This window comes from Copadichromis virginalis, linkage group LG17, assembly GCF_057382275.1.
Source record: "Copadichromis virginalis isolate Kocher_CV1m ecotype Utaka linkage group LG17, C_Virginalis_male_GT1.1, whole genome shotgun sequence".
Lineage (NCBI taxonomy): Eukaryota > Metazoa > Chordata > Actinopteri > Cichliformes > Cichlidae > Copadichromis > Copadichromis virginalis.
In genome coordinates, this window is record NC_140634.1 from 14,461,632 (window position 1) to 14,999,320 (window position 537,689).

Consider the following 537,689-nt stretch of genomic DNA (forward strand, 5'->3'; position numbering starts at 1 on the left):
ATATTAAACTTTGACTGAAATTCTCTTTTTTCTTATTTTGTTTTGTTGTTGTTGTTGTTGTTGTTTTTCCCTTGTGAGTTTATGTTCTTGTTGTTTTATATTGTTGACTTTTACATAAAGCAAAATCAGTATTATTATTAATATTAGAGTCAGATTCAATTGAATCTGTTTTGCTACCGATTCATAATAACACATGTCAGAATTTCATGTCAGCAATACCTGACACAAACAATTTAGTGCTCATAACTCTCTCTTCTTTGATCCTTCGTCATCACAAAACTGTCCAGCAGCAACTGTGTCAGCAATGTTTATTGTTGTCAGTTTGTGAATTTCAGTTTCAAATCTGTGAGGTTCTGGGTGGATACTGGAGTAGTTAATTGCATTTTCTGTTTCATGTGCATTTCTGTGTATGTAGATGGAAACGGATCTTGATGAACTAAAGTCACTTTGAGGACAACATGTGACTGCAATTGGTTGCAGACCTGGTCCCCATCTTCAAAGCAACCACTTCAAAAGGCATCAAGATCACTGCAAACAGTTGCAATACTTTTGGCGTGCTATGCTCTCTAATAACTGTTTTTCCCAGTGTGACTATAGCGTTAATGGTGATCTCATAGAGTGGCTCACAGAGTGATGATCAAACAATAGTAATCATCCAATTCTATAACTTTGATTTAAAACTAATTTTTAGCCAAGATTACATGTTGACACTGGGCTTTTCACCGAACAGTAGCACAGTACAAATCAGGTGTATTAGCTACGTTAATCTGCCTAAGAAGATAGGAAATAAGCACCCTGTACAACTTGCTTCTGAATTCCCCGTATCTGGTGATTATATCTAAAGTTTTTTAAAAGGTTCATTTTAAGGCTAATTCCAATAATATGGCTGTAACAGTGACCAGGCAGCCAAGCACATATTATACACCCCAACAGACAAAATAATCTCAAAAACACACAATCACAGAAATAAGCTATTTTAAGAAATAAGTAGGCCAATAAGTGCTTTTCTGGTGCCAGCAGCTTTGCCCTCAAGAAACTTCTACTGCTGGATCCTGGTTTGTCTCAGTTTTATTGGGACAGTTGTCTGTCTTTATAAAGACTCTCTTTACTTTGTAGTATCCCTGAAACAGCACTACACCACTTCACTTATCTGTGTCACGTTTGAATAATGTGGTATGGTGACAAATGTGTACACAGAATGAAGGTGGGTGCATGCAGATAGAGCCAGGTGAGAGAAAGAGAGGCAGACAGCAAGCCAGATGAAGAGCCTCATGATTCTGTAACTGCTACTCTCACTTGTTTGCACACTAAAACAGATGGATCAGTGAATTACAAACACACATGCACAGAGAGAGAGTTATTCATCACAACATAGCACAGCAGATTACAGACCTAGTGCCTGTGCTTTTCTGCCAGCTCAAATATTTAAGGGTGGAAATGTTCCCATATTGAACAGTATTGCAGTGCAGTTTTAGATTCATTCATTCAATAAATTATTACTAAACCATGACTTCCTCTGACTATCCAGAAAGCTTTGAGTTAAACTGTTCATAATGGATATCCTCACAAAATTCAACGAGTTGCTTGTATGATTTTTGTTTGGATTTTAGTTTTGAATTCAAGGCAAAGTAAAATGTATATATTTCTGTTGTTATAATGTGCTTTTTATTGTGCAGACTTTTTATATTGTGCTATATTTGACCTTTTCCTTCCCTCCTCCCCATCTAGATGATTCCACACATTAAGAGAGATGAAAAGGTGTCTTCACGCTGTGAAGAAAGGCTAAAGAGAAAGAAAATTTTTGAAGGTGTGTGCTGTAGCAGGCAGGACTCGTACACGGAATGAAAACTTAAAGTGGCAACCTTTATTGATGGATGACTTTCCATAGAAAATAAACTCTCAAAACACAAACCAAAACCTAGAACATGAAAACTAGAGACTAAACTGGAAACTAGAAAATAAGAAACCCAAACAAGGAAAACAAACCAGGGACTGAACACAAGAATTTCATCAGGAACATGAAGGGGGGAAAACACAGCACAGAGAGGGTATGACGGGACACAGGGCTTTAATGCACAAGCAAGACAACGAGGCACTGGGAACAGGTGGGAACACAGCTGGAACAAATCAGACATAACAAGACAAAGGAAGCATAGCAGAATACATTGACAAAGGACACCGACTGTCAAAGTAAAAGAGGAAGCATAACTCAGAGACACGGACTTGACACAGACATAAAAACATGACACACTGTGGAACAGTTGGAACATGAAGCACAGAGACAAAAGTAACAAGACGTGGGACACAGGGAAGACATAGAGATAGAAAACTAAGACTAGGCATATAACACACAGAGAGCAGAAACAGAACAGAAAGCTAGAAACCAGGAACTGTAAATACAGTACAAAACAAAAAAACACATAATTCAAAGAGTATAACTGAACCCCCAAAACACAAGCACTGGGTCATCAGACCCAGTGGCGTGACAAAAATCCTGTTGCCTAGTTGGGATTGTTGTTTTGCCCACTGTCCAACTTCTTTGTTTCAACCAGTCCTCCCTGCTGCTGTCAGAATGTTTGAGCGTGTTTATTCTGGGTCAGAGGAGATCAATGAACTGGGGTCGTTTCTCTGAACCAAGCTCAATGCCCTCCATTGATCAGGAAATGAGGGAGTGAGGCACTGAAACACTTTTAGCTCCTTTTGTTGTTTGTTTGTTGTTTACTGTCCTGAAATATTTGACTTGCGTGTGTGTTTGGGTCATGCATCGTTGCAGGGGCCCAGAAGAAAAACGATTTGCTATATAAACAGTTGATGGAGACAGATGGGGCAAGAGCACTAACACGTTTAGGGGGGGAAAGCAGAATAGAAGAAAGGGAAATCGTTTGTGCCATCAGTTTTGGTTGGAGAATATTTGTAATAAAAAGTGAGAGATTTGATGATTACAAGCTGAGAGGGTAATATTTGTCCTACATGTCTGGCTCTCAGTTTTCCATCAGTATTTTGATATAAATTCTAGGGTGAATTGTTCCATGTGTACTATCTAAAAAGGAATCAAGTGCAGAGAGCAGCAGATACAGATCAGTGCTGAATATCAAATTCAGAGATGTTTTCACTGCATTGGAGGTAAATGGAGCCTTTGCCACTTACCAGATGGTACCGCATTCAAAATCTGATGTTATTTTACTACATTCGTAATTTAATCAAAATCTCCAACGTCAGTTCAGTTTAATTCCCAATATAGTGTTCAGCTGCTGTAGATGGTTCTTGCGGCTTGGCAGTTCTATTTTGACCTCTACTTGTTAAGTTTCCTCAACTTTTTTAAGGACACACTCCACACCATAACAAATTATACCACATCTGGGGGTTAACAGCTGCTTTGATATCATGGTTGGGAAAAAATAGTGCTTTATTCTTGTCAAACTGTGTTGTTTTTTGGGCATTTTTCCTAAATTCAACCAACGAAATGGGAAGAATGAATTTGTTTTTGTGTTAGGTTGCTAACATGCCTAAATAGTCAGTTTATAAATATTTTTTGTTTGTTTTTGTTACACTAATACAAAACAAGTAGAAGAACAAGAGAAAGGTTTGGTGCCAGCAGACCACCACTATAAAGATACCCTGTTAGAATCATCCTTGCAGCAGAGGTGGAGGAAGAACTCATATGTCAGGTCGGGTATCAGACGGCACCTCTCTGGGGACATCTCAGGCCCTCCAAGGTATGGAGGCCTATCTCCCCCTACCACCACTTCCCCTGCCAGTGGCAGACGGCCTCAGACATCGGTGCATTGGTGGTTCTTTGTGTCCGGGGATGGGCGTCCAGGTACACACCAGCTCACTCCTGGTGGCTGCTTGTCGGGGCCTGGAGCCTGGGGTTCGATCGGGCTCCTTTGGGGGTGGGGTGCCCTCGGCCTCTCGGCCTGGGTCACTCTGGCACAGCTGGCTGCCGGCGGAGCTCACGGGTACGTCACTGCAACCCCCCGGCTTCTGCTCCGCGGCTGCTGAGCGACCCCTCATTTGGGGCTCTCCTCAGCTCTTTCTGGGATAGTGGTGCAGCTGCCCCTCCGTTGGTCTTCCTTGGTCTCCTTTGCTCTTGGGGCCTCTGGATGTCTAGAGTTTTGATCTCCTCCATACCTGCTTTATGCCCTGGAGGACGGGGCTATGGCCCCCACACCCTCTAGCAGATCATTACATGAAGGAACCTTTTAAATACAAGCGCGCTCATGCTCACAGATGTACACACGGGTGCTCACACAAACAAACTACACCCTTTTTGGCTGTTACCTCAAAGCACACTGTGCGCTGTCGATCTTACGTGCTGCACAATAATATTTAATATTTACTGTTATATTCACATAGATCATCACGATGATGTTGTTTATTATATTGCTCTCTTTTTCTTTGCTTGTTTTCTCTTTTTTCTTTCTCAACAGGTGATCCAGGTGATTGATATATGTATTTTTAGTCTGTTTGTTTTGTTGCTTTAGCCCCGTCCCTCTTCCCTGCTCTTTTTCTTTCCTTCTTTCTTTCTCCCTTTTCTTTTCCCCAGTCAAGTCTGTCCCGTGTTCAGCAAATGAAAATTAAATAAACAATAAAAGCAAAGGTGAATCAAATAGATCTATACAGCAAGGCTGGGATGGTCCATTTGGTAAAGTAAATCCATTGGGCATCTTTCTTTGCCTTTAGACAACAATTCTGATGGCAAAAGAACCAAACGGGACAGGCAAAAAAAAGAAAAAAAAAGAAAAAAAGAATCATGCTTGCATATTGTGCAGTCAATATTTTATGATTTATGAATGTATACTTTGAAAAGGCTGTATAATTTTCCAAACACAGGAATCCATTGAATAACACCAGTACCGATTTAATCAGGTCAACCTCTGAACATTGTTCTACTGTCCTGTTCTATGTAAATAGCACAGGACATATATAATGTAATCATATATAATTTTGCCATTTGTTTTTGATGGCAAAATTATATATGATTACATACAAAATATGAGTTTTCCAAAAGATTTTCCAGGAGATGTGTTTACAAGAAATGGCTTGTTAAAAACTAAATTTAAAAAAATCAATAGTTTATGTCCACTGAAATGTTCATGGGCTTGAAATAGACACAGAATTCATTTTTAATAGTTATGACAGTTAATGCACTTAATATACAGTTATAGAGTCAGGTCCATCATGGCTGTTGGCTAACCCATTACATTCCTAAGGTCAGATTTTGTGTCAAGTGAAGTGTCACTCTGCTCCCCTGCCTTTTTCTCATATTTAAAAGATCATGGCTCAATCAGGAAGAAATGACGGAATGAGCCTAAACTTATTCTCTAGGCTAGAATTCAGCTCTGGATCAAAACAAAAGCTGACGACATTGTTTTGCACAGTATATCAAGACTCATTGATTAAAACTGTGACTGTTGTGTACAATATCTTTATTCATTTATTTTTTAACTATCATTATACAGGATTTGATACTGAGGGCCAGTATAAATTGTTACCATGTGGTAGATTAGTCATTACTAAAATGTAGATAGTAAGCACCTAGACAAACCTACTGCTATAGGTATTTACACGCATACATCCATTATATACCCGCTCATCCAATTCAAGTTTGTGGGAGACTGGAGCCTATCCCAGCTGCCAGAGCAAGAGTTGGGGTAGGCCATGTACAGGTCACCAGTCTGTCACTGGGCTAACAGAGACAGACTGCCACTAACTGCTATTTAGCATCACCAATAAAGTTAACCCCACTAACTCTATTTGTTAGTGTTGTGGTAGGAAGCTAGAGTATTTGGAGAGAACCCATGTAGAAATGGGAGGAACAGCCAAACTCCACAGAAAGGTGTCAGATTGTTACATAAGGCTGATATGAAAAAAAGGTTCTCTGAATGCACAGCACAAACAGTACTGTTAAATCCGACAGATCATTTTTAACTTCTGCACTCAAGACAGACAATATCTAGTATCTGGTCAATACCTGCAGAAAGCTATTGCCTCACCCATGAGCTGAACACAGTCTTAGCTCTCATGACAAGTGGAGAAAACACATTTTGACAACATGAATTTATTTTAAAAAAAAAAATCCAGATGACAGCATTGCTATTGCTTAGTAGAGCTGTCATGAGGATTTTTTTTAGCTTAAAACTGAGGACAAATGTTTTAATAAACAATCACTTAGATGCTCTATGTTCAACTTTATATACAAAACTAGATTAAAACTACAGATTAAAAATGTAATGTTTGCTACTTTCTTGGACAGACACACACAGTGTCCTCTGTAGCATCTACAGATAACTAATCACCATGGCAACCAAATAGAGCCTCATTTCCTTCTCAGCTTCACCTCATTTAAGAATAACAATCATGCTACAGCATCACTTTGTGCCCCCATGTAGTGCCATACCTAGCAGTTGATCACATATTCTGGTATTTGTCTTGCTGTGATCTGCTCTGTCTGCTATCCAGCAAGGTGTAACTGCTTACAGAGGTAATTAATGGCAACAAGCAGGACGCTTTATGACGTGCAAAGTTGCTTTTGATAGCATGCATAAATAAGCAGTAAACTGCTGCTCACCACTGAGTCTGTTTAAAACAATTAATGAATGAGCCAATGGAGGAGATTAAAAACGGCTGCAGTCTGCACTCGAACATCCGCCTAATCATTGTTCATTGATTCCTGTCCAAGACTAAAGGAGGACAATAAATGATGTGTAAAATTGTAACATTAAATGACTGTTAATGTTACAATTTTGCTGGTAGCTCTTTTGCTGCTCTGGTTCGGTCTCCACCTATTCACAAGGAAAAATATTTGAGTCTGGGTCTGGTGATGGACAGTGACACTTAAAGGGACCCGTCAAATGACGTAAATAAATTCACAGTTATTTTCAGCTGTGTTACATAAAAATCTGACTGTTTTTACCACAAAGGCATCTCTTAACATAAGGTTTAAAGTTCCAGCGTTTTCTCATCTCAGATAGTAATAGAAGACCATTTTGTCATGTTACAGGCAAGGTGTTGTTTGCACAGGGACCCTGAGTACAAAATTAACCACCAAGAGAGAACATTCAGATTTTAGAGGACTTCAAAACCCACATGAGAAAGCTAGAAGCTATTTCCGTTTTCGTTTTCCTATTTCCATTATGTTTTGCAGCGTTTTTCTTATTGCTGGTGTTTTCTTAAGTTGCAGTCCGTTTGGCCTCTCAGGGCCACCGTAAGATAGACTGAGTACTGATTTGATTTGCTAATTTACCTAAAAACAACCTTGATCACTAGTTGACAAATGTTGCTTCCAGTAATACAGTAGCTATCAGTAATGTTATTTGACATTATCCATGTCTGAAAAATAAAGGTTTTTAGACTGTATTCTTTCATTCAGTATTAGATAACAAAAAGCAACAGTGCTGCAAATTGCTCAGCTTTATTTCCCTCAGTGTATATAACTAATTTAATACAAGGAGGAATGATGGCTGTATGTCCTCCCAGTGTCTGGTCCCCTGTGAAGGATGACGACTTGATGATTCAGCCACTGTCCAGAGCATGCGAGGGAGATGGTGTGGGCGTACACAGTGTTTACTTCCGTTAATTTGGACTTTAGGCAGGTAGGCAGACAACCAGAATCACATCAGTCTGCTTAATCGGACTGAATGAAGTCCTGGTTTCTGTTTTAAGCATTTGTAACAACCACTTTCTAAGCTGTGTATATTCTACAGATCATTTCCAGTATCACATAATGTCACTATGACGCACTAAACACAACAGAAACTGAGCCCTGAGGAGGATAATTTTTCAACCACAACAGCCACAGTCTCACCCACCCACCCCCAGTCTTTTATTCACACACACACAGACACACGCATCACAGCAGCAGCAACAATAGCCTGTCTCCAGTCTCCAGGCTGGCAAAGTAAAGGAATGGAAATGTATCAAGCCTAAAACATCTCCAGGGAGACACTGTGTGAAAGAGACACTACTTCACTTAGAAGAAATGCCACACAAGCTGATGACAAACGCAGAGTGGCTACTTATAGTAATAGAAAGCTGGGTGCTGCAGACCTCTGAGGCTCTTTGCTAATTATGCAAGTCAAAGCATTAGATCAATGACTTCAGGTAGCTTCAAATTATTATGTACCTTTATTAAAGGTGTTAACAGGGGAGAAAGTACACTGGTAGTAAATGTAAATGAAAGAAAGGAACTTTGCAGTCCACATCAAGGAAAAATGATAAAATAGCATATAATAACATATATAACATAAGGAGGCTTCAAAGACGATCATAACACAATTAGAAATTTAACTGATCTGTTCTTGTTGCATAGGTTTTAAAATTACCATTTTGAATTTTGATCTTAAAAGTCACTAAAAAAAGAAAATTTTAGTGTAATTTAAGGTCAAAGATGACATTCATATTAGAGGTCACTATCTTTTTATAATCTGAATTACCAACTGAACCACCAGCACAACTCCTGAAGAATTAAAACACCAACGATTTTTAAAAACACTCCTCTTCAGTGTGTCTGCCTCTGCATCACTGTCCTCACCATCATCTGCAGATTCCCTAAATAAACCCATTCTCTTAGCATACATTGTAGCTATAGTCAAAAAATTGTATTAACTAAGTATCAGGTCATTTGAGTTCTGGTGTGGGGAGGCTGACCCACCAGAAAAATTCCAGCCCCTCAGAAAGAATTTTAGTTCTCTGCATTGCCCCATCTCCACATCCCTTTCTTTGTTCTGACAGGATTAAGTATACCTGCAGGAAATATGAACAACATGCTAACTGTCTAACCCCTGACCCCGTCCTGCTTATTCAGTGTCACTCATCCCCATATATCTTGTACCTGCCAAATCCCCCTGGAGTCTCACCAGCTGGTATCTCTTACTCTTCTAGTAAATACCTTACATCGCCTGCTGGTATTCACCAGCTTCGGCTAAAACATTAAAAGAAGATAGAGCCAGGAAATGTAGATTCTCTATTTTGCACATTACATTTTTGATGACAGGCAAATATACATACAAATAGACATTTGTAGAGTAATAAAACATGTGCCCTAAATAAAAGCATTATGTGTAATAATGTATGCAAAAAGACATGGACCAGAGCCCTCAAAGAAGGTATCCATGGCAACACTGTGTCAAGCATCGCTTCTCAGAAGCTGTGAGATGTGAACATCCATAATCTCAACATGAGCTGAAACACTTTCAAACATCTTACTGCCTTGAATAGGTGGAATTAGCTCATCACATACAGAAACAGATTTAGTGAAGATTACAAATGCTCTTCTTCTGATAGTGGACTCTTATCTGTGCTTCTCCTACTAGACCTCAGTGCAGCGTTGAGTACTGCTGACCATATTTTAATTACAGAGAATGGAGCATGTGGTAGGTAAGTAAGGTAAAGCGCTGCAGTGGTTTGAATCATATCTATGGAAAAGACTCCAATTTGTCCACATAAATTGAGAGTCCTCTTCACACAGAGGAGTTACAAAAGGAAATTTTCCTTTTCCTGAAAGGGTGTTGTTTGATTGTTTGGGTTTCCTCTCTATTTTTCTATGGTCTTTACATTATAAAATGCCTTATAATATAAAGTGCCTTGAGACAACTGTTGTTGTGATTTGGCGCTATAAAAAAACTGAACTGAAATATCACTGTGTTATCTTAAATGATTTTTAAGGGGGAAACTATATTTCATGACCCAGTGACGCGCCCACAGAAACCACAACAGAAACATATGATAATTTAAATTCATTACTAAATAAAAAGTCATTAACAGATTTTTTCCCCCCTAACATTAGTGCAGCCTGATACTCCTGTTGATGTTTCCCGGTAATTATCTTCTTGATATTAAACCTGGTGGTATTGTACAGTGTTACACAATGGCGAGCTATAAAGAGTTAATCAGTGCAGCAGCTACTGCAGAATGGTCATGAAATGATTTTGCATAGATTGTACCATCTTTCCAACAATCTTACTGCAAGAGCTGAGTTATAGGGTCATAGAAATAAATTACATCCAAAAAGGCCAATAAAAAGTGAGTCACACAGCATCAGTACTGCTATGAAAATCTATTCCAACACAGGCTGTGAAAATAAAAATAAACACATTATCTTAACCAGTAAAGACATATATTTTATTGATAAGTATATACAGAATATGCAGTGTTGACTATCAATGTTAAGTGGACATTTTTGTGAGAAGATGTTAAAATAATGTCAGCATTCTTTTTAAAGTATGTGATTTTAAAAAAGTTTGGTTTTAAAAAAAAAATTTATCTTATATCTTATGAATGTTGCCAATCAACATGCCTGTGACTGTGTTCACACACACACATGATAAGACCACCATGCAAACCAAACACGTGCATTACATTATGTTTGGTGTTTCACATCCTCGACCCACTCATTACATGTTCACACGTTCAGGAAAATAAACAAAGGAGGGCTTTCAAGAGGTCACTTTTGTGTGTTCTCAATGCATGTGTGTGAAATGTGTCTGCTCTGTCTATTAAAGCTGGCGCCAGCGTTCACATCCGCCTCTGTAATGATGGATGATACAGGCACTAGTGATCATGAGTCTCTGAAGACTGTAGACTTGTTATCATTATCCACATTGGACTTTTCTCTCCAATAAGCCATGTGTAACTTATTCTGCAAAATATAAAAATAAACTGAGTGTGTTGAGAAAGTGCAAGGAGTACTTTAAAGAGCTAAGGAATGAAGAAAATGAAAGAGCAAGGAGGACAGACGAAGGACAGTTATTAATTCAGGAAGTGCAGAGGATCTGTAAGGAAGTGAGGGCAGATATGAAGAGGATGAAGAGAGGAAAGGCTGTTGGTCCAGATAACATACCTGTGTACAGTAGGTGTGGAGCTGTCAAGGAGAGAGGGCAGTGGACTTTTGAACCAGATTGTTTAACACAGTCTTGGAGAGTGAGAGGGTGCCTGTGGAATGAAGAAGTTTACTGGTATCAATATTCAAGAACGTGGGTGATGTGCAGAGCTGAAGTAACTACAAAGGGATAAAGCTGATGAACCATAACATGAAGCCATGGGAAGGAGTTGTTGAAGCTTTCTTAAGAAGAGAGGTGATGATCAGCGAGCAGCAGAACAGCTCGAAGCAGAGAAAGAGCACTACAGATGTGATGTTTGTTTTAAGAGCATTTTGCTAAATACTGATTGTTTCTTATATAGCACTTTCTGCTCTACCTGAACATTCAAAGTCTTTTATACAACTGGCCTTATTCACACAACCACCTTTTACTATGACAAATGAGAGCAACTTGGGGTTGGAGTAGCCAGGGTTTACAAACCTTCCAATTAGTTAGATTAGAAGGCAGTCTTCATTTTAAGGACAAACCCTTCTTTAGAGCATCATACATGCACTTACCATTTTACTGTATATATTGAAGATTTAAAATATTGGGGGATATATCTATCTATCTTCATCATTATTTTTTTAATTAGCTATCATTAGTTATTATCATAATAATAGTAATCTGTACTGTCAAACAGAGTTCAAAGAAAAGAAAAACAAATACATGTGAGACTGGAGAAATGAGGAGAATGAAAGCAAGCAGTTCATCTCATCAGATCTGTTTTGCAATCATCACAACAGCTTGTGAGCTCCTGCTGTAACTCCTTGCGGAACGAACACACCTCCACTTCGAGCAGATTTAGTTTGGGCCTGCATGCTCACTCTTGTCACCTTCTGTTATTATATTGCGTTTACAGTCAGGTGCATCAGATGTGCTGCACTGTATGTGTGTTACTAGTATCATGTCTGCAGTGGAAATGCAGGCAGGCAGGCTGAACAGGCGGCAGATGGCCAAACAAACAGACAATTGGTGGTGGAGATTGGATTAATACAAGGATCTAATTACATTTGAGAAACCAGAGAAAACACGTAAGGAAAAATTAAAAGTGGCATCCAAATGATGCCTGGGTTTCATAGCAACCTTGGCACAAACACAAGAAGTCTGAAGTTTACAACAAAAGCTCTTTGGTGGTTGTCACAGTAATTAGGGCTTAAACAAAAAAGACTATTTTTAGTAATCGTCTGTCAATAAAATCTCTGGAATCTCTCATAAACCAAAGGGTCTGAAGTGGCCCTCCAGGCCAACAATATTGATCTCTTTATAAAAGATTCAGTTAAGTGTAGACATGTATTAATTAAAAAGCATTCATTAGGTAATAAATTCAGTTATTGATTCTGTGGTGCTACAGATATATCTTCTTTCCTGTTGTGAAAGTGTCAAAAAAATATATACATCTCAATAAAAAAAATAGATTTTCTCTATACAGTTAATTGTTTATCTTCAGTTGACTTTTGGTTTTTTGCATCTAAAAAGAACAGTTGTTCTAAACACTTGTATGTAATTACATGTTGAGTGTAAGCCAGGATCTTAGTATGTGGAGACTTACGCTCTGTTATATTTTCAGCCATATTGGAGGAACAGTTCGCAAACTGTAATATTTATGTTTCAGTTTGCATGCATAAGGCAAGAGGTGTATTTCTGTGTGAACTGTACATATGAGTTGTATTGGTCTTGATATTCTTCAACTCTGATCAAGAAAGACAATTAGCTTAATTCCCTAGCTCTTTTTACATGTCCACAGTTGCCACTAGTCTACAAAGCACCACACTAAGGTGAGAAACTATTTGATTAATCATTCAATTTTGGGTAAAAATGGCTTGCAGTGTATTCAGTGTAATACCATTATAAAATAGAAAACAAATGTACACTAATATCCTTCTTTTGGTTTTTAATTGTGAGATCTATGTGTGAATAGAACTAAACATGATGAATGTTTAATTTCTCACCTTGTTTTTTCTTTCCAGTAAAGCTGAAGACTGAATTTCTGTGAAGCCTCTCTGTGGTTTCCCTGGGTGATGGAGGCTAGATGGAGGCAGCAGGATTTTAGGAGGGCTGTGGGGCTTTACTTTTGAGGAATAAGCCCTCTCTCTTCTCTCCCCTGAGCAACTGGAGTGGAATAATTACATAGCATGTGCAAAACTGAACCGGGACAATAAATGGTCCTTGTGAAAGAATAGACTGGGTGGTAAGGAGAGACATGAAGCAGAGAAAAAAGAAAGATGGCTGCCAGATCATTTGGGTAACTGTGGAGACCTGCACAGCAGTCATCACATTATTTACAACTGAGAATTTAATGCATCGTTCAGTAATGAGCAGCCAGCCAATGGCCTGTGATCTGAAGCTCAGTTATTCACTCACTGGGCTGAACTCCAGGCAGAAAAAAGCTGGAGGAGTCCCTCCGGATGGAAACAAAGCCAGCTCCCATTGCTATTTTTCACTTTATTCTTTTGCAGTCAAGTGTAATTCATTATGTGTGTCTGTAAAATGCATGTGACATCAGTATTTCTCATATACTGCCCTAAGTGTGTGTGTGTGTGTGTGTGTGTGTGTGTGTGTGTGTGTGTGTGTGTGTGTACATATATATCTATACATCTCTCTCTATATATAGAGAGAGATATCTCTCTCTCTATATATATATATATATATATGTATATATATATAAAAAAAAACACCCAGAACGCCCCTGCGGGCAGTTTATCCTTCAAGCTCGGGTCCTCTACCAGAGGCCTGGGAGCTTGAGGGTCCTGCGCAGTATCTTAGCTGTTCCCAGGACTGCGCTCTTCTGGACAGAGATCTCCGATGTTATTCCCGGGATCTGCTGGAGCCACTCGCCTAGCTTGGGAGTCACCGCACCTAGTGCTCCGATTACCACGGGGACCACCGTTACCTTCACCCTCCACATCCTCTCGAGCTCTTCTCTGAGCCCTTGGTATTTCTCCAGCTTCTCGTGTTCGTAGTGATCGATGTAGCGGTTCCGAATGACAGCAATATCAGGAAGAATATATATATATATATATAAAAACAACACCCAGCACGCCCCTGCGGGCGGTTTATCCTTCAAGCTCGGGTCCTCTACCAGAGGCCTGGGAGCTTGAGGGTCCTTGTCCATGTTGTACGCCACATCCTCATTGAGTTCCTGATGAAGGCTCTTAGGGTCCCATTGAGTCATAGGCCTTCTTGTAATCAATCCAGGCAGTGCACAGGTTGGTCAGTCTGGTCTTGCAGTCTCGGCTGACTGTTCTGTCTACCAGTAGCTGGTGTTTTGCGCCTCTGGTATTCTTGCCAATTCCTTTCTGTGTCCCGCTCATGTATTGACCCATGTGCCTGTTCATCTTAGCCAATATGATGCCTGACAGGAGCTTCCATGTAGTACTGAGGCAGGTTATTGGTCGGTAGTTGGAGGGGACCGGTCCCTTCTTGGGGTCCTTGGGGATCAGGACCGTCCAGCCTTCGGTTAGCCATTCCGGGTGTCTCTCGTTAACTAACAGCTGGTTCATTTGTGCTGCCAGACGCTCGTGGAGTGCAGTCAGCTTCTTCAGCCAGTAGGCGTGAACCATGTCAGGCGGTAGGCGTGAACCACCTGGTGCTGTCCAACTCTTCATACTGGAGACCCTTTCTTGGATATCTGCCACTGTGATGCTTACTGGACCCTGTTCAGGGAGGTCGCTGTGGTCTGCCCTCAGATCCACTAGCCACTGAGCATTGCCGTTATGGGTTGCGTCCTTCTCCCATATGCTCTTCCAGTATTGCTCCGTCTCCAGCCTTGGTGGTGCTGTTCTCTTATTGTTCCCTTGCCACTGAGAGTACACCTTTGCTGGTTCTGTGGAGAACAGCTGGTTTATTCTCCTGCCTTCTATCTCTCTGGTGTACCTCCTCAAGCGGCTGGCCAAGGCTGTGAGTCTTTGCTTGGCAGTTTCCAAGGCCTCAGGTATGGACAGCTTGCTGTATTTCTTAGGCACCTTATTTGTCGCACCTTTCTGCAACTCCGTTAGTTGGCTAACCTCCCTCCGTGCTACTTTGATCTTGCCCTCTAGCCTCCTTCTCCATGGAGGGTACTGCCCCTTGTCGCTGTTCAACTTGTAGCCAAGCATCTCACTGATCACTGCTGCCGTATTGTAGATCAGCTTGTTAGTGTCGGTAATCGTGGTTGTAGGTATTGCCCATAGTGCTGCATTAACATCATCTAGCAGACCTTCTGAGGGTACTTCACGTAATCTTGGTAACCGGCTACGGGGGATCCAGGTTTCAAGCTTGGCCATTATCCTATTTTTCAGGTCAGTTCCCCTCGCACTCAACGATCCTTCTCCTATCGCACTTGGGACTATGTACCCAATCTCGGGTGGGGGTGATGATATCTTCCCCCTGACCTGGCGTCCTGACTCCTCCTTGCTGTAGCATTTGTGTTATACCTCGTCAATCTCTAGCTGTGAGAGCAGTCCCTTCTTTCGAATGTTGGAACACTGAGCTACTAGTTGTTTCGCCGTCATTGTGGATGTTGGGTATCGAAGAATCCATAGGTCCCTCATCCTATTCATGTAGCCCCTTCCGCCGGGGTTACTTGCGTAGTAGCATTCCAATAACGCCCTGTTTTCGTCTCTTGCCCACCGATGCCTTCTTGTTCCAGTAGCCCACTTTTCGTCAGGGTGCCCTGGTTCCTCAACACCTGACGCGGACCTTGTTGATCCGGGCGACGTCCGAGCCGGCATGCCTTCATATTTATCTGTCTCGCTCATGTCTGCGGTAGGCTTGCTTAGCATAGGGGGTCTAGCCTTAGGACCCTTACTGGATACAGACGCCCCAGGCAGGAATCAAACTTGCGATCCTCTGTTCCTCTGTTCCAAAGGCGTGTAGTCTAACCACTACGCTATCCAGCTGCTGGTAGCAGAGGATGGACCGTGAGATTCTATATATATATACATATATATATATGTATATATATGTATATATATATATGTATATATATATATATAGAATCTCACGGTTCGGATCGGATCATGGTTTTAAGTCACGGATCGGATCAATTTTCGGATCAGCAAAAATAGAAAAAAAAAGACCAAAATTCGACTCGCCATTTACGTATTTAAGTATTTTTTGCCTATTAAAAAACATTCAACTGAAGACTCATTCCATGTACTTATTGTCACGAATCGCTGTGCGGCAGGCAGGAGTAGGACCCAAAATGCAGGACTCACAGGCACGAGGGAATGAACTCAAAACTCAGCTTTATTTGCTGGCAGAACAAATATACAAACTAAACTAAACTGGGAAACCACAAACTAAGAACTCACAGAGAGACACAGGGAGATCCACACACGGCATGAGGGACGACGTCACGCTGAACAGAGGGAGACGCAGACAGAAATACACAGAGGGTTAACGAGGAAAGTGGGAACACAGGTGACACTGATAATCATAACGAGACAGGGCGGGGTGAACTGAACATGACATGTACGGGCGTGAGAGTCACAAAGTAAACAGGAAGTGCACAGAGGTTCAGACAGGAGGAGAGAGAGAGCACGGGGAAAACACAGACATAACGGGCTGGGAAAACATGAAACAACCACAAAGGGAGACGAGGGCTCATAAATACATAGAGGGCACACAGGGGGAAGAGAGAGCACGGGGAGAACTTAGACATAATGGGCAGGGGAAACATGGAATAAAACATAAGGAGAGACGAGGGCTCACAGATACACAGAGGGGCACACAGGGGGTAAAAGCCATGAAGGGAAAACACTTAGGGAACAACACAACAGGGCAACTCAGAAAACATGGCCTAAGCAAGGAACAAAATACAAACATACAAGGAAACTAAGAACACTGGGCCAACATGGCCCAGGACCATGACACTTATATAAAAACAAATTAAGGTGCAATATGGACATTATGGATCATGCTGGGCATCCTCTGCATCCTCTGCACACGGCCAAAAACAACCAGAGGAGTCTGTTCAGTGACAGGTTGCTTCTCCCAAAGTCAAGGACCAGTAGACTTAAAAAGTCCTTTGTCCCACACGCTATCAAACTGTTTAACTCCTCGCTGGAGGGGAGAGGGAAGGAAAACTGGGACAAAGGAGGGGGGAACAAGTAAGCTGTAGTGCCTTTTCACTGTGCAATAGTTTTTGTTAATATCCAACGGTGTAATAGACTCACAAAACTTGAAATGTGCCGTTCCCTTGTATTCTTATTCCTATTTATTCTATTTATCCCTTTTGTATTCTCTGTATTTATATATGTGTATATATGGTATATTTCTGCTCACATTCTGCAACTTCTGTCAGTGCTGTGCTACTGGAAACTGAATTTCCCGGAGGAACCCATCTGAGGGATAAATAAAGTTTAATCTAATCTAATGTAATCTATAGGGCAGTACAGGGCTTTGTATCTATCACTCGCTGTGATATAATGAGCGGTCACGGTCACGTGGCTTTCCGTTGCCCTGGAGGTCCACCCATTTGTAGTTAGAGCAACAGAAGACGCCTGCACCAGTTCAGCCATAACTTTAAACTTTTCCTGCTCATACATGCTTGGAACGATCTTGTCACACTGAAGTGGACGCGCAACGAGATATCATAGCATGGCTTAAGCACGTTCAGACAGAGCGGGTTGGTTCATCACAGTTTAAACCTCTTGTTTTACACAACGGAATACGGCCTCCCGTCTGCAGCTAAACACCCCAATAGCTTTAGCCCGGTCGGATTGGGCAGCAAAAGGCTGCTTAAATGCCGCAAACTCATTTATATATATGTATATATTTAAATATATATATATATATATATATATATATATATATATATATATATATATATATATATATATAGATCTACAGATATCTATATCTATCTCTGTCTATCTATAGATCTATATAGATCTATGGATCTATAGATAGATGATGGAAGGTGTTGGAAGTAGTTTTAACAGTTTATGGCTCAGGTGACTGGAGTGTTTGATGATCCTCCCAGCTTTCCTCGGGCACCGCTTCCTGTAGATGTCCTGGAGGGAGGGAAGTTCACTTCCAATTATCCTTTCGGCACACCAGACCACTCTCTGGAGAGCTTTGCGGTTGTAAGCGGTGCTGTTGCTATACCTGGTGGTGATGCATCCAGTGAGGATGCTCTCAATGGCATAGCGGTAGAAGGTCCTGAGGATGCGGGGACTCATGCTGAATCTTTTCAGTCTCCTGAGAAAGAAGAGGCATTGCTGCACCTTCTTCACTGTATTGTTTATGTGTACTGACCATGTAAGATCCTCCGCCAGATGTACACCTAGAAAAGAGAAGCTGCTCACTCTCTCCACAGCACTGCTGTTGATGGTGATGGGGGTGTGTGCTTCTCTGCACCCTCAGAAGTCCACTATCAACTCTGTTGTTTTTGTGACGTTGAGGGTGAGATGGTTGTCTCGGCACCAGTATGTCAGGGTGCTGACCTCCTCCTTGTAAGACCCACCACTGTAGTGTTGTCCGCATACCTTACAATGATGTTGGAGTTGCTTGTGTCTGTGCAGTTATAGGTGTAGAGTGAGTACAGGAGAGGGCTCAGTACACACACCTGTGGGGCACCAGTGTTCATTATGACGGGATACGAGGTGATGCTGCCCAGACTGACCGCTTGGAATCTGTCAGACAGGACGTTAAGGATCCAGCTGCACAGAGAGCTCGTCAGAGCTGCCTAGATCTTGCCTTTTCCTGTCCAGCTTCGAGGGAACGATGGTATTGAATGCTGAGCTGTAATCGGCAAACAGCATTCTCACATACATGTCTCTGTTCTCCAGGTGCGAGAGGGCAGTATGCAGTGGCAGGGCTATGGTGTCATCAGTGGACCTGTTGTGGCAGTAAGCAAATTGTAGAGGGTCCAGTGAGTCGGGTAGTGCAGAGCAGATGAAGTGAATGTGAATGGCCAAAATGCAATGGTAGGTGTGTGTGGCTGGAGTTCTTTCGCTCTACCATCACCAAGAGATTGTTAATATGATAAAAGAGATCAGAAATTGTTCAGTAAATTACATTTTTTTGGCATGGCTTTAAGAATATTTGTAGACTGAAACCCTGAAAACAATCACTGAAAATTATATTCAGTCCTTAAGTCGAAAGCTTGTTACACTGTGGGATTTTGGCCTGTCTAAAAACCAAAGTTGTATCCCAGGGAAAAATTTAGAATCCCTGCAAATTTCAAACACTGACTTTGTAGATCAATGAGATCATTGCATTACTGTATCTAGGGAGCTGGAGCAAGATGGATGTACTGTATGAACAATCTGACAAAACAGGATGAAAACACATTGAAGAATTATAGTATCTTTGGTCACAGCTCCAAAACGGTGGTTCGGTGTTATGTAGTGAGAGAGGTTCAATATTGGTAATTTCACAAATTAAGAATGATCACAAAATGTGATTCCAGTTTTAACATACGCCTACTAACAAACAAGCAACAGAAATGCACAGGCTGTTCAGAAGCTTGCTTGCACGATGTGTCCTCCAGCTGTTATGATAATGGAGCCAAAGACCATGTAGAATGAAAACGGATAGCTTAGGAATCGTAGCAGTGTGTTTCAGGCTGTGATACAGTGCGTGTTATCATTGTCTTTGTGTCTTACCCAAGTTTAGTCCATTTGCAACTTGGAAATAAATTTTAAGATTTCTGATATTTCCCTTTTTGTTTCCGGCTTAAAGTGGATACATGAGTTCAACTGACACTTTTCACATGTGGAGGAAAATACATTTATAACTGATATGAAGAGAGGACACTGATAATACACAGACAGATAAAACAGAGATGAAAGCACAGACCAACCACCCTCCTCCAAGTATCTGCTTATTTTGTTGCTGCTGGTCAGCAGCAGCAGCCACCAACCACCTACAGGCAAAGTAGCACATTTAAAGGAAAAGCTGACAATGACTCCTGGTGGTGACCAGGAGTCATGTTTTCAGTTTTTCTTCTAATGATGTTTTTTTGGATTGAATTTAGAAAATATATTTGGTTTTTATAGTTATCTTGAACAAAACAGAAATCATCACATTGTTTGGAGCAATTTTCCCAAAAAGATTTTTATGAAAACACACATGGAGAAAATAAAAACATTAAAAAGTATAATTTAACAAATAAACACTTGGGTCAGTGACTGAAAAGTAATGATAAAGTTTAAGATGTTACTATTTCAAAACAAAATCTCCACCACAATCAAACATTACAGTGAAGTGAATACATTTGAAGAAAGACTGAAGTAGCTGTAACCTGTGACACAAAGGTGTACATTTGATAGTATGCAAGAAATCAAAACCTTTGCCTGTTATACTAAAAGTACAAAATGTAATTGTGAATAAAGAAAAAATGTTCCCAGATCATTTTCACTTCACTAAAATGTTTCAGCTTAAATGAACTTCTGCATTTGCTGTGTATATGATTGAGTTACAGACCACTGGGCACAAACGTTTGATGGGTCCTAGCTCCTTACATGACTACTGCTTTCTTACACTGTCAATCCAAATACTGACGTCATTACTCTGGTCCAATCATCTTCTCGCTTGCCTTCTTTGAGCCAATTAGCCTCTGCTTTGCATGGTTTAAATTGGTGCTCTCCACCATTCTTCCTTTCAGACTCCTCCCCATTGCTATCTCAGACACAGAGGAGTTCTGTCCTACCTCAATGAAAATACAAACTTCCTCGATCTAAATGACACAAAGTAAAGTTTGGGAGGGTTTAGGCTCCCAGTGAGCAGAGGGTAATTCAATATAAATCCATCTACTTACCAAGTTTACACTGGGACATGTGTCTTTTTTTATTCTGTTTTTTGTAACAGTGGTGATTTGAGTGTAAAAAAATATGAATTAATGAAATTTAGTTTAAGGTGGGACACAAAGATCATGTAGTGACTTAGCCATTCATGGAGATGCAACAATGTACAGTGTTGTGAAAAAGTACTTGTCCCCTTCTTTTCCTCATTTTTTGTGATTTTGTCACAAAAATGACACGAGTAAGTACAAAATGTAGTTTTTTATGTTGATGGTTGATGATGATTTAATTTATTAAGGGAAAAAAGCTATCCAAACCTAACTGGCCATGTGTGAAAAAGTAATTGCCAGTGCCATCCTTGGCATAAAGAACTGCAATTGTGTGATAACCAGTAATGAGTCTTTCACATGGCTGTGGAGGAATTTTGGCCCACTCATTGAAGAATTGTTTTAATTTAACCACAATGGAGTGTTTTTGAGCATGAATGTCCTGTTTAAGGTCATGCCAAATCCTCTCAATCAGATTCAAGTCCAGATTGTGACTAGACCACTCCAAGACCTTTGTTTTGTTGTTTTAGCTATTCAGTGGGAAGTTTGCTGTTGTGTTTTGGATCATTGACCTGCTTCCTAAGCTGTGTGTACTTGAGCTTCAGAGCACGAATTGTTGGCCACACAGTCCTTCAGGATTTTCTGGTATAGAGCAAAATTCATGGTGTGGCACTGTTTTTTACTTCAAGTCATGTTTCTCTATTGCTATTGCTTTATGCTATTATGCATTTTAAACTAAACTACAGTGTAGTTTAACTAAACTAAACTACACTGTAGTTTAGTTTAGTTAAGGTTAAACTAAACTAAACTTTAGCCCATCCTGGAAGACGGCAACAACCAGTTTACTGCCAACACTTACTTATCACTCATGCTTTCGCTTATGTCCAGATCTGTCCTGCTTCCACGGCATCTCCACACCAGACTAGCAGCTATTTATAAACACAATATTCTCAAAACATTTTGGGAATTTTTACTTTTACACAAAGTGATCACTAAAAATCTTAGTGTTTTAATTACCAACAGTTTAACTTCAGTGTAATCAACCAAAATCAGTTACTGCAGAGTGGTGGGGCTGCTTTCAAGGGCTCCCTTAATCACACGGATTTGCCACATATTTGTTTTGGATTTTTTTTTAACATTTATTTTTATCCCAAATGCCCCACTGACACAGCCCTCAAGAGATCTGTGGTTCCTCCCGGGACTGCGTCAGGGGGCTTTTGCTTGTTAGGGAAAGGTGTGAAAGGGAGAGTGGCTAAACTGCTGGTGCAGAGTATCAGTGCATAATCTGGTTAAAATGACAGATTAAGGTTTAAAGAGATCTCTATCTATACAGTAGTATTCACAGTTGATTTTATGTACAGTAACTACATTATTGGTTACATTGTGCTGCAAAGGAAGCAACAGCATTATTATTAAAAGGTGTTTCCTTCATTCTGTTGTTGACATTTTTATCAGGCAAGTTTTTCCAGCAGGCGATGGTGGAAAGAACGAAGGCGTGCCAAGATCTCCTCCAGAGTGGAAGGAGGAGTCAAAATACACAGCCTGAGAGAGAAGGAAAAAGAAACACACCAACACAACATTAACATATACTACCTTGAAAAAGAACAGTCACATGAAAACTACTTACATTTTTAATGTGTTTAGATCACCAAGCATTTGACCTTTGGAATAGTGCCTGCATTTGCTCGATTTTACCAATTTTAAATATATACAACGAAACTAAATAGAGCCCTACATTTCATAAAGTTACAAATAAAGGATCCAGATTTTGTGCTAATTATTAGAACCTAATTATTAGTATCTGATTAACTAGTACTTATATAGCATTTCTTGCACTTGCTCTAACTGAGCACTAGAAGCACTTTATTACAGGACATGTTTCCCTATTCACACACATTCATATAATGCTTTAATCTGTACTAAAGTGTTAGCCAGTAAGCGTGGCTTCACAGAAAGATCTGTGAAACTGGTTTATTTTATTATATGTCTTTGTGTTGTTTCTGTGCTGCTAACCAACCAGGCTAGCAATAGCTGACAACTCTGTAATATGGCCACTTCTGGCTTTAAAAAACAACAACAACACAGTTAGGGACTTGAATGTTAACATTGAGGCTTCAGAAACCAAAGAGTGACAGTTCGTGGGTTAACTTAATCTTTTACATACAGTTTGCTATTTAAGATTTTTCAAAAACCTCTTTAAATAATGCGGTAGGAATGAGAATGCAATTCCAATAAAATTAAGCAATTAGCAATCAAAAAAGACCCAAGTAAAAATGTTAATGAGATAATGGTCAGCACAACAGCATCAGCAAACTGTTTATTTTGTCTACAAATCATTCTCTACATTTTTTTCACAAAATCACACATTTAGGGGACTAAGGGCTAATTAAAGATCTGACTAGAAACATAAAATAAAATTTTACCTGATGTGATAGTTTTTATCTTCCTGTCCATTCTCACAACCTGCCCCCACACAAATACCCTCTTCTCTCAGCAACCTCTGACAGTAAAGCACATCCGCCTTCACTTCCAGCCTCTGAAATTAAAGACAGTAAAACATTGTATCAATTTATGATTTTCACTGTTACATAAAAATGCAAGCAATTAAATGCTGGATTTTTAATGTTAACAATTTTTTTTACTCATATATACTGCTCAAAAAATGAAGGGAACACTTGAAAAATCCTAACTTTTCCTGACTGAAATCCTTACTTTTGGTAAGATTATAAATCTCGCTCATCCAAGTTGTGGGAGACGAAAAAATGCTTCTCCCGCTAAATTGATTCTTTCATTCACCCAAGTGACAGAAGAAGTGACTTGGGTGAGATCCAAGTGAAGAGAGACCTTTTTTTCTTCAGGGTGCATTTATGTTCCCAAACTGGGAAGTCTAATGTGATGTGGGGCAGTTTATAAGTTAATATAAACTGCAGTGGGCTTTTATTTTGACATTATTTTAATCTTAAAAGCAAAGCTGTAAAAACATACTGGATTAAATTTTACCCCTGAAATTTAAAAAAGTAGGAATGTAAAGTTCCCTGAAATCGAATTAAAAAAAAAACAGGCACACAATCAGAATAACATCCATATTTTTATCTTTGAAATCTCACCTTAGCCTCCTCTACGATGTGAGGTGGCAAGTGTACCCGGGGATAAAGAAAGAGTCCTGCCATTGATGGCTGACAGCTCATCCCTTCTACTCTATTCAGAAACTCACACGCCCGTTTAGCATTCTGGGAAAGAGTATCCTCAATATGATGAATCTCCTTTAAGAATAAAATAAATATTACTGTAGGCTGGGGAGCTCCTTGAAAAACACTCATTTACTCAACTGCAGTTTTATTCAACATATTGTATCTCATATCCTCTTGGATGCTATGGCTCACTGGGTCATGCTGACGCTGCACCAATGCTGTAAATATTCACAAGACTTTGGATTCACCTAACAGAGTATATCAGGGAAAGGAACAATCCCCCTGCCAGTTTAACAGTTCAAGTGTTATGGTAATGGTAAATGGCCTGCATTTGTATAGCGCTTTTCTAGTCCATAGGACCCCAAAGCGCTTTACACTACATTCAGTCATCCACCCATTCACACACACATTCACACACTGGCGATAGCAAGCTACATTGTAGCCACAGTTGCCCTGGGGCGCACTGACAGAGGCGAGGCTGCCGGACACTGGCGCCACCGGGCCCTCTGACCACCACCAGTAGGCAAACACGGGGTTAGTATCTTGCCCAAGGATATTTGGCATGCAGCCAGGGTGCAGCCTGGGATCAAACTACCGACCTTCTGATTAGTGGCTGACCTGCTCTGCCACCTGAGCTACAGCCACCCTCAAACACCCTTATTGGGATGTTTACATGCCTACATGCATTGAGTTGCTGCTATGTGATTGGCTGATTAGATATTTGCATTAATAGCTGAGTCGGTGTACCTTATAAAGCATCTGCTAAATGTACCATGACAACATGTAATGTGGATGCTGCGGCTTATGATGATAAACCAACAGCAAATCTAATTTCTCTGCAGTTTCCTTTAGTTTTGTGAATGTGTTTATCCTTGTTAAGCTCCTTATTGCATTTTTCCTACAGCATAACTGTTTTGTCTCCATGATTACACTTTAATACAATGCATTTACCAGAGATCCTTTTTGATTAAATAAAGACGTTACCATAGGACAGTCCCCTTACCTGTGTGTATGAGTTATAGGAAGAATCTTCAGGTCTAGGTGGATTAACACTAAGTTCCAGTGCCAGCTGTGGTAACACTGAAGCGCTGGAAATGACAGTTAAGTACTTTTTCACTGCTGGGTCAATGTTGATTACCTCCATATACCCTCCTCTCAGACCACCCCTAAACAAAGCAAATGCAGAGTTTAATAAACAGCATTGATTAACACTGATGAATGCTCTATCATTCAGGAAAGGAAATTCCAAAAGGTTAATTGTATTGATCTGGACATTGTATTTTCAGAGGCAGAGAAAACGCTTCTCGAACTCATTCCAGTGACTCCTTCAGTCACTCAAACCAGTGACTGACTAGGATGAGTGACAGAATCAACTTTGTAGGGTGTTCTTATATTCCCATCAGCAGTCGATTTGTATATTAAAAATGGACCCTATCGAGATGCCAACCACTTTTATGCTCTGAAGCTTTAAGAAAAAGTCAATTTTAGAGTTATTATATTTGAAGGCAAAAGTGATCATATTTAGACATGAGTGTTCATTTATCAACTAACAGTAGCAAGCTTGGTTAGAAAGTCCATAAACTGTACAAGTACATAGATATCTGTGAAATAGAGCTAACTAATAAGGACATTGGGATAATAGGGACAATGACTAACACATGTTGAGGTTAGACATTGATCATTGAATGACACTCACTCTCCTATGTGGGCTGTGGAAATTGAATGGAAAGACACCAGCTCCATTGTCTCAGCATACATTTTACCCATCTCAGACAGCACTTTCTTGTAGGAAATAAATTCTTTGTCCTGGCCGTACACACTATCCTGGTGCACCTAGACAGTACAAGTGAACATCAAAAGAAAAAGTGAAAAGTGAAAACCTGCACAACTCCTCCAAAGGGCAAGGGTTAAACTAAAACAATGAGGTTTTATGATATTTGAATTACTACGTGCTGACCTCGAGCTGCTTTTATAATAGCCCACTGCTTTCTGACCTTGGAACTATGATCTTGAAGGATTACATACTAAAATTGTGTATTTTATTGTCTTTACCCATATGGTTGGAGAAGAATTTGCTTATGTGTGATTTTCTGAAACATTATAGCATCATTGTGGTAATAAAAACTGTTGTATAGCTCTCTCCATGCCCTTTTTAATATGACATATTACTTAACATGGTTTCTTGAAGTCAACCTTGGATGCTAACAATGAAAGTTTGAAGACAATCTATAAAAAATTGTGGGTAATATAAGTTTGTTTGTTTTTTTTTTTACATATTTTTATATTTGGTTTCACTTGATTTTCACAAACATTAAGTCAGCTCGAGCTGTTACTGGTAGCTACCATCACACAAACTTTGTACATGATATTTTGAAAACTGTGGAGGTTAGACTGCTAACAAACAGGCAGGCAAAAACAGCCAGACTGATGATGTACTCTTTCTCTTTGAGGGGAGAGTAAACGTTATGCTTGTGGTCACCTCTTCAGCCAGTATGATGAGGCCATTGGTAGCAGCAAAGTGAATCACCTTCTCAATAGTTTCTCTGTCTTGCACGTAACCTACCAGGGGAAAAGTCACATTATTGAATGAGCTTCTATGAAGTAGCTGTAAACCACAAATCCACATGTGCAGTGCAAACAGCTAGAAAGAGACTCACATTTTAGTTTTTATTTAACTCTTAGGCTTTAAGACAGTTGACCTCTTAGCATGATATAGTTTTAAAAAGAGGACGAGGATTCTCTTAACGTATACACGAATATAGAATAGATCAAAAGCTGTGCAGGATGTACCAACAATGGGCTGCTCACCTGTAGGTTTTCCTGGGTTGCTGATGTATATGGCTTTGGGCTCACAGTGGACTCTTCCAGCCTCTAAAGCTCTATGCAGCTCATCCAGGTTTACAGCCCAGCCTTGTTCTTCAAAAAGACGGTATGGAACCAGTGCCAGCCCAGTCATGTCCAGCAGCATGGGCAGAGTATGTGGACAGGGCATGGGGGTCAGCACACCTGTCTGAGTTTTGCCCTCTCCGCTGGTAAGCAGGTTCAAAAACACCTATAGTGCAAAAATTATGTTGTTTTTGTCATAATAATAATAATAATAATAATAATAATAATAATAATAATAATAATAATAATAATAATAATAGATGAAAATAGTGGGTAGTTTTGTGCATGATCAAAAGATGTGGTTGCAGCAAAGTGGTGAATTCACAGTAAGGAATGGTGTGGGACTGATACACAGTGGCGGTGGTGCTCATGGTCAGTGTTCGGTTACATCAAGCATAGCAGAGATTAATTTTAATTTAAGCTGAAGAGAGTTGATTACAGCTTAGACTCATTCACTCAAGTCCTCCTTTATGCCAGTTATATACTATGATAAAGACACTGTTAGTGTAGGAAATAGAAATCAGTCTAAATAGCTGGGGGGTTTTTTGTTTTTCATTCACTGCTTGTATCCTAGATACAGATTCAAGCTAAGTACATTTGTATTCTCGTGTGCTGATATTTTTATATTAAGATACCAGCAGGTTCAGTTACCTTTGTATAAAAATAGATGGTAGAATTGTCCTTCAAGGAGCTACCTTTTACTTTCTTACTCTGAGTACATTTCAGAGTCTGCACTTGTTCGCTTCTGCAACTTCTTAAGTGAAGAAGTTGCAGAAGTACGTTAACTTTTACTGCATTTTACTTTTCCTTTTTCTTGGCTTTGCCAAGTGGTTACATTTCTGGTGGTTACAAGTTAAAGGAATGGTTGGCCTGCGTCTCACAATCAGGATTTAAAGTGTCTGTCAGAGTCCAGAGAATAAGAATGATTTGCTAAGAAACACACCACATCACTCACAGATTACATCTGGTGGAACACCTTTCCAAGAATTGGCCAATTTTTAAGCATTTCTTAAGTAACTAATTATACAAAGCAGAAAGATATAGCTTTATTTAAAAAAGAAAACAAAAAGAAACCTTCATTAAAATGTTCAGTATAAAGTGTCACACCGACAAACTCTTCTGTAATCCAGTAGTTAAGATAATGTCTTCTGGATGAGAAGGCACGCCACCATCTCGCCTTGTGATAAATTCAGAAATGCTTTTCTGGACTTGTGGTAAACCACCGGAGGTTGTGGAGTATGAACCTGTCACAGGCAAAGTGATTAGACTGGCCAGCAGAAGCATTTATACTCACTTTGTGCATTGCTTGCAGATATAATTGTTTTTTCTCACCCACACTCCCTCCAGAACACATGTCCAGAAGCTTCTGTGCCCTTTGCCTGACATCCAGAGGAAGGCTTTTTTCTTTGAGGAGCTCAGGGTACAGACACACTGCCATAACCTAAGAAAGCAATCAGAAAGTGATGTGCTCAGGTTGACAGAGAAGTGCAGGTAAAATTCGCAGATGATACATAAAACACCAACCTGGCGAATAAATGAGATAGGTGGCATTCCTGCCTTGTGTGGATCACCTGAGCTGACATCAATCACACTCTTGAAGGGTTTTTTTACACTCTGGAAAAATACATCAGTGTTTATCAATATTGACCGTTTTTTAAATTGACAGCTAAATTCTATCTATGCCAATCATGTACTTATCTCTTTAACCCTTTGACATTTGGTTTTCCCTTGGCTAATTTAAACTATATAGAGATAGAGAATGAATTCAATATTAACCATATATGACATAACCATAGCTTATACTTGTGGTTAAAAATGTACACTCATCCTCATCCATTTCCTTGACGTGGAGGTCAAGGAAATGCTGGCCTTTTTTTTTGAATAAGTAGAAGAATAAGAGAGCACAAGGGAAAAAATAGTCTGATCTGTGGCCTTAATATTTATTTGGTTTTCAGACATTTCATTTGTAGTAACTATCAAGTTACTATATATATATATATATATATATATATATATATATATATATATATATATATATATATATATATATATATACATATATATATATAGATAGATAGATAGATAGATAGATAGATAGATAGATAGATAGATATACCACAGGTGGATATAATCCTTTGACAAAAGAGGATAAGCTGCAGATGTGTGGTTGACCAAATTGAATGACTACTATTTACTATTAAACTGCTAACAATGACTCATAATTTATACTGTCTCTCAACTTCTTTACAGCTGACTCACCTGTGCAATCTGCTCTGAGATGCATGCTGCTAGACCCTGCAGGTTCACTGGGGCTCGGATCCCACGCACCCTGGGATTCACGTCCTGCACAGTGCTCATCTCTCCTGATTCAACTGTCTAACTGATCAAGGTCCAGTGAGAGGCCTGGAAATACACTCAGGAGGCGGGTACTTTGTAATTAGAATACCCGCCTCCTGATGAGTCTGGTCTTTAAGAGAAGACGGTGTCAGATTATTCAGCACCTTTTAAATTCAGATTTAGAAAAGAGCAAATGAGGAGAAACTAATACGGAAGAAATATACTCTTTCCTTCAAAGTTGCTGCTGACTGGTACACTCCAGGCTAATCACAGTTTGCCAGTGGTAACGCAATAGTGTTATCTGATTATATCTGAAGTTTTTGTGCCTTAATTGTTAAACTGCCTTTAATATCTGAAATTGTCCATATGACTTTTTCAACTGTGACACTTTTTGTATAAATAAAGCTTAAAAATGAATTTTACATACTTGGATATCAGCATATGTTTGAATCGGAATCCTTTGTAGTTTTTCTGCAGTCTGTTCATTTTGTTCGCTTTTAAATGTTTACCAGAGAAGTCTACTATTCTTAGAACTTGAACTTGTTCGTTTAAGACTTTTCCTACTTTAAAAACAAAAGAAATGTTTTAACCTTGTGACAAGCAGCACAGTCTGGAGTTTAAATATAAAACTAACTGCTTGTTACTGACTGACATAAGTTCAGTCAGTAACCTTAAGTTCAAAAGTATAATCATACAGCAAAATAAGATCTTTTATTTATTATTCCTTGGTGTAATAACGTTTTAAAGAGTTAGTACAAGCAGATATTGTCATGCCTTTTTAAAAAACTGAGTATATTTTAATCTGGGAGTATTTCCTGTAATTATATCTATTGTCGCTCTATGAATTATGTTAACTTTGCAGCTTTCTTCTTGTTTGATGGCAGATACTCCCTTCACCCTGGCCAAAAAGCCTAAAATGACCAAAGAAAAGTGGGAAACAGCTAAACATGAGAGGTTTTTAGACAAAATTGGTGGTTTTTTTCCATTGATTAAGCACTTTTTCCAGCCAAGAGTGATACCATATATGCCCTATAGCTGCAGAAAAGGCTAACATTGTTATCTTTTTACAAAAAAAACAGCTAAACATAAGAGGTTTTTGGACAAAGTGTGTGTTCTCCATTCTTTAAGCACCGGTTCGAGCACCAGTTCGAGCACCGTTTAAGCACCGGCACCATTTCAAAAGTACCGGTTTGGTACTGGTATTGGATAAAACCTAAACGATACCCATCCCTAGTGCTCAGTGTGTCTGGTTTTGCTTCCCCTTGTCTCATTAGGTCTGATTCATCCCAGCTATCTTACCACCTGTTTCCATCCTCTCGTTGTCCTGCTTGTGTATTTAAGTCCCGTGTTCCTTCCTGTTAGCTGTTATGTTGTACCTTCACTATACTGTGTTTCTTCCCTCCGCATTCCCACTTAATTCCTAGTTGTCAGTTCCTCATTTATTTTGTAGTGTTTTAGTTTGAGTTTTTTAGTTTCAAGTTTTCTTTTTGTATTTGTAGTAAGTTATGTACAGCGAAATAAAAGCTGCTTCCTTTAGTTCATTCCTCTGTGTCCTGCGAGTCCTGCATTTGAATCCAATATCCTGCTTGCACACAAAACATGACATTAATCGTATGCTAATTGTTGCCTACCCACCGAGCTATGGTTAAGATAAGGTAAACACATTAGAAGAGCAAAGATGGAGGATGAGTGTTAGAAGGATGAGAAAATAAACTTTTTTCAGTAAAAGTTAATGTGGGAATCCCTGATAGGCAGAGACAAATGCAATCATATAGTAAAACAGACGCTGAAAATGGACCAGACTTCAGTCAAGACAACATCTGAGATCCATCCACAACACAAGGTTAATTAAGCTCCATTCTGTCAATGTAATCTTTCAGATATACCACGTGTTCATGTGTGTGTTTAAACATTCAACGATTACATTCCTTTTCAAGATAAATAAAGCACATAGAGACAACATGTTTCCATGCACCTCAATTTATTTAAGATTTCCACAACACATATGAATCAACGATAAGACCTAGACAGTTATAATTCATCTAAAAGCGTCACTCTTAGCTTTGTTCACATTAACTGGAAAACCAAAAAATCTGTTTTATTTGTTGTTGGATATCATCCACCTATGCTTTATTCAAATTTTTTATACAAGCCCAGATAAATGGTGTGGGTTGTATCATGAAGATCATAAAGAATGAAATTTCTGTACCACTTTGTTCGTGGCCCAGGTTAATAATGACTGACTCTAGTGTTGTAAGCTGACAGAGTGCTGGCTAACACTCTAACTTCTAAATAAAGTGCTCTGATTTGTAAAGCTGATATGATGGAGAAAAGGAAGGTTTTGCGTGTGAATGAGACCAGGAAAGAATGAGATGGACATCAATGATTTACTGTGGCACACAAAAAGGGAGCAGCTGAAAGAAGAAGAAGACGCTCACTACTGAGAATCATGAGCATCATGTCAAAACTTCAATATAGCCTATGTTGTTTTTGGCTAAATTCTTTACTGTTGGAACTGTTGCAAAGCAGATGTTACTATTGCAGAATGACACTGAAATCTTTCTAAAAAAAATATTATTTTAGTTATACAGACAGTTATTTGAATTATCCTCTTGAGATACTTCACATAAATCTGACCAATCTCAAGTTTACACTTAGTTTAGGCCACCCTCCTCCACAGGGCACTATAAGCTGACTTCTTGCTTCTCTTTCTTTACACTTCTGTTGGGGTCACAGTGCCACCCATGAGACGGCAGTGAAAGGAGGTGAGGCGAGCTAGGACCTCTACCAGGGTGTAATGAGGAACAAGGATGCATAATCTGCGGGAGAGCACCACAAACAAGAGTCAACTTTTTGAAGCAATACAACATGCAGTACAAACCTCAAAAGGTTTTATGATTTCATATACTTTACCTCAAATGGAAGCTGTCAGTCATTTCCCCATGTTCACCTGCACCAGCTAATACACCCTCCTCTTCCAGTAATTTCTGACAGTACAGAACATCAGCTTTCAGCCCCAATAACTGAAAACAGAAGTGCATATAGGACAGTATGGCTTTCAACTTTTGTACCATCAGAATGATGTTTTTTTTTTTTTTAATATTCACATTTTTTTCACAATCCCTCAATAGTCTGTTTTCAAGGTTAAGCCATGTAAGGAATAAAGATGGAATCAGGTTCAAGTAAGGATAATGGTTTGGCATTCATTTGTAATGGCTAAACTTAGTGGTTAGACTTGGTATTCCATTAACATTGATAATAGACTGATGGAGAAAGAAAGATGGAAGATTGTTGGAACATTTCCCACCTTGGCCTGCTCCTTAATCCCACATGGTAAGTGCAGGCGAGGAAAAACATAGATTCCTCCAAGCACTGGCTGACACCTTACCCCTGGCAGTTTATTTAGGAGCTCCTGAACCCATTGAGCATTATGGGACAGAGTAGCCAGGATGAAGAAGGTCTCCTTTGTGAACAGAACAACCAGTAATTAAAAGTAAGAGTGTAACAGAGGACAACTGTTGGCTTTTGCTGTTTCCTCACCTGCATGTATGTGTGATACGATGGGTCTCCAGATTGTGGCGGATTGACCATAAGATCCAAACCAAGCTGTCCTGTGACTGGAGTACTGATATCACCACACAATGTGTTATCAAAATAATAAATCACCTCTGGATCCATATTAACTACCTCCATGTATCCAGCCCTCAGACCACACCTAAGATGCAGACACAGATTATCTTAATTAATTTATCAATATAATGCATTTAAAATTTGAGAAATGTCTAAACTATTCATTTAAATGCATGCATGGTATAAGAAGGCATGAAAAGTGAAGCTTGAAAGTATATTTCAAAGTGTATTTAGCCTACATTAATTCTAATGATCAGTATGTGGTTGCATAAACAAGCTATGCTATAGAAGCCTAAAGCCCTTTTCACAAAGGACACGGCGCATACAGTGCTGCGCACAGAAACACATTCATTTCTATTGCTTGTGGTGCAGAATAATGGTTTACTGCTGCGTCAAGCAAAGTGCAGCGCAAGCATATCAGCAAAAGGTACTGACACATCCCGTGGTCAAAGTTCAAACCAGTTTAATCTTTGACTGCTGCGCGTTGTTATGTAAATTTGTGCAACCAATAAAAAAGAAGCCCACAGTTGCACTAAGTTCTATGAGGTGCCGTAAGGGACATTATTACTGAAACGCTCTCACACACACTACTGAAACGCTCTCACACACACTACTGAAACGCTCTCACACACACTACTGAAATTTTAGCTCTCACACACACAACTGAAACGCTCTCACACACACTACTGAAACGCTCTCACACACACTACTGAAATTTTAGCTCTCACACACACAACTGAAACGCTCTCACACACACTACTGAAACGCTCTCACACACACAACTGAAATTTTAGCTCTCACACACACAACTGAAACGCTCTCACACACACTACTGAAACGCTCTCACACACACTACTGAAATTTTAGCTCTCACACACACTACTGAAACGCTCTCACACACACTACTGAAATTTTAGCTCTCACACACACTACTGAAATTTTAGCTCTCACACACACTACTGAAACGCTCTCACACACACTACTGAAACGCTCTCTCACACACTACTGAAATTTTAGCTCTCACACACACTACTGAAACGCTCTCACACACACAACTGAAACGCTCTCACACACACTACTGAAACGCTCTCACACACACCACTGAAACCAGAGGCATTACCGCTGAACAGGAAGTTGTTTCCTGACAAGGAAACTGATGGAAAAAGTGGTATATTTCAAAACACTACAAGGATTTCTACTCAGCAACCTGCTAGTACAGCAGTCCCCAACCTTTTTTGCGCCACGTAAACAATATAAAAATAAAAAAACGATAAATACCATGAAAACCATAAATAGAAATGTGTTCGAATTTTTGTGGAGGAATAAAACCCATTACATAGCAAGATCTCAGCTTGTGAAGGGATACAATAAAGGTGGTATCAAAACTCCAGAATTGGAATTTATGGTTGGCACCCTTAGAATTAAATGGTTAAAATCTTGTCTGTCACAGCCAGACTCTACTTAGCTCCACATCCCATGATTCTTGTTTAATAAAATAGTATACAGGATTAGACTTTATTTTGAAATGTGATTTTGCGGCAAATAAAATCCCCATAAAGATATCAAACTTTCCAAAACAGACGTTGCATTTTTGGGAAAATGAGATTTACCCACAACTTCTCCCCATAATTCAACCTTATGGAATAATAGGGTAATAACACTTAATCAAAAATCAATTTTCAAGAGTGACTGGTTTGAACAAAAATATTATATTCATAACAGATTTGTTGGATGATAACGGTGTCATTCTAAGTTACACAGACTTTTCAGAAAAATATTGTCTAAACTGTTCTCAAAGAGAATATAACAAATTTTGTGAACTGGTCCCACTGCCTCTGCTTCATTTGATTAAAATTTTTATGATATACAATAATTTCTCATCAGTGCTCCCAAATTTATTGCTAGGGCAATGTCAGCTGTTTGATAAAAATGCAATAAGAAATTTGTTAGTAGTTTCTTCAAAGACAAAATATTTCATAGTTACAACAGAATGGTTACATGGCATGGTTCTAATTTAGTTATTTCATATACACTGGATAAAGCATACTAAAAAATTATGAAATAGCCTATTCTACCTAAAGTTAAAGAAACACACTTTAAACAAAACTAATACTGTGGCAGAATTTCTAAAAAAAAGAGATTTGGCTTTGAGGTGGATCAGTGTTCTTTTTGTACTGATGAAAATGAAACCCTAGAACATCTTTTTTTTTTCTATGCCCTATCAGACAATGTATTTGGTGCAACTTAAAAAATTGGATTTCCCTAAATATTAATGATGTGCCACTGTTTGAATTACATCATAATTTTTTTTATATGGATCATCTAGCATTGGATGTCTCAGACATTATTAACATCATCATACTTTTGAGTAAATATCATATCCATTGTGCTAAATGGAGGAACGCTAAGCCTTCTCTCCCTGGTTTTATTGATGATTTTAAGATATTTTTCTTTGCTAAAAAAGACAAAAAGCACATATGCCAAAAAAATAACCAGGATAATGCACGTCTCCCGCTATTCTAAATTTTGACTTATGCTGAGGCTAATATATTGTTAAGTAATGCAGCTGTCTCACTAAGGTCCAGAATCGATTTGTTCCACGATTCGATTCAATTAAATTCGATTTGATTATGGGGAATTTTGACAGTCAGAAATATTATAATTCAGATCAGTACATTTACATATTTTTGTATTTAAAAAAAGGAAGCTGACACACGCAAGACTTTATCAAAGGTGTGAGCATCACAGCAGATGCCTTTGTGTCAAAGTAGCTGAAGATAAAACACATAAAAACATGAAGGTGGTTTTCCTGGCCTGGGATTTTATAAAAAATATTCTGCAGTACATCAAAAACGAAAGAAAACCATTAATCAACATATGAACGTTACCTCTGACGTTACAGCGGTTTTATTAGAGACACGGCTAACGTTTTGCATTTTGCATAATTTTAAAAAGTTTAAATTTATTCAGTATTGAACGGCAGAAATTAGGTTTTCTTTTCGGAAGTATGTAAAATGAAAAAAAAAAAAACAGCGGCCGACTGCGCTGTAAACAACAGTAGACTTGTGCCTAACAAGCAAGCGAATAATGCAGAAAACAGATTTTTAAACGGGAAACTGTTCTTGAAGTACAGAGAGAGAGAAAGAGAGAGAGAGGGCTGTGCATGACGTGCGATTTTATCGTGGTGGAAGCAAAACAGTGAGGGAATTCATGACGATGTTTATGTGAAGCGCAGTTTGGATCTTCTTTTGCTGCTGGTTCAGTCAATATTGTTTGGAGAGAGATCAAACTAACAGCTTTAGAATCGGCGCAAAAACGGCGTGAAAACAAAGCGCGGACCTGCCGACAGATCAGAGTCAGCGAGCTGTCGGCTTTCAGCCCCGACCGTGTCCGTGCTGTCGGGTGAGAAAGGCGACATCTCACTGATTCTGATCCGCGGGTCCGCGCTGTGTGTTTACGTCTTTGTGCAGAAGCCGTGTACCTGCTCTCATTTACTGTCTTAGCTTTTTGGTGGTTGTTGAAATTTTGTGAGGTTTCACCAGAGATTCTGGCATTTCGGGCAAAATAAATTTATATTAAAAAATCGATTCAGGATTTTAATGAATCGATTTCACGTTATCCAAGCCAGAATCGATTTTAATCAATAAATCGATTATAAAAACCCACCCCTAACTAACAGGTTGCTGAGTAGACATCTGTGTAGTGGTTTGTTTGAAATCTAACACTTTTTCCTTCAGTTTCCTTGTCAAGAATTAACTTCCTGTTTAACTGAAATGCCTTCCTGTTCAACTGAAATGCCTTCCTGTTCAACTGAAACACCTTCCTGTTTAACTGAAACACCTTCCTGTTCAACTGAAATGCCTTCCTGTTCAACTGAAACACCTTCCTGTTTAACTGAAATGCCTTCCTGTTCAACTGAAATGCCTTCCTGTTCAACTGAAACACCTTCCTGTTTAACTGAAACACCTTCCTGTTCAACTGAAATGCCTTCCTGTTCAACTGAAACACCTTCCTGTTTAACTGAAATGCCTTCCTGTTCAACTGAAATGCCTTCCTGTTCAACTGAAACACCTTCCTGTTTAACTGAAATGCCTTCCTGTTCAACTGAAATGACTTGGTTTTTCAGTTGTGTGTGTGAGAGCGTTTCAGTAGTGTGTGTGAGAGCGTTTCAGTAGTGTGTGTGAGAGCTAAAATTTCAGTAGTGTGTGTGAGAGCGTTTCACTAGTGCGTGTGAGAGCGTTTCAGTAGTGCGTGTGAGAGCGTTTCAGTAGTGTGTGTGAGAGCGTTTCAGTAGTGTGTGTGAGAGCGTTTCAGTTGTGTGTGTGAGAGCTAAAATTTCAGTAGTGTGTGTGAGAGCTAAAATTTCAGTAGTGTGTGTGAGAGCGTTTCAGTTGTGTGTGTGAGAGCTAAAATTTCAGTAGTGTGTGTGAGAGCGTTTCAGTAGTGTGTGTGAGAGCGTTTCAGTAGTGTGTGTGAGAGCGTTTCAGTAATAATGTCCCTTATGGCACCTCATAAAGTTCAACCATAGGATGAAGAAAAAATTTTTGCGCATATTCGAGTTGGGTGAACTTTTTGACAGAAGTTAAGGTGCATAGTTTTTAAACTTCCAGAACTTCTTCTTTAAAGCTTTCTTCTTTGAGAGATACTTTTTTTTTCTTCACATTTGAACATAATACAACACAAACTCTCAAAGAGGACACAAAGTCACAGAGATACATGTTTTGAAATGACACGGAGCTGGGGCATCTAGTACATGTAGAACGGCCATAAACAAAACTGACATACAAGCAGAGCGCAGCGGCATTTTTAATAGATAAAAGGCAAATGGTTTGAACATGAATTAAGGCTGTAGATTGGGGAGAGCCTCAGGTGGGACTGGCGGAGGCTCTCAGGCCAGGCAGATCTCCGTGTACTAATGACAAGCTTGTATAGCAGAGTGTGTCAGATATAGATAGAGCCAAAGCAGACCCAGCAGACTTGCTGTGGTGCAAGTAGTGGTAGAATGGCCTGTTCTGGCTGGAACCAGGCTGGAACCAACTCCGGTGTTTCCTAGCATTTGCTACAATTGATTCATTTGCAACTTCAGCCAAATAGCCCAAACACTCACTAACCTAACATCTCCCAAAATTCCTTTTCAGTGGATGCCTCCACTCAAGAAGCCTTTGACACACTCTTCGGTTCAGCCTCCATCCCCATTAAGCCACATCCATCTCAGGTAAAATGCACCCATATGCCTTTTTCTCTCGCTGTCTCTTTCCCAAAAAACAATAGACAATGATGTTGGAGACATTGGCTAGAAGGAGTTGAGCACCCTTTTCTTTGCATGGACAGACCTTAGCCATGCCTTTTGCTCATCAAGCCATACAGATGCAATTTTTTCTGCACAAGTCTGGAGGCCTCCACCCGAGCCGGAGGTTTCTGCACCTGCTGGTCCCATCACCTCCGCCGGTCCACAGTGGAGCATCGCTGGACTGGCAATATCTCAATTATAAAGTATAGAAAATTGACTGAGGCCTAAAATGATATTATTACAAATAGCTTTAAAAAAAACTACATTTTTGCGCCTCCGGCTTCCAGTTGAGCTCCAATGCCACCACTGTCCATGCGGCCATCCACCAGAACTTTTGTCTAGGATCCTGTTGGAAATTGTTGTTGACAAACATAAGAGACAGAACTCACTCTCTAATGCAGGTACTGGATAAAGAGTGGAAGGAGATCAGCTGCACTGTTTCTGCAAGCTCTATATCCATTTCAAACAGGACTTTCTTATAGGAAATAAACTCTCTGTCCTTCCCATACACGCTGTCCTGGTACACCTGGAGTGCAGAGGAAAGAAACTGATAGATAAAGAAAACCTGACAAATGCATAATAAAAAGCCAATCTGAAAAGACAGCTCATGGTCACCTCATCAGCTAACAGTAGGACTCTCTCAGCTGCTGCGAACTGAATCACTTCCTCTATTGACTTCCTGTCCTGCACATGGCCTAGAAAGACAAAGGTAATATAAACAGTGATGAAAGAAGACTGTATCTCCATCTAATGTACAGTACAGTGCAATAGTTACACCATTTGGCACATCCTCTACAGTGAAAATAACAAATAGCAAAGTTTTACAGATTACAGTCTGAAGTAAAATGTCAGTCATATATATTTAACCTCTTTAATATTCTGGATATTTATAATTGAGCTATTTGTATATATTAGAGCTATTTCTAATATTTTGTAACTTTTTAATATATTGTATTATTGAATTTATTTCAGTCAGTTGCTGTCCAGCAACTGTAACCACATAATTTCCTTCGGGATTAATAAGGTGTGCTGATTCGGATTCTCATTTCACTTAGCTACTGTGTTTTACTTACCTGTGGGATTTCCCGGGTTGCTGATGTAAATGGCTCGGGGCTCACAGTACCCCCGAGCAGCCTTTAAAGCTTGATGCATGTTGTCCAGGTCTACAGCCCACCCTCTCTCCTCTGTCAGCTGGTACGGTACCAAGACTACCCCAGCCTCCTCCAGCACATTGTACAGCATGTGTGGGCAGGGCCCAGGTATCAGCACGCCTGTCCGAGTATTCCCCTCACCACTGGCCAGCAGTTTCACAGCAATCTTATAACAATAATCGAAAAAGCTATATTTTTTTCCTTTAGGGAGAGCAATCTTTTCTGTCACTTTTTGCTACAGGTTATTAAAAAAATCAGGAATAAATGAAATAAAATAAATGTTTGAAGCAGAAAACAAAGTAAAACTGTTTCCCCTCGCAACTCCCTTTGCAACAATGAGAGATCACTCACACATTTAAGCTTTTCTTTACAACTAACTCAATAAACTATGTTTAAAGGCTAAATTAATACAATACACCTGGTTGTTTCAAAGATTCTAAAAATATGTTACATGTAGAAGTAAAAATGTTTAAGCTGTTGTTTGAGAATATTTTGGTTATTTTGGTTGAGGTTTTTACAATGTGTAAAGACTGGACATTATTATTAATACAAATCATATTATTTTTCAGTTAAGTGCAAAGATAAAATGTGAAAGCTAAACAACTACTACAGTTTGCTATAGCAGAAGATACATAAAAAAGTCATGGAAAGGATTTCCACGTCATCAAATTGCTTTATTTCAGCATTATGCAGGTCTGTTATTCCAACTTAAAGTACTTGAGTTGGCTTATTAATTAATGATGAATCAACTTATTTACTGCAGTTGAGTCCAGCTTAATTTAATTGAGTTGATCCAAGCCACGCAAATTACATTAGTCCAGCAAAAGCACTTAATGCTGATAAAAAGTCATTTATGAACAATAAATAGCAATAGCATACACGTGGTGTGTGTATAATTTCCTGCCTCTTGTGACCCTAGTGATTTTCCTATGGTTTGTAATGATTTTGTGATATTGCTAGTCCAGGCAACTAACCAGTCTTGCTAGCTTGCATTATGTCATCTCAACAAGAATAAATTTAGCAAGTGTTATGCTGATGAATTTGATGCAGATTGTATATGTTTCAACTATGTTCACTATAGAAACATCAAATTGTTTAGTTCAAATTACAACTTAGACTCTTTAAATGAAATAACTATCCAATTTTAGTTTTTTGAGCGATGGTAAACCCTAAAGATTTGTGGGTGTGTGGTCTGAGTGATAGGTCTGTTCACTCAGATAACTGCACTTTCCAGCTGTCTGTTTTTATGCTATTGTGTCCTTTCAAAGCATTTTAAAAAAGATAAAGTGGCTGATAAAGTTGGACATTGCATCTTGCTTAAAATGTGTTTTATTGTGTGGCCTCCCTTGATGTTAGACATGTTTAATTATGTAGTGCAGCGGTCCCCAACCCCCCGGGCATCGGACCGGTTCGTGAGTCGTTTGGTATAGGCTGGGACTGATCCACTGCCCTGCGACTTATAGGAATAGGTGGCTGAGATGAATGTCATATGTGCTGTTGATATTAGTTTACTTGTTTCTAGTTTTCACGGTGCTCCATGATTGTGAGAGGAATAAAAGAATTGTGGACATCAGTATGAAGCGTGGATTCTTTCGACCAGAGTAGATACATGTAGCATTTGTGTAACTAGAAATAGTACGAATAGTGTTCATAGTCATACCATTATAGCCCTTTGAGAGCCAGCAGAAATAAAGATGTTTTGGGCATATGAAGGAACTCCATCTCTTTTTGTGATGAACTCAGCGATGCTTTGCCTCACATGACGAAGACCAGAGGATGCAGTGTATGAACCTATCAAATTATAATTATTTAAGTATATTTCAATATACATGTGAGTTAAAATCCCAGACTCTCAAGTTTAAAATTCAGTTTGTACATGCAAATTTTTTAACCCTCACCCACACTTGCTCCGTCACAGGCCTCCAGGAGTTTCTGAGCTCTTATCTTGACATCCAGAGGAAAACATTTGTCTTCCAGCAGCTGAGGGTATATACACACTGCCAAGACCTGAGGAAGTAGGCCAGATTCAGAGAGGAGTTTGTAGACAAGACTTTTTGAACAAGGAAAGTGTTTTTAACACATTAAGAAGACAACATGGTTACAAATATAGGATATGTATGGTGCAAGAGTAATATAAAATGCAGGAATTAACAATAATCACTATACATTACATCCACTGCAGAAAGTAATGGACATAAATAAAGCACATGAAAATAAAATGGATAAATAAGATTACACTTAAAAAATCACAACTTATATGACAGATACACAAGTTTGACAGGAATGCTTACACAACACAAAAAGTTACACAACACAATTAATGAACACTAACCTGTCGAAGAAATGAAACATGTTGTAAATCAACTCTGTGGGGATCACCTGAGCTAACATCAATCACCTTCTTGAAGGGTTTCTGCGCCCCCTGCAGGACAACACATGTTTAGGACTCAATTCTCTAGACCCGAAACAGATTTTCTCATTTCTCGCAACATTTCTGAGGTTCTCAGCTCCCAAGTTAGCTAACAGTTTTAGAGAAACAACTCAGTTAAAACAATTAACTCATAAATGAAGAAGCAGTTTGAATGTTTATTACAGCTGAAAGTTTCTTTGATTTAATGAAAACCAGCCTGGTTAAAATATTTAGATTTTTAATCAAAATGGCAGTGGACCACAGAAGTGTGTTCCTCATCTTCAAATTTTCTTAACTCTTTAACCCTTAAGTAACCCCTGAAGTTCCTTTCTGAAGTGAGCCATTTCTGTCATATTTAACGCTTTTGGTTTAACTCTTTCACTGAGACTTCAACTTTGCTAGCTCTTCATTCCTCAAAGATTTTATCCAAGCAGCTCCGCTATGTTTGAAATTGCTGCAAACCTGTTGTGTGTGTGCTCTGTGAATATGCTTACATATATCAGGGGCAAATATGGGTTTAATATCTTGCCCAAAGACACTCAGTTAATCAGACTTGAAGAATCAGGGACTGATATTGTGTTTAATTAAAAATATTAAGTAGGTTGAACTCAATTTTTAACAATTTGTTATTAGAACTCAATTTAAGTAAGTTACCAGTACTTTTTATGCAAAAACGCTGATCAACTCAATTTATTTGAGTTGTCTTAACTTAGAAAAACTAAGTAAGCTGGAAATGTTGCTTCTCAGTGCGGAAGGCTGAAAGACGTGTTTTGAAAGTGCCACGCCACTACTGTCCCCCTCCCTAGCATGGATGTTAATGTTAGCTATGTTATATTGCTGCCTCTGTTCGGTGGTGTCGAGCCAAACGGACTTTAACGTGTGTTTGAACGAGCTGACGGTTCACTCGTTAAGCTGAAAGAAAGATGCTTTAATCACAGGAGTCACACATGTGTCCACTGAACCATCTGGGAACTCTTCTTGTTTCGTAATAACACAAATACTAAATCCTCCTTCTTTTGTGCTGTTTTGTAGCAGTGTATACACCTGAGACTGTCACCTGTCTGTCTGTGCTGCACTCTCTCTCTGTTTCTTTCTCTCTGTGTTGTGTAATAAAAGTATGAACATGTATTTATAAGTTACACTTGTGTTTGAATCCTGCAGCTTATCACACATTTGATTTCCATGTGTGACAACTGCAAGTGTCCAGAGTGATGACAGACTGAGGGACCCACTGCTGCACATCATCTGTGAGGCATTGCACTCACTGAAGGAATAACTGAAGGAACAACATTTGTCTCTTATATATGATACACCTATATATGCACTGTCAAAGATACTTGTCTTTGAGTGAAGATTTAAGGTGATAAGACATATAAATAACTGCAACTTGAATCTGTACTGAGGCTCAGTATTTGACACAGAGTTCATGTTCACTGCTGTAATAGCTAATAATGATTAATATAATAACTATAATAATATTGGCCATATTATATTTACATTACCAAAGTGATATGACTTTAGTCTCATGAACAACATTAGCTAATTGTTATTTACTAACTAATCTTGAAATAACTGTTCAGTACAGAAATGAAGCCCAAAAATCATGTTTTACTGTCCTGTGGTCTCAGCCTCAGATACTTATCAAATCACACAAAGCTCTTGTAGAAACAAACAAACAAATGAACAAAATATGTTCTCCTTCATTTCTGTCAAGCAAAGTTGTATGACACATTTCCAGCGGTTAGTATCATGGTTGCTAGGCAACCTGGGAAGCGCGACGGAGACTAGACCGTCGCATACAGACAAACTTGCTGTTTAATTTGCAAATCGAGCTCAACACTGCCCCTAGCGTCCTGGAGCACTTCCGTTGTGTTTTGGAATTTGCATGTGTTTTGGAGTTTGCATGTGTTTTGCATTTTGCAAGTGTTTTGGAGTTTGCAAGTGTTTTGGAGTTTGCAAGTGTTTTGGAGTTTGCAAGTGTTTTGGAGTTTGCAAGTGTTTTGGAGTTTGTACGTGTTTTGGAGTTTGCAAGTGTTTTGGAGTTTGCAAGTGTTTTGGAGTTTGTACGTGTTTTGGAGTTTGCAAGTGTTTTGGATTTTGCAAGTGTTTTGGAGTTTGTACGTGTTTTGGAGTTTGCAAGTGTTTTGGATTTTGCAAGTGTTTTGGAGTTTGTACGTGTTTTGGAGTTTGTGAGATTATAATATTATTTTATGCCATGTTATACCCCTAATTAAAGATTGTGAATTATTATGTAGTTTTAGTTTGCATTATTCTCCTGAATTAGAAGAAGGTGATAACTATTGCATTTGTTAAACTGATTTGCATTACATTAGATTGCTGATTTATTGTGAATGAATGATATTGTTTTATGATGCATTATACTGCTGAGTTATAAGAAATACTGTTCGCAGAAAGTCATCGCCTTATTTGTCTGATTAGAAGAGAACAGAACATACTGGAGTTTTCTGCCCCATCTCAGCAGGAGCAGATAAACAGGGAGCCAAGGTCGTAGCTTAGGCACTGTGTGAGAGAAAGCATGTGAATGTTTAGGCTTTTATGATAAGGTGGGGGCCACTAGAGGCTATAAGAGTTTGATCAATGCTCCACCATTTTGAGATCTGATGCTGTCTGCGTACGGTGTCCATCTCCCACGCGTGTGATCATTAAAATCATTGTTTGACTCAACCCGGCCGGACCAGTGTTGTTATTGTGGTTTTTCCTCTTGTGTCCATCCCCAATATTTGAATCCGTAACAAGTTTGCAAGTGTTTTGGATTTTGCAAGTGTTTTGGATTTTTCATGTGTTTTGGAGTTTGCAAGTGTTTTGGAGTTTGCAAGTGTTTTGGAGTTTGTACGTGTTTTGGAGTTTGCAAGTGTTTTGGAGTTTGTACGTGTTTTGGAGTTTGCAAGTGTTTTGGAGTTTGTACGTGTTTTGGATTTTGCAAGTGTTTTGGAGTTCGCAAGTGTTTTGGAGTTTGTACATGTTTTGGAGTTTGCATGTGTTTTGGAGTTCGCAAGTGTTTTGGAGTTTGTACATGTTTTGGAGTTTGCATGTGTTTTGGAGTTTGCAAGTGTTTTGGAGTTTGCAAGTGTTTTGGAGTTTGTACGTGTTTTGGAGTTTGCAAGTGTTTTGGAGTTTGTACGTGCTTTGTCTCTAGGGGCCACCGTAAGAATGTAACCAAACTGTTTATCATTGAGAAAGTGTGATGGAACATTAACATAGTGTTAGTTTTTAACCAGCTGTTGTTATTATTTAGCCAGTTTTTGTCTGTTGGAATCTTTCTCCTACAACAGAACATAGATGTGATGCTTCATATCTTGAATATGGAGGAGCAGACATGAATTAAAATGTATCCTCACAGTATGCAAATGCCTACGGGGACTCTCTTCTCTTCTACATTTGGTATTTTACATTTGGCCCACATAAAACGTGATTAGTCTGATGAAAGAAGTCCTTCCCGACCACTGCATTCAAATAGAGTGGGACAACATTGCTGCTTCCACAAACTGCAAACCCACTGATGTGTATTTTTAATAGATTAATTATATGTTTGTTGGAAGACGTAATTACACACCAACCTCCTATATATTTCGGAGTACACTATGGTTTTTGGCTATTTAATAGTGTAAAATAAATTACTGACTTCACCTTTAAAGGTGGTGTAACACTACTGCTGTGTATGTGGAGAAGATGTAGACATTTGTTCACAACCCTGTGACAACCATTAAAAAATAAACAATTAAACAGGAATCTGTAACTCTCAATTTGTAAGACCTTCTGATTAATAGACGGCCTGCTTCAACATCTAAGGCACAGCCGCATAGTGTAGTTGCATGTTGTCACCTTACTGAGATGCTGTATGTTACTTTAACTCCTTTAATTTAGCACTCCTCAGTAGATCTAAGAGTGTGTAGATAACTGTAAATCCTGTAAGCAAGTAGAGCTGTCTTGTCACAAGTGATTTTTGTGATTGTTTGCTATGACAGATCTGTAAATACCTTTTATGTGTAAATCAAGGAGTTTGGCAAGTGTCAACTTACCTATATTTACATCTCCAGTAGGGAAATGTATGCATTCTCATTTACACATTTGGCTACATGTTCTAAAAATAAATAAATAAATAAAAAAACCACACATTGCGTTACCACTTGAAGAGAGGCTAGTCTTTCCCGATGTTTGCTACAGAGATTGCATTTACTTTATTCCACGGACACTTTTACTTAAAAGAAAGATATTTTGGATATATACGTTTGAGCTGATTGCCAGGACTTACCAGTGAAATCTCTTTTCTGATTCGTTCAGCCAGATTCTGAAGCATAGTTTGCGGAGAGTCTCTAAGCCATCTCACTGTGGGGTTCACATGTTGAAGAGAAGTCATCATCTCCATGAAACAGTTGAACTCAAATGTTGGAGCTGTCCATTTAAAACTATTGCAGTCCGAGGAGCTTTGCCAGACAGACACTGCTTCTTCCAAATTACTTTCTAGCACAGACTTTCCCAAAATGTGGGGCCCGCCCAAAGCCATTGCGGGGGGCGGGGGCAACGCTTGGACACTGCTAGCACAGGGCGCCACACAAACGCAAAGCAGGAGATGAAGCATCGCTGAATGTTTCCAAACCAACTTCATTCTAAGCCAAAGACTAGAAAATATGGTGAAGCATATCTTCCCTTTCAGATGTTAGCTCTTTATACAGTAAAGTTACAGTGGGATACAAATAATATCAGGCTGATTCTGCCATCCTACCACGATTTGGTCCCCCTGTCTAAACAGACAAATAGTATCCCACAGTTGTTTATGTTTTTAAACCCATTTTGCACAGAGAAGCATTTTTTGAAAAATGTATTGATAGCAATGTTGAATATTATTACACAGAATAAAAACAACTACATGTAAAATAATTACACCGTGACGCCTCTGCCGTTCTAAATAGAGACAGTAACTGCGTGTTTATATGCAAGCGTGTAAAACCTGTAAATCTGAATATCTGCCATTCTGCAATTCATCTCATGTAAACAATAACGTGACGCACAGCGTGACGTGAAAAAAGGCACATACCTTTGACGTTGCATGACGAACTCTGTATTCCTCCTCCACACGTAAACGCAAAAAAGGAGTTTTAAAATCTCAGTTTTCTGTGATTCGAAACGCCGTTTACGTGTGGACGAAACCGCTGCGTTTTCAAAAATACCCGTGTAGGTGCGGACGTAGCGTAAAAGAGTTAGTAGTTTATTTCCTTACTACCTGTAATTTATTGCAATTACTTGTATTTGCGTAACTGTTTACTAAATATTTGAGGTGTGAAATAAACCGCAATGGAGCAAAATATGGGTGTGTGTGGTTGGAGGATGTGATTGTGCGTGAGTGTGAGTGTGCGCGCGCGGGGAGGAAAAAAAGTTTGGGAACCACCGCTTTTCTTTGCAAGCTCCTTTGACTACGATGACCTGGATGACTGAGAACCTTCACAGACATTTTGGGAACCACTGTTCTACCACAACAAATTAAAGAATAACTAACTGGTGGACCACTTCAACAGAATGAAATGGGACTGCAGGTTTAATATGTAATTCTTTGACCAGAAAGAGACCTATGTACTGGTCTAAAAGAAAATAATGTAATGTAAAACCCAAGCAAGAATATTTATATATTAACTTGTATTTTTAAATAGATCACAATATTTTAGAAATTTGTGGTTTTAATACGCAACTGTTTTTGCAGTTATTAATGACACCATTCCTTTTATAAGGCTCTTATTTAATTTACACTGGGGCTCCAGTCACATACATATCAGCATGTTCCGAATAAATAAATAAGGGTCAATAAATATTTTTATCATATGACTACCTGTTGAACAAGCTCTTTGTAATGCTTGTAATGTAATGCTTTGACAAAATCAGAATAGAAATCTACTTCATTTGCCGATCAAGGATAAAAAGCTTGGCAACAACTATTCTTCAGAAATGCAACATAGGAATAAGGATAAACACCGTACAGAGGAAAAATAATAACTAATAAAACAACATTAAAATAAAGTGGGAAATCTTTTTACAGACAACTATGACAAAGTGCAAAAGTAGAATATTTTGGGAAGTTTGGAATGAAATGGATTGTGCTAGCCCATAACTTTGAATTTTCTTTAACTGGTAGCAGCATAGCAGCATTTAAACAGTTCTTAATTTGGTTCACATAATGACTCAGTGAAAAATGTTGCTTATCAATTACTTGACACATATATAATTGTATAAGTTTAGCTTTTATACAACAGAGCAGACTTGGACTAGACCAGGGGTGCCCAATCCCGGTCCTCGAGAGCTACCGTCCTGCAGCTTTTAGATGCATCCTTGTTCCCACACACCCGAATCAAATGAATGGCTTGTTATCAGGCCTTTGCCAAACATGATGGCATGCTGAAGAGGTAATCAAACCATTTGATTCAGCTGTGTTGGAGTAGGGATGCATCTAAAAGCTGCAGGATAGTAGCTCTTGAGGACTGGGATTGGGCAGCCCTGGACTAGACGGTCCCTTTCCTGCCATGGGGTGAAATTACCTGAGACGGTTAACCAGGGCCCCACCCTGGAGCCATACCTGAGGAGGGAGCTAGGTGGAGAGCGGCTGGTTGCCGCACGTTAGGGGACAGAATTTGTTTGGATGCAACTTTTTTTAATCATTAGAAGAAAAAAAAAGAAGAAAAAAAAAATATATCAATAAAAATGTGATCACTCCTTTTTCTGGATTTTTGTTTTAAAATGAAAAGACACTCTGCCGATTACATGAAAGAGCTTTATTAAATGGAAACTTGCACATGATTTGCAATGCAGAATAATAATACTGGACAGTTAGCATAGGTGCAGAGAGAAAAACACAACTTGTGTCAACCGCCTAATACACAATGGCTATAGGCCAAAACGATGACCTTTGCATAGAAGTCCCTACCCAGTGCAACTGCAGTGTAGGGAGAAAGAGAGGTTTGTGTCTACGGGGACAGTTAAAGGGAGCTCCAGGTACACAATAATAATTTCTACATAAAGTTATAGTATCTTCAATCTGAAGTCCGCTAGCATCCTTGTAGCACGTTCTTTTATCTATTAAAACAGGATCTACAGCTGTCTGATAAATAAAAGAAGTTATATACAATGAGAAATCAGACAGGGGAGGAGATGAAGTAGCTACAGGGGTGGGTGGTTAAATATAAAGTCATGCAGAGGGTCCAATCAAAGCTGCTTTTGGCAAATTCAGGACCAGTTGGGCCACATCTGTTGATTAAAGTCAGATGATGGAAACTGATCTTGATCGATGGTTTAGAAACAAGGCATGAAATCAGAGCTGGCAGGTAAAAAGAATGCTTTACTAGGTTTTTTTTGTTGTTGTTTTTTTCTTTGCTTGGTTTTTTTTTTTTTTAGTGATAGCCCTTTATTTGTGGGTGTTTCCCTGTAGAGGCGAACACATCTGAGCCCCTATGCAGACACCCAGGGGAGCGTTCTCGTCTCCTCCCCCACTCACTGTTCTCACACTTCTCTGAAGGTAGTATAGATAAATTTAGAGCCCTTTGAAGAAATATTAAAAAAAAAACTTCTCTACGTGGTTTGGTGAGAATTTGTGCTCTCCCCGGCAGAACAAGAAAGTCTATGACAGAAGCCCCCACCACCTGGAGGCAGAGTTCAAGTGATCAACCGAGGACTTGGTCTTGATTAGGAGGAACAGACTTGCATCTTTAGATCCCTTTAAACCCTATTTCATGGGTAGTGGTCAAAAACCAAATGAGCATGTTCCTCTAGACTGTAGATCGTTTTCCCTAAAAGGGAAATTATTCCAGTTGTAAAGAGAGCTCCTGTTCTTTCTTAAATACAAGAGTAATTACACTCCAGAACAAAGGCACATACAGGATACTTCCTTTTTGCTACAAGTGCCCTCTAACCCCTTTTTCCATCCATTACGAACAGTTTAATTTTTCATTCCCCACATTTGTGTAACCTGAGTTTTCGTCTCCCTTTTTATCCTGTTTTTCTTGGTAAAGCCTGAAACAAAGTAAGTGCAAATTTCAGGGGGAGATTTGTAGCTAAATTATTGTTTAAATTGTACAGCATTCATCTGAAAATGTCAAATGGAAATTTATATTGTGTTTGCATTTGAAAAAGTGCTAGCTGTATTTACTGCTGATTCCCACAATGACTCTTTATAATAATGGCAAATAATAATTAAAGAATAATTTCATTATTTGTTATTGTACTGATTGTTTTTCCTTTTTAAATAACTTCCAGGTCCATCAAAATAATGAATAATGTCTGTTTTCATAAATATTTCATTTTCAAACACTTTCTTTTTCTCACCAATGGTTTAAACTTCCCCAGATTCCATTTCATTGGACACTATTGCCAAAAGTATTAGAAACACGTTGTAGTTTTGTTATGCGATCTACTTTTCATGAAATCTGTCACAGAAAAACCAGTTTGCAATTAATATGTTTCAGCCTTTAGTCCACGATTGTTTTTATAGCTTAGTTTTATGTCTTTTCAGTCCATGAGATACTTATGTTTGTGTTTACTTTTTTCATTCTGCCCTCAGCACAGAACGTTGCTATACTATATGATATTTTCTCGTCAAAGAACATGTTTTCTTCACTTCTAAATGGATTGCATGTGGCTGCTGTAGAAAGCCTGCTAGAGTCTACTCCAGGAAGCAGGTTTATCTAACAACTCTTTGTTAACCCTGAGATGAGGAAAACGCCAGGTTTTCTGTTCCAGAAAGCGAGTTAACTTAAACTCAGTCACTGGGTAAACAGAACTAAACCCACTCAATGTCCTGCTGCTGCTGAATCAGCTGACTGATACTCTGATTCAGCTCCTCATTCACTATGAAAGTGCATAGCACAGGTAATTCATTTAAGGAAATTTACATTTTTAGAAAAACACAAATCCCAGTTAGACCTCAGTTAGCTGTTTTTAGATTTGAGTGCTTTTACCCTCACTCAGATCCATCTCTTCTGTGACCCTGTGGACAGCTGTGTAACTGTCAGCCTATCAACAAGTTTAGAGCACTGTAGCAATTACTGTTTATGTTAAATTGATCTGTATGAAGCGTTAGACAGACAACACACTGGTCAATGAACTTCATTTCCCGTGTTGCTATCGGTCATACTATCAGTCACAGATGTTGGAGATGAATATTTGAATGAAGATTAGGCTGAAAGGGCATTAAGAGTCTAAAAATGTATTTTAAATTGGCTTTTTAGGCAAAATGCGGTGTGTTCTGTAGATTTCATGTTGAAATGTGTTCACAGATTGATATTCACTCATTAACTCATTAAATTAAAGTCAAACATCAGGCTGAATGGTAGAGAGTCTGAAAATCAGAATTTGAATCTGATGTTTTCGACTAAAAAAAAATCACCTGAATCTTTCTCATTGGATCAACTCAGACCCAGATTTGCCCACAGGTAGCCTATGATAGGCTCCACAATGGATCAAAAACTATGTTCAGGTTGGAGTCCACTTGCACAACAGAAAAGAGTAAAAATGGACAAGAATCACAGATTCATACTGGATCGGGCCTGGATTGAATTCGGCTTCAGTAATTTCCCAGTTCATGCGTTTTTGGTCCGTTTTGGATGCACATCTCATGTAAAGGACTGTGAACACGATAGAAAATTTTAAATTTCATATAAAAGTTTGTAAGGTCTGTAATGATAACAGACTGGTCCAAGCAAATTAAAATGAGTCCCCCCCCCCCGATAAATGTCATAGTCAGCACTGGCACATGTTCACATTCCTCCATTCATTTGATTAAAATTGAGACTCTGCACTATATTCCCCTGTTGCATTGTGGTATCTGATCTTCAGTGATGAGTGTTTCCTTTCTCTACTCATGCAAGTGAGTAGAGAAAGAAAACACTTATGAGCAGTTCTGAAACTGAAAACCTTGAGCTTCTGATATCAGAGTTAATCAACTAAGAGTTTATCAGACTAACAGTTTATTGAATATGCTTCCTGGAACCGAGCCCTGTTCTATTCAGGCTGTCACCACACAACCTATGAGGCACAGTTTGTGTTGGAGTTTAGCGCTCTCGGGTGGACGGGAGGATTAGCTGCGCTTTGCTATCACCTGTTGTCTCAGCTTCTCCCTTCTCTTCTTCTCCATCAGCCTGAAAGAGCAGCAAGAAAAACAGTGACAGATTAGTGGAAGACAGACAGATAGCAGATGTAGCAGATACAGATGTAATTTGGAGATGTTAAATTAAAGCTTGCAGGGGCCACTGCTAAGGGACTAACCTGCGGTTGCGAGCCTCCACCAGCTCACTCAGCTGGTCCTGAGCGGCTCGGAGCTCCTCCAGACTTTGCTGATAGCTCAGGTCTGCGGAGCCTGACCTCTCCAGGAGAGAAACCTGGTTGGACAGCTCGCAGGTTCGATCTCGCAACCGCTGGATGGATGTGTACAAGTTCTCATCGTCTTCCTCCTTGTAGCCACAAGGTGGATAGAGAATACAACAGCTTTATTTCAGAATGTAATACTTAACAGTGGGATTTGATAAATGTGGATTTGTAATGAATCATAAATTTTGAACATTTTTAACAATTCATGAATTTGTGACTTTTAGTGCCTAGTTGAAAAAAGAGGCTGTGTGATATTTGTTTTGTGGAAATAATGATGAAGACGTGGTCAAAAAGGTTATTTCACGCTGGAATTTTCACGTTCAGATGGTGGTGTTCAGCTTCAACTAACAGCAGTGCTGCTAACTGGAAATCCAGAAATCATCAAATATGACTGTGCTTAGTGAACTTTATTTGCTGATACCATGTTATTTGTGGCTATGTATCTCACAGCGGTGAAAGTCAGGGGTTCTGTGTGTAGATTCCACATCAACAGATCTTTGAACTACAAATGGAAACCAAAAATCTTGCCTCATGCCTGCAGAGTACTATTATTCAGATGTCCTGTTTGTTGCAGAGATAAAGTAGCCCAAACCTTAGCATTGACGATTTCTATGTGAACCAGAAGGGACGCTAGCTCGAGCTCCTCACTGTAGCTGTTCTTTAGAGGTACACTCCTGTAGCCTGGTAAAACAGAAAATTAAACCAATTCAATGTAAATTAAGATTAGGAAATATTTCCAGAAACATTGCAATCTAAAAAATACAAAAATAAATAACTCATAAGTTTGTATTCTGGAGACATTTGCGCACTCACCTGTTTTGAGCAGACGGACTGGGTAGGTTGCCTGTGCCAGGAAGTTGGGATCGCTGAACATGTCCTCCTCGTAGACAGTGAAGCGCAGAAAGGCGAAGGTGGGGTTGTGGATATCAAACACAAACTGCTTCTGCACCCACACAGGATTCAGACCATTATCAGCTAGGAGGGTGGAGAAAAGCAGAGGGTTAACACTGCAGTGAGTGCACATAAACTGCTGAAATGTTGCATTTTCATTGCTGCTATGCAGCAGCTGTCTTACCTACAACATCTGTCTTGCACTTGTAGCTGTCATAGTCGGCTCCACAGATTTCCAACTCTACAAAAGGACAGACAATGCTCCGACCATTCTTAGGCAGATGGCGAGCTCCCAGCACCTGGGAAACAGAGCAAGAATAAGCAAGACAGTGGGAAAATTGGACACTTAGAATATTAAAGTGGGCCAGGAGCACTTATAGACAAAGTAAAATCGGTCTGTATTTTTTAGAAATCAGCTGAAATTGGCTCATGATCATATTGTCAGACAACTGACTTCATATGATATTTTTTTCACTCCGCTTTGAAAAAAGGGGGGAGCAAAAATACCACCTTCTGTATGAACTGATCTGCCAAAACGGTGGCTGAGTGTGACTTTGTGGCCTTTCTAACTCTAGCTATGGTCAGTTTCTTCCATTAACTTTCATTATGGTTCAAAGAACAATAAAAGTGTAGTTTTAAGCTTGTTCTCACCTAGAAAGGGAGCATGCCTGGACAATGTGAACTGCTCCTTTGCTTTCTCTTAGGATTGACTTAGCTGTACAATCAAACTCCCTCTATCCTGCTTATTTAATCTGACCTGTAATTGGATGGTGATTGGCTCCACGTGCAATGTGTCCTTGTCGAAAGGGTCAAACATGTCATCCTTCATGATGTCAGGCTGGGGAACATAGCCACTCCCACCTCCAAGCATGAACAAAGCTTGATTCAGCTGCATGGGTTTATCTACAAACAGACAGGTTTTAAAGAATGAGTGTAAAATTGTATTTAGCATCACTAATTGATTACTGATCCATCACAGGTTGAGTATGTGGACAGACTGCGGCCTGTTGTTCTTAGAGGCAAATAGGAGCTTTTCTGTTAAAGTAAGCCAGATGTTACACTGTATCAATGTCTCCCCCTGGTGGCCACTGCTTGAGTCAAATTTGTTAGGAATTTGTTAGCGATAACTTGCTCAGGAGCCAGGCCCGGGGAGCGTGCCTGAGGGCAAGCATCAGCCGAGTGTAAAGCAGTGGGAACAAGAGTCTCCACCTCCAAATCTGAGGCCATGGTACTCAGCTGGAAAAGGTGTGTGTCCACTCCAGGTCAGGGACGAGTTCCTACCCTGAGTCGAGGAGTTTAAGTATCCAGGGTGACAGGTCACCAGTGATGGTAGAAGGGAGCGGGAGATCCACAGACAGATTGGTGCTGTGACTGCAGTGATGTGGATGCTGTTACGGTCTGTCGTGGTGAAGAGAGATCTGAGTATAAAAGTGAAGCTCTCGATTTACCAGTTGTTTTACGTCTCCACCCTCACCTATGGTCACAAGCTGTGGGTAGTGACCAAAAGAACAAGACTGTGGATAAAAACGGTGGAAATGAGCTTCCTCCGAAGAGTGGCTGGCCTCTCTCTTAGAGATAGGGTGAGAAGTACAGCCCTCCAGGAGGGGCTCAGAGTAGAGCAACTGCTCCCCCACATCGAAAGGAGCCAGTTGAGGTGGTTCGGGCATCTGTCACGGATGCCTCCTAAGTGTCTCCCGGGTGAGGTGGGTCTGCCCGGCCTCTTGCTCCTCCTCACTCCTCCAATGGGAGGAGGCTACGGGACAGACCCAGAACACGCTGGAGAGATTATATCTCTCGGCTGGCCTCGGAACACCTTGGTGTTCTCCCACACAAGCTGGAGGAGGTAGCCAAAGAGAGGGAGGTCTGGGCTTCTCTACTTAGGCTGCTGCCCCCACAACCCAGCCCCAGATAAGTGGAAAAAGATGGATGGATAAATTTCTCTGAGAACAGACATGAATTAGTGTCTGAGATGAGGAAAATCTTACAACTTGCCATCAACCCATGCTGTCTTGGACTCACTGTGTGGATAGAAAGGCTCTCTACAGTAATGCATCCACACACTAACCTGGGGTCTGGAAATTGAGTGCAACCAGCTGTGAGCCGCAGAGCCACATAGGTAGAGGGTCATAGTTGGAGGAGTCCAGCCTCTGTCCTCTGGGATAAATCCTGGAAAGCTGACGACGGTTGTACTGCAGAAAGCGTTTCCCTCGGCCACGGGTCGCAAACTTTTCTGCCTTTGTCTCCGGGAAGGAGGACATATCCCGGTAACATGCTCGCTCCGTCCCAATCTCTGCAAATGAAACAGGAAGTGAGACATGAGATTGCATACAGCAACAGTTTATAATGGTAAAAGAAATGAAATGGTATGGTCCTTACTGTCCTCATTGAAGGGCACTGGTCTGCAGTAGACCACGAGGTCAGACAGCTCCACTGCAATCTTCTTCCTCCTCTCCATCTGTTTCTCCTCCTGCATCTGTTACCATGGAGATGAGACAACCATACAAATATGAACATTTCTTAAACATATGTCACATTTTTTTCTGCAAACGGTTTTCACACCATGAAAACAACAACATGGACAACAAGGAGCAACATTCCTGACCGCTCCGCTCAGACTATGCATGTGACAAATAAAGAATCTTGAATCTTGAACATGGCATCATCTTCTGACAACATTAACTATTTTTTCTATAAACAACCGACATTATAACAGCATGTATCTGACATATGAGTATGAGGAAACTGTCAAGTTTGGAGTTTCACTATTTGACAAGGTTGTCCCGTAGAAAACTTTATACATTCACACTCTCTACTCTAGCTGAGATTACTGCTGGTGGTGTAGCAGTTTGATTCAAAAACATGCTTCAGCAGCTTCTAGGAATCCCATTTGGAATGTACCCACCTATGACCTACAACTCTTATATCAACTTAAACTGACAGCAACTTCCAACTAAGTTCCCCATGTATCATTCTGTGATGTAAACAGTGGACTAGGAAACAGATCCAAGCATCTTGAGGGGATTGCTTTCTCCACTGCCATGTTGAACCTAAATGCCCAGACCCGGTTACAGAGACAAAATCCAAGTGCATTTATTGCTATCGCTTGAGAATTTAACCACAACACCTTTGACACCGCAATAACCACCTTCACCCAGCAGGCTAGCTGCCCCACCAAAAATGACAGGACAATAGATCTGCTCCAAACCTGATCCTCCCCCCCACACGCTTAGTCGTTTGGATCACAGCCTGGTTCACATCACTCTGTGCAATGCCCCTTTAGTCAAGAGATAGCCTGTGACCACAAGGACGGTGGGGAAATAATCAGTGGATGCTTTTGTGGCTCTCCAGGGCTGTTTTGAGGTGACTAATTGCCAAGCACTCTGTGGGAGGATATCGATGGGCTCACAGAATTAACCACAGACTACATAAATTTGTACACCGACTCCACAATTGCAACAGAGAGTGTGAAGTGTTATCCAAACAACAAGCCATGGGTAACAAAGGACATCAAAGCACTGCTCAACAGGAAAAAGAGAGCTTTGAGGTCTGCTAACAGGGAGGCAGTGAGAGAAGTTCAAAATGAACTGAAGGCATAAGTCAGGGAGGCCAAGGACGAATACAGGAGGGAGCTGGAGTGGAAATCTCAGCAAAACAACATGAGGGAGGTCTGAAGACCATCACTGGTTTAAGGCCAGCCAACAGCAGTGGAGTCGAAGAAGTGGGGAGTTAGCATGCAAGAGTCAACAAAGTGATTCCCACAGTGTTTTTGTGTTTCTCACAGACTTGTGTGTTGCTGATCACAAAACACAGGAAACATATCTCCTATCCCGTCTCCCTTTCTCTTCACCCCAAACACCACAGACTTTAGGCTGGTGATGAGGAAGAATGCAGCAAAGCACAACCATCTGCAGCTTAATGAGGTAACGACCTAGGAACTGGTTGTGGGCATGAGGAGGACAACAACACCAGTGATCCCTATTTCCATTCCCAAGCTCTGTTTGGAGACAGCAGAGGGTTACAAGAACCTCAGTGTTCACACTAACAGTAAAGTGGACTTCTGCAAGACTGAGAGCGTGTTCAAGTTTTACACTACACCATAACGTAGGGGTAGGGAACTGCAGGTTTTAGATGTGTCCTTGATCCATCACAGCTGATTTAAATGGCTAAATGACCTCCTCAACATGTCTTGAAGTTCTCAAGAGACCTGTTAATGAACTAATCATTTGATTCAGATGTGTTGACCCAGGGTGAGATCTAAAACCTGCCCTCGAGGCCTGGAGTTCCCTCACCCCTGCTGTAGTGTATTAAAGAAGACATGAAAACGTGGTGCATGTAGACAATTTTAAAGTGAAATCTGAATACAACATTGTCAGGAGCAGATGATGTCCTCGGCAAGTGACTAAAGTGCTTTGACCAGGTGAAGAGAGAGCCCCCTTCATAGCACAGATATAACTCACCAACCCATTAATCTCTCAGTTTGTCACCCCCAAAATTAGATATTCAGCAAGACAAAACTGCTAAGCTCACCACAGGCTCGGACCCATAAATCCGCTTAGAGATGAAAACATTTCCTAATCTCTAAATTTTTTATATGTAGTTTCCTGCTTTATGATCAAAAGAGTAACCATAAGTCAGTTTGACAAACACAGCAAACATCCAGTCCAATCGAGCATAAAGATAAAACAAATCATTTTACACAAACATCTGAAAAATATTCATACTTAATTGTTCTAGAAAAGCCACATATATCATATACATAGTCATAAATATTGCTATTTACAAAATTTAGTTGTGATGCGAAGTGTAATCGAGGCTCTGTCACGTTTTCATGTAAGCAAGGAAAGTCCTTAAGTGAAGTCCTGACGACCTGCGGTCTAATTATTCAAGTAGCAAAAACTCTAACAGATGTGTTTGCACTCATCTGTGTATGTGTGCGGAGTTGCACTCACTCGTGCATCAGCATTCTGTGCAGCCTCTCTGATCTTGCTGACCCAGCCGGTGAGATCTTCCAGACTGTCAGCTGCTACGTCCAGAGTCTGGACCGGATGAGAAGAGAGGTGTTGGGAGTGGATAGTGAACACAAAGGCCCGGGAATTCTTTCCGTCTTTATGCACCACTGCAGAGATTAAAGGAGGTACAAGTAGAATGAGAAAAAAGGGAGGGAAGAAGTTAGAATTGGATAAATGTGCCTGTGTAGTTTCTCATTCATCTAGGTCATGATAGTCTTGAGAGCTGGTTTATGAAAACATTTTACTGATCATCCAAGAGGCTTCTTCAGTCCTAAAACAACTGGCTGGACTTCCTGGTTTTGAATTTTGAGCCCAGTATCATCTACATGTGCAAAGCAGTATTATGCCTAGGTAAGAGCCCAGAGCTTTACTTTCCACTAATGAATCCACGCAAATCTAAAACCCTGACTAATTTAATTTAGGCCAATCTCACCTTCAAGTTCATCATCTTTTGCATTTCTGCCTCGCTACCAGTGATGGGTTTTTTTTTTAGACTGCTCTGTTTTGTGGCCTCTGTGATGCACGACAAGTCTCTTTCATTCTGTGTCAAAACACAGAAATCTTGAACTTGAAATTCATGTTGGTGACGATGATGAAGTCTTAAAGTTGAGAAAGTTGAGACATGTGGAAGTCACAGCAGGGGCAAGCCTGCAAGGAGTGAGAACAGGACTTCCACAGAGCAATCTAAAAACAGCATTAACAAAATCTGTTATGCTGTTTTTACTTTAATACTTCAATACTAATATAACTCTGTAGAGCCCAGTTGTCACCATGTAAGTGCAACCGCTTCACCCACATTTGTGACTAAAAATACACCTGCAGTAGAAATGTATCATGTGTATGAATAAAAAGTGACGCCCAATTTTTCAACAAAAACACTGATTCAGATCAACTGTTAACTTAGTCTGAAACCATGTTTCAATTTGGTAGCTTAAGGTTGACAGCAGCTATCCAGCTTTAAATAAGGGCTTGGAGTGTACAAGATGTATGTATTTCACATAAAAACCCACAATTACCTCACTCAGGAGATACAATACTGTCAGAGTCCTTTTTTGCCTCGTAATAATGTTGGAAAGCATTCCAAGAAGATAAAGGCTTATTTTTTTATATACCTTATTTAGGTTGCATGTACACCTTATCTTATTTGACACTACTTTACTTATTTCTTTTCTTTTGCATGTAAGAAATTGTTTTCTTTAAAATAATATTTTTTAATATGACATGTAAAACAATAAATTGTTCTGGTAAACACATGTATGCAGTTAAACTATTAAAAACATTGCATTGTCTAAAATACAAACCAGAGAGCAGCTCGTTTTAAAAGACCAAATCCTCGATTTCTAAAATAGTCAATGATCCTAGTTGTGGACTGATCTTTTTGATCAAGGTTAAATTTCAACATCATTTTGAGCAGGAACTAGTCCCTTCCTGCAGTAATTATTTAATATACCTGATAAAACTATAACATATAAGAACGTTTATCCACTAACCCAGGTGGCAGGTTGGTACATCTATGAAGCCTTTGAGGAAAGTTCCCAGAGGACTGTTCTCTGTGGACTGACACAAAAGAATAAATATTTGTCAGAATAATACACAGTGAAAGCTGGAAGCTCATTTGAAAGTAGTGAGTGAATCAGAGCTCACTGCTTCATCCATCTCTCTAGTGGGGGAACTAGGGACCTCCTCTACATAGTTTGCAGGGAACCACAGCTGCTTCTTTCCTCCATAGTCACCTCTCCACCTAAAGGCAGGTCGCATATCAACAGCAAGAAGGTATGCAGAAAACAGAAGAAGGTACATGTGCACCTGAGCGTCACTCACCAGCCGCCCTCCTGCTTATCCACATTCAGGATGAGCGCTTGTTTGGGGAAACATAGCTCGTCTTCTCTCTGAGCTCGATAGTCATACAGAGCTTTGACCGTACACTAAAACATGCAGGGAGAAACAGGACCAATTCACAAACTCTGATGCAATTAAGAAAACACAATTTTAGAGAAATGAGAACGCACTTTGAGACATAACTAATGCTGTGGAGGTTTGAAACGTGAATTAAAGTGATAAGAAGCATCACATGTGTTGCTTTCACTGAGTTCATTGCAGCATTTATGCCACTGTTACGGCCCTAGCTGGGCCTCCTGATACTGCCCTTGTGTGGGCGTGGTGTTTTCTTCTCCCTCTCCTCCTCCTTCGTTCTGGCCCCTCCCCTTGTCTCTCTCTGCCCCTGCCTTCTCCTTTAGGTCACACCTGCTGCTCATCTGCTCTCGTTACAACCAATTACCCTCAGGGGTGATATAAGCTGGAGAAGAGCAGTGTGGAGGAGGAGGGAGAGGTTTTGGGTGGATTGCTGCTGTGCTGGTCAGAGTGTGCTACTGGCTTAGGTGTGGAACAGCCTTCTGGTGTGTGGCTCTTTGTGAGTAGTGCTTAACTGAGCAGTGATTGCCCATGAGTGACGGCAGCCTTCATTAGTTTGTGTGGCCTGCCTGGATATTGTTTGCTAGCAGCATTGCTGTCTCTTTCTGTTGAAGCCTTATTGTTGCTTTCTTTGTTGAAGTGGTCATTACCACTTTGGGTTGACCTCCCTGATTTCTCATTAAAGCAGTGGTGCTGTCTCCTTTTGTTGTTGCCATTTATATGATTATTGAGGTGTTTGCCTACAATAAAGATCTATTTTATATTAAATACCTCTGCCTGGCGTTCTTTTCATTCCACCTGGATCTAACTGTTACTGTCCCCCACCCTCATCGCCTAGCTTTTAAGTGGGGACGTAACAGCCACATTGTGCTTTAGATGCAGCCGCTTGATGGCGCCAAAGTTAATTACATTTTTTTTTAAACTGTCTCTTAAAAACACAGCTGGTTCTTTCCTTCTGTTCTTTCTTCGTTTGTTTCTTTCAGTCACAGCTTCTCTTTTTAAATAAACAGTCTCTCTTTTTGGTTCCTTTAATTATTCTAAAAGCACAAACCCCACTCTCTTCTTTGGTGCCAGTAGTTTTACTGTTAGCCCCTCAAGAAGGACATTGGACTCCCAATACCCGACTGAAAACAAACATTTCCTGTACTTTGTACTTGTGCTGCTACTGCAGAGAGCTGCCAAAGGCTATTAGACCGTGTTTCCATAGTAGCAAAATGAGGCAATTAAAACTACTAATCATTTACTAAAGAATATGATAATATGTGATAATCAATAAACAAACCCATTAAACTTAAGGGCCATAGGCCATGTGTTTCCAGTCACACTCACCCGTGCTGTGGGCATCTTATTAGCCTCCACATAGAAATGAGGAGTGCGAACTTCATACAGCGCTCCATAGTCAAGCTCCTGGAAAAATAAATAATCAAGTTTTCAGCCACCGTTTGTGTTTTGTTACTTCTGACTTTGAATTAATTCAACATACACTAACATCAATATTTGACTTTGGCAATGTTTAATAGAAGCATTCCACCATTGGAACAGTGTGCATGTTTAACAGGAAATACAAGGTCTGCCTTTTTGTTTGCTATTGTCAGACATAGACTAAACAACAACGAAATATTAAGCACATTAAATTATTATTAGATTAATGACTCCGTTGCACCCTAAAACTCTGAAAATCAGCTTTTTATATGTTCATATTGAATGGAAATTCACTTAGTTGTGTAGCATTTCTTGATGAGTAGTAGTAGTATAATGTAAGAACTGATTTTGTACAATTTTAACAAGCATGAAAGCCAATATTTAGTATCAGCACCTTTATTCTTCAACATAGCCTGAGATCTTTTAGGCAAGGTTTCTTGTCATTTCTGTAAATATTCTTCAGGAATGGTTCTCAAAGCTTCTTTAAAGTCATTCCAAAGCTCTTCTTTGGATCATGGCTGCCTTTTGTTCTGTTCTCTGTCAAACTGATCCCGCACCACTACAGCAATGTTGGGACTCAGGATCTGGGGGTGCCATGACTGACAGTGTTCCATTGGTGTGTTTTTGTATGCAGCTATGCTTTTACTGCATACGTAATGTATCAGGGATCATTCTTATGCTGAAAAATATAGCTGCTGCCATTCAGGTGCTTTCCAGATGCTATTGCATGACTGATCAAAATCTGATGGTACATTTCTACATAATTCCATCAATTCTATTAAGATCCCCATCCCCACTGGCTGAAATTCAATAGTGTATAAAAATGGTTGCCACTGATTTTCAGTCCAGCTCTTCTGTAATTTGGCATATGTCTGATTTTTCACTGTGCATTTTTTGTGATTCAACCAGTGAAATGTAAACAAATGATGTGTCTTTGTGACCGGCTGCTAGTTACAAAACGATAAAATGTAAAATTCGTTCTTTGCCAAGTTGTCTGTTATGTGTAACAACACAGGTCCGTGCCTTGAGTTAGATGCATTTTTATGTTTGAATAATTCAGTGTTGAGTGGCTCAACAAACAATCAAAACACTGAAAATGGTCCAGTACAAGGACTGGACTGAAAAGGAGTGAAAATTTCATTACATTTTGTCTCTCTGTAGAGAAAATAAAAAGAAATGAGGGGGCGCTTAAGACTACACAATACTGTACAACAAGGTTATGCTTTGAAGTGAGGTGTGTCTTGACCAACCGTGGTGCCCATCCGGTCCAGAGTGTCTTCATTGATGGGGTAGCGGAGCCTCATTTTACGATACAGAGGATGTTTCTCATAGTAGCTCACCAGATCCACCAGACTCTCAAACTCTGCCGAGCTACCCAACATGAAGAGACGGCCTTCTTGCTGGATACGGCAGTGTTTGATCTTACCCTCTGCCCTACACACAAAAAAGTTATAGACAAAAATAAATGACATTTTTATGCTGGCTTTAAGAATTAACTGAGCAGAGACCAGAACTCATATTTTTGTCCTTTACGGTGTGTCAAGTTCTACCTGAAGGAGATGGCGTAGGAGTTGTGTTCACTGCGTTTTCGAACCAGGAAAGCTCCGTCTCTGGGCACACGCATCAGCATGTGTTCAGCCTGAACACGGGACAGGTTGGAGTGGTACCACCTGAACAGCAACAAACTTCATTTTAACAGTTTGTTATTTGCACTGTCACTTGTGGAGTACATTGAGCAATGAATTCAGTTTGCTCCCTGGGCTTCAACCTTTTAAATTGCTGGCATTTTAATTTTATGATTGTTTTAATGAACTAATTACTAACATAATTCAAAGACGATTTGATTCAGTAATGAAAATTATGTAACCTGCAGTCTATAAAATACAATAAATATTAAAGGCATCAATAATAAAGATTCATATTTTTTCCTCTATTCTAGCATCATTTTGCTTACATTACAGGACATTTTTAATGCACGACTTGAACTTGTAATGTATTTTTACACTAAAGTATCAATACATTTACCCTCTACTTTATTATATTAAGATGTGAGTCACTCACTCTCGGCTTTCGTGTGCATTCGGCTGAGGTACAGGGTTTCCCAGCCTCATCTCAAACTCGTTGCAGCGGAGCGGCGTGTCTCTATAGTGGCAGATGAGCCGGTAGAGGCTGTCAAACACCAGGTTATCAGTCAGGTAGAAGCGGGTGGAGCCAGACTCTTGACGTGAATGTATCCTGCAGTGCTGGACCCGACCAGAGCGCCTGGAAGGCGAATAAGATTGCATTAGTACTGTGATTTAGTTCCTTCTCTCTAGTCTCTTTAGTCCTATCTTCTTCAGTCAGAGTTTTATCATATGTGGGTCCCTGAACTGTCGATGATTTATTCTTCTGTAGGCAACTTCTAAACATTTAGGTTCCTTATTTGCTAAAGTTTTTTTTAAGCCTAGTTACCGCTAGTCATTTTAGGAAAGCCTGGGCTTTCCTAAGCGAGTCTGTCTAGTGTGTAAAGCTGTTCTGTTAATGAACTTTCAAGATAATTAGAAACCTTTTCTGACATTCCTGGATATGGGGTTTGGAGATAATTTAAATTTGAGATGTCTGATCATGAAATGGCAATTTTTTTTTTTACAAATGTTGTTTTTTTTTTTCTTTCTCTGCACCAGATTGTGTTACTAATTTATCAGCTATTTTATGACAGAAAACACACGGACCAGAAGGAGAGGGTGTAGTCTCCAACAAATGTCTCACTCTCCCGGACCAGGAAGGTGCCGTCTTTGGCCCCGCCCTCGCAGTACTCCTGCAGGAGTTTCTCAGCCACCTGTCGGCCATCGCGTCCTCCACCCAGCTTCCCATGAAACCAGCGCTCTGCACAGTGCTGCTCATTGTTGTTGCACTCCTGACCAATTACAAAGACATAGGAGGTAGTAATACCAAAGTTGGTTGCGAAAGCACCAAGTTTTGCCATGTGTTGCTATGTGCCACTTTTCTACCTCCTTTCCTTCATCATCCTCCTCTTCATCAGCTGTCTGATAATGAGACGTCTCCTCAGAGTAGTAAATCTTATTACTGGTCAAGACAAAATAATGTGGCGTCCATGTCTGCAAATGGATACACACATTTTAGACACACAACGATCAGTATAGTTAGAGTTAGAGGTTAAAGTATATTTTCTTCATAATCACTTAGCCAAGCTTACACAAACTCACATGGTCAATGGGGTCTTCGAGGTAAAGGATGCCGTTCTTTAGGGAGTTACTGATGTCGTTTTCAGAGTAGCTGGCTGACGTCACCTCTTCATACAGGGTTCCTTCAACCAGCTTCTTGTGCTGTGACAGAGGAAGAAAGAAAGATGCTGAGCACCACAGGTTTACTGTCCCAGGAAAATCTCAACCAGGTGTATTTTCCATTAATGTGGAATCTGAAATGTTAATTGACAGCTCAAGGTAAACAGTGATCTCATTGTCAGACATCACCATTTAGGGAATGGAACTGTCAGTGTTTGCATTTGTACGATTTCAACACGGCCTAAAATGATGTCAAAGAACTGGCCACCATGCCATGACATACAAGCCATTTTTAAGTAAAATCAAGGGGAAGAAAAATCTACACATACAAATCAAAACAGTGTATTATTTTGCCGCACTCATTACCAAAGCAGTTTTTCTTGAGTTTCTTGTCATAATCAGAAACCTTTTTCTCTTTTTAAATTATGACAAATTGTGTGGAAAAAAATATATCTTGCCTAGGTGGAGGTAAGAGTATGCAAGTGATATCAAGACAAGAAATAAATACCTGGCATTATAAATTTTATAGTGGTTTGAAAAAGTGTTTGTCCCCTTCCTGATTTCTCCCTTAGCAGCAACAACTGCAATTAAGCATTTGTGATAACTGGTAGTGAAGCACTGTGGAGGGATTTTGACCCACTCATCTTTGCAGAATTGTTATAATTCATCCACATTGGAGGGTTTTCCAGCATGAAACACCCTTTTAAGGTCATGCCACAGCATCTCAGTCAGATTCAGGTCAGGACTTCGACCAGGCCCCTCCAAAGTCTTCATTTTGTTTTTCTTAAGCTATTCAGAAGTGGACTTGCTGGTGGGCTTGGGTTCATTGTCCTGCTGCAGACCTGAGGTGTGCTTCAGCTTGAGGTCACAAACAGATGGCTGGACTTTCTCCTTCAGGATGTTTTGGCAGACAGCAGCATTCATGGTTCATTTAACACAGCAAGTCTTCCAGGTCCTGACCTGCCCCAGACCATCACACTGTTAATATGATGTTCCTGTTACTTTTACGCCAGATGTAATGAGGCACACACCTTCCACAAAGTTTAACTTCTGTCTCATCAGTCCACAGAGCCTTTATGTTGCTTTTTGCCCAGTCTCTTTCTTATGGTGAACACTGACCTTAACTGAGGCAAGTGAGTCCTGCAGCTCTTTGGATGTTGTTCTGGGGTCTTTTGTGAGCTCTTGGACTAGTCGTCGCTGCGCTCTTAGGCTAATTTTGGTCAGCCGGCCACTCCTGGGAAAGTTCACCTCTATTCCATGTGTTCACCATCTGTGGATAATGGCTCTCACTATGGTTCACTGGAATCCCACAGCTTTCGCAGCAATCACATTTTCACACAGGGCGATGCAGTTCATTATTAAGGTTTGCCCCTTAATAATAAAGACCTTCATTTAGAAATGGCATGCTGTGTTTACTTGTGTATCATTGTCTAATATTTACATTTTGTTTGATGATCTGAAACATTTAAGTGTGACAAACAACAAAACAAAATAAGAAAACAGAAAGGGTGCAAAAACACTTTTTCACACCAATGTATAAATATAAAACGATTTTTCGACATTTCATTTAACACCTTTTTTGTAGGTGGCATTTCATTAACTTAAACTTCAAAGAGATTTTTGTTTTTCAAATGGCCAAAAGTAACTCTTTGTCTTAACTATAGGCAGACTAATTGTGCTTGCGTGCATTTCTAGCCTATAATCAGGAAGGATTGGCTGGTCATAGACAGGGTGGGACGCTGTGCTTTGGGGCTGATGACAGAGAGCTGAGGGCAGCATCGTAATTACTGTCAGCTACTCTATCTACCACTCTGTGGAATAGTCAAGCTTTCTGGTGAACATGTGGTGTAAATTTTCAGGATATGATGAAACTTTTGACCAGATATATACAGAGCTGAGAGCAATACAGCTTTGAATCTATTTTGAAGGCAACCTTTAAAAATAGTTTTATTTTTCCATTATCTACACCTCCTCCATTGTTCTGAATTAACTCACATCTCTGCACACATTGTTACCACCTGACAAACATCACTGTGTGATATTAACTTCAATTTAAAATGAAAAATCTCTTCAGTGTTGAGGTGTTGAGTATATACTTTGATGAGGATCTTCCTGCGGAGCTGGTAGGGCGAAGGAAGCTCCTCTGCGTTATTGTCAACCGGTTTGGTGAGCAGCAGATCTCCGAAAACTTTCTTGAAGTGCGTGGCCATGTTCCTCTGCTGGACCACACTGCAGTGGTCCTCGATGGATAAGATCACAGGATACCTGCAAAGACACAACAGTAGGTAGAAGAGCTGTAATGCTAAAGAAAAAAAATGGTGATTCAGTCGCTACTTAAAACTGCTACTTTAGCAATACGGCTCAGTAAATGAACACAATCATGTACTCACTCAGATATAACAAAGGCATGTTCTTTGATGGTATGCAGCACATCCAGGAATTTGATCTTGGAAGTTAATGTGTGGCCGTGGTAGATGATTGGCAGGTCATCAGGTCCATCCCAGCAGTCCACTTAGATTAGAAATTAAAAATCAAACATATAGTTAAGATTTTAGACCCTGAAATGAAGCCTGTATTGGTTAACCCAAAGCTTGTGGAACAGCACTATGTATGTAATAAACTGCAGGAAGGAGTAGTTCACCAGTGAGTTTAAAAAACATCTCGCATACGTTCAATGCAGCGGCAGCCCATCCTCAGACAGCGAGCGTAGGCTTCTAGAGATGATTCACTGGAAAACTGGTCACCTGTCAGGTACCTGAAAAAGCATGAATGTAGAAAACAACCTGGTTATAGCAGCGGTGGTTATAGAATAACTAATACTGTAGCAAGTAAAAATATACCGTAATGATATTTAAAAAAATAAATACTAACAACCCCCAGCACTACCCCTCGACGCAACTAGCAAGCAAAAAAAACCAAAAACAAAACAGACTCCAGTCTTTAAATTTCCACAGAAATATTGAATCGTATTGTTTTCAGCAGTTACCTGCAAATCCGAGGATTTTGAATATCTCTCTTGAAATATCTCTGTCATGAAGGACTTTTCAATTTCCAATTTTTTTAACTCAACATTTTTGATAATAAGATGTCAAAGAACAGCAATATCCCTTTCACTTCTGCGTTGGAAAAAACATTCAAAAAATGTATAAAAATCCTAAAAATATTAGCAAGCAGAATAAAAATTCCTATCTGCAAACTCAGTCTCTAATGACATGCTCTCTATAATAAAGTTGGTAGTTTATCACTGAACTTTTTAAACTGTCATCTGTGTTTAGCTTAAAAGATGTTCTTATTGAATTATGAATATTTGTGAACTTGAAAGATTTCCTGTGAGACCTACGTGTTGTGCGAAGATGAGATCCAGTACTGAGACAATGGCCTTTTCATGTCATCAGGAACTACGGGTGAAAGACGAGGGTCACACACAGAATTCTCTTTAGAGTACAGGAAGGTCAGGAACTAAAAAAAAAACAAAAACAAAAAACAGCAAAAATATCTAATTGTCAGGAAAACACTGTGATTTGACTGTATGCTCAAGTTTATCGAGAACATCCATCAGGCCAATGGCATTTCATCTCAGGTTAGGGTTTCACTTCAGTAATGTACCATTTTCCTTTGGTCATTTGGAACACCAGCACTGACCACGTATGTGTCTATAACAAAAGCAGCCGTACAGCGAGGTTGTCAGTGACCTGGTGGATTGTTGAGAGGTTAACTTTTTGTGCTTATTTAGTGTGTCACCTCATCCAGTTGTAGCATCGGCTCAGGCTGTGGTGCCCCCCTCATGTAGCCCATAAGAAACTCCCTGACACGACCAAGATCTGACGCCCAGGACTCCTGAGACGAGCCAGATAAAGAAAAGTAAGCGCAAAGAAGTTTTGGGAAGCTTTTTCTGTGTGCTGATGGGCACTCAATCTTTTCTGTACCTTCTGGTCCATCTGTAAAAACTTTTGAAAGTCATAGAGGGAGATTTGACATAGCTCTGGTCTGTCAACATTTCTGAAAAGACAGTGATTTACAAGATATTAGATGGCAGACGTCTGAAAGTACTATTGAATGAGAAAGCAGGCATGAAACATCAAGAATTTTAGTGATAGATAATTTCATTGTGATAGCTTTCTTTATTTTATTACCACCGCCCCATCGCATACATAACTTTAAGAAAACATTTCACTTTTTTGGACATCCAAAACAATTATTAAATTTCATTAATGTGACAAATCATATAAAGATTTGAAATGCAAAACTTCCCTGATAAACTGGGAAAACTGGAGGAGTAGTGGGATAGCAGGGGATGTGAGGATGAAGGACAAGACACTGAGGACAAAAAGGTGGAGGAACTCACCGCAGAGGGAAGGAGAGCTCCAGCTGCTCAATAATCTGAAGAACAAAAGGGAAGGAACCAGGTGATGGACAGGTGGGAGGGAGCAGTAAAGGACAAAGTGAGCAAAGCGTGCATGAGAGCAGAAGAGGAAGTATCACAGCACTGGTGTGTTTACTTAGTGGAATTCTGAGCTACTGAAACTTTTAGCTAAGTGATATTTAAGTACAACAATCAAGATCAGATAAATATAATACTGTATAAACATATAAAATATTGCTGTTGTTTCTTCCTTGAGCTAGCCCCTCAGGGGTTGCCACAGTGGATCATCTCACCCTATACTTTGCAAACTCTTCTGTCACACCAATCCTCTGCATGCCCTCCTTCACTACATTCATGAATCTTCTCTGGAATCTCCTTCTTTCCTTCCTGCTGGCAGCTCAATGGTTAACATCCTTTGACCAATATATCCCCATCGCTTCTCTGCACATGTCCCAATCATAGGGTTGCCAACTTTTTAACTATCAAATAGGGACACTGGTGCACCAGAAGCACAATGCACAGTCAGCTGGGCAAAGTTTAATATGCACTTTATGTCCATATTCTTATAATAAAAATGCAGTAAAATGTTGGTAATCAGTTTCAATGCCTTTTCTAACACAATAAAGAAAAATAAAGTAAATGATGGTCATTTTTTTGAAAAATAATCAGAAAAGAAAAAAATATTCAAATAAAAATACTGTAAATACAGGCTTCAATTACCCAGTTTATTATGCTACGGAGACCAAACGTTATTTTTACGAATCACGTGTTACTCCTCACATGTGGTGTGCCTGATAGGTCATCAGTGTTGGTTGTGACTGGACACAAGCATCCAGGGACATTAATAAGGAACAAACTAATTTGCCTCATTATACGCCATGTCTAGGCTAAAACGGGACAGTTGGCAACCCTACCAAACACTCTCATCCTTACCTCTTTAATTTTGTCTACAAATGTTTTGAAAACAATTATGTTATATTGCTGTTGTAGCAGCCAGAGCTTTAGAAAATTGAAGAATATAAAAACGACTAAAATCGTGCTGCATGATTTCTTGAATAAAACATCCTGAACAGGATTTCTCTGTTTGGTCTTAGGTATCAAAACCAATGTGTGCTCGTAGCATGCTAACACAGACACTTTGCTAGCTACTTAACATAGCATAGAAGTCTAGGAAAAAAACAACTTCATGTGTTGACCATAGTAAATTGTGAGCTCAGTTACTCATTTTGGGATATACTAAATAAAAAAATGAAGCCTATTTTGTACATTTTGGTCATGCTGTGTTTCAAAATGGAGGACCCGTGAGAAACAGCAAGCTAACTGCCTAAAGAGTTGTTAGTGGCATCATTTGCTAATGAGTGTGCTTTTCAGCCAGACCTGCCTTTCATGTCAAGTTTATTGCAACCAAGATGAAGACAGCGAAAACATTCATCTTGAGGGTTCAAAAGTTACTTCAGAAACTGATGGTTGACATCATGACAGCTCCATTTCCTTCACTGTCTATGCTTGCTAAGTCAACAACAAAAAAAGGTTCTTGAAAGATTTTCATCAGTTGCCACTTTGGGTCATGCTGTATAACACCCTGTAGCTACGAAGCACTAACAACATGTAATGGCATCCTAAAAAAGGCAACTGAGTCTCAGTTTCCTCAGTAAGCTTATTCCTGATCAAAGTGAAAATTGTCGCAGGACGTAGCATGCTTAGTTTATAGCGCTAGTTGCTGATATTGAACTTAACCCAGATTTTTTCCTACAGTTCCTAATGTCAAAATGAATCCTCCAGAGGACATGAAACAATTTAGCTGGTGAACAACCTACTATATCTCATCATATAGATTTAATGAAATCCAAACTCCAATAATGAGTTCCTTATCATATCATTAGTGTAGGCTGTGCTCAAGCTCAAGCTCGCTGGCTTATTTCACATTCTGGTGTGGCAAGGTGTACCCCCCACCCTTGAAACCACTTGGACAGTAAAACTTTCCTTGCATAACATTTAGTATATGGTTTATAATAGTGACTTAAGAAAAACCTTCTTTATTGTCTTTTCCATCCTGATGATGCTACTTATTAAGTATACGATTTTAATACTTCCTCCAGTGCTCTGCAAATGTATGTAGGTTTATATCTGACACTCACACTCCTCTGTGCATCAAACATCAGTGTTCTGTAGAGCTGTGCAAAGTTGGGGTATGACAGGTCGCTCCTGGCCTCCACCTCCTATGTAAATGGGTTTGTTGTGAGTTACAGTGACACCAAACAGTGCTGTGGTCAAGTCAGAACATGCAGGAGAGCAAATTCAAAAAGGCAAAGAAGCTGCAGGCAGTAAAACATTAAAATGATCCTCAGACTTATGTTTCACTCTAACCTGTAGCTTGTCTTTGAGAAAGCGCATGTTGGGCACTCGATAGTTGACCTGAGGCAGCAGAGCTTTCACATCCTTTACTGTAATGCTGGGATGGGAACAAAAGAAAAGAAAGAAAAACCTTATTCAAGTGCAGTGAATCTAAACTCAGCACATGAAAAAATCATCTAGTTTGTTCAGAGTGAGTCACATGGTGGCAAATACCATACCGTTACATATGCAACTTCAGAAATCAATAAGAGATTACAGAAGGAAGCTGGAAAAGAATCTAGGTCAGCGCTCTTGGGATCTTTTAGGTTCAATGACCGCTATCACTACTGGTCTCAGACCTGCCACCTCCCACCTCTTTCTCTCTAGCTACTGTTACTATTTTCACAGGAGACAGGAAGTTGCCCTCTCCCGGCATCGCATCACATCACTTCCTCCTCCTTATCAGGGGGTGGCAGGCTGTTTGTCCTGGAGCTACTTCCACCCAAACAGAAGCCTGGATTTAAAATAGTCTGCGTGATATTGGCCTCGGAGCATGGAGGTGTATGGGCAGGTCCCTGGCAGAGTCTCTCTGATGAGATCTGGATATGATTTCACCGTAATTCCACCTGCTGTGGCACCCACTAATGAGCAGCCGTCATAGGCTTTACAACTGGGTGCTGAAGGCCTGCATGTCACTCACCTGCCCTCGTGGCTCCTGTCCATGACTTCAAACTGTTTCCTCAGCCACCTACAGAGGGAGAGAGGGTAAAGTAATAGGAGAGAGAAAGCATTTAAAAGCATTAAACTCTAACATACACACTTCTGGGTACTGTGCTAAAACACTGAAGTTAAAGGAAAGCACTGAATATTTTTAGACTTTGTTTTAACTGTTAACATAGAAGCAGAACATGTATTCTGACAGACTGTGCTCTGAAAAGAAGTCATTCTATTTTAGGTAAAACTAATAAATAATTTCCTGATGATAATGTGCCCAGTGCATCATTTTTGGTCATACTAACTAAAACATTAAGTCGATGTTATCGATTTTGGTTATTCTTAGTGTGAGGAAGGAACATTATCCATGGTGTGCTCATTTCCTAACAACTTGGGATTGCTGCAGATGGCTGACTCTCCCTGAGCCTGGTTCTGGTGGAGTTTTCTTCCTGTTAAAAGGGAGTTTTTCCTTCCCACAATTGCCAAGTGCTTGCACCTGATTGTTGATGTTTTCTCTATATTATTATAGGGTCTTTCCCTTACATTCTAAATTGCCTTGAGGCAACTGCTGTTGTGATTTGGTGCTATATAAATAAAATGGAATTGAAATTGCCGGTCATAGTGCCAAGTCATTCAAGTAGGATATTTTTATTGTCTTTCATTAAGAGTACCCTTCTTTTTCTTTCTTTTAAAAAGATCATCATTTATATTTGGGATGAAAAAGTTTCACTTTTAATGTCTTCAATATTAGTGCTACTTACAACATACTGTAACATTACAAAGCTAATCTAATTAGTGTTCCAGTGTTAAAACACACAAAGACACACATTACCAATGTTATACAGAGTTTCCCTTTTTGTTTAACTATTAAACTTTCAAAGACATTGAAGTTGACTTTTGTCATAATGCCTGCGTCTATTTTAAGTATTCAGCCAATGGTTCTTCTCCTTAACTTCATAAATAGATAAAATTATCCATTTCATTCCCTTCGACCACTTCCAAACATAAACTGTGCTCACTATGTAGACAACAAAACTGTCTTTCTGCCATACAACACCTCTCTGTTCCTCTGCTTTCACCACATAAGCCAAAAAACTGCCTCCGCACATTTGTCCGGAACAAATATTTTCATCCCAAAATAAATATTTGTCCTCACTGCTGACTCACAATTCCGTTTCTGTCCAGGTCACCACTCCTTTGATATACCCAGATCACAAATATAGACAGGTTTTTTTTAATTGTTTCCATTACTTCAGTTTTGTACTTTTAATTGGCACCAATTGGCCTCCCGTTTTGGTGGTTGTGGGGAGCATTGTCCAGTTTAATGTTTCATATTAAAAACAACCCAATTTCCGCACGTATATACAGCGAGGACAATAAGTATTGAAGAAAGGGAGGTGCAAAAAGGCATGGGACACCAGCTGATATCTAGCATCTGCCACTTAGTGCAAATTAAAATCAGCTTTTTCAGTCCCAACTGATGGCTTATAAAATGGTGTCTCATTACCAAGTTGTCACAGAAGAAACATCTCATGATGGGTAAAACCAATGAGCTCTCTCAAGACCTTTGCAAAGTTATTGTTGCAAAATATACTGTTAGTATTAGTCACAGAAAATCTTCGGAACTACTCAAGGTTCCAGTGAGCGCTGTTGGATCCATAATCTGGAAGTGGAAAGAACATAATTTCACCGTAAACTGGTCACGACCAGATGCTCCCCACAAGATTTCAGACAGAGAACTGAAAAGAATTATCACAAGAGTTTCCCCAGAGCCAAGGACCACTTGTGCAGAGCTAGAAGAACAAATGGAAAATTTACTGAGACATTCTTGTGAGAAACCAGCTTCCATCTATCAGGATGATGAAGATAAAACAGGGATGGAAGTTTCAGCAGGACAATGATCCCAAACACACAGCCAAGAAAACTCTCAATTTATTTCAGACAAAGAAAATAAAGCAGCTAGAATGACCCAGCCAATCACCTGACCTGAATCCAATTGCAACCTCATAGAAAAACAGAAGCCTCAGGATTTGAAGACTCTTTGTGTAGACCAAAATCACATACACACATATGTGTGTCTTATTTTGCCTTCCACACATTGTATTTCTAAAAAGCCCTAAGTTATACATTGCTACTCATTAATAATGGATAGTGGCTGCTGTGCATTTGCCCCTCTCTCTTGCTGTCCACTACAACAAGAATTGAAATTGAATTGAAAATGATTGCCAGATGATGTGAATGTATAGGTAACGTGAGATGCAGAGACATTGCAGGTGAGGCACTGAAAAGCCTTTTTTTTTAGTTTTGGGGAAGAGAGTGGGAGGGGGTGTATAATTTTCCTGCTCATTTTGTTTAGTTTTTGTTCAACAGTTTCCTGTTTTTTCCCAGAGAAAAGGAGAATTTCCTGTTGTTACTGCACTGATTATCTTCACCCCTATTTAAGTCAAATTCAACGTAGATCTTTTTTTCATTGTTAATAATCGATAAAAAATGTGGGCTATGGGGCTTGACCCGTTGGGCTGTTGAAGTGGGGCATGCCAGAAAAAGTTTAAGAGTTCATGTTTAGATTTTGACTAAAGAAAAGCTACTTGTTAACCTATAGCTTCTGCTGAACCCAGCTGGCCAGTCTATATAGGTTCCTGTGGGCAACTTTACAGCATTTAAAAGCATGTTTATAGCCTTCTTTAGAAAGCTTCCCTCTTCATAATAACTCTGAGTGGGGCTAACTTCTTTTTAACTAATCAATCTGAATAAATGAGTTATAGATAATCAACCAGCCAAACTCCTTTTCAGGGAAAGGAAAGAGAGCATACTTGCTCCTTTATTGACTTCGTACACATCCATCACATCGAACTGACATCATTGACATCAACTGGAGTGAAATCAGAAAGCCAGAAAAAAAACTCTTAATAGGTTGTCATGTAAATAGTACTAACACAAGAGACTACAAGTTAAGTTTCCTACACATATAATCTTATATTAACACAATAAGCAGGTTAGAACTTCTATTACTGGTTTGTCACAAAACACACTATAATCAGTTCCCAAAGAACTGATGGAACTCACATCCTTTGCTTTCCAAAGGATTGTTTTGATGAATGGTCTCAAAGGTGCAGCCATGCTTTCCCCACTATTCTCTGAACCTCCAGCTTCCTGTTTATTTAAATGTCAAAATAAAAGCTTCACAAACTTCTGACATTTAATAAAACATCCTGTACATTAATACTTAATAAGTAAGTAAGTAAAATTTTATTTATATAGCACATTTCTAGATAAAAGATCACAAAGTGCTTCACAAGGTATAAAACAAAAACAGACAAAAGTTAACAAAATGCAATTATAAAAAGATGTGTTTTTAGTTGTTACTTACTTACTGTCTCTTTAACACACCGAATAAAATCAGGACACTTGACATATTTCTATGTAAAGCAAAGCTGCAGAGTGCCTATATCACCATACTGCAGCAATTGGATCACTATTTGTGGAGGAATTTCTAACTTTCAGTTTCAAATCTATGAGGTTCTAGCTAGACCCTGGATGTAAGTAGTTAATGTGAATTTGTGAGAACAGCACCCCCAAGGCTGGAGACGGAGCAATACTGGAAGAGCTTATGGGAGAAGGACGCAACCCTTAACGGCAATGCTCAGGGGCTAGTGGATCTAAGAGCAGACCACAGCAACCTCCCTTAACAGGGTCCAGTAACCATCACAGTGGCAGAAAGGGTCTCCAGTATGAAGAATTGGACAGTACCAGGCCCCGACATGGTTCACACCTACTGGTTGAAGAAGCTGACTGCACTCCACAAGCTTCTGGCAGTACTAATGAACCAGCTGCTAGACACCCGGAATGGCTAACCGAAGGCTGGACAGTCCTGATCCTCAAGATCCCCCAGACCGGACCGGTCCCTTCCGGTGGTCTATATATGTGTAAGTATATGATTATTGTTTTCTACTCTTATTATTACTCATAATACAGATTTTCACCCAGAGTTTCTTCTGATGTTTGCCACAGGTTTCTTGTGATACTTGTCATTCTGGTACAAAGCTACACTGATGTGATCAGAAGACCAACTGTAATAAATCTGAGAGTCTCTTTGTCGTTCCTCTACCTTCCCAGCACAAACTGCCCTTTAAGATGATGGACAGGAATGATTTGTGTGTTGATATAGGAGCATATCCATTTGTGTATATGAAGCCTCAGGTTTACAGCTCTCTCAAACACAAACACACAAACCTGTCAATCTGTTGTGGTGCCGGTGCCCTCTGCGTGTCCATCATTAGCCAGTTGAGTCCAGTGATCCACATGTTGACTTCCTCTTCACTGAAGGCTACAAACACAAATTCACAGAGCAAGAATGTTTTTAGGGCAACAATTGTCCTGCTAAAACTGAATTGTAGGTATTTTAAATTTTGTAGTTTTATTGTTGTCTTGAATTCCTCCAGAAATAAAAGACCATACCCAACAGTAAAATGATTCTCATAACAAATATAACTCTGTATCAAAAACTATTAAAAACACACACTAACAAATAAGAGTTCATTTTCCCCATAGTTGTTATTTTGAAGATTTACACCTTCACTTGGAAACCAGTAGTTTTAAACCCACGTAGGTTCCAGGTTTACTCATTATAACTGAGGTCTGTACGATTCATTGTAAAGTAACAGTACAATATAAAACACGGTTGTTTTATTTGTTGTTGAAAATCAAATTTTAAGATGTGATTTTAAGTTGATTACATAACTAAGCTTTGCTTATATGGTTACTTGGCAAATTATGATACTGTACACTGAACACCAGGGGCCCACCAACATATGTTTGCAGTAGAGCCTTAACATCATGATAGAGAAACCAAGCACATTGTTAGATTGTGTCAAAATGTGGCATTTTGACAGTAATTAAATAAACAGCAGTGCTAAACTGATTGTTTAAGATGAACAAAGTTGTGAAAATGAGTAACAGAAAATATGTTATGTGATGTGATGCGAGTTCTAGTTGAGCAGCAGACATGACTGTGAGAAAAACCAAACAGTAGCTGTGAAAACACTTTGGGAATCATCAGTACACATACACAGACAGTAGCTTATATACACACACACACTGACCAGCTACACTGAGGGTCCGGAGGCGAAACTCCAGGCCGTACAGCACTATAAAGCAGTGGGTGGAGTCCAGCTTACGAGCCTCCTCAGGGTAGCGCTCAAAATCACGGGAGCCCTTCCCCAACCGCAGCTCCCGGATCTCCCGTATGTCGACTGTAGGAGGGAGAGAGAGAGGAAGGAAAGATTGTGTTGCATGAATGCAAATATGCACAACCATAAATCACACTTTGGCACGTTGTTCATTTCAGTGCCAAACACACAGAAATCTGCTGCTGAAGAGCTGAACAAATACTCAGTGTTTGTGTGTGAGAGCCCAAAAACACACACTAACATTTCTGCTGACTGCAGAATGTCTGCAACACACCGATGTTTACGCTTTCCTTCCACATTATTAAAGGAAAAGATTCTCTAATGTATTTTTAATTTGAGACTCTAGTAGTTTTGCATTATTAACAGTGCGAGATTATACTTTCAGTCTCCCTTCTGATTGGCTTCTCCTTGGAAAAAGAAGTTTTGAATAACAGGTGGGTGGGGCTTCTGTACTCACAGCCAGAGCTGTGTGCCTGAGATGACCATATTAGGTCTATCTGCTCTCAATGACATCACAGAGCAAAGAAAAGAAAGAAAAATGTCTCAAATTGCGAGTTTAGAGCTAAACTTTTGGGTCATGGGAATTACTTAGAAATATTCTGAACTCACTGAAACAGAAAAATAGATTAGGCCCCTTTTTATAATCATGGCTTTAAGCCACTAAATTTACTTAATTTCGTTTATTAACTTAATTAAAATGTACTGAGGATGCTCAACGACATTTCAAGAGTCCAGGGTGTACTCTGTTTCTCCCCTTATGACAGCTGGGATAGGTCTCAGTCTTAAGCATCTGGACAAAAAAATATTCGGCCTGCTATAAAACCAATTTGTACCTTTAGTCTCTGTGCAAGCAGCCAGGCGGTGACCATGAAAACAACATAAATAGAGATAAACTTTGGTTAGAATTACAAAACGAAACATGAGAAAACTTTACTTTGGTTCTGATGGTTGGAACTTCTTCTGGAATTCTGAAGCAAATTGTGAACATGCCTGTTCAATGTCAGGGTAAGCACACAGTCCGAAACTATTCTATGACTAAGACTGCAGTGCACATTGTAGGCACTGCACTGCAGTGCCTACAATATGCACTGCAGTCTTAGTCATAACATAAAGTTATTATAAATAAGTCATTTTTATTTCTCAAAATATAGCACGTCAAGCAGTTTTGTTTATTTGATGAAGATTTACATGCAATCTAACCGTTGGCTTATTTCCTGTGTCATATAAAGGCTTTCACAGATGTAATGCACACTTGTGGCTCAGTCAGTGAAAGCTCCACTGGCAGGCTTATGGAGTCGGGTGACAGACCGCCGAATATGATGTAAACTCCGGCCTCTGCTTTGACACTGGCAGCAGTCGACACACCCACAAAGAAAACCCCAGCTTACTGACATAGCAGATGTCTTGTGCAAACACACATAAACATAGGCTCAAAAATGCTCTGCCATTCACAGACCACAGAAAGACCCACTGTAGCACACACACACTTGAACTGAATGTGACTTTTATAAGCCTGGATGTGATTTTTCCACCACAGAGAAGCTTCTTCCGAATAAAAACAGGAATCAAGCAGAAGCCCAACAGCTTTTTTCCCATTGGCATAAAAAAATCCCACCAGGAAAAAGCTATCTTTCCAAAATGTACACTGCAGGGCATACACAACAGGGAACACACAGCAGGGGAAAGAACAGTGTTCCGGGTCTTTATCAAGCCAAGGCCATCCTCAGCAGGTTGTAAATAATCTGGAATCAAACAGAAATCTGGTTCCTATCTGAGCCTCCTGCATGTGGAGATGACATGGAGCACGTTTGGCATGAGATTAAGAGAAAGCCATTTTCCTCAGATGGAAATGTGGCCGTACTTCATTGAGATGGGGTCCAGCACTGGAAGCAGCAATTTCTTAACCAGAGATCTGTTTGGTTTCAGTACATGGAAATAATAACTTTATAAGATGTAAAAAAAAAACACCATTATAAACATAAATGATTCACACATACATTAGCTTAAAAAATATCCCTTTGATTGTCTCAAAGTGAAAATCATGGTGAAATTTAAAACAAGATCCAGGTTATTCGTACTTGGAAATACTAACCTGGTGTTGCACTCAAACTAAACCAAGAGGAAACACAGCTAATGTTTGCTTGGTAACTCTTAATAGCGGTCTTCATGATCATATACAGTCATGTGTAAAAGAAAGTCTTCACACGAATGAGGACCAAGAAAAACCTCTAAAAGCACATAGAGCAGAGCTTAAGGTTTCAAAGGTACATCTGAACAAACAACAAGACTTCCTACAAGAAAAGAGACAAAAGTGGAAATGTTTGGCCATAATGCACATAATGCACAAAGCATACCAGCGCAAACACCTCATACCAACTATCAAGCACAGTGGGGGGTTGGGGGGAGTGGACTTGTTTTGCAGCCACAGGACCTGGACACCTTACCTTGACACCTTGAATCAACTATAAACCCCTTTGTATACCAAAGAGTCAAATGTCTGACAGCTGAAAGTTGTCTGAAACTGGGTTCAATTCAATACAATCTTATTTATACAGCGCCAAATCAAAACAACAGCCACCTAGAGGTACTTTATATCGTAAGGTAGACCCTAAAATAATACATACAGAGAGAACCCCAACAATCATATGACCCCCTATGAGCAAGCACTTTGGCGACAGTGGGAAGGAAAAACTCCCTTTTAACAGGAAGAAACCTCCAGCAGAACTAAGCTCAGGGAGGGGCGGCCATCTGCTGGGGAGAGAGAAGACAGATAGATGTCATGCAACAGGACAGTGATCCCAAACACAGCAGCAAGCCTGCAACAGACTGGCTGAAAAAGAAAAGACCTAGTCAGAGCCCAACACCAAAAACTTTCACTTTTTTAAGTCTAATTTTATTTTTGTTTGTCTGATGCATCATAAAACTCCTTTTTAGGCCATGGCCTTTTTTATATCCCTCAAGCTAGACATGTAAAAAACAAAAATGCCTCACTATATGCATCAGTCATGAAGCTATACAAAGTGCTTCACAGTCTAAGCTGAGTCACTTTCTTCCCAAACTAATTTTAGAAATACCTCAAAAACCTCCTATTTGTTTTCCTCTGCTCGCTCTCGTTATTATTTCCTGCCATTTCGTTTGGACTCCGGACAATAAGGCAAACAGGCGCTCGGCTCACCAAACGTCACACTTCGCTCACCATAACTATGGCAGCACACACCCAGCCTTTCCCACTCCGCAGTATGCAGAGACTGATAAATACCACACATATTACGGTCTTTAATCCGGGTCTAAGCTGTAAACATAGCTGTGATAAAGACACACAGACTCTGCAATCTAAAGTAAAGTTTAAAGAATAAGTAGGGAGACGTATCCAAAGGGCCAATTGCACATTTAGCATGTAAGAGTGTGAGGTAATGTCAGAAGCCTCACAGAAAGAAAATACAAGGTAAACCTCCATCACAAAAAGAGATATAATCAGTTGTTTTATCATGAGAGCAGCTTATGAACTTCTCTGGTTTGCTGTCAATACTCAGTGCTAGACGGACACTGGCTGTAGAAACTCTCCTAAAAGCCATTTTGTGCATAGCTGACCTAAAACCACACACCACTGATAGCTGCAGTGGACTTCCAGTGAAACAAATTTCTTCTGGTACAGCTAGTAACAGAATTTCCTGCCCGTTGGAACAAATAGTTTATGGCAGCTCAAAGAATTTGAATTGAAGGGAGGGAGGTGTTCAGGTTAGACAAGGACTAAATAATGAACAGTTAGAAGGACTCGTCATTGAAAAGCTTGATATGACATAACTGTAACATGGTTTAATAGTATTATTGCTGCGCAAAACTTCTAAGCTTTCATTATCGAAGAACTCAGCTGACATCCAAACACAGATGTATAGCCCAGCTAGACAAGGCAAAATGAAGTTAAATTTAATGGAGATTACAAATTTGGAATTTAAATATTTAAAAAATAATCAAAAAATCCCACTTTAATACATATTATGACTTATGGAAGCTGTCATTACCGTGCATGAGCAATGCACTCTGGGTCGACGATGTGAACCTCTTGCACTTGCTGTAGTTATATAAAAAGCATCAAAAATGCCACGTTGCCCCACTTCTGGCTCTGATTTCCATTTTCTACTGTAATTCACAGATGTTTACTGTTAATAAGAAGAGTAGAAAGGAGTGGGAAAGGCTGTGGATGAAGACAACTTCTAAAAGTTACAGCAGCTTTCTTCAGGCACTTCAAATACATGTAAACTGGTCATCAGAGGTGGACTGATACTGTGGCCTCTAATGGACAAACTATGCAACACGACTAAAGGATATTTCTCTTCTCTCTTCTTTACTTTTTAGTTTTCATTTAGTTATAAATGTAGATACTGAAAGACTGCCAAACAGCTTATAACAGACAATAATTTAGGCCCATGTATAAATAGGTAGGGCTCTTCAGACGCTTTTCTTTCCAAGCCCTTAGACCTGGATGACTGAGAACCTTCACAGACATAGGGCTCTACTGGTAATTATGTTGCATCTTCAGGAAGAGACATGCGTGGTAGCCATGCAGGGAGCGATGGAGAGCCTGAAGCCAACCAACACTGTGCTCCAGGACTGGTGAGGTGAAACACCTCTGGTGATCTGTACACAAAGGCACCTACCGCTGCTAATAGGCAGGTTCACTTGTCAAAAACCTTTACACCTTTTACTTCTTTTAGACAATCTTGTCAACCAAATAATGTAGTTGAACTAAATTTTGAGTTGGCTCTGAAGGAGGGGAGAAAGTGCATTGCTGTAAAGGAAAATGTTCATGCTAGACAAGAGAAAATGATAGTAAAAATGAATACAAAAATGCAATTTATCCAATTTTTTGTGCTGTCAGCATTAATCTCGTTAAAATGACGTTAACGCCATAACCACATTAACACGGCAAATCTCCGTTAGCGAGTTAGCATGGGTCGTCCCGTGCGTGGGACTGCACGGCGTCAACACATTAGAGCGGTTAGCTTGTTACCGCGTTAGCGCCGTACAGCCCCATGAAGATTAACGCTGATAGCACTACTTTTTTTTTCATAAATACTAAAAGACAAAATCATACCTAAAATTTATATTCGATTAACTGTTAAGCACTGAATAATGCCTGGCTCTATCCTTGTTTTTCACTCTAATGGAGACAATAAATTAGAAGGAAAACATTTACTGAGGTCACAGATCAAATAACAAAGGAGAAGTTTTTCCACATACTTACAACCTTCTTTTAGTGACCACAGGAGTTGCCCCCTGCTGGCCATTATAAAGGATGCAGACTTCATTTTTCAGATTCTGAAGCTACTTTTCTATACTCTGTATGGTCCCAGCTTAATGGAGCTAAAGAAAAAATTTAAAGATGGGAGGACAATCGACACCGCTGAGAGCAATCTCATATTTTTCAGCATAGTGATCTTACATATGCACATTTCAGATAAACTGACTCTGGCTAACCCTAATCAAGAACAAAATTGTTCTTTGTTGATTCAAAATACTCTGAGTATCTCAAACATCCAACTCCTCATTTGTGGACCATGTCTCTGCTTCCTGTAGATGACGCTGGGCCTTTTGTTTTCGGCCCTTCAATCTGAGGCAGGAAGTGAGACACTCCTTGATAACCCCATACTTCCTTTGCCTCAAGACTTAATACCTCCACTGTTTGCCAAAGTGCTCATCTCAGACAAAAAACACTGAATCCAAGCATGCAGGTGTGTACATAGCTGAGCAAACAGTAGGGAAAAAAAACAACAAAAACAAAGGAAAGAAAAGCAGGAGAGAAGGGGAAGGTCATGATGGTCTAAGCGTGAGATAAATGAGCTTGTAACTACAAAAAGAAAGTGAAAGAAAGCAGAGTGAGAAAATAATGTGGGAGGTCAGAGAAAATCTGGAAATGAGAAGGGTGTTTAGGTGAATGCGTGGGGGCAGGAAAATGAGAAAGGACAGCTGGGGGAAGAAAATGGAGAGGCGAGAAGAGGAGGGATAAACATGGGTGGCTGAGAGTAAGAGCTGTGGGAGCTAAAGTCAAAGAGAGACCTGCTGAATTCCTAGAATCTACTGATGAGTTTTTCCAGTGGGAGGATTTTTGTGTTTTTGTGTAAACGGGGTGTTTTTGTTTTTACCATTGTGGGAATGTGTAGACTTGGACAGAGTAGGTGTTCTCTGTGATTTTGTACATGCTCACACTTGAATGTTTTTCCCTTCATTAGCCAAGGTGCTGTTTTTTGCTAGGTTTACAATTAAGGTTAAATCAGCCTCTGAGCGTTCAGAGAAAGATTGGCAGAGGAGAGTTCAGAAGAGAGGAGGGGCAACTACAGATAACTAAACAGTATTAATAAATTCTTCATTATTCACCTACTGGACATCATCTGCAGAGCAAGTAACAACATGTGATTGTGAAAAATGAGATGCAGAGAAGTCCAGAAACCATCTTTTACTTACAGTCTGTGGTTCTACCCATATGGAAAAGATATATATAAATCTTATAAAGTTTGTATCTGTCTTGTGTGAAACTTGTATGAAAAGCATATAAGTGTGAAAACAGATATAAGATCCCTTGAAAAATGATATAATGAAACTTGTATGTTTTGGATACTTACTAAAACAATGTATGAAAGTAATGCGAAAGTGGCCACTTTCATGAGTAAATCATGTAAGCCTTATATGATTTACTCATGAAAGTGGCCACTTTCATGAGTAATCACATATAAGTTTTTACTATTTCTTTTCTGTATGGGTAACAACTGCTGACTTGCCCAACCCCTTAAATGACTGCTAGCTTAAGAAATGCTTACTGATACTGAACTGTTTGTTGTTGAAACAGAGGGCTGAGATGGCACACATGAACTTTGCTACAGTTTGAATATCACAGCTCAACAATTTAAAAAAAAAGGAAGGTCATCTAAAAACTATAGGCTAGCTTTTCTGTGTTCTCCCAGCTTCTGTGCTGTATGTTTTAGCTTTTCATTGTGAATGTGTTCATAAAATAAAAATTTCATTCTGCTGCTCACACAACAGACAATGATCGAAACCCTCACAAAGCAAATAACACAAAATATCTTATTATTAAGCCAAATTACACAATGACTTTAATAAAAATCAGTGGCAACAGATCCTGTAGTGAATCCTAATTTCAAATGTATGTCCTGGTTTAGGGCTGCTTTTCAAGGAAAATGTCTGATTGGCAGCAGCCTCATTTTTCAGCATGACAATGACCCCAAACACATCCAGTAAAAGCATACTTAGATACAAAAACACAATGAAATATTATCGGTCGTGGACTGGCCTCCCCAGAATCCAGACCTGAACTTTATTGAAGTGGTGTGGGATCATCTTGACAAATAACAGCACAAAGGGCAGCCACCATCCAAAGAAGAGCTTAAGAAGCTTGGAGTGCTACTCATGAAGAATACTTATCGAAATTACAAGGAGGCTGTTCTGAACCACTCTCTTGTTGCCTTATAGATTATATATCCATTTATGTTTGGATAGCTTTCAATAAATCGCTGCACCAATTTCCAATTTTTCACAGAAATTCAGTTGTCTCAAGACTTACAGAATACTGTATATATATATATTTGTATATATGACCTACTTGGTTTGGTTTTTAAAAAATCATGGCTTGGATCAAAATACAACACCTGACACCTATTTAAACCTCAGTTTTCTTGGTTGTCAGGGTGATGCGTCGCCTCTGAAGAGTTGCTGGAGTTAAAATAACACATGGCAGACAGAAGGAAACTCTAGCATGCCAGTTGTGAATACCATAAGTTTTCTCAGTACTAACAGAATCTGTAACAAATCCACTCCCGGGCAACAAAATCCAGGACGCAGACAATAGCGTCCACACCCCAGACAGGACGAATCAACAGCCCAACAACAGCCGCCTGCTTTAAGTTTACCACTGCCACTTGACTCCACTCCAATAGGCTGTCTCAGTCGTCTAAGCCCACAACCTGCCAGTCAGTCAGTCAGGATGTTGGGCAGCCGGCAGAAAAGCTAAAGCTGGCCAAAGATCCACGCCGCAGCAGCATGTGTGCTGAGAGTGACAGGCAGGCTGACTTGGAGGAAACAGAGGTCACAGGGTCATGATCTGTCTGTCGTCTGAGGGCCCTGTCACAGTGTCGGGACGGGAGACACTCCGACACTGTGGGGAACAGCCTGCCACAGCAAAATGTCATTTTACAGCAACGCTTAGAACGAAAACCCCAGAAACCTGTTTTTTCAAAGGATCAGTTAACTATATATTGATTTTGCTTCAAGCTTAAGCAGCATCCAGATCTCAGAGCTTTTTGCATCACCAGCAAAACAATGCCTTTTTCCTGAGCTTTCAACCACATCAGGTCTGGTTTTCATCCAGTGACTACAGAGGGAATCTCATAGCTCAAAACCCCCGAAAAAGGAAAGCTACTGAGCCATGAGTTCCATGAGAAATCAAACTTTAAAGCTCTAAAACACTCTTAAAATTGTTAAATACAAAACCTTTATAAGGAATCTGAATTAGAGTGTAAAACTGGACAAATTTAGTTTTAAATCAGAAGAAACTTGATTAAACAGTTGGCTAAGCCTTCAAAGTCAGCTTTTCCTACATTTACTTTGAAGTTGGTTTTATTTTAGGCTGTCAAAGTTTCTTTGCCCACAAGCGCACTGTGGAGAAAGAAAGTGCTGTACACACAAACACACACGGTGTGCATAAATATTTGTGTCATTTGGTTTGTAAAACCTCACTTTCTTTATCCATAGTGCACTTATGGACAAAGAAACTGAGACAGAAAAGCAACAAAATGTGTAATTTTTGTACATTTGCACTGTCTCAGTATAAGGCCTCACTGGGCACTTGACTGTACTTTTATCCTTTATCCTGCTGCCATAACAGATAAAAATTAACATTAAACTGCATCTTAATGGGTCACAGCTGGTATGCTGTATTTAAAAAAATGGATGGATGGATTTAAAAGATGTAACCGCTTGAAGGTGGTGTTTTCAAGAAGTGGATTTCACACTGTTTAGGACATTAAAGCAGAGTGTGGTTTAGGACAGGTCTCTATTGACAATGGCACCTGCAAAAATCCTCAGCTTGAGGCTTTAAAAAGCTTTGCAGCCCAGTGACCAACATCAAGGTGTCCATATCCATCTTTTACATACAGTCTATAGTTGGTAATCACCTCTTAAAAGCGTGAACACAGAGCTGAGGAAGCAGACTGTGGTGTCCTGTTTCTTTGCTTGTCAGCATATTTCACTGACACCTAATCGTTGGCTGATACTTCAACATCTTCTGATACACAATCTGTGCATGTGATTTGTGGAAAACAGCGCCATCATATCCTGTATGAATGTGTTATTCTCAATAGTTAAAAGATTTCTGAGCACAAATATTTAAAATCAATCAAACCTCTGCTATAGAGAAATACACCCAATTATTGTTATTTTGCATTTTTATAAAGCTTCTTCATAACTATGTAATCACTGTATGTATCTGGATATTTGTTTGTTGTATATATTCTTTTTTAATAATAGACATAGATTCTCTTTTTTTCAATAAAGAGAATTCTCTGTATGCCTGCAACCCTTATTTACAGCAGTGTTGCCAACTATATATCTCTATATCAACTATTTTCTCTAGATTTACCCACTTTTTATAGCCCTACAGCAGCACCACCTCCCAAAAAAGAAAAAAAAATACACAGTACCACATCACGCAATTATGCCTTGCTTTCAGAACAAGGTATTCTCTTTGTACGGATCAGCAGTGAGCACTCAGACAGAGGCTGTACTGTGTGAGGTGTGTAAAAAATGTTAAGAAGTTCTATGGGATCTATTGTTCTCCTTCATTTAACTCATAAATATAGCGTAAACACAGCCATTCACATTCATTTGTGTGAATACAAAACTTTGTCACATCCGCAGATTTATCTTTGAGGCTTGATGAGTCTGTGAACATGGGTGTGATGGTTCAAGACAGAAGGCCTTTCTGTGCTGCTGCCTCAACTTCAGGTCATCAAACACATGATCCACTGCCCCTGCTGTTGAGCTCTCATTATTTAATAGCACGATACAGAAATCTTGCATAAGTGCAGCAAGTTAGGGAGCATATGAGCATACACATAAATACACATAATAACTCTTTAACATTTTTATACAGACTACAGTTTGTAATGGGATGATTGTAAATAAAGAAAGGAAACAGGGGTCAGGACATAATTCTGATAATGTGAATTATATATTGATGGCTAATTAGCCAAGTGCTCATGTTGCCTATGCTAGTTAGCCATGTTAAGCAGATTAACGCCTGGAGAAAACTGTATTGATCACTGCCTTTCATTTCAGCTTTTAATGTAACTGACGTGGGAAAATCTGCTGTCTAGTGTTGGCACTGCATCTATGTGAGACTGTTTCTAACCACTTTTATATGACGCATAATATCTATTTTGAAGATTTTTCAAATAAAGACTGAACTGGAACATCAGAATATTGGATTTTCTTTAATAACCTTGTCTTGATGAAGTGATAGTGGGGTTTTTTTTCCTAAAAATTCTCATTTACTGCCTTAAAAAAAAGCCAGGTATCAACCTAAACCAGACAGAAAACAGCGAGCAGAGGAGAGAATCAAGCACAATGGTACCAAAACAGCAGTAGAGACTTTCACAATGAGCTGAAAGAGTCCACATAAATAACATCATACTCAGATTTCTAATAATGCGTTACATGCATGGTCAGCAGCTCTGACCATGTGTCAAACTCCAGTCCTCGAAACTTTGAAATGTGTCCCTGCTGCACAAACCTGAATAAAATTAGGTCATTGGAAAGACTTGACTGCATGCCGAGGTGGCAACCCCTAACCCTTGTGCAAGTAAGTTTAAATAAATTTAAGTTTTAACTTCTAAAAGTACTTTTATTGCACCATATTCATGAGCTGCTGTACCATGAATCAAATGGCTGAATTGCCACCTCAGCATGCAGTCAAGTTCCATAGAGTTCTGATAATGACCTACTAATTTTCTCCATGTGTTGCAGCACAGACACATGGAAACGTTTCAGGACTGCGGCCTTCGAGGACTGGAGTTCGACACCTGTGATGTAGAGCAAACCTATACGTTTATGGGATTGGTTCTTCAGGTTGTTTTATATGGAGCGCTGCTGTCTGAATCTGTGGTCTTGTTTCAGAACAGCTCCAAGATGGAAAGGCTCAACCAGGTTGACTCTTTGGTTGACTCAAACACACTTCTGCGTGTTATAAATGTGAGACAGATGTTTCCATGGTTTAAACATGCTTGTGTTTTGCGGGCTGGTTTAAACTTGGCAGACGCAAACATTGGATTAGCCTTAAAAGCCTTAAAAGCACAATTGTTTCACTGCTGCTAGTTTAGAAGAACTGTTTGACTTTTCAACATGAATTACTGACTTTAAACATTTCACAGAAATCAATCCCCAATTTTATACTTACTCTCTCCTTCTATTTTGTCTGGGTTTCTGCTCCACACTATCTGCCTCGTGTCCTGCCTTATCTGGAACGTTCTCCTCTCAGGGCGCTGAGACTTTTTCTGATAGAAGATGGTCATCACTGTGCCCATTTCCAGGCTGTGGAGGATGCGGGCACCTGCCTCAGACCAGTCCAGCATCCTGGAGACCATGACTGAACCAGCAGCCCCTGCAACACTACTGGGGGCCTCCTCAGCACAGCCATTGAGGCAGCCACTGAATCTGGCTGCACACATCTTCACTGCATCGCTAAAAGTAAACCTTGCTGGATTACTAATCTGTTGTGATTTGTCGAATAGGATGCTTATCCTTCAGTCACCAGCTGCAAGCAACAAGGACAGGGGTATTCAACATGTTCAAGCCCACTGGGGTCAGGAGGAAATCTGGTTATGAACTGTGTCAGTTGGGGCAGCCAGAGTGAATAAAACTATTCCCCAATAAAACACAAGCTAAAAGGCATCAGTCAGCAGCTGCACAGCTCAAACACCGACCCGTCTGAGATGTGAACTATCCTCTGGTACTCTGGAGGGGGGAGTGTATTCCTGTCTTATCCTTTCCAGATGCTTCTGGCAGCACACCAGTGAAATCCACTCGGGGTGAGTTCTCATCACCGCCAGACAGCGTGATGATCCGGCTTAAAATCCTGCTTGGACGCCTCGCTGCTCTCGCTGGGCCGGTAAACAAGATGTGGATCCCCTCACCGCTGACTGACGAGAATCAAGTCGGGGCTGGTGACAAAGACGCTGGGTTATGCAATAACGAGCCGGGCAAATACCCGGAGTGGCGGCGGAGAGGAGGACGGGCAGCGGCGGCCGCTATGTGGCGGCTTCACGGAGACGAAGAGACGCGCGGATGGGAAAGCACGGAGCAGCCGCGACGAGACTCGGGAGCGCTCCCATCTGCCGAAGCATTCTGCTCCCTTCTCCCTCTCTGTTCCTCCTCTCCCTGCTCACAGGATCCACTCACCCGTGGTAGAAAACCCCTTGAGACGGGTGCAAGACTGTGCGGTTAATTTCACCAGGTCCTCCCTGCTGCTCCTTCCCCAGGATGTCGCTCTCTGTCTCTGGATCTGTGCGTATCCTCAGCTTCAACGCCAGAGGTCTTGAGAGGAAATTAGTGCCAGCAGACCGGAAAAGCTTGATCCGACTTTTTTTTTTTGCCTGCTGTACAGTATCTGAGGGAAGATGAGGGGAGTAGAGGGAGAGTCGCAGGGACAGCCAGAGAGGGAGAGAAGCCAGAGAACAGAGCGCCCCCTGCCGGCCTCTACAAGATCTGCAGGTGAAAGCGTTTTCTGCAGCGAATGCGCAGTGGACTCAGCGGGTATCTGGGCATGTCAGGAGGTTAAGTGCGGTTCAAATTACAAAGGTCACTGATGTGTCACCCAGTAACAGTAAATCAAAAGACTGGTGAGCTCGCTAGAGGTTGTTCTTTTTGTTTATTTTGTTTTGTTTTTATGTCGTAGCTGAAATTTAGATTTCCAGGACATTATACATATAATCGTTTTAAACTAATACTGTTAATAAGGGGAGCATGTTTGGGAGCATTTTGATGGATTATCTGACCAACATGTTTGTAGTGTACAACAGACCATTCAGCAAGTTTGTGCTTTAATTCTGGGGGGTGAAATTGTAGTGGCTTATCAGTCCATTACCTAGCACTAATTAGCCAATATGTCTGCATCTTGCGCTTATTTTATGGATGCACTTTGCAAATTGCGTGTGCTATTTAATATGCCCCCCCTCTTTCCAAATATAGTAATTTATGTCCTTGAAATAAAAAGAATACTGGTTAGAGTCAGAATCTGAGTCTAAAACCAGTTTGTCATTTCCAGCTAGTATATACAGTATTTCTTAACCGCTTCCACTCCCTCCTCTGGGGTATCCCTAAAAAGTCATCCTGAACTCTGTTCAAAATGCTGCTCTGTGGTTTCTTAATGTACCTATTAGAACTAATTTTAGGATTGTATTGATCACTTTTTTTCCCGCGTCACTGTAGCAATCGGAATTGTCTTCTGAAGTCCAAGGAAAATGCCCAGATTGATTGTGCCAAGTGGACCTTTTGCTATTCTGGTCCACTTGATTGTCATAGTTAATTAGAATTTTGTCAGGATTTTTTTTTATTACTTTTTAAATTTTAATATTGTTATTTTATTTTAAGTCATTACAATCAGAACAGACATAACTGGGGGATGACGAAGAGAAAGAAAAAGGACAGAGAGGTTGGGAGAGAATGAACAGAAGGATAGGGAAAATAGAGAAGAAGAAGTCCAAATATATGTGGACCTAACAGGATAATAAATTGATTCTCATCTTACTGCACAATGCAAAACTTTAGTAACTTTTATTATGTACAGTACTTTGCAGAAGTCTTGAGCCACTAGTCATTTATTTTTCTTATAATAAAAAATGCATTCTTCTAACTTTTAAAGTGGTCCCGAGCTTTTTTGTGTGTGGAGATTTTCACTCGTTTTCAGTCGCGTCTATGCACATCGCCACTTTTGTTTTTTAAGTCACTTACCACTGACCTATCAGCCAAGCATTAAAAGCAGTGTATCAGTGTGTTGTCTGCAGGAAACAGAAAACTTAGCAAAGAAACAACTTAAAATTATACCTTTAGACACTTTGTTACTAGCAGCCAGAGGCAAAAAGCACATAATTGGTTCCCATTTCTTTACACAAATACAAAAAACCAAATTGACAAATTGCTAAAGAAAAGACTGTTTGACAGGCATTGAGTTGTATCTTTGCACAAACAAGGTGGATTTGAATTGCACTTCAGCCAGTGGTGTTGGGGAACTTGTCAAAATTGATGGCATTAAGAACACAAAAATAGAAAGTTTTTTTTTTTATCATGACAATGATCCCAAAACAGTGTTTTATCCATGACACTATCAATCATGGACTGGCCTCAGCAGAGACCAGACCTCAACATTATTGAAGCAGTGTGGGATCATCTTGGCAGAGAACAGAACAAAAGGCAGCCAACATCCAAAAGAAGAGCTTGAATGTCTTGCAAGAATCCTGGAGAACTATTCCTGAAAACTACTTATAGAGTAAAGGTGGTCATGCCTTACAGACTTTCAAACTATAGAACAGCACAAACTGTTTTTGCCTTATATACTACATTTCCATATATTTGGACATTCCAATAAATCACCTATTTCCCATTTTTCCAGCAAAATATAAAGAGATTAGGGATGGCTTAAAAGTAGTGTCGTGGAATTTTGGATAGAGGATTTGTGCCTTGTGATCCCCATAACTAAAGGAATAACTCGCCCACTACTGACCATTATTTATGTAGTGAAATAGACTAAAGTTCAGTAATGTGCATTAGCAGGACTCCCTGAGGCTGTAAAAGAGTGTGGACTGATCCACCGCTGAGACAGTCAAGGATGATATCACTGCCTCTCTGTTTTTAATCAGCTCCATATGTCCACTGGGTGTATCTCCAGTTCCACTACCACTGGTCAGCAGGCAGCCAATCAGAATTCAAGGGAACTCTTCTCACATGTCCTGCAGCAGCAAGGAAAAGAGGCTTGGGGGGTGGGATGTAGAGAATTGTTGCCAACAGTTTTCAGATTGAAGCAGAGTAAAGAGGAATGGTGAGCATTCAGTTAATCGCCTAAAGGTTAAATTTTACATCTAAACTAAGAGCAGTACCATTACACTCTGTCTCCATCTTCACTCTGCTGCTTCTTTTCAAACTTAAAATGAATCCTGCAAAGAAACCATAAACTGCAAAAAGCAGAAAAACATGTTGAAATGAACTTAAAGTTGTTATCATGGCACATTTAATACTGTTTTAGTGGCATGCGTTTGGTTTGTAGGTAAATGAGAAGAACACTTGGAAACAGCTGCAGTCTTTGATTTTCAGTTTCTTTACCATCACTGGACAGAAACACAGATACTGTCAGAACAGCTGAAAGAAATAAGCTACACGTGAGTCCAAGGACTTATACACAGCTTTAGAACTTTCTTTTTCTGTGTGGATTTAACACAAGCAGCCATTTATCTTTTACCGAGTCCTTCCATTGGATTTGAGAGACTTTAGTTGTGAATAGGTTTTTATTACTAACACATATCACTACGAAACTGGGCTTGTTTATTACTAACATAAAGAATATGTTTACAACTTTTTTGTTACATTTCTATGTTTAACTTGAGCATACCTTTTCAAAACAAATGTGAATATTTGATAAAAACCTCATTGTTGTGTCATTTTATTTTCATATTAAGAGCCCAGAAAGAAACACATTAGGTAAAACTGTTCCATAAATCAAGCACTCAATGACAATCAATACACTTGTTGGTTAAAAAAGTGCTATAATTTGCAGTAATACAGCAGGAAAGTTCAGAGATGGAAATACAACTGAAGTGGTGATTTCTTGCTCACAAAAAGCAGCCTTTGTTATTGAAGATGAGATTTTATTATTAAATACAAGTTATCAGTAAGAATTTTAAAGACCCCCACACTCAAGGTGATTATATGAAGATAATTTACCTTTTTTTTGCATGGCAGGATTTCTGGAATTTTACAATTAAATATGAAAAGTGTGTGTTTTACATATTACATATGAATCATTTTACATTAATATCATGTAGACAAAGGAAACGTAATCTATAATCTGGTGATTTCCTCTTAATTTAAGTGAAAAGACGACAGTGTGATGAACCTAAAGTAACCTGAAATTTCGATATTCCTCAGTGCCTTCATCCTGTGTAGTCTCACCTACATAAAAATGTTGATTACTGTGATTATGGATGAAGTGTTATGGATAAGAAAGCACAAATACTTTAGGGTCAAACTTCCTTAGCTTCTATACTGTCAAACAAAATCATAATCTTTGACAGGAGCTAAAATATCAACCTGTAATTGCTTCCACTTTTTCAAAAGCATGATCAAAGGGTCTGAGGTTACATATTTATTTAAAAAAATTCCACTAACCTGAGTCTTAGTCCCAAGTTTAGAATATTATTAATATGAAAAAATAATTAATGCACGGGCAGCTTTCTATTTTTTTTTCTAGTTTCCAACCACGTCTTTCTTCAGCACCTTAACATGAACTTAATGATATTAATCTGCAACAAGGCAGCAAAGTCTGGTTCAGAGAACATGATTATTTCTGCACTGTTATGTCTTCATTTCACAGTGCGGCTCCTGTTTTTAGATTTGTTGGATGTTTATTGTCGAAAGTTTCCAAATGTAGAAAACATAACTATAAGGATATGTCTGAAAGAGTGTCTAACCCTGATGATCATTGCACTAAACACCTTTATTTTAATCCTTCTTTAAAAACATTCGTTACATCTGAATAACACCGGCGACACAACAGCTGTTATTCCAGTATTTGGAGTGTCCCCACTGTAAGGGTTCATTCAGACGATGCTCTATAAATATAAGAACTTCTGTGAGGCAATTTAGGAAACACTTGATTCGCTTTAGTTGGCTAAAAGAAAGTTGGTGTTGTTGCTGCTTCCTTTTTGGATCTCTTTGACCATGTTGTGGAGTTTCTGGGAGAGGGCCACCTAGTGGAAGAGAAAGCCACAGGCATAGGTAAAGAAATCTTTCACAATCTGTGAGAGTTAATTTCTGCATCTTAGTGAAGGACTAAGTTGGTCTGTACTCTTGCATTCAGTACAGCTTGTACTGAGAGACTTACTGTGTAGGAATCCGGCTTCTGCAGTCTCTTGTGCCGAGGGTGCAGAGTCTGGAGGGAGCGCTGGACCTTTGCTCTAGTTTCTGCAGTGCTGCACAAAGGCTGTGTGACCTAGAAAATGTTGGAGACACTCATAAAGGCAAAGCTCCCACACACTATAGTGGCTTGTTTGGTACTGTTTAGTACATGAAGTGTGATTTTTTTTTAATAGTTTTTAAAGAAAGTACTTTTCTTTGCTGTTATATTACATACGTTTGGTGTTCTTTGTAAACTTATTAGTCACTGATTAAAAATCTAAATGGAAAATCTTTAAGATACAAAGCTTAAAAAAAAGTATGTATTCAGTGTGATTATCCCACAATTCTTCATAAGCTGTCTGCTAATGTTTGAGAGAGCGGCCCATCCTCACCTGTCCTTTACTAAACACTTCCTGACGCAGACAGGTGACCCGAGCTGGAGTGACTGAGAGGGCGGTGTGGTTGCATCCCAGGGGGTAACAGCTCAGTGGGAGTCCCGCCTCTGGAGGAGACTCCACCGCCAGACATACCACGTCTAGAAATGGATGACCTGCAGAGGAGAAAGGACAGAAACCAATTATAGATTTACAGGAACATATTCATTTCTGCCTAAAGGGACGATCATACTGCCATTCACGGACCTGTCTCTGATCATTTATAACAAGTAATTTGTGGCGTTCCTGTTGTTGTGCCACACAGAGAAAGAAGCTCAGCTGCAGCAGGTAGTACTCAATTCTCACCTTCAGGATCTATTAGCCGGTAGACAGCTTTCCTCCCAGGAACAGTGCTCTTTTCTGGGTCCTCACTGACCTTCATCCTGGGTCTTCCTCTCACCTCCACCAGCTAATGAACAGAGGAACAAACAAAACCATACAGGTGTTAAACATGGCAGGAGAGGAGAGAGGCTAGTAAGTGTGAATTCTCATTAAATCACCTTATATACACAGCCAAGGGAAGGTTGTTTTGTGCAAGTCACCAGATGTGTTCCAACACCAACTACACTGATCGCGTTCTCCTAAGACAATGACACATCAAGCTGACATGGAAAGGTCTTGCAGGGAGTCACTTTTACAAGTCACAAAATTTGACTGACTCCTAATGAATTACCCTGTATGGCCACTCAATTTACCTTACTGTTGACTTCAGCCAAGCTCTCTTCTGAGATGTTATTAGTCCCAACGATGATCAGGGAATCAAAAGCAGGAATGGAGAATCTGCAGAGATGAAATGAACAAAAAGAGAGGAATCAAAAAGCAGTGACACAAAATTAGACGCGAGCCACAGATCTCTGGAGGAGTCAGAACATATCTCACTGTAAGTTTAAAGACAGACGGGAGGACACCTTACTCACTGCTCGCTGCAGAGTCTGAAGACACGGTGCACATCAAGGGACTGCTTGCAAAGGTCCCCGCTGTCAAGACGAACCCCCACCGGCCTGTAGCCCAGCTCACACAGTACCAGTGCCACAGCACAGAAGTTCAAGATGCCGCTGCTGAAATTATATTTACACACAGAATAGATGAGATCATTGAACTGCTTTGTGTTTAGCTTTGTTTAATGGAAACAAAGCTAGGGAATGGAGAAAAGACAAGGCTTAAAAGAGAAGGGCCAGTCAGTGATATCAATTCCTTCGTCCTCCAGGAGCTGACTGCATACTCTCATCACATGAAACTGATACCTAATGTAAGTCAGGGTGCCACTGCCTAGCCTGTACAAGTCTGTGTCCTTCCATGGATATGCCTCCCCTGACCATCAATGACCCACCACCAATCCAGTCATGTTTAATGATTTTACATAACATTCCCCACAGCTTCTCCAGACACATCAGTCACATGTGCTCAGGGTGAACCTGCTCTTAAACTGAAAATCACAGGGCACCAGTGGTGGACCTGTCAGTTCTAATATTGTATGGAAAATGCTAATTGTGCTCCAAGGTCATCAGGCACTCTTGTGAAGTCTGTTTGTGATTGTTAGCTCAGAGACATTCACACCAGTGGCCTGTTGAAGGTCATTTCATAGGACTATGGCATCACTCATCCTGTTCCTTATTGCGCAAAAGAGCAGATACAGGTCCTGCTGGTGGGTTAAAGACCTTTTCCTGCACAGTCCAGCTCTCCTAGAGCAACCGCCTGTCTCCTGGAATCTCTTCCATGCACTTCAAACTTTGCTGGAAGACCCAGCCTACCTTGTGATAGACTGATGTGGAGTTGGATTACCTCTACAACATCAATTCGTAGGGTCCAGGTATCACCTCATGCTAAAAGTAGTGACTCTGACTGTAGCCAAATGCAAAACCAATGAATAAATCAGTCAGAAAAGATGAGGGAAAAATGTCAGTGGCCTCCACCTTTGTTTTGGGGCTTGTCTCATTATTTTAACTCTAATCCCAGAAGTTTCAGTGACTAGATGCTTTATTCTGATTAAAAAGTGTTCCTTTAGTTTTTAGAGCTTCTTAGTTTTCTGGCTTTCATTAGCCAAACTGCCAATTTGTCAGCTTTATCTCATATATGCAGTGTAAACTTTAACTTTAACTTAATGTAAGGCAGGAGTTACCAGCCAACACTGTAGCTGTCAATCACTGGGAGGAAGTTCTGAGGATACGCGATGGCATAAGACAAGAAAGCAGCCAGCTCTCCCTCATGGATCTTCCCTGGCTCTGCTCCCAGAAGATCACACACACGACTCAGCCAGCCTTTTGTTAAAGAAATGATATCGACTGGATTATGCTCCCCGTTCACCGCCGAAAGTGTCTGTAAAGAGACAAACAAGACGTTTAAGAGTTTGTTAAATGCAATAGAGCATTTCAGTTACCAAATTACAACATAAGGAGAGCCTAACGTGTGCCTCTCCTGTGAAACCAGCCCTCAGGAGACTGATACCCTCTCTACTTTTGAAATTAGGGTTCAAATGGGAGCTGAATCTTTTGAACCATCCCGTAGTTTTGGTGGTGATAACTCAGGTGGCTGGGGACTGTGGTGTTTATATGCCACTGGTGCACGTCGTTCATTTTCATTTGTCAACTCTCTCTGGTAGTTTGTGTTTTTTGGACGGACCGAATCCCGGGCCCAGGGGCCCACTGTCAGGGGGTGCCCCACCCCCTAGAAGGGGCCCGACCAAGTCCCGGGCGCCAGGCCTTGTCAAGCAGCCACTGGGAGTGAGCCAGTACATACCTGAGCGCCCAGTCCCAGACACCGGGAACCACCAACACACGAGGGCATCAGGCACCGGCAGGGAGTGTGGTAAGAGGGGGGGGGGGGGTGTCCTCCTCACTGTCGCCGAGTGGTCTGATTCTTACATTCTCTCTAATATTACATCACCTTTACCTTACATAAACTCCCAGACCAGCTTTTTTGGTAGACCTTGCTAGTATAGTAATGTTTTAATTCGCTTAATTGCATTGCTGCCATAATTGCATTGCTGCCATGTGATTGGCTCATAGGATATTTGCATTAATGAGTCGTGGAACATGTCACAGCTGATCTTTACAAACCCTGCCGAGTGTAAAATGGAAGTCATGTTCTGGTTTGCCAGTATAAACACATAAGATGTGTAGCTCAATTATCTGAATGGTATGGTTCCATTCAGATGACGTAAAGACAGAGTGCACATACTCACTTGCGGCCACACTTCCTCCAGGGAGGTAAAAGAAGTTACGTACGAGTGTGCCATGGTCCCTGCAACTGGGATTCCAAACAGGAAACCAGCCTGAACATTACTGGTAAGATCAAACCCTGAAAGATGGAATAAAGTCTCTGTGTGTATGCAGAACAGAAGAAAATCATTTCCACATTATTTCATGCATTATTTCAACATAAAACATGCTGGTTTTTGTTCATTTGATGTCATATAGTAATGTTCTTTGGGAATTTCAGTAAATACTGCAGACACGCTGTGTAAGACAGCATGGAAATGAAGTCCAGATCGCTACATTCCTTCAGAGGTTACAGATGGATGCTTTTATCCTCTCATTAAGACAGGCGTCCTCTTCATGAGTTTCGTTGGATGGAATGCCAATATCAAAAAAATCACATTTCTGATTTTTGATATTGGCATTTAAAAAATATATATATATATATATAGGAAAGCAGCCTTTAAGTGACAACTCCACAAATGTGCCAAGTTATCTGTCGAGATCTGGGAGGATCAAAACAAAGTAATCACACAGCAATCACCTCCGATGTGTGTGTATCGGGAGGCGGTGAGTCCTCCATCTGGACCCTGAGCCCTCCTGAGGCCCATTTCCAGCAGCTTCCTCTTAGGGCCTGCCGCCAGACGGAAACGGGCAGCATTAGTGCAGACCAGACTGACAACAGAGAAGAGAGAGGACACTGAAGCAACAGTCCATTATATAAATTTAGCTTTGCTTCAATGAAGCTACAGTATATGACATTTATATTCCATGAAAGCAACAAACAAAATATCGCAAATAAGCTTATTTACATTTTCCCAAATATGAAATAGAATTCTTCAGAAATATATTTCCTAAGGTCCTCGGGGTGAACGCAGTAGCTTTAAAGATGGCACAACATGGGAAAATAACCAGGACGTTACTTTTCCAGGAAAGACAGAAATATGACTATGTATTACCTGGCATAGTTGACAAGACACAATAGACTTGTCTCCAGTAGTTGTACCACAGCCAGTGGACCAGCCACTTCCATGAGAGGCACCTGAAGATATGATGACATGCAGCACTAGTTAGTCCCTCAGACTGTGACCTTTGAACCTCAGTTTAACCTTAAAGACTCATAGCTCACCCTGGCAAAGACCACAGTGCCTTCGGGGACGGAATGGAGCGTTACACCCGAACAGTCGAGGCATCGCAGAAACTGGAAGAAGGCAGGGTCAGTGTCTGGAGGCATGACAGAGCGCAGGAACTCCACATCTGGATCCATGAACACAAAATGTTAACACAACCCTGTAACACTCTCCTGACTCACTTCTCTGTTTGTCCTCCTGTCTCACGCACCTACACTCACAGGAACAGAAAAATAAATAAAATAAATCACATCGTTTCCTGTAAATCAGTGGTGCGACTATAACGAAGGTTAGACTAAACATGTTTGTTGCACAAGTGTGGCACAGTGATCCTGTCTTAGCGCTGATTACTTTTCACCTGTGCAGCTGCTAAAGTTTTAAAAAGTGCATTAATTCAAGTATTGCAAAGAAATTGGTGGTTTTACTTAACTGATGATGTTATGCTACTTTAGACCATACTTTTGTGGTAGAGAAAATAGATTTCCTGTTTTTACTCAAGTACACGTTCCAACACATGTATAGAAGGAACATCATAGGTCCACCACTTTGAAGGCAGTGTGAAACAGTGCTCCTCTGCTGTGTACTACTGTGCAAACCTCATCACTTTCAAACACTGAAACAGTCCTAAATCAAAGCGAGGGAAGCACATTAACATTAGTTACTGGGATAGGTAGCAACATCTAATGCAGTCATGTTATCCGATACTGATGCTGGACTGGCATATCTGTGTATCCAAAATCAACAGTGGTCCCACTCGGACTGACTGCTGTCACTCTCATACAGACAGACAGAGCACTAACACCTCGCAGTCAGTCTGAGTAGATGTGCAGTGGGCTACAGATGATTTGCTTATATTCCTACATAAAGCCAAGGTTGCAGAGCCCCTGTGTGCCTTTTGCGGTTAAATCGGTCCTGGAGTAGCAAAGCTGCTGCTGGTGGAACAAATAGTAACACGATCATACGATTAATGGTGGTATTCTTAACGGCTTTGGGGAAACTGGACTTTACGAACTTAAAGAAGCACAGTTGCTTCTTGGGCTTCTGTAAGTTTTCACAAGTCACTACTTTCTCTTTTCCAGTTCTTAAGAAATAATAAGTAGTATTGCGCAACCAGTTCTGTATGCCTACCAGAGCTCCACGGGAGAGAAACGTGACTGTCAGCGGATTAATAACGAGACTTTTATTATTTAATCTAGCGTTTATGTCCAGTTTGTAGTCAGTGACAGTAACATGTAGTTAGTTGATCTCCTCACCTTCGTCTGCGAAGCGAAAGCTGCGCAGGAACAGCAGGCAGTCGTGCACCCCGGCGAACAGCGAGAAGCCTCCGCCGAACGGATTGTCCCTGAAGAAGAGATCGAACACGGCGTGCTCGTCGTGGCGACCGGCCCGCCAGTACGCATACGCCATGGTGAACTGGTACAAGTCGGTGAGCAGCGGGGGAACCCGCTCCCGGATACACCGCTCCATAACCCCGCTGCACGTGCTGCTGCTGGACGGCGCTGCCATGTTCTCCCAGGGCTGATGCCGAGACCTCTGGGACTTGCAGTTCTCCCACCGACTCCTTTACCCCCTGAGGCAGAGACGGAGCGGGGCAGCTGGGAGATACAGCCACGGCTCACGTTGTTGCATTAAAGACTTTTCAGTTAGTCTCTTTGTTGGCGTACATTTATGGTCTAGTGATTCCCATTAGTGTCAGCCCGTGTCACGAGTCATGCGCTTAACCTAACGCAATTTTGGATGATGAAAACTGGATTCACTTTCAAAATATCGCGTCCATGTGGCCACCTGCTGTGAAGGAGCGAGATCCTTCAGCTCGCAATGTAAAAACCCACCATCTATGCATATATTGCAACTACAAAATTAGTCTTTATTTATAATGAGCCATGAAAATGTTGGAATATCTTATTTGATTATTTCTAATTTCTGACTAAATTTATTCCAAAATGTCAGCAAGCATCCTCTGGTTTTAACCTTATTCAAGATTCTTTATTTGTCAGTTGCATAGTTATGAACAGGGTTGGTCAAGTTACTTGAAAAAAGTAATCAGTAACTAATTACTGATTATTACCCCCCAAAAGTAATCCTGTTACCCTACTGATTACTTATTTTTGAAAGTAATTAGTTACTTAGTTAATCTTTAAAAACATTTACACCATTTTTCTGCATAATCCATCATATAAAATGTAATCAAATGAAAAAGTCTCTTTTTAAAACTTGTTTTATTAGTTTTAATTTTTAAACTTTATGCATCAAGCAAAACTTTAATTATATGCAACATTCTCTGACTGGAAGAAATTTGTTTAACATTTAAACCTATTTTCTGCACATTCCAGCATATAAAAAATAGGCTTTTGTGTTTAAACTCACACTTTCAAACAGATGCTGTAAAAGTTTTCTTCGAACAGCAGACGCTAATGTTTTTGTCACTTACGGAATCAAACTCAAAGTAAGGTCAGTACTTCCACACTTTAAATGCTGCACGGTCATACTCTCTCTCTCGAGATATATTATAGTATCCATTATATTATCCATTGTTGATCTGCACGCAGCTGTTGCCACGAATGCCGCACTCGCTTAGGTCACTGTCGTGAGACACTCACACACACAAAAAATCATGGTTTTAGTAATGCAGTAACGCAGCGTGCTCACGGGAAAGTAACAGTAAACGAATTACCTTCTTTGCAATAGTAATCCCTGTCTTTACTCATTACTTGAAAAAAGTAATCGGATTACACTAACGTGTTACTTGTAACGCGTTACTGCCCATCTCTGGTTATCAACAATCTAGTAATGACTGGTCTTAGTTTGTTCTCTGCAGGCCACTATGTCAAGCTGAAATTAAATCTGGCAATGAGCTAGAGTCATGTGAAAAAGTCTTCCCGTGACTCTATGCAGTCCTATGAAAAACTAACACATCCTTAGTGCTTCCATAGGTAATTGAGAGGGCCAGTCACAGCAGGAGTTGTTTTAACACACTCCCACAGTGTTCACCGGATTTGAACATCACACAAATTTACTCCAAGGTCATACTGCTTTATGCTTAGAGAACATTAAAAAAAACAACAACCATAAAGCCACAGGCCTCTGGATTTTAAATGTTAACCATTATGACAAGAGAATGTAGATAAAAAAGAAAGAACAAGCATGTCTTGTTTGGAAGGTTGCTATGAGAAAGTCTCTTCTCTCTAAAAAGAACATGGTAGTACGACTTAGATTTGCAGAGTTGCACCTGAACAAATCTCAAGACTTTTGGAACAATGTCTTTTGGACAGATAAGAGCAAAGTGGAGAAATTTAGTTGTAATACACAGCACAGTGGTGAAGGGTTAATGATTTGGGCTTGTGCAGCCATAGGACCTGAGCGGTTTGCAGCAGGAGCCTATCCCAGCTGCAACAGGGGAAGAGGCACCAGTCTGTCGGAAAGCTAACACAGAGGGGCAGACTATTCAAACTCACATTCACATGCATGGGCAATGTACAATCATTAGTTAACCCAGTGGTTCCCAAACTTTTTTTGCTGGCCCCCCTTTGTTTTACAAGAAAAATGTTCGCCCCCCCCCACCGCGTGCACGCGCGCACGCACACGCACTAACACATCCTCCAACCACACACACCCATATTTTGCTCCATTGCGGTTTATTTCACACCTCAAACATTTAGTAAACAATTAAGCAAATACAAGTAACCTGCAATAAATTACAGGTAGTAAGAAAATAAACTACTAACTCTTTTACGCTACGTCCACATCTACACGGGTATTTTTGAAAACGCAGCTGTTTCTATGCGTTTTGACCTTTCGTCCACACGTAAACGGCGTTTCGAATCACCGAAAACGGAGATTTTTTTTTAAAACTCCTTTTTTGCGTTTACGTGTGGACGAGGAATACAGAGTTCATCATGCAACGTCAAAGGTATGTGCCTTTTTCCACATCACCCTGTGCGCCACGTTATTGTTTACATGAGATGAATTGCAGACTGGCAGATAGAGACAAATGTGTTAATCTGACCATCTTCAGGTTTTACAGGCTTACATTTACACACGCAGTTACTGTCCCTCCATTTACAAAGGCAGAGGCGTCACGGTGTAATTATTTTACATGTAGTTGTTTTTTTTCTGTGTAATAATATTCAACATTGCTATCAATACATTTTTCAAAAAATGCCTCTCTGAGCAAAACAGGTTTAAAACATAAATAACGGTGGGATACTGTTTGTCCGTGATTTGAACCGGGGGAACAAATCGTGGCAGGATCAGCTTGATATCATTTGTATCCCACTGTAACTTTACTATATAAAGTATAGTATGTATATCTCCAAAATGTCAGGAGTAGTTAGTCATTACAAGAAGTGTTTGTGAACTAAATCACGAATGTGGGATACTGTTTGTCCGTGATTTAAACAGCCCAGCGCTGCTCCCGACGAAGGGAAAACCAATTCTGCAGTAGAGACCTACCTCGGCACTTGTGCAGGTGAAACCAAAGGGAAGATATGCTTCACCATATTTTCTAGTCTTTGGCTTAGAATGAAGTTGGTTTGGAAACATATTCAGCGATGCTTCATCTCCTGCTTTGCGTTTCTGTAGGCGCCCATGCTAGCAGTGTCCAAGCATTTTGTTTTTTGTGTGACAAAAATAAACTGAAAACTAAACCTTGGAATATGTTATTAGTTTAATTCCAAAATATTTCCAAAGCACACTTCAGTTCACACTGCTTGTGATTTTACAGTGTTCAAATGAATACTCTTAGACTTTGCATTCAACACAATGAATGCATTTGTATCAAGTTTCAACTTTTAAAAGTGAGGCTACATCTGAATCTTTCTTTAAAAGGAATTGCACCTAAATTTGCAAAAACTGTAACTATAATATGATATATACAACTGTTAAAAAAAAACTCAGTTTTACACCACATTCTATTGTGATACAACAACTTGGATTTCTTTTCAAGTTTCCTCAGGAGAACAGCTTAATTAATAGAACAGAAGTATAAATAATATCCTTCCTAAAATATGCATATCTCAGGACTGTGGGAAAGAGCAAGAGGAGGAAACCCACGTAGGCACAGGAAGACCACAACAGAGCAAATAACCCACAGAAAAGTCCCAGCCTGGATTTGAACTGGGTACCTTCTTGCTGCAATGTAACAGTCCTAAACACTAGACAGCTGTACTCTTTTGACTGTCTGGATAATTTCATCGCTTCAGGCACATAAACCGAATTCAAATGTGACACCTTTAGTGGGCTACAGCCTCAAACACGGAGACAAAAGAAGGCATTTCTTTGTTTGCAAGCCAAAAAAATGTTGGAGCTATTATTCATTAGTGATTCTCATTTCTCACACATCCCATCCCTAAGAAGATTTTAAACTCAGTCTGGAATCATTACCAAATTATCCCACTTCTCCCTGGTGTCCATTGCCCTGCTCAGCTACAGGGAAGTATCCTGCAAGCTCATTGGTCAGTGCGTGCTTCTGTCCTGCCCATACAAAGTATGTAGGCTGTCCTGACTGGTCTCGCTCTTGTGTATACACAAAGAAGGGGCTGAGTTCAATTGCCAGAGCCGACCTGACCAGGCCGACTCCACCTGAAAGCTCTGAGCAGGGGTGGTAAACTCGCCCGCTGACAGGATGCATGTACAGCGCCTCGGGGCGGAACAGGACGGAGAGTTTCTCTGCGCCGCCACAGTATGATAGCAGCTCCTGCTCGCCCTGCGGTCCAGTGGGGCTCTGCAGCAGGTGGGTGAAGACCACAGGTCGGTCATCGCAGCGCAGGAAATTCCTCTCCCTGCCGCACAGTGACAGGAAGGGGAAGTCATCCTCGTAACGACCACTATGATTCATGCGCAGACGAGTGAAGAAGAAGACTAGGAATTCCTTATCTGGTAACAAAAAACAAATAAATAAAAAATGAGGGCATCAGTAATGGTCTCACAAGTGGTATTAATGCAATTTACTTGAAATTAAAATAATTCAACTGTATATGAACATCGCACTACATTTTGTATAAAACTTTTTTAGTATAACATAAGAATGTGATATTAAATCCATAATTAAATGTCACAGTTTATCATCTCAGTGTAACACAATTTAAATGTCTCTCAAGGATTATCACAAAGTACATTTTTTTTTCTTTTCCCAGTTTAATGTACAACACTACAATGTATTCAAGCTGGCTGCAATTTAAGTGAATTGCGAATTGTGAAATGTCACAAGTTACCTCTCATTTCTTTAGTCTGGTTCCTTGCATCCAAGAATCCAGACATTTTTATAATTAACTGAAATACCTGGTATAAGTGGTCTCAAGCACTTATTTTCTGAAGTATTTCTACATCATGTGTTTAATGTACATAGCTAAGGACCGGCCGCATATGTAATACACCTTATAAGTTGTTTTTAATTTAAAAAGCGCAAATGGTTCAAATATAACCATTTAACATTTGTACATGAATAACAGTAAGACAGAAGGAATAAATAACAAACAGGAGAAATATATACAATCAAAAAGGAAATAAAGGCACACACTGGAGAACAAAGTGCTTGGAAGCAGTGCATTATCACGTGTATCATTCTTGTAAGTGGTCTGAATGGTGAGGTTTACTCAGACCATAGCTCATATTGGTGAGGATGGTGGGCAGGGGTGGGGTGTGGGAGAACAATTTTTGTTAACAGTCTAAATGTCCCAGGGAAGAACCTGTTCATGAGTCTGGAGGTGTGGGACATCCTGGGCTCAGTAGTGGAGTACAAAACACCCAGGCAGTAGGACGGCTCGCTCTCCACTGAGGTGTGGTAGAAGACCAGCGGCAGCTTCTGGTCCAGGTTATTCTTCCTCAGGATGCGTAGAAAGTGCAGCTGCTGTTGGGCCTTCTGCTTGAAACACTTCATGGCTACAGACGTAAGGGCTATGGGTCTGTAGTCATTGAGGCGGTCTATTCCAGTCTTTTGGAGGATGGAAATGATGGCTAAGGCAGACAGGTGGGAATGGTGGCATGAGTCGGGGAGAGGTTGAACAGCATGGTGAGGATTCCCTGACAGTTGTTTCACGCAGGCTTTAACAACATCCCATGGGATGCCGTCAGAGCCGTCAGTTCTCCTGGGGTTCACCGCAAGGTTTGATCCACTTCAGAGAAAGTTTCATCAATGCTGCCTAACAGCAGCTAACAATGGTAAAACAGCACCGCTAACCAACAGAAAAATTCAGGACATCCTCATCACCTCATCTCAATATCATGTCATCTGACAGACGTGAGCTTAAGTGATTCATTGATGTGTATTGATGACTCCATTCACAAAGTTTTGCAGCATCCTCCAGAATAAACAGATGTGGACACTCAGAATTCTGATGTTTGAGGTAAATAGTGGACTGACTGCCTGCTCTTACTACAGATTAACGCTGGCCAGAGTTGTTTGTTCTACAGAAGTCACTAAAGCTACGATAATGCACATGATTTGGGAGGCGTAAGAAAACAGAAATCAGTCAACTGCAATCTACCAGCATATAGCGTTGATATTTTACACGCTGTACCTTTAAAAAAAAGAAGAAGAAGAAGAAGAAGAAGAAGACATTCTTAAGGATGGGAAAAAGGGGTGTGACCATTACACCAGAACCGGACTGAAAAATCAATGACAACTGGTCGTATGGAGTGATGAATACAAACTTTACATTTTGGGCTCAAATTGTCGGCAGTATGTACTGAGGATACCAAACGGGACGGAAGAACAAAACACTATCTTCCCTGAGCCTGGACCTCAGAATTAATGAAGGGATGAGAACAAAAGAGTGCCAAAATCCAAGAGAGAGAGGTTCCAAGCTCGTTAGAATTATACAAACTGTTTATGCCTTAAACTGTATTTCCATGCATGTTTGGATATTTTAATAAATCGTTACATACATTGCCCATTTTCAATTATAAAGAAATGATGGGCCAGTCAAGAGTTTTGCTGTGTACTGTAATGCTGTCATTTCTTAATGTCAAAATAAATAATAAGTCTGTGCTGTATGTTTCTTGGTTACCTTTAAAGCAGGTGACAAAGTTTTTCACTTTGGTATCATCGAGGAAAAGCTGCAAGTAGAGGAATTAAAGTTAACATGATATTTACTGCTAAAGGGAGACTCCGGATGTTTACTTTTTGAAGAGCTAGTTTACTTTCTTACCTGTCCTTGATGGTCGATATAGTAGAAGTATTCTCGGATGCGTGGTGTGGGGCTCTGGCCCTGGACGTACGTAGCGGTCGCTCTGGAGGCGGTTAAGCCGGCTGGTCCGCGGCGCAGAGCGGCCAGAGCTCTGGCGCTGAAAGCCGCGGTCCGGAGGAACAACATAACCGAGTAATAGTAAATAGGCTCCGTATTAAACACGGGAACCGAAAATGTGGTGTTTCACAAACGACAGCCTGTGTGTTTCTGCTATTTGCACACCTTACACAACTCAGATTAAAGCCCCAAGTGTTTACAATCGAACAAACGTTACCCGGAAGTGTTTAAGTGGTGCAATGTGGTCATTTATTTTCTGCTGCCACCTAGTGGATGATATCATGCACACGTTTGAAATGCAGATGTAACGCGCGTATATTTCATGAGAGGCTCGACAAATTAGAAAAGAATAATAGAATTCTAATTGTAATCTTTACATATTAAATACCTGTGTTGTTATTTTACTTGGCCGTATCTAAAAATGTAGTGAAACAGACATTTTTAGACTGTAGATAAGAATCAGGTCATCCTAAAAAAAAAATCTGATGTGTTTGACTTGTCGGTTTGCGGTAGAAAAATGTGAAGTCCAACTCCAAGGTTATGATAGATGGATGAAGCCTTTATTTGTCACATTTGTTTTTTTACAATTATTATTGTTTTGTTCTTATTCTTTCAGTTTTATCAAATACTATTTGGTCTTTATTATCAGTCAATCAGACTTTATTGCTTTTTTTTATGTCAGTTCTTTCAGTGCTAAATGTACAGCACCCGTTCTGCAATGTCTGATTCGGCTGGTTCATATTGAACACCATGTAAAATCTCTCACATCAGCTAAAAGTGAAGATGTTTGAGAAGATATAGCCATAGCAATTTTTTAAAAAAAGGCCAGGTGTACAGCATAGACAAAGTGAAGGTAAGAACAAAATACAGAGTATAACACATATGTATATGGATGTTACATGTTTGACAGTGACTGGTTGCATTAGTTGGTACTAACCTCATAACCACAGAGTACATATTGTTTCTGTTACAATGTTAGCTCATTGTATATTAACTGCTAAAGAAAGAGTGATCGGGTTTATTTGAATGCACCCTCTACAGGGAGTGCAGAATTATTAGGCAAGTTGCATTTTTGAGGAATAATTTTAATATTGAACAACAACCATGTTCTCAATGAACCCAAAAAACTCATTAATATCAAAGCTGAATGTTTTTGGAAGTAGTTTTTAGTTTGTTTTTAGTTTTAGCTATTTTAGGGGGATATCTGTGTGTGCAGGTGACTATTACTGTGCAGAATTATTAGGCAACTTAACAAAAAACAAATATATACCCATTTCAATTATTTATTTTTACCAGTGAAACCAATATAACATCTCCACATTCACAAATATACATTTCTGACATTCAAAAACAAAACAAAAACAAATCAGCGACCAATATAGCCACCTTTCTTTGCAAGGACACTCAAAAGCCTGCCATCCATGGATTCTGTCAGTGTTTTGATCTGTTCACCATCAACACTGCGTGCAGCAGCAACCACAGCCTCCCAGACACTGTTCAGAGAGGTGTACTGTTTTCCCTCCTTGTAAATCTCACATTTGATGATGGACCACAGGTTCTCAATGGGGTTCAGATCAGGTGAACAAGGTGGCCATGTCATTAGTTTTTCTTCTTTTATACCCTTTCTTGCCAGCCACGCTGTGGAGTACTTGGACGCGTGTGATAGAGCATTGTCCTGCATGGAAATCATGTTTTTCTTGAAGGATGCAGACTTCTTCCTGTACCACTGCTTGAAGAAGGTGTATTCCAGAAACTGGGAGTTGAGCTCGACTCCATCCTCAACCCGAAAAGGCCCCACAAGCTCATCTTTGATGATACCAGCCCAAACCAGTACTCCACCGCCACCTTGCTGGCGTCTGAGTCGGACTGGAGCTCTCTGCCCTTTACCAATCCAGCCACGGGCCCATCCATCTGGCCCATCAAGACTCACTCTCATTTCATCAGTCCATAAAACCTTAGAAAAATCAGTCTTGAGATATTTCTTGGCCCAGTCTTGACGTTTCAGCTTGTGTGTCTTGTTCAGTGGTGGTCGTCTTTCAGCCTTTCTTACCTTGGCCATGTCTCTGAGTATTGCACACCTTGTGTTTTTGGGCACTCCAGTGATGTTGCAGCTCTGAAATATGGCCAAACTGGTGGCAAGTGGCATCTTGGCAGCTGCACGCTTGACTTTTCTCAGTTCATGGGCAGTTATTTTGCGCCTTGGTTTTTCCACACGCTTCTTGCGACCCTGTTGACTATTTTGAATGAAACGCTTGATTGTTTGATGATCACGCTTCAGAAGCTTTGCAATTTTGAGACTGCTGCATCCCTCTGCAAGATATCTCACTATTTTTGACTTTTCTGAGCCTGTCAAGTCCTTCTTTTGACCCATTTTGCCAAGGGAAAGGATGTTGCCTAATAATTATGCACACCTGATATAGGGTGTTGATGTCATTAGACCACACCCCTTCTCATTCCAGAGATGCACATCACCTAATATGCTTAATTGGTAGTAGGCTTTCGAGCCTATACAGCTTGGAGTAAGACAACATGCATGAAGAGGATGATGTGGACAAAATACTCATTTGTCTAATAATTCTGCACTCCCTGTAGGAAGTTGGATTTAGATTAAGCCAGTACATTTGCAGTGCATCAGTCTCATTGTACTGTTCATGCATTTATTGTTAGCTGTTCCACTTTGGAGACAGAAGAGGAACTCAGCCTGCAGCAGCAGACAGACTGGTAGAAGAGGAGCTCCGACCTGTCTGGATCAGATCCCAGATACACATCAACAACTCAAGAGTTCATTCAAGGTGTAATTTTGGTTGCTAACGGGGCCAATGGCGCGATATGGCAGCCTCACTTCTGTCAGTCTGCCCCAGGGCAGCTGTGGCTACAACTGTAGCTGCCTCCACCAGTGTGTGAATGTGAGAGTGAATGAATAGTGGAATTGTAAAGCGCTTTGAGTGCCTTGAAAAGCGCTATATAAATGCAATCCATTATTATTATAACATTGTTGCGTGTGTGTGTGTTACCCAAAAAGCCATTTTGCAGGACAGAGAAATCAAAGCAATTCTTATAATTAGTATTTAAATGCATTCAGTTTGTTTGTTGGACGACAAAGAATCACTGAACACCGCCGTTTAAATTGTTAGAGCTATAGCAGGAAGTTGCCTTTATCTTTAATAATGTACCAAACTTTTTAAACCATCTTAAAAAAAAAAAAAAGATAAAATGTCAAAGAAAACAACTCCTCAAGAACTTGTTTTTAAGTTTGTAGTTGGAACCCATTGTAGCAGGAAGCAGGTATTTAGGGCACCTGGACTAAGACATTAAGGATTTCTTATGAAGTACAAGCTTCTTTTTTCCCTTTTTGCAACCCTCCTCCATTCCACCTCCATTCTTACTTTTGCATATTAAAGGTAAGAATTGTGTTTGATTTGAACCAAAAACTTCCCCACATAGAGCACCTTGTAATAAAATAAAATGCATATAAAAGTTCTTCCTGCTTAATGTTCAGGATCATTAGTTAGAGCAGTTGCACTGGTGAAACATTTTAATTTCATTACGGACACCTGCTTTTAAGTCTACCAGTTCAGTTTGATTCATCCATCCATCAGTTCTCTTATTCAGTTCACTGGGGAGCTGGAGCTTATCCCATACACACCAGGGAAATGTCGCTGGTAACCTGCTAACCTAACCCCACCAACTGCATGTATTTGGACCGTTGGAGGAAGTTCAAGTACCTGGATAGAACCCATGCAAACACAGGGAGAAAATGCAAACCGAGTTCAATTCATATAGCACCAAATCACAACAACAGCTGCCTCGAGGTGCTAAGTCAAAATATGCACAAAGGGTAAAATGATGGACAGGGGTTCAAAATCTAAATATATCATTAGGATAGTACCAAAAAACCCCAAAAAACAGAGTTGGTAACATAACAGGCTCTGAAATGGCACGTTTGCTGTGGCTGCGGGTACCATTATAGGATAGGTCTTGAAGTAATCAACTGCTCCTGTATTAAACACGGCTTCCCAGTCATAATAAAAGCTCCTGGTGAAATTTTTAAAAAAAAATTTTTTATTTGAGAGCATTTGCGTACGTGCTTGTCATTCTGTCTATAAAAATGATTGCTCAAAAGGTTTTCAATAAATTCTGAAAAAAGTGTGTTGCATTGCATTTGGATAGTACTTGTTTTGTATTGAATTCTATTCCTTTAAAAGTGAATAATGCCCTGAGAGTCAATTGCCTTGGTGGTTGTGCAAATTACCTGCTGACTTGGCCTCAGGATGTCGCCAGGCAAGAATCAAGCGCACCCAAAGGGAATCAGTGATCATGTGCGCAGCAGAGGGGGAGTGAGAGACGAAAGGAGCAGCGGCAGAGCATGGCAGTTGGTGTTGTGTGATTACACGTGCGTTATTTAACCTGTAAGTGTGATTAGCTTTGACGGGTTAACTAGTATGATAATAGCTATAGTTGTCTGTGCATGTTAAAGTTATGCCTCGGTATATTGATACCATATTGGTAGGATTATTTAATTATTTAATTAATTTGTTAATGCCAGTGGCCAGAATGTCCTGCAATAATTACATCAAGCCGTTAAAGGATTTTTCTTTTGTTTATTGTTTAGTTTAACTGCTGTTAGCTTGCCACGTTCTTGCCTTACTACTAGTAACTTGTAGTGATGGGTCGTTCGCGAACGAAATGGCTCTTAGAACCGACTCTTTGACGTGAACGACGCGAGCCGGCTCCTTATCGCGAGCCGTCACATTTTTTTTTTTGTTTTTGTTTTTTTTCCCCCTCTTTCTCTCACCCTCTCTCTCTCGCACTTTTTTTCCGCTTCACTCTGCACGCGAGTCTTGTGCTTTATGCTGGGCAGAGGGGGGAGGGGCGGTAGTTACACTCTTTGGAGTTGACTTCACGCCGCAATGCATTATGGGAGCGCAGCGCCATTTTCGGGGTCTACGAATCAAACCAAACACACTGTGTTAGAACGACGACTACAAGAAAGATGCTTAAAAGCAGCTCAAAAGAGAATGAACTGTATAGAGACCGATTTCATTCAGAGGCGAAGCAGCGGTACTTGCAGAAAATAGCCTGCATTGGAAATGTGAACCCGTATGAAATACGGCCGTGGAGTAGAAACCCTGAAGACCAACCGCTATTGATGTAGCCTGACATATTCTCGTACCTTGTCTGTGGAGTCAGCGCGTACAAGTCGTCATTCAAGCAAAGGTAAGTCAGCTCGAGTACTGCGAGTGAAATGTGTTTGATTTCCCTGCAAACATTCAGATTAGTGCAGCATAAATTCATTCATGAGGGGAAATTACAGTGAGAACATGTGGAGGCTGTTAGAGGGATAACATAGTGAGTTCAGTGCATTGATGTGACACTGTCCTGAAGGATTGTTATTCTTTATGGTTAAAGAAATTGCACTAATTTATTCATATTTATTATAAATAATCCTAATTATACATCTTGCTTCCATGTTTGTATCTTGTGTCACTAAAAATACATTTTATTTTAATTTTATATATTGATCAATGACCTGCAGAATCTCCTTATCATATTAAGTGATTCATAATTGTCACTTTATGCTTTCTCCATCTCTAAAGTGATGACATCCTTGCATTACATCCTTTAGGTTCATTTTCTGCAGGCAGGTTTCTGACAGAGAACAGGCAGATTTAGAATATAACATGCAGCGTTCTATAGATGGAAAAAGAAATGAAAAATTACATGTATGTGCTAACTTTCTAAACACTTTGTTACATTTATGATAAAGTAGATTAAACACATTTATGTCTGCCTTGGCTCATAGTTCTTGTCTTTAAATGAACTTTGTCTGTGTGTGTTTCAGGTCCTGCACTCTCAAAGACTGAATGAACCAGCATTGCAGCCATGGGTCACTGTGAGCATCACAGGGAAGGTTGAAGCCGCCCACTGCACCTGTATGGCCAGAGTCGCAGAGACCTGCAGCCATGTCGCTGCTCTTCTGTTTAATGTAGAAGCAACAGTGTTGATCCGTGGCACAAGGACTGTTACAGATGAACCTGCATACTGGGTTTTGCTGGGTAATATGACCAAGATACAGCCAGAGGTTGGCCATAAGATAGACTTCTCCTCTTCAGCTGCCCAAAAAAGGCTCTCAATCAAAACATAAACAGACCATCTGTAGTGACAGGTAAAAGGAGGGGTCCTCAAAACAGAAAAATCCCACCTGCTACTTTGGAGGAGTTGTCACTGCTATTGGATACTTTGCTGGAACACAGTAAAGCTGTGGGTTGTGGGAATGACCCATAATGTTTTATCTAGGGGTCTAGATTTATGCCTGTAGTGCACTGCCATGTAAATAATTTGCATTTACTGAATATATACTGACTGAGTACCACTGTTCAAAAGTTGAATAAAGAAACAAACTAATTTTTGCCTCTTTTTTTTTTTTTTATTGAAACCACCTTATAGAGCATCACATCAGTTACAATGTAGAATCCATGTCATTTATAGTTTACAAATGACAAAATGTTTACACAAAATCATGAGTGTTTACATGACATCACCCACTACTAACATTATTTACTGTATCTTTTGAAAAAATACAGCAATTTTAACAGCACAAGACTTAAGAATATTTAACAGGAGCAGGTTTCATTTTCCCCTGGTTTTATTATCACACTGTTCACCAAAACGCAGCAAACCTTCACCATCTTATCCAGGAGGGTCACCTCTTCACCCTCACATGGAAGAAGTAATCTGATTGGCATGGTGGTATGTTTGAAGCAGGTCCCTTGTGTAGCGCTGGAACCCAGTCATGATGTTTCATCCATTTCATAGGCTGGTTTGCTGCAATAATGCCAAATAATTAGCATCTCTATAGATAGAAGGTAGTTCTGCAAAATCACTCAGTAGGATGTTTGTTCTAATTTGCTATGACCTCAGAGCGCATAGAAAATAAAACTAATAGGCTATAAAGAGTGATATGAACATATTTAGAACTTACCGGAATGAAAATGTCTGGAGCACCAACAGATATTTGGAGATGGAAGAGGACTACACGTCAGCTCGTCTCACAGCTGCTATCCAGGCTGGACGCCTTCGTTTGGTAACATCAATACACGAGCTGCCTCATGTTGCTTCCGGGTTGGGAAAGAATGAAAAGATAAACCCTTTTCAAGCTTATTCTCTTGCCGGTCGTGCAATCGAACATTGCAGCCGACCACACAGCAAATACGAACCATGGCTGTTGTGTGTGACTTCGCTCCCTTTTCACTTGCGCTAGACCCCCAAAATGGCGGATCGGGCCAAAATCCTTTCCACGCCCACCCCCCGTGACATCACGCTCCAAAGCCCTATAGTGCAGGAACAGAGCAGGAGGTAGAGACAGAGAAAGAGAGCCAGGGACAACAACATCACATTAGAAAGGTATAGTAATCATACACAACTATTTTCAGTTGCAGATGATAAAGGATTCAGAAAGTTTATTCATGCGGGCCCATATGACAGAGAATATGCATGTTCTTTTTGTTTTCATATTATAATTTATATTTAATTGTGTTGTGGTTTGCAGTGTTTTGTGTTGTTTCACTTTAAATTTGTAAAAGGAAAAAGCGGAAAATTGAAATAGTTAAAAGTTGAAGTGTGAATAGTTGATTTTTGTATTATATGATTTATTTATTACCTTTTTTTGTGGAGTGAATAAATAAAAGTATATTTACGGTGGCCCCTATAGACAAAGCACGTAAAAACTCCAAAACACGTACGAACTCTGAACCACATACAAACCCTGAAGCACGTACAAACTCCAAAATACGTAAAAACACGTAAAAACTCAGAAGCACATAAAAACTCAAAACACGTACAAAAGACAACAGAAGTGCTCCAGGATGCTGGGCGCAGTGTTGAGCTTTTGTTACCTAGTGGCTACACAAGCCAGCAAGTACCAACGACCGGATTTGGTGTGTGGTAATAACAGGTAAATGACCTTTTTTTTTTTTAAATTATTTGAATATATATGAGTGCCTGTGTATAAATACACAAACAATACACACACAATACACACATGCTTTCAATTGTGTAATTTAAGTGATCTAGTAGCTCTGCTTTGGAAGTTCAGTTCATGCTAGAAATGTGTTTTATATTTATATATAAACATATATAAATAAAACCACTTTTTTTTTTACGTTAGTAATTCCTTTTGTGCACAATTTTATATTATTGTTAATAATAAATTAATTAAAGCAACAAAACAACCTGAAGAGCCGGTTCAGAGCCGAAAGAGCCGGCTCTTTTTAGTGAGCCGAACCGAAAGAGCCGGATCTCTAAAAAGAGCCGGAAATCCCATCACTAGTAACTTGTAAGACATGTGCTATTTAGCCAACTAATGGTGTTACAGTGACCCCTTGTGGACATTGTCAACTATTGCTGTGTCTGAGTAGATGATGTGTTATGCTTGGTTCTTAGTTATCTTTGACATAGAATTCCCTGTTTCTGTTTCCAGACAACCATGCTTATAGTCAATTATACTGCATCCGCTCTAACCATAAGTTCATGTCTGGCTGTCCCACATTTGGGTTAAACATGTCAAGCTCTGATGTAACTAATTCTTCTGTGGAGCGCAATTAAAGACAGTGAACTAAACTCCTGGACTGCTGCAGTCTTTTTGACTGAAGACTTAGGCCAGACTTGTATACCCAGCACTTTCAGTATACCGTATTTCCCGGACTACAGAGTGCACCTGAATATTAGCCGCACAAGCTAAAATCAGGGGAAAATCCTGTTTTGTACATACATTAGCCGCACCTGACTAAAAGCCGCAGGTGTTTCAATGTTGACTTATCATATGTAAGAGAATATGCACAAAGTGAATTGTCAGGAAAGAGATGGCTGTTTGGAGACATCACTTTTATTAATATTTTGAAAAACAAGTTATGGGTACATATTTGCATAACTTTTTAGGGTATATGTACAAGTACCGGTAATTACAAGTACGAAACATGTACTGTGCTTCATAAATGAGTAACAAATGTAGTACATAACAATAACCTACAGCACACCAGAAAAATAGATTCGGCCTACCTTTTGGGCTCAGGTGCAGTGACACGGCTTTAACAAGAAGAAAAGTCAGTCATTCACCACCATCTTTCTCTTCTTCCTGCGCAAAAAACCACTAAAGTCCTCTCCTCCAGTGTCGGAAACGAACAGGTTCAGGATGGCTTCGTCATCCACTCTCCGCTTCTCTCCTTCGTTGTCACTTTCAAAACCAAAGAAATCCTCGTTGTCAGTGTCGGAGTCGAACACCCTCTGAAGGGCCATGGCGGTGTCCTCCTCTCCATCATGCAGCAGTCCAGCCCTTCGAAATCCGTTCCACGCTGTCAGAATCCAATGGTGGAGTTGGGCATAACTTGCTTTTCGCAAGTTTATCGCCGCTCATCATCCACGCCTCCAGCTGAACACGTAGTGCTACTTTGAAGTTTGTTTTTCGCGCTACTTCGTACGGCACTACGTTGCCTGGCGGATGGACATGTGACCAACATACCACTCTTGAACCCCGATCCTTCCGCCAGGCAACGTAGTGCCGTACAACAGCGGAACAAACAAAACAAATCCGCTCATGGACAATCCATAGAAAAGCCGCACCTGACTAAAAGCCGCAGGGTTCAAAGCTTGTGCAAAAAGTAGCGGCTTATAGCCCGACAATTACGGTATATATGTATATCTGCAGTGGAGGTTTGTGCTTGGAGTCAGGGCCGGCCCGTGGCATAGGCCGTATAGGCAAATGCTAAGGGCGCCGTCCATCAGGGGGCGCCACGCCAGTGCCACAAATGTTGAAAAAAAAAATGAAAAAAAAGTTGGTACTATTATTTCTAAATACAAAAAATAATCCCACGTTAATTAAAATGCAAAGTAAAGCTTATTTAATAGAAATATTATTTGTTAAAACATTACGCCCCCCCCCCCCCCCCTCCCCGCACGGTGCGCCCCCTCCCTTCCCGTATCATGGTTCCTTTTGGACGTCACCACATCAAAAAATCAACACAAGATGTCAAAACGGCCAAAACTGTCAGGTGCCCAGGGAAGAAAAAAGAGAAAAGAAGAGGAGGAGAAACGAGAAAAAGACAGAGGTAGGTAACGTTAGCCTACATGAAATTATTTGTCTGAATGTGATAGTAACCTAAATTTTTAGCATTAAGCTAATGTTACATGATTCGCTAATTGCTAATCAATAAATAGCTAGTTAACTGTTTTAACGTCAGTTAATATTGTGGAGGGGGCTAAATTGTTATGGAAAATAATAATGTAACGTTAGGTAATTACAGTACTCCCACCTTTCCCACCATTCCTAATTTGTATTCATCTTTTAAGCAGGTGTTTTTTGTTTACATTGTTATTGCCTTCTGGTTAGCTAACGTTTACCCTGCAGGTAATAGTCACTTTTCCACCCCTGTATATATTATAGTTGTAAGCCTAGTTGTTAAAGTGCACATCATTAATGTTAATTAAGCAATATCACATGAGAGGGAATGCTGTTTTTTAATATGAGCACTGCTGTGATTCGGTCAAAGATAATCATAACATAACATTCTCATATGATATTATACTGTTACTTTGCATTCTGCTATTCAGCATTTCACTGTAATGATGACAATAAATTGAATCTAATCTAATTTGCATATCAGTTAACATCATACATATATCTCTTTGGTTTTTCATTTATATTATATCATTTCATTTTATTCCTGGAATCATATGTTTTTATTATTAGACTTTAATACTCAGTGGTGTCACATACTCCTCTCTTCAGATGCACTGTTGAAGTTTCTAAATCCCACCCCTGGGCCATCTACCACATCTACCGCTGCTGCCTCCACTTCAGCAGCACAACCCACCAGTGATGCAGCATCAGCAGCACAACCCAGCCATGATGCAGCAGGATCAAGCGGTCTTCCTGTTGCCTCCACCTCAGCAGCACAATCCACCAGTTTTGCAGCAGCATCAAGCGGTGTTATTGTATTTCATATATTCATTTTTTTATTTTTTGTATTCATTTATTTATTCATATATTTTTTTATCTTGTTAATTATTCTGATTGTGAATTTGCTTTCTTTAAGTAAAAAAAAAGGTCAAAGACAAAGCTATTCGGTTTCTTGTGAGTACATACACTACACTGCCAATGTAGGGGGGCGCCACCTAAAATCTTGCCTAGGGCGCCAGATTGGTTAGGGCCGGGCCTGCTTGGAGTGCTTCTTGTTCCTATTTAGAGAATAGATGTCTGCTTTCTTTGTCTCCCTGAATGCACCATTTAAATTATTAGAACCACAGAAGGAAGTTATCTGCATCTTTACTTACTCATTAGACTAGCTCAAATAAAAACTGATAAAATGCCAAAACAAACAAATTCCTAAGACACTTTATCACAACATCTGTTATGTTATTATGAGGTTGGGGTTTGTGGCTGGACTCCATTGTAGTTGGCATTTTCAGCATTTAGACTGAACTTCTCATAAAGCTTTTTTCTGTTTGCACTGGTTAACTTTGTAATTACATCCTATAATGTGTTGTTTGACTTGGATGAAAAAACCGTCCTACATACCAGAGTTGTTAGTTTAGAATTTTCTAATAAGTTTTTATTTTTTATTTTATTTTGACTTTTGGATTTTGATTCAGTTTAGTTTCAGTTACTTTCCACAGTGGATTTTTTCTTGTTTCAGTTTAGGTTATATGGTTTGAAAATGTTTAGTTTTACTTCATTTATTTAGTTTCATTGTTGATTTCAGTCTTTTTCATTATTATTTTATAGCTGGCATGTATCGGGGGCACAATTTTGAAAACCAGCACAAACGTTGCTATAGAAACACAAAAGCTTTTGAAAGCAGTTAATTTAGACATTTTAGACATCCAGAGTCTCATTAAATGTCAAATCAAGCAAGTTGTAATAACATTTTGACCAAACTAACAGGAACTAAAACTAATATTTCCTCTATATTTCTCTTTTATTGTAGTAAATTCTGCAAGCACAAAATCACTTCAGTTAGTTTACTTTTATATTTTTATTTTATTTTAGTTAAGTAAAATATTTTTTTCACATCTAATTTTAGTTTTTCAGTTTAGTTTTAGTTACCTACAATGACTTTGCTACATGCAGTACATTTTATTAAAGTAAGATAGTCAGATGTTGTCCTATATATTCCTGTTTTATGTTGAGGATCATGCAGATACAACCATCAAACACTTCAGAACACCATTTTATATTTGGCATTTCTGCAGCTTTGGAACTCTAATGTATGTAAGAGAGTAAACAATGATAGCACTGTAGTTTCCGACCATGCACCAAGTTGTTTTGTGATAATACCAAGTTTGAGAAAAGAAAAAAAATATCTGATGGTAATTTAAACCCAAATGACTCAAGGATCAAGAATTTATCAGTTATGTGGGAATCCTGATAGTTCTGAATTCATGATAGCACAAACATGCTTACAAGGAGCAACTCATTCTTAGTCTTACAGCTGCGTTCTTCAAACACTATCATTTTAGGAGAGACACCTGTAGCTCTAACAGTTCATCTGCAAAGGGTCTAAGCCTTTTATATTTGCCATACCTACATGGGAATCTCCTGTGTGTGAGGCCATAATGCATGTAGGAAATTCTGAAACTGTGCTTGTTTATTGTGTAACTAAAATGCGATCAAATCTTAACATACCGGGTGGCACGGTGGTTAGCACTGTTGCCGCAGAGCAAGAAGATCCTGAATTCAATTCTCTCATGAGGCCGGGGTCTTTCTATGTGGAGTTTGCATGTTCTCCCGGTGTTTGTGTGGGTTCCTTTTGGGTACTTCAGCTTCCTCCCACTGTCCAAAGACAGTTTGTGAGGATAGGTTAATTGATTAATCCAAATTACCCATAGGTGTGAGCGTGAATGGTTGTATGTCTCTGTGTGTTAGACTGGTGACCTGTCAAGGATGCCCCCGCCTCTCGCCCTATGTCAGCTGGGATAGGCTCCAGGGCACCCTGCGACCCTGAAAAGGATAAGCGGAAGCGAATGGATGGATGGAATCTTAATCTACTTTCAGTTGGTTAGCAGTTTAAGAGCAACTTTGAGCAAGGAGGAAACTAAGATCTTTTACCTGAGTGAGGAGGTTTGGCGGACCTCTATGATTGCCCATTGACACATTCTGACACATTCTTTCAAATTACATGGAAGTTTGATTCAAATCATTGATACAGAAATAAATCTTACAAAAACCTAAAGTGGACTGTGAAACTGACAAACAGAATTTACAGTACCCTGGATATAGTGTCATTATGAATACTATAATATAATAAATATACATAAATTGGAAGCCATATCATTATAACATTTTTTAACAGACCTGGTTGTGCAACAGCACCACCAGGAAGATCATTATGTATATGAAGGATTTTGTAAGATTAACATATGAAAAACAAAGTAAGTGCATCACAGTAGTGAATGTGCTGTACTGTTTATGGGCTCAATTCATCACTGCTATGTTGTTGGACTTTTCAAATTATGAGATATTTTTGTGTTTTGATGCTGACTTTATTGAGTTGTGAGATGTGAGCAAATCTTCAGTGAGATTGTGCAGGGATCATGTTTGTGCTCTAACCTGCAGGATTTCATAACCGGCTGACAGTATAGTAGCAATGCTAAAGACAGAGAAAATAAAAAGTGAAAATAATTTGCAGCAAAGAGTGAAGGAATGCAACACCTTGTTGTATCACCTGACTCTGGACACATAAGAATCAGTCAACCATGAAATCAAAATGCAATGTATATCTGTTACAGCTTCTCAATAACATCCATCCATCCATCGTCATCCGCTTTGTCCGGGGTCGGGTCGCGGGGGCAGCAGCCTAAGCAAAGAGCAAAGAGAGTGTGTGTGTGTGTGTGTGTGTGTTCTCAATAACATTCTCCACAAAATATATTTGGAAGTCAGTGTTTTATGTTTTATGAGTATATAAGTGCTGTCAGTTGTGGGACTGCAAGGGCACCCTGAATGCACCAATTAAATCATTAGAACCACAGCAAGAAGCCGTCTGTACTATGTGGCAAACTTGTTAATCCGGTTTGGGCGGGAAAAAAAGTGAAGAAGTGTCTTCAAAACATCCGTCGAGTTATTATGGGTGTGGGGTTTGTGTTTGAAATTTAGTGAAGCAGGTATTTTTGCCATTTGGACAAAAGGACTAGTTTTGAACCACAAGCTTTTTGCTATTTGCACTACATACACTTCTATTTCCTCGTCGTATTTGATTTAAACCAACAAGTGTCTTTAATGAGTTTTATGTTCAGGATCATGCAACTGCTTTAGTGAAACATTTCAATACTGACACCTGTGCTTCAAATCTAACAATTTTGAAAACCTGAAAAAGTACAACAGAATTCACAAAGGGACAAACATAGAGGAGTACCTGTGGGATTTGAAATGTAAGTATAAAATTAAATAATGGAGAGGTGGTAAATGTATATAGTAAGGCAGGGGTATCCATCTCCAGAGCCACTGTCCTGCAGTTTTTAGATGCTTCCAACACAGCTGAATAAAAGGGTTGGATTACCTCCTCAGCATGCCTTCAAGTTTGGCAAAGGCCTGGTAACAGGCCATTCATCTGATTCAGGTGTGTTAGAACAAGGATGTGTCTGAAGGCTACTGGACAGTAGCTCTAAAGGACTGGAATTGGACACCCCTGTTGTAGGTCTTTGTGGTGAGGTGTGGTTGGCGGTACCGTGCGGACGCACCTGCACGGCATCCGTCCGCAGTATTTAAAACCATGGGGAAGCAGGGGTAGAGAGTTGTGGTGTAGCGTTATGTGTGGCTGGCAGCTTGTGAGTTGCAGCGGAATGAATAAAGATGGCTCTGATTAAAGATGTCTAATTCACACCAGTCTTTAACATACAATATAACAAAATCAGCTTTTAGGTATTGGCTATATCTCATTGACCATTGAGTTGGTAAGCTGGTGGAGGTCAGTGAGAGTTTTCACTTAATAGAACCTTTTTGTCAGGGGTTACATAACATTAAAATGTATATTTATCATTCTTTACAGAATTGTAAAACGGCAATTGTGAAGTCAAACAGTCCCCGAATGCCATCCATTTAAATCACAGCAAGAGGTTGGCTGTACCTTCACTTATGTATCTAAGTTGTTTATTCAGCTTTAAACAAAAAATTATAAATTGCCAGAACAAACAACTTCCAAAGATACTGTTTCTAAGACACCTGTCATTTCTTCTGGGTGTGGGATTGGTGGTTGGAACCCAAAGCAACAGGTATTTTTGGCATTTTGGAACAAGGTAAACTGAGAGACTTCTCATGAAGAGCTAGCTGTTTGTAAAAACAAATATCAGCAGTTGACACACCTTATCTATTTTTCTTTGCAACTCCTCCCTTCTTACCTTTGTGTATTATGACTTCTAATGTGTCATGTCTGATTTGAAACAAAAACTGACCTACATGAAGTTCATTTTTTGTTTCATGCAGCTGTTTTTGCTAGACATTTTAATTTTAGATTGTAATTTTAAAACACCTTTGCTTCTTCTCTAATATTTTAGAACATCTGCAAAAAGGAAAACAATGAAAGGGAGTAACTGTGGGCTTTGAAATTATATAGTGTTGTGTCCAGTTTTTCCAAAAGTCATGTCAACTTTATTTATCTGAAATATCTGCCTTTTCAAAAGATTTAATTTGCTTTGGCTGTTGAAATTACAAGTTACAGTGCTGGCCCTCTATGTGAAATCAGCTATATGTCTTCACAAAGAGGATGACCCCGGATCAGGCCGTACAGTTTTATACCCCAACAATAACACATTTTATTATTACTACCTTCTTCCGGAAGCAACGTGGCTGTCCTGCTGTCTCCCTTCGAGTCTCCTCTCTGTTCACGTCCAACCTTGTATCTGCTCCTTTTCCTGGAATGACAAAGACAGAAAAAACACCTACCTGCCAAGCCTTGATTATTAATATTATCTTATTGATTCTTTTTATTATCTAAGTTTGGGACAAATATCATCCTGACTGTTAACTAGTTATGATATCTAAGCATGCTGCAAAAAACTCTCTGCCATCTATGTCAATCACAATATTTTGATTCAGTCATGACACTGAATGAAACTTCCGACCCTCAAAAACACAGAGCGCCAACTTGTTAATGAGAATATGCAATGTGTATATAAAAGCAGCTTTATTTAATTATTTTAATCCTAAGTAACACAGTTGGTTCTGAAATGTCATTCATGCTATCACTATGGTCTGCCTGATTAAGTAATCACTTACCCCATACCTAGTAGTTGTCACGGCCAGCGGGGGCAGACCATGTGGAGAGTGTGTGTGGTGGACCCAGGTGCGAACACAGGCGAGGAGACTGGAGTGAACTTAAACTGAAAGCAAGCCTTTATTTGGGCTGATGCAGAAGGTAGTAGACAAAACATAACAGGGACAGAGACTGCAACTAACCAAAAACCTAAACTGGAAAAACACTAACCTGACTGAAAGGAATAACTATGACCACTGTGAACAGAATGCTGTGTAGATGCATGGAAACTGTGAACCAAATGGCGTGACGAAACAGACATGAACATACCTGCACGGAACCTCATCGTGCGGCTGCATGAAAAACAACATAGGCAGGTTTGATTAAAGTATAAAAGCATTTAGTGTCTAAGTATTGAACCTTACATGCTGTTCATAGACAGATATTCTCTGACAAAGTCTAATTTTGTACTTGAGTCTAACCAGCACTATGCTGTAAACCCAGATGACTTTTCATTACATTGTGAAGAAATTTTCTTAGGTAAGAGAAAAATTCTGGAATCATTTACTTAAAAAAAAAAAGATTTTAATAGACTGTTTAGACACTCCCAAAGATCATTCTAATGATGACCAACGTCATCATCGTGTTTGGGCCTCATTCCAGTGAACAGCGAACACATGAAATTGTCCAATTACTTGTGCACATTGCATATAAAAATAACAGTTACCGGGGAAACAGTAAAATAATTTTGTTGTTCTTCCAAGATTGTCATCTTCTCATGGTGGAGAAGCTGTGTGGTTCAGAGATCTCAAGAACAATCAGTGTTGGGGAGTAACGAAATAAATGTCCCGGCATTACGTATTTAAAATACAAGATATGAGTAACTGTATTCTGTTACAGTTACCATTTTAAAAGGTGGTATTCAGAAATACAGTAACTTTGTTGAAATAAAGGGATTACATGGCGGTCTTTTCCTGTTTCATGTGTTCGGCTATGCCCTGTCTATTTTTGGTAATGTCATGGAACGCTGTGTGGCAAGCAGGAGGAGGACCCAAATGCAAAACTCAGACACGGGGATGAACTCGAGAAACACAGCTTTAATGCTGGCACGGCAGAACACAGGAAATACAAAACTAAACTGGGAAAAGTAAACTAACACTCGCAGGTAGACACAGGAAGATCCACACAACATGAGGGAGAACGCGACACAGCACTGAGGGAGACGCAGACATAAATACACCAAGGGTTAACGAGCGGAGTGGGAGCACATGGGGAACACAGGTGACACTGATAATAATCACGAGACATGGCAGGAGTGAACACAACACTGGTGGGGAGACGGTCGAAGCGAAACAGGAAGTACAGAGGTTCAGACAGGAGGAGAGAGAGCACGAGTAGAACACCAACATAACGGGCAGGGGAGACACGGAATAAACACGAAAGGGGACGAGGGCTCATGAATACACAGAGGGGCACACAGGGGGTAGAGTCATAAAGGGAAAGCACTCAGGGAACAACACAACAGGGCAACTCAGGAAACAGAGCCTAAACAGGGAACTGAATACAAAGATACATGAGAACTAAGAATACTGGGCCGTGACAGCACCCCCCCCCGCAAGGGCTGGCTCCTGACAGCCCCAACCCGCGAACAAAAACAAGAAAAACAGAAAACAACCCACCCAGGGCGGGAGGCGGGGGACCAGGACGGAGGGACCAGAACAGGAAACAAAACCACCAACAGAAAACACAGGAGCACAAGACACTAGTCCATAATAAATGTCAGGAGGCCGACAGGCACAAAAGTTCACGGGTCACACGGTCGGGGGGCCGACCAGACGGGTGGCACAGGTGACAGAGCTGGTCCGGAGGCCGGCCGCGTGGAAGAAGGCGGCGGCCAAGGAGACGATTGAGCAGTTCAGGAGGCCGACCGTGCGGAAGGCAACGGCGGCACTCCGGCGTCAGGCGTGTTGGCCGAGGCCCGGTGGGCACAGGACCGGACGAGGCAGGACCAGACGGTGGCGTGGCAGCCACAGGCGAAGCGGGGGCCGGACCAGGCGAAGCGGGGACCGGACCAGGCGAAGCGGGGACCGGACCAGGCGAAGCGGAAGCACATGCTGGAGCTGGACCAGGCGAAGCGGAAGCACATGCTGGAGCTGGACCAGGAGAAGCTGAGGCTGAGGCCGGACCAGGCGAGGATGCAGACTCTGACGGGGCCGGACCAGGCGGAGCTGCAGAGGCTGGACCAGGCGACGGCGAGGCGGCCGCAGGTGGCAGCTGGACGGGCTCCTCGGGCCCTCCAGCTGACGTGGCGTGGGGCTGAACGGGCCCCTCGGGCCCTCCAGCGGAGACAGGAGGCTGACTCTTGGTGGCGCTGTCACTTGGTGTTCGCTCGCTCTGTGGTAGAGTATCACTTCCTGTTCCTGCTCAAACACAGTGGTGTTTCTGAGTAGCTTATTTGCTTAGCGATTTAATTAACAACTTTTAAATACATTCTTCTTTCATAGTATAATCTTCACGTGCTTCCTCCGAAGCACACTTTCTGTGTACTCACTACCTAATTTATAGCCAAAGTATTCACTCACTGTCTCTGTACTGTCTCGCTAGCTTAGCTTAGCTCGTAGCCGACTCGTTAGCACCATGGCTACTTCACCTGTCCCTCCTGCACTTTCTTGCTCATTGTGTCAGATGTTTAGTTACTCCTCGGCCTCCTTTAGCAGTAATGATATCTGTAACAAATGTAGCATATTTGCAGCGCTGGAGGCCAGGATTACTGAATTGGAGACTCGGCTTCGCACCCTTCATTCACCCGCAGCTAGCCAGGCCCCTGTAGCTGGTGCAGCCGAAAATAGCGTAGGCCCCGCTAGCTGTTCCCCGGCAGACCCCAAGCAGCTGGGGAATCAGGGCGGCTGGGTCACGGTGAGGAGGAAGCATAGTCCTAAACAGAAGCCCCAGGTACACCACCAACCCGTTCATGTGTCTAACCGTTTTTCCCCACTCGGCGACACACCCGCCGGGGGTCAAACTCTGGTAATTGGCGATTCTGTTCTCAGACATGTGAAGCTAGAGACACCGGCAACCATAGTCAATTGTCTTCCAGGGGCCAGAGCAGGCGACATTGAAGGAAATTTAAAACTGCTGGCTAAGGGTAAACGTAAATTCAGTAAAATCATAATTCACGTCGGCAGTAATGACACCCGGTTACGCCAATCAGAGGTCACTAAAATCAATATTGAATCGGTGTGCAACTTTGCCAAAACAATGTCGGACTCTGTAGTTTTCTCTGGTCCCCTCCCCAATCAGACCAGGAGTGACATGTTTAGCCGCATGTTCTCCTTAAATTGCTGGCTGTCTGAGTGGTGTCCCAGAAACGATGTGGGCTTCATAGATAATTGGCAAACCTTCTGGAGGAAACCTGGTCTTGTTAGGAGAGATGGCATCCATCCCACTTTGGATGGAGCAGCTCTCATTTCTAGAAATATGGACAAATTTATTAAACCCCCCAAAATATGACTATCCAGAGTTGGGACCAGGAAGCAGAGTTGCAGTCTTACACGCTTCTCTGCAGCTTCTCTCCTCCTGCTACCCCCCCAAAAACCCATCTCCATAGAGACTGTGTCAGCTTCCAAAAAGACAAAAAACAAACTAAAAACCAGCAACAAACAACTTAAACATAAACAATCACAAAGAAAGAACAATACAGTATCCACATCTGAACCAAAGAGTAAAACAGTGAAATGTGGATTATTAAATATTAGGTCTCTCTCCTCCAAGTCTCTGTTAGTACATGACTTAATAATTGATCAACAAATTGATTTACTCTGCCTTACAGAAACCTGGTTGCAGCAGGATGATTATGTTAGTTTAAATGAATCAACACCCCCGAGCCATTCTAACTACCAGAAATCTCGAAGCACAGGCCGAGGGGGCGGTGTGGCAGCAATTTTTCACACCAGCCTATTAATTAATGAAAGACCAAGACAGACTTTTAATTCATTTGAAAGCCTGATGCTTAACATTGTCCACCCCAGCTGTGAAACTCAGAAACCAGTCTTACTTGTTATCATCTATCGTCCACCTGGGCCTTACACAGAGTTTCTGTCTGATTTCTCAGACTTTATATCTAATTTAGTTCTGAGCTCAGATAAAATAATTATTGTGGGTGATTTTAACATCCATGTAGATGCTAAAAATGACAGCCTCAACATGGCATTTAATCTGTTATTAGACTCAATTGGTTTCTCTCAAAATGTAAAAGAACCCACCCACCACTTTAATCACACTCTAGATCTTGTTTTAACATATGGCATAGAAACGGAACATTTAACAGTGTTTCCTGAAAACCCTCTGCTGTCTGATCATTTCCTGATAACATTTACTTTTACAATAATTGATTACATAGCGGTGAAGAGTAGACTTTATCAAAGTAGATGTCTTTCTGAAAGCACTGTAACTAAGTTTAAGAATATAATCCACCCACTGTTATCATCTTCAATGCCCTGTACCAACACAGAGCAGAGTAGCTATCTGAACGCTACCCCAACAGAGGTCGATTATCTTGTTAATAATTTCACCTCCTCACTACGTACGACTCTGGATACTGTAGCTCCTGTGAAAACTAAGGCCTCAAATCAGAAGTACCTGACTCCGTGGTATAATTCTGAAACACGTACCCTAAAGCAGATGACTCGTAATCTGGAGAGGAAATGGCGTGTCACAAATCTAGAGGATCATCATTTAGCCTGGAGAAATAGTTTGCTGCTTTATAAGAAAGCCCTCCGCAAAGCCAGAACATCTTACTATTCATCACTGATTGAAGAAAATAAGAACAACCCTAGGTTTCTCTTCAGCACTGTAGCCAGGCTGACAAAAAGTCAGAGCTCTTTTGAGCCAACCATCCCTTTAACGTTAACTAGTAATGACTTCATGAACTTCTTCACAAATAAAATTCTTATCATTAGAGAAAAAATTACCAATAATCATCCCACAGATGTAATATTATCTACAGCTACTCTTAGTACCATTGATATTAAGTTAGACTCTTTTTCTCCAATTGATCTTTCTGAGTTAACTTCAATAATTACTTCCTCCAAACCATCAACGTGTCTTTTAGACCCCATTCCTACAAAACTGCTCAAAGAAGTCCTGCCATTAATTAATTCTTCGATCTTAAATATGATCAACCTATCTCTAATAATCGGCTATGTACCACAGGCCTTCAAGCTGGCTGTAGTTAAACCTTTACTCAAAAAGCCATCTCTAGACCCAGCAGTCTTAGCTAATTATAGGCCAATCTCCAACCTTCCTTTCATATCAAAAATCCTTGAAAGAGTAGTTGTCAAACAGCTAACAGATCATCTGCAGAGGAATGGTTTATTTGAAGAGTTTCAGTCAGGTTTCAGAGCTCAGCACAGCACAGAAACAGCTTTAGTGAAGGTTACAAATGATCTTCTTATGGCCTCTGACAGTGGACTCATCTCTGTGCTTGTCCTGCTAGACCTCAGTGCAGCGTTCGATACTGTTGATCATAATATCCTATTAGAGCGATTAGAACATGCTGTAGGTATTACAGGTACTGCACTGCAGTGGTTTGTATCATATCTATCTAATAGACTCCAATTCGTGCATGTAAATGGAGAGTCCTCTTCACACACTGAGGTTAATTATGGAGTTCCACAGGGTTCAGTGCTAGGACCAATTCTGTTTACATTATACATGCTTCCCTTAGGCAGCATCATTAGAAGACATAGCATACATTTTCACTGCTATGCAGATGACACCCAGCTCTATCTGTCCATGAAGCCAGATAACACACACCAATTAGTTAAACTGCAGGAATGTCTTAAAGACATAAAGACCTGGATGGCCGCTAACTTTCTGCTTCTTAATTCAGATAAAACTGAGGTTATTGTACTCGGCCCTGAAAATCTTAGAAATATGGTATCTAATCAGATTCTTACTCTGGATGGCATTACCTTGGCCTCCAGTAACGCTGTGAGGAACCTTGGAGTCATTTTTGACCAGGACATGTCCTTCAACGCACATATTAAACAAATATGTAAGACTGCTTTCTTCCATTTGTGCAACATCTCTAAAATTAGAAATATCCTGTCTCAGAGTGACGCTGAAAAACTAGTTCATGCATTTATTACTTCCAGGCTGGACTACTGTAATTCATTATTATCAGGATGTCCAAAAAACTCACTGAAAAGCCTTCAGCTAATCCAAAATGCTGCAGCAAGAGTCCTGACAGGGACTAGAAAGAGAGAGCATATTTCTCCTGTTTTGGCTTCCCTTCATTGGCTTCCTGTTAAATCCAGAATTGAATTCAAAATCCTGCTCCTCACATACAAGGTCTTAAATAATCAGGCCCCATCTTATCTTAATGACCTTGTAGTACCATATCACCCTATTAGAGCGCTCCGCTCTCGCTCTGCAGGCCTACTTGTTGTTCCTAGAGTATTTAAAAGTAGAATGGGAGGCAGAGCCTTCAGTTTTCAGGCCCCTCTTCTGTGGAACCAGCTTCCAGTTTGGATTCGGGAGACAGACACTATCTCTACTTTTAAGATTAGGCTTAAAACTTTCCTTTTTTCTAAAGCATATAGTTAGGGCTGGACCAGGTGACCCTGAATCCTCCCTTTGTTATGCTGCAATAGATGTAGGCTGCCGGGGGATTCCCATGATGCATTGAGTTTTTCCTTTCCAGTCACCTTTCTCACTCACTATGTATTAATAGACCTCTCTGCATTGAATCATATCTGTTATTAACCTCTGTCTCTCTTCCACAGCATGTCTTTATCCTGTCTTCCTTCTCTCACCCCAACCGGTCGCAGCAGATGGCCGCCCCTCCCTGAGCCTGGTTCTGCCGGAGGTTTCTTCCTGTTAAAAGGGAGTTTTTCCTTTGCTTGCTCATAGGGGGTCATATGATTGTTGGGTTTTTCTCTGTATCTATGAAGCGCCTTGAGGCGACTTTTGTTGTGATTTGGCGCTATATAAATAAAATTGAATTGAATTGAATTGAATGGGCCCCTCGGGCCCTCCAGCGGAGACAGGAGGCTGAATGGGCCCCTCGGGCCCTCCAGCGGAGACAGGAGGCTGAACGGGCCCCTCGGGCCCTCCAGCGGAAACGGATGCAGAGCCAGCGGGTGCGGGGACCTTTGGCACCGCGGGCTCTGACTGTGGCGGCACAGGGCACGCAGCCGGCTTAGGATGCAACAGCTGGAGCTGTGCAGGGCAAACAGTCAGTTCAAAGTGTGTCAGCACCGCGTAATCCTCAGCTGGCGAAGAAGGCTCACAAAGGCTTCCAGCTGAGGTGGACAGTGACTGAACGGGTTGCTGGGCTAAGCACTGAGCTGGTGACAGAGTCAATAACTGAGCTGACAAACCAACAGGCAATGAAGCAAAGGACTGGAGCGGTAACGGAGCCGATGACTGAGCAGACTGAGGAGCTAATGGCTGCGCTAGAGACAGAGCTGGTAACAAAACAGGAACCTGTGCTATGACCTGAGCTACTGACTGCGCTAAAGACAGGGGTGCACGTTGCAGTGATGGCGGGACAGCAGGTAGTAGAACCGATGACTGAACAGGAGACAGAGCTGCTAACTGTGCTAAAGTCTGGACTGGTGACAAAACAAGAATCTGTGTTAACAACTGAGCTACAGACTGTGTTATGGATAGTAATGCTAGTTGAAGTGGTAGTTGCGCTTGTGGTTGAACAGGTGTCTGACTCTGGGTTGCTCTCCTTCTGGGAACAGGAACAGGTGCTAGGCCTGGCCGAACACCAGCCATCCCCACCCGAGAAACAGATACGGGTGCAGGGACGAGCTGGGCTCTGGCTGCCTTTACCCTGGGGGCCGGTGTAGGTGCAGGAGCAAGCTGGACCTCTGTCGCTCCCACCCGAGGAACTGAGATGGGTGCAGGAGGCGGCAGGGTCGCAGCTGACCTCACCCGGGGAACCGGAACAGGAGCAGGCAAAGTCTGGGTGTCCATCAACCCCACCCGAGGAGCAGGTACGGGTGCCGGGATGATAGGAGCCTCTGCCAGTCTGGGAACAGAAGCAGGGACCAGCTGGACCTCAGCTACCCTCTCCCGAAGAACTGATACGGGAGCTAGGGAAGGCTGGGCCCACGCTGCCTTGGTTACAGAAACTGAAGCGGGAGAGCTGAGCTCAGGAGCAGAAACAGACACAGGGAAAACAGAGTTAGTGGAGCTAGAAACAGTGTTAGCGAACAGAGATTCATGGCGGGCCACTCCTAGCGACTCTGTAGGCCTTAAGCTGTCCATCTTAGGAGTAGCAGTCTCTAAAACAGTCATTGCACAGGAAGATCCAGGTTTAGCAGAGTCAGAGTCTGTAATACCGGGCACAAAGGGATCCGTTATGGACACAGGAGCATTCACACAGACCGTTTCTAAATATACAGGTTGGGGAGCAGCATAGTCCAGGAGTGGAGACACACCACTCACAGTCTCACACTCAGCAGGTACAGAGACCGCAGAACTGTTAACTTCACAGTGCTGTTCACAAGTATGCGGCTCAAAAACGGTCTTTTGCTTCTCTACGGTGAAATAATCTGTCTGTGAGTTAATTGCTGCTGACCTGGGAGGAGCACAGGAAACATAGTCGCTCTCAAACATGGGCGTGAGGGTAGGCACTGCAGGACCAGAATTAACAGACCCAGAGTTAATGGCCTCAGGGATGACGCGCACGGGGCTTATAGTGCCAGGATTCTTTAATTTAGCATGAACAGCAGTCTCTAGAGTGGTGATGAAGTCAGTCTCGTGCGTAATAGAAGCGGAGGCGAACGTAGAAACAGTATGAGGCCTAGAAACACAGTCATATTCAACCTTTTTGTTCTTCTCTGGTGAGTTACGGACGTGAAAAACAGCGGACTCAGAAAACGAATACTGTCCGAGACGGTCGGGCTTGGAACTCGCATGGAAAAAGCAGTCAGATTCACTCACCACCGGAGCTTGCTCAGTAGCTTTAGCGTGGCGACGGCGTGAGCGTCGTGTTTTCCCGGGAACTGTGCCGTGAGTTCCCGAGGCAGTGGGCGCAGGCACTTCGGTGATGTCGACTGGCTGAGCCGATGACGAACCAGGCTGCGCCGGAGAGACAGGGAGCTTGTGCAGCTCTGAGCGCGGAAGTCCCAGGTAGAGCGCAAAAGCCTGCAGTGGAGTAAGGCTGTTTGTCGTCGGCTCGAAACCACTCCCCGACCGCCGAGTAACCCTCTTCTTTGCGCGGGACGTGGGCGGCGACCGGAGAGGCGAACCAGAAGTCGAAAATGCCGGAGGAGTTGTGGCAGGCGATAGGCTGACTCCTCCAACTCTAGCGCCCATAGAGTCCCATGAAAGGCAGACTCGTGCTCCCGGGCGTGCCGAGCCTCCTGCCTTCTCCTTTCGTTAGGGAAGGCGGAGTTTGCACGCTGCTGGTTCCGAACGGAGTTTGCTGGGTCCATTACTGGTCGCGTTCTTCTGTCATGGAACGCTGTGTGGCAAGCAGGAGGAGGACCCAAATGCAAAACTCACAGACACGGGGATGAACTCGAGAAACACAGCTTTAATGCTGGCACGGCAGAACACAGGAAATACAAAACTAAACTGGGAAAAGTAAACTAACACTCGCAGGTAGACACAGGAAGATCCACACAACATGAGGGAGAACGCGACACAGCACTGAGGGAGACGCAGACATAAATACACCAAGGGTTAACGAGCGGAGTGGGAGCACATGGGGAACACAGGTGACACTGATAATAATCACGAGACATGGCAGGAGTGAACACAACACTGGCGGGAAGACGGGCGAGGCGAAACAGGAAGTACAGAGGTTCAGACAGGAGGAGAGAGAGCACGAGTAGAACACCAACATAACGGGCAGGGGAGACACGGAATAAACACGAAAGGGGACGAGGGCTCATGAATACACAGAGGGGCACACAGGGGGTAGAGTCATAAAGGGAAAGCACTCAGGGAACAACACAACAGGGCAACTCAGGAAACAGAGCCTAAACAGGGAACTGAATATATTTTTCTTTGTTTTTTTCATATATCAACTATTGTGTTGAAGTTTGGGGGAATACATATGAGAATACCATAAAACCTTTAAACCTATTACAGAAGAAAGTTATACGAATAATTCATAATGTTAAATATAGAGAACATACAAACAAATTATTTATAGAATCAAAATTATTAAAATTAGGAGATTTAGTGAAATTACGGACATTATTAATTATGTTTAAGGCTAAAAATAATATTTTGCCTTTTAAGTTACAAAGAGTATTTTTGATGTGTTCAAGGGGAGAAGAGAATAGAAGGAAATTTTATTTTAAACATCAGTTAGCCAGGACTACACAAAGATTAATGAGCACAACGGTTAGGGGTATAAGACTGTGGAATTCACTTCATTATAATTTAAAGAATTGTATAAATTTACAATGTTTTAAAAAGTGTTATATGTTTAAAACGATAACTCAGTATGAAGAATGCGAATGAATGTGATGTTGGTTTGGGATTCGACCGGAGAGAAATGTCAATATTAGTTTGTTCCTGATTTTTGGTGCCCACCGGTGATATAAGTTCGATGGTAGATAGGGGGCAGGGTTTAATAAGAATATTTTCTTCTTCCTGCTCCTTTTCACACATGGTTGTTGTGTTTTGTTGACAGAAGATGTGGTTGTTTTGTTTGATTTGTAGTACCAAGTGTGAAATAAATAAAAATGAAATGAAATACAAAGATACATGAGAACTAAGAATACTGGGCCAACATGGCCCAGGACCGTGACAGGTAATTCCACACCAATGGAAACAAAACACACATTAAGATGCTCTAATGTCTCAATCTTGCGGCCTGCATAATGACTTGACAATTTTTTAAAATTTTTATTATTGTTCAAAAAACTATTTAATATGAAGCCAGGCTGTGTTGGCCTCAGGTTTATGTAGTTAACTGCTAAGTGTGAGAAAGTGCGTTTCTGGTCATTTTACGGTGAAACATGAAAGTAATGCAATGAGTAATGTATCAAATTAGTTTCTCCTGGAATTAATTAAGCAATGTATGCTGCTAAGTGATGATGGTGACTTTCAAAGAGGAGCAAACAAGAACTCAATGAGAACTGATAAATGAATCAAAAAGGAAGCAAATCGATAGGTAACATTGATAATGGAATATGAATTGCTGAATTCTTATTCTTTTCCCCATACACAGTGCAATATATGAACCATGGGATAAGACGAAAACCAGCATCCACAATGACCTTTCACAGCTGGAGGGTACAGCATAATTTGAACAATAGGTTCAGTGTGGCCAAAGAGTGAAAAGAGAGGGAAAGGGATCTGGACTGACGGGGTGGAGTTCCTAGAAGGCTGATCAGGAGATTCAACAGTTACAAGTACCCTGGCTCCTTAAAAAGCATTATCTCTCTTCAAGCAATGGAAATGTGGAGGATTAATGAATGTCCGAGTCACAATCCGACATGAAACATGAAGCATTCATCTATTATTTCTATTCTATCTGTACATCTGTTACAGCTCCTGGATAACATTCTCCATAAAATACTTTTGGAAGTGATTGCTTCATCTTTTATACAGACCTATCTGTTGTTGGACTGCAAGTGCTCCCTGAATGCACAATTGAAATCATTAGAACCACAGCAGAAAGTAACTGAATCTTGACTTATATGTATGAAACGTGTTAAACCGGCTCTAAATAAAAAGTGTTGAAATGCTAGAACAAACAAGTTTCCAGATATCATCTTCAAAACATCCATTGTGTTATTATACGGTGGGATATGTTTTTGGAATCCAGTACAGCAGGCATGGTGAGGGACTTCTCATGAACCACAAGGTTTTTGTTTTCTGTTTGCACTTTTGATTCAGTAACAAAATATCAGCAGTCAATAGACCTTGTGTCTCACAATCTTCCTCCTTTCTTACCTTACTGTATGGCCTCTCACGTCTCAGATTTGATTTGAACCAGGAACTGCCCTATATACAGTATATGTTATTTAAATAAGAGTTGTAAAATGCAAAAGATTTCCTGTTTCATGTTCAGGATTATGAATGCAGCTGCATTAGTGAAACATTCCAATACTGATACCTGTGCCTTAAGTCTATGATTAAAGACAGAACACACAAAAAGTCAAATATAGGGGGCTAGATGTGGGATCTAAAATGTAAGTATATAGCAAAAGGAATGGAGAGGTGGTATCTTAAACGTGTATTGTAGGGTCTTTAGCATACAATATAACCAAACTTAAGGTAACTGTATCTGTTATTTAGTGCTAAATTAATAAAATTGAACTGAACTAAATACCTGGTTCTGAATTTCTACTTTTGCTGTGGTCATCAGTTTTAAATACCTAACCAACTAACAAAAATAGCAAAGCAATAATTCAGTGGAATATAATGCAAAGCTACTTGTTATTACCACCACTGAGCTGGAAAATTAGTGGAAGGTGGTTGCAGTTTTCACTTAAAAGGAACGTTCAGGTCAGGGGCTACATAAAATTAAAAAATGTATTTTGATGTGCGTGTGTGTTTTGCAAATCTGTTTCAAAATAGTGTTGTTTGGAAAGACTGAAAAGACTCTCTCAAGCATTAGTGAAACCTCAGCAAGAGTGACTGTGGAGGTTGTATGTATCTAAGTTGTTTACCCAGCCTTAAATAAAAACGAACAAAATGCCAGAACAAAGACGTTCCAAAGAAACTGTTTCTAAAACACCTGCTGTATTTTTCTGGGTGTGAGGCTGTGGTTGGAGTCTAAGCAAGTATTTGTGGCATTTGGAACAAGACAAGCTGAGGGATTTCTGAAGAAGAGCAAGCAAATGTTTGTGCTAGTGATGGAGTAAAAAAGTAAACATGCTATGACTTTTGCATACCATGACCTCTAATGTGTCATGTTTGATTTAAAGAAAAACAGTACATTTTACATTACAAAACATACTTACATCCTTACGTCCTACGTAAATTATTGTTTCATGTTCTGGATCATGAAGTTAGACATTTTAACGTTGGTATTAACCTGTATTGAGAACGCCTTCAATGGAGACAATGACAGAAGGGAGCAATTGTGGGCTTTGAAATGTAAGTATATAATTGCTATGTAGTTTTTTTTTTAAATGCATAACTTAGATTATATCATGATTGGATCTGTGTAGTGTAGAAATTTTTTTCTACAATACAATACACTTTAACCACACATCAATTTAACATGTGTAAACAGCCTCTTTGAGTAAATACATTTTCTCTGATTAAATAAAGTAATAAATGTATGATTTATCCTTAATGATGTTTCAGAGAGCAGGGAAAGATCAATTTTGAGGTTTTACAGCACTCATTTTTGGAGAAAAACATTTATTATCACAGAATATCATCTGCTGTTTTTTTTCCCTAAGAAGTAAAAATATAACAACCAGCAATATTTAAATATAAATTATTGAATGGTACAGTGTGTGTTACTAGGTCTAGAAAAGCAGTGGAGTTCACTCCAAAGCAGTGGAGTGAAGAATTAATGCGGTAAATTTAAATTCCAATCATATCTCTTACTGTAGCAGTAACACTGTAGGCCAAACTGCCTCATCAGCTCATCTATAATCTTGATCTTCAGGTCCTTTCAGAAATCTTTTTGTTTGCTTTTCTCTTTTTTGAAGGAGGAGCTTCTAGGAAATTGATGTCTGTCTTTGTTTTTCAGTCTCTGTAGAGTATATAAATGGATCCATTTATGTTATGTGTAGTGTCACTATCTGGGAAAACAAATCTTCACATTATGATGAAGCTGATTCTTTCCCTGACTCTCTTCTGGGCACTCTGCAGCACAGGTACATCATCTTGTTCTTAAATTTAGACTTCTCCAAAAATGTAAGGACTTAAACGTTTTTACTTCTGCAGAAAACATTTTTTAAAAGGGAATATAAATGTTATCCTGACTAATTATGAACTGACTTCAAATCATGCTTCTAAGCACTATTTAAGGAGTTAGCCTATTTTTGCTCACCATTATTGCACGTTATGTATTGCAAGATCCCTTAAAGCCTTTCAACCAATAAAGCAAAACCCAGCTATCTTCATGAATGTGAATGAAAATGTGATCACAATTTCACTTTTTTTTTCACAGCGGGAGCCCTTCAGTGTTTAACCTGCAAAGATGTGACATGTTTAACGACAAACCCAGTTAAGTGCACTATAGAGAAGGCGTGTGTGACATCTTCTATTCTAGGTAGTCTCTTCTTTATTCCATCTTTTACTTTTCAGTGAGCATACATGTACTGGGAGGTTACATCAATGTTAACAAACTCCACTTTGATTCTGCAGTGACATCGTCTGGAATTAAGGTACCACAAATCATCAGGGGTTGTGCACCAGACTTCGTGTGTCCTGTCTTAGGCTCTCAGACATATTCAGCAAACCTGGGTATTTTGAGTGCAGCTGCATCTGTTGAATGCTGCAACAAAGACAACTGCAACTTAAACATTTTGCCTGGCAAGTAAAGATAGAGTTTCTATATGACAAGAAAACACAAGCTAGATAATAATGTCGGAATCCTGCCATCTTCTTGACCTGGAATGTTAAATCTGGTCACTGTAATGTTTTCTGTTTTTGAAAAAGATTTTCATTCCTATTTCAGTCCCTGCAGATCAGACCGAGAACAATCTGAAGTGTTTTTCATGTGACCCCGGCTCCACTCAGTGTAACTCTACAGTGAAGTGTAGTGGAGTAGAGAATCGCTGCTTTCAAGCATTTGGTAATTCTCTTCAAACCTGTTTTGCTACCTTGAAATGTTTATACAAATTTGTGTTTTTGTAATATGAAAAATGAAACATCAACAAAAGGAAAAAAAAGCATTATATTACATACAACTTCAAGATATTCTGTTATTTGAGTCATATTATGAGTCACTATTACACTGACGAAATAAGGAAGCTAATTTAATGAGACTGCTACGTGAAAAAAACACCTTACAAACCCACTGGTAAAATACACCTTGCTGGTAAATGTTGTAATTACATGCTGTAGAAGGTTTTTGCTTAAAGCGTCTTTCAATACTTCTTTCTGATTTGAGCAAAATTGTTTCTATAAAGATGAAAAATCTGAAATGATGATTTTTATCTACAGTGCCATCAGGTATCAGCACTTCAGTTCCAGTCAAGGGCTGCATGTCTGAAAACATCTGTACAGCAGTGTCCAGCCTGTCAAGTCTCCCTGTCTTGAATCTTGGGAACGTCAGCTGTTGTGATAACAATTTGTGTAATACTGCTCCAACAACAACTACCACGTTCATCTATCTTATATTTGGACTCATATATATTATCTATTAGAATAAAATAAAAAGGCATGAAAAACATTTGAAGTATCAGAAATACTCAGAAAACACCTTTTTCAAGACCTGATTGGGGTTAGGAAATCCAAATTTAGTTAAAAGAGGCTGGAATCTGTCTGAAGCTGAGGTACAGTAAAAAGGCATCAATATAAGACAAATAAAAAAAAACAGCATACATACCAATATTTACTCAATATATCATACTTTCTGCATATTTTCTTTTTTCTTTTAATTATCAAGGATATTAGGCATTTTAAGGCTTGTGTGAAATGTGGAACTGGAGCATTCCTTGTAGCAGGAAAAATAGTATCAATATCTGAAAACAATGAAGATTCAACTCAAACAATGCTAAAGACTTTACAGGCATCAACAATCTACTGCACAAGGAATTCTGCATAAATGGCTCTCAATGTAAAACCATGAACAAAATAAATAAAATCAAATACATGAAAAGCAAAAATATATAAATAAAAACAAGAAATAAAAATGTTTGAAACCGACACGAATTTTATTTATTGTTTTGTTTTTTCTCATGTCATGCTGGTGGTCATACTTAGGCCAAACAGAATACAATAAAAAAACAAACAAATAAATAAAAACAGATAAATATTTACATGGTGTCCAACCTGTGTTTGGTAATGACGGTGTGCCTTGACATATCCTCCAATCCGTACTGTAACTGGCTATTAAAGTAATGGCACAAACATTCACACACTTATGGTAAAATATATGTATATATCTATATCTATATATAGATATATAGATATAGATAGATACATTTACCATATATATATATATATATATATATATATATATAAAAACACCCAGCACGCCCCTGCGGGCGGTTTATCCTTCAAGCTCGGGTCCTCTACCAGAGGCCTGGGAGCTTGAGGGTCCTGCGCAGTATCTTAGCTGTTCCCAGGACTGCGCTCTTCTGGACAGAGATCTCCGATGTTGTTCCCGGGATCTGCTGGAGCCACTCGCCTAGCTTGGGAGTCACCGCACCTAGTGCTCCGATTACCACGGGGACCACCGTTACCTTCACCCTCCACATCCTCTCGAGCTCTTCTCTGAGCCCTTGGTATTTCTCCAGCTTCTCGTGTTCCTTCTTCCTGATATTGCTGTCATTCGGAACCGCTACATCTAGCTGTGAGAGCAGTCCCTTCTTTCGAATGTTGGAACACTGAGCTATTTATTTATTTATTTTATTTATTTATTTATTGTCATTGTCAAGAACAATGAAATTGCGTTTGGGGCTTCCATACAACCCAAAAAAAAAGAAGAAAATAATAAATACCCCTTAAAACCCAAGTGTACATATTTAACCCAGTGTGACTCCAATGCAATAAGACAATCCTTAGCAATAATGTTCGTAGAAATTCAGACAAAGACCTGAGAAACATGACAAAATACAACAATGCAACCCATTCAATATTATTGTACTGTGAGATATGATATCAGATATGATAGTTATCTATTTAAGAAAGAGGGGGGGGGGGGGCAGGAGGGGGAAGAGAATAAAGATATGATGCACCAATGCAGACCAGTTCATTGCTATTAAGAAGTTGGATATGGTTATTGTCCGTGAGAGGGGGGCAGAGAGTTCAGGAGCCTCACAGCCTGTGGATACAGGCTGTTGGCCAGTCTGGATGTTCTGGCCTGTATAGACCTGTACCTTCTCCCTGAGGGCAGCAGATGGAAAAGGTGGCGCGCAGGGTGATGTTGGTCCCGCAGGATACTGTGCACCCTCCTCAGACAGCGAGTGGGGAAGATATTACTGATCTCTGGCAGACTTGTTCCAATAATTCTGCCAGCTTCCTTCACCACCCGCTGGAGTGCTTGCTGATCGGCCTTGGTGCAGCTGGGGAACCACACTAGAAATCCATACGTCAGAACGCTGCTGATGGCACAGTTGTAGAAGTTCAACATCAGAGATCTGGGAATGTGTGCGCTCCGCAGTCTCCTCAGGTAGTAGAGGCGCTGTTGGGCCTTCCGTACAACTGAGGTGATATGGTTGCCCCAGGACAGGTCCTCGGTCACAGTTACCCCCAAGAATTTAAAACTGCTCACCCTCTCCACCGCCTCACTGCCAATGAAGAGAGGCAGATGGTTGTTATGACCCCTCTTCCGGAAATCTACAATGATCTCCTTGGTCTTTTTGGTGTTTAAGACCAAGTTATTGTCGTGGCACCATGACTCTAGTTGTTGCACCTCTGTCCTATAGTTTGTCTCATCATTGTTGGAAATAAGTCCGAGCACTGTAGTGTCATCTGCAAACTTAACAATGAGATTGGACGCGCAGGAGGAAATACAGTCATGGGTGAAGAGAGTGTATAGCAGAGGGCTCAGAACACACCCCTGAGGGGCACCGGTGTTGACCACAAGGGTGGAAGAGGTGTTCTTACCCACTCTGACACTCTGTCTACGGTTAGTGAGGAAGTCCACAATCCAGTTGCACAGAGAGGAGTTAAGTCCCAGTTGGTGGAGTTTGGGACGTAGTTTGTATGGCCGGATGGTATTAAAAGCCGAGCTGTAGTCTACAAAGAGGAGCCGTGCATAGGTGTTCCTGTGTTCCAAGTGCTTCAGTAATGTGTGCAGCACTGTGGCGATCGCATCCTCGGTTGACCGGTTCTCCCTGTATGCAAACTGGTGCGAGTCCAGGGATGGTGGAAAAGCAGCTCTGATGTGTTTAATGACCAGTCTCTCCAGGCATTTGGCGGGAATGGGGGTGAGTGCCACAGGTCTGAAATCGTTCAGACATGTGACATTTGACTGTTTTGGGATGGGAACGATGGTTGCTGCTTTGAAACAGGATGGTACCAGTGAACAGGACAACGAGGTGTTATATATAGAGGTGAAGACGTCCGCCAGGTCCGCAGCACAGTCTTTTAGCACCCGGCCCAGCACTCCATCCGGCCCGGCCGCCTTCCTGGTGTTAATGCTCCGGAACACACGCCTCAGCTCATGAGTGCTCAGGACCGGAGCAGGGTCGGTTGAGGGGAGAGGGGACAGGACAGGGTCAGTGTTCTCCCTGTCAAAACGGGCATAAAAGAGATTTAGATCCTCAGCCAGAGTAGAACTGTCGGCTGAGGGTGATGGTGTTCTTCTTTTGTAGTCCGTGATAGCCCTGATGCCCTCCCAGACCTGCCTTGGGTTTGTGTTGTTCTCAAACCTGGCCTCGATACGCCTCCTGTGCTGCTGCTTGGCAGTCTTGATGCCTCTTCTCAGGTTGGCCCTGGCAGCACTGTATGCCTCCTGGTCCCCGGATTTGAAAGCGTTGTTCCTTGTTCGAATAAGTTGTTGAACTCCGTGTGTCATCCAGGGTGGATTATTAGGGAACACACGGAATCGTTTCCAAGTTGTTACATTGTCCACACAGAAACAGATGTAGTCCAAGCTACTAGTTGTTTCGCCGTCATTGTGGATGTTGGGTATCGAAGAATCCATAGGTCCCTCATCCTATTCATGTAGCCCCTTCCGCCAGGGTTACTTGCATAGTAGCATTCCAACAACGCCCTGTTTTCGTCTCTTGCCCACCGATGCCTTCTTGTTCCAGTAGCCCACTTTTCGTCAGGGTGCCCTGGTTCCTCAACACCTGACGCGGACCTTGTTGATCCGGGCGACGTCCGAGCCGGCATGCCTTCATATTTATCTGTCTCGCTCACGCTCCCAGGACCCTGACACACAGTAGTGTTTCAGATGTTTCATCTAAGACATGGAAACAGAAAGGAGTAAAGAAATAGTAAAGAGAAGCATATATTAAAAAATAACTCGGCTGTGGGGTGTAGGTGACATACCAGGGCATTAGCTAAAGAATTACTGCAATGGCCAAACCCTTAATTAAGTGATTCAGAAACAACCTGCGTTATTTCTGTGATAGTCCATAATAGAACAAAAAGAAGTTCTACGTAAGTCAGGTGTGTGTAACACATGATTGTACTTGATAAATAAGATGCTTTATGTTTGATTTGAATAGGCGTGCTATTATTATGTTACAAAGAGAGCGTGGCAATGACATCCGTTTAACAACAGCAGGTGTGGTAAATTCAGAGTAGCACAACACTGTGACAGAGTTACAGCGTCAGTTGTGCTTCATGATGGTTTTTGAAAACATTTGAGATGGTAGATCATGAAGTTTAGATGATTCCTTGGCTGTTTGAAGCGTGTAAGAGCAAAATGTACAAAGCATAGAAGCATAAACCAGAAAATCAATGTTTGAGCTAAAAGACATTTCAGTACAGTAGCTGAGTAAAAGTAAAGTTACTCCACTGTTTGTCACGGTCTGCAGAGACAGGCCGTGCAGTGGTGTGTGTGATGGACCCAGGTGCATACACAAGTGAGTAGACGGGAGTGGACTTAACAGAAAGCGAGCCTTTATTATGGCTGAAGACAAAGTGCACAAACAAAGCAGGGATGGCGTGACTAGACTATAACTAAACTGGGAAAACTAATACTGCGACAAACTAAGAAAACTCAGACTATGATGATCACTGCAAGGACTGACCGTGAAAACATGGAGGTGAGAACACAGACGACGCGACACAGACTACATGAAACACAGAGACTAAATACACAAGAGGGATGATCAGGGGAAGTGGCCACACATGGGAACACAGCTGACACAGATAAACATAACAAGACATGGCAGGAGTAAACAACACTGACGGGAGACTGTCAAAGTAAAACAGGAAGTACACAGAGGTGCAAACAGGAGGAGAGAGAGAGCACGGGCATAGTGGGCTGGGGAAACATGGAATGAAACACGAGGGGAGATGAGGGCTCACAGATACATAGAGGGGCACACAGGGGATAAGAGTCACAAGGGGAAGTCAAATAAGGAACAACATAACAGGACAACTCAGGAAACATGACCTAAATAAGGAACGAAATACAAAAACACAAGGAACTGAGAATACTGGGCCCGCATGGCCCAGGACCATGACACTGTTCAAGTATTGATCTTGATCGGGTAAGGCAGCTGCCACACCTGCAGCAGGTTTTACACCATTGATCACAAAGCCGTCAGTTTCTCAACAAACCAGATCTACAGGAAAGAATGAAGCACTGTTTTTTTCAGATATATTAATTTTGAGATTAAAAACACAACATTTGTTAGCAAATTAATAGTTCTTTTTGGACTTCTTTCTTTTGTTTTATCTTGACCTCTGTAGGATCTCTAAGTTTGTGTCCCTCACTTAGACAAACAAACATGAAGCTACATTATGACAAAAACTGTATGATTTCGCTGAATGCATTATTAGCCTCACAAATATGAAGCCTAAAATATTGCAGTCGCTCTCTAGTGGCTTACTACAGTACAGGTAATGTGAGGTACTTGATGTTATGTTTATGTTACTTCAGTTACTTTATGAGAGCATCTGGTCCTCACAGTGTGTGCTGATAAAATTCTGGTCCTTAGACAAATGTAGTTGATAACCCCTGATCTATTTAGACACCATTTATGATTAGTAGTATATGTAGAGGACAATACTTGATGTAAAGCATTTAGGCTTGATCTTCATCAGTTGTAGAAAAGTTATTCCAGGGTTGTTTCATAACATTTGGTCCTGATTTTATTCGGAAGTGTCAACTGTTATAAACAAATGGAATTGTCTGAACAAAAAGTCAATTATGGTTTCAAAGTCAAAATTAAAGATGATGGCTTAATGACACAAGACGCAAGGTCATTCTCATTTGTTAAAAACTTAATAATGTAAAAAAGAATTCCTGTGTTTTTTGTGATGCACGAATACTTGTTATTGAATTGAAGAGGAAAGGTGTGGTAAGGTGCTGTGACATAATGATTTGACAAAAGAAGAGTTTTTACAGCATGAATGGTCATGCTGTAAAAATGTGAACACATGCAATTGTGAGGTCACCTGTTCAGTATATAAAGTGCAGTGCTGCTCCTCAGCTTTAGTATCACAGTCCAGGCAAACTAATCTGCAGAACTGACCTGTTCATCACAATGAAGCTGCTGTTTTCTCTGTTTCTCCTCTGGGCACTCTCCACCACAGGTAACTACACTCATTTCACCTGCAGGTAGAAGAGAGTCTAATTTAAAGCTTTAAATATTTTATTTAAATCTTACATTGTAATTTTTTCCCCCAAAGTTAGTGAGTAGAATTGACTCAACTGTAACCTGCTGTAACCCAATATGAACTTTCAGAACATCTCATATTTGCTATATATTTAAATTGTGATGATCAGTTTTGTGTTTCTCTCCTGATTGCAGCTGGAGCCCTCCAGTGCCAAACCTGCACAAATTCAGCATGTTCAAGCACAGCACTACTTACATGCTCCTCATCGGAAACAATGTGTGTTACAGCTACCATTCTAGGTAATGTTTTCTTCATATCATATTTCATATTTTCACCAAATTACAACTGCTGAGAAGCTATTTGTGTTCCATCAACATTGACAAACCGCACTTTGAATTTGTAGCTACTTCATCTGGAACTCCGGTCACACAAATCTACAAGGCATGTGCATCTTCCTCCCTGTGTCCAGCCGTAACCTCTCAGACATTTTCAGTCGACCTGGGTTTTCAAAGTGCTCTGGCTTCTGCTCAATGCTGCAACACAGATAACTGCAACTCAGCAACTCTACCAAGTAAGTTAAATACTACGTTGCTCATCGAAGACAAAAGAATAATATAAAGAAATAAAAACAATAATCTGATGTTGTAAGAGTCTCTGTTCTGAAATGAAATGTCCTCCTTTTGTGTTTCAGATCCTGCTTCTCAGTCAAATAATGGTGGAGTATGCAACTTTTGTGACCCTTCCACTGGTCAGTGCTCCTCCACATTACAGTGTCAGGGAGTGGAGAACCAATGCTTCCAATCAACCAGTGAGTCTTTATGTTGTATCAGTTGTGTCATCGGTTTTCAATCAAAGATGATTTCAAATTCTTTTGTGATACATCTGACATATAAAAGAGCGGAAACTTTTACCCTAATTTATACTAAATGTTATCCTTGGGTGTGAAAGTTACTGTGATAAGATTTTAAATTTCAAGCCTGGAAGTCAGACAAACATAAAGTTTTTAAAAAGCTGTTAAGTTGTTTTTTTTGCATGAAATATATTAAGCTTCCTGGAAAGTAGCCAATTTAAAACATATCCTGAAATTCTTCTCTTTGGTCTGTAGTCAAAAGCGGCACCAGCACGTTTCCAGGTTACGGCTGCGCATCTGCAAACCTGTGTGCAGCTGCTTTAAGCCTGGGTTCTCTACCTTTCATGCAGAGCGTTGGTACAGTATCAGGTGTTGCCTGTTCTGCAGCACCAACTACAACTGCTGCCCCAACTACAACCATCCCCCCAACTACAACTACAACCACTGCCACAACTACAACCACCACCCCAACTACAACCACCACCCCAACTACACTTACAACCACTGCCAAAACTACAACCACCACCCCAACTACAACTACCGCCACAACTACAAATGTCATATTTGCTATATATTTAAATTGTGATGATCAGTTTTGTGTTTCTCTCCTGATTGCAGCTGGAGCCCTCCAGTGCCAAACCTGCACAAATTCAGCATGTTCAAGCACAGCACTACTTACATGCTCCTCATCGGAAACAATGTGTGTTACAGCTACCATTCTAGGTAATGTTTTCTTCATATCATATTTCATATTTTCACCAAATTACAACTGCTGAGAAGCTATTTGTGTTCCATCAACATTGACAAACCGCACTTTGAATTTGTAGCTACTTCATCTGGAACTCCGGTCACACAAATCTACAAGGCATGTGCATCTTCCTCCCTGTGTCCAGCCGTAACCTCTCAGACATTTTCAGTCGACCTGGGTTTTCAAAGTGCTCTGGCTTCTGCTCAATGCTGCAACACAGATAACTGCAACTCAGCAACTCTACCAAGTAAGTTAAATACTACGTTGCTCATCGAAGACAAAAGAATAATATAAAGAAATAAAAACAATAATCTGATGTTGTAAGAGTCTCTGTTCTGAAATGAAATGTCCTCCTTTTGTGTTTCAGATCCTGCTTCTCAGTCAAATAATGGTGGAGTATGCAACTTTTGTGACCCTTCCACTGGTCAGTGCTCCTCCACATTACAGTGTCAGGGAGTGGAGAACCAATGCTTCCAATCAACCAGTGAGTCTTTATGTTGTATCAGTTGTGTCATCGGTTTTCAATCAAAGATGATTTCAAATTCTTTTGTGATACATCTGACATATAAAAGAGCAGAAACTTTTACCCTAATTTATACTAAATGTTGTCCTTGGGTGTGAAAGTTACTGTGATAAGATTTTAAATTTCAAGCCTGGAAGTCAGACAAACACATAAACGTTTTAAAAAGCTGTTAAGTTGTTTTTTGCATGAAATATATTAAGCTTCCTGGAAAGTAGCCAATTTAAAACATATCCTGAAATTCTTCTTTTTGATCTGCAGTCAAAAGCGGCACCAGCACGTTTCCAGGTTACGGCTGCGCATCGGCAAACCTGTGTGCAGCTGCTTTAAGCCTGGGTTCTCTACCTTTCATGCAGAGCGTTGGTACAGTATCAGGTGTTGCCTGTTCTGCAGCACCAACTACAACTGCTGCCCCAACTACAACCATCCCCCCAACTACAACTACAACCACTGCCACAACTACAACCACCACCCCAACTACAACCACCACCCCAACTACAACTACCGCCACAACTACAACCACCACCCCAGGTACAACTACAACCACCACCCCAACTACACTTACAACCACTGCCAAAACTACAATCACCACCCCAACTACAACCACCACCCCAACTACAACTACCGCCACAACTACAAATGTCATATTTGCTATATATTTAAATTGTGATGATCAGTTTTGTGTTTCTCTCCTGATTGCAGCTGGAGCCCTCCAGTGCCAAACCTGCACAAATTCAGCATGTTCAAGCACAGCACTACTCACATGCTCCTCATCGGAAACAATGTGTGTTACAGCTACCATTCTAGGTAATGTTTTCTTCATATCATATTTCATATTTTCACCAAATTACAACTGCTGAGAAGCTATTTGTGTTCCATCAACATTGACAAACCGCACTTTGAATTTGTAGCTACTTCATCTGGAACTCCGGTCACACAAATCTACAAGGCATGTGCATCTTCCTCCCTGTGTCCAGCCGTAACCTCTCAGACATTTTCAGTCGACCTGGGTTTTCAAAGTGCTCTGGCTTCTGCTCAATGCTGCAACACAGATAACTGCAACTCAGCAACTCTACCAAGTAAGTTAAATACTACGTTGCTCATCGAAGACAAAAGAATAATATAAAGAAATAAAAACAATAATCTGATGTTGTAAGAGTCTCTGTTCTGAAATGAAATGTCCTCCTTTTGTGTTTCAGATCCTGCTTCTCAGTCAAATAATGGTGGAGTATGCAACTTTTGTGACCCTTCCACTGGTCAGTGCTCCTCCACATTACAGTGTCAGGGAGTGGAGAACCAATGCTTCCAATCAACCAGTGAGTCTTTATGTTGTATCAGTTGTGTCATCGGTTTTCAATCAAAGATGATTTCAAATTCTTTTGTGATACATCTGACATATAAAAGAGCGGAAACTTTTACCCTAATTTATACTAAATGTTATCCTTGGGTGTGAAAGTTACTGTGATAAGATTTTAAATTTCAAGCCTGGAAGTCAGACAAACATAAAGTTTTTAAAAAGCTGTTAAGTTGTTTTTTTTGCATGAAATATATTAAGCTTCCTGGAAAGTAGCCAATTTAAAACATATCCTGAAATTCTTCTCTTTGGTCTGTAGTCAAAAGCGGCACCAGCACGTTTCCAGGTTACGGCTGCGCATCTGCAAACCTGTGTGCAGCTGCTTTAAGCCTGGGTTCTCTACCTTTCATGCAGAGCGTTGGTACAGTATCAGGTGTTGCCTGTTCTGCAGCACCAACTACAACTGCTGCCCCAACTACAACCATCCCCCCAACTACAACTACAACCACTGCCACAACTACAACCACCACCCCAACTACAACCACCACCCCAACTACAACTACCGCCACAACTACAACCACCACCCCAGGTACAACTACAACCACCACCCCAACTACACTTACAACCACTGCCAAAACTACAACCACCACCCCAACTACAACTACCGCCACAACTACAAATGTCATATTTGCTATATATTTAAATTGTGATGATCAGTTTTGTGTTTCTCTCCTGATTGCAGCTGGAGCCCTCCAGTGCCAAACCTGCACAAATTCAGCATGTTCAAGCACAGCACTACTTACATGCTCCTCATCGGAAACAATGTGTGTTACAGCTACCATTCTAGGTAATGTTTTCTTCATATCATATTTCATATTTTCACCAAATTACAACTGCTGAGAAGCTATTTGTGTTCCATCAACATTGACAAACCGCACTTTGAATTTGTAGCTACTTCATCTGGAACTCCGGTCACACAAATCTACAAGGCATGTGCATCTTCCTCCCTGTGTCCAGCCGTAACCTCTCAGACATTTTCAGTCGACCTGGGTTTTCAAAGTGCTCTGGCTTCTGCTCAATGCTGCAACACAGATAACTGCAACTCAGCAACTCTACCAAGTAAGTTAAATACTACGTTGCTCATCGAAGACAAAAGAATAATATAAAGAAATAAAAACAATAATCTGATGTTGTAAGAGTCTCTGTTCTGAAAGGAAATGTCCTCCTTTTGTGTTTCAGATCCTGCTTCTCAGTCAAATAATGGTGGAGTATGCAACTTTTGTGACCCTTCCACTGGTCAGTGCTCCTCCACATTACAGTGTCAGGGAGTGGAGAACCAATGCTTCCAATCAACCAGTGAGTCTTTATGTTGTATCAGTTGTGTCATCGGTTTTCAATCAAAGATGATTTCAAATTCTTTTGTGATACATCTGACATATAAAAGAGCAGAAACTTTTACCCTAATTTATACTAAATGTTGTCCTTGGGTGTGAAAGTTACTGTGATAAGATTTTAAATTTCAAGCCTGGAAGTCAGACAAACACATAAACGTTTTAAAAAGCTGTTAAGTTGTTTTTTGCATGAAATATATTAAGCTTCCTGGAAAGTAGCCAATTTAAAACATATCCTGAAATTCTTCTTTTTGATCTGTAGTCAAAAGCGGCACCAGCACGTTTCCAGGTTACGGCTGCGCATCGGCAAACCTGTGTGCAGCTGCTTTAAGCCTGGGTTCTCTACCTTTCATGCAGAGCGTTGGTACAGTATCAGGTGTTGCCTGTTCTGCAGCACCAACTACAACTGCTGCCCCAACTACAACCATCCCCCCAACTACAACTACAACCACTGCCACAACTACAACCACCACCCCAACTACAACCACCACCCCAACTACAACTACCGCCACAACTACAACCACCACCCCAGGTACAACTACAACCACCACCCCAACTACACTTACAACCACTGCCAAAACTACAATCACCACCCCAACTACAACCACCACCCCAACTACAACTACCGCCACAACTACAAATGTCATATTTGCTATATATTTAAATTGTGATGATCAGTTTTGTGTTTCTCTCCTGATTGCAGCTGGAGCCCTCCAGTGCCAAACCTGCACAAATTCAGCATGTTCAAGCACAGCACTACTTACATGCTCCTCATCGGAAACAATGTGTGTTACAGCTACCATTCTAGGTAATGTTTTCTTCATATCATATTTCATATTTTCACCAAATTACAACTGCTGAGAAGCTATTTGTGTTCCATCAACATTGACAAACCGCACTTTGAATTTGTAGCTACTTCATCTGGAACTCCGGTCACACAAATCTACAAGGCATGTGCATCTTCCTCCCTGTGTCCAGCCGTAACCTCTCAGACATTTTCAGTCGACCTGGGTTTTCAAAGTGCTCTGGCTTCTGCTCAATGCTGCAACACAGATAACTGCAACTCAGCAACTCTACCAAGTAAGTTAAATACTACGTTGCTCATCGAAGACAAAAGAATAATATAAAGAAATAAAAACAATAATCTGATGTTGTAAGAGTCTCTGTTCTGAAATGAAATGTCCTCCTTTTGTGTTTCAGATCCTGCTTCTCAGTCAAATAATGGTGGAGTATGCAACTTTTGTGACCCTTCCACTGGTCAGTGCTCCTCCACATTACAGTGTCAGGGAGTGGAGAACCAATGCTTCCAATCAACCAGTGAGTCTTTATGTTGTATCAGTTGTGTCATCGGTTTTAGATCAAAGATGATTTCAAATTCTTTTGTGATACATCTGACATATAAAAGAGCAGAAACTTTTACCCTAATTTATACTAAATGTTGTCCTTGGGTGTGAAAGTTACTGTGATAAGATTTTAAATTTCAAGCCTGGAAGTCAGACAAACACATAAACGTTTTAAAAAGCTGTTAAGTTGTTTTTTGCATGAAATATATTAAGCTTCCTGGAAAGTAGCCAATTTAAAACATATCCTGAAATTCTTCTTTTTGATCTGCAGTCAAAAGCGGCACCAGCACGTATCCAGGTTACGGCTGCGCATCTGCAAACCTGTGTGCAGCTGCTTTAAGCCTGGGTTCTCTACCTTTCATGCAGAGCGTTGGTACAGTATCAGGTGTTGCCTGTTCTGCAGCACCAACTACAACTGCTGCCCCAACTACAACCATCCCCCCAACTACAACTATAACCACTGCCACAACTACAACCACCACCCCAACTACAACTACCGCCACAACTACAACCACCACCCCAGGTACAACTACAACCACCACCCCAACTACACTTACAACCACTGCCAAAACTACAATCACCACCCCAACTACAACCACCACCCCAACTACAACTACCGCCACAACTACAAATGTCATATTTGCTATATATTTAAATTGTGATGATCAGTTTTGTGTTTCTCTCCTGATTGCAGCTGGAGCCCTCCAGTGCCAAACCTGCACAAATTCAGCATGTTCAAGCACAGCACTACTTACATGCTCCTCATCGGAAACAATGTGTGTTACAGCTACCATTCTAGGTAATGTTTTCTTCATATCATATTTCATATTTTCACCAAATTACAACTGCTGAGAAGCTATTTGTGTTCCATCAACATTGACAAACCGCACTTTGAATTTGTAGCTACTTCATCTGGAACTCCGGTCACACAAATCTACAAGGCATGTGCATCTTCCTCCCTGTGTCCAGCCGTAACCTCTCAGACATTTTCAGTCGACCTGGGTTTTCAAAGTGCTCTGGCTTCTGCTCAATGCTGCAACACAGATAACTGCAACTCAGCAACTCTACCAAGTAAGTTAAATACTACGTTGCTCATCGAAGACAAAAGAATAATATAAAGAAATAAAAACAATAATCTGATGTTGTAAGAGTCTCTGTTCTGAAATGAAATGTCCTCCTTTTGTGTTTCAGATCCTGCTTCTCAGTCAAATAATGGTGGAGTATGCAACTTTTGTGACCCTTCCACTGGTCAGTGCGCCTCCACATTACAGTGTCAGGGAGTGGAGAACCAATGCTTCCAATCAACCAGTGAGTCTTTATGTTGTATCAGTTGTGTCATCGGTTTTCAATCAAAGATGATTTCAAATTCTTTTGTGATACATCTGACATATAAAAGAGCAGAAACTTTTACCCTAATTTATACTAAATGTTATCCTTGGGTGTGAAAGTTACTGTGATAAGATTTTAAATTTCAAGCCTGGAAGTCAGACAAACACATAAACGTTTTAAAAAGCTGTTAAGTTGTTTTTTGCATGAAATATATTAAGCTTCCTGGAAAGTAGCCAATTTAAAACATATCCTGAAATTCTTCTTTTTGATCTGTAGTCAAAAGCGGCACCAGCACGTTTCCAGGTTACGGCTGCGCATCGGCAAACCTGTGTGCAGCTGCTTTAAGCCTGGGTTCTCTACCTTTCATGCAGAGCGTTGGTACAGTATCAGGTGTTGCCTGTTCTGCAGCACCAACTACAACTGCTGCCCCAACTACAACCATCCCCCCAACTACAACTACAACCACTGCCACAACTACAACCACCACCCCAACTACAACCACCACCCCAACTACAACTACCGCCACAACTACAACCACCACCCCAGGTACAACTACAACCACCACCCCAACTACACTTACAACCACTGCCAAAACTACAATCACCACCCCAACTACAACCACCACCCCAACTACAACTACCGCCACAACTACAAATGTCATATTTGCTATATATTTAAATTGTGATGATCAGTTTTGTGTTTCTCTCCTGATTGCAGCTGGAGCCCTCCAGTGCCAAACCTGCACAAATTCAGCATGTTCAAGCACAGCACTACTTACATGCTCCTCATTGGAAACAATGTGTGTTACAGCTACCATTCTAGGTAATGTTTTCTTCATATCATATTTCATATTTTCACCAAATTACAACTGCTGAGAAGCTATTTGTGTTCCATCAACATTGACAAACCGCACTTTGAATTTGTAGCTACTTCATCTGGAACTCCGGTCACACAAATCTACAAGGCATGTGCATCTTCCTCCCTGTGTCCAGCCGTAACCTCTCAGACATTTTCAGTCGACCTGGGTTTTCAAAGTGCTCTGGCTTCTGCTCAATGCTGCAACACAGATAACTGCAACTCAGCAACTCTACCAAGTAAGTTAAATACTACGTTGCTCATCGAAGACAAAAGAATAATATAAAGAAATAAAAACAATAATCTGATGTTGTAAGAGTCTCTGTTCTGAAATGAAATGTCCTCCTTTTGTGTTTCAGATCCTGCTTCTCAGTCAAATAATGGTGGAGTATGCAACTTTTGTGACCCTTCCACTGGTCAGTGCTCCTCCACATTACAGTGTCAGGGAGTGGAGAACCAATGCTTCCAATCAACCAGTGAGTCTTTATGTTGTATCAGTTGTGTCATCGGTTTTAGATCAAAGATGATTTCAAATTCTTTTGTGATACATCTGACATATAAAAGAGCAGAAACTTTTACCCTAATTTATACTAAATGTTGTCCTTGGGTGTGAAAGTTACTGTGATAAGATTTTAAATTTCAAGCCTGGAAGTCAGACAAACACATAAACGTTTTAAAAAGCTGTTAAGTTGTTTTTTGCATGAAATATATTAAGCTTCCTGGAAAGTAGCCAATTTAAAACATATCCTGAAATTCTTCTTTTTGATCTGCAGTCAAAAGCGGCACCAGCACGTATCCAGGTTACGGCTGCGCATCTGCAAACCTGTGTGCAGCTGCTTTAAGCCTGGGTTCTCTACCTTTCATGCAGAGCGTTGGTACAGTATCAGGTGTTGCCTGTTCTGCAGCACCAACTACAACTGCTGCCCCAACTACAACCATCCCCCCAACTACAACTATAACCACTGCCACAACTACAACCACCACCCCAACTACAACTACCGCCACAACTACAACCACCACCCCAGGTACAACTACAACCACCACCCCAACTACACTTACAACCACTGCCAAAACTACAATCACCACCCCAACTACAACCACCACCCCAACTACAACTACCGCCACAACTACAAATGTCATATTTGCTATATATTTAAATTGTGATGATCAGTTTTGTGTTTCTCTCCTGATTGCAGCTGGAGCCCTCCAGTGCCAAACCTGCACAAATTCAGCATGTTCAAGCACAGCACTACTTACATGCTCCTCATTGGAAACAATGTGTGTTACAGCTACCATTCTAGGTAATGTTTTCTTCATATCATATTTCATATTTTCACCAAATTACAACTGCTGAGAAGCTATTTGTGTTCCATCAACATTGACAAACCGCACTTTGAATTTGTAGCTACTTCATCTGGAACTCCGGTCACACAAATCTACAAGGCATGTGCATCTTCCTCCCTGTGTCCAGCCGTAACCTCTCAGACATTTTCAGTCGACCTGGGTTTTCAAAGTGCTCTGGCTTCTGCTCAATGCTGCAACACAGATAACTGCAACTCAGCAACTCTACCAAGTAAGTTAAATACTACGTTGCTCATCGAAGACAAAAGAATAATATAAAGAAATAAAAACAATAATCTGATGTTGTAAGAGTCTCTGTTCTGAAATGAAATGTCCTCCTTTTGTGTTTCAGATCCTGCTTCTCAGTCAAATAATGGTGGAGTATGCAACTTTTGTGACCCTTCCACTGGTCAGTGCTCCTCCACATTACAGTGTCAGGGAGTGGAGAACCAATGCTTCCAATCAACCAGTGAGTCTTTATGTTGTATCAGTTGTGTCATCGGTTTTAGATCAAAGATGATTTCAAATTCTTTTGTGATACATCTGACATATAAAAGAGCAGAAACTTTTACCCTAATTTATACTAAATGTTGTCCTTGGGTGTGAAAGTTACTGTGATAAGATTTTAAATTTCAAGCCTGGAAGTCAGACAAACACATAAACGTTTTAAAAAGCTGTTAAGTTGTTTTTTGCATGAAATATATTAAGCTTCCTGGAAAGTAGCCAATTTAAAACATATCCTGAAATTCTTCTTTTTGATCTGCAGTCAAAAGCGGCACCAGCACGTATCCAGGTTACGGCTGCGCATCTGCAAACCTGTGTGCAGCTGCTTTAAGCCTGGGTTCTCTACCTTTCATGCAGAGCGTTGGTACAGTATCAGGTGTTGCCTGTTCTGCAGCACCAACTACAACTGCTGCCCCAACTACAACCATCCCCCCAACTACAACTATAACCACTGCCACAACTACAACCACCACCCCAACTACAACTACCGCCACAACTACAACCACCACCCCAGGTACAACTACAACCACCACCCCAACTACACTTACAACCACTGCCAAAACTACAATCACCACCCCAACTACAACCACCACCCCAACTACAACTACCGCCACAACTACAAATGTCATATTTGCTATATATTTAAATTGTGATGATCAGTTTTGTGTTTCTCTCCTGATTGCAGCTGGAGCCCTCCAGTGCCAAACCTGCACAAATTCAGCATGTTCAAGCACAGCACTACTCACATGCTCCTCATCGGAAACAATGTGTGTTACAGCTACCATTCTAGGTAATGTTTTCTTCATATCATATTTCATATTTTCACCAAATTACAACTGCTGAGAAGCTATTTGTGTTCCATCAACATTGACAAACCGCACTTTGAATTTGTAGCTACTTCATCTGGAACTCCGGTCACACAAATCTACAAGGCATGTGCATCTTCCTCCCTGTGTCCAGCCGTAACCTCTCAGACATTTTCAGTCGACCTGGGTTTTCAAAGTGCTCTGGCTTCTGCTCAATGCTGCAACACAGATAACTGCAACTCAGCAACTCTACCAAGTAAGTTAAATACTACGTTGCTCATCGAAGACAAAAGAATAATATAAAGAAATAAAAACAATAATCTGATGTTGTAAGAGTCTCTGTTCTGAAATGAAATGTCCTCCTTTTGTGTTTCAGATCCTGCTTCTCAGTCAAATAATGGTGGAGTATGCAACTTTTGTGACCCTTCCACTGGTCAGTGCTCCTCCACATTACAGTGTCAGGGAGTGGAGAACCAATGCTTCCAATCAACCAGTGAGTCTTTATGTTGTATCAGTTGTGTCATCGGTTTTAGATCAAAGATGATTTCAAATTCTTTTGTGATACATCTGACATATAAAAGAGCGGAAACTTTTACCCTAATTTATACTAAATGTTGTCCTTGGGTGTGAAAGTTACTGTGATAAGATTTTAAATTTCAAGCCTGGAAGTCAGACAAACATAAAGTTTTTAAAAAGCTGTTAAGTTGTTTTTTTTGCATGAAATATATTAAGCTTCCTGGAAAGTAGCCAATTTAAAACATATCCTGAAATTCTTCTCTTTGGTCTGTAGTCAAAAGCGGCACCAGCACGTTTCCAGGTTACGGCTGCGCATCTGCAAACCTGTGTGCAGCTGCTTTAAGCCTGGGTTCTCTACCTTTCATGCAGAGCGTTGGTACAGTATCAGGTGTTGCCTGTTCTGCAGCACCAACTACAACTGCTGCCCCAACTACAACCATCCCCCCAACTACAACTACAACCACTGCCACAACTACAACCACCACCCCAACTACAACCACCACCCCAACTACAACTACCGCCACAACTACAACCACCACCCCAGGTACAACTACAACCACCACCCCAACTACACTTACAACCACTGCCAAAACTACAATCACCACCCCAACTACAACCACCACTCCAACTACAACTACCGCCACAACTACAAATGTCATATTTGCTATATATTTAAATTGTGATGATCAGTTTTGTGTTTCTCTCCTGATTGCAGCTGGAGCCCTCCAGTGCCAAACCTGCACAAATTCAGCATGTTCAAGCACAGCACTACTTACATGCTCCTCATCGGAAACAATGTGTGTTACAGCTACCATTCTAGGTAATGTTTTCTTCATATCATATTTCATATTTTCACCAAATTACAACTGCTGAGAAGCTATTTGTGTTCCATCAACATTGACAAACCGCACTTTGAATTTGTAGCTACTTCATCTGGAACTCCGGTCACACAAATCTACAAGGCATGTGCATCTTCCTCCCTGTGTCCAGCCGTAACCTCTCAGACATTTTCAGTCGACCTGGGTTTTCAAAGTGCTCTGGCTTCTGCTCAATGCTGCAACACAGATAACTGCAACTCAGCAACTCTACCAAGTAAGTTAAATACTACGTTGCTCATCGAAGACAAAAGAATAATATAAAGAAATAAAAACAATAATCTGATGTTGTAAGAGTCTCTGTTCTGAAATGAAATGTCCTCCTTTTGTGTTTCAGATCCTGCTTCTCAGTCAAATAATGGTGGAGTATGCAACTTTTGTGACCCTTCCACTGGTCAGTGCTCCTCCACATTACAGTGTCAGGGAGTGGAGAACCAATGCTTCCAATCAACCAGTGAGTCTTTATGTTGTATCAGTTGTGTCATCGGTTTTCAATCAAAGATGATTTCAAATTCTTTTGTGATACATCTGACATATAAAAGAGCAGAAACTTTTACCCTAATTTATACTAAATGTTGTCCTTGGGTGTGAAAGTTACTGTGATAAGATTTTAAATTTCAAGCCTGGAAGTCAGACAAACACATAAACTTTTTAAAAAGCTGTTAAGTTGTTTTTTGCATGAAATATATTAAGCTTCCTGGAAAGTAGCCAATTTAAAACATATCCTGAAATTCTTCTCTTTGGTCTGTAGTCAAAAGCGGCACCAGCACGTTTCCAGGTTACGGCTGCGCATCTGCAAACCTGTGTGCAGCTGCTTTAAGCCTGGGTTCTCTACCTTTCATGCAGAGCGTTGGTACAGTATCAGGTGTTGCCTGTTCTGCAGCACCAACTACAACTGCTGCCCCAACTACAACCATCCCCCCAACTACAACTACAACCACTGCCACAACTACAACCACCACCCCAACTACAACCACCACCCCAACTACAACTACCGCCACAACTACAACCACCACCCCAGGTACAACTACAACCACCACCCCAACTACACTTACAACCACTGCCAAAACTACAATCACCACCCCAACTACAACCACCACCCCAACTACAACTACCGCCACAACTACAAATGTCATATTTGCTATATATTTAAATTGTGATGATCAGTTTTGTGTTTCTCTCCTGATTGCAGCTGGAGCCCTCCAGTGCCAAACCTGCACAAATTCAGCATGTTCAAGCACAGCACTACTTACATGCTCCTCATCGGAAACAATGTGTGTTACAGCTACCATTCTAGGTAATGTTTTCTTCATATCATATTTCATATTTTCACCAAATTACAACTGCTGAGAAGCTATTTGTGTTCCATCAACATTGACAAACCGCACTTTGAATTTGTAGCTACTTCATCTGGAACTCCGGTCACACAAATCTACAAGGCATGTGCATCTTCCTCCCTGTGTCCAGCCGTAACCTCTCAGACATTTTCAGTCGACCTGGGTTTTCAAAGTGCTCTGGCTTCTGCTCAATGCTGCAACACAGATAACTGCAACTCAGCAACTCTACCAAGTAAGTTAAATACTACGTTGCTCATCGAAGACAAAAGAATAATATAAAGAAATAAAAACAATAATCTGATGTTGTAAGAGTCTCTGTTCTGAAATGAAATGGCCTTCTTTTCTGTTTCAGATCCTGCTTCTCAGTCAAATAATGGTGGAGTATGCAACTTTTGTGACCCTTCCACTGGTCAGTGCTCCTCCACATTACAGTGTCAGGGAGTGGAGAACCAATGCTTCCAATCAACCAGTGAGTCTTTATGTTGTATCAGTTGTGTCATCGGTTTTCTATCAAAGATGATTTCAAATTCTTTTGTGATACATCTGACATATAAAAGAGCGGAAACTTTTACCCTAATTTATACTAAATGTTATCCTTGGGTGTGAAAGTTACTGTGATAAGATTTTAAATTTCAAGCCTGGAAGTCAGACAAACATAAAGTTTTTAAAAAGCTGTTAAGTTGTTTTTTTTGCATGAAATATATTAAGCTTCCTGGAAAGTAGCCAATTTAAAACATATCCTGAAATTCTTCTCTTTGGTCTGTAGTCAAAAGCGGCACCAGCACGTTTCCAGGTTACGGCTGCGCATCTGCAAACCTGTGTGCAGCTGCTTTAAGCCTGGGTTCTCTACCTTTCATGCAGAGCGTTGGTACAGTATCAGGTGTTGCCTGTTCTGCAGCACCAACTACAACTGCTGCCCCAACTACAACCATCCCCCCAACTACAACTACAACCACTGCCACAACTACAACCACCACCCCAACTACAACCACCACCCCAACTACAACTACCGCCACAACTACAACCACCACCCCAGGTACAACTACAACCACCACCCCAACTACACTTACAACCACTGCCAAAACTACAATCACCACCCCAACTACAACCACCACCCCAACTACAACTACCGCCACAACTACAAATGTCATATTTGCTATATATTTAAATTGTGATGATCAGTTTTGTGTTTCTCTCCTGATTGCAGCTGGAGCCCTCCAGTGCCAAACCTGCACAAATTCAGCATGTTCAAGCACAGCACTACTTACATGCTCCTCATCGGAAACAATGTGTGTTACAGCTACCATTCTAGGTAATGTTTTCTTCATATCATATTTCATATTTTCACCAAATTACAACTGCTGAGAAGCTATTTGTGTTCCATCAACATTGACAAACCGCACTTTGAATTTGTAGCTACTTCATCTGGAACTCCGGTCCCACAAATCTACAAGGCATGTGCATCTTCCTCCCTGTGTCCAGCCGTAACCTCTCAGACATTTTCAGTCGACCTGGGTTTTCAAAGTGCTCTGGCTTCTGCTCAATGCTGCAACACAGATAACTGCAACTCAGCAACTCTACCAAGTAAGTTAAATACTACGTTGCTCATTGATGACAAAAGAATAATATAAAGAAATAAAAACAATAATCTGATGTTGTAAGAGTCTCTGTTCTGAAATGAAATGTCCTCCTTTTGTGTTTCAGATCCTGCTTCTCAGTCAAATAATGGTGGAGTATGCAACTTTTGTGACCCTTCCACTGGTCAGTGCTCCTCCACATTACAGTGTCAGGGAGTGGAGAACCAATGCTTCCAATCAACCAGTGAGTCTTTATGTTGTATCAGTTGTGTCATCGGTTTTCAATCAAAGATGATTTCAAATTCTTTTGTGATACATCTGACATATAAAAGAGCAGAAACTTTTACCCTAATTTATACTAAATGTTGTCCTTGGGTGTGAAAGTTACTGTAATAAGATTTTAAATTTCAAGCCTGGAAGTCAGACAAACACATAAACGTTTTAAAAAGCTGTTAAGTTGTTTTTTGCATGAAATATATTAAGCTTCCTGGAAAGTAGCCAATTTAAAACATATCCTGAAATTCTTCTTTTTGATCTGTAGTCAAAAGCGGCACCAGCACGTTTCCAGGTTACGGCTGCGCATCGGCAAACCTGTGTGCAGCTGCTTTAAGCCTGGGTTCTCTACCTTTCATGCAGAGCGTTGGTACAGTATCAGGTGTTGCCTGTTCTGCAGCACCAACTACAACTGCTGCCCCAACTACAACCATCCCCCCAACTACAACTACAACCACTGCCACAACTACAACCACCACCCCAACTACAACCACCACCCCAACTACAACTACCGCCACAACTACAACCACCACCCCAGGTACAACTACAACCACCACCCCAACTACACTTACAACCACTGCCAAAACTACAATCACCACCCCAACTACAACCACCACCCCAACTACAACTACCGCCACAACTACAAATGTCATATTTGCTATATATTTAAATTGTGATGATCAGTTTTGTGTTTCTCTCCTGATTGCAGCTGGAGCCCTCCAGTGCCAAACCTGCACAAATTCAGCATGTTCAAGCACAGCACTACTTACATGCTCCTCATCGGAAACAATGTGTGTTACAGCTACCATTCTAGGTAATGTTTTCTTCATATCATATTTCATATTTTCACCAAATTACAACTGCTGAGAAGCTATTTGTGTTCCATCAACATTGACAAACCGCACTTTGAATTTGTAGCTACTTCATCTGGAACTCCGGTCACACAAATCTACAAGGCATGTGCATCTTCCTCCCTGTGTCCAGCCGTAACCTCTCAGACATTTTCAGTCGACCTGGGTTTTCAAAGTGCTCTGGCTTCTGCTCAATGCTGCAACACAGATAACTGCAACTCAGCAACTCTACCAAGTAAGTTAAATACTACGTTGCTCATCGAAGACAAAAGAATAATATAAAGAAATAAAAACAATAATCTGATGTTGTAAGAGTCTCTGTTCTGAAATGAAATGTCCTCCTTTTGTGTTTCAGATCCTGCTTCTCAGTCAAATAATGGTGGAGTATGCAACTTTTGTGACCCTTCCACTGGTCAGTGCTCCTCCACATTACAGTGTCAGGGAGTGGAGAACCAATGCTTCCAATCAACCAGTGAGTCTTTATGTTGTATCAGTTGTGTCATCGGTTTTAGATCAAAGATGATTTCAAATTCTTTTGTGATACATCTGACATATAAAAGAGCGGAAACTTTTACCCTAATTTATACTAAATGTTATCCTTGGGTGTGAAAGTTACTGTGATAAGATTTTAAATTTCAAGCCTGGAAGTCAGACAAACATAAAGTTTTTAAAAAGCTGTTAAGTTGTTTTTTTTGCATGAAATATATTAAGCTTCCTGGAAAGTAGCCAATTTAAAACATATCCTGAAATTCTTCTCTTTGGTCTGTAGTCAAAAGCGGCACCAGCACGTTTCCAGGTTACGGCTGCGCATCTGCAAACCTGTGTGCAGCTGCTTTAAGCCTGGGTTCTCTACCTTTCATGCAGAGCGTTGGTACAGTATCAGGTGTTGCCTGTTCTGCAGCACCAACTACAACTGCTGCCCCAACTACAACCATCCCCCCAACTACAACTACAACCACTGCCACAACTACAACCACCACCCCAACTACAACCACCACCCCAACTACAACTACAACCACCGCCCCAACTACAACTACAACCACCACCCCAGCTACAACTACAACCACCACCCCAACTACAACTACCGCCACAACTACAACCACCACCCCAACTACAGCCACCACCCCAACTACAACTACAACCACCACCCCAACTACAACTACAATCACCGCCCCAGCTACAACTACAACCACCACCCCAACTACAACAGCATCTACCACCCCAACTACAACTACTGCCCCAACTACAACCACCACCCCAACTACAACAAAAACGACGACCCCAGCTACAACTACAACCACCACCCCAACTACAACTTCAACCACTGCCCCAACTACAAGTACCGCCACAACTACAACCACCACCCCAACTACAACTGCAACGACCACCCCAACTACAACTAAAACCACTGCCACAACAACAACCTCCACCCCAACTACAACCACCACCCCAACTACAACTACAACCACCGCGACAACTACAACCACCACCCCAACTACAACTACAACCACCACCCCAACTACAAGTACCGCCACGACTATAACCTCCACCCCAACTACAACTACAATCACCGCCCCAGTTACAACTACAACCACTACCCCAACTACAACTACCGCCACAACTACAACCAGCACCCCAACTACAACAACAACCACCACTCCAACTACAACTACAACCACTACCCCAGCTACAACTACAACCTCCACCCAAGCTACAACTACAACCACCCCCCCAACTACAACTACAACCACCACCCCATCTACGACTACAACCACCGCTATACCTACAACCACCACCCCAACTACAACTACAACCACCGCCCCAACTACAACTACAACCATCACCCCAACTTCAAGTATCGCCACAACCACCACCACCACCCCAACTACAACTACAATCACCGCCCCAGCTACAACTACAACAACCACCCCAACTACAACTACCGCCACAACTACAACCACCACCCCAACTACAACAACAACCACCAGCCCAGCTACAACTACAACCACCACCACAGCTACAACTACAACCACCATCCCATCTACAACTAAAACCACCGCTACAACTACAACCACCACCCCAACTACAACTACTGCCCCAACTACAATCACCGCCCCAGTTACAACTACAACCACTACCCCAACTACAACTACCGCCACAACTACAACCAGCACCCCAACTACAACAACAACCACCACCCCATCTACGACTACAACCACCGCTATACCTACAACCACCACCCCAACTACAACTACAACCACCGCCCCAACTACAACTACAACCACCATCCCAACTACAAGTACCGCCACAACTACAACCACCACCCCAACTACAACTACAACCACCACCCCAACTACAACTACAACCACCACCCCAGCTACAACTACAACCACAACCCCAACTACAACTACAACCACCGCCCCAACTACATCCACAACCACCATCCCAACTACAAGTACCGCCACAACTACAACCACCACCCCAACTACAACTACAACCACCACCCCAACTACAACTACAACCACCGCCCCAACTACAACTACAACTACCGCCACAACTACAACCACCACCCCAACTACAAGTACCGCCGCAACTACAACCATCACCCCAACTACAACTACAACCACCACCCCAACTACAACAAAAACCACCACCCCAGCTACAACTACAACTACTACCCCAACTACAACAACAACCACTACCCCAACTACAACTACAACTACCGCCACAACTACAACTACAACCACCGCCCCAACTACAACTACAACCACCATCCCAACTACAACCACCGCTACAACTACAACCACCACCCCAACTACAACTAAAACCACTACCCCAACTACAACTACAACCTCCACCCCAACTACAAATACAACCACCACCCTAACTACAAGTACCTCCACAACTACAACCACCACCCCAACTACAACTACCGCCACAACTACAACCACCACCCCAACTACAACAACAACCACCAGCCCAGCTACAACTACAACCACCACCACAGCTACAACTACAACCACCATCCCATCTACAACTAAAACCACCGCTACAACTACAACCACCACCCCAACTACAACTACTGCCCCAACGACAATCACCGCCCCAGTTATAACTACAACCACTACCCCAACTACAACTACCGCCACAACTACAACCAGCACCCCAACTACAACAACAACCACCACCCCAACTACAACTACAACCACCACCCCATCTACGACTACAACCACCGCTATACCTTCAACCACCACCCCAACTACATCCACAACCACCATCCCAACTACAAGTACCGCCACAACTACAACCACCACCCCAACTACAACTACAACCACCACCCCAACTACAACTACAACCACCGCCCCAACTACAACTACAATTACCGCCACAACTACAACCACCACCCCAACTACAAGTACCGCCGCAACTACAACCACCACCCCAACAACAAGTACCGCCACAACTACAACCACCACCCCAGCTACAACTACAACCACCACCCCAACTACAACTACAACAACTGCCACAAGTACAACCTCCACCCCAACAACAACTACAACCATCACCCCAACTACAACTACAACCACCACCCCAACTACAACAAAAACCACCACCCCAGCTACAACTACAACTACTACCCCAACTACAACAACAACCACTACCCCAACTACAACTACAACTACCGCCACAACTACAACTACAACCACCATCCCAACTACAACTACAACCACCATCCCAACTACAACCACCGCTACAACTACAACCACCACCCCAACTACAACTAAAACCACTACCCCAACTACAACTACAACCTCCACCCCAACTACAACTACAACCACCACCCTTACTACAAGTACCTCCACAACTACAACCACCACCCCAACTACAACTACCGCCAAAACTACAACCACCACCCCAACTACAACTACAACAACTACCCCAGCTACAACAACAACAACCACCCCAGCTACAACTACAACCACCACCCCAACTACAACTACAACCACCACCCCAGCTACAACTACAACCACCACCCCAACTACAACTACAACCACCACCCCAACTACAAGTACCGCCACAACTACAACCACCACCCCAACTACAAGTACCGCTACAACTACAACCACTATCCCAACTACAACTACAACCACCGCTACAACTACAACTACCGCCACAACTAAAACTACAGCCACCACCCCAACTACAACTACAACCACCGCCACAACTACAACCACCACCCCATCTACAACTACAACCACCGCCCCAACTACAACTACAACCACTGCCAAAACTACAACCTCCACCCCAACTACAACTACAACCACCACCCCAACTACAAGTACCGCCACAACTACAACCACCACCCCAACTACAACTACAATCACCGCCCCAGCTACAAGTATAACCACCACCCCAACTACAACTACCGCCACAACTAAAACCACCACCCCAACTATAAGTACCGCCACAACTACAACCACCACCCCAACTACAAGTACCGCCACAACTATAAGCTCTGCAGCTACAACTGCTACATCAACTGCAACAACTGCCTCTACAACCAAAAGTGATGCTTGTTCTATCAGACTGGGAATGTTCCATCTGCTGCTTGGACTCCTTCTCTTTACCTTTCATTAAAGTCCCGAATAACAAAAAAACAAACAAAAGAACATATGATGTTTTAACAAGACTCAAAAACCTTTTGGATATTCACCTTGTGTTTACAAACCACTGTTAAAGTATAGTCAATGAAAAAAGGTGATAGAGTCTTGTTGAAGCTGACTTGGAATAAGTATGTAAGACTTCTTTGTATGTTGTCATGATGGACAATTATGTCCATTATGTCCAAAATAATATAATAATATAATAATTATTTATAATGGATGATACAACTGAATCCTTATAACAACAACAAAGCATGCTTTGGAAATAGAAGAAAGAAGGAGAATTTCTATTTCTTATTTATTCATTTGTTTTGCTTTGTGCTTTTTATTTTCTGCATTTCTCTCTGTATATTACTAGTGATCAATGGTGAATCTGCAAGGGTGGCATGTGCCCACCTAAAATTAATCTCTTGCCATCCTTAGTGGAACCCAAGTTTTGCATATGACAGTGTTGTTTATTAAAATAAGCTAGCATTAACACTTTGAGCCTAGCTACAGTTAACATTGACAGAGTGAGCAATACAGTAAGTTTGCACCTCCTCTTGTCAGACCTGCAGGGTTTAAGCTTGTGGTGTTCTCCTCTGTCTTATGGCAGACAAACTATTTTTTTGCACTGGCACAAATAATTTGTGTGGCATCTTACTGTGACACCTGATTGTTGTCTAATTTTTGTTTTAGTAGTTTTAAATAGAGGTACAAAAAAACAAAAAGATGCCTGCATCTTTTGGTAAATAGTTGTATAGAACTTTATTGTTTACAAAATGTGGGTGTAGGTCTTTAGAATTTAGGAAATTTCTGTAGATCTGCCCCTGCTGATGATAAAGATACAATAAAGCCCTTGTCCTATATCCTTCTGTGTTTCACTGTTAAACTGGGAACATTTCTGACATATGCTGGTATAGATTAATTTGGTGGTGTTGAGGCTGCTGCTTACAATCCTTTGTGTAGTTTTCACAACCGCTGGCAGAGTCATCTTCTTTGCCATAGAGCAGATTCCATGCCAGTGATGCAGGAGCACAGGGAACTCTCTACCACACATCTGTAAAATAGTTTTAGTACTGAATTTCCAAGTCCAGTGTTCCTTCACTTCCTGAGAAAGTAGAGTTTGCCTGTGCACCTTGTTAACCACAAAGAAAAGGTTGTTGTTCCAGATCAGGTCCTCAGAGGGATGTTCAACAAGATAATTAAAACTGAACACCTTTTCAGCTGCTCCTCAATGTGTAGGGGTGGAAGGGAGTTTCTGCCCTTCATGAAACGCTGAGACTGGTATCCCTGCACCATCTTTTCAGCCTTTGTACCTCCTGCCTGTATTCAGATTCATCATTCCGCCCCATCTATCACACACTTAATATCTTAAATGTAAAAGTTAATTACAGTACAATTAGAAAAAACCCGAACAACCATGTGAAACGGATACGGTTGAACAGTCCGATTATTCCTCAAATTCCAGTATTGAATAAAAGCTGTATGCCGAGAGTGAATGAGACTAGACATCGATTCACTGATTTACACTACTAGGATAGAAATGTCATTTAGACTGTAGAAGTGTAGTAGGTGGGTAACAAAAAGAAGAAAGCTAGTCAGAACTACCAGAAGGTTTAGTATGTATGTATGTATGTATGTATGTATGTATGTATGTATGTATGTATGTGGAGCCACTCATCTACCTTGGGAGTCACTTTTTTATCTATCTATCTATCTATCTATCTATCTATCTATCTATCTATCTATCTATCTATCTATCTATCTATCTATCTATCTATTTATTGTAGGAATTTTTAGCTTATTTTAGAGTTTAGAAATGTGTTAACATAGAATGTAGAACTATTGTAGAGACACTGACACTGCCCTCAATATAATAAGGGCCTCACTGTGTCGTGAACTTAGGAGTAGATTGTAGGAGACCCCTCCCCCACTTGAACTGTGAAAGTAAAACAGAGAGGAGTTAATGCTGAGTGGAAATTCCCCAGAGAATGTTTGAGTGGGGGTCTCAACATTTGTAACTGGATAACTGTGGTCTGGAAGGGAGATGGGTTTTATGACCTCTAGGGAGTCACCTAAATCCACAGTGTTTTAACTGTCACGCACACACATCCACATGCACACTCACTCATGTGCACTCACATACACACAGGTATGCGTACACAGTCACACACGAGCACTCACATAGACATGCGGGAATGCGCTCACATAGGCATTCATGTGCTCGTGCACATAGACACAGACACAGAGTTTGCAGCACACCGTGGGGGTTTTATGATAGGGTCGCCCCTACAAAACTGTGTTTCACAGACAAAGGAGTGAAGATTTTTTGCAGAGGGACACACCGGCCTCGTCTTCCCTTCTAGAAGTGCATGCTTAAATGAAGATGAATAAAGATAAATAAAGGTTTTGTGAAATGACTACTGAGTTCCGGTGCCGTCTCTGGAAGTTTCGACGAATAAAAGAACCGGGGTAAAACTGATTTCGCAACAGTTTTGGTGCCGAAACCCGGGATTCACTCGAGGCCCAGAGAGGATGAATTGGCAGAGCTGAGATCGTGAAACGAGGCGAACAGAGAGCTAGCTCACATGATTAAAAGGTAAGCACGACCTGTTTATTTTCGAACCGTGCATATTGTTTAAAGCCTAAATTATCTGTTCGCTAAGTTGAACGTATCGCAGTGTAAATTCACTCAGTATGTTAAAGAAACGGTGTGTGATCCGTCTTAGTTAGTAATTAATAGCATCGGTGTTTCATCCATGGCGGTGTGTGATCCGTCTTTAGTTATTAGGAAAAAAGTGGCGGTGTGTGATCCGTCCTCGTGCATTAAAGCAGGGAACTTGTGTTACTATTAGTTAGAAAGCGGGGCTGAAAGGCCTCGTCGCCGGCTGAGGGCCGTGTGCGCTCCGAGTTTGGCAACTCCACCCTTGGTCGGACGCGTCCTTGGGATTTGCCGGGGTGGTGACCTGGGCACCGGGGGCGCCCTAAATAACTAAAGCTAGGTGTTGGATCCTAGTCACGGTTGATAACCTGCATGAGAGTGGGGGCAAGTTGCTTTGTTAGTGAGAGAACGACTGCTTGGCTTGTCCCACTGACTGCGGTGTGTGTAGACTGTGTAGTTGTGTGAAAGCGCCGTTAGAGTCGGCGTCTCGTCTGAAGCACAGAAGTCAATTAAAGTAACAAAAAGAATTTGTGTCTAAAAGTGTGTGTTTGTGGTATGCAGAAATTGCGGCAGGAGACCGTGTCGCGAATTGTTGCAAACTGTGAAGTCAATTGGGGGTTTAATTTGGTTTTACTACAGGCCGGTGGCTCTGACATCCCACCTGATGAAGACCCTGGAGCGGTTGGTCCTGGCTCAGCTTCGGCGCCTAATAAGCTCATCACTGGACCCACTTCAGTTTGCCTACCAGCCTGGCATTGGAGCGGATGATGCCGTCATTCACCTCCTACATCGTTCCCTCGCTCACCTGGAGACCGCTGGAAGCACTGTGAGAATCATGTTCTTTGATTTCTCCAGTGCCTTCAACACCATTCTTCCCTCGGTTCTAAAGGACAAGCTGGTGAACTCTGGAGTGGACCATCACCTCACTACCTGGATCCTGGACTACCTCACCGACCGACCACAGTATGTGAGGACTCAGGGCTGTGTGTCGGACAGGGTCGTCTGCAGTACGGGGGCCCCACAGGGAACGGTTCTGGCTCCGTTCCTCTTCACCATCTACACTGCAGACTTCTCCCACAATTCCACCCAGTGCTTCCTGCAGAAGTTCTCTGATGACTCTGCAATAGTCGGCCTCATCACTGATGGTCCCCGACAAGGAGTACAGAGGTCTGACCCAAGACTTTGTGGACTGGTGCCAGCTGAACTACCTCCAGATCAACGCCAGTAAAACCAAGGAACTGGTGGTAGACTTCCGCAGGCACAAGCATTCTCCACTGCAACCACTGAACATCCAAGGTATGGACATTGAGGCTGTGGACAGTTACAGGTACCTTGGTGTTCATCTGAACAATAGACTGGACTGGACTCATAACTCAGACGCCCTCTACAGGAAAGGGCAGAGCAGGCTGTACCTGCTGCGGAGACTCAGGTCGTTTGGAGTGGAGGGCCCACTCCTGAAGACCTTCTATGACTCTGTTGTGGCTTCTGCTATCTTTTATGGTGTGGTCTGCTGGGGCGGCAGCATCTCTGCTGGGGACAGGAAGAGACTGAACAGGGTGATCCGAAGGGCCAGCTCTGTTCTAGGATGCCCTCTGGACCCAGTGGAGGTGGTGAGTGACAGGAGAACGGTGGCTAAGCTGTCATCCCTGTTGGACAACATCTCCCACCCCATGCAGCAGACTGTGACAGCACTGAGCAGCTCCTTCAGTGGGAGACTGCGGCACCCACGGTGTGGGACGGAGAGATTTCGCAGGTCTTTCCTCCCCACTGCTGTCAGACTCCATAATAAAGACTTTAACTGATCAAGCACACACATCCATACATATGCAATAATACTAAGTGCAATAATCCTTTCTGTCATCGTTGTATTTTTACTCAGTTGTATATAGTATTTGTATTTGTATTCTATTTTTATCTTATTGTATATTTATTTTATTTTATTCTACTGTATATAGTATTTTATTTTATTCTATTCTGTACAGTTGTGTACTGTATTTATTCTTATTGTATTCTAATTTTTGCCTCATAACTTTTGCACTGTCCACTTCCTGCTGTGACAAAACAAATTTCCCACGTGTGGGACTAATAAAGGTTATCTTATCTTATCTTATTTTTTATGGGGAAGAGAAACTGCGGTATCCAGTCCGTGGCGCAGTTTGAATAGTTTGTGAGGCAAATGTGGCGCGATCTGAAGATCGTGAGCCTAATTGTCCTAGTTAGGTTGAGGTGTAAGAGCGGACAGCACCCGCTCTGTGTGCTGATTAGGGCGTTGTCCTGAATCAGCAGAAGTGTCTCGCAGAAAGTTTGAATGGTACTGCGGGTTCACAGGTGGAACGAACGAAGAGTAAAATGTGTGTGTGTGTGAGAGAGAAAGAAAAGGTGGGGGATAGTGACCAGCCTGTGAGTGTGTGTGTGAATTCCTTGATGACAAAAAGGGAGACAAAGTAGATTAGTTGATTTTCTGTGAAATAATAATAGTTAAGAAATCGTAGTAATCAAAGAGGAGAAAGTGAACTGAAAATAAATAAAGAAAAATAAACAGTGGATTAGTGTTAAGGTAATGACAAATAAATTGATAAAATTAACAGTGACATTTAAAGGTGACCAAGTATTTAAGGATGAATGGAGAATTTGATTGCTGACTGTATGAGAGTTGTTGGGGTGAAAGGAAGATGAGGTTGGAGGAGTGAGTTAACAGGTTAATGTGTGGGTGTAAAACAATGGGGTAAAAAAAGAGAGAAAGAAAATGATGAAAACAAAGAAAATAAAAAGTGTGGAAGTGTGAGTGGGAAATTGTCTCCAACTGGGGGAAGCAGTGATGCTACAGGTCACCTTCTTCCCCTGCTGGACACAAAACGAAAACATAATTTGGAGTGTTGTGGATGAAAATAATTAACAACAACATCAAGAAGATTTTTGTGTTTGCAGTTAAGAACAAATAAAAATTTCATTTTTGGGGCTTAAAGTCAGAGTTCAGAAACAAAATGAATAGAGATGTGTGCCTTTAGGAGTGATGAAAACATATGCAGTCACAGCGAATAATGAAAGTCTCTCAGTCTGTCGATTACAGGTGGGGAACGGACCTGAATCAATTCTCCACGGGCAGCAGTCGGAAGAAAATTATAGGTTAAAATCATTAGAAAAAAATAGAAACACCCAGCCAGAATTTTTGGCTGAATTGTTTTGCAGCTTCCCGTCTTCATCCTGAAAAAGCAAGCTCCAAGGAAGCTAATCTCTCCCTGAAGACACCGAGTGCAGTTCCAGAAGCACAAGCATGAACATCAACACTGGACAGAAGACCAAGAGACAATACCAGAGTTCTGAGCAGAGAGGTCCAGCAGCACTATGGGCAAACGGCATCAGAAAGAGAAGATCCACCATCTAGATTGGATGGATGGAGATGCGTTTCCAGCAAGCTGCAACCTCACTGTGTGTGAAGGACTTTTGAGAAGACTGTCTGAGCTTGACATTTGCCATGTTTGGAGTGAGATGGCAATGAAAGAGACAGTGGGACAAAGAGATACGCGGGACAAAGCTGAAGAAAACAGACTGCCACTGGACTGCAAAGTGGGAGAGAAGAAAAGGAGCAGAAGAGGACTGAGGCGGCTGTTTTAGTGTGGGCAATCAAATTAGGTTAAAGCATCCGGGGAGACAAGCGACTGCCTGGAAGTGGAGGATTGACACAGTGTCCAGACCACCACAAAAGGGGGAGGAAGACAAGCACTGAGGTATGCAAGTGTACTGTTAGAAAAAATGGAAAGGTGACACCACACATGCAGATAATATGCACCAGAGATAACAAAAAATCATACACAAAGTGTTACACATTAAAAGAGGGCATTTGTAGAAGGGGTTAACAACACTCAGTGTGGTTGCCTATGGTAACCTGCAAGCATTTGGGGTTTAGCTGTGCCTGTCTATGGCAGAGTTTTTCAGTTAGATGTTTCTGGAACAAAATTTGGAGTGAACGGAGTTTTGTTTCAGAAAAAAGGGGGAGATACATAAAAGGATACATAAAAACAGAAAATGTATTAACCCGACTAACACACACACACACACACACACACACACACACGTAATGAAGATCAAACACAATTTTAAGTAGGTAATACTGTTACCATCATCTGGTCTGGTTTATTGAGTGGGGTGAGAACTGATACATAGACGACTGAATTAGTATTATTTTGGGGAACATGATAGCAGGGGTGAACAGAATCCTGCAGCCAGAGTTTAAATGAGTCAAACTAGCAGATTTTTTGTTTTTGTTTCTGAAGTATGGGGAAGGTTTTACCATGGCACCAAGTTTTAGATTTGGTGTCTTCTCACCTATAAGAGAAAGAATATTCTGTGACAAGTCCTAAGACCGGGCTTCTGTATTTTTTCTTTTTCTTTTGTTTTTCAGTTTTATTTGTCATTTTTCATTTCATTTTTATTTTTTGAACAGTGCACTGATTTCTGTTTGTGAATTTCTTTTCTTTAAGCAGATCTGCACGTCGGGAATTAAAAGTGCTACACGTCGTCGAGAAAATTATTGTAAGTGAGTTTCTCCACATTAAAATGGGCTCTGGAGAAAGCCACTTATTTGGGACAATTAGAAAATGAGAGTCCCGGCCTAAAAAGGATTCAGCGAGGTAATCCGATCTAAAGTTCTTCTTTTTCTTTTTGAAATGACGTCATTTTGCTGAGAGTGGAAACTAAATGCGACGATGGGTTCCACTATCAGCAAAGAAAGAATGAATGAATGGATGAATGAATGAATGGAAATAAAAACAAACTGACTGACTGGTAAAAGCTGACAAGACTTGACCACGACTCAAGGTTAACCTCCACCTAGACAGGACAAAAGGGTGGATGAATTTATGTGTTTCCTTTTACAGGAGCAGAAAGATGACAGCAACATCTGAGGTTGCGTGATGGTTTAACCTTTTAAATGCCATTTTCTATGTTTGGGAATCAACCAGGGGTGTGTTGCTCACAGAAGTTACTGTGAGAAAGTGTGTACACACCTGCGCAGCGCTAACATTTACATTCTCTTTTCTACAGCATTACAGTTCTTCATGTGATTTGATGATGTGATTTCTAACAGAACAATGGGTTGATGTTTGTTTCTCTACTACAGGTTATGAGTTGGTGATGCTGTTACACTGTGTTGTTGGGAAAATGTTGAAGATTACTTTGACGATGCGAATAACGTGAGAAATTTCCTGTGTTGAAACCAGTGTTATTCTTTTTACAGCAGGCTTAATTTTATGGCCTTTTACGGCACCTCTGGAATGTGGATGGCCGACGCCTGCCCACCACACGATCCATGTGTGTTGCTAATGTTTGTTTTTTCTCTAAGAGTGCATGTAGAGGATTCAGCAGAAGCAGACAAGTGACATGAGAAAAACAAATAAGAGATGCAGTGTTTATGGAATAGTTGAATATGGGCTCATTAGCCTGCCACTATTGAACTCATAGTGATAAAATGGGTGGAGTGACATTGTTTAAGGAAAGTCACAGATTAAATTGTGGAATAAATTGGGATGATTCATGATTTGGGACAAATTATGGCAATAATAGTGATTTAATGATTGGAGAAAACCTGCACATGATACTTGTCTGTTATGCTGAGTACTTTATCACTCTCATGATCTATAGTTGGTTGAAAATGTGAACTTTGATTTAACAGATTTGTCTGGCACACAGGCTGTTGTCGATCAGGGCAAGCTAAAGAATAAACATTTTATGTCAGCAAGGGGTGGGGGAAAGCCATTCACCAGAGCATATCTTAAGTGCTGCTGATGTGGGCTGGCCTTCTCCACACGCTCTTTAAGGCTGGTGTGTTTTATGAAAACTTCTGACATTTGAATCTCTTCCATTTATAAGCCTGCGATTAACCGCACGGCTCAGGTCCGCGTGAAACCCGCGCCACCGTGATCGCGTGAACCCGCGCAGCTAAGGAGCCGTTGCTCTGTTTTTTTTTGTTTTTTTTTAAATACTTTGTGCTGCCAGGAGCAAAGTCCAGCATAAACGTCTGTCACCCTCTGACGCACTCTTGGTTGATTAGGAACCCATGATAACAACAGCAGCCGGTGTCACAGACCACGTGTTCTGCTCCACACCCACTCACACAAACACACTCAAACACAACAACAACAACACAAAATAGGCCTATTGTCCAGCACAATTTGGACCCCGCGGAACTTCTAAATTCCCCACAAAGCGGCGGATCCCACAAAGCGGTCTACATTTCGCCCGACTAAGACGGCGAACCAAAAAAGTTCGAACTGCGCAACTCTGCGACTTAATGCTTCTGTACAAAAAAACCCCACTGAGCGGCTTTGTACATCGCCCCACTAAGACGGCGAATTTTAGCCCCACTGAGCGGCCACGGACAACTCCCCACTGAGCGGCGAAGACGTACAAACAACGAATTTTATCCCCACTAAGCGACCACGGACAACGCCCCACTGAGCGGCGAAGACGTACAGTTATAGAGTTGGACTCTAAACTTACTCGGTGTTGCTTAGCGTGTAGTATAGCCTCGGATCCCGCCGATCGTCATTCATCAAGGAGAGAAAACAGACAGCTAATCCACTGGCCCGATGACAAATTCTCACGTCTCGGGACTTTACTACAGGAACTTCCTGGCTGACGTCAGTCTTTCAGCGTGTCTCTTCTCCCCTCTGAGAATGTCGACTCCAGGGCTCCGGCTCTCGAAGGACCAATTAATGATAGGTTTGTAGCTTGAACCTATTCGCTGGAATGTTGAAGACAGTATAATTACACAGCAAAAGCATTGAACACCAAGTAGGCAAAGTTCTTCATGTTACTCATGCATGAGGGAGACCTGCCTGGAGCCAAGTGTTGTTCCACCACTTGACCTCCATCAGACTCTCAGCCAGGTTCCCCATAGCACTCCTTTTATTGTGGTTACATGAATATGCATAGGGTCATTAACATATAACATCTTACATAGGTATACATGTGAACAAAGAATACTGTGTGTGTGTGTGTGTGTGTGTGTGTGTGTGTGTGTGTGTGTGTATGTGATTTGTGTGAGGTCAAGATGTGACCCTGTGAAGACTCCCCAAAGCTGGTGCCAGGAGTCTAGCGGGTCCATCTGAACAAAAGGCTCTTATACTTAAAGAGATATACGTGTGTTTGCTATACCATATATCAACAAAGAGAAGATAGGACCTCTCTTATGCTCTTAGGATGTGGGTGTGCATTCCACTCTAGAATGCACACCAAGCCTTTGCAGCCTGCTAAAGATCACACATCCTATCACTACACAATTGATTATACACCTCTAAGCATATATGGTTAAATATTTCTAAGCATAAATGGCAATCAACAATACAAAACCTAACAGTTGCTGCGTGTTGTTCTAAAGTGCATTTAAAACAAGGGAGAGCATGGTGCTGCTGCCAGAGAGCAGCAGGTGTTTAGCACGGCCCCTCCCGAGAACCCTCAATGTCTACATGGATTTAAAATTGGGAGGTGGGCACCAGCGCCAGAGGTAGGTTTGAGTACACAGACCGTCCACTGGACGCCGTTAACGTGCCCACCCTCAAGGCCCTATATATGTGTGTGTGTGTTATGAGAGTGTAAGTAATGTGGATGTCTAAGTTGTGAGATAAAATATAGGCACAGGTGGCCAGAAGGGAACAGAGGGGGGGGGGGATGTCTCCCTTGCACCCTTGTGACACACCCACACCCCAAGGCCCTACCTGTGTGGGTGAGTGTGGTGGAGCGGGAAGAGGGAGGTAGCCAGGGATGGGGAGGAAAAGGAGGGAGGGGAGGATGCCCCTCCCTAGGGCCAGCTCCCCCGCTGACCCCAGTAGGCACCCCCGTCCTCTGGTACCCACCAAGGCAAGGGAGCCCAGGTCCATCCAGACTGGGGCCTATGGTAGCACTGCCAAGCCCCACAGGACCCGGGGCAGCCCACCCTACCCCACCGCAGAGGAAACTGTACCCACCCCAACATTCAATCGTCTCCCAGACTACACAAGACAACAAACACCCAGGTTAAGTTTATTCTCCACCTCTCTTATGTCTCTCCCCCACCTGCAGAGTGGACTCCTGCAAGGATGGAACAACCTCCCCGCCAGTTGAAGAGCCCCCCAGTTAGGCCGATGCACAAGAGGCCCCCTGCGCCAGGGCTGAGCCCCCATGCACCCACCCGCTCACAACCTCGGTGACACACCGACGAGGACCGAAGCCCCCAAGGCCCAGCCAGAGCCCCAGCATGGAGGCGAAGCACCCCCGAACCCCAAACCCCCACGCCTGCCCCGGATCCACTCAGGGGCAGCCAGGCCACCAGGCCAGTAACCTACGTCCACCAGTACAGACCATCCTCCAGCCCCGCTGCACGCAGCCACGAGGAGAACAACCTCTAAGAGCGACCAGAGCCACTAACCAGGGATAACGCCTCTAGGTGTCCTCCAGGCGCCCTAAGCCCGCCCCAACTCCATATCAACCACAGTAGCTAAGGCGGGACCAAACCACAACCCCCTACCCCCGCTAGGTGATGGAGCTGATCAAAGGAGCCCAGAGGGATTGATCTAATGTGGTGGCAGAGGCTATATCGAGACTAATGTGATCTATTAGAAGGTTTCTATATTGGTTAGAATTAAGGTTAGAATTTTTATTTTTCCAGTTTATGAGGACCGTTTTATTGGCGATGCATAGGGCAGTAAAAACCATGTGGACTGTATTAGTTTCTGTAGTGACCTCATCCAATTTTCCCAACAAGCATACTAAAGGGGAGGTTGGAATTTTACATTTCAGACACTTTGATAAGTCTTCACATATCTCGTGCCAAAACTTCTGCACTGGTGGACAGAACCAAAGAGCGTGAATGTAATTGTCTGGTGTATTGCCTTGACAGTGTGAGCAGTTGTTGGAAGATGTAGAGCCCATCTTGAACATCCGATGACCTGTATAGTGCACTCTATGTAGTATTTTGTATTGTATTAATTGCAGACTGGGATTTTTAATCAATTTAAAGGTTTTTAAGCATACCTGATACCAGAAGTTTTGTTCTAAGCTGACTGATAAATCTGCTTCCCACTTTGAAATAGGAAGGGATGTTGATTCATCTAATTTAGAAAGTGTTCTGTATATTTTAGATAATAATTTGGGGGATTTAAGAGTAAGGAAATGTGCCGCACTTGGTGGTGTTTGTAATTCAACTTGACTGAGGTTAAATTTCCTTTTTACTATGGATTTAATTTGTTGATATTCTAAAAATCTTTTCTTGTTGATCCCATATTGTGCAACTAGTCTGTCAAATGGAATAAATTCTGTTCCCTCTAATATATGTTCTAAGTATTTAATTCCTTTACAACTCCATTCTGGGAAATTAATCATATTATTGTTTTGTAATATGTCAGGGTTTTCCAGATAGGTGTACGTTTGCATGGGATTAATGAAGACTCAGTTATTTTTAGAAACTCCCACCATGCTGTCAGAGAAAAGCTGATGTTGATACTTTTAAAGCATTCATGTCTTTTGATGTTTGAGCTAATAAATGGTAGGTCTGAAATCTCTAGATCCTTGCATAGTGCCTGTTCAACATCTAGCCAGGGCTCATCTAAGAAGATATGTTTTAACCATTCTGAGATGAACTGAAGCCTGTTGGCTAAGAAGTATTGGTGAAAATTAGGCAGATCTAATCATCCTCTATCCTTGGTTCTTTGTAACGTTTTTAAGCTGATACGCGGGGGTTTATCTTTCCAAAGGAATTTGGAAATATATGAATCCAGAGATCTGAACCAATCTTGTGATGGTTTGTTAGGGATCATCAAAAATAAGTAATTTATTTTTGGCAAGGTCATCATTTTTATAGAGGCGACCCTTCCCATGAGTGATATGGGTAAAGATTTCCATCTAGTCAGATCGCCTTCTACTTTCTTTAGAAGTGGGATGTGGTTTAATTTAGTTAAGTCTGAAAGCTTAGGAGAAACATTAATACCTAAATATTTAATATTTCCAGATTGCAGTGGGGCAGAGGAAGAATTATGGAAGGAGCAGTTAATGGGAAGAACTGTAGATTTTGGCCAGTTAATTGAATAATCTGAAACTCTTGAAAACCAGTTTATTAGAGTAATTACCTCAGAGAGGTTGGTTTGTGTGTTTTGCAGAAAAAGCAACACATCATCCGCATAGAGACTGATTTTATGTTCTATGTTCTTACATTTTATGCCCTTAATTGTTGTAGCCTGTCTAAATGCTGCTGCTAGAGGTTCGATAAAAATTGCAAAAAGTGAAGGGGAGAGTGGGCATCCCTGTCTGGTGCCCCTCAGGAGACAGAAGCTGGAGGATGTCTGGTCATTTGTTCTGATACGAGCTGTTGGGGAATTGTATAATATTCTTATCCAGTTTATGAAAGAGTTTCCAAAACCAAATTTGTGTAAAGTTGCGAATAAAAATTTCCAGTTAACTCTGTCAAATGCTTTTTCTGCATCTAGAGATAATATTATGGTTTCGATGTTTTTATTGTATGAGTAGTCTATTAAATTAAGTAATCTACGAGTGTTTGTTGAGGAGTGCCGACCTTTTATGAAACCAGTTTGGTCAGGATGAATTAAGAGGGGGGTTATTTTCTCTAATCTCTTTGAGAGAGCTTTGCAGATTATTTTAAGGTCTACATTTAAAAGAGAAATTGGACGATAGCTTGAGGGAAATAAAGGGTCTTTGCCTGGTTTTAGCAGGAGACTAATGTTGGCAGAATTCACATTTGGTGGTAGTCTGCCATTTTCCTCGATTTCCTGCAACATTCCGTGGAATACTGGTGCCAAAATTGTCCAGAATTCTTTGTAGAATTCTGCAGGGAAGCCGTCTGGACCTGGAGCCTTATTATTGGGCATACTTATCAGGGCTTCCTGGAGTTCACCTGGCGTCAGTGGCGAATCCAGTGCCATTGCTTGACTGTCTAGTAATTTTGGAAGAGTTACGTTGTCAAGAAACAAATGAATTTCATTTTTAGATGGGTTTATTTGTGGTGAATATAAAGTTTCATAGAAATCCCTAAAAATGTTGTTTATTCTTCCAGGGTCATATATTGTGTTCCCCAATAAATCTTTAGCAGCACATATAGTTGTTTTTTCTTTATTTATTTTTAACTGGTTAGCTAGAAATCGACCTGATTTGTTACTGTGTTCAAAATTCTGCAAGCGAAGTCTTTGTATAAGGAATTGTGTTTTTTTATTAATAATTTCATTTAATTCTAGTTTTGTTTTGTGTATTTTGTTCAATGTTTTCTGATCTTGGTCGCACGCATAGGCTTCTTCTAGTGATTTGATGGTTTTTTCTAATTCCTGAATATTTTTGTTTTCTTCTTTCTTTTTGTGTGATGAGAAAGAAATTATTTTACCTCTCATCACAGCTTTCCCTGCTTCCCATAGAACAGAAGCAGATATTCCGGGAGTGTCATTAAAGTCTAAATATGAAATCCATTCCTTTTTAAAATATTTAATAAAGTCTTCATCTTTAAGCAGTGATGTATTAAATCTCCAGTTTTTACTTGGCGTAGTATTATTCTTGTGCATTAGTGTTAAAGATACGTGCGTGACAGTTAAAACACTGTGGGTGTAGGTGACTCCCTAGAGGTCATAAAACCCATCTCCCTTCCAGACCCCAGTTATCCAGTTACAAATGTTGAGACCTTTCACAGTTCAACTGGGGGAGGGGTCTCCTACAATTTACTCCTAACTTCATGACAGAGTCAGGCCTTTATTACATTGAGGGCAGTGTCAGTGTCTCTACAATAATTCTACATTCTATGTTAACACATTTCTAAACTCTAAAATAAGCTAAACATTTCTACACTGGTCAGGTGTTTTTAGTTTAATGTAATACCACTTTGTACCACAAGATGGTATGCTGAGTCAATATAACCCATTAAGAACGTGTTTGTATTTACCAGGTTGGCCTGGAAAAAGTCTCTTGACGAAAAAATTTCTATAAAGATTAAAATCTGAAATGATGATTTTTATCTACAGTGCCATCAGGTATCAGCACTTCATTTCCAGTCAAGAACTGCATGTCTGAAAACATCTGTACAGCAGTGGCCAGCCTTTTAAGTCTCCCTGTCTTGAATCTTGGGAACGTCAGCTGTTGTAATAACAATTTGTGTGATGCTGCTCCAACAACAACTATCACGTTCATCTATCTTCTATCTGGACTTATCTATATTATCTATTAGAAGAAAACCAAAAGGCTTGATACACCTTGCGAAGCATCAGAAAGGCTCAGAAAACACCTTTTTCAAGACCTGATTGGGCTTACGAAATCCAAATTTAGATAAAAGAGACTGGAGTCTGTCTGAAGCCGAGGTACAATAAAAAGGTATCAATATAAAACAAATAAAAAAACCTGCATACATACCAATATTTACTCGATATATCATACTTTCTGCATATTTTCTTTTTTCTTTTAATTATCAAGGGAATTAGGAATTTTAAGGCTTGTGTGAAATGTGGAACTGGAGCATTCCTTGTAGCAGGAAAAATAGTATCAATATCTGAAAATAATGAGGATTTAACTGAAACAATGCTAAAGACTTTACAGGCATGAACAATCTACTGCATAAGGGATTCTGCATAAATGGCTCTCAATGTAAAACCAGTAACAAAATAAATAAAAAGAAGGAAAAAAATCTGTTTGAAACTGATATGAATCTTATTTATTGTTTTGTTTTTGTCATGTTATGCTGGTGGTCATACTTAGGCCAAACAGAATACAATACAAAATGAAGAAATAAAAACAGAAACATTTCCATGGTGTCCAACCTGTGTTTGGTAATGACGGTGTGCGTTGACATATCCTCCAATCCGTACTGTAATTGGCTGTTAAAGTAATGGCACAAAAATCCACACACTTATGGTACAAAATGTAGCTTTAAGAGCTATGAGTAAGAGTAATGATAAGAGTTGTGAAAGCTATCTGAATCATATATTATCCTTCGGCAATGTCACTCAGAAACAGCCTATATATGATGAATTCAGCTGAGATGGCTAGATGGAAGTAACCTTCCATGAAGGTTCTTTGTGCTCCTTTTCTTTCTCCAGTTTCTGCTCCTTGAGGTATTCACTGAGGTATTCAAGCACCCGATCAGTTGTGGCCATCTCCCTGGTGTACTCATGGATTTTTTTGTGTTTCATCCTGGACAGTGGTTCTTACACTCACTAGTCCCTGGTCACCTTACTGCCGCTTAGCGTACACCTCAAGGTGCTGGACTCTGAGTGAAACCCCTCATGCATAGTAAAGCCTTTCCTTGTCTTGATGTCAGTGGCTTCTGTCTCCTCCTTTGGCCAACTTATTATCCCAGCAGGGTATCTAAAGGGTATCTAAAGGCCAATATGTGTTGGTTGGCCAGATTTTGTACTTCCCATTTAGCTGACTCCTCAGGCCTTTTTCTCTGTGGGTATTTCATTGTTGTGGCTTTCCTAGCAGCCTCGTCATGGGTCCCATTTACCTGTGGGATTCCAAGGTACTTGTAGCTTTTCTTATGTCTGCGATGTTGTCTTCTGGTAGTGCAATCCCCTCAGTTCTGACTACCTTCTCCCGTCTGAATGACATTCTCATGTCATTGCTGTAGGTCTTAGTGGTGTGGATCAATGAACTGATACCTCGTTCACTACTGGCAAACAGCATTATGACATTCATTTAGAGGAGGTGGCTAACAAGTCCTCCATTTTGTAGTCTGCATCCACAGCCAGTTTTGTTAATGTTAATGGCTGAGAGGGTTCAGTTCTACGCAGCAGTGAGAACAAAGGATATTCTTGGTAGATCCCACACTTATGGTGACTTGTGCTTGAAGTTGGCCTCTAGTGTTATTCTGCACATTCCCATCCAATTCCTGATGAAGGGGCAGAGAGTCCGAGGCTTTTTTGTAATCAATCCCGGCAGTGCACAGGTTGGTTCGTCTGCTGTAGATACAGTGTAGAGAAATGACCAAAAAGATGGAAGACAGCAAACAAATCTTTATTTAAATAGCATATAGGAAAGTACACTTTCCTATATAAATATATCCTATATAAATATACATAAAACATTACAAATCTAGCTGATGAAAAATAAGAATACAAATAGTATTCTATAGTATCATTTAAATAAAGTAGAAACAAGGGCCATTCAACAGACTTGCAAATTGGAAGTTACCAGAGATTGACCCTTGACATTCATGATAACTTCTTTGTGTACATGCTGTTCAGAGCCATCGCTTTTGTTTAGCAACACTGTCTCTAATATTACTAACAGTAAACACAAATTTTACATTTGTATGTGTAAAGTAATGTGATGTGTTTAACCCTTTAGAGCCGGTCGGAGCGGGCACGCTCTGTTTTGCATAACTATTTTTAAATCCCGGTAGCACTGCAACCATGTAAGCTAGTGCAATAATTTTTTTTGCATATGAAACCGGAGGAGTTGTACTTACATCTTATGCCATCAGCTTGTCCTAGGTCACAGTTTCCTTCCACATATAGCTTTGCAAAAACTGCATAAAAAGCGCTTGCAGGAACAAAAACATAATATTCCAGAAACACGCTTTGCCGATCCGATCAGCTGTTCATAACACTTCCTACGTTGGAATAGACGTCAGCGCGAACTTTTGCATGTCCGCCATTACCTGCCCAAAACAGGAAGTGACGTCATTTTCGCGGAAATTTAGTTTTTTTTTTTTACCATCATGGCCTCAGGGCCTATACTGGTATTTTTAAAAGTTATGTTAGACTTTATGACTTTCTGTGTCGTTTCTGGGATGCTTAGGACTCATATTGCACTGCTGGAAATAGTTTATTTTGATGCATATGCTGCTTTTTTGCAAATTTGCAGTATAATATTTATTTTCATTTTTTCTGCAGTGTATAAAAATCGGTGTATTTCAAAAATAAAACTATGAAGACACAAATTAATTTCCTGTGGTGGGAAACTATTTTGTGCAACTTTTTTGTATTTACAGTTTTGCGGGATAAGCCTCTTAAATTTCTCTAACTAGAAATATATGTTAAAAAAGCAAAAACGATTTTCAATTTTTTTGTAGTTTGTTGCACTTTTTTGCAATTTATGTAATTACTATGCACTTAATGAATACATATTATTAAAATCTGGGCTATAATTGTTGTATTGATGTATAGCAACTTGAAATGCTCCCAAAAATGGCACCACACCATGTAAAAATATAATATAAGCTCTGGCGGACTTGGTTCTATGGTAGGTCTTAAAGGGTTAAAGTGTATTCTATAGATCAGGGGTCGGCAACCCTAGGCACGCGTGCCAGCGGGTTAACTGATGGCACAACTATAGCTGGACTGGCCATCGGGCATACTGGGCATTTGCTCAGTGGGCCCATGGTGAATTTTTTTTTTTCTGATGGTATAAACAATGAAAGGTGGTGGATTGGCCAGATGCTGGCTGATGTGTAAAAATAACTCAGTTGTTTGGTGGTCCGAGTGTCAGGTGAACTGAACTTCAGGTAAGAATTTATGACCTGCAGTTTATCTGGGTCAGATATAAACCAAGTTTAGGTGGAGTTTTTTTTCGTTGTGCTGACTTTTTACAGTCAGTTACAATAACGTGTACTGCGTACTAGCTAGCATGACAGCTGGGTGGGTGCTATGATGTTACTGATAGCGAATCGTCCCGTATTCAGAGAAAATATTACGCGTTTCGTATTGAGCTGAAAAGAAACCCGATTTGTCCCGGACTTCAGCTAGAATAGAAAAAAAGACACAAAGCTGGAGTTATTCTGCATTATTACGCTGCAGCTGCCTCTTCTTCTCTCATCCTCTCACCCTCCCGCACCTGTTGCTACTTCAATCATGAAATGGATCAATGATCAGCTGATCGGCTTTTCTCTCATGTTTGTTTATTGCCCACTTTGCGCCAGAAAGAGGAAACCAGCGGATATTGCGCTAAACAACAGCAGCACGTTTAAGCTTGATCAGCTGTTGTTAGAATTTATTTAATATTAATTGTTGTTTGCTGGAGCCACAGCTGGAAAAGCTGCTGGTCACGATAACGGTTTGATATGTGGTGAGAGGTAAACATGAAGATGAAAACAGGAGATGTCCTTACTGAATCATCAGAGCTGAACAGGTGATGGAGAAACAGGTTTACCTTTTAGGTGACATGAATGAGTTGAAGGGAAGTTATGAACTGTTTCTGAGAGACAAATAACCCCAGGATCCTTTTCTTGTCCTTGTCTAGCAAAGTTTTGCCATGGGGCCAGGTAGAGCATTAACAAGAAAAGGAGGGCACAAAAAATACTTTTCTTTCTTATTCTCATTTAAAATGTCTCGCTTTTAACAAATAATTATCCGAATCTTACAACCAAAGTTTTCATCTGATGTCAAATGTATAGAAATCCATTATTGTACATAGTAATTTTTTTCAGGGTCCCAACATAATTTCTTCAGAAGAAAGTACTGTACATGATGCCAGTATTTTCCCACATTTTCTAGATTCTGTATTAGTACTTTGTGTAAAATGCCATCAAAAAAATTAAGTTTTATTCTTTCTCACGTCTTTCTATCTCCTTTCACTTTTTAAAGGTTGCCATGTTAGAAAAAATATTTTGCCCTGCCATGCTGTTTAATGATGTGGTAAATAAATAGTTTATGAAAATATCATTAAATCTGTCATTTATTATTTTTAATATTCAGTAATGGTCATGTCTCGCCTCTAGTCTTCTCTGTCTTAATTTCAGGTTTCCACCATATGATGTAGATAGTTCAGGAAGTTAACTCAACCAAGCAGTCTTTGGGTTTCGGCTAAGTACTGTTTAGAATACCAGAATAGGGAGGATGGTGTAGATTTAAGTTTATTAGAATGATACATATGTACCAACAAGACAGTGTACATCACTGTCACAATGACGTTTGTTTTCATTCAAAGGCTTTATGGTTTTTCCTATAATACCTGGTGGGCCGGTCTCTAGTCAAAATGCCTGGGCCAATTTTTTTGTCCCAGTCCATTCCTGGGCACGACATGCAGTGAATGAATCTGAGAAGGTGCATTAAAAAAAAAATGGCTGCGCCAGCGGTGCACATCAAAAATTAGCTCGCATAGACATAATAGTTTTGCCGCTTCTAAATGACGGTATCTTAGCTAACAACCCCAACTACCAGATTCAACTTGTAATTGGCTAAAAATAACTTAGCCTACCGGTGAGAGTCACGTTGTTAGCTTTCCACTTTCCGACACTTCAAAAGCTTCAGGAGCTGTCCGCTCAGCACAGCATCAGCACCACGGAAATACACGGATACATCTGTAGACTCGAGACAGAATTCACAATGCGTTTTTGGGACTTTCAGGTGTGTGGACCAATGTTTTCTTTTCTAATCAAACCAGAAATCTTTAATGAGCAGCTGGATTTGTCTTGCATTAACTGGCTGAGTTAATGCCAGTTAATGCAACATCGAAGCAGCTGGAATCCATAGATGTGCGTATTCATGGAGCTGCATTTTCACCTGCTGGACATCACTACCTGACAAGTTTGACTGTCTTCAGAACATTGCAGAGGCCTTATTGACAGTATTTGGCTCTACATATCTGTGAGCAGATTTTCTCTCACATGAGTGTCCTCAGGTAGCCGTCTGAATGCTGGACACTCGGAGACCTGTGTCTCTGAGTGGGAGACCAGAGATCACATAACATGTGTGTCTCTGTATTAACAGACATGTCATATTGGCTTAGTTTATTTTTCTTATCATTGTTGTGAGGAGACCATAAATAGCATTTGTATTTTCTGTTGTACAGTTCATTTGCTATTATGGAGTTCTTGTTATGGGTAAAAGGTGTCTTTTTTTGTTTCAAAATAGCTGATAACTATTCACTGATAGCTGCCAACATCTGCGAACAAATATAATTCTATAAAGTGGTTCTATATAGTGTGTAACTGTTTATATAGCGTGTTATTAAATTTATTGCTAATGCAATCATATGGCACACTGACTTCTGAGGAAATTTTAGATGGTGCATGCTATAGATGCAAGCTACCTTGAAGAAAAGCTAAAATAAGAGGGACCATTATTGTACTCTCAGTGATTAGTCCATGTTTTCTTTTGTTTTTTCACTTAGGGAAATACAGGCGCATTTGGACCCATCAAACACTTGTTTTTACCCAAAAAATGATGTGGATGTTCTGACTACTAGGCACTGACATTTGTTTTCTGTTAATGTGCTTTAATGTTATTAATGTAATGTAATTCTGAATATTGGAATTTAAGTTCCAGAGAAGAGCCAGCACTTAATGGTGTGTGGATATCCCACCCGTCACACTCATCCACAGACAAACCTTAGACTCAGTTTGTCTTCATTTGACTGTAACGTAATGACTAAGTTGTTGTGTCACATCTACTATTCCAAATGTGACTTTATAAATAACTTCTTTAACCAAATTAATTTCTTTCCAAAAGCATTCTAATAAAGATATCAAACAAAAGTCAAAAAGTCCAGGTCAACATTATGAGCCAGAGAATAATCGTAAACAATTCTGTGCCCTCTCTTTCTAGTACAGGCTCACTGACTGCAACACTGCACCCTGATGGTGGCAGATTTTACAGAGCAAAAATACAATGTGGCTCTGCCAGTGTTTCTGAAAAATATAAGCGCTTCCATTGAAGTGTTGCTATATTACTCATATTAAATACATTTTAATAGAAAAAAAGAAAATAAAAATGTACATTTTTGTAAATTCCTTAGACATAACACTAGTATTTGTATATATGCACTGCACAAACACGTTAAAGAAACAATTTGAAAATGCCTCATCTCAATGGGATTTTTTTTTCTTTTTGCTGTATATCTCTCAAATAAAAGACACATTTAAAATCAAAATGAACAAAATGATGCTGTAGGCTAGTTCATTTTGCAGAAATTTCAATGCAGCATTAGTATCAGTATCAGTAGTTTGTACGACCCCCATGTGCTTGTATGCATGTGTGGCGGAGGTGGGAGGAGGGGAGGAGTGGTGCAGTGATCTCAACGGGGCGGTGCTGGTAAGAACAGCTAATGCAGACGGTGTTCTGTTGTGATTCAGTGCACACTCTTAATAAATGTGGGATCTGATGACAACGACCTGTGTGTGGGTGTATCTGTGCCTAGCATGTGTCACAAGTGGTGCCGAAACCCAGGAGCCTGCCGGTGTGGGGATGTCCGACCCGCAGGCTGCGCCGCCCGCCCAGCCTTTGCAGTTTTTGGCGCAGATGCTGGCGGAGATGGCGAAGATGAGCCACGACCATGCGGCGGCCCAGCGGGCTCACCTGGCTGCGCTGCAGGAGCAGACGGACCGGCAGACTCTGGTTCTGGAGCGGCTGGTTGGCGCCGCTGCCCCGCCGAAGCCCCCACCGCTGTCAAGTCAAGTCAAGTCAAGTCAAGTTTATTTATAGAGCACATTTAAAAACAACCAAGGCTGACCAAAGTGCTGTACAGTAAATACAGATAAAAATACAATAGAACACAATTTCATAATAACACCTCGCTGATAAAAATAAAATAAAAATATATAAAACAAATAAATTAAACCTTTCTAAAAGCCAATGAAAAGAGGTGAGTTTTAAGAGCGGTTTTAAAAGTTTCTAGGCTTTTGGAGAGTCTGACGTGAGGAGGTAAACTGTTCCACAGTCTGGGTGCAGCCACAGCAAACGCCCTCTCTCCCTTTGTCTTTAATTTATACCTGGGAACATCTAAAAGCATCAGGTCGGCTGACCTCAAAGATCTCCTGGGGCGATAAGTACTAAGGAGTTCTGACAGGTAAGAAGGTGCAGTGCCATTTAAAACCTTAAAAGCCAGCAATAAGATTTTAAAATCAATCCTAAAGGCAACTGGGAGCCAGTGGAGAGAGCAGAGAACCGGAGTGATGTGGTCTCTTTTTTTTGAACCGGTCAACAGGCGAGCGGCAGCGTTCTGCACCAGTTGAAGGCGATGTAGACAGGAACGATCTAGGCCAGCATAGAGGGAATTGCAGTAGTCTAGCCGTGAAGTAATAAAAGCATGGACCACTCTTTCTAGATCGTTCCTGCAAAGGTAAGACTTGACTTTGGCTAAAATCCGCAAATGATAAAAAGATCCCTTAACTACAGAGCTGATTTGTTTATCAAGTTTAAAAGCATTGTCAAAAATAACACCAAGACTCTTAATGGAAGAAGTGCAATCGGAGGTTAGGGGTCCCAAAAAGTCAAGAGAGAAGTTGGGATCTTTAGGAAGCCCAAACACAATGACTTCAGTTTTGCTTTCATTAAGGTGTAAGAAGTTAAGAGTCATCCAAGTCTTAATGTCAGACAAGCAGGAGAGTAGCGGCTGCAAAGAAACATTGCAGTTCAACCTCAGAGGGAGGTAGATCTGAATATCATCGGCAAAGATGTGGAAGGACACATTATGTTTACGGAGCACATCGCCCAGAGGGAGCAAGTACAGAATAAACAACAGGGGGCCTAGTATGGACCCCTGAGGTACGCCACAGGTTAAAGGAGCTCTGGGAGATGACAGTTCACCAAGGTGAACAGAAAAACTCCTATTATTCAAATAGGACTGGAAAAACTTTAAGACAGTGCCCTTTAAACCGACACAGTGTTGAAGGCGGGATAGCAGTATGTTGTGATCAACAGTGTCGAAGGCTGCTGTCAGGTCCAGGGTTACTAAGACAGCAGCACAACCAGAGTCAACAGTTAAAAGCAAATCATTAAAAACTCTCAGAAGGGCGGTTTCTGTGCTATGCCGAGCTCTAAAACCAGACTGGAACTTCTCATAGAGATTGTTATTGTCAAGAAATAGCTGGAGCTGCGTGAGGGCGGCTCGTTCCAGTACTTTAGACAGAAAAGGGAGGTTGGAAATGGGCCTATAGTTAGAGAGTAGGTATGGATCTAGATTAGGCTTTTTAAGGAGAGGTTGAACAACAGCGTGCTTGAAGGGTGTTGGAAAACAACCAGAACTGAGGCAGGCATTGATCAGGACCAGAAGGAAAGGTCCGACTGTCGGTGGCGGTGCCCCGGATGGGGGACGGGGACGACCCCCAGGTTTTTCTGGAGACTTTTCGTGCCACGGCGGAGGCCTGCCAGTGGCCGCAGGTGGAGTGGGCTCCGCGTTTGCTTCCTCTGCTGTCGGGGGAGGCTCGGACGGCGGCCCTCAGTCTGCCGCTGGCTTCGAGGGGCAGCTTCCAGGACGTGAGCCGGGCGGTGGTGGACAGGTTGGGGCTCACCGCTGAAGATCATCGCCGGCGGTTCCGGGCCTGTCGGCTGGCCGTGGTGGATCAGCCGTTTGCTTGGGCCTGGAAGCTGCATGACGCGGCCGTACGCTGGCTGCAGCCGGGATCGTCAGAGGGCGAGACGCTGCTGGTGGACAAAGTGGTGCTGGAGCAGTTCGTGGAGGGGCTGCCTGCGGAGACGGCGAGATGGGTCAGGTGCCACCATCCCGCGAGTCTGGAGGTGGCGGTTACGTTGGCGGAGGACCACCTTGCCGCTAGAGCGGGGGAGCCCGGGAACAGCGGCCGGAGGCCGAACAGACAAGCCCCGGTGCCGGCACCGCTGGCGTTGAGCCCCACTAATCCTTTTGCTGCGTTTGTGCCTTCCCAGGGATCGGACCTGAGCAGTGCCGCCCCTGAGCCACGGAGAGCAGCACAGACGCCGGGGCAGGAGTGCTGGAAGTGCGGACAGCCGGGACACCTGAGGAGGGACTGTCCTTTGATGGAGGTGGGGCAGGTGTTCCGCGTTGCCGGTGCTCCAGCACCCTCTCCCGGTCCGGGAGGGACATACAGCATTCCGGTAAGGACTTGAGGGGGTATACGCCATGCTTTGGTGGACACGGGCTGCACGCAGACCCTCGTGCACCAAAGCTTGGTTCGCCCCGGGGCATTGCTGGAGGCAGAATGGGTGGTGGTGAGGTGTGTGCATGGTGATGTTCACAGGTATCCCATAGTGCCGCTGTTATTAAAGTATAAGGGCAAAACGCATAGAGTAACGGCTGCGGTTAGCCCGCGCCTGTCGCATCCCCTAATTCTGGGTACGAATTGGCCGGGGTTTCATCATCTGTTGGGACAGTATGCGGGGGTGCGGTCACGACCGCTAGTAGCATGTAGTGTCTGCGCGGCGCTCAGTGGTGACGCGGGGTCGTCCGACACTGACTCTGGGGAGGGGGAGACGGCGGGTCCTTCACAGGTAGCCCTGCCGGCTCCGGAAGTTCCCCCCACGGGTGATTTCCCACTGGAACAGTCTCGTGATGACACCCTACGCTCAGCCTTTGACCAAGTGATTGAGATTGATGGTCACGTGGTGTGCCCTGAAGCCGTGCGGACCTACCCACGCTTCATTTTATCGAAAGACAGGTTATATCAAGTGAGTCGTGACGCTCGCATGGAGGGGACACACACCCAGCTGTTGGTGCCGCAGGGCCGCCGGGAAACGATTTTCCAGGCGGCTCATTATAACCCCATGGCAGGGCATATGGGATACGAAAAAACTCTGGAGCGAATAACGGCCCGATTTTATTGGCCGGGCATCCGAGCGGATGTGCGCCACTGGTGCGCGTCCTGCCCGGACTGCCAACTTGTTAATCAGCCGGCCATACCAAAAGCGCCTTTGCGTCCGCTTCCACTCATAGAGGTCCCGTTCGAGCGCATTGGCATGGACCTCATCGGGCCGTTTCACCGGAGTGCACGCGGCTACCGCTTTGTATTAGTCCTGGTGGATTATGCAACGCGGTACCCGGAAGCAGTCCCGCTGCGCACCATCTCTGCAAAGAGTGTGGCGCAGGCACTGTTTCAGGTCATCTCCCGAGTCGGAATCCCGAAAGAGATACTGACTGACCAGGGCACGTTGTTTATGTCTCGTACACTGCGGGAACTGTATGAATTACTGGGCATTAAATCTATTCGGACCAGTGTCTACCACCCTCAGACGGACGGGCTGGTGGAGCGGCTGAATAAGACCTTGAAGTCCATGATTCGTAAGTTCATTAATGAGGATGAACGCAATTGGGATCACTGGCTAGACCCTCTGTTATTCGCAGTGCGGGAGGTGCCCCAGGCCTCCACGGGATTTTCTCCCTTTGAACTGCTGTTCGGCATGAGGCCACGTGGGGTGCTCGACCTGATTAAAGAAAGCTGGGAGGACGGTCCGAGCCCCGCCAAGAATGAGATTCAGTACGTGTTGGACCTGAGAGCAAAACTCCACACTTTGGGGAGGTTGTCACGGGAGAATTTGCTCCAGGCTCAGCAGCGTCAGCAACGCCTGTATGACAGAGGGGCTAGACTCAGGCAATTTTCACCGGGAGACAAAGTGCTTGTATTACTCCCTTCTTCTAGCTCAAAGTTGCTCGCCAAGTGGCAAGGACCCTTTGTGGTCACACGGCGAGTCGGGGACGTTGACTATGAGGTCGCTCGGTCGGACAGGGGAGGGGCCACGCAGATTTATCACCTCAATCTCCTTAAAGCGTGGAGAGAGGTTGAAACCGCTTCTCTGGTGAGCCTGGTTAAGGAGAGAGATGAGTTGGGGCCGGAGGTGCCAAATTCCATCATCCCCGCCTCCCTCCCTTGTGATGACCATCTCACACAGGCCCAGAGAGCGGACGTTGTCGCGTTACAACAGCGTTTTGCTGACGTGTTCTCCCCCCTGCCCGGCCGGACGTCTCTCATTGAGCATCATTTTGTAACGCAGCCTGGCGTGACGGTGCGTTCACGGCCCTACAGGCTTCCTGAGCATAAACGGCAAATCGTGCAGAGGGAATTGGCTGAAATGCTGAGAATGGGAGTGATAGAAGAGTCGCACAGCGCCTGGTGTAGCCCCATCGTTCTGGTGGTGAAGAAGGATGGGTCTATACGGTTCTGTGTCGACTATCGCAAGGTGAATGAAGTGTCACGTTTTGATGCTTATCCCATGCCCCGGGTCGACGAGCTCCTGGATCGGCTGGGCACGGCCCGTTTTTTCACGACCCTGGATTTAACCAAGGGCTATTGGCAGATTCCCTTGTCTGCCGAGTCCAAGGAGAAAACGGCCTTCTCCACTCCGTACAGTTTGTACCAATTCGTTACACTTCCGTTCGGCTTGTTCGGGGCCCCTGCCACCTTCCAGCGCCTCATGGACCGGGTGCTGCGCCCACACGCTGCGTATGCTGCTGCCTACTTGGATGACGTGATCATCCACAGCGACACCTGGGCGGAGCATGTGCAGCGGGTGGCCGCGGTCCTGGAGTCCCTGAGGCAGGCGGGGCTCATGGCCAACCCGAAGAAGTGTGCGGTTGGACGGAGGGAGGTACAGTATCTGGGGTACCACTTGGGGGGCGGGCAGGTGCGTCCACAGGTGGAAAAGACGGCGGCTATCGCATCCTGCCCGCGCCCCAAGACTAAAAAGGAGGTGAGACGGTTTCTGGGGCTGGCGGGTTACTATCGCCGGTTCGTGCCAGGATTTGCGCAGCTGACCAGCCCCTTAACCGATCTTACCCGGAAGGGTGCTCCAGATCTGGTTCAGTGGACGGGGCCGTGCCAGGCGGCGTTTGTGCAGGTGAAAAAGGCTCTCTGTGGGGAGCCGCTGCTTCACACCCCTAACTTTTCCCTCCCTTTTGTTCTGCAGACTGACGCCTCGAACAGAGGGTTGGGGGCCGTTTTGTCCCAGCAGGTGAGGGGGGCCGACCGTCCCGTTCTTTACATCAGCCGGAAGCTGGCAGAGCGCGAAAGACGGTACAGCACCGTGGAGAAGGAGTGCTTGGCTATCCGGTGGGCGGTCGACTCCCTTCGCTATTACCTCCTGGGGCGCTCATTCACCCTCTGCTCGGACCACGCCCCGCTACAGTGGCTCCACCGCATGAAGGATGCCAACGCCCGGATCACCCGGTGGTATCTGGCTTTGCAGCCTTTTAAGTTCAAGGTGGTCCATAGGCCGGGGGCGCAGATGGTGGTGGCCGATTTCCTCTCTCGCTCGCGCGGGGGGGGGGGGGGGGGGAGTGGGTTCGGCCGGTGGGCTTCCCGGCCTCAGTCGGGCGGTGGGGGGGTGTGGCGGAGGTGTGGTCCGGGGCGCGGCTGCAGGGGAGGAGTGGTGCAGTGAGCTCAACGGGGCGGTGCTGGTAAGAACAGCTGATGGCGATTTTGGACTGATGATGCTTTTCCTTTCCTTTATATAGGAGGTGGAGAGGAGCGGAGGAGAGAGACGCTGGGGAAACCGACCGCTGTCAGAAGGTGTTCTGTTGTGATTCAGTGCACACTCTTAATAAATGTGGGATCTGATGACAACGACCTGTGTGTGGGTGTATCTGTGCCTAGCGTGTGTCACAGCATGCTTGTAATGTTAAGACATGCTTGGTCCACGGCATCACTGAGATGCTGCATGAGGCTAATAATAATGCTGAGGCTGGGCGTTGACGGGCACCAGGAGGAGCCAGGATGTACAGCAACAGAGCAGGGTCTGACAATGGGCCCAAGGATTTCTTGATCATACCTAATAGCAGTCAGGCTGCCGTTGCCTAGCTTGTAGAGGCCCCTCCATGGATATGCCTCCACAGACTGGTGTTGGCCAGAGGGGCCGATGGCGCGATATGGCAGCCTCGTCTCTGTCAGTCTGCCCCAGGGCAACTGTGGCTACAACCGTAGCTTGCCTCCACCAGTGTGTGAATGTGAGAGTGAATGAATAGTGACATTGTAAAGCGCTTTGGGTGCCTTGAAAAGCGCTATATAAATCCAATCCATTATTATTATTATTATTACTGACTAATTAGCAAACCAGTCAGTTGAAGGCATAAGAACTGGTTTGGTTTAGCCAACAGGGCTCTATGGCGCTGAGGAGAGTACAGGACCTACTAGAAGGCGAAAAGTTCTCAGCACATCAGAGGCTGCCTATCTCCCTCTCTTGACCACAATCAGCTTGTGTACACACCAAATCAGTTCACGGAGGATGCCATCATCATCACCCTTCACAGAATGCTGAGCCATCTGGAGAACAGGAAGATCTAAGTGAGGATGCATATACTTCTCTTATCTGCTACTTATTCTTGCTCCCCTGTTTATATTTTATTTTATTCCATGCACAGTTGGACAGTTGCACAGCCATTCGTTGAAAATGTCCATTTCAAGCTGGACATTGTGTTTTTCCCCTGCAGTTTCAGTCATAGTCTTCCTTTTATAGTTCATGTTTGTCACACAGTAGTGTTTCAGATGTTTCATCTAAGACATGGAAACAGAATTGAGTAAAGAAATAGTAAAGAGAAGCATATATTAAAAGATAACTCGGCTGTGGGGTATAGGTGACATACCAAGGCATTAGCTGAAAAATTAATGTAATGGCTGTTAGGTTTTGTATTGTTGATTGCCATTTATGCTTAGAAATATTTAACCATATATGCTTAGAGGTGTATAATCAATTGTGTAGTGATAGGACTGTGATCTTTAGCAGGCTGCAAAGGCTTGGTGTGCATTCTAGAGTGGAATGCACACCCACATCCTAGGAGATATATGGTATAGCAAACACACATATACAGTGGGGCAAAAAAGTATTTAGTCAGCCACCGATTGTGCAAGTTCCCCCACTTAAAATGATGACAGAGGTCAGTAATTTGCACCAGAGGTACACTTCAACTGTGAGAGACAGAATGTGAAAAAAAAAATCCATGAATCCACATGGTAGGATTTGTAAAGAATTTATTCGTAAATCAGGGTGGAAAATAAGTATTTGGTCAATAACAAAAATACAACTCAATACTTTGTAACATAACCTTTGTTGGCATTAACAGAGGTCAAACGTTTACTATAGGTCTTTACCAGGTTTGCACACACAGTAGCTGGTATTTTGGCCCATTCCTCCATGCAGATCTTCTCGAGAGCAGTGATGTTTTGGGGCTGTCGCCGAGCAACACGGACTTTCAACTCCCGCCACAGATTTTCTATGGGGTTGAGGTCTGGAGACTGGCTAGGCCACTCCAGGACTTTCAAATGCTTCTTACGGAGCCACTCCTTTGTTGCCCGGGCGGTGTTTTTTGGATCATTGTCATGTTGGAAGACCCAGCCTCGTTTCATCTTCAAAGTTCTCACTGATGGAAGGAGGTTTTGGCTCAAAATCTCACGATACATGGCCCCATTCATTCTGTCCTTAACACGGATCAGTCGTCCTGTCCCCTTGGCAGAAAAACAGCCCCATAGCATGATGTTTCCACCCCCATGCTTCACAGTAGGTATGGTGTTCTTGGGATGCAACTCAGTATTCTTCTTCCTCCAAACACGACGAGTTGAGTTTATACCAAAAAGTTCTACTTTGGTTTCATCTGACCACATGACATTCTCCCAATCCTCTGCTGTATCATCCATGTGCTCTCTGGCAAACTTCAGACGGGCCTGGACATGCACTGGCTTCAGCAGCGGAACACGTCTGGTACTGCGGGATTTGATTCCCTGCCGTTGTAGTGTGTTACTGATGGTGACCTTTGTTACTTTGGTCCCAGCTCTCTGCAGGTCATTCACCAGGTCCCCCCATGTGGTTCTGGGATCTTTGCTCACCGTTCTCATGATCATTTTGACCCCACGGGATGAGATCTTGCGTGGAGCCCCAGATCGAGGGAGATTATCAGTGGTCTTGTATGTCTTCCATTTTCTGATGATTGCTCCCACAGTTGATTTTTTCACACCAAGCTGCTTGCCTATTGTAGATTCACTCTTCCCAGTCTGGTGCAGGTCTACAATACTTTTCCTGGTGTCCTTCGAAAGCTCTTTGGTCTTGGCCATGGCGGAGTTTGGAGTCTGACTGTTTGAGGCTGTGGACAGGTGTCTTTTATACAGATGATGAGTTCAAACAGGTGCCATTCATACAGGTAACGAGTGGGGGACAGAAAAGCTTCTTACAGAAGACGTTACAGGTCTGTGAGAGCCAGAGATTTTCCATGTTTAAGGTGACCAAATACTTATTTTCCACCCTAATTTATGAATAAATTCTTTACAAATCCTACCATGTGGATTCATGGCTTTTTTTTTCACATTCTGTCTCTCACAGTTGAAGTGTACCTCTGGTGCAAATTACTGACCTCTGTCATCATTTTAAGTGGGGGAACTTGCACAATCGGTGGCTGACTAAATACTTTTTTGTCCCACTGTATCTCTTTAAGTATAAGACCCTTTTGTTCAGATGGACCCGCTAGACTCCTGGCACCAGCTTTGGGGAGTCTTCACAGGGTCACATCTTGACCTCACACAAATCACATACACACACACACACACACACACACACACACACACACACACACACACACACACACAGTATTCTTTGTTCACATGTACACCTATGTAAGATGTTATATGTTAATGACCCTATGCATATTCATGTAACCACAATAAAAGGAGTGCTATGGGGAACCTGGCTGAGAGTCTGACGGAGGTCAAGTGGTGGAACGACACTTGGCTCCAGGCAGGTCTCCCTCATGCATGAGTAACATGAAGAACTTTGCCTACTTCGGGTCTTGCTTGCTGTGTAATTATATTGTCCTCAACGTTCCAGCGAATAGGTTCAAGCTACAAACCTATCAATGGCCAAACCCTTAATTAAGTGATTCAGAAACAACCTGCGTTATTTCTGTGTTAGACCATAATAGATAACAAAAGAAGGTGTGTGTGACAAATGATCATACTTGATAAATAACATGCTGTATGTTTGATTTGAATAGGCGTGCTATTAGTATGTTACAAAGAGAGCGTGGCAATGACATCCGTTTAACAACAGCAGGTGTGGTAAATTGAGAGAGTAGCACAACACTGTGACAGAGTTACAGCGTCAGTTGTGCTTCATGATGGTTTTTGAAAACATTTGAGATGGTAGATCATGAGGTTTAGATGATTTCTTGGCTGTTTGAAGCATGTAAGAGCAAAATGTACAAAGCATAGAAGCATGTGAAGAGAAAATTTTAGAAGGCAAAGGAACTCAGACTCAAGATATCTTATACATGTGCACACATGGACAATCCCCCCCTCATCGCCCGATCCATCCTGCAGCAACGTGTGCAGGACAGATTTGAGAGAGAGGAAAGACCGCCCAGGGCTTTCAGAACTCTCTTTATTTATACTTAAACGAGCTTTCAGGGAAGTAGGAGTGGCAAAAACATTTCCATAAAAGGAGAGACTGTTCGCTTGTCAGCTGGAACAGGAGATAACTTTGTATGTATAGAATTCAGACATTCCCATAAAAGGATAGAAAGAGAGGGGGAGCGCCAGTTTGTCTCGTATGTCACCGCATTCCTCTACACATATGGCTTCAATCTCTCTTCCTGTGTTGGCTCCAATTCACAAGCTCTTCTTCCTTTAAATGAAGCTACAACTAAGCATAATCACAAAATTAAAAATCTTTCATCAAAGCATAAACCAGAAAATCAATGTTTGAGCTAAAAGACATTTCAATACAGTAGCTGAGTAAAAGTAAAGTTACTCCACGGTTCAAGTATTGATCTTGATCGGTAAGGCAGCTGCCACACCTGCAGCAGGTTTTACACCATTGATCACAAAGCCGTCACTTTCTCAACAAACCAGCTGTACAGGAAAGAATGAAGCAGGTGTGGGGCAAGAAAATAAAGAGTGATTAACATGTTTTATATTTTATTCAAACAGTTACCTCCCAGTCATGACTGTTAGTTCTTGCATCAAGGAACATCTGATGATTTTCTTTCAACTTACACATAAAATCAAACAGATTTCACACCACACTGTTTGTACTGTGTTAGTGAGTAAAATCAAGTTTTCATATTGAAATGGTCAACAACTGGCATTCAAGTAGGAATGAAAACTGTTATGGAGTATAAGCTGATTAAATAGACATCTACAATGATCACTGTTTTTTTCAGATATGTTGATTTTGAGATTAAAAACACAACATTTGTTAGCAAATTAATAGTTCTTTTTGGACTTCTTTCTTTTGTTTTATCTTGACCTCTGTAGGATCTCTGAGTTTTGTCCCTCTTTTGTCCCATGATTTCTCTGTCTTCAGAGGACTTGTTAGCCTATCTTTATAAACTACATTATTATTTAGCAACCGCGACTCTTTGTTTGCAAATGAGGCACCCAGGTACAGCATTTCTAAAAGTTTGCACTATGAGTACATACGTATCAGTCCATTCTTCATTAAAGCTATGGTTTTCTGCATTAACTTTCTACTTAACCTGTTAAACACTTCTGCCTGTTTCCACAGAATCGCCAGAGTTCACTCAGAAAGCACAGATTCCAAAACTGCAAGTTTTGGCAGGCTCCAAGCAAAATTTACCAAACAGCAGCAAAAGACCACAATTATTCTTCAAGTTTGAAAAACATTAGGATGAATTTTGTTTTATCTTTGCTCTCTTGCTTCCAAACGTCCACCTGAACAAACGCTTCCCGCACGGCTCCATCTTCCAGTGTGCTTCAAGAGCTGTTTCCCATCACTATTTTCAGCCTTATTTGCTAGTTATGCGTAGATGCTTTATGCACCAGTCTATTATATGTACAGTGTGGCTGTCCCCTTTTTAAAATTGATTTTGTTTTGCAACAAACACCTCTGACAAGAAAACCAAATTTCTGCTGTTCAAGACCTAAGAAATTTCAGCTTTTGTATGAAATTGTATCAAATTGCACAACACTTAAGGCTCTTGAGGAATGACATTTTTTCATTCATGTAATATATTCAGGCCAACTCCACAAACTAAAGCACTGCATGCATTATTAGCCTCACAAATATGAAGCCTAAAATATTGCAGTCGCTCTCTAGCTAGTGGCTTACTGCAGTACAGGTCATGTGAGTTACTTGATGTTATGTTTATGTCACTTTAGTTACTTTATGAGAGCATCTGGTCCTCACAGTGTGTGCTGATACAATTCTGGTCCTTGGACAAATGTAGTTGATAACCCCTGATCTATTTAGACAACATTTATCATTAGTAGTATATGTAGAGGACAATATTTGATGTAAAGCATTTAGGCTTGATCTTCATCAGTTGTAGAAAAGTTATTCCAGGATTGTTTCATAACATTTGGTCCTGATTTTATTTGGAAGTGTCAGCTGTTATAAATAAATTGAACTGTATGAACAAAACGTCAATTATGGTTTCAAAGTCAAAATTAAAGATGATGGCTTAATGACACGAGACGCAAGGTCATTCTCATTTGTTAAAAACTTAATAATGTAAAAAAGAATTCCTGTGTTTTTTGTGATGCACGAATACTTGTTGTTGAATTGAAGAGGAAAGGTGTGGTAAGGTGCTCTGACATAGTGATTTGACGAAAGAAGAGTTGAATGTATGAATGATCATGCTTTAAAAATGTAAACACACCCAAACCTGATGTCACCTGTTCAGTATATAAAGTGCAGTGCTGCTCCTCAGCTTCAGTATCACAGCCCAGGCAAACTAATCTGCAGAACTGACCTGTTCATCACAATGAAGCTGCTGTTTTCTCTGTTTCTTCTCTGGGCACTCTCCACCACAGGTAACTACACTCATTTCACCTGCAGGTAGAAGAGAGTCTAATTTAAAGCTTTAAATCTTTTATTTAAATCTTACATTGTAATTTTTTTTCCAAAGTTAGTGAGTAGTATTGACTCGACTGTAACCTGCTGTAACCCAATATGAACTTTCAGAACATCTCATATTTGCTATATATTTAAATTGTGATGATCAGTTTTGTGTTTCTCTCCTGATTGCAGCTGGAGCCCTCCAGTGCCAAACTTGCACAAATTCAGCATGTTCAAGCACAGCACTACTTACATGCTCCTCATCGGAACCAATGTGTGTTACAGCTACCATTCTAGGTAATGTTTTCTTCATATCATATTTCATATTTTCACCAAATTACATCCCCTGTGAAGCTATTTGTGTTCCATCAACATTAACAAACTGCACTTTGAATTTGTAGCTACTTCATCTGGAACTCCGGTCACACAAATCTACAAGGCATGTGCATCTTCCTCCTTGTGTCCAGCCGTAACCTCTCAGACATTCTCAGTCGACCTGGGTTTTCAAAGTGCTCTGGCTTCTGCTCAATGCTGCAACACAGATAACTGCAACTCAGCAACTCTACCAAGTAAGTTAAATACTACGTTGCTCATTGATGACAAAAGAATAATATAAAGAAATAAAAGCAATAATCTGATGTTGTAAGAGTCTCTGTTCTGAAATGAAATGGCCTCCTTTTCTGTTTCAGATCCTGCTTCTCAGTCAAATAATGGTGGAGTATGCAACTTTTGTGACCCTTCCACTGGTCAGTGCTCCTCCACATTACAGTGTCAGGGAGTGGAGAACCAATGCTTCCAATCAACCAGTAAGTCTTTATGTTGTATCAGTTGTGTCATCGGTTTTCTATCAAAGATGATTTCAAATTCTTTTGTGATACTTCTGACATATAAAAGAGCGGAAAATTTTACCCTAATTTATACTAAATTTTATCCTTGGGTGTGAAAGTTACTGTGATAAGATTTTAAATTTCAAGACTGGAAGTCAGACAAACACATAAACTTTTTAAAAAGCTGTTAAGTTGTTTTTTGCATGAAATATATTAAGCTTCCTGGAAAGTAGCCAATTTAAAACATATCCTGAAATTCTTCTTTTTGATCTGCAGTCAATAGCGGCACCAGCACGTATCCAGGTTACGGCTGCGCATCTGCAAACCTGTGTGCAGCTGCTTTAAGCCTGGGTTCTCTACCTTTCATGCAGAGCGTTGGTACAGTATCAGGTGTTGCCTGTTCTGCAGCACCAACTACAACTGCTGCCCCAACTACAACTACAACAACCACCACCACCCCAACTACAACTACAACTACCACCCCAACTACAACTACAACCACCACCCCAACTACAACTACAACCACTACCCCAACTACAACTACAACCACTGCCACAACTACAACCACCACCCCAACTACAACTACAACCACCACCCCAACTACAACTCCAACCACTACCCCAACTACAACTACAACCACCACCCCAACTACAACTACAACCACTACCCCAACTACAACTCCAACCACTGCCACAACTACAACCACCACCCCAACTACAACTACAACCACCACCCCAGCTACAACTACAACCACCACCCCAACTACAACTACAACCACCACCCCAACTACAACTACAACCACTACCCCAACTACAACTACAACCACCACCCCAACTACAACTACCGCCACAACTACAACCACCACCCCAACTACAACTACCGCCACAACTACAACCACCACCCCATCTACAACTACAACCACCACCCCAACTACAACTACAACCACCACCCCAACTACAACTACAACCACTACCCCAACTACAACTACAACCACTGCCACAACCAAAAGTGATGCTTGTTCTATCAGACTGGGAATGATCCATCTGCTGCTTGGACTTCTTCTCTTTACCTTTCATTAAAGTCCCAAATAACACAAAAACACACAAAAGAACATATGATGCTTTAACAAGACTCAAAAACCTTTTGGATATTGACCTTGTGTTTACAAACCACTGTTAAAGTAAAGTCAATGAAAAAAGGTGATAGAGTCTTGTTGAAGCAGACTTGGAATAAGTATGTATGCCTTCTTTGTATGTTGTCATGATGGACAATTATGTCCATTATGTCCAAAATAATATAATAATATAATCACAATGCTAAATGTGTGATAATACTGAATCCTTTAGGAATAACAAAGCATGCTTTGGAAATAGAAGAAAGAAGGAGAATTTCTATTTCTTATTTATTCATTTATTTTGCTTTGTGCTTTTTATTTTCTGCATTTCTCTCTCTCTAATCTGATGTATATTACTAGTGATCAATGTTGAATCTGCAAGGGTGGCATGTGCCCACCTAAAATTAATCTCTTGCTATCCCTAGTGGAACCCACGTTTTGCATATGACAGTGTTGTTTATTAAAATAAGCTAGCATTAACACTTTGAGCCTAGCTATAGTTAACATTGACAGAGTGAGCAATACAGTAAGTTTGCACCTCCTCTTGTCAGACCTGCAGGGTTTAAGCTTGTGGTGTTCTCCTCTGTCTTATGGCAGACAAACTATTTTTTTGCACTGGCACAAATAATATGTGTGGCATCTTACTGTGACACCTGATTGTTGTCTAATTTTTTTTAGTAGTTTTAAATAGAGGTACAAAAAAAAAACTCCAGATGCAGTGTCTCCATCTTTTGGTAAATAGTTGTATAGAACTTTATTGTTTACAAAATGTGGGTGTAGGTCTTTAGAATTTAGGAAATTTCTGTAGCTCTGCCCCTGCTGATGATAAAGATACAATAAAGCCCTTGTCCTATATCCTTCTGTGTTTCAGTGTTAAACTGGGAACATTTCTGACATATGTTGGTATAGATTAATTTGGTGGTGTGGAGGCTGCTGCTTACAATCCTCTGTGTAGTTTTCACAACCGCTGGCAGAGTCATCTTCTTTGCCATAGAGCAGATTCCATGCCACACAGTGATGCAGCAGCACAGGGAACTCTCTACCACCACCCCAACTACAACTACCGCCACAACTACAACCACCACCCCATCTACAACTACAACCACCACCCCAACTACAACTACAACCACCGCCACAACTACAACCACCACCCCAACTACAACCACCGCCACAACTACAACTACAGCCACCACCCCAACTACAACTACCGCCACAACTACAACCACCACCCCAACTACAACTACAACCACCGCCACAACAACAACCACCACCCCAACTACAACTACAACCACTACCCCAACTACAACTACCGCCACAACTACAACCACCACCCCAACTCCAACTACCGCCACAACTACAACCACCACCCCAACTCCAACTACAACCACTCCTACAACTACAACCACCACCCCAACTACAACTACCACCACAACTACAACCACCACCCCAACTACAACTACAACCACTACCCCAACAACAACTACAACCACCACCTCAACTACAAGCTCTGCAGCTACAACTGCTACATCAACTGCAACAACTGCCTCTACAACCAAAAGTGATGCTTGTTCTATCAGACTGGGAATGATCCATCTGCTGCTTGGACTTCTTCTCTTTACCTTTCATTAAAGTCCCAAATAACACAAAAACACACAAAAGAACATATGATGCTTTAACAAGACTCAAAAACCTTTTGGATATTGACCTTGTGTTTACAAACCACTGTTAAAGTAAAGTCAATGAAAAAAGGTGATAGAGTCTTGTTGAAGCAGACTTGGAATAAGTATGTATGCCTTCTTTGTATGTTGTCATGATGGACAATTATGTCCATTATGTCCAAAATAATATAATAATATAATCACAATGCTAAATGTGTGATAATACTGAATCCTTTAGGAATAACAAAGCATGCTTTGGAAATAGAAGAAAGAAGGAGAATTTCTATTTCTTATTTATTCATTTATTTTGCTTTGTGCTTTTTATTTTCTGCATTTCTCTCTCTCTAATCTGATGTATATTACTAGTGATCAATGTTGAATCTGCAAGGGTGGCATGTGCCCACCTAAAATTAATCTCTTGCTATCCCTAGTGGAACCCACGTTTTGCATATGACAGTGTTGTTTATTAAAATAAGCTAGCATTAACACTTTGAGCCTAGCTATAGTTAACATTGACAGAGTGAGCAATACAGTAAGTTTGCACCTCCTCTTGTCAGACCTGCAGGGTTTAAGCTTGTGGTGTTCTCCTCTGTCTTATGGCAGACAAACTATTTTTTTGCACTGGCACAAATAATTTGTGTGGCATCTTACTGTGACACCTGATTGTTGTCTAATTTTTGTTTTAGTAGTTTTAAATAGAGTTACAAAAAAAACTTCAGATGCATTGCCTGCATTTTTCGGTAAATAGTTGTATAGAACTTTATTGTTTACGAAATGTGGGTGTAGGTCTTTAGAATTTAGGAAATTTCTGTAGATCTGCCCCTGCTGATGATAAAGATACAATAAAGCCCTTGTCCTATATCCTTCTGTGTTTCAGTGTTAAACTGGGAACATTTCTGACATATGTTGGTATAGATTAATTTGGTGGTGTGGAGGCTGCTGCTTACAATCCTCTGTGTAGTTTTCACAACCGCTGGCAGAGTCATCTTCTTTGCCATAGAGCAGATTCCATGCCACACAGTGATGCAGCAGCACAGGGAACTCTCTACCACCACCCCAACTACAACTACCGCCACAACTACAACCACCACCCCATCTACAACTACAACCACCACCCCAACTACAACTACAACCACCGCCACAACTACAACCACCACCCCAACTACAACCACCGCCACAACTACAACTACAGCCACCACCCCAACTACAACTACCGCCACAACTACAACCACCACCCCAACTACAACTACAACCACCGCCACAACAACAACCACCACCCCAACTACAACTACAACCACTACCCCAACTACAACTACCGCCACAACTACAACCACCACCCCAACTCCAACTACCGCCACAACTACAACCACCACCCCAACTCCAACTACAACCACTCCTACAACTACAACCACCACCCCAACTACAACTACCACCACAACTACAACCACCACCCCAACTACAACTACAACCACTACCCCAACTACAACTACAACCACCACCTCAACTACAAGCTCTGCAGCTACAACCACTACCCCAACTACAACTACAACCACTGCCTCTACAACCAAAAGTGATGCTTGTTCTATCAGACTGGGAATGATCCATCTGCTGCTTGGACTTCTTCTCTTTACCTTTCATTAAAGTCCCAAATAACACAAAAACACACAAAAGAACATATGATGCTTTAACAAGACTCAAAAACCTTTTGGATATTGACCTTGTGTTTACAAACCACTGTTAAAGTAAAGTCAATGAAAAAAGGTGATAGAGTCTTGTTGAAGCAGACTTGGAATAAGTATGTATGCCTTCTTTGTATGTTGTCATGATGGACAATTATGTCCATTATGTCCAAAATAATATAATAATATAATCACAATGCTAAATGTGTGATAATACTGAATCCTTTAGGAATAACAAAGCATGCTTTGGAAATAGAAGAAAGAAGGAGAATTTCTATTTCTTATTTATTCATTTATTTTGCTTTGTGCTTTTTATTTTCTGCATTTCTCTCTCTCTAATCTGATGTATATTACTAGTGATCAATGTTGAATCTGCAAGGGTGGCATGTGCCCACCTAAAATTAATCTCTTGCTATCCCTAGTGGAACCCACGTTTTGCATATGACAGTGTTGTTTATTAAAATAAGCTAGCATTAACACTTTGAGCCTAGCTATAGTTAACATTGACAGAGTGAGCAATACAGTAAGTTTGCACCTCCTCTTGTCAGACCTGCAGGGTTTAAGCTTGTGGTGTTCTCCTCTGTCTTATGGCAGACAAACTATTTTTTTGCACTGGCACAAATAATTTGTGTGGCATCTTACTGTGACACCTGATTGTTGTCTAATTTTTGTTTTAGTAGTTTTAAATAGAGTTACAAAAAAAACTTCAGATGCATTGCCTGCATTTTTCGGTAAATAGTTGTATAGAACTTTATTGTTTACGAAATGTGGGTGTAGGTCTTTAGAATTTAGGAAATTTCTGTAGATCTGCCCCTGCTGATGATAAAGATACAATAAAGCCCTTGTCCTATATCCTTCTGTGTTTCAGTGTTAAACTGGGAACATTTCTGACATATGCTGGTATAGATTAATTTGGTGGTGTGGAGGCTGCTGCTTACAATCCTCTGTGTAGTTTTCACAACCGCTGGCAGAGTCATCTTCTGTGCCATAGAGCAGATATTACTCATATTAAATACATTTTAATAGAAAAAAAGAAAATAAAAATGTACATTTTTGTAAATTCCTTAGACATAACACTAGTATTTGTATTTATGCACTGCACAAAAACATTAAAGAAACAATTTGAAAATGCCCCATATCAATGGGATTTTTTTCCTGTATATCTCTCAAATAAAAGACACATTTAAAATCAAAGTGAAAAACTTATGCTGTAGGCTAGTTCATTTTGCAGACATTTCAATGCAGTATTAGTATCAGTATCAGTATCAGTAGTTTGTACGACCCCCATATATTTTTTGCATACAGGTATAGTAGAATAGCTTTAATTTTGTTTTGTTTTATTAAACTTGAGTATGAACTTATACAACATGCAGCAAGATATTTGAGAAAAATAACGTTTTATTGATTATAAAATACGTTATATCAGATTTATATCTATATCGGCAGATATCCAAATTTATGATATCAGTATCTGACATAAAAAAGTGGTATCGTGCCATCTCTAGTTTGTACAGCGCCCATGTGCTTGTATGCATGCTTGTAATGTTAGGACATGCTTGGTCCACGGCATCACTGAGATGCTGCGTGAGGCTAATAATAATGCTGAGGCTGGGCATTGACGGGCACCAGGAAGAGCCAGGATGTACAGCAACAGAGCAGGGTCTGACAATGGGCCCAAGGATTTCTTGATGATACCTAATAGCAGTCAGGCTGCCGTTGCCTAGCTTGTAGAGGTCCCTCCATGGATATGCCTCCACAGACTATCACTGACTAATTAGCGAACCAGTCATGTTGAAGGCATAAGAACTGGTTTGGTTTAGCCAACAGGGCTCTATGGCGCTGAGGAGAGCACAGGACCTACTAGAAGGCGAAAAGTTCTCAGCACATCAGAGGCTGCCTATCTCCCTCTCTTGACCACAATCAGTTTGTGTACACACCAAATCAGTTCATGGAGGATGCCATCATCATCACCCTTCACAGAATGCTGAGCCATCTGGAGAACAGGAAGATCTAAGTGAGGATGCATATACTTCTCTTATCTGCTACTTATTCTTGCTCTCCTGTTTATATTTTATTTTATTCCATGCACAGTTGGACAGTTGCACAGCCATTCGTTGAAAATGTCCATTTCAAGCTGGACATTGTGTTTTTTCCCCTGCAGTTTCAGTCATAGTCTTCCTTTTATAGTTCATGTTTATCACACAGTAGTGTTTCAGATGTTTCATCTAAGACATGGAAACAGAAAGGAGTAAAGAAATAGTAAAGAGAAGCATATATTAAAAGATAACTCGGCTGTGGTGGAGGTGACATACCAGGGCATTAGCTGAAAAATTAATGTAATGGCCAAACCCTTAATTAAGTGATTCAGAAACAGGCGTGCTATTATTATGTTACAAAGAGAGCGTGGCAATGACATCCGTTTAACAACAGCAGGTGTGGTAAATTGAGAGAGTAGCACAACACTGTGACAGAGTTACAGCGTCAGTTGTGTTTCATGATGGTTTTTGAAAACATTTGAGATGGTAGATCATGAGGTTTAGATGATTTCTTAGCTGTTTGAAGCGTGTAAGAGCAAAATGTACAAAGCATGGAAGCATAAACCAGAAAATCAATGTTTGAGCTAAAAGACATTTCAGTAAAGCAGCTGAGTAAAAGTAAAGTTACTCCACTGTTCAAGTATTGATCTTGATCGGGTAAGGCAGCTGCCACACCTGCAGCAGGTTTTACACCATTGATCACAAAGCCGTCAGTTTCTCAACAAACCAGATCTATAGGAAAGAATGAAGCAGGTGTGAGGCAAGAAAATAAAAAGTGATTAACATGTTTTATATTTTATTCAGACAGTTACCTCACAGTCATGACTGTTAGTTCTTGCATTAAGGAACATCTGATGATTTTCTTTCAACTTACACATAAAATCAAACAGATTTCACACCACACTGTTTATACTGTGTTAGTGAGTAAAATCAAGTTTTCATATTGAAATGGTCAACAACTGGCATTCAAGTAGGAATGAAAACTGTTATTGTAGTATAAGCTGATTAAATAGACATCTACAATGATCACTGTTTTTTTCAGATATATTAATTTTGAGATTAAAAACACAACATTTGTTAGCAAATTAATAGTTCTTTTTGGACTTCTTTCTTTTGTTTTATCTTGACCTCTGTAGGATCTCTGAGTTTGTGTCCCTCTCTTAGACAAACAAACTCGAAGCTACATTATGACAAAAACTGTATGATTTCAGTGCATGCATTATTAGCCTCACAAATATGAAGCCTAAAATATTGCAGTCACTCTCTAGTGGCTTGTTGCAGTACAGGTAATGTGAGGTACTTGATGTTATGTTTATGTTACTTTAGTTACTTTATGAGAGCATCTGGTCCTCACAGTGTGTGCTGATAAAATTCTGGTCCTTGGACAAATGTAGTTGATAACCCCTGATCTATTTAGACACCATTTATCATTAGTAGTATATGTAGAGGACAATACTTGATGTAAAGCATTTAGGCTTGATCTTCATCAGTTGTAGAAAAGTTATTCCAGGGTTGTTTCATAACATTTGGTCCTGATTTTATTTGGAAGTGTCAGCTGTTATAAATAAATTGAATTGTCTGAACAAAACGTCAATTATGGTTTCAACGTCAAAATTAAAGATGATGGCTTAATGACACAAGACGCAAGGTCATTCTCATTTGTTAAAAACTTAATAATGTAAAAAAGAATTCCTGTGTTTTTTGTGATGCACGGATACTTGTTGTTGAATTGAAGAGGAAAGGTGTGGTAAGGTGCTCTGACATAGTGATTTGACGAAAGAAGAGTTGAATGTATGAATGATCATGCTTTAAAAATGTAAACACACCCAAACCTGATGTCACCTGTTCAGTATATAAAGTGCAGTGCTGCTCCTCAGCTTCAGTATCACAGCCCAGGCAAACTAATCTGCAGAACTGACCTGTTCATCACAATGAAGCTGCTGTTTTCTCTGTTTCTTCTCTGGGCACTCTCCACCACAGGTAACTACACTCATTTCACCTGCAGGTAGAAGAGAGTCTAATTTAAAGCTTTAAATCTTTTATTTAAATCTTACATTGTAATTTTTTTTCCAAAGTTAGTGAGTAGTATTGACTTGACTGTAACCTGCTGTAACCCAATATGAACTTTCAGAACATCTCATATTTGCTATATATTTAAATTGTGATGATCAGTTTTGTGTTTCTCTCCTGATTGCAGCTGGAGCCCTCCAGTGCCAAACTTGCACAAATTCAGCATGTTCAAGCACAGCACTACTTACATGCTCCTCATCGGAACCAATGTGTGTTACAGCTACCATTCTAGGTAATGTTTTCTTCATATCATATTTCATATTTTCACCAAATTACATCCCCTGTGAAGCTATTTGTGTTCCATCAACATTAACAAACTGCACTTTGAATTTGTAGCTACTTCATCTGGAACTCCGGTCACACAAATCTACAAGGCATGTGCATCTTCCTCCCTGTGTCCAGCCGTAACCTCTCAGACATTCTCAGTCGACCTGGGTTTTCAAAGTGCTCTGGCTTCTGCTCAATGCTGCAACACAGATAACTGCAACTCAGCAACTCTACCAAGTAAGTTAAATACTACGTTGCTCATTGATGACAAAAGAATAATATAAAGAAATAAAAGCAATAATCTGATGTTGTAAGAGTCTCTGTTCTGAAATGAAATGTCCTCCTTTTGTGTTTCAGATCCTGCTTCTCAGTCAAATAATGGTGGAGTATGCAACTTTTGTGACCCTTCCACTGGTCAGTGCTCCTCCACATTACAGTGTCAGGGAGTGGAGAACCAATGCTTCCAATCAACCAGTAAGTCTTTATGTTGTATCAGTTGTGTCATCGGTTTTCTATCAAAGATGATTTCAAATTCTTTTGTGATACTTCTGACATATAAAAGAGCGGAAAATTTTACCCTAATTTATACTAAATTTTATCCTTGGGTGTGAAAGTTACTGTGATAAGATTTTAAATTTCAAGACTGGAAGTCAGACAAACACATAAACTTTTTAAAAAGCTGTTAAGTTGTTTTTTGCATGAAATATATTAAGCTTCCTGGAAAGTAGCCAATTTAAAACATATCCTGAAATTCTTCTTTTTGATCTGCAGTCAATAGCGGCACCAGCACGTATCCAGGTTACGGCTGCGCATCTGCAAACCTGTGTGCAGCTGCTTTAAGCCTGGGTTCTCTACCTTTCATGCAGAGCGTTGGTACAGTATCAGGTGTTGCCTGTTCTGCAGCACCAACTACAACTGCTGCCCCAACTACAACTACAACAACCACCACCACCCCAACTACAACTACCACCCCAACTACAACTACAACCACCACCCCAACTACAACTACAACCACTACCCCAACTACAACTACAACCACTGCCACAACTACAACCACCACCCCAACTACAACTACAACCACCACCCCAACTACAACTCCAACCACTACCCCAACTACAACCACCACCCCAACTACAACTACAACCACTACCCCAACTACAACTACAACCACTGCCACAACTACAACCACCACCCCAGCTACAACTACAACCACCACCCCAACTACAACTACAACCACCACCCCAACTACAACTACAACCACTACCCCAACTACAACTACAACCACCACCCCAACTACAACTACCGCCACAACTACAACCACCACCCCAACTACAACTACCGCCACAACTACAACCACCATCCCAACTACAACTACAACCACCGCCACAACAACAACCACCACCCCAACTACAACTCCAACCACTACCCCAACTACAACCACTGCCACAACTACAACCACCACCCCAACTACAACTACAACCACCACCCCAACTACAACTCCAACCACTACCCCAACTACAACTACAACCACCACCCCAACTACAACTCCAACCACTACCCCAACTACAACTACAACCACCACCCCAACTACAACTACCGCCACAACTACAACCACCACCCCAACTACAACTACCGCCACAACTACAACCACCACCCCATCTACAACTACAACCACCACCCCAACTACAACTACAACCACCGCCACAACTACAACCACCACCCCAACTACAACCACCTCCACAACTACAACTACAGCCACCACCCCAACTACAACTACCGCCACAACTACAACCACCATCCCAACTACAACTACAACCACCGCCACAACAACAACCACCACCCCAACTACAACTCCAACCACTACCCCAACTACAACCACTGCCACAACTACAACCACCACCCCAACTACAACTACAACCACCACCCCAACTACAACTCCAACCACTACCCCAACTACAACTACAACCACTACCCCAACTACAACTACAACCACTGCCACAACTACAACCACCACCCCAACTACAACTACAACCACCACCCCAGCTACAACTACAACCACCACCCCAACTACAACTACAACCACTACCCCAACTACAACTACAACCACTGCCACAACTACAACCACCACCCCAACTACAACTACAACCACCACCCCAACTACAACTACAACCACTACCCCAACTACAACTACAACCACTGCCACAACCAAAAGTGATGCTTGTTCTATCAGACTGGGAATGATCCATCTGCTGCTTGGACTTCTTCTCTTTACCTTTCATTAAAGTCCCAAATAACACAAAAACACACAAAAGAACATATGATGCTTTAACAAGACTCAAAAACCTTTTGGATATTGACCTTGTGTTTACAAACCACTGTTAAAGTAAAGTCAATGAAAAAAGGTGATAGAGTCTTGTTGAAGCAGACTTGGAATAAGTATGTATGCCTTCTTTGTATGTTGTCATGATGGACAATTATGTCCATTATGTCCAAAATAATATAATAATATAATCACAATGCTAAATGTGTGATAATACTGAATCCTTTAGGAATAACAAAGCATGCTTTGGAAATAGAAGAAAGAAGGAGAATTTCTATTTCTTATTTATTCATTTATTTTGCTTTGTGCTTTTTATTTTCTGCATTTCTCTCTCTCTAATCTGATGTATATTACTAGTGATCAATGTTGAATCTGCAAGGGTGGCATGTGCCCACCTAAAATTAATCTCTTGCTATCCCTAGTGGAACCCACGTTTTGCATATGACAGTGTTGTTTATTAAAATAAGCTAGCATTAACACTTTGAGCCTAGCTATAGTTAACATTGACAGAGTGAGCAATACAGTAAGTTTGCACCTCCTCTTGTCAGACCTGCAGGGTTTAAGCTTGTGGTGTTCTCCTCTGTCTTATGGCAGACAAACTATTTTTTTGCACTGGCACAAATAATATGTGTGGCATCTTACTGTGACACCTGATTGTTGTCTAATTTTTTTTAGTAGTTTTAAATAGAGGTACAAAAAAAAACTCCAGATGCAGTGTCTCCATCTTTTGGTAAATAGTTGTATAGAACTTTATTGTTTACAAAATGTGGGTGTAGGTCTTTAGAATTTAGGAAATTTCTGTAGCTCTGCCCCTGCTGATGATAAAGATACAATAAAGCCCTTGTCCTATATCCTTCTGTGTTTCAGTGTTAAACTGGGAACATTTCTGACATATGTTGGTATAGATTAATTTGGTGGTGTGGAGGCTGCTGCTTACAATCCTCTGTGTAGTTTTCACAACCGCTGGCAGAGTCATCTTCTTTGCCATAGAGCAGATTCCATGCCACACAGTGATGCAGCAGCACAGGGAACTCTCTACCACCACCCCAACTACAACTACCGCCACAACTACAACCACCACCCCATCTACAACTACAACCACCACCCCAACTACAACTACAACCACCGCCACAACTACAACCACCACCCCAACTACAACCACCGCCACAACTACAACTACAGCCACCACCCCAACTACAACTACCGCCACAACTACAACCACCACCCCAACTACAACTACAACCACCGCCACAACAACAACCACCACCCCAACTACAACTACAACCACTACCCCAACTACAACTACCGCCACAACTACAACCACCACCCCAACTCCAACTACCGCCACAACTACAACCACCACCCCAACTCCAACTACAACCACTCCTACAACTACAACCACCACCCCAACTACAACTACCACCACAACTACAACCACCACCCCAACTACAACTACAACCACTACCCCAACTACAACTACAACCACCACCTCAACTACAAGCTCTGCAGCTACAACCACTACCCCAACTACAACTACAACCACTGCTTCTACAACCAAAAGTGATGCTTGTTCTATCAGACTGGGAATGATCCATCTGCTGCTTGGACTTCTTCTCTTTACCTTTCATTAAAGTCCCAAATAACACAAAAACACACAAAAGAACATATGATGCTTTAACAAGACTCAAAAACCTTTTGGATATTGACCTTGTGTTTACAAACCACTGTTAAAGTAAAGTCAATGAAAAAAGGTGATAGAGTCTTGTTGAAGCAGACTTGGAATAAGTATGTATGCCTTCTTTGTATGTTGTCATGATGGACAATTATGTCCATTATGTCCAAAATAATATAATAATATAATCACAATGCTAAATGTGTGATAATACTGAATCCTTTAGGAATAACAAAGCATGCTTTGGAAATAGAAGAAAGAAGGAGAATTTCTATTTCTTATTTATTCATTTATTTTGCTTTGTGCTTTTTATTTTCTGCATTTCTCTCTCTCTAATCTGATGTATATTACTAGTGATCAATGTTGAATCTGCAAGGGTGGCATGTGCCCACCTAAAATTAATCTCTTGCTATCCCTAGTGGAACCCACGTTTTGCATATGACAGTGTTGTTTATTAAAATAAGCTAGCATTAACACTTTGAGCCTAGCTATAGTTAACATTGACAGAGTGAGCAATACAGTAAGTTTGCACCTCCTCTTGTCAGACCTGCAGGGTTTAAGCTTGTGGTGTTCTCCTCTGTCTTATGGCAGACAAACTATTTTTTTGCACTGGCACAAATAATTTGTGTGGCATCTTACTGTGACACCTGATTGTTGTCTAATTTTTGTTTTAGTAGTTTTAAATAGAGTTACAAAAAAAACTTCAGATGCATTGCCTGCATTTTTCGGTAAATAGTTGTATAGAACTTTATTGTTTACGAAATGTGGGTGTAGGTCTTTAGAATTTAGGAAATTTCTGTAGATCTGCCCCTGCTGATGATAAAGATACAATAAAGCCCTTGTCCTATATCCTTCTGTGTTTCAGTGTTAAACTGGGAACATTTCTGACATATGCTGGTATAGATTAATTTGGTGGTGTGGAGGCTGCTGCTTACAATCCTCTGTGTAGTTTTCACAACCGCTGGCAGAGTCATCTTCTGTGCCATAGAGCAGATATTACTCATATTAAATACATTTTAATAGAAAAAAAGAAAATAAAAATGTACATTTTTGTAAATTCCTTAGACATAACACTAGTATTTGTATTTATGCACTGCACAAAAACATTAAAGAAACAATTTGAAAATGCCCCATATCAATGGGATTTTTTTCCTGTATATCTCTCAAATAAAAGACACATTTAAAATCAAAGTGAAAAACTTATGCTGTAGGCTAGTTCATTTTGCAGACATTTCAATGCAGTATTAGTATCAGTATCAGTATCAGTAGTTTGTACGACCCCCATATATTTTTTGCATACAGGTATAGTAGAATAGCTTTAATTTTGTTTTGTTTTATTAAACTTGAGTATGAACTTATACAACATGCAGCAAGATATTTGAGAAAAATAACGTTTTATTGATTATAAAATACGTTATATCAGATTTATATCTATATCGGCAGATATCCAAATTTATGATATCAGTATCTGACATAAAAAAGTGGTATCGTGCCATCTCTAGTTTGTACAGCGCCCATGTGCTTGTATGCATGCTTGTAATGTTAGGACATGCTTGGTCCACGGCATCACTGAGATGCTGCGTGAGGCTAATAATAATGCTGAGGCTGGGCATTGACGGGCACCAGGAAGAGCCAGGATGTACAGCAACAGAGCAGGGTCTGACAATGGGCCCAAGGATTTCTTGATGATACCTAATAGCAGTCAGGCTGCCGTTGCCTAGCTTGTAGAGGTCCCTCCATGGATATGCCTCCACAGACTATCACTGACTAATTAGCGAACCAGTCATGTTGAAGGCATAAGAACTGGTTTGGTTTAGCCAACAGGGCTCTATGGCGCTGAGGAGAGCACAGGACCTACTAGAAGGCGAAAAGTTCTCAGCACATCAGAGGCTGCCTATCTCCCTCTCTTGACCACAATCAGTTTGTGTACACACCAAATCAGTTCATGGAGGATGCCATCATCATCACCCTTCACAGAATGCTGAGCCATCTGGAGAACAGGAAGATCTAAGTGAGGATGCATATACTTCTCTTATCTGCTACTTATTCTTGCTCTCCTGTTTATATTTTATTTTATTCCATGCACAGTTGGACAGTTGCACAGCCATTCGTTGAAAATGTCCATTTCAAGCTGGACATTGTGTTTTTTCCCCTGCAGTTTCAGTCATAGTCTTCCTTTTATAGTTCATGTTTATCACACAGTAGTGTTTCAGATGTTTCATCTAAGACATGGAAACAGAAAGGAGTAAAGAAATAGTAAAGAGAAGCATATATTAAAAGATAACTCGGCTGTGGTGGAGGTGACATACCAGGGCATTAGCTGAAAAATTAATGTAATGGCCAAACCCTTAATTAAGTGATTCAGAAACAGGCGTGCTATTATTATGTTACAAAGAGAGCGTGGCAATGACATCCGTTTAACAACAGCAGGTGTGGTAAATTGAGAGAGTAGCACAACACTGTGACAGAGTTACAGCGTCAGTTGTGTTTCATGATGGTTTTTGAAAACATTTGAGATGGTAGATCATGAGGTTTAGATGATTTCTTAGCTGTTTGAAGCGTGTAAGAGCAAAATGTACAAAGCATGGAAGCATAAACCAGAAAATCAATGTTTGAGCTAAAAGACATTTCAGTAAAGCAGCTGAGTAAAAGTAAAGTTACTCCACTGTTCAAGTATTGATCTTGATCGGGTAAGGCAGCTGCCACACCTGCAGCAGGTTTTACACCATTGATCACAAAGCCGTCAGTTTCTCAACAAACCAGATCTATAGGAAAGAATGAAGCAGGTGTGAGGCAAGAAAATAAAAAGTGATTAACATGTTTTATATTTTATTCAGACAGTTACCTCACAGTCATGACTGTTAGTTCTTGCATTAAGGAACATCTGATGATTTTCTTTCAACTTACACATAAAATCAAACAGATTTCACACCACACTGTTTATACTGTGTTAGTGAGTAAAATCAAGTTTTCATATTGAAATGGTCAACAACTGGCATTCAAGTAGGAATGAAAACTGTTATTGTAGTATAAGCTGATTAAATAGACATCTACAATGATCACTGTTTTTTTCAGATATATTAATTTTGAGATTAAAAACACAACATTTGTTAGCAAATTAATAGTTCTTTTTGGACTTCTTTCTTTTGTTTTATCTTGACCTCTGTAGGATCTCTGAGTTTGTGTCCCTCTCTTAGACAAACAAACTCGAAGCTACATTATGACAAAAACTGTATGATTTCAGTGCATGCATTATTAGCCTCACAAATATGAAGCCTAAAATATTGCAGTCACTCTCTAGTGGCTTGTTGCAGTACAGGTAATGTGAGGTACTTGATGTTATGTTTATGTTACTTCAGTTACTTTATGAGAGCATCTGGTCCTCACAGTGTGTGCTGATAAAATTCTGGTCCTTGGACAAATGTAGTTGATAACCCCTGATCTATTTAGACACCATTTATCATTAGTAGTATATGTAGAGGACAATACTTGATGTAAAGCATTTAGGCTTGATCTTCATCAGTTGTAGAAAAGTTATTCCAGGGTTGTTTCATAACATTTGGTCCTGATTTTATTTGGAAGTGTCAGCTGTTATAAATAAATTGAATTGTCTGAACAAAACGTCAATTATGGTTTCAACGTCAAAATTAAAGATGATGGCTTAATGACACAAGACGCAAGGTCATTCTCATTTGTTAAAAACTTAATAATGTAAAAAAGAATTCCTGTGTTTTTTGTGATGCACGGATACTTGTTGTTGAATTGAAGAGGAAAGGTGTGGTAAGGTGCTCTGACATAGTGATTTGACGAAAGAAGAGTTGAATGTATGAATGATCATGCTTTAAAAATGTAAACACACCCAAACCTGATGTCACCTGTTCAGTATATAAAGTGCAGTGCTGCTCCTCAGCTTCAGTATCACAGCCCAGGCAAACTAATCTGCAGAACTGACCTGTTCATCACAATGAAGCTGCTGTTTTCTCTGTTTCTTCTCTGGGCACTCTCCACCACAGGTAACTACACTCATTTCACCTGCAGGTAGAAGAGAGTCTAATTTAAAGCTTTAAATCTTTTATTTAAATCTTACATTGTAATTTTTTTTCCAAAGTTAGTGAGTAGTATTGACTCGACTGTAACCTGCTGTAACCCAATATGAACTTTCAGAACATCTCATATTTGCTATATATTTAAATTGTGATGATCAGTTTTGTGTTTCTCTCCTGATTGCAGCTGGAGCCCTCCAGTGCCAAACTTGCACAAATTCAGCATGTTCAAGCACAGCACTACTTACATGCTCCTCATCGGAACCAATGTGTGTTACAGCTACCATTCTAGGTAATGTTTTCTTCATATCATATTTCATATTTTCACCAAATTACATCCCCTGTGAAGCTATTTGTGTTCCATCAACATTAACAAACTGCACTTTGAATTTGTAGCTACTTCATCTGGAACTCCGGTCACACAAATCTACAAGGCATGTGCATCTTCCTCCCTGTGTCCAGCCGTAACCTCTCAGACATTCTCAGTCGACCTGGGTTTTCAAAGTGCTCTGGCTTCTGCTCAATGCTGCAACACAGATAACTGCAACTCAGCAACTCTACCAAGTAAGTTAAATACTACGTTGCTCATTGATGACAAAAGAATAATATAAAGAAATAAAAGCAATAATCTGATGTTGTAAGAGTCTCTGTTCTGAAATGAAATGTCCTCCTTTTGTGTTTCAGATCCTGCTTCTCAGTCAAATAATGGTGGAGTATGCAACTTTTGTGACCCTTCCACTGGTCAGTGCTCCTCCACATTACAGTGTCAGGGAGTGGAGAACCAATGCTTCCAATCAACCAGTAAGTCTTTATGTTGTATCAGTTGTGTCATCGGTTTTCTATCAAAGATGATTTCAAATTCTTTTGTGATACTTCTGACATATAAAAGAGCGGAAAATGTTACCCTAATTTATACTAAATTTTATCCTTGGGTGTGAAAGTTACTGTGATAAGATTTTAAATTTCAAGACTGGAAGTCAGACAAACACATAAACTTTTTAAAAAGCTGTTAAGTTGTTTTTTGCATGAAATATATTAAGCTTCCTGGAAAGTAGCCAATTTAAAACATATCCTGAAATTCTTCTTTTTGATCTGCAGTCAATAGCGGCACCAGCACGTATCCAGGTTACGGCTGCGCATCTGCAAACCTGTGTGCAGCTGCTTTAAGCCTGGGTTCTCTACCTTTCATGCAGAGCGTTGGTACAGTATCAGGTGTTGCCTGTTCTGCAGCACCAACTACAACTGCTGCCCCAACTACAACTACAACAACCACCACCACCCCAACTACAACTACAACTACCACCCCAACTACAACTACAACCACCACCCCAACTACAACTACAACCACTACCCCAACTACAACTACAACCACTGCCACAACTACAACCACCACCCCAACTACAACTACAACCACCACCCCAACTACAACTCCAACCACTACCCCAACTACAACTACAACCACCACCCCAACTACAACTACAACCACTACCCCAACTACAACTACAACCACTGCCACAACTACAACCACCACCCCAACTACAACTACAACCACCACCCCAGCTACAACTACAACCACCACCCCAACTACAACTACAACCACCACCCCAACTACAACTCCAACCACTACCCCAACTACAACTACAACCACCACCCCAACTACAACTACCGCCACAACTACAACCACCACCCCAACTACAACTACCGCCACAACTACAACCACCACCCCATCTACAACTACAACCACCACCCCAACTACAACTACAACCACCGCCACAACTACAACCACCACCCCAACTACAACCACCGCCACAACTACAACTACAGCCACCACCCCAACTACAACTACCGCCACAACTACAACCACCATCCCAACTACAACTACAACCACCGCCACAACAACAACCACCACCCCAACTACAACTCCAACCACTACCCCAACTACAACCACTGCCACAACTACAACCACCACCCCAACTACAACTACAACCACCACCCCAACTACAACTCCAACCACTACCCCAACTACAACTACAACCACTACCCCAACTACAACTACAACCACTGCCACAACTACAACCACCACCCCAACTACAACTACAACCACCACCCCAGCTACAACTACAACCACCACCCCAACTACAACTACAACCACCACCCCAACTACAACTCCAACCACTACCCCAACTACAACTACAACCACCACCCCAACTACAACTACCGCCACAACTACAACCACCACCCCAACTGCAACTACCGCCACAACTACAACTACAACCACCACCCCATCTACAACTACAACCACTACCCCAACTACAACTACAACCACCGCCACAACTACAACCACCACCCCAACTACAACCACCGCCACAACTACAACTACAGCCACCACCCCAACTACAACTACCGCCACAACTACAACCACCATCCCAACTACAACTACAACCACCGCCACAACAACAACCACCACCCCAACTACAACTCCAACCACTACCCCAACTACAACTACCGCCACAACTACAACCACCACCCCAACTCCAACTACAACCACTCCTACAACTACAACCACCACCCCAACTACAACTCCAACCACTACCCCAACAACAACTACAACCACCACCCCAACTACAACTCCAACCACTACCCCAACTACAACTACCGCCACAACTACAACCACCACCCCTTCTACAACTACCGCCACAACTACAACCACCACCCCTTCTACAACTACCACCACAACTACAACCACCACCCCAACTACAACTACAACCACTACCCCAACAACAACTACAACCACTACCCCAACTACAACTACAACCACTGCCACAACTACAACCACCACCCCAACTACAACTACAACCACCACCCCAACTACAACTACCGCCACAACTACAACCACCACCCCAACTGCAACTACCGCCACAACTACAACTACAACCACCACCCCATCTACAACTACAACCACTACCCCAACTACAACTACAACCACCGCCACAACTACAACCACCACCCCAACTACAACCACCGCCACAACTACAACTACAGCCACCACCCCAACTACAACTACCGCCACAACTACAACCACCATCCCAACTACAACTACAACCACCGCCACAACAACAACCACCACCCCAACTACAACTCCAACCACTACCCCAACTACAACTACCGCCACAACTACAACCACCACCCCAACTCCAACTACAACCACTCCTACAACTACAACCACCACCCCAACTACAACTCCAACCACTACCCCAACAACAACTACAACCACCACCCCAACTACAACTCCAACCACTACCCCAACTACAACTACCGCCACAACTACAACCACCACCCCTTCTACAACTACCGCCACAACTACAACCACCACCCCTTCTACAACTACCACCACAACTACAACCACCACCCCAACTACAACTACAACCACTACCCCAACAACAACTACAACCACTACCCCAACTACAACTACAACCACTGCCACAACTACAACCACCACCCCAACTACAACTACAACCACCACCCCAACTACAACTCCAACCACTACCCCAACTACAACTACAACCACCACCCCAACTACAACTACAACCACTACCCCAACTACAACCACCACCCCAACTACAACTACAACCACTACCCCAACTACAACCACCACCCCAACTACAACTCCAACCACTACCCCAACTACAACAACCACCACCACCCCAACTACAACAACCACCACCACCCCAACTACAACTACAACCACTGCCACAACTACAACCACCACCCCAACTACAACTACAACCACCACCCCAACTACAACTCCAACCACTACCCCAACTACAACTACAACCACCACCCCAACTACAACTACAACCACTACCCCAACTACAACTACAACCACTGCCACAACTACAACCACCACCCCAACTACAACTACAACCACCACCCCAGCTACAACTACAACCACCACCCCAACTACAACTACCGCCACAACTACAACCACCACCCCATCTACAACTACAACCACCACCCCAACTACAACTACAACCACCGCCACAACTACAACCACCACCCCAACTACAACCACCGCCACAACTACAACTACAGCCACCACCCCAACTACAAGTACCGCCACAACTACAACCACCATCCCAACTACAACTACAACCACCGCCACAACAACAACCACCACCCCAACTACAACTCCAACCACTACCCCAACTACAACCACTGCCACAACTACAACCACCACCCCAACTACAACTACAACCACCACCCCAACTACAACTCCAACCACTACCCCAACTACAACTACAACCACCGCCCCAACTACAACTACAACCACTACCCCAACTACAACTACAACCACTGCCACAACTACAACCACCACCCCAACTACAACTACAACCACCACCCCAGCTACAACTACAACCACCACCCCAACTACAACTACAACCACCACCCCAACTACAACTCCAACCACTACCCCAACTACAACCACCACCCCAACTACAACTACCGCCACAACTACAACCACCACCCCATCTACAACTACAACCACCACCCCAACTACAACTACCGCCACAACTACAACCACCATCCCAACTACAACTACAACCACCGCCACAACAACAACCACCGCCACAACTACAACTACAGCCACCACCCCAACTACAACTACCGCCACAACTACAACCACCATCCCAACTACAACTACAACCACCGCCACAACAACAACCACCACCCCAACTACAACTCCAACCACTACCCCAACTACAACTACCGCCACAACTACAACCACCACCCCTTCTACAACTACCGCCACAACTACAACCACCACCCCAACTCCAACTACAACCACTCCTACAACTACAACCACCACCCCAACTACAACTACCACCACAACTACAACCACCACCCCAACTACAACTACAACCACTACCCCAACAACAACTACAACCACCGCCTCAACTACAAGCTCTGCAGCTACAACTGCTACATCAACTGCAACAACTGCCTCTACAACCAAAAGTGATGCTTGTTCTATCAGACTGGGAATGTTCCATCTGCTGCTTGGACTCCTTCTCTTTACCTTTCATTAAAGTCCCGAATAACAAAAAAAACAAACAAAAGAACATATGATGCTTTAACAAGACTCAAAAACCTTTTGGATATTGACCTTGTGTTTACAAACCACTGTTAAAGTAAAGTCAATGAAAAAAGGTGATAGAGTCTTGTTGAAGCAGACTTGGAATAAGTATGTATGCCTTCTTTGTATGTTGTCATGATGGACAATTATGTCCATTATGTCCAAAATAATATAATAATATAATCACAATGCTAAATGTGTGATAATACTGAATCCTTTAGGAATAACAAAGCATGCTTTGGAAATAGAAGAAAGAAGGAGAATCTCTATTTCTTATTTATTCATTTATTTTGCTTTGTGCTTTTTATTTTCTGCATTTCTCTCTCTCTAATCTGATGTATATTACTAGTGATCAATGTTGAATCTGCAAGGGTGGCATGTGCCCACCTAAAATTAATCTCTTGCCATCCCTAGTGGAACCCACGTTTTGCATATGACAGTGTTGTTTATTAAAATAAGCTAGCATTAACACTTTGAGCCTAGCTATAGTTAACATTGACAGAGTGAGCAATACAGTAAGTTTGCACCTCCTCTTGTCAGACCTGCAGGGTTTAAGCTTGTGGTGTTCTCCTCTGTCTTATGGCAGACAAACTATTTTTTTTGCACTGGCACAAATAATTTGTGTGGCATCTTACTGTGACACCTGATTGTTGTCTAATTTTTGTTTTAGTAGTTTTAAATAGAGTTACAAAAAAACTTCAGATGCATTGCCTGCATTTTTCGGTAAATAGTTGTATAGAACTTTATTGTTTACGAAATGTGGGTGTAGGTCTTTAGAATTTAGGAAATTTCTGTAGCTCTGCCCCTGCTGATGATAAAGATACAATAAAGCCCTTGTCCTATATCCTTCTGTGTTTCAGTGTTAAACTGGGAACATTTCTGACATATGTTGGTATAGATTAATTTGGTGGTGTGGAGGCTGCTGCTTACAATCCTCTGTGTAGTTTTCACAACCGCTGGCAGAGTCATCTTCTTTGCCATAGAGCAGATTCCATGCCACACAGTGATGCAGCAGCACAGGGAACTCTCTACCACACATCTGTAGAATAGTTTTAGGACTGAGTTTCCAAGTCCAGTGTTCCTTCACTTCCTGAGAAAGTAGAGTGTGCCGGTGCACCTTGTTAACAACTGTGGTAGGACTCGACTTAAGCGGTCGAAGAAGTGCAGGAGACTGATGCTGTCCAGTGTAGCAAGTGATTTATTCACCATTTTGTGACCCAAACAATATTTACAAAGAAATAAATAAGAAACTCAACTCTATAACTCAGTTCAAATAAACATAACTGAACTTAAATCAACAGAAATTAAGGTCAAACTGCACACAGCTACACCAACCTGAACCTTTCTCTCGAAACACCCGAGTTCTTCTGCTTAAATAGGCCACTTAATCAAACAATTTCTCCTCTGGACTATTCCATTCAGTAGGTAGGTAAGATGAACATGATTATATTCAAACCTCTACTACTCCTCTTTACTGGCAACATAAACTCTGTGGTGTAATCAATACATATCACAACAATAAATCTATTTCTTTATAAATCCTCTAAAATCAACTTTATTAAATTATAAGAGTTCTTCCCCTTCTGCACTTGGTCTCTTCCTGTGACCTCAGATGAACCCAGAAGGTATAAAGCAGGAAGTAAAACTACATTTCCTCCTTTTGTTTCTGCAAGACAGGTAGGTAAGGTAAGTTCTAAACAATACAAATTAACAGTTGAAATAAAGAACATGTTAACTTAACAAACTTGTAGGAATTGATTTAAACCAAGATGTTATTTTATATAATCTGTAAAAGTGCAAAACATAAACAAACCCGGGATAGTAGATGTTTGCCTATTGCAGATTACATGTGAAATATGGTTGAATCAAAACTAGAATGTTAACTAAGAATATAGACAAATGGTCTTCTCACCCACTTTGTCACAACAACAAAGAAAAAGTTGTGGTTCCAGATCAGGTTCTCAGAGGGATGTTCAACAAGTTAATTAAAACTGAACACCTTTTCAGCTGCTCCTCAATGTGTAGGGGTGGAAGGGAGTTTCTGCCCTTCATGAAATGCTGAGACTGGTATACCTGCACCATCTTTTCAGTCTTTTTACCTCCTGCCTGTATTCAGATTCATCATTCTGCCCCTTCCATCACACACTTAATATCTTATATGTAAAAGTTAATTACAGTACAATTTGAAAAAACCCGAACAACCATGTGAAACGGATACGGTTGAACAGTACAATTATTCCTTAAATTCCAGTATTGAATAAAAGCTGTATGCCAAATGAGACGAGACATCAATTCACTGATCTACACTACTAGGATAGAAATGTAATTTAGACTGGAGAAATGTAGTAGGTTGGCTACAAAAAGAGGAAAGCTAGTCAGAAGTGAGGGGACTGCACTACCAGAAGGGAAAATTGCAGAAATAAAGGATTCTGGGGAACAATGAGGAGTAAATGGTAAGTGGACTAGTTCTTATTTAGCACTTATCTACTCTAACTGAGCACTGAGTCCTTTACACAACTCTCCTCATTCACCCATTTGAACAAGCACCGTTTTTTCGACATAAATGCTTTCTGTCTAACATTCACACAAAGTCAATGGATGCATTTGAGAACAACTTGGGGTTAGTATCTATCTATCTAGTCATGTGAGAAAATTAGGACACACTATGAAAGCTTGTATATTTTAAAATACATTTGTGGATATTTAGTATCAATTTTAATGATACTGAAGTATCCAAATAATATAATTAAATGTTTAAAAAAACAAGAAATGCCTTTTTAAAAATTTATGTGAAATGTAATTTAAAAAAAAATGCAATTTCTGGTGAGGAATAAATTAGGATCTAAAGAAAAGGTTTTCCCTCTAACCCCTGCGGCCGGTCTGTCCTTCAAGCTCAGGTCCTCTACCAGAGGCCTGGGAGCTTGAGTCCTGACAGTGATCTCGGATGTGGTTCTGGGGTCTGCTGGAGCCACTCGCCTAGCTTGGGAGTCACTTTTTACCTCTTAAGCTACAGCCATCACAGGGCCTAGCACCCACCCCAGGAGGCCCCTCAGAAAGCTGCAACAGCCAAATATCTGCAGGAAGTAAGGCAAAGCCTAAGGAGTCAGCTGAATGGGAAGAACAACAAGTGGGCAATCACTACCTATGCCCTGCTGGTGATCATATATCAGCTGGCCAAAGGAGGAGATAGAAGCCACTAACAAAGAACCACCTCACCGTATATGTGTGAGTGTGTGTATATATGTATTCGTCAGGGTGCCCTGGTTCCTCAACACCTGACGCGGACCTTGTTGATCCGGGCGACGTCCGAGCCGGCATGGCTTCATATTTATCTGTCTCGCTCATGTATGCGGTAGGCTCACTTAGCATAGGGGGTCTAGCCTTAGGACCCTTACTGGATACAGACGCCCCAGGCAGGAATCGAACTTGCGATCCTGGGTTCCAAAGGCGTGTAGTCTAACCACTACGCTATCCAGCTGCGCGCATATATATATATATATATATATATATATATATATATATATATATATATATATATATATATATATATATATATATATATATATATATATATATATATATATATATATATAAAAAAATAAATAAACCCAAAAAAAAACCACCCAGCACGCCCCTGCGGGCGGTTTGTCCTTCAAGCTCGGGTCCTCTACCAGAGGCCTGGGAGCTTGAGGGTCCTGCGCAGTATCTTAGCTGTTCCTAGGACTGCGCTCTTCTGGACAGAGATCTCCGATGTTATTCCCGGGATCTGCTGGAGCCACTCGCCTAGCTTGGGAGTCACTGCACCTAGTGCTCCGATTGGTTGGAACCCACAGCAAAAGATATTTTTGGCATTTGGAACAAGGTAATCTGAGATGAGACTAAAATGAGACTTCTCATGAAGCGTTAGCTGTTTGTGAAATCAGATCTCAGCAGTTGACACCTTATCTATTTTTCTTTGCAACTCCTCCTTTCTTACCTTTGTGCATTATGACTTCTAATGTGTGATGTCTGATTTAAAACAAAAACTGACCTACATACAGTACATTTTAATTTTCAGAAAATGTAAATGTTTTTCCGGTTTTCATTTTGATGCAAGTTTTTGTTTTGAGCTTTAAACAAAAACTGATAAAATGCCAGAACAAACGAGTTACAAAGATACTGTTTCTAAGACACTTGCCATTTCTTCTGAGTTCTAGGTATATCAGGATCCATGTGTGGGGCACAGAGTCATAGGCTTTCTTGTTGTTAATCCAGACAGTGCACAGGTAGGTTCATCTGCTGTAGTTACAGTGTAGACTAGAGGAATGCCACAGAAGATGCAAGACGGCAAACAAATCTTTATTTAAATAGCATATTACATTCCAGGTGGACGTACACTTTCCTATATATGTCCTATATAAATAGATATACTACATTACAAATCTAGCCGAATAAAACAAGACTACAAATAGTACATGTCATTTAACTAAAGTAGAAATAAAGGCCATTCAACAGACTTGCATTTCGGAAGGACCAGAGATTGACCCTTGACACTCATGATAACTTCTTCATGTACATGATGTACAGACCCATCTCTTTTGTGTAGCAACACTGTCCCTAATATTACTAACAGTAAGTATAAATATTATATTTGTATGTGTAACGTAATGTGATGTGTTCTATTTGCATTGTATTTGATAGATACAAGCCACCTGGAAGAGAAGGTAAAATAAGTGGGACCATTATTGTACTCTCAGTGATAAGCCCATGTTTTGTTTTTGTTTGTTTGTTTTTTTTTAACGTAAGGATATAGAGGCACATTTGGACCCATCAAACACTTGTTTTTCCCCAAAAACGGGTGCGGATGGTCTGACTACTAGGTGCCGACATTTGACCTTTCTCATCTGTTTTCTGTTAATGTGCTGAAATGTTATAATTCTGAATATTAGAGAAGAGCCAGCATTTAATGGTGTGTAGCAGGGATGGACCAATCTGATATACAGTATCGGTATCGGTCCGATCCTGACCTAAATTACCGGATGAGAAAATGGGGAGAAATAAAAAATGTAACCCGATCCATTAAATATTTACAAAAGCACCTCACAAAACTTGCGAAGTAGCGTAACCCAGGTAGTGACACTAGCACCTCAGAGCAATATGTGTTACGTGAAAGAGCGGCTGTCGCGTGCAAGACCTGACGGCTGTCTGGAATTACTTCACACTGAAAGCATCTGGATTCTTGCTACATGCTGCCAAACTGGCATTTCATCTCCGAGCAAGCTATCCCAGAGAAGTAAAGCAAGTGTGTAAGTTCATCTCTGAATGTTTGTAAATCATTCCTACGTTATATGGAGCTTGGACGTCTGTGTGTTGTCATTGTTAAGTCTGACCGTACAATTGATAGACTCAAGTTTTGCTTTGAAAAAAAAAAACTGTGTGCAGGCTAAACAGTTCCGTGGCTCGAAAACAAAAAATAATATGAAAAACACTTTTTTTCAAACTTGTTTTAAGTTTTGTATAGAAATAACACAAAATTCAGTCTGAGGTTGAATATAATAGAAACAGCTTACACTGACATCAATCTTGATAAAAGATGAGTTTCATGAACCCATGTTTGCATTTATTTGCACTGCTTTCCACTCTGGATGTCTATTTATGTTAAGCTTGAAGTATAAAAGGGTCCATTCTACAACCATTTTTTTCTTTAGTTGTTGAATATAAACATTATTTTGTGCTGATATTGCACTTTTTTTTCAGAACAATGCAGCATTATCAGTAGCAGTCGCTTGCATGGCCCCATGTGCTTGTATGCATGCTTGTAATGTAAGGACATGCTTGATCCACGGCATCATTGAGATCCTGCATGAGACTAATAATAATGCTGAGGCTGGGCATTGGAACCCAGGACCCACTGCAACAGAGCACGGTCTGAAAATGGGCCCAAGGATTTCTTGATGATACCTAATAGCAGTCAGGCAGCCCGTTGCCTAGCTTGTCGAGGCCCCTCCCCAGACCATCACTGACTAATTAGCAAACTAGTCATGCTGAAAGCATAAGAATTGGTTTGGTTTAAGCTGGGCATACTTTGTGCCATTTTTGGCCCATTTCGAGACTATTTTTCACTCGTGTGACCATTTTGGAGATTGGCCCAAGTTTCACCTTAATCGTGTGTCGTGCATCGTGTAGTAACACATGAGGTAATGAGAAGCGATTAACACCTCACGACCAGCTCCCGATCAGCAATCATATGGTCACAAGAAAATCAAACCTGTTTGAAATCCTGGTTGCCCTTCGTGAGGGTATCACACTGTTGAAGTAGTGCCACAAGCCGATTTAACGCAACCTCCCACACTGCACATACGCAAACACAGAAATGGAAGTGAAAAAGGTGGAACAGTGTCCTGCAGGTTTTACTTGTGTCCTTGATCCGTCACAGCTGAGTTAAATGGTTAAATCACCCCCTCAACATGTCTTGAAGTTTTATTTATTTATATATATATATATATAATTTTATTTTATTATTTTATTTTATTATATATATTGTTGGAGTTTTCAAGTTATGAGATATTTTTGTGTTTTGATGCTGACTTTACTGCCTTGGCAGATGTAAGCAAATCTTTTGTGAGTTTGAGCACGGACGTCATCCCTGGACAGTCTAACTTGCAGGATTTGGTAACCAGCCGACAGTATAGTAGCAATGCTAAAGACAGAAAAAAAGAAAAAGTGGGCAGGATTGGATTGGGCAGACTCCAGGAGACAAGTGCACTCAAAACATCTTTATTGCTGAACACCAAAATAACTAAACTGAAACCACAAAGTGTAGAATGAGGGACATCACAACACAGATCAAGAAAAACACAGGGCTTATATACACAGAGGTATAATGGGGGAATGAGACACAGGAGGAGAGCACAGCTGGGAGTAATGAAACTTGACTAGACCAAGAAGAAGCAAAACCGCAGATATTAACACGGGACATTGACTGTCAAAGTAAAACAGGAAACATAACACAGAATTGCGGACCTGACAGTGAGACATGAAAAAAGACATAACACAGGGAAGGCATATAAACAAAACCTAAGACTTGAAATCAGGAGATACTAAAGAACTTATGAAGCTAGAAATACAGAAACAAAATAATAGAAACACTACGTCACAGAATGTAAATAAACTAAATCAAAACCATTGGGTTACCCTAACAGGTTGGCTGTGCCTTCACTTATGGATCAAAGTGTTTTAAGCTTGAAACAAAAACTGATAAAATGCCAGAACAAACAAGTTCCAACGATACTTTCTAAGACACCTGGCATTTCTTCTGGGTGTGGGATTTGTCATTAGAACCCAAAGCGACAGGTATTTTTGGCATTTGGAACACGGTAATCTGAGGAGAGACTAAAATTATATTTCTCGTGAAGCGTTAGCTGTTTGTGAAATCTGATATCAGCAGTTGACACCCTGTTTCCTTTCAACTCCTTCCTTCTTACCTTTGTGTATTATGACTTCTAATGTGTCAGTCTGATTTAAAACAAACTCCCCTACATACTGTACATTTTATTTACACAATTGGATTGTTTTGCAATTTATGTGAGGAAGAACAATAGAAAACATTTAGGTTTTCTTTATCAAGAAAAAACCCACACAATAAAACACTAAAATAAATCAATGTCCGTTGGGTTTAGATTTTATTATTGTCATTTGTATTAGGAAATATTTAACCATATATTCTTAGAGGTGTATAATCAATTGTGTAGTGATAGGTTGTGTGATCTTTAACAGGCTACAGAGGCTTGGTATGTATTCCACACTAGAATGCACACCTACATCCTGGGAGCATGGGAAGAGGTCGCATCTTGTCTTAATTGTTTTATGGTAGGATTAACGTAGCTACGTCTGTTCTAGTCTAAGTGCTTTTCTGTTTAGATGAACTGCTGGACTTCCTCACCGGGGGGGGGGGGGTCTACCCTCTTCCTGACCAAGGATGTTTGCTTGTGTGTTTTTATGACCCTTTGATCAGCAGTACCAGAAACACACACACACACACGCACACACACCTACACACACACACACAGTATTCTTTGTTCACATGTATACCTATGTGAGATGCTATATGTTAATGACCCTATGCATATTCATGTAACCACAATAAAAGGAGTGCTATGGGGAGCCTGGCTGAGAGTCTGATGGTGGTCAAGTGGTGGAACGATGCTTGGCTCCAGCCAGGTCTCCCTCATGCATGAGTAAACCAGAGAACTTTGGTGCCTTGTGTCTTGCTTTTTGCTGCGTAGCAGATTGTCCTTAACGTTCCAGCGCATGGGTTCAAGCTACAAACCTATCGATGTCACTTTAAGAAAATTAAAAATATTTTTCATTTTGATGCAAGTTTTTTTTCTCCAGATTTTAACAAAAAAGATAAAATGCCAGAATAAACAAGGGTATTGTGGAGGTATGTAATAACAACAGGAGAGGTCTCTGTGTCTCACTCCAACTTTATTAACTGACTCTCAGAACTTCACATAAGTGAGCGCCAAAATCTCCACCCCAACACTTCCCTTCAACTTGGGTGTGAGTGGAGCCACCTGGTGGTCCGCCACACATACCCCCCCCTGAACACACAGTTAGGTCTCTATTCAGTCCAGGACCCTGGGTCTAAGCAAACGACCCGAACGACTGAACCTGGGAGGGAGAGAACAGGCAGAGGAAGGTCCATCCTGTGAACGAGGCTGGTGAAGGCGAGCAGGAAAGGCAGGAGGAGGCCGGTGGTCCGGGGGTAGTCCTGGGGGGAAAACCAGAGTCTGTCAACCCCATCGAAGGAGGGCGGCCACGGCGAGGGGCCTGGGCCGGCATTACATTACTGTCCGGAAGAACATGTGCAGGTTTAAGTCTGTCAACACACACAGTCTCCCTTCGACCCCCAAAATCCAAAACAAAATGTTTCCGGCCCGGTTCAATAACCCTGAATGGGCCGTCATACAGCGGCCGCAGCGGTGTCCTGTGGGCATCGTGCCTGACAAAAACAAACTTAGCAGTCTCTAAAGTCTTTGGAACAAAGGTGTCAGGCACGCTATGGTGCACCGGACCAGGAACCTGAAGCGAGTGCAACAGCGGGTTGAGAGATAGCACCGATGGATCGAAGCAGGGAGGAGGATTTTCGGGCAAGAATTCTCCAGGCACGCGGAAGGAATGACCAAACACTAGCTCAGCTGGGGAAGCGCCGAGATCCTCCTTAACCGCAGAGCGCAGCCCAAGCAAAACCCACGGGAGGCGGTCAACCCAATTGCCATCCTTTAAGGAGGCGCGAAAAGCAGCCTTAAGCGACCGGTGGAACCGTTCACACATCCCATTAGCTTGCGGGTTGTATGCGGTTGTGCGGTGGACTTTAGCCCCCAGTCCATCAGCCATGGCTGACCAAAGCTCGGAAATGAACTGGGGGCCTCTGTCTGATGTAATGTCCGTGGGTGGGCCGAAACGCGAGACCCAGCTTGACAAAAACGCCTTGGCCACCACTGCTGCGGTAGTGGACGCCAGGGGGACCGCCTCCGGCCACCTGGTGGTCCGGTCAACAACAGTCAAAAGGTGCGTAAAACCGTGTGACTGCGGCAGAGGACCCACCAGATCGACATGCACATGATCGAAACGTTTACCGGGTATGAAGAACGGCTCCAGGGGCGCCTTGGTGTGTTTATGAACCTTCGCACGCTGGCAGGGGATGCACGCCGACGCCCATTCCTTAACAGATTTGCGAAGGCCTGGCCAAACAAATTTAGAGCTGACCAGTTTAATAGAGGCCTGGACCCCTGGATGGGTGAGAGCATGTACCGAGTCAAAAACTTGACGACGCCAGGAAGCGGGAACCACTGGGTGAGGGCGGCCGGTGGAAACGTCACAGACGAGGAGGGGACCACCGTCCTGCACGGGTCTGTCCTCTAGTATGAGGCCCGTCTGGGTGGATTTAAGCGCGAGGATGTCCGGGTCATCGCTCTGATCGGCAGCCATGGCGGAGTAGTCTATGCCGAGAAAGACAGGAGAAACCAGCGCACGGGACAAACAGTCAGCCACATGATTGGATTTACCAGCCACGTGCCGAATGTCCGTGGTAAACTCAGAAATGGCTGCCAACTGGCGCTGCTGGCGTGCACTCCATGGATCAGAAACCTTGGACATGGCAAACGTCAAGGGTTTGTGGTCCACGTATGTGGTAAAGTGACGACCCTCGAGAAAAAACCGGAAATGACGAGTTGAGTGGGTTGAGAGATAGCACCGATGGATCGAAGCAGGGAGGAGGATTTTCGGGCAAGAATTCTCCAGGCACGCGGAGGGAATGACCAAACACTAGCTCAGCTGGGGAAGCGCCGAGATCCTCCTTAACCGCAGAGCGCAGCCCAAGCAAAACCCACGGGAGGCGGTCAACCCAATTGCCATCCTTTAAGGAGGCGCGAAAAGCAGCCTTAAGCGACCGGTGGTACCGTTCACACATCCCATTAGCTTGCGGGTTGTATGCGGTTGTGCGGTGGACTTTAGCCCCCAGTCCATCAGCCATGGCCGACCAAAGCTCGGAAATGAACTGGGGGCCTCTGTCTGACGTAATGTCCGCGGGTGGGCCGAAACGCGAGACCCAGCTTGACAAAAACGCCTTGGCTACCACTGCTGCGGTAGTGGACGCCAGGGGGACCGCCTCCGGCCACCTGGTGGTCCGGTCAACAACAGTCAAAAGGTGCGTAAAACCGTGTGACTGCGATAGAGGACCCACCAGATCGACATGCACATGATCGAAACGTTTGCCGGGTATGAAGAACGGCTCCAGGGGCGCCTTGGTGTGTTTATGAACCTTCGCACGCTGGCAGGGGATGCACACCGACGCCCATTCCTTAACAGATTTGCGAAGGCCTGGCCAAACAAATTTAGAGCTGACCAGTTTAATAGAGGCCCGGACCCCTGGATGAGAGAGAGCCGAGAAATGACGAGTCGCCAGGTGGAGCGCCAGTAGCTCCCTGTCAAAAACGCTGTAATTGCGTTCGCTGTCACGTAGTGTACGGCTGAAAAAGACCAGCGGTTGCCAGACACCCGAGATCCTCTGTTCCAGCACCGCACCTACCGCTATGTCCGACGCATCGGTGGTCAACGCAATCGGCGCTGAGGGGGATGGGTGGGCCAGAAGGGCAGCATTAGCTAACGCTGACTTAGCATCAGAAAACGCTTGGATTCTTTCCGGAAACCAGTCAACGGAGTCATTAGCTTTCTTACCTTTTAACGCCCCATAAAGGGGCTTCAGCAGATGTGCCGCTCTGGGGAGAAAACGGTTGTAAAAATTCACCATCCCCAAAAATTCCTGCAGTGCCTTAACATTCGTGGGACGCGGAAAATCCGAAACAGCTCGGACTTTGTCAGGCAACGGAGCCGCGCCCTCGGCGGAAATACGGTGCCCAAGAAAATCGAGAATGGGCAACCCAAACTGGCATTTAGACGGATTAATAATCAGTCCATGCTCCGCCAAACGCTGAAAAACCTGCCGCAGATGGAACATGTGCTGCTCCTTCGAGCTGCTGGCCACCAGTATATCATCAAGATATACAAAAACAAAGGGCAGCCCGCGGAAGACCGAGTCCATCAACCGCTGGAAGGTTTGGGCGGCACCTTTCAGGCCAAACGGCATGCGCAGAAACTCGAAAAGGCCGAAAGGTGTAATTACGGCGGTTTTGGGGACATCCTCCGCGCGCACGGGAACCTGGTGATATCCCCGTACCAAATCAATCTTCGAAAAAACCGAGGTCCCCGCAAGATGGGCGGAAAAATCTTGGATGTGGGGAATGGGATAGCGATCGTTCTCTGTGACATTATTAAGATGGCGGAAATCCCCACAAGGTCGCCACCGACCATCAGATTTAGGCACCATGTGTAACGGAGAAGCCCAGGCACTGTTCGAACGCTGCACGATGCCCAGACGCTCCATGGTGGCAAATTCTTCCCGAGCGACAGCCAGTTTGGCAGGGTCGAGGCGGCGCGCGCACGCAAACACCGGGGGCCCTACTGTAGTTATGTAATGCTCCACCCCATGCTTCGTCACCGTGCTCGAGAAAGTGGGGACAGAGAGTGAGGGAAACTCAGAAAGCAAACACTGAAAAACGTCACCTGAATCTACTGAGTTAGCATGCACCACGGGCTGAGCACCCCGAGTCAAACAGGGTAATGAGGAAAATGACACAGCATCAATTAAACATTTGTTAGCAACATCAACCAGCAGTCCGTGAGCACAAAGAAAATCAGCGCCTATTATAGGCACAGAGCTAGCAGCAACAACAAAGTTCCACTGAAAGTCACGGTCGTGAAAGCAAACAGTCACCAACCTTTCACCGAAGGTTTTGATGGGAGAGCCATTAGCCGCTGTTAGCAATGGCCCGCAGCCCTCAGCTAGCCTGTCCGAGCCAGCCGGGGGAAGAAGGCTCTTCTGTGAGCCGGAGTCCACCAGGAAACGCCTCCCCGAGCGTGAGTCCTCTAAGAAAAGCAGCCTTTCCTTGTTGCCAGCGGTCGCGGCTGCTACAGAGCGCTGACATGCCCGTTTCCCTGGGTCTGGAAACTGCAAGGCGGGAGACAGCGCCGTGCCTTCACTCCAAAACGCTGGTGATAAAAAGAAAGCCCCTTTCCACGGTGCCGCCGTGGCCACCGGCCACCGTGGACGAGTCGGAGGGCCCCTGGAGCATCGGTTAGGGGGCGGGGGAACACGCTGGTGAGTCCTGAACAATCGCCTGGACGCCGAAAGTCCTGGTAGCCAGGAGGATGCGATCCGCCTCTTCCGCAAGGCAGCGGTAATCCTTCGTGGCCAATAGCGGGGAGTTGGCAAGGCCAGCACGCACTGGAGCCGGCAGCTGTCGGAGAAAGAGGTGGGTGAAGAGAAATCCTCCGTCATCCACGCCCAGCAAGGACAGCATGCTCTCCATGAGCTCGAGAGCGGTGCCGTCGCCCAGGCCCGCGAGGGAAAGGAGTTTCTCGGCTCGCTCAGCATCAGAGAGGGAGTAACGCCGCAGCAGCAGCGCCTTGAGGGCGTTGTACTTGCCTTGGGCTGGGGGGTCCCGGAGGAGAGTCATCACGCGGCGGGTTGACAGCGGGTCAAGTGAGGCCACCACATGGTGGTATTTAGTATCGTCGGCTGAAACTCCACGAAGAGCAAACTGAGCTTCTACGTGCACGAACCATGAAGGAGGATCGTGAAGCCAAAAATCCGGCAATTTAAGCGCCACAGCAAACGCAGCCATCGGCGGAGGTGAAAGTCCGGCGGCAGCCGATGCTTCCAGGCTGGAGCTGGCTTCGTCGTCGAGCCTTAGCATGTTCGCTACAGGGGTCACCAATGTGGAGGTATGTAATAACAACAGGAGAGGTCTCTGTGTCTCACTCCAACTTTATTAACTGACTCTCAGAACTTCACATAAGTGAGCGCCAAAATCTCCACCCCAACACTTCCCTTCAACTTGGGTGTGAGTGGAGCCACCTGGTGGTCCGCCACAGTATGAAGTTCATTTTTTGGTTTGTTAAGGTTAGGGTAACTAAAGTAACTAAAGCCAGGCAGAGAATCTAAAATTGGGATCTTAATAGATTGAAAAAAGAACTTAGTGCAACCAATAAAACCTGGAAGAGGAAAGAAATATCTGAGGAAGAACAATAAAAAAAACATTTAGGCTTTCTTTATCAAGAAAAAAAATAACACTCCCATTTCTTCTGGGTGTGGGATTTGTGGTTGGAACCCACAGCAAAAGATATTTTTGGTATTTGGAACAAGGTAATCTGAGATGAGACTAAAATGAGACTTGTCATGAAGCGTTAGCTGTTTGTGAAATCAGATCTCAGCAGTTGACACCTTATCTATTTTTCTTTGCAACTCCTCCCTTCTTACCTTTGTGCATTATGACTTCTAATGTGTGATGTCTGATTTAAAACAAAAACTGACCTACATACAGTACATTTTAATTTTCAGAAAATGTAAATGTTTTTCCGGTTTTCATTTTGATGCAAGTTTTTGTTTTGAGCTTTAAATAAAAACTGATAAAATGCCAGAACAAACGAGTTACAAAGATACTGTTTCTAAGACACTTGCCATTTCTTCTTTTTTTTTTCTTTTTTTTTTTTTTGCCTGTCCCGTTTGGCTCTTTTGCCATCAGAATTGTTGTCTAAAGGCAAAGAAAGATGCCCAACGGATTTACTTTACCAAATTGACCATCCCAGCCTTGCCGTAATGGTCCATTTGATTCACCTTTTATTGTTCATTTTATTTTCACTTACTGAATACGGGACAGACTTGACTGGGGTAAAGAAGGGGAGAAAGAAAGAGGGAAATAGAAACAGCTGAGAAGAGGGACGGGGGAGAAGGGCAAAAGACAAAAACCAACAGAATGAGCAGAAAAAAAAAAGAAAAAAAATGCATATATCAATCACCTGGATCACCAGCTGAGAAAGAAAAAAGAAAACAAGCAGAAGAGAACAAGAGTAATAGAATAAACAACATCACAATGATATATGGGAATATGACAGTAAATACTAAATATTAAACATTATTGTGCAGCACATAAGATCAACAGAACACAGTGTGCTTTGAGGTAGGAGCCAAAAAGGGTGTAGTTTGTGGGTGTGATCACCCGTGTGTACACCTGTGAGCATGGACGCGCTGGTTTTTTTTTTTTAAAGGTTCCTTCATGTAATGATCTGCTAGAGGGTGTGGGGGGGGGGCACAGCCCCGTCCTCCAGGGCATGAAGCAGGTATGGAGGAGATCAAAACTCTAGACATCCAGAGGCCCCCAGAACACAAGAGATCAAGGAAGACCAACAGAGGGGCAGCCGCGCCACTGTCCCAGAAAGAGCTGAGGAGAGTCCCAGATGAGGGCTCACTCAGCAGCCGCGGAGCAGAAGCCAGGGGGAGTTGCAGTGACGCGCCCGTGAGCTCCGCCGGCAGCCAGCCGTGCCTGAGTGACCGAGCCCCAGGCCGAGAGGCCGGGGGCACCCCACCTCCGAAGTGGCCCGAGCGAGCCCCAGGCTCCAGGCCCTGATAAGCGGCCGCCAAGGAGTGAGCCGGTGTGTACCTGGACGTCCATCCCCGGACACAAAGAACCACCAACGCACCGATGTCTGAGGGAGTCCGCCACTGGCAGGGGAAGTGGTGGTAGGGGGAGATAGGCCTCCAAACCTTGGAGGGCCTAAGATGTCCCCAGAGAGGTGGCGCCTGACACCCAACCTGACATATAGACACAGAAATACAGGCACACACATATACAAACATCCATTCCCACCCTCATGCTCTCATATGCAATTACTCCACACTCAACCAACGTGGAGACAGACATAAAGAGACGCTGTACGCACGATCACACTCCCCAAGCGTACTCTACAAACCGGGTCTAGGTACCCTTGCCCCTGGAGGGGGGAACTGCACCCAGACCCAGGTGGTGTTACCCTTTTCCCTGCGGTGGGGGGAGGCAGACCGCCCCGACTCCGCAGCAGCAGGGAGGCCCCACACTCCAGACCGCAGTCGGACGGCCAACTCCTCCTCCTAGCCCCCCCGCTCCAGCAGGTCGCACAGAACGGGGGTGAGAGAAGACTCCAAACCTCCCTCCACCCGCTCATTGTAGTGTTGATGCATGTGTGTTCTAAGGTGTATTTAAAACCCAGGAGGGCATGGAGCTACCTGCCAGAGAGCAGCAGGTAAGCGCATGGTCCCTCCTGCTAGCCCTCAGTGTCTACGTGTATTTAACATTGAGAGGTGGGCAACGACGCCAGGGGTGGGGTGTACACCCTGATGGTACTTTGGATTCCGTGTATCGTGCCCACCCCCAAGATCCTATATGTATGTGTAATGAGAGTGTGAGTAATGTGAATGTCTAAGTTGTGGGATAAAATTGAGGCAGAGGCAGCCAGAAGGGGACGGGGGGGTGGCCTCCTCTGCACCCTGGTGACATACCCCTACTCCAAGGTCCTGCATGTGTGGGTGGTTGTGGTGGAGCGGGAAGAGGGAGGCAGCTGGAGATGGGGAGGGAAGGAAGGGAGGGGCAAGTGACCCCTCCCTGGGGCCAGCTCCCCCGCTGACCCCAGTAGGCACCCCCATACTCCGTGACCCGCCAGGGAAAGGGGGCCCAGGCCCATCCAGACCGGGGCCCAGCGCAGCAGCGCCTCCCGGCCCCACAGAGCCCGGGACAGTCCACCCAACCCCACCACAGAGAAAACTGCACCCACCCCACCATCCACTCTTGTTCCAGACTACATAAGACAATAAACACCCAGGCTGAGATCTTCCTCCACCTCTCCTGTATCTCCCCCTCCTGCAGAGAGAGCCCCTGAGGAGAGGAAAGCTCCTGCAAGATGTGACAATCTTCCCCACCAGTTGAAGAGCCCCCCAGGTGGCTCGATGCACCGGCGGCACCCTGCTCCAGGGCTGGGCCCCCATGCACCCACCCGCCCACAACCCCGGCAACACACCAACCAGGACCCAAGCCGCTGAGGCCCAGCCCGGGCCCCAGCCCAGAGACGGAGCGCCCCCAGAACCTCACGCCCATCCCGGACCCATCCAGGGGCAGCCAGGCTACCAGGTCAGTAACCCACGTCCGTCAGCACAGACCCTCCCCTAGCCCCGCTGCACGCAGCCGCGAGGAAACAGTCACCTGAGAGCCAACAGAGCCCCCAACCGGACATGACCGCTACCCCGGGTTGAGCCCCCCAAGGAAGATGCCTCCGGGGAACCCCCCGACGCCCTAAGCCTGTCCCTACCCCCACACCAATCACAACAGTGAAGGCGGGACCAAACTATGACCCCCCACCCCCACTAGGTGATGGAGCTGATCAAAGGAGCCCAGAGCAATTGATCTGATGTGGTGGCAGAGGCTGTATCAAGACATATGTAATCTAATAGATAATTCCTATATTGGTTAGAATTAAGATTATTTTTATTTTTCCAGTTCATGAGGACTGTTTTCTTGGCTATGCATAGGGCAGTGAAAACCATATGGGCGATATTCTTTTCTGAAGTGACATTATCTAAGCTGCCCAACAAACACACTAAGGGGGAAGTTGGAATGTTACATTTCAGACACTTCGATAAGTCTTCACATATCTCGCGCCAAAACTTCTGAACTGGTGGACAGAACCAAAGAGCGTGGATATAATTGTCCGGTGAATTGGTTTGGCAGTGTGAGCAGTTGTTGGTAGACGTAAAGCCCATCTTGAACATCCGATGACCTGTATAGTGCACTCTATGTAATATTTTGTATTGAATTAATTGAAGACTGGGATTTCTAATTAGATGAAAGGTTTTTAAGCAAATCTGAGACCAGAAGTTTAGGTCTAAGTTAACTGATAAATCCGCTTCCCATTTTGCAATAGGAAGTGATATTGATTGAGAGATCTGAACCAATCTTGTGATGGTTTGTTAGGGATCATCAAAAATAAGTAATTTATTTTTGGCAAGATCATCATTTTTATAGTGGCGACCCTTCCTATGAGTGATATGGGTAAAGATTTCCATCTAGTCAGATCGCCTTCTACTTTCTTTAGAAGTGGGATGTGGTTTAATTTAGTTAAGTCTGAAAGCTTAGGAGAAACATTAATACCTAAATATTTAATATTTCCGGATTGCAGTGGGGCAGAGGAAGAATTATGGAAGGAGCAGTTAATGGGGAGAACTGTAGATTTTGGCCAGTTAATTGAATAATCTGAAACTCTTGAAAACCAGTTTATTAGAGTAATTACCTCAGAGAGGTTGGTTTGTGTGTTTTGCAGAAAAAGCAACACATCATCTGCATAGAGACTGATTTTATGTTCTATGCTCTTACATTTTATGCCCTTAATTGTTGTAGCCTGTCTAAATGCTGCTGCTAGAGGTTCGATAAAAATTGCAAAAAGTGAAGGGGAGAGTGGGCATCCCTGTCTGGTGCCCCTCAGGAGACAGAAGCTGGAGGATGTCTGGTCATTTGTTCTGATACGAGCTGTTGGGGAATTGTATAATATTCTTATCCAGTTTATGAAGGAGTTTCCAAAACCAAATTTGTGTAAAGTTGCGAATAAAAATTTCCAGTTAACTCTATCAAATGCTTTTTCTGCATCTAGAGATAATATTATGGTTTCGATGTTTTTATTGTATGAGTAGTCTATTAAATTAAGTAATCTACGAGTGTTTGTTGAGGAGTGCCGACCTTTTATGAAACCAGTTTGGTCAGGATGAATTAAGAGGGGGGTTATTTTCTCTAATCTCTTTGAGAGAGCTTTGCAGATTATTTTAAGGTCTACATTTAAAAGAGAAATTGGACGATAGCTTGAGGGAAATAAAGGGTCTTTGCCTGGTTTTAGCAGGAGACTAATGTTGGCAGAATTCATATTTGGTGGTAGTCTGCCATTTTCCTCGATTTCCTGCAACATTCCGTGGAATACTGGTGCCAGAATTGTCCAGAATTCTTTGTAGAATTCTGCAGGGAAGCCGTCTGGACCTGGAGCCTTATTATTGGGCATACTTATCAGGGCTTCCTGGAGTTCACTTGGCGTCAGTGGCGAATCCAGTTCCATTGCTTGACTGTCTAGTAATTTTGGAAGAGTTACGTTGTCAAGGAACAGATCAATTTCATTTTTAGATGGGTTTATTTGTGGTGAGTATAAAGTTTCATAGAAATCCCTAAAAATGTTGTTTATTCTTCCAGGGTCATATATTGTGTTCCCCGATAAATCTTTAGCAGCACATATAGTTGTTTTTTCTTTATTTATTTTTAACTGGTTAGCTAGAAATCGACCTGATTTGTTACTGTGTTCAAAATTCTGCAAGCGAAGTCTTTGTATAAGGAATTGTGTTTTTTTATTAATAGTTTCATTTAATTCTAGTTTTGTCTTGCGTATTTTGTTCAATGTTTCCTGATCTTGGTCGCATGCGTAGGCTTCTTCCAGTGATTTGATGGTTTTTTCTAATTCCTGAATATTTTTGTTTTCTTCTTTCTTTTTGTGTGATGAGAAAGAAATTATTTTACCTCTCATTACAGCTTTCCCTGCTTCCCATAGAACAGAAGCAGATATTCCGGGAGTGTCATTAAAGTCTAAATATGAAGTCCATTCCTTTTTAAAATATTTAATAAAGTCTTCATCTTTAAGCAATGATGTATTAAATCTCCAGTTTTTACTTGGCGTAGTGTTATTCTTGTGCATTAGTGTTAAAGATACAGGAGCATGATCGCTGACAGCTATAGGATGAATCTCAGTGTCTGAAATGTCACTCAGCAGTGAGCTGCTGACCAGAAAATAATCCAGACGAGAGTAAGAGTGATGAACATGCGAGAAAAAAGTATATTCCTTACTGTTGGGGTGAAGGGAGTGCCATGCATCACGAAGGCCAAAGTCGCTCATATACTGTTTGATTATATTTGTGGATTGCCAATTGCGCTGAGTTCCTGTTGTGTTGAGCCTATCCATTTCTTCATTTAGTCCAAGGTTGAGGTCACCGCCAAGAATGAGTGTGCATTCGAGGTGTTCAGAGAGTGCACTAAAAAATCCGTGGAAGAATGAGGGTTCATCAACATTTGGACCATATATACTTACAATACATAGTTTTTTGTTCAATATTGATAGTTTAATAATTAGAAATCTACCCTCTGGATCTATAACTGTATCGAGTACTGTAAAATTAACATTTTTATGTATTAAAATTGCTACTCCCCGTTGTCTAGAATTATAACAGGCTGCAAACACGTTAGGAAACTCAGGTGTTTTAAGTTCGTTTAAACCTGTGACAGGTCTGTGAGTTTCTTGTAATAAAACAACATCTGCCTGTAGTTTTTTAAGCTGGTTAAATATCTTTAACATCTTTCCTCTGGAGCCAGCTCCATTTACATTCCATGTGACAAACCTCAGCATGCCCATAATTGTGTGTGTATTTCTAATGATGTACGCCGGGTGTTTCGTTTAGACGGGTGGAGAGAATGTGGAAACATCCCTTGTTTGTAAATAGAAAGAGAGAGAGGAAAAAAAAAGGTGTGGTGAGAGGCTCCATAAGTCTGACTATGTGTGTGAATATTCACTAATATGAACAAGCATGGCTTGTGTTATGTGTCCTGCAAGTCTGTGCGTGCTGTGAGGCTGTTGTGAATATGCTGCCGTTGAGCGGATGTGTTTGCGTGATCGTGGTGTGAAAATATGGAGAAATAGAGGGTGTTGTTTGTAGGTGAGTGGGGAAGTAGGTGATCACAGCAGTGAAAGACAAGAGAAAGAAAGAAACCACATGAACTGTGAGCGACAACAAAAAAAAAGAAACGAAACGGAAACATTCCAATTAAAGCAATGACGGAGGGTGACGGTGTTATATCTGCTATGACATCATACTGATATTACTAGGTTAAACCCATGTTAAAGGAGAAAGTGTGAATGAATAAGAAAAGAGTGTAGCGGGTTCTTATCTGGAGTGCAGTCAATATAACCACGGTGTGGTGCCGGGGTCGCGGTACAGCTGTCCGTCCACGTAGAGCCGGTCCACGGCGATGACAGCACGGGAGCCTTTCTGGATGAAGCTACGTCGAATTGGGAACAGGGCCTTGCGTCGTTCCAGGATCTCTTTGGGGAACTGGTCGTTCACGCTGAAGTCCGTTCCTTTCAGCTCTCTGCCGCGACTCTTCACCTGTTCCTTCTGTTTGAATTGACTGAATTTGGCCACAATAGGCCGTGGTCTCCCGGTCCGCGACCTCACGCCCCCCAAGCGATGTACTCTATCGAAGTCGATGTTCTTTACGGTGTCCTCCGGCAGCTTCAGGTGGATTTTAATGAAGCTTTTCACCGTTGCCTCCGCGTCCTCTCCGGCAGATTCTGGAATACCAGAAAACACAAGATTATCTCTCATGCTACGGGCTTGTAGATCGATAACAGACTCTTTTATTTTTTTTATTTTCAATGTTTAGCTGGGTCACGTTATTGGTGAGAGATTTGACCGACTCCCGTAGCGTGGTATTTTCAGCGGCAAGCGATTCCACCTGCTGCTGGCTGAATTCCAGGGATTCTCTCAGAGATTTAAATTCCCGGTGTAAAATCTCCACCAGGGACAGCCTCGCATCGAAACTGGACAATCGCTTGTCGATTGACTCCAGGATGTCTGTGATGTCTTTGCCGGCAGGCGATGTTGTACCGGGGGAGTCTGCCGGGCGACATCTCTTCGATGACGGCGTCTCAATTTTGGCCGGGGAGGATGCACTCTGGGCCTTATTCATTACTAAATCTTGAAAACAGCGGTCGATGTAATCTTGGAGAGCGTCTAAACTCTCCCCGTTGTCCTCCAGGGTGTTAGAGATGATAAAACAGATGTTGTTAGTTATATGACAATTGATTAGTATATTTGGTAATACTGAAGCTTGAAAAACCTTTGTTAAACTCTATGCTACCATTTGCTTTTTCTCCGCCAATTCTCCGGCGTCTGACGTCACCTACAACATGGGTCTGTATAGTGCACTCTATGTAATATTTTGTATTGAATTAATTGAAGACTGGGATTTCTAATTAGATGAAAGGTTTTTAAGCAAATCTGAAACCAGAAGTTTAGGTCTAAGTTAACTGATAAATCCGCTTCCCATTTTGCAATAGGAAGTGATATTGATTCATCTGTTTTAGAAAGCATTCTGTATATTTTGGATAGTAATTTGGGGGTTTTAAGAGTAAGAAATTGAACCACACTTGGTGGTGTTTGTAGTTCAACTTGACCCGGTTTAAATTTCTTTTTTACTATGGATTTAATATGTTGATATTCTAAAAATCTTTTCTTGTTGATCCCATATTGTGTAACTAGTCCGTCAAATGAAATAAATTCTGTTCCTTCTAGTATATGTTCTAAATATTTGATTCCTTTACCACTCCAATCTGAAAAGTTTATCATATTATTGTTTTGTAATATGTCAGGGTTGTTCCAGATAGGTGTACGTTTGCATGGGATTAATGAAGACGCCGTCAATTTGAGAAACTCCCACCATGATGTCAGAGAAGAGCTGATGTTGATGCTTTTAAAGCATTCATGTCGTTGGATGTTTGAGCTGATAAATGGTAGGTCTGAGATCTCTAGATTATTGCAAAGTGCTTGTTCTACATCTAGCCAAGGTTCATCTAAGAGGGTATGTTTTAGCCATCCTGAGATAAACTGAAGCCTGTTGGCTAAGAAGTAGTGCTGAAAGTTAGGCAGTTCCAGTCCTCCTTTATCCTTAGTCTTTTGTAGTGTTTTTAAGCTTACACGTGGGGGTTTATTTTTCCAAAGGAATTTGGACATACATGAATCTAGAGATCTGAACCAGTCTTGTGGCGGTTTAGTTGGGATCATTGAGAATAAATAATTTATTTTTGGTAAGACCATCATTTTTATAGCGGCAACCCTTCCCATGAGGGATATGGGTAGACATTTCCATCTAGCCAGATCATCTTCTACCTTCTTTAAAAGTGGGATATGGTTTAATTTAGTTAGATCTGCAAGCTTGGGAGAAACATTAATACCTAAATATTTTATATTTCCCGATTGCAGTGGTGTAGAAGAGGAATTATGGAGGGAGCAATTAATTACTTGCTAATTACCTCGCCTCTGTCAGTGCGCCCCAGGGCAGCTGTGGCTACAATGTAGCTTGCCATCACCAGTGTGTGAATGTGTGTGTGAATGGGTGGATGACTGGATATGTAAAGCGCTTTGGGGTCCTTAGGGACTAGTAAAGCGCTATATAAATACAGGCCATTTACCATTTACTTGCCATTTCTTCTGAGTTCTAGGTATATCAGGATCCATGTGAGTCATAGGCTTTCTTGTAGTTAATCCAGACAGTGCACAGGTTGGTTCATCTGCTGTAGTTACAGTGTAGACTAGAGGAATGCCACAGAAGATGCAAGACGGCAAACAAATCTTTATTTAAATAGCATATTACATTCCAGGTGGACGTACACTTTCCTATATATGTCCTATATAAATAGATATACTACATTACAAATCTAGCCGAATAAAACAAGACTACAAATAGTACATGTCATTTAACTAAAGTAGAAATAAAGGCCATTCAACAGACTTGCATTTCGGAAGGACCAGAGATTGACCCTTGACACTCATGATAACTTCTTCATGTACATGATGTACAGACCCATCTCTTTTGTGTAGCAACACTGTCCCTAATATTACTAACAGTAAGTATAAATATTATATTTGTATGTGTAACGTAATGTGATGTGTTCTATTTGCATTGTATTTGATAGATACAAGCCACCTGGAAGAGAAGGTAAAATAAGTGGGACCATTATTGTACTCTCAGTGATAAGCCCATGTTTTGTTTTTGTTTGTTTGTTTTTTTTAACGTAAGGATATAGAGGCACATTTGGACCCATCAAACACTTGTTTTTCCCCAAAAACGGGTGCGGATGGTCTGACTACTAGGTGCCGACATTTGACCTTTCTCATCTGTTTTCTGTTAATGTGCTGAAATGTTATAATTCTGAATATTAGAGAAGAGCCAGCATTTAATGGTGTGTAGCAGGGATGGACCAATCTGATATACAGTATCGGTATCGGTCCGATCCTGACCTAAATTACCGGATCAGAAAATGGGGAGAAATAAAAAATGTAACCCGATCCATTAAATATTTACAAAAGCACCTCACAAAACTTGTGAAGTAGCGTAACCCAGGTAGTGACACTAGCACATCAGAGCAATATGTGTTACGTGAAAGAGCGGCTGTCGCGTGCAAGACCTGACGGCTGTCTGGAATTACTTCACACTGAAAGCATCTGGATTCTTGCTACATGCTGCCAAACTGGCATTTCATCTCCGAGCAAGCTATCCCAGAGAAGTAAAGCAAGTGTGTAAGTTCATCTCTGAATGTTTGTAAATCATTCCTACGTTATATGGAGCTTGGACGTCTGTGTGTTGTCATTGTTAAGTCTGACCGTACAATTGATAGACTCAAGTTTTGCTTTGAAAAAAAAAACTGTGTGCAGGCTAAACAGTTCCGTGGCTCGAAAACAAAAAATTATATGAAAAACACTTTTTTTCAAACTTGTTTTAAGTTTTGTATAGAAATAACACAAAATTCAGTCTGAGGTTGAATATAATAGAAACAGCTTACACTGACATCAATCTTGATAAAAGATGAGTTTCATGAACCCATGTTTGCATTTATTTGCACTGCTTTCCACTCTGGATGTCTATTTATGTTAAGCTTGAAGTATAAAAGGGTCCATTCTACAACCATTTTTTTCTTTAGTTGTTGAATATAAACATTATTTTGTGCTGATATTGCACTTTTTTTTTCAGAACAATGCAGCATTATCAGTATCAGTCGCTTGCATGGCCCCATGTGCTTGTATGCATGCTTGTAATGTAAGGACATGCTTGATCCACGGCATCATTGAGATCCTGCATGAGACTAATAATAATGCTGAGGCTGGGCATTGGAACCCAGGACCCACTGCAACAGAGCACGGTCTGAAAATGGGCCCAAGGATTTCTTGATGATACCTAATAGCAGTCAGGCAGCCCGTTGCCTAGCTTGTCGAGGCCCCTCCCCAGACCATCACTGACTAATTAGCAAACTAGTCATGCTGAAAGCATAAGAATTGGTTTGGTTTAAGCTGGGCATACTTTGTGCCATTTTTGGCCCATTTCGAGACTATTTTTCACTCGTGTGACCATTTTGGAGATTGGCCCAAGTTTCACCTTAATCGTGTGTCGTGCATCGTGTAGTAATACACATAATGAGAAGCGATTAACACCTGTGAGATTATTCTGTTATCATATGTTATCTTATATCTGTAGTTAAAGTAGTTGAATTATGTTAACTGCTGTAGGTCATATAATTTCCTTTAGTTTAGATGGTGTGCTGTGTATGTAGTTTAGTTCTCATTATACTTTTGGGTTAAAAGAACATATTCATTTTGTAGTTCATTAGATAAAGTGTGCATCACTCTGTATCCTTGATCTGCTGTGAATGTCTCACACTGTGTTCTTGACATGTTTTACTGCTGAATCATGAAAAGAAAGGTTGTATGCAGGAGACTCTGTGTCTAGGACAGGGGAAGACAGACCACATTCCATACCCCCACCTTTACAGAGAGCAGAAAGACAGGGAGCCGAGGTCATAACTTAGGCGTCGTAACAAAGAAAGAATGTGAATGTTTAGGCTTTGTTGGGAGAAAACCCTGCAAAAAACCCAGGAGGAATAAAGACACAATGAGACAAAGTTACTTTTTGGTCTTAAACGTGTACACGGGTGAGCTGCTGAGAACAACCCACAACCATGGACAGTGGCTTGGCATTTTTATAGGCACAGATCACAGAGACAGTGAGAACAGGATAAGAAAATAATAAACAGATAAAATAAAACAACTCCATATATGGTGCTAGTCTAGTCAGCAGAGAGCTAGGAAAGATAAAACAATCTGAAACAATATGTCCTTGCTGGGAAAGTGAAAAAGACACTTCTAAACTAATCTAAACACAGACAAAGGGCATCTTTGTACATTTAAAAGAAGGTAAAGAAACATAGAATCATTTTTCCTCTAACAGGCTTTTACGACTAGGTGGGGGCCACTAGAGGCTATAAGAGCTTGAGTAACCCTCCACCATGTTGAGACATGCGGTAACCCCCTGTCAGCATCTCTCCCGTCCGGACGTTCTAATGCTCTTTAGTGTTGAATTGTATGGAAATAAATGATTGTTGATTGAGCATTTATACACCGAGTATTGTCCTTCCTTCAGCCCAAAGATTAAAAGAATTGGGAGATTTCAACACACCTCACGACCAGCTCCCGATCAGCAATCATATGGTCACAAGAAAATCAAACCTGTTTGAAATCCTGGTTGCCCTTCGTGATGGTATCACACTGTTGAAGTAGTGCCACAAGCCGATTTAACGCAACCTCCCACACTGCACATACGCAAACACAGAAATGGAAGTGAAAAAGGTGGAACTGTGTCAGGAAGCGATGCATGCAGCAATTGTAGATGTGAGCAGAAATGCATAAAGAAAAAGGTCTTTTGAACGGCAAGGTCAATTTTAAAGCAATGCCAGATTTTTCTCTTGACAAGACCATAGTAATTTCTATTGACTGTTCATGTGAACTGAGTTATCACCGTAGTACATACAGTCTCAAACTTGCTAGCCGAGCACACAGCTAACGCAGAGAGCCCTCCTCCCTCTCGCCAAAGGCAGTCCACGCCGGATAGCTTTCAAAGGAGACGTCTGGACAATTCTACAGCCAACAAACTTTCAACAGCCATAGCAAAATGGGTGGCTGCAGCTTGCAAGCCGATTAACATTGTGGAGGATGAGGGGCTACTTGAAATAATTTGCATAGCATCCAACGACTGCACGTATGAATTGCCTTCAAGAGCCACCACTGTAACCAACATACACAACTTGTATGAAGATGAGAAAGCCAAAGTCGAGGAGGCTTTGGGGCAGACCAACACAGTTGCACTCCCCGGAGACTATTGGACTTCTCTAAGTAATCACAGCTACCTTGGGGTAACAGCGCATTATTTTTCACCACAGTGGGAACTTCTGTTGCATGCTTTCACTGTTATGAAGACGGAGGAGAGGCACTTAGCTCTAGTACTTGGCAACACCTGCCACATCCATACCATGTGAGAGGTTATTTTCCCTTTCTGGGCATGTTGTTCAGAAGAAGCAAGTTGCCCTGTCATCTAAAATGTCAAAATGCTTATATGTTTGAGCAACTGGTTCAGTGCAAAGAAACAAAAGTAATAGGGACAACCCATGCACTGTTAGGGATGGGTATCGTTTAGGTTTTATCCAATACCAGTACCAAACCGGTACTTTTGAAATGGTGGCGGTGCTTAAACGGTGTTCAAACCGGTGCTTAAAGAATGGAGAACACAAAATTGGTCCAAAAACCTCTCATGTTCAGCTGTTTTTTTTGTAAAAAGATAACAATGTTAGCCTTTTCTGCAGCTATAAGGGATTTATGGCATCTCTCTTGGCTGGAAGCAGTGCTTAATCAATGGAAAAAACACAAACTTTGTCCAAAAACCTCTCATGTTTAGCTGTTTTCCACTTTTTCTTTGCTCATTTTAGCCTTTTTGGCCAGGGTGAAGAGAGTATCTGCCATCAAACAAGAAGACAGCTGCATGTAACTACGACGGTGTTTGCTAGTTCACCTTACATGCATTAATTTAATAACGTGGTTAGCCTACTCTCAGTCGAGAGTAGGCTAACCACGTTATTAAATTGACGTCGACTGAGAAAATTGTCAGGCGGTGGAAGGAATACTTCGAGGACCTCCTTAATCCCACTGACACGTCTTCCAAGGAGGAAGCAGAGTCTGGGGATGAGGGGAATGACCCGCCAATTTCCGGGGGCGAGGTCACTGAGGCAGTTAAACAACTCCTTGGGGGCAGAGCCCCTGGTGTTGATGAGGTCCGCCCCGAGTTCCTGAAGGCTCTGGACGTTGTAGGGCTGTCCTGGTTGACACGCCTCTGCAATGTTGCGTGGAGATCAGGGGCAGTACCTGTGGACTGGCAGACCGAGGTGGTGGTCCCCATCTTTAAGAAAGGGGACCGGAGGGTGTGTTCCAACTACAGGGGGATCACACTCCTCAGCCTCCCTGGGAAAGTCTATGCCAGGGTGCTGAAAAGGAGAGTTCGTCCGTTAGTCGAACCTCGGATACAGGAGGAACAATGCGGTTTTCGTCCTGGTCGCGGAACACTGGACCAGCTCTTTATCCTCTCCAGGATACTTGAGGGTGCATGGGAGTTTGCCCAACCAGTCTACATGTGTTTTGTGGACTTGGAGAAGGCATTCGACCGTGTCCCTTGGGGTGTCCTGTGGGAGGTGTTGCGGGAATATGGGGTGTCTGGCCCATTTCTACGGGCCATTCAATCCCTATACAACCGTTGCAAGAGCTTGGTTCGCATTGCCGGCAATAAGTCGGACTCGTTCCCGGTGGGTGATGGGCTCCGCCAGGGCTGCCCTTTGTCTCCGGTTCTGTTCATAATTTTTATGGACAGGATTTCTAGGCGCAGCCAAGTGGCGGAGGGCTTTCGCTTTGGTGGCCTCAGAGTCTCATCTCTGATTTTTGCAGATGATGTGGTTCTGTTGGCTTCATCGGGTGAGGGCCTCCAGCTCGCACTGGAACGGTTCGGAGCCGAGTGTGAAGCAGCGGGAATGAGGATCAGCACCTCCAAATCTGAGGCCATGGTTCTCAGCCGGAAAAGGGTGGAGTGCCCACTCCGGGTCGGGGATGAGTTCCTGCCCCAAGTGGAGGAGTTCAAGTATCTCGGGGTCTTGTTCGCGAGTGATGGGAGAAGGGAGCCGGAGATCGACAGACGGATTGGGGCTGCAGCTGCAGTAATGCGGACGCTACACCGGTCCGTCGTGGTGAAGAGGGAGCTGAGTGTAAAAGCGAAGCTCTCAATTTACCGGTCTATCTACGTCCCTACCCTCACCTATGGCCACGAGCTGTGGGTAGTGACCGAAAGAACGAGATCGCGGATACAAGCGGCAGAAATGAGCTTCCTCCGAAGGGTGGCTGGCCTCTCCCTTAGAGATAGGGTGAGAAGTTCGGCCATCCGGGAGGGGCTCAGAGTAGAGCAGCTGCTGCTCCACATCGAAAGGAGCCAGCTGAGGTGGTTCGGGCATCTGACAAGGACGCCCCCTGGGCGCCTCCTGGGTGAGGTGTTCCAGGCATGTCCCACCGGGAGGAGGCCCCGGGGCAGACCCAGGACACGCTGGAGAGATTATATCTCTCGGCTGGCCTGGGAACGCCTTGGTATTCCCCCGGATAACCTGGAGGAGGTGGCTGGGGAGAGTGAGGTCTGGGCCTCTTTGCTTAGGCTGCTGCCCCCGCGACCCGGCCCCGGACAAAGCGGATGAAGATGGATGGATGGATGGATGGATGGTTAGCCTACTCAACGTAAATTACACACGAACAACATTAAGCTACTCACGCAGAGAAGAACGGCTGCTGCTGCCATCATCACCACCAGCATGTTATCGCGATAACAGCGTATGTCCCCCCCTCGGCCAACGCGGATGCAGCCTGTGACTCTCTCCACTCTGTGGTCAGCAGACTGCAAACACAATCACCGAGAGCCCTTCTCATAATATCAGGGGACTTCAATCATGCCTCACTGGACTCCACACTGCCCACCTTCACCCAGTATGTGACCTGCCCAACCAGAGTCAATAAAACACTGGACTTACTGTATGCCAATGCAGAAGAGGCATACAGTTCATCACCTCTCCCTCCCCTGGGCAGATCTGATCACAACCTGGTGCACCTTGTCCCTGTGTATGAGCCCTTAGTGCGCAGGGAGCCACCAGCCACCCGCACAGTACAGAGATGGTCAGAGGAGAGCGAGGAGGCTCTTAAGGATTGTTTTGAGTCGACTGTGTGGGAGGTGATTTGTGATGACCACGGTGAGGACATCGACAGCCTTACTACATGCATTACTGACTATATAAACTTCTGTGTGGATAACACTACCTACCAGGACTGTACGGTGTTTCTCCAACAACAAACCTTGGATTACCCCAGAAATTAAAACCGTCCTCAAGCAGAAGAGGAGGGCCTTCAAATCCAGAGACAAAGAGGAGTTGAAAAGGGTGCAGAGAGAGCTGAGGGGACTGATAAGGAATGGGAAGGAGAGCTACAGGCAGAAGATGGAGAACCAGCTTCAACAAAACAACGTTGGTGAAGTCTGGAGAGGCCTCAGAACCATCTCGGGCCACAAACAGCAGAACTCTCTGCCTGGGAGGGATGTGAGATGGGCAAATGAACTGAATCATTTCTTCAACAGATTTGACTCAGCCATGAGGCAGTCTGCAACATCGGCTGCAGACTCACCCACCCCCACTGCTGCTGTTCCACCTCAGACACTTCACACCTCCTCTATTCACCCTGCTCACTCCCCCCCACCCCCAACAACAGCATCCAATACACACTCAACACAAGGCTCCAGCCTGTCTCTCTCAACCACCCAGGTTAGGAGGGAACTGAGGAGGATTAATGGCAAGAAGGCAGCGGGTCCAGATGGCATCAGCTCGAGGGTCGTCAGGTCCTGCGCGGACCAACTGTGTGGGGTGATGGAGCACCTCTTCAACTTGAGCCTGAGGTTGGGAAGAGTTCCACAGCTCTGGAAAACCTCCTGTGTTGTACCAGTGCCAAAGACTTCACGCCCCAAGGACATCAACAGCTACAGGCCAGTGGCTCTGACATCCCACCTGATGAAGACCCTGGAGCAGTTGGTCCTGGCTCAGCTTCGGCGCCTAATAAGCTCATCACTGGACCCACTTCAGTTTGCCTACCAGCCTGGCATTGGAGCGGATGATGCCGTCATTCACCTCCTACATCGTTCCCTCGCTCACCTGGAGACCGCTGGAAGCACTGTGAGAATCATGTTCTTTGATTTCTCCAGTGCCTTCAACACCATTCTTCCCTCGGTTCTAAAGGACAAGCTGGTGAACTCTGGAGTGGACCATCACCTCACTACCTGGATCCTGGACTACCTCACCGACCGACCACAGTATGTGAGGACTCAGGGCTGTGTGTCGGACAGGGTCGTCTGCAGTACGGGGGCCCCACAGGGAACGGTTCTGGCTCCGTTCCTCTTCACCATCTACACTGCAGACTTCTCCCACAATTCCACCCAGTGCTTCCTGCAGAAGTTCTCTGATGACTCTGCAATAGTCGGCCTCATCACTGATGGGGACGACAAGGAGTACAGAGGTCTGACCCAAGACTTTGTGGACTGGTGCCAGCTGAACTACCTCCAGATCAACGCCAGTAAAACCAAGGAACTGGTGGTAGACTTCCGCAGGCATAAGCATTCTCCACTGCAACCACTGAACATCCAAGGTATGGACATTGAGGCTGTGGACAGCTACAGGTACCTTGGTGTTCATCTGAACAATAGACTGGACTGGACTCATAACTCAGACGCCCTCTACAGGAAAGGGCAGAGCAGGCTGTACCTGCTGCGGAGACTCAGGTCGTTTGGAGTGGAGGGCCCACTCCTGAAGACCTTCTATGACTCTGTTGTGGCTTCTGCTATCTTTTATGGTGTGGTCTGCTGGGGCGGCAGCATCTCTGCTGGGGACAGGAAGAGACTGAACAGGGTGATCCGAAGGGCCAGCTCTGTTCTAGGATGCCCTCTGGACCCAGTGGAGGTGGTGAGTGACAGGAGAACGGCGGCTAAGCTGTCATCCCTGATGGACAACATCTCCCACCCCATGCAGCAGACTGTGACAGCACTGAGCAGCTCCTTCAGTGGGAGACTGCGGCACCCACGGTGTGGGACGGAGAGATTTCGCAGGTCTTTCCTCCCCACTGCTGTCAGACTCCATAATAAAGACTTTAACTGATCAAGCACACACATCCATACATATGCAATAATACTAAGTGCAATAATCCTTTCTGTCATCGTTGTATTTTTACTCAGTTGTATATAGTATTTGTATTTGTATTCTATTTTTATCTTATTGTATATTTATTTTATTTTATTCTACTGTATATAGTATTTTATTTTATTCTATTCTGTACAGTTGTGTACTGTATTTATTCTTATTGTATTCTAATTTTTGCCTCATAACTTTTGCACTGTCCACTTCCTGCTGTGACAAAACAAATTTCCCACGTGTGGGACTAATAAAGGTTATCTTATCTTATCTTATCATCCGTCATCATTTCTGCTACACTGGCAGGGCTAGGGGCCAGGACTCTACTCTTCGGGTTTTTGGGGGATGTTGCTAACTCCGGGTCCGATAACAGGCAGCACACCCGCAGTAGATGTGCACGGTGTGCGGTCTCGCAGCAAGCTATCACATACGGCTTTTAACAAAATGCTATACATTGCCAGGTTTTTCAGATTCGAGGTGTTACCTCCTTTTCACAGTATCACCTTAAAGCACTTGTTGCAGGCTGCTGAGTTTGCATCTTTTGCTGTGAAGTACAGCCAGAGTTTGACCACTTCGCCTTGGGCATTTTTAATCAGATTCTGTAGCTCTGCTCTAAAAGAACGTACGTACCTGGGCCCGCCTACTATCCTCAGAAAGGTAAAATGATTGGCTAGAATCCAAAGTGTATGACATCTCAGGAAAAAAAAGCACCGAAATAAAGCACTGAAATGTGCGCTGCTTTTCGTTCTGGTTACTACCGTTTATGTCAGAACCGGTGCCTTCATGGCACCGGATACCGGTACCCATCCCTATGCACTGTATGCTTTTAGTTCTTTTTTCTTTCTCCTTTGTGGTGTTTCCTTGTTCATGTTTTGTTAGGAAAACAGAAAAAGGAAGAAGCTTGTCTTGCTCAGCCTCTGCTAAATATAACTGGAGAGCAACAAGAAGTATAGCCAAACTGTTTTAGTCAAAGACACTGGAAGTATTAAGGTAAAGCCTAACTGCACTTGATACACTTATGTATTACACTCCCCACAGTTACATATGCATTTTATTTATTGTATTTTTATTTTTAATGTGTATTCTGTCTCTCTGTTTTGTGTCTCTCTGTTCCCACGTAGATGGGAATATGTTTTGTGCGGCTTAACTGTCTAATGGTAAATTAAACAGTTACATTGTGTGGGAGTATATGCTTAAGTTTCCTTTCAGCATATTTTTGAGCACTGAGTACCTTTTTTTACCTTTTTTCTGAAGAACATTTTGGACTTTTCATCGTTTTGAATTGTTGCAATAAAAATAAACATATTTGAATAAAGCAAGTATATTTGTTCACTCACATACTGTTAATGGTATTAAAAAATGAAGAGTATCCTGTTAAAGTTCCATTAGAACAGTTTTTTTTTAAATCTGTGATTAATTTGCAATTAATCTTGAGTTAACTATTGATAAGTATGCGATTAATCGTGACTAAATATTTTAATTGACTGACAGCCCTAGTACATTTAGATGGTTAATGTAAGGGAAAGTGGACATGAATGGATCTTCGTAGAATGGCAGATTTTAGATGATGGAGGGAGATTAGAATGTAGTAGTAGTAGCTTATGTAGTATGAACATAGTAGTAGTATGGATGTGGATAGATAGACTTGCATTTAGAGGGCCAGTGATGTAGAAAAGCAAAAATATGCATGTACTTGCAGGGGTGAATGTCTTCTTAATGTGATATAGGTAGATGACCTTGCCTCATGCCCAAGATTCTAGTTTAATATGGAGGATTACAGAAATGTCATGTCCGCACACTTGCCTGTTGCCAAAAATCGTAGGGTAACGGAAAGCCTGTCCCTGGGGCTGATGGCCATCCTGAGGTGTGTGTCCCTCTTGATGATATCAGGAGTTACTCTCTCAAAGAAAAAGTTAAAGTTCTCCACAGACATTCGAAGAAGGTCCCGAAAACCCTTCATATCATCTGCCCTAGTTACACAGAACACAACAATAATACAGCAACATATTAGATGTTGGATGTTATTGGTAATTGAAGAGTCTAACTGATATTTAACCAATGTTGTATAAAGCAGAAAGATGTCCCCAAAATCACTTTGGTAGATGTTCAAGTCACTCACTAGCATGCTACTCAGGTAAAAGGGTAAAAGTAGGCAGGCTAGTATAGTTAATGGTCAGTAAGCCAATTACATAAAACACTGATAGGCTACAATTAAATGTTGCCTAATGAAAGTAGATGAGTCAGATGTCTTTAAAAGTTTACCCATTATTAGATAAAGCCTACATCAACACGGGTAATTCACATGCAGATAACGTACCTGTGTAGATAAGTGCAATTTAGCTGTTGCTGCTTACCTCCAGTTCTCGTTGTAGAATTGACAAACCATACTGCCCATGTCTGCCCAGCCATTTCCTTGTCCATACACGCTTGTCCTTTTAGATGTTTCTGCGTACAGAAATCTCTTAGGTGAGCATTTTCAAATTCTCAGATTGCTGTCTCCCCACTTTGGGGTTTTTGTTCTGCTACATCCGTTAACAAGAACACCACATGTTGTGTATGGACGCACAGTGTAAGCACTTAGGTTGCATCAGAGCATTGGGCCGTATAGTGTGAGAACATGCATCGTGAGCTATGAGCTTCTAACCCTTGCGATTCGGTCGTACACTTTGAGCAGGAGTTGAATAATGCGACTGAAAAAAAAATTGCAGTGTATGCCCAGCTTTAGCCAACAAGGCTCTATGGGGCAGAGCACGGGGCCCACTAGAGGACATTGGGCCCTCGGGCCACCCTTGAGAAGTTTGAGTAAAGAAATATTAATAAAGAAGCATATATTTAAAAGATAACTAGGTCGTGGGGTGACATACCAGGGAAATAGCTAAAAAATTACTGTAATGGTCAAACACTTAATTAATACACCATAAATAACCTGCATTATTTCTACTTCACAGAAAGAAAAAATAGTAATAGAACAAAAAGAACTTCTTGTAAGGTGTGTGTGACACATGATCATACTTGATGAACAGTGTGCTGTATGTTTAATTTGTGATGTCCTATCATTACGTTACAAAGAGAGGGTGGCAATGGCATCGGTTTAACAACAGCAGGTGTGGTAAATTCAGAGAGTAACGCAACATTGTGTGACCGTGTTTCAGTGTCAGTTGTGCTTGATGATCATTGTTAAAACACTTGAAATGGTAACTGATGAGGTTTAGATGATTTGTTGGCTGTTTGTGTGACAGGTTGAAGGACTACTGCATATAAAACTGTTCAGTTAATACTAATTCATATCTGTTGATATAAGGATGAAAATAATGTAAATATGGTAAGAAAACGGTTAAGAGTTTATTATTTTTCATGTTATATTAATGGCTTTCATGTTACTTAAGAGAACTGCAATCTATACATCAGTGATCGGCTAGTAAGCCTTTTCTGGGATCAATTAGTAGTGTCTCTATTCTCCACTAGGGGACTTTCGCGCGTTCTCCTCACTGCAATAAACTACTGCATGAGAGACGCAAGTCATAATCACTCTCGTGATTCTTTTCCCCCTGTTTTCAGGTAAAAGTGTTTAAAAGTTGATATATTTCCAATGTGTACACTGTTAACTCATTCACTGCCAGCCATTTTCAAATCAGGTAACTCCCCAGTGCCAGGGTTTTTGAGCATTTTTACTCATTTTTGAAGAGCCACAGAAAACTGTGTGTTATGATCATATAAACGCTGAACCTACCAAAATGAAGAACAGACTCTCTTCTTTCATCCAAAAAAAAAAGCTTGTTTCTACCATTTTCCATTCTTTAGTAATCAGCTGTAGAAGAGAGGTGGGTTCCACCAAAAATGCCCGTTTTGACCAAAAAAAGGGAGAAAACGAGCTTTTTGTGAAAAATACATTTCAAGCAGAAAAGTGCCTTTGACACTAATATTTCTTGCTTTGTGACACCTCTAACATATAAAATAGTTTTTCACTTCTATAAAAACAGAAATAACACTGAGAAAGGTTATGTTTTATCAAAACAATTTATATGAAAAAATAAAATGTACATAGTGAAACATTTAATCACAATGAATAATTCACTTTTGTGTGGTAATCATTATAACACTTTCCGGGATGCAAGGGCACACAACAAGACTTGCACCACATTTTTGTCTCACTGCGCAATCCCTTACGTGCGCAAACCCTGCACCTCCTTGCAGGTCTACTTTTACTGCTGGTGGGCTTCAGTTTTTCAAGTTGGTGCCTGCCTAGGTCACCGTCTAGCCTGCTATCAGGGTCGGTGTTGTAAGGTGCCCTTGGGGTTCTTCTGCCTTTCCAGTCACCTTCCCCTTCAAATCCCACACCTGCCCCCTCCCATTGAAAAACGTAATTGACGTCTATAGATGTCAATGGCAGTCAACGTAAGTTTTTCAATTGACGTCTATAGACGTCAATGGCAGTCAACGTAAGTTTTTCAATTGACGTCTATAGACGTCAATGGCAGTCAACGTAAGTTTTTCAATTGACGTCTATAGACGTCAATGGCAGTGAATGAGTTAAGATATTTAAGAGGTAATCCTTCATTGTTTTGTAAGCGTTAGAAGCATTATATTACAGTTTTGTGCACATATACGTGGTGGTTTTGAGCTGTGTTTTGTACTGTGTAATGGCCATTAAGATAACTGCAGGAGCTAAAAATGCCGCGATTGTCAGCCATTTTGTCAGGAAACCTGCTCAAGTATATGTATAGTAAGCACTTTAGTATTTCGGTTTATTATTTAGTGTTTTTCTTCCACCATGTGACATTTAGCAGTACAGAATGTGAAACGTTCCTGCTCATTTTCACTGCAATAAACTACTGCATGAGAGACGCAAGTCATAATCACTCTCGTGATTCTTTTCCCCCTGTTTTCAGGGGTGTAACATTTGGAGGCACCGCTGGGATAGCTGCTTAGATGTCCGGTGTCCACAATCTGCACATCGTAGTCCAAGCCAGCTAAATCCCCCCACTACAACCCAGGCAGACTGCAGTGAGGAAAGTGTTGCTGTCGAGGTGAACTGGTAGCTGTGTTTTAGCGCATGTTTCCTGAGTCCAGCCAGAGATGATCAGGGGCTGCAAAAACGACTCAGCTCAGCGTCACCTGTACATGCAAAATTCTTCCTGCCTACTGCCACAATGTCTTCGGTGGAAGAGCTGCAAGAAGAGGTTGTGCGTGAAATGCACACTCTGTCCAAAGATCAACTAGTGTCAATCTGCGAGTTCCTTGGCATTGCAGAGAAAATAGATGTTAGCAGAAAAACACGACTGTCACTGCTAACACACATCCAAATACACATTGAGAGAGAAGGTATAACAGTACTTGAGGATGAAGGAATGTCAGAACTGTTGTTGCTTAATGATAAGATTGCTGAAGTAATGAAAGAGACAATTGTTGAGACTGAACCAAATGCAAATGAAGAGGGTGATTCAGGACACAGAGAGCAACCAAACACTGCAACCTCACTGGTAACAGAGACAGCTAATGCAGTTAACACAGCGGTTGTTTCTCACCCCCAAGGTAATCACTTTGTCCCTAACTCATCTGTGTCAAGTACCCCCCAACGACCAAGCCCTTACTGGCAGAAAGATTTCAAAATATCAGGCCAGATTGGCGAACCAGGTCAAAAAGATAAACTGACATTTTCCAGTCTTGCTCACCAGATCGAAAATGGACTGAGCAGAGGCTACTCAGAGCTTGACATTGTAGATGCTGTCATCAGAGCTATCTTGCCAGGTCTACAACTACGCAGCTATTTGGAGGGAAAAGCTCAACTCACCCTTCCGACTCTACGCTGCATACTGCGCTCCCATTTCCAGGAGAAGAGCGCCACCGAACTGTATAAACAACTTGCCTCTGAGGTACAGACCCCAAAAGAGACTGCTCAAAGCTTCCTGATGAGAGTTTTAGATCTAAAGCAGAAAGTCTTATTTGCTTCCCAAGAATCTGAGTCAGGACTCAAATACGACCCAGCGTTAGTCCAGCGTATGTGTTTGCACACCATACTCACAGGCTTCCAGAGTGACAGTGTCAGGATAGATATGCAGCCACTCCTGTTAGACTCTAAGACACCTGATGAACTCCTGTTAGAGAGGTTAAATATGGCTTGTGCCAATGAGGCAGAAAGGAAAAACAAGAAGAGATGTTTAGCATCACAGACTGCTACAAGTGTGAGTGCAGTGCAGTCAGATGATGTGTCACCGGCTAAGAACCCTGTGAAAGAAGTTAAAGCTAAGATACTGTCGAGGAAAACCTGTTATTTTATTTCAGACTTGGTTGTTATTTACATGCACTGTTATTATTTCATCATGAATTCATTAGTCTGCATCAGTTTATTATCCATATTAGCATGTATCATTTATCATTTAGTAAATCTGCTATAACAGAAGTCTAGATACAATACTCTATTAGTTAGTAAAACCACCAGCTTAGCTGTGGATCCAGACGGCCCAAAACAGAGTCAGATAAGGACACTGACCGTTTGTTGGCCGGAAACTGACACTCACAAAATACACACTCATGAACACACTATTGGTTAAGTTCCCAGAAAGCATGAGTGGAAACATCTGGAACATGTTGTTGTTCTTAGCCATAGAAGGACATAGAAGGAGATAGGGGAATGTTTCTGAATTCTTCTGACGTCATAATGACTATAAAGCTTTCTGTCTTTGTGCAAATGAAGAAGAAGTCCGGCTCTTCCCACACTGTAATGTGTGTTTTAATAAAATGATCTGTGCTGACCCAAACTATATCCCAGTCGTAGTCTCTTCCTCAAAATCCGAACCATGACAATACCACCCGAGCTTTTAACTGAGTTAGCGGAGCTTAAGACAGGTGTAGCCTCCCTGAAAGGTCTCAGTGCAGAGATAGCTCAGATTAAAGAGACTCTACAGCAGCCGGTGCCTGGTCCTCAGTCATATGCCCCACCACCAGTTATGCAGTATGATAGGGACCAGCAGTATTATAGTTTCCAGGGCCCCCCGTCAAAGACCACCACCCCCTCAGTATCCTGTACAGCACTACACAGGTAGTCCAGCCCGCCGTGAGAGGAGGTGCCACATCTGCCAGCAGAATGGAGTCAACGAGCGCTGCACCCACTGCTACCTCTGTGGGAGTAGAGAACACTTTCAGGCTGGATGTAGAAGCAGAGGTATGAGACCATATAAAGAGAAACATTTAAACCAGCAATGGTTACCACCGAGGGACGAGTGTTAACCATGCCCATCATCCACAAGTCCCAACATTGCTCCAACTGTAAACAAGAAAAGTCAGGCATGAGACAGTGTTCAGCATGTAAAAACGCACTTTATTGTTCAAGAACATGCCAGAAACAACACTGGAGACAACATAAGAGACAATGCACTGGCTTAAAGACTAAGAAAGAAAATGAGACTGTCCAGGTACCACTGTCGCCAGCTCATGTAAATTCCCCTCACAAAGTCACATCTCTGGTGGGCAGGCAATGTCTGGTTGAGTGTTTCCTGGACGGCCACAGGCTTCAAGCTCTATGGGACTCAGGCTCACAGGTATCAATCATCGATGAGAAGTGGAAAAAGGACTATCTGCCACACACAGAGCTGAGAGATGTAGCAGATATTATGGACACATCTGAACTCACCCTGACCGCGGCAAATGGGACCAACATGCCATATCTTGGGTGGGTTGAGACAACCTTCCAACTTGTTTCCGGAACTGAACAAACTGAGAAATTGACCATCCCCATGTTGGTAATGAAAGGTTTTCAGCTCACATGCCCTATTATAGGCTACAATGTAATTTAATACATTGTGAATAAGACTGACCAAGCTAAACTGTACAGCACAGTGAGAAAAGCATTTCCCAGCCTCAAAGGACACAAGGTGAAAGCTTGACGAGTACAAAGTGATGACAAAGAAAGACTGTATTACTGTACCTAAAAAAAGCCACATGCATGTTGAGGGTCGTATAGCAGCAGGGCCATTTAAACAAGACATGGTCGTGATATTTGAGCCAGACTTAAACCCCCAGTGGCCAGACAATCTTGAGTTTTTTGACACTTTGGTTAAAGTTAAGAAGGGTACTTTACCCGTCATAACACTAGGTGTCTCTAACCCAACTGACCATGAAATTGTCATACCAGGCCGTACATTAGTTGGCACGGTCCAGACTATTACAGCTGTTTTACCTGCCCAGGTGTTTGAAAAAGCCACATCTGTAGCTACTGTTAACCAGACAAATACACAAGCCCAGTGTAGCGCTAGCGAAGAATGGGACCCACCTGTAGATCTTAACCACCTGGGTGAAGAGCAGAGAGTATTAGCAAAACAGATGCTCAGAGAGGAATGCCATTCTTTCTCTAAAACAGACAATGATAAAGGCTGTATTGAAAAACTGAAAATGACCATATCACTCAAAGACAACGAACCAGTCAAACGAACATACCTGTCTGTGCCACGGCCGCTCTACCAAGAGATGAAAAGTTACCTGCATGATTTAATAGCACAAGGCTGGGTCAGGAAGTCAGACTCGTCATACTCCTCACCAGTTGTTTGTGTTAGAAAAAAAGATGGTACTTTAAGACTGTGCATAGACTAAAGAGACCTGAATCGGAAAACCCATCCTGATCGCCAGCCCATCCCACGCGTCCAGGACATTATGGACAGTTTGGGTGGAAACTCCTGGTTTTCGCTTTTAGGTCAGGGGAAAGCGTACCACCAGGGGTTCATGTCAGAAGGAAGTCGTCCACTCACTGCTTTTGTGACCCCCTGGGGATTATATGAGTGGATTCGCATCCCCTTTGGACTTATGAATGCCCCTGCAACATTTCAGCGCTGTATGGAAGAGTGCCTGGATGGGCTTCGCGACAACATCTGCATCCCCTATCTGGATGACACATTAGTTTACAGCAAAATGTTCAAAGATCACTTGGAGGACGTGAGAAAAGTGCTCCAGAGATTGAGAGGCTTTGGTATAAAGCTGAAGCCAAGTAAGTGTGACATGTTTAAGTCTGAGGTGCGCTATTTGGGCAGAATAGTGTCTGCAGAGGGCAGTAAAGTGGATCCTGCAGACTTTGAAGCAGTCAAAGCACTCAAAGGTATAAAACCACAAAATGTTGGTCAGCTCAGAAAAATGTTAGGCCTTCTCTCCTACTACAGACAATACATAAAAGACTTCTCCAGAAAAGCAGGTTGTTTGTATGAACTGTTAAAAGCTGACAAAACCGCAGAGAACTCAGACACCACAAAAGGGACAAGGGCAAGACCAAAGAGAGCCAGTCAAGTTGTGCCCTCCTCAAAACAAATCGTGTGGACTGACCAGCATCAACGTGCGCTTGAGGAACTAATAGACTGTTTGCTCCACCCACCAGTGCTGGGGTTCCCAGATTTCACACAGCCGTTCATCGTACACACAGACGCCTCACACAAAGGGCTAGGCGCAGTGTTGTACCAGAGACAAGATGGTAAGCTGGGAGTTATTGCTTATGGCTCCCGTACTCTAACAGCGGCTGAAAAAAACTACCACTTCCATGCAGGAAAACTAGAATTTTTAGCATTGAAGTGGGCTATCACCGACAAATTCAGAGACTATTTGTACTATGCCCCAACATTTACTGTCTATAGCGATAACAACCCACTAACGTACATTCTGTCAACAGCCAAACTGAATGCAGCCACATCAAGATGGGTTGCTGAGCTCGCTGATTTTCACTTCACCATTAAGTACAAACCAGGGAAGGAAAACAGTGATGCAGATGCTTTATCAAGAATGGCACTTGATGTCGAAACCTTGATGAGAGACTGCTCGGAGGAAGTGCCACCGGACACTATTGCAGCTGCTATCCAGGCCATTGAGGTACAGAAAGACACACCTGCCGCATGGACACTCTCAGCTGCAGCAATGTCAGTCACAGCAGAAGGTGAGCCAGCAGAAGCAACATTCACACCCATACCAAAAGAACAGCTTAATGAAGCGCAAAAGTCTGATCCTGTTATAAGCCCTGTATTACAGTGTAAACAGACAGATTCAAAACCACTGCCCAAAGAGCTAAGAACATTTGACCCTAAGACAAAATGCTTGTTCAGAGAGTGGGGCAAGTTAAGACTAGATAACAATGGCATCTTGTACAGACTCACTTCTGCCCGGAAACAGCTAGTCCTGCCAGATCAGTTCAAAAAGACTGTACTTGAAGAGCTGCACAATAATATGGGCCATCAAGGTGTTGATCGCACAGTGTCTTTGATACGTGAACGCTTCTTTTGGCCACACATGCAGGCAGATATCGAGCATTATGTGACCAACGTTTGTTCCTGTGTAAAGCAGAAAAAGCCCAGCCATGAAACAAGAGCTCCTTTAACAAACATTGTAACTACGCAGCCCTTTGAGCTGGTGTGTATAGACTTTCTCCATCTTGAAAAATGCAAAGGTGGTTATGAATATATTCTAGTGATAACTGACCACTTCACACGTTTTGCCCAAGCCTATGCCACCACCTCAAAGTCAGGCAAAACTGCTGCAAACCTGATATTCAATGACTATGCCCTAAAGTTTGGCTTCCCCTGTCGCATTCACCATGACCAAGGAGGTGAATTTGAAAATCAGCTATTCAGTCAGCTCAAGAAACTGTGTGGCATGGCCGGTTCTAGGACAACACCCTATCACCCAATGGGGAACGGTCAAGTTGAACGTATGAACAGGACATTGTTGCAAATGCTTAGAACGCTAACTGAAACACAAAAGTCAAACTGGAAGGAATCTATCAACAAACTAATGTATGCATATAATTGCACACGTTGCGAAGTCACTGGCTACTCCCCATTTTACCTACTGTTTGGACGGTCACCCAGGCTACCAGTAGATATGCTCTTTGGACTGTACTCAGAAACAGATTTTAGTGACCACAGAGACTATGTTGAAAAATGGAGAAAGGGCATGGAACAAGCATACTCTATAGCAAATGAGAATTCAAAGAAAGCTGCTGAAAAGGGCAAAAGACACTACGACACAAAAGTAAGGAGTTCTGTGTTACAACCTGGTGAGAGAGTTCTGCTCAAAAACCTGACACCTAGAGGAGGCCCAGGGAAACTGAGAGACTATTGGGAGGACACTGTTCACACAGTAGTCAGACAAATGGGGCCTGACCTCCCTATCTATGAGGTAAGACCGGAGAGAGGCAGAGGTCGCTCTAGAGTGCTTCACAGAAACTTGCTTATGTCATGTGACCACTTACCTTTTGAAAAAATGCCTGAAAAAGATAATCGTACAAGACATGAACAGAAAAAGACTGATAAACCTGTCGCTGTTGTGCCAGACTCTGATGATGAGGGCAGTGTTGATGAATACCGCTGTCATTACGCACCACCTCAACCTGTGTCCCAGCCATCAGAACAAGAACTTCTCACAGCAACGTCTCAGCCCGCAGCTTTAGTCCCTGCTCTTGCACCAACACCGGAGCCTCTTGCTGGAGACCATCTGGAGGCGCCTGACCCAGCTGTCATGGAGACAACTTGTGAGGAGGCAGAGCCCACTGCAGGTGACATACCTGCCCCTCCTCCACCTGTTGTACTCGAGAGACTTGAGGAGGAGACACCTCAGCGGCCACAGCGAGAGAGACACCCGCCAAGATGGATGACGTATGACCAACTGGGCACCCCATCTTGCTACAGTGTTCAGCCAGCACCGCAACTGCTTCCTGTGTACCCGGGCCTGGTTCCATGGATTCCAGCTGTGCAGTCATACTGCACCCAGCCCATTGGTTTGTATGGACTCCAGCAAATGTAAGTTGACACTTTTTCACTGATGACTTGAGAACTGTACTTAGAATAGAATAGAATAGAATTCAACTTTATTGTCATTGCACATGCACAGGTACAGGGCAACGAAATGCAGTTTGCATCCATCCAGAAGTGCTTTAGTGATATAGATATATTACAATATATATTAGCAATAGTATAGATATGTAAGTATATTACAGAAATGGGTCTATTATGGTATGTTATAATGTACACGGTATGAAGTATGTTGTGAATATTCTATAACTAAGTATGTACAGGCTGTAGTGAGTACAAGCTATGTACAGGCTATGAACAGGATATAAATATGAAAAACTATACAGAATATGAAATAAATAACTTTACAGAAATCTGAGATATACAGCTATACAGAAATGGGAACTATGCAAGTTGTAAACAGTTGTAGGATTAAAGATTATTGAATGTACAGAATGATTATTTACACAGAGCTATACAGTAGTGCAGTTAAGATAAGTGAGATATAATTCCTACAGAGGCTATATAAAGTGCTAGTGGTTGTGAGTGGTGGTTCACTCCATGTTATTATTGTGTGTTTGAGGGTACAGTTGTCCATTGTGGGGGTGTGTATGTTCAGTCCATGAGTTTAACGTGGGTCAGATGTCAGGAGGCAGAGTTCAGGAGTCTGACAGCTGTGGGGAAGAAGCTGTTCCGGTACCTGGTGGTCTTAGTCCGGAGGCTCCTGTGGCGCCTCCCAGAGGGCAGGAGGGTGAAGAGTCCATGTGATGGGTGACTGGGGTCTTTGATGATTTTCCCAGCCCTTTTCAGACACCGCTTCCTGTAGATGTCTTTTATGGCAGGAAGTGGTGCTCCGGCGATGCGCTGGGCAGTTTTCACGACCCTCTGCAACACCTTCCGGTCCGAGGCAGAGCAGTTCCCGTACCAGACTGTTATACAGTTGGTCAGGATGCTCTCGATGGTGCAGCGATAGAAGTTCACCAGGATGTCTGAGGACAGGTGGTTCTTCCTCAGAGTCCTCAAGAAGAAGAGGCGCTGGTGAGCCTTCTTGACCAGCTTGGAGCAGTTGGTCGTCCAGGTGAGATCCTCGGAGATGTGGACTCCCAGGAACTTGAAGCTGCTCACACGCTCCACAGCCGTCCCCTTAATGTGGATGGGTGGATGTGGGTCAGCATTCCTCCTGTAGTCCACGATGAGCTCCTTGGTCTTCTCGGTGTTAAGCAGCAGGTTGTTTGTGTCGCACCACTCAGCCAGACGATCCACCTCCTCCCTGTAGGCGGCCTCATCGTTGTCACTGATGAGGCCAATCACCGTGGTGTCATCTGCAAACTTAATGATGGTGTTGGAACCATCAGCAGGTCTGCAGTCGTGGGTGAAGAGGGAGTAGAGGAAAGGGCTCATCACACAGCCTTGTGGTATACCGGTGTTCATTGTGATGGTAGATGAGCAGTGGTTATCCAGCCGGACATGTTGGGGGCGGCTGGTCAGGAAGTCCAGTAACCATTTGCAGATGAGGGAACTGATGCCCAGGTCTGTCAGTTTCCTGATGAGTTGTGAGGGGTGGATTGTATTGAACGCTGAACTGAAGTCTATAAACAGCATTCTGGCGTAGGTGTTGTTGTTGTCCAGGTGTGAGAGGACAGAGTGCAGTGCGATGGAGACTGCATCCTCTGTGCTCCTGTTCTGGCGGTATGCGAATTGGTGGGGGTCCAGGGTGGGGGGGAGACAGGATTTGAAGTGTGCTAGGACCAGCTGCTCTAAGCACTTAGTGATGATGGGGGTGAGTGCTACTGGGCGGTAGTCATTGAGGCAAGATGGGTTGGAGTTTTTGGGTATCGGGACGATGGAGGTGGATTTGAAGCAGGCCGGTACCACAGCATGGGCCAAGGACAGATTGAATATGTCTGTGAGCACTCCTGCAAGCTCCCCAGAACACGCTCTGAGAACACGCCCAGGGATGCCATCAGGACCTGCAGCCTTGTGGACATTGATCCTGTTCAGCACCGCTCCTACATCGGTGGGGGAGAGAGTCAGAGGTTGGTGGTCTGGCGTCACGTCTGCTTCGGTTGTGGTTGTGGGGTTCCCTCGCTCAAAACGAGCATAAAAGTTGTTGAGCTCGTTGAGGAAGGAGACATCAGAGGATGCGGGGGAGGGTTTGGTGGTCCTGTAGTCTGTAATGGTCTGGAGTCCTTGCCACATGCGTCGGGGGTTGGAGTTGGAGAAGTGTCCTTCTACCTTCTTTTTGTAATGGTGTTTGGCTTTTTTGATGCCCTTCTTTAGATTAGCCCTGGCTGTGCTGTAGGCGTGTGCATCTCCTGACCTAAAGGCGGTGTTGCGGGCCTTCAGGAGGAGACGAACATCCCGGTTCATCCAAGGCTTCTGGTTGGGGTACATGGTGATCCGTTTCTGGGTGGTGACACTGTCTGTGGTTTCGGAGATGTAATCCAGTACAGATGAGGCGTACTGGTCCAGGTCTGTGTGGGTGAACATATTCCAGTCTGTGTTTTTAAATCTGTCCTGGAGCACTGCCTCTGTCCCCTCTGGCCACACTTTAATTGTCCTCACAGCAGGTTTCACACGTTGGATGAGTGGTGAATACCTAGGTGTGAGGAACAGGGAGAGATGGTCCGATTGTCCAATGTGGGGGAGGGGTGTGGCTTTGTAGGCTCCAGCCAGGTTGGAATACACATGGTCTAAAGTCTTGTCTCCTCTGGTGTGGCAGGAGACATGTTGGTGGAATCTGGGGAGGACTGTCTTTAAGTTGGTGTGGTTGAAGTCGCCAGCAACAATAAAAGCAGCCTCGGGGTGTTTATTCTGGTGTTTGTTAATGGCTGCAGAAAGTTCTTTCATGGCCAACCTAGCATTAGCGTCGGGGGGGATATACACGGCAGTGAGTATGATCGAAGTGAGTTCTCTGGGGAGATAATAAGGTCTGCATTTGACCATTAAAAACTCCGCATTAGGTGAGCAGTGACTCTTAGTAGTAGTGGAGTTCATGCACCAAGCATTGTTAATATAAATGCACAAACCTCCACCTCTGGTCTTGCCGGAGTCATCTGCTAGCCTGTCGGCTCGGTGTGTGTGGCGTCCTGCTAACTCGATAGCATTGTCCGGGCAGCTGTTGTTCAACCATGTTTCGGTGAAAAACATGACATTTGAGTCCATAATCCGTCTGTTGTTAGTGATGGAGAGCCGTATCTCATCCATTTTGTTTGCCAGAGAACGGACATTGGCGAGGAAAATACTGGGTAAAGGCAGCCGGTGTGGTGTTAGCTTTAGCTTAGCCCGTAGCCCTCCGCGCCTACCTCGCCTTTGTTTACAATCTCGGCGCCGTCTGCGTGCACTTCCGCCCGGCCGGGGAGAGTGGGCAGCCTCCGGTGTTCTGGAGATCTCTGGGATGAGTTGGAGATCGGCGATAAAACTGTTGGAGTTGTGAGTCCAGATGTCCAGAAGCTCTTGTCTGCTGTAGGTCAGCAACGCACAGCAATTCTGGACGAATAATCCGGTTAAAAGTAGATAAAAAACCGCTAAATAGCAGATTCTGGAGAGACGCTGAGCCTCGCGTTGTTCACGCGCCGCCATCTTGAAGTAAGACTTACAGACTTACAGACTGTCATCAAGAAAAAGACATGAACTTTTCCCCATCTGTGCATTATAACCATAGACAATAGACTTTGTGAAGACTCACATATGGACTGGTTATAGACTTTGTCTTCAGTCACCAGTGATGGACTGTGGTGAAACAGGTGTTAAACCCACAGAATTGAGGACATTGGTTCACTCTACTGTTGATGTCCTGACTACAAGAGAATATAGACTGAAAAGCATCTTGTTGGTATAATGTCGGGACGACATTTTTTGAGTGGGGGAGAATGTGACAGGTTGAAGGACTACTGCATATAAAACTGTTCAGTTAATACTAATTCATATCTGTTGATATAAGGATGAAAATAATGTAAATATGGTAAGAAAACGGTTGAGTTTATTATTTTTCATGTTATATTAATGGCTTTCATGTTACTTAAGAGAACTGCAATCTATACATCAGTGATCGGCTAGTAAGCCTTTTCTGGGATCGATTAGTAGTGTCTCTATTCTCCACTAGGGGGCTTTCGCGCGTTCTCCTCACTGCAATAAACTACTGCATGAGAGACGCAAGTCATAATCACTCTCGTGATTCTTTTCCCCCCGTTTTCAGGTAAAAGTGTTTAAAAGTTGATATATTTCCAATGTGTACACTGTTAAGATATTTAAGAGGTAATCCTTCATTGTTTTGTAAGCGTTAGAAGCATTATATTACAGTTTTGTGCACATATACGTGGTGGTTTTGAGCTGTGTTTTGTACTGTGTAATGGCCATTAAGATAACTGCAGGAGCTAAAAATGCCGCGATTGTCAGCCATTTTGTCAGGAAACCTGCTCAAGTATATGTATAGTAAGCACTTTAGTATTTCGGTTTATTATTTAGTGTTTTTCTTCCACCATGTGACATTTAGCAGTACAGAATGTGAAACGTTCCTGCTCATTTTCACTGCAATAAACTACTGCATGAGAGACGCAAGACATAATCACTCTCGTGATTCTTTTCCCCCTGTTTTCAGGGGTGTAACATTTGCGACATGTAACAATCATAACAAGAGAAAACTGTACAAAGCATAGAACCGTAAAACTGAAAATCAATGTTTGACCTAAAAGACATTTCAGTAAAGTAGCTGAGTAAAAGTACAGTTACTTCACTGTTCAAGTATTGATCTGACGCGCAAGGTAAGGAGGCTGCCACACCTGCAGCAGGTTTTAGACCGTTTCTCACAAGCTGCCAGTTTCTCAACAAACCAATTCTATGGGAAAAAATGAAGCACATGCGGGGCAAGAAAATAAAGAGTGATTAACATTATTGTTTTATATTTTATTCAGACGGTTACCTCCCAGTTATGACTGTAAGTTCTTGCATCAAGGAACATCTGATATTTAATTATACACATAAAATCAAACAGACACTACACCACACTGTTTGCACTGTGTTAATGAGTAAAATCAAGGTTTTATATGAAAATGTTGAACATATGTCGTAAAGAAAACTTTCATATAATATAAGTTAATTAAATTTGCAATAACATTTACAATGATCACTCATTTTTTTGTCATAGCGTTATATTGATTTTGAGAATAAAAATACTAATTTTTATGGCAATTTAATAGTTGTGTTTTGGACTTCTCTCTTTTGTTTTAGTCTTAACTTTGTAGCATCTTTTGTCTCTCTCTCTTTGGTAACCAAGCCCTAAGCTACATTATGATAAATAACTATGATTTCCGTGTCTTCAGAGGAACCTGTTAGCCTATCTTTATCAACTACATTATGCTATAACAACAGTGAAACTTTGTTTGCAAATGAGGCACCCAGGGACAGCATTTCTAAAAGTTTGCACTATGAATACATACGTATCAGTTAATTCTTCTTTAAAGCTCTGGTTTTCTGTATTAACTTTCTGCTTAAGCTGTTAACACTTCTGCACATTTCCATAGAAATGCCTGAGTCACAGCTAACGCAGCAAATAATTAAAGAGTTGGTAAACAGATTCTGTGAAAGGATGTAAATACAAATAGCTGATTCCCCCATTCGCCTGACAGCATTCTTGGACAAACAATTACTCTGAAAGCACAGATTCCAAAACTGCAAGTTTCATCAGGCTCTAACCAAAATATACCGAACAGCAGCAAACAGCAGAAGGAATTCAGGAGAAATCTCTTTAGCTTAAAAAGATTTAATTTACTTTAGCAGTTGAAATTACAAGTTTACAGTGCGGGGCCCCAGTGTGATACAACAGCCTGCCTCACACCAATTATAACCCTGAAATTGGCTGTACATGGGCTTATATACTGTGACAATAACTGAACATTATTATTTATTATGGCTCTCTTCTCCCAGCACCCCAATGTGATGCTCCATTCGAATCTTCTCAGTCCAGTCCACCCTCCTATCTGCTCACATTCCTGGAATCAAAAAGACAGATATAAAAACACGCTGTGTGGCCTTCTATTCTATTCTATTATCTAATGTTATCCTTCAGCTGTCCCAGTTCAGGACATCTTGTTCGGACTTCCTGACCCGGACACTTTTCTACCCATTTTCATGTGTATGTAAGCATGCTGCAAAACCGTCTGCACTCTACGTCATTAACAATTTTTCAAATCAGGAAAGCAGTGATAAATGAAACTCTTAACCATAGCTGGACTGGCCATCGGGCATACCGGGCATTTGCCCGGTGGGCCGATGGTAAATTTTTCTTTTAAATGGGCCGATGTTTTGTTGTTGTTGTTGTCTTTTTTTCGTAACTGTGTAAACAGTGAAAGGTGGCGGATTGGACAGATGCTGGCAGACGTGTAAAAATAACTCAATTGTTTGGTAGTGGCTATGGTGGAGCTTTCACAGATTCAGTAAAATTAGGAAGTGGTGGAGGCCAGCAGGTGGATGGGGGAAAGGGGAGGCGGAGGTGGAGAGACCCAAGGCGGCCGCAGGTCCGACTGTCAGGTGAAATGAGCTTCAGGTAAGAAGTTATGACCTGCAGTCTATATATAAACCAAGTTTAGTTGTAGTTTATTTTTGTTGTGCTAACTTTTTACAGTCAGTTACAATAACTCGTACTATGTACTCTAGCATGATGGATTTTCTATACAGTTGGGTGGGTGTTATGATGTTACTGGTGAACTTTATTTTATTCATATGGTTAGTTAGTAGAGTTGACTACCGTCCAGTAAAAAACTGAATCCTCTGGTATTCAGAGTTAATATCATGCGTTTCGTATTGAGCTGAAAATAAACGGGATTTGTCCCGTACTTCAGCTACTTCAATCATGAAACTGATCAATGATCAGCTGATCGGCGTTTCGGCCACGAGTCCCGTCTCTCTTGCTTGTTTATCTCCCGCTTTGCGCCAGAAAGAGGAAACTAGCGGAGGTCGCGTTAAACAGCAGAAGCGCCTTTAAACTTGATAAGCTGTTGTTAGAATTTATTTAATATTACTTTCTAGTATCAGCTGATATTTGTTGGAGCCACGGTCGTAAAAGCTGCTGGTCATGATATCGGTTTGTATATCAGGTGAGAGGGAAACATGAAGATGAAAACAGGAGATGTCCTTACTGAATCATCAGCGCTGAACAGGTGATGGAGAAACAGGTTTACCTTTTAGGTGACATGAATGGGTTGAAGGAAAGCTATGAACTGTTTCTGAGAGACAACTTACACCAGGATCCTTTTCTGTGTAGCTGACAGCTGGTAACTGTGCAGGGGCGGGTCTAGCAAAGTTTTGCCATGGGGCCAGGTAGAGCATTAACAGGGAAAGGGGGGCACAAAGAAATACTTTTCTTTCTTATTCTCATTTAAAATTTCTAGCTTTTAACAAATAATTATCTGAATCTTACAACCAAAGTTTTCATCTGATGTCAAATTTATAGAAATCCATTATTGTACATAGTAAGTTTTTTTCAGGGTCCCAACATAATTTCTTCAGAAGAAAGTACTGTACATGATGCCAGTATTTTCCCACATTTTCTAGATACTGTATTAGTACTTTGTGTAAAATGCCATCAAAAAGTCAGTTAAGTTTTATTCTTTCTCACCTCTTTCTGTCTCCTTTCACTTTTAAAAGGTTGCCATGTTAGAAAAAATATTTTGCCCTGCCATGCTGTTTATTGATGTGATGTGGTAAATAAATAGTTTATGAAAATATCACTAAATCTGTCATTTATTATTTTTAATATTCAGTAATGGTCATGTCTTACCAATAGTCTTCTCTGTCTTAATTTCAGGTTTCCACCATATGTTGTAGATAGTTCAGGAAGTTAACTCAACCAAGCAGTGTTTGGGTTTTGGCTAAGTACTGTTTAGAATACCAGAATAGGGAGGATGGTGTAGGTTTAAGTTTATTAGATTGATACATATATACCAACAAGACAGTGTACATCACTGTCACAACAACGTTTGTTTTCATTTAAAGGCTTTATGGTTTTTCCTATAATACCTGGTGGGCCGGTCTCTAGTCAAAATGGCCGGGCTGATTTTTTGTTCCAGTCCAGCCCTGCTCTTAACCCTCAAAACACGGAGCGCCAACTCGTTTATGAGCACATTTATGGGCTCAAATTGTGGTCATAAATATTTTGTACTTGTAAATCAGTTTTGTACTTGTAAATAAGGAGTTGTATGTGTAAAAAGAATTTGTGTGTGCGTAAAAAACATTTGTATGTGTAAAAATAATTTGTGTGTGTGTAAAAAAGATTTGTGTGTGGACTTAGCCAAAAAATACGTGTGAAACTCTGCACTCAAGTTTCAAGTTACATGTACGAATTTGGACCCTATTTTTCTTCCTTTCATCTGATTGGCCAATGTCATGTCAATCACAAATTTAACTATCCAATCAGAGAATAGATGGGTTTGGTTGTTGGAGGGGGCGCTTTTTTGAACTGCAGGTCCTTAAAGGGTAATACAGTTTGAAGCTGGAGGATCTCTATATAAATATCCGATAGAAGCTAGGTCCCCTAATTTTCAGTAGCTGTTGAAAGGATAAGGTTGTGGTGTATCAGTGGTTAGAAATAACATTATTACTTTAGGATTAGTTTAACACAAAGTCAGGGCTGACCCGGGACCATGGCTGTGAGTCACAGTGCGCAGCATAAAGGTCGTTTCACATCGGATGCAGCATGTGCTGCTAATGCTAACTAAAAGCCAAGGATCCAGAATTTGTTGCGCTGGCTGCTGAGCTCTGTGGGTTTTTACAGCAGTTCTACCTGCACTAGATGCACCTGCAAAACTCGGACCACCACAGACTGTTTTCCTGTAGAGAAATAATCAGTTCATTTGTTTATGTCTTTTTCTAGCAGGAACCCCAGAAAGCACCAGAGGATTAACAAGTTAAGGCTCTTCAAGAGTGGTGTTTTTTATGGTGTAATATATGCGGGTCGTTCTGCTGCCAGTACTCCACAAACTAAAGCACTGCGTGCATCATTAGCCTCATTAATACGAAGCCTAAAATATTGCCTCTGGTGGCTTGCTGCAGTACAGGTAATGTGAGTCTGTTATTTTTATAAGAGCAACTGGCCCTCACAGTGTCTCCAGATAAAATTCTGGTCTTTGGACAAATGCAGTCGATTACCCCTGATCTATTTATTAGTAGTACAGGGAGTGCAGAATTATTAGGCAAGTTGTATTTTTGAGGAATAATTTCATTATTGAACAACAACCATGTTCTCAATGAACCCAAAAAACTCATTAATATCAAAGCTGAATGTTTTTGGAAGTAGTTGTTAGTTTGTTTTTAGTTTTAGCTATTTTAGGGGGGATATCTGTGTGTGCAGGTGACTATTACTGTGCACAATTATTAGGCAACTTAACAAAAAACAAATATATACCCATTTCAATTATTTATTTTTACCAGTGAAACCAATATAACCTCTCCACATTCACAAATATACATTTCTGACATTCAAAAACAAAACAAAAACAAATCAGCGACCAATATAGCCACCTTTCTTTGCAAGGACACTCAAAAGCCTGCCATCCATGGATTCTGTCAGTGTTTTGATCTGTTCACCATCAACATTGCGTGCAGCATCAACCACAGCCTCCCAGACACTGTTCAGAGAGGTGTACTGTTTTCCCTCCTTGTAAATCTCACATTTGATGATGGACCACAGGTTCTCAATGGGGTTCAGATCAGGTGAACAAGGTGGCCATGTCATTAGTTTTTCTTCTTTTATACCCTTTCTTGCCAGGCACGCTGTGGAGTACTTGGACGCGTGTGATAGAGCATTGTCCTGCATGAAAATCATGTTTTTCTTGAAGGATGCAGACTTCTTCCTGTACCACTGCTTGAAGAAGGTGTCTTCCAGAAACTGGCAGTAGGACTGGGAGTTGAGCTTGACTCCATCCTCAACCCGAAAAGGCCCCACAAGCTCATCTTTGATGATATCAGCCCAAACCAGTACTCCACCTCCACCTTGCTGGCGTCTGAGTCGGACTGGAGCTCTCTGCCCTTTATCAATCCAGCCACGGGCCCATCCATCTGGCCCATCAAGACTCACTCTCATTTCATCAGTCCATAAACCTTAGAAAAATCAGTCTTGAGATATTTCTTGGCCCAGTCTTGACGTTTCAGCTTGTGCGTCTTGTTCAGTGGTGGTCATCTTTCAGCCTTTCTTACCTTGGCCATGTCTCTGAGTATTGCACACCTTGTGCTTTTGGGCACTCCAGTGATGTTGCAGCTCTGAAATATGGCCAAACTGGTGGCAAGTGGCATCTTGGCAGCTGCACACTTGACTTTTCTCAGTTCATGGGCAGTTATTTTGCGCCTTGGTTTTTCCACACGCTTCTTGCGACCCTGTTGACTATTTTGAATGAAACGCTTGATTGTTCGATGATCACGCTTCAGAAGCTTTGCAATTTTGAGACTGCTGCATCCCTCTGCAAGATATCTCACTATTTTTGACTTTTCTGAGCCTGTCAAGTCCTTCTTTTGACCCATTTTGGCAAAGGAAAGGAAGTTGCCTAATAATTATGCACACCTGATATAGGGTGTTGATGTCATTAGACCACACCCCTTCTCATTACAGAGATGCACATCACCTAATATGCTTAATTGGTAGTAGGCTTTCGAGCCTATACACCTTGGAGTAAGACAACATGCATGAAGAGGATGATGTGGACAAAATACTCATTTGCCTAATAATTCTGCACTCCCTGTATATGTAGTGGACAATACCTAATGTTAAACATTTAGGTTCGGCCTTCATTCGTTGTAGAAAAGTCATTCCAGGTTTGGTTCGAAAAATTTGATCAGGGGCGTTTTATGCCCATTTTTGGGGGTGCTTCAACACCCCAAAAAATGAATCGGGGGTGAATCAAAGCACCCCTGAAGATTTCTTACTTTTTTTGACAATATTTGCTGTTTGTGTGACACACTAATAAAAATACAAAAATCATACAGTACCTGGTTGAGACGTAATATTTTAACAACAAAAGGTTTGTTGTTAAAATATATTAAAATGGTTTGTTCCAGCTCGCCTCTCCCCTGCTCTGACTCTAGCGCCCTTTCTTCCAGAGCGATAGTGGCTGAGACGCAGCGGAGCGGAGGTGTAAGTGCCTGGCTTAAAACAGGACATGTTAGCTGCATTTAACCTTCAGTTGCTCTTTATATAGTTAGGTAGGAGTCAGACCATGTTTCTTTTTAGCTGAAAAACATTACATCCAGGTAACCTGCAGTGTTGAAAACGTGTTTTCCGACGATATTTGCTACCCTACAATCCGTCTTACTCTGTAGTAAAATCAGCTACATTTGACCGTCCTGTTGCTTCCATTGAGATTTATACAGCCTATTTGAAATCTAAAACTTATTGTAGCGTAGTGTTGTTACCACTGTCCTGTTTGAAATGGAATGAGAGAAGCTGCTTATTTTGTCATATGTACAAGTGATTTGAAAATTTGCCTTTTAGTTGAAAGTACACTAAGAGAGAACTTTTTTATTAGTGATCTTAATAGTATTTTTTGCATATTAATGTAATTTTTTTTCATCTAATTGAATACAATCTATTTGTGTATGATTGTCAGTCCAAAGAAGGAGAGAGGAAAGAGAGGAACGTGAGGAGAAAGTACAAGGTCAGGAAGAACCAGGTAAGAAAACAGACAGGGACTAGTGACAGGCAAAACAGAAACTGTTAAACTGCTTGAGAGATTTGACCACCAAAAGTGATTTGCCTCAAGGTGAGGCGACGGAGGTTAAACTAAAATAAAAAATCTGCCATAGAGCCATAGTAATAGCTGCAGTAGTAGTAGCTTTTTTACATAGTATACATTGTACCCTAGGCAAAGTTGCCTCAATTTTTTATAATTTTTTTAATTAATATTTTGTACATTTGTACATCATCAGGACTCTTCTATTTTTGGAGTGTATTTTTTATGTATCTGTATTATATTGTACATACACAATAAAAGTGAATCTCTGTTCAAAAAAATGCAGTCAGTTTTACTGTTTACTCACTATGAGCACCATGCATTATTCTCCCCCAGTAATTAAGGTTAGGATATGTATTTTTTTATTCCAATCAATTCTTCTTTTGCAGTAGTAGCCTTTTGCAGCATTTAAATAACCTTTATCAGATTTGATGGTTTTGTTACAAACTTTTAAAAAAAAAAGTGTTTTGCTTTTCTTTCACAAATGTGGGGATTAAATTGTGTTAAAATGTACAAAACAGTGATGTCGTGTTTTGTGACGAGGACCCAGGCACATAGAGACTTGATGAATTTAAGATTCTTATGATTTAATGAAGAAATTTGCAGACGAGCACAGAGATGGTAAAATTATGATGACTGATAACGGAGACGAAGACAACAGACGACGAGGACGGGAACAGGGGTTTAAATGCACCAAGGAGACAGTCAGAGAGAACTCGGGGCAACTGGAGACATTTAAGGATGCAGGGACTGACAGAGACAGGGAAGAAGTCTCATCGTGACAAGTAGTTTATCTTGCTTGGCTGGACAGCTCTCTGGGTGCTCAGCATCCCCAAAGCTCTGATCCTAGAATCGCCCTTGCATTTGATCCTGATTTTATTTGAAAGTGTCAACTGTTATAAACAAATTAAATTGTATCAACAAAAATTCAATCATGGTTTCACAATAAAAATGAAAGATGACAGTTTAATGATGCTAGGCACGAGGTCATTCTCATTTATTAAAAGGTTAAAAAATTAAAAAACAACTTACTTTGTTTGTTTTGATGCCTGGATACTTGTTGATTTGAAGAAAACAGGTGTGGTAAGGTGCTCTGACATAGTGATTTGACGAAAGAAGAGTTGAATGTATGAATGATCATGCTGTAAAAATGTAAACACACCCAAACCTGATGTCACCTGTTCAGTATATAAAGTGCAGTGCTGCTCCTCAGCTTCAGTATCACAGCCCAGGCAAACTAATCTGCAGAACTGACCTGTTCATCACAATGAAGCTGCTGTTTTCTCTGTTTCATCTCTGGGCACTCTCCACCACAGGTAACTACACTCATTTCACCTGCAGGTAGAAGGGAGTCTAATTTAAAGCTGTAACCTCCTAGGACCTGGCGTCCACATATGTGGACATCACATTTTGGGTTATTTAGACTAAAATACTCAATTTTGCTCTACATGGGCCTGATATCCACTTACGAGGACATTATACTGCTACTGTTCTTTTAAAATTTTAAACGAATATCCTCATATGTGGCTCTTATTTTTCTTAAAAACAAAAATATGGTTAAAAAAAAAATCTGGTAATTCTTTGTTTTTACATTCACCGGGCCCCAATATGCCCAAATATCAAAGAGAAATTAAAAATGCATGTCTTAGGAGGTTAAATCTTTTTTTAAATCTAACATTGTATTTTTTTTCCAAAGTTAGTGAGTAGTATTGACTCGACTGTAACCTGCTGTAACCCAATATGAACTTTCAAAACATCTCCTATTTGCTATATATTTAAATTGTGATCATCATTTCTGTATTTCTCTCCTGATTGCAGCTGGAGCCCTTCTGTGTCAAATCTGAACAGATTTGACGTGTTCAACCACAGTAGCAAATACATGTTCCTCATCGGAACCAATGTGTGTTACAGCTACCATTCAAGGTAATGTTTTCTTCATATCATATTTCATATTTTCACTAAATTACATCCAATGTGAAGCTATTTGTGTTCCATCAACATTAACCAGCTGCACTTTGTATGGGCAGAAATCTGTGCCATCAGAAACTGAATTTGAATAAGTTAAATTTGAATTTGAATTGCTCCGATTGAATCTGAATTGTAACTTGAATAAATGCTTTTGAAAACTGAATTTGAATTAGTCTAAATTGAAATTGAATTTTATATTTTGAAAATGAATTGATTTGCTTTGAAACTGCATTTTATCCTTTAAAAATTCAGCTCTCGAATAATTTCAGTTTCACTTCTCACCATTCAGTTTCAGTTCTACAATTCAATTTCAGTTCCAAAATTCAGTTTTTTGGAACTTACATCCGGTTCCGGTTCAAGCGCAGATTAATAGAACTACGTTTTACTAGCGGACCGAAAGTGTTACTGACGGGAATCTAAAGCGTCTTGAGCTGAATTAAGACTTCAGAAGTCATTTGTCATGTCGAATGACCAGCGGATAAACTCTCAGGTTGGTAATAAATGTATTACATGTATAAAAACAAGCGTCGTGTTAACAAATGATAGCCGTAAGGTAACTTTTATGCTTATTGTAGCTGTTAGCTAAAAACGCTAATTTAGCGTAGTTTGCCCTGAATTCAGCTTTGACAAACAAATATGATCGACTGTTTTTAGTAGAATTCCAAAGTTGTCATCTTGTACCCTCTCAGATTACCCCCTCTGTATGCTTGCAGAGACCCCTACAGTAGGGAAACATGCAAAACAGTGTCCAAACCTTTGTATTTTAGCTTTATTTATGTCTTTCACAGCATCCCAACTCTTTAGCTAACTTAATAACTTTAGCTAAAGTGAATAGTTAGTCTAATTCATTAGTGCAGCATTACTGGATCACCTCTGTTTGAAGTGATATAATATGATATACAACTATCACTGTGTTTAACTACCATAATAATTCTTAGGGTACTGAGTGCATGCTTAATTAGATTTTTTTTTTTAAAGCATACTGCTCCATTACTATGTTTGACAGGCTGAAGTTGTCGGGTCACCTCCTAAATCGACCATCTTTTACAGGTGTTTTGTGCCAGAAATGGAGTGTCCACTGAAGATACTGAATCTCTACGCCTTGCCATTGATCCCTCTTGTGCCTTCATCTAGACAAGAGACATTAACTTAACCACTCTCATATGCTCTGTACCTACATCACCTTCCCTGACAGTTGTAGCTTGGCTCATCTGAGGGTGAAATTATAAGAATGTGTTATTTTGCAAAGTGCTCTCTAGGGTTCCTAAATAAAATATGGCATTGAGGTCATTTCTTTTGAATTAATCCCTTCTTCTGAAATATAAGAACCTCTCCTGGTTTTAATGGCACTTTGGATTTCCTTACTTTCTGTTCCACTTCCAAACCCAAATAGATGCTGACAAGCTGACACAGTAACATGGAAGAGGGAAAGAAGTTGGAAAGGACTACTACAAATAAACCTAATGCCTAACAATGAAAAATGTAAAATAAGAACAATGATAATAATAAAGATAAAAGATGAAGTAACAAGTTTTTAGTTTTTAGTTTATTCCAAATGATCATCCAGATGTCTGTGACATGTGATGACAAACACCATAATGGAAGGCCTTAGTCATTACATGCTTAAAGTCATCATATATTTTTGCATATGCTGAACAGGCAGTCAGACATGCTGTAACTGTGGGGTAGAAAACTGCATGAACACTATACGGCAGGGGTCTCAAACTCCAGTCCTCGAGGGCATGGAAAAGTTGCATGACACTTTGACCCTTGAGAACTGGAGTTTGAGACCCCTGTCATATGGAATATGACAGGTGTGGTTGAACTGCATGAAGACTCTGAAGTTTCTCTTCTCTTCTGGCAGGACAGGAATGTGGCCTTGTCCTGTGAGCCACTGTAAGGCTGTACTTAGAGTAGAACTGGACTGTCACCGGCCTCAGGCTCTTCACCCTTTTCAAAGACAAAGCAGTCATTTAGATAAAATATTAGATATTGTTTACCTGTAAATGCACAAAGTAAATTTTGAAATGTAATTATTGTCAAGAGTGAACAAGCACTGATAGTGTAATCTACAGCTGTGGCCAAACGTTTAGAGAATGAGAAGTGTTGTTTGCTTATTTACAAAGTTTGCTGTTTCAGTGATAGTTGTATATCATATTATATCACTTCAAACAGAGGTGATCCAGTAATGCTGCACTAATGAATTAGACTAACTATTCGCTTTAGCTAAAGTTATTAAGTTAGCTAAAGAGTTGGGATGCTGTGTAAGACATAAATAAAGCTAAAATACAAAGGTTTGGACACTGTTTTGCATGTTTCCCTACTGTAGGGGTCTCTGCAAGCATACAGAAGGGGTACTCTGAGAGGGTACAAGATGACAACTTTGGAATTCTACTAAAAACAGTCGATCATATTTGTTTGTCAAAGCTGAATTCAGGGCAAACTACGCTAAATTAGCGTTTTTAGCTAACATGTCACGACCTGCGGGATCGGCAAGGCGCTGATCAGCGTCTCTCCACTCCTAGCCCCCCTTCTCTTCTCTTTTTCCTCTCTCTCTCTCTCTCTCCCTCTCCCCTGTTTTGCCGGGGCGGAACTCATGGCGGGTTCACGCCCTCGGTCCACGCCTTCCTGGATCATGCACACCTGGGCCTCATCAGACCAGCTGGTATATTAGAAGGAGGAGATCAGCTGTTCAACGCTGGATTGTTGTGAAGACTCTAGTCAGTACACGTCGAGCCCTAGTTTCCCACACTTCCGTCTCAGAAAGTTAACGTGTGTCTCTCTGTTCTAGATTCCCCGGACCCGTCCCCGTGTTTCCCCGTGTGGAGTGTGTAAGGGGTGACTGGTCACTAGCGGAGAGAGGTTGGCGTGAGCGCGTGTGTGATTCCCTTGTTTTCCCTGGAGCCCTGGAACCCTGCCTCTCACATCTTGTATATAGCACTGTCCTCGCACTGTCTGTAAATACACTTGGTGAAGATCTTGTAAATAAACCGTCTCTGTTAAAACACAACTCCGGAGTCCTGCGAGTGGATCCTCAGAGCAACTCGTGACATAACAGCTACAATAAGCATAAAAGTTACCTTACGGCTATCATTTGTTAACACGACGCTTGTTTTTATACATGTAATACATTTATTACCAACCTGAGAGTTTATCCGCTGGTCATTCGACATGACAAATGACTTCTGAAGTCTTAATTCAGCTCAAGACGCTGTAGATTCCCGTCAGTAACACTTTCGGTCCGCTAGTAAAACGTAGTTCTATTAATCTGCGCTTGAACCGGAACCGGATGTAAGTTCCAAAAAACTGAATTTTGGACCTGAAATTGAATTGTAGACCTGAAACTGAATGGTGAGAAGTGAAACTGAAATTATTCGAGAGCTGAATTTTTAAAGGATAAAATGCAGTTTCAAAGCAAATCAATTCATTTTCAAAATATAAAATTCAATTTCAATTTAGTGATGATCATTTTCAAACCATAAATTCAATTTCAAATTAGACTAATTCAAATTCAGTTTTCAAAAGCATTTATTCAAGTTACAATTCAGATTCAATTGGAGCAATTCAAATTCAAATTTAACTTATTCAAATTCAGTTTCTGATGGCACAGATTTCTGCCCATAACTTTGCCTTTGTAGCTACTTTATCTGGAACTACGACAACACAAATCTACAAGGCATGTGCATCTTCCTCCGTATGTCCAGCCGTAACTTCTCAGACATTTTCAGTCGACCTGGGTTTTCAAAGTGCTCTTGCTTCTGCTTAATGCTGCAACACAGATAACTGCAACTCAGCAACTCTGCCAAGTAAGTTAAATACTATGTTGCTCATTGAAGACAAAAGAATAATATAAAGAGATAAAGACAATAATCTGATGTTCTAAGGGTCTCTGTTCTGAAATGAAATCATCTTCTTTTCTGTTTCAGATCCTGCTTCTCAGTCAAATAATGGTGGGGTATGCAACTTTTGTGACCCTTCCACTGGTCAGTGCTCCTCCACATTACAGTGTCAGGGAGTGGAGAACCAATGCTTCCAATCAATCAGTGAGTCTTTATGTTGTATCAGTTGTGTCATCGGTTTTCTATCAAAGATGATTTCAAATTCTTTTGTAATACATCTGACATATAAAAAGAGCGGAAACTTTTACCCTAATTTATACTAAATGTTATCCTTGGGTGTGAAAGTTACTGTAATAAGATTTTAAATTTCAAGCCTGGAAGTCAGACAAACACATAAATGTTTTACAAAGGTGTTAAGTTGTTTTTTGCATGAAATATATTAAGCTTCCTGGAAAGTAGCCAATTTAAAACATTTCCTGAAATTCTTCTTTTTCATCTGCAGTCAAAAGCAGCACCAGCACGTATCCAGGTTACGGCTGCGCATCTGCAAACCTGTGTGCAGCTGCTTCAAGCCTGGGTTCTCTACCTTTCATGCAGAGCATTGGTACAGTATCAGGTGTTGCCTGTTCTGCAGCACCAACTACAACTGCCGCCCCAACTACAACCATCCCCCCAACTACAACTACAACCACCACCCCAACTACAACCACCACCCCAACTACAACTACAACCACCGCCACAACTACAACTACAACCACTGCCACAACTACAACCACCGCAGCAACTACAACCACAACCACCGCCGGAACTGCAACCACCACCCCAACAACATCTACAACCACTGCCACAACTACAACCACCACTACAACAATCCCCCCAACTACAACCAGTAAAACTACACCCACAACCACTCCCCCAACTACAACCACCGCCGCCATTACAGCTACAAATGCTACAACTGCTACATCAACCACAACCATGCCCACAACTACAACCACCGCTGCAACTACAACCACAACCACCGCTGCATCTACAACCACCACCCCAACAACAACCACAACCACTGTCCCAGCTACAACCACCGCCACAACTACAACCACTGCCGCGACCACAACAACCACCAATGCCCCAACTACAACCACCACCACTGCCCCAACTACAACCACCACCACTGCCCCAACAACAACCACCGCCGCAACTACAACCACCATCCCAACTACAACCACAACCACCGCCGCAACTTCAACCACCACCCTAACAACAACTACAACCACCCCCGCAACTACTACCACCCCCGCAACTACAACCACCACCACAACTACAACCACCGCCACAACTACAACCACCGTCCCAACTACAACTACAACCACTACCCCAACTACGATTACAACCACTACCCCAACTACAACCTCCGCCGCCATTACAGCTATAACTGCTACATCAACTGCAACCACTGCCTCTACCACCAAAAGTGATGCTTGTTCTATCAGACTGGGAATGATCCATCTGCTGCTTGGACTCCTTCTCTTTACTTTTCATTAAAGTCCCAAATAAAACAAAAATAAACAAAAGAACATATGATGCTTCAACAAGACTCAATAGCTTTTTGGAGATTTACATTGTGTTAACAAATCACTGTTAAACGGAAGTCCATAAAAAAAAGGCAATAGAGTCTTGTTGAAGCTGACTTGGGACAAGTATGTAAGACTTCTTTGTTTGTTGACATGATGGACAATTATGTCAATTTTGTCCAGAACATTGAACATTATTTTTTTATAGATATAATATATACATTTACATGTATCCAAATGCATGGGATTTATTTAATACTAAATAGGTGATAAAAATGAATCCTTGTAATAATAACAAAGCATGCTTTGGAAATAAAATAAAGAAGCACAATTTCTTTTAGTTATATGTTCATTTATTTCCGTTTGTGCTTTTCTTTCTGCATTTCTCTCTCTCTAATTTTTTTAAGACCAACTGAGGTTAATTTCAAGATGGCGCCTGTGTGTTCGGCACGCCGTCTATCGCTCTCCTTTATTTGTTTTGTTTTATTGTTTTTAGTTAACTTTGTGTTACATGTGTGTTGTACTTTTTCCTATGATCGCCAGACATTATTGGAAATAGGTTTATCCATCTGGATGTCTGACCGGCCTGAATATGACAGCCAAGGATTTTTTCCTCCCTAACTGGAACCAATACCAAGTTGAAGATGAAGTATTTTCTGATCATATGCCTATCTTATTTGATATTGCTCTTTCTAACGCTTTTGCAAATCAGGCTGCACCTGCTCGATGTTATCGTGCCTTTGGCTCGGATTCTGATAAACGGTTTTCTATACTGTTTGACAAATTTATGTCTTATGCCCCTGAGTTGCCCACTGCAGATGACCTACTTTTGTATTTTGACTTTGCTTGTAAATCTGTGCTTGATGTTGTTGCCCCTTTGAGACTAAGAAAATGTAAATCTAAGACTAGTCCTTGGTTAACAGAGCGTACCCGAGCTATTAGAAGACAATGTAGGAAATGTGAAAGACAGTGGAAAAAAGACAGATTGCATGTCTCCCTGTGTTACGTCCCCTGGCTAGTCTAGGGGGTTGAAGGGACGAACATAAATGTGGATAGAGAAGGAGGAGCCAAGATGGTAATTTTAAAAGGTTTATTTAACACTGGTGATGGGGTTCAGACCGAGGTGTAACGTCAGGGAGAGCCAAGGCCAACATAACAAACAAAACATCCCTGACGTAGAAATAAAAGAAACTTACCTAACTCCAAAGAAACAAAATATACAACCTATAACCATAACCTACCTAACAACACATAAACAGGAGAAAACAGGGTGTCAAAACAAAAGGCAGCTCTCCCCTACAAGCAGTCTGAACATGAAACAACAATGCTCACACAAAATACAAAGGCATGCAAGCCTGCACAAGTATGGCAACCAAAATGGCCAGAGGGCACAGAAGCACAGCTCCACAGGCCTTAAGTAGTGCTCTGCTGATTACCAATTAGCCGGACTCTGCGCAACATCCAATCAGGACAGAGGAGGTGGAGCCTGGACAAAACAAAGGGTTAATAGGGAGAAGAGACATCCTCCTGGGGGATGTAACACCCTGGAAGCCCTAAAGATTAGTTGGAAAACTTATCAGAGGGCAGTTAAGGCCGATAAACACTCCTACTTTTCCCAACTTATTTCGGCCAACTCTCACAACCCTTGTGTTTTATACAATACGATTAATTCTGTACTTAACTTGGAGGGTTACAACCTTTTGCCGTCCTCTGAGGCTAGCCTGAGGCCTCTGATTCCACCTATTGTCGATCCGGCCATGCATGCTCCTTGCTCAAGCCTATTCCCTGCTTTTGCACTGATTTCTCTGCGTGACTTAGAGGAGTTGGTGCTACATGCTAAGCCCTGTGGCTCCCCGAATGATGTTGTTACTCCCCGTTTTCTCCAAAAAGTATTTCCCATCATTGGACCTTATATCCTGAAAATTATCAATACTAGTCTGTTAACTGGTCAAGTTCCTAGTGCGTTTAAACATGCAGTCATACACCCCTTACTTAAGAAACCTGGCCTTGATAGTTCTACTATGTCAAATTTTAGACCTATCTCCAAACTTCCCTTTTTAAGCAAGATCTTGGAGAGGATTGTACATACCCAACTGTTGGATTATTTGAGCGACTCGCAATTGTCTGAAATCTGGTTTTAAGCCCTTTCACAGTACGGAGACAGCTCTTGTTAAAGTTATGAATGACAACCTTGTTGCTACTGATCGTGGTAAATATGCTGTGCTTGTGTTATTGAATATGACAGCTGCATTTGACACAGTGGACCACGACCTGCTGATCTCCCGCTTACATCACTGTGTGGGAATTTCTGATCTGGCATTGTCATGGATAAAATCATATCTTTCCAAAAGGAGTTTTTGTGTCAAGCTGGAGCTGGCCGCTTCCTCTGTGGCCCCTCTGCTTTGGGGTGTGCCCCAGGGATCTAGCCTTGGGCCATTATTTTTCTCGCTGTATTTACTCCCCCTTGGTGCGATTTTTCGTAAACACGGAGTGTCATTTCATTTGTATGCCGATGACTGTCAGCTTTACTTACCTTTTAGTCATTTGGATACCTCCCCAGGTCAATCACTGCTTGACTGTCTTAGCGATATTAAATTATGGATGGCAAATCATTTTTTGAATTTTAATGGTCGCAAAACTGAAGCAAATTTTATATGGCCCGCATCGTTCTACTGATTCTCCAGATGTTGATTTTGGTGATTTGACCTCTCATCTGAAAAGTTCAATCACTAATCTTGGTGTTAAACTTGATTCTGCGCTTACTTTTGAAGGTCATGTAAGTGGGGTGGTAAAATCAGCTTTTTATCACCTCAGACGCCTGTCGAAGGTTAAGCTTTTCCTTTCCAAACCCAATTTGGAAACTCTTATTCATGCTTTTATCACCTCACGTCTGGACTATTGTAATTCCCTTTTAATAGGGGTCGGGTCGGGCACCTTGTCACGCCTGCAGTTAGTGCAAAATGCGGCGGCGCGATTTTTAACTGGTAGTAGGAAATTCGATCACATCACTCCGGTTCTGGCTTCCTTGCATTGGCTTCCCATTGAATTTAGGATTCGTTTTAGAATAGAATAGAATAGAATAGAATAGAATAGAATAGAATAGAATAGAATAGCCTTTATTGTCATTGTACAGAGTACAACGAAATTGGAGTGCCACTCCCTTGGTGCAAGTTTCAATAATAAATATAAATGTAAAATATAAAAAGTACAAAAAAAAAAAAAACGATCGTAAGTACTCAAACAATAGTATGTACAATATATACAGGATAGCAGCATTAATATGATGACAGTATGAATAGCAGCATAATATAATGACAGTGACGGTATGGAATAGGTTCAATTGTTTTTGTGCTTATTTACTACGGTGATAGCTCTGGGAAAGAAGCTATCCCTGAATCTGTTTGTCCTGGTTTTATGTGACCTGTACCGTCGGCCTGACGGTAATAGTTCAAACAGTTGGTTGCTGGGGTGAGAGTGGTCCTTGATGATATTGCCAGCTCTGCTGAGGTACCGAGAGTTTGCAGTGACCTCCAGGCTGGGCAGAGAGCAGCCAGTGATCTTCTGGGCTGTGTTGATGACCCTCTGCAGTACTTTCCTGTCTGCAGCTGAGCACCCTGCATACCATGTTGTTATGCCGTACGTTAGGATGCTCTCTATGGTGGCTCTGTAAAATGTCACCAGCAGCCTCTCCTCCAGGTTGTTCCTCCTGAGCACTCTCAGAAAGTGGAGACGCTGCTGGGCCTTTTTAACCACCGCTGTAGTATTTGCAGTCCAGGAGAGGTCATCAGATATCTGCACGCCCAGAAACCTCATGGAGTGTACCCTCTCCACACAGCTCCCGTGAATGTAAAGTGGGGCCGGGTCTGCTCTGCCCTTCCTGAAGTCCAAGATAAGTTCTTTAGTTTTCGTGGTGTTCAGTTGGAGGTTGTTAACTGAACACCACTCAGTCAGTCTGTTGACCTCATCTCTGTAGTCCGACTCATCCCCCCTTGAGATGAGTCCAACCACTGTGGTGTCATCTGCGAACTTTATGATGGTGTTTGAGAGATGGGTAGGGGAGCAGTCGGATGTGTAGAGCGTAAACAGGAGGGGACTCAAAACACATCCTTGTGGAGACCCGGTGCTGAGTGTGATGGTGCTGGACCGGTGGGGGCCGAGTCTGACAGACTGTGGTCTATTTGTCAGGAAGTCCTTGATCCAGAGGCAGATGGGGGTGGAGAGTCCCAGGTGAGACAGTTTCTGGACCAGGATCTCCGGGATGATATGATTGAATGCTGAGCTGAAGTCCAGAAAGAGCATTCTCACATAGCTTCCTCGGTGCTCCAGGTGACTCAGCGCAGTGTGGAGCGCTATGGTGATAGCGTCCTCGGTGGAACGATTTGTCCTGTAGGCAAATTGGTGGGGGTCCAGAGTGGGAGGCAGACCGGCCCTGATGTGCTGACAGACCAGTCTCTCAAAGCACTTCATCACTACAGGCGTAAGTGCAACAGGCCTGTAGTCATTTGGGCTGGCCACAGCTGTCTTCTTGGCGATGGGGATGATGGTGGAGGTTTTGAGGCAGGGCGGGACGGTGTTTGATGACAAGGAAAGGTTGAAGATTTTAGTGAAGTCCTTTTTAAAGTCCTTTTATTGGTTTTTAAATCTTTAAATGGTCTGGCTCCTGTCTATTTATCTGATTTGCTGAAGCCACATGTTCCTCCTCACTCGCTCCGTTCAGCTGAGCAGTTGCTGCTGTCGGTCCCTAAGTCGCGGCTGAAATGCAGAGGAGACCGTGCCTTTTCAATTGCGGCTCCGATGCTCTGGAATAACCTTCCCCTCCAAATTAGACAGTGCAGGTCTTTAAGTCCAGATTGAAAACCTATTTTTATTCCCTGGCTTTTAACTCTGTAGGAAACTGACACCTTCTTATTTATTTTATTGTATGTAATGATTTTATGGTATTTTTAATTTGGTTGTTGTTTTGATCTGTGTTGTTCAGCACTTTGGTCTGCCTGGTGTGTTCGTAAAGTGCTATACAAATAAACGATGATGATGATGATGATAATCTGATCTATGTTACCTAGTGATCAGGGGTGGCTCTTATTTCTTGTTTTCTTTAGCAACCAATGCATATGATTGTGCCAGAGCACACTCTGGAAATGGAATGAAGGTGACTGTTATTTACCCTCAGCTGCAGCTATGAGTCTCCATTTCAACTTGTGTTAAAAGTTTGGACTTAAAATTGTATGCCACTTTTTACATTTTAATGATGTCATGAGGCCATGGCACAGTCTGCTCTGGCAGATGGTGTGGAGAGTAGTATAACAAATGCAGACAAATGAAATGTGGACACAACAGAAATCTTAACGAGAAGAACTGTTTATTGTGGGTGAGGCAAAAGAATCTGACACTAAACTGAACCTAAATTGGGAAAACTAGATAATAAACGTGACAACTTTAAACATGAAAACCAGTGTGGAAACCTGGAGACATGGTGTGAAAATAACCAATGACCAGAAACACATGGGGAACACAGCTGATACAAATGAACTTGACGCCACAGGGGAAGCAAAACTAAAAACATTGAACATGGAACACAAGTCTGTCAAAATAAAAAAGGAAACATAAAGATGCCAACCTAAGACACGCAGAGGGGCGAGAGAGAAACGCATACACATGGGAAGGTGAACGTAAACACAGAAGACACTACAGCAGGGGTCAGCAACCCGTGCCAGCTGGGTTAACTGATGGCACAACCATAGCTGAACTGGCCATTGGGCATACCGGGCACTTGCCCGGTGGGCCGATGATAATTTTTCATGTTTATGGGCTGATGATTTTTTTTTTTTCAGATATAAACCAAGTTTATGTGTAGTTTATTTTTGTTGTGCTGCCTTTTTATAGTCAGTTACTAACTCATACTGGGTACTAGCTAGCATGACGGAGTTTCTATACAGCTGAGTGGGTGCTATGATGTTACTGATAGTGAACTTTATTTTATTCATAAGGTTAGTTATTAGAGTTGCCAACCGTCCCTTAAAAAATGGAATCGTCCCGTATTCAGCGAAAATATTACATATTGAACTGAAAAGGAATAGTTTGTCCCGTGCTCGAGCTAGAATCGAAAAAGACACAAGATGGAGTTATTCAGCTTGATGAGCTGTTGTTAGAATTTATTTAATATTAATTTCTAGTATCAGCGGATGTTTGCTGGAGCCACAGCCATAAAAGCTGCTGGTCATGATATTGGTTTCGTTATCTGGTGAGAGGGAAACATGAAGATGAAACCAGATGTCCTCACTGAATCATCAGAGATGAACAGGTGATGGAGAAACAGGTTTAGCTTTTAGGTGACATGAATGAGTTGAAGGGAAGTTATGAACTGTTTCTGAGAAATAACACCAGGATCCTTTTGTAAGTAGCTGACAGCTGGTAACAGAAAACAGAACAGGAAACAGAAACTGTTTTTCACATTTCTTGAATGTAAATGCTTTGAACCACTGTTTGTTATGTTAGAGCATGTCTTTGAAAAATGTGGATGGGGTTGGTCTCCATTGGCATTTCTGTTTGGTGCTGGCTATACAAAAAAAGGAGGCTTCAAAGTGGAATCTGCTAAATTTTGTGGTGGGTCAAGCAAAATTTTCTATATATAAAAGCAGAGTTTCGGTTTTACTCATTGATGAATAATTTAACAGATATATCTTCTCAGTAATGTTTTAAGAATGTGGTATGTTCTGTTATAGATGGCCATTTGTACTTCAGCCCTATATTCATGTGACAGTTTTGTTTTCTTCCCTTTGTGACAAAACTTGTGATCTTTCTTTCTTCCTTCCCTTTGTGACAAAACTTGTGATCTTTCTTTCTTTCTTCCTTCCCTTTGTGACAAAACATGTGATCTTTCTTTCTTTCTTCCCTTTGTGACAAAGCTTGTGATCTTTCTTTCTTCCTTTCTTCCCTTTGTGACAAAACTTGTGATCTTTCTAACCCTAACCCAACACCGAACAAAACAAGATCCAGCGAGCCGAGGGAATTGTCCAAAACAAAAACACACATGCTGGAGTACAAGAACAAAACACAGTTCAGGAGGCCGGCCCGGAGGCTGACAACTCAGAAGACCAGGACAATTCATCTTCTGAGGCCGGCCACGTTGGCGACACAGATCCAAAAGCCGACTGCGCGGAAGGCAGTGGTGGCGAAGTGGAAACAGTTCAGGGGGCTGACCGTGCACACGGCAGCGGCGGCGACGGGGAAACCGTTCAGGCGACTGACCGTGTGGACGGCAACGGCGGCGTCTGGGAGGTCGTCCATGTCGACGATGACGCCCAACTAGCGGCCCAGCAGACGACCGCTGATGTCGAGGCGGCACTCCGGGACGCGATGGTGGTGTGGCCCCCGCAGTACCAGACGAGGCAGAAGCAGAGGCTGGACCAGGCGAGGCAGAAGCAGAGCCGGACCAGGTGAGGCTGATGATGCTGGAGCCGGGCTAGGCGAAGCTGATGATGCTGGAGCCGGGCCAGGCGAAGATGATGAAGCTGCAGCAGGCGGCTGGACGGGCTCCTCGGGCCCTCCAGCTGACGAAGCAGGAAGCTGGCTAGGTTCCCCTGAACCTCCAGCTGACGAGGCAGGAAGCTGGACGGGCTCCTCGGGCCCTCCAGCTGGCGAGGCAGGAAGCTGGCTAGGTTCCCCTGAACCTCCAGCTGACGAGGCAGGAAGCTGGACTGGCTCCTCGGGCCCTCCAGCTGACGAGGCAGGAAGCTGGCTAGGTTCCCCTGAACCTCCAGCTGACGAGGCAGGAAGCTGGACAGGCTCCTCGGGCCCTCCAGCTGACGAGGCAGGAAGCTGGCTAGGTTCCCCTGAACCTCCAGCTGACGTGGCAGGAAGCTGGACTGGCTCCTCGGGCCCTCCAGCTGACGAGGCAGGAAGCTGGCTAGGTTCCCCTGAACCAGCTGACGAGGCAGGAAGCTGGACGGGCTCCTCGGGCCCTCCAGCTGACGAGGCAGGAAGCTGGCTAGGTTCCCCTGAACCTCCAGCTGACGAGGCAGGAAGCTGGACAGGCTCCTCAGGCCCTCCAGCTGACGAGGCAGGAAGCTGGCCGGGCTCCTCGGGCCCTCCAGCTGGCGAAGCAGGAGGCTGGACGGGCTCCTCGAGTCCTCCAGCGAAAACAGTCTCTGGACCAGTGGGCACCGGGGCCCCTGGAACACACAGGACAAAACCAGCAAGCGCACGGGCCTCTGGCAGGAACAGGTCAGAACCAGCAGGCACACGGGCCTCTGGCAGGAACAGGTCAGAACCAGCAGGCGCACGGGCCTCTGGCAAACACAAAGCAGACTGCAGCTGCACAGAGCATTGACTTAGCTCAGGCAGCGATAGCCGGGTGCAGTCCTCAGCTGGCTTCTTAACCTCCAGGGGTCCAGAGTGGGCTGGGGGCTGAAACCCAGCCTCTGGGGAGGCCCTGGAGTGTGTCTCAGTCTCAGAACTGGCCAGCTCTTGAGGAATGTTTTCAATATTGTGTGGTTTGTCTCTCTGCTTGAAATAAACAGATGAAAAATAGTTCTTTTCGGGTTGGATGGACTTAACTTGTTGTACAGGAGGAGTTGGTGAAGATGATGGCTGAATAGGTGGCTGAGCTGATAATAAGGCTGATGAGTCTTCTAACAACTGAGCTATTGACTGGGCTATGGACTGTAACATAGTGTCTAATAAGTCTGGCTGTGACTGTAACTGGGCTATGGGTAGTGAGGCTGAATGTGATGGAGGTGAAGGCTGGGCAGCTAACTGAGATTCTGGCTGGGAAGCTAACTCAACAAACACTGCCCCGGTATAAACAGTAACAAGATCTGGCGAAACAGACAGAGTGTCTTTTGCACTCACCACAGCTGGCAACTCAGAAGTCCTAATCTCCGGCTGTGGGGTGACGCGCCGACGGCGCGATCCTCTAATCGCCTGAGCCAAGGTGTGGCGATTAGAGGATCATCAGGGGGTCCTTTTGTCCCTCATTGGGGGGTTACTCCCACTAGGTTTATATCTGGGACTCTCCACCATTTGACCTTAGAACTGAAGAAGCTTCTCGGATGAGAGGTGAAACGTCTTCAAACAACTTAAAGAAGTCCTGACGCTTTTCTTTGCAAGCTCCTTTGACTACGATGACCTGGATGACTGAGAACGTTCACAGACACACAGGAGGGAAGAACAGCTGAACCTAATACACACGAGGACCGGAGGAGACAAGCTGAACACAATGACAACAGACACAGACTTTCAGAACAAAACAGGAAATCTAGGACCCGAACCGGACACAAGGGGGGAGGACACAGAATAACTAGAACAGAGGAAAATAATCACAAAACGCTGGGTCAACGACCCAGGACCATGACACTTTGTGACAAAACTTGTAATCTTTCTTTCTTTCTTCCCTTTGTGACAAAGCTTGTGATCTTTCTTTCTTTCTTTCTTCCCTTTGTGACAAAACTTGTGATCTTTCCTTCCATCCTTCTTTCCTTTGTGACAAAGCTTGTGATCTTTCCTTCCATCCTTCTTTCCTTTGTGACAAAGCTTGTGATCTTTCCTCCCATGCATCTTTCCTTTGTGACAAAGCTTGTGATCTTTCCTTCCATCCTTCTTTCCTTTGTTAAAAAGCTTGTGATCTTTCCTTCCTTCCATCCTTCTTTCCTTTGTGACAAAGCTTGTGATCTTTCCATCCATCCTTCTTTCCTTTGTGACAAAGCTTGTTATCTTTCCTTCCATCCTTCTTTCCTTTGTGACAAAGCTTATGATCTTTCCTTCCTTCCATCCTCCTTTCCTTTTTGACAACGCTTATGATCTTTCATTCCTTCCATCCTTCTTTCGTTTTTGACAAAGCTTGTGATCTTTCCTTCCATCCTTCTTTCCTTTGTGACAAAGCTTGTGATCTTTCCTTCCATCCTTCTTTCCTTTGTGACAAAGCTTGTGATCTTTCCTTCCATCCTCTTTCCTTTGTGACAAAGCTTGTGATCTTTCCTTCCATCCTTCTTTCTTTTGTGACAAAGCTTGTGATCTTTCCTTCCTTCCATCCTCCTTCTTTTGTGACAAAGCTTGTGATCTTTCCTTCCATCCTTCTTTCCTTTGTGACAAAGCTTATGATCTTTCCTTCCATCCTTCTTTCCTTTGTGACAAAGCTTGTGATCTTTCCTTCCATCCTTCTTTCCTTTGTGACAAAACTTGTGATATTTCCTTCCTTCCTTCCTTCCATCCTCTTTTGTTTTTGACAAAGCTTGTGATCTTTCCTTCGATGCTTCTTTCCTTTGTGACAAAGCTTGTGATCTTTCCTTCCATCGTTTGTTTACTTTGTGATAAAGCTTGTGATCTTTCCTTCCTTCCATCCTTCTTTCCTTTGTGACAAAGCTTGTGATCTTTCCTTCCATCCGTCTTTCCTTTGTGACAAAGCTTGTCATCTTTCCTTCCATCCTTCTTTCCTTTGTGACAAAGCTTGTCATCTTTCCTTCCATCCTTCTTTCCATTGTGACAAAGCTTGTCATCTTTCCTTCCATTCTTCTTTCCTTTGTGACAAAGCTTGTGATCTTTCCTTCCATCCTTCTTTCCTTTGTGACAAAGCTTGTGATCTTTCCTTCCATCCTTATTTCCTTTGTGACAAAGCTTGTGATCTTTCCTTCCATCCTTCTTTCCGTTGTGACAAAGCTTGTCATCTTTCCTACCATCCTTCTTTCCTTTGTGACAAAGCTTGTCATCTTTCCTTCCTTCCATTGTTTCTTTCCTTTGTGACAAAGCCTGTGACCTTTCCTTCCATCCTTCTTTCCTTTGTGACAAAGCTTCTGATCTTTCTATCCATCCTTCTTTCCTTTGTGACAAAGCTTCTGATCTTTCCTTCCATCCTTCTTTCCCGTGTGACAAAGCTTCTGATCTTTCCATCCATCCTTCTTTCCTTTGTGACAAAGCTTCTGATCTTTCCTTCCATCCTTCTTTCCTTTGTCACAAAGTTTGTGATCTTTCCTTCCATCCTCCTTTCCTTTGTGACAAAGCTTGTCATCTTTCCTTCCATCCTTCTTTCGTTTGTGACAAAGCTTGGGATCTTTCCTTCCTTCCATCCTTCTTTCCTTTGTGACAAAGCTTGTGATCTTTCCTTCCTTCCATCCTTCTTTCCTTTGTGACAAAGCTTGTGATCTTTCCTTCCTTCCATCCTTCTTTCCTTTGTGACAAAGCTTGTGATCTTTCCTTCCATCCTTCTTTCCTTTGTGACAAAGCTTGGGATCTTTCCTTCAATCCTTCTTTCCTTTGTGACAAGGCTTGTGATCTTTCCTTCCATCCTTCTTTCCATTGTGACCAATCTTGTGATCTTTCCTTCAATCCTTCTTTCCTTTGTGACAAAGCTTGTGATCTTTCCTTCCATCCTTCTTTCCATTGTGACCAATCTTGTGATCTTTCCTTCCATCCTTGTTTCCGTTGTGACAAAGCTTGTGATCTTTCCTTCCATCATTCTTTGGTTTGTGACAAAGTTTGTGATCTTTCCTTCCTTCCATCCTTCTTTCCTTTGTGACAAAGCTTGTGATCTTTCCTTCCATCCTTCTTTCCTTTCTGACAAAGCTTGTGATCTTTCCTATTTTGTCACAAAGGAAAGAAGGATGGAAGGAAAGATCACAAGCTTTGTCACAAAGGAAAGAAGGATGGAAGGAAGGAAAGATCACAAGCTTTGTCACAAAGGAATGAAGGATGGAAGGAAAGATCACAAGCTTTGTCACAAAGGAAAGAAGGATGGAAGGAAAGATCACAAGCTTTGTCACAAAGGAAAGAAGGAGTTCCTGATGAAGGCTCTTAGGGTCCCATTGATCTTGTACAATTCTAGGCATTCCAGTATCCAGCTGTGGGGCATTGAGTCATAGGCCTTCTTGTAATCAATCCAGGCAGTGCACAGGTTGGTCAGTCTGGTCTTGCAGTCTCGGCTGATTGTTCTGTCTACCAGTAGCTGGTGTTTTGCGCCTCTGGTATTCTTGCCAATTCCTTTCTGTGTCCCGCTCATGTATTGACCCATGTGCCTGTTCATCTTAGCCGGTTTATTCTCCTGCCTTCTATCTCTCTGGTGTACCTCCTCAAGCGGCTGGCCAAGGCTGTGAGTCTTTGCTTGGCAGTTTCCAAGGCCTCAGGTATGGACAGCTTGCTGTATTTCTTAGGCACCTTATTTGTCGCACCTTTCTGCAACTCCGTTAGTTGGCTAACCTCCCTCCGTGCTACTTTGATCTTGCCCTCTAGCCTCCTTCTCCATGGAGGGTACTGCCCCTTGTCGCTGTTCAACTTGTAGCCAAGCATCTCACTGATCACTGTTGCCATATTGTAGATCAGCTTGTTAGTGTCGGTAATCGTGGTTGTGTGTGTGTGTGTATATATATATATATATATATATATATATATATATATATATATATATATAATAGCGTAGTGGTTAGACTACACGCCTTTGGAACAGAGGATCGCAAGTTCGATTCCTGCCTGGGGCGTCTGTATCCAGTAAGGGTCCTAAGGCTAGACCCCCTATGCTAAGCAAGCCTACCGCAGACATGAGCGAGACAGATAAATATGAAGGCTACATGAATAGGATGAGGGACCTATGGTTTCTTCGATACCCAACATCCACAATGACGGCGAAACAACTAGTAGCTCAGTGTTCCAACATTCGAAAGAAGGGACTGCTCTCACAGCTAGAGATTGACGAGGTACAACACGAATGCTACGGCAAGGAGGAGTCAGGACGCCAGGTCAGGGGGGAGATATCATCACCCCCACCCGAGATTGGGTACATAGCCCCAAGTGTGATAGGAGAAGGATCGTTGAGTGCGAGAGGAAATGACCTGAAAAATAGGATCATGGCCAAGCTTGAAACCTGGATCCCGCGTAGCCGGTTACCAAGATTACGTGAAGTTCCCTCAGAAGGTCTGCTAGATGATGTTAATGCAGCACTACGGGCAATACCTACAACCACGATTACCGACACTAACAAGCTGATCTACAATATGGTAACAGTGATCAGTGAGATGCTTGGCTACAAGTTGAACAGCGACAAGGGGCAGTACCCTCCATGGAGAAGGAGGCTAGAGGGCAAGATCAAAGTAGCACGGAGGGAGGTTAGCCAACTAACGGAGTTGCAGAAAGGTGCGACAAATAAGGTGCCTAAGAAATACAGCAAGCTGTCCATACCTGAGGCCTTGGAAACTGCCAAGCAAAGACTCACAGCCTTGGCCAGCCGCTTGAGGAGGTACACCAGAGAGATAGAAGGCAGGAGAATAAACCAGCTGTTCTCCACAGAACCAGCAAAGGTGTACTCTCAGTGGCAAGGGAACAATAAGAGAACAGCACCACCAAGGCTGGAGACGGAGCAATACTGGAAGAGCATATGGGAGAAGGATGCAACCCATAACGGCAATGCTCAGTGGCTAGAAGATCTGAGGGCTGACCACAGCGACCTCCCTGAACAGGGTCCAGTAACCATCACAGTGGCAGATATCCAAGAAAGGGTCTCCAGTATGAACAGTTGGACAGCACCAGGGCCCGACATGGTTCACGCCTACTGGCTGAAGAAGCTGACTGCACTCCACGAGCGTCTGGCAGCACAAATGAACCAGCTGCTAGTTAACGAGAGACACCCGGAATGGCTAACTGAAGGCCGGACGGTCCTGATCCCCAAGGACCCCAAGAAGGGACCGGTCCCCTCCAACTACCGACCAATAACCTGCCTCAGTACTACATGGAAGCTCCTGTCAGGCATCATATCGGCTAAGATGAACAGGCACATGGGTCAATACATGAGCGGGACACAGAAAGGAATTGGCAAGAATACCAGAGGCGCAAAACACCAGCTACTGGTAGACAGAACAATCAGCCGAGACTGCAAGACCAGACTGACCAACCTGTGCACTGCCTGGATTGATTACAAGAAGGCCTATGACTCAATGCCCCACAGCTGGATACTGGAATGCCTAGAATTGTACAAGATCAATGGGACCCTAAGAGCCTTCATCAGGAACTCAATGGGGATGTGGCGTACAACACTAGAGGCCAACTCCAAGCCCATAGCACAAGTCACCATCAAGTGCGGGATCTACCAAGGAGATGCTCTGTCCCCACTGCTGTTCTGCATAGGCCTGAACCCCCTCAGTGAGATCATTAACAAGACTGGCTACGGATACCGACTACAGAACGGAGCAGTTGTCAGCCACCTCCTGTACATGGATGACATCAAGCTGTATGCCAAGAGTGAACGAGACATCGATTCACTGATCCACACTACCAGGCTATACAGCAATGACATTGGAATGTCGTTCGGACTGGAGAAGTGTAGTCGGATGGTAACAAAGAGAGGGAAGGTAGTCAGAACTGAGGGGATTGAACTACCAGAAGGCAACATTGCAGACATAGAGGACAGTTACAAGTACTTGGGGATCCCACAGGCGAATGGGAACCATGAAGAGGCCGCTAGAAAAGCTGCAACCACCAAGTACCTGCAGAGGGTCAGGCAAGTCCTGAGGAGTCAGCTGAATGGTAAGAACAAGATCCGGGCCATCAACACGTACGCCCTGCCCGTGATCAGGTACCCTGCTGGGGTAATAGGCTGGCCAAAGGAGGAGATAGAAGCCACTGACATAAAGACAAGAAAGCTCCTTACCATGCATGGAGGGTTTCACCCCAAATCCAGCACCCTGAGGCTGTACGCTAAGCGGAAGGAAGGGGGCCGGGGACTGGTGAGTGTCAGCACCACAGTCCAGGATGAGACAACGAACATCCAAGAATACATTAGGAAGATGGCCCCAACTGACCGAGTGCTCAGTGAATACCTCAGGGAGCAGAAACCCAAGAAAGAGGAGGGAGACGAGGAACCATCATGGAAGGACAGGCCCCTGCACGGTATGTACCACCGGCAGATAGAGGAGGTGGCTGATATCCAGAAATCCTACCAGTGGCTGGGCAAAGCTGGACTGAAAGACAGCACAGAGGCACTAATCATGGCAGCACAAGAACAAGCTCTGAGCACAAGATCCATAGAGGCTGGGGTCTATCACACCAGGCAAGACCCCAGGTGCAGGCTGTGTAAAGATGCCCCAGAGACAATCCAGCACATAACAGCAGGGTGCAAGATGCTAGCAGGCAAGGCATACATGGAACGCCATAACCAAGTGGCCGGCATAGTGTACAGGAACATCTGTGCCGAGTATAACCTGGAAGTCCCGAGGTCAAAATGGGAGATGCCCCCAAGGGTGGTGGAGAATGACCGAGCTAAGATCCTGTGGGACTTCCAGATACAGACGGACAAAATGGTGGTGGCTAACCAACCGGACATAGTGGTGGTAGACAAACAGAAGAAGATGGCCGTAGTGATCGATGTAGCGGTTCCGAATGACAGCAATATCAGGAAGAAGGAACACGAGAAGCTGGAGAAATACCAAGGGCTCAGAGAAGAGCTCGAGAGGATGTGGAGGGTGAAGGTAACGGTGGTCCCCGTGGTAATCGGAGCACTAGGTGCGGTGACTCCCAAGCTAGGCGAGTGGCTCCAGCAGATCCCAGGAACAACATCGGAGATCTCTGTCCAGAAGAGCGCAGTCCTGGGAACAGCTAAGATACTGCGCAGGACCCTCAAGCTTCCAGGCCTCTGGTAGAGGACCCGAGCTTGAAGGATAAACCGCCCGCAGGGGCGTGCTGGTTGTTTTTTATATAGTATATATACACATTTGTGTGTATGTGTGTGCAGCAGCAACAGTTGCAGTACGCACACTGTCACCTTCATTAATATCACACTCAACGACTGTGTTTTATCTTCCCATTGCACTGATGGGTGGACAGTTCTCAGGTGAGGTTTTGCTTCTTTTCTTGGTGTCACTCATTTTCTTTACTATACCTTTCTGATGTGGCAATGTTGTCTCTTGTTGTTGCCCCTGGATTTCTTTCTCTCTCTCTCTCCCTCCTGCTCTGTTTGTGTGCTACTGCTGCTGCGAGTGGAACTACCGCCCCTCCCCCCTCTGCTCAGCAAACACAAGGCTAACGTGTGGCGTGACGGAAAAAACTGAGAGAGAGAGAAAAAAAAGGAAAAAGTGAGAGAGAGGGGGTAAGCAAAAGAAAAAAAAATGTCTCCCATCGTCGTTCACTTCAAAGCGAGAATGGGAATCCATCCTACCTGACAAACCATCCTACCCGTTGTTTCTGCGCATGCGCACAACACGAAATTAAGTGGCAAACCGTATTGCCTTTGTGAATATTAGCCAGAAGAATACTCTGATGGGTAAACTTAAGTGCCAAACCATCCTACCTTTGTGAATGTGACCTACAAGCATACTAACAGCTAAAATTTAGTGGCAAATCGTCCTACCTTTGTTAATCTGAGCTAGAAGCATATTTTCATAGCTAAAATTCAATGGCGAACCATCCTGCCTTTCTGAATATGAGTTAGAAGCATACTTTAACGGCTAAAATTAAGTGCCAAATCAGCCTACCTCTGTTAATAAGAACTAGAAACATACTATGACGGGTAAAATGAAGTGCCAAACCATGCTACCTTTGTGAATGTTACCTAGCCTTGGGCGCATGCGCACGCAGCGACCGGCAGTGAGTGAGAGCTTGGCATCCTAAGTTTTTAAGTTTTTATTATTTCTTTTCGGTTTTATTTGTTGCCGTGTGTTTTGGTTGAAAGAAGTGACAGTTTCTTACAAAGTGACACACGCTCCACAAACAGTGAGAACGTCATGGATTCTTTCTTCTTCATTTTGGTTGGATTTCTATTGTGCTGGCTCGTTTCCAATGAGGTGGGGCCTGTGAGTCAGCTGAGGATTGTTTACTCCCGCGACGAACTGTTACAACTTAACTTACCGTATGATGGTAAGGACCTCACCTCATGTATACCGGATTTTATACATAAAGACTCTAACAGAACGAGTGAGAAGAGGAAGAGGAAAAGAGGGAGACGTGGAGGTGTTAAATTGCGTATGAGGAGACAACAGGTCAGTCGGTTTCCCCTGCCGTCTGTTATCCTTGGAAATGTTCAGTCTCTTAGGAACAAACTGGATGAACTCCAGGGAAACGTCAGGTTCCAGAAAGACTTCAGGGACAGCTGTGTAATGGCTTTTTCCGAGACATGGCTGACGGAGCTGGATCAGGACGCCGATTTTTCAATCGACGGTTTTGGAGCTCCCTTCCGCCGGGATCGAGATGCACGGGTAACAGGGAAATCTCAAGGAGGGGGAGTATGCTTGTATGTGAACAAACGTTACTGTAGCGCTGTGACTGTTAGAGAATGTATTTGTACACCAGATGTTGAACTTTTATCTGTGTCACTGCGCCCTTTTTATCTCCCTCGTGAGTTTCCACAACTTTTTATAACCGTAGTTTACATTCACCCGAAGGCTCACCCCGCCTCCACTTGCAGCATCATTTCAGATGTAGTGCAGAAGCTGCAGGCGCTTTCTCCTGATGCACCAAACTTTATAATGGGGGACTTTAACCATGTCTCCCTTAAATCAACTTTGGGCAATCTGTATCAATATGTATCCTGTCCTACCAGACGGGATAAAATGTTGGACCTCTGTTACGGATCAGTGAAGAATGCTTATAAATCCCTCCCGCTTCCTCCTCTGGGATCTTCTGACCATAACTGTGTGCATCTTCTGCCCATCTATAAAACTGTCTTAAAACGAGAGAAGACAAAGACTAAGGATGTTGACATATGGTCAGAAGAATCTGTGCTTACCTTGCAGGAATGTTTTAAGTGTACAGATTGGGAAGTTTTTATTCAGTCTTGTGGAGATGATCTCGACGCTTTGGTGGATGTTACTAGCTCTTATGCAGTATTTTGTAAAGACATGATTATACCCCGTAAGCGCGTTAAAATTTACGCTAACAATAAGCCATGGGTCACTAAAAGTGTCAAATCCTGTTTAAGGAAAAAGAGACAGGCCTTTAAAGAGGGGGCTGTTACCGATTTTCAGACAGCCACCAAGGAAATGAAAATCGAGATCTTGAAAGCAAAACAGAGCTACAAAAACCTTCTTGAAAGCAAATTTGCTGCAAAAAATTTGGGGTCTGCCTGGACTTGTATGAAAACCATAGCAGGGTTTCAAAATCCCCAGAGCAGCAGTCAGGTCATTTTAGATGGTTTTAATTCAGACAGAGATTTTGCAAATGCTTTAAACATGTTTTATGCTCGTTTTAGTTCTTCTGATTTTAGCAAGGATATTTTGGAACTGAAACAGAAACTGAGAGATACTCAGCACTTTATCATTGAACTCAGCGATGTTAAAAAGGCCTTTCATACAGTCAATGTGAATAAGAGCCAGGGTCCTGATAATATTAGTGGCCGCCTAATTAAATCTTGTGCTGATGAACTCAGTCCTATATTTCAGGTTATTTTTAACAAATCCTTGCAAACACAACATGTGCCCTCTCTTTGGAAAGAAGCAGTCGTGGTTCCTGTCCCTAAATCTAGTCGTCCAAAAATTCTAAACGACTTCAGGCCTGTTGCCCTCACTTCAGTTGTCATGAAAGTCTTTGAAAAAATCATCAGAAATGTGATTATGAAAGAGACTGAAGGTCAGCTGGATCCAATGCAGTTTGCATACAGGCCCAACAGAGGAGTGGAGGACGCACTTTTGACTTTACTAAATCTAATTCTTAAACATGTAGAGAGTAAAGGGACTTTTGCAAGACTTCTTTTCATTGATTTTTCTTCGGCTTTTAATACAATACAGCCCCATATTTTAATTAAAAGACTTTTAGAACAGTTTGAAATCAGGAAAAACCTGGTGGGCTGGATTTTAGATTTTCTAACTGACAGGTCACAAAGAGTGAGAATAAATGGGGTTCTGTCTGACCCAGTGTTCTCCTCCACAGGTTCTCCTCAAGGCTGCGTCCTATCGCCCTTATTATTCACTCTCTATACAAACATGTGTCAGGGCAGACATGAAAACAGGGTCATTATTAAATATGCAGATGACTCTGTTATTGTCAGCTTACTGAAAGAGGGTGAAATTAACCACGGTCCAGTCATTGATGACTTTGTTCAGTGGTGTGAGGAGTCTTATCTCCAGCTGAACATATCTAAAACAAAAGACATGGTTGTTGATTTTAGGAAACAACAAAATGGGCACGGAGTCACTTTAATTAAAGGTCAGAAAATAGAGCAAGTACAATCATATAAATATCTTGGGACCATAATCAATGAAAAACTGAACTTTGATCAAAATTGCAAATCAGTTTGTAAAAAGGGTCACCAGCACCTTTATTGCCTTAGGAAACTTGTTCATTTCCACATTGACCAAAAAATTTTAACTTTGTTTTATCGTTCTTTTATTGAGTCTGTTTTATCCTTTTGTTTGGTGGCATGGTTTGGTCAGACCTCTGTCACAGAGAAAAACTCTCTAAATCAGATAGTGAGATGGTCCAGTCGTCTGATAGGTGAGCCACAGTCTTGTTTAGCCTCCCTGTACTCTAAGCAGGTACAGAGGATGGCTTTATCAATCCTTAAAAATGGTTCCCATCCTCTAAGGGGTGAATTTCAGCTTCTTCCCTCAGGACGGAGGTTTCTATTTCCAAGATGCAGGACAAAGCGTTATAAAAATAGCTTTGTCCCCGTTGCTGTCACTGAATTAAATAAGAACTGTTTTTGATTCGAAATATTAAAGTATGTGTCACAGTGAGTTTTATATATTTACTAGGTATGTGTGTTTTTAAAGGGATGTCAAATGCTGTCATTTTTCTGTAAAGCAAATTTACCTTGCCTTTAGGTATAAATAAAGTTACCTTACCTTACCTTACCTTACCTTACAAACATACTTAATGAAGATAAAACAGGGGTGGGCATTTCAGGGAGTAAATGATCGCAATCACACAGCCAAGGAAAGTGATTTAAGAGAAAGTGCATTTAAGTACATAATATGCAGTGCATTTATTTTTATTATCACACAAAATTAATCACATCTGTTAACCATACCACATTAGTAATAGTAATATTACTTTCTCACTTAGTAGTCTGCATGAATGTTATCACAAGTGCGCCCCATGTTTATTGCACTTTTCACAGAGGGCCTGTTGTTTAGTTGAAGATATCCAGACATTCTGCTCAAGGGAGGTGACGGGTGGTTGTAACTTTTCTTAGAGTGGTAAAGGGGTGAAGGATGAGCTGGACTGAAGGTATAGGGATATATGATCTGCTGTGGCATGTTCTTTGTTTGAGAGTGTTTGGGAAGCTATAAAAGAGTCCAGGTCGTTGTCCTTCCTCAGAAAACCATTTTGGTGTTTGGCCTGAATGTTTTCTCCACTGCAGTGTTTCTCTCTTTTTTAATAAACCTCACTTTAAAAGACACACTCACCTGGTGGTTGCAGTTTTATTTAAGATTTTCCACAACACCCCCTAGCTGTGAATGAGTGTGAATATCAAGGTATTCTTTGTAAGTGTCCATTTCAAATTGGAGATAAAAACAGTTCAGGTTATTTCCCCTTGCAGTTTCATCCTCAGCAGCCAAATGGTTCCTTTTATAGTTCATATTTGTCATACAGTAGTGTTTCAGATGTTTCATCCAAAACATGGAAACAGAACAGAGTAAAGCAGTCCTGCTTTACTCTGTTTGGAATAGTAATAAAGAAGAATATATTTGAAAGATAACTAGGTCGTGGGGTGTAGGTGACATAGCTGAAGAATTACTGTAATGGCCAAACCCTTAATTAAGTACATCATAAACAACCTGCATTATTTCTACTTCACAGAAAGGCCATAATAGAACAAAAACTTCTTGTATGTAAGTCAGGTGTGTGTGTGACACATGATCAAACTTGATAAACAACATGCGGTATATTTTTAATTAGTAGCACCCCATCATTAAGTTATAAATAGAGGGTGGCAATGGCATCAATTGAACAACAGCAGGTGTGGTGAATTCAGAGAGTGACAACATTGTGTGACAGATTTTCAGCATCAGTTGTATGGTAATGGCTTAGATGATTTGTTGTCTGTTTGAGCTGTGTAACAATCATATTAAGAGCAAAATGTATAGAACTGTAATACAGAAAATCAATGTTTGAGCTTAAAGACACTTGGGTACAGTAGCTGAGTAAAAGCACAGTTACTTCACTGTTCACGTATTGCTGACCTGCAAGGTAAGGCAGCTGGCACACCTGCAGCAGGTTTTTCACCATTGATCACAAGCTGCCAGTTTCTCAACAAACCAGCTCTACAGGAAAACTGAAGCAGGTGCGGCGCAAGAAAATAATGAGTGATTAGCATCATTATTTTATATTCCATTCAGACAGTTACTGCCAAGTCATAATTGCTAGTTCTTGCATCAAGGTTTTTTTTTTATCTTACACATAAAATCAAACCGATAACCCCCCCACACACACACACAAACACACACACACACACACACACACACACACACACACACACACACACACACACACACACGCACACACACACTCATGAAACATATTAAGGATTGTACATTAGCATAAAACATAAAACTGTTCTCGGAACCATACTGAATTTCACCAGAGAAACATGAACGGACACACACACACACACACACACACACACACACACAAACACACACACACAAACACACACACACACACACACACACACACACACACAGTGGCGTGTCTAGAAAATTGTTGTTGGGGGGGCCAGGTAGGGGCACAGATTTGGAGATGGGTGGCAGATGTAATTGGCAGATAATGTTTAAAAAAAAAATTCTACCAACCGTTAACCATAATTCAATAATCCTATAAGCCTAATAACCAAATGCACTTTTAACTCTTATTAGAATGAGATTTTAACCACTACGGTGCAAAGTTTTTAGATACTGTGTTGATAAAGTACAAGAGATACAATCAGCGCTTTGTCAGTGTTTACTCAGCATTCAAGGACAGCAATATTTGCATAGTATTTTTACTGACATGTAGTGCACATACGTATGTTTTGGGCAAAAACATTTTTGAATATTAAAATACGAACATTTGTAATAAACAATTGACAAATTAGCCAGTTCCAATGTAAAACTTTATCTGCCTGTTAAAAAAAGAAGATAATCTTCTCACAAACTGGTGTTTGATTTTGAAACAGGAAAAAAGTGGGGAAACAACTGAAAAGACTAACATTTGAATGAAACCTGAAAGCAAGTAGTAAACTTTGGTAATATTGATAAAGAACAACACTGGCTGATGATGAAATACAGTCAGCAGGCATGGTGACACTGCCAGTATTAACCTGCAGGGCTGGACTGGGACAAAAAAAATCGGGCATTTTGACTAGAGACCGGCCCACCAGGTATTAAAGCCGTAAAGACTTTGAATGAAAACAAATGCTGTTGTGACCCATATGGAAAAGAAATATTAAAAACTTATATGACTTAACTCATGAAAGTGGCCACTTTCATGAGTAAATCATATAAGGCTTACATGATTTACTCATGAAAGTGGCCACTTTCTCATTACTTTCATGTATTGTTTTAGTAAGTATCCAAAACATACAAGATTCATTATATAATCTTTCAAGGGATCTTATATCTGTTTTTACTCTTGTATGCTTTTCATACAAGTTTCACACAAGACAGATACAAACTGTATAAGATTTATATATATCTTTTCCATATGTACACTGTCTTGTTGGTATATGTATGATTTCTATACATTTTACGTCAGATAAAAACTTTGGTTGTAAGATTTAGATAATTATTTAATAAAAGCGAGATATTTTAAATGAGAATAAGAAAGAAAAGTATTTCTTTGTTCCCCACCTTTCCCTGTTAATGCCCTACCTGGCCCCCTGGCAAAACTTTGCTAGACCCGCCCCTGCACAGTTACCAGCTGTCAGCTGCTTAGGAAAGGATCCTGGTGTTATTTGTCTCTCAGAAACAGTTCATAACTTCCCTTCAACTCATTCATGTGACCTAAAAGGTAAACCTGTTTCTCCATCAACTGTTCAGCTCTGATGATTCAGTAAGGACATCTCCTGGTTTCATCTTCATGTTTCCCTCTCACCACATATCCAAACTGACATCATGACCAGCAGGTTTACAGCTGTGGCTCCAGCAAACATCAGCTGATACTGGAAATTAATATTAAATAAATTCTAACAACAGCTGATCGTGCTTAAACGTGCTGCTGTTGTTTACCGCGACATTGCTGGTTTCCTCTTTCTGGCGCAAAGTGGGAGATAAATAAACAAGAGAGAAAAGCCGATCAGCTGATCATTGATCAGTTTCATGATTGAAGTAGCAACAGCAGAGGGAGGGGGAGAGAATGAGAGAAGAGGCAGCTGTGCAGCGTAACGACAGAATAACTCCTTTGTGTCTTTTTCCATTGTAGCTGAAGTCCGGGACAAACTGAGTCTCTTCTCAGGCTCAATACGAAACGTGTAATATTTTCTCTGAATGAGGGACCATTCCATTTTTTTAAGGAGCCGTTGGAAACTCTACTAACTAACCTTATGAATAAAATAAAGTTCACTATCAGTAACATCATAGCACCCACCCAGCTGTATAAAAACTCTGTCAAGCTGGCTAGAACGCAGTAGGAGTTATTGCAACTGAGGGTAAAAAGTCAGCACAACGAAAATAAACTCCACCTAAACTTGGTTTATATCTGACCCAGATAGACTGCAAGTCATAACTTCTTACCTGAAGTTCAGTTCACCTGACACTCGGACTGGTTGCCGCCTCGGGGCTCTCCTCCTGACTCCCCTTCCCTCATCCACCTGCTGGTCTCTGTGGAAGCCCCGCCATAGCCACCACCAAACAACTGAGTTATTTTTACACATCGACCTGCATCTGGCCAATCCACCACCTCTCATTGTTCATGCCATTACAAAAAAAAATAAAAAATAAGTCACCGGGCATATGCCCGGTATGCCCGATGGCCAGTCCAGCTATGCCTGCAACCAAATCTGCAGCTCCATACAGCAATGTTACGACTTAGATTATATCTTATAACTCATAACTCTTATGTTAGCTGCCCTCAGTAGCCTACTGTCTGAAATATTCCACGGCTGCAATAATTCTTTAAGTGTTATTTTTTCCTTGGTATTCTAATTTCACCGAAGTTTACTAAACTCAACAAACTTAATATTACTTACCGGGACATTTATTCTGTCCTCATTTTCTTTCACCGAAAAATTGTTTCCTGCTTGGCTCTCCTACCTTTGCTAACGTGATGCACATAGCGCAGAAGCCGATGCTGCATTCACTTACACTCTGATGTCTGAGCTTCACCGTGAAAACATAATCGTACATTTGATATTTGATTGAATTTTATTGTTTTGCCTTTGGGGTGGCACCTGGGGTGGCCAGTCTGGTTGGGGGGGTGGCCTGTGCCCCCCCAGGCCACCCCGCTGGACACGCCACTGCACACACACACACACACACATATGAAGAGAGAGAGTAAGCATTGTATGCAAACGACTACCAAACTGCCATCATAATTTGTCATATGAGAACAGGACAAATCAACAATTGACAATGACTAATTAATATTAAAATCTGTAACATAATGTATTGTTTGGAGTTTAGTCTGTTACTGTTACTATTTTTACCATTTCTTCTTGGACCAACCCACATAACCCAAATAATTTCATTAGGGATTAATAAAGTATTCTGATTCTGATTGTTTCAGGATGACCTGCCATTATCCAATGACACATCTGCTTACCTGTATCTTTTACTCGTTTCTCCTCCTCTTCTTTTCTCATTTTTCTAAACTGAGCACCTGATGGCTTTGAACTTTTCTTGTCGATCTTCCATTGGTTTTAATTTTGCACTCCAGTATGAACACAAATCCCCCAACACTTGGATCACCACAACATAACCTAATAAACCTACACCTTAGTTCACAGATTCACTTTGTGTAGGGTTTATTTCTGGGATTTCGCACAACCCAGGATTCAAATCATGAATACATAATGGGCTTGGATTTACATCATTATGAATGAAATGTGCTCTATTTGGAAGCAGCATGTCTCCCTCCCCTTTCGACGGGTTGTGTGTGAGACTTTGAATCATCAAACTGTAAATTATAAATTGTTATTGAGCCCTTTACCCCGAGTCCTAAAGTGTATATATATTTTCTTACTCTTCTTATATATATTGTTTGTTTACTTGCACTGCTGTAACTGAGAAGGGTCTGGCTGCAGCCACTGGGGAGCGCCATACTGGGACCTCCACACTAACCAGAAACACGTGATCTCCACAGTAGGCAGAAATACGTTCTGCATGGATTTATTTATTTTTTGTCTTGTTCCTGCATGGATCATTAACCTTGCAAATCGATCGTAAAGGTTGGTACAGAGTCTTCCATGTATAAACTTGCCGTTAGGAATCATCTACTTTGCTTACACTGATTACGTTGGCACTTTGTTAGCGTTACAACAACTGTCATACCCCCGAGGTATCTAAACTTAAGTAAGGAATGTGTGTACTTTTGACACCTCTGGTTAGCATTTAGTGGTCAGTTTCGGACGTATTTGATTTTTGCTTGTTATGAACAAATTCACTTCACTGCTTTTCACTATCTGACATCAATGCACATTGTTCCATTTACTGCATATTGCGCTTTATTCATGTCTCTCATTCCACCTGCATCAACATTGTAAAGTTTGTCACAAAGAGATTTATACATTTATAAATACTAATATTCTTTATTTCATTCTGTTCTGCTTTTTTATTCCGCAGATTTTAGTTAGCCTTTGTTAAATTGTCTTTTATATGTCAATAGATACGTATGTCACAAATAAAGGTGTCTTGAAAATGATGTTTTTGTAAAGAATTTTCTCCCCAAATCTCTTACATGCTAACTGCAACGTGTCATTTCTGCGAAAACCTGAACTTAAATGTGTATATGATCTTTATCTGTTTTTCTCTCTGTTTTAGATGCACATATCAATTTGGAATTCTGCCTCCAAGCCAGAATTGCAGGAATGCACCACATGTTAGCTGTTTCACTGCCCTCTGTCCCCCACTTTCAGCTCTACTGTCAGGGCACAGATTGAGGAGCATATAAATGGACACATTAAAAATGCTTTGCTTTTCAATTATTAAATATACCTCATTGTTAAAGTTATAAATATGCACTTCTTTTCAGCACTTCTGCAGTCTCTCTGTTGACTTAAAAGTTGCTTTTTACATTGTGCAGTTCAGTGCATTCATCAGCAAGAGAAAAAAGCGTGTTTTCATTAAATATTTTTTCCTGTTCACCACATTTTTTGACAGCTCCTGTGATCCACACCATTTTGCTTTCCTTATTGAGGATGGCTTGGATATTTTTGTTGATATGTACAATCTGATTGTTAGATAAACTACATTTAAATTACATGTTGTTGTTGTTTTTCTTTTTTTCTCTCGTACAGACAAAACGATATGCCGGTGCACTTTCACTGCCGTGTCTGTTACATGACAATCATACAGCATGGGGATATGGCAAGTCAATTATTGTCATGTCAGCATTCAGGACTACTCCCCACTGAACTCTCCGTGGAGCCCCATCTCCGTCTCGATGTCTTGTCTGCAGCATCTAAACCATTTTCTGAATCTTTGGTAGAACATTCATGTGTTCTACCCTCTGTGCTAAATGAAACTGCAGTTTATGGAAAGTCCATGAAAAGGAAATACCCTCACTGTGGTCTTAGTCTTCTTGAAAAAAAAAAACAACTTCAAGGCTCACATGATGAGGAGGCATTCAAACAGATCAACAGATGTTTGCTTGGCCTGTCATCTGCAGTGTTTTTGTGTAGAGGGACTTCTTTCTCTTTGTTTTTCAGTTTGCAGAGGATATGGAGCTCTTTCTAATCAGAATCAGAATACTTTATTAATCCCGAAGGAAATTAGGGGAAATTTAAAAGCATGTGCTGACGAGCAGAGACTACGGGTCAATGTGATATTTGACATTTAATGGACAGATGAAGGCACTGGCTGTTTGTTTGTGTTTTTTATGTGTTGTTTGTTTTTCAGTGTACAGAATTCCAGTTAAACTTATTATAAAATGTTGTTCACTTGTTTCCATACTTATAGTAAAAAAATTAAGTGTAAATGTAACAGCATGGTTTATACTTGTAACTTCAAAGTAAAAAGCTTACAGTTGCTATTAACATTAATGTGTTACCCTGTAATCAATAATATTTTTATACATTTTATGCATTACCCCTCTGGGCTCTGTGCTGGCCATTTGTGGCCACTTCACTTCTTTTTTTTTGACTACTACACTGCAGTGGACCAAAAGAATGACACAGGTTTGATCTTAAGGATCTAATAGTTGTGTGTGTTTGTGCATGACATTGCAACACAAATATGTATTTGCAAGATAGACTGGAATAAATTTTGATGCATCAAATATTACACTGGCTGCAATGAATTTCTCTTGATACAGACTATTGAACTTTGAGTTTCCTAGTCAAACTTATCTTTGAAGCACATGCTAAAAACACTTGTACTCTTGTAAATTTCATAACGACACACCATAGCCAAAATATTAACTCTTAAAAAAAAAAGCTGCAGCACACACAGCAAAAAACACTGTTAATAAATGTGTCCTGGAGTTTATGCAGGTGCAGAAAGTGCTGTTGCTGTAAGTAAGCCTAACAGCTTCCAGATCACTTATTTTTCTGGAAAGATGGCAAGAAGGGCATTCCTGCTCATTTCTACAATCTCCCAGATCTTGGAATACAATGCCTTTGACCTATGAAAACCACTTCACAGTACTAGGAGTCCTCTAAAACCTACAAATGAAGAGTGATCCTGGAAGAAATAGGGCGCACACTTGTGACCTCAACAATTGCAAGACAGCCTTGTCCCCGATGCTCAGATGAAAAAAAAATAGGAAGATTTATCAAACCATTAGGACTTTATCACATTTTATCTGAAAAGTTACTGGTAATACATAGCCTAACTGGCATTTAAAGTGTAAAAAAAAAAAAGAATGTAGATAAAATTTTGGTTTTTTGATGAAAAGGACTGGTGCTAATTTAAAGAGTCAAGTCGGTAAAAGTAGATAAATGTTTTAATAAATATACATTTTACAGCATTTTGTGAACATACACAAAAGTTGCCATTTTTGGCAACGAACAAGCTGAGAGACTCCTCAGCCTCTGCCCCTTAATGCTCTCTGGTCGCTATAGTAACGCGTAAATAATCCTTTCAAAATAAGACACACAACTACAACATGGGAAAAGACCCAGGGAAACCGACTTAACGATTGAAAACCCTGAAAACCATACATTTCACACCCGAGGCTCAACTCTCGCGTCCCGGTACCAAACGACTCCCTGTTGGGGACCGCTGTTGTACAGGAGACACGGCACTAGATTGATTGACAATGGTCTACAGCATTCAGAATGCACAACACAATCTGCTGTAACAAAAAAATAAAATAAAATCAGCGAAACAGTGAGTCCGCTAAAGGTGAACTGCGGGGACCACTGTACAATAATTTCCAGTAGCACTGTTGATATATGAAATGGTGTCTTGAGGTTGTCTTCAAACAAGTGCATTGTACTAGAAAAAGGTGTTTGAAGGATTAAAAATGTAAAAAGTAATGATTATTTTATATTTATTGAAAAACCTTTATGCAGAAAAAGCAAAGAAACAAAATCACATGGACACTTTTGGCCACAAATGAGCTGAAGGGATGGTGATTTTTTTTTTTTTAAATAAACCCAGAGTGTTAAAACACTTAGAACAAAATTTATTTATCAGCAGCATCAATAGTAACAAAAACACAATTTAGTTTTTGCTGTCAAAGTCGATTTAACTGAAGTTACGTATTTCCGGTTAGTGTGGAGGTCACGTGTTTCCGGTTACTGTGGAGGTCGCAATATGGCGCTCCCCAGTGGGCACAGCCAGGTGCTGTTGCTGTAACTGGAGCCTCGTCGTCTCGTCTCTCTATATACTGGTCTGTATGTAGCGGAGATGAGTTTAGTTTGACTTCAGCAGCGACCAGGTGCACCGAGGGCTCTTCCGCTCACTTTTCGCGTATAGAATTTTGAAAAAGCATCGGTGCAAATTATAAGTCTGTATCATGATGTCTGGTGTTTTTGTGTTTGTTGGTTTGTTTTTGCCAGTCTTGGCAGCCGGGGGTCAGTCCGCCAGGGCCTCCGCTCCTGGCCGCCACCCGGCACACAATGCACCCGACCCCTATGGCGCCTCCTGCGGGTGGTGGGCCTGCGGGAGGATGGGCCCATGTCTCCTCTTCGGGCTGTGCCCGGCCGGGCCCCATGGACTAAGGCCCGGCCACCAGACGCTCGCCCTCGGGCACCCTCCCCGGGCCTGGCTCCAGGGCGGGGCCCCGGTAACCCTATCCCGGGCAGGGTAAACTGTTCCCTCAATGTCCTTTTCATAAGGGTCTTATGAATCGCTCTTTGTCTGGTCCCTCACGGGAGGGGCTCAGAGTAGAGCAGCTGCTGCTCCACATCGAAAGGAGCCAGCTGAGGTGGTTCGGGCATCTGACAAGGATGCCCCCTGGGCGCCTCCTGGGTGAGGTGTTCCAGGCATGTCCCACCGGGAGGAGGCCCCGGGGCAGACCCAGGACACGCTGGAGAGATTATATCTCTCGGCTGGCCTGGGAACGCCTTGGTATTCCCCCGGATAAGCTGGAGGAGGTGGCTGGGGAGAGGGAGGTCTGGGCCTCTTTGCTTAGGCTGCTGCCCCCGCGACCCGGCCCCGGACAAAGCGGATGAAAATGGATGGATGGATGGATGGATGGTTTGTTTTTTATTTTGTTTTATTTTGCGAGTTGGTTATTAGATGCTGCTCCAGTCAGAGAATCCCCCGCCGCCCCGCCCTCTCCTCCCTGTGCCGCAAGCAGCAGGCGCACCTCGCAAACGGAGGGCGCCCTTACTCCCAGCAAATGGGCGATAGAAAACCGATTGGTGCCTATGCCGTTCCCAATATGCGCTGGCTGACGTCGGGGCAGCATGAGTACGAGCAATTGTTTGTTTGTTTTTTGCCGATGCCCGTGATGCCGCCACGCAAATGCCCGTGTCTTCTCCCTGTCGTTGTAAGAAATGAAACCAATCATGATATTGTCATACCCCCCAAAACATTGGCAGACGTTAATGCTATAGTACAAGTGCTACACAAAGAGCAAACTGTCAGAGAACCAGATTGCTCTAAATTTCAAGTCTTCCTCAGAACTAAGCTTTGATTTTGTAGATTTACTGATACCCACTGAATGAAAGGAGTAAATTACAAACATGTTAAACGACATGCCAAATGTCTTCTATCAGAATGGCCTGGATTTTGGGCATGCTGACAAAGTCAAACACTATATCAAACTGATCAGACACCCTTTAAACAGAGAGCGCGTCCCATACACCCCAATGTCTTCATCTCAAGATGGAAGAAGCAGACAAGCATAAGACAGCATTTGTTTGCCCACTCAGATTTTGGGAAATTAACAGGATGCCCCAGGGGATTACAAATGCACCTTTGACCTTCCAGAGTGTGATTGAGAAGTGTGTCGGCGATATGAAGCTAAAAGAGGTTCGTGTTCATTGATGACCTGATTGTCTTCTCATCATCTCTATGCCGTTCCCAATATGCGCTGGCTGACGTCGGGGCAGCATGAGTACGAGAAATTGTTTGTTTGTTTTTTGCCGATGCCCGTGATGCCGCCCACCATAATGCCGCCCCGGGCAACCGCCCGTGTCCCCCATATCAAAAACCGCTACTGGATTTGCGTGCACTTAAGATTAACAAAAAAAAAAGATCGCCACCACGTCAGACCCAATGGCATTTTCATGCTTCGCAGCATCATTTATTCTTACAATAATCACATGGTTGCTATAACAGTACATTCAATGGCTGCAGCTCTCCCGCTGGCAGCCGTACACATCACCACCACCAAACCTGCAGCAGCATGGCAGAACACGCCCTGCCACATATCCCCATCGCCCGCTTCACCCCACCCCGTGAGCAGGCGAGGGAATCGGCCCGGACCATCGGCCCCCCAATGCCCCGGCCCAGCGACTGGGAAGTGTCCACTCTGGCGGTCGCCCGCGCCTCCAGCGGAAGCCCGGGAGCTGGCCTGATGGCCACCCATATGGCAAGCAGCGGCAGTGCAGCAGGAGTGGAAGTGAGCCGGGGCTCAGAGACAGCTGGGCAGACGGCCGGCACGCAGGACCATGCAGCCTCCGTGCCGAAGCGAACAGCATGCCGCCCTCAGGAAGGACCCCCGTACACCTCGCGCACCTCGACCTCCATCTCCAGCTTGGCAGGTCCCGCTGGTGAGCCAGCCTCTGGCTCACCCCGAGCCGCACACTGTCCACTCTTACAGTGATCACCTGGTTGCTGTAACAGTAGCCTACATTCAACGGCTGCAGCCCTCCTGCTGCCAGCTGTACACATCAACACCAAAAACAACAACAGCACAAGCAGCGCACAGGTTTTAAGCCGGTGAGGCATCATTGTAGATGCAGTGAAGGTGAGTCCATCTCACCTGCAGCAGCATCGCAGACCATGGCCTGCCACAATAATAAAGCATTTTTTTATTTAATTATAAATAAATTATTTCTCCTAATTATGTCCTGGGTTTTAAGTAATTAATAATACAAAAGGAAAAATCACAAAAAACACTTAAGGTCATGAAAATTAATTGCGATTTAGCAATTCAATGAGGCTGTCATGGTCCTGGGCCATGTGGGCCCAGTATTCTTAGTTTCCATGTATTTTTGTATTTCGTTCCTTATTTAGACCATGTTTTCTGAGTTGCCCTGTTGTGGTGTTCCCTAAGTGTTTTCCCTTCATGGCTTTTACCCCCTGTGTGCCCCTCTGTGTATCTGTGAGCCCTCGTCTCTCCTTATGTTTTATTCCATGTTTCCCCTGCCCTTTATGTCTAAGTTCTCCCCGTGCTCTCTCTCCCCCCTGTGTGCCCTCTATGTATTTATGAGCCCTCGTCTCCCTTTGTGGTTGTTTCATGTTTCCCCAGCCTGTTATGTCTGTGTTTTCACCGTGCTCTCTCTCCTCCTGTCTGAACCTCTGTGCCTGTACCCGTCAGTGTTATGTTCACCCCGCCCTGTCTCGTTATGGTTATCTGTGTCACCTGTGTTCCCCGTGTGTTTCCACTTTCCTCGTTAACCCTCTGTGTATTTCTGTCTGCGTCTTCCTCTGTTCGGCGTCGCGTTCTCCCTCATGTTGTGTGTAGTTCTCCCCGTGGTTCGGTTCCTTGTACAGTTGTTACTTTAGCTTTTCCCAGTTTAGTGTAGTTTTGTATTGCTTTTTGTATCATCATTATTGTTTATCACTTATCAGCAATAAAGCTGCATTTTGAGTTTATCCCCGTGTCCGTGAATCTGCATCTTGGGTCCTTCCCCTGCCTGCCACACAACGTATCATGACAGAAGAACGCGACCTCGACATGGACCCAGCGATTCACAACCCCTCCGCTGAGCTCCGTGAGGATCTAATCCACACGGTGGTATATGACTGTCAGAAGTGGTTGACGCTGCCAAGGGGAGGATACCGGGAGATCTTAGCCAGCCGTCTACAGCGGATGGTGTCCGGACTCCCCTGGTTATTCGGCGCGCTACACCCCCGCATCCGGGACTTCCTCGTGTCCACCATGGGCATCCGCCCGGAACTGCCTCTCCGGTGGGAAGAGTCGGAGGACGTTCAGTCCGGTCCGCTGGAGGATTCGCGGCCCGGCTCAGCTCCTCCACCATCCCGGAGAAAACGGCGTTCACGCCGCCGTCGCACCACCCCACAGCCGGACATTCGGACTTCTAATTCACCTGCTGTGGTGAGTGAGGACTCTGTGTCTTTTCCAGACATTATGACTGTTCATTCAGGAGCTGTGTCTTGTGTGGCGGATGTCAAAGCGAGCTGCTTATCGCCTGTGCAGCCACCCTCAGTTCAGTTAGCTCCCTCGCAGCCACCCTCAGTTCAGTTAGCTCCCTCGCAGCCACCCTCAGTTCAGTTAGCTCCCTCGCAGCCACCCTCAGTTCAGTTAGCTCCCTCGCAGCCCTTCACAGCTCAGTCAACTACCCTCCTGGAAGCCCCCGCTGCCTGGTATTTTCAGCATCGGCATCTTTTCCCGTCTAGGTTTATCGCTAAATCATTCGATCCTCCCTTAAGAGAGAAACTGCGTCCTCGCTGCCTTCACCCCAGTACACCAGTGTCACCTGGGTCTCCAGTAGCTCAGCTCCCAGTGTCACCTACCCCGCAGCCACTTTCAGCTCAGTTTCCAGAGCCACCTGTTTCAGTTCAGGCCCCAGTAGCTCCAGTGCCGCCTGTTTCAGTTCAGGCCCCAGTAGCTCCAGTGCCGCCTGTAGCAGTTCAGGCCCCAGTAGCTCCAGTGCCGCCTGTAGCAGTTCAGGCCCCAGTAGCTCCAGTGCCGCCTGTAGCAGTTCAGGCCCCAGTAGCTCCAGTGCCGCCTGTAGCAGTTCAGGCCCCAGTAGCTCCAGTGCCGCCTGTAGCGCAGGCCCCGATAGCAGTACGGTCCGCTGGTCAGCTTCACATTCAGCCAGGGGTCTCAAATCCCTCTGGCTCTGCATCAGCTCCTGCTGGGAGCTCGGATGAGCTCACCCAGGACTCCGCGGCTCCCACGCCGCCTTCTGCCTCGTCAGCTGGAGGGTCCGAGGGGCCCGTTCAGCCACCTGTCTCCGCTGGAGGGTCCGAGGGGCCCGTTCAGCAACCTTCCTCGTCAGCTGGGGGTTCTGGAGAACCGCACCAGCCTCATGCCACGTCAGCTGGAGGGTCCGAGGGGCCCATCCAGCCACCTGTCTCCGCTGGAGGGTCCGAGGGGCCCGTTCAGCAACCTTCCTCGTCAGCTGGGGGTTCTGGAGAACCGCACCAGCCTCATGCCACGTCAGCTGGAGGGTCCGAGGAGTCCGTTCAGCCTCACGCCTCGTCTGCTGGAGGGCCCGAGGAGCCCGTCCAGCCACCTTCTGCTACGCCTAGTCCAGCCTGTGCTTCGCCCGCTGCAGCCTCAGAGCCTTCGCCCGCTGCAGCCTCAGAGCCTTCGCCCGCTGCAGCCTCAGAGCCTTCGCCCGCTGCAGCCTCCGAGCCTTCGTCAGCTGCAGCAGCCTCCGAGCCTTCGTCAGCTGCAGCAGCAGCCTCCGAGCCTTCGTCAGCTGCAGCAGCAGCCTCCGAGCCTTCGTCAGCTGCAGCAGCAGCCTCAGAGCCTTCGTCAGCTGCAGCAGCAGCCTCAGAGCCTTCGTCAGCTGCAGCAGCAGCCTCAGAGCCTTCGTCAGCTGCAGCAGCCTCAGAGCCTTCGTCTGGCCCAGCCTCAGAGCCTTCGTCTGGCCCAGCCTCAGAGCCTTCGTCTGGCCCAGCCTCAGAGTCTTCAGCCTGTGCTTCGTCTGGTCCAGCTTCAGCCTGTGCTTCGTCTGGTCCTGTGCCCACCGGGCCATGGCCAGCACGCCTGAGACTGGAGAGCCGCCGCTGCCTTCCGCGCGGCCGGCCCCCTGAACTGCTCCGTCGTCTCCTTCGCCGCCGCCGCTGCCTTCCGCGCGGTCGGCCCCCTGAACTGCTCCGTCGTCTCCTTCGCCGCCGCCGCTGCCTTCCGCGCGGTCGGCCCCCTGAACTGCTCCGTCGTCTCCTTCGCCGCCGCCGCTGCCTTCCGCACGGCCGGCCTCCGGACCAGCTCTGTCACCTGTGCCACCCGCCTGGTCGGCCCCCCGACCGTGTGTCCCGTGAACTCTTGTGCCTGTGGGCTCTGGGTCGGCCCCCTGAACTTTATTTGGACTGTGGTCATGTGCTCCTGTGTCTTCTGTTGTTTGTTTTTTGTTTCCCGTTCTGGTCCCTCCGTCCTGGTCCCCCGCCTCCCGCCCTGGGTGGGTTGTTTTCTGTTTTTGTTTTTTTTCTCGGGTTTGGGCTGTCAGGAGCCAGCCCTTTAGGGGGGGGTGATGTCATGGTCCTGGGCCATGTGGGCCCAGTATTCTTAGTTTCCATGTATTTTTGTATTTCGTTCCTTATTTAGACCATGTTTTCTGAGTTGCCCTGTTGTGGTGTTCCCTAAGTGTTTTCCCTTCATGGCTTTTACCCCCTGTGTGCCCCTCTGTGTATCTGTGAGCCCTCGTCTCTCCTTATGTTTTATTCCATGTTTCCCCTGCCCTTTATGTCTAAGTTCTCCCCGTGCTCTCTCTCCCCCCTGTGTGCCCTCTATGTATTTATGAGCCCTCGTCTCCCTTTGTGGTTGTTTCATGTTTCCCCAGCCTGTTATGTCTGTGTTTTCACCGTGCTCTCTCTCCTCCTGTCTGAACCTCTGTGCCTGTACCCGTCAGTGTTATGTTCACCCCGCCCTGTCTCGTTATGGTTATCTGTGTCACCTGTGTTCCCCGTGTGTTTCCACTTTCCTCGTTAACCCTCTGTGTATTTCTGTCTGCGTCTTCCTCTGTTCGGCGTCGCGTTCTCCCTCATGTTGTGTGTAGTTCTCCCCGTGGTTCGGTTCCTTGTACAGTTGTTACTTTAGCTTTTCCCAGTTTAGTGTAGTTTTGTATTGCTTTTTGTATCATCATTATTGTTTATCACTTATCAGCAATAAAGCTGCATTTTGAGTTTATCCCCGTGTCCGTGAATCTGCATCTTGGGTCCTTCCCCTGCCTGCCACACAACGTATCATGACAGAGGCATCCACCTTATTTATTGAAACGTATCGGTATTGGCGATACTGGCCCATATACATTTCAAGCATCTAATCTGCTAATATGCTCTCTCTTATGCTTTTCTATCATCACTACAGAAGACTAGAACTTTAAATGCTCTAACATATAGGGCTTTGGAGCGTGATGTCACGGGGGTGGGCGTGGAAAGGATTTTGGCCCGATCCACCATTTTGGGGGTCTAAGTAAGGAGCGAAAGCATAGCCATGGTTCGTACTTGCTGTGTGGTCGGCTGCAATGTTCGATCTTACGACCGGCATGGGAATAAGTTTCGATTGTCTTTTTATGCTTTCCCAACCTGGAAGCAACATGAAGGAGCTCATGTATCGGATATTACCAAACGAAGGCGTCTAGCCTGGATAGCAGCCGTGAGACGAGCTGATATCAAGTTCTGTTACGTCTCCAGATATCAGACATTTTCATTCCGGTAAGTTCTAAATATGTTCACATCACACTTTATAGCTGAATAATATCATCGTTGGTGGTCTCAGAAGTTATAGAAATTGCGATCAAACATAGAATGGAGTGACTTGATTGGTTGATGTAAAGACAATAAATGAAATGAGACAGGAAGGACACAAATTGGCGTTAATAATTTACCCGATTATCAATGTGTTAATTTACATGTACTTTACAATTATGGGTATATAATATGATAACGATATTTTAGCAGTTCAATGATAAATGTGTAACATTAATTATGGTGGGGGGTGGAAAATGGCTATTTCACTCGATGCACTCCAGCTGACTTACTTTGACGACGTACTCAGAGTTTGGCGGCTTGAAAATAGCCAAATCTTGCACCCAGCCATTTGTAAATTGGATGTGCGCCTCCAGTGACTTGTAATTACGAAACTGGTTCGCTGTGTAAGCGCTTACTCCACAAACAAGATACGTGAAGATATCGGGGTAGGACAGTGGCGGTAAGTCGTCTGGGTCTTTACTCCACTGCCGTATTTCATATGGGTCCAGATTTGCGATGCACTCTATTTTTTTTCAAGTACCGCTGCTTCGCCTCTGGACGCAATCGGTCTCTATACCGTCCGTTTTCTTTTGAGCTGCTTTTAAGCATCTTTCTTGTCGTCGTCGTTCCAACACAGTGTGTTTGTTTTGATTCGTAGACCCCGAAAATGGAGCTGCGCTCCCACAATGCATTGCGGCGTGACATCAACTCCAAAGCCCTATATAATCTCAAAGAGTCAGACCGTTCTCTGTTGGAGTAATCCTCATGTACACCTTAACTAATTCTATACAGTCTAACCATGTCCTGCCTGTCTTCCTAAGTCTTAACTTTACTGTTCCATTAGTTCTCTCTGCCTGCAAAAAAAATTTTTTTTAAAGGTATTTAATCCTAGAGTGAGTATAAACCACTGCTGCCATCATTACTCTCCCTCCTGTGGAGACATGGCATAGCCCATGGCTCAAAATAGCAGCAGTCTTATACAAATTCTTAGGCAGTTGTTGAGACAATGCGATTCTTTTGGTCCTGGTAGAGATCACGCTGAGATGTTTCCAAGTATCAAGGTATCACTTTATTTCCCAATCCCAATACAAATGCGCATTTGGAGATCAACACTACATCCTGTGCAGTCCTGTGCAACTATTCTCAAGTTGATCTGAAGAGTTTTACACAGCAGCTACAGTTATAGTCTCTGGTCTCCTCCTCCTACAGTAAACCCCCCACAGTGGAAAAACACTGGTACAGTGGCCAGGTATGCTGACACCCTGACCCCCATCTCCTTTTAAGGAAATGTCCATCCACCATTGTCTGCCCCTCACCCTCAGTAACTCTTGCTACTGTCCTGGGGGTGGGGGTTAGATGTCCCATTGCCCTGCACTTCTTTGTTCCCCCCCTTCCAGGACTATTTTTTATCGTGTATTCCTACATTCTACCTACAACAAAATCCTACTATGACACCCACTAATAAACTACATTCCCTATGACCTCAATACCTAATAAACAATCTATTATTTCTACACAGTATTGGTTTATCACACAGATAATAAACACCATCCTGCAAGCTCGCTCCCTTGGTGAGCCACAACTATTTTTCTGCAGTAGGTAAATAGCCCTACATGTCTACCAGTGCATTCCGGCAACGTCTGCTGGTGTTGCACTGCTAAAATATGAACACCATGTTCTCCTAAAGCTGCCTCTTTTGCGATCTATCTGCAAAAGCATTCCCTAATGCAACTGGATCTTTCCCGCACATGTGTGCTGGACATTTACAAACGGCAATTCTACTGGGTAATAACACTGCCTCCAGCAGATTTTGCAAGAGTTTGGCATGTTCTACAGGTTTCCCTGTAGAGGTTATCACACCTCATCCACTGAACTACAAAGAAATGTACTGTAGCAAATGCATACTGGCTATCAGTGTATATTGTCTCTCTGCAGCTTTACACGCTTCCGTTAAAGCTAGAATCTCTGCTGCTCAAGCAAATATGAAACTTTCTAGGTGTCCTGCACAGATAACTTTCTCACTGTCTACTATAGTAAAACCTGTTTTAGTCTGTCCCTCTGCTGTTGTAAAACTCAAATCATCAACAAACCAAACCTTTCCCTCAACAAGTGGCACATTTGTTAAGTCATCCCCTCGGCTTACACTCCTTCTCCACGTGCTCTCCACACTCATGAGAAGTGCTCTCTTCTTTCGTTGGCAAAAAGGGTTGACAGATTCAGAACTGTGCACCATTTTATGGTTATGTATGGTTGTGAGAGTAATGGTAACATTAAAGACAAGTGTCTTGTAGGTGACAGAAATGTTTAGTCTGCAGTAGTAGACATCTACCTCGTGTGGAACTAACAATGTCAAAAAGTTGAAATAAACTATTTCCTGAAACATTGTACAGCTTAAGCTGCTGCACATACTGATCTCACGCATGGAGGTAAAGCACAAGCAACTAGAGCTAATCTTTTAGGATAGTAAGTTACTGGCTTCACTTGGAAAAAATGCTGTTAGTTATTTGTGTTAGTTTGATTTTGTGACTTTCTGTGTCGTTTCTGGGATGCTTAGGACTCATATTGCACTGCTGGAAATATTTTATTTTCATGCATATAATGTTATTTTGCAAATTTGCACTATAATATATTTTTTCGTTTTTCCTGCAGTATATGAAAATTTGTGTATCTCAAAAATAAAACTATGAAGACACTTAAAATAAATTTCCTTTGGTGGGAAACTAGTTTGTGCAACTTTTTTGTATTTACAGTTTTGAGGGATACGCCTCTTAAATTTCTCTAACTAGAAATATATGTTAAAAAAACAAAAACGATTTTAAATTTTTTTGTAGTTTATTGCACTTTTTTGCAATTTATTTAATTACTATGCACTTAATGCAGACATATTCAAATTTGGGCTATAATAGTGGTATTGATGTATAGCAACTTGAAATGCTCCAAAAAATGGCTCCACAGCATGTAAAAATATACTATAAGCTCTGGCGGACTTGGTTCTATGGTAGGTCTTAAAGGGTTAAGTTGTGTCCTGCTATAAATCTCATGATCAAATCACATGATTAACCATCTGCTGTAAAATGAAATGTAAATGTTAGCGCTGCGCAGGCGTATACACTCTTTCTCACAGTAATCTCTGTGAGCAACACAAGGTAGTGAATAGCACACCCATGGTAAATTCACAGACACAAAAAATTTTAAACTAAAAAGGTTAAATTTGCAAAGTTCACATAGTCATGTGACCCAAGTTTCCTCCTGTGGTCCCCTTCTGCTCCTGCAACACAGACACACACAGAGATACATCCACACCTTTTTCAGGTGGGGGTTAACTTCAAACAATGGAGTTAAGTCAGTCAGTCTTGTCAGCTTCCCCATTTATTTTAAAATTCTCACTCATTCACTCAGTGATTCTTTCTTTTGCTGATTGTGGAAATTATCGTCGCATTTTGTTTCCACGCTCAGCAAAACAACAACACTTCAAAGACAAAAAGAAGAATTGTAGACTGGATTTCCTCGTTGAATCCTTTTGGACAGGAACTCATTTTCTACAGGGAGTGCAGAATTATTAGGCAAATGAGTATTTTGACCACATCATCCTCTTCATGCATGTTGTCTTACTCCAAGCTGTATAGGCTCGAAAGCCTACTACCAATTAAGCATATTAGGTGATGTGCATCTCTGGAATAAGAAGGGGTGTGGTCTAATGACATCAACACCCTATATCAGGTGTGCATAATTATTAGGCAACTTCCTTTCCTTTGCCAAAATGGGTCAAAAGAAGAACTTGACAGGCTCAGAAAAGTCAAAAATAGTGAGATATCTTGCAGAAGGATGCAGCAGTCTCAAAATTGCAAAGCTTCTGAAGCGTGATCATTGAACAATCAAGCGTTTTATTCAAAATAGTCAACAGGGTCGCAAGAAGCGTGTGGAAAAACCAAGGCGCAAAATAACTGCCCATGAACTGAGAAAAGTCAAGCGTGCAGCTGCCAAGATGCCACTTGCCACCAGTTTGGCCATATTTCAGAGCTGCAACATCACTGGAGTGCCCAAAAGCACAAGGTGTGCAATACTCAGAGACATGGCCAAGGTAAGAAAGGCTGAAAGACGACCACCACTGAACAAGACACACAAGCTGAAACGTCAAGACTGGGCCAAGAAATATCTCAAGACTGATTTTTCTAAGGTTTTATGGACTGATGAAATGAGAGTGAGTCTTGATGGGCCAGATGGATGGGCCCGTGGCTGGATTGGTAAAGGGCAGAGAGCTCCAGTCCGACTCAGACGCCAGCAAGGTGGAGGTGGAGTACTGGTTTGGGCTGGTATCATCAAAGATGAGCTTGTGGGGCCTTTTCGGGTTGAGGATGGAGTCAAGCTCAACTCCCAGTCCTACTGCCAGTTTCTGGAAGACACCTTCTTCAAGCAGTGGTACAGGAAGAAGTCTGCATCCTTCAAGAAAAACATGATTTTCATGCAGGACAATGCTCCATCACACGCGTCCAAGTACTCCACAGCGTGGCTGGCAAGAAAGGGTATAAAAGAAGAAAAACTAATGACATGGCCACCTTGTTCACCTGATCTGAACCCCATTGAGAACTTGTGGTCCATCATCAAATGTGAGATTTACAAGGAGGGAAAACAGTACACCTCTCTGAACAGTGTCTGGGAGGCTGTGGTTGCTGCTGCACCCAATGTTGATGGTGAACAGATCCAAACACTGACAGAATCCATGGATGGCAGGCTTTTGACTGTCTTGCAAAGAAAGGTGGCTATATTGGTCGCTGATTTGTTTTTGTTTTGTTTTTGAATGCCAGAAATGTATATTTGTGAATGTGGAGATGTTATATTGGTAAAAATAAATAATTGAAATGGGTATATATTTGTTTTTTGTTAAGTTGCCTAATAATTATGCACAGTAATAGTCACATGCACACACAGATATCCCCCTAAAATAGCTAAAACTAAAAACAAACTAAAAACTACTTCCAAAAACATTCAGCTTTGATATTAATGAGTTTTTTGGGTTCATTGAGAACATGGTTGTTGTTCAATAATAAAATTATTCCTCAAAAATACAACTTGCCTAATAATTCTGCACTCCCTGTAAATGTCCCAATACGTAGCTTTCTCCTGAGCCCATTTTAATTTTGGAGAAGCTCACTTTGCAACAGTTTTCTCGACGACGAGTTGTATAGCGCTTCTGTTCTAATCGTGCAGATCTGCTCAAACAGAGATCATCAAATAAAACTTTCAGTGCGCCATGAAAGTAACAAAATAAAAGGAAAGAAAGAAAATAAAGGAAAGCAAAGGAAAGAAAGGTCTTGTTTAAGTCATGACCAGTTTTGGGACTAACGCGTTATTAAGTAACGCGTTACAGTAACTACGTTGTTATTGTGGTAACGAGCACGGTAACTAGTTATTATGCCAAAACCGGGAACGCGTTACTCGTTACTGGGATTTAAATAGGCTCGTTATTCATTACTTCGTGTGGTGGCTATCGGAGAGCTTCCACAGATTCAGTAACATTAGCAGGTGGAAGCCAGCAGGTGGATGAAGGAAAAGGGAGGCAAGAGGAGAGACCCGAAGCGGCCGCTGGTCCGAGAGTGTCAGGTGAACTGAACTTCAGGTAAGAAGTTATGACCTGCAGTCTATCTGGGTCAGATATGAACCAAGTTTAGTTGGAGTTTATTTTCGTTATGCTGACTTTTTCAAACTGCGTGCTAGCTAGCATGACGGAGTTTCTATACAGCTGGGTGGGTGCTATGATGTTACTGATGTTGAACTTTATTTTGTTCATAAGGTTAATTATCAGAGATGCCAACCGTCCCGTAAAAAACTGAATCGTCTCGTATTCAGAGAAAATATTACGCGTTTCGTATTGAGGTGAAAAGGAACAGTTTGTCCCGGACTTCAGCTACAATGAAAAAGACACAAAGCTGGAGTTATTCTGTGTTTACTCTGCACAGCTGCCTCTTCTTCTCTCATTCTCTCCCCCTCCCTCTCCTGTTTCTACTTCAATCATGAAACTGATCAGTGATCAACTGACTGGCTTTTCTCTCTTGTTTATTTATCGCCCACTTTGCACCAGAAAGAGGAAACCAGCGGATGTCGCGGTAAACAACAGCAGCACGTTTAAGCATGATCAGCTGTTGTTAGAATTTATTTATTATTAATTTCTAGTATCAGCTTATGTTTGCTGGAGCCACAGCTGTAAACCTGCTGGTCATGATATCGGTTTGGTTATGTGGTGAGAGGGAAACATGAAGATGAAACCAGGAGATGTCCTTACTGAATCATCAGAGCTGTGATGGAGAAACAGGTTTACCTTTTAGTTAACATGAATGATTTGAAGGGAAGTTATGAACTGTTTCTGAGAGACAAATAACACCAGGATCCTTTTCTAAGTAGCTGAGAGCTGGTAACTGTGCAGGGGCGGGTCTAGCAAAGTGTTGCCAGGGGTCCATGTAGGGCATTAAAAGGGAAAGGGGGGCACAAGGAAATACTTTCTTATTCTCATTTAAAATGTCTCACTTTTAAAAAAAATAATTATCTGAGTCTTACAACAAACAATTGATAGATTGATTCATATGTACCATCAGAACAGTGTACATCACTGTCACAACAGTGTTTATTTTCATTCAAAGACTTTATGATTTTTCCTATAATGGTGGGCCGGTCTCTACTCAAAATGCCCGGGACAATTTTTTTGTCCCAGTCCAGCCCTGTAAGCAGCTCATCTGCAGTCTGGTGTTACCTACATCTTCCTATTCAGAAGGCAGAATTTCCGAGTTCTGAGTACAATCGAAAGCACCACGACTGCAGTTTTTGTGTTGGATGTAAAAAGCAGGCTAGGATAGAATCAGGTGTGGGATTTCTCTCGTGGAAATGTGCACATTATTTTTTCCTTTCTATTGGTAGGTGGCACAGTGCACTTGTGGCAAGTAAGCAAGCTAGAAGACTGTCAATCTTGCTGGGTATCCAGTTACGGAAACAACACATTAAGAAGAGAATTCTGAGTAAAACCAAAGTTACTTTCCCTAGTAACTAGTTACTCTGAAAGTAACGAGTAACTTGAAGTAACTGAGTTACTTTTGATATAAGTAACTAGTAATGTAACTAAGTTACTAATTTAAAGTAACTTACCCAACACTGGTCATGACACGTGTTCTTCATGCCAGGGGGATAAATCGTACCAACCCAATTGGCAGGCTCAACTTAGTAACAAAAGACAAATCAACAGCCAGTTTAATCTCAAACATTCATCCAATCACACACAACATACAGCATAACCCTGTTGTCTTAGCACATAATAAGTTTATTCTCATGTAACTAAATGTGTGCCTCATTAAAACTTCTTCACACACCAGAAACTCACAATCAGCTCACTCAGCTCACTCATTTAAGACCTCTCATCAGCATTCTGTTTTCTCCTCTATGATGCAACCATCTGTCCTCCTATAATATTCAGTCCACTAGTCTATGTATCACTTTCATCTTACTAGTGACTTGGACAAGATGGCAAACAGAATCTCATGCTTAAGATGCTGTCTGGTCTTCATGAATATCATTGTACATTCTATACAGGCGCTGTGGAGAGCATCCTCACACAGAACATGACATCGTGGTTTGGGAACAGCTGTGTGAAGGACCAAAAAGCTCTCCAGAGAGTGATCCGTACAGCAGAACGCTGCTGCAGGATTGCTCTCCCCCCGCTTCAGGACACCTACACCAGGAGATGCCGGACTAGAGCAGCGCAGATACTGAAGGACCCGTCCTATCCAGGCAACAAACTGTTCCAACTTCTGCAATCTGGTAGAAGGTTCCGCATCTTCCGGGCAAGGACAGAGAGACTCAAGAGGAGCTTCTATCCCCAAGCCATCCGTGCCCTAAACACACACACCCGCCCTCTCACATCATCTATAATTGACTGAGACAGGACTCTCTTCCAGACACTTCCATACATTTCAATTCCTTTAATTTTAAATATGTTTATATTGTCTATCCTGTAAAATAGTCAGATGTCTATTCATATTAATGTACAAAATTCACCTGCTTGCTGCTACTACTGCACATTCACCCAGTGTATATACTATATGTCTGTATATATATATATATATATATAATGTTCTTCCTCTACACCCCCCCCCCCCCCATTTTTGCACATGTCGAGGAGCGTGTCAGGCTACATTTCACTGTGTGTTATACTTGTATAACTATGCATGTGACAAATAAACAACCTTGAACTTGAACTTGAACTTGTATGTATATATGCATGTAGGGTTAGTATAGTTAATGCATTTTCTGTATGTTTTTGTGTTCCTCTGTCATCACATTTGCATTATTCTCATCACTGCTTAAACAACACACATCTCGCTCTCTGTTTTTCTCCAAAACAGAAAATAGCATTACAGCTGTTTCAGGCTGAGAAACACCAAACACTCTTCATGTTATCATTCATCCACACAACTATTTTATTTCTTTTTGTCCACTGGGCAGGTGACCTTCAGAATCACATCTTCCCCAGCTGGATACCTTTTCACACACACCGTGACATCAGACACGCTAGCACTCACTTCTGCTTAGAGCACAATTTCACTTCATTCGTCAACGATCCACACACCACGTGCTGCCCAATAAAAGCTTTGTAGTGTATTTCATCCTCTTTCAAGGCAGACTTACACAGTTTATTCTCCATTACAAGACAACAATCAGCCACACTCACGCAGACCACGTCTGGCCCGCACACACACAACATAGGCCAATTGTCTCTACGCCCCACACAGCGGAGAAGCCTGCGTCTCTCTCACGCGGCTAGCGCGCTCCCGTACCTGCGTTCAATGCAGGGTCACGTAGCCGCTCTCTAAGGCCTTCTGTACTCACTGTTCGTGTTGTTTTCGTTCATGGGAAGAGTCTCTGGATCCCGTCAATTGCCATCCATCCCGAGTGGAGTTCAGGCGCAAACTGTCCGGCCGGGTGACAAAGTGAAACACCAGGGCTTTACGTCAATAGTCCCAGACGTTGCGGTGGCGTCCTCTCCCTCTCCTCGGTGGATGCGATGTGTTAGGTTCCGGCTCCGAAGGACCAAATAAATGTTGGGTCTGTGTTTCCACAAGCCCCGCTAATTCTAGAGACTTATTCATCATGAAGAAAACAAGACAGTCGATCGATCGATTAGTCGCGCAAGGGAGGCCTCGTCTGTGTCCACCACGGAAATGACCCCAACGACGGCCTCCTCTCACTGCCTTTTATTGAGAGACAGTTCACACAAAACACATCACAGCAAAGCAACGCCCACATGGTTCTAAGACAAGGCATTGCATGTATATGTGTGAACTTCTGTAAAAATGTGTGTGTGTGTGTGTGTGTGTGTGTGTGTGTGTGTGTGTGTGTGTGTGTGTGTGTGTGTCTGTGTGTCTGTGTGTGTGTGTGTGTGTGTGTGTAAGAATGTGTGTGTGTTACCTCCTGCTGACCAAAGGGTCATAAAAGCAGGAGCAACATCACAAGAAGCAGATCTTCCAGATAGGATGTATCTGTAATAAAACATTACAGCCCCCCCACCCAGAACCTTGAGAAACTGGGGGGAAGGACACTGGAATTCCTTTCATCAGATTTGGCAAGCATAAAATGACAACATTTAACAATTCACTCTAACAATAACAACAGCTGCATCAACATCCATCACCGCAACTATAACTACAACCACTGTGTAGGGCTGCGACAAACTATTATTTTGATAGTCGACTGGTCACCGATTATTTTTGCGATTAGTCAGATCATGCATCCATTGGACGTAAAACGTACAGCTTATTGCACCAGCATGCACCTGCTTTTATATGACTATCATTAAATTACAGCTTTAAGTGTTTAAGGTATGTGCTAACTAAAAATAAAGAGAAGATGATAGTTTATTAAATTCTAATGAAATTTGCAGATTGTTTCGGTGGAGTTTAATAAACCTAGCTGTCTGCTCCTTGCTATCTAAAATATAACAGGACACCGGAGTATATTCTCTAGGATTTCACACTTCTGATAATCAGTTGTCTGCTTGATGTTTATTCAGCTGTGTAAAAACTATAACTTTAATCACAGCCAAACCGATTTACTCAGGAACAAATAAAACACCGAAAAAAAGGCAAACAATTACATTTTTAAGTTATCCGAGTGACTTATATATCATGTTTAACCTGAGTAGCAAAAGAGCGGGGATCTGAAAACGATGAAGTCGCGAGTCCGCTGTTCTTGCCGCAGAGGTGTGGACTCGAGTCACATGACTTCGACTCGAGTCAGACTCGAGTCATTAATTTTATGACTTTAGACTTGACTTGAAAAAATGTTCTAAGACTTGTGACTTGACTTGGACTTTTACACCAATGACCTGGGACTTGAATTGGACTTGAACCGGCTTACTTGAAAAGACTTGATATTTCACCCCAAATATAAAATTTAACATGCATATTATATAGAGATTGAAAATGTGACGTCATTCAGGGGTAAACCGCAAAGGATTCTGGGAACTCGTGGCAAGAGGTACTAGCGCACGCAGGCTTTCAATTGAAATCAGTCACACAGCGATAAAAAGAAACACAAAAATGTCAAGAAGCCGTTGTATTATTAACTGCAATAGCCGGTCGCATGACAGCCACGGGAAGCCGACGGGTAAAGAGATCGGTTGTTATCGGATTACGTCGTTGAAGAGAAATTGTTCAAGCCATGTTTCCGAAGTAACAAAGACGCGACGGATGGCCTGGATTGCAGCCATTCAAAGAGCAAATATAACGTCCCAGAACCCTCCAGCTCACAGGTTAGTCTGCTCCAAGCATTTCCACAAAGGTCAGTCTGCTGTTGTAGTTAATACGTCATTTTTCTTAACATAATTGGTGATATAGGTTACAAGCAAGTCTGGCGCTGAACAGAAATTGTCGCGCTATGCTCTTTTGTTTATTGTGCATAAATAGTGAATTGTCCTGACTCAATATTGTGTTTCGCCTCTGTTATTATGGTACATTGACAAAAACATGTACTTTTATTCACAGGATAAAACAGGTTTTTTGTATCACTAATTGCCCAGTACGATTACAGCATACAATATTATTGTCACTGCTACATTTCTGTGATGCGTACCAGAAATTATTTCCACTACTAATTAATTACCCTTGAGCTCAAAGGTCCTATTAATAAACGGTTAACGAATGTGTATTTATGAAGACAATTTGTGAGACTGGTAAACTTATGATAGGTACGATGGTCTTTCGTTCTACACGGTGCATTTCAAGGTCCTGTACCCATCCATCGGTAAACTGTACCTGGGCTTGTTGCAGTGACCTGAAGTTACTAAACTTCATGAGTGTATGCACTCACTCCAAGAACCGTATGATTATAAATATGCATATAAATATGCTACGATGAGATAACTGACTTCATCTAACTAGCAAATGTTGTCCAGGCTACGTTGGTGATGCAGTTTTTTTTAATGTGTATGATATTTTTGTCATGCGATTTTAAAGCCGGTCCTACAAGCGCATCCAAGAATAACATGCAGCTTATCTCAGAACTGTCGGTGAAAATTATTCTTGGAGCTAGGTTTAATTGAGCTGCATTTTAAAGAGGTGCAATTTCACAATTTGTGTATATTTTCTAAGTTCACTATTTTGTCATGTGTTGAGAAAAACACAGATTTAAAAATTACATGGTCTAATATTTACATTTAGCATATACCTGCAACATTCTTTTTTCGTTTTTTTTTTTTTTTAAAGACTCAAAAGGACTTGAAATTCAAAATTTCAGACTTGTGACTTTACTCGGACTTTTACACCAGTGACTTGAGACTCGACTCTGACTTGCCTGACATTACTTGAGACTTGACTTGAGACTTGAGGATAAAGACTTGAGACTTACTTGAGACTTGCAAAACAATGACTTGGTCCCACCTCTGTCTTGCCGGCTCGAGTGACCACTGCACCCCCCGGCTTGCTATCGGTGGGTAACAGACGTCTGCGAAAACGTCGGCGCACTTTTGCAAATATGCGATGTCTTGATAAACCAAGCAGATATTTGAGATTTACACAGCTACATCTCGCCTGAAAATATGTTTTAAGTTTATTTTGTGACCCAGAAAGAGTAATAAGACTAATTTTAAAACTTAGCAGCGGCCGCCATTGTTGGCAGCTGAAATTTTGCTGGGCCGCGCTATGAATTCTGGGATATGGTGGGCCACGAAGGACACACCCGACCCATCCTTCAAATTCGGGGAAATGAAGGATGCATTTGTTGGCCGCATTTGAAGGAATCGACGATTTGGGACAGCCTTCGTCGCCTGACTGTGCAGCCTTCGTCGCCTCACTGTGACGTAATCGGCCTTCAAATGCGGCCTCCGGAGGATGCAACCGACGTTTTGGGACACAGCTACAGACTCACAGGCAGGCACTACAACAGAGGGAACAGAGACGTGGGACCAGGGCAGACACAGACACTGACTGGACACGGGGATATAGCAGACAGGGGAGACAGCAACTAAGGATTACACAGAGACATAAACCACAAGACAGAACTCTAACAAAGAAACCAAAGACTAGAAATGATAAATAATATAATAAACTCAAAAAAACTCAGTGTATAAAGTGTGTAATGAGGGGTTTTACAGCCTTAAAACATCTATAATATTTTTAAAAAATAAAGCTGGCTACTTTGCAGATTTAATCTGTCGCAGGCTGTTTCCAAAACGTAACTCCTGCAATAAATGATGGACCATTGTGCAAGAAGTCCATTTACCATTTACCAAAAATCTAAATTGTGTCAATTATGACTCATGAAACAGGACATGAAGTCATTCTTATTTAATGAAAAGTTAACAACGTAAAAGAAAATTTCTGAGCTTGTTTTGATGCATGAATACTTGTTGTTTAATTGAAGAAGAAAGGCGTGGTAAGATGCTTTGACATCATGATTTGACGAAAGAAGACTTGACTGTATGAATGATCATGCTGTAAAAATGTAAACACACCCAAACCTGATGTCACCTGTTCAGTATATAAAGTGCAGTGCTGCTCCTCAGCTTTAGTATCACAGTCCAGGGAAACTAATCTGCAGAACTGACCTGTTCATCACAATGAAGCTGCTGTTTTCTCTGTTTCTTCTCTGGGCACTCTCCACCACAGGTAACTACACTCATTTCACCTGCAGGTAGAAGGAAGTCTAATTTAAAGCTTTAAATCTTTTTTTATCTTACATTGTAATTTTTTTCCAAAGTTAGTGAGTAGTATTGACTCAACTGTAACCTGCTGTAACCCAATATGAACTTTCAAAACATCTCCTATTTGCTATATATTTAAATTGTGATGATCATTTCTGTATTCCTCTCCTGATTGCAGCTGGAGCCCTCCAGTGCCAAACCTGCACAAATTCAGCATGTTCAAGCACAGCACTACTTACATGCTCCTCATCGGAACCAATGTGTGTTACAGCTACCATTCTAGGTAATGTTTTCTCATATAATATTTAATATTTTCACTAAATTACATCCACTGTGAAGCTATTTGTGTTCCATCAACATTAACAAACTGGACTTTGCCTTTGTAGCTACTTCATCTGGAACTCCGGTCACACAAATCTACAAGGCATGTGCATCTTCCTCCCTGTGTCCAGCCGTAACCTCTCAGACATTTTCAGTCGACCTGGGTTTTCAAAGTGCTCTGGCTTCTGCTCAATGCTGCAACACAGATAACTGCAACTCAGTAACTCTGCCAAGTAAGTTAAATACTACATTGCTCATTGATGACAAAAGAATAATATAAAGAAATAAAAACAATAATCTGATGTTGTAAGAGTCTCTGTTCTGAAATGAAATGGCCTTCTTTTCTGTTTCAGATCCTGCTTCTCAGTCAAATAATGGTGGAGTATGCAACTTTTGTGACCCTTCCACTGGTCAGTGCTCCTCCACATTACAGTGTCAGGGAGTGGAGAACCAATGCTTCCAATCAACCAGTAAGTCTTTATGTTGTATCAGTTGTGTCATCGGTTTTCAATCAAAGATGATTTCAAATTCTTTTGTGATACTTCTGACATATAAATGAGCGGAAAATTTTAAAAAGCTGTTAAGTTGTTTTTTGCATGAAATATATTAAGCTTCCTGGAAAGTAGCCAATTTAAAACATATCCTGAAATTCTTCTTTTTCATCTGCAGTCAAAAGCAGCACCGGCACGTATCCAGGTTACGGCTGCGCATCTGCAAACCTGTGTGCAGCTGCTTCAATGCTGGGTTCTCTACCTTTCATGCAGAGCGTTGGTACAGTATCAGGTGTTGCCTGTTCTGCAGCACCAACTACAACTGCTACCCCAACTACAACTAAAACCACCACCCCAACTACAACTACAACCACCACCCCAACTACAACTACAACCACGGACACAACTACAACCACCACCCCAACTACAACTACAACCACGGACACAACTACAACCACCACCCCAGCTACAACTACAACTACCACCCCAACTACAACTACAACCACCACCCCAACAACAACCACCACCCCAACTACAAGCACAACCACCGCCGCAACTACAACCACCGCTGTAACAACAACCACCGTCCCAGCTACAACTACATCCACCGCCGCAACCACAACCACTACCCCAACTACAACCACTGCCGCAACTACAACCACCACCCCAACAACAACCACCACCAATGACCCAACTACAACAACCGCCGCAACTACAACCACCGCTGCAACCACAACCACCATCTCAGCTACAACTACAACCACAACCACCATCCCAACTACAACGACCGCCGCAACTACAACCACCGCAACTACTACCACCGCAACTACAACCACCGCAACTACACCCACCACCACACCAACAGCTACAACCACCGCCCCAACTACAAAAGCCGCCGCAACTACAACCACCGCTGTAACAACAACCACCGTCCCAGCCACAACTACATCCACCGCCGCAACCACAACCAATGTCCCAACTACAACCACTGCCGCAACTACAAGCACCACCCCAACAACAACCACCACCAATAACCCAACTACAACAACCGCCGCAACTACAACCACCGCCGAAATAACAACCACTGCTGCAACCAAAACCACCGTCCCAGCTACAGCTACAACAATTGCCACAACTACAACCACCGTCCCAACTACAACCACCGCGGAAACTGCCACAACTGCCGCAACTACAACAACCACCCCAACTACAACCACCACCCCAACTACTACCACCGCCGCAACCACCACCACCGCTGCAACCACCATCCCAGCTACAACTACAACCACTACCGCAACTACAATAACCACCCCAACGACAACTACAACCACCGCGCCAACTACAACAACTGCCGCAACTACAACCACCGCTGCAACCACAACCACGATCCCAGCTACAACTACAACCACCGCCGCAACCACAACCACCGCCCCAACTACAACAACCGCCACAACTACAACCACCGCTGTAACAACAACCACCGTCCCAGCTACAACTACATCCTCCGCCGCAACCACAACCACTGTCCCAACTACAACCACAACCACCACCCCAACTACAACGACCGCCGCAACCACAACCACCATCCCAACCACAACCACCGCTGCAACTACAACCACAACCACCGCTGCAACTACAACCACCACCCCAACTACAACCAGCGTCCCAACTACAACCACCGCCGCAACAACAACCACAACCACCACCCCAACTACAACCACCGCCGCAAGTACAACCACAACCACAACCACCGCTGCAACTACAACCACCACCCCAACTACAACTAGTGCTACGACAACCACCACCCCAGCGACAACCATCAACCCAACAACAACCACCACAACTACAATCACCGCTCCAACGACAACCACTACAACTACAACCACCGCTCCAACGACAACCATTACAACTACAACCACAGTCCCAACTACAACCAGTACAACTACAATCACCGCCCCAACTACAGCTACATCCAGTATCCCAACTACAACAACCAGCTCAACAACAAGCATCCCAACTACAACCTCCGCCTCAACAACAACTACCATTGCAACTACAACCACTACACCAACTACAACCACCACCCCAACTACAACCACCGCCTCAACAACAACCACCGCTCCAACTACAACCACCGCCTCAACAACAACCACCACCCCAACTACAACCACGGCTACAACTACAACCACCACCCCAACTACAACCAGCGTCCCAACTACAACCACCGCCGCAACAACAACCACAACCACCACCCCAACTACAACCACCGCCCCAACTACAGCTACATCCAGTACCCCAACTACAACATCCGCCTCAAAAACAACCACCACAACTACAACCGTCACCCCAACTACAACCACGGCCACAACTACAACCACTACACCAACTACAACTACAACCACGGCTACAACTACAACCACTACACCAACTACAACCACGGCTACAACTACAACCACTACACCAACTACAACCACCACTCCAACTACACCCACTGCCTCAACTACCACAACCACTACCCCAACTACAACCACTGAAATTACAACCACTACCCCAACTACAACTTCAACTGCAGGATCAAGTACAACTACTGCCTCCACAACCAAAAGTGATGCTTGTTCCATCAGACTGGGAATGATCCATCTGCTGCTTGGACTCCTTCTCTTTACCTTTCATTGAAGTCTGAATAACACAAAAACAAACAAAAAAACATATGATGTCACAAACCTTTTCGAGATTTGAGTTGTTTAGAAATCACTGTTAAACTGAAGTCCATGAAAAAAGGTAATAGAGTATTGTTGAAGCAGACTTGGAATAAGTATGCAAGACTTCTTTGTTTGTTGGCATAGTCAATTGTGTCAGTTCAATACTTAATATTATTTATAATATTTATTTTAAATATGTGTTATATGCATATTGTTTTCCATGTATGTATATGTCTGGATTTTAGTTTATACCAAGTGGGTGAAACAAAGGAGTCCTTGTAATAATAGCAAAGCATGCTTTGTAAATAAAAGAAAGAAGCACAATTATATTTATTTATTGTTTATTTGTTTCCCTTTGTCCCTTTGATTTTCTAAATTTCTCTCTCTACTTAATCTGCTGTATATTACTTGTGATCAAGATACAATGAAGTGTTTCAAGGCCATTTCCTAAATCTGCTGTGTGACCCACGGGTCACACATGTATACCAGTCGGTTAAAATGGGTTTCATTTTAAAAATAAAACCCAAACAAAATTGACAGCCGCAGCCGCCACAATATGTCAGATTACACCAGGTTAAAACAAATTAAAATACACCGCTGTATCGGGTCCTCGGCCCGCAGCCAGAAATCCACTCGGCAAAGCAGCAGCTCTGTACTCTGTAAATAAAAGCAGGAGATCACTTATGCTAGACAGTAAAACGCAGCGGGAGTATCTCTCCAATTATTTTGCTTTCATTACCTGTCCACAAGTTCGCGTCACACTAGAGCAGGGTGATATGACCAAAAATATTTATCACGATATACATTTGAAAATTTGCGATAACGATATAACTGACGATATAATTGACACTAGACAAAATACTTTACAACTCCACAATTTTATTAGTGCAAAAAAACCCATCAATGTATTTTCACTTAAACAAGCAGCTGTTTTTTACATTAAAGTTATATAAAAATGTAACAGTGCAAATGCAAATTCCTTGCTGACAGTTTAATCAAAAGGCATTTCCAGTGGAAATTAGCCAACATATCCTCAGCATAACCGTGTATAATATCCACAAAACTTAAAAAGAGCTTATATACACGCAATACGGTAACATTATGTTGAAGCACAGTACGTATCACTCCGCGAGGCTCCTGCCTACGATAGCCATAATGCTCTGACAATCCATCAAGTGGTGCAGGTTTGTAGCTTAGCAAAGTCGTACTAAAACATCAGTCAGTAAACACAACCAGAATTCAAACATAAGGCACACGGGATTATAAGATATATATTTCTAGATTTATATTTCAGAAAAATCAAAGGATTGATTTTAAGTGTGCCATATTTTCCAAAAAACACGGTAATAACCACGGTCCGCTAGCATGCTCTACCAAAAATAGTGCTTTGTTGTGTATCCGGAGGACGAAAGCTAAACCAGTTCCACACCACTGAAGTTCCAGCATTTTTACAAACCAATTCTGGTTCATCCGTTCCATTCAACGGTCCGCTTTGGCCCTTGTCATTCTCCATCGCCGCCGTGCCTTTTTCGCCATGTGCGTATGAAAACAAAGGCACTGCGCATACGCGTTTTACCCATATTCTATCGCGATATTTCATTTTCTTGTCGTTGCCCAACATTATACTGGTATTAACGTGAATGGTATGATATGGCCCCGCCCTACGTCACACCCTAATAAATATTGGTCAGTGGCGGTGGACTCCACTACACATCTCTCTGCCGGAGTAGTGCAATGTTTCCCACCTACCTACAAGGGTGCAAATAACTTTAAATCTCTGCCAAAGAGCCAGACCTCAAGTGGTCCATTTGCTATGACCTACCGTTCTAACAGAAGGCTAGCGTCCATAAAAGAAGTTAAAAGTGCCAACTTGCCCGGCTTGGACCAAGCACTCGCAGCTTCAGGTGCGCTCCAGAGAATACCTAATTGCCCAAACCTGAGCTTATGAAAGGGACAAAAACCAGCTCTGCTTATCAGGGGCAGTTCTCAGGACTCACCTATCTCACATGCATTTGGTGCTGGGGAGGCTGCTGCTTACAATCCTCTGTACAGTTTTCATGACCATCAGCAGGGTCATCTTCTGGGAGGAGGGCAGGGAACTCTCCACCACAAATCTGAGTGATATTTTGCAGCATTCTCTATTGTCCAGCCTTTAGTACTTAAATGTTATAGAGTTTATACACTTATACAATAAGGCAATGATCCTCTGTCAGGACCTTGAGGTTTGACTGGAAAGTTCCATCATTCACCCGAGTTCCTTGGTCTCCACCCCTGGGCGGAGCCATCATCTCTCCTGCACTCCTGTACACCTGAGGCTGATTCTGGGTAATCAGGTTGAGGATTTAAGCTCCACCTAGACTCTCGTTCACCACCAGTTCGTCAACAACCTCATGTTGGTATCGTTTTTTCATGCTCTTGCTACTTCTTTTTTCGTTTACTTTGAGATTAGATTAGGACATTTGGTCAGGGAATTTTATTCCCATATTGATTATAGGGTGGGACCCGGGCATCAGATAATAAACTGGCGGTTAGAGTCCACAGTGATGCTTCCAGAGTTATTTAAAGTACTTAGGACGGGAAGTTGGACTTCCTAGGGGCGCAAAATGTTCTGAGGGTTATGCCTCCCCTCTGTTCCCCTCTGTTCCGTGGGCGAGAGGGTTAATTCGGTTGGCCACCGCGAGCACTAGGGACACACGTTAATAGCTAGTGGTCAAGCACCACTTTACTTGCACCATTTGATGTCACACTTCTGATAATCAGTTGTCTGCTTGACGTTTATTCAGCTGTGTAAAAACTATAACTTTAATCACAGCCAAACCGATTTACTCAGGAACAAATAGAACACAGAAAAAAAGGCAAACAATTACATTTTTAAGTTATCCGAGTGACTTATATATCATGTTTAACCTGAGTAGCAAAAGAGCGGGGATCTGAAAACGATGAAGCCGCGAGTCCGCTGTTCTTGCCGGCTCGAGTGACCACTGCACCCCCCGGCTTGCTATCGAGCGGGTGGGTAACAGACGTCTCCGAAAACGTCTGCGCACTTTTTCAAATATGCGATGTCTTGATAAATCAAGCAGATATTTGAGATTTACACAGCTACATCTCGCCTGAAAATATGTTTTAAGTTTATTTTGTGACCCAGAAAGAGTAATAAGACTAATTTTAAAACTTAGCAGCGGCCGCCATTGTTGGCAGCTGAAATTTTGCTGGGCCGCGCTATGAATTCTGGGATATGGTGGGCCACGAAGGACACACCCGACCCATCCTTCAAATTCGGGGAAATGAAGGACGCATTTGTTGGCCGCATTTGAAGGAGTCGACGATTTGGGACAGCCTTCGTCGCCTGACTGTGACGTAATTGGCCTTCAAATGCGGCCTCCGGAGGATGCAACCGACGTTTTGGGACACAGCTACAGACTCACAGGCAGGCACTACAACAGAGGGAACAGAGACGTGGGACCAGGGCAGACACTGACTGGACACGGGGATATAGCAGACAGGGGAGACAGCAACTAAGGATTACACAGAGACATAAACCACAAGACAGAACTCTAACAAAGAAACCAAAGACTAGAAATGATAAATAATATAATAAACTCAAAAAAACTCAGTGTATAAAGTGTGTAATGAGGGGTTTTACAGCCTTAAAACATCTATAATATTTTTAAAAAATAAAGCTGGCTACTTTGCAGATTTAATCTGTTGCAGGCTGTTTCCAAAACGTAAGTCCTGCGATAAATGATGGACCATTGTGCAAGAAGTCCATTTACCATTTACCAAAAATCTAAGTTGTGTCAATTATGACTCATGAAACAGGACATGAAGTCATTCTTATTTAATGAAAAGTTAACAACGTAAAAGAAAATTTCTGAGCTTGTTTTGATGCATGAATACTTGTTGTTTAATTGAAGAAGAAAGGCGTGGTAAGATGCTTTGACATCATGATTTGACGAAAGAAGACTTGACTGTATGAATGATCATGCTGTAAAAATGTAAACACACCCAAACCTGATGTCACCTGTTCAGTATATAAAGTGCAGTGCTGCTCCTCAGCTTTAGTATCACAGTCCAGGGAAACTAATCTGCAGAACTGACCTGTTCATCACAATGAAGCTGCTGTTTTCTCTGTTTCTTCTCTGGGCACTCTCCACCACAGGTAACTACACTCATTTCACCTGCAGGTAGAAGGGAGTCTAATTTAAAGCTTTAAATCTTTTTTTATCTTACATTGTAATTTTTTTCCAAAGTTAGTGAGTAGTATTGACTCAACTGTAACCTGCTGTAACCCAATATGAACTTTCAAAACATCTCCTATTTGCTATATATTTAAATTGTGATGATCATTTCTGTATTCCTCTCCTGATTGCAGCTGGAGCCCTCCAGTGCCAAACCTGCACAAATTCAGCATGTTCAAGCACAGCACTACTTACATGCTCCTCATCGGAACCAATGTGTGTTACAGCTACCATTCTAGGTAATGTTTTCTCATATAATATTTAATATTTTCACTAAATTACATCCACTGTGAAGCTATTTGTGTTCCATCAACATTAACAAACTGGACTTTGCCTTTGTAGCTACTTCATCTGGAACTCCGGTCACACAAATCTACAAGGCATGTGCATCTTCCTCCCTGTGTCCAGCCGTAACCTCTCAGACATTTTCAGTCGACCTGGGTTTTCAAAGTGCTCTGGCTTCTGCTCAATGCTGCAACACAGATAACTGCAACTCAGTAACTCTGCCAAGTAAGTTAAATACTACATTGCTCATTGATGACAAAAGAATAATATAAAGAAATAAAAACAATAATCTGATGTTGTAAGAGTCTCTGTTCTGAAATGAAATGGCCTTCTTTTCTGTTTCAGATCCTGCTTCTCAGTCAAATAATGGTGGAGTATGCAACTTTTGTGACCCTTCCACTGGTCAGTGCTCCTCCACATTACAGTGTCAGGGAGTGGAGAACCAATGCTTCCAATCAACCAGTAAGTCTTTATGTTGTATCAGTTGTGTCATCGGTTTTCTTTTTTTTTTTTTTTTTTTCTCTTTTTTTTTTTTTTTTAAATGACATCAGAAACAGCAGTATGCGACATTACGTGATGGCAGAGCTTCAGTTCATCCTTTGTCATTTTTTTTTTTTTTTTTTTTTTTTTTTAATAAATAGGACAGGGGGAATGAATGAGAGAGAGAGGGGGAGAGAAAGAAAGAAAACCCAAGGGGAGAAGAGACGGTGAGAAGGGGGGGGAAGAGAGACAAAAAAAAAAAAAAAACTCCTGGGTCACCTGTATGGAGAAAAAACAAACAAACAAACAAACAAACAAACAGAGGAGACAGCAAACAACAAAGAGCAACATAATAATAGAGAAAACAAAGCACCATCACAATAAACTAGCTAGTCATAGATATCAGTATTTACTAAGTAATAAACGATATTGTGCAGCACGCAAGATAGACAGCGCACAGTGTGCTTTGAGGCAGCAGCCAAGAAAGCTTTAGTCCGCGTCTGTGAATACCCATGTGTGCATACCTGTGTGGATCAGCATGCTTGCATTCCAAAGGTTTCTCCATGTAATGATCTGCTAGGGAGTGTGGGGGGGCCACAGCCCCGTCCTCCAGGGTGTGAAGCGGGTATGGAGGAGATCAAAACTCCAGACATCCAGAGGCCCCCAGAACACAAGAGACCATGGAAGACCAACAGAGGGGCAGCCGCGCCACTGTTCCAGTAAGAGCTGAGGAGAGTCCCAGATGAGGGCTCACTCAGCAGCCGCGGAGCAGAAGCCAGGGGGGGTTGCAGTGACGCGCCCGTGAGCTCCGCCGGCCCCCAGCTGCGCCTGAGTGACCGAGCCCTAGGCCGAGAGGCCGGGGGCACCCCACCTCCAAAGGGGCCCGAGCGAGCCCCAGGCCCCAGGCCCCGACAAGCGGCCGCCAAGGAGTGAGCCGGTGTGTACCCGGACGCCCACCCCCAGACACAAAGAACCACCAACACACCGACACCTGAGGGAGTCCGCCACCGGCAGGGGAAGTGGTGGTGGGTGGAGATAGGCCTCCAAACCTTGGAGGGCCTGAGGTGTCCCCAGAGAGGTGGCGTCTGATACCCAACCTGACATATAGACACAGACATACAGGCACACACAGACACAAACATCCATTCCCACCCTCATGCTCTCATATGCACTCACTCCACACTCAACCAACGTGGAGACAGACATAAAGAGACGCTGTACACACAATCACACTCCCCAAGCGTACTCTACAAACCGGGTCTAGGTACCCTTGCCCCTGGAGGGGGGAATTGCACCCAGACCCAGGTGGTGTTACCCTTTTCCCTGTGGTGGGGAGAGGCAGACCACCCCGACTCCGCAGCAGCAGGGAGGCCCCACACCCCAGACCGCAGTCGGACGGCCAACTCCTCCTACTAGCCCCCCCGCTCCAGCAGGCCGCAGAGAATGGGGGTGGGAGAAGACTCCAAACCTCCCTCCACCCGCTCATTGTAGTGTTGATGCATATGTGTTCTAAGGTGCAATTAAAACCCAGGAGGGCATGGAGCTACCTGCCAAGGAGCAGCAGGTAAGCGCATGGTCCCTCCTGCTAGCCCTCAATGACTAAGTGTATTTAAAATTGAGAGGTGGGCAACGACGTCAGGGGTGAGGTATACACCCTGATGGTGATTTGGACTCCGTGATTGTGCCCACCCCCAAGATCCTATATGTATGTGTAATGAGAGTGTGAATAATGTGAATGTCTAAGTTGTGGGATAAAATTGAGGCAGAGGCAGCCAGAAGGGGACAGGGGGGGGGGTAGCCTCCTCTGCACCCTGGTGACATACCCCCACTCCAAGGCCCTGCATGTGTGGGTGGTTGTGGAGGAGCGGGAAGAGGGAGGCAGCTGGAGATGGGGAGGGAAGGAAGGGAGGGGCAGGTAACCCCTCCCTGGGGCCAGCTCCCCCGCTGACCCCAGTAGGCACTCCCACCCTCCGCGACCCGCCAGGGAAGGGGGGCCCAGGCCCATCAGACCGGGGCCCAGTGCAGTAGCGCCCCCCGGCTCCACAGAGCCCTGGACAGTCCACCCAACCCCACCACAGAGAAAACTGCACCCACCCCACCAACCACACATCTTCCAGACTACATAAGACGGTAAACGCCCAGGCTGAGATCTTCCTCCACCTCTCCTGTATCTCCCCCTCCTGCAGAGAGTTCCTGAGAGAAGAAAGCTCCTGCCAGATGTGACCATCCCCCCCACCAGTTGAAGAGCCCCCCAGGCGGCTCGATGCACCGGCGGCACCCTGCTCCAGGGCCGGGCCCCCATGCACCCACCCGCCCACAACCCCGGCAACACACCAACCAGGACCCGAGCCCCCGAGGCCCGGCCCGGGCCCCCGCCCAGAGACGGAGCACCCCCAGAACCTCACGCCCATCCCGGACCCACCCAGGGGCAGCCAGGTTGCCAGGTCAGTAACCCACGTCCGTCAGCACAGACCCTCCCCTAGCCCCGCTGCACGCAGCCGCGAGGAAACAGTCACCTGAGAGCCAACAGAGCCCTCAACCGGACGTGACCGCTACCCCGGGTTGAGCCCCCCAAGGAAGATGCCTCCGGGGAACCCCCCGACGCCCTAAGCCTGTCCCTACCCCCTCACCAATCACAACAGTGAAGGCGGGACCAAACTATGACCCCCCACCCCCACTAGGTGATGGAGCTGATAAAAGGGGCCCAGAGCAATTGATCTGATGTGGTGGCAGAGGCTGTGTCAAGACTAATGTAATCTAATAGATAATTTCTATATTGGTTAGAATTAAGATTATTTTTATTTTTCCAGTTCATGAGGACTGTTTTCTTGGCTATGCATAGGGCAGTGAAGATCATATGGGCTATATTCTTTTCTGAAGTGACATTATCTAAGCTGCCCAACAAACACACTAAGGGGGAAGTTGGAATGTTACATTTCAGACATTTTGATAAGTCTTCACATATCTCGCGCCAAAACTTTTGCACTGGTGGACAGAACCAAAGAGCGTGGATGTAATTGTCTGGTGTATTGCCTTGACAGTGTGAGCAGTTGTTGGAAGATGTAAAGCCCATCTTAAACATCCGATGACCTGTATAGTGCACTCTATGAAGTATTTTGTATTGTATTAATTGCAGACTGGGATTTTTAATTAATTTAAAAGTTTTTAAGCAAATCTGAGACCAGAAGTTTTGGTCTAGGTTGACTGATAAATCTGCTTCCCACTTTGCAGTAGGAAGGGATATTGATTCATCTAATTTAGAAAGTGTTCTGTATATTTTAGATAATAATTTGGGGGATTTAAGAGTAAGAAAATGTGCCGCACTTAGTGGTGTTTGTAATTCAACTTGACTGAGGTTAAATTTCTTTTTTACTATGGATTTAATTTGTTGATATTCTAAAAACCTTGTCTTGTTGATCCCATATTGTTCAACTAGTCTGTCAAATGGAATAAATTCTGTTCCCTCTAATATATGTTCTAAGTATTTAATTCCTTTACAACTCCATTCTGGGAAATTAATCATATTATTGTTTTGTAATATGTCAGGGTTATTCCAGATAGGTGTACGTTTGCATGGGATTAATGAAGACTCCGTTATTTTTAGAAACTCCCACCATGCTGTTAGAGAAAAGCTGATGTTGATACTTTTAAAGCATTCATGTCTTTTGATGTTTGAGCTAATAAATGGTAGGTCTGAAATCTCTAGATCCTTGCATAGTGCCTGTTCAACATCTAGCCAGGGCTCAACTAAGAAGGTATGTTTTAACCATTCTGAGATGAACTGAAGCCTGTTGGCTAAGAAGTATTGGTGAAAATTAGGCAGATCTAATCCTCCTCTATCCTTGGTTCTTTGTAGCGTTTTTAAGCTAATACGCGGGGGTTTATCTTTCCAAAGGAATTTGGAAATATATGAATCCAGAGATCTGAACCAATCTTGTGATGGTTTGTTAGGGATCATCAAAAATAAGTAATTTATTTTTGGCAAGGTCATCATTTTTATAGTGGCGACCCTTCCCATGAGTGATATGGGTAAAGATTTCCATCTAGTCAGATCGCCTTCTACTTTCTTTAGAAGTGGGATGTGGTTTAGTTTAGTTAAGTCTGAAAGCTTAGGAGAGACATTAATACCTAAATATTTAATATTTCCGGATTGCAGTGGGGCAGAGGAAGAATTATGGAAGGAGCAGTTAATGGGGAGAACTGTAGATTTTGGCCAGTTAATTGAATAATCTGAAACTCTTGAAAACCAGTTTATTAAAGTAATTACCTCAGAGAGGTTGGTTTGTGTGTTTTGCAGAAAAAGCAACACATCATCCGCATAGAGACTGATTTTATGTTCTATGTTCTTACATTTTATGCCCTTAATTGTTGTAGCCTGTCTAAATGCTGCTGCTAGAGGTTCGATAAAAATTGCAAAAAGTGAGGGGGAGAGTGGGCATCCCTGTCTGGTGCCCCTCAGGAGACAGAAGCTGGAGGATGTCTGGTCATTTGTTCTGATACGAGCCGTTGGGGAATTGTATAATATTCTTATCCAGTTTATGAAAGAGTTTCCAAAACCAAATTTGTGTAAAGTTGCGAATAAAAATTTCCAATTAACTCTGTCAAATGCTTTTTCTGCATCTAGAGATAATATTATGGCTTCGATGTTTTTATCGTATGAGTAGTCTATTAAATTAAGTAATCTACGAGTGTTTGTTGAGGAGTGCCAACCTTTTATGAAACCAGTTTGGTCAGGATGAATTAAGAGGGGGGTCATTTTCTCTAATCTCTTTGAGAGAGCTTTGCAGATTATTTTAAGGTCTACATTTAAAAGAGAAATTGGACGATAGCTTGAGGGAAATAAAGGGTCTTTGCCTGGTTTTAGCAGGAGACTAATGTTGGCAGAATTCATATTTGGTGGTAGTCTGCCCTTTTCCTCGATTTCCTGCAACATGCTGTGGAATACTGGTGCCAAAATTGTCCAGAATTCTTTGTAGAATTCTGCAGGGAAGCCGTCTGGACCTGGAGCCTTATTATTGGGCATACTTATCAGGGCTTCCTGGAGTTCACTTGGCGTCAGTGGCGAATCCAATTCCATTGCTTGACTGTCTAGTAATTTTGGAAGAGTTACGTTGTCAAGAAACAGATCAATTTCATTTTTAGATGGGTTTATTTGTGGTGAGTATAAAGTTTCATAGAAATCCCTAAAAATGTTGTTTATTCTTCCAGGATCATATATTGTGTTCCCCGATAAATCTTTAGCAGCACATATAGTTGTTTTTTCTTTATTTATTTTTAGCTGGTTAGCTAGAAATCGACCTGATTTGTTACTGTGTTCAAAATTCTGCAAGCGAAGTCTTTGTATAAGGAATTGTGTTTTTTTATTAATAATTTCATTTAATTCTAGTTTTGTTTTGCATATTTTGTTCAATGTTTCCTGATCTTGGTCGCACGCGTAGGCTTCTTCTAGTGATTTGATGTTTTTTTCTAATTCCTGAATATTTTTGTTTTCTTCTTTCTTTTTGTGTGATGAGAAAGAAATTATTTTACCTCTCATCACAGCTTTCCCTGCTTCCCATAGAACAGAAGCAGATATTCCGGGAGTGTCATTAAAGTCTAAATATGAAGTCCATTCCTTTTTAAAGTATTTAATAAAGTCTTCATCTTTAAGTAGTGATATATTAAATCTCCAGTTTTTACTTGGCGTAGTATTATTCTTGTGCATTAGTGTTAAAGATACAGGAGCATGATCGCTGACAGCTATAGGATGAATCTCAGTGTCTGAAATGTCACACAGCAGTGAGCTGCTGACCAAAAAATAATCCAGACGAGAGTAAGAGTGATGAACATGTGAGAAAAAAGTATATTCCTTACTGGTGGGGTGAAGAGAGCGCCATGCATCGCAAAGACCAAAGTCGTTCATATACTGTTTGATTATATTTGTGGACTGCCAATTACGCTGAGTTCCTGTTGTGTTAAGCCTATCCATTTCTTCATTTAGTCCAAGGTTGAGGTCACCGCCAAGAATGAGTGTGCAATCAAGGTGTTCAGAGAGTGCACTAAAAAAACCGTGGAAGAATGAGGGTTCATCAACATTTGGACCATATATACTAACAATACATAGTTTTTTGTTCAATATTGATAGTTTAATAATTAGAAATCTACCCTCTGGATCTATAACTGTATCGAGTACTGTAAAATTAACATTTTTATGTATTAAAATTGCTACTCCCCGTTGTCTAGAATTATAACTGGCTGCAAACACGTTAGGAAACTCAGGTGTTTTAAGTTCGTTTAAACCTGTGACAGGTTTGTGAGTTTCTTGTAATAAAACAACATCTGCCTGTAGTTTTTTAAGCTGGTTAAATATTTTTAACCTCTTTCCTCTGGTGCCAGCTCCATTTACATTCCATGTGACAAACCTCAGCATGCCCTTAATTGTGCGTGTATGTTTAATGATGTATGCTGGGTGTTTCGTTTAGACAGGTGGAGAGAATATGGAAACATCCCTTGTTTGTAAATAGAAAGAGAAAAAGAAGTGTGGTGAGAGACTCCATAAGTCTGACTATGTGTGTGAATATTCACTAATATGAACAAGCGTGGCTTGCTTATGTGTCCTGCAAGTCTGTGCGTGCTGTGAGGCTGTTGTGAATGTGCTGCCGTTGAGCTGATGTGTTTGCGTGATCGTGTTGTGAAAATATGGAGAAATAGAGGGTGTTGTTTGTAGGTGAGTGGGGAAGTAGGTGACCACAGCAGTGAAAGACAAGAGAAAGAAAGAAACCACATGAACTGTGAGCGACAACAAAAAAAAGGAAACGAAACGGAAACATTCCAATTAAAGCAATGACGGAGGGTGACGGTATTATATCTGCTATGACATCCTACTGATATTACTAGGTTAAACACATTTTAAAGGAGAAAGTGTGAATGAATAAGAAAAGAGTGTAGCGGGTTCTTATCTGGAGTGCAGTCAGTATAACCACGGTGTGGTGCCGGGGTCGCGGTACAGCTGTCCGTCCACGTAGAGCCGGTCCACAGCGATGACAGCACGGGAGCCTTTCTGGATAAAGCTACGTCGAACTGGGAACAGGACCTTGCGTCGTTCCAGGATCTCTTTGGGGAACTGGTCGTTCACGCTGAAGTCCGTTCCTTTCAGCTCTCTGCCGCGACTCTTCACCTGTTCCTTTTGTTTGAATTGGCTGAATTTGGCCACAATAGGCCGTGGTCTCCCGGTCCGCGACCGCGCGCCCCCCAAGCGATGTACTCTATCGAAGTCGATGTTCTTTACGGTGTCCTCCGGCAGCTTCAGGTGGATTTTAATGAAGCTTTTCACCGTTGCCTCTGCGTCCTCTCCGGCAGTTTCTGGAATACCAGAAAACACAAGATTATCTCTCATGCTACGGGCTTGTAGATCGATAACGGACTCTTTTATTTTTTTATTTTCAATGTTTAGCTGGGTCACGTTATCGGTGAGAGATTTAACCGACTCCCGTAGCGTGGCATTTTCAGCGGCAAGCGTTTCCACCTGCCGCTGGCTGAATTCCAGGGATTCTCTCAGAGATTTAAATTCCCGGTGTAAGATCTCCACCAGGGACAGCCTCGCATCGAAACTGGACAATCGCTTGTCGATGGACTCCAGGATGTCTGCGATGTCTTTGCCGGCAGGCGATGTTGTCTGCCTGGCGACTTCTCTTCGATGACGGCGTCTCGATTTTGGCCGGGGAAGATGCACTCTGGGCCTTATGCATTACTAAATCTTGAAAACAGCGGTCGATGTAATCTTGGAGAGCGTCTAAACTCTCCCCGTTGTCCTCCAGGGTGTTAGAGATGATAAAACAGATGTTGTTAGTTATATGACAATTGATTAGTATATTTGGAAAATATTTGGAAATACTGAAGCTTGGAAAACCTTTGTTAAACTCTATGCTACCATTTGCTTTTTCTCCGCCAAAATCTCCGGCGTCTGACGTCACCTACAACATCACTTCCGTCACTTACCTCTCCTTCCGTCACTTGTCATCGGTTTTCAATCAAAGATGATTTCAAATTCTTTTGTGATACTTCTGACATATAAATGAGCGGAAAATTTTAAAAAGCTGTTAAGTTGCTTTTTGCATGAAATATATTAAGCTTCCTGGAAAGTAGCCAATTTAAAACATATCCTGAAATTCTTCTTTTTCATCTGCAGTCAAAAGCAGCACCGGCACGTATCCAGGTTACGGCTGCGCATCTGCAAACCTGTGTGCAGCTGCTTCAATGCTGGGTTCTCTACCTTTCATGCAGAGCGTTGGTACAGTATCAGGTGTTGCCTGTTCTGCAGCACCAACTACAACTGCTACCCCAACTACAACTAAAACCACCACCCCAACTACAACTACAACCACCACCCCAACTACAACTACAACCATGGACACAACTACAACCACCACCCCAACTACAACTACAACCACCACCCCAGCTACAACTACAACCACCACCCCAACTACAACTACAACCACCACCCCAACAACAACCACCACCCCAACTACAAGCACAACCACCGCCGCAACTACAACCACCGCTGTAACAACAACCACCGTCCCAGCTACAACTACATCCACCGCCGCAACCACAACCACTACCCCAACTACAACCACTGCCGCAACTACAACCACCACCCCAACAACAACCACCACCAATGACCCAACTACAACAACCGCCGCAACTACAACCACCGCTGCAACCACAACCACCATCTCAGCTACAACTACAACCACAACCACCATCCCAACTACTACCACCGCAACTACAACCACCGCAACTACACCCACCACCACACCAACAGCTACAACCACCGCCCCAACTACAACAACCGCCGCAACTACAACCACCGCCGAAATAACAACCACTGCTGCAACCAAAACCACCGTCCCAGCTACAGCTACAACAATTGCCACAACTACAACCACCGTCCCAACTACAACCACCGCGGAAACTGCCACAACTGCCGCAACTACAACAACCACCCCAACTACAACCACCGCCCCAACTACTACCACCGCCGCAACCACCACCACCGCTGCAACCACCATCCCAGCTACAACTACAACCACTACCGCAACTACAATAACCACCCCAACGACAACTACAACCACCGCGCCAACTACAACAACTGCCGCAACTACAACCACCGCTGCAACCACAACCACGATCCCAGCTACAACTACAACCACCGCCGCAACCACAACCACCGCCCCAACTACAACAACCGCAACAACTACAACCACCGCTGTAACAACAACCACCGTCCCAGCTACAACTACATCCTCCGCCGCAACCACAACCACTGTCCCAACTACAACCACATCCACAACTACAACCACCACCCCAGCTACAACCACCGCCCCAATTACAACAGCCGCCGCAACTACAACCACAACCACTGCCGCAACTACAACCACCACCCCAACAACAACCACCGTCGCAACTACAACCACCGCCGCGAAAACAACCACCGTCCCAGCTACAACTACAACCACCACCGCAACTACAACAACCACCCCAACAACAACTACAACCACCGTGCCAACTACAACCACCGCTGCAACTACAACCACAACCACCACCCCAACTACAACGACCGCTGCAACCACAACCACCATCCCAACCACAACCACCGCTGCAACTACAACCACAACCACCGCTGCAACTACAACCACCACCCCAACTACAACCAGCGTCCCAACTACAACCACCGCCGCAAGTACAACCACAACCACAACCACCGCTGCAACTACAACCACCACCCCAACTACAACTAGTGCTACGACAACCACCACCCCAGCGACAACCATCAACCCAACAACAACCACCACAACTACAATCACCGCTCCAACGACAACCACTACAACTACAACCACCGCTCCAACGACAACCATTACAACTACAACCACAGTCCCAACTACAACCAGTACAACTACAACCACCGCCCCAACTACAGCTACATCCAGTATCCCAACTACAACAACCAGCTCAACAACAAGCATCCCAACTACAACCTCCGCCTCAACAACAACTACCATTGCAACTACAACCACTACACCAACTACAACCACCACCCCAACTACAACCACCGCCTCAACAACAACCACCACTCCAACTACAACCACCGCCTCAACAACAACCACCACCCCAACTACAACCACGGCTACAACTACAACCACCACCCCAACTACAACCAGCGTCCCAACTACAACCACCGCCGCAACAACAACCACAACCACCACCCCAACTACAACCACCGCCGCAAGTACAACCACAACTACTATCACTACAACTCCATCCACTACCCCAACTATAACCACCGCCCCAACTACAGCTACATCCAGTACCCCAACTACAACATCCGCCTCAAAAACAACCACCACAACTACAACCGTCACTCCAACTACAACCACTACACCAACTACAACCACGGCTACAACTACAACCACTACACCAACTACAACCACGGCTACAACTACAACCACTACACCAACTACAACCACCACTCCAACTACACCCACTGCCTCAACTACCACAACCACTACCCCAACTACAACCACTGAAATTACAACCACTACCCCAACTACAACTTCAACTGCAGGATCAAGTACAACTACTGCCTCCACAACCAAAAGTGATGCTTGTTCCATCAGACTGGGAATGATCCATCTGCTGCTTGGACTCCTTCTCTTTACCTTTCATTGAAGTCTGAATAACACAAAAACAAACAAAAAAACATATGATGTCACAAACCTTTTCGAGATTTGAGTTGTTTAGAAATCACTGTTAAACTGAAGTCCATGAAAAAAGGTAATAGAGTATTGTTGAAGCAGACTTGGAATAAGTATGCAAGACTTCTTTGTTTGTTGGCATAGACAATTGTGTCAGTTCAATACTTAATATTATTTATAATATTTATTTTAAATATGTGTTATATGCATATTGTTTTCCATGTATGTATATGTCTGGATTTTAGTTTATACCAAGTGGGTGAAACAAAGGAGTCCTTGTAATAATAGCAAAGCATGCTTTGTAAATAAAAGAAAGAAGCACAATTATATTTATTTATTGTTTATTTGTTTCCCTTTGTCCCTTTGATTTTCTGAATTTCTCTCTCTACTTAATCTGCTGTATATTACTTGTGATCAAGATACAATGAAGTGTTTCAAGGCCATTTCCTAAATCTGCTGTGTGACCCACGGGTCACACATGTCGGTTAAAATGGGTTTCATTTTAAAAATAAAACCCAAACAAAATTGACAGCCGCAGCCGCCACAATATGTCAGATTACACCAGGTTAAAACAAATTAAAATACACCGCTGTATCGGGTCCTCGGCCCGCAGCCAGAAATCCACTCGGCAAAGCAGCAGCTCTGTACTCTGTAAATAAAAGCAGGAGATCACTTATGCTAGACAGTAAAACGCAGCGGGAGTATCTCTCCAATTATTTTGCTTTCATTACCTGTCCACAAGTTCGCGTCACACTAGAGCAGGGTGATATGACCAAAAATATTTATCACGATATACATTTGAAAATTTGCGATAACGATATATCTGACGATATAATTGACACTAGACAAAATACTTTACAACTCCACAATTTTATTAGTGCAAAAAAACCCATCAATGTATTTTCACTTAAACAAGCAGCTGTTTTTTACATTAAAGTTATATAAAAATGTAACAGTGCAAATGCAAATTCCTTGCTGACAGTTTAATCAAAAGGCATTTCCAGTGGAAATTAGCCAACATATCCTCAGCATAACCGTGTATAATATCCACAAAACTTAAAAAGAGCTTATATACACGCAATACGGTAACATTATGTTGAAGCACAGTACGTATCACTCTGCGAGGCTCCTGCCTACGATAGCCATAATGCTCTGACAATCCATCAAGTGGTGCAGGTTTGTAGCTTAGCAAAGTCGTACTAAAACATCAGTCAGTAAACACAACCAGAATTCAAACATAAGGCACACGGGATTATAAGATATATATTTCTAGATTTATATTTCAGAAAAATCAAAGGATTGATTTTAAGTGCGCCATATTTTCCAAAAAACACGGTAATAACCACGGTCCGCTAGCATGCTCTACCAAAAATAGTGCTTTGTTGTGTATCCGGAGGACGAAAGCTAAACCAGTTCCACACCACTGAAGTTCCAGCATTTTTACAAACCAATTCTGGTTCATCCGTTCCATTCAACGGTCCGCTTTGGCCCTTGTCATTCTCCATCGCCGCCGTGCCTTTTTCGCCATGTGCGTATGAAAACAAAGGCACTGCGCATACGCGTTTTACCCATATTCTATCGCAATATTTCATTTTCTTGTCGTTGCCCAACATTATACCGGTATTAACGTGAATGGTATGATATGGCCCAGCCCTACGTCACACCCTAATAAATATTGGTCAGTGGCGGTGGACTCCACTACACATCTCTCTGCCGGAGTAGCGCAATGTTTCCCACCTACCTACAAGGGTGCAAATAACTTTAAATCTCTGCCAAAGAGCCAGACCTCAAGTCAATAACAAAAGTTTGATTAGCCTGTAGAAATAGGAAAGAGAGAAACAGAAAAACATGAGTCTGTGTGGCGGTGTGTGTGTGACAACTTTGCACGCCCATAAAAGGACACTGGCTGATGTGCTTAGTGTGGGACCAGAGAGAGAGAGACTTAGTGTTAATACAGGTGCACTGAAAACGTGAGTACAGCGGCAAAAGCATAGATTAACAGAATTGGGAGTTAAACAGGCCAGGCTTTGGCTTAAATTTTGACAGCTTCACCTCTCATTGTCTCCTTATCCTGAGAATAATAATAATAATAATAATAATAATAATAATAATAATAATAATAATAATAATAATAATAATGGATTGCATTTATATAGCGCTTTTCGGGGGCCTCAAAGCACTTTACAATTCCACTATTGTAAAGTGAAGAAAGAGAAGAAACTTAAAGGACAGTCAATCTCCTGATGAAGACAGGAGACAGACAGAACACTGTGTACTTGAATAATTACCAGCAGGCAAAAAGACAGTGCAATTTAACTCCCCAATCAACAGGACCAATTCTGTTTACATTATACATGCTTCCCTTAGGCAGTATCATTAGAAGACATAGCATACATTTTCACTGCTATGCAGATGACACCCAGCTCTATCTGTCCATGAAGCCAGATAACACACACCAATTAGTTAAACTGCAGGAATGTCTTAAAGACATAAAGACCTGGATGGCTGCTAACTTTCTGCTTCTTAATTCAGATAAAACTGAGGTTATTGTACTCGGCCCTGAAAAGCCTAGAAATATGGTATCTAACCAGATTCTTACTCTGGATGGCATTACCTTGGCCTCCAGTAACGCTGTGAGGAACCTTGGAGTCATCTTTGACCAGGACATGTCCTTCAATGCACATATTAAACAAATATGTAAGACTGCTTTCTTCCATTTGCGCAACATCTCTAAAATTAGAAATATCCAGTCTCAGAGTGACGCTGAAAAACTAGTTCATGCATTTATTACTTCCAGGCTGGACTACTGTAATTCATTATTATCAGGATGTCCAAAAAACTCACTGAAAAGCCTTCAGCTAATCCAAAATGCTGCAGCAAGAGTACTGACAGGGACTAGAAAGTGAGAGCATATTTCTCCTGTTTTGGCTTCCCTTCATTGGCTTCCTGTTAAATCCAGAATTGAATTCAAAATCCTGCTCCTCACATACAAGGTCTTAAATAATCAGGCCCCATCTTATCTTAATGACCTTGTAGTACCATATCACCCAATTAGAGCACTTCGCTCTCGCTCTGCAGGCCTACTTGTTGTTCCTAGAGTAATTAAAAGTAGAATGGGAGGGAGAGCCTTCAGTTTTCAGGCCCCTCTTCTATGGAACCAGCTTCCAGTTTGGATTCAGGAGACAGACACTATCTCTACTTTCAAGATTAGGCTTAAAACTTTCCTTTTTGCTAAAGCATATAGTTAGGGCTGGCGATTTTGGTTCTGTTCTCCTCTAATTGGTGTTTACCCTGTTCCCCCCCGTGTGTTCCTGTTTTATTGTGAAGGTCTGCGTCTTATGTGAGTGTTTTCAGTTTGCCTCCCTGGTCTCGTCATGTTAATCACTCCCAGCTGTGTCTCCCACCTGTGTGTAATCTCCCTGTGTTCTCTGAGTGTATTTAAGTTGTATTTTCTGTCTTAGTAATCGCTGGTTCGTCTGTGTTGTTTCCCCTCGGTCTCCCGGCGTCTCCCCGTATGTATTTCTCCGGACCTCCCTGCATCCTCATTCTGGTTTGTCTTATTAGTTTACCCAGTTTAGGTTTCCGGTTTCATGTTTTGTCGCCACCGCTGTTTGTACTTACACCCCTGTAAATAAACACTCACCTGCACCAGAGCTGCTGCCTTTTGGGTCCTTTTCTACATTCCACACGGCTTGCCCCGGCAATCCGTGACAGTACGAACCAGCCACCATGGACCCAGCGGCAGTAAATCCGTCCGAGGAGCTCCGGGACGACATTACGTATAATGTGGAGATCCTCCTCGGGCTGTGGCTGGAGAACCCCCCAGAGGAGCTGCGTCGCGCCGTGGAAAGACGGCTACAACGGCTCTTTTCCGGCCTGCCATGGCTATTGGAATCGCTTCCCCCGACCGCGCAGGCCTTTCTCCACCTCACACCTCACCTTCTCTCCGCCACAACTACCTCGCAGCCCAACTCGCTGGATGTGATCTTGCCCGGCCCGTCGGAGCCATCTGCGGGGAGGAAACGCCGATCGCGCCGCGGGCGCGCCACCCCACAGCCGGACGTTCGGACTTCTAATTCACCGGCTGTGGTGAGTGAGGACTCTTTTTCATTTTTGGACTGTATGACTGTTCATTCTGGGGTGGTGTTCTGTGCAGCAGATGATATTGTGAATAGCATGTCACCTGCCCCGCAGCCATTCTCAGCTCAGCCTCCAGTGTCGCTTTCAGCTCAGCCTCCAGTGTCGCTTTCAGCTCAGTCTCCAGTGTCGCCTTCAGCTCAGTCTCCCGTGTCGCCTTCAGCTCAGTCTCCCGTAGCTCCAGTGTCGCCTGTAGCGCAGGCCCCAGTAGCTCCAGTGCCGCCTGTAGCGCATGCCCCAGTAGCTCCAGTGCCGCCTATAGCGCAGGCCCCAGTAGCTCCAGTGCCGCCTGTAGCGCAGGCCCCAGTAGCTCCGGTGTCCCCGCTACCCGTAGCTCTGGCTCCGGTATCCCCGGTTTCACTCATTCACTCCATGCAGGGAGAAAGTCTAATTTCACCTCAAGGTGCTTTTCATGGTTCAGCCGCCATTGGCACAGTTTGCCACTCCAGGGCTTCCCCAGAGGCTAGGTCTCAGTCCCCGGCTGATTCTGGACCCCTGAAGTCTAAGCAGCTACCTGAGAACTGCGCCATGTCAGCATTGCCTGTGCAGAGCCCGTGCTCAGCGCATTGCCAGTTGCCTTCGTGTTTGCCAGAGGACTCCATGACTGCTGGCTTAGTGATGACTTCTGCTGGAGGGTCCGTAGGACCACTCCGGCCTTTGTTTCTAGTCTCCGCTGGTGGGTCCGAGGGACCGCTCCGGCCTTCGTCTCCAGTCTCCGCTGGAGGGTCCGAGGGGCCCGTTCAGCCTCCTGCCTCCGCTGGAGGGTCCGAGGGGCCCGTTCAGCCTCCTGCCTCCGCTGGAGGGTCCGAGGAGCCCGTCCAGCCGCCTGCTGCAGCTTCATCATCATCCTCGCCTGCTGCAGCTTCATCATCATCATCCTCGCCTGCTGTATCTTCATCATCATCCTCGCCTGCTGCAGCTTCATCATCCTTGGTGGCGCTGTCACTTGGCGTTCGCTCGCTCTGCGCTTCATCATCCTCGTCTGGTCCAGCCTCCGCGTCTTCAGCCTCGTCTGGTCCAGCCTCCGCGCCTTCAGCCTCGTCTGGTCCAGCCTCCGCGCCTTCAGCCTCGTCTGGTCCGGCTTCATCCGAGTCTTCAGCCTCGCCTGGTCCGGCTTCATCCGAGTCTTCATCCTCGCCTGGTCCAGCCTCTGCAGCCTCACCTGGTCCAGCCTCTGCCTGTGCTTCGCCTGGTCCAGCTTCTGCCTGTGCTTCGCCTGGTCCAGCTTCTGCCTGTGATTCGTCTGGTCCAGCTTCTGCCTGTGCTTCGCCTGGCCCAGCCTCTGCAGCCTCACCTGGTCCAGCCTCTGCCTGTGCTTCGCCTGGTCCAGCCTCTGCAGCCTCACCTGGTCCAGCCTCTGCCTGTGCTTCCCCTGGTCCAGCCTCTGCAGCCTCACCTGGTCCAGCCTCTGCAGCCTCGCCTGGTCCGGATCGCCATCGCCTGAGTCGCCGCCATTGCCTTCCGCGCGGTCGGCCCCCTGAACTGCTCCGTCGTCTCCCTCGTCGCCGCCGTTGCCTTCCGCGCGGTCGGCCCCCTGAACTGCTCCGTCGTCTCCCTCGTCGCCGCCGCTGCCTTCCGCACGGCCGGCCCCCGGACCATCTTCGCCTGAGTGGCCGCCGTTGCCTTCCGCACGGCCGGCCCCCGGACCGCCATCGCCTGAGTGGCCGCCGTTGCCTTCCGCACGGCCGGCCCCCGGACCGCCATCGCGTGAGTGGCCGCCGTTGCCTTCCGCACGGCCGGCCTCCCGAACTGTGTCCACGTCGCCGCTGTTGCCGTCCGCATGGTCGGCCCCCCGAACTGTGTCCACGTCACCGCTGTTGCCGTCCGCACGGTCGGCCCCCTGAACTGTTTGGACTCCTGTGCTGTCGGCCCCCTGGCCAGCCCCCTGAACTCTTCTGTTTTGGACTCCTGTGCTGTCGGGCCCTGGCCGGCCCCCTGGACTTTTCTATTTTGGACTCTGTTTTTTCCTTTGTTCTGGCGTGCTTCGTTTCTTTTGGGTTTGGGCTCGTTTTTTGTTTTTGTCTTTTGGCCTTCTGGTGCTCCGGTTTTGTTTTGCTTCGGGCCCTCCTTCCCTAACTTTAAAAAAGAAACTTTTAAAAAAGGACCAAACGGACTCTGAACAAAAGGACTCTTGCACAGAAAAAAATCACAGCATTAATTTATTAATTAATTGTGGGCAGGGGAGAGGTCACTGAGGCAGTTAAACAACTCCTTGGTGGCAGAGTCTCTGGTGTGGATGAAGTCTGCCCCGAGTTCCTGAAGGCTCTGGACGTTGTAGGGCTGTCCTGGTTGACACGCCTCTACAATGTTGCGTGGGGATCAGGGGCAGTACCCCTGGACTGGCAGACCGGGGGGGTGGTCCCCATCTTTTAGAAGGGGGACCGGAGGGTCTGTTCCAACTACAGGTGGATCACACTCCTCAGCCTCCCTGGGAAATGGTAAAATGGTAAATGGCCTGTATTTATATAGCGCTTTACTAGTCCCTAAGGACCCCAAAGCGCTTTACATATCCAGTCATCCACCCATTCACACACACATTCACACACTGGTGATGGCAAGCTACATTGTAGCCACAGCCACCCTGGGGCGCACTGACAGAGGCGAGGCTGCCGGACACTGGCGCCACCGGGCCCTCTGACCACCACCAGTAGGCAACGGGTGAAGTGTCTTGCCCAAGGACACAACGACCGAGACTGTCCGAGCCGGGGCTCGAACCTGCAACCTTCCGATTACAAGGCGAACTCCTAACTCTTGAGCCAAAGTCTATGCCAGGGTGCTGGAATGGAGAGTTCATCCGCTAGTCGAACCTCAGATACAGGAGGATCAATGCAGTTTTCGTCCTGGTCGCGGAACACTGGACCAGCTCTTTATCTTCTCAAGGATATTTAAGACTGCATGGGAGTTTGCCCAACCAGTCTACATGTGTTTTGTGGACTTGGAGAAGGCATTCGACCGTGTCCCTCGGGGTGTCCTGTGGGAGGTGTTGCGGGAGTATGGGGTGTCTGGCCCATTGCTACGGGCCATTCGATCCCTGTACAACCATTGCAAGAGCTTGGGTCGCATTGCCGGCAATAAGTCGGACTTGTTCCCGGTGGGTGATGGGCTCCGCCAGGGCTGCCCTTTGTCACAGATTCTGTTCATAAGTTTTATGGACAGGATTTCTAGGCTATTTCTTGGCTTCATAGAGTGATGGCCTCCAGCTCTCACCGGAACGGTTTGTAGCCGAGTGTAAAGCAGCGGGAATGAGGATCAGCACCTCCAAATCTGAGGCCATGGTTCTCAGCCGGAAAAGGGTGGAGAGCCCACTCCGGGTCAGGGGTGAGTTCCTGCCCCAAGTGGAGGAGTTCAAGTATCTCGGGGTCTTGTTCGCAAGTGATGGGAGAAGGGAGCCGGAGATCGACAGATGATTGGTGCTGCGGCCGCAGTGATGCGGTCTGTCGTGGTGAAGAGGGAGCTGAGTGTTAAAGCGACGCTCTCAATTTACCGGTCGATCTACGTCCCTACCCTCATCTCTGGCCACGAGCTGTGGGTAGTGACCGAAAGAATGAGATCGTGGATACAAGCGGGGGAAATGAGCTTCCTACGAAGGGTGGCTGGGTGAGAAGTTCAGCCATCCGGAAGAGGGGCTCAGAGTAGAGCCGCTGCTCCTCCACATCAAAAGGAGCCAGCTGAGGTGGTTCAGGCATCTGACAAGGATGCCTCCTGGGCGCCTCCTTGGTGAGGTTTTCCGGGCATGTGCCACCGGGAGGAGGCCCCGGGGCAGAACCAGGACACGATGGAGAGATTATATCTCTCGGCTGGCCTGGGAGAGCCTTGGTGTTCCCCCAGATAAGCTGGAGGAGGTGGCTGGGGAGAGGGATGTTAGATTTGTATTGTTGATTGTCATTTATGCTTAGAAATATTTACTTATATATGCTTAGAGTTTTGTAATTAGTTGTAGATTGGTAGAGGTTTTGATCCTTGATAGTCTGCAAACTTTGTGTGTATTAGACAGCACTTTGGGAGCATGAGAGGTCATACCGTGTCTTATTGTTTTATGGTAGGATTAACGTAGTTGCGTCTGTTCTAGTCTAAGTGCTCTTTGTTTAGATGAACTGCAGGACTTCCTCACCGTGTTATCTAGGATGAACCATCTAGGATGAGGGGGAGGCTACCCTCTTCCTGACCAAGGATGTTTGACCCTTTGATCAGCAACACACACACACACACACACACACACACACACACACACACACACACACACACACACACACACACACACACAGGCAAGGTACTCTTTGTTTGTATGTAGACGTCGTATGTTAATGAACCTATGCATATTCATGTAACCTCAATAAAAGGACAGTGTATGGGGGAACGGACGAGAGCTACTGGGGTCAAGCGAAGGAACGGTGCCTGTCCGGTTCTCTCCCGTGCACGAGTAACATGAAGAACTTTGCCTATTTGTGTCTTGCTTAGCAGTGTAATTATATTGTCTTCAACGTTCCAGCGGATGGGTTCAAGCTACAAACCTAACATTAATTGGTCCTTCGATGCCGGATCCCTGGGATCGCATTCACCGAGGGGGGGGAGGCACGCTGAAAGACTGACGTCAGCCAGGAAGTTCCTGTGGATTCGCTGTCTGTCTTTCTCCTCGATGAATGGCGATCGGCGGGATTCAGGCTGATATTACACGCTAAGCAACGCCAAGTAAGTTTAAAGAGGCCGACTCTATAACCGTGTCGTTGTGCAGTCTCCGCCATTTTGTGAGGCGTTGAGAAGTTCGCTGCTTTGTGGAGCGATAACTGGGTTAGTGTCCCGAAAAAGAAGTTTTGGTTAAATCGCCCAAGGGTCCCAAGCGTCCGGTGAGTGTCCGGTTTTGAAATCGCCCTGGGTGTGTGTCCCGAGCGTCCCTTCATTGGGTTTTGTCGCGCGAGTGGGTGAGCGTCCCACAACTGGGTCAGGGTCCCGAGCGGTCCGGTGTGAGTCCGGAGTAGGCCTATTTTGTGTTGTTGTCATTGTCGTCGTCGTTGTTGTTGTTGTTGTTGTTGTTGTGTGTGAGTGTGTGCGGAGTAGAACATGTGGTCTGTGACACCGACTGTTGTTGTTATCATGGGTTTCTAAGCAACCAAGAGTGAGTTGGAGGGAGACAGACGTTTGTGCTGGACTTTGCTCCTGGCAGCTGACACAAAATGTTTATTCTTTAGCTTGCCCTGATCGACAACAGCCTGTGTGCCAGACCATAGACGTAATTGAGGTGGATAGTTGTTAAAAGTAATCTACATTAAGCTTGTGGTTGCTTAAATTCAGTACAATGACATGTGAGGTGAAGTGATATAGGTAAATATTTAAACTAATGAAGTGCATAGAGGCACTTGACCTGTGTGAAAGACTGTCGTCTTGTTATGAGCCATTGTTGAGATATGGAGCACACCTGTGAAAACAACTAATATGCTGAACCCTGTATGAAACATCTAAAAGTACATGATGGAGAAGCTGAATTGAATATGAAAGTGTAAGACTTTGCCGCTGTGGGCAGAGCAACTACTGTGTGATGTTGCGTTGCAGTTTTTTTCTGAGCTGATGAGCAAACTACACATTATCAGATCGAGAGCTGTCTAAGAACTACTCTAAGAGAGGGAAACAGCACTATGTTAACTGTGATAACTGGAGTGTGCAGCGTTTCCATGAGCAGTTTTCCTGAATCTTGACTCTTGTGTGTAGAGTGTTCATAACATCAGCATCATGTTTTTGTTTATTTGTTTTGTTGGATTAAAAATAATTAAATAAACTGGTGATCATGCTTATGGATCACCATGGCACATATCTCCAGCCATATGGTTTATTTATGCAGATGAAAAAGTGAGTGTGAATGTGTCTGACATCACAGTGTTTTTGTGCACTGTGCAAAAGTGATTGCCTCTGATTGTGAGTGAGAGCGGTGATTTTGCAGACCACCAGCTATTGTGAAGAAAAAAAAAGAGTGAAAAAGAGACAAATTACTACATTGTAGACGAAGAGAAATAATCATAGGAAAAAGGTTTTGTGTTGATCAGCCGAAAAACAACTACAATGTCATTTTCTGCTTTTAAGAAAGGATTGTTCACACAAACACAGACAGAGAGAGAGAGAGAGAGAGAGAGATGTGTGTTGATTAAGCAGTGATGATAATAATGAACATGTCTTAGTTTGTCACTTTCAGGTGAAAAGCAGACCTGAATCAATTTTCCACATGCAGCGGTCGGAAGAAAGTTATAGTTTAACATCATTGGAAACATGCAGGCCAAGTTTCTGGCTGACTTATTTACAGTGCCATGTGTTTCTCAACCTCACAAGCGAGCTCACTCCTCCCTGAAGATAAGGAATGTAGCTCCATGATAAAGAGACAGCAGCAAGTCCTGAGCACAAAAAGTCCCAGCAAAGCAGCAGCAACGTGGATAAACAGCAGCAGAAGAAGAAAGCAAACCCATCTTCCTGTCTGATTGGTTGAATTTCACGGAGGGGCGAGCAAGATGGCAGCGTGAAGAGGAGTTTTTGTTTGAGTTCTCAGCACGAGACACTTATTTGACGTCTTTCTGGCCTTCGGGACTTTTTTGGAGATCAGCGCGCTAAACTTGCTGGATCTGAGGCCAGGGTCTGCGGCGGCAGCATGTTGAAATGCTCAAAAAGGACTGAGTGACTCGGGCAAGCCACATGCGGCTAGCGACATGAAAGAAATGGACCCTTCATGATGCGTTCAACGTGCCAGCGCTGTGGTGGGAAAGGCTCCATCATAAACACGCCCTGCGCCGAGGTTCAGGCCAAGAAGAAGAAGACGATGACTTCCAAGCCCAAGAAGGTCGGCCTCAGCGTGGGCGAGCTGATTGTGAAAGCCGTGGCCGCTTCCAAGGAGCGCAACGGCCTGTCCGTGGCCGCTCTCAAGAAGGCTCTGGCTGCCGGAGGCTATGATGTGGACAAGAACAAGGCCCGTGTCAAGACCGCCATCAAGAGCCTGGTGGCGAAGGGCACTCTGGTGCAGACCAAGGGCACCAGGACCTCCGGATCCTTCAAGATGAACAAGGCTACTGAGAGCAAAGCCAAGAAGCCCGCCGCGGCCAAAGCCAAGAAACCGGCAGCAGCTGCTAAGAAGTCGCCCAAGAAGGCAGCAGCAGCACTTCAGCTACTAGACAGGACAAAGCTGAAGGAGAACTGCCGGGACTGTTGAAGAGGGAGAGGACAAAAGAGTGAGAGGACAACAGAGTGAGAAGACTAGGTGAGAACACATAGGAATTATTTAATGTGGGAAATCAAAATTTGGGTTAGCAAACCTGGGGAAAAGAAAACTGACTGCTTAAGTTGGAAAATTGAGACGGAGTCTGAAACATTGCGAAAATAGAAACATATACAAAATCACACACACACAAGCAGAACATGCATTAACCCTACTAACAATTCCAAACACAAAATGACTCATGAAGACTCATAGCACATTAGTTAAGAAATGATTAAATAGTAGCAGAGAAATGTGTAGGAAAGGCAGCTTTAAGAACATGCTCTGCTGGAGATGCAGCTCCACAGACATGCATTAGACCTGCCTAATAACACAAACCCATGCAATGAAAATTAGCTTGTTATCTTTCATCAGTGTTACAATAGTGTCAATTTAGCAGACACTTGTTATCAAATACTGAATTTATCCTAAAGAAAAAAATTGACTCTACAAGTTGCAGGACAACAATTTAACTTTTGTGGGAAAAAAAAAAAAAAAATCCTGGTTTGATAAATCAGTGATCAGACAATAAATTTAGTGTTAAAATGGTAAATTGGGAGAAGCTTCCTGCTTGATTGAGGCAGCATAAGTAATTTACTGTATGAGGGAAATTGTCTTTTGTGATACTATTTTGAACATGCTTTTCTGTCGTCCTGTCAACTTAGTGGGTTAATAGCTGATATGCAAATTAGTTGATCGGTTTTAGATTAATGAAAGGTGACTGAATTCTAGCACGAGTGAATGAGATGTGTTGGAGTTTGTTGTGTGTTGAGTAGAGACTCTAAAACACTGAGTTTCCTGTTTTGATGTGCGAGTGAATCCTGTATTTAGATACACAACTCTGAATACGTCAGAACAGACTGTTTTGTGAAGTGCATGACAGCATGTCACATGTTTTATGATGAAGGGAAAAAGGAAAAATTGAATAAAATAGATCTGTGGCTTAAATGAGTGAAGAGCACAGACCGGGTGATTAAACTCATAGCTAATAAGACATTAGGGTTATGTTGTGTGTTGTGCAGCTGATGGTTGATTTGGAGTGAATCTAGCTGATGATTTTTCTTTTGTTGTGAAGTTGAGCCTGCCGATTAGTATGATGGTATGATAAACCATGCTAATGGTATGATTTACCCTCCTGAGATGAGGAGCTTGTGTCATGACTTAACAAGGCCTTTTTATTTTGATACTTTCACAGTGCACTGAAAGTTTTGTTTGATAATCTCTGTTCTTTAAGCAGATCTGCAAGTCGGGAATTAAAAGCGTTACACGTCGTCAAGAAAATTGTTGCAAGTGAGTTTCTCCACATTTAAAATGGGTTCAGGAGAAAGCCACTTATTTGGGACAATTATTAAATGACAGTCCCAGTCCAAAAGGATTCAGCGATGTAATCCAAACTAAAGTTCTTCTTTTTCTTTTTGAAATGACGTCATTTTGCTGAGAGTGGAAACTAAATGCGACGATAGGTTCCACTATCAGCAAAGAAAGAAAGAATGAATGCATGAATGAGTGAGTGAAAGGAAAACAAACTGACTGACTGGTAAAAGCTGACAAAAGCTGACAAGACTTTACTGACGTAACACGACTGTGTGAAGTTGACCCCCGCCTGGCAGGGGTGCAGATGAGTCTGTGTGTGCTTCCCTTTACGGAAGCAGAAAGATGACAGCAACACTCGAGGTTGCGTGATGATTTAACATTTTAAATGCCATTTTCTGTGTCTGTGAATTTACTATGTGTGTGTCATTCACTAGCTTGTGTGCTCACAGAGATATCTGTGACAAAGTATGCATACGCCTGCGCAAGCGCTAATATTTGCATTTTCTTTTCTTACAGCATGCCAGTTCTTCATGTGAATTGATGATGCGATTTATACCAGGACAACTGGTTGATGTTTTTTCCTACTACAGGATTTCTGGGTTTATGTGTGAGGAAAACTGTGTTTACAGGTTATGAGTGGTGATGCTGTTGCATTGTGTTGATGGGAAAATGTGAAGGTTACTTTGATAATGTGAATAACCTGTGTGAAATTTCCTGTGTTGAGAACTGGTGTTACTTCTTTCCACAGCTAGGGTTGACTTTATGGTGTTTTATGGCACCTCTAGAATCTGTTGACCTGTGTCTGACCTCCGTCTGACCACAGTCAATGTGTATTGCTAATGTTTGTTTCTTTGAGAATGCTGTAGTAGATTCAGCTGAAGCGGACAAGTGACATGAGTAAAACAAATAAGAGATTACGGTATTTATGGAATAGTTTATTATGGGCTCATTTGCTGGCCACTTTTGAACCCATAATAATAATATATGAGTGGAGTGACTTTGCTTAAGAGAAGTCACCGATTACATTAATGTTGCCTGAGTACATGGGATGATCCATGTCTGAGGCGACTTATGAAAATAATTGTAGTTTACTGATTTGAGAAAACCTGCACATGACACTTGTCTTGTTGATGTTGAATGCTTCTTGTCCTTATGATACAATTGTTTACAGGTATGAAGTTTGATTTCACTTCCAGATTTTGCTTTCCAGGCCGTGATGGTGTGTATGCAGGCTCCTGGGAGAGCCAGGTGTTAAGCAAACTTAATATGCAACACACGCTAACATCTTTTATTGCAGGGTTACGGAGCTACTCCAGAGGAGATGCCCTGATGTTGCCTGGGACATGATCTAGCTAATCTTTTTCTTTAAGACAGGGATCCAGGTTTGGTGAGTTGACGCATGGATGTGTCCATGCGTCAAGAGGAGGGGTCCAAGGATTAACATTAAACAATGTTTTTTATTATTGTTGCAGTGATTTGTGTGATTAGCCGTTTTATTTACAAATATTAAACCTATGCAAGTGGTGCACCCATGTTCAGATGAGGCTTTGATGGCCTATAAGTGAAGTTCACTGAACTAAAGAATGTGGTTTGATGATTGTTGACATACTCTCCAAATAGTTTGTCTTCCTAGCAAGGAAATACAGGTGCAGCAGTAATCTCCTGAGAAATCTTCAGAGGCCCAGTGAGAAGCGTGAACCATTCCAGGCATAGCTGACAGCCAGGCAGTGGTTGAGGTCAAAGGTCAAGCTGATTGGGGCCCATCATGAAATCAGACCTTGGAGCCACAGCAAGGACCATGAAACTGCCTGCAAAATAGAGGAGAGGATCGTCCACAAGATGGGAGAGAGGCTTCAGGAGGATCAGAGATCATCTTCAGCACAGCAGACATCACACAGAGAGCTGTGCTACTAAGCTTCCAGGAAATCAAGAGGAGACTTCCCACAGCAAGATTTTAAATAAAATGAAAGATTCAATATTGACGCTGAGGAAGACGACTAAGGTGTACGACGTGCTCTGCCTTAAACCTTCAGCAGCGTTGGAACATAAACACTCAGGGGATGAGGAGCGTGCCAAGCTCCATCGACAGCGTAGAAGGAGTTCGAGGATGACATCATGATTCTGTGAAAAGCACAGGAACCAGAAGCTATGGTGGTGATAACAGCAGTTTCCTATGAACATCACCTAACGCTGTGCCACTGTACTGTGCATACGATGACACTCTGAAGGCTGCTGGGATCATAATAGCAGTAAGACAACCCTGCACCCTTTCCACAGAGGTGTTTTCTGCAGAGTATGGACAATGAAGGACAATGAAGGAGTCATAAATATCCCCCTCACAGGACGAAGGCCTGAAGTGAGGTAATGGGAGGCCATAAAACTAGAGTGCTGAGAGGTCTGCAGCTTTGGAAATAGCTGAGAACCATGTTGACAAACAACAAAACCAACTGGTATGTTTGAATGTTTATTCTACATACATTTGGACTCTGGTCCTATGGACAACGATGGAAACAACTGGAAGAGACATTCATGACGCCCTGCAGAACTCAAACCACTCTGCAGAGAGACATGTGATGTGCACACCTGGAGGAAGCATTACCAAGCTGAGATGTTTTTGAAAATGTTACTTTTTTAGTTTCACTATTAAATTAACAATTTCTTTGTTTGCTCATAGGATGCAGTTTGCCATGAGATGAGATCAATGAGGAATGGGATAACTGCTAATACATTTATTAAACTGTGTACCTTTCAGTAATTTAGGGTGATTTGACATATGCTGAGTATAAAAAGGTTTGCATTGAAACTGTCAGACATGACGTATTCATACCTGGGAACTTTTCAGGCATAAAGGTCAAAAAGGGGGGAAATGTTAGATTTGTATTGTTGATTGTCATTTATGCTTAGAAATATTTACTTATATATGCTTAGAGTTTTGTAATTAGTTGTAGATTGGTAGAGGTTTTGATCCTTGATAGTCTGCAAACTTTGTGTGTATTAGACAGCACTTTGGGAGCATGAGAGGTCATACCGTGTCTTATTGTTTTATGGTAGGATTAACGTAGTTGCGTCTGTTCTAGTCTAAGTGCTCTTTGTTTAGATGAACTGCAGGACTTCCTCACCGTGTTATCTAGGATGAACCATCTAGGATGAGGGGGAGGCTACCCTCTTCCTGACCAAGGATGTTTGACCCTTTGATCAGCAACACACACACACACACACACACACACACACACACACACACACACACACACACACACACACACACACAGGCAAGGTACTCTTTGTTTGTATGTAGACGTCGTATGTTAATGAACCTATGCATATTCATGTAACCTCAATAAAAGGACAGTGTATGGGGGAACGGACGAGAGCTACTGGGGTCAAGCGAAGGAACGGTGCCTGTCCGGTTCTCTCCCGTGCACGAGTAACATGAAGAACTTTGCCTATTTGTGTCTTGCTTAGCAGTGTAATTATATTGTCTTCAACGTTCCAGCGGATGGGTTCAAGCTACAAACCTAACAAGGGAGGTCTGGGCTTCTCTGCTTAGGCTGCTGCCCCCTCAACCTGGCCCCAGATAAAGCGGGAGAAGATGGATGGATGGATGGATATTTCAGTGCTTTTTTTCCCTGAGATGTCATACACTTCAGATTCTAGCCAAACATTTTACCTTTCCAAGGATAGTAGGCGGGCCCAGGTACATATGTTTACTTTTAGAGCAGAGCTACAGATTAAAAATGCCCAAGGAAAAGCGGTCAACAGTCTGGCTGTACTTCACAGCAAAAGATGCAAACTCAGCAGCCTGCAACAAGTGCTTTTAGGTGATACTGTGCAAAGGAGGTAACACCTCGAATCTGATAAAACTCCTGGCGACGCATAGCGGTTTTTTTTTAAAGCCAAGAAATGCACGGTACCTACTACGGATGTGGTGCCTGTTATCGGACCTGGAGTTAGCAACATTTGTTTGTTACAGTCAGCTTTATAGAAGTGACCCCATCATAAAAACCCCATGGTGTGTTGGCAAACTCTGTGTTTGTGTGTGTATGCACGAGCACATGAGTGCCTGTGTGTGCGCATACCCGTATGTCTATGTAAGTGCACGTAAGTGAATGTGTTTGCGTACCTGTGTGTATGTGTGAGTGCACGCCAGTGAGTGTGGATGTGTGAGTGTAACAGTTTAAGCACTGTGTGTGTGTGTGTGTGTGTGTGTGTGTGTGTGTGTGTGTGTGTGTGTGTGTGTGTGTGTGTGTGTGACTGTGACTTCCTGACGGTCATAAAAGTAATCTCACCCAAGCTACACCAAATTCCTCTACACAACATAGAAAACAGAGTTAACATATTACAAACACTGAGACCCCCACTCTGCATCCACTGGGCCATTGCCCTCTTGTTGTCTTACATTTACAGATAAGGATGTGGAGAGTCTCCTGCAAACCTACTTCTAAGTTATAACAATTATGAGTTTTTATTAAAGGTACAAGCATCAGCATCAGCAACCCCCAACTGTAGCTCCCTGTCTCCTTTTATGACAGCAGACCCCCAGTGTCAATAAATGCCTTTCCCTCTAAACAATTACACACACTCGCAAGCCTACAGCTAACCCAAACTGAAACACACACTGTTACAAAAAACATCTTTTAAAAAATGGTAATATTCCGGCAGCTGGGGCGCCAAAATACTACCGTAACATAACAGAAAATGACTTCCTCATAAAAATACGGTTATTTCCAGTAATGACAATACAGTTTGTTACGCTAATTTTACATGGGATCTTGCCTTTTCAATTAATTCTGACCACAAGGCAAACTGCCAACTCTTGAGCCACGATCGCCCTAAATAGTGATGATAATAATACTGTGATGTAACTCAAGCTTATAGGAATCATGTTATATACTTTTCCATAGCATTACATTTGAATTCAACAGTTCAATCTTTCAAATAACGGACAGATATTTGTGAAATCATGATACATTTGTGAATGTATTTTAACAATCTAAATATGCATATGTACAGACAGATACATTTAATAATCATGAAAATTATGTTTTATTACATTACAGTGATTTAACATTAATTTACATTTGAAATCACAGTCTATTTACGTAACTTTAATGATATTCTAGAAGAACAGAACAAAACTGTAAAATGCACAGTAAAATACTTTTATATTAGGATTTTTTCCTATAGTGCAGCCATACCCGCGACCTTGTGGTTGTTAGTTCACATTCATTGGCTGATGCTTAGCGTCATGTTATTATGTCTCCCAACACCCAATGGCATGTCACATTGTTTTCATGGCCACACCCTCACCCCAGGTGCAGAGGCCTACAGGGTGTTAGATTTTGTATTGTTGATTGTCATTTATGCTTAGAAATATTTAACCATATATGCTTAGAGGTGTATAATCAATTGTGTAGTGATAGGACTGTGATCTTTAGCAGGCTGTAAAGGCTTGGTGTGTATTCCACACTAGAATGCACACCCACAGTCTAGGAACATCAGAGAGGTCCTATCTTCTCATTGTTGATATATGGTATAGCAAACACACGTATATCTCTTTAAGTATAAGAGCCTTTTGTTTAGATAGATCTGCTAGACGCCTGGCACCAGCTTTGGGGAGTCTTCACAGGGTCACATCTTGACCTCACACAAATCATTCCACACACACACACACACACAGGCAAAGTACTCTTTGTGTGTATGTAGACGTCATATGTTAATGAACCTATGCATATTCATGTAACCTCAATAAAAGGGCAGTGTTACGGGAGAACGGACGAGAGCAACTGGGGTCAAGCGAAGGAACGGCGTTTGTCCGGTTATCTCCCGTACACGAGAAACATGAAGAACTTTGCCTACTTCGTGTCTTGCTTTGCAGTGTAATTATATTGTCTCCAACGTTCCAGCGGATGGGTTCAAGCTACAAACCTATCATTAATTGGTCCTTCGATGTCGGATCCCTGGAGTCGGCATTCACCGAGGGGAGAAGAGGCACGCTGAAAGACTGACGTCAGCCAGGAAGTTCCTGTGGATTAACTGTCTATCTTTTCTCCTCGATGAATGACGATCGGCGGGATTCGAGGCTGTATTACACGCTAAGCAACGCCGAGTAAGTTGAGAGAGCGACTCTATAACCGCAGAACTGGGTTAGTGTCCCAAAAAAGAGGTTTTGGTAAAATTGCCCAAAGGCCCAAGTGTCCGGTGTGTGTCCGGTTTTGAAATCGCCCTGGGTGTGTGTCCCGAGCGTCCCTTCATTGGGTTTTGAAATCACCCTGGGTGTGTGTCCCGAGCGTCCCTTCATTGGGTTTTGAAATCGCCCTGGGTGTGTGTCCCGAGCGTTCCTTCATTGGGTTTTGAAATCACCCTGGGTGTGTGTCCCGAGCGTCCCTTCATTGGGTTTTGAAATCGCCCTGGGTGTGTGTCCCGAGCGTCCCTTCATTGGGTTTTGTCGCGCAACTGGGTGAGCGTCCCACAACTGGGTTAGTGTCCCGAGCGGTCCGGTGTGAGTCCAGAGTAGGCCTATTTTGTGTTGTTGTCGTTGTCGTTGTTGTCGTCGTCGTTGTTGTTGTGTGAGTGTGTGCGGAGCAGAACACGTGGTCTGTGACACCGACTGTTGTTGTTATCATGGGTTCCTAACCAACCATGAGTGTGTCAGAGGGTGACAGACGTTTGTGCTGGACTTTGCTCCTGGCAGCACAAAGTATTTAAATAAAAATGAGAGAGAGTGACGGCTCCTTAGCTGAGCGGGTTCACGCGAGCGCGGTCGCGCGGGTTTCACGCGGACCTGAGCCGTGCGGTTAATCGCAGGCTTATAAATGGAAGAGATTCAAAGTTTTCAGAAAACACACCAGCCTTGAAGAGCGTGTGGAGAAGGCCTGCCACATCAGCAGCACTTGAGATGTGCTGTGGTGAATGGCTTTCCCCCACCCCCTTGCTGACACAAAATGTTTATTCTTTAGCTTGCCCTGATCGACAATAGCCTGTGTGCCAGACCATAGATTTAATTGAGGTGGATAATTGTTAAAAGTTGCTCAAATTTATTACAATGACATATGAGGTGAAGTGATATAGATAAATATTTTAACTAATGATGTGCATAGAGGCACTTGACCTGTGTGAAAGACTGTCGTCTTATTATGAGCCATTGTTGAGATATAGAGCACACCTGTGAAAACAACTAATATGTTGAACCCTGTATGAAACATCTAAAAGTACATGATGGAGAAGCTGAATTGAATATGAAAGTGTAAGACTTTGCCACTGTGGGCAGAGCATGCAACTACTGTGTGATGTTGCGTTGCAGTCTCTTCTGAGCTGATGAGCAAGCTACACATTATCAGATCGAGAGTTGTCTGAGAGCTACTCAAAGAGAGGGAAACAGAGCTATGATAACTGTGATAACTGGAGTGTGCAGCGTTTCCGTGAGCAGTTTTCCTGCATCTTGACTCATGTGTGTAGAGTGTTCATAACATCAGCATCATGTTTTTGTTATTTGTTTTGTTGGGTCGAAAATAGGCAATAAAATGGCAATAAAAGAGACAGTGGGACAAAGAGAGACACAGGACAAAGCTGAAGGAGAATTGCCGGCTATTGGACTGTTGAAGTGGGAGAGGACAACAGAGTGAGAGGACAACAGACAACAGAGAGGAGTGGTGAGAACACAGAGGAATGCTGTTATTTAAATGTGGGAAATCAAAATTTGGGTTAGCAAACCTGGGGAAAAGAAAACTGACTGCTTAAGTTGGAAAATTGAGAAGGAGTCTGAAACACTGCGAAAATAGAAACATATACAAATCACACAAACAAGCAGAACATGCATTAACCCTACTAATAAATTCAAGATGGCGCTGGAGTGACGGCAGCCTTTCCAAGTAGCTCTGCAACACCGCACCTTTTTGTTAACTTTAACTTTTTAGACTAGGCTTTTCAAACTTTTTTTTTTCACCTTCCTCTACTTATACCTCTTAGATATAGTGATACAAGATGGATAATGCACTTTTTAAAACTTCTGGAACCAGTTCCTTCATCTATTCGAGAGCGGAGCTGCTGGCACTAAAAACAAAGGGACAGACCGGCATGCGACACAACATCCCGGCCGAGCTAAAGAGGAGCTACAGAGGCTGCAAAGCTGGAGCGAGGAGAGCGGATCACCGGAGGCAATTCAAACCATCAATCCCGACAGTGATCATGGGCAACGTGAACTCGTTACAGAATAAGATTGATGAACTGTGCGCTCTGAACAACCACAGACTATACCGTGAGTGCAGCTTGTTTATCTTCACGGAGACGTGGCTAACCGAGCTAACGCCGCAGGCTAACGTAGACCTATGCGGTTTCACATCCGTGAGAGCCGATAGGGACACGCAGGCCAGCGGAAAAAGCAGAGGTGGGGGACTCATTGTCTACGTTAACAACAGATACTGTAACCCTGGACACGTCTCCGTTAAAGTTTCGGTATGCCGTCCGGACCTGGAGCTGCTAGCTGTTAGCTTGCGGCCATATTATCTACCTCGGGAGTTCAGTCATGTGATCTGTGTGTGTGTTTACATCCCTCCGAGGGCCGACGCAACAGCTGCCTGTGAGAAAATACACACAGTCACAGCAAGACTTCAGACACAAAACCCCGAGGCTTTCATTATTATATCTGGAGACTTTAACCATGCCACACTGGACTCTACTCTGGCTGCTTTTCACCAGTTTGTGAATTGTCCCACAAGGAGCAACAGGACAATTGACCTACTGTATGCTAATGTGAGAGATGCATACAGAGCCACCCCCCTCCCCCCACTAGGGAAGTCAGACCACAACCTGGTTTACCTACAGCCACAATACACACCCCTCGTCCAAAGGCAGCCTGTCACAACGCGCTCCATCCGGAGATGGACCCCAGAAAAGGAGGATGCTCTGAGAGACTGTTATGACACCACAGACTGGGATGTGCTCCTGAGCCCACATGGTGAGGACATAGAGGGGGCGACACACTGTCTTACAGACTACCTCAACTTTTGTGTGGACACGGTCGCCCCTGCTAAGACGGTACGGTGTTATCCTAATAACAAACCGTGGGTAACACAGGAAGTCAAAGCTGTCCTCAACATGAAGAAGAAGGCTTTCAGGAGCAAAGTGAAGGAGGAGATGAAGGCAGCACAGCGGGAGGTGAAACGCTGCCTGAGGGAAGCAAAGGACACCTACAGGAGGAAGGTGGAGCAGAAGTTGGAGAGGAACAATATGAGGGAGGTCTGGAATGGTGTGAAAACCATCACAGGCCACAACACCAAGAAAAGCACAGTGGGGGGGACTGTGGAGAAGGCAAACGAACTTAACAACTTCTTCAACAGGTTTGACCAGCCCACAACCCCCCCACCCTCACCTTCACTACAGAGTCCAATCCCCACTCTCCTACCTCCCTCGCTTCCCCCCCTTCCTGACACCATGACACCCCCCTCCTCCAATCCCTCTCTCAGCAGCAAGACATCTCCCCCCCTCCCCTCTGCCCAAACATCTCCCAGTGTCACAGTGGATCAGGTCAGGAGACAACTGAGGAAGCTTCGCCCCAGAAAGGCAGCAGGCCCAGACAAGGTGTGTCCTAGGATGCTAAAGGCGTGTGCTGCTGAACTTGGGGAGCCGCTACAACGAGTCTTCAACCTCAGTCTGCGACTGGGGAGAGTGCCCGCCCTATGGAAGACATCCTGCATCGTCCCGGTCCCCAAAAAGAACCGGCCCAATGAGCTGAATGACTTCCGACCGGTGGCACTGACGTCACATCTTATGAAGACTCTAGAGCAGCTCTTCCTCAACCTCCTCCGACCACAGGTACAACATGCCCAGGACCCACTACAGTTTGCATACAAGGCGGGTGTCGGAGTGGAGGATGCCATCCTGTACCTCCTACACAGAGCCCACTCACACCTGGATGGGGGAAAAGGCACGGTCAGGATCCTGTTTCTTGACTTTTCCAGTGCCTTTAATACCATCCGGCCCTGTATGCTTCAAGAAAAACTGAACAGGATGGAGGTGGACCCCTGCCTGGTGGCTTGGATCTCCGACTACCTCACCGACAGACCACAGTACGTCAGGCTGAAGGACATCACGTCTGACACAGTGGTCAGCAGCACAGGAGCACCACAGGGAACTGTGCTGTCCCCTCTTCTCTTCACCCTGTACACCTCTGACTTCTGCTACAACTCTGAATTATGCCACATTCAGAAGTTTGCAGACGACACAGCCATCATGGGGTGTATCTGGGATGATCAGGAAGAGGAGTACAGAAGTCTGGTGAGGAACTTTGTCGCATGGAGTCACACAAACCACCTGCAACTCAACACCTCAAAGACTAAGGAACTGGTTGTGGACTTCGGGAGGTCTAGAGCAGGTCCACTGCCGGTTCAGATAGAGGGGGAGGAGGTGGAGGTGGTCAACAAGTACAAGTACCTCGGGCTGTGGGTGGACAATAAACTGGACTGGTCATGCAACACAGAGCACCTGTATAAAAAAGCCCAAAGCCGACTGTACTTCCTCAGGAGGCTGAGGTCTTTTAACATCTGCAGGAAGCTCCTGAGGATGTTTTACCAGTCAGTGGTTGCTGGAGTACTTTTCTATGCTGTGGTGTGCTGGGGGAGCAGCACAGCAAAGAAGGACTCATCCAGGCTGGAGAAACTGATCAGGAGGGCTAGCTCTGTGGTCGGCATGAAGCTGGACACTCTGGTGACAGTGGCAGAGAAAAGGACATTAAAGAAACTGATGGACATTATGGACAATGCCAGGCATCCTCTGTACACAGCCATTAACAACCAGAAGAGTCTGTTCAGTGACAGGTTGCTTCTCCCAAAGACAAGAACTAACAGACTTAAAAACTCCTTTGTCCCACACGCCATCAGACTGTTTAACTCCTCTCTGGAGGGGAGAGGGAGGGGAAACAGGAGGACAAAGGAGGGGGGAACAACTAAGCTGTAGTGCCTCTTCACCTCACTGTGCAATACCTTTTGTGCAATACTTTTGTAAATAGTCAACGGTGCAATAGACTCAATACTTGAAATGTGCAATTCACTTGTATTTTTATTTTTATTCCTATTTATTATATTTATCCCCTTCGTATATTTTATTTATATTGTCTCTGTATTTATATATATGTGTGTGTGTATAACTCTGTAACTTCTGTCGGTGCTGTGCTTTTTTGGAAATCGAATTTCCCAGAGGAACCCACCCGAGGGATTAATAAAGTTCTAATCTATCTAATCTCTAATCTAATACAAACAAAAGAGAGCTCATGAAGATTAGACAACATCTTAAGCATGTGAGTCTGTTTATCATCTTGTCCAGGTCACTTAGTGTGATGCCAATACCAGTGGACTCATAGCACATTGGTTAAGAAATGATCAAATAATAGTAGAGAAGTGTGTAGGAAAGGCAGCTTTAAGAACATGCCCTGCTGGAGATGCAGCTCCACAGACATGCATTAAACCTGCCTAATAACACAAACACATGTAATGAAAATCAGCTTGTTATCTTTCATCAGTGTTAAAATAGTGTCAATTTAGCAGACACTTGTTATCAAATACTGAATTTATCCAATTCAAAAAATTGACTCTCTAGGTTGCAGGGCAACAGTTTAACTTTTGTGGGGAAAAAAAAAAAGATCCTGGTTTGACCAACCAGTGATCAGACAATAACTTTAGTTGTTGATATAGTAAATTGGGAGATGCTTCCTGCTTGATTGATGCAGCACAAGTAATTTACTGTATGAGGGAAATTCTATTTTTGTGAGAACATTTTGAACATGCATTTCTGTTGTCCTGTCATCTTAGTGTGTTAATAGCTGATATGCAAATTAGTTGATCGTTCTTAGATTAATGAAAGGTGACTGAATTCTAGCACGAGTGAATGGAATGTGTTGGAGTTTGTTGTGTGTTGAGTGGAGACTCTAAAACACCGAGTTTCCTGTTTTGATGTGCGAGTGAATCCTGTACCTAGATACACAACTCTGAATACATAAGAATAAACATCTTTTGTGAAGTACATGACAGCATGTCACATGTTTTATGATGAAGGAAAAAAGGAAAACTGAATAAAATGGGTGTGTGGCCTAAATGAGTGAAGAGCACAGACCTGGTGATTAAACTCATAGCTAATAGGACATTAGGCTTATGTTGTGTGTTGTGCAGCTGATGGTTGGTTTGGAGTTAATCTAGCTGATGATTTTTCTTTTGTTGTGAAGTTGAGCCTGCCAATTAGTATGATGGTATGATAAACCATGCTAATGGTATGATTTACCCTCCTGAGATGAGGAGCTTGTGTCATGACTTAACAAGGCCTTTTTATTTTGATACTTTCACAGTGCACTGAAAGTTTTGTTTGATAATCTCTGTCGTTTGAGCAGATCTGCACGATTAGAACAGAAAGCGCTGTACGACACGTCGTCAAGGAAATTGTTACAAGTGAGTTTCTCCACATTAAAATGGGCTCTGGAGAAAGTCACTTACCTGGGACAATTAGAAAGTAAGTTCCTGTCCGAAAAGGATTCAGCGATGTAATCCGAACAAAAGTTCTTCTTTTTCTTTTTGAAATGATGTCATTTTGCTGGAAGTGGAAACTAAATGCGACGACAGGTTCCACTATCAGCAAGGAATGAATGAATGAGTGAAAGGAAAAAAAAAAAACAAAAAACTGACTGACTGGTAAAAGCTAACAAAAGCTGACAAGACTTTACTGATGTAACACGACTGTGTGAAGTTAACCCCCACTTGACAAAGGTGCAGATGAATCTATGTGTGTTTCCTTTTACAGGAGCAGAAGATGACAGCCACTTTCGAGGTTGTGTGATGATTTAACCTTTTAAGTGCCACTTTCTGTGTCGGTGCATCTACCAGGCGTGTTATTCACTACCTTGTGTTGCTCACAGAGGAAACTGTGAGAAAATGTGTATACATCTGCGCAGCGCTAACATTTGCATTTCTTTTCTACAGCATGCCAGTTCTTCATGTGAATTGATGATGCGATTTATACCAGGACAACTGGTTGATGTTTTTTTCCTACTACAGGATTTCTGGGTTTATGTGTGAAGAAAACTGTGTTTACAGGTTATGAGTGGTGATGCTGTTACACTGTGTTTTTGGGAAAATGTGACGGTTACTTTGATGATATGAATAACATTCTTTCCACAGCAATGGATGGTTGATTTTATGGTCTTTTTTATGGCACCTCTGGGACCTGTTGACCTGTGTCTGACCTGCGTCTGACCACAGTCAATGTGTATTGCTAATGTTTGTTTTTCTGAGACTGCATGTAGAAGATTCAGCAGAAGCAGACAAGTGACATGAGAAAAACAGATAGGAGATGCAGTGTTTATGGAAAAGTTGAATATGGGCTCTTAGCTGGCCACTTTGAGCCCATAGTAATATATGAGTGGAGTGACTTTGCTTAAGAGCAGTCACCGATTACGTTAATGTTGCCTGAGTACATGGGATTATCCATGTCTGAGGCGCCTTATGGAAATAATTGTAGTTTACTGATTTGAGAAAACCTGCACATGACACTTGTCTTGCTGATGTTGAATGCTTATTGCTCTTATGATACAATTGTTTACAGGTATGAAGTTTGATTTCACTTCCAGATTTTGCTTTCCAGGCCATGATGGTGTGTATGCAGGCTCCTGGGAGAGCCAGGTGTTAAGCAAACTTAATATGCAAAACACACTAACATCTTTTATTGCAGGGTTACGGAGTTACTCCAGCGGAGATGCCCTGATGTTGCCTGGGACATGATCTAGCTAACCTTTTTCTTTAAGACAGGGATCCAGGTTTGATGAGTTGACGCGTGGGAGTGTCCATGCGTCAAGAGGTGGAGTCCAAGGATTAACATTAAACAATGTTTTCTATTATTGTTGCAGTGATTTGTGTGATTAACCGTTTATTTACAGGTATTAAACCTATGCAAGTGGTGCATCCATGTTCAGATGAGGCTTTGATGGCCTATAAGTGAAGTTCACTGAACTAAAGAATGTGGTTTGATGATTGTTGACATGCTCTCCAAATAGAAGTTTTTGCTCCTAGCAAGGAAATACAGGTGCAGCAGTAATCTACTGAGGAATCTTCAGAGGCCCAGTGAGAAGCGAGAACCATTCCAGGCATAGCTGACAGCCCAGGCAGTGGTTGAGGTCAAAGGTCAAGCTGGTTGGGGCCCATCATGAGATTAAACTTCGAAGCCACAGCAAGGACCATGAAACTGCGTTGGAATGAGAGCTGTGCCAAGGGGGCTTTTCCAGAGGCCAACAGAGGAGATTGTGGACAACAGACGGGCACCTGAAGGATGAGGGGAGCGTGCCAAGGTCCATCGACAACGCAGAGGGAGTCTAAGGATGGCATCATGATTTTGTGAAAGCACAGGAACCAGAAGCTATGGTGGTGATGACAGCAGTTTCCTATGAACATCACCTAATGCTGTGCCACTATACTGTGCATACGATGACACTCTGAAGGCTGCTGGGATCATAACAGCAGTAAGATAACTGAACCCAGCACCCTTTCCACAGAGGTGTTTTTCTGCAGAGCGTGGACAATTGAGGAGTCATAAATATCCCCCTCGCAGGACGAAGGCCTGAAGTGAGGTGATGGGGGTTGGTAGAGGCCATAAAACTTGAGTGCTGAGAGTTCTGCAGCTTTGGAAATAGCTGAGACCCATGTTGACAAACAACAAAACTAACTGGTATGTTTGAATGTTTACTCTACAGGACTCTGGTCCTATGGACAGTCATGGAAACAACTGGAAGAGACATTCATGACGCCCTGCAGAACTCAAACCACTCTGCAGAGAGACATGTGATTTGCACACCCGGAGGAAGCCCCACCAAGCTGAGATGTTGTTGAAAATGTTACTTTCTTATTTTAACTATTAAATTAACAATTTCTTTGTTTGCCTGTAGGATGCAGTTTGCCATTGGATGAGATCAATGAGGAATGGGATCACTGCTAATACATTTGTTAAACTGTGTACTTTTACAGTAATTTACGGTGATTTGACATATGCTGTGTATAAAAATGTTTGCATTGAAACTGTCAGACATGAGGTATTCATAACTGGGAACTTTTCTAGCATAAAGGTCAATAAAGGGGGGAATGTTAGATTTTGTATTGTTGATTGTCATTTATGCTTAGAAATATTTAACCGTATATGCTTAGAGGTGTATAATCAATTGTGTAGTGATAGGACTGTGATCTTTAGCAGGCTGTAAAGGCTTGGTGTGTATTCCACACTAGAATGCACACCCACAGTCTAGGAACATCAGAGAGGTCCTAACTTCTCATTGTTGATATATGGTATAGCAAACACACGTATATCTCTTTAAGTATAAGAGCCTTTTGTTTAGATAGATCTGCTAGACGCGTGGCACCAGCTTTGGGGAGTCTTCACAGGGTCACATCTTGACCTCACACAAATCACTCCACACACAGGCAAAGTACTCTTTGTGTGTATGTAGACGTCATATGTTAATGAACCTATGCATATTCATGTAACCTCAATAAAAGGGCAGTGTTACGGGAGAACGGACGAGAGCAACTGGGGTCAAGCGAAGGAACGGCATTTGTCCGGTTATCTCCCGTGCACGAGAAACATGAAGAACTTTGCCTACTTCGTGTCTTGCTTTGCAGTGTAATTATATTGTCTCCAACGTTCCAGCGGATGGGTTCAAGCTACAAACCTATCACAGGGAGTGCAGAATTATTAGGCAAGTTGTATTTTTGAGGAATAATTTTATTATTGAACAACAACCATGTTCTCAATGAACCCAAAAAACTCATTAATATCAAAGCTGAATGTTCTTTGAAGTAGTTTTTAGTTTTAGCTATTTTAGGGGGATATCTGTGTGTGCAGGTGACTATTACTGTGCATAATTATTAGGCAACTTAACAAAAAACAAATATATACCCATTTCAATTATTTATTTTTGCCAGTGAAACCAATATAACATCTCCACATTCACAAATATACATTTCTGACATTCAAAAACAAAACAAAAACAAATCAGCGACCAATATAGCCACCTTTCTTTGCAAGGACACTCAAAAGCCTGTCTTGATGTTTCAGCTTGTGTGTCTTGTTCAGTGGTGGTCGTCTTTCAGCCTTTCTTACCTTGGCCATGTCTCTGAGTATTGCACACCTTGTGCTTTTGGGCACTCCAGTGATGTTGCAGCTCTGAAATATGGCCAAACTGGTTGCAAGTAGCATCTCGGCAGCTGCATTCTTGACTTTTCTCAGTTCATGGGCAGTTATTTTGCGCCTTGGTTTTTCCACACGCTTCTTGCGACCCTGTTGACTATTTTGAATTAAACGCTTGATTGTTCGATGATCACACTTCAGAAGCTTTGCAATTTTGAGACTGCTGCATCCCTCTGCAAGATACCTCACTATTTTTGACTTTTCTGAGCCTGTCAAGTCCTTCTTTTGACCCATTTTGCCAAAGGAAAGGACGTTGCCTAATAATTATTCACACCTGATATAGGGTGTTGATGTCATTAGACCACACCCCTTCTCATTACAGAGATGCACATCACCTAATATGCTTAATTGGTAGTAGGCTTTCGAGCCTATACAGCTTGGAGTAAGACAACATGCATGAAGAGGATGATGTGGACAAAATACTAATTTGCCTAATAATTCTGCACTCCCTGTATTTCTGTTCAGGAATGTTGTGAATACTTTGAGATTTATTGCAATTGCAATTCCTACCTCTACATTTATTTTTTTAAATATATAATTAGCACAGCGTGGCCGTGCAATGTTTATATGTTTTTTTTAGTTTTTATTCCTATTAATTATATTTTCACTTGTTACCTCTGAATTATTGAGTCAGATCTAGATGACCTGAAATTTTCAGCACAATTATAATTCAAATACTCCTTTAATTATTGATTATTCTCATTAATTTTCGATCATTTTATATATTTTTCCATAGTATTACATTTGGATTTAACAGATCATTCTCTCACATATCAGACAAATATTTGTGAAATTATGATACATTTGTGAATGTATTTTTACAATCTAAATATGCATATGTACAAAAAAATATATTTAAAAAACAAGTAAATTGTGTTTTACTATATGTACAGTGATGTTATGTTATTTTACCTTTGACATGTAAAATCACAGTCTACTTATGTAAATTTCATGATATTCTAGAAAGACAGTACAAAACTGTAAAATATACAGTAAGATACTTTGACATTACTATTTTTTGGAACAGTGCAGACCAATCCTTCCTTATTCCTCTGATGTAAACAAATTTAACACATCATGTTATAATAATTATTTTCTTGTACTCACACTGGGCACAAGCTGCTTCCTGTCACTCATAGAGGTCGGAATCCATGACACCCGTAGTAGACCCTTCTGAACAACTCTTCTTTCAGCTTCAGGAAGTAAAGTCTGAGCGGGGCGCTGAGGGCGAGCGGCTGAGGCGAGGCAACACGTGAGAGCTCCCTGTCGGGATGGAGCCAAGGCTTCCAACGCAGCTCCTCCTTGCGATAAGCCCGTAACACTTGCTGCCGCTCTTCCTCACTGAAGTCCGGCATCTCCATGCGCTGTGCTGTGCGGCTAGACAGTGGCAAAGACACGGAAGCCGATGAACCGTGATCCATCCTTTCCGGCTGTTTTAGGTTTAGTTCTGCGTTTAATCGGCATCCTGTCAGAGAGGATATCAGTAAAAGGATGGCTGCCAGTTCGAGGCCTGGCTTGGACAGTCTCGGTGCGCTGTCAGTGCGCCCCAGGGTGGCTGTGGCTCCAATGTAGCTTGCCATCACCTGTGTGTGGATGACAGGTTGTGTAAAGCGCTTTGGGGTCCTTAGGGACTAGAAAAGTGCTATACAAAACACAGGCCATTTACCTTTCTGTTCGTGAACATTACTTACCCATTTTCTCCTTCATATCCAGGAATCCTGTGGCATGGAATTGGAGAGAGTGCAGATGGGCAGGGTGAGGCTTCGTGAAACACTGCAATGTTTGAAGTATTTGTGCATAAACTGTATCAAGGCTTTGAAACAATCTGAAACCAATGTCACAGTGACACCTGCTGCCCAATTTGTCAACTGCCAAATCCTGATAGTGTTGTTCTGGGAAACAATGACACAGGCAAGCCCTGTACAATTTTAACCTCCTACACTGTAAAAAAAAAATCCGTAAAAATACAGTACAATCTACTGTATAAACGTGAAGGGATTTTCCGTATTAGTCATTTACAGGTATTTTTCTGTAGTTCTCAACTACTGCAATGCATTGTGGGAAAAAGAACCCGAAAAGGTGGGAAAAGTAAGCGCAAGAGCAGCCATTAGGCTTCTTTCAGGCTTCATCTGGATTTTGGACTCTGAAGTTGGAGAAACTGCCTTCAAATTTCTGTTGTAAGTATCAAAACTCACGTTTTCTTTTATTAAAATAATGTTTTTCAAAAGACTCCGCGTTTTTATTTAGAAAGAATTGTTAATTTATTTGTTAACTGGTTTCGGCTGTCTCCAGACAAGTCAGGAATATTTTGCTGACTCATTTTTTAAAATAATTGTTATTTAGGTTTAACATGACTTAAGCTTTCCATTTCAGTTAATGTTAAAATAATTTTTACTGTGATACCACCAGTTTTGCCCTTCAGTGTCTGAACCAGTTTTCATAAATATTATAGTTAGCAGTCTGTGTCTCTCTGGGTATTACACAGCTGTGACTGCTAACTAGCTAATTAGCGAAAGTCAGCGATGTGGATAACTGAGAAAAGTGAGAACTTAATGGTTCTAGAAATTATTCTAGGACTCTAATAAGTACTGTATCAATACTTGTGTTTTACAGTTGGCTCTACTGTACACTTTAAAGGGTTTCAGGCAAAGTTACACTAACCCTAGTTTAAGCCTCAGACCTTCCTGGCTGATGCTAGCAAATGCTAATGTTAGCCTCTGATTTGGGCTGCTAAAGTAAATACTTTCAGCTAGCTGACCAGCATAGATTATTTCGGTGGTATTATTATTGAAAGTATAGTTTCACCTCAGCACATTTACAATTATGTCTATTTTGTAGCACATAGAAATGTTTAGTTAATATTTACAGACAGACACATTTTCCCTGTAACTGTGTTTTTACTCCAACATTTGTTGAAAATGTAATTTATGAAATGCTGAGCAGCATTTCTAGTATGTGGAATATTTTTGTCACCCCACTGTGCTAATGTGATCAAATACTAGAGCAGGGCGATATGGCCAAAAATATTTATCACGATATATATTTGAAAATTTGCGATAACGATATAACTGACGATATAATTGATGCGAGACAAAATACAACTCCACAACATTACTAGCGCAAAAAGACAACCTTCCATTTATTTTCACTTAAACAAGAAGCTGGTTTTTATGTACATTAAAGCTTTATAAAAATGTAACAGTGCAAATGCAAATTCCTTGCTGAAAGTTTAACCAAAAGGCATTTCTAGCAGAAATGGGCTGACATATCCTGAGCATAACCATGTATAATATCCACTGAATTTAAAAAGAGGTGCTTTGCAACATTAAACTGCAGTACGTATTTTTCGGACCATAAGGTGCATGGGATTATAAGGCACATTAAGCGAAACAAAGCAGTCAGATAAATCAAACTTTATTAAACTCATTCTTCTTGCGTCCTCCACTTCTGTGCCATTGATTGATTAATGTTGAATTCTCTGGCAGCTGCTCTATTCCCATGTTGTTGCAGTATATTAATGACTAACCTCGTATTGTGGATGGATTATCTCAGTTGTTCTCCTGACTGAAGTTTGGTCCGTTTACAGCATCCTGCCATGCGATTGCATTTGTCTCTAACCATGAGGAACCTTCACGTTAACTTTTATAAGTGGAAAAAGTGTTAGTGTTCGTCCTCCAGCTTCACTGTTTATGTTATGCTAAACATAGCTGTGTCGCTAGCGATCACGTAGCACATCATTGTATAACAGCTAGCCCAACTTCAGTAACCCTACAAACGTCACTGCTGTTTAGTTTCCTGTCTTAATTTATGTTGGAAATGACAGCAGAGCTGTACGTTTTAATTTTTTCAGAAATCTCTCAGTCAGAACATGCAATATCATGCTTAGGTAACTAGCGAAACTAGCGAGCTAACTTCCGCTAGCTTTCTGCTAACTTCTAACTCCGTTAAATGTAATAAATTTTGTTTTCATGGATGCCTGGAAGTTAAACTTCATAGTTACACCTGGTAAAACAGCAATGCTGATCGTTTTATTAAAGATGAAAGAATTTAGACAGTTTTTAACTCTCAGTGATGCTGCAGTGTTCGTTTGACCTGAAGCATACGGCGTTTAGGACCCAGATTACTCCCAGATTTAAGAGCATCTTAGTCCGACAAATACGACAATAACGACGGCCGCTTGCATGTTCTGCAAAAAAATGTGCTTTGTCGTGTATCTGACGGACAAACACCAAACCAGTTCCACATCACTGAAGTTGCACCATTTTTACAAACCAATTCTGGTTCATCTGTTTCACTCAACAATCGGCCATGTGCATGAAAACAAAGGCACTGCGCATGCGCGTTTTACTCCCATTCTATCGCGATATTTCATTTTCCTATCGTTGCCTAACATTATACCGGTATTACCATGAACGGTATAATATGGCCCGGCCCTATCAAATACTAATAAATATTACTAAAAAAAATTCAATAATAAATCAATAATAACTATTTCTTGATTGAACTATAATGTAAGCGCAGTGCTAGTGTGCAGGGGATTTATATGCCTTGTGGGGGATGCTGACATATTATAAACTGTTGTGTCTATATCAAGCTTTTAGCCAAATATAAGCAGAGATATTTGTATCTTTCTTAAAAATTCAGATCCTTACATATTATTTGAGAAATTGATCAACAGCTATCACTACTTGAAGCACTTTAAAAGTCCTGCAGTGGAAAAATATCCCTTATTTCACCTTTGGTCACACACTTTGATTTTCCAGTGCAGAGCAATGGCCAGGAAAAGGAAAGACTTCCCCCAGTGAAAAAAAAGATGAAGATACAAGCTGGTTATGATCCAGAGCAGCTGGTCTCAGGAAATGAAGAAAAACCCTGATCACCTTCTCTACAGAAACAAGGTGAGTTTAATGTTGTGGTTGATTTAGTTTTTCAAGGTATGTATGTTACTTTAATTATAAACTGTTTTTGTTGCAACAGAATGCTGTTATGTGTATGCAACTCTACGTGAATTATAATCCTTTGTAGGGCGGTGGGATATGACCAAAATCTCACATCCCAATGTAAGACATCTCTCCTGATAACGATATATGTAGCACCCAACTCAAGTAGCTCTGGATTAACCCTCAGTTAAGATGGTGATAGTACTCTGAGCGGGGCCCTGGGTACGTTGCTTCTTTTATTGGTAAACAGGAGAAACAATAGCGCAGTTTTAACCTTTGTACTTAGAAATCTTAATGTTAGCGGTGCCTCCACTTAGTGAAAATAATGAGTTCTGTTTAATCTTTATCTAACATGTTAAACCTCTCTTTTACCTTTTTAGTAACCCTTATCACTCATAAACTCTGTAAATCATAAATATGACACAACACAAAACTTTAAATTCAAAATGTAAGATTTAGTCAAAACAAAGTATGATTTAAATTAAAAAAAAGACAATATTCCAAGTTCCAAAGTGTTTCCTTACAATTCAATTGGATGGTTTTTTTCCTCTTCACAATTCACAGTCAATGTTTAGAAACAACATATTTATCCAAGATATTCCCCTTTAAGTTCAGTTCAAATTTGTAACCTTTTAGAGCTCTTTACTGAAACCGTTGCAGGCCTGATCGTTGCTCGGGCTCGTTGGGCCAGAAAAACACACAAATGGCGGCTTTGCTTGATAAACAAGCAGAAAACAAAACGCACGTGCTCATGGCTACTCACAAATCCTTCGGGCTAAGTGCGAGGACAAGCTGAGGGGCAGGCTCGGTTGGTGACCATGCGGCCTCCACTCGGCAACGTGGTCGGAATTAGCGGCATACATGGGCTGCTGAGCACACTGGGACAAACCCACGGAAATCCTATCCACAGCAGAAGGGTCCAGAGAATTGCTCTCGGTCCATCATCACAGGGTAAAACAGTCCATAACAGGAACGTAGCCTCTGCATCCACGGCTATTGTTTTGACTATTCTCCCGTTAGCTCTGGTACACAACGTCCTCCGGTAACGTGCTGCTGCCGACTCTCACTAGCTTAGTTTTTGTTTTCTTTCGCCTCACTTAGATCCCGCCTTCCTTACGTCTGATCGGACAATAGGTTTACATCAACCAATGGGATAAAAGCAAATACAAGATTGACAACCCAAAATGAGCGTGTAAAACAACTTGAAGCAAATACAAAGTTTTCCTTGTTTCACATTAGATAACAAACCTTTGGGTTTCTTGTAACTTTTAACTCCATGAACACTTAAATTATGATTGACTTCTATTTATTGTGATTTTAAACACATTTTTAATGCATTTGAACTCTTTTTTGTTTTTTTAAACACATATATGAAATATTTACAATAAAGTTTTTACATGACAATATTTATATCCTTTTAACCTGTAGGGTCTAAAATAGATATTTGAGACCAGGCTGCACCCTCCCCGTCTAAAGTATTTAGATGTCCTCATCTAACGCAGGATTTTAGACTTGGGCTCAGAGTAATGCCTTGGGTGTTTAGAGCGTTTTATACACTCAACAAAAATATAAACGCAACACCTTTGTCACTGCTCCCATTCCCCATGGGATGGACGTAGAGACCTAAAATTCATTCCAGATACACAATATAACCATCCCTCCCAAACAGTGGTCACAAATCAGTCCAAATGTGTGGTAGTAGGCACATCTGCTATATTGAGATAATCCATCCCACCTCACAGGTGTGCCACATCAGGATGCTGATCTGACATCATGAGTAGTGCACAGGTGTACCTCAGACTGCCCACAACAAAAGGCCACCCTGGAATGTGCAGTTTTGTCTCACAGCAAAATGCCACAGATGCCACAAGCAATGAGGGAGCGTGCAATTGGCATGCTGACAGCAGGAATGTCAACCAGATCTGTCGCCCGTGCATTGAATGTTCATTTCTCAACCATAAGCCGTCTCCACAGGCGTTTCAGAGAATATGGCAGCACATCCAACCGGCCTCACAACCGCAGACCTCGTGTAACCACACCAGCCCAGGACCTCCACATCCAGCAGGTTCACCTCCAAGATCGTCTGAGACCAGCCACCCAGACAGCTGCTGGAACAATTGGTTTGCACAACCAAACAATTTCTGCACAAACTGTCAGAAACCGTCTCAGGGACGCTCAACTGCATGCCCGTCGTCCTCATCGGGGTCTTGACCTGACTCCAGCTCGTCGCCATAACAGACTTGTGTGGGCAAATGCTCACATTCGATGGCGTCTGGCACGTTGGAGAGGTGTGCGCTTCACGGATGAATCATGGTTCACATTGTTCAGGGCAGATGGCAGCTGAGAATGTCCCAGTTCTTGCATGGCCAGCATACTCACCGGACATGTCACCCATTGAGCATGTTCGGGATGTGCTTGACCGGCATATACGACAGCGTGTACCAGTTCCCACGAATATCCAACAACCTCGCACAGCCATTGAAGTGGAGTGGACCAACATTCCACACGCCACAATTGACAATCTGATAGACTCCATGCGACGATGTGTTGCACTGCATGAGGCAAATGGTGGTCACACCAGATACTGACCGGTTCTGGGTCCCCAGACCCCCAATAGCGCAAAAAACTGCACATTCCAGGGTGGCCTTTTGTTGTGGGCAGTCTGAGGTACACCTGTGCACTACTCATGATGTCAGATCAGCATCCTGATGTGGCACACCTGTGAGGTGGGATGGATTATCTCAATATAGCAGATGTGCCCACTACCACACATTTGGACTGATTTGTGACCTCTGTTCGGGAGGGATGGTTATATTGTGTATCTGGAATGAATTTTAGGTCTCTACGTCCATCCCATGGGGAATGGGAGCAGTAACAAAGGTGTTGCGTTTATATTTTTGTTGAGTGTATGATGGTTTTTATCTCTGGTGCTACTGAGGTTCAACTGTATAACCATGCCTTGGTGTACAATAGTCACAGGTTCCTCAGACTGCGTTCCAGGTTTGTCATAGGTCAAACGGATTACTGGTTTCACCTCTCGCATTGACTTTCGGGTTTTAGGTCTTGCGGGAGTCCTCAACTCCACTTCGGTGTCTGCAGCCGTATCACTGGTATCTCCTTCCACATTTGATGGCTGGCATTCCTCTTCATGAGAACTTTCAGAAGGTCCTTCCTCTAATTCCGGTTCACCCTCAGATGAGGGGGAATTATCAGAGGCAACAGATTCTGTGTTAGGTCTGTCTGACCTGAATTCATGTCTCTGAATATGGTCACTGGTAATGGTGGGGTACTTGTAGACATACTCATTCTCAGATTCGGAGTCTGGCAAGACATCAGATAACCGATCTTCTTGGTCTCGTATCTGACGTCTGTTGGCATGACGTCTTCTAGTAACTAGTGTTCTTACTCTTTCAGGTGAAACGGAGTTATCTGCGATTCTGACAAGATAACCGATTGGTAGCAGATGGTCTCTGTGTAGAGTTTTGACACCTCCAGATCCTTGTTCCGGTTTTACCTTGTACACAGGTAGGTTTGGCAGCTGTGTGATGACAATGTAAGGTATTGACTTCCATCGGTCTTGCAGTTTGTGTTTACCAGTAAGGCCAACGTTTCTTATCAGGACTCTGTCTCCCTCTTGTAAAGGTTGGTCTCTTACTCTTTGGTCATAACGTGACTTGTTCCTCAAATGGTTCTTTGTTGCATTCTCGGTAGCTAGATGGTATGCTTGTTTGAGTTCTTTCCTCATTTTGTCGACGTACTGCAGGTGAGTCATCTCCGCGTCATCTTCAAGAACAGCACCAAAGATAATGTCAATGGGTAATCTGGCATTACGTCCAAACATTAGATAGTATGGAGAATATCCAGTAGACTCATTTTTTGAGCAGTTATAGGCATGTACTAACTGGCTGATGTGCTGACTCCAGTTTTGTTTCTGTACATTTTCAAGAGTTCCAAGCATTGATAGCAAGGTTCTGATAAAACGTTCTGGCTGAGCATCTCCTTGCGGATGATATGGTGAGGTACGTGATTTTCGGATACCTAGCATAGACAAGAGCTCTTTGATAAGGCGACTTTCAAAGTCTCGACCTTGATCTGAGTGTATCCGGGCAGGTAATCCGTAATGCACAAAGTACTTCTCCCATAATACTTTTGCAACTGTGATTGACTTTTGGTCTTTTGTAGGGAATGCCTGGGCGTACCTTGTGTAATGATCAGTCACTACTAATACATTAGCAACGCCTTTGTTATCTGGTTCAATCTGAAGAAAGTCAATACAGACTAGATCTAAAGGACCTTTGCTAGTGATTTGACTGAGTGGAGACGACCGTTGTGGGAGAGTTTTGCAAAAGACACAACGTCCACACGTTTTGATGTACTGGTCCACATCAGCATTCATGCGTGGCCAATAGAAACGGTCTTTGGTGAGTTCTGTTGTCTTCTCGACTCCTAGATGTCCACATTCATCATGTAGTGATCTCATTACACTTGTTCTGTATCGATCTGGTAAAACCAGTTGTTTGTGAACTGTGCCATTGGCCAGTTTTCTCTGTCGATATAGTATTTTGTCTCTCAGTTCAAGTTTCCTGCTCTCACGACTTAACAAAGACATGTCAGGTGGTGAATTTTTGGATGTGATAAGTTGCTTTCCAGTTTGGATGGCTTGTTTGACTGGTCCAATGACTGGGTCCAGGGCCCTATTTCAGGAAGCCGGTGTAGTGCAAACTCTGAGTAAGTATACCCTGAGTTAACGAAAACTCTGGGTTTTCGGTTTAAAGCGAGTTCAGATTAATTCTGAGTGAGTTACTATGACGACACACTCCGTGAAGCTAACCTGCCCCCTAGCAGGTTTACTTCAACTAACCCTGACCTTCTCCGCCTCTTTGTCGGAAACCTGACTGTAGGAAGTGTCAGACATGGCGTGCTCCTTCCTTGAAGAGCCAGTAGATGTTGAAGCACAAATTCTCCGCAGAGCTCTCCGCCGGGAGAGAGTGATTAGAGCGCGTTCGGACATTTTATCATTTCCTGATGATTTTCTGTGTGAACGTTACCGTTTTTCAGCACAATCTATAATTTATTTGAATAACATCCTCAGGCCTAATATTGCTCATGTGACACATCGCGGACATTCTCTCAGTTCTGTACATATTATTTGTATTGCACTTCGGTTTTTTGCAAACGGGAGCTTTCTGTATAATATTGGTGACGCTGAGCACGTTTCCAAGGCTACCGTCTGTCGGGCAGTCAGGAATGTTACAGTTGCACTGAAACGTCTCCTGTACTCGTTTGTGGTGTTCCCCGGTCATAGACCCATAAGATTTATCAAAGAGGGATTCCACAAAATTGCAGGTATCAGGATGAACAAAACTTAATACATGATGTGGTGATACTTGAACTACTACTTAAATTTTACATTTATTCTCACGGTTCCCAGGCGTAATTGGCTGTACAGATGGCACTCACATTCCAATCATTGCTCCTTCAGTAAATGAAGGAGACTATGTGAACAGGAAGTCTTTCCACAGCATTAATGTACAGGTACATAGCTCCCTGTAGCATTTCAAACTAACAAATTATTTCATTATAGTAATGGATGCTAATTTGTGGTCTCTGCACTGTGAAGATCATATGTGATGCTGCCAACATTATCACAAATGTGGAAGCCAACTGCTCAGCGTCTGTGAGTGGTGGTGGTGGAGGACCCCCACCTGTTTTTCGGGCCTCCGCTTTTTTTTCTGTTGGCTATAACGGGTTACATTTGAGCATACAGAGTAAGCAAATATGTACTTGTAATGTGCTCAGATAATTTCAATAAGTGCTTACAGAGGGGAAATTAATGTAGCCTCTAACTGCAATTGATTTACATCGGACAAACAGACCAAGCACTATGGCTCATAATACAATTACACCTTACCTGTTTGGACTATATTTTTATATTTCATTTTTACTTGCTGCCAGGAACGTTTGGGGCCTGTTGGGTTGCACCTGCGCTCACATCACGTCACAAAATAAAATGTATAAAATACAAAATAAAATAAAATATAATAAAATAACGTGTTATATGGGTGGAAATCCCTAGATCAATGTTTAAATTAACACTCACGCATTGACTCTGTCGGCTATGTTTTGCCATGCATGCTCCCTTTCTTTTGCAGCTGAGGCTGTGTTACTTTTTTTCGGCAAAATTTGCATGTTATCGGCATATACTGCCGATAATTTCGGCCTCAAGCGCTGTAAAATACATTGACCGCGCCTTCTTTCCCTCCGTCTCCATGGTGACTCGCTTAATCTGTGCTCCACTAATCAGGGCTTTATGTATCCTCGTGCGCGCGCTTAATTTGGGGTTACAGCAACTCCGCGTTGACTGAACTAATTGTTATCAGCCTTTCTGAAACCGAATATTCCGAGTTGGACAGTTCGGGGTTACTCAACCCTGCGTATCGTTTTTCACTCTGAGTTTTCTAAACCGGCTTCCTGAAATAGGGCCCAGATCTTGAGCAACTTGTAAGTCTGTAGGAGTCAATTGATCTTCCAAAGTTGCTTTTAGACTTACTGGAAGGACATAAGCTTCTGGAATCACGGATGTAGGAACTCCCAGTTGGTCTACTAGCCTGACAGGGGACTTAGTAGCTTCATAGATAGATTCCTTTTTACAGATGGCTTTTATTGCAGACTGTGGAACATCTGTCCATTCAGTGTCATTGGTGTGTTGTCGGGACAATAGATATGCGTCTATGTTGTGACCACCAGGGCGATATTGGATGTTGAAATCGTACGTGGCTAAAGCTGCAAGCCAACGATGTCCAACAGCATTTAGCTTTGCAGTGGTCAACACGTAGGTTAGGGGATTGTTGTCGGTTCTAACCGTGAACTTGGCTCCATAAAGATAGTCATGAAATTTATCCACGACCGCCCACTTTAGTGCTAAGAACTCCAGTTGATGGACCGGATAGTTTCGTTCTGAGTCACTGATCTTTCGGCTAGCAAAAGCAACAGGCTTAAGGCCCTCAGGGTACTCTTGATTGAGCACGGCACCTAACCCGTTCAGGCTAGCATCCACATGTAGGACATAAGATTTTGTGGAGTCTGCAAATGCCAAAACAGGGGCATTGGTCAGACATTCAATGATTTTTCTGAATGCGGCTTGACAGGAGTGGTCCCATCGCTCTTTGAATGGCTCAGAAGGTTTGAGGTACGTTTTGGTTGAGTATTTGGTTTGAGCTCACTTGTTTTTCTGAGTAGGTGGATAACCTTTGGTAAGCTCAGTTAATGGGCAGACTATGCTTGAATAATTTGCAATAAATCTGCGATAATACCCACAGAAACCAAGGAATAAGCGAAGGGTTTTCAGATCTGTTGGCTCTGGCCAGTTCCTGACAACCTTTACTTTTTCTGGATCGGTGGCTATACCATCTTTTGAGACAATATGACCAACATATTTGACTTGGGACTGACAGAACTGACTTTTCCAAGCGACAATTTCAGACCAAACTCCTCAAGGCGATCTAAGACTAAGACTAAGAGGAGATGTTGCTCATGCTCTTCGAGTGTTCTACCAAAGACGATTATGTCGTCAAGGTACACTAGGACTTGGAGAAGGTACATATCACCCACTGCCTTCTCCATGAGCCGCTGAAAAGTGGCTGGGGCTCCTGTGATGCCTTGTGGCATTTGTTCAAATTGATAGAACCCCAGGGGGCAGATGACAATATTTATATCCTTTTAACCTGTAGGGTCTAAAATAGATATTTGAGACCAGGCTACATATATATCACAAAATAGTGCATTTTCTGTAAATTCTGTGATTCTCGGGCAACTTGACTTATGTGAAGTGTTTTCAGTTGGGCGTCGTGTACCTGGAGTCGAGTGTTTTGACCGATGCGTGAAACTATACATTTTTAGACATGAGTTTAAATGGCCGCCATTTTCTTTCTGAGTATTTATTACGCGGCGTGCTGCGAGGAAAAGCCTGTTCTAACGTTTGAGTCTAAGGATTATTTTGAGCACCTGACGGCTCTTTTTTGCTTTTCATTCGTAAACTCTCTCGAAATTCTTTCATGTGATTCTTGTGTAGGTGGTTAGAGAGGTTTGTCATGTTTGAGTGGTGGTGGGGACCAGTTTGTGGCATAATTTGCATAGTACAGTTTTCTGGGGCGTGTCAGCCTTTTCATAACCAAACCATGTCCATGCTACAGAGCTAGCCCCTCGTTTAACAATAAGGTCCTCGATTTCCTTTGACTGGTCCTTCAGTTTGGAGCTAGCTGGTTCTGCCTCATCCTTGCTGGCCAAGCTGGTATTCTCTGTGCCTTCATCTGCGTGGTGACTGTAAGCGCCATTTATAGTTACTTGATGTTTTTATTTGAGGTCATTTGTTTGATGCATATTCTGAAATTTTATGTTTGAGAATAATGTATATCATTTCAGTTTATTTTGAAAAGTCTCAACAGAAACTTGAGCTTTATTGTGAAAGGTTTATGTGGAAAATAAACAAGCGGACGGCGGAGCCACGCAATGATTTTACCGTCATTGTTGGTAACGAAAGTACGCGTAAAAACAGTCACTTGTCCGTCCATAGTGTGGTTATTGTAAGTATAAGAGAAGGAGAGAACTTTAAGAAATAATATAGCCACTACAGTGACCATCAAAACCATGAAAAAAATATTGCCGTAAAGTTTATTTTGCAACACCACAAAACAAACAATAGTGTATAATATGAAACGATAGACATTTTTATATCGTCATCTGATATATATTGTCATATCGCACAGCCCTAATCCTTTTTTTGTTAATGTTGTTTATGTTCTAGGTAAAAAAAATTATAAAAATACAAAATTTTTAAATATGTCCTGTTGTTTCTCTTTTTTTCCTCAGAATAAATTGCGACTAGTCTCAATGGCTGACATGGAGGAGCAACACAGCGACACGTTAACCCCCACTGCTGCAGTTCCTGTATGAACTGAGCAACTCTGAAAATCCAAGGAAAAGCTGAGTGTAGTTTATTTAAAGCTCAGTTGGACCTTGATGTACTAACATGCAGGTTGCATTCAGGACTTTGTCACACTGGTATATGAACAGTGGTAACAAGACTTTGTAGTAATTTGTCTTACTATTGTCTTATTTGTTGTGATTTAGGGTGAGTGCGCACAAGCAGAGGTTTTTGTTTGTAACCGTAACCTCGTTTTCAGAGTCTTGTCTAACATTTAATGGTCATGAAATGTGTCAGACTTTTTCCTCTACTTTAACAGCTAAGAGCATTTGAACACCGTGGAGAAAAAGGTGTGCATTAAGTAGGGCTGCACGATTAATCGTTAGAAAATCGCGATCTCAATTCAGACTTACGTGCAATCTCATTTCCAAATGACAAGGATTTTAAAAAAAAAAGAAAAAGAAAAAAAAAGCGGACGACGATTGTACCGCATTTTGATCCGGGACGTAATCTGCATGAAAACAAGTGCTCACTCTTCCTGCTCAACAAATGACAAGGGCAGAGCCTTATACCACGTGATACAGGAGCTGTGCCGTGTGATGCTAAAATTAGCAGGGGAAAAACAACGGAGAGCACGTCAGGGATGACAAGAAAGTGACAGGAGAAAATCCGTCCCGGTCAACCACCCAAACATCAATAACGGGAACCTTATACAGTGCTTCCCTATACCCGTCGAACTTCTGCAGGCACAAAGAAATTACGGAGGCTATCACTTATCACCTGACCAAAGATATGGCTCCCATCAACACTGTGCAAAACGAGGGATTTAGGAAAATGATCAACACCCTAGACAAACGCTACACAGTGCTGTCCCGCAACTATTTTTCTATTGTTGCACTACCTGCTCTATACACGCAGTGTCGAGCAACGGTGGAGACGGAATTTCAAGCAGTACAACATTTTGCGGCAACCACAAAACGTGAGACATTTGTTGTTTTTATGTTTATTTATTGTTTTTATGTTCAGTCTCAACTGTTACGAAGTTGATGTGCAGTTAATAAGTGCAATAAATATTTATACTGGAAAAGAAAATCGTGAGAGAATCGTGGTCTCAATTCTAAGCCAAAAAATCGTGATTCTCATTTTATGCAAAATCGTGCAGCCCTAGCATTAAGGATTTTGAACTATGATGTTTAAGTGTTGTCACTGCTGAGGATTCGTGGACACAGATCCTTATTCACTACGCTGCTGTTTACAGTTTAACTTTTCATCAGAACAATCACTTCTAATTGTACTTTGCTCCTCACTGACAAAACAAGTCCAGTAAATACACTTTTATCTTTAAGTTTGGGACAGTAATCTGTCTTAATTTATTTTGTGTTGTAGTTATCATATGGGGAAAAGTCCTGAGGTTATCCATCCGTCCTGTTCGAATAAACCCAAAGTTCAGGCACATCTTCTTTGGATCTGTTCAGTTTTATTCATGTGGCACCACTTAAACAGTCAACAAATTTTGACTCAAGTATGTTATAGTATGTAAGGTAAAGACCCCAAAGAGTTAATTTCAGACAAATGTTCAGACAAATGTGAATTACATTCACTTCATTAATGAAGTGAATGCAATTCAGTAATCAAAGGTGTTTGGCTATAACTGACTACATGTGTATACTGTATCATAAGTTGACAGACATGGATGTAAACCACACCTTAACCATTTGGCTGAGGCAAAACTACCACAAGGCAGGGATTCTAACTAGAAGGTCCTCTGGATATTATTAAATGTGAACATATCGTTAAATATGACATTTTCTGTTTGTCAGGTGTCCTGTTTGAAGAAAACACTTGGTAGCCACTTGAATGAATGTAAATAAACACATTTACATGAGGGCAACCTCATTTCAAGGAAATAAAAAATTTGAAAGCTTGTGAATTATTTTGTTCATGTATCAGCTATTTAGTCGTTTTATGACAAGCTGGATGCTGTCATTATATTTTAGTATAGTGTTTGAGTTGAGGAGAATAAAAGAATATTTAACATTAATTGTACCAATGTTGTTGTGTACGAAGCACAAATTAATTTAAGTTTTAGTTTAGGAATTTTTGAGTACATGGTGTACTAGGTTGTAATTGCATAGAAATGTACGTTTAAGGATATAAAGAACTATTTAATGAGTTACAGTGAAAAGAAGTGCTTGGAAATAGTAATATAAACAGAAATTTCAATTTTTCTATTAACGGAAAATATCAGTTAATGATACAGAAAATATACTGTGAATAACCGGAATTTTCCGTTTTATAACTGAAGGAAATGTCCGTAAATAGTACAGAGAGTATACTGTAAATCTACAGAATTTTCCGTTTTATAGCTGAAGGAAATGTCCGTAAATAGTACAGAGAGTATACTGTAAATCTACAGAATTTTCCGTTTTATCATTTACAGAAAAGTCCGTCAAACATCCATAAAAAAACAGAAAATGTACTGGCAGAAAATTATCAGGACATTTTCCTTTTTTATACGGAATTTTTTTTTACAGTGTAGGACCTGGCGTCCACATATGTGGACATCACATTTTGGGTTATTTAGACCAAAATACTCAATTTTGCTCTACAAGGGCCTGATATCCAGTTACGAGGACATTATACTGCTACTGTCCTATCGAAATTTTAAATGAATATCCTCATATGTGGCTCTCATTTTTCTTAGAAACAAAAATTAGGTAATAAAAAATCTGGTAATTCTTTGTTTTTACATTCATCAATGTAAAACAATGTAAAATCGTCCCAATTAGCCCAAATATCAAAGAGAAATTAAAAATGCATGCCATGAAAGAGTTCGGGTCTTAGGAGGTTAAACTACTTATTATACCAGACTCTAAATATTGATGGTCATCGCATGTTTTGGAAAAATCCCTGCACAAACAAGACAAGAAAAATATTGAGCCTGTTAAAGTGTGTGAAGCACACCAAAACCATTTTCAGTCATGGTCACATGATCTGGGTGTTTTGAACCATGCGTTGGAGCATAGTTTCAAAACATCTGTGCTTGAGAAGCTCAACACATGCTGTGCCCAAATTCGGGGGAACAATGCACCGAAGGATTCTACCTACCTACATCGCGTAGGTAGTATCCTTTGACAGACGGGTAGGCAGGAAGTGAGCAGCTGTGGACAGCCCCCTTTTTTCCATAGAAACTTTACTGAAAAAACAATGAGTATACAACATATAAAAAGCTATGGACAACCTGCCTTTGTTCAAGTCCGCCCTTACTTTTGTGTTTTCCGGTCGCTAGCACCACAGTGCGAGAACTTTTAAATGGACACAGAAATGTTGCTCCGTTTTTATATACATTTTTAATTCTGGAGGAGCTAAAAAAACCTTTCTCATTGCCATCTCTTTGAAACCTTTAGAATCTAATTTTTTGGTTTCTTTTTTTTCATAGCACTTTATCAAACTGCCGTCTGCTGTATAGGAGTTTCTTTTACTTATGCATTAATCACATTATTTTATTGTATAATGCCTTGGTGCCACTGGATTTAAACATGTTCCACACCCATACTGTAAGACAAATGGTGGGGGTCTAGTAAGGAAGTTGGGTGGAAGCAGACAACTCCACAGGAAAAGTGGGTGACTTTTCCCTGTAGGCCCATCTTCTCCAGAATTGTCTTGATCACACACACAACAAATAAGAGAAGAGAGGAAACCATGGCAACTATGTTAATCCTTAAATCTAAAAGGTTTTACAGCAGAACACTAGAGGAATACCGTCAGGACACCACAGGTTCTGTACAGCAGCGGTCCGTTAGTCATTTGGTACCGCCGCGAGAGTTGAGGCTCAGGTGTGAAGTTTATGGGTTTCAGGGTTTTTATTGTTAACTCGGTTTCCCTGGGTCTTTTCCCGTGTGATAGTTGTGTGTCTTATTTTGAAAGAAATATTTCCGTGATACAATAGCGACCAGAGAGCGTTAAGGGGCAGAGAGGAGGATGTTACTCTCAATTTTGGCGAATTTCAGGAGGATGCTGCTAACAAAGCTACATAATTACACAGTGAATTCATGTTTTTTATTATAGTTACAAAATACCACAGTTTTTGTCTTGGTCATATCATTTCATTTTGTTTTTTTCTGCGACACCTTAAAGGCCGGTCCTTGTCTGACATAAACCAGTCTGCGGCGCAAAAAACGTTGGGGACCGCAGCTGTACAACATTAGGGTTAAATGTGTAAATTGATTTATTCTTGTACCTCCATGTCACAGTGGTGAATTCTTCACCGCAGTAAAGTAGTGATCCTTTTCTCCTCGTTTTAATCAATTGAGCCATTTGGTCTTTGTTCCCTACAACATATCACCAAAGCATGAATTTGTAAAAATCTAAAGTGGCTGTATGTAAGCAGCAATACATGAAAAACCGCAGAACCCACCACACAAGCTCGTTTACGGTTATTTAAATTAGAAAAAATCATGTCTATGCAGATGCTCATAGCTTAACAACACAACCGCTATAAAAATTTAACTTTTGTACCACCAGATTTTCACAGTGTTTTCCTCTCCTGCTTCGATCAACATTGTTATCAGAAAAAATGGCCCGCAATGAATCCTGGGATTAAGTAGGACAAGAAGGATACACTGGACCCACCCTTAAAATTCGGGGAAAAGTAGGACACATTTGTCGCCACATTTGGAGTACTCTTTGAGTACAGTCTTCGTGGCTTTGCTGTGACATCATTGCCTCCAAGTATGGCATTTGGAGCATCCTTCCCCTGAATTTGGACAAAGCCATCCTTCAAATTCGGGTAAAAGTAAGATGCATTTGTCGCCACATTTAAAGGACTCTTTGAATTAGGACAGAATTCCCCTGAATTTGGACACAGCTACAGTGTTAAAATGGCTGTTTCAAGCTTCCCATCCCTATAGTTCTGGGGAAACTGTGGAGGGAGTGTTTTTAGCATTGCACCAGGAGCTGGGGATTTTACTGCTGTGGATGTTACTTTTTTGTAACACTGGTTTTTGCCGGTCACTCAGGCACAGCTGGGGGCCGGCGGAGCTCATGGGCGCGTCACCGCAACTCCCCCTGGCTTCTGCTCCGCGGCTGCTGAGTGAACCCTCATCTGGGACTCTCCTCAGCTCTTACTGGAACAGTGGCGCGGCTGCCCCTCTGTTGGTCTTCCATGGTCTCTTGTGTTCTGGGGGCCTCTGGATGTCTGGAGTTTTGATCTCCTCCATACCCGCTTCACACCCCGGAGGACGGGGCTGTGGCCCCCCCACACTCCCTAGCAGATCGTTACATGGAGAAACCTTTGGAATACAAGCGCGCTGATCCACACAGGTATGCACACGGGTGTTCACTGCTCGTAGACCCAAATTACACCTTTCTTGGCTGCTACTTCGAAGCACATCTGTCCTGCGTGCTGCACAACAACATTGAATATTTAGTATTTACTGCTGTTTACACTTAGCTAGATTAATGCGATGGTGTTGTGTTTAGTATGTTGCTTTGTTTTTTTTTGCTTGTTTTCTATTCTTCTCTCAACAGGTGATCCAGGAGATTTTTATTTTTTTTCTCTCCCCCTTGCTCACTGTCCCTCTCCCCTTCTGTTTTTCCTTTCCTTCCTCTTTCTTTCTCCCTTTCCTATCCCTCACTCATGTCTGTCCCGTCTGTAACATCTGAAAATAAAATATAATAAATAATAAAAACAAAGATCGACCAAATGGACCAATACGGCAGTGCCACGATGATCCATTTGGCAAAGTAAATCCATTGGGTATCCTTGTTGGTCTTCAGACAACAATTCTGATGGCTAAAGAACCAAATGGGACAGGCAAAAAAAAAACAAAAACACTGGTTTTTGCAACAAAACAGTGTTTCTGCTAAGAAAGTCCTGCAATCGAGTCCTGCTTTCCTGCCCAGTGACGAAACCTGACACAGTTTTAATGGGAAATTGTGACTTTCCCCTACCATCAGGCAGTGTTGTTTTTAGTTAAACCTTAAGCTGACCTTTTCATCTTCTGCATCCATTTTTGTTTCATTTGCTATCAACTGCTACATGGCTGAAGTGTCTTCAAATAAACCATCCTTCAGCTGTTACAGGACAACTATTGAATTTTTTAGTAAAAGAGGTTAGAAATGGATTATGCAAGACATCTGGTCAAGAAAAGGCTATTTATGTTATGCATATTTTAATGACCGCAACTTTAAGTCACCATGTAGCCTTTCAACAAAGATAATCTGATAATATTTCTAGCATTTTAAGGCAATAATAATGGTAAGACTTATTGGAACAATCTTGTTGGGACCTCATTTTTGACATATCATTGACATGTTGATCATTAGGGTGTATAGTAGTAGTACACCACAAATGAGCAATGTGTCAGTGAGATTTTTGTTATGCTTAAACTCGTTACATGTTTAATATTATTGTTGCTGCTTTATTATATGGTGTTTTGGTGATTTGTACAGCACTTTGTCAAAATAGTGCTTTATAAATAAATTGGAATGGATTAGATGTGCCAAGTGAACAGATGTATGAGGATGTGCGGTTTTTCTGTCAAGAATGTTTTATGAAATAAAATAATTGATTAAATAGAAAATCAAGAATTCATGGCTCATTTAAAAAGGTAAATTATTCTGTGTGAGAATTACTGCAGTAAATAACAGCATACCATCCACAGCATGGTATGCTGCCACTCCCCAGAAGGTCGGTGGTTCGATCCCAGGCTGCTCTAGTCTGCATGCCAAATATCCTTGGGCAAGATACTAACTCCATGTTGCTGTCCGATTCATCCATCGAAGTGTGAATTTTTTTATAAGGGTTAGATACTTAGCACTTAAGCTTAGAAGTGCTTGTGTGATTGGGTGAATGAATTAGTTGTATAAAGCGCTTTGAGTGCTCAGACAGAGTAGAAAAGCGTTATATAAGAACCAGTCCATGTACCATTTAGCATCCATCGGAATCTGGTCAAAGTTCTGGTGAAGGGTGGGATATGAAGATCTCACAGAACAAAGCCTCTACCACACATTCCCAGCAACTTCATCTATGAGTAGATGCCAAAACACCTGATACACCTCAGACTTATATAGGACACTTTTGTTGCGTCAACTTTGTAGCTTGCTACAAATTTGAGGCAACAAAAGTCTCACTGTCTCACTGCTCCTAGATCCTAAGACTCAGTGTTACTGGCAGCTTCCAGCTGTCCAGGCTGCTTTGGTTTTGTGCGTGTTCAATTAAAGGCTTGATCTGATAAAGCATAACTTCTGTATAGACATGCAGAAATAACAGCAATGCAGCACCCAAAGGTCCGATGGTCTTACAACAGGGTTAAATTCTGACATTGTCTGTCTTTGTTCAAAGGGCAAATAAACCAACTTTGTCACCTTCTGCCCAACATGCTGAGAAGACATACATTCTAAGTCTAGGTTTGCATTGAACTGCAATAGCATCTTGCCTTCCATAACAGTTTTTTGAGGAAGTGATTAGTTTGCCTGTAAGCTCTTCCAGTCCAGTGGAAAAGTGCATCCACATGGTGCCTGTAGCGCCATTTATAATTACTTCATGTTTTTATTTCAGGTAATTTCTTTGAGGCATATTCTAAAATGTTTGCGAATAATGTATTTTGTCATAATTTCAATTTATTTTGAAAAGTGCCAACAGGATCTTCAGCTTTATTGTGAAAGGTTTATGTGGGGAAAGAAAACAAGCAGACGGTGGAGGCACACGCTGGGTTCACCATTGTTGTTTCTAACGTCAACGTGTAAAAACAGTCACTGGTCCATCCGTAGTGTGGTTATTTTAAATATAAGAGAAAGAGAGAACTTTAAGAAATTAATATAGCCACTGCAGTGACCGTCAAACCAATAAAAAAATATTGCCGTAAACAGTTTATTTTGCAACACCATGAAACAAATTATGGCATAATATGAAACAATAGACGTTTTCATATCGTCATCCGATATATCTCGTTATATCCATCAGCCCTACAATGACGGTATATTGTCACCTTAAGGGATGGCAAAGTGGGTCTCCTGAAGTACCTATGGAACATGAGTTCCTCATGTTCCATAGGTACCTCATTTCTAGCACAACAGAAATGAGGAGACAGAATTGCTGACCCTTTCAGATTTAAGCCAACCAGGGAACAAGAGAATAACATCTATAGTGTATCTGTTGTGTTTTAGCCACTCTTCTCTTAACTTTATTATAATTATTAACTAGATTCTGTAAAATTGGGATTAAACGTCATGATGACAGCTTTGACAGCTGCAATTACAGAAAAACTTGTGTATGTGCAGACGTACTTAGTAGAGAACTCAAACTCAAAAGAAGAAGTTGGTCTCGACGATACTGATCCGATACCAATACTTTGTACAAAAACTTAATGTGTTATTGTATTTAAAATTATAGCTTCATAATACTTATAGGACATCAGACTACTTGTTCTTATTGTTTAATTAAGAAGAATTATCATATAGAAATAAAAAAAACAGTTGTGTGTTAATTGACACTATTTGAACACGTATATCTTATCATTTAACATGTACTGTATTTTCGCTGCCCCATATCTCCTTGTAATAGTGGCACCTGGGCCCTATTTCAGGAAGCCGGTTTAGAAAACTCAGAGTGAAAAACGATACGCAGGGTTGAGTAACCCCGAACTGTCCAACTCGGAATATTCGGTTTCAGAAAGGCTGATAACAATAAGTTCAGTCAACGCGGAGTTGCTGTAACCCCAAGTGAAGCGCGCGGACGAGGATACATAAAGCCCTGATAAGCGGAGCACAGATTAAGCGAGTCACCATGGAGACGGAGGGAAAGAAGGCGCGGTCAATGTATTTCACAGCGCTTGAGGCCGGAATTCTGATGGCAGCATATGCCGATAACATGCAAATTCCGCGGAAAAAAGTAACACAGCCACAGCTGCAAAAGAAAGGGAGCATGCATGGCAAAACATAGCCGACAGAGTCAATGCGTGAGTGTTAATATAAACATTGATCTAGGGATTTCCACCCATTTAACACGTTATTTTATCATATGTTATTTTATTTGTTATTTTATACATTTTATTTTGTGATGTGATGTGAGCGCAGGTGCAACCCAACAGGCCCCAAACGTGCCTGGCAGCAAGTAAAAACGAAATATAAAAATATAGTCCAAACAGGTAAGGTGTAATTGTATTATGAGCCATAGTGCTTGGTCTGTTTGTCCCATGTAAATCAATTGCAGTTAGAGGCTACATTAATTTCCCCTCTGTAAGCACTTATTGAAATTATCTGAGCACATTACAAGTACATATTTGCTTACTCTGTATGCTCAAATGTGGCCCGTTATAGCCAACAGAAAAAAAGCGGAGGCCCGAAAAACAGGTGGGGGTCCTCCACCACCACTCACAGAGGCTGAGCAGTTGGCCCTCAGCCAAAACAGTGGGCGCCCTGTGGCCGAAGGCATCTCTGCGGGGACATCCTCTGAGTCAATAACCCCGCAAGACACAAGTGCCTACATAAGGGGTAAATTCAAAATAATACATGATGTGCATACATCCTTTCTTCACAGTCACCTTTGCAGTGCTACTCATTCATCTGATAAACTCTTTACCATAATGGATTATTTTGTAGTGAAGTTATTTTCCGACTGATTTTGCCTTCCCTCAGTCTTGGTTGTCTTTGAGAGCATAATGACAATGAAGTGTAAGGTGATTGGTATGTTTGTTAATTGCCATTTGGTCCCTTGTAAGTTATAAGTGACCTGTATAAACCTCATATTCTATCAGTTGATGGTGATGGTGTACTGCATCTGGTGCAGCCTCCTGTTGAGCCAGACCAACATGCAGTTGTGAGTAATACTCCACAGATTATATGAGTTTACAGTAGAACAGCAATGTTGTTTATTTCTTTACTACAGGAAAATAATGAAGAAACATTGACAGCTGTTACAGAGGAGGAAGCAACAGAGACACTTTATGAGGTTTACATCTTTTAATACTTTGTGTACAGGAAATACAGGCGACCAATAAAGCCAGTTGAACAAAAAATCTGTTTATTCTTCTTTCAACATGTTGAGGTGATGGGTCAAAAGAAATGATTGTGACATATGGTGTCTCTGACTGCGCTTCCATCTTGTATGTCCGTGGGAGGGTCAGGATGTTCATGGTTTGGATCACTGCTGATGTTTGGTTCAGAAGGACAGTGTTCTCCTCTAATTGTGGCAATGTTGTGAAGAATCACACATGCCACAATAATGTCACATGCCCTTTCTGGGGTGACCCTGAGTCTTTGCAGGCACTGGAACCGGGCCTTAAGCATTCCGATAGTCATTTCAATTCTGGCTCTTGTCCTGCAATTAGCCAGATTATATCGCTGCTGTGGGCCCGGTTCAGGGTCAGGGTAAGGGGTAAGCAAATAGGGTAAACATGGATACCCCCTATCACCAAGCAAGTAGCCAGTGAACTCTCCTAAGACAGAAGGGTACACTTCAGTTCAAATGTCCCTGAAGCAATTGGTCTTTATATATTTTACAGTATTCTCAACTCACCATGTCCAAATTTTGTGCTCAGTGTACATTCACGGAATATTTGTGAGTCATGGACAGAGCCTGGCCACTTGGCTTCCACATTTGTGATAATGTTGGCAGCATCACATATGATCTTCACAGTGCAGAGAACACAAATTAGCATCCATTACTATAATGAAATAATTTGTTAGTTTGAAATGCTACAGGGAACTATGTACCTGTACATTAATGCTGTGGAAAGACTTCCTGTTCACATAGTCTCCTTCATTTACTGAAGGAGCAATGATTGGAATGTGAGTGCCATCTGTACAGCCAATCACGCCTGGGAACCCTGAAAATAAATGTACAATTTAAGTAGTAGTCCAAGTATCACCACATCATAAATTAAGTTTTGGTCATCCTGATACCTGCAATTTTGTGGCATCCCTCTTTGATAAATCTTGTGGGTCTATGACCGGGGAACACCACAAACGAGTACAGGAGACGTTTCAGTGCAACTGTAACATTCCTGACTGCCCGACAGACGGTAGCCTTGGAAACGTGCTCAGCGTCACCAATATTATACAGAAAGCTCCCGTTTGCAAAAAACCGAAGTGCAATACAAATAATATGTAATGAACTGAGAGCATGTCCGCGATGTGTCACATGCGTAATATATGGCCTGAGGATGTTATCCAAATAACTTAGAGATTGTGCTGAGAAACGGTAACGTTCGCACAGAAAATCATCAGGAAATGATAAAATGTCCAGACGCGCTCTGATCACTCTCTCCCGGCGGAGAGCTCTGCAGAGAATTTGGGCTTCACGATCTACTGGCTCTTCAAGGAAGTGGCACGCCATGTCCGACACTTCCTACTGTCAGGTTTCCGACAAAGGGGCGGAGACAGTCAGGGTTAGTTGTAGTAAACCTGCTAGGGGGCAGGTTAGCTTCACGGAGTGTGTCGTCATAGTGACTCACTGAGGCTTCATCTGAACTCGCTTTGTGAAACCGAAAACCCAGAGTTTTCGTTAACTCAGGGTATACTTACTCAGTTTTTCCACTAAACCGGCTTCCTGAAACAGGGCCCTGATTGAAGTTCAGATTACAGTTTTCGGCTGTATTGACTAGAGTTGACATCTCATTTAAAGCAGTTAGAACATCCTGTGGCATCTCAGCTTGGCCTAACAATGACCTAAACAGTGTAATTTCCTGGTTCACAACAAACTGCTAATAGTTCACATCTACTGGTGGACACTGTGTTGCATTGGTAAGTTTATCCAGTAGTCTTTGGCTAAGTTCATTTTAATTGCTCCTGGAACAAACAGCGGTTATTTAACACTACTGTATTAGCTTAATTTAATGATGACATTACAGACACATATATCGGGCAGCATAAAGGGTGGACTTAAAGATACTGTTCACATTAATGTCAACATTGGATACTCTGCCATTGTTTATTAAAAGTGTAATATCTAACAATATCACTCGAGGTTACCCTCAAATATCTCTCACCCTCAGTCTCCTCCCTTCCTCCTATATTAGTGTAAGTGTGACAAACAATGTATGAAATTCGTAACAAGTAATCATAAAATAGCATTAATATATGTGTGCGTGTGACAGACTTCTTGACACTGAATATGAGAATGAGCATGTGAAAGGAAAACAATTTATTCCAGCAACAGGGAATACTGTGATTTGATTGTTTGGTAGGTATATAAAATCCCCCACATTAAAACGCCTTTACACTTTGCAACATCTTTGATGTTACACAAAATCATAGTCAAAAGTCTGAAACTGCATTAAAAAATGACCTGAAACTAAAAAAATTAGATTTGAAATAAAAAAGAAAATGAAGCAGAAAAATTGTGAAACTAAATAAATGCAAGAAAACAATTTATTCAAAGTAAAATAATTCATGTTTTCAACACATTTTTATTTTATTTTATTTTTTTAATTTTTTAAACTTCAAAACTTAGAATTTCTGTGTGAAATCGCTTGTTTAAATAAGTTTTAACCCTGATTTAGCTCTCTAGTTAGCTAGCCAGTTAGAGGAACTCAAAACTCCTCCTCATATGACGATAATTTTCTAAAAACATCACATGCCTTCAGAAATACGTATTTTCTTTTTTTTTTTTTACAATTTCACTTTTCTATGATGTTTTTTCATTACATTAAGCTAAACTACTAAGGGATACTTACTGTAGGGTCTTACAGTATTTCAAGCCAGACAGCCTCCCTCTTTGTGTCCTTTGTCAGAGTGGCATGAAGAAAGACCGCCCCTTTCCCGCTACTAATATGTCATGTTCCTGGGCAAGATTTGATTATTTTTCCAGCTTGTCTGTTTAAGCTTCTTTTAGTTTAATTTATTACCTATTCTTCCAAATTTAGTATACCATACACACCTTGGCCCACATTAAATCATAAAATATATGATTTGATAAAAATTAAAAGTGTAGGACTGTGAAAAAAACAATAATTGGATATTTACATTCATTCAGTTTATATTGTTAGAATATAATAGTTAATATACACTTAAACACAAACACATTAATCCTGAACTGCTTGTTTTAGATCCTGCTTTTGCTGGATTTTGAAAATAACACAAAAACAGTGCACATTTTTAAATATTTAGTGTTTTACACATTATATTAGAATTAAAAAATGTTTAACTTATTCTTTCTAAGAGTGGACCAGAGCTTTTTCAGTAATTTTACACATTTATTTCTTACAATTCAAGTCCAAAAAGACGTGGTCACAGAGTTCTTTCTTTCTCACAGCAGCTTTTTCTTTATCATGTAGAAAAGCAGTTAAAGATGTGACTTCTTTACACTAACAGAAAAAAGGGTGTCACTGGTCCACTTAAGATCAAAGTGGCTTTATGTGGCCTGTAATCAGTTTGATACCCCTGATCTGCTTCAGTCTTTGTCGATGTGCACATTTTGTAAACTGTCTGTGAGAAGCTGAGGACAGTACTGCTTGAAATCCACCGTGCAGCTGCTCACTTCTTTTTTTGCATCATGAGCCCGTGCCAGCTTGGAGATGTTCGCTGATCACTCTGCATTCCTTTACACATAACTGTTATGATCTCATTTCAGAAGGTGTCATACTGTTCCAGATCATTTTCCAGTAACTTCATTTGATTGTCTCAGCCGCAGAGGATAACAAGAAACAAATACAAAAGCTCTTAAAAAAAATTATTCAACCTTTTCAAAATTAAACCTTTTATGTAAAACACAATTAAATGAATGAACAAAAAACAAATGCAAACTGCAAAATTTGGGTAAGAGTCAGCAACATTAATGGAACAATATTACAATCAATAAAGTTCTTTTTCAGGTCATGTATGTTCTTGTTACTGTTATAACAATATCTGAATCAATAATAATTTATTATTAGTTTCGTTGCAAACATTTAGACTGCCAGCATAGTAAATGTTCTTTATCTTTATTCTCTTTCTTCTTCGTAACTTTAGTGTGAGCTCTTACTGTTGCAGCTTGATTAGAAATTCCTCTATTTCTCTGCTACCATATTTTTTAGTGTATTTCTCCAGCATTGTAATGCTGTTTTCACGATGGAAGGATTGGTGTGGTATCACTGCTGCCTTCTTGTGATATTCTATTGAATTTTGTCTATCAATCAACTTTCCGTTAAAATATAAATGTTTTGCATATTTGTTGTAAAGCATTTGTTGCTCCTTATATTCCAGGTCACTTTCTAGCAGTTCATTGTATATCTGGTCAGCTTTGTCTTGCTTATTTACCTTTACATACATGTCTGCAAGAGTTATTTTCATGTTAAGTGAAGAATGAGGGTAAAGCGAAATCACCTCCTTACAGAGACTGATGGCTTTGTCAATCATGCTGTGCTCGAGCAGATTGGTCCTTGTCTGCCTGGAAAAGATCCTACTTCTGTAGCAGTTCGCAGCACACCACTTCAGGTAACGTTCATCTGGATGTCTTTCCAGAGCTTCTTCTATCAAATCAATAGCTTCATGTACAGATAAATATTTACTGTAAAGCATAAGTACCGGATTGATACCACTGTAGCTGCTAACTGGCTTTTTTAAAACTCTTCTGGCCAATGTGCATACTTCATCTTTCATTTTTGTTCCTTTTTGAGGACATGCATCAAGGTAAAGAGCAGAAGGTACAAGTTCTCTGGATCGTGTTCTTTGGCGATTCTCATTTTTTCCACGATGGCATGGTCGCTATTGTTATGAGCATTCACTAATGCTAACACATAGCTGGTCCGCCATGCCACCATGTCAGGCTGCATCCTGATGGCTCTCTGGAAGTAATCTATAGCCAGCAGCTTTTTTTCTTTGTTGAACTTCATCAGGGTCCAGGCTTTTTCTGCAGAGATCTCTGGATGGAGTTCATCCTGGGATGGAGATGGGTATTCATTCATCAGTGCATTAATTTTTGACAGGTAATTCTGACTTTGTACTTGTTCTCCCTGTTGGTTGTGTAGCCAAGCCAGGTTCCCATAGTTCACTACCAGCCAGGGACCCTCATCTGATACTGTGTTTCTCATCTGACGGAAGGCTTCTGTGGCTCTGCTGAAAAAACGCAGGGCATCTTCACTGAAGCCCAGCTCGTAGTGAATGAACCCCTGCAAGTTATAAATGTGACCCAACCAGCTGTACCCCTCTTCGGTGCCAATGTCCTCCAAATTGTACTTGAGACGGAAAAGTGTGGACCTGCTACAGTCCAGATTCCAGTTGAAGTGGCACTGCAGAGCCTCCAGTTTGGACTCCAACGTTGACTGACTCTGAGAAGAACTATGGGGATTCAAAATTAAAACAAATGCACATTCAAGAAATATAATGTTCTCTAAATATTCAAATCACATACGCCCCCCTTCCCCCCCCAAAAAACAAAAAACAAAACAAAACAAAACAGAAAAGCTGCTACTCACCTCATCTTCTAACTCAGTTGCTTTCTAAATAGCACTGGTGTCCTTTCTTTGGACTGTTTCTTTGGGTGTGGCACCATAAAAGTCAGTCATGTTTAACTTCTGTACTGTTGTAAATGATGAACTTTGAACTTAGTGAACTATTACTTCTCATGAAAAAATACCGCCACGTGTATGTTTAATTAGGTTAGCAAGATAGGTTAGCAAATGATTAATTTTGGGTGTTACCCAAAGTATTAGTCAGGAAACTGAAGTGTTGATTGCATACTTTTTTGATTTCTTTACCTGACGTAAGATATTTTAAGCCATCAAAAGGCTAAAATCCAGGTGAGGTCATACTAGATGATGTCTAAACTGAATTCCTCTTGAAATTATTTTTCAAAGTCATTCCATTCAAAGTGCAGTTTAAATAAATGAAGTTCACACAGTTAAAGGCTGAGCCCTACCCAATCAACTCTATCAAATGTTTTTTCTACATTTAGAAACAATACTGTGGTTTCAGTGTTTTTACTGTGTCTATCAAATTAAGTAATCTATGTTTATTCATTCATCTATGTTTATTATTGGGCATACTTTTCAGGGCTTCCAGATGAGTCTTTAATGGCACATATAGTCATTTTTTAATTTATTTTGACTGGTTAGCTAGAAATTGTCCTAATTTGTTACCATGTTCTTGGAAGGCATCCCTTCTATGTATGGAAATAGGGTGTTGGGCCACCCATCACCGGTCATTCGGTACCTTTATGTACGAGCTTGGATTATAATGCCAGCAGTCAGACTTATTTCCAGTAGGTGGTTATAAACTGCAGCAGTAGTGGGATTAAGAAGCCATTTTTATTTAATCTTGTTGTCTCTTTTTTATTGGTTAGGAGCATAGATAATAAAAATTGTCTTTCTTTGCCTTTTATTTTCAGTTAGGGAAGACGAGGGAACTTAAACCTTTGTTTGCTGTTTTGGCATTGTCCCAAATAAACTAGTGCCAGGCATTTCAGTTGTTCTGTGAAGCTGGCCTTTTCTTATGAGTTGTTGGAGTGGGGAGTTGCACCTCATCTCATTTTTTTAATTTTCTGTTTCTCAACATATATATATTTTTTATTATATTTTATATATACATGAGTGTTACTTTATGTGCAATTTGGAGTTTTTTCTATGTACAATATTTAGGATTCCATTGCCAGTAGTGATGTGCCGCTGTTATCTGTATATGACTAAAAACATTTGAAATGTATTCAAATGAAAGTCTGTCTCTGCAGTAGTCATCATTTTGCACATGGATGTTTAGCTTTAAAATATGTGACCTCTCTAAACATTAGCAACTAAGAAAACTTGGCAAAAGGTGGCCTGGTAAATAATAAGTAAATCAATTTTTTTTTCTCCTATCCAATTTGGGGTCATAGGGGGCTGGAGCCCATCCTGGCTGTCAGAGTACACCCTGGCCGGGTCTAGAGTCTGTCAATGGTCTAACATGGACAGACAGCCATCATGCTTACATCCACACCTACAGCCAATCTAGAATCACCAGTTGGAGTTCCTGGAGAGATCGTGCAAGCTCAACACAGAAAGACTGTAAAAGCTGCAGTGCTATTTTGTTGTTGTTGTTATTGTTGTGACATTTCAACTTGAAATACACAATGCTATTGCTCCCATTAAGTCCTTCTAAGTTTTAAAATACGAAGGAAAGCGGGCTCTTACTTACCTTACTTACTTTAAAACAAACAAACAAATTAACGTCAATCATAAGCGTTAACTCGAATAACAACCAGTAGAGGGCAGAAATACACCAATGTCTTTTCTGCCTATTTAAAAAACGAAGAAGGAAGAGGACCTCTGTGACGTATTTTGCTCTGCGACAGAAACTCTGTGTATGTTGCGGTTTAAAGCTACTTTTCTAGAAGCAGCTGCTTACTATGGAATATAAATGACACTACAAGACTTACTGATGACTCCGTGATTAATGATGTTCATACGCAAACAGAAAAGAGGCGGCTGGAGCATGTTAAAGCCCCGTACAGTCACATGGCAGTTTGGTGTCGTCGGCTAAACTTGGTGACTATTTGTGCACAGTGCCTTTTTATTCGCGTCTCTTGTTTAGCTCAGATGAGCATGTAAGAGTCAGCCGTGTTTTGGTGGTGTGGAGTTGTGCATGTCCCGGTTGCAGAAAGTGGAGGAGAGCAGGCGGAGGGCGTGAGCTGTGTCCAGGCGGCTGTCGGTGTCCGGGATGGAGACCTGGACCCCCAATCCCCGAGCTAAGCCCTTCATCCCCCGTCAACAGAGGAGTCTCTATCTCACCTGGAAATACAAATTGACCAACAAGAGGACGATTCGCCGGTTCTGTCAGGTAAATACTGATAGAGCTCAGCAAAAGAGTGATGTTGCTGCTGTAAATCAGTAAAGTAAACGTATTGTCCTGGAGAATTGTTCTGTTTTCTCGCTTATTTTGCATTTAACAAGCCACATTAGCTCATATTTAAAGGTTTCATATTGCCAAAAAGTTTTGGTAAACGAAATGTCAGGTGCTCTTTCAAAGTAAAGGCTGCAAGACATATCCTGGCTTGATTATATCAGTGCCCGTTCCTAGATGCACTCACTGGGCACTTTGAAGGTTACACGTTACTCGTACTGGGTTGGACCCCTATTTTCCTTAATTTTTCATGGCATAGATCCAACAAGATGCTGGAAACACTCAGTGATTTTGATTTATATTGACATGATGGCATCACACAGCTGCTGCAGATTTGTTGGTTGCACGTTCATCTCAATCTCCCATTCCACTGCATCCCAAAGCAATCCACTGGATTGAAATCTGGTAACTGTGGAGGCCATTTGAGTACATTGAGATTATTGTCATGTTCAAGAAACTAGTTTGAGTTGATTTAAGCTTTGTAACATGGTTTGTTGTCCTGTAAACAGACGTCAGAATAAGCACACAGTAGTCATAGAGGGAGGGATGTGGTCCGCAATAATACTTGTTGGGTGTCGCATTTAAATGACAGTAAAATAAATACCATCTGAATCTCACAACAGAAATCAAGACTCATTAGTGCCAGTAGATCAGCAATTAAGTGAACCATTTGTAGAGTTTAATAATATCAAAATTAACTAACTACAGACATCAAGATGAACACTGATACATTTTTTTTTTTTTATCCTACAGGCCAGTGCCGTGTTGTTTCTGCTGATAACCGTCATAGTCAACATTAAACTCATCCTGGATACAAGAAGAGTTGCCAGTGAAGATGCAGCAGCCCAAGAATATGGTGAGAAACATGTTCACATGTCATTTTACTTATACTTAGTACACTCAGGTTTAAGTGAGTGTATGTATAAATTTGAGCCTGTATGTACGATTTTGACCCTGTGTGGATTGGTGAAAATCCTAAATGAATTCACACTAATGCGTCTAATTCTAAGACTTTAAAGATCTGTGCTGTATAATAACTCCGCAAAAAAAACTGCTACAAGCAACTCATTACCATGACATTCTACCCAGAATGTAGAATGTCGAGTGACCACAGCTTTAGCTTTGAGTTGTAGCAGACTTTTGTGATTAGTAGTATTTCGGCCTGATAGATGGATGTCTCATCCTTTGACATGTTAACTTGAACTTTTTATCTTGATTCGTGATTTCAGAGTAAACTTTAACTACAGTCTTTCACCCATCAGTATACTTGGACAGATGCTGCGATTTTGTCATGGATTTAAATTCAGTTTTATTTATATAGTTTCCTCAAGGTGACTCTATAAAATATCTCATCTACAATATATGTGTACAGTATACAGTACAGTCTATAGTCCCCAAATGTCTAACTCTGTGACTCTCTGGACAGTAATGCAGCTTTCAGTCAATTCCTCTGAAACGTTTACTGTATGTTAATGTAACAGTCAGTATTTAAATATGTACAAAATCAGTTTAATAGAAGAGTTGAGGGTTGATCTGTCTGTTGCTATCTGACATATTCACTAGGGGTGCAACGATACACAAAATTCACGGTTCGGTTCGGTTCGATACTTTGGTGTCACGGTTCGATATTTTTTCGATACAAAAAAATGTTCATGCCTTTTTTAATTTGTAATTTATTAAGATTATAAATATTTCTTTTAACTCAAAAATACAGTTTTTAAATGAGATGTTGCTGAAACAACAAAATAATAAAAGAATAAAGGAGTTTGGAAACGAGTTTATTTCAGAGAAATGTCCTTTTCCAAAATAAAAGCTATGCTATACCCTTCTTCTGGGGTAAATTCTCACGAGCATATTGAACATATCAGGTCCCCATAAAATGAACCACTCTCTGATGGACCTCACCTCACACACATCTTCTGGAGTGCTAGCACTTAGCTGCATATACAACAAAAACAACTTAAATAAAAATGTATTGCACAGAAAGGCCTTCCTAAATATATTTTTAAACATTTAAAATGTTCTAAAAACAAGATATCAACCACATACAGTTCTGCATTGTTTGGGAATCCCTGATGGTATTTTCTATTCTTGGCAGAATATAAAACAACCACACCCAATCCCTGACATGAAAAATTTTTTAGAACCATGTTCTATAGTGTACAGAAAACACATGAAAACTTAAATCTGGTAAAGCTATACTTCACATATTTTCTGTTGTGCAGACTTGGCACCATGTAAAACAAACAAACAAAAAAAACACCATGTAAAGAATAAAAAATAAATACAAATAAAAGCTATTCTATACCCTTCTTCTGGGGTATATTCTCAGCAGCATATATAACAAATCAGGTACCCATAAAATGAATCACTCTTTAATGGACCTCCCCTAACACTCATCTTCTGGAATGCTAGCACTTAGCTGCTTATACAGCATAAACAACTTAAATAAAAGGTCCTGTTAAATACAAACCAAAACATATTTTACTCAATTTCCATGTTCTTCTTCAGAAAAATTAGGATGTCCACATGTTCTGCTGACAGTACAGATCTGCTTGCTGTGACAATGTCACCTGCTGTGGAAAACACCCTCTCACTTGGGACAGAGGTTCCAGGTACAACCAAGTAACACTGTGCCAACTTGGAAAGATGAGGGTACAAGCTGTGATGTTCCTTCCACCATCTCGGTGGGTTATCATCTGTGGGAATGCAGTCTGCTAACCTGTACAAGTTAATTTCCTCCTCTGCCACTTCGGCTGCAGACCTGGTCCTTGGCTTCTGTGCAATGAACAGTTCTCCAAACAACTCCTTCATGGCCGACTTTTTCTCTGGTGGAGATGCTGATGGTGAATCTGAAGAGTTTGCTGCTTGAGTCTCTGCGGAGGTCGCAGTTTCTGTGGTGCCTGCGGCTTGGTCTTGAGGAAATATAAACAACCAAACTGTTAATTGTATTTGTTTAAATAATATTTATAAATGAAGCAGTAGCTAAATAAAATTTCAAAAATAAAAAAAAGAATACCTACTTGTTCAATGCTCAAGACAAGTTCTGTGGTGAGTGCTCCATAGACTCTCAGCTGAGTGACATCATCAAAGTGTCGCAGGGACTTGAAACGAGGATCTAAAGCTGTGCACTTGTATAGGTAATTCTGAAGGGCAGGATCAGCGTATCTCTTCTCCAGGTCCTCCCTGATGTTTTTTTTTTTTTACATCTCTCACTGCTGGGCTGTCATCACCAGACTGCGCCATAGAGTTCAGGATGTTCATTTTAAGTGGCAGGATCATGGATGCTGTTGGAGATGACGCTTCACACATCATGACTGTCACAGTTTTTAGGGTTTTCATGACTGTAACAAGAGTTTCAGCCAGTGCATGTTCTTCCTGAGTTAGATTCTGAATGTTCTTCATAATCTTCTTCACAGTATTGTCGGCCATAGCAGCATACACTGCAGCTTGCTGTTCAAGGTATCTTTCCATCATATCATGAGAGGAGTTCCACCTAGTTGGAACATCTTGAATCAGTTTTTTTTCACTAAGCTGCAGCAGTTGCTGTTTTTTCTTAAACACATTGCATCCTGTTGTGCTTCTGTGAAAGAAGGAGACAATTCTTCTCATCTTTGCTAGGAGATGGGGAAACCTTCTGCACTGCCATTCCTTTCTGAGCAGTTATATTAATTGTAATTAACCATGGCGTGGCACATCCGACATACTGTTGTAGTTTTGTGCACAACACGCTTACCATCAGGGTCATACTTCACACGAAAGCCAAAAAAGTTCCAAACGCCAGATTTCAATGACTGTGGAGGAGGTTCAACTTCGGGAGGCATTAAGGCAGTTGCCATGTTGCAATGAGCTTAGCTTCTGTCCCGCTAGCTTGATTGAATGCATGTGGGTGGCACTCAGTGGATCTGTGCTCGACAGTGCAGCCTAGGCGGAGTAGTCGAACGCAGATTCACTGAGCGCTCAACACGGACAGCATCGTCAGAAGAAAAGTTGATAAAATAAATTAAAAAATTGTTCGATACACATGCGTACCGAACCGAAAGCACTGTATCGAACGGTTCAATATCGATACGAGTATCGTTGCACCCCTAATATTCACCCATCACTCATTAACCTTCTGATACATGGTGTTCCATTAAAGTGTAGTTTTATTATGAAGTGCATCATTTTGATCTTGATGTTTGTTTTTCTCTCTTTAGAGGATGTTATTCCTAACATGGAGACAGCACGCAGGCCGGCTAATGGACGCAAAGTCCTCGACATTGAGGTGTACTCCAGCCGCTCCAAGGTCTACGTGGCAGTAGATGGCACCACGGTGGGTGATTAACTGGTTAACTGGCTGATGCCTACTGACAGGTTACTTGAGACATACTGCTTTAATACTCAAAGGGGCTTAGCTAATATAACAGACTCACACAACAACAGAGGGTTTGGTCTCACTAACTTTCCAGGTGCCTGAAGACAACAACAATCTTACTCAGACCGAGTAAGCTGCTGCTTGGGCCTCTCACCATCGCAGTTTTCAAGACAATCTATACATCCTAGACTAATCTTTCCTCCCACTAACCTTCATTTTGTTGTTAGGTTTTCAGTTTAATTCTATTTTGTCAAGGGAAATATTGGTAATGCAAGGTGTTTAAATTTTGGCTTTTTAATGCCATTGAACTCATGTTCAAAATGGTAATAATCCTTTATAATGAATTTGGTTAATGATAGACACAAAGCGTCAGACTGTTTCTTCTGGCCGAGCATTCACATGCCACATTTCTCACAGAATTATATTGTATTTAATAAATAATACCATGTACAGCAACAACAATACAAATTAGTCTCCAATAAGTTTCTCATCACGTGGATAACTTTACCATCTTAGACTGCCACTGGCAATGAAGTCAGTGTGTCAGACACTAATAAGATTAGTGTCTGACACACTTGGCTCAGTAAAAATATTGTTTTTCTTTATTTTACTTGTTCCTGCAGGTGCTGGAAGATGACATGCGAGAACAAGGCAGAGGGATCCATGTGATAGTTCTCAACCAAGCAACTGTGAGCATGTGCTGCTTATTCTTCATATCATGACGCATGTCTTTCCACTGGCAACTCATATGTAAATATAACAAACTGCAATTACGGTACATACTAGAGGTAGGAGGAAAAAATGGATGCATCACATTATGATTTTTTGCTAATTGTGTTTCACTGTTTTTATAGCTGTATTTATCACAATACAAACAACGTTGAAGTTAAACTTATCAAATGTCAGTAGTAGATTTTTTTTTTTAGCAATTTCAGATTTTTCTGTGTGTGTGTGTGTGTGTGTGTGTGTGTGTGTGTGTGTGTGTGTGTGTGTGTGTGTGTGTGTGTGTGTGTGTGTGTGTGTGTGTGTGTGTGTGTGTGTGTGTCTCTCTCTCTCACAGGGTCATGTGATGGCCAAGAGGATATTTGACACCTACTCTCCCCATGAGGATGAAGCCATGATCCTGTTCCTCAATATGGTGACTCGTGGTCGAATCCTCATCTTTACCATAAAGGTCAGGAGCTTCTAACTATCTGAGGAGTGAAGGGGATATTCATGTTCCAGTCATAAACCATACCTGTAACTGTGTTTTTTGGGGGCTTATTTGTCCTGCAGGATGAGGGCACATTCCACTTGAAAGATGCTGCTAAGAACCTGCTCAAGAGTCTGGGCAGCCAGGTGTCCCTCAATCTGAGCTGGAGAGACATGTGGACTCTAGTGGTGAAGAAAGGAGGTAGAAAAGCAGACCTTCATTTTTAACAATGACATTGAGGACAGCCATTATACAGGAAGAGCTTCACTAAATCGATCAGTCACAAAACATCTGAGGAGCTGGGGAGAATTATGATTGGTTGTTTAGAAACATTAAGAAGATTTGATTATGAGATTTCACAAAGTCAGCCCAAAGTGCACCATTTTATCGTGGATTGACATATGAGTTTTATTTTATTTTTATTTTTTTTTAACTAGAATCAGCCTAGATTGTTTTCAGGGCCACTACAACTTTACTGTGTATGACTGAAAGAAAGACTTTTTTTGTTCTACATATTCACATTTGTGTCTTGACCTTTGTGCTTGAGGTGTTGTCACTAATGGCTAAACACTTTTTCTTAGGCTGAAATTAATCATCTTTGATTTACAAGAAACAAAACAGATGGATATATTGTCTGTGCAGTTTTTCATCACTATTTTCTACATAAACTTGGATTTTGTTGAGAAGTTATCAGTATAAACCATAAATAAGGCATCTTTGATCAAATAAATCAGTCAGTAGGGGGGAAGAGACAAAAGGGAAAAACAAGAGTTTATACTTGCCCTGAGATTACCTCTCTTGACTTGATGTTGTTTTTGTGTTCAGGTCAGGTTTATGGAGAGAAGCATTCAAAGTCTCCAGCTCTGTCTACCTGGGGAGACCCAGTGCTGCTCAAGACTGAAGTGCAACTTACTGCCTCTGAAGGTAAGAGCCAGTTTTAGCATGCTTGACAAAGGGTGAAATATTTAAACTTGATTCCCCTCTCGTGCACAAAATGTTATAAAAAAACGAAAAGACTTGTAGCTTTTTTTTATGAATAATCTTTTGAAAGTGCGATGACATGCAGTAAAAGTTGGGTCCTTGAGAAAAAAGTCAAAGTTGGGGATTTGCTTCTCCTTATATTAAGATGTTTTAGTCCCGGCGGTGTAGGGACCAGATGGGTTAAAAGTTTGAGACAAAGACTGTATATGAATGATGGTTGAATTCACCGGTAGTTTTGGATTTCACATTTTGTAGGTTTAGCATGAGCATTTTGGCCACAGTTGGGGAAACTGTAAAATGTAAATTTAAAAAAAGATGATGATTTGAAGGTCTCAAACACATTTTATGCACAAAATAACACAAATGTTAAAACTGAGAAAAAATATTAGTTCAAACCAGTTGCTGAACTTTGGGGAGAGGAAAGTTGCTCATTCTTGTTTGATACAAGAGCCGAGCTGCTCAAAAGTCTTGTGTCATCTTTGTTGTATTTTTCATTTCATCATGTGTCAAATATTTTTAACTAATTAAAGGTCTCGGCTCCAGGCAGGCCAGTTCAACACCTATAATTCTGACCAATGTATTTTGCGGTTTAGCATTGTCTTGCTGAAATAGGCCTCACATGGAAAAAAACGTGTTCTCTTTGAGAGCATATGTTGCTCTAAAAGCTGTGTACACATTTTAGCATTAATAGCGCCTTTTCAGATGTGCAAGTTGCCAGTTCTAATGCACCCATCTATATACCATCAGAGATGCAGGCTTTTGGACTGAGTGCTGATAACAAGCAGGATGGTCCCAGTTCTTTTTAATCCAGAGAATGCAACGGCAGCCATGTTTGCAAATAATAATTTAACATTTGGATTTGTCTGACAAGAGAATAGTTTCCCACTCTGCCTCAGTCATTTTACGTGAGCTTTGGCTCAGAGCAGAACACAGCATTCCTGGATCATGTTCATATACATCTTCCTCTTTTGCATGATAGAGCTTTAAGCTGTATTTATGGATGACACAGATGCAAGTTTGCCTCTCAAACATGTTCTTTTCAGTCATGTTGCTGGCCTGTTGACAGTTAACCTAATGTATTGCAACATGTTCCGCCTGCTCTATCTTTTTAGTATTATTTACTTCTTCAGCCTTTTTCCCCACCCCAACTTTTTTGGTGATATAGAAATCGGAATACTTTATGAATCGTCTGTGAAGGTTCTCAGTCATCCAGGTCATCGTAGTCAAAGGAGCTTGCAAAGAAAAGCGTCTGGACTTCTTTAAGTTGCTTGAAGACGTTTCACCTCTCATCCGAGAAGCTTCTTCAGTTCTAAGGTCAAATGGTGGAGAGTCCCAGATATAAACCTAGTGGGAGAAACCCCCCACAGAGGGACAAAAGGACCCCCTGATGATCCTCTAATCGCCTGAGCCAAGGTGTGAAACTGGGTGCGGGTCCCAATCAGCCAGAGTTTCGGGTGTGTTCATTGGCTCAACTCTGGCTGATTGGGACCCACACCCAGTTTCACACCTTGGCTCAGGCGATTAGAGGATCATCAGGGGGTCCTTTTGTCCCTCTGTGGGGGGTTTCTCCCACTAGGTTTATATCTGGGACTCTCCACCATTTGACCTTAGAACTGAAGAAGCTTCTCGGATGAGAGGTGAAACGTCTTCAAGCAACTTAAAGAAGTCCAGACGCTTTTCTTTGCAAGCTCCTTTGACTTTATGAACCCATAAGAGAATAAAGTTCAAAATAATTTTATATGTTACAAAAAACTGTAAAATAATTTGGGATGTGTTCTTATGTTCTGCAGAGGCAGAGTGCCACTGGGCAGACACGGAGCTGAACAGGAGGAGGAAACTCTTCTGCAGCAAGGTGGAAGGATACGGCAGCATCTGCAGCTGCAAAGATCCGGCACCCGTAGAGTTTAATCCTGACCCTGTAAGACATGTAACAGACACGACGCTTTAGTTTCACCATGTTTTTCCTGCGTGGGGAAGCACAGGAATGCCAAGCTGTAAGGAGGGAGTAATGTCCTTGCATCAGTCAATGATATTTATTTATTTTGCTATAATTTGTATGGTTTTTTTGGTCTTGGATGAAGACAGAATCCCACAGAAGTGAGAGTAGCATTTGAGCGAGTAGTGAGGCACTGAGCACACTTGCTCGTATGTTTGAGTATGCTCAACTTCACTGTCTCGATGATACTTCCTGTGCTGCTCTGTAGTGAGCCCAGGATTTTGGCGTTAGTGCTCTTCAGGCTCAGTTAGAGTGACCCTCCAGTTTGCAATGGATCTCCACAACAGAACAGAACACACTGTCATCATCTGCAGTCCAAAATGGTGGAGCTGGAATTTGTCTGAGCATGTTGCGAGGGACTCAAGACAGTTGAATGACATAAGGGGCCTCCATCCGACAAACAAGCCCGAAGGATGCCACAGAACAGGAAGGACTGAGTTAGCTTAGAGTCCAGTAGTAAAACAACCACTTCTTAGACAGATGGAAAAATAAAGGTAAATTGACGAATTTACCTGGCCAGCTGTCCGAATACATGAGGCTGTATAGTCTATGTAAAGTGTCATTGTTAAAATGCTCATATACTTGGATTTAAGTAGTCAGGTGTATGCTTTACCGATTCTTGTCTTCTTGTCCACTAATTTGAGTTTCTTGTGTGCAAGTATAGATTCAGTATGATCACATTTTTACTGTTTCGTCATTGCAGCTCCCCATCAATAATGTTTTCAATGTCCCAGTGGCCGTTATTGCAGGAAACAGACCTAACTATCTCTACCGGTAAGATCTGAAAAATACTCTTCTGTCATACAAGGAAGTAATAAATCTCTGTCAAAATATAACTAAGTGTTTGGCTTTTTGTTGTTGTTTAGTATGCTGAGGTCACTTCTTTCAGCCCATGGTGTTAACCCACAGATGATCACAGTCTTCATTGATGGATATTATGAGGTACCTTCATTATTATTATTGTTATTATTATTATTATTATTATTATTTGTTTATGTATGTATGTATTTATTTATTTTGATTGCTGCAGTTTACTTCTGCCAGTGATTGGGGTGTACCTTTGCTGGTGTTAGGTCATGTGACTATCAAAGTCATACAATTTTAAGATCTTAATCAACACATCATATTTCAATACCTTATTTTAAACAAATACAACAACCATAATTTTATTTGCAGAAGTCTTTATAGATAGTTTAGGTATCTATATATCTTTTTCCTTGTCAGAGACTTTGAAGTTATTGATAACTTTTTACACCTTGGCTGTAAGAGGCTGATGCGGATTTGGTGTTAACCTGCCGGGCAGGCAGCGTTGGCACCGAAGTTGTGAACGCGATAACTCAAGTAACTCGTAGGAATTTGAAATTGATAATATTGGTGCTCCTAATAAAAATGTTGGATGAGTTTGAATCTCAGTGACCTCAACCTCAAGGTCAGAGGTCAAGTTTTTTTAGAAAGCCTTGTGAATGCAATAACTTGAAAACAAGGCTTTTGAAATTGATACTATCTCTAGGAGACGAAGGGGTACCACTGACCACTGCCCCCCAATTTTAAATTTTTTTAAATTTTTTATTGGGAGTCTGTTTGACTTATAACGATCACGTGTGTTTTACCAAATGAATGAACTGAATCTATAAATTATCTTGTTAAATGTTAAAAAAACTAATTAATCTCTACAGTGTATCCTCGTCATAATTACCACGAGAGTAGGATTAAACTGCATCCTTTGTGAGATTAAAAGAATTTAAACTAGAACTACAGAAATCTGTTTTTTGGATGTTTTTGTGTTTTCTCTTTAGGTTTCTATTTCTTTTAGAAACAGAATTGTCATTTCAGGTTATACTCACCACCTCAGTGGATTTTGTTCAGGGAAACAGTTTGCAAATTATTAAAGAATCTTTTTGTAGCTCTCAAACATCTGCCTTTTTGACTCAGGAGCCAATGGATGTTGTTGACCTGTTTGGACTGAAGGGAGTTCAACACACACCTATCAGCATCAAGAATGCCAGAGTGTCTCAGGTAAGCAACAGCTTCTCATTCAAGGGTTAACACATAATTCAGAGCAGTACAAGCATAGATTTTAAAGAACCAATGTTTCCTTTACAGAAACGTTGAGCAGTGTTGTTATTAAATTATTCTTTGTTACTGTGAAGCTCAAACATCTCTTTCCTCAATCACAGCACTACAAAGCGAGTCTGACAGCAACCTTCAATCTTCACCCAGTAAGGACCAACATCAAACACTCAGCTGTATCATGTTAATGCAGTTTGTTATAACTCTTATTTGAATTTTTCATCTTTTATAATAAGTGCATTGTACAGCCTCAATTTTACATTGCACTTCAGCATTTCTTTAATTAAGAAAAAAAATCATTTGGCACGTCCAAACAGAGGTTTCACAGTGCACACTCAGTTGCTCCAATTCATTTGTTTCTCTGACCATCATAACTAACCTGCAACTTAACCAGAGGTAAACCCTCTAACATAAGTCTGAATTGTAACTGTATACATATAAATTTCTGCTTCCACTCAATATTAATGAGACTTCTGAAACTCTTACTGTCAACACTGACATTATGATTTTATGCAGTGAACTCTGTGAATGCACTGTGGGTGTTTTAGTGTGTGCAGTTGCCTGGGGTAGAGTCTGTATGCACCATATGTATGCGCTCATTAGAGTTTGTTGTGTCTGTTTTATCTTTTCCCAGGATGCTAATTATGCCATTGTACTAGAAGAAGATCTTGATATATCCATTGACTTCTTCAGGTATTTCTTCCAGTCTACATTACCACTACTAAAAGCAGCCAGATGTCCATGTTAGTTCCAGAAAAGGGCTCTTACTGATTGATATCTAGTCACTCTCTACTGACAACTTTTTATGCAGCTGCTGTTTTTGGTTCTTAACCTGGTAGTCTCATTCTGTTAGACTCTACTCATGCTTATGCTTATGGAAGCTGTGCTAAAAATTCTCCATTATTTCAGAGCAAAGTCCCTTTAAATTGATTTTACATTTAATGTTATTGTGAAGTTTATTTAATTGCTTATGTATTACTTAATTACTTCAGTGTAGTAAGCTGTAAATGCTTTAAACTGCTGTTAAAAGTTCAAAATGTACGCCCCTTACACTTTTTCTTGCTTGGCTGATTGGTGACTCCCCCCTTGTATTGTCCTGAGCAGCCTGGAGATCAGGCTGGCTGGATGATGATTAGAATGAAGAATAGGCCTAAACAGAAGTTCACGGTATTCCACCATCTTGAATTCCCCCCCCCCCCCCCCCCCCCCCCCCCCCACACACACACACACTCAGTGCCACACCCGCCAAGGAACAGACTCTGATTATTGGTGATTCAGCAACCATAATAGATTGTCTTCCAGGGGAAGATATCATACGGGATATCATAGTGTGGCTCAAGCACGTTCATCATAGTTTAAACCCCTTGTTTTGCACAAGGGAATACGGCCTCCCGTCTGCAGCTAAACACTCCAGTAGCTTTTGTAATAGCTTTAGCCCGGTCGGATTGGGCGGCAAAGGGCTGCTTAAATACCGCAAACTCCTCTGCTCCTCCACTTGGACCGCTAGCGCCGGCCATAACTATCGCTTGACAGACCCACCACGCGCACCATACACATACCTTTTTTCCTCCTTTTTCGGAATAACGTGCGTGCCGAACCGTGGAGTGGGTTCGGATTACGGATCAACCGTGATCCGTTGCACCACTACATCTCTCTGTATAATTTGTGATCTCTGAGCTTCTGTACTGAGACGTTATTAAAATTACAGTAAAAACTGACAGTCCTACACTTGTATCTTCGTCCTGGCTGCAGCGGCAGTGAAAGAACGCACCAAGGTGCACGACCGGTCAAAACGACATCAAACCAGCAACTTGCACCAGTACTCTAGTACTTCCATATGGGAGGGTGGGGATGTGAAGCAGAATCACGTCATAAGACACTTCAGGCCCATTGAATAGAACTCTGTATTTTCATTTTTAACCTTGGAGATGAACTCACAGTGCACTTTCTTGTGAAGGTTGCTTGTTTCAGTCCTCTCATAACAAAGCCACCTTTGGGTTTGAATGTAGGCACACATTAAAACTGGTGCTCAATCTCTTTCTCCAAGAGAAAGAGAGCTTGTGCATTAAATGAGATGCTTACTCTTAAGGACTCAAATGTATGCTAGGAATATGTGTCCAAACTGTGTGCTGTTGCTTTTGCAGCAAGCTGTGGTTTATAGTTAGCCACAATTTAATTAAGAAATGATGAGGAGAGAAAGTGGAAATACATCTTTATTTTTTTGTTAAAGGAACTTTCTGCATAGCATCCTCAGCTCTTCTGTGAAATTTTTAAAGATGTTTTTGATTCTATAATGTCAGCTGAGACGGCCCTTTAACACGCTGACCTGCAAGATTCACCACCAGATGGCAGTAGAGGGCAGTGATAATAATGCTCTGCTCTGTTAGAACCTCTAGCCTTCCTTTGTTGGACAGGCTGTGCTTTGAACTGTGTGTTTGCTGCTGTGAAAGCTCCAGCTTCCCTCCTGGGCTGACCAATCTGTTTGAAGCTCTGACTTCAATAGTGGAGAAGAACTTGCGGCCATCATCTGTGTTTGCGCCAGTTTGCTTTTGAGCTTCAAGCTTTCAGTTAGAGAGCAGTGAAATTAAAGCTTGGTTCTATTGACAAAAACAAGCCTGTTATTTCTTCTTTATGTCCAATAGTTGTAGTTTCTTGAAGGAATATCTACAAGTCCAGTTCAGAAGCTCCCCGTGTCAGCTGTCAATCACAGTGAACACTTGCTATGAAAGGTCTGGTAGAAAAGCTCAGTGTAATCTGTTGAAGTACCAGAACAATGTTCCTGTTCAGTGATCAGACGTCTGTATGTTCGGGTCTTCTGTTTAGATCAAAGTTTTCTTCATGTTTTTTTGTTTTGTTTTTTTTCTAAAATCATAACTGCAAACTAGACCCCTTTTTATATTCAGTCTATTGTCAGAAAACGGTTACATTATCAATATTTTCTGTTTCTGTAGCTTTCTGAGTCAGACCATCCACCTGCTGGATGAGGATGACAGCCTGTACTGTATTTCAGCCTGGAACGACCAGGTGAGTGCTGACTATCATCTGTATTCCTTATTTTCACACTTAAGTGACTTCACTATTTGACTTCTCTAAGCCTGCTTTTCATGAACATTGTCCCGCCAGTCTTTGTTATGTAGATGATAACACTCCCCTATATGTGGTGTTGATCAGGGCTATGAGCACACAGCAGAGGACCCGGCCCTGCTCTACAGGGTGGAGAGTATGCCCGGCCTGGGCTGGGTGCTGAAGAAAAGCCTCTACAAAGATGAGCTGGAGCCAAAATGGCCTACACCCGAAAAGGTGCTTGAAGTTGTCTTTTCTTTTGTTGTGATATTTATCACCGATTGATTCTTCCAGTGGTCATAAATAGATATGTGAAGTGAATAATCTTCAATAACTTTTAATTATAAATAAAGTTTGTCATTTAGAAAAGTGATTAAAAGGAGCTGCATGAAAGGATTTTTAATATATTGTGTTGTTGATTTTATTGTCATGTTGTAATTCTAAAAATCTTGAATAATATCTATGTAGCCCTTAAAAAGAATAGTGTCTAGCTGACAAGTAAAAACAAATGCAGGAACACGCTGTGCATGCATGTGAGGCCGTGGCGAAAAGATCGTGACTAAGTGCGTGCCTGCGCTCTTTCTGGCTTGTAGCTGTGGGACTGGGACATGTGGATGCGAATGCCAGAGCAGAGGAAAGGCCGAGAGTGTATCATCCCTGATGTATCCCGCTCCTACCACTTTGGTATCATCGGCCTCAACATGAATGGCTATTTTCACGTAAGATCTGAAAGGAAAATGCTTTTTGTTATCAGCTTTTCATTTGTGTATTCCTGACACAAAGCGACAGGTCTGAAGGCAGCACTAGAGCAGTTAAGTCAGCTGTATCTTTTTAGCCCGCTGTTAAAGATTGCTGTTTTTGTCTTATCGTGTCACATAGGAGGTATATTTCAAAAAGCACAAGTTCAACACTGTTCCCAATGTACAGCTGAAGAACGTGGGCAGGTGTGTACAGCCATGTGATTAAATGCTATTGTTTTTTTGTAAGTAATCTGGCTACATGGTGACAGACTTGGTTTTAATTGGTCTTCACAGCTTGAAGAAAGATGCTTATGAAGTTGAGATCCAGAACCTGCTGAAGTGAGTACAAACTCTGGCATCACTCAGCGTGTTTGCTTATGGTTGTTGTAAACCACAAAAAGTAAATTTTGTGTGTGTGTGTGTGTGTGTGATATTCCAGAGAGGCAGAGGTGCTAGACCACACCAAAAACCCATGTGAGGACTCATTCCTACCTGACTCTGAGGGGAAGATCTACATCATGTTCATTAAGATGGAGTCTGAAACAGACACATCCACTTGGACTGAGCTTGCCAAGGTGGTCATATTTACATAAGTGGTCTTGCTTGTGATTTTTACAGGCAGTGATTTAAGCCCTAATAAATTCAATCATGTCTCTTGTTTAGTGCCTGCACGTTTGGGATCTAGATGTTCGGGGATACCACAGAGGTCTATGGCGGCTCTTCAGAAAAAGGAACCATGTGTTGGTCGTGGCTGTTCCGATCTCCCCGTACTCGTAAGTAACTCTCAGATTATATGTAGCCCATACCTGTAATCTTTCTGGGAAAACAAGAAAGTCAGAGATAGAGACATGGAAATCATATGACCATTATCTGATGGTTTACAGCAGTTGCACCCTAAAGCAGTGTGAAACAAGATGAAACATTTTCACAGCCCTAAGAGGAAACCGTAAAAGATCCTGTTTATTACCTAAGAGCAGCTTCTGTTTGTTAGAGCAGCAGGTTCTGTGTGACGGCCTGTAAATGCAGAACAGAAAATGGAGATGGAGAGGGATGCAAACAGCAGAGATGTGGCCTGGTTGTTACATGAATAATTCAGGGTTTTCAACACAGTGGAAACACAGGCAAACAATGACCTTTTACGTGACAGGAAAGGGAGAAAGGAAAAGTTTCAGGTACTTTGGATAGATAAAGGGCTATGCAAATAACTTATGCAATCTAAACAAAATATTGTCTCTGTTTGCTGCCTGCCTATGAAATCAGGCAGTCAGTCTGCTATCACCTGCAGTCTTCTGTTGGAATGGATGTATTCAGGTCCAGGTCTCAAGTGTTTGGCAGTCCAGCACACATTCTGTTACACAGTTGGTATTTAGCTTTAAAATGCTTAGAAGGTGCATTCTCCTAATATGTAGGCTAAAGTTTTAGCCCTATTGTTGATATTTTGGTGAGATGCTGCATCTTTCACTTGTTTATAGTTAGATTGATTCTCATAGCAACACAAGGAGCAGATTTATTAATTGTAAACATGATTAAGTGAAGGATCTAAGAGTTCATGTGGGAGGTACTGGTTACAACTGGTGCTTTTAATGAGAAGAGCATTTCAGGAAGGCAGACTATTGAAACACTCCTGAGTACCCTGGCTCATTTCTTTTAAAGAGGTACCTTGTTGGAGGGGAGGGAATAATTCATAAATAATTAATTAGCACCAATATTTGAAGAAAATGTTTGATTTCCTTCCATTGCCCATAAACTTAATTTATATAATTATATAAAGGTTATATAAACTCCACCTCAAGACATGATGTGAATACGATAGGATACAAAGAAGCAAAGTCACTCCTGCTGCACTGTGCCAGTCATCAGAGGGAGAAAGGGAATTTATTTCAAAAGTAATATGATAACTCCTGTGATTGTTTACACTTCCTTTCTTCAACCATCCAATTGTTTTTGTTTTATAAAACTTTATTTCAGTAAAATAACTTTAAGCCCTTTAACAGAATCTCTAGTTGGAGTGAGAATTTTTACCCTGTTTTTGCATTAATTACTGATTTACTGATAATGTTTCCTATCAATATATGTTTTCTTTGTCAGTGACCACAAGAGACAAAAATCACCATGGTTGATTAATCTGCTTCAGATTCACAACAACCAGAACAGCCAACTACAGTTGCATTCTTAAAGTCTTTTGCTTTTAATTCTCATTTTAATAACCATCTTGGGAAAATCTCACCAGATAAAAAAAACAATTTGCCTTAATTCACTTGTATTTCTGTGTAGGTTCTCTGATCTCTGCTTAATGTTATCATCGCTCCACTTCCTTTTTTGTAACCTCATGTGTACTCTCTTATTTTATTCTGATCAGTGTGAGGAAACCAGCGAATGTCACTCCCATTCATTTAGAGCCTCCTCCTAAAGAAGAGGGAGCACCGGTGGAGCAGATGTAGATCTGATGTTACACACACACACACACACACACACACAAACAGAGACACACACACACAAACAGAGACTTCGACAAGCCCTGGCCTTAACACTACTACTTCTCTCCATCAACGAACATTAATAATCCAGCCTGGGGCCCAGAGCTACAGGTCTGTCTTGGGTACAAGAGGATACCTGGGACACAGAGTCTATTTTTTATGTTGGAGGAAGAATTAACACTACAAACAGCACTGGTGAGTCCGTCCAGCAGTGATGGTAAAACTAGTTATAGTTAATTGTGATTGTTCAACCACAACAGTGTACAGCTGCCAACAGCTGTGTCTTTTTGTGGATCGATCACTAAGCTACATCTTTGACAGAACAGTACAACTGACATAAACACACTGACCTGAAAGAAGGCAGTGCTCCTTATAGTTTGGTATTTTAACTACTGAGTGTTTGTCCATTTTTGTACATACATTTTAACGAATCTCTATTTATTTTACATCTGTCAAAAGTTAGTGTTTTTTTCTAAATAAGAAAATCCACTTTGATCAAGTTCAATGCATTTTTAAGAGTCTGACTTTTACAATGAAAAAATGTAAGTGTGTGTGTGTGTGTAAAATCTAAAGGTTGGCATTTTTCTCAGCATTAGATATCGAGTGTAAAAGCCCCATGGGTTTGTACCGTTATTGACTGTATAGATCACTTGCCTCGGATTAGTCTTGATGATGTAATCCGAAAGGTGGCTGAGAGACAAAAACCTGAAAAGTCATACTTTTAACATGTGCTGCATCTGAAACCAGAGAAATTGCAAATGCTGTGATGTTAATGTGTGCTCACCTACAAAATGATGCACATTGAACAAATCACTTTAAATTCGGGCAGTTTTTTTGTTTGTTTGTTTTTTTTAAGTAAATTAACCTTTTTCCATGTAATTATCTGTTTCTGGCATAGTTCACTACTGGCTTTTGCTCTGTCAGGGGAAAAAAAAGCACGTGGCCCTTCCAGTACCAACAAGTAATAATTGACACAGGAACTGAAAATCATAATTAACAATCATTAGGAACGAAACCTTTTTGTTGTGTACCCCAAAAAAGGAGGAAAATCCGTGTCTAGGATCAGATCTAAATATGCAAACGTGTGCTAAACAAACAGTTCAGGATATTTGTATCCTAGCACAGCATTTACGTGTGTACGCATTTTTTTTTTGTTGTTGTTTTGTTTTGCTTTTTCCTGAAGCAGACGCACTTTTTTTCTGTGCTTGCTGCTGTTTTTGATATACAAGAGACAGCGGCAGCTGCATAAGGTGCTGAACGTTCAGTTGCTTCTTTGTTTCCTGATTGAACAGTGTTCAACTACTGAAGCTACTAAAACTGAGCTCAACACTGTTACTTTTCACACAGCCATCCAGTCACGTAGGAGAAGGGCTCAGATAACAAGAACACCTGGTATAAACACTAAAGAACCGAGTCAATTTCTCTGCTTGTACCAAATGAAATCCCCAAACTAGCACTTTAGTCATATATTAATTAGATCATTGTGGGTCAGACATCACAGCAGGCAGGTACTTGCAACCAGCTACTTCCTGGAAGCAGCATGTGTTAAAAATGTATTTTTTCCCCCTCCTAATTTCTTAGTGTGCGTATAAATTTTGGTCTCTCTCAACCATCCTGGAGGCCAGAGGCTCCACCACTTCCATCCACTGAAGGTAGCAATGTGAAAAGAGTACTAAATCTTCGTTACATATATTTATCTGAGTTTCTAATTGCAGTGTTCTTCATTTTTAAGAGTAGTAAATACGTGAGAAGATTTATTTGATAATCTCACTGGCCGCATTCAATGCCCTGAGATGCAGCTGAGAGAGAGAGAGTGTGTGTGTGCGTGTGTGAGAGAGAGAGAGAGAGAGAGAGCGCGATTTCTCTTGTAAAGCTTTTCTAACTGGTGGTCAAATAGAAACCCAACCCTTTAAGAAAATGTTATTCTTTATGGTAAGACATGCAAAAGCAAACAAAGTATTATCTGCTTATGGATACATTTATTTTGAAAGTCACACTATAGAACTGTCTAAGCATTTATTCACTCTGTACTGGTCATGTTATCATTTCAAACAACTGTTATGGATGTTTCAGGCAATTAAAAATGAAAAGATAATTGAAATATTTGTTCCAATTGAGGTCTAAAAACACTGACTTTTAATCCAGATGTTGATATTCTGCCAGATGTTTTAAAAGAACGTGGAGTTTTCAACCATGTTAACAGAGAGGTGTGAGTGTGAGGAAGAGATACTGGACATGTTCTTACCAGCTGATGTAAGAACGCATTAACCAAATGAGTGTGAATTTTAATTCTGTTAGTATTTGCAGTTATTTGATTGGAAGGTGTTTACCTGTCAGAATGAACCACTGACGTTGGGGCTAAGTTTAAGTCCTAGTGTGTTTCTCTGGTTTCAGATCTCTGCAAATTGTCTTTTTTCCCCCTCTGGTTTGTTCTTTCATTTCACTTTGTGGTGTTCCTGCTTTTCTGGGTTTCAAAGGTTAAATTAAATTGAATCATTGTTTCAATAGCAATACAGTTGATTTAATACTGTGGCAGGATTCTGAAAATACTGGAAAGCGCTTCGTATGAGTGACAGAGGAGGATTTGTGGACTTGAATGCAGTTTGACATGTATGAGTTTCTTTTATCTTGGAGATGAATAAAGATTTTTTTTTAAACTCACTCTCATGCTTTTTTGCTTTTCTTTTTTCCCCCCCTCAAGGCTGTACTGTACAATATTTTAATAATTCAGAAATAAAGATTTATTGTGTGTATAATATTCATGGAATAAACCAGAAGCTCTTGTTGTTCTGAGAGTGTGTGTGGGAGAGAAGAGAGCTGCCTCCAGATTTCCCATGAGAGGCATGCAAAGGAACTGGGAGGCAAAAACCACATAGGGAAATGTATGCAAATCCTCAGGACTCGGTGGATTTCTGTATTCATTGTGGCTGACCAAGGATGAGTGCGGCTTCCTATCCTTTGAGGTCCAACTTTTGCAGCTAAACTGTTTGTTTTTGGTGATTAACCCCACTGACATCAGTCTTTTCTTTTGTTCAAGGAGAGCCACATGTTATGATGCATGTATGTGTGTGGAGGCAGACTTCTAGAGGTGTTTTAAATTCTACTTTATATTTAAGCCAGCAATCAAAATGAAACTGATCTGAGGCTTTACACTCATCAGAGTTTGGCTTGTAGATGCTGCAGAGGACATGCATCTCTTTAAAGGACCATTGTTCAACATTGTGAAATTTTTTGAAACACTGAGATTATTTGGGCATGACAAGGGGGATCTGAATTGAATTGCATGTCAGTGATAGTATTCTTTAATCTTTCATTTATTATTATTATTGTTATTATTATTATTATTATTTTCAAATGACTTTGTAACAAAAGCAAAAGAAAAGGATCTTCACCCGTGGTCTCAGATCAGTTAGATGTTAAACTTTGAAATGGTGCAGATGAGGGGGTTCTGTGGGAACAAGAGCAGTTGCAGAGATGAATGGAAATTCTCTGTGCATTCATCATTATGAGTGACATGTTTCATAGCATACAAAGACATTTTGTTCATGCATCATCTAAATTATAGATTAGTGTGCCTGCTGAAAATTTAAGGGTCTCCTCACTCTCACTTCACTACACAACTGCAGCCATGACAGAAGGAACTCAATCAATTTATACAGAACTCTACAACTTGTAGTATAACTGTGTAATAAATATAACATGATCTCATTTGATCAAATATCTTACATGCTGTTCCTTTTTCATTTGAAAGTCAGCCATGTCTGTACTTCTTGCTGTTATTTTTTGGTTATAAATGACTGTTTGAACAAGGCTAATGGATAATGTTTGAAAGCATTAATTCAAGAGCAGTGAATAAACAGTTGAAATTAAAATAGAGAAAAAATGTCTTAAAAAGGTAAAAATATTAAGTTGCAATATTACAATAATACAGAGAAAACATAAACATTCAGACTACGCCGTCATCTAGAAATTTGATTCTGGATTTAACAGGGACCCAGTGAGAAGAAGCCAAAAAGTTACATCAGTGCTCTGCAGCATTTTGGATCAGCTGAAGGCTTGAATTTAGAAGCAGGACATTAATGATCATCTTTGTCCTTAAGACATTCCTGTAGTTTAAATAATTGGTGCGTGTTATGTGGTTTCATGAACAATTCAAGCTGCATATGTCATCCACATTCTTGTGTTGTGGCATTGTTATGCAAGGCCTTCTAATTATACTCCATAGAGGAATCATATATAATGCAAATGGTATTGGTCCTATCTAAAAATCCTTTTTAAAAAAAACCATTTATTGTAAATTCCAGTACTTTAGATTTTCATTTTCATCGTCAATATGATGTCATGTCCGCCATTTACGTTTCTTTCACATCACATTTAGCATATGTCACCTGAAGCAATTTGTTTCCACAGCAGACTTTTGTTCAACTCTCCACTAAATATGGGTAAATATGGGTAAAGGTTTTTGTTAGTTAAACTAAATCATTTTGTTCTGGGTGCTCGCTGACTGAACCTCTTCAGCTCACAGTTTTTCGTTTGCTTCTACCTTTAGGTCCTTATACTGAGTTGACTTTCTGACTTTTGTTGCAGATCTGAAACTGTGGCCACTAAATGTGGATATTAAAAAAAAAGCAAAACCCAAAAGGTGTTGAAAAAAATAACCCAACACTGAAACATATTCAACAAATGTTTGAAATATTTTATTTTATACATACATTCTTTTTGAAAAGGCAACATTGAAAACCAAGGATGATATTGGTAAAAGTGTACTACTTCTAACAGAAACTTATATATGATGTTTTCTTTACATAATAAATATGACTTTATAGCTAATTATTGCATAAAAAGAATAAGAGTGATGTTAATATAGATTTGATTTTTAATTAAATTATCTGTCACTCCCAAAATGTTCTCTGTGAAGACCTCTCAGCTATCTTCGTTATCCAGGTGGCAGTACAAATTAATGGATACCAATATGGCAGCAATCTGGAGAAACAAAAGTGTAAGAGTCCAAACAGAATGACATAAACAGGTTTTGAATGCATCCTTAAGCTTTGCATGAGTTTTTACCTCCAGTAATCCAATTCCTGCAGCAGTGCCTCCCATGGTGCTAGCGTTCTCTTTGATGATCATCAGGATCTGCTGAAAACAGCCCTAATAGGAAATGGGCTCTGGTTAATTCCTAATGCATCATCATAACACGCATGGCTGACACTCATGCAGACACTAATGCAAAAATAACAATCGCAAAACTGCAAAATAATGGTTGGCTCAAAATCCACTACATTTCTAGGCCAGAATCAAGATGCTTGGGGCAGTCAACACTTGGTCCAGAATCAAATATTTTAACTGTTGCTACCGTCATAGAATTTAGACATACATGGTCCCCCACTGTTAAAATCTTAGTGACGTTTTGGTGTTTTTCATTTGTTTGCATAGCTCTGAGGTTATGCAAAAAGAATGACTGTGGAATTTCAATCCATGCAGGAGCTACAATGAGACTTCAGTTGAAGATAAGTTAACCTGAAAAAATGTTAAAGCTTAAAAACGTATGGCAAAAAACAAAAAAATAGCTGCAGTAGACAGTTTCCATTGTTTTTACTGGACATTGTTGTCATTGGGCAGGATGTTCCACACATTTTCACACCACTACATGTGTCAGTAATGAACTACAATGTGGGTGGCATGGTTTCAATACCAGGAATATAAACTTTATTTATGCTTAGCACCATTTATGTCTATGTAAAAATATTTAATATTACAGCATTAAAAAGGTCTTTTACAGGTTTTGGTCTCTATAGTAAGTTCTTATCTAACAACCATACTTAAATTGCACTTTTCTTCTAGAATTAAACCCTCGAAATGCAGTTTAATAATACAAGTCTCATACTCCCAATCACTCACACATTCATACAGTGCTTTATTCTATGCCATACCATCTTGTCTAGCACACATACTCTAATATAAAGCCATCAGAATCTCGGCCGAGGATATTTCAACATGTGAACCGGAGGAACTGACAATCAAACTACCAACTTTCAAATTAGTAGGAAACCTGCTTTACTTCCAGGCCCACAGTCCCCAGACAACTTCATAGCATGACAGAATATTTGTTTTCACTTCTTTTGATTCTATTTTGATTCTAATTAGTGGTCACTAACAGCTACATATGTAGCTGGCAGTTGTCTGCTACATATCAGTGAACTGGACCTGGAACGCCACAGAGCATGGCAAACAGTATTCCTGCTAAACACTAGCTTGTTTGAATTGTCATTGTTTTCATGCCAGAGCTGCACAATGTATAATATGGTAATTTCACCTGCACATTGCTGTACTCTGCCTGGGCTGGGGTGCAAGTGTTGTTGTTGGTCCTGCAACAGATGGAAGGCAGGCTGCCTCCAGTTGCATTTTGGAAGTTAGAGCCCATGAAATCAGTGTAGTTGGAGAAACCACAGCAATGTAGCTGAAAGAAGGATGACATTCTTGTGTTATTCATGCCGCAGGAAAATATGTGAAGAGGGTTATCTACATAATGGTCCTTTCTTAAAGGCACTGTCTTGTCTTGATGTTAGTGGTTTCTATCTCCTCTTTCAGACATATATTCCAGCAGGGTGTAGGTGTTACTTGCCTAAATCTCACTCTTCTCTTTCAGCTAACTCTTCTGGACTTGCCTTAGTCTCTGCAGGTATTTGGTGGTTGCAACTTTCCTGGCAGCCGCTTCATGATTCCCACATCCCTGTGAGATTGCCCTGTAATTCTCGCTATTCTTAGTGTCTGCAATGTTCCCTTTTGGTTTTGCAATCCCCTCAGTTCTGACTACCATCACTCTCTTTGTTTGTTCCCTCTCCAGTTCGAATAGCATTCCACTGTCACTGGTGTAGATCTTGGTGGGATGGATAAGTGAATCGATGTCCTGTTTACTCCTGGCATACAGCTTGATATCATCCATGTAGAGGAGGTGGCTAACGATTGCTCTATTCTGTAAGCAGTGTGTGTAATCAGTCTTGTCAATCACCTGGGATTAAAGAGTTCAGGCCTACAAAGAACAGTGGGGGGAGAGCATCTTGAACAACTGCTCTGTTTACCAGTAGCTGATGTTTTGCCCCTCTGATCCCCAAGGATCTGTGAACATTGGGGATCAGCACTGTCCAGCCTTCAATTATCCATTCCAGCTACGTGTTGTCCATTATCAACCGGTTCATTTCTGCTGCCAGGTGCTCATGGAGTGCAGTTAGTTCTTCAGCAAGCAGATGTGAATCATGTTGGGGCCTGGTACTGTCCAACTGGTGCTGTTCATGCTTGACACTCTTTGTTGGATGTTTGTAATGGTTACTAGATCCTGTTCAGGCAGCAGAAATCCAGACTCATCCGACAAGACAATGTGTTTGCAATTGTCTGTTATTTGAGTTAGTGTTGCTTTCCTACCAGCTGAAAGCATCCCAGCCAACCTTGTCTGACTTCCAACATTCAAGGAATTTCACTCCCTGGATATTTTCTCTTTTGAAGATCATTGTCTGTAGGATGACTATGTTCTAAAATACAGGTAGATCAGCGATTTCTGAAATACTCAGACCAGCCTGTCTAGCATCAGCACCTATGCCATGTTCAAGTCCCTTAAACCACTTTTGTACATGACTAAATGCATTTGTTTCTGTCATGTGATTGGCAGAACAGATATATATGTTAATATGCAGTTAAGCAGGTATACATAAATCAATGGTGAATGTATATACAGTTTATATATATAAAGTTCTAAACACATATAACAAGAATAGGAAAACACAATATCCTGTACCTGTGTCATGGTGCTGTTCCAGAGCTTAGTGACAGCAGGATCATTACCATATTGATTCTGTAGAGCAGGAGTCGCCCACGCTCTCAAGATCCCCTCAGCCTGTGGAAAAAACTGATTTACTGACATCATATATAAACAAATATATCCTCACTGGACACATCTAGTCTGAATTTTATATTTTGTTTCTAAAGTCACTGGGTCAAAATTACCCAGTGACAATCCTTTCTATCTATACTCGCTAGGTTGTTATGTTTAGTTTTAGTGTCTTGTGATGTCTAGGTAAACTGTGTCAGATGTGTCCTCACTTCCCACATTATCCCTCTTGTATTTAGTATCTGTGTCTTCCTTTGCTCCGTGTCGCGATCCATGGCTGTGTGTTTACTTGTGTGCCTCTCCGTGTGTTTAGGTTATATTTTCCCAGTTTACTTTTGTATCATTTTCCCCTTGTGTCAGCAATAAAGCTGCCTTTTGAGTTCACTTTCTTGCCCCCGTGTAGTCTGCAATTGGATCCTGCCTGCCTTTCCTGCCTGCACAGAGCCGCATCATGACAAGGATAGCTTGCCCTCATGTCCTCCCTTCTTTGTTTCCTTTCCTTTGCAGATTGCTATTTCTGTTTTGATAAATAAACCTATCACGTACTGTCACAAAGACCTAATTGATGGGTAGGGAGGGTCAGAAATGTACTCTAAATGCATGTAGCCATGTACAGCCCTATTTTCTTTTCTTTTTAGCTTCTCTGTGTGGGTGGACATGTTTGAATGCGTGCACAGTGAATGGGATACATGGGGTATCCCAAGGGGATGCTGCGATACAAGTCACGATTAAATGTGCCCCCCAAGTGAGGCTAAAATCAGAAAGATATATTACTAGGAGGCTAATTCAATACTGTCAATTGCCCTGTGCCTTGTCACTTTCTGTTGGATGCATACACGTGCATTCGCCCACACACGCACGCACGCACGCACGCACGCACGCACGCACACACACACACACACACACACACACACACACAGTGGATAAGCAACAAAGAGCTTGAAGTAATACACAGTTCAGTGATGCAGGAGATGTTAGCACTGTACATCTATCAATGTAGAGTGGTATGAACACATTTACACATGATCAAAATCTCCACCTTCATCTTTTATTAAATTAGTGATCTCTTGCTCTATAGTATGTTGCTGTTTTTCAAATAATTAACAGTATCTTTTCTTGTATGGCATACATGTTAAGAAGAAAGCAATAAATAAAAATCAAAGCAACTAATTCCAAAGAAAGTGATATACTCATTTGTTCATAGGAGTGGGTTAGTTGTCATAATTGTCATAATTGTCATATTTAGTCATGTTTTTGCTCGTTGGGTTAGCGGGTTGTTGGGTTAGCGCAGAGGTTCCCAAAGTGGGGGAACAGAGCCATTGCGGGAGGGGGGGGAGGGTATGATAATAAAAAAAAAAAAGAGAATGCTTGGATACTGCTAGTATAATGGACAGAGTTTTTTGGGGGGCTTCCAAACATCGCCAAATATGTTTCCAAACCAACTTCTGTCCAAGCCAAAGATTAGAAAATATGATGAAGCACATCTTGCCGTTGGCTTCACCTACGTGGCTTCACCACCTATGTGTCGCCTTCTGTTCCTAAAAAAAGCAACAGAGCACTCGGTGGTCTCACAAACTCAGGTGGGATACTGTCTGTCCAATCCAAAGTAAAGTCCGGGTTCTGTCTGAGGTTGATGTCTAAAAATGATCAGTGCATTGCTGGAAGATGCAATAAGACGGTAGTTGGGAGCACTGTGCCACTGGATACGTCCATACGTGCCAGCAAGAAGTAGCTTTCCAGAAGTGGTCCTTGATTCTTGGAAAACTCTGACTCTTCTAACCCTTCTGAGAATTCTGTTCACTGCTCTGTGTGAACTCTTGTGGGGAACACCTGACCATGGCTGGTCTATGGTGAAATTACCCTTTCTAATGCGCTCAATACTGTTTAGTAACATGGACATGTATGTTTTGGTTTATTGCATGTGTGGGTTAGAATGGATGTTACCAATATCTAATCAGAATTTCATGTTAATGGCACATTTAGAAATATATTTACTTAGAAAATTGGTGGCATGTTCAATACTTTTTAAAAAAATCTGTTGTACATGTATCAGTACAACATACATTTATATTCCTCTTGTTTTTTGGGGTTTTTTGTTTGTTTTTTTAAGGCATTTGGTTTTTAAACATTTTCTAAGTAAGGATAAGAATTAAGAATTAAAGTGGCGCAACTGTTGTGTCACTAAACATCACAGCACATCTATTTCACAGCACATCTATTTCATGTACTCATAACTCATATCATATCAGCCCTGTAATATATCTCCACTTTGGTCACTTTGTACAAACAGAACCATGACAACGACCACTGACAGCTTCTCATAATACATGCTGGAAATCTCAGTTACTCTGACTACCTGAAGGTTATTGACTTCCTGGTTAGATGAGCAGCAGAGACCCAGAAACCAAAAGGCAGATTTATGCTGCAGATAAGTAATACATGATAGATCAGGTCTTTATTTATATCCTCCTTTATTTGTACCCTCCTCTGTCTTTTACATATTTACACAGGCAGCTATATATATGCATATTAGATGTATATTGTCCATTTTCATTATTCCACTGGTATACTGTTTATTGTGTCTTATGAAAAGCAGGAGATGGAAAGCTGGTCTCACACATTAATATCCACGATGGAACTTACCATGTCTGCAATGAACAAATGATGCTAAAGATAACAAAGAGCACATTAAATTGTTTTAATGAAAACAAAGCTGAGTTATATCTTACATTTAATGGGGGTTCAGGCAATAGCTTGGACCCACTCCTCACTTTCTCTAGACAAGCATGCTCTCTGTTGTCAAAACGTGTCTCACCAGTTGCCGTTTACATGGTTGGCTTTGGTTTGCTCAGCTTTTGGAAATGAGAGTGGAGAGATTGAATTTAACAAACTCAGAGAACGACAGCAGGAGAGCAGCTCAATGTTCAGTCTCCAAGGACAACCACCAACACACTTGCCTATAGCTTCTTTGTTTGATAGGTGGCACACTCAGGATTGAACAGGAACATAATATATTACATTCCACCCAGAGAAAGAAGTTAAATGCAAACCTGGACACTGCAAAAAATAATCTTTAACAGAACATCAGGGCAACTGCATAAAAGATTTAAATCGCTCAACATATATATACATATATATATGTATATATGTCAATTTAGTTCAAAAACTGCTGATTCAAAAGCCTCAGTTTTAAAGTATTTGCACACACATACATCAAGGAACGAGAAGGTCGCTTCCCTTTGCCTTTTGGGTCAGAGAATGGGTTCTGTCATTTGTGCTTATGCACAGAATGGCAGTTCAGAATACCGAACCTTCTCCTACTGGGAGACTTTAACACTGTGGGCAACAACAGTGAGACCTAGAGGGGTGTAACTGGTCGGAACAGCGGGTTACCCTGTGGGACTTCAGAAGTAGCTCATGGGTACAGGCAAGCCAAACAGAATGTGGCTCAGCAGTAGCTGAAGCCAAAAAATCTGGTGTGCAGAGGGTGTTCCTGACCTCAACTGAGGATATAGTCAACCAGTGGAAGGAATACTTTGAGGATCTCCTTAATCTCACTGACACATCTTCTGTAGAGGAAGCAGAGTCTGGGGACGAGATCACTGAGGTAGTTTATCCTTTATTGGCCAAGATTTGTACAGGTCCAATGGATTATTTTGTTATTTTGGGTGCAAAATGAAAAAATAATTAACATCTTTTAGGAACCATTTGAATTTTCTCTCTAGCCCAAAATGGTTGAGGAATATGAAAATGTGAAGCGCGTGTGAAATAATCTAATCAGACCTGATTTTTTTTACATCCATGTTCAGACAGTACTACCTTGTGGATGTCTTCTGCTACCATGATAACACAATATCCCTGTAAAGCTCACTTTTTCTTCTTTCCAAAGCATTTTGTCTCTAGCACAAATGGTAACAGAGTTATTGACATTTAAAAACTCCTTGTAAAATGGGCCTGCTGGTGGGCAAATGGTAAATTATAATGGCCAACAATAAGTCTGTTTGGTTTCCACCGCAGATGCCCTTTGTCACCAATTCTAAAGGTTAGCCAGGTGGCACACCATTTGTCATCATCACTATACATGAGATTGTTGTTTTCACTGGATTATCATACAAATGATATGGGGCAGCTCTGTCTCAGGAGGTACAATAGGTCATCAACTAATTGGAGCATAGTGGATGGATCAGTCTGTATGTTGAAGTATCCTTGGGCAAAATAATGCGTTGCCCTCTGAGTTACAACCACATTCATTGGAGTCAGTGTGTGTGAGTATGAGAGTATGAGAATGTTATGTCATAGAGTAGTAAATGCTGTATGAATGTGTATGTGACTGAGTAAATTAGTAGAGAAGAATCAGTAGAAATTTAGAGTAAGTTAAAGAAATAAATGCAGCAGCCACTTGGCAAATAATAATGAGCCAGTCAAACTGTACAGTGGAACCCCGACTTACGAAACTAATTCGTTCCAGAGGGTAAGTCAAAATGTTCGTAAGTCGAAGCACCTTTTTCCATCGCCTTTTCCCAAAACCAAAAACGTCCTCCAGTTTTTGGTTTTGGGAAATATTTTAGCAGTTATAATCTACAGGACTTTCTTTTGCTTGTTTTGTTTGTTTTTGCTTGTTTTTGTCCTTTTTTGTGATACTTTTTGCAGTGTGTACCTGCAGCTTAAACTGGTTTATCAATAGCAGAAGTTCAAACAAATTAAATGAAATTTTCAAGCACTGCAGAGTTCCCTCTGCTCTATTCCCCATTTCCCAGCTGCAGAAAGCCAAGTATTAGATTACCATTCTTGCCTCTGGAATTTCAGGAACAACCGATTTTCTCTTAGGACCCCAGTCTTCACTAACCTCCCTTTTCACAGCGCCTTTGAATTCCTTTTAATTTTTACTTGGTGTGGCACTAAATGAAAATGGAGTATGCATGTATGCAGGTGTGTGTGTGTGAGTGTGTGTGTATGTGAGTGAAAGAGAGAGAGAGAGAAGGCAGACAGAGGGGAACACATATCTAAATAGGCTGTTTTGCATATAAAATGCTTTAGGTTTTATATTTCAGAGTAATATATTGTTCAAAGTGAGAGACAGTGCACACAGCCCCAGGCTATCCCAGAGTCATTAAGTAGCAGAAATGTAGTGAGGTGGACATAAAGCCCATAATTCAATAATAGTCCACTGCTAAGATAGAAAATTTATATTGAGATAAAATCCAGACAATAGCACAATGAGGTGAAAGGGTGGGAGAAAAAGCAGAACTAGATGAGAAAAATAAAAAAAGACAAAAGAAAAAGGAAAAGGAATGAGAGTAATGGACAAAGAGAAAAAGGATGGATGCAGGAAATGAAAACTTACAAACGAGGTGTAGGTCAAAGCTACGACTCCAGTAGCCACTTCAGAAATGAATATGATGAGCATGATGGAGGCAAACTGCAGGGAGAGAAGAAGAGGGGAATGTGTCAAGGTTTTTCAAATATACTGATTAAAAAAAAGCTTATCTATAGTCGCATTGTTGTAAAATCAATGGACAGTGAGTACACGGGTCTATGCTGAAAGGACAGAGCTGATGATCCATCTTCATTTATTATGTTTAGTTCATTACAGCAGTTTCTCAGGTAGGCCAAATATCTGCTGCTAACTGTGATGCCAGTTGTAGAATATACTCCTCTGCTGTCATTCAACTCACCAGGAGCTGTAGACATGATGGGGGCGCTGCAGGGGCAAAATGTGCTGCCTGTGCTCCTCATTACTCACTGCAGTGGGCTAAGAGGTAGTTAACGTCTTCGCTAATGAGTGTAATAATGTACAATGTGTTGTACAAGGGTTGGTGGTGTTGCTGATATGGATGAGGAAGGAGGGTGGCTGATGAACCCAGTGTAAAAGCAAGGATGGGTGGGATACCAAAAAAAATGTGGGCCACTTCATGAAACCACACAGTATCATTTTTAGTGTTTTTGATCTTAATATCAGTGTCCTCATTTAAAAGCAGTGAAGCAATACATATATGGATTATTAATCCATGATTGCTGTTTTATTCCATCTAATGAATTGAAGTTTAACATTTAGTCTTATTTCTTTAGTTGCTCAAACTTTCCATTGAGATGTGATTGAGATATGATTCCACTGAAATAATATTTAAGCAATTACAGGTGACAAACTTTTATTGACTCTGAAGACAGACTGAAAAAACTACCTGAAACTGTGCATGATATCAGTGACTGACGTGACAGGGTAGTAAAAATATTAGAAGATTGTCTAGGCCTCCGGAGCCTGGAAAATCTGTTAGTGACTCATTATCAGCTTCAAAATTCTGCACACCAAGTGAGTTTCTCCATCTGAATGCACACAGAGAGTGACTCTGCGTGCACCCTATGGTTTTCCTTCCAGTATTTGTTCTTTTCCTATTTGTTGCTGTTTGCTACACACTTATTTGTTACGCCAGTGTTCAGGTACTTTATTAGCCATCGTCTAAAGCAGGAGTTGTCCACTTACTGTAAGGAGTAGACACTTGCTCTTCTTATGGGCTGCATAACAGCCCAAGATTCCCAGCAGCACCAGCGCAGCCCCGATGACAATGCAAAAGAAGCCAACATTGACCACCTGGGTACTTTGTTTGGAGAAAGGTCTCAAGATCTGTAGCAAGGAAGCCCCATCACTGCTCACCCAGATCCCCAATGCCAGCAGAGTGAGGCCACCCATCTGTAGGAGAAACAAGATCCATATACTGTACACTTAAGAAAAAATTGTGTTCATTGCAAATTTCTGTTAAGTATGTGCAAGTAATTCCCATTTGACAAAATAAGTAAATTAAATTGTTTAATTGAAAATGGGATGATCTGTTCAGTTCACTTTTTTATTTCTTTATTGACTTCTGCATTTACTTTGCCATGCGTCAAGAGCAGTGCATCAATTTTAACATAGTATGTCCGTTTCTGTTTCCCTCACTCTCACTGTTATTTTCAATGTATTCTACTAGTACAGAATCATTTAAATTGTATTATTGGATACATTAATTGGTTACATTGTTTTTTTTAACAGAGCTGACAAATCAACAAGTTATAATCTCAGACAGACAGCCTCACGCTGATCTTGTTATATCAGATTACTGCTTTCCCCAGGGTGACTGTAGCTTAAGCTATGCATTGTAATGTTAACTGTAAAGTAGTATTTACAGGTAAAAAGAAATTATGAAATAACTACTACAATGACACTTACTTGTAGCATTCCTTATGTTTCCTGCATTTTTTATGTTTGAAAAGACAAATAGGGTCATCATCATTATTATGCACTAATTTGCATATATTTCTAATACACAGAGTGTAGTCAAATAAGTACCCAAATGTGTATCTTGGATATTTCTTTGCACTAATGAGAAAAATGGCTATGTAGCCTAATAGAAGGAAACCAGCTTAAAATATAAAAAAAAAACTGCTTGGTTCATGAAGTCTTCAACCTGTAGTGTCTCACACTGGTCCACAATCAAGTAAGCCTCCCTATGGATATAGCCATTGCCGTTACTTAAGAAACCACATTACAAAACATTACATGCTGCACCAATTAGATTGATGCATGAGCATTACAGACAACAGATAAATTCTTTCAACCACAATTTCCGACTATTTAATGATGTGTTATGAATCCAAACAGAGGTGTCACCAGACAGTGTAGTAGTCTTTGTGTCTAGATTTCATGCCAGCAGCCCCTGAGGGTAAAAATAAAAGTTCTTTTCCTCTTTCCATCTTATAAAAATCCCAATTAACTTCAATGTCTGCAGCAGGCTGCTCTATATGTTTTATCAGTCTCTTGTTGCAGGCACCATCTTCTTTGCTGTAGCGTGCTGGGTTGCAGGCATCAAAGCAAAGGACACAAACAGACTGAACAAACTCATCAAGAAGGCAGAGTCTGTTGTTGCCATGAAGCTCGCCACCCTGGAGGAGGTGATCAGTGACAGAATGCTGGCAAGACCGCAGGCAATGATGCAGGACCCCCCCCCCCCCCCCCATAACACACTGGACATTCTGAAGAGCAGTTTCAGGAACAGGTTCCTTCAACCTCGCTCTTGAGGGAACGTTACAGTAGGTCTTTCCTTCCCGCTGCTATTATTTATATGTATATTTATGTTTATACCTATCTCTATTTATGTATTTATCTTAATATTTATTATTCTTAACATTTCTTAATATTTATTCTATCAATATCTCTGTTTCTACACTCATTTTATGTGAGTGCTTGATGTTTGGTGTATATTTGCTGCTATGACAACTCAGTTTCCCTCTGGGATTAATATAGTTTCTCTGACCTGTGTGAAGGCATCTGCAAAATGACAGCATCTTTATGTCACTACCTTTAATTCACACAGGCTCATTGACCAGGAACCGATTCAATAATCACCCAATGCTGTTTGAGAAAGCCAGCCTTCAGGTTTCTGGAGGAAGGCTCCAGGATTACCGCTTTGCCCGTAACAAAGAGAGAATGTTACTATCCTCCATTAATTTTATGGACTGCAGTGTAATTTTTCCATCTCCAGCTTTACAAAAACTGGACACTACGTATGTGTCCAGTATCCCCATGGGCATTCACCGAATAGCTTAGTAGTTAACAGCACTGTTTCACAGAAACTGTTATCTCCAGGTGCTTTACAACACAACATCAAAGTGAAGCCCAGTGAATATTAGTCTCTAGGTTTGGTGAGCGAGATAAATATGGATAACAATTGAAAAAAGGTCAATATGATAAGGGCTAAATGTGATGTTGTCTTGCTGCTGTATTAATCATGTAAAAATATTTAATACATTTTCATTAACATGACAAAGAGTTATGGCAAATTTAAAATTGGATCACATTTTATATCATGTCTTGCTGTCATAAGTCAGTAGTCAATTCAATTGCTGATTTCACTGCTGCGTGATACTTTCTGGTGAATTTCTGTTCACCAGATAGCTGTTGTACTTTGATTCTACTTGCATTTGCTAACAAACTACTGTAATGCTCTCTTTGCAGAACTCTAACTATATGTATGTATGATAAAATGTGCTCTATAAATAAAATGTAATTGCCATGATCTCTCCGGCTCCTCCTTCATGTCTCCATCTTTGACTTTCTCTTCACTTTCTTTTATACCCTTTTAACCTTCTCCCTCCCCTCTGTGTATTTCACCCTCCACTCACCCTACTTTGAAGCCTCATATGAGCAGTCAGGCTCTATCAGACTGGTTTCAGTCATGGGACCCCCTTCTGCTCCACATCAGGAACCAGCACTCCACACTCCAGCACTCTTTCAGACACTGACATGTCCCTTATGGGAAAAATCTCCTGCTTCCTGTCTTTGTCTTTCCTACACATTCTCTTTGTTTTTGACTCTCTCATTTATTCTTGTTTTCACTCTCCACCTCTTACTCTGGGGTGTCTCTTCAGCCTGTTCAGTTCATCATAGCATTGTCGACTAAATGTAATGCAAGAAGCATATTTCCCCTCAAACCCCATTTCTGTCACCATCATGCCCCATCTACAAAAAAGTGAAAAGTGTGCCAGCTATAAATACACTTATCACAGCTGGCACAGTTTTCACCTTTTTTGAGACCTTTGACGGTGTGTTATATGCATTTGGATGTCTTTTTCAGGATCTACATTGCAAAGGGAATGGGAGTAAACCAGGTTTTATGAGACTGAGAATTGGTGCTAGTGGTGGAGAAACAATATCTTTGTCATCTATAGAAACAGAAAGAGTCTTACAGTTAGTGGACTGTGACTGAATAACAGGCTGCAGAATGAGAAACAAAGGCTCCAATAAGGGGAGAGTAAAGCTACAGTGGGAATGAAAAGAGAACCTCAGGGGAATTAGTTCACTTTGAAAAGCTTGGAAAGTGATAGAAGAATAGACAGATAGATTTATCTTTATTAATGGGCTATGTACCACAGCCCTTTAAGGTGGCAGTATTAAAAAGCCATCACTTGACCCAGGAGTTATAATTTTGGATATTGGCCTAATTATAAGGTAAATTATAGAGTAGTTGTAAAACAGCTAACTGGTTTGATCGAACTCATCACATACAAAAAGTGCAATAGTGAAGATCAAAAATGATCTGCTTATGGCCTCTGACAGTGGACTTGTCTCTATGCTTGCCCTGCTAGAGCTCAGTGCAGCTTTCACCACTGTTGACCATAATATTTTATTACAGAGATTACAACATGCCATAGGTAATGAAGTTGCTGCACTGCAGTGTTTTGAATCATATCCATCTATAAACTCCAGTTTTTTTCATGTAAATGGAGAGTTTTCTTCACACACTGAGGTTAACAGGTATCTGTGCTAGGACGCTTAGGCCATATCATTAGAGGATGTAGCATACATTTTCATTGCTATGCAGATGATGCATACCTTTATCTATCAAGAAAGCCAAATGACACACATCAAATACTTAAACTACAGGAATGTCCTAAAGACATAAAGACCTAGATGCTTTAATTTCCTGTTTCAAAATTCAGATAAAACCATGAGGATTCTACTCTTCCCTAAAGTCTTGGTGTATAAAAACATGGTGTACACATGGTGGATGGCATTACCTGGGCTTCCAGTAACACTGTGAGGAATCTTGGAGTCATTTTTAACCAGGATATCTTCTTCAATGCGCACATTAAACAATTATACCATCAGTCAGTACTGATGCAGAGAAGGTTGTTAATACATTTCAGCTCCATTGGTGTTTATAAAATTAACAACGGGTTCACTAGAGGGGCCAAAATGAGATATCCCCACTAGTTCACCAGTTTTCCTTTTAGGGCTGGTGTAACTACTGGTAGCATGAGGTGTTACGTGGAACCTACGGACATTGGGCAGGTAGTCCAACTCCTGGCAATGCAACATATTGATGTGCCATCCTGGAGGCTTGCTGTTTCTCCTAGCACAGCGGTCCCCAACCGTTTTTGCGCCACGGACCGGTTTATGCCCGACAATATTTTCACGGACCGGCCTTTAAGGTGTCGCGGATAAATACAACAAAATAAAACTAGTACCGGTACTGAAAAAAGAAGATTTATTCATAACACACGTGAAAAGACCCAACGATAAAAACGATAACAAAATAACGCTCAAAACCGAAAAAACCCCTGAAAACCATACATTTCACACCTGAGCCTCAACTCTCGCAGCCCGGTACCAAACGACTCACGGACCGGTACCGGTCCGAGGCCCGGGGGTTGGGGACCGCTGTCCTAGCACACTCTCAAGCCACTTACTAGTGTTTTGATCATGAGCAACACATTCACAGATTAGAAGATTCAGTGGAGAAGTACAAATCATATGTTAAGATAATCTTGAACAGTTAAACACTTTGATTATTAAGTGTGAGATTCAGATTTTGTTTGGACTCTACTATAGTAGTTTTGCATGATTAGCATTTTGAAATAACTGGGCTTTTGAGCTGCCCCTCATTTCACTTCTCTGTCCGATGTGACATATTTTAGCTGCTTCCCTGTTCCCTATGAGATTTATCTCTCTTTAACTAGCATTTGATTACCTGGACCTTGTATGCACCTGAACAGCAGGAAGGGGCTTGTGTGCTCAAAGCTCTCGCTTTTACTACATTTAATACTTATGCATATGTACTCACACTATTTATTTATCACTGAAGATAAGGAAACACAGTCTTAGTTGCTATCCTTTAATGTTCCTATACGTGCTCACTTATTTAGTTTTCTCCTGCCACTATGAACAACAGGGTTTAGTTCTTGAAAAAACGTCTGCTTTAGATATGTTTTGAAGGGAGCTGCAGTTGCAAAAATATGTTTGAGCGTTCACATTAAAGCAAGATCTTCATGACCAATAAATAACTGTTACATCATTCTCCTGTGCTGTCTTAGATTTCAGACGGACATCACAATCGCCGCACCTTGAGAGCTGCTGCACCAAATTTATCAAGCAGCACTCAGCCGATGATTTCCATTTTGAGGAAAATGGCTCATGCTATATCTCATCTATAGCTCACCTGGGAGAGCAAGAACCCAAGTGAGCCCAGACCCCAAGCAAACTTAGCTTAACATTGGTAAGACTGAGGTGAAGATGTACGTGGCATAATTAATGTACAGCCTTTAAAGTTAATGAGGTAAAAATTGCAACAACCAGGCAAAATCTTTGGTATAGAAAAAGTATTATTTAGGCCTTCAGAGTGGTCAGAGATGATTATGTAACATCTCTTTTTGCACTGAATGGGAAAGGGAAATTATTTTCCAGGTTGTTTGTTTGTTTTTTTTAACTTTTTTTCTACGAATGTCACTCAGTAAATGAGTGTCTCACAACCATGCCTCAACATCTTCCTAGTCATGCTGTATGTGTAATCAGAGTGGAAACATACTTACAAAGATAAAGAAGTTGAATAGCACCATCATGAATTTGAGAAACATGAAGGAGCACATTTTAATCTGCAAAAGGAGGAAATTAATTTTAGGGTTTTGTACTTACATTACTGAGGACTCTTATCTAACACACACGCAAATGTTATTGGAAGGTTATGAAAAGGAAAATTAGAGAAAAGATAAAGTTCAAAAGTGGCAGCGATCTTACCTCTTTCTGTAAAACCAAAGTAGAGAAAAATTAAACCAGTTGGCTTTCTGAATTAAATAGTGACTAAAAATGCAGCAGAAACTTAAACACAAATGATCATCTGTCTCTTTAGTTTATCTCTTTCCAGGAACTTCCAGAGATGCAGGTAAAAAGTGCATGTCTGAGATCACAAATCTGAAATTTGTTTCCTCTTGGTGGAGCAAGAGGAGTGCTGGGTGTGTCTTGGAGGATACAGGTGACTGCAGGTGAAGGTGTGGTGCTGCTTAGGTGGCAGCTGTGAACCCTGCAGGGACAGGGACACATTCAAAGCAGTGGATTTCTTTTTTTCCTTTTGTACATTTTTACATATTCATCACACTTACATATATCATTTACATTTCCTTCATTTGTGGATATGGCTGTCCATGTGGTTTACTAGAGTCCCAAATCCTTAGAAATGTGTTTTTGAACCCTTTCCAGACTGATAGAGGTCATTAACTTGTTTACTCATTTGTTATTGAGGTTGTTTTTTTTTTAGATTGTGGCTTGACGTATGTGTCTGTGGTTTTTCACAGCATTGAAAAATGAATTTGCAATAGACCTTTAAACCTGTGACAAGATTAAAACAACCCACAAATCCTAGGACAACAGATTAAAGTGAAGACCGAAAGGTGCTGTAGGTAGCGCAGTATTCGACTTAGAAAGACAGAACCTTTCAATTCTAGCTCGTCAAAACTTGCAGCTGTGTCACGCTGTGTGAAACTTGTTGATGTTTGAGCTGTTCATATACTTTACCATCCAACTCTGAGGTCCCATTTGTACTCGAGCTGAACACTTTTACCGTTCCCATCTTGGTGTTTGAAATCAGAGCATAATAAGCAAGGTGAATCTGCTGACACACACGCACAGATGCATCAGGCCAGCTTAGGGCTCACTATCTCGCCCCAGGATCCTTCAAGATGACTTGCTCCATCTCCTCAGCCACATCCATCATTTTTGAGTCCATCTGTATAAGCAAGACCTGCCCTGTAAAATAAGTTTTCTCAACCTCAACATATGTTGCATACATCATCCTACATTACTACAACTAAATAGGTCAGAGTCTTAAGAAATCAGTAAATCCTAATAAATGAACAAATAAACGATACAATTGTTCCATTATTTTATTACTTCTGTTTTTGATGTCTTCAACATTCATAGATTTGCAAACTGCCCTGTTCAGCATTGTACACAGCCTCTCTCTCGCATCTTTTGGAAATATTATTACAAGACTTAACAAAGTACACTTATTTTATATGATGAATCACACTCTGCATATGTTCAGTTACTGTCACCACATTAAAACGTTGCTCACACTTGTTGGCACTCTCCTTGTCTTTGCTGTTTAATGGTTACTATCAGAGCCACAGATCAGCAGTATCTGATCTCTGTTACTGCTGCCTGCTGTCAACTCTATTGTTCATCTCTGCTTTCTTTGTTCTGTTTCTTACTAAGCACTGCAGCATCCCGTCCTGACCACCAGAGGGGAGCAGTGAACTACAGAGGTACCTGTCAGAGCTTTGTCTCTATTGTCCTGCAACTTTTACTGGCTAACCGGTCTTTCTCTGAGTGCAAGAATGTGCCTCCCTTTTTCTTTGTTCTTCATTTTAACTAGCTGTGTGCACCTTTAGCAGCCAATCAAATGTAACTGTCTAAATAATACTTCTCCAAAATAAAACCTAGTATATAATTAGGAGTGTTGTATGTTGACCGTTTTCCCATATTGTCTTTTATGTTTAAAGAACAAAAGCTTCCTTGTCTCCCTTTGTGTCTTTCTGATAGTCTTTATTTGAAACACATTTCTACAGCGCTACAGCGAAGGGGGGGGGGGGGAGAGAAAAATGACAGGAACCCTCAATCTAGTGCCACCTTGTTGGGAAGTTGAGTCCATATCAGCCAAAGTCTTTCTCAGTAATATCACTTTAATGGTCTTATTGTGAGTTATGACAGTCTCACCCACAGGGTCGTTAACCCACTGGTCCTTAATCTCAGTGAGTGAAGCACCTGTCAGGCTTTGTTAGCCATTAAACTGTTAATAATCTCTGCTCACGTCCAAGAACGCACGTACTCTGCAGCCACTGTGTGTGGAAAAAGAAATGGTGATTTTTCATCACCTCTGATGAAAGAAGTGGCAGCTTTGTAGATGTCTCACCGAGATGAAAAAGGTAAAAAACAAAGGTCTCTTAATGAGGTCATTTAGACTGAGTATTATCAGTGGCCCTCCAGGGCAGCCACCACAGTTATACATCTGCTGTTGCTGGGCTGTTTCCATAACATGTATACCTTATAAATCCCATGTGAGCATCGACTCATCTTTTACCTTGATTTTAAAATTGATGTAATATCAGCCAGTATGTGATCTTCTGATCATTAAAAGTTCTCAGAATCCTCAATGGAGTTTCAGTCTAGAAATAAATTATTACACTAAATTGCAGAGCTATACCTATAATTTGTTGGCGAGACATAAAAATATCCTTTACCTGTAAGTTTTAGGGAAATGTATTTTTTGGCCCTGACGATTTCGCTGTACGTTGCAAAACAACATGTTTGATTACAAAGATTAGTTAATAACTTTAATGTCAACCATGGAAATACTGGGAGAAGTATTTATGGTTGGTGTCTTTTACAGGAGTCACTTTGTGTTAAAAAGTGATCATCATTGTGGGAAAAAAAATCCATAACAGCTCAGCAAAGGCTATCACAAAGACAGTATGAAAATTCTCAAGCTAAAATGCAAAACACTGACTGCACACCTGACTGAACACCCATAGGCATCCTGACCACATCAGCAACATTACGTCAGTCGAATAATGACAGTGTACCATTCAGTCTAAAAAGCAGCACTGTTTGTTTATCAAACCATTATTGTTACAGTATTACATTTTAATGCCCTGAAAACCAGCCTCAGCCTGAAAGCATGTCTTCCCCTGGGGTTGATCTCAGCCATTCAGGAGAGGCTTGGTCATACGGAAAGTAGAGGCGCTTAGTTCCTCACATGGAAATGAGCTAGGTGAGCTGATATGGGCAAATACTATAACCCCTTGAACACCTACAGAATAACTAGCTGTTGTCTCTTAGCTGCCTTGAGCATGCATTGCTACACCACTGAATGAGGTGACTGGGGTCTGCACATCTCTGCTTCTCTAGAAGAAAGAAAGTTGGATGGATGCATGGATGACTCACCTAAAAGATGAAAACAAAAGAAAAGAACAATTTTGATGTAATATTGTTAGAAATTTTGGCCTCCTACAAATAAACCTTTCTCAAAGCATATTCCTGTTATTATTATACATTTCTTGGCACACGCTATTTTTTAGAACTACCATGAGCGTGCTCCAACTTTTGACTGTTACTATGTTACTGCATTATTATATTACCATTTTAGTACACTTTTGATATGCACACTGACCATCCACAGGATTAAAATCTTGCACCTAATGTTATGCCCCCCAAAACAGCTGTTAGGACTGTTAGAACATGAAGACGGGATCTCTGAGCAGCTCCTGTAGTGTCTGAAACAGAGAAATTGGAAGCAGATCCATTAAATTCTAGGGTGGAGCCTCAGTGGATTGGGCTTATTCAAGCACATGCCACAGATGCTTGATCGAATTGGGATCTGGGGAATTTCCCTGGCTGGGTCAATGCCTTGGGCTTTTTGTCATGTTACTCGAGCTGTTCTTCTGTGAAAGGCCCCTACTGTTGGAAAGCACTATTGCCATGGGATGGGTGTGTGTGTGTGTGTGTGTGTGTGTGTGTGTGTGTGTGTGTGTGTGCGCTTGTCTTCTGCAGTTATGTTGGGTGAGATATGTCAAGCTAAAATATAAATGAATTTAATCTGACACTGAATGAGTGATAAATCATCAAATGTCTCTGTGCTGTGTAGAAAAATCTCCAAGATCTTTTCCCCTTTCCATAAGGAGGAAAATGTTTGTTCCAAAAAAGCGAGCATTGGCATTGTGAAGATGAAATGTTTCCACCTGACAGTGATGATATGCTGTCCGTGTGTGTGGGCAGAAAGGGACTAACAGGCCCCCTTTCAGACAGTGTGAAATCTGGCCTTCAGAGTTCATGACCCTGCTGTAAACCACCAACACAGGGCCTCTTGATTTGTATTGGAGCAAATAGCCTCCGGTCATAGCATGTGAATTACAAAAATCAGATGACGATGATGATAAGGGTGATGATTGTGATGTATGCTAGCACCTATCCTGACCTCTCCTTCCTGCTACCCCAAGGCAGGCTGTGCTGCTAATCTCTGAACTCAGCAACAAAGAGGATGAAAATATGAGCCGATGAATCATCTCTGCAGCCCGGTGATGCCCTTTGTTCGCACAAATAACAATTGCAGGTTTCACTCATTATGAAAGGACTAATTATTTCCACATGCTAATGATATTGAGAGACTTTAAACAAGCACTCCAGTCACTCCATTATTGTTCATAATCTATTATGTCAGGATTACAGGCAGATTTTTTTTTTTCAAGAGAGGGACCGACCAGCACCAATTTAAACACAGTCAGTATAGCAAGTGATACCTCTGTGACCTCTATTGTGTCTCCTGGTCCTTAATTTATCTCCCTGTCTTACACACACATGCACACACACAAAAGCATTGCATATTAAATTCACAGCCATCCATTAGGCCATAGGCGGCCCATGCTCTATAAATCAAAACTAAAGGGCCAGCTAATTGACTCACACACAAAGGAACAGGATCGCTAGATCGGGAGATATACGAAGGGGGAGAAGGGATGAAGACGAAGGGATGAGGAGGAAAGGGTTAATAGAAAAGGAAATGTATGGGGGGGGCAGGGACAGAAATGAAGGGGAGTGGAGCAGCAAAATCCAGGAGTGTATTGCTGCCTTTGACCTGGGTGCCTCCTTTGTTCTATGACTGATGGTGTTCGCCAATGACACACATTGCTTGTGAGCCCCCGTGGCCACAGAGTTGATCTCAACACCTATAGGGCCATGGTGCAGCAGGGGCAACTCTCAGAGGGCCCTTAGCAGCACTGCTAATTAGTTAAAAGGGGTCATTTTTATGCAGTCTCTCCGTCTCTTTATCTTCAACTCTCATGCTCTCTCTGCCTCCCTCTATATTTCTCTCAGCTATCACTCCATTTCCCTCACACCCCTCTTGCACTGCCACTCTAATTGTATCTGGTCTAATAACCAGTGTGACTTGGGTCTAACATGCTGGTCGTTAGCTCTTGATTTAAGTTTAGAAACTTTAACTTCCGTCCCTCACTGCTTTAGACTAATCTGTTGAATATAGGAACCAGAGTGACATTATTCTTTCTACAAGTAAGAACTCTATAATTAATGAATGGAGATTGAGAAGGCCCAGTGAGTTACAGGTCACCAGGGTCTGATGACTAATCCAGGACTTGAGCTGGCCAGAATTATAATTATATCTGACTATAGTTGGAGAAATCTACTGTCCCAGAGATCATATTTCTCTGTAAAATTTTGAAATGTTAGTGATTTGTGATTATTCATGGTGGTGTTCTATAGACATTCAGGCCTAATATGTACAGTGCATACAGAAAGTATTCACAGCGCTTCATTTATTTCACATTTTATCATATTACAGCCTTTTTCCAAAAATGTCCAATATAATTTTTCACCACAAAATTCAGCACACAATATGCTATGAAGATAAAGAAGAGAACATTTTTGTGTATTAATTAAAAATAAAAAACAAAGTGTACATAAATATTCACAACCTTTGATCAGTACTTTCACATGCTCTGTAGCATCTGACCTGCTGCTCTTATAGTGTACCTTTAATAAAATGTATTAAAGGTACACAACAGGGTTATTGACTGCACTTCTATATTGCAATGAAGTTACACAGTAACATATTTTCACAACTTTTCAAATCCTCCATTTTTGTTCACTTTGCTACAAGTTTTTCTATTTTCCTTTTCTAAAAGCAGAGTTGAGCGTTTCAAATCCAGAAGTTTGTCACTAGGCTTGACAAAAACCTTAGCGCAGCATATAAAGATTTATTGTTCCACATTTCCTCAATTTTATCTAAATATTAAACTAGTCCAGCCTTGAATCTTTTAGTCAGAACTGTAGCCTGTATAAGAAGGCTGCTGTCATGTCGGTTTTTTTGAAACAAGAAGTAACTTTTATTTAAATATGGTTACTTTAGGTTTAGTGCTCAGTTATCAGCTAACACAAACAAGCGCCACTTAAAACTGTATGAATGAACATTACTAATTAGTGAAAATGAAGCATCTTGGTAATTTTCAAAAAAATATTACCAGATTAAGTATTTCAAGTTTTGATTTCAGGTAACTAATTGAATCATAAATGTTATGCTTTCATTTGTAAATCATTTGTATAAAGACACTGAAATCATGAGTATGTGTCAGACAGTGTGTCAGCCCCAGATTTGCTTTGTGGTCTCTTTATGCCATTCAACAAGTGATGATGATGAGAGATGATGAGATAGCCTTTATTTGTCAGTTGCAGTTGCCCACAACCGAGATGACAGACCTTGCCAACCGTACATACAATACACAAACATCACATTGGGGAGGCTAGGTAGCAAGGGGGGGAAAAAAACATCGAAATGTGTAACACAAAAGGATAATACAGAAAAACTCCTCTGCACAGAAGCACATAAATGTCCACAGCACAACATTATGGAGCACGTGACAAGCAACTGGGGTGGGTAGGGGGTGAGGAGTAATCCCAAGCAAACACAGCAGCCATCCTGCCCTGCAGCTATTTTTCCAGCGCTGGGCCCAGACCCGCCGTGTTCTCCAGGAGGGAACAAGCATCGAAGGCGTTTGGGAAGTGAAACAATGCTAATCAGATAAGTTTGAGAGAGATACAGGTCTTCTTATTGAGGCTACAAGATGCTTCAAAGAAGAAAACAAAAACAGATGACCACGTGGCACAGATGAAGCTAACACAGTTAAACAGCATGCCAGATGTTTTAGAGATCTTTTGTATCCGTTTGCATTGTGCCTGCACCGCGCAGGTCATTCTGCTGCACTCTGTGAAGGTCACATCTCCACACTCGTCTCTACTCAGTGCACACGTCCTGGGCCAATCGATGCATGAAGCCATTTCTGGGATGTTGAGCATGTAGCTCGTTGACTAATGACATAGCTCTATCACGCATGAGAGTTGCAAAAGGAGTTGCCATAGCAACAGAGTCTGTTTATCTAAACCCGCAAGATTAATAGCTTGAAAATGAGTCTTCTCTATAGGGGAATATTTTAACAGACGATCGTGGCTCAAGAGTTGGCAGTTCGTCTTGTAATCGGAAGGTTGCCGGTTCGAGCCCCGGCTCAGTTGACACTTCACCTACTGGTGTTTGCTGATGGTGTGATATGGCAGCCTTGCTTCTGTCAGTCTTCCCCAGGGCAGCTGTGGCTATAACTGTAGCTTGCCTCCACCAGTGTATGAATGAATAGTGGAACTGTAAAGTGCTATACAAATGCAATCTATTATTATTATAGGTAGAAGGTCCCAAGATGGCATTATCTTGACATTTTTAACCAAAGGGGCCACAACATGCTACACTTGTAGAACAAGTCAAACACTGGGAGTTAAAGATTTTATAAAGGGAAAGGTGCCGTCGAACAGTTTGGTAGTTCTACTGTTAAAGGAAGGAACAGGCTCAGGAATTCTAAAAATCTTTAGCCTTGTTGATGTCTCATGAGCCTCAGTAAAAATGGGACTAACTCTTTGTTTTGCTCTATTTCGTCAGATGCATATTGTATCAGACCTCATTATCCTCCGGTCAGTTTCTGACGATAACTCACTAACCTCACGCCCCTCTGTGGGTCTCTCCATGTGAACTGTGGTTTGTGCTTATTTTCTGGAGCTGTTTCTGGGATGTTCTTCCTTTCCTTTCTCCTTTTTTCTTGCTAAGATGTACCAATACACACAGTGTCTCTGCTTCATTCCCTCTTCTGTCATTTCCCACCTTTAGAAGGAGATTGATGGAGATATGGGAGGCTGTCATGCAGTAAATAGCATGGACATCGGCACCCCGCCATAAAATTGTAATAAAGCCCTCTTTGTCTCCTCCTAACACCTTCCCTTTACTATAAGCTTCCAGTGTTCCTCTCCAATTCCTCGCACACTGCCTCCTCACCTAAAAGTACAGACCATGGAGGGCAGCATCACCAAGCCTCCCTACCCTCTCTCAATCTCATGCATCAGCCAATCTGTTATCCCAAGCAAAGGATTTTCCACCAAATCACTCTTTTTTCCTCCTCCTCTACCTCATTTAATCTGCCTTCTTTGAACTCCTTCCTCTCCATTTCTTTGTCTTGTCTCCTGAATGCATTATTTCCCTGCATCATTTCATCAGGCATACGAACTGTTTCTTGGCAGTACCGTGGACAATGAGTCCCCGTGGCTCGTGAAAGGTTAAGGCTTTGGGGTGTGTGAATGTAAACAGTTTGGACTATTTTAAAGAGCTGTGAAAATGAATAACTCAACCATAGAATTTGATTTGCTGCTTTCCCTCTCTTCGTCCTCCAACTCTCATCTGCAGCACCCGTCACTTCCTTCAGTCGTTCTAATTTTAGAGGCATGTTTTGATTTTCCATCACATATGGAGGCAACTTAAACAACAAACCTGGTCATTCAACTTGTCCTCTCAAAATGCGGGACATTTTCAGATGCTGTGTTTTTTGTGAAGACAACAGTTGTGATTTCCAAAGTTAAACATCAGCTAAGAAAGAAAGAAAGAAAGAAAGAAAGAAAGAAAGACTACTTCTCTATACATGTCAAGATTAATAGAAAATCTGTCCCTTGTTAGATAAACATGTCTAATGTTATATTCAGTGAAATCACAAGAGTCGATGTGTTCTTTTTTATTTTATCATATAGATAGTAACTCTAATCCTACCCGTACTCTACCCACAGACTTTTTCAGAAAAAAAAATATGAATTATTTTTTAGCTTTGTCAGTTGAAATAACCTGCTTTATTTAACTCCCTGGTGTGTGTCTTCAAAAAAAGAAAAAAAAAGAAGTCAAAAGACTAGTTTATCCTGCCTGGTATGAGGGGCTAATGGGAGAACACCTGGTGGTCAGGGTTTAGGCCATGGACTGCAGTCAGTCGCAGCCCAAAGAGGTGACATGGACTCAGGAAGGAACCACCACCCACAGAAAGACCCGTAGGCGTCGGGTTGGGCTCACCTTAATGCAGCATAGAAAAAAGTGCTTATATGAATGACTGAATGAGGCAAGTTGTATAAAAATGCTTTGAGTGGTGATTTACCATTTACAATATTAAGCGCCTTGAGGTGACTGCTGTTATATAAATGGTGAATGGACTGGTTCTTACCGGTATATAGCGCTTTTCTACTCTGTCTGAGCACTCAAAGCGCTTTATACAGCTAATTCATTCACCCAATCACAATCCATTCACACAAGCACTTCTAAGCTTAAGTGCTAAGTATCTAACATTCATACTCCGATGGATGCATCGGAGAGCAACATGGGGTTAGTATCTTGCCCAAGGATATTTGGCATGCAGACTGGAGCAGCCTGGGATTGAACCACCAACCTTCTGGTTGGTGGCTGATCCGCTCTGCCACCTGAGCTACAGCTCAGGGCTCAGGTGAACTGAACTGAATTGAATGAATTTCCACTATTGGAACAGGAGTGACAATCATCAGTCTTTCACTGATTAGGTGTTTTGGTGATAGTGGTGTCCAGCACATGAAATTTTGACATGTTAGTCAGTATTTCCCATAGGTAACTTGAGATGTCATAATTGGAAGTCCATAGCATGTGATTTCCACCAGTTACCTCTTTGTTAAACCTTTCAGTCGGTGATAAAGACAAATTTTATCAGAACGGAAACGTTCCATTACAGGGGAAAGATACAGTAACAACCCCAACCCTCACTAATGGGACCCATGATAAACCACAAATACAATAACAGGATTTGGTCACCTGCTTGTAGGGGTCAAGCCTCCCCCTTTTCACTCTTCCCATATCACCCATCTTTGAAAGGGATAGAAAAGCAGAGTTATTCATAAAGGCAGAGTCTCATTTGGTCAAGCAGCACCAAAGGCCAGGAAGGAGTAATGAAGTAAAAAGTTCAAGGAGAGAGACAACAAGCAGCAGAAGATGCTGCCTGAAAGATGTACTATGAGAGAAGTTAGGAAAGGAGCTTGTTACCAGCAATAGACAGATGTGTGTCAGAGAGGGCTGGGAGTGAGACATTTCATGGGTAAATGACAGGAGAAGACAAAGAAAAGAAGAACAAAGAGGAGGACAAAGAGAAGGTGTGCGAGCACAGATGGAGATAATGAATCCATCAAGGTCGGCTCATGTGATATGACGTATCAGAAAGAAATTGCCTCCTATGTCCTTCACTCATATGTCCATCCCTCAATCTGTGATGGCACTGCAATGTTTTAATACCACACTTTTGGCACTTGAATACATATATCGGGTCTGATGAGAGCTATTCATTAAGAGGAGGGGGGCTTTTCATATGGGGTGCCACTACCTTGCAATCACCTCCACGGCATTCCCATTACCTCCAGTCTAATTGATGTTAGATTTATTAAAGTTAATGAGCCAACTGGCCATCTGTTGAGCAGCTGAAACAGCACGAGGGACGATTGGCAATGTGAGGGCAGAAGACAGACGATGGAAAAGCTACAAGGGCAGATCTGGTTCGCATGGGGAAGGAGAAAAAACTGAGTGGAGACAGACAAAGAGCTTCACTGCCAGCTCCTCCCTCCTCCCCTTCCTCTCCTGTCCTGTAATCAAAGACAAGCTCTCACATCAGTCTCTGTTTTTTCCATACTCCCATATGTCTTGCATCTGTTTTATGGGATTCATATTTCAACTATATGGCTCTCTATATATCCAGTATATATATATTAGGGGTGCAACGATACACAAAATTCACGGTTCGGTTCGGTTCGATACTTTGGTGTCACGGTTCGATATTTTTTCGATACAAAAAAATGTTCATGCCTTTTTAATTTGTCATTTATTAAATTTTCACGGCACATTCTGCACCACATCTCTGTGCGTTCATCATTTGTTTGAAGCCAGCTCACCTCCTGCAACCACTTTTCCGAGAATACGTGCATCTTTTGCGGTTCGGACTCCTTCTGACATTTCTTTGGAGATGGAGGAACATCACAGTAATTGCTTAAGGGAGCTTCTTCGACATCTTTAAGAGTTCTAAACAAATGTCTGTCCTCCTCCTGAAAATCTTATGTACGCAAACACGCGTTGCAACTTCTTATCTTGTACACGTTTTTTATTTTGACAGCAAATGCGCACCTGCGGACCACTTATGTGCAGCCCTGGTTATTTAGCTTGTCATATCGCAGCCACAGAAATTATTTTGTCCATGAAACCATAAAGCTGCACTTTCTTTTTGCCTTATAGTCTGATTTGTCATAACTTCTCCGTTTTGTGGTAAGCTTTTCTTTGGCTGTCACTTCTTCACGCTGACCTGTCTTATTTGGCTCAGCAGAACTAAAATATATATCGTGCTGCTTTTACACACGCACTCACATAAGCTCAGCGATTCTCTGCGCGATCAACCTCTCACATGTTTAAGCTTGCTGCGGGAGATTTCACTTGTCATGTTTGCATAGTAAGCTAACGATTAATAAGACGATGTCAGAGGAATTGGTGCACAAATTATCATCACTCACAGATCAGTGCTGTCGCTCTCTATACACAGTTCGCGCGATTGCAAAGTGAAAGCAAAAAACAAGCGCAAATTCAAACGCGATTTCAATATGTCACATATTGACAGTGGCTCACCGATGCCAATGACATAATTACCCAGCTACATTTCAGAAAGAATGCAAAAAAAAAAAAAAAAAAGAAAGAAAGAATGCAAAAGCATTGACATATATTTTTCCTTCCTGAGATAGATTTTGGTAGCCCGACTGGAAAAATCGCTAGCGATTTTGCGAGCCCTGTATCTGATTGAGGAATCACTCATCTTTGGAAAAGAGAGTTTATTACAGAGAAATGTCTCTTTCCAAAATAAAAGCTATACTATCCGCTTCTTCTGGGCTATATTCTCAGCAGCATATTAAACATATCAGGTCCCCATAAGGAGAATCATGTGCTAACGGCTGTCTAAATGATTGTAAATGGTAAAGTTTGTAGCATGCCTGCTTATTGTTTTTGTCTGCTTCCACTTGTCTTTGCACTAGGATGATGCCGGCGTAAATGTGCAGTCATATTCGTTGTGTTCCCACTCAGGGCCGTGCAGAGAGGTTTAAAGGGGCGGGTGCTCAAAGTTAAAAAGGGGCACATTGAACCAGGCTGAATAACAAAAACACACATTCATCAAGAATCTAATATGGGCAACAAGGCAAAGCAAACGTCACCGATGTTTCACCTGATGGGTACAATGTTGCTGTTGAGGGGTTGCTGCTGATAGTGCTGGAGGGCAGGGCTGTGTTGATCTGAGACTGTAGACATTAAAAAGTCCATAGGAGAGATGGTAGCTGATTAAACAAGTATCATGAGATAATAACAAAATGCAAAGATTGGTGACAGCGCTTGGAACCATAAGGACACAAAAAACTGAGAAATAATTTAGGCTCTGCCTGTGAATCACTCTTTGCTTCTCTTCTTCCTTCCATCCCATCATTTCATATATATCTCTCCACTTGCTGTCTATGTGAGAACAAGGCACAACTTGCTATTGCAATAAACTATAATTTAATTGTCCACACCTAACAACTCTTGCACTTAATCTATAATAAAATGATGACAGAAAAATGTTATAGCACTGCCTTTAGTAGCCTCACACAGCTCCTGCTGTTTCCTCCTCATGTCCTTACCAGGCATGTCTGGACAATGTTATATCATGAGTAATATTTTTTTTAAAAATCCATCTAAATAAAACACACACATGCAGGCTCACACAGTGACATTTTAGACCTTCTTCAGAATACTGTATATACTATGGGCATCATGGTGCTGATCCAGAATCCTTACATTATTATTTATTACTAGAGCTACAATAATAAAGCAATGAGGAGGGGGAAGTAATAAATATGATATAATGTATTTATGATGATTCCATTTGTTTCACTATCCACTCTGTGCAGGGGCAAAGCTTATTACATTTTTAAACTGTAGAGATACAATCATTTTACTGCTGTAAAATCCAAATTTTGTCTTATTTAAAATATAAATCTAATATAATCTGCTTCTTAATGTATGTTCTTTAAAATACAGCGTGTGTTTTTTAATATATTATATTATAATAATGCATATTAGATCGTTTTTTTGTGAAATATAATCCCTCCAGAAAGGCAGGAAAAGCCCGGAAACTTACTTTAAAACTAAATATGGTCCCTAAAACGGTGGACAGAGCTACAGACCCATGACAGCCTTACACAGGTAGCCAGCAGCTATGACCAGCACTACTTGTGCAGTTAATAAAAGGACAGGTAATGTTTGTCGCGCTGTTGCACACACAGCACGCTCGTTTGTTTCAGTTCGTCAGTTGCAACAAGACAGCTTACCAACGTGTACGTAATAAGCTAATACTCCTGTGTGCTATACACTACAGTGTACGCTGTACACCCACTTACTGGTTTTGTCGCATCAGTCTGTGTCTCTGAGTTAATTTGTGTCTCTCCTACAGCTCCGGACCGCAAAACATGCGCGTGCTCTTCGTGAACTCGTTCCCGGCTCGTAACCAGCGCTTTCTGCCGTCAAAGGCGATCATTGGTTAATAGTGATCATGTGACTGATGCTAGCCAGATCCTTTTATTTAGCAAAACTGTGATTAATAGTTAAATATTATTGTTGATGGGCACAGACAGGACTCCGCACGCCCACACACATTAAAAAAATAATAATAATAATTTTTTTTCTTAAAGTTGCCTCAACAAAAGGGCACTTTGGGCACCCATCAGGAAAGGAGTGGATGCTCAAGCCCCTCTAGCCCACCCCGCACGTGCCTGTTCCCACTAGTGCTGTCAGCGTAAATCTCGTTGAAATGACATTAACGCCACAACACGGCAAATCTCCGTTAACGAGCTACCGCGGATCGCCCCGTGCATGGGGCTGGACGGCCAACACGTTAACGAGCTAACTGCGCTAACACACTGGCTCCCACCCATGTAATCGAGCATTGCGTGACACATCCAACATACTGTTTTACTTTACTCCATGACGAGCTTACCTTCAGGTTCCTACGTCACATGAAAACCAAAATAGTTCCCACTGAGCACTCAACACAGCATCGTCAGAAGGAAAGTTGATAAAATAAATTAAAAATTTTGTATTGTTCGATACATATGCGTACCGAACCGAAAGCACTGTATCGAACGGTTCAATAGCGATACGAATATCGTTGCACCCCTAATATATATATATATATATATATATATATATACATATATATATATACATATATATATATATATATACATATATATATATATATTAGGGGTGCAACGATATATATGTATGTATATATATATATATATATATATTAGGGGTGCAATGATATATATATATATTAGGGGTGCAACGATATATATGTATGTATATATATATATATATATATATATATATATATATATATATATGTATGTATATATATATATTAGGGGTGCAACGATATATATGTATGTGTATATATATATATATATATATATATATATATATATTAGGGGTGCAACGATATATATGTATGTATATATATATATATATATATATATATATATATTAGGGGTGCAACGATATATATATATATATATATATATATATATATATATATATATATATATATATATGTACATTAGGGGTGCAACGATATTCGTATCGATATTGAACCGTTCGATACAGTGCTTTCGGTTCGGTATGCATATGTATCGAACAATACAAAATTTTAAATTTATTTTATCAACTTTCCTTCTGACGATGCTGTGTTGAGTGCTCAGTGGGAACTATTTTGGTTTTCATGTGACGTAGGAACCTGAAGGTAAGCGCGTCATGGACTAAAGTAAAACAGTATGTTGGATGTGTCACGCAATGCTCAATTACATGGGTGGGAGCCAGTATGTTAGCGCAGTTAGCTCGTTAACGTGTTGGCCGTCCAGCCCCATGCACGGGGTGATCCGCGGTAGCTCGTTAACGAAGATTTGCCGTGTTGTGGCGTTAAGGTTATTTCAACGAGATTAACCTGAAAGCACTAGTGGGAACAACGAATATGACTGCTAGTGATGGGATTTCCGGCTCTTTTTAGAGATCCGGCTCTTTCAGTTCGGCTCACTAAAAAGAGCCGGCTCTTTCGGCTCCGAACTGGCTCTTCAGGTTGTTTTGTTGCTTTAATTAATTTATTATTAACAATAATATAAAATTATGCACAAAAGGAATTACTAACATAAAAACAAGTGGTTTTATTTATATATGTTTATATATAAATATATGCGGTGGCCCCTAGAGACAAAACACGTACAAACTCCAAAACACATTTCTAGCATGAACTAAACTTCCAAAGCAGAGCTACTAGATCACTTAAATTACACAATTGAAAGCATGTGTGTATTGTTTGTGTATTTATACACAGGCACTCATATATATATTCAAATAATTTAAAAAAAAGTTCATTTACCTGTTATTACCACACACCAAATCCGGTCGTTGGTACTTGCTGGCTTGTGTAGCCACAAGATAACAAAGGCTCAACACTGCGCCCAGCATCCTGGAGCACTTCTGTTGTCTTTTGTACGTGTTTTCAGTTTTTATGTGCTTCTGAGTTTTTATATGCTTCTGAGTTTTTACGTGCTTCGGAGTTTGTACGTGTTTTTACGTGTTTTGGAGTTTGTACGTGTTTTTACGTGTTTTGGAGTTTGTACATGCTTCAGAGTTCGTGCGTGATTTCAAGTTTGTATGTGCTTTGTTTCTAGGAGCCACCGTAAATATACTTTTATTTATTCACTCCACATAAAATGTAATAAATAAATCATATAATACAAAAATCAACTATTCACATTTCAAGTTTTAACTATTTAAATTTTCAGCTTTTTCCTTTCACAAATTTAAAGTGAAAAGAACACAAAACACTGCAAACCACAACACAATTAAATATAAATTATAATATGAAAACTAAAAGAACATGCACATTCTCTGTCATATGGACCTGCATGAATAAACTTTCTCAATCCTTTATCATCTGCAACCGAAAATAGTTGTGGATGATTACTATACCTTTCTAATGTTGTTGTCCCTGCCTCTCTTTCTCTCTCTCTGGCTCTGTTCCTGTGCTACTGAGTGTAACTACCGCCCCTCCCCCCTCTGCCCAGTAAAGCACAAGGCTCGCGTGCAGAGTGAAGCGGAAAAAAAGTGCGAGAGAGAGGCTGAGAGAAAGAAAAAAAAAAAAAAAACCCACGTGACGGCTCGCGATAAGGAGCCGGCTCGCGTCGTTCACGTCAAAGAGCCGGCTCTAAGAGCCATTTCGTTCGCGAACGACCCATCACTAATGACTGCACATTTACGCCGACATCATCCTAGTGCAAAGACAAAAACAACAAGCATGCTACTAACTTTAGCCGAGTCATTTAGACAGCTGTTAGCACATGATTCTCCTTATGCTGCTGAGAATATAGCCCAGAAGAAGCGGATAGTATAGCTTTTATTTTGGAAAGAGACATTTCTCTGTAATAAACTCTCTTTTCCAAAGATGAGTGATTCCTCAATCAGATACAGGGCTCACAATATCGCTAGCCCGACGTCCTGGGGCTAGCGATTTTTTCAGTCGGGCTACCAAAATCTATCTCTTCCCTGCCTGTCGGGCTATTGTAGGAAGGAAAAATATATGTCAATGCTTTTGCATTCTTTCGGAAATGTAGCTGGGTAATTATGTCATTGGCATCGGTGAGCCACTGTCAATATGTGACATATTGAAATCGCGTTTGAATTTGCGCTTGTTTTTTTGCTTTCACTTTGCAAGCGTGCGAACTGTGTATAGATAGCGACAGCACTGATCTGTGAGTGATGATAATTTGTGCACCAATTCCTCTGACATCGTCTTATTAATCGTTAGCTTACTATGCAAACATGACAAGTGAAATCTCCCGCAGCAAGCTTAAACATGTGAGAGGTTGATCGCGCAGAGAATCGCTGAGCTTATGTGAGTCCGTGTGTAAAAGGAGCAGGATATTTATTTTAGTTCTGCTGAGCCAAATAAGACAGGTCAGGGTGAAGAAGTGACAGCCAAAGAAAAGCTTACCAAAAAACGGAGAAGTTATGACAAATCAGACTATAAGTCAAAAAGAAAGTGCAGCTTTATGGTTTCATGGACAAAATAATTTCTGTGGCTGCAATATGACGAGCTAAATAACCAGGGCTGCACATAAGTGGTCCGCAGGTGCGCATTCGCTGTCAAAATAAAAAACACCCACAAGGGTTAGGGTTAAATTTAAAAACTGTACTTTTGAGTTAAAATATATATTTATAATTTTAATAAATGACAAATTAAAAAGGCATGAACATTTTTTTGTATCGAAAAAATATCGAACCGTGACACCAAAGTATCGAACCGAACCGAACCGTGAATTTTGTGTATCGTTGCACCCCTAATATATATATATATGTATATATATATATGTATGTATATATATATATATACCTACACCTACCACGATTACCGACACTAACGGGCTGATCTACAATACGGCAGCAGTGATCAGTGAGATGCTTGGCTACAAGTTGAACAGCCACAAGGGGCAGTACCCTCCATGGAGAAGGAGGCTAGAGAACAAGATCAAAGTAGCACGGGGGGAGGTTAGCCAACTAACGGAGTTGCAGAAAGGTGCGACAAAGAGAGATAGAAGGCAGGAGAATAAACCAGCTGTTCTCCACAGAACCAGCAAAGGTGTACTCTCAGTGGCAAGGGAACAATAAGAGAACAGCACCACCAAGGCTGGAGACGGAGCAATACTGGAAGAGCATATGGGAGAAGGACGCAACCCATAACGGCAATGCTCAGTGGCTAGTGGATCTGAGGGCAGACCACAGTGACCTCCCTGAACAGGGTCCAGTAACCATCACAGTGGCAGATATCCAAGAAAGGGTCTCCAGTATGAACAGTTGGATAGCACCAGGGCCCGACATGGTTCACGCCTACTGGCTAAAGAAGCTGACTGCACTCCACGAACGTCTGGCAGCACAAATGAACCAGCTGCTAGTTAACGGGAGACACCCGGAATGGCTAACCGAAGGTCGGACGGTCCTGATCCCCAAGGACCCCAAGAAGGGATCGGTCCCCTCCAACTACTGACCAATAACCTGCCTCAGTACTACATGGAAGCTCCTGTCAGGCATCATATCGGCTAAGATGAACAGGCACATGGGTCAATACATGAGCGGGACACAGAAAGGAATTGGCAAGAATACCAGAGGCGCAAAACACCAGCTACTGGTAGACAGAACAGTCAGCCGAGACTGCAAGACCAGACTGACCAACCTGTGCACTGCCTGGATTGATTACAAGAAGGCCTATGACTCAATGCCCCACAGCTGGATACTGGAATGCCTAGAATTGTACAAGATCAATGGGACCCTAAGAGCCTTCATCAGGAACTCAATGGGGATGTGGCGTACAACACTAGAGGCCAACTCCAAGCCCATAGCACAAGTCACCATCAAGTGCGGGATCTACCAAGGAGATGCTCTGTCCCCACTGCTGTTCTGCATAGGCCTGAACCCCCTCAGTGAGATCATTAACAAGACTGGCTACGGATACCGACTACGAAACGGAGCAGTTGTTAGCCACCTCCTGTACATGGATGACATCAAGCTGTATGCCAAGAGTGAACGAGACATCGATTCACTGATCCACACTACCAGGCTATACAGCAATGACATTGGAATGGCGTTCGGACTGGAGAAGTGTAGTTGGATGGTAACAAAGAGAGGGAAGGTAGTCAGAACTGAGGGGATTGAACTACCAGAAGGCAACATTGCAGACATAGAGGACAGTTACAAGTACCTGGGGATCCCGCAGGCGAATGGGAACCATGAAGAGGCCGCTAGAAAAGCTGCAACCACCAAGTACCTGCAGAGGGTCAGGCAAGTCCTGAGGAGTCAGCTGAATGGTAAGAACAAGATCCGGGCCATCAACACGTACGCCCTGCCCGTGATCAGGTACCCTGCTGGGGTAATAGGCTGGCCAAAGGAGGAGATAGAAGCCACTGACATAAACACAAGAAAGCTCCTTACCATGCATGGAGGGTTTCACCCCAAGTCCAGCACCCTGAGGCTGTACGCTAAGCAGAAGGAAGGGGGCTGGGGACTGGTGAGTGTCAGCACCACAGTCCAGGATGAGACAACGAACATCCAAGAATACATTGGGAAGATGGCCCCAACTGACCGAGTGCTCAGTGAATACCTCAGGCAGCAGAAACCCAAGAAAGGGGAGGGAGACGAGGAACCATCATGTAAGGACAGGCCCCTGCACGGTATGTACCACCGGCAGATAGAGGAGGTGGCTGATATCCAGAAATCCTACCAGTGGCTGGACAAAGCTGGACTGCACAAGAACAAGCTCTGAGTACAAGATCCATAGAGGCTGGGGTCTATCACACCAGGCAAGACCCCAGGTGCAGGCTGTGTAAAGATGCCCCAGAGACAATCCAGCACATAACAGCAGGGTGCAAGATGCTAGCAGGCAAGGCATACTTGGAACGCCATAACCAAGTGGCCGGCATAGTGTACAGGAACATCTGTGCCGAGTATAACCTGGAAGTCCCGAGGTCAAAATGGGAGATGCCCCCAAGGGTGGTGGAGAATGACCGAGCTAAGATCCTGTGGGACTTCCAGATACAGACGGACAAAATGGTGGTGGCTAACCAACCGGACATAGTGGTGGTAGACAAACAGAAGAAGATGGCCGTAGTGATTGATGTAGCGGTTCCGAATGACAGCAATATCAGGAAGAAGGAACACGAGAAGCTGGAGAAATACCAAGGGCTCAGAGAAGAGCTCGAGAGGATGTGGAGGGTTAAGGTAACGGTGGTCCCCGTGGTAATCGGAGCACTAGGTGCGGTGACTCCCAAGCTAGGCGAGTGGCTCCAGCAGATCCCGGGAATAACATCGGAGATCTCTGTCCAGAAGAGCGCAGTCCTGGGAACAGCTAAGATATATATATATATATATATATATATATATATATATATATATATATATATATATATATATATATATATATATGGCATTTGATTAATGACCCTCAACTGACCCAATATGCCCAATGAATCTTAAATACATATACTTTGCAGACTTCTTTGAAATGGAGATAAAACTTTAATTTGTGTATCAGTGATGCTTGCTGGCCAGTATGTACTGTTTTTTTCCTCTGGTCTTAATGTTAACTGACATGATGCTAACTTGACTGTTGGGGATTCCTTTTTTGCCTAGTGCATGGATGTCAAACATAAAGTCAGGACTGGCCCACTGGAGTCCAATACAACCCACTGAATGCATATGCAAATAATAGGAACTGCAAAAAGTAGGTATTTTGCAGCCCAGGGCACTGTGTTACATTGCGTTCACCATGAATTAACAAATAGGTAACTGAAATAACTGAGATAACTTCTTTGCACTAAAAGAATGGGGAACAATTGGGAGCCATTTTGTTTTTTTTGTTTTTTTTATTTGTTTGTAGCTCTCTTCACGACAACACAGACAGAGGTCGGTTCTTTGAAATGGCCGTTTATTACTTGGACTTTCTCTCCCCCTTAGCTTCACCATTGCCAGTATGTCAATACGCCGATACGCTGTGAGAACTGGTTACGAGTGAACAGTACAATCCAATTAGCAAAGTTACAGTACACATATTAAGTCCAAACACAAATAAAAACATTTCTCAAATGACAAATACCTCGTTGACTGCTTGTCCTGAAAATAAGTCATTAAGTCCTTGTGTTACTAAAAGGTTTTCTTTTAGTAAATCTTTCGCTTAACACGCTTCATGAGAGACAGATGCTCCCTCGCAGTCCATGAAAAGTCTCGTGTACTCTCGTTAAGGGTATTCTCACGAGACACTAGCTCTTACATATTACACATGTACATTTCAAATAAAGACATTTTAACACAAACTATATATATTCATGAAATTGTTTAACTAATTATAAATCAATCATGCACATCATGAACTCTACACAGAACATTTTTAACAGCATTTACAGGTTGGATACTTGGCGTGCATCAAGTCAATTATTAGGCAGTAGTTTTAGTGGTTTAGTGGTTATTTATCGGCTTGTATTATGTGCCCAATGAACACCACCATTATTTTGAAAAATACATTTCAAAACCAAACAGATTTTCTGAGATTTATTGAAAGAAACCTTTGCACCAGGATCAATAGCTTAACAGTCTTTGCACCAGCAATGATACCGAAAGGAAAAATAACAGCTCATTCATACTTATTGGTGAATAAAATCTTTGTCTATTCACACTGTGGGGAGATTTCTTCCCACTGCCACAGTCACCTGTCTGATAGCAAAGACACACAAAGTGCGCCATGACCTTGAACACAGCTTACAATTAGTTGACTTCTATGTTAGCACACACACTCTTTTCATACAAGGGAATAACTTTTTAGAAGAAAGTCATAGAGTTTGAAAGGTGAAACACAAATATTTCACTAGTACATTACACTGCTGATGATTTTCCTTTGTTAGCCTGCTGCAGCATTATGTGTGTCTGTGTGTTGCAGCCATAGTGTTTCCAGATTCAGCTAGCTAACAAGCCTTCCTCCACGCTTGTTTTAGAGATCATGAATTAAAGACTAAACAGGGGAAAGTCCAGAAACATATGGGTGACATTAGAGTGGCTACCTCTATTTTTTTTTTCCATTCTCTGGTTTTCTCTGTAATTTGTCACCATTTCTGCTTCAGTTCTCACTATGTCACAATCAGGTTTTTACTGCAAAGTTATCTCAAATCTTTTCACAAAAACAATGTTTTTGTTGAACTTTTAGTCAAAATCCTTTTTAACATTTTAATTGTGGTATTTCATGGATCACGAGATTTTATACAAGGCAATTTGAACCAGGTGAGTGCAGCGTATAATAACATCAAAGTTTAGAAATCATCTTGAAACATTAAAAAAAAGAAAAAGGTGGGTTAATTCAGTTTTGTCCCCAGTCAGGCAAATATTAACTGTGGAAAGCCTTCCATTTAACTGTCACAGGTGTCTGCTGATTCAGCTAATCGATACTATGTGTTTTCTCCAAGAAGCAGATGCATCTGCCAACCTGCCAGGGTAGGACATAAATGCAGAAAAATTGCATGTTAAATTTAAATGCCAACAAAACACATGCCTCATTATAACTGCTCCAGTTTGGAGCCCAACTAGTCCCAAGGTAAGGAGCTAAATCAAGTGTATCATATGGCAGCAGCTGATCTCAGCTCTGTGGGTTTCATCATCAAGTCCACAGAATTTGTTGATTTGCAGAACAAAGCACATCTGCTGAGCTGCTGTAGTGAGAGAATGAACTAGATTTCTATTGGCTCTGTGAGAAAAGAACCCTAAATTGTTTGAGCTAATTAAAAGTAGAAAAAGTCATCCCCTCTTCACAGGATTCAAGCACATGCAATACCTGAAGTCAACACTGGCTTTGAGTGTACTCCTAGTGCTGTTGTCAAGGCTGAATAAATTTAGAGGCTTGTATCTGGAAGGGCATCCAGTGTATAATCTGGGCCAAGTCAGACATGTAGATCATACAGAATGACATTTCCACTCCTTGAGACCAGTGTTGAGTTCCATTCAGTTCAATTTTATTTATTTAGCACCAAATCACAACAACAGTTGCCTGAAAGCTGAAGGCTCTGCCTCCCACTTACTTCTAAATACTCTAGGAACCACAAGTAAGCCTGCAGTCTGAGAGCAATGTCCTCTAATGGGATTATATGGTATTATAAGGTCATTAAGATAAGATGGGGCCTGCTTCTTACTTGGGAATTTAAATTCAATTCTGGAATTAACAGGGAGCCGATGAAGAGAAGGGAATATAGGAGAAATATGCTCTCTCTTTCTATTCTCTGTCAGTACTCTTGCTGCAGAAAAGGTGGGATTGTCAAGGAGATGAAAAAGTAAACAGGAGTACTGGGAAGCCAAGAAGAGAAAGAGATGATATAGAAAAAGGGAAATGCTTCCAGTGAGTTTTATGTGAGGATGGACACTACAAAATGAGAATAGGAGTTATACTGACTGGCTAGGCAAAGAGATCAAGCTGGAAAGGATGTGCTTTGAAGAGGATGATGAGTGGGAAGGTGGTTTGTCCAGATCACATACCTGTGAAGGAATGAAGATGTCTAAGAGAGAGGATAGAAGACCAAATTGTTTAACACAATCTTGAGTCATACCATCAAGATATGGGAAAGAGCTGTTAAAGCTAGGTTAAGAAGAGAGCTGAGTATCAGTGAGTAGAAGTACTCCTACATGCTGAGAAAGAGCACTACAGGTTAGGAGTTACGCTGTGTTTTTGTGGATCTAGTGAAAGCATATGATAGGATGAGAGAAACTGTGATGCTGCATAAGGAAGGAGTAGCAGAGACGTATGTGAGGGTGGTGGAGGACATATATACAGTAATGACAGTGTGACAGTTGTAAGATGTGCAGTAGGATTGACAGATGGGTTCAAAGTGAACCTCTTCCTGTTTGTGGTGGTGATAGACAGGTTGACTGACGAAGTCAGGCAGGAGTCTCTGTGAACCATGATGTTTACAGACTATATTGTTTTGCACTACATCCTAGTGAGAGCAGGGAGCAGGTGGAAGAGAGCCTGCAGGGATGGAGGTATTCTCTGAATTGAAGAGGAATGAAAGTCGGCAAGGCAAAGCACGACAGAATACGTGTGTGAGTAAGAGGGAAAGGTGAATATGCAAAGCCTAGAGATAGTGAAGATTGACGAGTTTAAAAAAACGTGGTTCAACTATTCAAAAGTAGCGCAAGAGAGGTGGAAATAAGTGCAGGCAGAGTGGAGTAGGTGGAGACAAGTTTCATGGGTGATTTGTGAAAGGACAGGATTACAAGATGGAAGTGAGAACAGAGTGGCCGATTCACTTATTTCCAGCCATTGTGGAGAAGGCTGCTACACTATAACTGGCAGTTGGATACAGTATTCTTAATTCTGGTGCTGCTACCAGCTATAGCCTCTGTTCCGTTGATTGTGATATGATTGTCATATTTTTCTGTTTTTACAGGTAAGCTGGGTGGTTGATAATATAAAACAGAGCTAATTTCCAAGTTGATCCTGTTGTTAGCCTGCGTCGATCCAAGTGTTAGACTGTACCAAAACTCTGTGAGCTCGGTGCAGGTATTTTTGGGTTAAAGTCACAAGATATATATTTTTGCACAATAAGAGAAAATGTGAATTGCTTCATGTTTAGTTCATGAAGAGTGAATGCTATAGGAATATGTTAAGAAAAACGTTTATTTGAAAGAAATCTAGTTTAATAAATACAGTTAAGAAGACAGGTTCATAAATAGATTAAAACAGTAGTGAAAACAATATAAAACTGTAATCAGAGTTCACTATGTTATTCATGTGTATAGTAAAATGTATTTTTGTGATTTAAGCAGTTTATCAAAGTGGTGCATATGAATATGAAACTGTATAAGTTACTTGTATAAAGTAATGTTTTCTACACTGGAAGAAGTAGTGTCAGTGGTGAAGAGGCGGCGTACGGACCGCGTGCCAAAGAGAACTGATTGTCATATTTTTCTGTTTTTACAGTTTTCTGTAAAAATAAATATGTTGCACAGGAGATGAGTTGGTCCATCATTTCAGCGGTGTAACATATGTGTGATTTTCTTCTGTCATGGTCCTCAGCTACTGGTAAGTCTAGTTCAATATATGGTGGGTTTATTGAATTTAGGACACTACTACAGGATAGGATGTGCCGCAGTCCACTTTTATCATGCATTATTCTTTTTCTTTTCTTTTTTTTTAACAAATGCAATTACCGTATTTCCCGGACTACAAAGCGCACCTGAATATTAGCCGCACAAGCTAAAATCAGGGGAAAATCCTGTTTTGTACATACATTAGCCGCACCTGACCAAAAGCCGCAGGTGTTTCAATGTTGACTCATCATATGTAAGAGAATATGCACAAAGGGAATTGTCAGGAAAGAGATGGCTGTTTGGAGACACACCCCTTTTATTAATATTTTGAAAAACAAGTTATGGGTACATATTTGCACATGTGCTGTGCTTCATAAATGAGTAACAAATGTATTACATAACAATAACCTACAGCACACCAGAAAAATAGATTCGGACTACCTTTTAGGCTCAGGTGCAGTGACACGGCTTTAACAAGAAGAAAAGTCAGTCATTCACCACCATCTTCCTGCGCTCTAAAACCACCAAAGTCCTCTTCTCCAGTGTCGGATACGAACAGGATCAGGATGGCTTCGTCATCCACTCTCAGCTTCTTTCCTTCGTTGTCACTTTCAAAACCAAAGAAATCCTCATTGTCAGTGTCGGAGTCGAACACCCTCTGAAGGGCCGTGGCGGTGTCCTCCTCTTCATCATGCAGCAGTACAGCCCTTCGAAATCCGTTGGTGATCGTGGATGTTTTCACACTTTTCCACGCTGTCAGAATCCACCGGTGGAGTTGAGCACAACTTGCTTTTCGCAAGTTTATCGCCGCTCGTCATCCACGACTCCCGCTGAACGCGTAGCGCTACTTTGAAGTTTGTTTTTCGCGCTACTTGTACGGCACTATGTTGCCTGGCGGATGGACATGTGACCAACATACCACTCTTGAACCCCGATCCTTCCGCCAGGCAACGTAGTGCCGTACAACAGCGGAACAAACAAAACAAATCGTCTTACGATATCACAAAAATCATGGACAATCTATAGAAAAGCCGCACCTGACTAAAAGCCGCAGGGTTCAAAGCTTGTGCAAAAAGTAGCGGCTTATAGCCCGACAATTACGGTATTAAAGGTATATTAATACTGGAGCCAATCTCCCTCAGTAGTGTATACTCAAACCTGTGTAATCTTTTCTGGTTGGTTTAAAAAGACTCCTTATATTTCCTAGGGGTGACATTCTCCTAGGTGGTGTTGTCACATTTTAGTCATAACCCCTCAGACCACCTCGACACACATTCAAAACCACTGTTCCAGGAAGTTGATATCATTAAAATTCTAATCATAAAAATACATTTTATGCACTCATCTTCATTCTGTCCTTTTGTCTTTCGATCACTGTGTATTAAATACATCTTGAAATTTTAAGCAGGGAACTGAATTTATTTAAGCAGGGTTTTCTCAGAATACACTTCATGCAGGGTTATTTAAAATTACATGGCCCTGAATTATTTATAACAGCAGCTGAGCACAGTGTAGTCAGCACAGGTTAATTTCCTTACAATTATTATCTCTTTTACTCCCAGGTTACACCAGACATCTGCAAAATGAATACCTGAAGTCATGTCTTCCCTTTGGGCTGCATTTTCAATGTTACCTTTTGATCCTTTTAAGGCTTACTGCATTCATGAATATTGCTGCTGTAATGTAAAAACACATATCTGCTAATAAATGCTAAATGATGAATTCTAAGTACACTATAAACTTAAAAGCTAAAATTACTTAAATAAATTAAGTAATGTAAACTTAATTTTTCCTAATTTAAAAAAAACAACACATTCCTAATAAGTCAGATAGCTTAAGTTTATCTACCATTTTCTTCCATTTGAGTTCAACTTATTATTTTTGATGAACTTCAAGTATTTTGCATATTATATGTAACATACCTTTTACTTAAAAAAAAATACTATTTAAGTATCATGAATTTATTTCAATTATACTGCAGACAATTGGAGGGTTGTGATTTCTTGGCTCAATTTTTTCCTGATGTTTTTTGTAATTTTTTTTTACTCCTGCCTTTCAGGTTAATCTTCAGCATCCTTGGTTTGAATCTGTGTACAGGGAGGGATAGTGGGTATAGTGGAAAATCTGAGGCCTTCCCACTCTATTGGCCACTTGGGTTTGGTGGCCTCAGAGCTGATTACTCTCTAGAACGCAGATCATCTGTTTTTCCATATGTAGTTCTCAAAACAATACAAACATACAGAGTTGTAACTAAAATAATAGCTTCTAAACATAACTCCAACACATCAAAAGTTGCTGGGTGATGCTTAAAGACATAAAAGTATGATGACTTGCAGAATCTACCAACTAGTGTAAACCACACAGCAAATTCAAAAGTGTTAAATTTTTTGGTGTTAATAGTCTCCTTGCAAAAGTAGAGTTAATTTTACTCTAAGTAGAGTCACATTCTTTTAATGTAACTCTGAGGTGTAAAATGATAGTAGTTAAAATCGAGTGTTAAAAATGAGTGTTTCTATTTCAAATCTGGAGGTGTTACAATGGAAACATTAACTCTTGACCTCTTAACTCTGAACTCCTAGAGGGGCTATGACACCAACAGAGTAAATTCACAGACTCCGCCCCCAGCACGGCTCCAATCGAAGCTGAAGTGAAGCCGTTTCAGAACATTTTGCTCTACATATTTGAGTTGTTTGCCATGCTTGGTAAGTCATTTTTTCAAAGATTGTTTCAATTGTTATTAGCTTTTACTTCTGTGGCTCTTTGGAGTTGAGACAAAGCTGTGTGAAAGGCATTAGCCATGTTGCTCGCTAATAGCATAATATTCTGTTTTAGCTAGCTGAAAGGTATTGTTTGCGGGCAAATACCACAGCCTTGAAAAAAAGCTTGCATGTGAATTTTCAGTCAAACTTTTGGTCAAATACACCTAAAACAATGTCTAGAATGTGAAATGTTGGTATAATGGTGCTACTTGAAGCCTGAAAACGATCGCCCATAAAAAAACGAGCAAACAGCAGTAGCTGACGTCCTGACTGGATTCTACGGTAGCATTTAGATCCCTCCAGAGTTTTGTGCACACGGTTTAGGTAAAAATGAAAAAAGTTGAGGTTTTACATTTAGTTCAGTATTACCTGTTGCCTGTGTCCTTGTCTTTTGGGAAAATACTTAACACAAGTAATGGCTCAAAGAGGATTCCTTTTTTTTTTTTACTGTGCTGCAATTGTTTACTGGATTATTTGTGCCGTTAATTAGTGTCAACTAATTTTTATTCAATCTCCACACAGGATATGCTTGTGAAGATGGAATATGGGGGAGAGCAGAAGTGCGTTGAAGTTCCACAAAGGGATGAATGAAGGACATGCATATTGTATTGAAGAAATAAGTGATGAGAATGCTGTTATTTGCATTTACCATGTCAGACCTTTTGATAAACAAAATTCTAATGAAAGTGAGAACATGTACACTGTTACATCTTTCAGAAAATGTTTTGAAATTGTGGTGCACAGTTCAGAATAAATGTTTTTCAAAAACCATTGCGTCTTTTAGTAAATGTTTATTTCCAAAAGAAATTTCTAGAAGTTCAGAACAGTAAAATTCCCGCTTTTTAGAATGAATTAGAAGATAACTCTTACGTAGTTAAACTAAAATACTCTTTGAGAGTTAATATATAAACTCTTAACACCAAGTGTTAAATTATCAACTCCAGACAGATTTGGTGTTTAACACTAAATCAGAGTTAACATACCAACTCTCCAAAAAGAGTTAAATTAACACTCTCTGGTGTGGACCCATATAGACACTTTAATAGTGTTGAAATCAAATCCGACAGTGTTAATTTGGACATGCTGGATTTGCTGTGCACCTTTTTGATGAAGATGATGAATCGCAAAGGCAATTTTTCATAAACATCTTTGGGTTTGCAGCATAGTGTCACCCGTCAAACTGAATAACAAACAAGATGCTTCTAAATTACGCAAGTAATGACATTTCTGGAATGAATGATATACACCAGGGGCCTGTTCTTCGTACGTCGCTTACTACATCCAAGATCAAATGACACATCCAAGACCAAACCATCGCGCTAACCGTGAGCTCGCTAATCCGGTTCCCCGAACACACCTGCTGTTGACGATTAGTACAGCTGGACGCAGTAATGTGACATCACTGGGTGTCGTAAAAGGGGCTACGCATCGATAGTAGAAACATTGATCGGCAACCCGCTGATTGGTCGGCGAAAATGTCGAAGGAGCGCGCTCGGTATTTTCCGGCAGCAGAGCAAGAACTCATGAGTGCGGGATTTCAGGAGTTTCAGAGTTTAATGAAAATGCAAGAGAACACTGCAAAGGCTGCAAAAGCAAGGAGAGAGGGGCTGGCAGAAAGTTGCTGACAAATCAAACTCGTAGGTAATTTAATAATAATAATAATAATGGATTGGGTTTATATAGCGCTTTCCAAGGCACCCAAAGCGCTGTACGATACCACTATTCATTCACTCCCACATTCACACACTGGTGGAGGCAGCTACGGTTGTAGCCAGGCTGCCATATCGCGCCATCGGCCCCTCTGGCCAACACCAGTAGGCGGTAGGGTAGATCTATCATATGACACTATATTGTCCAATATCATATGGCATTATATTATATTATAATATGTTATATTATATCCCCTTTCACATTAGAGCCACAACAGGACCCACAAGAACATGGGAACAAGTAAAAGTGGAATACAGGAGTATTCTACAGAATGGTAATATTTATCTCTTAGATTGCTTTTCGTCTCTTGGCAAGGTAATACTGGCCTGTAATACTCTGTTAGTTTGTTCATAACAGCAACCAAGAAAAGGGCAGAGGAAAAAAAGACAGGTGGTGGTCCTGCACCCCCTCGTCAACAAGTTGGTTAAGTAAATAATACCCTCACGGGAAAATCGATATCTCTCAATGAGCACACTGTCGCGCTGAGCTAAAGGATCCTGTCTATCCCGCAATATACGCTGAATTCTGAGGACTCTCCTTATCAATCTTGCACCTTCCGCAATGGGTTGGTCGTGTATACGGACAGGACATGGCTGCGACAGGCTTCCCAAATCCACCTTCGCTTTTATAGCCGTGGTCTCTCATCTTGATTACACGAAGTAATTTACAATTACTACTCTGAAATATGAATTACATCTGTAATAATCACATACATGTAATAGAATGTTAATAGTACATTTCCCTTTTTTAGGAAATGACCTGTATGTATCTGTGTGACATCAATAAAAGGATCAAGTGCTGCATTATCTTTAGTTACATTGATGTTATTTATTTATGGTGAAACAGTGGTGGAATATCGCTGTTGCTTTCGTATAAATGAAGCGGACATACCTGCGTGGCCGCGATCTAATCCTGTTTACATAAAGTAAACCTGCTCCCGAGCAGGTTTACGCTTACGGCTCTGTTGCTATGACAGCAAGTCCCGGATGAGCTTCGGGGAACCGAACGATCCAGGATCACGCAAAATCGTCAACAATCTAATCCAGCTAACTTACTTAGCGAGGTACGAAGAACAGGCCCCCGATCCAGAAAACTGTCTCCGATTAAAAACAAAAAATAAAAACTGAAAGAGGGCTCCCAGCCATGTTATTGTCAGCTGCAGATAAAAGTGAAAAGCTTAGTTTTAGAAATAATTTCTTCATGTAAATTTCTATTCAACTGCAGAAAAAAAACTTTAAAAGTTTATGATGTTGTCTGTGCTGGAAAAACTCAAAGTGATTTTGCATTTGACCAAAGTCCCTTTGATAAAACCACATGCTGTTTTCAGTTGAAGCCTGCACATGTGGGGTGGTGGTGGTGTGTGTGTGTGTGTGGGGGGGGTGGGGGGGGTCATTTGCTCAGAGACAGAGGATTTTCCTAAGCCTTCCGTTGGGTCCTATAACCTGCTCTGAATCTCAGTAACCTCTCATCTGTCTTTAAAGTCTTGCCACGGATATACCTTTGTTTCCTGAGAGTGCAGCTGGTGCAGCAGGTGAGATGCGTCTTCTTGTCTTTATGTAGATATCAGGGTTGGTCCCTCTAGACTAGTGAACATGAGGATAATATGAGGGGTTATATTAACTGAGCATGAGGTTGAGAAGGAGAAGAGAAGGACTGGAGATGATAAGCACTAACAAGGGACTACCCAGGGTCACCCTGATTTTATTAGGCAGCTTGAAATGGAATCAAGTTGGCAGGAGTCGCTATGTTTGTTCAATAAACTTTAATGGCTCCTATGGACAGTAGAATAGTAGAAGCTCTGCCTGCCTACATTACTGTAGCTCCTATTACAGAAGCTTCCATAACTGCTAGGTTATGGGTAAGTTCTCTCATTCATCGGAGTCCATGAAATCTGTTTAAAATATTCCCAAGCCTAAAATGCAACAAAGACAAAAGATGATTACTCTTAAAATTTGGCAATCCATTATCATGGTGTCATAACCAGAGATAGGCAGTAATGTGTTACAAGACATATTGCCGTACATTTTGGGAGGAACACCCTTCAACTGGTGCGGGAGTATGAAAGGGAATCAAGGAAACTAGCGGATTATAGGAACCATCTCCGTTTCAACCTAAGATGTAGACAAAGCAGAGTTGTTCCTAAGAGCCTGCGCCTTGGATCCACTGTCAGGGGATACAGAGCAGACTTGATTCTACAGAGAGCACAAAATCACCTTTTAAGTGAAAGGATAAGACAGGTCCATTTCACCATAGATGCCCTCCAGATCAAGATCAGCCAGACCCTGCAGGAACTGGAAATCCTTCTACCCTGTCCAATCTTAGAAGAGGTGTACAAGTTTGTGGACAAGGCCCAGCGGGCCCAACACTCTAAAGGAAAAGAAAGACAACGCAGGAAATTTCACACCTTGCTTTCAAAAGCACACACTCCTCATCCTGAACCTACACAACCCAGAGAAGAAAACACACCTGAAGTCAGTCAGGAGAAATGGGTTAAGAACTTTCCAGACAGGATTCTCACTGAACCTGAAAAGAGAGTATTAGCCAAAGGACTCAATTTTGCCATTTCTCCACAACAGTTGCCCATAGTGGACCTCATCACAGCCACAGAATCTGCCATACGGATTAATAAATTATCACAGACAGAAGCAGAGCAAATCAGGATGAAAGTCTCAGCCACGCTCTCCAGTGCCAAAGTCCCTCCATCCAACCTCACAATACAGGAAAAGAAGGCCGTCGCTTCCCTGAGCAAAGACCACAACATCACTGTTTTACCAGCTGATAAGGGAAGATGCACCGTGGTCCTAAACACTACAGATTACCACACAAAGATCACTACTCTCCTCAGTGACAACAATACCTACGAAGCCCTAAAGCGAGACCCCACAAGGAGCTACAAAAAGAAAGTTATAGCTTGTCTTCAAGACTTTGAAAAGGACAAAATTATTGACCGCCTTACATATCACCGCCTTTACCCAGGGGATGCCATACCCTGCATCTATGGACTTCCTAAAATCCACAAGGAAGCTGTCCCACTCAGACCCATAGTCAGTAGCATAAACTCAGCCACTTATAACATTGCTAAACACCTTGCTACCATCCTTGCTCCTCTCGTGGGGAACACCCCACACCACATCAAGAACTCCACCGACTTCACCGACAAGGTCCAGAAACTTACCCTGGATCCAGATGAAACCATGGTGTCCTTTGATGTAGTCTCTCTCTTCACTTGCATACCCACCACGGAGGCCGTGGAGACTGTCAGAAAACGACTACAAGAAGACAGCTCCTTGGAGGACAGGACCAACTTCACACCCGATCAGATCTGCACACTGTTAGACCTCTGCCTTACCACTACATATTTCAAGTACAACGAAGGCTTTTACAGACAAAAACAAGGCTGTGCCATGGGCTCCCCCGTGTCACCTATTGTAGCCAACCTTTACATGGAGGAAGTGGAAAGGAAGGCTCTTGGCTCTTTCAAAGGAAGAGTACCCAGCCACTGGTACAGATATGTGGATGACACCTGGGTCAAAATCAAGACACAAGAAGTGGAATCCTTCACTGCGCACTTTAACGCTGTGGATAAAAACATCAAGTTCACCAGGGAAGACACAAAGGACAACTGTTTGCCTTTCCTGGACTGCGCTGTGCACATTGAAGAGAACGGCAAACTCAACATCGAAGTTTACCGGAAGCCCACACACACGGACCAGTACCTCCTCTTTGACTCCCATCACCCTCTGGAACACAAACTTGGAGTGATTAGGACCCTACACCACCGGGCAGAACATGTTCCCTCTAAGCCTGAAGGAAAAAAGAAGGAACACACACATGTAAAGGAAGCACTCAAAACGTGTGGCTATCCTAAATGGGCGTTCTTAAAGTCAGCAAAGAGGCACAGAAAAGAAGACCAGACACCAGCGAGGGAGGATAAGAAGGACAGACGCAACAACATTGTCATCCCCTATGTAGCCGGTGTATCAGAGAAACTCAGGAGAGTTTTCTCCAAGCATGACATCCCGGTGCATTTCAGACCCAGCAACACACTCAGACAAAAACTGGTTCACCCGAAAGACAAAACGCCAAAACACAAACTTAACAATGTGGTGTACAGTGCAGCGAGGAATGCTCAGACCTCTACATTGGAGAGACCAAACAGCCACTTCACAAGCGCATGGCACAACACAGAAGAGCCACCTCCACAGGATAAGACTCAGCAGTCCATCTGCATCTTAAGGATAAAGGACACTCTTTCAAGGATGCCAATGTTCACATTTTGGACAGAGAGGACAGATGGTTTGAAAGAGGAGTGAAAGAAGCCATCTATGTCCACTGTGAGCGACCATCTTTGAACAGAGGCGGGGGTTTACGACACCAACTCTCTGCCATCTATAATCCAGTTTTGAGATCCCTTCCCAGACGCCTTAACGCCCACTCACATCCTGGGCCATCTGACCTCAGGAATTCGCATGATAAGGTGGGGCCAGGTTTCACAATGAACTCACCCGAAACTCTGGCTGATTGGGACCCACACCCAGTTTCACACCTTGGCTCAGGCGATTAGAGGATCATCAGGGGGTCCTTTTGTCCCTCTGTGGGGGGTTACTCCCACTAGGTTTATATCTGTGACTCTCCACCATTTGACCTTAGAACTTAAGAAGCTTCTCAGATGAGAGGTGAAACGTCTTCAAGTAACTTAAAGAAGTCCAGACGCTTTTCTTTGCAAGCTCCTTTGACTACGATGACCTGGATGACTGAGAACCTTCACAGACATGTTACAAGTAATGCGTTACTGTAATCCGATTACTTTTTTCAAGTAACGAGTAAAGTAAGGGATTACTGTTGCTAAAACGGTAATTAGATTACTGTTACTTTCTCATAAGCACGCTGCGTTAGTAAAACCGTGATTTTTTTGCGAGAGTGTCTCATGACAGTGACGTAAGCGAGTGCAATGTTCCTGGCAACAGCTATGTGCAGATCAACAATGGATTATATATCGAGCGCGGGAGAGAGTATGAGCGTGCAGCATTTAAAGCGTGGAAGTACTGACCTTAGAAAAATTAGACTAACTGACTGATCTAAGGCTAAGAAACACTCAGATATTAAGTTAAATTTGAGAACCGTTTAATGGAAAATGTTAAAAACTAATAACATAGGCATTTAAAACCATTAATCACATTCTCAATAATGAATAATGCCGCTTAAATGTGTGACGCCTCGCTTCATGAATTATCAACATTACACTTCAGACAAGAAGAAAAACACTTAGAATAATATGAAAACATGTTTTTAACAAAAGATGCATATTACTAAAATTAACATCTGAAAATGTGCCGTGCATTATGAATGATGCATGCTGTTCGAAAAACCTTGCATCCGTCCATTGTACCAACCATTTCCTTTTGTACAAATCCTCTCAGCTCTTTTTTTTTTTAGTAACAAGGAAGAAATTATTTTCTTCCTTATTACTAAAACCGATTCTAAAGTACAATTTCAATAGCTCAGAGGTACACAGCTGTTATACCATCTGATTAGATACCAGGTACAGTAACCACAGTTTTATCTGAAGTTAGAAGAAGGAAATTAGAGGTCTGCCAGGTTGTAATGTCTTTTAGACATTTATGCAGTTTAATCAAATTGGTATGAGTTATCTGGCTTCATGGACAGGTAAAACATCATCTGCATTGTAATAAAAATATATGCTATGCCTTCCAATGATACTGTCTAGGGAAAGCATGTATATTGTAAATAGAATTGGTCCTAGCCCAGAGCCCTGTCAATTTTGGGGTAAAGAAAAAATGCCATGTCACAGTGGAGCGTCCAAATCAATTGTTACATCTGAGGCATGTAGAAGAGCATCACTGATAACACATCATATTGAACCTTAAAGCTGATGGCCAACAACAGCAGAAGACCACACTCAGTGCACCTACTATCAGCTATAAACAGAAACTGAGGCTCATCAAAATTAGACAATAGAAGACTGTAAAAATCCTTTTCTGGTCTGATGAGTTTCAATTTCTGCTGAGACAATCAAATGCTAGGGTCAGAATTTATTTTTTACATAAAATGAATAACCATGTTTATCCTTTTATAAGGACAGTGCAACCATGTTCTCAGGGCTGCTTTCAACATGATAGCATGCCAAGTTACAATATTCAAATCATGTCAAACGGCTTTCTTGAATACAACTTCACTGTACTTACAGGACCTCCACAGTCACCAGATTATCAATCCAATAGGGAACCTATTGTCAAAGAATGGGAGAGTTGCATCATAGATATGCAGCCATCAAATCTGAAAAATCTGAAATTTTATATTAATTTACTATCATACTATCATGTGTTAAAAAAGAAGACTTGCTCCATGCTTAGTTTGTGGTGAAAGAAATCACAAGCAGAGCTATCGAGCACATTTGATTATCGTGACAATAATAGTGTCTCCCCCTTCTTGTGCGCTGCCATTCCCCAGAACAGGGGTCTCCAACTCCAGTCTTCGAGAGCTACTGTCCTGCAGCTTTTAGATGCGTCCCTGTTCCAACACACCTGAATCAAATGAATGGTTTGTTCTTCTTCTCTTCTTCTTCTTTGTGTTTAACCGTGGTTGGCAACCAACGTAAAGGAGCATTACCGCCTCCTACTCGAATGGCTTGTTACCAGGCCAAACATGAGGGCATGCTGAAGAGGTAATTCAACCATTTGATTCAGCTGTGTAGGAATAGGGATGCATCTAAAAGCTGCAGGACGGAGCTCTTGAGAACTGTTGAAGAACCTTGCCCTAGAGTGAAAAACTCTGTCCATTCATCATGTTGATTGTGGTAGAGCTGCAGCATATCCCAGCTGTGATAGCTCAACACAGCAGGGTACACCCTGGACAGGTTGCCAATCTGTTGCTGGGCTAAAACACACATATAAACAGCCTCACACCTGTGGTCAATTTAGAATCACCAATTACCTAACCCCATGCCCATACATGTCTTTAGGCTGTGTGAGGAAACCGGAGTGCCCAGAAACTCTCCTCAACCCTGGGGAAAATATGTAAACTTCACACAGAAAGGCCCCTGATTGGCTTCAAACTTAATTATTTTGCCATTATCTTCCACGTATCTGATTCAGGTCACAGTGAGGCTGAGTCCCAGGTGGATGGGGCCATTTGAATTGAGTTCCTCTAACAACTTCCACTGGGAGGCAACAGCATCTTTACAAAACTTCACGGCAGTTGCTCATCAGCAATGACCTGCATTCCCAAGAAATTAAGTTAATAAACAATAATTTTAATGATAACCAGATTGGTTAAATATTAAAGAATAGGATACATCTTCTCTAAACCACAAAGGTTTATAAATAATGAGATGCAGAAACATTTAACTAAATCAGAGAACACCTATTAAGTTATTTTTTTCTGAAGACAATATTATATACGGTGCAGTTCAATGTTCCCTCTAATTTTTCATGTGTCTGAGCAAACACACAAACTCCCTGAGCGGTCCCTTGGACCACTGTGAGCAACATCAGACATGTGCACTGTGGTCACGCCAGCATTGAATCCATCCAAGTTACATGGTTTATTAAAATAAGCAAATTACAGCATTTATATTTATGTTAGACTACTTTTAATTAACTGCTTTAGCACACTTACAATGAAAATTTAAATAAATCTTGTTCATGATCTGTGTAGTATGTTAACACTATTTTAAGTAAAAATAACTTGAACTCCAATTTTGAAAACAACTTTTTCTTTTTTTTCTTTTTAAATAAAGCTCTGACTTGTATTGTGAGTCTGTGGTCTGGGAGAGAGTCTGTAACTCTTTGTCTGAAAAATACAGTATATAATGACCAATGTTGGGCAATTAATTACATAGTTACTTCTTCAAAAAAGTAAGTGAGTTTTGCAAACAACAAAGTTTTTTTCAGCTATTTACCTAAAAATGCAGCCAAGGCGGTTTTTTAAATAAACATTTCAAACTATTTACAGAACATTCAGCTGCTCTGCATCAAATTTGATGCCACACACATTATTTGTGCCACTCCAAAAAATAATTTCTGTCCACTATGAGATAAAGGAGAACAACAGCCTGATACCTGCAGGCCTGACAACAGGAGATGTATCACTCCTGTAACACCTGTAATATTCAGCAGTTGCCTCATTGTTCTGACACACACAACAAAACTATTGACTACACTACACACTAACTACACAAGATTTGCGCTAAACGTGGCAAATCTCTTACATCTCAAAACACCGCTGCACTCCTAAAACTCCTCCCTTCCTAAACAACTAAACACCATGTTTTGATTGGTCGACATGGTACATTTTCGACCAATAAGGGTGGGGGGTTTTTTGGCGTCATTTTTTCTCACAGGCGGAGAGTGCTTTTGAGCATTTTCCTTATAAAACGCAGTTTTTCCCGTTTCTTCCCGCAGTAAATATAAACAACGATAGTATTCAGGAAAAAAACAAACAATGCAAATATTTTTTATCATAACAGTGTTTTTACATGGCCTATCAACACAATTTAAAAACTGGTATAAAGTCCACACTTTTTCCGTCAATTGTTCCGTCTGTCCTGGTCACATCTCCAATGGTTGTACACTTTGTCATTAACGTGGCTTCGCCCCACATCAGCCACGCCGCTTTGTTAGCTAAAACACCGGTGTCGGCACATAGGGACGCTGTCATAGCCTGTCAACGACGTTGATTAGCTGAGTACATACGAATGTGAATCGCATCATTGGCTGGACTATGGGATAAGGTGGCATCATAATAATCCCATACGGGAGCAGCCAGTCACTTACTGACTAGCACTGCAAAACAGAATTGTTAAAGTTTTAATTTTAATTTCAATTCAGGTTAGATTTTTTTTCTGTGCGCAGAAACCGTGCCAGCAGTGCGCATTTGCGCTGCACTTTAGAGTTCCCTCTAAACTGCACCACAGTTTAGAGGGAACATTGCTGCAGTTTCTTTTCATAATATTCTATAGTTATATAGTTTAAGCCACCAAAGTAGTGGGTCCCAATACAGTACTGATATTTTCATCCAAACAGTGACATAGAAAGATGAATAAAAATCAAGAGAATAGTCAATAGTAAAAATATCCACTGGCAACCCTCACAGTTCATAAGTTGGATGATTGGTGTTGGAAGAAATTGCACCCGCGTAACCAGATAAACCTGTGTAATTTCTTGTATTGTATTATATCATATTTTAAATGTAATATAAGATCATATCTGCCTCCCCTGTGCACACACAGGCAGATATTAAACGACTTCACTGGTGTCTTCTCCCAGTTGTCTGATCTGCAGCAGGACTCCCACCTCGCTCAGCTTTGCCTCCAGGCTTCTGCGCTCACAGATGCACAACTTCAGCCCAATTTTGACTCAGAAATTACCATTGTTGTTTGGTCATAAAATTGCATCAGGTATAGTATTGTTTCCTTCACAGGCATGTGGACCCCAGTCCAGTTTTCTGTCATTATCCTGCAAAGACAACAATTTTTACTGCCCACTTGTGTTGTGTATCTCTTGTTTATTCAGTGGGTGCCAGATTAAATGGGGGATTGATGCAGAAACCTCAGTGGAGATAGAAAATGCCACTAAACTGCAGAGGGAGTAAATCAGGCAGACAGAGATGAAAGGAGAGTAGAAATAGAGAAAGGTAGCATCTGTTTGGCAGGTGGACGTGGCTTGTCTCCTGAGAAAGAAACATGTGACATGGATAATAAATGTAAGCCTTCATATTGTTCTTTGTTTCAGCTGATATTGCCATGCAAACAAATCTAAACTGATCATATAGATAAAATACTCACATCATATGACGTCACTGCCACAAAGGCAAAAACACTTAATTTAAAGTGGACCTGCTGTGCAGAAGGAAAAGGTGAAAATGTGGATTCAATAACAGAAAAATGAAGACCTTATTTACAGTCACTTCCCTTTGGATTTATATTTATGATTTATTTTTTATTATTATGTGTTGTTGTGTTTTTAGATTGTGTTTGAGGGTTTTTTTTTTTTTTTTTTTGTTTCTCTGTTGGTTGTATTTGAGTGAGTGAGTTTTCATCTTATCCTGTCTCCCATGTGTTCCACATGTCTTGCTAAAGGCCTTTTATGTGTTTCAAAACCGGAACAACCACCCAACGTTTTCATACAAGATGATTTTAAACATCACCAGCAAAGGGCAGAATAATGAACAGCATCCAAGAGTGCATTCATAGCTGGGCTGATAAATCAGATCTGTGATTATAACCAGATCTTCATTCACCAAAATACAATTTACTTAAATTCTATAACTCTCAGTCTGAAGTTCAGTTTTTTCTTGATTGATTTAGTTAAAAAATTTTTTTGCTGTGGCGATGAACTGAGGCAGTATTTGGGCATTGCAATTTCTTTTCTAAGCTTTTCTATCCAAGTCCCCAAAATAGGCAAAAATTATTTTAAAAGGGTTTGAAGTTAACTGAACCTTACCACTACCTGTAACCCTAAATAGGTTGGCAATGACCTGGTGGATTACACGAGGTTAATTTTCAAACTCATCCTGTTTTCCCCTCTCAAAGATTTCTATCAGATTAAAGTAAACTCCTTTCTAACTTTGAGTTCAAGTGCTCATTTTATAAAAATGTTGATTCCCTACTTTCCTTTTTCTTCAAAAACATATCCCCATTCATCAAACATTGTTCTCACTTTCCAAAATTCACTCATTCAGATTCTCAAATTAGTCCCCACAAAGGCACAGATAGACACATGGGTACATATAGCATACCTCTTCTCATCTGCATGCTGGTGAAACAATCAGTATGTTTCACCACACACTCATTAACATGGATAGATTGTGAGCATAAACAATTTGAATATGAGTGTGAGATGTAAGGAGCCCCAGGGTGTGTGCAAGTGTGTTTGCTGATTGAGTTCTGGATGGTTGACCTATCAAGAGGATGTACCAGTTATACTGCTGTGCATGAGTGTATGTGCGTGTGTGTGTGTGTGTGTGTGTTAGTCACTGTTAATGCATACCACCAGAGACACCCCCTCCTGCCTCTCTGTCCCTTCTCAGAAATACAACCTGCCTATTTGCATGCTCACTGACTGTAAAATTGCCAAATCCTACTGAATAAACTCTTAACCAAACACATCTAATGACTTCATATTAGCAGCTGAGTGTTGGGGCCCTTTTCATCTTCTGCACAGTTTAGTTTAGGGTTCTGGGGCTTTAGGAGGAAGTAAAGTGTGTATTTATGTTTATGTGCATTTATGTAATTATGAGACACAAAGAGAGAAAGACCTTCAATAGGTGACAGATGGAGCTTTGTGTGTGGGTATGGCTTTGTTGTTGTGTGTTAATGTTTCATGCAGAGACATTTGGGATATTTTAAGAGCCCGAAGCAAGGGAAAAAATACTTTGAATGACTTGCCCTCTCCAGAGTCCTTTTGCTTCTTTTGGTCTTGTTCTGATGGAAAATATTCATCTGATGCTTAAAAGCAGGTTTAACTGCAGTGCAGCAGCTCAAGCATAGACAGGTTCCCTTGAGCAATTTGAATGGGGGTATATTTCTCCAAATTGTCTCTAGGGGGCACTATTAGTCATATTTTTCCGCACACAAAAGATTAAAAGCTCAGAGAGTTATAGTATAGCATCTATAGGATGCAGCGAGAGAACAAAAGAAAAGCAGAGCAGAGGCACTCACATTTTTTTCTTTCCTCTCAATCCACAGCATGTTTTTGTTGAACTTCTGTAAGACCTCAAAGTTCATTATCTGCTATCAGTTTGCAAGGGTTGTCACACAAAAGAACAACCTTGTCCCTGTGCTTTATGTACAGAAATAGCATAAATGCTTTCAAAATATATATCGACATACTTCTACCATTCTCGGCTTCTTCTTTGGTCTTTTGGAATTTCTCTGCTCTTGATGTGAATATTGTGGGTGGTTCACTTTGGAGACAGTAATAGGTTGAATTCCACTTTTTCTTGAAATATTATTTTTATGGTGTTTAAGAAATAAATCTGTGGGAAAACACAAGAAGAGAACCTACCTTGACGGTAAAAGAAGAGGAAAAAAGCATACATTTAAAGAAACAGGATCTTCTTGCAGCATGTATTTGAGTGCTTGTGGTAGCAGGATAAAGAGCACTGCAGTGTTCTGAAACACCACTACAACTCTATTGCATTTGGTGTGACTGTGCTATTTAATTCTTTGGCAACACTTTCTTGTCACATACCCACCTAAGTGCTAACCCAGAGTCAACAGGTAGGTGGTAAAAACTGCTAAATTTACTAAGGACCAATGAAAGTCATTATCCCCAGACACCAATGTAAAAAAAATCACAGCATTAAAAAGTATAGACTGGATCAATACACTCTTTAATTATATGGATATAAGTAACGTTCATGCCTTCTTAACAATTCTTTAAAGAAAAAAGCCACCTGGCTTCTTGAATGGGAGCATGGCAGCACTGATATATAGTTGTCCTCACACCTGTTTGACACAAGTATGAGCCTAAACAAGCTCATACTTGTGTGAATGAGGTCATGTTATGGATCAGACAATTCCTTCAAAAATGTTTCAGAAGGTAGCTATTTTTATGGTTTTATTACAAGAAGGTTTTTTTTTCTATGCAGCTGTGTCTGTGCATGTTCTCCCAGTGCATACATGGATTTTCTTATTAAGTGGTGATTACAATTGGATGAAAAGGAAAATGATTAAATCTCTTGTTTCAGCCTAAAATAGTGTTTGTGCAACATACTATACCCTAGAAATCTACTCCAATATGTTATTTAGGTACACTTGCAGTTATAACTATACAGTATTCCTTACAATCTACACAAATGTACCTCGAGGGACAATTGTTGCACCACAAGGTAACTATGTGTAATTTTTCAGGGTCCATAAAGCTACATGCATGGTACCAAATAGTTATATGTACATATTTTCACAGTTTTTCCTACATTTTAAGGTATACTATCAGGAGGCAATGTTTTAGTCTTATATGTCAATGCTTTTTAAGTCAAATGAAAAGAATTAAATGTAATTATTAAATAATTAAATTATATATATATATATATATATATATATATATATATATATATATCAATTCATGCATTATTGGGTACTTCAATATGGTTTAGGTTTAGGACTTTTTCTTCATGGAGCTGGCTTTGTGTACAGCCAAGGCCAGCATCGTACTGGACAAGGTTAAATCATGCAGTATTATTGTTATAAGTTCTTGCACTGCAACAACTTTGGATTCAAAAAAAGAAAAAATCATACCACAGCAGAAGCTGCAGTCACACATGAACAGTTCCTTTACATGTCTGTCATTGACTTCAGCTGAAGCCTATAAGACTGTATAATAAGCAGGATCCTGAGCTTCTGCTTATCAGAGAATGCAGAATTAGTCACTTTCCTCCTCATATGTCCTTTTCAACCAAAGCAAGGTCTTAACCATGCACTCTTTTGTGATTGTATTCTAGAGTTGGTTGGTGACTAGTTGTTGTCACATACATTATGAATATGTGTGTATATTATGGCAGACCAAAAGGTTGAAAAAACTGTTTGCATGTGCCAGATAAAGTTGTGAAGCTCACAAATCAGCCCTGGCTCTGCTGCCAGATGCATGACAAGATAACACTGCATCAGTGTAAACCCTCGGATGCATGTATAAATGCATGTATATACAGAATTTATGTTTGCATATTTATGCTTTCATTTTGAATAATACATCCAAGTGTAGCAGTTAAATATTTTTATGATCTCAAATCCAGTTGATCTGTCAAACTCTGTGGAGCTGACACACTGCTGAGTACACAGGGATGTCATCTAGCGCTCTTTTATTTTCAGACAGTAAATCGTTCCATATCTTTAATGATAGCACTATATATTCAAGGAGTTTCTACATAGCTGGACTGACAACAAGATGTCTAGCAACACACAGAACAAAATATAGCACTTAGATTTCCTTTGACATTGTTAATCTAAGCCATTAAGAGGCAAAGAAACTCCTGTATGTTTGTGATAAATGCGAACAGTGCAATTTCATGCCAAAATGAAAACTAAAATTACCTTGTGCTGTGAAATCTGCATAAACACAGCCTCTTAGTGCCTACTATTCCATCATATATGTGCAAATGTGTTTCTGATGTGGATTTACATTGCATTTTTGTATTTCTGCTATTGGTTCATATGTTGCTATATTAGGGTCACTGTTCATATTAAAAACATGGAGACCTGGAAGGATTTCTGGCATGTGGCAGAATCTGAAGAGTAATGTAAGAGACGGCAAAGACAAAACTCAGAAACTTGAAAGAAAAAAATCTAATCGGAAATTTTCTGAACAAGGTGAGAGCAAAAGGTAGAAAAAATATATTTTTTCTGAAAAAATAAATCACATAACTTATGTCTTCCCTCTAAAGTCCAACCAAAAACTAGAATCATTAATTACATAGTTCCATATTCATAAGCTTCTATGATTTCACTTCCACAGAAACAAGTTGAATCAACTCCCTCCAGCTTTTTCTACCTTTCTGATTCTCTGTAACATTGAGAGACTTGAGTGTCTTTGATACTTTCATACTTTGAACAACTTTGACTGTAAAATTACAATTCTATTTTTCTACAATGATCACTAATATACGGTTTCGTCTATTGGGCGATCGTGGCTCAAGAGTTGGCAGATGTAACTGGAAGGTTGCCAGTTCGAGTCCCAGCTCGGACAGTCTCGGTCGTTGTGTTCTTGGGCAAGACACTTCACCTACCGCCTACTGGTGATGGCCAGAGGGGCCGATGGCGCGATATGGCAGCCTCGCTTCTGTCAGTTTGCCCCAGGGCAGCTGTGGCTACAACTGTAGCTGCTTCCACCGGTGTGTGAATGAGAGAGTGAATGAATAGTGGAATTGTAAAGCGTTTTGGGTGCCTTGAAAAGCGCTATATAAATGCAATCCGTTATTATTATTATTATTATTATTATTATTATTATTATTATTATTATTATTATAACTCATCAAGAATTGACCGAGCCTTGCTTAAAACCCTCAAATTCTAGAGTGTTCACCTTAAGTGGTGCCTGCCACTTTGCATCACACCTTTGCAATACCGTTAGGTTTTTAACGTAAAGGAAGCAATACCGGCTGATAAAAGTTTCAATAAAGCAGGACTAAAACATTCTCATAAAAGTGCAATTAGCACTGAAATAGAATAGTTTGGTGGGCTTTTTCTTTTTCTTTTTAACTATTTACACACTGTATCAACATAACATTCAGATTCACATGTCACTGTGAAGAATGGACCCCACACAAACAGTCTTTCCATGCTCAAGCAGGCTTTATTTAACACTCAGCAGCTGATTCTGTTGCTTTGGTACAGAGCACTCAGGAAACAGGCACTCCTTAGCTGCTGCTACCAACTGCTCCTCCAACTCCGCTGTCACTAAAAGCACAGAGAGAGGAAAAAGATCATTAGGCTGAGCACACACACCTGCCTCTCTTGGCACACCTCCGCATCGCCCTCACAGCTCCCTGTGCCCCCCCTCCCCTTGTAACTTTGGGTTGTGTTCAGTGGTTGAGAGGAGGTGGTAGAAACCTTAGCTGGATAGTAGGAAGAATACACGATCACACTGGTACTGGGAATTCCACTGCGTATCCTTTAATGCACATTTTCTTCATCAACCATACAAAACCCGGCTGAACGGCAGCTGCTTATCAAACATGACAGACAGTGTTCATACAACCTGTAACGTTGCAAAGGGTTCTGGAGGGGTAAAACATATAAAGTCCATCTTTCTCCATGTACTCACGTGCAAGCATGTTGTTCCCATAAATCACAGAGAGGGCAGTGGTGCACACTAATGACCTCATAACCCCTTGACTTATGTTACATTAAAGAGACACCACACCATTGTGACTGTTACACCCTGCAGCAGGACAGAGTGGGGGGTGTCATCACGAGGTCTACTAGGTAAATTAGAGTCTAACTTCCATTTTTTTCACTTTGTGAATCTTAGTGCTTCCCTTTCAGCTGCTTTCAAGACTGTATGTTGTTGTTTACCTGAACTCGCTGTAAATGAGATGGAGAGTTCTGTTTCAGAGCAAGTCATGGGCAAAATTATGCCTGGTGTGTTGGAGTCCATTTATAATAAACCAAAGTGTGGTGTTTCTAAGCCAGGAGACACTGTAATGGAGTTTTGTGCACAGCCTGATAATGAGACAGGTTGAAGAATATGAAGAGAAAGGTTGAGACATGGTTCTGCTGGAGGTTTCTGTTAAAATGGAGTTTTTCCTCCCACTGTCTCCAAGTGTTTGCTCATTGGGATTTTTTTCATTGTTAAGATTTTCTCTGTTGTATTTTAGTAGACACTTCACATCATAAATCTTGAGGCAAATGATCTTGTAATTTGGCACCATGTACATAAAATTAAATTGAAACTGGACTGAAATGGGTCAACAAAGAAACAGCAATGAAAAACAACAAATAACCAGACTCAACAGAGAAACAACAAAACAACAGCAACATTAATAAAAGTTAAAATGAAAACATTCAGATGTTCCAGCAAGATGGTCCTGAGTTCAAATCCAGCACCTGGCTTGAGGACTTATGGTGTGGAGTTTGCATGTTCTCTCAGTGTTTGCGTGGGTTTCTCACTAAGTACTCCAGCTTCCTCCCACAATCCAAAGACATGCAATTTGTTGTAAAATGTATTCTGCAGCAGGACAACAACTCCAAACAAACAGCCAAAGTCATTAAGAACCACCTTCAGCGTGAAGAAGAACAAGAAGTACTGCAAGTGATGGAATGGCCCCCACAGAGCCCTGATGGATGTGAGGAAGCCTACATCCACAGAAGAGTTGATGCTGTTTTGAAGGCAAAGGGTGGTCACACCAAATATTGATTTGATTTCGATTTCCTTTTTGTTCATTCACTGCATTTTGTTGACTGATGAAAATAAATGATTAACACTTCCATTCTTGAAAGCATTCTTTCTTTACAGGAGGCTGTGTGAAGGTGCGCGAAGGTAGAGAATGGGGCAGTAGCATTAAGAGATTTGATTGGGTGATCCAATGTAAATAGATACCTGGTATACCAGATTACCAGCCATGCCTTGCATACGACTGAAAAGCTTGTAGAACCACACTTAGTTTCTGTATGTCTCAGACTGTTTTAGAGGAGTGTTAACCCAATATACAACTTTGCTTCAGTTCAGTGAGAATTATAAGCATTCATTTGTGCACAGCTCTCTTAAGGTCTCACCACAGCATTTTAAACCAGCTGAGATCTGGACTTCACTTCTTTTTCTAATAAAGTGATGGCTAAAATGTGACATGTAGTCTAAAGCACTTGGAGCTCTCAGTATGTCTGGAAAAGTGCTGTATAAATCTCAGTACTTTACACTGATTGATTGATCAACGGATGGAGAATTAATAAACTAAAGAAGAAAAGAAATTCGAACTTGAATTTGAGTTGAGTAAAGTTGTACCCAAATTCACCATATACCAGGATAGAGACAGACTGATAGAACAGATAGAAAAGCTTAAGCTAATGAAAGAGCAATTCCAATAATTCAGCAGGGCTTATAGCAAGATAATGTTACTTCTGAGATCCACATTGGATGTTCTAAACCCTTTGTGATGTTTATGCATCCACCAAGAGCCAGCCAGGACCTGTAAAATCCTCTTGCTAATAGTAAACTATTAATAAAAGAACACACTCCTTGTGCAGTTTTTAATTGGCTGTGAAGCAGCTCCTCAAATTTACATGCAAATTACTACTTCAGTGAGGCGAAATTTTTTTTCAGTGAGTTGATAAATATCACCTGTTCAAATGCGAAGGGGATTTTTCTCCTCAACGGAACACAAGTCAAATGGCGCGTTTATTCCTCCGTTTCCCAGTCTGACTGCCTGAAGCCAGCATTGTTAGCTGCTGTCATTGATAGTGGCTGTTAGTACCCACTGCTAGAGAGGAGAAGACCTGGGGTCATAGATGAATATTTAAAACTGCTCCCATATCAAATTAGATGTGACCTTGCAATACAAAAGACTTGTGCCCCGTTATTCTTAAAAAGAGCCTAATTTGCTTTCAAAGCTCCACTCCGTTATAAATATGCCTGGGAGGAATGAGAGAAAAATGCCACCACAAAAGATTTTCTTTCTTTCTGTTTTCTTCTCTCGCTACATTCCACAATGCGCAGAAGTAGAACAAAAGAATATGAAGAGAATGCTGGAGAGACAAAAGACTGTTAGGCTGTGTATGGGAAATGGTATTATTATTTCACAAACAACAAGCAGATTTAATCAACTGCTGCACTGAAATATTAAAGCGTTATGGATTACTATTACTTCTACATACTGGCAATCATGTATGGCAATAGTACAGAAGAAAACCAAAATGCACCACTGAACGACACAGGAAATCATTCCTGGCTCTTGCTATCTCTCTGTACAACTCCTCAATCTAATGCACAGTACACGCTGCAATAGTTACACCCTTTTGCACATGCTCTACAGTAAAGTAACAAATGACAAAGTTTTACAGGAGAGAATTAAATGTCAGTCATATATATTTGTATATATATTAGAGCTATTTCTTAGACTTGTAAAATTTGTATTGTTGTATTTAATTAGTTTAGTCTGTTACTGTTAAATTTTCTTGGAGCAGCTGTAACCCACATAATTTCCTTGGGGATCATTAAAGTATTCTGATTCTGAAAATGGGAGCCAATCTTTGCACATCTTGTTATATGCAAAATTGTTAAAGAAGCACCTTTAACCTCCTAGGACCGGGCGTCCACATATGTGGACATCACATTTTCGGTTGTCTAGACCAAATACTAAATTTCGATCTACAAGGGCCTGATATCCACTTAGGAGGACGTTATGCTGCCACTGTTCTACCGAAATTTAAAGCGAATGTCCTCATATGTGGATCTCATTTTTCTCAGAAACAAAATCACATAAAAAAAAAAAATCCCATTGCAAAGAGAAATTAAAAATGCATGCCATGAAATAGTTCGGGTCTTAGGATGTTAAGGCTCCTTGTACAAAGCAAAGAGAAAGTTATGTGAGTAAAAGAGCGGTCTTTAATAAAACCTACTTCTTGGCCAGATTTTGCCAGGAGTGGCTGAGGTAAAATGAGGTTGCAGGATACAGATGAGAAGTGTGCCTGTGTTGGTACACTTGTCAGTAAAAAGCAGAGATGCCTCAAGTTTTAAGCCTCACTAGTATCCATATGGATGAGGAATAAAAAATTCACCCACTATAGATTTCTTATGATGGAAGAAACTATCCGAAGGATCCAAAACCATGTTTTTTACCTGGCCCTTAAAAAGGAGGGATTATGTCTCGACAAGATAAACAACAGCTTCTGGATGCGGTGGAGGGAGGCACTGGACCATGGACCCAACTAATGTGTAGAAGATTGCTCTGTGTGTGTGTTATAAAGGGTGTGAGGGTGATGCTTTTTTTACTTACTTTTTTTTTTACTCTTTCCCTCCATTTGTCTTCTTAACGGCCTTGCCTCAGGCCACGGCTGCAGAATAGATTGTACATTCTGACAGAATCCATTCTCTGTTGTATGTGTTTCACTATGTGGGTGTGCGAGTATAACGTACATTTGGGCTGGCTTCCTCCATCTTTACTGTTTGTGTATGTATATGCACACTTTATATATATGTATATTTTAATACAGTCATGCCCTGTGGCAAGGTTTTATTTCACTTGCCTTCACTGGCTCTCAAATAAACTTTGATGCTTTGTGTGTCTGTAAATGTGCATTATTTCTCTTGATAATGGTTTCATGGTTGTATCTAAACTCACAAGGCCTCACAATTACTTCTAGGCAGGACTACTGTAATTTATTATTATCAGGGTGTTCTAAAAACTCCCTGAAAAGCCTTCAGTTAAATCAAAATGCTGCAGCAAAAGTACTGACAGGGACTAGAAAGAGAAAGCGCATTTCTCCTATATTGCTTCTTTTCATTGGCTCCCTGTTAAATCCAGAATTGAATTCAAAATCCTGCTTGTCACATACAAGGTCTTACATAATCAGGCCCCATCTTATCTTAATGACCTTATAGTACCATATCACCCCATTAGAGCACTTCTCTCTGGCACTGCAGGCTTACTTTTGGTCCTAGAGTATTTAAAAGTAGATCGGGAGGCAGAGACTTCCCAGTTTGGATTTGGGAGACAGACACCGTCCCTACTTTTAAGATTAGGCTTAAATCAGGTGACCCTGAATCCTCCCTTACTTATGCTGCAATAGGCTGCTGGGGGATTCCCACTGATGCATTGAGTATTTTTGCTTCAGTCACCTTTCTCGCTCACTATGTGTTAATAGACCTCTCTGCAGTGAGTCATACTTGTTATTAATCTCTGGCTCTCTGGTCAATCTCTGGTTCTACAGCATATCTTTTATCCTGTCTTCCCTCTCTGTCTCTCTATAATTAAAACTGAATTGAATTTTAGTACAAATCAATTTAATTCCTCTTAGTTTATGTGCATTTTTGAGTGACTAGTCGCCAATCAAAACAATAAAGTCAAAATGGCTCACATACATCTAAATCCTCAACTAAAATTAAAACTGACAAAGTTTCTGGGCCTGGAAAATGAAGCCAATGTTAAAGTGCCTTAACCTTGCATCTTCTAATGGCCAAGAATTGGCAAGCTCTTTGACATAACATGATGTTCATTTAGTAAAGTATGTATGGTCCCAGTTAAGCAGTGTCCCCAGGTTTCTCTGTCAGAGCCCCATTCAGCCATTACCTCCAGTTTCACCAACACCAATAGACGGTAATGGCCAAAAGGATTTGGCTACATCCATCCTATGATACCATTTTTGATATAAACCAGGAGTCAAAATACAATTGTAAAACTGGTTTTGTAATTACAACCCACATTTTTGATTATATCAACTGTAATATCATTTTTAGATGTAACTTTTCCACAGAAACTACAAATAGCCAAGCAGCTCTTATATTTTGTCTGCAATGTTTTAAGACAGTAATTTCAGAAATTTCTACGTTTTATCATTACTTCAAATGTTCAGGAGCTCACAAAGCCCAATCAAACCATAATATTTTTTTGTCCACGATTTTTGTCCCCTTTCCTACTAATAGACAAGACTACATAAAACAATTAATGCTGGTTTAATCGGCATATCCAGTTTTTAAAATTTATTTCCTTTGTTTTGTTTTGATTTTGTTGGAGTTATTATTATCGATTTTAGGTCACTCAAATGTTGCAAAAAACTAAACAAAACCAAAAAGAACTTACGGTTGAATGTTCTTCCTTTGACAACTCATCATTGTCATCATAGGTCAGACTTCTGCTGTGACAGTCTTATCTTGATGTTGAACCAATTCACAGTCCACAGCTCTATTAATGTCATAAAAAAATAAAATCTCCTCCTGTCACTCCCCTCCAGATTTTGTAGACTTTTCGATTGAAAACTGCCAAAAACTTCTCAATAATAGCAATAATATCTCAATAAAACTGAACGGAATTAATTTTCCTTGCAGATTTAACTTTGTGATCTAATGGGAGAAATGGCCAATTTCCAAATGAAGTGCACCTTTTAAACTGTAGAATAAAACCATGATTAAGATCATTAAATTGGATAAATAAGAAGCATTTGTTCAAGCATACAAATAACTTCAATTAGATAATGCTCTTTTCCTCTGTTCTTCCAAAATGTCTTTGGTAGATCTCAGTGCTTAAAAAGCACATATTTGTACTTGCATGGATGATAGCATATTTGATAAGCACCATTTCATTACAAATAAAGGGCTACAGTTTTAAATTTGAGTCAGTCACATGCAAAGCCATTCTGATAGCCGAACCTCCACCAGCACCAAGTACAATTTCATATCAACATGGATGATAGTACATGTGATAAGCACTACCATCATTTAGCAACAATTTAATTGAACTGTATCCTGAAAGCCCTCTGACCACAACTAACTCCTGACTGACAGCCTTACATGCTGTATGGGGTTTTTTCTTTGTGTGCATGTGTGTTGGTGTTCCTGTGTGGAGGTGAATGAGTATTTTCAGAAATCACCAAATGCTCATTAGCACCAATGCCCCAGCAGAGATAACTCACTCAGTTCGGGTACTTTAAATAGACACACCACAGTGATACTGTCAGTCAGACTAAGCTATGCTTTCAGAATGTGTGAGACAGAAAGAGAGTGGGATGGGTTGAGGGTTCAGGAACAAGTGATACGTAATAAGTAACAAGAAATTAGTGTAGCCTCAGAGGGCAAAAACAGGAAATTGGAGTGCTGAGGTAAAAATGATTAAGTCTTGACCTTGGCTTGAGGGGTAGAAAAGAGTCTTGATCTCATTTTAATTGTGTGTGTGTGTGTGTGTGTGTGTGTGTGTGTGTGTGTGTGTGTGTGTGTGTGTGTACTTAAACAGTGGCATTTAAAACTCATCTAATCCATCATGATATATACCATACTGTAATCCAAGGTGTCTTTTGAACAAATTGTAAGATGTAATGGTGCTATGATCTCCTAAACTGAGCAACAAATGTATTTGGTTCCTGCCCACACTAATAATTCCAAGTCTACCAAATACAAGCCAATTACACCTAAAACATCTCATATCTTCCAACAGACTGTATCTGCCATCACATTTGTGATTTATGGGAGGACAATCCACAGCAGAATTCCAGCGAGATTCCAGTCATGACCAAAAGACAGTGGCATGAGTTTGTGTTTCATGCTCTTTGTGTTTCTTTGATATAGCAACAAATAATCACAAGTATTTCATATGTTTCAAAAACCTTTAGTGGCACAGAAATGAAAATTCAATTTTGGCATTCATGCCACAGGGAAACATTTTGGCTATGGCTGTACATCAACCAGAGTGAATAGGAGAGGGAAAAGTGGTTGAAAAACTGGTGTGTGTATTGATTGTGCTCAACGAGAAGCGCAAGACCGTCTGACCTGACAGAGGAGGAGGAGGAGGAGAAGTCAAAGGCATCTCCTTTGCCATCAGAACTCAATTCATGTCCTATCAACCTTAACCTGATATCATCAGCTACCTTTCTCAGTGGTGATTAAACATAGACATGATTGAGTATTTCCTCAAACAGCAACACATGCTGTACAACTCTTCTGGAAATTTGCTGCAGTATCAATCACAATACAATCTAAATATTAAATATAAGCCACTAAATAAATAAATAAAGATGAGCACACACCAAATCTCATAGAAAGCACTTGTTTAGGAAAAGCATTGAAAAAGTGCTTGTGTGAATGGGGCAAGTTGTATACAGCACTTTGAGAGCTCAGTTATTGCAGTCAATTTACCATTTACCCTGACAGCTGCTTGAAATACAGTTTGAAGAAACATTAGATCATAACTTTTTTTTACAGCTGCATCCTCTGTCATCTAATCCCAGAAAAAGAAAATCTTTACTATCATCAAAGAATATGATGAGAAACATCCTAATATAACTACAAACCGTAATATTGAGTCTCGGCAGCAGACAACATATCAGCAACATATTAGCAATAGCTCGACACAAAGATCTACACAATGTAACAATTATACAGTGGGGCAAAAAAGTATTTAGTCAGCCACCGATTGTGCAAGTTCCCCCACTTAAAATGATGACAGAGGTCAGTAATTTGCACCAGAGGTACACTTCAACTGTGAGAGACAGAATGTGAAAAAAAAAATCCATGAATCCACATGGTAGGATTTGTAAAGAATTTATTCGTAAATCAGGGTGGAAAATAAGTATTTGGTCAATAACAAAAATACAACTCAATACTTTGTAACATAACCTTTGTTGGCAATAACAGAGGTCAAACGTTTACTATAGGTCTTTACCAGGTTTGCACACACAGTAGCTGGTATTTTGGCCCATTCCTCCATGCAGATCTTCTCGAGAGCAGTGATGTTTTGGGGCTGTCGCCGAGCAACACGGACTTTCAACTCCCGCCACAGATTTTCTATGGGGTTGAGGTCTGGAGACTGGCTAGGCCACTCCAGGACTTTCAAATGCTTCTTACGGAGCCACTCCTTTGTTGCCCGGGCGGTGTGTTTTGGATCATTGTCATGTTGGAAGACCCAGCCTCGTTTCATCTTCAAAGTTCTCACTGATGGAAGGAGGTTTTGGCTCAAAATCTCACGATACATGGCCCCATTCATTCTGTCCTTAACACGGATCAGTCGTCCTGTCCCCTTGGCAGAAAAACAGCCCCATAGCATGATGTTTCCACCCCCATGCTTCACAGTAGGTATGGTGTTCTTGGGATGCAACTCAGTATTCTTCTTCCTCCAAACACGACGAGTTGAGTTTATACCAAAAAGTTCTACTTTGGTTTCATCTGACCACATGACATTGTCCCAATCCTCTGCTGTATCATCCATGTGCTCTCTGGCAAACTTCAGACGGGCCTGGACATGCACTGGCTTCAGCAGCGGAACACGTCTGGCACTGCGGGATTTGATTCCCTGCCGTTGTAGTGTGTTACTGATGGTGACCTTTGTTACTTTGGTCCCAGCTCTCTGCAGGTCATTCACCAGGTCCCCCCGTGTGGTTCTGGGATCTTTGCTCACCGTTCTCATGATCATTTTGACCCCATGGGATGAGATCTTGCGTGGAGCCCCAGATCGAGGGAGATTATCAGTGGTCTTGTATGTCTTCCATTTTCTGATGATTGCTCCCACAGTTGATTTTTTCACACCAAGCTGCTTGCCTATTGTAGATTCACTCTTCCCAGTCTGGTGCAGGTCTACAATACTTTTCCTGGTGTCCTTCGAAAGCTCTTTGGTCTTGGCCATGGCGGAGTTTGGAGTCTGACTGTTTGAGGCTGTGGACAGGTGTCTTTTATACAGATGATGAGTTCAAACAGGTGCCATTCATACAGGTAACGAGTGGGGGACAGAAAAGCTTCTTACAGAAGACGTTACAGGTCTGTGAGAGCCAGAGATTTTCCTTGTTTGAGGTGACCAAATACTTATTTTCCACCCTAATTTACGAATAAATTCTTTACAAATCCTACCATGTGGATTCATGGATTTTTTTTTCACATTCTGTCTCTCACAGTTGAAGTGTACCTCTGGTGCAAATTACTGACCTCTGTCATCATTTTAAGTGGGGGAACTTGCACAATCGGTGGCTGACTAAATACTTTTTTGCCCCACTGTATAAATATGTCTCTAACAAAAATATTTCTCCTATATTGTTCTCACACCGTTGCATATTTCCTTTTTTTTCTTTTTCTTTTTAAATCTTGTCCTTTCTGTCAGTTTTAGCAATTACATGCATCTGAATGCATTGTGGTGCCAAACACACTTTGCTTTTCCAAGAACAAATATATAAAATCTCTATAGGCTCCTCTTATTCATGTGAATCTTTTATCTGTTTATTTCTTACACTACTTCCAAACACTTTGTTCTCCAATTTGTGCCTTTTCTATTGTGTGCCTTTCTCTTCCTTTATATATATTCTTCTAGTTTGTATATATTCCACTTGACTGCACATATTTTTTATTTATTCCTGCTGTCTGACTATTTATATTTTATTCCTGCAGAGCTGGTGTGGAGCAACCATAATTTCATTATACATGTACAATAACAATAAACTGATATTCTATTCTATTATTCATTTAAATTTGTTTTATTTCAGTTATTACATTATATGTGGTAAATGGCTAATGCAGGACAGACGGGGGAAAAAGAAAAAGTAGTGGAAAATTGTCATGATCCTGCTCGTTGACCCAGCGTTTTGTGTTCATTTTTGGTATCATCTTATGTTTTGTGTTAATTCTTATTTTGTATTAGTTCTTAGGATTTGGTTCTTGTGTTTAGTGCTTTAGTGTTTTATCAGCCCTACCTGTGTCTTTCCTCTGTGCTCTGTTCGTGTCCCCGAGTTTGTGTTGTAAAATAGTCTGGATGTTTCCTGTTTTACTTTGAAGATTTGTGACTCGTTGTGTCTAATTAGGTTCATCTGTGTCATTCCCTCATTACCTTGTGTGTATTTATAGTGTGTGCCTGCCTGTGTTCCTTGCCACGTCGTCTGCATTAGTCTGTGTTTCTCTGCCCTGCTTTCTCTGTGTCTTTCCTGTGTACCTTCGTGAGTTATGGTTTTGTGTTTTGTTATTATTAGTTTTTCCCAGTTTAGGTTTATGTTCAGTTCTGCCATCGCCTTGGTTATTTTTCACTGTAAATAAACTCACTCACTTCCGCCACTGTCTGCTATTTGGATCCTCATTCTTACCTCCACATGACTGCTGCCCCAGCCGTGACAAAAATATAATAAAATGATAATTCAGTTCAATTGAATTTAATTTATATAGCGCCAAATCACAACAACAGTCGCCTCAAGGTGCATTACATTGTAAGGTAGACCCTACAATAATACATACAAATGAGCACAACTAGAAAAGCAAACTGTGTTGCCAACTTCTGCACCTGTCAGAAAAAGCAAACATAAAACACCAGGAACACAAAAATTAATAAATGCAAATCTGGTGATAATGACCCATGCCTTTATTCACAACTTGGCTCATGTCACATAATTAATTAATTAATCTGCAGGATTTTCAAGCTATAATCAGCACAGATGTTTCTGTGTACACTGCAAGCCACTTACTTGATTATGACTTTCTATAAGCCCTGCCTGCTAGCATTTTATACCCTGCTGTTATGTGCTGGGTTTTATCAGGGGCAGCTTTGCAAAGGCTGCACCTGAGAACTTTCCTCGTGTGGTAGACCCCAGCCATGTAGAGGACGTGGCTCCATATCTGTAGCCAATCAAGTCAATTATCTCAATGAGAGGCTTTAGGCCTATGCTGCTTTATTCTCCTGCATTCTGTCTCTCCGGTATACATTTCAAGGGACTGGCCAAGGCTGTGAGTCATGAAAGCAATCATATGAAGGTGATTGGTAATATATCTCTCATGTGAGCCCCTCCATGATTGACCACCTTATTACAGAATGCCCATATTTAGCTTGATTCGGTTATATTAGTGCTGTCAGCGTTAATCTCGTTAAAATGATGTTAACGCCATAACCGCATTAACAAGGCAAATCTCCGTTAGCGACTCGGCGCTAGATTTGCCGCATTACTGCAGCCAAAGCTGACAGTACCAGTCTAGTGGTCCTAGTTTCAGTAATTATGCAAATGTAGTGCTTATTAGGTTGGAGAAACCTGCAGTCAGGTGAGACTGAAGAAGTCATTTGGATGAGTGATGAAATGTTTCTCTCACTGAAAATGCTAGGTTCAGGTGAACAAATTCAACTGACTTACTTAATTCAACTGAATTAAAAAAAGACAACTAAATAAAAGCTAATGAAAGAGGGGAAAAAAATGATGAAATGTATCAACATGTCAACGAATAAAAACAAGCAAAAAATGTTCTGAAGACATGAGAGCCAGTGAGAATGTCTTAAGTTGTGTAGAAAGGCAGACAAGTTTGAAATTAACACGGACAGATTCAAGGCTGCCATATCACGCCATCGGCCCCTCTGGCCAACACCAGTAGGTGGTAGGGTAAAGTGTCTTGCCCAAGGACACAACGACCAGGACAGAGAGCCCGGGGATCAAACCAGCAACCTTCCGGTTACAGATGCACTTCACAACCCCCAGCGCCACGGTCGCCCACGCAACGACTCTCAACAAACAGGGTGGGAAGGGTGAGCCTCGTGTGGTTGCTGTTTCGCATAAAATGCCAACTCTTGGGAGGAAAAGAAGATTAACAATATGAACACACGTAGCACTTGATGTCAAGAAAGCAACTCTCAACTGAATCAACTAAAAGAACTTATATGCCTAAATTATGACTTAAACTAAAGTTTGATGTGTGCCATCTGGCTTCATAGATAGATAAAGTTAGGTATTTTCTGCACAGGAATGAAAATGCATATCCCTTTTAATGATACTGCCTTAGGGAAGCATGCACATAGAATTGGCCCCAGGACAGAACCCTGTGCAACTCCATAATTAACCTTGTAATTAACTCACACCGTGTGTGAAGAAGACGTTTTGGCATTTTTGTAACTGAACATTCCTAAAGGCATACATGCAACAAGTACTGTTTTGTCACTATCAGCTTGGGCAAAGACAATTGCCATTAGAGCAATAAAAGGGGAAGACAACTCAGCAGAGATTTACTTGACATATGGCAAGGCAGATGGACTGGACAGGGGAACATTGAAAGACAAAAGCACAAATGGAGACATGATAGACAGATCAGAAGATAGACATACAAAAGAGATCTAACTAAAGAAAACCCACCAGCCCCAGTAACAGAAATTAACAATAACTGAAGACTTAACAATGGAATATACAAATGAAGATCAGACTTGAATAATGAGGGTAGAAAATAAATGATAACAACATACATATACAACATTAGATAAAATGTGTTTAGAGGTTTTATTTTTCTCATGTTGTGTATAGGGTCACCAACACCAAGAAAATGTATTTGCTTCAGGGACTTCTCTTCATTCATTCTGATCGGGATCTACATTCCACCTCAAGCCTGGGTGTCAAAGGATAAAACACAGCTCGCTGAGCAGATAACAAACACGGAGAAAAAAAAACACCCAGCCTCACTCATCATTATTCTAGCACAAATCTCTACAGCACAAACCTGTAGAGACAGTACGATACAATTCTTTACTAATGCTTAATAGAGTGACATTCTTATAAAGTGTGACCAGTGAAAATATTAACTTTCCAGAGGAATAAAACATGGAACAAAACTTAAACATAAAACATTTCTCAAATCTAAAAACATTGTGAGATCTGAACATACATGTGATTGTCGAGTATTAGCAGAGCAATGCTTAAGAAAAGCATTAGATTTGTCAAATGATTTAGTAATAAAGAAAATCCTTTATGAACATTCACTTGTTCATAGTACTCTCACCTTGAGAAATTACCTCTTTTTAGCCTCTTGATTTAGATGAATTTTAAAGGGTTTAGGTGAGTCTGTGGCCATTTTAACTCATTAATGTTTTAGAACCAGTTAGAATGAAATGGCTGAAAAGATGTATGGGTCAGGGATTCATTAAATGTGTTCCTTGGTAGTTCTAATAGCATACCGTGGAACTGTAGAGAAGCTAACAATAACAACAGAGGAAAAGGACGTGACATGGCAGATGGCTACTAAGCTGGGAAAGCTCCGGTTTAAATTTCGAAACATTCCACACAAATCTTGCATGTGTGGTTATGTAAAACACTGTCCTCTCCGGGAATTAAATCAAACAGAAAGTACTCCCTTTGAGTTTTTCTCCGATTATGAATGAAGAGCAACTGCAGGAGATTTTTATGTGAATTACGCTCACACATTTTCAGATCACATGAACTCATCAAGCCCACATAACTAAACTCTAAGTAGAGATGGTATTCTGAGCCTTCTTATGCGCATCCATGCATATGTTACACACCAAGCAATCTCCAAGCTTTTATTCATGCAGCTATTCATGCATCTACATATCTTTCGGCGATTACTTATTTTTGTTTATATAGCCATATCTTTCATTTATTGCAGTTTTTAAGTGTTAAAATGAACAAAAAGGTCTTGAAATGCACACTCTCTAATTTATAAATCATTTTCAAACTCAGCTGCCACACCTCATGAATAAAAATGTGATGTTAGGATGGATGACAGAGACAGCTTGACAATGTTGTTTAACTCACAGCATTTTTAATGCAGAAATTTCTGGTTTGAGCCTATACATAAATTATAAGATTCATCTATCATACATAAAGGAAATGATTGAGCAAAGGAAACTATAATTGCATCTTGTGTGTCTGGGCAAAGGCTGAAACTGATATGATGTATGTGTTTAAAGTGAGCCAGTGGAGGAGATGAGAACTCCAAAGGCCATCCCCAAAATTTCAACCAGCTTGGCTCACTGATGAAAGATAATGAGGAGATGGAATTAGTAAACTGCAGTTGTGGAGAGAAGAAAAGGGAAAGTGTGGTTGGGTTGATGGCTAAATCGATATGTATTTTTCACTTGCATAAATGAGATAAAGAAATGATATGGCGATATAGCTACATTTACTATGGAATACCACTTGTCAAATCAACGTGCATGGTACAGCAAAGATGATCATCCAGTTCTAAGCTTTATAAAATATGGCTTAAATCGCTTTTCGAATAAGGTCCTTCTGCATAATTATGTGTTTTTGTAGTGAGAAAGACAAAGAAGCAGGAGACAGTCAGACTGAGGAAACTGAAACAATAGTGGGGAAGCCAAAAGTAATACAGCTTGAGTGACGACACTGATGCCAGAACATTTCATTTATGAACACACACACACACGCACGCACGCGCGCACACACACACACACACACACACACACGATATATCAACCCAATGTATTGCAACTATCACTGCTACTACTACTAATAATAATGATAATAGCAGTAAAACTAGTATTCAGTTTACACGTGTGTATTTAGGTTTTCCTGAGCACCCAGGCCTTTTTCAATTGTTTGCACAGATGAAATGAAACAGAGTAAAAAAATTTCTTCAAAGTCTTCAAATAAAACATTCCTCTGCAGATGATCTGTTAGCTGTTTTACAACTACTCTTTCAAGAATTTTTGCAATAAGGTTGGAGATTGGGCTATAATTAGGTAAGACAGCCGTGTCAAGTGATGGATAAGTAGTAGATTACTTACCGTCACCTTAAAGGCCTGTTTTACATAGCTCATTAATAGAGATTGATTGATCACATTTAAGATTAAGCATTAATTAATCGTAGGACTTCTTTTAGTATCCTTGCAGAATGCGGTCTAAGAGACACACTGATGGTTTGGAGGAAGTTATTATTTAAGTTAACTCAAAAAGATCAATTGGAGAGAAAGAATATGTCATGGTCCTGGGTCATTTGACCCAGCATTTTGTGTTCATTATTATTGTTATGTATTCTGGTTGTGGTTTTCTAGTTCTTTGGTTTCGGGTTCTGTTCTTCCTCGGTCAAGGGTTTAGTCATCCCTGCCTGTGTGTTCCCTCTGTTCGTTTTCTGTACCGTGTCTCTGAGTCCAGTCTGTGTATTTCCTGTTTTACTCTAAGGGTCCGTGTCTGATGTCAGTGTGTTCAGTTTCATATCCTCCCTGTTTCGTCATGTTAATTAGGTTCAGTCGTGTGTAGTTTCCTCGTTTCCCTCTTTGTATTTATAGTGTGTGTCCTCTCGTGCTCATCACTGTGTTGTCTCCCTGAGTCTCTCTGTTTCCTCTGGTTTAAGGTTTCCAGTCTGTTTTAGTAGCTTCCCCAGTTTAGGTTTCCTTTAGGTTCTGCACATGTCGTGTAAATAAAGCTCACTCGCATCCAAGGCAGTGCCAGCATTTGGGTCTGCTGCTGCAGCTGTGACAGTGTATAAATAAATACATCTTCATCCTTGTCACCCACTTTGTCATGGTCCAATGTCCCTGAGCAGTTATAAATTATATTGTGATATGTATATGTGATTCTATGCTACCGTTCGGTGTTCCACTTATTATATGTATAGGGAGGTGTGTGTGTGTGTGTTCGTGGTTGTGGCTGTAGCTAGGAGGCCGGGCTACAGGCACCGTCAGGCCTGTGGATGACTGGCCACGCCCGAGGATCGACGACGCGGGATCATTGCATGAGACTCCACATTAGCCTTCAGCTCAGTTAAGTTAGTGTGTGTGTGCCCACAGTTGTAAAGTGTCCTAACGGCTGCTTCTATGGTTTCCCCAGGAGAAGTGTGTAACGCCAGACAGCAGCCAGCACGGGGAGTGCTGAGACACGGGAGCAGAGAGCACAAAGACATGGACTTTTCAGAGAAGACACGACACGGGAGTGAAGGGAGAGGACGGGGATTTATTGTCTGTTTTCGCACTGTAAATAAACGCACTGCTTACACACAGAGCTCCGCGCCTGGGTCCTCCTTCCCCACAGGAGAATATAGTGCTGTGGAAGGCAAATGCTTTCCACAGCACTATATGATTTCTATGAAATTATTAAAAATCGTAATTGCTGGGTGCAGGTTTAGCTCAGTGAAATGAGCAGGCACCCATATGCCATACACCTGAGAGTGGACTGCCCAGGTTTGAGTCAGCCCTGCGGCCCTTTGCTTCCCTTTCCTGTCACTCTTCACCTGTACACCTGTCCAATAAAGCCAGAAAAGGCCAATAATTGCTTTTTAATTATTTTTTTTAGAACTAAATGTTGACGATAAACTATATAAAAAAAATCAGGTATACAATTCTGAGAAGTGTCTCTGGTTTTGTATTTATGTTAAAATTTCACAGTTAGAGTCTTAAGGAAAACTGTCAAATTCAACAATGAATTTATAACAGATTATTAAATATGCTCTTGAAAAGGCTAACTGGAGCAAGGTCAAGACAAACCTGGAAAAGGGTTTCATATTGGAAGCATTTTTGCATCGGTAATTCTCTGGGAGTCTGTCAAAGATAGACATAATATTTAGTGGAGGACAGGTGGTTGAAAACGGTGGTCGAGAAAAGGCAATTTCCTTGCATTTAGCATAGGATATAAGTTGTGAATTTAAAATGCTTTGTGTGTGTGTGTGTGTGTGTGTGTGTGTGTGTGTGTGTGTGTGTGTGTGTGTGTGTGTGTGTGTGTGTGTGGGTGAAGACGGAAGACAACTAACTTAGGATGTATTTAAAGCCATGAGGCACTGTCTCTGTGTCAAGCAAGTGTCTATAGGACTGCGCAAAGAAAACTCCTCACAACTGATCAGAGACATTTGTATCCACACAATGAATATAAAGAAGCTTGTGTATACACACACACACACACACACACACACACACACACACACACACACACACACACACACACACACACACACACAAATCCTATTTATATAAATTAATACCTTTGTAACATTTAGTACTTTAGTCATTTAATTTTCAAAATAAACACAAAAATTAGCACTTACTAATCAGGATTAGTTGGGAACACTGCCATGGTTGCAATGACGGATTAGAGTATGAGGAAGAAATGTACTGATGTGTAGTGGAATTATTTTTTGATACACACAAAGCAGGTTTATCTATTCAGGTACGCTAGAAGGTGGAAAACATGTTCCATCCATTGTTGTCAGCCATGCATACAGTTACTTGGGGGGCATACAGACTACTCAGTACAATTCTGAGTTGCTGCAAACATCAGAAAAATGGACTAGTCCACCACATAATTCTTTCACTTTTATTTTCAAAGTGTCTTTGAATTCAACTGTTGTAGGTTGATCATTTTCATTTCCATCAAACAATATGACATCCTTTTGTTCACACATTACCCTGTCCATATCAGTACAGATAGCCCGCATGATTTTTCCTATTGAGATCTGATGTGTTTTCAAAATGTTCCTTTAATTTTTTATTTTTTTGGTCTCCAGTTATTCAGACTTGGAATAAAACTTGTTAAAAACAACAATTGTATAGCACGGGCTGAGTTAGAATTAGAGCCTTAACTAATGATGATCTTTATCTGTGTGTGTGTGTGTGTGTATATATATATATATATATATATATAGATCTATATATATATATATATATATATATCTATATATATATATATATATATATATCTATATATATATATCTATATATATATATATATATATATATATATATATATATATATATATATATATATATATATATATTAGGGGTGCAACGATACACAAAATTCACGGTTCGGTTCGATACTTTGGTGTCACGGTTCGATATTTTTTCGATACAAAAAAAAATGTTCATGCCTTTTTAATTTGTCATTTATTAAAATTATAAATATATATTTTAACTCAAAAGTACAGTTTTTAAATTTAACCCTAACCCTTGTGGGTGCTTTTTATTTTGACAGCGAATGCGCACCTGCGGACCACTTATGTGCAGCCCTGGTTATTTAGCTCGTCATATTGCAGCCACAGAAATTCTTTTGTCCATGAAACCATAAAGCTGCACTTTCTTTTCGCCTTATAGTCTGATTTGTCATAACTTTTCCGTTTTGTGGTAAGCTTTTCTTTGGCTGTCACTTCTTCACCCTGACCTGTCTTATTTGGCTCAGCAGAACTAAAATATATATCCTGCTGCTTTTACACACGCACTCACATAAGCTCAGCGATTCTCTGCGCGATCAACCTCTCACATGTTTAAGCTGCGGGAGATTTCACTTGTCATGTTTGCATAGTAAGCTAACGATTAATAAGACGATGTCAGAGGAATTGGTGCACAAATTATCATCACTCACAGATCAGTGCTGTCGCTCTCTATACACAGTTCGCGCGATTGCAAAGTGAAAGCAAAAAAACAAGCGCAAATTCAAACGCGATTTCAATATGTCACATATTGACAGTGGCTCACCGATGCCAATGACATAATTACCCAGCTACATTTCTGAAAGAATGCAAAAGCATTGACATATATTTTTCCTTCCTACAATAGCCCGACGGGAAGGGAAGAGATAGATTTTGGTAGCCCGACTGAAAAAATCGCTAGCCCCGGGACGTCGGGCTAGCGATATTGCAAGCCCTGTATCTGATTGAGGAATCACTCATCTTTGGAAAAGAGAGTTTATTACAGAGAAATGTCTCTTTCCAAAATAAAAGCTATACTATCCGCTTCTTCTGGGCTATATTCTCAGCAGCATAAGGAGAATCATGTGCTAACAGCTGTCTAAATGACTCGACTAAAGTTAGTAGCATGCCCTTTTGTTTTTGTCTTTGCACTAGGATGATGTCGGCGTAAATGTGCAGTCATATTCGTTGTGTTCCCACTAGTGCTTTCAGGTTAATCTCGTTGAAATGACCTTAACGCCACAACACGGCAAATCTCCGTTAACGAGCTACCGCCGATCGCCCCGTGCATGGGGCTAGATGGCCAACACGTTAACGAGCTAACTGCGCTAACACACTAGTTCCCACCCATGTAATTGAGCATTGCGTGGCACATCCAACATACTGTTTTACTTTAGTCCATGACTCGCTTACCTTCAGGGTCATACGTCACATGAAAACCAAAATAATTCCAAACGCCAGATCTGAATGAGGGTGGGGGAGGTCCATGTGTCTTGCTAGCTTGCCCTGCGCTCTTCCTTCTGACTATGCTGTCTGTGTTGAGCGCTCAGTGGATCTGCGCTCGACAGTGCAGCCTAGGCGGAGTAGTCGAACGCAGATTCACTGAGCGCTCAACACAGACAGCATCGTCAGAAGGAAAGTTGATAAAATAAATTGCAAATGTTGTATTGTTCGATACATATGCGTACCGAACCGAAAGCACTGTATCGAACGGTTCAATATCGATACGAATATCGTTGCACCCCTAATATATATATATATATATATATATTAGGGGTGCAACGATACACAAAATTCACGGTTCGGTTCGATACTTTGGTGTCACGGTTTGATATTTTTTCGATACAAAAAAATGTTCATGCCTTTTTAATTTGTCATTTATTAAAATTATACATTTATATTTTAACTCAAAAGTACAGTTTTTAAATTTAATGTTGCTGAAACAACTAAGTCATAAAAAAATAAATCTATCTGATCGAGAAATCACTCATCTTTGGAAAAAGAGAGTTTATTACAGAGAAATGTAGCATGCGTGCTTGTTGTTTTTGTCTGCTTCCACTTGTATTTGCACTAAGATGATGTCGGCGTAAATGTGCAGTCATATTTGTTATGTTCCCACTAGTGCTGTCAGCGTTAATCTCGTTGAAATGACTTTAACACCACAACAACACCACGGTTCGCCCCGTGCATGGGGCTAGACAGCGTCAACACGTTAACGAGCTAACTGCGCTAACGCACTAGTTCCCACCAATGTAATTGAGCATTGCGTGGCACATCCGACATACTGTTTTACTTTTGTCCATGACTCGCTTACCTTCAGGGTCATACGTCACATGAAGACCAAAATAGTTCTGAATGAGGGTGGGGGAGGTTCAATTTCGGGTAGCGTTGAGGCAGTTGCCATGTTGCAACGAGCTTAGCTTCTGTCTCGCTAGCTTGCGCTGCGCTCAGTGGATCTGCACTTGACAGTGCAGCCTAGGCGGATAAGTCGAATGCTTTTTCTTGGATAAAGTAAATCAGATTTTACCATTATTATTTCACCGGGTGTCCAAATTCAGAGGCTGCATCCACATGAGGACCCGGCCTTTGCGATCTAAGTGGGCCGGGTCCTCCAAAAGCTGGGTAGGCCGGAAGTGAGCGACTGTGAAATTGGACGGTCTAGCCTTCAGAATTACGTCAGGAGCTCTCTTGGTGGAGTGAAACTCTGCCGTCTGCTCCTCGCTATCTAAAGTATAACCAGACGCTGGCGTAAATTCTTGACCATCTCACACTTCTGTTTAATCAGTTCTCTGTTTTACGTTTATTCAGCTGTGTGAAAACCCTGGAGGAACCCTCCCGAGGGATTAATAAAGTTTTATTTAATCTAAAATAATCTAATAACTTTAATCTCAGCCAAACCGATGTACTCACGAACAAATAAAACGCTGAAAAAAGCCAAACAATAACATTTTTAGGTTATCTAAGTGCTTATCCCACATAACCTCTCCACTCTGCTATTTTAAATTTGTCTTATGCTTTTATGATTGTGTAAACTGTTTACTTTCATGTTGCTTTTATTATTCTACCTTGTGCAGTGTCCTTGAGTGTTCTGAAAGGTGCTTTAAAATAAAATGTATTATTATTATTATTATTATTATTATTATTATTATTATTATTATTATTATTATTATGTTTAACCTGAGTAGCGAAAGACAGCGGGGGTTTGAGAACGATGTGCCGGGAGTTTGCTGTTCTCGTCGGCTCAGATATTTGAAGTTTACACAGCTACATTCTTGCCTGAAAATATGTTAAACGTTTATTTTACAACTCAGAACGAGTAATAAGAGCAATATTAAAACTAAGTAGCTGCAGCCAATGTTGGAAACTGGAATTGGCTGGGCCACGCTATGCGTTCTGGGATATTGTTTTTCAATTTTGTTGTTCAGGTGGAAAATCAGGAGAAATTCTGGAGAATGTTGGCTCCGGAAGATGTTCGGAAGGGGCACTGAAATTCAGGATTCTCACGGAAAAATCAGGAGGATTCACATGTATGTAACCTAGTCTTGCTGTCTTGGCTGACTGCTCGGTCTACCAGTAGCTGGTGTTTTGCGTCTGTAGCATTCTTGCACCTTCTTTGTCGCACCTTTCTGCAGCTGTGATAGTTGGCTAACCTCCCTCTGTGCTACCTTGATTTTGGCCTCTAGTCTTGTTCACTGCATATAACAAACAAACAAACAAAAAGGAAGAAAACATGCTCCAGTGGCTGAATCAAATTGTTAATTTATTGTTTGGAAAAAAAATCTGATGCATTTTCTCTCAGCATTTCACCTCTGGGGTTCCACCTGTGATCTCTATTTTTTAATGAATAAGGGGGCTCTGCTTTCAACTAGAGAAAAACAACAACATGAAAATAAACATTTAGGTCAATGTTACCAGCTTTTTGTGTGTTCTAACGAGGTTTATTGTTGTTTACATCAACTCTATCATATTTCTTTTTATTTCAAGATTAATCTCAGTCTCTCTCCTCTTCTCTGTTACTCTTTGTAAATTACTATATGAGCCGATTTCAGTCAGTGTTTAGTTATTTTCACCCCCTCACCCTAATGTTCAGATGATGTTAGCTCTTTGTTGGGTGTAAAGGAGTGTGTTATTCATCCATATAGGATTCATATAAAGAACTGAATGTATAAGTCTGATGGTGCATGAATAATGTAAAATTTACACATTCATTATTGATTGCATGTTGCATCATTTTAGGCTTAAAGGCAGGGAGGGGGCAGCTGAAATGGGAGGCTGGTGAAAGGACCATGCAGTCCAGTTTCATGACATGTTTTTTGATGTGCAGCCTACTCTTCTTTAATCAATCCCTCCATACTGAGCTCCACTTTCATTTGATCGTTTTCCCTTGACCTCCTACTGTGCTCTCGCCTTGCCTCTCCTCCCTCCTCTCTCCATCTATTCAGCCTTTCATTGCCTCATCTTTCTATAGTTGCTCTATACCATCTAACTGGGTGAAGATGGAGGGGGTAAAGGGGAATGAGAGAAGCGATGGAGAATGTTTCTCAGTTGAGTGACTTGTCTGTCACATAAAATAGCTGAGATAAGTAGTGACCATATACACATATACGCAAACCCACAACAGCAGTAGTAGTAAACATTAGTTGGCTTGGTGTGTGTGTGTGTCCGTGTGTGCGTGCGTCCGTGTGCGTGAGAGAGAGAGAGAGTGTGTGAGAGAGTATATTTTAAAATGAAAAGATGAGGTCTTTCTTTTACAGACAACAGACATTGTATTACAGGAGCCCCTGTTCATAATCAGAAGTGTTAACACTTACAGCCTAGCCAATTGTGTCTCATGCATAAGGTGTCTTAAAACCAAAGCAGGCATTTCTATGAATACTTTGAACACACTGGTGTCCAAATCTAAAATTAATTTGCTTTAAAAGACTACAAAATCGGGTTTTATTATGGTGAGTACTTAATATGGACAACCTCTAGGATGTATGCGTCACACCAGCATCTATAAGAAATATAAACCAGCTGTCAAAACAAGAAGAGATGCCAGATGAAGACAACCAGCTAAAGGGGGAGTAGCATCCCTGAGGTTTTCCAGGACTTTATTAAAAGACATTTTCTGAGACAAACAATTATGATATGTTATGATGTGTTCACTATACCATACACTCAGACTGCATTCGTGACAGATAAACACCAAGAACACAGCCAGAACTTCATCCCACTATCTCAAAAACCATGACATTCATCACCAGGAAGAGGTGACCGTCCAGTTGTGCAAGAGAAGAATTTGATGCAAAAGCTATGGTGCTATTTCAGAAGTGTGAAAGGCTTAAAATCCAAAATTGTGGTCCTTTATCAGGTCAAGGACCACCTTGCCAAACAAAAGAACCATAAGTATATTACTTATAACTTATGCACAGGTTCAGTGAGGAAGAAATGTCATCACTCATCTGCCTGTTTTCCTGAATGCTAGGCAACTTTTTCCTTCTTTACATCACTACCGCTTTCCAGTTTCAGTACTGACATCATTACCATAGTACAATCAGCTTCCTGCAAGCCTCCTTTGAGCCAATAAGCCTCCACTTTACTTGGTTTAAATCTGTGCTCTGTGTCATTCTGCCTTTTAGACTCTCATTCGTGATACCCCCTCCTCCCCTTCATAGCCACCTGAGTCAGAGCTCCCTCTAACCCTGGGTCTTCATCTTCACCAACACAAATGTCTGGACTCCACATGACTCTGTCCTAAATCCCCCAATGCTGGGATTACATTCTGCCATGATGGATCATCAGAGTCTAATTGCCAAATATATTATTTCTCTATATATATCATGTTCAAGTGACCTCTCTTTATTGAATTGTCTGACAGTCTCAAAGAAAAGGCATGAAGCTACACAACAGGCAGCACTGCATATTTTATTTGGTAAGATTTACATCAGAAGCCCTTCCAGACGCAAAACAAAAGAAAATTTGTACTTTCTTCGGAATTTAATCAGCTACCTTTCACTTGCTAAGTGACCATGTAAACCATCACACTATGGAGTAATTTAAATAAGATGTAAAAATCTTAAAAGTTCAGTCAGGTCACACAGACCTGGCTGAACTATCAGTCAGCTCGTACCTTTACATGCATCCAGTTGCGAAACAGTTGCTGAACATCTGCCAGCCACGCAGCCTTTCATGCTGTGTCTGACTAAACCAATATCAGCTGTTTTATCACTGTTCTCCCAGCCGCCCATTTTCAATTTGTGTATTCACTTGAAAACGTTAGGAACCGAGCCAAACTGCCAAATATAAATGACTGAAAATATAAACATGATCTTTTTTTTTTTTTATCTTCTTTTGACTATAGTGTTCCTGGCAAAACTGCAGATGTCCCTTTATGTTCACTAGACAAGCACTACCAGCACAGCCTGGTAAAAATAAATACATTTTTTCTCTTCTTTTATAAATACTAATCCATTGTCGTGATTGTGTACGTGACGAATAAAGCGTGTTTGTTTGTTTTTGTTTGTTTGTAGCCACATAATTTGTTAACATGCAGTACATAGATTGCAGCACTAGAGGATTGTCCAGCGACACTGAAAATGTGAGCCCTTTGTCACACAGTTCACAAAGATTTCATTCAGAACTTTAATGAATTCATGGAGATCACATGGCTGAAATGAGCACAATCTCCTCTTAACATTTGACTTCAAGATCAGGAGATGCCTACAAAAGAAACCTACTAGAATGCAGCTGTTCAAGTTACTGATTTCATTTTCAAAATGGTGCTCAATGAACATTCCATCAATCTCTTGCATATTATATTAAAAAGCCTTAATATGTAGAATACAATAGTATAAAGCAATCCCACTGGGGGGAATGTAGACATGGATTTTGTTAACTAATGATAAGGTACTCTAAATGGCAGCATGAAAGGTCAAAAACTTCATATTTATGGGTATTACCATGTAGGTCTATAGAGACTCGTGTGTTTCAAATGAGATTTAATTCATGCTTGGCTTGTAATCTAAATGTCAAGCTCACATTTTACACTGCCATCCGCTAGGCTGGAAACTCATGAATCGCTATTTCTTAACATCTACAGATGTATGCATTTTTAGACTAAGATCTGGGCCAGCCTTGATTTGAATTGACACGCTCCACATTTGAAGGGAGAGGGAAAAAGGCAGGGGGGAAAGTGATGAGATATTAACTGAAAACCCCTTCACTTTTCACCAGTTTTGGAGTCCTGTGATTGAGTCCCGCACCTAACAATTCATGACAGTATCTAAGTTTCATGAGGTTGTTGGGGACTATTTGTAAATATAAAATAATAATTTCAAATCTTTTCCCAGAAAACCATGTAAGTAAGAGACAATCCACATGGACAGCAAAGGGAAAAAGCATTTTCTTAAATGCTGAGTCTAGTTCAAGAGATGGATTTTTTTTTTTAAAGGGAAGATAACTGACTGACATTTTTATAAATGTGACAGTGAAGTATGTTGAAGTGAAATTGCATTTCGTTGCCCTGTACCTGTGCATGTGCAATGACAATAAAGTTGAATTCTATTCTATTCTATTCTAAATACATTGTGAAGTCAGTGCTGCTGCTGAACTTTAGGCTCACAGTCAGTTTTTGATTTGAACAACCTCTGCTCTGCCATCATCACAGTGTCTGTCCCTGAAACACCCTGCAGGACACAGCTATTCATCACAACTGACACAGACACATGCTCAGAGAGAGGGAGAGAGAAATACACACAAAGACTTCAGTCTCTCAGTCACATGACTACCAGCCTGGTACAGGATCAGTCTGTTACCAAAGCCTCTTCTTCAATCTCCTGTTCACAGGCAGCTTTATTTTCTTAGGCATGCTTGTTTTCTCAGTGGTTTTGTGAACCTGAACATGTTTCTGTGTTTAAACAGTAGCAGCATGGCCTCATAGAAATATGTTTACCACTTTGTTTCCAGACTGAATATTTCCACAACAACTGGACTGACTGCCTTACTAGTTTGTTTTAAGAAACATGTGTTTTCTTGATGATCAATACCTTTCAAATCAATTCAGTTTTATTTATACAGCACCAAATCACAACAACAGTCACCTCAAGGCTCTTTATATTGTAAGGTAGACCCTACAATAATACATACAGAGGAAAAAAGACAACAATCATATGGCCCCCTATGAGCAAGCACTTTGGCAACAGTGCAAAGGAAAAACTCCCTTTTAACAGGAAGAAACCTCCAGCAGAACCAAGCTCAAGGACTTCCGGTAATGGCGGCAAAGTGAGGAGACCCGTGCTTCGCGAGCTCAGTTGTTTTTTCTTCTTTAAATACTCGCTATAAATCCAAATAGAACTTACGTTTAATATAGCTAGCTTGGGATCATAAGAGAACGCTATCATGCCTAAAAAATTTAACAAAGACAAACAAAAAACTACGTTTGAGGCACAAGATGAAAGCGGGGTGGAGGAAGGGCAGATAGACGCTATGCATGAACACGAACAAGAAAAACAACCGGCAAATTCAGATATGCCTTCTACCTTGGACTTATTGAACGCTATTCGTTTGTTCAAGCAAGAGTTCCATACTGAAATGGGCGGAATTATGTCAGCAATAGGAGCTGTTCAAGTTGATATACAAAAATGTGGAGGGCGAATTGACGAGGCTGAAAAAAGAATCTCCAACGCGGAGGACGAAATCACCTTATTGAAAAATGATATGGAAAGTCTTGAAAGACAGGCTAAATTTCTTTCCAAAAAGGTGGAGGACTTGGAAGGAAGAAGTCGGCGTAATAATATTCGGATCCTCGGCATTCCTGAAAAAGAAGAAGGTACAGATCCACGGTCTTTCATGGAGAAGTTTATATCGGATACTTTGAAAATTCCCCCTCCTGTCCTGGAAAGAGCGCATAGGATAAATACAAGGCAAAGCTCCATTGCAAACCGATCGAGAGCCTTTATAATTAAGTGCTTAAGCTACAGAGATCGAGAAGGCATTATGAAAGCCGCTAGGACAATAAAGGAATTGTCGTATAAGGACAACAAGATAGCCTTCCTGCCGGACCTACCTGCAGAGACATATAGACAACAGCGCCAGTATGATGGTGTGAGGAAGAAGCTGCGGGAGATTGGATTATGGAAACACAGGATCATTTACCCGGCGAGGTTGCTTTTGACCAACGAGGAACGTACGCAGGTATTCGATACTCCAGCGGACGTGGACGTCTACATTAAGAGCCTTGAACAAGCACAAAATGCTTGATAAGGCATATGATGGTAGATCAATAACTCTGCTCTAACTATATTTACGCACTCTAATGGAAAGAACAATTTACTATATTGCCAAAGGATTACTACATAATGCTGGGCTAGACATTGGCTATTTTGTTTTCTTAATAAGAGTTACTAGTAGTTTCACTTACTGTGTTAAATATGGGAGAGTTAAAACTTGATAAGGTGGATTTATTTCTATTGTTAATATGTATATATATATTTTTCTTTTTTTTTTTTCTTTTTTTTTAATGTAACAACTGTTGCTAAACGCGGGTAATTAGTTCCTCGGCCTAGAGTGGTCATGTTTCAAGAAGAGAACGGAAGTATTTTTGGGGTTAAGGGATACCTGTATGTTCGTATTCAGGCTGGGGTGTGGGAAGGGTTGCTCTCTCAAATCGATAAATGCTCAACATGGTATAATATCTTTCTTTTTTTTTTTTCTTTGTGTATATATATATGTGTATTTAGTTAATAGTATAGGTTAATAGAAGTGAATATACATGACAGAAGTCTTGATTGACTGTGCTTCTTGGAATTGTAGAGGTTTGCGCACGTTAGTAAAAATAAAACAAGTCACTAGTAGGATTAAGAATTTAAAGGCCAAAATAGTGTTTCTACAAGAAACTCATATGCTAGATAGTGAGACAAATAGAATGAAACGTAGATGGCCAGGTCAAATATTTTCAGCGCCCTACTCCTCCAATTCCAGGGGCGTCATGATAATGATTCATAAATCTATACCTTTTCAAGTTGAGCACGTGCTTAAGGATAGTAATGGACGTTTTCTAATAATACAAGGTAATCTACTCTCCACTAGACTAAATTTAATTAATATTTATGGCCCAAATGAAGATAATCCAAACTTTTATACACTGTAAACCCCAACAGTCTACCTGACTTATAAAGTTTGTGGATATAACAATTAAAATTCCTCACAAAGTTGAAACAACTTAAAACTTTTCTGTTCGGTTAACGATTCAAACAGTTATAATTGTACATGGCTTAGAGGTTAAGAGTAAATACTGCTTTCTTAATTATGATTTTTGAGTAAATGTTTTTTTCCGAGCTCCGCATGTGGACGTCATGACGTCATGACGTCTTCTCTCTAACCTGAACGACGTTGACAGAAAATTCTGTTCAATATGGCTGCCCTTCTCGAGCGACTGGAGAACACATTTGGAGAAACTTGTAAGTAAAACGGAACCTTCGTTATGTTTATTTTTTCCGTAAAAAAGCAAGTATATTAATATGTTGCAGCCAATAACTTGTTTTCGAATGCGCTGTTGTGTTAAAAAGCACAGACCCAGGTGGTGAATAGTTGTTCGCTGTTGTTCGCGCTCTTTTTCAAACATAGATTATGTCGTCAGTTTTACAGTTTTAACCGATTAAAACACAGTTTTACGAAGAATCACACAAAGAAAGGGTCTTAGTGATATTTTAACGACCCCTTGCCAACGCAAGAAAGTTGGCGTTTTTACAACAGCAGCCTCATTGTTCGGCAGGGTTTTTTTTTTTCTTCTCATTAGCATCATTCAAAAGTGACTTAGCTAGCAGTGGCAACTTCTATCTAAAACAATTGAAATATAGCAAGGTGTTGTATATTTAGTGTGCTGATAAGGTTTTCAATATTTTTATTTTTTCTTCCAAGGCTTGAAGGCCAAAGACAAAAAGACAGAAGAAAAAAAAATTCAGACTGCAATTAATTTCAGGTGGAGACAGTAAACACAGGTGAGTTGAAAGATCTATTGAAGAAACCATTCATTAAGTCCCTTAAGGTGAAGATTTCATATATTGATAATGATAAAATTAACACAAATTAAAAGTTTCACTGATAAACACACAATGTTTCCTTGCTTTGAACCCCATGTTCTATATAGATTACAGCTCTGATCTGGAGAACACTATTTTAAAATACTGTGTAGGGTTTTTGTCAAATGATTAAGAAACATACTCTCTGTCACAAGAGACAGAAAGGTTGTATCTTAAAAGAAAAGTCTCCAAAATTTAGTAGAGTCTGATGTCATGCAGTTTCATAAACATGTATTCTCCCCAAAGAATGACACCTGAAAACTTTGCGTTAAATGAACTTTTCTTTTCCCTTTTTAGGAGGCGCCTGATATCAACGTGAAACGCACTGCAGTACTTCGTGCCCTTCCTGTATACCTGCGGGAGGAGGACCCAGAATTCTTTTAGACATGTAATGTAAGTGTATTTTTGCATTACTTAAATTCTGCCAGTAAGATAAAATGCTATGGATTTTTTTAAATACAATTTAATACCCTAGCAGCTACCAAATTGTACAAACAAAATACCCTCTCTGTAGAAAACCCACACACACACAGGTCAGGAGCAGGGCACAGGCGTATCACAGCACTATGGCTATGCTGCAGGTGGCCCAAAAACCAGGCTGAAGTCAAGATTTAGTTTCTTTTTGAGATAAAGTCATGAAATAAAAAATTACTTTTTTTTTTAGAAAAATAATAAAAATACAAATTATGTAATGCAAGAAGCTAACACGTTAATGTACATTTTTCAAAAAAAGTAGAGTACCCTAACTCGTTACAAAGTAACCCACTACACTGCTGAATGTTTTGCTAGATTACAGGTCATGCTTGTCACATTCTCTCAAACCAACCATACTTATTTAATTGGGGCGATCGTGGCTCAAGAGTTGGGAGTTCGCCTTGTAATCAGAAGGTTGCCGGTTCGAGCCCTGGCTCCGACAGTCTCGGTCGTTGTGTCCTTGGGCAAGACACTTCACCCGTTGCCTACTGGTGGTGGTCAGAGGGCCCGCTGGTGCCAGTGTCCGGCAGCCTCGCCTCTGTCAGTGCGCCCCAGGGTGGCTGTGGCTACAATGTAGCTGCCATCACCAGTGTGTGAATGGGTGTGAATGTCTGGATGACTGAATGTGTAAAGCGCTATACAAATACAGGCCATTTACCATTGATACTGTGTCTGTTCCAGGCGGACGCATTGGATGAGTCGACCCTCATTGACACTCCAGTTGCCCTTCTCACAGTGGTTACTGACGGCGCTTCCCAGTCCAGTCCATTTTACTTCCTCAAGCATGGCTGTTGTGGTGAAAGGCGACTAGGTGATGCGTGATATTCCCAGATTTGCAGATGCATTTGCTTTATTGTTTGGCTTGATCTATGCTGTGCATTTAGACTACCCCAGGAAGCTGGTTCACACATTTGCCTTAGTCCAAAATATCTTCATGGGGCTTGATGACGGCAAACCCCTGAAACCCCTGCCTACATGCTCTTAAGGAATATAAGGCAATGTTTGTTAGGACACGCACTCTGTTACTGAGCACTTTGTTTGAAGCACTTTAAGCACTTTAAGTTTACTACAGGCTTTGGGTGGATTTAACTCCATCAGTTTACCTAATTTTCCTATACTTGACTGCCTTATCTGGTTATTTGGAAGCTGATCATCTTTGTACCCATTTTAAAAAATTGTTTTTCATTTCTATTTAAAAAAAAGTGATTAGTATTTGACTTTTTGTTTTGCATTTTTGTGTATTTTGAGAAAGATGCAATTAGGACTGATGTCGCCCTTTGTGAGTTTATAAAAAGATAAATGTTCTACACAGAATTTATAATGCTCACTTTATGGTGCCGATGTCCATGTTAGTTGTTTTATAAAAACATTTGTGATGTTTTTAAATTTTCATGAAAAAATGTTAAATAAACAAAATGTAAAGTAACTGAATTTCCGTACTTTTTTTTTTTAGTAGTCTACACTCACAACATAAATATCTTTTAATTAATAATCAGATAATTTGAGTTTAGGTTGTAATATAATTGCATTGTGTTGCATCAAAATAATAAACTACAAGAAACACAAAAATATTGAAATTAAAGTATACAGTCTTTGAGTAAAGCTCAATTAATAAAATATAATTTAAAATTTTTAGGTTAACAATAAATACAAATTTTGAGTACCCCATACTTAGAAGATATGAGTTTTTGTACTTAAATCTTTTGAGGTAATCAGTTTCCACAAAAGTTTTAAGTTCAGTCAACTTGTTCGGGTTTACAGTGTAGCAATTTATTTCTTAAAATCTCAGACTTGCAAGGTAAATGTATAATTGCTGGGGACTTAAATTGTGCTCTGAATCCACAGAAGGATAAATCCTCAGGCATGGATAATACTCACAATAGAACACGAAAGGTGATCAAACAATTCATGAAGGAGTTAAATTTAAGTGATATATGGCGAGATCAAAATCCAACCAAGTTACAATATTCTTGCTGGTCAGGTACACATAAAGCGTACTCTAGAATAGATTACTTCTTGGTATCAAATGAGTTGGTTCATTTTATAAAAGATTGCCAGTATAAGGAAATAGTAATTTCGGACCATGCAGTCGTTACTTTGACTCTCATAGAACCAAAACTGATCAAGACTCGATTTGAATGGAGGTTTCAACTGAAGTGGATGCAGGATAAACAGTTTCTTGAGTTTTTAGGCAAGCAAATTAATGAATACTTTGAACATAACTCAGATCAAACATCGGCAAGTGTAAGATGGGAAGCCTTTAAAGCATACTTAAGAGGGCAAATTATAAGCTATACTAGCAATAAAACAAGAGAAAGAAATCAAAGGATAAAATATCTGGAAGTAAGAATAAAAAAGTTAGAAGAGATTAGCTTTCAATCAGGTCAAAACAATGAGTATATTGTAAAAGAATTATTACTATTGAGAACGCAATATAATGAAATGACAAGTGAAAAAGCAGCTGTTAATTTATTGAGATTAAAGCAACAATTCTATGACCAAGGTGAAAACCCAGCAAACTCCTGGCATGGCGTATAAAAAAGATGGAATCTGAAAAGGCAATTACAAAATTAGAAAATTCAAATGGTAATACTATAGTAGACCCATTAGAGATAAATAATGCATTTAAAAGATTTTATGAAACGCTATATAACTCTGAACTCAATAATGTAACTAGAATGCAATCTTTATTTCTAGATAAACTTGAAATACCAAAAATTTCAGAAAAAGACAAAGTAAATGTTGATAGGCAAATTAGTATACATGAAATTATAGATGCAATAAACTCCTTAAATGCTGGCAAAACAGCTGGTCCAGATGGATTGCCAATTGACCTTTACAAATATTTTAAAGATAAATTAGCACAGCCCCTCTTAGATATGTATATAGAATGTTTTAATAATGGCAATCTTACTGACTCATTAAGGAAGTCCCTGATAATACTGCTTCCTAAACCTGGAAAACTAAATAATAAGTGTGAAAATATGCGTCCTATAAGCTTAATCAATACAGACACTAAAATTATTTGTAAAATTTTTGCTAAAAGATTAGAAAGTATTCTTCCAGTTATTATAGGGGATGATCAAAATGGATTTGTTAAACATAGACAGGGTTTTCATAATGTAAGACGAGTTTTAAACATTCTTCATAATCAAAGTGAGCAGGACGATACAGCCATTCTTTCGCTTGACGCGGAGAAGGCTTTTGATAGAATTGAGCGGTCATATCTTTTTGATGTCATTGTTAGATTTGGGTTTGGAAAGGTATTTCTGCATTGGATCAAGCTATTACATTGTCACTCTGTGGCTCAGGTTAAGACAAATGAGATAATCTCTGAACAATTTGATATTAAAAGAGGGTGCCCGCAGGGTTCACCCTTATCTCCACTTTTATTCCTTTTAGCTATTGAACCTCTGGCAATAGCTGTTAGAAACAGCGGACAGATACAAGGTGTTAGGATTGGTAGAAAGGAACATAGAATTGCTTTATTTGCTGATGATATCATAATATTTTTAAAGCAATTAAAAAATTCTGTGCCCGCTGTAAAGGATTTATTAGATCAGTTTGGGGTTTTCTCAGGGTATAAAGTTAATGTAACAAAATCATCATTAATGTTACTTAATCAAGGGTACAATCAAAACGTAAATCAGAATGTATCTGGCTTTACTGTTAACTCTGAATTCATCTATCTAGGTATTAAAATAGTTCCTTCATTAAAAGATGTGGTGGTACTTAACTATAATATAATACTACAGAAAATTTCCAAAGATTTGGAGCGTTGGATAAGTCTACCACTATGTATTATTGGAAGGATAAGTGTTCTTAAAATTAATGTATTACCTAGACTGTTGTATATGTTTCAAAATGTCCCACTGGCTCCTCCTGCTGGATTATTTACTAAATTAACATCACTAATCAGAGAGTTTATCTGGAACAAGAAGCAGCCTCGTATTCGTTTGTCTTTGTTGTACCTTCCCTTTGATACAGGGGGGTTGAAATGCCCCAACTTTTACTGGTACTATTTGGCTATTCAATTAAGGACAATAAGATTTTATTTTTCATCCCAAAATACCCCGTCATGGGTGGGGATGGAAGCAAATGCTCTTAAAATGCCATTAAATTTGTACTTATATTCTGCGAAATCCAAACAGTTAAAGAAAGAAACAAATAATCCTATAGTTCAAAACATGATTGAAGTCTGGTTTACAATAAAAGAAATGATGAATATTAAGAACAATCTCTCTCAGTTTAGCCCCATCTGGGGAAATGCCTTATTTGTACCAGGAAAGTTGGATGCAGGGTTTCAGGATTGGGCAGTAAAAGGTGTTAAGAAAGTGGGTGATCTGTTTTGTGATGGAGTAATGGTCTCATTTGAGGATTTAGTCTCAAAATTTCAAATCCCCCAAAAACACTTTTTTAAGTATTTACAAATTAGAAGCTTTATTTCATCTATGCAAAATAAATCCCTTAATTTTCCCCAGTTAAGTAAGCTAGAGGAGTTTATGGTGAAAAAAGGTGGTAATAAAGGCTTAATTTCAACATTTTATAATTGGATTGTTTCTGCCTCTTCAGAAACATCAGTTTCTAAGTTGGAAGCTTGGAGAAAGGACCTAAATATTAATATTTCTGAGGAGACATGGAAGTTAATTTGCTTAAAAGCACAAAAACAATCGATTAACAGTAACTTAAAATTACTACAATACAATTGGATCATGCAAACATATGTAACACCGGTGAAACTGAATAAATATAATAATAGAATACCAGATACATGTTTTAAATGTGGAGAAGCCCGTGGAACATTTTTTCATTGTATATGGGAATGTAGAATTGTTTGTGCCTTTTGGCAGGAGGTGATGAACAAAATAAACCAAATTTTAAATAAAAAGATCACTTTGGATGTAGAAATGATGCTACTACAAGTGTATCCTAAAAATATTAAATTAACAACCTATCAAATTAAGTTTATGGATTATTGTACATTACAGGCAAAACGTATGATTGCAATAAATTGGAAAACATCAGTTCCTCCTGCTATTGGCGCTTGGATAAACTCCTTGACACAGTGTATGGAAATGGAAAGGATTACATACTTTCTGAAAAATAAGTTAATATATTTTGATGAAATTTGGAAGCCATTTAAAAAAATTTTTAAAGTAGTAAATATAGAACAACTTATGTAGGAGAGTGGAGTAGGAGGAAATTGTTTAGCATGTGCATGCTATTTTTTATTGTTTATTCCTATTGATTATATTTTCTTATTTCTTTTTTTTTTTTTTTTTTTTTTTCTTGAATTATGTATAAATGCCACATATGGTACAATTGTATATATATTTCATGTGAGCTTGTTCTTTTTTTTCTTTGTTCGGAAGAGAGCAGAGTGGGAGGTGAGGGTGGGGGAAAAGGGTTTCTATTACAACAGCATATTATTGGAAACTACCTTTGTATGTTGTTGGAAAAGTAATAAAAATATTTAAAAAAAAAAAAAAAAAAAAAAAAAGAACCAAGCTCAAGGACAGGCGGCCGGTTGGGGTGAGAGAAGGAAGACAGGAGAAAAGACATCCTGTAGAAGAGAGCCCAAGATTACTCTGGTGGACTCTGGAGCTCTTTTGTCTAGGGCCATCAGCTGAATTCACACTCATCCAGTGAAACTTTTCAGTACTTTCTTGATGCTTAATGATTGCAGATTTTACTTCAAGCATGCGTGGTCCCACGAAATGAAAGCTGTTGATTTTAATAAATCATGAGGATAATATTTTAAGTTCAGGGTAGAAGTTAATCAGGGAATTGCTATGAAATTTCAAAAGCACTCAACGTTTAACACTGCACTCTTTTGGCATGTTATGAACTAAAACTTGATGATGCAGTGTGAGAATGTTGCAAATCTTGATATATTCTACTATTTAATTCCCTACATTATTTTTCCATGTTCCATGTTCACCTGGTCAGAAAGGTGTTCTTTCAGTTTTCAGGTTTCCTTGAGTGATGTGCAACCCACCTAACAGACTGTTTCCACCACCAGGTTTTCCAAGTATAATTGGAGATAAAGTATTGGAATTTCAGGAGCGGGAACATGCCTCCAAACACTTAACTTCTTCACTTCTGTTTGGTACAAGGGCATCTGCTAGGCCCGGGTGCTGCCACCAGTCCCCTTCGAGGCCTTCCTCAAACCACAGCTCGATTCACGTCCAAGCCTTTCACCTTTATGTACTAATCCACTAGCTGGGCCCACATCCTAATTTTATGTTTGACAGCGTTTTAGTAGGTAAAGGTGAATGGCTTGGACATGAATTGAGCTGCGGTTTGAGGAAGGCCTTGAATGGGACTGGCGGCGGCTCCCAGGCCTGGCAGATCCCCATGTGGGCGATCGTGGCTCAAGAGTTAGGAGTTTGCCTTGTAATTGGAATGTTGCCGGTTCGAGCCCCGGCTTGGACAGTCTCGGTCGTTGTGTCCTTGGGCAAGACACTTCACCCGTTGCCTACTGGTGGTGGTCAGAGGGCCCGGTGGCGCCAGTGACCGGCAGCCTCGCCTCTGTCAGTGCGCCCCAGGGTGGCTGTGGCTACAATGTAGCTTGCCATCACCAGTGTGTGAATGGGTGGATGACTGGATATGTAAAGCGCTTTGGGGTCCTTAGGGACTAGTAAAGCGCTATATAAATACAGGCCATTTACCATTTAAATAGAATTGAAAAGGGGAGGTAAGGTGGGGCACGTAAACGAGAATGAGCAGCTTGTAGGGCTGGGGGAACCTGTATAGATGAGAACCAGAAGGAGCATGTATGGAGGCGTGGTCCCGCTCCTGAAATTCCAATACTTAATCTCCAAAACGCTGCCAAACATAAAATGAGGACTTGGGCCCAGCTAGTGAAAAATGCTTCTTGGATTAAACATTTACTTACAATATAAAGTCAAAACACCGAACAACACTGTAAGTTACAAGGTACTGTAAGTTATCTGGACCCTGTGAGGCCCCTATGGAACAGACTTGCTATTGAAAATCTTTTGGATACCTAATAAGACTGGAATCTCGGGTGTGTGGAATCTGAGCTGTAGCTCTTTGTCATGTTGCTTAAACTGGTCATGAGCAGTTTTTGCAGAGTGGTGCATGTGCCACACTGCGCTGCTGGTAGAGTGCTTGCCTGACTAACAATGGGTAAACTGTGGGTAACTTCGAGCTTCAATTCATGCTGACTTGAGAGACATCGGTTATAAAGTTTTTTTAAAGCCATTAAGGGTATTTTATAAGAAAGTATTTAAAACTGGTAGATTCTTTAATAACTGTGGCGGGGCGTGGTTTGTAGCGAGGCTGCGGGGGAGGCTGACACACCTGAGCTCGATCAGCTCATCACACCTCCCCTATATTAAACATGCTGGGTCCTGAGGTTGATGTTGTTGTTGTGTGTAGGACACAGCTGAAAATCTAATGCCATCTCTAAGAAGTCATTGTCTATCTTTCCATATTAGCCCTGTGATGGACTAGAGACCTTTCCAGGGTGTTCCCTGTCCCATGCCTGTCTATGTCCTAAGTTGGAAGCAAGTAAGAAAATAGATGGATGTTCAGTGAGCGATATAGATGTACTTAACATGATATTGATGTGGATGCTTTTAATGCTGTATCAGGAATGTCATATTTTAAACAGGCTTGAGTGGTTCTGTTATTATTTTTTACTGTATGCTGTAACTTTACAGTTGTTGCCCAGATTAGCTCTCCCGCTGAAACTGAGATGCACTAACACCCCCCACTACATGTACTGGATATACATCTGTATATGTAAACACATCCTTTCATTATAACTATACAATATTAATTGATTCACAGTACTAAACAAAATATATAATCACACAACTGTCTGGAAGGATCTATGCAGCACTGCAGCTGCTGTGTTCTTCTGGATGGATGCAAACTGCATTTCGTTGCCCTGTGCATGTGCAATGACAATAAAGTTGAATTCTATTCTATTCTATTCTTTGCCATATTGAATGAAGATATGTAATGAAATTCAACACTGCAAATCAGTATCTTGTTCATCAACAACTAAAGTAAAAGTTAAAAAGAACACTGAGAGCTGAAAGCAGAGAAAGTTTGCCTTCAAAGTAAAAAGGCTTTTGGAAGCGTGTTGATAAATTGGTTGGTAAATTTATGGAGACCTTTATTGAATACATAAACCAAAAGCCTACACATTCAACAAACTTCGTCTTTCCTCCGTATTTTCCCTCTTCTCAAATTTAGTGTCATTCTAATCTTTCCATTTATCTCAGTTTTGTCACGGTCTGCAGAGACAGGCCGTGCGGTGGTGTGTGTGATGGACTCAGGTGCATACACAAGTGAGTAGACGGGAGTGGACTTAACAGAAAGCGAGCCTTTATTATGGCTGAAGACAAAGTGCACAAACAAAGCAGGGATGGCGTGACTAGACTATAACTAAACTGGGAAAACTAATACTGCGACAAACTAAGAAAACTCAGACTATGAAGATCACTGCAAGGACTGACCGTGAAAACATGGAGGTGAGAACACAGACGACGCGACACAGACTGTACGAAACACAGAGACTAAATACACATGAGGGATGATCAGGGGAAGTGGATGCACACGGGGAACACAGGTGACACTGATAATCATAACAAGACACGGCAGGAGTGAACGTAACACTGATGGGAGATGGGCAAAGTAAAGCAGGAAGTACACAGAGGTTCAAACAGGAGGAGAGAGAGCACGGGGAGAACGCAGACATAACGGGCTGGGGAAAACATAGAATAAAGCACAAAGAGAGACGAGGGCTCATAAATACACAGAGGGGCACACAGGGGGTAAGAGTCACGAAGGGAAAACACATAAGGAACAACGTAACAGATCAACCCAGGAAGCATGGCCTAAATAAAGAACAAAATACAAAAATACATGAAAACTAAGAATACTGGGCCCACATGGCCCAGGACCATGACAAGTTTAGTGTACCTAAGGCCATCTTCACTTTATTTATGGCTGTATTCACTGAAGTTATCGCTCAGCTTCCTCACACAATAACACAAAAGGGGCAAACAGCAACATGTGGCCTCTGATTTAATTTCTGTGCAGTGTAATGTGATTTAAGAGCTTTCTGAGGTGATACTTCTAATGCAAATGAAACAATAAAGCACAGCATGCAGATATTGAATGAAGTAGAGTGTTTTCTTGCAATAATGTACCTCTGTGATGACTGCAGCATCACAGTGCAGTGATCCACTGATCCATAGTGATGTCACTCCTCATCTTTTTCTTTCGTCTGCAGGTTTAATTTTTCTTTTGTTAGGGAGGTTTGTGGCACAGACTGGGGAAAGTGCTTGAATGATAAATGGGGGAGAGTAAAGGATAAAGAGAGAAAAAAATATTCTGGAAAATATTAGGCCAGCCTCTGTACGCAGCAACACTGTGCCAGCACTACACCTGTGCTCTATGACATCGACCTCCCTCTCCTCTCCTGGCTTGCCTGTCATTAATTTCTCATGACTCTCACATCCTAAAAGCATGGTGAACATGTAGTACATGTAGGCATTCCAGTGTCATCTCTCATTTCGTATTTTAGTCAGAAGTCAGAGCCTAAGATGAGGAATACTGGAGGAGTATTTGTCATGCAGTCACCAGTGATGAGAGTCTCAAAAATTGGTCATAATGAGCATACGTACAAGAATTTGTGTATGTGTGTTTCTTCTTTTCTCCTCTTGTGTCAGTTATTGTTTTGTTCTATAAAAATACAAATTTGATTTAAAAAAAAATCCTAGTTTAGTGGAGCTGTCCAAGATTTCCCTTTCATCCCATGATCCCTGTGATAGGCTGCAGGGATAAGTTGGATAAATTGGATGGTTGAAAATTGGATGGTAAAAAAAAGAGGGGGGTTGGGGGGGGGATGTGTTATAAACAAATGTGTTACTACAAAATGTTAAAAACTAGGAATATATATCAAGATATAAACCGATTACTGACTACAAACTTAAGATGAAACTATAAACTATAGGTAAGCCAACACTGAGACTGTCACGGGCTGCGATGGCAGACCGTGGAGTTGCAGTGAAAGTAGGGCCCAAACACGAGACTTTTAGTGAAGGACAGTGGATTTACTGACAGGGGGTGGAAAACACACAACTATATACAAAATCCAGGTACTGTGGTCCTGTGGCGATTCTCCCTGAATCCCACACAGTGCAGATGTCCGTGAAAGGTGAAAAGTGGCGACTCCAAAAAACTCCTATTCCCACACCGTGACTTCAAAACACACTCCGCTCCAGATTCCTGGTAACACAAACACATTAAGGTTAGCAGGAAATCTATTATCTCGAAGGTTTATACAGAAGTCCAGCATCGGCCTCAGCTCAGCTGCAGTCTTTAATACCGCTCCCTTGACGAGCGTAATCTGCTGCAGCTGGCAGAGGAGGACGAGCGGCAGGTGTCTCTAGAGCAGAAACAGCCAGCGAACCAAAACATCCAGAAACTCACACGGAGAAACCAGGAGAAAAAAGGAGAGAAAACCAAAACACCACACGGAAAATATAAACATAAACATACACTAAAATATATGAGCCCTGGGTCCCTAGACCCAGGCAATGACAGAGACAAAGACTGAAAATACAGAAACACAAACAAACCAGACACGGGTACACAACTGGTGAAACAGACATGGATGGACTTGGGAGACTGAAGGTAAACAGACACAAAGATGCTGAAGACAGAACATGGAGATGAGACTAACAAACTAACTAACAAACTCAGAGGCACTGGAAAAATAATATACTCAGGATCTAGATCATAAATTATTTCATAATATTTATGTGAGTCTGTGTGTTAAGAAACCTTGGATTAAGCTGGACCACTTGGTCTGCACTCACAGCCTTCAGCAAAACTCACAAACAATCCCACAAATTAAACTATGTAATCCTCGGTGGTTCATCTGAAATTGAACCAAAGCTTAGCCTGAGGTTTGCTACTAAGCCCATTGTTTCTATATATTTACATTCTTCCTGCTCCTGCCTTTAACTTTCTGCAAATTCAATGCACATGTTTGCTTGTGATAAGAAAACCAAACGTTCCCTGCAGCAATATGAGGAATAATTGGATTGACAAAAGAGTCTCCGAGCGTAGCAGAGGATGGATGTGCCGAGCAAATATGTGTGGTAAATGTTCCTGGCCTGCCAATGAGCTCTTGACCTGTATTGCTCACAGAAGCATATCCTAACATATGGCACAGAAAGGACTTGTATAAATTAGATATGTGTGCATGTGGCTTGAAGGGTCTGCCTGGAATTGCAGTGCCTGTTAAGGCATCTCATTACATTTACAAACGTGTGCTATGGCAAAGTCACAATGTGCGTTAACATTCACTTGTGAGGACACAATTCCAAATTCAGATCACTGGAATCACTGCAAGGGTCACGGCTAAGAAGCAAAGGCCACCTAACACATCAGTTGTCACACACACAATGAGTCTGTGTGAGTGAACTCTGACCCTGTCACATTGCTTTGGCAACAAAGGTTTGAACCCTGCTGCAGTTGTTGCTAAGCTAATTGTTGAGGTACTCATTAGGTTTTTGAGGGAGTGTTGATGAAGGAAGCAATGGAGCAGCGAAGTGATGTGAGTCACAACAACCTTTCACTAAAATTAGCATGATGTCTTTTTCTGCCATGCAGTTGTGAAAACTGTTTTTCATTCTTTATCATTTTCTGTTTGACAGAGTATATCTCAGTATATTACAGTTTCTTTAACCAATATGAAACATCATGTGCTGTAATATAGTGTCCCTTTATATAACATGTCATTTTTTCTTTTTTCTGTCCTTTTGCAATATTTTGTCGACATCAAAAAAGGAGTCTAGAAATTCTCTTACAAGACTAATCAAAAACATTTGTCACACAAGTTTTAGATCATTAACCAAATTTTTATATTAGACAAAGATAACCCAAATGCCATTTTATATCCAAAAACTGTCTCAACCTACCTGTCCCTGTGTGAAAAGGTAATTAGACAATAATTAATTTAACTGGGACTGCCACAGCATCAT

At 41.6% G+C, this 537,689-nt stretch overlaps 12 protein-coding genes, 4 long non-coding RNA genes and 4 pseudogenes across 18 annotated transcripts; 12 read left to right on the forward strand and 8 right to left on the reverse strand.

Moving 5' to 3' along the window:
* Window positions 1-19,660: 19,660 nt before the first annotated feature.
* On the reverse strand, window positions 19,661-29,455 carry LOC146689113 (alanine aminotransferase 2-like). 2 transcript variants are annotated; one of them, XM_085436987.1, is made up of 11 exons: window positions 28,974-29,455; window positions 28,239-28,328; window positions 28,047-28,155; window positions 27,822-27,958; window positions 26,637-26,880; window positions 26,308-26,387; window positions 25,525-25,661; window positions 24,832-24,994; window positions 23,745-23,900; window positions 23,061-23,173; window positions 19,662-22,179 (listed from the first exon to the last, which is right to left on the reverse strand). In XM_085436987.1, exons 1-11 carry the CDS (start codon window positions 29,070-29,072, stop codon window positions 22,089-22,091), a joined length of 1,419 nt encoding a protein of 472 aa, XP_085293113.1. In that variant the 5' UTR covers window positions 29,073-29,455; the 3' UTR covers window positions 19,662-22,088. The 2 variants fall into 2 exon arrangements, with proteins under 2 accessions (XP_085293114.1, XP_085293113.1); XM_085436988.1 differs by lacking the exon at window positions 27,822-27,958 and having other exon boundaries at window positions 19,661-22,179; window positions 28,009-28,155.
* A 2,302-nt stretch (window positions 29,456-31,757) lies between these two features.
* Window positions 31,758-46,178, reverse strand: LOC146689114 (alanine aminotransferase 1-like). The gene is made up of 11 exons (XM_085436698.1): window positions 45,806-46,178; window positions 41,455-41,544; window positions 41,021-41,129; window positions 40,783-40,913; window positions 39,045-39,288; window positions 38,587-38,666; window positions 38,361-38,497; window positions 32,592-32,766; window positions 32,359-32,514; window positions 31,965-32,074; window positions 31,758-31,870 (listed from the first exon to the last, which is right to left on the reverse strand). Exons 1-11 carry the CDS (start codon window positions 46,157-46,159, stop codon window positions 31,765-31,767), a joined length of 1,692 nt encoding a protein of 563 aa, XP_085292824.1. The 5' UTR covers window positions 46,160-46,178; the 3' UTR covers window positions 31,758-31,764.
* LOC146689115 (uncharacterized) lies at window positions 31,758-401,962 on the forward strand. The gene is made up of 3 exons (XR_014915984.1): window positions 31,758-31,940; window positions 37,820-38,129; window positions 401,546-401,962. It is a non-coding gene; the product is annotated as an uncharacterized LOC146689115 (long non-coding RNA).
* Window positions 48,297-89,772, reverse strand: LOC146689116 (1-phosphatidylinositol 4,5-bisphosphate phosphodiesterase gamma-1-like). Of its 2 annotated transcripts, XM_085437707.1 has the most exons (32): window positions 88,479-89,772; window positions 76,928-77,077; window positions 76,059-76,152; window positions 71,812-71,859; window positions 71,145-71,229; window positions 70,916-70,996; window positions 68,760-68,794; window positions 68,341-68,413; window positions 68,156-68,251; window positions 67,755-67,873; window positions 67,084-67,169; window positions 66,805-66,925; window positions 66,511-66,679; window positions 64,337-64,456; window positions 64,121-64,228; window positions 63,842-64,026; window positions 63,192-63,392; window positions 62,681-62,800; window positions 62,381-62,564; window positions 61,038-61,115; window positions 59,619-59,722; window positions 59,442-59,538; window positions 59,288-59,354; window positions 57,738-57,904; window positions 55,165-55,261; window positions 54,854-55,078; window positions 53,546-53,691; window positions 52,973-53,087; window positions 52,711-52,872; window positions 52,490-52,578; window positions 51,796-51,980; window positions 48,297-51,668 (listed from the first exon to the last, which is right to left on the reverse strand). In XM_085437707.1, exons 1-32 carry the CDS (start codon window positions 88,747-88,749, stop codon window positions 51,608-51,610), a joined length of 3,939 nt encoding a protein of 1,312 aa, XP_085293833.1. In that variant the 5' UTR covers window positions 88,750-89,772; the 3' UTR covers window positions 48,297-51,607. The 2 variants fall into 2 exon arrangements, with proteins under 2 accessions (XP_085293833.1, XP_085293834.1); XM_085437708.1 differs by lacking the exons at window positions 70,916-70,996; window positions 71,145-71,229; window positions 71,812-71,859; ... (1 more) ...; window positions 76,928-77,077; window positions 88,479-89,772 and adding an exon at window positions 69,071-69,397.
* naprt (nicotinate phosphoribosyltransferase) lies at window positions 92,811-100,615 on the reverse strand. Its single transcript, XM_085437709.1, has 13 exons — window positions 100,198-100,615; window positions 98,944-99,071; window positions 98,774-98,856; window positions 98,359-98,489; window positions 97,802-97,917; window positions 96,740-96,936; window positions 95,538-95,678; window positions 95,316-95,400; window positions 95,121-95,201; window positions 94,927-95,029; window positions 94,579-94,736; window positions 94,173-94,280; window positions 92,811-94,038 (listed from the first exon to the last, which is right to left on the reverse strand). The coding sequence occupies exons 1-13, from the start codon at window positions 100,448-100,450 to the stop codon at window positions 93,952-93,954; spliced, it is 1,671 nt and encodes a 556-aa protein (XP_085293835.1). The 5' UTR covers window positions 100,451-100,615; the 3' UTR covers window positions 92,811-93,951.
* lg17h8orf82 (linkage group 17 C8orf82 homolog) lies at window positions 103,592-107,416 on the reverse strand. The gene is made up of 3 exons (XM_085437241.1): window positions 107,092-107,416; window positions 106,951-106,999; window positions 103,592-104,818 (listed from the first exon to the last, which is right to left on the reverse strand). Exons 1-3 carry the CDS (start codon window positions 107,254-107,256, stop codon window positions 104,331-104,333), a joined length of 702 nt encoding a protein of 233 aa, XP_085293367.1. The 5' UTR covers window positions 107,257-107,416; the 3' UTR covers window positions 103,592-104,330.
* On the reverse strand, window positions 113,630-116,657 carry LOC146689119 (uncharacterized). The gene is made up of 3 exons (XR_014916025.1): window positions 116,245-116,657; window positions 114,170-114,518; window positions 113,630-114,012 (listed from the first exon to the last, which is right to left on the reverse strand). It is a non-coding gene; the product is annotated as an uncharacterized LOC146689119 (long non-coding RNA).
* LOC146689120 (uncharacterized) lies at window positions 137,143-139,241 on the forward strand. Its single transcript, XR_014916134.1, has 5 exons — window positions 137,143-137,242; window positions 137,539-137,640; window positions 137,736-137,903; window positions 138,049-138,165; window positions 138,537-139,241. It is a non-coding gene; the product is annotated as an uncharacterized LOC146689120 (long non-coding RNA).
* On the forward strand, window positions 146,848-165,832 carry LOC146689121 (uncharacterized). Its single transcript, XM_085437477.1, has 21 exons — window positions 146,848-146,864; window positions 147,162-147,518; window positions 148,667-148,870; window positions 150,061-150,134; window positions 151,391-151,472; window positions 154,063-154,131; window positions 155,388-155,581; window positions 156,140-156,256; window positions 156,554-156,655; window positions 157,492-157,608; window positions 157,906-158,007; window positions 158,844-158,960; window positions 159,258-159,359; window positions 159,974-160,075; window positions 160,196-160,312; window positions 160,610-160,711; window positions 161,548-161,664; window positions 161,962-162,063; window positions 162,370-162,717; window positions 165,382-165,433; window positions 165,662-165,832. Exons 1-21 carry the CDS (start codon window positions 146,848-146,850, stop codon window positions 165,828-165,830), a joined length of 2,763 nt encoding a protein of 920 aa, XP_085293603.1. The 3' UTR covers window positions 165,831-165,832.
* On the forward strand, window positions 199,851-201,830 carry LOC146689122 (uncharacterized). Its single transcript, XM_085437479.1, has 6 exons — window positions 199,851-199,899; window positions 200,117-200,221; window positions 200,326-200,493; window positions 200,614-200,730; window positions 201,028-201,366; window positions 201,535-201,830. Exons 1-6 carry the CDS (start codon window positions 199,851-199,853, stop codon window positions 201,828-201,830), a joined length of 1,074 nt encoding a protein of 357 aa, XP_085293605.1.
* LOC146689123 (uncharacterized) lies at window positions 209,170-211,857 on the forward strand. Its single transcript, XM_085437480.1, has 6 exons — window positions 209,170-209,218; window positions 209,436-209,540; window positions 209,645-209,812; window positions 209,933-210,049; window positions 210,347-210,499; window positions 211,406-211,857. Exons 1-6 carry the CDS (start codon window positions 209,170-209,172, stop codon window positions 211,855-211,857), a joined length of 1,044 nt encoding a protein of 347 aa, XP_085293606.1.
* On the forward strand, window positions 217,532-222,697 carry LOC146689124 (uncharacterized). The gene is made up of 6 exons (XM_085437481.1): window positions 217,532-217,580; window positions 218,073-218,174; window positions 218,295-218,411; window positions 218,709-218,817; window positions 220,975-221,411; window positions 222,612-222,697. Exons 1-6 carry the CDS (start codon window positions 217,532-217,534, stop codon window positions 222,695-222,697), a joined length of 900 nt encoding a protein of 299 aa, XP_085293607.1.
* On the forward strand, window positions 283,553-284,840 carry LOC146689125 (uncharacterized; annotated as a pseudogene).
* LOC146689126 (uncharacterized) lies at window positions 334,932-337,578 on the forward strand (annotated as a pseudogene).
* LOC146689127 (uncharacterized) lies at window positions 350,910-353,381 on the forward strand. Its single transcript, XM_085437482.1, has one exon. The coding sequence runs from the start codon at window positions 350,910-350,912 to the stop codon at window positions 353,379-353,381; it is 2,472 nt and encodes an 823-aa protein (XP_085293608.1).
* On the forward strand, window positions 363,963-366,028 carry LOC146689128 (histone H1 pseudogene; annotated as a pseudogene).
* Window positions 401,963-409,920: 7,958 nt separating the features above from the next.
* Window positions 409,921-411,643, reverse strand: LOC146689129 (interferon-induced protein with tetratricopeptide repeats 2-like; annotated as a pseudogene).
* A 1,728-nt stretch (window positions 411,644-413,371) lies between these two features.
* Window positions 413,372-433,488, forward strand: pomgnt1 (protein O-linked mannose N-acetylglucosaminyltransferase 1 (beta 1,2-)). Its single transcript, XM_085436778.1, has 21 exons — window positions 413,372-413,888; window positions 414,705-414,807; window positions 418,151-418,266; window positions 418,932-418,997; window positions 419,369-419,482; window positions 419,584-419,701; window positions 420,326-420,424; window positions 422,272-422,399; window positions 423,181-423,251; window positions 423,344-423,419; window positions 424,410-424,493; window positions 424,655-424,696; window positions 425,182-425,240; window positions 427,499-427,571; window positions 427,719-427,847; window positions 428,204-428,329; window positions 428,490-428,554; window positions 428,645-428,689; window positions 428,790-428,925; window positions 429,014-429,123; window positions 430,710-433,488. Exons 1-21 carry the CDS (start codon window positions 413,769-413,771, stop codon window positions 430,789-430,791), a joined length of 1,962 nt encoding a protein of 653 aa, XP_085292904.1. The 5' UTR covers window positions 413,372-413,768; the 3' UTR covers window positions 430,792-433,488.
* Window positions 433,489-435,502: 2,014 nt separating this feature from the next.
* tspan1 (tetraspanin 1) lies at window positions 435,503-451,512 on the reverse strand. Its single transcript, XM_085437282.1, has 8 exons — window positions 451,260-451,512; window positions 451,055-451,117; window positions 445,194-445,400; window positions 444,057-444,131; window positions 438,620-438,718; window positions 437,144-437,287; window positions 435,895-435,978; window positions 435,503-435,810 (listed from the first exon to the last, which is right to left on the reverse strand). The coding sequence occupies exons 2-8, from the start codon at window positions 451,109-451,111 to the stop codon at window positions 435,751-435,753; spliced, it is 726 nt and encodes a 241-aa protein (XP_085293408.1). The 5' UTR covers window positions 451,112-451,117; window positions 451,260-451,512; the 3' UTR covers window positions 435,503-435,750.
* A 73,519-nt stretch (window positions 451,513-525,031) lies between these two features.
* On the forward strand, window positions 525,032-527,083 carry LOC146689132 (uncharacterized). Its single transcript, XR_014916164.1, has 3 exons — window positions 525,032-525,102; window positions 525,481-525,576; window positions 526,339-527,083. It is a non-coding gene; the product is annotated as an uncharacterized LOC146689132 (long non-coding RNA).
* Window positions 527,084-537,689: the final 10,606 nt, after the last annotated feature.

What these genes read in the sequence shown, in the direction of transcription:
- pomgnt1 (XM_085436778.1), top strand. Translation starts at nt 413,769, where the DNA reads ATGGAGACCTGGACCCCCAATCCCCGAGCTAAGCCCTTCATCCCCCGT. An exon ending in AGACCTAACTATCTCTACCG is followed by an intron (nt 423,252 to 423,343) that starts GTAAGATCTGAA and finishes GTTGTTGTTTAG; the next exon opens with TATGCTGAGGTCACTTCTTT. An exon ending in GAGATCCAGAACCTGCTGAA is followed by an intron (nt 428,690 to 428,789) that starts GTGAGTACAAAC and finishes GTGATATTCCAG; the next exon opens with AGAGGCAGAGGTGCTAGACC.
- lg17h8orf82 (XM_085437241.1), bottom strand. Translation starts at nt 107,256, where the DNA reads ATGTTGTTCCTCCGGACCGCGGCTTTCAGCGCCAGAGCTCTGGCCGCT. An exon ending in ATATCGACCATCAAGGACAG is followed by an intron (nt 107,000 to 107,091) that starts GTAAGAAAGTAA and finishes CTCTACTTGCAG; the next exon opens with CTTTTCCTCGATGATACCAA. An exon ending in CTTTGTCACCTGCTTTAAAG is followed by an intron (nt 104,819 to 106,950) that starts GTAACCAAGAAA and finishes TTTTGTTACCAG; the next exon opens with ATAAGGAATTCCTAGTCTTC.
- LOC146689127 (XM_085437482.1), top strand. Translation starts at nt 350,910, where the DNA reads ATGCTGGGTTCTCTACCTTTCATGCAGAGCGTTGGTACAGTATCAGGT.
- LOC146689121 (XM_085437477.1), top strand. An exon ending in ACCTTTCATGCAGAGCGTTG is followed by an intron (nt 159,360 to 159,973) that starts GTACAGTATCAG and finishes CCCTGTGTCCAG; the next exon opens with CCGTAACCTCTCAGACATTT. An exon ending in AACCACCACCCCAACTACAA is followed by an intron (nt 162,718 to 165,381) that starts GTACCGCCACGA and finishes CTAAAACTACAG; the next exon opens with CCACCACCCCAACTACAACT.
- LOC146689116 (XM_085437707.1), bottom strand. Translation starts at nt 88,749, where the DNA reads ATGTGTGCAGCCAGATTCAGTGGCTGCCTCAATGGCTGTGCTGAGGAG. An exon ending in CGATGCTACAACTGGATGAG is followed by an intron (nt 67,874 to 68,155) that starts GTGACACACTAA and finishes TTTTTTTTTTAG; the next exon opens with TTCCTGACCTTCCTGTACTC. An exon ending in ACTCAATTTCCAGACCCCAG is followed by an intron (nt 53,692 to 54,853) that starts GTTAGTGTGTGG and finishes GTCTGTTTGTAG; the next exon opens with ATAAACCCATGCAGCTGAAT.
- LOC146689113 (XM_085436987.1), bottom strand. Translation starts at nt 29,072, where the DNA reads ATGAGCACTGTGCAGGACGTGAATCCCAGGGTGCGTGGGATCCGAGCC. An exon ending in GTGTTCTGGAGGGAGTGTGG is followed by an intron (nt 27,959 to 28,046) that starts GTGAGAAAAAAC and finishes TGCCTGTGACAG; the next exon opens with GTTCATACTCCACAACCTCC. An exon ending in CCTATAACTCATACACACAG is followed by an intron (nt 23,901 to 24,831) that starts GTAAGGGGACTG and finishes TTATTCTTAAAG; the next exon opens with GAGATTCATCATATTGAGGA.
- LOC146689124 (XM_085437481.1), top strand. Translation starts at nt 217,532, where the DNA reads ATGAAGCTGCTGTTTTCTCTGTTTCTTCTCTGGGCACTCTCCACCACA. An exon ending in CCAATGCTTCCAATCAACCA is followed by an intron (nt 218,412 to 218,708) that starts GTAAGTCTTTAT and finishes TTTGATCTGCAG; the next exon opens with TCAATAGCGGCACCAGCACG. An exon ending in ATGCAGAGCGTTGGTACAGT is followed by an intron (nt 218,818 to 220,974) that starts ATCAGGTGTTGC and finishes CGCCACAACTAC; the next exon opens with AACCACCACCCCTTCTACAA.
- LOC146689114 (XM_085436698.1), bottom strand. Translation starts at nt 46,159, where the DNA reads ATGAAGTTGGTTTGGAAACATTCAGCGATGCTTCATCTCCTGCTTTGC. An exon ending in CGTATCACACATACATGCAG is followed by an intron (nt 32,515 to 32,591) that starts GTGAGGAAACAG and finishes CTGTTCACAAAG; the next exon opens with GAGACCTTCTTCATCCTGGC. An exon ending in ACTGACAGCTTCCATTTGAG is followed by an intron (nt 31,871 to 31,964) that starts GTAAAGTATATG and finishes GCTCTCCCGCAG; the next exon opens with ATTATGCATCCTTGTTCCTC.
- tspan1 (XM_085437282.1), bottom strand. Translation starts at nt 451,111, where the DNA reads ATGTGCTCCTTCATGTTTCTCAAATTCATGATGGTGCTATTCAACTTC. An exon ending in GGAACAGCACCATGACACAG is followed by an intron (nt 437,288 to 438,619) that starts GTACAGGATATT and finishes TCCTTCTTTCAG; the next exon opens with CTACATTGCTGTGGTTTCTC. An exon ending in CAGAGTACAGCAATGTGCAG is followed by an intron (nt 435,979 to 437,143) that starts GTGAAATTACCA and finishes ATTTCCTATTAG; the next exon opens with GGCTGTTTTCAGCAGATCCT.
- LOC146689122 (XM_085437479.1), top strand. Translation starts at nt 199,851, where the DNA reads ATGAAGCTGCTGTTTTCTCTGTTTCTTCTCTGGGCACTCTCCACCACA. An exon ending in CAACTCAGCAACTCTACCAA is followed by an intron (nt 200,494 to 200,613) that starts GTAAGTTAAATA and finishes TTTCTGTTTCAG; the next exon opens with ATCCTGCTTCTCAGTCAAAT. An exon ending in CCAATGCTTCCAATCAACCA is followed by an intron (nt 200,731 to 201,027) that starts GTAAGTCTTTAT and finishes TTTGATCTGCAG; the next exon opens with TCAATAGCGGCACCAGCACG.
- LOC146689123 (XM_085437480.1), top strand. Translation starts at nt 209,170, where the DNA reads ATGAAGCTGCTGTTTTCTCTGTTTCTTCTCTGGGCACTCTCCACCACA. An exon ending in CCAATGCTTCCAATCAACCA is followed by an intron (nt 210,050 to 210,346) that starts GTAAGTCTTTAT and finishes TTTGATCTGCAG; the next exon opens with TCAATAGCGGCACCAGCACG. An exon ending in ACCAACTACAACTGCTGCCC is followed by an intron (nt 210,500 to 211,405) that starts CAACTACAACTA and finishes CCGCCACAACAA; the next exon opens with CAACCACCACCCCAACTACA.
- naprt (XM_085437709.1), bottom strand. Translation starts at nt 100,450, where the DNA reads ATGGCAGCGCCGTCCAGCAGCAGCACGTGCAGCGGGGTTATGGAGCGG. An exon ending in CTTTCGCTTCGCAGACGAAG is followed by an intron (nt 99,072 to 100,197) that starts GTGAGGAGATCA and finishes TCATGGATCCAG; the next exon opens with ATGTGGAGTTCCTGCGCTCT. An exon ending in TTCAGACTCTGCAGCGAGCA is followed by an intron (nt 95,401 to 95,537) that starts GTGAGTAAGGTG and finishes TCATCTCTGCAG; the next exon opens with ATTCTCCATTCCTGCTTTTG.